General features: G+C 42.0%; 2 protein-coding genes across 3 annotated transcripts; both read left to right on the forward strand.

Annotated features, from left to right (window-relative positions):
* The first annotated feature begins 25,058 nt into the window (after positions 1-25,058).
* ADAMTS17 (ADAM metallopeptidase with thrombospondin type 1 motif 17) lies at positions 25,059-365,862 on the forward strand. Of its 2 annotated transcripts, XM_079127336.1 has the most exons (24): positions 25,059-25,215; positions 25,665-26,035; positions 36,133-36,298; positions 86,972-87,144; positions 112,493-112,576; positions 113,140-113,297; positions 122,324-122,367; positions 174,556-174,661; positions 207,334-207,474; positions 209,366-209,516; positions 234,123-234,224; positions 235,221-235,366; positions 250,055-250,221; positions 257,099-257,226; positions 268,869-268,989; positions 273,443-273,511; positions 285,153-285,233; positions 295,736-295,893; positions 299,131-299,290; positions 301,640-301,775; positions 343,957-344,161; positions 347,919-348,071; positions 361,417-361,594; positions 363,070-365,862. In XM_079127336.1, exons 1-24 carry the CDS (start codon positions 25,137-25,139, stop codon positions 363,234-363,236), a joined length of 3,444 nt encoding a protein of 1,147 aa, XP_078983462.1. In that variant the 5' UTR covers positions 25,059-25,136; the 3' UTR covers positions 363,237-365,862. The 2 variants fall into 2 exon arrangements, with proteins under 2 accessions (XP_078983462.1, XP_078983463.1); XM_079127337.1 differs by lacking the exon at positions 273,443-273,511.
* A 76,075-nt stretch (positions 365,863-441,937) lies between these two features.
* Positions 441,938-452,000, forward strand: LYSMD4 (LysM domain containing 4). The gene is given in 4 exon segments (XM_079127348.1): positions 441,938-442,120; positions 443,165-443,451; positions 445,559-446,084; positions 446,087-452,000. Coding segments are annotated over 3 exon segments (906 nt in total). The 5' UTR covers positions 441,938-442,120; positions 443,165-443,169; the 3' UTR covers positions 446,185-452,000.
* The last annotated feature ends 4,936 nt before the right edge of the window (positions 452,001-456,936 follow it).

A 456,936-nucleotide genomic window follows, 5' to 3' on the forward strand; every position in this document is an offset into this window, starting at 1 on the left:
TTGGCAGAATAGACTGCTTCTTTGGCAGTTTTCTTGACTTGGTGTCCCCACAGTGACAGACATGTCCCACTGAGGCTTACCCACTGGCCTCCCAGAGGTCCCCAGAACCTGTGAGCAAGGAGATGACCCAGCCTGACTCTCTCGAAGTCAGTGAAGTCTTCTGGTCCAGAAAGAGTTTAGCAGTTGACATGTAAATCTATCCCGAGTCTCAGTGAAGGAGAGACTTGGGCTATTTTCCCAGCTGCCTCCCCAAAACTTGTTGCTTTTCATAGACTCTCTGCCAAGCTGCCAAATGCCCCCTCATCTTCCTTGCTAATAAAATCTTCCAGCAGGTGGCTCAAAAGTTCTTGTCAAGGAGAAGGAGGAGGAGGAGAAGAAGAAGAAGAAGCAGAAACAGAGGAAGGAGGAGGAAAGGGAGGAGGAGGAAAGGAAGGAGGAGGAGGAGGAAAGCAAAGATCCATATATTTTTAAAAGACACAGTAATGATAGGAGACAGGGAGAGACAACCGAGAGCCTCAACCAGGGCTGTTCTGGAAAGACATTTGTTCTTGGCAATTACTTTGGGTACCTGGCAATTAGTCTGGAATTTAGGACAAAGGACTCAAGATCCTTGTCCAGAAATGGCGTCAGTCTGGGCATCACCTTGCATATCTTATTCCCACTTAGAGGGGTAGAAAGATCTCTTCAAGCTCATTACTAATGGATTTTTCACATCCATTTGGCATCATTGGTAGGTTCCCAGTTTCTGTGGTAGGTCTTTCATGAGGACCCCTTTTCTTTAAAACAATATTAGTAAGGGAAATTCACAACAGGACTGCATCCCTGGGCAATATGTGCACCAGCCCAACTGGGTTGGAACAGACATGGAGCCAAGGGACATGGAGCCAATGTGCAACAGACAGGGAGCAATGTGGCATTGACAGGGAAGACACGTCACCATTCCAGCTGCCGGGTTTGTGCTCAAAGTCTCTTTTAGCAGCCCAGATTTTTAGTTATTTTCATTCTGAGAAAGAGGCAAAGGAAAGGACTTTTCAGCATTCATAATGGAATCCTAGGGTATGAACTGGATCTTGAAGGACTGAGCTCAGTGCTCCTCAAACCAGGCTGCCAATACCACATAAGGGGCCAGACACTGTCAGCTTTGTATCCTATGAGTTCATGAGTAAGAGCCCTTAATCTGAATTCAGTGGAGTCAACCTGTGCAGAAGCAGAAGAATCTAACCCTTTGACATCCAAAGGCAGCTACACTGGCAACTTAGCAGAAGGTGTGAAGGGTGGGTCAACAAGGAAAGATTGGGCAGGACGTGCTCATGAATAGGAGTGTTGCTTGGAATTTGTTACCAAGGTTTGTGAACTGAAGCTGTAGGTCATTTATTCTTTAAAAAGAATGCATTCAAAATTATTTATATAATTTCATCTATGAAATTTTATAATTTCATCCAAATGATGACTCTTGTCTGGTAATTCTGTGGTTGAAGACACAAGCAACATGAGATGCTCAAGACTTGGGTTCTGGATTTAGGCCATCTGGTGTTGAATCAAAATGCACCATGTATGGGATGTACAGCATGGATAAACCATGTCATCTCTCTGAGTCTTTATTTCCTTATTTATAAGAATGATCTTCTGAGGTATGTTGGGGAATACCTGGATATCTTTTGAAGCAAATGGCATAGAAAATGTGCTCAGAAAATATTGGCTTCTTAAAAAAAAACTTCCCATCACCTAACTTATGAATGGCGGAGCTTGGATTTCGACCTGCACTTTTGTTGATCTCTAAAATTATGCATAGATGGATTGAAAAACATATATTGAGGATTGATGGATGAGAATCTGATGGATGAAGAACATGAACATCAGACACAGTATATTAGTCAGAGTTCAGTCAGGAAAATAGTAGTCACACAAGGTATATCAGAGGTATTTAACATAGGGGATTGCTTACATAGGTGTTAAAGGGTTAAGAAAAGAACCAAAAGGGTTTACCCAGGTATAATAACTGCAGGAAATAAAAACAAAGAGTTTTCAGAACACAGGTGTTTGGGAGAGAAGCCCCATGGAACTTATGCATGGATTGACTCTGTACAGAGGGTGCCCAAACTCTGGGAAGGGGACAGGGTCTGGAAGCTACTGCTTGCATCGCTGGGGAGAGGGGAACTCTCTGGCTGCTGCTGGAACTCTGAGAAGTAGATACAGATCAGTTGATGCTAGAACCTCCATACAGGAAGCCCAAACTAGCACAGGTGAAGGATGTGCCCTTAGAGTGGGATTGGTCCTTTTAAGAGGCCCCAGAGAGACCTGCCTCTTTTACCATATGAGGACATATGAGCAAGAAGGTGCCATCTGTGAACCTGGAGACAGGACCTCACCAGACATAGAATCTATCTGCATTTTTATCTTAAGACTCCAGAATTATGAGGAACAAATTTCTGTTTCTTTGTTATTCTTTTTTTTGTGGTGCTGGAGATTGAACCCAGGGCCTTGTGCTTGCAAGGCAAGCACACTACCAACTGAGTTATATCCCAAGCCCCCAAATTTCTGTTTCTATATGCATTTTAGGATGTTATTTATCTTTATTGCATATGTTTACTGTAAAATTATTTATTGTAGCCAAAAGATGAAACCAAGCTCAATGTTTATCATCAACTGATGAATGAATAAATAAAATGTGATAGTCACACAATGAAATACTTTTTGGCAATAAAAAAGGATATTAAGTATCCATACATTCTACAACATGAATGAAACTTGAAACTTTGTATGAAACTTGAGCCATTTGTATGAAATGTCCAGAACAGGTAAATCTATGGAGGCAAAAAGAAGATACTTAGGGGGTTTGGGATGGGGAAAAAAGGAACCAGAGTTAATAAGAATTTTTTTGACAGGGGACAAAAATGTTCTAAAATTAGATTATGGTAATAGATACATAAACTTGGGAATATACTAAAAAATTTGCACTTCAAAATTCAATAACTGGCAAAATAAAAGCAGAGTACCAAAGTTAAAAGAACAGTGAAGGCAGATGGACTTCAGGACTTCTCAGGTGATGGCAATGCTGCATTTTAAAACCTGTACATTGATTATATGGGGTTTTGCTTTGTAATTATTCAGTGAATAATACATTCGTGCACAGTTTTTTCACTTGTGGGTTATACTTGGAAAAAGACTTTTTGAAGGCTTTAATAGGCAGTGTTCCTGAGACAGTGACCAAATCTCTAGTAAATTCTGTCCCTATTTCTCATTCCTAGGCATGTGATGGCAATATGGCAACGGGGCAGCCATTTAAAGGAAGAGCCACCACTTGCTTTCTTAGCCTCTGTATTCCAGATGGAACAACCAAAGTGACCTGGTTGCAGAGCCACATCTTTAGGATACTCTATCTGAACCTGGAAGAGACCTTTCCATTTGAGCTCCATCTGTGGGACAGAGGTAAGTCCCCATACAGAGACTCCAGCCTGTCTGCGTATCCTAGGTCTGGCTGAAACAGAAAGTTCTCTGTGTGACTCAGGCACTGAGTTTTCTACCACGTATAGCTGGATAAAATAATTTTGCAGACTTGAGGGATTTTTGGAAAGAAATGGCTATGATAACAATAGATGTTTGAGAGTTGGCTAACACCCCAAATTTCATCTTAGGACAGAGGAACATGGCCAGTGTCACTTCATGTTGCTGAAATGCTCTCATTTCATTTTTAAATGCCACTTTATCAAGATATGATTGACACACAAAAAAGCTGTACATATTGAATGTATACAACTTGATAAGTTTTTAACTTGAGGGTAAATTTCATTGGGAAGTTCTGGGTATTGTGGATCCCAAGGTTAGGAGTGTCATTGTTTCCATTCTGTTCCCAGGGATGTGATGCAGTCGGAACCCAGGGACATCTGGGACTCCCTGGGATGACCCACACAAGAGGGTCTACCTAGGGCCTGGCACATATGAGGGTCTCATTAAAATGTGTGCAATGTGTTACAGGTTCAATTTGTGATTGTAACCAATCCTATTGTTAACTCCAGAATTTCACAGATTCTCAGATGCATTTTTATTTTTATTATTTTTTTACATTTTAGCATCTCTGATTAGGATGTGTCTTAAAGCAAGTGACATCTTAAAATTGCCATTGTCCATACACAGTCCTGCAGTAATTGTTTTGCCAGTGCCAGTGCAAAGCTGGTAGTTATTCTGGGTAGCTGGATTGGACAACCACAGATCTCTGATGTTTCAGTCAGTAAATCACTTAAGAATCAATGAAATCGTTCATATCTTGTTAATTTTCCTGAAAATCTTTGATTAACATCTTCTGTTATAATCAAGAGTTCAAGGATTAAAGCCATAGATGTTAATAGCATGGAAGAATCACACAGTTTTAAAAAACAGTGTATCATTAACACTCCCAATGACCCAGAATTTAGTGATTTCACTTTAACTTAGTTACTAAAGACCCTATCTCACATACAGCTGCCTTGCAAGGTCCTGGAAGTGAGGACTTCAACATATGAATTTAGAGAGGACACTGTTCATTCCATGACCAGAACAAATTTTAAAAAATGCAACAGAAGAAAAACTACCACACAAGAACAAGACAAGTTTAAAAAAAATGGCATTAATTATAAAGAAGATAACACATCCATGAAACAAGAACATGATATTGTTAAATTGAAATAATCAGAATATAAAAAGGTCCCTAGAAAGTTAAAACATGGTGGTTGAATGGGAAATTCAGTAGAAGGACTGGAAGATAAACTTAGGAAACTTCCAATAAAGCAAGACAGGAATACAGAGATGGAAAACTGGATAAAATATATTTTTTAAATATATAAGACCAATTCAAGACATCCAGTATCCATATTGTAGGATTCCCATGGAAAACATACAGAGAAAACAAAGGGAGAAAATCCCTAGGGAAAGAATTCATGAGCTACAGGACTTCCCTTCTGGTTAAGTTCAAAAAGTCTCCTAAGACTATCGTGCCAACACTTCTTGACAAACAAATAAGTTACAAAACCATGGCTTTTAAAAGACCATCGAACAGTGGAGGATTAAAGGAAAACTAAGTGAACCAAATTCTAGAGCATGATTAGCTTTTCCTAGGAGAGACATCACAGTAGATTTCGTCTTGCTGGAAGGAAGAAGACCTGCTTTAGATAAATTTAATCCGCATGTTTGAGCAGAGGACACAGATTGGAATCTGGAGGATTCCAAGTCACAGAGGAAGTTGAATCAGATTAGGGAATTTAGAGATAGACCCATATACTATCAACTCCTCTTTAAAAAAAATTTCAATGTGATGAATCAACTCAACAAAGATAGAAAACTTTCCCTTGATTTTTATATAAATTTTTATTGGCACATAATAATTATACAAAATAGTGGGTTTCTTTGTGGTGGGGTTATTTTTTGAGGTTGAGAGAATTGGATAACTATATGGAAAAAAAAAATGAACCTCAACCATTACTTATGCCAGAGACAAAAATTAATTTGAAATGGATTATAGCCCTAAATGTAAAAGCTAAAACAATAAAACTACAATAAAACATAAGAAACATGTCTGAGACTTGTCCATTGCTGATGGAAATGCAAAATTATATGGCTACCCTAGAAGACAGTTTGGCAGTTTCTTACACAATGAAACTTACTGTATGATCCAGCCATAATACTCGTTGGTACTTACCCAAATGAGTTGAAACTTATATCCATAAAGAAAGCTGCACACGAATATTTATAGCACCTTTATTCATAATTGCCAAACCTTGGAAGCAACCCAGATGTCCTTCAGTAGGTGAATGGAGAAATAAACTGTGGTACATGCAGACAATGGATATGATTCAGTGCTAAAAAGAAATCAGTTCTCAAGCCACAAAAAGACATAGAGGCACCTTAAATGCATATGAATAAGTAAAAGAAGCCAATCTGAAAAAGTTATGTATTGTATCATTCCAATTATAGGACAGTCTGGAAATGGCAAAACTATGGAGACAATAAAAAAAAATTGGTGTCTGCCAGGATGTAGGAACTGGGGGGAGTAATGAATAAGCAGAGCTCAGAAACTATCCACGATGATACTCTAATGGCAGCTACGTGTCATTATATGTTTGTCAAAAGTGACAAATAGAATGTCCCAATACAAGAATGAACCCCAATGTGAAACATGGACTTTAGGTGGCAATGACTTATCAGTATAGCCTTGCAAATTGTAACAAACATAGTATTGTGGTGAGGGATGTTGACAGTGTGGGAGGCTATATGTATGTGGAGGAAGCAAAATGTAAGAAACCCTGTACTTTCCGTTCAGTTTTGCTGTGAATTTGAAACTGCTCTTAAAAAAATGAAGTCTGAAAAAATGTGTTGAACTATAAGAAAAATTCAAGAAAAATTTCAAAATGCAACAATATATTATTGGAAGATACATATTTAAGGGAGAAGAAATATAAGAAGGGAGGGAAGGATGAATGCAGAAATCCACGCCAAGGTTGCTGTTGGTGGGGAGAGAAGTGAGGATCCTCAGGAGGCATGTGGCTACTGTTTCCAACAGAACTCTTAGCCTTGGTACTAGGTTTATGGGCATTCATTTTATTATTTTTTAAAAAATGTCCATAAGCCCTTTATATTGTACATGTATTTTTTTTTTTTTTTTTTTTTTTTTTGGTGGTGATGCTGGGGATTGAACCCAGGTCCCTGTACATGTGAAACACATTCTGTACCCAGTCCCATTTCATGATTCAAAAATAAAGTAGGCAAATATGAATAAGTAGGACTTTGCAATCAGAAAAATCCAAGCTCTGCCCCACCCCCATAATCTGGGACCCTGGCATTTCCTCTTAAATCACTGGAACTCAGCTTTTTCCTTATGAATTGGGAGCAAGTACAAATGCAGCAGCACCAAGCCTGGCCAAGCCTAAGCAGAGGTTGGGATTCTGATGTGGGAAATAATGACAGGGAAGGTGAACTTCCTCCTCCCAGGGAAAGAACTTAGCTCAGATTGAGAAGAGATAGGAGGATGAATGACAGGTGTTCCTTGACCCCTGATTCTATTAAATGCACTATGATGACCATCTCATTTTACCTATCTCTCAAAAGAAAAAGAAAAAAATTGTAACAATTCAATTAACAAAGTCTAAGTATGGGATTCTGCCCCAAGAGGGATATCCAAAAACAGTGACCAAATGGGGTCATTCTAATTAAAACATTGAGAGGAAACGCCTGGCCCCCTGATCCCTGTGCAGGCCTGCTCAGGTTCCACAGGCACCATGATTGCTCCCTGGATGGGCACCTCACTAAGTCACTGTGCGGCTCACACAACCCAGACCTGAGAGCCAAAATGTGTGTGTGTCAGAGAAAGAGAGAGAACACAGAGGGAAGTGAAATGGAGGGGGAGAGGTAAGCAAGAGGAGAGATTGAGAGAATGAGGGCAGGAGAGGAGACAGGGTACAAGTAGGGAGCCCTTGAGAACCAACAGGTCTCTGAGAGGCAAAAGGTATCCCTTCTCCCACTTCCCTCGCTCTTCCTAGCTACACCCGACCCCGCACCCTGTCCACTCCTTGCCCGCCTTAGATTGGCTCCCTGGTCTCTTCTTTCCACAGATGTGTTGGTGGTATGCGGGTGTCTTCATGTGTCCATCTGAAGATCCCTGGCGTGTGTGGTCACCTCGCTTTGGGGAATGCGTTTTATCAATGATAAAATGTTTCCAGACGGAAAGGGATGAGACCCAGAGACGCCTCTGCGAAGGTAAGTACTGCATGGGCTAAGTTCAAGGTTCTCCCAGTTCCCGCCACGCACCGCAGCCCCGCCAGGTGACCTCACTTGCCCTTGGCCCTCGGTAACACCTGTGTGGAGATGCTGATGACCCGTGCGCATGCTGTGAGCGAAGCGTGGGTATCTGCACACTGAGTTGCGGAAGGGCGGATGGAGGTGACCTACCGTGCGTGTAGACCCTGCTGCGCTGCCCTGGGAGGGGGCGGAGCGGGTGGAGGGGGCGGTGGGGGTGGGGAAGGCGATGAGGAAGGTGAAGACCAGGGGCGCCACACACCTGGGTTGGGCCTCTAAGGAAGTGGCTTGAGTGGGGGTTTGGGTTCCATTCCTGTCTTTAGGGCCCGTTTGCGGCTGTGTGAAACCCCATTACCAGGCGCGCCTCCTCCTATCACACTTTGTGCAGCTCGAGGGTCTCCTCCAGCTCTGAAGCTGGGACAGGGATGGAGGGTGGTTGTGGGGAGGGGTGTTCCCTGGGAGAACTAAGGCATGGGGGAACCACGAAATCAGGTCCAAGGGAAGAAAAGACACAAAGAGATGGATTTCCCCTCTTCTGTTCTTTGGCAACGACTTTCTTGCAGAGGCTCCAGGGAAGGAGAATTTGATAGCCATGTAACTTTACCCATAGATAGCCCTGGCGTTGGCTGGCCCTTAGCCACGACTTTTGGGGGAGCCCACCTGGGAGTGATTTCTATGAAATCATGTCTTCTTCCTCCTCCTGCTGCTCCCCCTCTACCAGGCTGTTGCCCTTCCTCCTCCCTCTAGGTTACTCTGGCACCCCCTCTGTCCTCCCCCAGGATCTTAGTTGGATAGATTTGATTTCGTCATACTTGTAAGGTATCTTCTCAAGGTCCAGCCAGGTCTCTCTTTTGTTCTATAATTTTCCTCTTAATTCCCCATCATCCACTCCCCAATGGAGGAGCTCAATCTCATATTTAACATATGTCTTTGTTGTCCAGTTCCACCTTTAAAATGTAGTGTTGTTTTGGACCTTAATCACATGAAAGTATTGTGTCAAAATTTTATCCCATTATTTGCATTTTAAATTCAACTGTGTTTTTGAAACAGCTTTGGAGATAGTCACTGCACAGTAAACTGCCCGTATTTAAACATATGACTTGGTAATACAAATTGACATATGTATATACTAATGTTTGACATGTATAAACCCATCACCACAATCTGTAGGGAATATATTTATGTTCTCTAAATCTTCCTCCAGTCTTCTCCCTGTACCTCCCTTTTGTTCAATCACTGACCTGTCAATACATTAGTTTGCTTTTTCCAGAATATTATATAAATGAAATCATACCCTGTACTTTTTAAAAATTGTGGTTTCCCTTCACTTAATACTTATGTTGAGATTCATTCATATTGTGGCATGTATCAGTAATTCATTAAATTGTCAAGTAGTAATTCATTGAACATTGTGTATTCTACAATTTGTTTATCCATTCACCTGTTGATGGACATTTGGGTTGTTTCCAGTTGGAGGTCATTACAAATAAAACTGCCATGATCACTCATTTATAAGTCTTCATAGGGACATATGCTTTCATTGCTGAGAGTGGAATGACTAAGCAGGCGCATGTTTAACCTTCTAAAAAACTGCTAAAATGATTTCTGAAGTGGTTGTGTTGTTTTATATTCTTACTAGTAGTGTGTGAAAGTTCCAGTTCTTCCACATCCTCATGAATTTGGTTAATGTTTTGTTTCTGCTTTCAAGATTTTCTAATAGGTATGTAGTAGTTATTTCCTTGTGGCTTTAAATTTGCATTACCCTAAAGACTAATAATATAGAGCATTTAAAAAATCTTGAGTTTCATCTGTATGTCTTCTCTTGTGATATGTCTATTCTAACCTTTTGTTCAATTTTTAAAAAGTTAGGTTGTGTGTTTCTTTACATGTTTGTCTTAGGTGTATGTATTTTATTATAGTGAAATACACATAACATAAAATCACCATTTTAGCCATTTTTAAGGGGTCAATTGAGTAGCATTAAGTGCATTCACAGTGTTGTGCATCCATCAGTGTTTTCTATTTCCAATGCTTTTCATCATCCTACACAGAAACTCTATGCCCATTAAGCAGTAACTTCATTCCCTTCTATCCTCAACCCTTCCTGATCTCTGTTCTGTATGTTGGGCCATGTGCTAGTTCCATGTTTAATGTTTTGAGAAACTGCCATACTTTTCCAAAGAGGACTCAGGATTTTACTTTCCCACCAACAATGTATAGGGGTTCTAATTTCTCCATATCTTCAGCAACATTTGTTATTTTGTTTCTTTTTCTTTCTTTCTTTCTTTTTTTTGATAGTAGCCATCCTAACAGTTAAGGTGAAATCTCCCTGTAGTTTCAATTTAAATTTTTCTGATGATTAGTGATGTTGAGAATCCTTTCATGTGCTTAATTCGCCATTTGTGTATCTTCTATGGAGAAATGTCTATTCAAGTGTTTGCTCATATTTAATTGAACTGTTATTGAGTTTTGAGAATTCTTTATATATTTTGGATACAAGTACACTATCAGATATATGCTCAGCAAAAATGTTCCCCCAACCTGTGCCTTGTCTTTTCATTTGTTAGCAGTGTTTTTATTGCAGAGCAAATTTTTAATTTCAGTGAAGTCAGTTTATCAATTTGTGTTTTTTTAATTTTATTGTAAACAAATGGGATACATGTTGTTTCTCTTTTTGTACATGGTGTAAAGGCATACCATTTGTGTAATCATAAATTTACATAGAGTAATGTTGTTTGATTCATTCTGTTATTTTTTCCCTTCGTCCACCCCTCCCACCCCACTTTTCCCTCTATACAGTGCTTCCTTCCTCCATACTTGCCCCCCTCCCTAACCCTAACTCTAACCCTAACACTAACCCTTCCCTCCCCCCATTATGTGTCATCATCCACTTATTAGCGATATCATTCTTCCTTTGGCTTTTTGAGATTGGCTTATCTCACTTAGCATGATATTCTCCAATTTCATCCATTTGCCTGCAAATGCCATAATTTTACCATTCTTTATGGCTGAGTAATATTCCATTGTATATATATATATACCACAGCTTCTTTATCCACTCATCAATTAAAGGGCATCTAGGTTGGTTCCACAGTCTGGCTATTGTCAATTGAGCAGCTATAAACATTGAGGTGGCTGTATCTCTGTAGTATGCTGATTTTAAGTCCTTTGGATATAGGCCAAGGAGTGGGATAGCTGGGTCAAATGGAGGGTCCATTCCAAGTTTTCTAAGGAATCTCCACACTGCTTTCCAGAGTGGCTGCACTAATTTGCAGCCCCACCAGCAATGTATGAGTGTACCTTTCTCCCCACATCCTCGCCAACACCTGTTGTTGCTTGTATTCTTGATAATTGCCATTCTAATTGGGGTGAGATGGAATCTTAGGGTGGTTTTGATTTGTATTTCTCTTATTACTAGAGATGTTGAACATTTTTCCATATGTTTGTTGATTGCTTGTAGATCTTCTTCTGTGAAGTGTCTATTCATTTCCTTAGCCCATTTGTTGACTGGATTATTTGAATTCTTGGAGTAGAGTTTTTTGAGTTCTTTATAGATTCTGGAGATTAGTGCTCTATCTGAAGTATGATTGGCAAAGATATTCTCCCACTCTGTAGGCTCTTTCTTCGCATTGCTGATAGTTTCCTTTGCTGAGAGAAAGCTTTTTAGTTTGAATCTATCCCAGTTATTGATTCTTGCTTTTATTTCTTGTGCTATGGGAGTCCTGTTAAGGAAGTCTGGTCCCAAGCCAACATGTTGAAGATCTGGACCTACTTTTTCTTCTATAATCTGCAGGGTCTCTGGTCTGATTCCGAGGTCCTTAATCCATTTTGAGTTTAGTTTCATGCATGATAAGAGATATGGATTTAGTTTCATTCTGTTGCATACGGATTTCCAATTCTCCCAGCACCATTTGTTGAAGAGGCTATCTTTTCTCCATTGCATATTTTTGGCACCTTTGTCTAGTATGAGAAAATTGTATTTATTTGGGTTTGTGTCCGTGTCCTCTATTCTGTACCATTGATCTACCTTTCTATTTTGGTACCAATACCATGCTGTTTTTGTTACTATTGCTTTGTAGTAGAGTTGAAGATCTGGTATTGCAATACCCCCTGTTTCACTCTTCCTGCTAAGGATTGCTTTAGCTATTCTGGGTTTCTTATTCTTCCAGATGAATTTCATAATTGCTTGCTCTATTTCTGTAAGGTACGTCATTGGGATTTTAATTGGAATTGCATTGAATTTGTATAGCACTTTAGGTAGTATGGCCATTTTGACACTATTAATTCTTCCTATCCAAGAACATGGAAGATCTTTCCATCTTCTAAGGTGTTCTTTAATTTCTTTCTTTAGTGTTGTATAGTTCTCGTTGTAGAGGTCTTTCACCTCTTTTGTGAGATTGATTCCCAAGTATTTTATTTTTTTCAAAGCTATTGTGAATGGGGTAGTTTTCCTAATTTCTCTTTCTGAAGATTCATCACTTATGTATAAAAATGCGTTGGATTTATGGGCATTGATCTTGTAACCTGCTACTTTACTGAATTCACTTATGAGTTCTAAGAGTTTTCTGGTGGAATTTCCAGGTTCCTCTAAATATATAATCATGTCATCAGCGAACAGGGATAGTTTGAGTTCTTCTTTTCCAATTCGTATCCCTTTAATTTCTTTGGTTTGTCTAATTGCTCTGGCCAGAGTCTCAAGAACGATGTTGAATAGAAGTGGTGAAAGAGGGCATCCCTGCCTTGTTCCAGTTTTTAGGGGGAATGCTTTCAGTTTTTCACCATTTAGAATGGTATTAGCCATGGGCTTAGCATAAATGGCCTTTACAATGTTAAGGAATGTTCCCACTATCCCTATTTTTTCTAGTGTTTTGAGCATGAAGGGGTGCTGTATTTTATCAAATGCTTTTTCTGCATGTATTGAAATAATCTTGTGATTCTTTACTTTAAGTCTATTGATATGGTGAATGACATTTATTGATTTCCTGATGTTGAACCAACCTTGCATCCCTGGGATGAAACCCACTTGATCATGGTGCACTATCTTTTTAATATGTTTTTGTATGCGATTTGCTAAAATTTTGTTGAGAATTTTTGCGTCGATGTTCATTAAGGATATTGGTCTGAAATTTTCTTTCCTTGATGAGTCTCTGTCTGGTTTAGGTATCAGGGTGATATTGGCTTCATAGAATGAGTTTGGGAGGGTTCCCTCCTCTTCTATTTTATGGAATACTTTGAGAAGTATTGGAATGAGCTCTTCTTTAAAGGTTTTGTAGAACTCGGCTGAGAACCCATCTGGTCCCAGACTTTTCTTTGTTGGCAGGCTTTTGATGACTTCTTCAATTTCAGTACTTGAAATTGGTCTATTTAAATTGTGTATGTCCTCCTCGTTCAGTTTAGGCAATTCATATGTCTCTAGAAACCTGTTGATGTCTTCGAGGTTTTCTGTTTTGTTGGAGTATAGATTTTCAAAATAGCTTCTAATTATATTTTGTATTTCAATCCTGTCTGTTGTGATATTTCCTTGTTCATTCCAAATTTTAGTGATTTGGGTTTTCTCTCATCTTCTCTTTGTTAGTGTGGCTAAAGGTTTATCAATTTTGTTTATTTTTTCGAAGAACAACTATTTATTTTGTCAATTTTTTGTATTGTTTCTTTTGTTTCAAATTCATTGATTTCAGCTCTTAGTTTAACTATTTCCTGTCTTCTACTACTTTTGGTGCTGATCTGTTCTTTTTCTAGGGCTTTGAGCTGTAGTGTTAGGTCGTTTATTTTTTGAGTTTTACTTCTTTTATTAAATGTGCTCCATGAAATAAATTTCCCTCTAAGTACTGCTTTCACAGTGTCCCAGAGATTTTGATATGATGTTTCTTTGTTCTCATTTACCTCTAAGAATTTTTAAATTTCCTTCCTAATATCTTCTGTTATCCATTCATCATATAATAGCATATTGTTTAATCTCCAGATGTTGGAATAGTTTGTGTTATACTCTTTCATTTATTTCTAACTTCAATCCATTATGATCTGATAGAATACATGGTAGTGTCTCTATCTTCTTGTATTTGCTGACATTAGCTTTGTGGCATAATATATGGTCTATTTTAGAGAAGGATCCATGTGCTGCTGAGAAGAAAGTGTATTCGCTCTTGATTGGATGGTATATTCTATAAATGTCCATTAAGTCTAAATTATTGATTGTGTTATTGAGATCTATGGTTTCTTTGTTCAATTTTTGTCTGGAAGATCTGTCCAGTGGTGAGAGAGGCGTGTTAAAATCACCTAGTATTATTGTGTTATGGTCTATTTGGTTTCTGAAATTGAGAAGGATTTGTTTGACATACATGGATGAGCCACTGTTTGGGGCATAGATGTTTATGATTGTTATATCTTGCTGATTTATGCTTCCCTTAAGCAGTATGAAGTGACCTTCTTTATCCCTTCTGACTAACTTTGGCTTGAAGTCCACATTATCTGAAATGAGGATGGATACTCCAGCTTTTTTGCTGAGTCCATGTGCATGGTATGTTTTTCCCCATCCTTTCACCTTTAGTCTATGGGTATCTTTTTCTATGAGGTGAGTCTCTTGCAGGCAACATATTGTTGGATCTTTCTTTTTAATCCAGTCTGCCAGTCTATGTCTTTTGATTGATGAATTCAGGCCATTAACATTCAGGGTTATTATAGAGAAATGATTTGGTTTCCCGGTCATTTGGTTCATTTTTAAAATTTTATTTATTTATTTGTTTGACACAACTTGGCTCCTCCTTTATTTGACAATTCCTTTAGGATAATTCCTCCCTTTGCTGATTTGCTTCTTTGTTTTTCATCTCTTCCTCATGGAATATTTTGCTGAGAATGTTCTGTAATGCTGGCTTTCTTTTTGTAAATTCTTTTAGCTTTTGTTTATCATGGAAGGATTTTATTTCATCGTCCAATTTGAAGGTAAGTTTTGCTGGGTATAAGATTCTTGGTTGGCATCCATTTTCTTTCAGGGCTTGAAAAATGTTGTTCCAGGCCCTTCTAGCTTTTAGGGTCTGGATTGAAAAGTCTGCTGATATCCGTATTGGTTTCCCCCTGAATGTAATTTGGTTCTTTTCTCTCACAGCCTTTAAAATTCTGTGTTTATTTTGTATGTTAGGCATTTTCATTATAATGTGCCTTGGTGTGGGTCTGTTGTAATTTTGTGTATTTGGAGTCCTATAAGCCTCTTGAAGTTGATTTTCCATTTCATTCTTCAGATTTGGGAAATTTTCTGATATTATTTCATTGAATAGGTTGTTCATTCCTTTGGTTTGTTTCTCTAAGCCTTCGTCAATCCCAATAATTCTTAAGTTTGGCCTTTTCATGATATCCCATAGTTCTTGTAGATTCTGTTCATGATTTCTTACCATCTTCTCTGTTTGTTCAACTTTGTTTTCAAGGTTAAATATTTTGTCTTCAATGTCTGAGGTTCTGTCTTCCAGGTGTTCTATCCTACTGGATATGCTTTCTATGGAGTTCTTAATTTGGTTTATTGTTTCCTTCATATCAAGGATTTCTGTTTTTTTTTTTTTCAATATCTCTAACTCTTTATTGAAATGATCTTTTGCTTCCTGTATTTGCTCTTTTAACTGTCGATTGGTGCGATCATTCAATGCCTGCATTTGCTCTTTCATCTCATCGTTTGCTTCCCTGATCATTTTAATTATGTACATTCTGAACTCCTTTTCTGTCATTTCTTCTGCCATGCTGTCATTGGGTTTTATTGATGTAACATCTAGATTTGTTTGCAGCATTTTCTTTCCTTGTTTTCTCATATTGTTCAGGTATCAGTGGACCGCTGAGATATTGCAGATTTCCTTTATTGACTTACAATGTCCCTGAAGATTTCTATATATATCCCCTCTTAGCCTTCAGTAGACTGAAGTCTTGGAGGAAGTTGATAATGCGGTGCTCCACAAGGAATCTGCCTCTCTAGGAGTGGTGTCCTTCAGGTGGGGTATATTCCCTGCTAGTGGGCAGAGGTGCCTCCACTTGTTGAGCAATGTTCATCCAAAGGGGAACTAGCCTGCGGGGTGAGGCAAGGCCTGTTTGGGCCTGTGTCTCTGGTTTTACCGTCCTTGTGGGGAAACCTCACCCGGCAGGGAAGACTCACCCGGTGGGGAGGTCTCGCTGGTCAATTCCCTCCTAGAGGTTCCCCTCAATTTACAGCTACCGCCTGGGCTGGGCTGTCTTCCTCTGCAAAGTTCCCAGGGGCCCGACCCTACCTCCTGGGCCTGGGAGCCTCACCCTTCGCAGATGAATCTCCTTAGGCTGCCCCTCCTCAGAGAATCTGCCCGCAGTCCTGGAACCTTCGCTCCGCCCCTAAGCCTTTCTCTGTGTGGCTCTTCCACCAAGAAGCCTCCTATATCCTGGGACCCTGCTCTGCACCTAATCGCCTGGCTATGCGGCCCCTCCTCTGAGCAGCCACCTGGGGCCCCGTAGAATCGCTCTGAGTTCCAGAGACCCGCCACACGCCTCTTCCTCCAGACAGCCGCCCAGTGTTCTGGTGCGGTCACTAGGAGTCCAAGCAACTCACTGCGTGCCTCCTCCTCCCACCGACCACCCGTAGCCCGGGGCAATCAATCACTCTGAGTCGAAATGACCCTCCCTGTTCCTCCTCCTCCTCCAGGTAACCCCCCGCGTGTTCAGGAGCGGTCACTCTGAGTGGCTCTGAATCCACGTGACCCACTGCACGCATCCTCTGGGCAACCGCCTGGAGCTCTGGTGCGGCCACTCGAGACCAAGCGACCCACCGTGCTTCTCCTCCAGTCAGCCCCCCTGTGTTCAGGAGCAGTCACTTTAAGTCCAAACAACTCACCAATCGCCTCCTCCTCTGAGCAGCCGCCTGGAGCTCTAATGCAGTCACTGCGAGTCCAAACGCCGCGCTGCGCTCCTCCTCCTCCTCCTCCTACTCCTCCGGGCAGGCCCTGGTGTTCAGAAGTGGTCTGAGTCCAAACAGCTCGCCACGCAGCCCCTCCTCTGGCACCCGCCTGTAGCTCTGGTATAGCCACTCCGAATCCAAGCGGCCCCACTCCTCCCCCTCCTCGTCCTCAGGGCAGGCCCCGGTGTTCAGAAGCAGTCGCTCTAAGTCCAAACAGCTCTCTGCGCAGCTTCTCCTCTGGCAACCGCCTGTAGCTCTGGTGCAGTCACTCCGAATCCAAGCAGCCGCGCTCCCCCTCCTCCTCCTCAGGGCAGGCCCTGGTGTCCTGAGTCCACACAGCTCTCCTCGCCGCTCCTCCCCTAGGCAGCCTCTGGAGCCCCAGTGGTTGCTCCGAGTCCCAGCGCTGTGCTGAGCGGCCTCCTCTCCGATGCTCCCAGTTGTCCGAGTTCACTGCTCCAGCGGGGGGAGGGGCGTCTCACCAGCAGCTCTTCTTCACAAAGTTCCCTGCGTTCCGGGACTACCGTCCCATGCGGGACGCCTCCCCAATGGGAGAGACTCACCCGGCTGCTTTGAGTTGGTCCCAAGTCTCTCAGTTTCTCCTCTTTTGAATCCTGAGTCCTGGAGCAACATGAAATGCAGCCACCCTCTAGGCTGCCATCTTGAAACTCTGTGTGTTTTTTTTTTCATGAATCATTCTTTAGTTGTTACATGTATGAAATATTTGCCTAAATCATGATCATAGTGATTTCCTCTATGTTTTCTTCTGGAAATCTTATAGTATTTTTACATTTAAGTCAATGATCCATTTTGACTTAATTTGTTGTATGATGCAAAGTATTTGTTATTTTTTTCCTTTGGATATCCAATTTTTCCAGTACAATTTGTTGAAAATACTACTTTTTCCACTGTGTTGCCTGTACCATTTCCAAAAATAAATTGTCCACATTTATGCAAGTGTATGTCTGGACTCTATTCTGTTACATTGATATATCATGCACATATCACACTGTTCTCTTTACTGTAGATTTACAATAACTCTTGAACTCAGACTGAGCTTGCCAAATATATCTTTTTAGATTTTTTTTCTAGAATATTTCCTGTTTCTTTCTTCCTTTCTTTTTCTTTTTACAGTACTGGAGATTGAACCCAGAGCCTTGCAAATGCAAGTGCTCTTGAACTTGGCAAGTGCTCCTTCACTGACGTGCACCTCATGCCTGTTATCCTCTGTTTGTTTTATTTTGAGACAGGGTCTCATGAATTACACAGTCTGGTTTTGAACTTGTGATTCTCCTGCCTCAGCCTTATGAGTAGCTGGAATTACAAGTGTGTACCACTGTGCCAGGTTGAAACTTTGCATTTCCATATGAATTTTAGTTTCAGCTTATCAATTTTTAAAAAATCTGCGTGAATTTTGTTTGAGGACACATTGAAGGTGTTTGGAGGGAATTGACATCTTGACAACATAGAGTCTTATGAATATTGTATATCTTCCTCATTACTTGAGTTTTCTTTAGTTTTGCTTTGTAATATTTTATATTTGAGTGTACACGTCTTTTACATCTTTTGTCAGACTTATCCCTAAGTATTTCATATTTTATGCTGCTTTAAATGGTATTGTTTTTAAATTACAATGTCTGATTGTTCATTGCTAGGGGAGATGTAATTGAAATTTATGTATTGATCTTGTACCCTGCAAGTAAGTCTCTGAACTTACTTATGGTAACTTTTTAGTAGATTCAGGATTCTCTACAAAGATGATCACATTATCTGTGAATAAATGTATTTATTACAATCAATTATAAATTTGGGTCTAATTTGCTTTTCAGCTTGTGCTTGCATTGAACTATAGCTTAGTTTATCTAACAAGCTGCTTTCATTGAGTAAAGAAAGAACTAGAATGAAAGAGGGATTCAGAATCATGAAGGGCAACACTGAAAGAGGAGAAATTATCAAAGAAGTCACAGGTGTATTACACAAGGATGAGAAAACTCACTGATTTTTTCAGTTGTCCTTAAAGGAAGGAAGTTAGTTGGGTTGAATTTCTGAGCTCATGCTTAACACAAAAGTTTTTCATCCTGCTAATTCAGATGTATAGGGACTGTAGGTATTGTCTCCTTGTCAGATGATGCCCAGTCCCTCTTCAGATAGGATGATGAAGTTGCATTTTCAACAATGGGGCCCTTTTTTAAAAAAAATTCTTACTGTTTATACTTTATTTTTAAAATTTAAAAAATTTTAAATTTATTATTTTTATATATACATGAAAGTAGAGTATATTTTGACATATTATACATACAAGGAGTATAACTTATTCTAATTAGGATCCCATTCTTGTGGTTGAACATGATGTGGAGTTGCATTGGTCATGTATTGGTATATGAATGTCTGACTCATTCTACTGTCTTTCCTATTTCCATCCTCCCTCCCTTCCCTTCATTGGATTAGACAAAGGGGAACAATGGGGACTTGAAGGCTGGGACATGCAACTCTGAGGCAGGCCAAGATCCCCCTGGGGCAGCCTCAGGGAGGGGGACGGGGGAGAACCAAGATTTTGGGAAGGTATAAGGCTAGGGAACTATCCAAAGCAATGCTGATTGACAAGTATAGTTAGACTTACAAAAATCAGTTTTTAAGGGTATCTTGGACTTCTACAATTATTCTTGGACTTGTTCTACAATATCACCAAAAAGGGCCTGATTGAATGAGTAGGAATGGAGGAACACAGGAATTTTTGGACAGTGGCCATTCCCAGAGACAGGCAGGAATACCTTTTAGGGCTGGGACACTGATTTGTGGTGAAACAGATCCTGCCAGTACCCCAGAACCCAGAAGGAATACACAAACCCCTCAGGGAGGGGTTGGCAAGATTCACTCAGGAGATTAGGATGCTGGCCAAGTGGCCTGATTTCAGGCTGGGATTCAGGCTCAGAGGGGAAGGGGTGAGATAAAAAATGGGAAAATTGGGCTTTGAAGGAGGGAGGCAATTGGTACCTGTTTTCCACACCAATCCTGGTTAGAAAGATAAGACTGATGTTGGGTGCCCCCTGCTGGAAGGAAGTGGCATCCTATTGACTGTCAGGGAATGTTGATTGTCTCAGGAACCAAGTGAATTTACACTAATCTTCCTTTGTCTGTGATTTTGCTTTCTGTGATTTCAGTTACCCTTGGTCATCTGTGGTCAAAAATATTAAAATATTAAAAATGAAATTTGAGAAACAAACAATTCATAAGTTTTAATTGTTTTGCTAGTCCGTGTGAGGTGGTGAAAACTTGTATTGACCTGAACTATCCCATGGGGAATGTGAATCATCTCTTTGTCCAGTGTATCCAGAGTGTATATACTACCCACCACTAAGTCACTTAGTAGTTATCTCAGTTATCAGAACTACTGGCAAGGTATTAGAGTGCTTGTGTTCTATAATAAAGAGATTTGGTTGAGAGAAAAAGTGAACAAGAGAGCACATTCACATAACTTTTACTATATTTTGTTGTTGTAATTGTTCTATTATTAGTTATCGTTATGTAGCTCTTACTGTGCCTAATTTATAAGTTAAGCTTTATAATAGCACATACACACATATCCAATATATATCCTTGTTTCCTTTATATGTATATGGAAAAAAACAGTATAGGGTGTGGTACTATCCAGTTTCAGACATTCACTGGGGCTCTTGGAACATATCCCCCATGGATAATAGGAGGTTGTCATGGTGGAATCCTCACTCCTTTCTTCCCCATTGCCTAGTAATCTTTAGAGTTATAGTACTTCTTCTACCTATGAACAGATCAAGTTTACACACAGGTCTTGGTACCTGGGCATACCAATCACCAGCTAAAGGAAGCCCTGAGTGGGGAATTTAAGAAGATCAAGTTTATTCTAAGTGCTCTCAGTCCTCTTTGTCCTCTACCAAGTCTGACTTTGGACTCTGAGTGTGGGCTTTGAACATGACTGCACTGGGCCCCAGCTGTGCAGCTTTAGGGGCAGTCTGCTCTCAACAGCATGAATGCCCAGGATGGTGGCTGCCTTCATCCAAACAGGGCAGGTGTGTGCTGTGTTCAAGAGAGCCAAGACACCAGCCTTCTGGAAAACATGACCAGTTCTAGAAAACATGGTTGGAAAAGATCAATCAAATCAGAGTTGTTCACAGAAGGCAGGTGGGCAAGCTGAAAAGGTTACAGCTTTGTCAGTTGGGAGCGTGACATGTTGTTTGGATCTGCAACCTGGAAGTTAAGTCATCATCACCGCAGCATGCTCAAGTTTCAAAATGCCACTGCCAAAGCAGAGACTTTGGTCGCTTGCTGTGTTGTTTGTGATCTCCTCCAAAATTTCTCTCCTTCTGTGAAGCGGGATTGGGCCCCGCCAGCCCACAAAATCAAGACAAAGCATTTGGTGCGTAAGATGAAGTGAGATCACAGCAACAGAAAAGCATTGAGCTACCAGGTATATAACATAACATTTGCCATTTAAAACTTTTTAAGTTTAGTGGCAGTTAAGTCCATTCACATTATTATGCAACTATCACCAATATCCATTTCTAGAACTTTTTCATCATCCCAAACTTAAACTCTATGTACACTAAACACAATTCCCAATTTTTTGCCTCACCAGTCTCTGGTAACTGCAGAGGCTGTATCTATAAATTTGACAATTCTGGTTTGCTTATATAAGGAAAACCATACAGTATTTATCTTTTGTGACTGATTTATTCACTTAGTATAATGTTCTCAAGGTTCTATGTTGTAGTATGTGTCAGAATTTCCTTTTTAAAAGCTGAATCATGTCCTACTGTACGTGTGTGCCCCATCTCATTTATTCCTTCATCCACTGATGAACAATTGGTTCCTTCTACCTTTGGGCAACCGTGAATAAAGCTGCTATAAACATCAGTGTGCAAATATCTGTTTGAGCCTCTGCTTTTAATTATTTTAGATATATACTAAATGAAGCTGGTTGTGGTGGTGCGTGCCTGTAATTCCAGTGACTAGGGAAGCTGAGGCTGGAGGATCACAAGTTTGAGGCCAATTTTTGCAATTTAAAGTGAGGCCTAAGCAGCTTATCAAGACCCTGTCTCAAAATAAATAAATGCATTAATTAATTAATTAATTAAAAAGGTCTGGGAATGTGGCTTATGGGTTAAGCACCCCTAGGTTCAATACCTGGCACCAATTTAAAGAAAAAAGTGGAATTGCTGGACTCCGTGTTTAATTTTTTTTTCAGAACAGCCATACTGTTCTGAAAATACCATAGCAGATGCACCGTTTTACATGCCCACATAATTATTTCCTTACATGTGTCTTCCCTCACCAGATAGGGCAGAGACCAGTTATTTTTGCATTTCTCAATCCCCAGCACCTGTAAGAGTGTTAAGTTCATAATAAGCTTCTGTAGTAGACTCTGGGCATTGGGGGGGAAGGGTGCAATTTATGTGCTATTGGCTCCCCAATCGGTATCTGAGTTCATGTCATATAGAAACTCGGTACTAATAAAGGTATTAAAGAAACTAAAGCACCAATGAATGAATGAATGAATGCACTTTCTATTGCTTTTTTCTTGACCTATGAGTATAGATGCTTTTATAAGTTAAGCTACTAGGTTAAATATAAACCCCTAGCCACTGTTGCTCACCCAGAAGTTTCACTTATTGCTACCACAAAGATGCTATTTACCATAAGATCAGATCGTAACTATGGTAAGAATGACATGGGAATGTGTCTTGGATTCCCATGGGGGGTGGAATTTATAAAGTGCATTTTAATTGAGACCATTTTGGGAATATGTCAGATGTATATGATGTGTCTTACAATACAGGTTGACTGGGTTCTTCTCTGGGGAACGTGTGATGCCATCTTCAGGAAGTGGCTATGTCCCCTGCAGGAAGTAGACTTTCCTTCTAACCACAGGTTGAAAGATTGGATCAAGATCAACTCTTCAAAAACTCAAACCATTACTTTGTCAAATATCTTTTGATATTTCTCAACTAATTTATCTTGAGAAGTCCACCAGCAAAGTGAACTGCCTAAATCCATTCAGCATATGGGCACTGAAGTGTAATTTTAAGGACTTTAGTGCATTTTGGCAATGCCAGTTTCTAAAACATAGTAGTTGTATTCAGTGTTATGGGCTTTGCAGGGCTGACTTTCTCTTTTGTCCAGGCATTTGAAGACAATTTAAAATTCTGAAAACTAAATCATTTTCCTCTGCAAGTAAGTCACCATGAACTCCAGCCGAGGTTACTGTTAGGCTCTCTGATTTTCAGAAGAATATAGCAAATTTTCTCAGTGTTGTCTTGGGCCATAGTATATGGCCTTCACTTTATGCAGCATCAGGGAGTAGCTGTACCTTAGGTCGTATAAAGGTGGATTCAACCCTGACTTCTGGCTAGTGAATCTGGAGGACAGTTGCCTACTTTGCATGATTCTGCAACTTGACTTTAAAAAAAATATATCAATAACTGATTTTGGATATCTGTCCATGTTGTTACACATATGAGGTTTTTACATTTCTTTTAATTGATGCATGGTATTCTAGTGGCCATTTATCCAGTGATAGATACTCAGGTTTTTGCAATTTTTCTTTTTTCTTTTTTCTTTCTTTTTTTTTTCGGGTGGTACTAGAGATTGAACCCAGGACCTTGTTCATGCTAGGCAAGCATTTTATCACTGCACTATGTCCCCACTCAATTTTCATTCTTTGAGGTGCTATGGTGATCATGATTTGTACATGTGCCAGTGTTTCTATGGGGTGATTAACTAGAATGGTTAATAGTGAACATCTTTAGTTTTACTACTTTGCCTAATTGTTTGTTGAAGTGACTGTCGATTTATACTCCCACTTGAAGGCAGAAGAGTGTCCTCTCCATTACTTGACGTATCCGAGCACTTTAGTTTTGGTCAGTCTGGGGATGAAACGTCTTGCATTTGTTTTCGTTTTCATGTTCCTATGGGCTAGTTTTAGCATTTGAGAATCATGTGGTAGGTTGATAATGACTCCTTCAGGCTGACTCCAAAGGCAGAAGTAATTGTCTTGTGAAGTGATGTGGCCCATACTCCATGGCTTTCAAAGGCTGTCTTTGAAGTGGCTCTTTTTGCCAAAAGTTACACAATGACTTCTTGTGATGCCAGAAAATGCTGCTGAATGTTCAGCTGCCTGAGGCTACTGACATGGACACAGCCAAGGGAGAGAAACAAAGTCCCAAAGTCTGGCCAACAGTAGGCCAGACATGGGCCCTGGGCCCATGTTCCAAGGACCTGCAGCTGCCAAGCAGTGTGGCAGTCACTGGAGCAGTGGGTAGACCTCCAACACCTTCTGTGATAAGCTTCTGTGGAGGACCACAGACCACCCTCCAGATTCATTAAATTTGGGAAACCGGATAGTGTTCACCTCACTTCTGGATGTTTTCTGATGATATGTAATACTGTGATGAAATGTAGACTCTGAGACCTTAAGCAAAGAGTTTGGTAGGGACTGTCACCTTTGCTTTTTGAGAAAACAGGAAAGAATAGGACAGAAAAAGGACTGGAAACCTGGCTGGTAGTCATGCTTTGCTTTATTTACAAGACATTCAAGATGCTCAACTAATCACCTGCAGACCTGTTATATTCTGATGGAAATATAACTCTTCTGTTGTTGAAAGACAACAAGTTCAAGTCTATGCTACTTTGTTCTTCAGTTTCCTAACCTGTAAAACTTGGCTACTACTTTCTCCTGCTTCTCTTGGAAGGCTCTAACTGTTAACAATGAGCAATATGGGGCAGGAAGTCAGACCACAAATTCTAGTCTTCCTTCTAACAGAAACTCCCTGGAACTTAAGTGGAGCTCATTAAGCACTCTATTCCTGTAGTTTCTCATTTTGAGAGTAGGTGTGCCCTGGCTTCTGTGAAGATAAAAACTGCAGAAGGTGTGAAAGGTTTGGATAAACACCAAGGATACTACTATCAGGTGAGAACTCAGGTGTGTTGGGGGAGTCTTTCCAGTAGCAAATAGTAGCAGAGAAAGTTTTTTTTTTTTTTTTTTTTTTTTTGGATGGAACCAGTTGACCGTGACAATTTCTAGCAAATCTTCCTGGGAAGCTGGGGAGCAGGCTCAGATATTTCCAAAATAAGGATAAATTCAGTGTTCTCTCGGCTCTGGTAGGATCACACTGCTCGGGTTGGCTCGTGCCCGCCACCTGGTGTCGCGTCGGGGCTACTGCCCAGAAACCACGTGTAAGAAGTGCTTACAACCTAACTACGCACTTTGGTTTCGACCCATTCTAACCAATAGGGAGGGAGGAGGCGGGGCAGAGTAAGGTAAACGGCCAATCACCTCCCGACTTTCGAGGAGAAGGCGGGGCTTGGGATTTACCACGTTGGGTTTGTCCGCAGCGCTAATTACTTTTTCCAAAGGCTGCAGGGCTTCACTCCGGCTGGCGCCGCCGCCTCGCGCGCTCCTGCTCCACCGCCGCGGTTCTGGGGGCTGCTCGTCCCAAGTACCATGTGTGACGGCGCCCTGCTACCTCCCCTGGTCCTGCCCTTGCTGCTGCTGCTGTTTTGGGGTCTGGATCCGGGCACAGGTAGCGCCCCCTCTTCCATTCACCCTTCTCTCCATCACCTTGCCTCTGTCCTTCGGAGGCGTCCGCGCGTCCCGAATGCAGCGGACAGACCGCTGACAGAGTCCCGGGCGAAGGAGGCGCAGCCCGCCGCGGAGAACTGGGCTCCGGGCAGCTTCTGGCAGGGCGCACCGGCGCCGGTTCTCTGCACGCCCATACCGTGGCGCCGTCTCCGGAGGTGCTGGGCGTCCGCGCCGCAGAACTTCCCCGGGTGGCGGGGGCCGGGCGGAGGGGCTGGCCGGCATGGAGGTGCCAGGGCGAGCGGAGGGAAGGAAGTGCCGGATCCCGGCTGAGCTGCGCCCTTGCTGGCGCGGTGATCCCAGAGCTGGACCCGGTGCGCGGCGGCCGGCCGGCGGGAGGGCAGGCGGCCAGGCTGGCCCCACCGCGCTGACGCGTCTCTTCTTTCCCAGCAGCTGTCGGCGACGCGGCGGCCGACGTGGAGGTGGTGCTCCCGTGGCGGGTGCGCCCCAGCGACGTGCACCTGCCGCCACTGCCGGGAGCTCCCGGGCCTCGACGGCGGCGGCGTCCCCGTGCGCCCTCAGCCACCCCGCGTGCCCGGCCGGGAGAACGCGCCCTGTTGCTGCACCTGCCGGCCTTCGGGCGCGACCTGTACCTGCAGCTGCGCCGCGACTTGCGCTTTCTGTCCAGAGGCTTCGAGGTGGAGGAGGCGGGTGCAGACCGGCACAGCGGACGCCCGGCGGAACTGTGCTTCTACTCCGGCCGCGTACTTGGCCACCCAGGCTCCCTGGTCTCTCTCAGCGCTTGCGGCGCCGCCGGCGGCCTGGTACTGCCCACGTCCCCTCCGGGTCTGCCTGGCCGGTTTGTTGCGACGCCTGGGGTGGTCCTTGAGGAGGGTTGGGGTGGGACTCCTTGGCGGGAGAATCCAGCCTACCAAGGAACTGGAGAGAACCTTCTACTTCCTTTCCCACCCTACCCCCACCCCAACCTTCCTGATGATCTGTAAGGGAAGGGGATGGGAGGGGAAGCATTCAATTATCAGACTCTGGCCAAGGTGGGGTCCCATAGAGGAATGAGTTGCGGATCTCCCAAGGGAGTGCAAATGAAATTGTCAGACCTCTGACTGTGAGGTACCTTTTGCTCAGGTGTAGAGAACACTGCATTTGCACAGGTGTGTGTGTGTATCTCATTTATTCTGGTTTGGTGTGTAGGGGGGTAGATAGTCATCTCCCTGTTGTCCTTTTGAATTTTCTTTTATGCTTGGAAAAGGAAGCTTGGAGGGAATCCCAGGCAGGTCATGGTTAACCATACTCTTGTTAAAAGGTCAGAACCAGGAGAGGAAAAATGATCAGTATCCTTGTTTTCTGTACCAGTAGCAGGCATTTATTCGGCATTCGCCCCAAACAAGGACCACTGGGTGCTTATATTGGTGCTAAGACCATGTCCCTGCTCCTCTTCCCCTAAAACCCTGCCCTGCTATATTTATTTGAGGCACCTGTGACAAGTACTCAGCAGCCAGGAGAGTTATTGTGTACTTTTGCTCTGCCTATGCTCACACTTAATCATTTGGCTACACTGGTGCCCAGCCAAACACTTCTCAGCTTCTCCATGATGCCCCCAAGGAGTGCACATGGCTGACAGATGGGATACCCCCTACAAAGCTTGGTATCGACTCAGAATGAAGTTCATGGGTTGTTTCTCTTTTGTCATGACTAACCTCTGGGAAGGCAGTTTCTGATATTATTTTGTGTCTGTCCTTACCAGGCCCACAAGACACTACTCCCCCTACCTCCTTTTATCTTATACCACAATCTAAAGTTCTCTGGTCTTTTCGGTGTAGTCTGCAGCAAGTCACCAGGAATCTGCAGTAAAGCCAGAAAGCCTGGGGGTCCAAGTTTTTATGTGAGGCTTCTGCTTTTTTCTCAGCACTTGTATGGAGGGTATAATTTCCTGGGATCTGCCTAGTTCTCCTTTCATGAATTTTCTGAGTTCTGATTTTAAGGTGTGATCCATTTTTTACTTGACTTGGATAAATGGACTGCTTTGGTGAAACAAGGAAAATGGTATAGGCCATGAAAAGGCCTGATAGTTAATGTGCAGCAGGGTCAGAGAATGTGGGCTGTGGCTGAGGAGGCTTAACTAGGAGTGAGAAAGGCTCAGATCACCATAGGGCTCGGGTCAAGGCTGTATCATGTTCTGGGAGGGACTCAAAGGCCCACATCATTTTTCCTGTTTTTGCCAAAGTGTTTCAAGTCTAGGTCACATCACTGTACTGTACATGGAAACATCTGAATCCCATTTGCTGCGGTTTAGTGAGTTTCTGTAGAGGTCAGAGTTTATACTTCTTGGTGTAAAGTTTCCAACGAGGAGCTATCTGTGAAGGAGCTGAGACTGGAAATCTGGATAACATTGATTTAAAGTCCTTGCAGAGTGAATGCTGAGCTGCCTCACAGATGGCATCTGAGCCCGCTTTTCAGGAAGACTGCCCTTCCCTCTGGCGCCATGTGAGGGCGCTGTGCCTTATATAAAGGAACCCTGCCAAGAGTCCGAGTTCACCCTGTGCCAGTTGCGGGTGGACCTCTTAGACTTTTCAGATTTTAAATTCCAGCTTGAGCAGACTCTGCTGTTGTTTAGTCTGCCTTGTTCATCCCATCCTTCCGTATGAGCTGGACGTTAGACACTTTTCTCTAAGTTCATGTGGACAAAGGGCTGAAGGCAGGAGGAAAGAGACAGTAGGGTGACTTGGATTGGCCCTCTTGTGGCAAGGTGGTCCTGGAGAGCAAAGAAAAGAAAGCAACAGAATATAGGCTTATCAAGCCTGTGCTTCTCACCATTGGTGGTTGTGTTATAGGTGGGTATAGGTGTAGGTGGGTGGTATAGGTTGATGGTAACGTGTCAGTCCCTCTTGACTTGATTAGAAACCTGTGTCATGGAGTTGTGGGTGAGAGGGGTGTCAGGGGAGGCTCAGCTACAAGATGTGGAAAGGGCAGGCTATCAAGTAGATGATTTTTAGTGGCTGTGGATGGGGTACCTCACTGTATCTAAAGAATTCTATAGATTAGGAGTTGCCTTTTTTTTTTTTTTTCTGTTAAGGACCAGAGAGAAAATAGTTTAGGCTTTGCAGGCCATATAGCCTCTGTCACAACTTCTCAACACTGCCCTTTTAGTGGGAAAGCAGCTGTAAATGGTATATAAACAAATGGATGTGACTGTGCTTTACAAAATTGTATTCTGGATGTTGAGTATCATTTTAATTGCTTATATGTCCTGCTGTATCTAATGTCTCTAAATGGTAGCGTCCATTGCAGGGGCTGGAGGAACACAGGTTTTGTTCTGTATTGCTGTTTGTGCCCAGAGATGTTGCATTGTCTATTTAATGATGCATTATTAGTATATATCATTACTTGTTTTTGAAAAATAAATCACGCATTCCATTCTGCCCCCTCTTTTGATGGTGGGTAGGGGCATGGGCCTATGCCATTTCCCTCTCTGCCTTATCTTGAAGACTCTGCCAGCTGCACTTTTTGTGATTTCAAAGACCCCAGGCTCAAGGATTAATTGTTTTCTGTTTAGCTGCTTCATTTTATTTATATTTCAGGGAGTTTTCAGACATAGTGTAAACTTTTGGAAGAGTTCCTATAACCAACCGTATAATGTCAGAGTAATGAACTTGGGGTATGTGAGGAAGGTGTATCTCTACTCCTAATGAATTTATGTAAAATTCGAATCAGATACCCCCTGAAAAGAGCACCAGATCATGAAAGGCCTGTAGAATTGGATTCCAGTTCAACTTCACAGGTAGAGAAGGCTGGAGGAATAGCACTTCAAGGCACAGAATGAGCATCAGTTTCTGAAAGGGCTTCTGTGCCACTTGTCTGAAATGAGTGGATAAGGACTTGTTTTAAGCAAAGTGAACAGAGAGGAAGGAAGAACTGGAGGCTGTCCTCTTGGGTTTGGACTACTGAGCAGTGGCCATTGTTCCTTCAAAAAGTATTCTCAAACTCTGGAAAGCCACTCACCAGAATCTGCCCATCTCTTCTTGGGCAAGGGTACACTGTGTGTAAGGTGTTGGGACCAGACAGAGCTCCAAGGATTTCTGAGGTATAGAGCATTAAAAAGTCACCCCAGAAGGACAGAGAAAGGCACAGAATTCCCAGGGCATGCCTCCTCTGGAGTCACAGCCTCAGGACTCTTTATTGGAATTTCTGTGTGGGCTCATTGGTTAGTGGGTCAGCTTGGTGATCACCTCACCCTTACTCTGACAGGTCAACTGGAAAGTGTGGGTCCAGTTTATAGCATGTCATTCATTGGTGGTGGTTCTTATATTCAGTTTTGTGCAGCTCTCCCAGTCCACTTGGGAACTGTAGAGAATAGGGAAAAAAAATATAGTTTGGACTGGGATAGGTAGGAGCTGAGTTCCTTCAGCCAACAAGTCAGAAGTCAGCTGAGGTTGGAGGAGGTGGAGAACCCCATTCTCAAGAGGGCAGCCTGCAGTTACACCACCCCTGGGAGGCAGAGGAATTGCTGCCTTGCTCTTGAGAGTTTTATCAAATGCTTTGGTTGATGGATTAGAAAATTGCCCAACTTTCTAATATGACATTACTTCATCCAGTACAATTGAGCAGCAATTAGTCTTGGCAAAAGTTTTATGGTGTGGAGACCATTTGGATGGAAGCAAATGAACCAGACTACATCATAGCACATTGTTATGGATGCAGGTCTGAGGAAAACACATTGTCCAAAGTGATTGATTCATATTGCTGAAGAACTGATCATGTACAGTATAAACATGTTTGAAAGCTGTGAGGCATATATTTAGAACTTTATAAAAGGAAACAGTTGAGTGGATGTTAAGGGGCATCCTACCAGGAACAGAAGAAGGGTAAAAGACAGTTCGAAGTTTGTAGTGTGAAAGAATTAAAGAAAACTCCATTCAGAAAATAACAAGGCCAGCTTTGTGGTGGCTTCCTTTCATGCCCTTTGACCTCTCTCATCCTCCATACCATTTGCTTTTCATGATTGTTATTGCTCAGTTGCTTAATCTACCCGCAGCTTTTCAGAGTTGGGTGACACCACTTAGGAAGCCGGGCTTCAGCTTCTTTGTGCACCACTGCTCATGAACATGACCTAGGGCACTCAATTAGATTTCCCCACTTTGAACTTTTATTTAGTTGGCATCATTTAAAAAGAGAAGTACAAGGTGGGGTGATGAACTGAAGAAGCCTTTTAGACTGATTGCATTCTTGAAGTGTATTTCCTGAACGCTGGAATGCTGCAGCTGCCTGACCTTGGTTGTGTGCAATGGGAGATGTTTTTGCAGCCTGTCACTCTAAGGGAACCACACAGTCATTGGTTAACCTTTCCTTGTGTGCGCTTCTGTGCCCAGGCACACAGATGCATGGTCACACTCTTGTTGCTTAGGAAATGAAACTGCACTGCTGGGGGTGTGGTGGGGCGGCTGCGACCTTGAGTGAGTCACTTCAGTCTTTTGAACTTCCCCACCTGAAGCCATGCAAGAGCTAAATAACATAAGCCTTGCATTACTATTGATGAAACAAGATACAGTGTGTATAACCATTTAGTGAGACTGCAACATAAGGTTTCAAAAACAGGGTTCTTTAGCCCTATAGGCTGTTTCCAGACTTTTTCAGTTATACATCAGCCAATCAGTCAAGATTGCTGATTGAATGAACAGCTTATTATCTCACACCTGATGTGTACAGAATACTCTGGTAGGCTCCCAGTAAGGCTCAGAGAGAAATACAATGTGAGCCCAGTCTGGGAAGATGGTCCAGGTGCATGTGGAAGGAAGGGGCTTGTTAAACTGATTGCTAGGCCATAACCCCAGGCTTTTTGATGCTGCAAGTCAGGGCAGGGCCTGAGAACTTGCCTTTCTAACAAGCTCCCAGGTACTGCTGCTGACCTGAGATGACACACTGAGGACCACTAGCCCAGAGGGGATAGAAACATTGCCAACAATCATCTGGAGAGTCCTGATGATAGCAGTATGGGGTGAGGGGGCATTTAGGGACACAAGATGACTGGGCTCAGGCCTTGAATGAATGAGGTAGAGATGGGAAGAAAGGATGACCATATGAGAGAGAAGGGAGGAGACATCACAGCAGGTGACCCCTATAATCCCAAGGGGAGGCTGGCTTTGAAAAGAAGACCAGTGTCTACATTTAGGCATTTTGCATTTTCAGACTCAGCTAGATTGTGAGGGAAACTGGTGCCTTCAGAGAGGAGCGGGTTGGGAAGCCCCTCAGCCTGTGTGAGTAGGGAGATGGAGGTGTTTCTCCTGTGGGCACTGTGTGAGCCCCACAGACCCTGCTGAGGCCCAACAGAGTCAGAGGTAGGTCTGCAGTCACAGGACTTTCTCTGGAAACAGATTTGCCCATAGAGGGAGCAAACTCACCATCCCTTTGGTTGGGTCCTCTTTAACTACCTACGCCAATCCATCTGGATGTAGAGAAGGTGACCCCAGGCCCACAGTGGTTAGCTAAGCAGCTGCAACCTTCCAATAAAGAGCTGGGAGGGCTCCTTGGGTGCTGAAATCCCACTGGGGGCTCTGTGGGAAGGTGATTTCAGCCAAATCATGTGGCTTCATCCCCCCACAGAGGGGCAATCTTCAGTTCCTGGGTGTGCTTGTGACAGATTTTTTTTACATTATCTTAAATGCATTTCCCATGTTATGTGGAGAGGCAGTGTTCATGTTAGGAGGTGATAAAAACTTCTGTCTCTTAAGTGTTTTACACATGGACGTGGGACTTAGCCCTGCTTGGGGGATGGAGTGGGATTAGCAATACTCTCAAGATGTTCTAGAAACCCTTCAGAGAAAGGACTCAGAACAAAGAGAATTGAAAGGTGACTGCTCAGAACTGTTACAGTATCAGGTTGTACCTGATACATTTTACTTGACCCACAATTCTTTCATGAAGGATATCCAATCTTGCAAAACGTAAGATTTTTAAGAGCGTCGTTTCACCAGGGGATATTATTTCCCTTAAATCCAGATGACCTCAGGGCTGCTGGTTCTGTCTGCCATGGACATTTATTCCTTCCCAGATATCTGTGCAGATGATGTTGGAAGCCATTTGCATCGAATGTGACCAATCCCAGCCTCATTAATGGCATTTCTTTGCTGTCATCATGGAACAGTGGAGGCCTTGGAGGAGCATTTCCATGTGTCTCACTTCTCAGAATAGTTGGTGACTATGAGATTAATATAATTCTTACCAGCCCTGCTCAGTGCTGGGAGACACAGGTCAGCAATCGACTAGAAGCCAGGGCAGTGGGCTGAACCCCACAGTCAGAGAAAGACCCAGGTTCCAAATTCAGGTACTTCCAAACATTGAAGTTAAGGCAGCAGGTGACCAGGGTCTCCAGCACCCTGTTAAAAGCTAAGACAGTGGTTCTTGTTTCTAGCTGTGCATTGAAATCTCTTGGTGGAATTAAAAAAAAAATATCACTACCTGTGTTCAATCCCATTTGGCCTGAAGTGGGGCCTGGGCATCAGAGGTCTTCAGGACTCCATAAGCAATACCCATATGCAGCCAGGATGAAAATCACCAAGCAAGGGGCACTGTAGGCAGACTATGACAGTGAAACTCAGTCCACTCACAGTTCAAGTTACTGTGATGTTCCACACATTGGAAAATATGGAAGAAAAATTCTGATCCTATTTCAGAAGAACAAACTATTAGGTTGTGAAAATATCCTATAACATGGGGAGGGGGTGGCTGGTAATGGACTGCAGGGAAGGGGAATTTATTGGGAAAAGAGGGGGGCCAAAGAGAGATGAGGTTTGGTAAGTACTTTGGGCAAGATTTTGGGAGGGGGACATAGTGACTCTTTAAAAAATTTAAAAAAAATTTTTTTAATGTTTTCCTTAGCACTTTAGTCATATATAATAGTGGGGTTCATTTTGACATATTCATAAATGCATATAACAATTTGCTCCAATTTCAATCCACAGTACCTCTCTTTTCCCCTCTACTTCCCTTCCCGATTTTTACTTTTATGTGTTAATTATAATGCATCAATTTAAAACAAAAACAAAAACAAAAAAAAAAAAGGAAGACCAGAGTAAAGGAAAAGGATTGGGGAAAAATTTTTTTGACCCATACTAAGCGTACATATTTATGGGACAAGTGACACTTTTCAATAGAACTTTTATCACTGGTAATGTGTGGACAAGGTGAGTGTTAGAGATACTTGAGGGAGTCTAGCAACAATAAGACACACCTAGGAAGGTGTTTTATTCAGCTTTTTCACTGTTGGGTCTAAAAGATCTGACCAGAACAATTGTAGAGGAGTATTCCCACCACCTCCAGCCACAACCTACCACTTTATTTACTACTCAGTTAATCCCATCAGGGAATTAAATCACTGGGTTAAGACTCTCACAACCTAATCATTTCTCCTCTGAACCTTCTTGCATTGTCTCACATGTGAGCTTTTTAGGGGACCCCTCACATCCAAACCATAAAAGAAGGGGATAGTGTAGGCCCTTCCATGTGCTAGGCTTCCAGGGTGAGAGATTGTGCAGTCCCTTTTTCTTGGGTGCTAGTCCTGGCCATATCCTTGCTTGAGGTTCAGGTCCCAACAGGATAAAGGACTATCAGGTAGAGTACAACTCATAATTGAGTTTATCTGTTTCTCACCAGTATTGCCACTTTCTTGCCTGAATGAGTGGAAGTCAGTATGTGAGACCCTTCAGAAAAGACATTCTAGAGAACAGCCTCCTTGAGGACCTATATTATGCTTCTGAATATGTATATATAGGTTTCTCACCAAGGGGAGATCTCCCTGTCCCTAAAAACTCTCTATTGCATTAGATCTCACTGCTAACTTATTTTTGCACTGGAGCTTGAGAATACAAACACTAGACTGATTGATAAAACTGGTTTAGAAAGTTCAGGACCCAGGAGGGTAGCTGCCTTGGACCTCTCATAGCCAGGGTGTTTCCAGAAGAGTCTAGCCCATTGTCACAGCTGAGTGCATCCTCCACAGAGCATGAGACTCCTCTGTGTGGGGCTCCATCCCATGAATAGCCTCCCTACATTTGAACTATGGAAATTTTGACCAATTGTTTTCTAGTGTCTGTACTTTAGCCTTTTAAGGCACAGCTGTGGGGGGAGCTCTGTGCATCCTACCACAGCTCCTCTGCCTCTATTTCTTCAACTTCTCTAAAGTATCCCAGTGAACAAACTCAAGTGTTCACTTCAAAGGAGAGGGAAGGAAGTTGGGCTCTCCTGCAGGTTACATAGTGCCACTTTGAGACAGTTTTATTTGGGCAGTAAAATCTGTGAGTTGTTCTTGGCAAAAGTTCTAATGAAATGGAAACCTTGAAATCTGCTTAGAGTAGTAAGTTTGGTCTCACCCTGTATCTTGGGGACTGAAGATTGTAGGTGATCTTATGAGTTGATCTGATGTACTTCCTAAGGGGCTTGGTACTGGTGCATCTTTTTGAAATGGAGGGTGGTCTGTCTCATTTGGCTTGAGTGAGATCGATGCCATAGTTGAGCCTGGAGGAATTATAACATGCAGAGAACAGTGCTTCTTCAGGTGTGGTTTTTGGTCCAGCCATGTCTATGTCATCTGGGGACTTGTTAGAATTTGTTGAGTCCCACCCCAGACTTCCATGTGATTTTGGTGCATGCTAGGTTTTGAGGATCACTGTTTTAGTATGTTATGGCTTTTGAAAAGTAATGGTGTAAGAGAGAGAAAAGTAAGCCTGTCTGTGACTCCCTAATACCAATCTGCTCAATCTGTGCCAGCTCAGGCAATCTGGAGGTATACCTGGGAGATAGGACATTGCACATACCAGTGTACACACCAACTCCTTCCCCAGTGAGTCAGGCATTTATGGAAAGTTTACCTTGTCAATTCTAGTTTACTAAGTTACCTTGTTAATAAGAAGGAAAGCTTGTAGTAGGTGTCTGGGGCAAGGAGGACCAATGCTGTCTGGATTGGTTCCCAGGGAGGGAAAAGTTCTATACATTGAATTTTTTTTTCCCCTAGAGTTAATATTCACTACATTTAAGCAACAAATTAAAAATCCTAGTTTTAAAGTTTTCATATGATTTGCAAATCATAATCTAGCACATTTTTGCAGTTACTTTTAAAGGGGACTTTTAAACATATTTGACCCTGTTTACAAATGTGATTTACAACTTTTAAACATTAAAAAAAAAGCCTTTAGAAACACATTCGATTTCATTTTCAAGTTCATTGGTTGTCTGATTAAAAAAAGAAACCCTTCACAAGTACTTAGGCATTCTTATAAACCTAATAAGTCTTATAAACATGAGAAGGCATAAGGTCTCTTACACATTCTAATACTGCTTGTAAGCCTAACAAGATTTTAAAATCACAAGTCTAAATCAATGATACGCTCTAAGTTAGAATTGCAAACATAATCCATTAGGTACTCTGCCAAGTTCTCTTAAATATTACAAGTTCTGTAGGGAAAATGCACAAGACCCCATCACAAAGTGATTATTACTTCACATCTGACTGACTTCATTGTCTCTGTATTTAATTCTAAGTAATCCCCAGGAATAAGATCCATTTTTTCCCATTAGGCATATAATTTTCATTCTGAACACTTTGGAGGTTGCCTCCTCAAATGGACTTTTAGAATGGTTTTAAAAAAATTTTTAAATGAAGTTTTTGAAAATCAATGATAAAGTAACTCCATCTTCTCTGAAAGCACTCAGAAAAGGATTCTATCATACATACCTGAATCCCGCACCTATGTCCACCCCCAGCTTCCAACTCAGCCACACAATGGGGTATTTTTATGTCAGACAGCCACTCTTGGGCTCAGGGAAATTCAAGCAATTTGCAAAGAAAAAAAGACCAGATGTGGAAAACAAACCACAGCAACCAATGTCCTGTTTTCCTCTCCTCTCCTGGCAGGTCGGCCTCATCCAGCTTGGACAGGAGCAGGTGCTAATCCAGCCTCTCAACAATTCCAGTGGCCCTTTCAGTGGACAAGAGCATGTGATCAGACGCAAATGGGCCTTGACACCCAGCCCAGCTGCTGAGGCCCAGGTATCTGGGCAGTTTTGCAAAGTTCTAACAGGTGAGTTAAGGCAACATGTCTGGACGGAGCACATGCATGATGATACCCATTGTGTGGCACCAGATGTACTGGCATCATATGAGCAAGAACTTTACTCATATAGTCATGCGTCACTTAATGTCAGGGACAAGTTCTGAGAAATTGTCAGGCAATTTTTTAATGGGAACATCATGGAATGTACTTGTACAAGTAAAGATGGCTATTACATCACTATACAATATTGGACCAGAGTGTTATATTCGGTCTGTGTTTGACTGAAATGTGATTTTGCTGTGCATGACTGTATGTTGAAAGCTATTTAATTGCCCCTGAGGCCACTTCCTTTTCATGTATTAGAGTCAGCATTTCATGCATTGCAGTCTTTGAAAAAAGTCATCATTTTATTTCTGCAAGGAACCCACGATCTTGGCCAGGCATTGCCTCAATTTTATGTCAGGACCAAATTGAGGTCTGAAAAATCTCAAGTTTGTTATCAAGAACAGGCTGGTAACAGAGCTAGGATGGGATTTTCCTCCTCTTGATGCCCTGGCTAGAGCTCACTTACTCTTCTAGTGCAGTGGTCCTCATCCTAATACTGGGGATGCTTGCTAGAATTGCCTGGGGAACTTATGGAGCAGTGGTTCTCAAAGTGTGGCCCCTGAGCCAGCAGCATCCGCAATACCTGGGAACTTGTCAGGAAGGTGCATTCTCTGGCCCTATGCCAGACCTGTAGCATCAGGAGCACTGGGGGTGGGTCCAGTCTTCTGTCCCTTCCCAGGCCTCGCAGGGATTCAGATACATGCTAAGGTGTGAAAACCAGGGCTTTAAAAATGCCATTTGTTGCCCTGCTCCCTAATATCCCCATCTAATTGGCCTGAGCTGTGACTTAGATGTCAAGTGTTTTTAAAAGTGATTGTCCTTAGCAACTTGTGGCGAGAACCCAGAGCACCTGTATTCTGCACCTCTATTTTGAGTATCCTCTGTGTTTTCTGTCATGTGTTTAAGAACATCCCATGGTGCTGTGTCCACAGCAGTAGCCTGCAAATGTCCCTTGATGAAGCTAGATTACCCACAGTTCATGGGTGGCTTTTCCTCCTAGGAGGTCACCGGGCCCCACAGCTGGCCTTTGGGAGTTGTGCTTTTGTAGTTCAAGATTACCTTTGTATGAAGATGTGCGACATCTCAATTGGTTATTTGTGTGGCCTTGGAAATAAATCAATGAGAGTAACTTTGAAATTTGTAAGCAAAGTCTTGCGGCCCACCTCAGTCCTTTTCTGTAGACCATTATGTAGGCCAGACTCCTTGGCCTAGTCTGTATGTGGCAAGCAGGTATTAGAGGTGATTGTGCTGGATAAAGCTTTACTCTGAAGCCACGGGAGAGCTTTGAGTTATACATGGAGAGAGAAAACCACTAGACCTTAAGGTTTTTCTCCATTCCTTTCTGAACCCTATAAAAGTGGGGGAAATGAAACTCAGCATAAATTTATGAATTACTGAAAAACACCCTTTAATATGAAGTGGGGTTTTTGGTAAGTTTGATGGTTGTGCACTTGATGTCAGTGTGCTATTTTATGTTCCTATTAGGTCAATTTTGTGGATCTTTTTTGTTTTTAGAATGACTAACAGTCTTTGTGTACTTTCTGTAACTGAGCTGAACACACTGGTTGAATGGCAGAGGGATTTCACTAAGGCAGCATTCTTAGTCCTGTCTGCACGTTGGCATTGCCAAGGGAGTGACAATTCCTGGTGTCCAGGTCCCCTCCCCACTGCCCTTTTAATTGGTGTGGGGCACAGCCTGGGCATCTGGCCATGTAAAAGCTCCCAGGTGGTTCTGATGTTTGGCTGGTGTTGAAAATCCTGTACTAAGGACTATTAAACATGAGTAATAGCACCTGTGGCCATCGGAAGTGGATTTTCTCAGGTGAGATCTTTAAGTAGGGCTACACGATGAAAAACCCAGTGCAAATGTGTTTTCTTCTCCCTCTTCCCTCCACTCAGACCAGTGCTCATCAACTGCTAGTTCCTGATCAGAAATCCAGCATGCTTGGGGATGAGATAATGGAATGTTTGTCTAATGACCTGCTTCTGTCCTTTTTAGAGGGAGGGATACCAAGAGTTGCTGACAAAATGACAAATGGTGCTTGTGTTTGCATTTTTGTACCTAAGACTGGCTTCCAGGCACATTTTTGATGGACTGTTTAGCTTTTAATGGAGGAAATAAAATGAATACACGCTGAGTGGGGTGGATGTGATAGAAACTAAGACGAGAGCAGCCATGTAAGGCTGTAGAGAGAAATTTCTGAATTTGCCTCAAAAAAATCGCCCTTCCTCTTTCCCCAAAGCTTGTATCAACTTGTCCTGAAGAGCTGGGGCACTGTGTATAATTAAGATGGAGCAACACTCAGGCTCCGTACTGGATAGGAACTCAGATACCAAATAGAGGTATCCATTTTGCTTCTGCTTCTTTTTGCTTTGCATGAAATAGTAAACTTGGTTGCTGTGTTGAGAAAGAAACCGGGACTTTTAATAGGCTTAGCTAATAAGTAGTCAATTAGGCCCTATCGAGTTTGGATTAGCTTTCAAATTGGGAGTTTAGAGATCAGGAAACTTAATTTACAGCAAAGGACATTCTTTACGTTTCCTAGAAAGATTAATCAGATTAATTCAGGATTTCCCATGGGAACGTGTTCTGTCTGGCTGAACATGGTGGCCGTTGGTTTCATTTGGTCCTGTTGTTGATTTTACATTGCCCTAACCTTAGACATGGCCTCAGAGCAGCCTTGCTGGTTCATGTAGGTGGATAGTCTGAGAACTCTTCTTCATCCATAAAGCACCTCATTTACCTGAAAGTTAAGCTGCCATGTTGTCCAGTGTCTTATATCTGGGCAGAGCTGGGGGCTAGAAGGACTGACACTCCCCTTGTATGCCAATGAGGTTCCATTTCTATAAGATTTTGGGGGTTCCTTGTAAGGGGACAGGCTGATCCTATTTCCTTTTAGCTCCTTATTTTTAGAACCTTACAAACTGATTCATACAATAAAACTCCAGGTTAGAACTTGGCAAGAAAACATGGAGTCTGCACCCCCCCACCCCCTTTTTTTCTTTTGTTGAGAGCTTGAGTTTTTGAAAGTTTTTTGGCTATTCTCAACCACTAAAATGGTACTTTGGATATTGTGAAATGTTCCTTGATTTTTAAGTGGTTATTATGACTTTAAAACTTTTCATCTTTCTTCTGTGCTTATTTTAATTTCCCCACTCAGATTCAATTTAGAATCTTCCTGCCACTGTTTTCATGGATTTAGATGCTAACTTGAATGTCTCCACCATGGTGAGTGTCACAGGTGGATGATAGAGGTACAGGGTAAAATAGAAGACGAATTTGCCATGAAACATTTTCAAAATCACAATCCCACAGCATTTTGAGTGGTGGTGAGCTCATTAGCACATGAATATGCCCAAAACAGTGGGCCTTCATAATAGCTGAAGTGCTATTATTATTGTTTTTAAAGATTGTTATTTTCTAGTTTTTTCGGTTCATTTAAAGCATTATGAAGATCATTTCAGTGAGTCTTTGGAGGATACCATGACTCTTCAGAAATTGTGTATTGCTAATTTGTGTAAGAATTTGCATGTGTAATCATATGTATACATATTCTATAAGACATAATTGGTTAGGACTTGTGCTTTGTTTCAATTAAGATTCTTTTTGTTGGAAAAGACAGAAGTCAAACTTGCTTTAACACCAGAGACATCATTGGCACGGGTTTATGGAACCGATTAGTGAAGCAGGAGGCTGGACTTCAGGTGAGACTTGACCAAGCTGGGCCTCTCTCTAATCCTTTCTCTGCATGCCAGCTTTGTCCTTAATTCACCCCTCTTCAGGTGACAAAGAGTCAGGTAGGACGAGATGATTAGCTCTTCCCTTCTATCAGGATTTGGGAATAGCTTGGATTACTTTGAGTTCACTGCCACTTTCAGGTGTCTTGAGGCAGGATCAAATCTCTCCTAAAGACCATCGGACCCAGTTCCCATATGACTTTGGAGTATCACTGTGTCTTGCATCCCTGTTCTGACTTCTTCAGGCCACCACACACTTGGCAAAAGTCTGGAGTAGATTTACCACACTTCCAATCCAGGTCTAATCCATTATTCTAGCCCATGTGGTTGAAAATATGGCCACTTCCTTCTTATTTCCACATTAAAGAATGGATACTGATGAGCTCTTATCTATTTGTGCCCAGGGATGAATGTGGCTGCTGGTTTTTATTCACTTAGGAAGGGCTCAATTCCTCTGAAATTTGGTTCTTCTAAATGTCTTTGAGAACTTAGCTCTCCAGTGGGTGTAAAACACAAAATAAGATTTTGTGTATGTGTGTATGTATTATATATAGAAAATATATAATATATTTAAACATATAATACATAAATTATATTACTTTTTTCCTGGTTTTGTCTAGTGTTCTTTGTTGATAGTGATGGTCATTCATGTCCTTCTACATATCCACTGCAATCTAAAAGAATCTAAAAGAAATAGGATTAAATGGCTACATTTTCTCCAAGTCAATATTTAAATATTTGCATCTATTTTGCACAATATTTTTATGTTCTAAAAGTAGACAACAATATTTTAGGAATTTTCACTGCATAAGAGAAAGAAAGTGGACTCATGTAGAAGACTTGATTTCATTTTCTTTTGCCCCAGAAGAGTCCTTTAACTTCTCTGTGCCTCTCTATCAGTCTGCTGGGACTTCTGTAACAAAATACCACAAGTCTGGTGGTGTTAAACAACAGAAATGTATTTCTTTACAGTTCTGGAAGCTGGAAGTCTGGATCAAGCTGTCAGCAGGGTTGGTTTCTTCTGAGGTGATGTGAGAGACTCTGTTCCAGGTCTGGCTTGTAAGACGGCTGTCTTCTCCCTGTGTCTTTAAGTGGTCTTCCCTCCATGTGGTTGTCTCTGAGCCCAGTTTCCTCAGTCATGTTGGATTCAGGCCCACCCTTGTGACCTTTTTGTAACTAAGTCAACTCTATAAAAACCCTATCTGTAAATACTCAATTGTGAGGGGTAGGACTTGTGGATTTGGAGATAGGACATGCTCTGGCCATAACAACCTCTATTTTTCATTTGTGACAATGAGTTGATGATGGCTGACTTGGTCTGCTTCTCAGGGTCACTGCTGAGGAACATAGCAAGTGAGGGCTGGTGGCGCCATGTCCAGCCAACTGGAGGGGGGGCGCATTGGAGAGCACTCTCACAAATGACTGTAGGGTACAATCTGGAGGCAATTAGAAATGGGCCATCTATAAGAGTAGGTATCATGGTTGACTGTTCTCTTCCCAGTTTGACTTTTGATAAACATTGGAGAAGCTAGGCCACATCAGGCAAGTTAGAAAGGACTGAACTTCTTTGAGCTTATTTCCTCATCTGCAACTGAACAGTATCATCTATCTCTTAGGGTTTTATATTAAATGAGATAGCATGTACTTGTCACTCAGCTACTAATAGATATTAGCAATTGTTGCAGCTTTTATAGTTATTATTTCCATGCCCATTCTTTATTATTAAGGGTATCACTTGAATGCTCTGATTCTAGATTAAGTGGGTTCTAGATTAGAGTCCCCACAGAGCACTGAGGTGGGAGCTGAAGGCTCTCACGATTACCTCAAATCTGTTAATCTTGCCTCAAGAGTGAATTTGCAGTGCAATCCTGGAGTCAGTATTTCTAGACTTGAAGTTACCTTTGCAGTTCAGATGCTTACCCTTTCCCTCCCGTTGGCTGTCTGTATGCTGGGCATGCTGTGGTGCACATGGCACAGTATGATCTCTGTCTGTAGGGCACTTGCAGTTAGGAAGGAGAGATCAACTGAAAAGAAATAAACAAATGCAGCAGGTATAAGTTTGCTTTAGTTATGGAATTTCAGGCCAGGCAAATATTCACAAAACAAAAACAGGAACCCACATACCCAGCATTCAGATTTAAGCCATGTTAACATCTGTCCATAGTTACTTCAGGACTTTTTTTTTGAGAGAGAAATTAATTTTGTGGATTTTACTGTCCTACCACCCAGCACTTTCTCATCTCTCTGGCTTATTCCCTAGAAAGAACCACAAACTGAAGTTGTTGTGAGTCCTTCTGGTCCTGTTTTTTAGACTTTTTACATAGTCATGAACTGTATATTGTATTGTTTTGTATGTTTTAAATTTTACATAAATGATTCCATACTGTGCAACTTACACTTGTCACTCACAATTTCGTTCCCCAGGTTTATCTATGGTAATTAATGGAGACCTAGCTTTTTGTTTTTATTGTAGAGTTTTGCCTATTAATCTTTCCAAAGAGCTAGCTTTGGTTTTATTTTTCTTCTCCACTGCTTTTTGTTTTACATTTCTTTATTTTCTATTTATTTTTGCTGTTGTATTATTTTAATTTTTTAAACAGCATCTGACTATGTTGCCCATATGATCTCGAATTCCTTGGCCCAAGTTGTCTTCCTGCCTATGACTTCTGAGTAGCTGGGACTGTAGGCACAGGTCACCACACTCTGGCTCTATTATTTGATTTTACTATTTGTTTTTATTCTATTATTTGTTTTTATTTGATTTTACTATTTTTTATGTTCTCTTTAGTCCTAACTAAATAGTTTTTAATACTTGCTTTTCCCCTAACTTGAGTATAATACCTAGTTCACTAAATTCTACTTTCTTCATTATGAATTTATATATTTAGGGCTATGCATTTCCCTATAAGCATACCTTTAGCTATGTACAAATTTTTATGTCATATTTCCAGCATGCAATTCTAAATGTTCAATTTCCATAATCTCTTTTTTCAATTTTCTAGAGAAGCAGTACAATATAGTAGTGCAGAATTTAGAGATAGGTTTACTGGATTTGAATTACTGGCTTCATCACTTATTAGCTTGAGTGATCTTGGGTAATTTAACTCTTTTTCCTCAACTTCATTATTTAAAAAAGGGATGATAAAAAGGGAATGCACTTTAAACAACTGTTTAGATGTTATGTAAGATAATATGTGAGCACAACAGTGTGTGGCATAAAGCATTTATTGCTTTGTTTCCTTTTTTAGTTCATAAATTATTCAAATAATTATAGTTCTATCATCAGATGGGCTTTTTCCATCTTTAAAAATGATTTATAATTCTATGTATAGTGATTGGAGAATGTGGTCCCTATGATATTTCTATTTGGTTCTTTGTTATAATTTTAGTATCTCTGCTGAGATTACCTCTCTTTTCATTCATCATGAACACATTTTCCTTTAAGTCTTTGAGTATAATGATAGGAGTTGTTTTAAAATTCTTGTTTGTCATTCTAGATCTAGGTCATTTGTGGGTTTGTTCTCCATAGATTGTCTTTTCTCTTGAAAATAGGTTACATTTTCCTAGTTCTTCCTATGTCAAGTAATTTTTAATTATATTCTGGTTATTGTAAATAAGATATCATGGAACCGAGTGTGGTGGTGCATGCCTGTAATCCCAGCAGCTTGGGAGGCTGAGGCAGGAGGATCACAAGTTCAAAGCCAGCCTCAGCAACAGCAAGGCACTAAGCAACTCAGTGAGACCCTGTCTCTAAATAAAATACAAAATAGGGCTAAGGGATGTGGCTCAGTGGTTGAGTGCCCCTGAGATCAATCCCTGGTGTGCCCCACCCCCCCCAAAAAAAGAGATATCATGGAGATGCTGGATTTTTTTCCTCTGAAGAGTATCTTAGCTGAAACTTAATTTTGTTGGATTCAAACTATATAATTTGTATCTTGGATGTGTGGCTCAAAATTTTAGTTCAGTTCTTTTATCCTTCACTATAGTCCATTTCACATAGGGATTATCCAGAGACCTAGGTAAAATTTATATGTATAATTTTTGACCCACCCTTTTCATATCTCTCCTTTTTACCATGCCTCCTTTATAATTTTCAGTCATTTTGTTGGCCTGATCTCTGCAGTTTGGTCCTTCAGATCACAAGAACTGCAGCTTTTCTATTGGCATGTTAGCCTCCCCAGTATGGCACTCTCTTGTGCAATCCTTTCTTTCAAGTGTTGACTCCCCCCAGGATCTTAATGTATTTGCCCACTTTCCAAAACCTTCAGCTCTGTGGACTTTTATATTCTGTTCATTTGTAGTTGTTATCTACTAGAAGTTCAGGGATACTAGAAGTTTCTTGTCTATATTGTATTCCATATAATGTTGATTCTTTGGTAAAGGTTGAGACATGCATTTTAGTCTAGCAAATGGACATTTTTGTTTTAATAAATATTTAATGTATGAATTGAAATATATTTTCCTTAATTGTTGTAAACAGTGTTCTGTATATCCATTAACTCAAGTTGTTGTGACAGCAAAATCATTCTGTCTCATTATTTTGGGCCTGCTGCATTTGTTTTAGAGGTATATATAAAGTCTCACAACTTACTGTGTTTGGGCCAATTTCACCTTTTAATTCTCTCAATTTTTACTTTATGTGTTGTAAGGCAGTATTATTTGGTGCATATAGATCTTGGAGCTATAGTCCTGATGTGCTATTCCTTTTATCATCATGTAATGAGCCATTTTTATCCCTGGTAATACTTTCGACCTCCTAGCTAGCTGTGTTTCTTCTAATATTTGTATTTCCAATCAAGTTTTACTTTGGTTGATGTTTACCTGATATTTCTTTTCTCCTTCCTTCCATCCATCATTCATTTTTTTCTTTTTGTGGTGTTGGGAATTGAACCTAGGGCCTTGCACATGGTAAGCAAGTGCTCTATCACTGAACTACATCCCCACCCCATTTTATTTAATTTTGAAGCAGGGTCTAATTTCAAGTTGCCCAGGCTGGCCTTGAATTTTGGGCTCAAGCAATGCTTCTGCCTCAGAATCCCAAGTAGCTGAGATTACAGGGGTGCATCACCAAGCCCAGCTCTTAGATTTACTTTCAGTCCTTCTCTGTCATAATATTTTATGTGTTTCTTAAAAGTAATATGTATCTGAATTTGGGAATATCTGTTGTAGGGTATATATATATATATATATATTTTAACTGTGCAATATGTATTGCCTCATTTATTTGCTTTTTAAAAAATTTGTTCTACTTAGTTATACATGACAGTAGAATGCATTTTGACACATCATACATAGATGGAGTATAATTTCTCATTCTGGTTGTATGTGATGTAGATTTATACTGGTCATGTAATTATATAGGTACATAGTGTAATAATGTCCAGTTCAATCTACTGTCCTTCCTACCCTATGCCCCCTTCCCTCCTTTCACTCCCCTGTCTAATGCAAAGTACCTCTATTCTTCCCTAGTCCCCCCACTATTGTGAATTAGCATCCACATATCAGAGAAAACTTTTTGACCTTTGGTTCATTGGGATTGGCTTATTTCGCTTAGCATGATATACTCCAGCTCCATTCATTTACCTTCAAATGCCATAATATCATTCTTCTTTAAGGCTGAGTATTATTTCATTGTGCATATATACTACAGTTTCTTTATGAATTCATCTACTGAATGGCATCTAGGTTGGTTCCACAATCTAGCTATTGTGAATTGAGCTGCTGTAAACATTGATGTGGCTGTATTACTATAGTATGCTTATTTTAAGTCCTTTGGGTATAAACCAAGGAGTGGGATAACTGGGTCAAATGGTGGTTCCATTCCAAATTTTCTAAGTAATCTCCATACTGCTTTGCATAGTGGTTGAACCAATTTACACTTTATGAGTGTATGAGCAATGTATGATTGTACCTTTTCTCCCACATCCTCTCCAACATTTATTGTTGCTTGTATTCTTGATGATTGCCATTCTGACTGGAGTGAGATCAAATCTCAGTGTAGTTTTGATTTGCATTTCTCTAATTGCTAGAGACATTGAACATTTTTTTCATATATTTGATTTTCTTCTGTGAAGTATCTGTTCAGTTCCTTAGCCCATTTATTGATTGTATTATTTGTTTTTTTGGTATTCACTTTTTTGAGTTCTTTATATATATTGGAGATTAAATTAATGCTCTATCTGAGGTGCAGGTGGCAAAGATTTTCTCCCATTCTGTAGGCTCTCTCTTCATGATCTTGGTTGTTTCCTTTGCTGAGAAGGAGCTGTTTAGTTTGAATCCTTCCTATTTATTGATTTTTGATTTTACTTCTTGTGCTTTAGGAGTCTTGTTAAGGAAATCAGTTCCTAAGTTGACATTATGTAGACGTGGGCCTACTTTTTCTTCTAGTAGGTGCAGGGTCTCTGTTCTATTGCCTAGATCCTGGATCTACTTTGAGTTGAGTTTCATGCAGGGTGAGAGATAGGTGTTTAATTTCATTTTGCTGTATGAGGCTTTCCAGTTTTCCCAGCACCATATGTTGAAGAGGCTATCTTTTCTCCAGTGAATGGTTTTGGTACCTTTGTCTAATATGAGATAACTGTATTTATGAGGGTTTGTCTCTCTGTCTTCTATTCTGTACCATTGGTCTGTGTGTCTGTTTTGGTGTAAATACCATGCTGTTTTTATCACTATGGCTCTGTAGTATAATTTAAGGTCTTGTATTGTGATACCTCCTGCCTCACTTTTCTAGGTAAGGATTGCTTTGGCTTTTCTGGGGCCCTTATTTTTCCAAATGAATTTCATTGCTTTTTGTAGTTCTATGAAGAATGTCATTGGAATTTTAATAGGAATTGCTTTAAATTTGTATAGTGCTTTTGGTAGTATGGTCATTTTGACAGTATTAATTCTGCCTATCCAGGAGCATGGGAGGTCTTCCCATCTTCTAAGGGCTTTTTCAATTTCCTTAATGTTCTGTAGTTTTCACTGTAGAGGTCTTTCACTTCTTCTGTTACATTGATCCCCCAATTTTTGTGTGTGTGTGTGTGTGTGTGAGTGGGGTATTCCTAATTTCTTTCAGTGGATCACTGATGTATGGGAACACATTTGTTTTATGAGTGTTAACTTATATCCTGCTACTTTGCTGAATTCATTTATTAGTTCTAGAAGATTTCTGGTGGAATTTTTTGGGTCTTCTATATATAGAATCATGTCATCAGCAAATAGTGATAGTTTGAATTCTTCTTTTCCTATTCGTGTCCCTTTAATTTCTTTCTTCTAATCGCTTTCACTACAGTTTCAAGGACAATGTTGAATAACAGTGGTGAAAGAGGGCATTCTTGTCTTGTTCCAGTTCTTAGAGGAAATGCTTTCTGTTTTTCCCCATTTAGAATGATGTTGGCCTTGGCTTTAACGTATAAAACTTTTACAATGTTGAGGTTGAGGTATGTTCCTACTACCCTAGATTTTCTAGTGCTTTGGACATGAATGGGTCCTGTCTTGTCAAATGCTTTTTCTGCATCTATTGAGGTAATCATATGATTCTTGTCTTTAACTCTATTCATGTGATTAATTACATTTATTGATTTCTGTTTGTTGAACCAGCCTTGAATCCCTGGGATGAACCCCCGCTTGATCATGGTGCACTCTCTTTTTATTATGTTTTTTATGTGATTTGCCAGAATTTCATTGGGATATTGGTCTGAAGTTTTCTTTCTTTTGTGTGTCTTTGTCTAGTTTTGATATCAGGATGATACTAGCTTTATAGAATGAGTTTGGAAGGATTCCCTCCTTTTCTATTTCATGGAATAATTTGAGGAGTATTGGTGTTAATTCTTTTTGAAGGTCTTGTAGAACTTGGCTGAGAATCTGGTCCTGGGCTTTTCTTGGTTGGTAGGCTTTTGATGGTGTCTTCTATTTCTTTGCTTGAAGTTGACCTGTTTAGATTGTGTATGTCCTCCTGCATCAGTTTGAGTAGATCATATGTCTCTAGAAATTTGTTGATATCTTCAAGATTTTCTATTTTAATATAAAATTTCAAAATAGTTTCTGATTATCTTCTGTATTTTAGTCAAGTCCATCATGATATTTTCTTTTTATCACAAATTTTAGTAATTTGAGAGTTTTCTCTTTCTCTTCATTAGCATCGCTAAGGATTTATCAATTTTATTTTTTTCTCAAAGAACCAACTTTTTGTTTTTTCAATTGTTTCTTTTGTTTAAATTTCATAGATTTCAGCTCTGATTTTAATTATTTCCTGTCTTCTGCTTTTGGTCTTGATTTCTTCTTCTTTTTCTAAGGCTTTGAGTTGTAATATTAGGTCACCTATTTGTTGACTTTCTCTTCTTCTAATGAATGTAATGAATGAGCTCAATGCAATGGACTTTCCTCTCAGCACTGCCTTCATAGTGTTCCAGATATTTTAATATGATATATCACTATTCTTATTTATCTGTAAATATTTTTTTATTTCATTGCTGATTTCTTCTGCTATCCATGTGTCATTCAATAGTGTATTATTTAGTTGCCAGGTGTTAGAGTAGCTTCCATTTTAAATTTTACTGTTGATTACTAATTTCATTCCATTATGATCTGATAGAATGTGGGGTATTATCTCTGGTTTTTTGTATTTGCTAAAAGTCGCTTGGTGGCATAAGATATGGTCTATTTTAGAGAAGGATATGTGTGCTGCTTGAAGAAAGTGTATTCAGTCATTGATGGATGAAATATTCTATATGTTAAGTCTAAATTATTAAATGTACTTTTTAATTCTATATCTTCTTTATTTAGTTTTTGTTTGGAGGATCTGCTGAGTGGTGAGAGAATTATGTTAAAGTCACCCAGTATTGTTTTGTTGTGGAGTATTTGATTCTTGAAATTGAGAAGAGTTTGTTTGATGTAAGTAGATGCTCCATTAGTTGGTTCATAAATTTTTACTATTATTTTATCTTGTTGATGTATAATTCTTTTAAGAAATATGAAGTGTCCTTCTTTGTCCCTTCTGATTAACTTTGGCTCGAAGTCACTTTATCTGAAATGAGGATGGAAACCCCTGCTTGTTTACACAGTCCATGTGAGTGATATATTTTTTCCTAAGCATTCACCTTCAGTCTGTGGATGTCTTTTTGTAGGAGGTGAGTCTCTTGAAGACAGCATGTTGTTGGTCTTTTTTTTTTTTTTTTAATACAATCTGTCATTCTATGTCTTTTGATTGATGAGTTTAGGCCATTAACTTTCAGGGTTATTATTGAGATGTAATTTGGGTTCCTGGTCATTTTGATTTATTACTGGTTTTTAATTTGAATTAGTGTCTCCTTTGATTGACTCTTCCTTTAGTGTAGTTCCTCCCTTTGCTGGTTTTCACTTTTTTTTCTTTGCATCTTCTTGGAATATTTTGTTGACAATATTCCATAATACAGGGTTTCTAGTTGTGAATTCTTTTAACTTTTGTTTATCATGGAAGGTTTTTATTTCATCATCCTGGGTATAGAATTCTTGGTTGGCATCCACTTGCTTTCAGAGATTGTTATATTATTCCAGGATCTCCTAGCTTTGAGGGTCTGGTTTGAGAAATCATTTGAGATCTGAATTGATTTCTCCCTACACATAATCTGATATTTTTCTCTTGTGGCCTTTAAAATTCTATGCTTATTCTGTATGTTAGGCATTTTCATTATTATGTGCCTTGGTGTGGGTCTGCTGTAATTTTGTACATTTGGGGTCCTGTAAGCTTCTTGTAGTTGATTTTCCATTCATTCTTTAGTTTTGGGAAGTTATCTGATATTATTTCACTCAAAAGACTGTACATTCCTTTGGTGTGTAGCTCCATGCCTTTATCTATTCTGATAAATCTTAAATTTAGTCTTTTCATTTTATCCCATAATTTTTAAAAGTTCTTTTCATGGTTTCTTAACGTCTCCTCTCTGTGGTCAACACTGTTTTCAAAATTTTGTCTTCATTGCCTGAGGTTCTGTCTTCCTAGTGATCTAGTCTGCTGGTGACGCTTTCCAGTGAATTTTTATTTTGGTTTATTGATTCCTTCATTTCAAGGATTTCTACTTGTTTTCTTCTCAGAATCTATCTCTTTATTGAAGTGATCTTTCACCTCCTGAATTTTATTTCTGGTTTCACTCTTGACATCATCCTTTATGTCACATATCAGATTATGTACATTCTAAACTCCTTCTCTGACATTTCTTCCACTGTGGTGTCATTAGATTCTATTGTTGGAGCATCTTGGTTTGTTTGGGGTTATTTATTCCCTTGTTTTTTTCATATTGTTCATGTGTCTTCCCATCTAGCAGTACAGCTTCTGAGGCAGTACAGTTTCTACCCTGTAGATTCATAATGTCCTTGAAAGTTTCCAATATCTCACCTTTAAGGAGGAGACATATAATAACAGCAACCAATGCTAATAATACACAGCCTCAAAACAAATAGGTCCTACTAAGACATCTATAGTTTTGTTGCAATAAACAGAAATCATGTGTTCAATTATTGTTTAAAAATACGACCAGCAAGTTTGCCAAAGGGTTTATAATTTCAAAGAGAACAGATGTGATGTTAATGAGGGAGGAAGAGAGAAGAGAGAAGTAAGTGTTTATAGGAAGATTGTAAGAGGATCAAATAGAGGTTGGCTGTTAGCAGGAGAAGAGACAGAAAGAGAATCTAGAGAAACAGATAAGTGAGAAGAAAATGTATATAAAGTAAAAATTTTTTAAAAAATTACAAGTAGAAAGAAAAAAGTAAAAGAATACACACAAAACTGTAATATACTATTTAGACATCCCAGTCCTCAGTAAACTGATACTTGAAAAATACTTGGTTTCAAAAATGGTAGAAATGTGAGAGAGAGAAAAAGAGAGTGAGAATTAATAAAGGAATCTTGAAAATTGAACAGTTGTTTCCATTGGAGTTCATAAGTTTCTCAGCTTCCCTTCTCATCAGTTATGTGGGGTTGTCTGGAGTTTAATGCTAGCTCTACCTTCAGGATGGTTGTTGTTGGTAGGGTGAGAGGGTTAGTCCTTGAGGCAGAACTCCTGGAGGTGGGGTGTAGGCTTAGATATGCTCCAGTCTCTTTACTGGGTGTCAGTTGGTCTGAAGATTTTAAGTCGGTGCACTTCCATGGTCCAGTCATTGCTAGTCCACATTGGAAGACTGCACCCCAGGAAACTCCTTTGGGTTCCACTTGTGTGGTGTAGGAGTCTGGTCTTAGCCCGCTACTTCACCTGCTGATCCCACGATTCCTGGTCTCTGATTCAGTTTCTGAACTCAATTTCCCATACCCTTTCCAATTCCCAGTCAGGTGCTCTTCTTCCAGCTGGTCCGGCATGAAGCCAGATTGGAGGGTAAGGGGGAAGCCAGGTGGGTTTCTGCAACCAGTATTCCCCTGCGTAAATCTCTCCCCATGCTTGATTTTCTCCTAGTCACTTAGGCACACTCTGTACGCAGTGTGGGTTTACCCAGCTCATTTTTCAGGCCAGACTTGGGTCTGCCAGTAATCGGCTCCCCTAGTTGTTGGCCCCTAAGCCACAACTGAAAATGGTTCCTTCCACTGTCCTTCACACATGCTTCCAAGAGAGATGGTGGCTTCCCTCCCATATGTGGACACTGCGCAGCACAGCTTTCTGCTTTGAGCAATGTCTCTGATCTGTAAGCTCTCCGTACCCTAACATGCCTCAATCTTCCCAAGAATGAGGCTTCCTTAAATTCCTTTATTGCTTTACTGTAGGAACTGTTCTGGCTTGCACCTCCAGCTTCTGTGTTGGCTGCAGGGCTGGGGATCTTTCCCCCTTATTTTATTATACAAGATCTGAGTCCTCGATCTGTTTTGAGTGTCCGGTATTAAATTTCAGTAAAGTCACCCTAATTCTTGATCATTCACCCACCTTGTTGAAAAGCTGCCTTTCTGCTTTTCTTGGCTTATGCCACAGAGCAACCAGGGAGGCGACCCATCTATTCTGCCATCTTTTTGCCTACCTCAGTAGCGATTTTTATACTTATGGTAGTATAGATAGTCTAATTTATTTCTATCATCTTGTATTTTATTTTTCTTTTGCCATGCCATGCTTTTACTTTGCTTCCGTTTTTATATTGTTGTTTCCTTCTTTCACCAGCTTTGCCTTATTCCCCGTCTTTCCCTTCATCTGGTATGGAAGCTTCATAGTCCTTTACAGTTTTGTTGTGGTTATCTTTAAACTAAATACATGTGCACATGCACAAACACTGGTATATATTTGTCTTAAAGAAATCTAAAGGCTTCAGGAATATTTTGTTTAATACAAGAGCATTCACGTGCTTCAACTTTGATCTTCTGTCTTATTTTTGTCCAAAAGACAGAATATTTTGTTTTTGCCTTCTCAGTTGTCATTTTTCATAGTAAGAATTATTTAGATTTGTTTATGTATTTACCAACTTATTTGTTGAATATTGTTTCTTGCAAACTATTTCTCTGGGTATATGTCCATCTTAAGGAAAAATTTTTAAATGAGGCCTTGTGAGGAGTACGGTTGTTATCATTGCTTTATCTCAACTGCCTTTATTTTACCCTTCCTCTTCATGATGATTTCACTGAATCTTGAATCCTAGATTTTTATCTTTCGCCACACTTTGAGGGTACCAGTCTGTTTTGTGTTCTGATTTCTGGTTTTTGCTACAAAAGGTCCTCTGTCCTTCTGATTTTAGATTCTGGATAAATAATCTGTCTTTTCTCTCTTTGGGTTTTAAGACTTAGTGTGTTTATGTTTTACTGTATGTATCTCTGGAAGATTTCCCATTTTTCTCCTCTTTGGCTCTTCTGATTTTAGACGTGAGGATTCACGGCTTTTGTCAATTCTGAGAAAGGCTGGGCCTCTGCCACACTGGAAAAGTGCTCCTCCCCCCAGATCTACTTATTTTCCTTCTAGAGTTGTTGTTCCTTGTGTGTGGACCTTACTACATTTTCCTCCCAAGTTTTTAACTTTTCATGCTTTTGATCTCTTTCTCCATATTCTGGAGAATTTCTTCTCATTGGTTTCTGTTTTAACCAGCTTTTTTGCTGCTGTGACTAAAGGACCTGAGGCAGGAAATCATGGTGGAGGAATGTGGCAAAGGGAAGCAGCTCACATGATGATCAGGAAGCAGAGAGAGAGACTCCATTTGCCAGATACATATATATATACCCAAAAGCCGTGCTCCCCATTCCCCACCTCTTCCAGCCACACCCCACCTGCCTTCAGTTACCACTCAGTTAATCCCATCAGGTGATTAATTCACTGATTGTTTTGAGGCTCTTATAACCCAATTGTTTATTCTCCAAACCTTCTTGCCTTGGCTCACATATGAGTTTTTGGGGGATACCTCACATCCAAACCATAACTTTCTGCTCCTAGTCCCCAAAAGCTCACACTAATCTGACAACACAAAATATGTTTAGTCCATTCTCAAGAGTCCCCATAGTCTCATAGTCTCAGGAGTTCTGAGATTGCTCAAAGTTCAAGTCCAAAGTCTCCTCTGAGGCTTAGGGAAAGCTTGCATCCTGAACTCCTGTAAAAGTCAAAAGCTATTTATAAATATTCAATATATAAAGGTACGGAATAAACATTTCCATTTACAAAAAAATAGGGGCATAGAAAGAAGGGATGGGATCAAAGCAAGACTGAAATCCAGCTGGGCAAACAAGTCCTGTAGCTCCATGTCGGGCCTGTGTGGCACATGACATGGTGATGTTCTTTCCAAAAGGCTTATGTTGCTCCACCCCTGTGGCCTTGTTGGTTGCAGCCCCAGTGTCCTTTCTGTCGACCTGTCTGCTCGATTCCTGCAATTTTCCTAGGACATTGTCCCACATTACTGGCATTTCTTAATCTTGGGGGTCTCCACTGCAGCTTCAACTTCCTCCTCAAATCTCTATACATCACCCTCTCAGTGGGGTGCTCACAGGGACTCTGACTCTGCTGCACTTTGGCCTCTCAGGCCTTCCTTTGAAATCTTGATTGAAGCCTCCATAACCCCCTAACTCCAGCATCCTGCAATCTTGCTGAACCAGCACCACATGATTGATGCCAAGGTCTGCTGCCATCTTGAGCAGTAGCCACGCCTCCAGGGGCCATGGCTGCAGCAGCCTCTGAGTGCCTGGGTAGCTGAGCATGCCAAAAAAACTTCCTAGGCCTCCCTTGTACAAGAAGGGTGCCCCACTGCTCTCTTCTCAAGAGAATTTTTACTTTTACTCCCTTGAGTCTGAGATGGGTATGGTCTTGCCAACTCCTGAGATGCCCTTAAGCCATCTTTTTCTTGTCTCTGAACAAAGTGAAGGTAATGTCTTTAACATCTGCAACTTCCTTAGGCCCAGTTTTTCTCTTGCCTTTCAAGTCCAAGTTTTTCAAATTTTTCTGCTTTGCTGTCTGCTCCTGATTATTGTAATAAATTTGGCTAAAAGCCATCAGCAATATCCATGCCACAACTTGAATGCTATGCTGTCTAGAAATTTCTTCCACCAGATTAAGAAGTCTACCACTTTTAAAATCAGCCTCACAGAAAGTCTGAGGACATGGGCAAAAGGCAACCAACTTCTCAGCCAGAACATAATATGAATGGCCTCTAGTCCAATTACCGGTAGTGTCCTCCTTTTTCTCTAAATCCGCTCCAGCCCAGTCTTCACTGTCCATGGTCCTGTTGGCATTCTGGTCTTCTGAGCTCCCACCAGAATAAACCATGAAGCTCACCTTACAACAACCTAAAGCATTTCTGGCTTGCACTGTTAAGCATTTCAAAATTCCTCCACCAATCCCAAAAAGCTCAAAAAGCTGCTGAACCACATGGTCAGTTTAATCAGAGCAAGGTCCCATTTCTCAGTACCAATTTCTCTTTTAGCCAGCTTTTTTGCTGCTGTGACTAAAAGACCCAACCACAACAATTTTAGAGGAAGAAAAGTTTGTTTGAGGGCTCATGGTTTCAGAGGTCTCAGTTCATAGATGGCTGACTCCATTCCCGGGGGGCGGGGGCTTGAGGTGAGGCCAGATATCATGGTGGAGTGTTGCAGAGGAAAGCAGCTCCTCACATGATGATCAGAAAGCACAGAGACTCCACTTGCCACATATAAATATATACCCCAAAACCTTGTCCCCCATGCCCCACCTCTTCCAGCCACACCCCACCTGCCACTCAGTCCCATCAGATGATTATTAATTCACTGATTGGATTATGGCTCTTGTAACCCAATCATTTCTTCTTTGAATCTTCTTGCATTGTCTCACTTGTGAGCTTTTGGGGGACACCTCACATCCAAACCGTAACAGTTCCCCATTTCACTAGATTTTTTTCAAACAGGATCTGATCTCCTTTTAATTCATTTGTAGCATTTTTAATTTTAGCCATTGTATAATTCTGGAAGTTGTATTTGATTCTTTTCTAATTCTTTCTTTTTCATGGTGTCCTATTCATTCAGTATAGTTTCACCTTTCCTTTCTCACTTTGCTTATTTTTAGTGCAATTATTTGAAGTGTTTTTTTTTTTTTTTTTTTTGAAAGATTCCACCTTCTCAATTACTGGGGATTGCTGATTCTTCTCTTTACCATGTCTTCTCACTACAACTGGGTGGCCTATAAACAAATTTATTCCTTAGTCTTGGAGGCTGGGAAGTCCAAGATCAAGGATTGATCAAGGATCAGATTTGGTCACAGGGGCATCTCATAACTGGGTCCTTCCTGCAATGTCCTCACATGGTTTTAGGGACAAAGGAGCTCATTTCATTATCCTTTGTAAGGGAACTGATTCCATTCATGAGGACTCCACTCTGATGCCCTAATCACATGTCAAAAGTCCCACCTCCCAGTACCATACCACTGGGGTACTATGTTCAATGGGTACATTATTTGGAGACACAAACATTTAGAACATAGCAGCTATTAGAACATTTTGGAGATGGAGTGGGGGAGTCTATTTTGTGTAGTATTTCTAAGTCTTTATAGTTTTCTGACTATATTTCATGAATAGTTTATTCCTCACTGCAACTACTTTATTTCTCAGACTCAAGTATAAAAGAAATGCCACATCATCTCATCATAATTTCAAAGTTAAATTTACATGCATGGTGACGCCTCACCTCAGTCTTTAAGGAGGCCTTCTCTTCCATGTTGTGGTAATGACCCTGGATCCTCATAAGCAAGTACAGAACTTTCAAGACAGGCTTTCGGTCCTTCTAGCTTTGGTCACTGCTGCAAAGCACGTTGTTAGTCTTAAGGACACCATTAAGTGACTTCAGTGTGTCTGTCTCATTCTTTATCATGGGGCACCTGGGGGAGGCCTGGGACATGGACCTAGCTTCAGTGGTCCTACCATCCTTGTTCCTGTGGGAATGGGGCACATTGCAGTTTCTCAGAGGTCCCCACCTTGCCCTTCCCAGGCTGGTGAGGTCTCCTGCTTCAGCCCCTGCCCCTTGTCTCAAGGGCACTTCCTGTCCCAAAGTGATTGTTTTGGGAGCCCTGTTTTCAGACACTGAAGCCAAGAATGGTTGCTGTGTGATGAGAACTTCCATTCTGGCCCCTCCAAAGTGTCCACGACAAAGGAGCAGAAGTAGTGACCTTGTCACAAGAGTACAGAAGCAAACCACATTTATACCTCAGGAAGTCAGTGGACTGACATCCTTCATCATTTCTTTTGTTGATGTCAAGCACAAGGGTTGTCTCCTCTCAGTGTGCTCTGAAAACACCCAGTGATTTAAACATCATATGGAACTTGAGTTTGTTCCCTTGGGTGTAGAGCTGACTGTTAGGCACCTGGCCAAGTGTTTCTTGGGTGTCCTGTTCTAATGTGGCCCTCTTGTGTTTTTGACTATGCCTGAAGCCTGCCTGGAGCAATCTGCAGCTGATGTTAGCGGATCACTAAGTGAGGATTCTCCCTGGAAGACCAGAGGTCCATAGACTTCGTGCCCTTTTGAGGCTGGGAACCCACATCCTCATTCTACAGCTGCCTGGTGCTGAGAGTGGGCAGGGTGATGTTGGGAAGTCTCCACATACTTGTGCCTGGCCTTCAGCATCTTCCTAGAAAAGCCCCCCAGGCACCTTGTGCATGGTGTGTGTTCAGTAGCTGTTGTTTCTACATTTGTTTTCTTGTATATTTAGTTCTTATAAGTTTTGAGGAGAATCTCCTGCCGTTTAGTTTATATGAACCCGTGTGTTCATCCAAGTCTCTTGATCTCCTTTTAATTTCTTTTTCAGACAAATACTGAGGAAATCTTTTGGATTTTCTTTTGAGGTGTCTGAGTGGGTAGAGGATGATTATTAATAATCCTTTGGGAAGAATAAAATTAAAACTCAATTACATCACTCTATAAAATCATTGTTCTTACTATTGTTATTCCCTGAGGCTTTATGACTGTGTAGATTTGGATAGTATTGGATACTGTAAAATAGATGCAGACTATTGCCCACCTATGTGGCCTGGGAGTGGACATGGTGCTGGACAGGCCTTGGTGATCTTGGGTGGGCTCTGCTTTACTTTCTAGCACATGGTGGTGCTGAACCAAGTCAGCTGATTTCTCTTATGCCTGTGTTTCCTCACCTACAGAAGAGGGGAAATACTTAATGATTTTACTTCACCAGGTTGCTGGGAGTTCTATGAACTAGTGTCAGTGTACTTTCATCAAGCAGAAAATGTTATTAAAACATACGGTATCATCTCTATGTGAAAATAGTCCATAGAGTGGATTTTCTAAAAGCTAAGCCTGATGTGAGGGCTTGGATGTAGGTGGTTAGTGTGTGAGGATAGGGGTCCCAAGAAGCAAGGAAGAGAGACAGAGAAGGGGAAAATCCAGTGGAATCTGTTAGAAAATCCAAGGGAAGGTGACTTTGTGTCAAGGCTGTTGTGGGCAGCAGGGGTTTGGTTCTGATGGAGCAAGAACTGAAGGCCTCACAGAGCTCTACCCTTGTGATAGTTAGCTTTTGTTACTAGTGCACGTACCTGAGCTAGTCAATTTATAGAGAAAAAAGGTTCATTTGGGGTCATAGTTTTGGAGGCTTTAGCCCACGCTTGATGGGCCCTGTTGACTTTGGGCCTGTGGTGAGGCAAAACTGCTGACTTTATTGTTAAGGAGCAAAAGGGAAGTTAAGGAGGCCAGGCTCCCACAGTCCCCTTTAAGGGCATACCCTCCCCAAAGACCTCAAGACCTCTCACTAGGCACCACTCTTAAAGGTTCCATCACCTTCCAACAATGTCAACCTGAGAATCATGTCTTTAACACGTGGGTCTTTGGGGACATTCCACATCCAGGCTATAGCACCCTCTGTGGGCGAGGAGTGGAATCTTAAGTGGTGGTGCTCAGCTTCCAGATGTCTGGGGTGCTTTTGTGTAGGCTGAATGGGTTTCTGGACATGAGAGTCTACAAAGAAGGAAGGGCTAGGGCCACGTGCTTAAAGAGGGATGCTGTTGGCATGAGCTGCCGCCACAGCAGCCATGGAAGTCAGGGTGATGTATGGACACATTGAAGGGGTAGTTATCCTGTAGAGGCGGTCAATAGGAAGATCAATTTGTGTGCAGTGCTGGGACCCCTGCCATTTAAAATGTTAGTTCAAGAAAGCTAGTTACCTCCTGATATGGTGTGTATATTCAGTTTTCAAAACTTCTTGCTTGAACACTCAGTTCATCCATTCTTAAGAGTATAGTCATTCAGCAAATGTAGCTCAGAGATCTCTGAGGAAGTGTTCAGGACACTGCAGGCCTGGACTTCCTGGAGGCTTGGTAAGGGCTGTCTCCAGAGGGCCCTCCTCTTGCCTGGGGGGACCCACCTGTGTGCTATGGCTCCCTCGTGGAGGCCCTGCTTTCTGGACTGATCCCTGGACAATCAGAAATGGATAAGCCCAGCCATGGGGCAGTGTCTACATGAATCATTCTATAAATATTAATATTAATTAAATTTGATCTGCTTTTAATCTCTTGATGATTGGGTGTGTGTTGAGGGAGTTTTCTCTTAATTGGCTTGAGTATATTTTATTTTTAGACCTCTATATTTACACTTGTAATATGCCCTCTTATCCAGGGCCATAATTCGTTCAACTCACCGATTATTTATTGTCAATTGCTACATGTCAGGCTCTGTACCGGGTGCTGGGGATCCTGCAGTGTATAAGAGTAAAATGTCCCTGTCTCATGGAGCCGACATCTCAGTGGGTTATCACAGACAGTTGGATCCAAAGTGGGTCACCAGTGTTGTTCTGGACGTGTCCTAGGAAAGAGGGTGTCCAGTGCCCATCACTCCTTCCTGTACTACGTGAGGGGGAGTTTGTGGAAGGACTTTAGAATTTGCTGGGAAAGTTGTAGGGAGAGCTGAGGTGGGTGAGCACCCAGCCACCTGGGTGATAGCTGAGACTCTGCAAGAGGAGGTGATGCTTCAGACACAGTTGGGCACAGTTAGCTCTGTGAGGCTGCATATACCCCTGTGGGCAGCGCCTGGTACCTGGGCGGAAGTCCTGCACTTTTTTGCTGTGTGCCCACCTTCTGGCCTCCAGTTCCATGTTTCCAGCATCCTTTCACACTTCCCAGCTGTCCTTTCTCCTGTGAGACCAGATGGGCTCTGTGGAACTGATGCGTCCCACCTGAAGCTGCCCTGGGTCATGCCCTTGCCTCAGAGTGGGTGGGTTTGTTCAGTCACATTTTACCAGTTTTCAGAGGAGTTTGAGGAGCCTCCTGGCTCCTCATGGCTCTTTCTGACCTTAGTTTACAAGATGCTGTGTCCCTGCGTACTCTGGCTTCTCTTCCTGTCTGGCCTTAATTACATGAGAGAAAAACACTTCTGCCCTCCTGGAGCCAACTTTGAAATGGGTGATCAAGGACTCTTGGATCCAAAGAGGATCAGAAGTGTCGTTGCAGTCTCGCAACTCTCTGAGCTCTGCTGTTTTTTTTCTTGCTGCCTTGGGCTCCTTTTCATTCCACCCTTGCCGTGTCTCCCAGTCTCTGTCACAGGTCCTCATCTTCCCTGCACTCCAGCAGCATATCAGTGCTTGGCTGCAGGTGCTGCCTAATCCCCAGAACTCAGTGTTTCTGAACCAAATCCTTCTCTGGTGACACCTGCCCCCACCAGCCCAACAGTTTAAGTTCTTACCCAATTTTTTCCCCAGTCTCCCAGACTCAAAAGTAATTATTTATTCCCTAATCTTGTCCCTTTACTGGTATTCCCCCATGCTTTTTTTGCATCTTATCATGATATTGTTGCAAAGAGCTTTGGAATGTAGCAATTAACATTTTTCCCTTTTGCCTTATAGTTTTTTTGTTGCTTTTGTTCTTTCTCCTCCCTTCCTCCCCTGCCCCTTCCAAGTCTCTAACTCGCTCCCCTTCCACACATACTTTTCTTCTGAACCACTTGAAGTAATTTGTGGCCATAATGCCTTTTATCAGCACATACTTTGTATTTTCTAAAAACTCTTACTAACCAGGGGGTTAAATTTAGGATATGGGATATTCATATACTATCATATTAATATTATTATACCATTTGTGTTTAAATTCTCCCAGTAGTCCCAGTAATGTCTTTAATCAAAACTTTGTTTTCATGGTCCAGAACCAATCTAAAATCCCATGTGCATTTAGCTGTCGTTTCTCTATACTTTGCTCCAGTCTGGGTCAGCTGCTTAGTACTTGTGACCTTTACACACTCTAAAAAAATACCAGTGCAGACTAGATACTCTGCAGTCTGTCTCCAGAGTTGGTTGTGTCCAGGGCCTCATCCTGGTGTGGTTCAGGCTGTGTGTTTCTGGCAGGATCGACACAGGAAGGTTGTGCTCGTAGTCCGTCTTACTGGGAAGCTACCTGTCCAGTATTGGGGATGTCAACATTTATTACTTGGTGAAGGTTGTATTTCTAGATTAATCCACTATCAACTCATTATCTTTCCATGTGTAATCATGAGTAACTGGTGGGATAGTTTGGGACTATGTAAATATCCGGTTCTTCATCCAACTTTTGCTCCTGTCGGCATCCCTTGTTCCCTGGCAGATGTGTTATTGGTGCAATGGTTTCAAAATTCTGTTTTTCTAACTCCCATCATTTCTTCCACATTTGGAGTAAGGCGAGCCTACCCCCATCTCTTATTTGTCTGTATCTGCATGGACTTTTGATGCTTATTCCTTGAGTACTCATTGTATTATGACTCTCAGACTATCTCAGGCTTGGATGCCGTGAGTGTAGTTCGTAAACTCAGAACTGGGTATTGAGTTTTCCAAAGGCTTTTATAGCATTATGCAGATCTGCATATGATTTTCTTCCTTAGATGTATTAATATGGTATATTATGTTAATGATTTCCTGAGATTATTCCAAACTAAATTCCCGGAATAAATCCCATTTGGTTGTGGTATATTATTTCCTTAAAGTGAGGTTGCATTCTATTTCCTAATGCTTTATGTAGGTTTTTGGCATCTGTGTTCGTGTGTGATGTTGCTCTATCATTTTCTCTGTGTATGTGCTGTCATTCTCGGTTTAGTGTTAGCGTTACACTAGCTTTGTGGAATCTTTCTTTTATTTTCAGTGCTCTGGAACAATTTATGACTCATCCAGGCTGTCTGGTCTGTGAAGGTTTGGTTCAATCCCTTGTGGAACCATTTCGGCTTAGTGCTTTTTTTTTTCTTGTGACTATAGTTTTTTTGTGGCTTTCTCTGTTTCTTCTATAAAAATTGGCCTGTTTAAGCTTTGTATTGTTTATGGGATCAGTTTTGGTTATCTACATTTTCCTAAGAAATGTCATCTAGGTTGTCCAGTGGAGGTGCATAAAACTTCCCCTTTATTTGATTTTTAAGTAATTGTTACTTAATGTGGTTCAAATTAGATTGCAAATCTAAAAAAGGGCCATAGGGCCTTTAAAGGTTTACTTTGGTTTGTGGAATGACCTCAGACTTGAGAATCCATTTTGTTTTTGGAAGGCAACACAAACATCACCTTCTCTAGGAAGTCCACCCTGATTGCCTCATGTGGCCTTCCTAAATGCCAAAGTGCTTTGTCTACATTTTCTGAGTTTCACACTGATATCTTCATTTGCTGTTTGTTGTCTTCTCTGTGTCCCAAGCACTTTACCTGGAAGGCAGAACTCAAGCATTATTTTCCTATTACTGCTGTAACAAATTTACCACAAATATAGTGGCCTAAAACAACACAAATGTATTATCTTACAGTTCTGGAGGTCAGAAGTCTGAAATCAGTTTGAATGGGCTAACCTCAGCATGTCAGCAGGTCTTCATCCTCTCTGGGGGCTCTAGGAGAGAATCCATTCCCTTGCCTCTTCCAGCCTCTGGGGCTGCCCACATTCCTTGGCACCTGCCCCCTTCCTGCTTCCTCAGAGCCTGCAGCGAGGCTTTCTCAGGCTGCATCACTCCAGCAGTTCTTTTCTGTAATCCAATTGCCCTCGGCCTGCCTCTTGTAAAGTCACCTAGAGCCTAACGAGGTGATCCGGAATAACCTTTGCATCTCGGAATGCTTAATCACATCTGCAATCCCTTTTACCACATAAGTTAACATTTTCACAGGTTCTGGGCTGTCTTTGGGGATGCCTACTGTAACCCATAGATATATTTCCTTGTTTTTCCCACCCACCTAAGCATTGCAATTAGTCAATTTTCAATAATTTTTTTTTCCCTTTTGCATTTATCTGTTAAACATGCATGTTCTCTGTGAAAACTCAGAAATATCTCTATAGGACAAGTACTTTGGGTTTCTTTCTGAATATTCCCATTGCTTCATTGAGGTAGAAATGCTAAAATTCCAACATTGAAGCAAAAAAGAAAAGGATTTTGTGTGTGTGTGTGTGTGTGTGTGTGTGTATGTGTGTGTATCTGAACCCTTTTTTCCCACATGCAGTTCCACCAAACAGGAATCAGGCAAGAAGTAGTGCTGTCTCTCTGCAATTCTGCCCTGGACTCTTATGCAACACACGCCCGCCCCACTTCAGTAACTCAAAGCAGAGAAGGCCTCCAGCTTAAATAGGAAAATCTGCCTCGAGCTGCAGACGGATCAAGAATGCATAGTTTATTATTTAAAGTGCACGCTGGCTGGGGCTGTCCAGGTGGCTCAGAGAAGCTCCTGGCAGCTGGTCTGGCCCTGAGGCTGGAGGAGGGATTGTGGCCCCCAGAAGGTCCTGGGCCTGGCGACTGGGTGAGCGCATGGCCGGGTGCTGGCCTGGTGTTCCAGGGGGCGGCAGGGGTGGAGAACAAGGCCCCTGCCAACTCCCGCAGAAGTGTCTGATTTTTGAATCAGCAGCATACATGTTCCCTCCAAGGGAGAGAGCAGGAGAGAATGTGACCAAGCAGAGTGTATGCAGGCTTCCCTCCCAGCAGGAGGCCTCAGGCCAGAAAGTCCACCAGAGGAAAGGGGAAGGAGAACAGACACTCTGGTCTTTTTAAGAAATGACTTTAGGTTGTATGCTTTTATTTATTTTTTTATTTTTTCCCCTCTGCAAAGAAGTCTAGCTTTTTTGGTACACGAGTTTCTCATGGAAAAGCCCAGCAAAAAGTCTCATTGGGACAGCTGCTGCCCAGTTTTGCTGGGGGATTTCCAGCTGCAAATGTAGCGGGTTCATTTTGCACAGCCTTCTTTCCAAGCAACGGGCAATTTCTTGTGCACGACCAGACAGGGAATTCGCTGGCTGGAACCGGTATGGGGTTGCACAAACTGCCTCCGGGCTAAAGGAGCCCGTACCTTTCTCAATCCATTAGCAAGTCATAGATCAAACTCCCTGTCACTGGGTTTGGACAGAGCTGGACAATGAAGCGTAGGGGAAAAGCCCTATAAAGCTGGAGTGTTCCTGCCCAGTGGAGCAGAAAATGTCAGGCACCATTGGTGGTCGACTTTGTGGGGTAGGTTGGCTAAAAGCTGGGACATGCTGTGAAGGGACATAGGACTCTCCACATCTGCCCTGGGGGCACCTCCTGCTCTGTTGTGTTCAGAGATGCACAGGGAGGTTCTGTGTTTGGGGAAGGGAAAGGGGCCAGAGCTTATGAGCTGGGGTCCTGTGAATCCCTTAGGGTGTGTCTGCTTGGCCTTTGGGGACCCCGCAAAGGGAATGAGCCATTCCTTATGTCAATATTTACAGAAACATGGCTCACTCCTGGAAAATAAACTGTTACCCACCACTGCCAAGGCCAGCTGTTGCTTTTCCAACTGCTTTTGGGGGAGTCTTAATTCTCCTCGACCTTCTCTCCCTGTGTGGGGCTGACAGTCAACAGGGTACAGAGCTCAGTATTTGGGGTTTCTTGACTGCTCTGTCCCTGAGGTGTTGTCTGAGTCACGTTTGGCCTGTTGGTTTCCTTTCTGGGAGGCAGTTAATCATTTCGTTGGTGCTGAGTACTTCAGTTTTGTCAGGGCCCTGGTTGGCTTGCCTCTGACTTTGTAAAACTGCCTTCTTCAGTATAATATGCATTTTCCAGCAGTGAGGGGGCAGCTTGGGTATTGCAGTGAGATGAGCATCTGTGGGTCCCTTGAGGGGCAAAATTGTCCCTCTTCATTTCCCCTCCCTAACACCTTGCCCTAAACCTGCTTCTGGAGGGTCTTTGGGTACCTGCTCTCATCTTTATCACAATCTACTGGCCCTTGCTGGATCCTGGTAGGTGGCCGCGGAAGAGGAAGCACAGCAGGCTGAGCCACACATACTCCTAGGCAGCCTGGGCAGGGACTGAGGGCTCTGAAGAGTGAGGAAGGGAAGAGACTGTGACGGGGGTTTGTGGATACTCCCTGGGGAAGAGATTTGAGCCAGCCTGTGAAAGCTGCTGGGCTTCATGTGGATTTGCAGAGGATCATACCAGAGAAGGGTGACTCATGTCGTGCATACCTGTATACTTTGTTCACATGCCTGGCTCCTTGTAGGCCTCAAAAAAAATCTCACAATGTCAGAATCGACTTGGGAGATGGAGACAACTCCATGGCAGTCAGGATGTGGAGGCAGATCCCAGAGCCAGGCAGGTCTAGCCTGAGTGGACTCTAAATGCATACTCACTGAGTGTCCTTGGGCAGGGTGTCTCCTGGATTACTGCACAGGCCCCACCCAGGTCTTCATCAGTTGCAGAGGGCTGTAGGGAACAGTGGCAGGAGGGATGTTCTGCTGGCATGCAGCTTCCCTTTACAGTGGAAAGTGGAGGTGATGTGACTGAAAGCTTAGCTTTCCTTGGGACATCTATGCTGTGAAAATCGGTGCCCCCCTCACTGCCAGAAAATTGTTCTGCTTGCAGTGGGAGCTAGATAATTGCTGGATTGGGGGATGCAGTGACTTAGGGAGAAACGAGAATAGGGACTGAAGCCGTGACTCCTATGTGGGTTCCTTACCTTATTTGACCAGGGCGTTATGTGCAGACATTGTGCCCAGGTGAAGGAGACACGGGCCTCTCCTGCTGCTGGGTCAGACTCCCCTGGTGACTCCACTCTGGATCGACTAGTGGAGAAAGTAGCTGGGAAGGGAAGCCAGAGCAAAGTTGGATGGCTCAGCCCAGGATTCTGTTTTCCTTTCCCATGACTTTTTTTTATTTTTTATTTTTTTTTATTCCAGCACTGACAGTACAGGCTTCTTGAAGACCTTCCAGCTTTGACCATATTAAAGAGTAGTTCCTTGGAATTCTAACACACCACTAACTACCTAAAAAGGGAACACGGTTAGCAATAGCAAAAAAGACGGAAACCATTCAAGTTGCAGTAAGAGTACGGTTCTCATTTAATCACTGCCAGCATGAGTGACGTGGGCATTTTCTGCAGGAGCTCTGAGGAGTCTACCAGCACGCGACCGATGGCATTTGGCCACTTGCTTCATATTTGGGGATTCTGAGATTTACAACTGTCCTCTTTTTTTTTTTTTTTTTTTTCTTTTCTTCCAGTTGTCTGCGGCAGGCGGCCGCTAGCAGCCTGTGTTCAGACTACTGCACGTCATTTCTGGCTGCCAGATAAAATAAAATGTTTTATAATAACTTTCTGACAAGGCTGCACTCTAAGCCCTTTCGTGGGTGGGTGTGAGTTATCTGTGTAATGTAGGAGAAAACGCATACATTGTTCTGCTACAGGGGTGTCATGTTTTCAGTAACAGATATCACTGAAGAGTTGTTTATAAAGTGAGATTTTTGTGAAGTGAATCGAATTTTAAATTAAGTAGAAGGACTTAAAGAATTCTGGAGTGAATCCTCCTGCCAAGGGGAGAAGTTTTCGGCAGGATAGGTACCAGCTGCTCAGAATGTGCCTGTTGGTTGACTTTGTATTTTTCATAAAACATACAATTGTTTATCTGAACTGAAGTTTTGGTTATGGAGTGCTTATAATGGGCACCCTCACGGGTCGGTGAGCAAGATTCTTTCCCAGGTGTGGCTGTCTCGGTGGGGGGGGAGGGGTGTCTGGGAGGCAGTTCTGTGTGTGAGGGTCCATGAGCTCCCACTGGCATGCTGTCCCAGAAGCACAAGGGGGATGTCAGCCACACGCTTGGCACCATGCCGGGCACAGGACAGCTGTTATCTCATTTTCTCCTTAAACGCTCAGCTGTTCCCATCACTGTCAAACTGCATGGTTCCCACCACAGCTGGATAAACATGAGGGAGCATTCAGAGACAGGAGGGAGAGCCCTGTGTTGGTCAGGCCTTTTTCCATTTCAAGCTAAGAAAAAAAAAAAAAAAAAAAGGGTGGGGGGCGAATTTATTGGCTTGTGGGAAATGTCCATCATATGAGCTTCAGTCATGACAGGACCCAGGGTTTCCAACAATCTGACCAGGACTTTGTTTCTCTTGCCATCTCTTGCCTTGATTTCCCTCTGTGTTGGCTTAATTTTCAGTCAGGTTTTCTCTGTTGGTAGCAAAAGTACCTGCTGTGATTTCAGTTGGTTTGGGACTTGTGAGGTCATTTTGGTCTTTGGAGGCATGCCCTTGGAAGGGATTAGTGTAGTTCTCATGGAACCCTATTCTCACTCTGGCTTGCTGACTCACCATATGATCTCTTCCTCTCACATGGACTTCTGCCAACCTGATGCCATCTGCCATGAAATCCTCACCAGAGCTGAGGCAATGCAGATGCCATGCCCTTAAACTTCTAGAACTATGAAATAAATGAACCTCTTTTCTTTATTAAATACCTAGACTTAGGTATTTCATTACAGTAGTAGAAAACAGATTAATACATGGTCTCTGGCAGCTGCTGCTTCTGTGGTTTTTGGTGCCTGTGGCTCAGTCATATCAGACTTCATAAAAGGACTGAAATAGTCCTGTTTGGGTCACATGTCCATTCAAGGACCTGTCATTCTGTCCAAGAAGCAGAGTCCTGTATTCTTTCTGTAAAACATGGTCATACCTATAGGGAAAGACTGATGATAGCGCCATGGGTGTGTGGTCTCCAAAAGTAAAAAGACATTGCACTTTCATGATGGGGCATATGGAGTTTATTGATACTACGCTGAGTGGTGTTAATAATTTTATCAATCGCTGCCTTTTCCTCCTGGGCTAGAGAGCCCTTCACCCACAGGTATTTATAAAGTGCTGCTCAGTCCCTGACACTATCCTGTCTTATCTGCCTACCCCCATTCTCCCACAGACCACAGAGGAAGAAAGTCGTATTTGAACTGGGGTCCATACTTGGGTAAGCGGCCCCTCTAAGTGATTCTTGGGGCCTATGTTCTTACATGATGCCCAACTGCACAAGTCCAGTTTGGCTCAGTTAAAATGGGGTATTTCCATGTTTGCCTTGGAAGCATAGTAGGGCATAAGACTTGACACTTAGCTCAAGCATGGGAGAAACCAACAAATTACTGCTTGAATGGTTAGTCCCCAAAGCTTAGGGACTTGTAACTACTGTTTTAATATGTTCACAGACTCTGTGGCTCAAGTATTCAGGCAGGGTACAGAGTCTGGGACTCAACCTGGGAAGACTTGAAGTCTGGGGAGTGGAATGATGTAGGAATACCTTCACTCAGATGTCTGGCAATGAGGGTGGATGGCTTGAAGACCAGAGCCACCAACTGGAGCCTCTAATCATAGCTTCTGTGATTGGATTCTTCCCAGCAAGGTGATTATCATACTTACATGGTTTCTCAAGTCTCCAAGTGTGAGAGTTCCAGCCAGCCAGGCAGAAGCTGCCCTGTCTTTTAGGATCAGCCTCTGAAATCCCAGGGCATTACTTGCACTGTCTTCTACTGACTGAAGCAGTCACAAGCCTACCCAGGTTCAAGGGAGGGGAGGGGAGTTAGACCCTGCCACTTCATGTCAGTAAATTTTGGGGACCTTAGTTAAAACCACCACAAATCTCTATAACTTTGGGTAGGTGACATTGCTAAGGAGCAGGGTCCCATTGTATTGGGGGATCAGAGGCAACACATGGAGAAGCTTGCCCTCTCTCTTCCAAAGTTGGGTGTTCTACTCTTCAGCTTTGCTTTGGAAATTAGGGTCCATCAACTGTGGGTGATAGTCTTAGGATAGACCTTTGTGGCCAAGCTGTGGTATAGTCATACTGAATATATTTAGCAGTTAATTGATTATAGCTTCGTGGAGATAATGTGCAACAAACTGAACATATTTAAAAGTACAATTTGAGTTTTGATATGGGTATACACCAGTGAAACCCCATCGCAAGCAGGAATGAGCATACCCTCTAACACCCCAAAGACTCCTTGTGCCCCTTTGAAGCCTTTTCCCCATTCCTCTGCGTTTCCCCTCCTCGGGAACTGTCCATCTGATCTCCATCACTAGGATGGTTTGCGTTTTTGAGAACTTTATTTAAATAGAATCATATAATACATCTCATTTGTCTGGTTTAAATTTATTTTAAGTTGATACATAAAAAATAAACATTACATATTAATGAGATACCATGTGATATTTTGATACGTGTATACATTCTATAATGTTTCAATCAGGGAAACATATCTGTCTCCTTAAATTTTTTTTTCATGGTGAAAACATTCACACTCCTTTCTTCTAGCTTTTTGAAATACACAGTATTGTTACCTGTAGTCACTCTTACATGCAATCTCACGACCGAATATCTCACTCCTGTCTAAGTATAACTTAGTACCCCATTGACCAGCCTTTCCTTACCCCACTCTCCCCAGCTTCTAGTAATCACTATTCTAGTCTCAGCTTCTATAAGATCCACTTTTGTACATTCCACTTAAGAGTGTGATCATGCAGTACTCATCTTTCTGTACCTGGTTTATTTCACTTCATATAACTGTCTCCAGTTCCACCCATGTTGTCACAGATGGCAGGATTTAATTCTCTTTTGTGGCTGGATAGCATTTCATGGTGTATATTTATGTGTTAGTTTTCTACCACCAAGACAAAATGCCTGAGATAAATCAACATAAAGGAGAAAATATTTCATTCGGTTCACAATTTCAGTCCATGATTGGTTGGTTCCTTTGCTTTTGGGACTGTGGGGAGGCAGAATGTCATGGTGGGGGCCCATCGTGGAACAAAGCTGCTCATCTCATGGTGGCTATAAAGCAAAGAGAAAGGGACTGCCCCCTTTGAGGCAGACCCCCAGTAATCTAACTTCCCCCCATTAGATTTCACCTTCCAAAGGTTTTACCTCCTCCTAATAGACCAAGTTAAGGACCAGCACTTTTTAACACATGGGTCACTGGGGACCATTTCAGATCCAAGCTCTAGCAATGTACCATGTTTTCTTTATACATTTTTAAGTTGATGGATACTTGGGCTGATTCCATATCTTGGCTACTGTGAATAATAATGCAGTAACACAGGAGTGCAGGAATTTCTTCTGCATGCTTATTTTACTTTCTTCGAATATATACCAAGGAGCAGGATGACTGGGTCACATCATAGTTCTATTTTTAGTTTTTTTAAGGAACCTCACCTCCATGCTATTTGTTCTTCTTAGTGGTTATACTACTTCCACCAGTAGTGTGCAAGGATTCCCTTTTTATGACATCCTCACCAACACTTGTTATCTTTAGTCTTTTTGGCAATGGCCATTTTTACTGGGCTTAAGTGCTATCTCATTGCGATTTTTGATTTGCATTTCCCTGATGATTAATGATTTTGAGCATTTTTCCTGTATCTGTTACCATTTGTATGAGGTCTTTTAAGAAATGTTTATTGGGGTCTATTGTACATTTTTAAATCATATTTTCTTGAGTTCCTTATGTATTTTGAATAATATACCCTTGTTAGAAGTATAGTTTGCAAATATTTTCTTCCATTCTATAAACTGTCTCTTCACTCTACTGATTGTTTCTTTGAGCAGAAGCTTTTTAGTTTGATGTGATCTCATTTGTCTAATTTTCCTTTCTTTGTATGCCAAAAACACTATGTCCGTTTTAATGCACTGAAGCATTTCCCCTATGGTAGTTTCCCTTCTGGTAGTTTCATAGTTTCAGATATCACAGTTTAGTCTAATCTGTTTTGAGTTGAATTTTGGTGAGAGATAAGGGTTCAGTTTCATTCTTCTGCATGTAGGTATCCAATTTTCTATTTCTTTTATTGAAAAAACTGTTCTTTCTACAATGTGTGTTCTTAGCACCTTAGTTGAAAATCAGTTTGTTGTAGATGTAGGGGTTTAATTTATTTCTAGTCTCTCCATTGATATTTGTGTCTCTTTTTATGCCAAAACCATCCTGTTTTGATTACTACAGCTTTGTAGTATATTTTGAAGTTGGGTAATATAATAACTTCTGCTTTCTTACTTTTGCTCAAGATGGCTTTGGCTAGTTAGGTCTTTCTGTGATTCCATACAAATATTTGAATTGTTTTTTCCTAGGTCTGTGAAGAATGTCATTGGTATTTTGATAGGAATTACATTAAATTTTTATTAAATTTATTGCTTTGGGTAATGTGGATTTTTTCATTCCTTTTTAATATTGATATTTTAACAATATTGATTCTTTCAATCCATGAACACATGTATCATTCCAATATTTGTGTCCTCTTCAGTTTCTTTCATCATTATTTTTAGTTTTCATTTTAGAGTTTTTTGCTTCTTTTGTTAAGTTTATTCCTAAGTATTTGTTTTTCTTAGCTACTGTAAATGAGATCACTTTCTTGATTTTTTTGTTGAGATAATTCACTGATGATGTATTAAAAAACTACTGATTTTTAAAATTTTTGTTGTAAATGGACATAACTTTATTTTCTTTTTAATGTGCTGAGGATCGAACCCAGTGCCTCACATGTGCTAGATAAGTGCTCTACCACTGAACCACAACCCCAGCCCAAGAAACTACTTATTTTTGTATGTCAATTTTATGTCCTGAAACTTTGCTAAATTTGTTTACTCTAGTAATTTTTTTTTTTTTGGTGGAATCTTCGAGGTTTTCTCTGTAGAAGATTATTACATATGCTAACAATGACAATTTGATTTCCTCTCTTCCAATTTGGATGCCCTTTATTTCTCTTGCCTGATTGCTCTGGCTAGAACTTCTCACACAATGTTGAATAAAAGTGGTGAAAGTATCTTATTCTGGATCTTAGAGATAAAGCTTTTGGCTTTTCCCCACTTGGGAAATAGGACCAATAACAATTGACCCTATTTTAGAGTCTTCCATGTTACTGTGTATATCAATAGTTCATTTTTATTGCTGAGTAATGTTCCATCACATGGATAATCCAGTTATCCATTGACCTATGGATCAATATTTAGGTTGTTTCATGGCAACTAGTAAGTCTTCCTTCCCACTAAAACCTATATGAACATTGAAAAAGACAAAAGCATGTTTAGAAAAATTAAGAAAGTGGACATTTTATCAACTATGAAGGACAATAGGCTTTGGTCAGTGAGGGTAGTAGTCAGTGACCTTTTCACAGTAGCTAAACCCTGCCTTTCTAATGAATGGCAAGAAGTTCTTTCTCTACCAGTATCTGTTTCTCCCTGGCTCTGAGATTCTGGGGATTGCTAATAATTGGGACAATGGCCAGCTGTCTTCCTTGGTTTGACATTAGCCATTGCATTGTAGCCATCCTAGAGCTGACTCCAGGAAAGCCCTATGGCAGGAGATGGGTTGCTGGTAGTTTGCATCTACCATTGCCTTGTGAACACAGAAGACCTGTAGATGTGTATTTCAGTGTACAGCCTCAGTCCCTAGGGGAAGTGTAACATCCCACCAAAGCCTGGCAGAGCTGAGAGGCAAGTACTTACAAGACATTGGGTGTGTCTGCCTGCCCTCCAGAAGCAGATCTGTGGTGGGGTACTAGTGAGGACAATCCAAGGAGACGCACGCTCCCTCAGGTCTTGGCATTGGCTTTTGGTAGACATCTTCTTGTAGGAATTTGAGTGCATTAAGAAAACTCACTTGAGAACTGGGTGAATTGTATGTAAATCATCTCTCAACAGAGCTGTCGTATAAAGGGAAGAGGTAAACTGTAAAGTGTAATGCTTTAGTGATAATGTGTACCAAACATTGACAAATGAGAGAAGTGAAAAGGGATTTGGGAGAAAAAGATTTTGAGTTCTTCTTCATATAAAAGGGAAAAGAAAAATTTGATTTTGTTCTTATTGATAATCAAAGTTATATATAGAAGACTGTAAAGATAATTTACTTGGGCTGGGGTTGTAGCTCAGTGGTAGAGTGCTTGTCTTGCATGTGTGAGGCACTGGGTTAGATTCTTAGCACCACATGTAAATAACATATAAATAAATAATAAAATAAAGGTCCCATCAACAACTAAAAAATATATTAAAAGGTAATTTACTCATAGAATTGCCTACCCAACTACTTGAGGTAATAAACTTAATGAAATATAGCTAACATTGGAAAACAGAGAAAGGGGAACTAAAACATGACAGAAGGTCAAACATGATGAGTTTTTATTAAAAATATAAATGAATTAAAATTCTCATTTGAAAGATCAGAAGTGATACCAAGGAGATTAATGTAAAAGCAGGGTTAAAGATCCAAATGGTCACCATCATTAGAAGGTGGTAGGACTGGAACACATTTAACATCATAGCATAGATGTCTAATGTGCTTTCATCTGCTCTTTCACTCCCTTATTTTAAAACGATTTCTTAAATAACTCCCAGATGCTAGGCACTTGTATAGAGTGACAGTCCCTTTTCTCATTGGTCTTCCTATGGAATGGAAGAGACTAATGTTAAAAACCAAACAATTAATTATAGACAATTAAATAATTACAAATTATGGTAAAGGAAAACGAAAGTCTGTTGTGGTGATTTAGATTAAGGATCCAGAGAAGGTCTGGAAGTGGCTTTTGAGCTATGTGTACAGATTAGGTGACTGACTATTGGGGAAATCCAGAGGTAGCCTCAGCATGTCCAGAGATCAGGATGTGAGAGAGGGGTGAAGTGCTTGAACCCTCAAAGGCCAGTGTGATAGGGCATCCTGGTTGAAGTTTTGAAGCAGTGACAGGAGGCCACAAGAATTCAGGAGTGTGGGGTCCCAGGGAAGCTGTAAGCCGCCTCACGGACTCCAACCCTCTACTGCTTGACTGGTTTACTCACTCTGCTGAGAAGAACCTGAGGCTTCTTCCCTAGAAAAGCCCTTTGAGAAATGACTGACCTGGCAGTGGAGGGGTCATTCTGCTCCTGGTAACCCAGCATGCGCATGGTCAGGTGTAGGCGCCCCGGGAGGTCAGGGTTGCTGTGGGGCCAGAAGGACCATAGCCATGCTCAGGTGGCTGTGCTTTTCTGGGAAGGCCCTTTTTCCCTGCAGGGTTCTTGGTATTTGGAAAGTGGGTTTGTTTGGGAAACAGTTGCATTCTGGCGACTTGATCTAGGCCAAAGAAGAGCTTTCTGACTTCTTTTCCCTGCCCTAGACCTATCAGTGGATTGAGCCCTTTCCTCTGCATCTTGGGAGACATCTGGGGCTTTTTTGAAATTCTAAGAAGCCTTCAGAGGAGTGAAGGACATCTGATGATAAATTTTTTGGAACTGTTGTGGTGTTGGGCACATTTGGAAGAATCCCTGAGAGCCAAGAGGCCTATAGACCAAGGATAAGTCATTTTTTCCCTAAGTCTCTGAAAGAGAACCAAAGGATTATTTCATGTTGTTTTTTTCATTTACTTTGTTCTCTTATTAACTTCCTCATTCACAAATAATGACAATACCTACTGTGTGCCCTCCTCAGTGTAGGAAGCACAGAGGCAAGAAGGGCTGTTTCAATATTCCAGAAAAACACAGCAGCTCAGGGCAGGACCAGCTGACCACTGTAAGGTGTGCTTGGATGCCTTTCGGGGCCCTGGGAAGGGGTAGAGGTTGGAGGCTTCAGCTTTAATTTAATTTAGTTTAGTTTTGTTGATGTTGAAGAGTTTGAGTTACTAGTCCACAGAATGGCCTGGTCCCCTCATGAATTTCTGAGTTGTCTGAAATTTCTCGTACTTCCTTGTCAAAGATGAAAGACCATCTGTCAAAGAAACAATACCCAGGATCCTGACAGGGGATTCCAGGTGCAGAGAACATGTCGATTTCTTTTCAGACTTTTGTTTGTCCTGTCTTGTTCTGGTTGAAACATGAACACATTAATTAATTTCTTCCCCCAAGCTGTGTGTTTGCAGAATGTTCCTTTTCTTCCCCCCTTCCATCAATTTAGATGATAAAACTGTCAAGCTCTGGTAGGCTAAGGTAATCTCTCAGCAACTGTCTGCCCTGAAAAGTGGTGATGAAAAGCACATAATTCTCCACATTGGCATTTTTTTTTTTTTCAAATTTTCCAAATGTATCTTGATGGGGTCCTGAGATGACTGTCCTTGCTGTGACTCTCCACACTGTCCTGGCCCAGTGGGTACACATACTCTAGCGCCCAGGCAGGTGAAGGGGACCTGCTCTGTCTATGCTGCTTTAATCTGGAAATAAGATAGATATGTGTTATGGACTGAATTATGTCCCCATCAAATTCACATGTCAAAGCCTTAAACCCCACTACCTAAGCCCAGTTAAGTTGTTTCTAGAAGCAATAAGTTAACACGCAATCACCAGGGTGTGCCTTAATGCATTATGACTGGTGTCCTATTAAGAAGAGGAAATTTGGGCACAGATATGCAGAGAGCATATGATGACACAGGGAGAAGGTAGCTATTTGCAAGCCAAGGAGTGGGACTGGGAACAGATCCTTTTTTCACAGCCCTGAGAAGGAACCGACTTTTCCAACACCTTCATCTCGAATATCCATCATCCAGAATTGTGAGGAAATCAATTTCTGTAGTTTAATTCCCCCTGCCTGTGGTACTTTATAGCAGCCCTAGCAAAACAATGTATCTTTTGCAAATATATTTAATACTTATTGGAGGCAGAGACTAAAGTTTAAGATGGATGCAAAATTCCTGTGATGGTCTGACTGAAGCCATCTGTTGGAATAATATGAACATCTCTTCCTAGATGATGCTAGCTTGCATTTCCTGTTTTCCTATCCTGTGTGTGTGTGTGTGTGGGTGTGTGTGTGTGATCATGTTGCTTTTTTCTTTCCTGGTGCAATGATTGTGCTGTTCCTCTACTTCCCTGGAGTGTGCATTCATAGCATGCTTTTCTGTCTTTGGGGTATTTATATGGTTGTTCATTTTTTGCTTGCTCTTCTCCCTCCCTTGTGGGCAATGTCCACTGCAGGGCTTGTGGAGAGTTGGGGCTTGACGAAGGCTTGTTGAACAACTGTCTGTTCTCCACTGGTAGGAGATAGGTGAGAAGAAACATGCTTCTTAGTTGGATGTCTGCACTCTGGCTGGCCGCCATCTGCAAATCTAACTGCAAAGAGAGAGACACAAACAGAGAGGGTGACAGTCTTTAGGGCCTGGGTTTCCTGACCAATTCTGTACTTTCTAGTTTTGAGGAAATCTTCTACCAACTTCTTTCAGCAGCATCCCTGTTTATCTCCTTCCTGGTCTTCTCCAAAGTTTGCACCATTTCTTCACCTCTCAAATATGTGGTCAGCCCTCTGTCATCTGCTTTAGCCCTTTACTCTTAGGTGCTCTTGCTGAGACCTCCAGTGACCTCCCTCTCTTTAGCCTAGTACTTTCTTTACTGGAGATTCAGGCAGCTCTCTGTCCTGAAACTATTTTTCCTGATATCCTATGCCACCACGCTCTGCTCGTTTCTTTGCATCTTAAGTGTCTCTGTCTCTCCAGTGTTGGGTCCATACCTTCTAATCTCTTCTATCCATCCATGTAGTTTTGAGGTCCCTGAAGGTCCCCAGTCCTGATCTGGGACTGATGATTTCTAAATGACTATTTCTGATTCTGCCTTTGCTCTTCAGCTCTAGGTCTGCACAGTCAATAGCCAGCCTGACATAATCTACCTGGATTTGTCAAAAGCACTTCAAACTTACTGTGCTGACTGACAGCATTGTTTTTTGCTTTCCATCCCTGGCCAGTGTTCCTAGTTCAGTGACTGCTCTCATATTCCTCAGATGATTAAGCCACAAACTGGAGTTTTCCTTCGTGGCCCCTTTTTTATTTACCTCAATAGTCCCAGAATTATTAGTTCCTCCTTTGAGCATGTCTTGAGTCTGTTTGCTTCTTTCCACCTGAAGTTGCCTGCCTTGCCCACATGTCCTTCCCTTTTACCTGGGCCCCTGCAGTTGTCATCCATCCAGTGCCCCCACCTCAGGAATCTGTTCTACCTACAGCACCCAGGGTGCTACAACCAGATCACCAACCTAGATGGCATCCCCTACCCCTGTAATGAAGAAGAAAATACTTAACACATTTCACACAGACCCTTTGTGTTTATCCCTGCCTGTTGCTCAGGTCTCCTTAGCAGCCACGCTCCTGCTTTTGGCTCCCTCCAGTTTCTAGAATATGCCATACTTTCTTCTCTCCCTGAGGCCTGTGCACATGCTGTTTCCACTGCCTGGATTACACCTAGCATCTCTCCTGTCTCCATTGGCTAATTCCTGCTTATCCTTCATCTTGGCCTCTACATCATTTCTTTGAACCTTCCTGCTATGGTTTGGATATCATTTGTTTAATTGAGTGACCTCAAGGGTCCATTGTAATTGAAGTCTTGGTCCACAGGGTGGCACTGTTGGGAGGAGAGGAACTTTTGGGAGGTGGGGCCTGGTGAGAGGACCTTAGGTAAATGGAGCATGCCCTCAAAAGGACTATGGAATCCTGACTGATCCTCCCCTTCTCTGTTTATCCTAGTCCAAGATGTAATTTGCTCTTACACTCTTACCATGGTGTATCATCATCTGTTGTCCTCACCAGAACTGAGCAGGTGAAGGAGTCATGCCTTTGAACCTCCATAACTATGAGCTAAGCAAAACTTTTCTCTTTAAAAAAAAGTTAATTGCCTCAGATATTCCATTGTAGTAATACAAAGCTGATGAATACATTCCCAGTGTAAATTAGGACTCCCTTCTTATATTCCCTCATAGCGCTTTCTCCTTTTGTTAGCATTTGTCACTTCTATAATTTTTCATTTATATCTGTTTATTTGGTTAACATCTGCTCTTTCTTGATGGTAACCTATATTGTGATAGTGCCTAGCATACATGAGTCATCAATAAATATTTGTTGATTGAATTTCTTTCAACCTCATTCATAGACAGTGGTTCCTGGCTTTTTAGTATCTATGTGACTCTGACCATTAGTGGAAGGATCCCTTTGAATCAGCCCTGCTTTCCTGCCCCTGGTTCTGCTCTCTTCCAGGGTGCAGGTGTGGCTCACCTGGTGAAGGGACTGATTTTGGTCTCAAGAGTCATCAGTTCTTCATTTGGAATCTTAACCACACACACAAAACCCCTTATTTTCCACCTTTGTAAGGAATTTACATGAAAAAAAGATGCCTTTTATAAAAATGACTTGGCCTTGGGGGAAGTTATTTAAAGAATTCATACTTGGAGAGCAAAATTTATTTTTTCCCCCTTTTTGCAAAAAAAACAAAAGGGCATTCTTTTTCAAGGATGTTGGATTTATGCAGCTGCCGGAAACTTCACCTGGCTGGGAACTCAGCTGCATACATGGAGTTATCATTTCTATTCAGAAAGGTGGTTTTTTTATAAACAGACCATTTGCTTTGGTTTAAGGAAAAAGTGGTCACAAAGATGTTTTTCGGGAACATGAAAATTTTATTGGCAAACATGGTGTTTATGATGGTATGTGGTTGCAAGCTTTCAAATTACAGCTGAAAAACCTGCTGCAGGCTCACTGCTTGGCTCTAGTACTTTCCCCATCCCTGTTGACTCTGAATCTGTAAGGCACTGCCCACGGGTTCTCGGATGTGGCAGTGATAGGTTGTCAAGAAATATGTGGCACACTTTGACACTCACATTTCCATCATGGGAACCCTATTGATTGGTTTCTGTTAAATGATGACTAAGAACATGGGCCAGCATTCTTGTCTGTGGCAGTGTTCTGCAGTGCAGATGTGTATTTTTGATATCCTAACATTTCCAGGATGATAAAATATCGATCCTTAGTTCCAGAACAGGGAGGAATCCTTGAAGCTTGAATGAGACATGGAAAGGAGATTAAGGAACGACCCTCTCAGTTTATTCTATATCCATTTGTGCTGAGCCAGAAAAACTGGAGCCATGCAAGGAATTTCTCACAGAGGAATTTAATGCAGGGAATTGGGAATGAATAATGTCTGAATGAAGAAGGAACTGAGGTAAGCCAGGAACAACTATTACCCTAGGACTGGGGAAATAAAAGGAACAGATAAATTTCTAGGCTCAAAGAATGTGTTGGGGGGCCCATAGGGCTGGGGCTCAGACATCTGTGGGGTCACCAAAACATCAAGGGAATTAGGTGGGTGTCAGACAGCTGCATTTCTGAGAGGGGATGGGAAGACTGCAATTGGTGGTACCCCATGAACTGGACATTAGAGTCATAGCTGTTGAGTACCACTGGAGGAGTGTCCCCTTCTGAGCTGAAAACACAAGGGGCCCCTGCTCCCTGCTTGCACCCTTCCAGTCTCCCTCTAACTGAAGTGAACAGGCAGCCAGCTGGCAGAGGATTCTGGGAAATGTAGTTTGAAGCCTCTCTGCCCCAGCATTGAAGTGTGGATTGCAGAAGAATGTGTTGGGAGACAAGGAACAGATGACCAGGGCAGTGGAAAGGGAGACCTTTTTGTTAAGCAGGACCTTCAAGAGCTCCAAGATGAGGCCCAGATGAATGTGCAGGGTTCCCAAGTCCCAACCTAAAGGCATTTTCATTACATCTCCCAGTTTTTGACTTTAGGAAAGTGAAGGCAAAAGATAATGGGACTAGTAGACATGCAAGAGAAAGCACATGCAGTTTTTCAGGTTGGAGTAGTAGTGACCTTGGTGTCCTGGACAAGGGTTGGTATGACTGGTGGGCAGGGGACAGAGGCTTAATACACAGAAAACGCAGTTGTGGTGGCAGTTGGTGCCTCACTGCAGGAGGACGACATTGTTTTCCCTCTCAATGAAAAACAAAAACAAAAACAAAACATTTGATTTTCCATTTTTCCTATCCATGTGAAAAGCCACTAATGTTTCACAGTTTAAACAGCTGATTTCATGTAGTCATGTTTCATGTTCTGTCCTGTTACTGATGATTAAGTCCCCCACCCAACAAACGTTGCGGTGTTACACAGGATGTTGAGAAGAATTACACACCGTCCCCTCCCCTCTTTTAAAGTTGTTATTTTTACATTAGTCCCTATTTGTTCTTATGTGATTGTGGGTGGTCTTAGGAGGGAAATTTTTTTATGCCCCTGGCTCAGTAGGATATGGGAGACAACACTTTGGTTGGTGAGTGTCTGCATTAGAGATTCTGGCAGATGGAAAATATGACAGGCCAGCCCCATACAGTACATAAAAGCATCCAGCTGTGCTAGTGGGTTCTAGGGGCATGCAAATTTTTTCCAAATAGTGTTTAGACCTGAGTAGTGTATAACAGTATAATAAGTGTCATGATATTGATAGAAATAAAATCAGCAGTGTGGTTTGGGTCTGTCTATCCCTCCCTCCCTGTGTTAGAGGCTGATGATAGGTTTCTTGGTTATTCCCCACATCTAATCTGAGGGTGGAATAATTATCACCTGGTTTTATAGAGAAGGGTTCTTACCCATGGGCACCCTGCAGGTCCATAGGCAGATTCTCACCAGTTCTCAGGTGTCCATGCCAGACACCTCACAACTAGCTTGCTGCCACCTCCTTGAGTGGGAGAAGCAATGTGTGATAAATTCATTTTGGGACATTTGTGTTAAGTTCAGTTAAATTAATCTTGTTCTGAATTAGGATTTTCAAAAAGCTTTAAACAATCCATTCAACTAAGTGTAATTATTGAATTCCTGGTGTATACCAGGCTCTACTGGGTGCTGTGCTGAGTCCTTCTACTCACTGTCCAGTCAAGCAGGTCAAGCAGAGATGCATCCAGGCAGCACAGGTGACACCTATGTAGTTGGGGAGGAGAACTGAGGTCAGAGGGTACTCCAAGCCCTTCCAGGTTGGCGCTCTGGCTACCTGGAGCTGCCAGGGCAGGTTGGGTGTCCTTCAGAGCTCCAATCTCTTGCTCCGTCTGGCCTGAAAGGTTTGCTCTTCCCACGCCTGCTCTGGTTTCTAGTTTTCTAGATTTGAGTTGATGTTTGATGTGGCAGGTACAGAAAACCAGTACCTCCATCATGGACTGCATAGCAGTCCAGGCCTGCAAGCAGACCCTTCATGTTTCAGGTGGGCTGCCTGGTGGGGTCCCTTTTGATCATGTTACCCAGCAAATAATCAGGACTCCCTGCCACAGATGCTCTCCAATTTGAGAAGTTGGCCTCACCATCTGCGATCTCACCTCTTCCTGCTCTCTCAGGCTGCCTCTGTTGTCCTTTGTTGGAGTTCTTCTCCATCCCTGTTATGCAGTTGTGGGACCCTGACTGTTCCCCCAGACTGAGGGACCACTCAAGGTTACTGACATGAGGATTTTCTGGAATTTCCTTTGATGAATATTTTCATTTTGGGATCTTCAGTGTTATTGAAGGATCCTGTAAGATATAACTAAAGAAAATTTGCAATCACATTTGCCCTAAAGCTTTGTTGAAAACATTCCCTGCTATATCAGGCTGAGATATGTCTATCTTGGTATTTTTATTTTATAGGTTGGTGTTAGAAAACTGTTTATCCCTAAGGAGGAGTGGAGTTCTTCCTCCCTTTGGAAAACTGATAATCTAGCATGCTTGCCCCCCAACTGCAACTTGAGGAAACTCAGAACCAGATGGGAAGGCAGAAGGGACATTGGTTAGGTGGCATTCAGCTAGGTTGGTGACCTTGGGCAAGGGGTTTACCAAAATCTCTTAGTGCTTCAGTTTCCGGATTAGAGCCACAGGGTGTGGCTATGACCTAGACATGGTGAGCGGTTCATCTAAGTGCTCCATGGTCTACTATGGTTTTTATCACCAGACCAAGACCATGTTGACCTTTCGTTGGTATATCTGTATTTTTCCTTTGGTTTTCAATTTCTCTCTGACTTTATTTCAACCTTTCTCTCTGATGTAAGTCACCTTATATCTTCTACACAAGGAGATAACTCATAAGGGTGCTCAGGGTCTTTTCTTGCTCTGTGTCCCCCATGCAGCCTTCCAAATGTTGAACCTGGTTTACTTTGCTCAACTCAGGCCCAAGTCTGTGCTGCAAGGTGGCAATGAGGGACAGGTAGCCTTTTCTTTTTATAATTATTTTTTATTTGTTCTAATTGGTTATACATGACAGTAGAATGCATTTTGACACATTGTACACTAATGGAGCATAACTTCTCCTTCACCTGGATGTACATAGTGCTGAGTTGCACAGGTAGTATAATTACACATGTATATAGGGTAATAATGTCTGTCTCATTCTACTGTCCTTCCCATCCCCACTGCCTGACTCCTCCCCTCATTCCCCTCTGCACAATCTAAAGTTCCTTCATTCTTTCCTACCCTGCCCCCATTATGGATCAACATCTGATCCATTTAGCCTTTGGTTTTTTGGGGGGTTTGACTTATTTTGCTTAGTATGATATTCTCTAGTTCCATCCATTTACCTACTAATGCCATAATTTCATTCTTTTTTTTAAGGCTAAGTAATATTCCATTGTGTATATGTGCCACATTTTCTTTATCCATTCGTCTGTTGAAGGGAATCTAAGTTAGTTCCATAGTTTAGATATTGTGAATTGAGCTGCTATAAACATTGATGTGGCTGCATCACTATAATGCTGACTTTAAGTCCTTTGGGTATAAACTGGGTGATCTTTTAGCACAGGTGATTCTTTGCAACACACCCTATTGGTGTCTTCTGATGGAATCTCCGTGGCTTTATGCACAGAGCTGAAGAACACCTGTGGTCCATGTGACAGAGAAGGTGCTTCAGGTGCTCAGGGCTCTGGTTGTCTACTGTTCCATATGCCCTGCAGGAGGGCATATTCTTGTATCTGGCCCCAGAGTACTGATGTGGGAAATATCTTTGCTGGAGTCCAATGTCAAGTTAAACATGCATCTTTCTATTAACTTTGTCAGCATGTTGGATGCGGGTACCTAGTTCCTAGTGGCGACATTGATCTTTGTCATCTTGGGCTGAGGTGACCTTTGCCTTACCACTTGAGATGCCCAGTGCCCTTGAGTACCTGCCATTTCCTTCATGCTGCTTCTTTTCTGTGCATTCTAATTTGATTCTACAATGGGAAGAGGCATATTTTCTTGTGCCTTGCTTGGCACAGAGAATTCCTTGAGTTTGTCCCTGGAAATAGCATTGGGGGAATCAGGGATATAAGAATCTTGTGTGGCAGAAAATAAAGGAATTCAGGGAGAAGTTTCACACCAAATATTTTGTGGTACATGTGTTTTTCCCTAGGAAAATAAATACTCTTTTGATTTTTTAATTGTGGTTCTGGGGATGGAACCCAGGGCTTCAGTCATGCTAGGCAAGCACTCTTCCACTGAGCTATATAACCTGTGCCCCCAGCCCAATTCTGTATTATTTCTAAACTAAATGAGTATCTATTCTATATAGTGTTTGATAATTCACAATTGAGTTTTTTAGTGTGCCAGATTTGTAAATACAGTGGTCACTTATGTACTCACTCAGCCTCTTCATGATTTGAATATTCTGAAAGTAGATTGAGAATGCCCTTTATGTCTTCCTTTTCTTTTTCTCTTGTTCCAAAAAGATCTGGGGTATCTTATAAAAAACATAGAACTGTCTGGTTTAATGGATAAACTGAACAAGGGAAAATAATGGTTAAAAATGATCCTAGGAAGCTAGGGAATTCTGTCTTCCCAAGTCAGTACCGACTGTGCTGGCAAGAGAGACTGTGAGGCTTGACTTCAGGAGGGACCCCTGATGTCTGACAAGGAAAGGGCCTGGCTGGGATCTGTCCTTATTCGCAGAGTGAGGGTCTCCCAGCTGGAGACAGCGAGGAGGTGCAGAGCTCGGAGAGCTCCGCAGCCAGCCACACACCCAGCTGCCTTCACTCAGTGAAGTGGAATCCAGCACCTGGGTGATCCTGAAGTTCGTGTTTGTGTTCCTCTATTTCAAGGTGCTTATAATCTGTGAATGTTGGCATCTGTTTGTCTATTAGGACATATTTATGCAATCATGGAATTGAAGGAGGAAGTGTACGTGGTTCTTTTCTCCCTGTAGGGAAGATTGTGGGTGGTGATGACCTCAGAGCTCTACTGCTAAAGGGGTTGGTGAGGGTCCCTCCACCCTCTAGTCCCCCCGTTCCTGCCCGTCACCATCCCTCACAAAGACACCTGCATGGGAATAGAACTCAGGTCCATGATCTCATGTTCCCACTTAAAAATCCAGGGGTTTTGCAGAATGATGGTCACTAGAGACTGAGCAGGGGACTGGGGAGGGAGGAGGGAGAGAGGTTATATAACAGGTACTGAAATAGAAGGAATTAGTTCTGGCATTCTGTAGCACAGTAAGGCAAAAGTAGACTAGAATAATTAATGATATATTTCAAAAGTAACTAGAAAAAAAGAGCCCAAGGATTTCCAAAAGATAGAAATGAAAGATGATTGAGGAGATAGAAATGCCAGTTGTTTTAATTTGATAATTGTACCTTACATACACGTAGCAAATGATGACATTGTACCCCATAAATATGTACAAATACCATGTGTCAATTAAAAAGAACTACAAAGCATTAGCTAAGTTGGTGGAGCACACCTGTAATTCCAGCTACTGGGGAGCCTGAGGCAAGAGCATCACTCATTTGAGGCCTAGCCTGAGTAACTTAATGAGATGCTGTCTCTAAATTTAAAAAGGGAAGTGGGTGTGTAACTCAGTGGTAGAGCACTTGCCTTGCATGTGCAAGGCCCTGAGTTCTGTCCCCAGTACTGTTTACAACGAAACCCCTACAGCCGAAAATAAATTTGAAGAAAAATAAAAATACTGAAAACAAAATACAGGATTTTTTACACTCATTTTGGTAAGACCTAACCTGCACTAATGTGAGGATATTACTAAGTGAACATCTTTATTTATTCCCTTTTATTCATCTCACTACATCTTTCATTCATTCAGTGCATATTTCCCACCAAGCATGGTGCCAGGGACTGAGGGCAACAACAGAGGCAAGTATGTCATAGTGAGAACCCTTTGAAAGCCACAGAGACCACACCTCTGTGTTTCACCGGCTACTCAGTACTCAGCCTTGGTTAACCTGCTACTTAGTATCCTGCTGCTCAGTATTCACCTGCTACTCTCTGGGCCTAGGTTAACTCGCAGTTTTTAACCCTATGACACCCTATTATATTAGCTCTCCTAGGTCCATTAGGGAGAAACAGGTCTTTTTAATCCTACTACGTGAACTTGAAAATCTGATACCCAGTGCAGGATTTTGATATGTTAACTGTTGAGGTGTCAACCGCTTCTGTGGTGTGGGAGTGAGGAGATACTTTTCTTGGAGAGCACTTGACTCTCCTGCGTTCAAGCTTGCTGCCTCCTAGAGCACTATACTGATGCATACTTTAGGCCATGCTGAAACTGCAGCTTTTTCTGTACCAGAGTCTGGAAATTCATGACAAGGTGTGGGAATACATACTGAACCGCCATTGTGGGAACATCTGCAGATGCGAACATGAGTTGGTGATATGAAGAGATGAATTGTAAATACTGACCTTGAGACAATCTGTGCCTGCCATTTGGATTGTGTCTGGTCCTCTGGCAGAATGTGGGTGGGCTAGTTACAACAAAGGTTCTGCTTGAGGAACTGGTCTCCTCTGCTACTTTCAAGTGCAGACAGGGTGGCTCTTCACAAATTCCAAGTTGGACAGGTTGGACAGATCCCAGCAGCTAGTGCTTGGAAATACACAGAGACCAGAAAGTGGTCATAACCTGTGTTTTGACTTCCCAGTGTTCAGTGACAATCTGAATGTGGGTGATAGGTTCTCAATTTGGGGCCTCTTTCATTCTGCCCATATGCAAGGAAATGTCATCTAAGATCTCTCCTCTCATCTTAGGATTGTCCCTTCCTTCCCTCATTCCACTGCAGAGGCTCAGGGGCTTGATGGGAGGTGGGCCTGGCTCAGGGGCTCTGAGAAGGGAACCATTCTGCAGGACTGCCACGACACTCACATTCACCTCTTTCGTTTGTAATTTTGTGATAAGTCAGATGACATGATTTGCTCCCCCATGCTTTCTGTTGTATTGTTAACGAGTTTAAAGGTGACTTCTGTTTTTCTCAAACTCAATGATATTTCTTTAAATGAAGTACTACTCGTTCATTGTATAAATTTAGAATATAGAGAGGAAGAAAAAGGATGATCACACAGTAAATGAAGATCACACAGTAAAATTAACATTTTAGTTTTTCCTTTGTGTTTTAAAATTTCTTTCTCTCTTAGGCATGAAGATACTTGTGCGTACTGTGTTTTTGCAAAATTGAACTCTAACTGTACATATGGATTTATATCTGTCTCTCTATATCATTAAATCTTCATGGACAGGATTTTCATGGTCATATGTCTTCTTATCATTGCCAGCTTTCTGTATGGTTGGGTATTTTAATTGCTTTCTACCTTTTCATGACTATAAATTATATTGAACAGCACATTCTTTTTTTGTAAATTATGATCCATACCTCAGATTATTTTATGGTATCCATTTTTGCTTCTGGAGTAGTTGAGTTACTATGAAGCCTGTGGGTGTAAACGTAGACTGTTTTTCTCCACGTGCAATGTAGCAGAAGTGCAGCCAAGTTGAAGATTTGCTATTCACATTTGTCTTCTTAAAGTGTGTTCTATTTGTGTCAACCTGTTATATTGGCCAAAGGTGTTTCCTTGTACAGTTCTAGTCAGCCCTTACCCAGCAACCTTGACTGGTCAGACTTTGGCTTTTTTGTTTGTTTGTTTATTTTTGGTGCTGGGGATTGAACCCAGGGGCACCAAACCACTGAGCCACATCCAGTGCCCACCCCTCCCCCCCTTTTTTGTATTTTTTAATTTAGAGATAGGGTCTCACTAAGTGGCTTAGGGCCTTGCTGAGTTGCTGAGGCTGGCTTTGAACTTGTGATCCTCCTGTTTCAGCCTCCTGAGCTGCTGGGATTAGAGGTGAGTGCCACCACACCTGGCCAGATGTGAGCTCTTTAATGGACAACAATATCACTCTCAGCCCCTGCTTCTTTGGTTCCAGTTTTTAGATAGATGGGGTGAGGGTTGCCTTTTAGATACTTCCCCCAGTTCTGTGTCATTGACATGAGGACTCAGATCCCTCCCCCCAGGTCCAGGCTTCCTTTTCCTCTGTGCACTGCATGCAGCTCTCTGTGTTCCTCTGAAGGGATGTTTCCCTTCTAACATTCAGCCCCATTCACTTCCTTGGCTGCAAAGGTAGACGGGAAAAGCCCCATTTGATGTTTGGCCCTCTAGCTCTTTCCCTTCTGCTCAGTAGTGCCACCCTTAACTGGTGAACTCAGGCTCACCCATGTGACCACAGAGGTCTATGGGTGCTTGTGCCATGTGGCCAGTGGAGACTGACCTTTCTCTTAGGGAGACTTCATGGAAGGCCTTTTCACTGTAGGATTTTAGAAATCAGTAAACCAAGGACTGCACAAATGTCTCCGTTTTCTAGAAAAGAAGAAGCCCAGAAAGGGCAGGCTGTCGCGGGACTGGCGGGAGCGGAGGAACGCTATCCGGCTCACCAACGAGCACACGGTGGAGACCCTGGTGGTGGCTGATGCCGACATGGTGCAATACCACGGGGCAGAGGCTGCCCAGAGGTTCATCCTTACTGTCATGAACATGGTGAGTCTGGAGTTGGGGTCCTCATACCTATGGACTGTTTTCTCCTTGAGTGAGGAGTGCTCTGGGAGTAGGTGTAGCATCCTTATCTTGGGTGAGGAAGCAGCTGGATTGGGGTTGGGGCATGTTGCCTTGTGGTCTCTGGGCATCTCAGAGAATAGGCAGAGTGGTGGGCAGCCTGATGGGAGAGGGTCAGCCCACCTGTCCTACCCTGAGGTATTTAAGTGCCTGAATCTACTCCATGGTTGCTCCTCTCTTCACCAGAAGACTTCCCAAGACCCTTACTCTGTGTAAGACCCTGCCCAGAGACATTCAGAGTCCCAGCCTCTGCTCTAAATATACAATCTAGTAGAAGGAAACTTTAACTTCCTGTGTGCTGCAAGAGCCTACAGAATAAGAAGAGAGGCCAACTAGGTCCTTCCATTAGAAGGCAGTAGTTTAACAAATATAACATTTGTACTACCATAGAAATATTTGAGAGAGCCAAAAAGGATCACTAAGCCTGTGTTTGTATCCAGTTTGTTGGGTGGGGATAGACAGAAGTCTTTTTTACATGATGGGAGGGGCTGCCTCCCAAAATATTATCCCTGAAGTCTCTTTAAAGGCATTCATATTCCACCTGTTAATTCATTTCCCCAGAAAGTATTTTTGAAGACCTTCTAAATCCTGCTTTGTGTTAGGTACCAGGGATACAAATGCACAAACGGTCCTTCCCTTAGAAGGCAGTAGTTTAACAAATAAAACATTTGTACTACCATAGAAATATTTGCAGGGACTACTGGCACCCAGATGAAGGGCCAACTAGTGATTGTCCTGAGGTATGGAGGTTTTTGTAAAAGAGTTAACCCTTGGTTAGAGAGGGAGTAAGTGCTGGCCAGTTCAGTGGTGGGGAGGTCACTCAGTAGGAGTAGGAGGTGGAGACCCAGAGGTACCAAAGGTACATAAGCACCATTTGGAGAAGGTAGTTGGTTTGATAATGGCTGAAGCAGGGAGTTGGGGAGCTGTAATGGTGTGGATGGGGGTGTGGAAAGGGTATGGTGAGGGAGGAGTAGCTATGACATCCAGAGGGGAAGAGGTTTACCATCCTGAGGAGCAGGGCCACCAAAGAGGAGAGGAGCAAAGTGCTCAGATGGAGATCTGGTGGATGGCCCAGGTGTAGATGCCCTTGTTTGTCTGGGGTGATGAGCTCTGGATACAGGGAGCCAACTTCTGGGAAAGAAGTTGATTATGACAGGCTTAGAGAGGGACCTTAGGGTAGCTTGGGGTAGACAAGATCTTCATGTAGCTGTTCTTTGTCCATATTTGGGTGTTGCTCTGAGGGTCCTCTGGGGCTCTAGAGGTGGATTGGGTGGGGCTGTGGGTAGGGGATAGAAGAAAAACTGAATGAATGTCCTTTTCCTACCAGAGTCTTAGTTCTGGTCATCATCTATCTGGGGCTGTGGTGGCTGGAAGGCTGAGTGGCATGCAGTGGCTTGCACAAAGGACAACAGGACTAAGCATACCCTGGTGGGGAGGGGATCCCACAGGCCATTTCCTAAAGGCTGAAAAGGCCTAAGAGCAGGGAGGTAGTGGACACCACCAGGTCACACAGGATGTCATTGGCAGGACCGTGACTATTGGCCCAAGCCTCTTCCTTAACTGTGCAGGGAAATGCATGTTGATGACCACAGTCCTGAGGACCCCCATGACCCTGCTGGTTGAGAGGTTGAGCCCCTTTTTCATCAGGCTGACTTATCAGGCTGCCTTCTCTGTCTTGCTCTGAAACAGGTTGTTTCAGCAGGGCTCTGAGGGCAGTCTTTGTGTTGGGCTGTTTGTTGGACCCACACATTTCCCCACATGACAGACGCTTCAGCAAAGTTGACCAGTGATGGAGGCCCAGGGACCCTGCACTGGTAGTCTCTTCTCAACATGGGGGCCTCTTTGCTCACAATGATGAGATTTTAAGTTTTCCTTCTTATTTTTCCTTTTTTTTTTTTTGTGATACAATACACATGTAATTTGAAATTTATTGGAACCATTTTTAAGTTTAAATTCCTAGGTATTAAGTATATTCACGATATCAGGTAACCATCATCACCATTTATCTCCAGAGCTTTTTCATCTTGCAAAACTGAAACCTTGTCCCCATTTATAAACAAACAAACAAAACAAAACAAAAAAAAAAAACTCCCAGGAATTACTGGCTTTATAAGAAGAGGAAGAGAGATCTGAGCTAGCACATTGTTCACTCTCACCATGTGATACCTTCTACCATGTTACAGAGCAGCAGGAAGGTCCTCACCAGAAGCCAAGCAGGTGCTAGTGTCATGCTCCTTGGCTTCCAAACCTCCAGAAGCATGAAATCAACCAAGCCATGATACAGTTATAATGACAGAAAATGGACCAAGACAAATGTTATGAGTAATGAACATGGGTATATAAATATCTATTTGAATCCCTACTTTCAAGTCTTTGGGCTATATTCTCTGAAATGGAATTGCTTTTGTTAACTTCAAAAACATTTTTTTAAATTAGAGCATTATAGTTATATATAGTAGTTGGGTTCTTTTCTATTCTCCTTTCTCCATTGATTTTCTTTTTGCTCATTTATTTTTTTATTGGTACTTTCTGCATATACATAAAGGCGCAATTTGTGGTATATTCATATATGCATGTAACATGATATTTTTCAAATTCATATTTCCTCCCCTTTTATGTCCCTCCTTACTTTTGATCTCTTTCTACTCCGCTCATCTTCCCTATATCATTGTGATATCTGATCTCCCCACTCTCTGCCTTCTTTCCTTTATTTTGCTCTAGCTTCCACATATGAGAGAGAACATTCTATCCTTGATTTTGTGTATCTGGTTTATTTCACTTAACATATTCTCCATTTCTACCCATTTACCAGCAAATGTCATTATTTCATTCTTCTTATGACTGAGTAAAACTCCATTGTGTGGATATATTACATTTTCTTGATCCATTCATCTTTTGATGGATATCTGGAGTGATTCTATAATTTGGCTATTGTGGATTGTGCTGCTATAAACATTGAGGAGGTTGTATTATTAGAATATGCTGATTTTAGTTCTTTTGGATAAATACCAAAATGTGGAATAGCTGGGTTATATGGTAGCTCCATTCCTAGTGTTTTGAGGAACTCCATACTTCTTTCCAGAGTGGTTGTACTAATTTGTAGTCCCACCAATAATGTATGAATGTCCCTTTTCTCTCGCATCCTCATCAGTATTTATTACTATTTATATTCTTGATAATTGCCATTCTGACTGGAGTGAGATGAAATCTTAGTATTGTTTTGATTTGTATTTCCCTGATTGCTAGAGATGTTGAACATTTTTTCATTTGTTTGTAGGGCATTTGTGTTCTTTTGAGAAATGTCTGTTTCTTTCCTTTGCCCGTTTATTGATTTTTTTTTTTTGGGGGGGGGTTAAGTTTTTTTGTGTTTTATAGATTCTGGATAATCCCCTTTCAGAGGGGTAGCTAGCAAAGATTTTCTCTCATTCTGTAGGCTCTTTCTTCACACTCTTAATCATTTCCATTGCTGTGCAGAAAGTTTTGAATTTAATGATTCCTGGTGATTCATTGGTGATTCCTGGTTTTAGGGGTCTTGCTAAGGAAGTCAGTCCCTGCACCAGTGTGATAGAGTATTGACCCTATGTTTTCTCCCAGTAGTTGCAGTTTCTTGTCTAATTCCTAAGGGGGAGAGATAGGGATCTGATCTCATTCTTCCACATATCGATATCAAGTTTTCCAAGAATCATTTGTTAAAAAGGCTATTTTTTCACCAATATATTTTTTGAGCCCTTTGTCAATTTATCAGATGGCTGCAAGTTTTATCTCTGTGTCTTCTATTTCATTGGTCTTCATGTCTATTTAGATGCCAGTAACATGCTGTTTGTGTTCTATAGATCTGTAGTATAATTTGAGGTCAGGTATTGTGATGCCTCCTGTATTACTCTTCTTGCTTAGAATTGCTTTGGTTATTCTGGATCTCTTATTCTTCCAAGTGAATTTTATGACTGTCTTTTCTAGTTCTGTGAAGAACGTCATTGGTATTTTCATGAGAACTGAATTGAATCTGTATATTGCTTTTGGTAGTATGGCCATTTTGACAATATTTATTCTGTCCAAGAACATGGATTATCTTTCTATCTTCTAAGATCTTCAATTTTTTAAGTGTTTTATAATTTTCATTGTAGAGCTCTTTCACCTTCTTGATTAATTTGCAAATATTTTTTGACATTATTGTGAAAAGGATGGTTTTCCTTATTTCTTCTTCAGGATAAACTCCGTTGAAGTATAGGAAAACAATTGATTTATAAGCATTGGTCTTCTATTCTGCTACTTTTTTTTATCAGCTGTAGGTGTCTTTTGGTTGAGTATTCTTAGTCTTCTAGATATAGGATCACGTCATCAGTAAAATGATAGTTTACTTCTTTTCCTATTTGTATCCCTTTAATTTCCTTCTTTTTGCCTGATTGTTCTGGCTAGAGTTTCAAGAAGTATATTGAATAGAAGTGGTGATTGTGGATATCCTTGTCTTGTTCTTGATTTTGGAGGAAATGTGTTCAGGTTTTCTCCATTCAGTGTGATGTTGGCTTTTGATTTATTTATCTTTTGCCTTCATAATGTTGAGGTAAGTTCCTGGTATCCCTAGTTTGTCCAGTGTTTTTAACATGAATGGGGCTGGATTTTATCAAAGGCTTTTTCTGTATCCAGATGATCTTGTAATTCTTGTTCTTTATATTATTTAAATGGCAAATTGAATTTCTTGATTTGTGTATGTTGAACCAACCTTGCATATCCAAGATGAGGCAAGGTGATAATGGCATATTATCTTTTAGATGTGTTTTTGAATGTGGTTTGCTAATGTTTTGTGAAGGATTTTTGTATCTATGTTCATCAGGGAGATGGGTCTGTAGTTTTCTTTCCTTGATGTATCTTTGTCTGGTTTTGGTATCAGGGTTATACTGGCTTCATAGAATGTATTTGGGAATGCTCCTTCTCTTTCAATTTTGTGGAATAATTTGAGAAAGACAGACGTTAGTCTTCTTTAAAGGTCTTATAAAACTTAGCTGAAAATCCATCTAGTTTTGTGCTTTTCTTTATTGGAAGGCTTTAAATTGCTGTTTTAATTTCATTACTTGATATTGATCTGCTTAGGTGTTCTATATCTTCCTGGTTCAGTTTGGATAGGTCATATATATCTAGAAACTTTCCAGTGTCTTCTACATTTTCCAGTTTATTGAGGTATACATTTTCAAAAGTTTTTAATAATCCTCTGGATTTCAGAAATGTCAATGGTAATCTTTTTTTTTTTTTTAAATTCATCTCTTAAGTATGGAGATTCCTCAGAAAGCTTGGAATGGACCCACCATTTGACCCAGCTATCCCACTCCTTGGTTTATACCCAAAGGACTTAAAATCGGCATACTACAGTGATGCAGCCATATCAATGTTTATAGCAGCTCAGTTCACAATAGCTAGATTGTGGAACCAACCTAGATGCCCTTCAATTAATGAATGGATAAACAAATCGTGGTATATATACACAATGGAATATTACTCAGCCATAAAGAATAGTAAAATTATGGCATTTGCTGGTAAATGGATGAAGTTAGAAAATAGCATGCTAAGTGAAATAAGCCAAGCCCAAAAAACCAAAGGCCGAATGTTTTCTTTGATAAGTGCATGACAATATATAACGATGGGTGGTAGCAGTAGGAAGAGAAGAATGAAGGAACTTTGGATGGTGTAAAGGAAAAAGGGGTGAGAGGGGGTGGGGATGGAAAAACAGTAGAATGAAACAGTATTATCCTATATATATGTGTGATTACATGAATGGTGTGAATATACATTGTGTACAACCATAGAAATGAAAAGTTGTACCCCATTTGTGTACAATGAATTGAAATGTCTGTAAAAATAAACATTTTAATAAAAAAATTCATCATTAATTTTGTTAATTTGTGGCAGCAGTGGCAGACCCTCCCCCTCCTCCCCTCCCCCTCCTTCCCTCCCCTCTTCTCCCCCTCTTTGTCCCCTCTCCTCCTCCCCCTCCCTTTTCTCTCTCTCTCTCTCTCTCTCTCTCTCTCTCTCTCTTTCTCTCTCTCTCTCTCTCTCTCTTTGGCTAAGGGTTTATTTAACTTTTTGAAGAACAAATTCTTTGTTGCACTGATCCTGTGTACTGTTTAAATTCTCAATTTTATTAATTTCAGCTCTGATCTTTATTATCTCCTGTCTTCTGCTGATTTTGGAATTAGTTTTTTCTTCCTTTTCCAAGACCCTGAGGCGGAGCATAAGCTTGCTTATTCAGAATCTCTCTTTTTTATAAGGTAGACACTCAATGCTATAATTTTTTCTCTTAGAACTGCTTTCATACTGTCCCAGAGATTTTGTATGTTGTATCTCTATTCTCACTTGTTTCTTGATTTCTTCTATGATCCCTTCTTCATTTAAGAGTATTGTTCAATCTTCATGTCTTTATTGGTTTCTGTTATTTTTCTTGCTGTTGATTTCTAGTTTCATTCTGTTATGATCTGATAGGATGCAAAAAAATTGTCCTTTATTGTATTTGCTAGGATTTATACTGTGTCTTAGAATATGGTCTATTTTGGAAAATATTCCATGATATTTGCTGAGGAGAAGATAAATTCAGCTGTTTAGGGTGAAATATTCTGTAGATATGTTACTTCCATTTGGTTTACAGTATTATTTAAGTTAGTAATATTTTTGATTTTACATTTGAATGACCTGTCTATGCATAAAATGTATCAGAATCACCCAGTATTATTTTATTGGGGTTCCAGAAGTATTTTTGTTTACTTTTTTTTTTTTTTTTTTTTTTTTTTCTTTTTGGTACTGGGGATTGAACTCAGGGGCACTCAACCACTAAGCCACATCCCCAGTCCTATTTTGTATTTTATTTACAAACAGGATCTCACTGAATTGCTTAGCACCTCACTTTTGCTGCAGCTGGCTTTGAACTAACAATCCTCCTGTCTCAGCCTCCTGAGCCTCTGGGATCATAGGTGTGTGCCACTGTGCCCGGCTAGGAGTATGTTTTATAATGCAATTAGATAGAAACATTTGGAGCATATATGTATTTATTATTGTTATATCTTCTTTTTGGATTGTTCCCTTTTCCATGAAGTATTGGACTTCTTTGTCTCTTCTGATTACTATTTGGTTGAAATTAGCTTTGTCAGATGTGAGAATAGTTATTCCTGCTTATTTTGGAACTCCATTTTCATGGAATATTTCTTCCATCTTCTTACCTTTAGCCTGTGGATGTCTTTGCTATGAAATGAGACTCTTGCAAATGGCATATAGTTGGATCCTATTTTAATTTGGATCCATTCTGGTAATGTCTTTTAATTGGGGAGTTGAGCCTATTTACATTCAGTGTTATTATGAATATGCATTTGTGATTTCCTGCCATTTTGATTTATTTGCTATATTAAATTTTGTCTTGATTTTCATTTAGTTGGTTACTCTTTTAGTGATCTTCATCTATTTGGGGACTTTGGGATTTGTTTTTAAGTTCCTCTGTGCAGTATATTTATGAGTATTCTCTGTAGTGCTGGGTTGGTGGTCATGAATTCTTTTAGTTTATCTTTGTCGTGGAATGTTTTTATTTCCACATTGATTTTTAAAGAGAACTTTGCTGAATATAGCAATCTTGGCTGGCAATTGTTTTCTTTTACTGCTTGGAATATCTTATTACAAGCCCTCTTTGATTTTAAGGTCTGAGTAAGACATTAGAGGTAAACCTTATTGGTTTGCCTCTAAATGTGAACTGTCATTTTTCCCTTGCAGTTTTTAATATTCTTTCCCTATTTTATGTGTTAGAAATTTGATTATGATGTGTGTTGAAGAATTTCTCTTCTGATCTTGTCTATTTTGGGTTCTGTATGCTTCCTGTATGTTGATGTCTTTCTTATTTCTGATATGGAGAAAATTTTCTGTTACTATCTTATTTAAAATGTTCTTGATGCCCTTATTGTATATCTCCACATTCTTTTTCTATCCCAGTGACCCTCCAGTTTATTCTCTTGATGCTCTCCAGAGTTCTTGTATATTCTGATCTTGGTCTTTTTTTTTTTTCTCCTTTATTGCATATTAGGTATTCAAGTTCATATACTCTGCAAGGTCCGAAGTTTTGTCTTCGAGCCATATATTATATCAACATAATCTGTTGGTGTTACTTTCAAGTGAACTTTTAATTTGATTCATTGTGTCTTTTCCAGGAGTTCTAATTGTTTTCATTTCAGTATCTGTTTCTTTATTGAAATGGTCTTTTATCTCCTATGATTGCTGCTTAATTCATTCCTTAGATTGTCTTTTAATTCATTGAGCCTCTTAATAACCTTTTAAAAATACACTTTCTCTGTCTACTTCTATATCTATGGGATCCTCTTTTGAATTTGTCGATTTTGAGAGGAGATTTGTTTGCCTGTTCATGTTTTCAGAGGCTTTGGAGTTACACATCATTTGAGATGGATTCCCCTTCCTCTTTTATACATGTGTTCTTTGGTGTAGCTATCTTTTTTTGTTCTTGTTCTGGGACTTCTTTTTTTTTTTTTTTTTTTTTTTTTTTATGTATGAATAGGTGTCCATAGGACTGACCTGAGGAGTACTCCTACTCTGGTTGTTCCTCCTTGGGGCCTGGTTGTTGGTATGGGGTTTTGTTTCCCAGTTCTATGTGATAAATTAATGTTATGACTCAGTTGGGCTAAATCTTGTGTGTATCTTCTAGTCTGTCTCCCTCCTTTAGAAAGCCACCTGTATTTAATCATAGGGGCTCCACCCTGATCACCTTATTTAATCCTAATCACTTCCCAAAGGCCCCACTTCTAAACACCAAAATTGGATTAGTTATTCACCTTTTTAATACTTCACCATGGGAATTAAATTTCTACATGTGAACTGCTGGAGGACACATTGAAATCACAACCAAACCATAGAAGTTAGCATTTGATATAGATGGCATGTGGCTATCTCTTTAGAAGTAGTGAAATATGCAAAAACTAAATGTCATTGATTCTGAGAATTCAGATGTATACTTCTTGACATTTAGAAAGATCATTTGAATTCTAATAAAATTCACTGTTACTTGGTTGAGTTATGGTTATTGCTCTGCAGCAGGATCTCCACTCTGTAAACTTGAAGTGTCCCAATCACTTTCCACCCCCTCTTAGAGGAAAGGGGGAGAATGGACTAGCATTAACGTTAGCAATAGATATACAGCCTTAAGCTAAATGTCTATAACCCTAATTGCCATCTACATACAATTGGTGGGTATTATAGTTTGGATGTGAGGTGTCCCCCAGACACTCATGGTTGAGACAATGCAAGAAGGTTCAAAGGAGAAATGATTGGGTTATAAGAGTCTTAACGCAATCAGTAAAATAATCCCCTGATAGGTAAGTGAATGGTAATTGGAGTAGTAGGGTGTGGCTGGAGATGGCAATTGGGGCGTGGCTTTGGGGGTATGTATTTGTATCTGGCAAGTGGATTCTCTCTCTCTCTTAGCTTCCTAATCATCATATGAGCTTCTTCCTTCCATCACACTCTTCCACCATGATGTTTTGCCCCACCTAGAGAAATGGAGCTGGCCTTCTATGGACTAAGACCTCTGAAACTACGAGCCCTCAAATAAACTTATCCTCCCCTAAATTGTTCTGGTCAGGTCTTTTAGTCACAGCAGTAAAAAAACTGAAACAGTGGGGATCAGCATTTAACAACAGTACTGACCATTAAAAAACCTGCAATAGATCAGTCATTAGATAGCAGATGTCTACCATGTCATCCACTGAATTAATAATCACAATAACATGATTAGGTTAGGAGTTACCTAAACTATATAATTCTACTGGGATTACAGTTTCTTATGTGGAGAAAAACAGGGTAGGGAGGTAGGGAGGCAAGAGAAAGTTCAAATTAAAAAAGTGATCACAGGAGAGGCAAAAGATAGGTACCAAATATCAGCTATAAAGGAGGAGGAATAAAGAATTAAAAGTATTTAAAAAATGAAAGAGAGGAAGAGTGAACAAGAAAGAAGGAAAGAATGGAAGAGATTGAAGAAGGAGCAATAAGAGGGACAAAAACCAAGTTGTGAACAAACAAGCAATTTTGTGATCAAAACAACTCAAACCCATGATAAGTATACACCCCCCCCATGTCAAACCAAGGCTAAACAACAGGTGCAGAGACAAGCAGTGTAAGTAAAATTATATGAATATAAATATGTGTGTGCATATATATATATGTGCATATATATATGCATATATATTTTCAAGCCTATCTGTACAGTGAGAATACCCCCACTTACATAAACATAAAATCTTACAGAATAGAAAAATGTAAAAAATATAATAAATGCCATTTGAAAAAAATTAAAGTTAATATTTATAAAAGAATAAAAATATAAGAACATATTTTTAAGTGGGGAATATGGGGAGAAAATAAAGGTAAGAAAAATGAAAAAAGAAAGGAAAAATCTTAATGAGAAATAAAGGGTTTGTTTCTGCTGAGGTAGTCAAAACTGTTGGCAGAGATGAATTTTCATTCTTCATATTTCTTTTTGGCTTTGTAACCCTTGGGTCGAGTGCTGGGAGTTAAGTCCAACACCTTTGTGCTCCTCACTTAGCTGGCAGCCATTGTGACTAGGAGGCAAAACTGGTTGCGATAGATCTCTGCTTCCAGTCTCTCGGTACTGGATGGGAGAGTCTGGAGGTTACTGGCAAATTGTATTTTTGTAGTAGGGGGTGCAACAGAGTTCTAATTGGAAATTACAGTAGTTGGGATTTAGTCTTAACTGAACTTTGGAACTTGGTTGGTGGGTATTTGAGATTTGATTCATGCCCCCTATGCTAGGGGTAATGCTAGTCTCTGCTAGATGCCTGGATCTCAATGGCCTCTAGTAAAATCCACTTGTAGGGTGTAGAGACTAAATCTCTACAGGTTTCGTCTTCACTGCTATGAATATGAATTACTGGGTGTCCGCTCTGGAGTGCAGATGCTTCTGTGTTACCACTCTAGGCATCTTCCCAATGTCTCTTATGGAGAGCCAGCTTCCTTGGTATCCAGAGCCTGTATGATCCAGGTAGTTTTCTTTGTGCCTTTTTCAGTCGCTCTGGTTTAGGCACACTCTGGGGATTATAACAGATGAATGCTGGTGACTTCCTTTATGAATTCCCAACCTTCTGTCTCCACTCGCTCACTATTGCAGAGCACTTATAGATGGTTCCCTCGCCATGTGGCAACCTGTTTCCTCACCTGGGTGTGGGTGCATTTTCCATGCCCAGGGAATTCTTTCCACCAGTGATTTCGATTCCTACCAAACTACCTGCCCCTGGGACAAGCTATTTCAGGTTAGCTTTCACTGAACCACTTCACCCAGTGAATCTGTCTCCATTAAAACCAGCCTTCCTCTCATCCACTGGTTTCTCTAAGCCAATTTTTCTTTTTTTTTTTTCTTTTTTTTTTTTTTTTGTTTCTTTATCTGCTGGCTGTCTGCACTCCCCCGCTTCCCTCAGCTTCCACTGCTGCTGCCATTGGCAGCCAAGCCAAACTGGTGCATCTCTAATGAATGACTTCTTATGTTATGGAGCTTCTGACTATGTGTCTGTATGGTTTCTTTTATAGTCCAGTATTAGGCTTCAGTGAGTTCCTTTGGTTTCCCACCTCACTGAGGAATAGTCTTCCCACTTTGTAAATCTAGTGCTCAGGATCTGCTGGAAGTGTACTTTTCCTGCAATTTGCCATCTTCTCTCCTGCTTTTGCTAACTTTTTAGGGCTCTTGGCTTTGGTTTCTAAAAAACATTTATGTGTTCTGAGTTATTCATTTGCACAAACCCAGTCTTCCCAGTAGCTGGTTAATAATGAAGGGCTGCATCAAGGAAGCCTGAGAGGAAGGATGGTGGGCCTGGCTCTGCACCAGGTTCTTCTGTCTGCAGATAATCATCTCATTTATTTTTTAAATTATCCAGTGTACAAATGTAAGGAATAAACATTCATTACATCAACTAAGGTAGTAATAAGGCACAGCTTGTACTTTGATATTCATTTTCATAACTTACCATTTGGGCATTTTAAGAGAGGCTAGGGAGGGATGAGGATGATACATGGAAGCACCGCCTTACCCCACCCTATGTGGGCTATAAGGGCTGAAGGACAGGAGGGATGGAATTGTGTTCCTTGCTTTTAATTCAGCAACCCTCACTCCTTTTTAGTAAGTCACCAAAGGCTCAAGTTCCTCCTGCTGATGGCAACTCTGGGACTACTCATATTAAATTTGGATCTGAATATTTCCTGAGGAGGCCTACCTAATATGGGTGACTGTGCTATATGTATGGTGTGGTGTGATGATACCTGTAATTTCAGTGGTCTGTACTTTCAATTTCTGGGCTGATTGAGGCTTGAAACAAATGCAAGCTGAGTCTGCAAACCCAGTCACACTGATGCCTCTCCATGCAAACCTGTCCTACCTGGGTCACTATTCAGTACATAGGAAAAACAAGTTACCTTCAGACATCTGCCTTGTTTTGAATAAGATCAACCTCCATCACCACCTCCTCCCTTCCTCAATCCCTTAAGTTCCAGTTTAGGAAATCCAAAGGTTTCTCTCCTGCCTGTGGCTATTTTAGAGAGGGATTCTGTGAGTAAGTGAGATAACCTGTGAGCCAGGAGGAAGGGAAGGGATGAGGTTGGGACACAGAGCCCTGTCATTAGACAAGCCCCCAGGAGCAGTGAAGAGGAAGAGGATGCTGTCAAGCCCATCTGTCTCTTCCAGAGAGGGTTTGTGGGGATGCAGGATAGAAGTAGCTCTGACTTCTTAACCCCTTTGGATTTGGAGGGAAACTTGCCAGATTGGTTGCCACCTTCATTCCAATACATTTCTTTCCAGGTTGTGGGAAGGAAATCCTTGGTGCAGATGGCTGGATACCCACTGTCTTCCTGCCTTCCCACTTGGGTCTCTGCAGGCAGAGCCCCTACTTACCCCGGTGTGCCACCTTGACCTGCTGGCCCCCCACAGTGTGGAACTTGTCAGGGACCCAGATAGGCCCACTACCTGAGGCAGACAATCATGTGCTCAAACCATATCCTGAGCCAGGAGAATTTGGTGTCAAGTTTCATTCACAGTTTTCATAGCATCCCAGTTGCAGCATGTTAAATGAGCGCCAACCACTGGCCCAGTCTTCCACTTTAGAGAGGAAGAAAGACGAGAATGGTAGTGATGTGCCTCCCTGCCCTGCCAGCAGACAGGTGCTTTCACATTACTGCTGCCTCATGCCTGGTGACTTTTGTTATTCCCATTTTACAGAGAAGGAAATGGAGGTTCTGAAGGAATGGCAGGGCCAGTATGCAGAGCCAGTGGGTACACTGCAAGGCAAAGTCTACAACCCAGGGCTGAGGACTCCCATGTCACCTTGCTCAAAGTGATAGCTATATCTCGATCCATCCTTTATCTCCCTCTCTAGCCTGAATTGACCACCATTGTTTCTGGCCTTGACAGCTGCTGAAACTTCCTTGTTGGACTCCTCACTTCTATTTTAATTACCTCCTGAATCCTTGCTAAAGAGTGACTAGCAAAGTCATTTTCCAGAAGAATTAGGGCTCTGTCATTCAGCAGCATTAAGCCCCTCTATGGCTTCCCCTTGCAGTTGATAGGGAACCTTCCAAACTGTGTGTGTGGCAGGGTCCACTACATCTCCTGCACCTCGTTCTTTTCCCTGTCTCAGCTCTGGCTTCCCCTGCAGAGGCCACCTGTTTTTCAGGGATCCCAGCTTCTCTCTGACTTGTGGTCTTTGCCAGGAGGGCTGTTCTGTTCTTCGTTGAGTGAGCTTTTCTGTCTTTTGGGATACTTATACACATCTCCTCAGAGGGTTCCTCTGAAGAGGTCCACTCTGATGTGTTGATCACAGAGGCCTGTTTATGTGTGGTAGTTGCTGTTTGGATTTGCAATTTCATATTTATCTGCATTTGAAAAAATCCTGTGGTTTCTTTACACTATTGAAGTTAGGCTGGTATAAAATCAAAATAGTGTGTTAGAATTTTAATAAAATGTAATCATATAATACATAATGTAATATAGTAATGTAATATAGTAATAGTAATATATATAGTAATATATAATGTAATATAGTAAGACCAAAGAAAGTATCTGTAGAATCTACACAAAAAGAAATCAGAAGGGAATTAAAAAGTTGAACTGCAGGGAAAAAAAATCAAAAGAAATTAGTAATTCAGGAAATGAGGGACAAAAAAAGTTATATAGAAAATAAATACAAATGCAAAAGTTCAGTAATTGCCTTTAGATTCAAAGACAGGAATGAGTTGAAAGTGAAAGATGAAGAAAGATATTATATGCAAATGGTATCTAAAAGAGAGCAGGGGTGACTATACTCATATCAAATAAAATTGACTTTAAATAAAGACGGTTACAAGTGACAAGGAAGGACACTAAATATGAATAAAAACTTCAGTACAACAGGAGAATGTAATATTTGCACATGTGTAAATACTTAATATGCAAATCAATAAACCTAATATACCACATTAACAAAATGAGGGGGAAAATTGAGTCATCGCAATTGAAAAATGACAAAATTCAGCACCCTTTTGTGATAAAAAAAACTCAATAAATTAGACACCAAAGGAAGTACCTTTCATTATGAAAGCCACATATGAAAAGCCCATAGCTAACACCATACTCAATGGTGGAAGAATGAAGACTTTTCCTTCAAGATCAGAAATAAGGCCAAGATGCCCACTTTTGCTACTTCTTTCATCATAGGTCTAATCAGAGTGTTTAGATCAGAAAAAGAAGTAAAAGCTATCCAAATAATGATGCATTGAAGAGTTAAAATGATGTCTGTTCACAGATGTCATGATCTTATATGTAGAAAACCCTAAAGTAGGCAGACTCATGCTCCCCCAAACATAAACAAATTCAGAGTAACATCATACAAAACCAGTACCCACAAGTCAGCTGCATTTCCCTGAACACAGTGAACAAACTGATAAGGAAAAATAGTTTCACTGGAAAGAATAAAATCCTTGTAAATTAACCAAGATTTATACACTGAAGACTATAAAACTTTGATTAAAGAAATCTAAGACACAAATGGAAAGTCATTATGTTCATGGATCCAGAAATTTACTGTTACAATATAAATACCACCCAAGGCAATTACAGATTCAATGATATTTCTATCAAACTCCCAAAGATAATTTTTTCAGAAATAGAAAAAAAAAAGGAATCTTAAAATCTATATGAAATCTCAAAGGACCCTGAATAGCCAAAATCATCTTGAAAGAAAACAAAGTTGGAGGACTCACACTTCCTATTATCAGAATTTACCATGAAATTGTAGTAATCAAAACACTTTATTAGGCTAAAGACAAATCTGTAAACCAATGGAATAGCCCAGAAATTAACATTACTGTATGTAATCAAATGATTTTTGACAAGGATGCCAATATAATCCAAGGGAGAAGTGACAGACTTTTCAACAATTGGAAAACTTGATTTCTTTTTTAATGCTTTTATTAGTATATTATAGTTATATATAATAGTTGACTTCATTTCAACATAATCATATATACATGGAATGATTTACTCTAGTTTAGACCTGGTGCCCCCACTTTTTCTCCCCCTTCCCTCCCTAGTCCCCTTCTTCTACTCTATTAGTTTTCCTTCTATTCATTTATTTCTGATTGATCCTTCATAGATATTCATAAAGGTAGAATTCCCTGTGGTATATGTATACATGCACAGAGCATGATTTTGTCAAATTCATTTGTGTTTTCTCCCGAGTCCCATCCCTCTTCCCTCTCTCTTGATCTCCTTCTACTCCACCTCTGATCTTCTCTTTCTTTATGATGTCTGACCCCTCCCCCTTTCCCCTTACTTTGTTCTGGCTTCCATATATGAGAGAAAACATTTAACCCTAACCGTGATTTATTTCACTAAGCATGATGTTTTCCAGTTCCATCCATTTACCGGCAAATACCATAATTTCATTATTCTTTATGGCTGGGTGAAACCCAATTGTGTATATATACATTTTCTTGATCCATTCATCTGTTGACAGGCACTTGGGCTGGTTCCATATTTTGGCTATTGTGAGTTGCACTGCTGTAAGCTATAAACACTGATGTGTCTGTATCAGCATGGTATGCTGACTTGAGTTCTTTTGGATAAATACCAAGGAGTGGGATAGCTCAGTCATATGGTGGTTCTATTTCTAGTTTTTTGAGGAATCTCCATACTGCTTTCCAGAGTGGTTGTTGTAATTTTTAGTCCCACCAACAATGTTTGAGTGTCCCTTTCCCCCATATCCTTGCCAGCATTCATATTGTTTGCATTCTTGATAATTGCCATTGTGATTGGAGTGAGATGAAATCTGCGTAGTTTTGATTTGCATTTCTCTGTTTGCTAGGGATGTTTAACATTTTTCCATATATTTGTAAGCCATTTGTGTTCCTTCTTTTGAGAAATGTGTTATTTTGCCCATTTATTGATTGGGGTTTGTTGTTGTTTTGTGTTTTTATTTTTTTCATGTTAAACTTCTTGAGTTATATGTATATTCTGAGCATTAAACCTCTGTCAGAGGAGTAGCTGGCAAAGATTTTCTCCCATTATGTAGGCGCTCTCTTCATGTTTTTAATCATTTCCTTTGCTGTGCAGAAACCTTTTTAATTTGATGGCTTCCCACTTACTGATTATTATTTTTACTTCTTAAGCTTTAGGGGTTTTGTTAAGGTAGTTGGTGCCTCCACCAATATGTTGGAGTGTTGACCCTGTGTTTTTTCCTAGCAGTTGCAAAGTTTCTGGTCTAATTCCTAAGTCTTTGGTCCACTTTGATTTGACTTTTGTGCAGGGTGAGAGATAGGGATCTAATTGTGCATATGGATATCCAGGAAAACTGGATAATTTCGTGAAAATGAATGAAGTTAGACCTTTGGTAGCACATGCAGATATTAAATTATATTAAAGTCCTAAACGTAAGAGCTAAAATTCTAAAATGCCTGTTGGAAAAGTTTCATAACATTTGATTTGGCAGTGAGTTCTTGGATGTTATATCAAAGGCACAGCTGACAAGAATGGGAAAAATAAATGAATTAGACGTCATCAAAATTAAAAAGTTTTGTGTATCGAAGGACACGATCAATAGAGTAAAGAGGCCATCTGCAGAATGGGAGAAAATATTTGGAAATCACATATTATATAATACCCAGAACATACAGAGATCTCCTGGACCCTACAACAACAAAACAAACAATCTGATTCAAAGATGGACAAAAGACTTGCGTGGGCATTTTTTCAAAGAAGATATACAGATGGCCAAAAAGTACATGAAAATATGCTTAACATCAAAAATCACTGGGGAGGCTAGGCACAGTGGTGCACACCTGTAATCCCAGTGGCTCAGGAGACTGAAGCAGGAGGATTGTGAATTCAGAGCCAGTCTCAGCAAAAGTGAGGCGCTAAGCAACTCAGTGAGACCCTGTCTCTAATAAAATACAAAATAGGGCTGGGGATGTGACTCAGTGGTCAAGTGCCCATTGGGATTGCTGTTGTAAAGCAAACAAAAACATCCACAGAAACAAAACTGAAGATGGTAAGGTTGTAGAGAAATGGAAACTCTTGTCACTGTTGGTGGGAGTGTAAATCGATATAGCTGCGGTGGAAAACACTGTGGCTCTTTGGAAGAAAAACACCTATGTGAATTAGCAATTCCACTTTTGAATAAATACCCCCAAAGAACTGAAAACAAGGACACAAGATATTAGTACACCTCTGGTCATAGCAGCATTATTTACAATAACCAAAATGTGGAAGCAGCCCAAGTATCCACTGATGGATGAGGAGATAGAATGTGTCATATATGTACAGTGAAATAGTATTTAGTTTTACAAAAGGAAGAAATTTCTGCATATCCTACAACATGGATAAACCTTAAGGACATGATGCTAAGTGAGATTAGACAGTCACCAAAAGACAAATACTAAATGACTTCATTAATCTGAGGCAACTAGCATAATGGAACTCTTAGAGACAGAAAGCCAGTGGTGGTTGCCAGGGACTGAGGAGGGAGAATCAGGTATTAGTATTTCATAGGCATGGTTTCAGTTTTGCAAGATTGCAAAAGTTTTGGAGATGAGTAGGGATGATAGTTGTAGAATAATGTGCATGTATTTAATGCCACTAAAATGTACCCTTAACAATTTGCTAAATGTTATGTTTGATGTTACACGTATTTTACTACAATTAAAAATACCTGTCCTGCTGGGGTTGTGGCTTAGTGGTGGAGTGCTTACCTCAAATGTGTGAGGCACTGGGTTCGATCCTCAGCACCACATAAAAATAAATAAAATAAAGATATTGTGTCCATTTACAACTAAAAAAATTATTAAAAAAAAGAAACTCATCCTATTTACTATCCTTCCAGTTTCTGTAAGCTCATTCAAGTAGGACTATGTCTACTTTATCACTGTACTTCCTGTTCAGTTTATGTGCAGATGATCCAGAAATATCATGGAGTCTGTGAGTGTATGTATTAGTATACATCCTTTGCAAAGGATTTAGCACTGAAGTCATGTTAACAAACATTGTACTTTTTAAATTCCCTGATTAATTTGCTTCTGAAAAGCCTTATGTATTTCAAGAAAACACCCTGGGGATATGGTGTACTGAACTCTGGCAGAACTGGTTTCTACATAAAGACAATCCATGTTTACCCATCCTACACAGCAGCCGAGGCAGGCACTGTGCCATGGGCAGCCCTGTCAGTCCCTCTTGGTGCATGTCTTGTCTTTCAAGGAGGGTGGTGGAGAATGGAGAAGATAAAACCTGCATGGTTAAAAAGGAGTGTATGGAGAGAACACCTGGCTGCTTAGGAACGGCTTCACAGCCTTACCTGTTGCAAAGGACTCCAAAGTGATAGAAGTAATGACTACCGTGAGAGCAGAACTGATGTGGCCATTTATTTTTTTTTTTTTAATTTGTTTTTTGTGGTGTTGGGCATTGAACCCAGGGCCTTGCACATGCTAGGCAAGTGTTCTACCAATGAGCTACAACCCTAGTCCTGTGGTCATTATTGAGGTCTTATATAACCAAGAAGAAGTATAGGAGGAGTCTGGCAGCTTGCAAAGTAGTCTTGTTCTCCAACAGGGAAGAAAGGAGTTTTGTAAACCCTGGAGCAGGCAGCCTGGCTCTTGTCTCCATCAGGGTTGTTGATTATAAGCAACAGAAACTGGATCTGGACTAACTGATATAGAACAGGAAAAGGTATCTAGAGGTATAGAGGGAGGTTTTCAGAATCAGAAGGAGGTATGGACTACCAGGCTCAAAACTTGGGGGGCAGTCCTAGGGGAGGGGTCTTGGGGAGGTCAGGCAGCTTGAGACATCAAGGTGGAGTTCAGGCCAGGGGCCAGGGCTGGTGACACCCTGCTGGATGCTGATGTCCACCACTGGATTCCTACCTCCAAGTCTCTGCCCCAGGAATGTCTCCTAATTATCTTTTAGCATCAGAGTCTGGGAAGTGGGGATGGACTTAGGGAACAGGCCTGTTCTGGGGGCTGCTGGAGCAGGCAGAGTGAGTTTCCTCTACCTTTGGATTCTACAGTGGGAATAGGGCCCCTGTCTTTCTCCAGAGCTCATCCTGTGGGAGAACCCCATCCCCTCCATGAAAATAACAGTAGATGCTGTTTGGGCTCCACAAAAAAATCAATCAAGGCCCTGCAGTCTAACCAGTACAAAGACTAGAGTATAAAAGAGGCTGACTCAAATGACATATGACCCCATGAGTCTACCTCTGTATATACAGAAATTCAGAAGAGTCTCAAGAGGTATGTATATTCCCATGTTCGTGGCAGCATTGTTTCTAATAGTCAAAAAGTAAAAGCAATGAAGTATCCATTGATGGAAGAGTAAAAAAACGTGGCCTGTACATATTATTCAGCCTTAAAAGACAGATACTACAATATGGATGTGGCTTGAAGACATAATGCTGAGAAATAAGCCAGTCACCAAAAGACAAATACTGAATGACTCCACTTACGTGAGATACCCAGAGTCGTCAAATTAATGGAGACAGAAAGTAGAATGTTAGTTGTCAGAGGCTGGGGGTGGCAGGAATGGAAGTGAGTGTTTAATGGGCACAATATTTGAGTTTTGCAAGATGATGTTCTGGAGATGGTGGTGATGTTTGCACAACCATGTGAATGTGCTTGACACCATGAACTGTACACTTAAAAATGGCAGAAATGGTTTTATGTTATATGCATTTTACCACAAAAATAAGATATGTCAACTCTGTTCAGCTGTGTTTATGGCACTTAATATGAGCTAGGGGTTCTTCTACCTCATCTGGGGTAGAGTGGGAATTATTCCAGGTCTCATCCTTATCAGGCTCCATGGGAGGAACAACAGGCAGTGTTCAACACACCATTGAGAAGGAAGATCAGAGAGGGATAACTGCTGTGCAAAGAAGCAAGTGATGACAAGTGACTGAGGTGGCCTCTGTGAGGCGTGGCCCTCCACTGACAGTCGGTGGTGCCACGCTGACATGAAGAGCCCTCCAGTGAGGGTCAGTCTGGCATTTTAGAAGCACCCAAAGGGGCAGTTCCTGGTGTGCGAAGGGAGAGTGGCGGGGACTGTGAGCAGCAGGCAGGCCATTACACCAGGGCATGGTGAGTGGGCTTTGCTTGGTGTGTGGTAGGTAGCTGCTGACAAGCGTAAGCAGAAGAGCGATGTGCACTGTGCACATAGGTGTTTCGAAAGATTCTCCTGAGAGCTGAGGCTGTGGCTCAGTGGTAGAGCACTTGCCTAGTGTGCATGAGAACCTGGGTTGCATCCCCAGCACCGCAGTGTATAAATCCTTCTTCCCAGTTCTTTTCCAGGGGAATGGAGTCTGGCTCCCGCCACTGCATCCCCAGTCAACCCATGCAGGTATATGCAGAGAAGGAAGCCTTGACCAGGCCGGTGCCGTTTTGGCTGCCATGGATTTTCACAATGTGTGGTGCCTTTTTTGCATACGTGACTTAAAGAACAAAGTGCAAATGGAAACAGGTGGTGTGAACACCAGAAAATCCCCATTTGAGCAGCCAAATTGGAAAACGGGGCCACTTGACGGAGCTTTGGTTGTTCTTAGCTTCCTTAACAACCTTGGAGTGGAATGAAAAACCTGAGACATTCCAGGCAGGCTCTTTTCAGAGGAAAAATGACATAAATTTCACTCAATTACCATATGAAACAGACAACAAACCTTTCTCTGGTGATCATCAAAATTAGGGTGGTGTCAGAACACTCACTGGTTCTCATACTCTAGGGGGAGTCAGAAGCCCTGGGGGGTTTGTTCAACACAGATGGTGTGGCCACCTCCAGAGTCTCTAATTTAGGGAGGTCTATTGTGGGCTCCAGAGTGTGCATTTCAGCATGTTCCCCTGGGGATGTTGATATTTCTGCTTTGGGGACTAGAAAATGTAACCCCTCCCTATTTGGATGCTATTACTTGAGGGTGCCTATCTGTCTCTGGGCATGCTCAAGTCAGGGTCATGCCCAGAGATAGTGACCTTGTGAAAATTCTTCCTGGTGTGATGAGTAACTTCTCCCCATCTGCCCCACCACCTACTCCTTCTCTGCTCCCTGTCTGCCATCCCTCATTCCTCACAGTGTCCTTAAGTCGCCCAGTGGGGAGAGCCACAGTTAGTTGTTGGCAGTAGGTCCACCTGGCTGAACCCCCATGCTGCCAAGGAAATGTGACAGAGACTGCCAGGGCTCTGAATACTTGCTGGGACACAGCCAGAGCTGAACACTAGGGACAGAGTTTCCAGACAATTGGCTACAGTGTTCCATGTCCAACCAGGTGTCTCTCTTAAGTGTCTTGTGGCTCCTACCTCTAGAACTACTTCTGAGCTTGAATTTCCATGGAAAAAAGACACAGGCTTAGCTCTGCATCTTTGAGGCTTATGCCTTGTGTTTCATGGCTGTCACTAGGTCTTCGTCTGGCTTGCTGGGCCTGTTGTGGGGCCTCAAGGGAGATCCTGTGTATCCACCCCACCCCTGTCCTGGGTTCTACAGTGCTTTGTTGGAATGTGGTCAGTGGACAGCTAGTGACAAAGTGCTGTGGTCAGGCTCTGATACCTTCTCTCTTGATCCAGAATGTCCTTATCATAGGGTTTTCTAGAGAATATTATTCTGAGCATGAAACTTCAAAAAAAAAAAAGTTTTAATTTTCACAAAATTACATAAAATTTACCATTTTAACCTTTTTTTTTTTTTTTTTTTTGGTACCAGGGATTGAACCCAGGAGCACTTAATCACTGAGCCACATCCCCAGCCCAATAATAATATATATATATTATTTAGAGACAGGGTCTTACTGAGTTGCTTATGGCCTCACTAAGTTGCTGAGGCTGGCTTGGAACTCACAATCTTGCTTCAGCCTCGTGAGACACTGGAATTACAGGCATGTGCCACCATGCCTGGCCACCTGAACCATTTTTAAGTGTACAGTTGAGTGTTAAGTATATACATAGCATTGCCCAACTGATCTCTAGAATTCTCCCATCTTGCAAAACTTACACTGCATAGCTACTAATCGGCTTCCTGTTTCACCCTGTACCCAGCCCCTGGAACATTAAGTTTGTTTTTTTTTTTTTTTTTTTTCCTCTTCCATCTCCACTTCTTTTTTATTTTTTTGTGCATCTGTTCCAAGGGAAGACTGAACCTTGGGATATGGAATGAATTTGGTTCTGAACTGTGTTCAGCTCAGCAAGAAGCAAATGGGTGATTCTAACAGGGAGCTTGTCCTGCAGTTGTATTCTTCCTGATGATTTCATTTACTCCCTGTAGATTCTTTATACAGCAGTTCAGATTATTGCTGAGAAGTACTTTTCCACATTGTTTCTTGAAATCTATAACATTTCTTAACATCTTTAGTGTTTGGCTACTGTTGACATTACAGGCATTGCTTCTTTATTTATTTTTGGTGCTAGGGCTGGAACCCAGGGTCTTGTATATGCTACGAACCCACTTTGCCCCACCAAGCTACACCCCCAACCCCACGGGCATTGTTGAAGTCACCTTAAAACAAAATCCTGTGCAACTCAAATTTTCTCCTTCATAACTATGTTTTTGTTCATTCTTATTTTCATGTTTCGAACTGAGGTTTACCAATTTGGGTCCAGTCCTTGTGCTGAATATCTTAGGAAACATTTGAGTTAGAGACCTTGGGTGGTTCTGGAAATACTAAAACAAGGAAAAAGTTGCATGCTTTCCCCTTCCTCTTCCAGAATTGGGGATAGATAATGAAGACATGATTTCAGAATCAGCCTATAGGTGGTCCAGTATAAAAACATGACTGCTATTTTGTTCCTAAGGAAAGGAAATTTGTGTAGGGGGTGGAAATGTGAGAACAGGAAAATGAATGTGTTCTGTTTTTCCTTGTGGGAAAGACTATTAAGTTACACAGATTTTATTTAACTGTAACAACAGTTTTGAACAGTAAATTCCAAGCTATGATGCAGCTAATTCCTGTGTCACACCGATGCTTTCAGCACTGCCTGCCTGACTTGCAGGCCAGGCACTGTGTCATTGACCAGCTCCACTTGGCCTGAGTTGACCTGGCTACGGCGTCTGCAGTGGCCATTGCTTCTGCTGCTGGTGTGTCAATAGTGGAAACACAGCAACAAATAGAAAGAGTGTCAGTGTTTCTGATAGAAAATTCTCCCCTTTGGATTTTATCTCTGAGTGAAAGCAAGGTAGAATATTCAAAAAGTTCTCATTCCTGTTCCCTCTGTGTCCTGCAACTAACTACTGCCATCTTTATCACCTTCCCCAATTAACCTCTCTGAGTAATATTATAGAAAAGGAACTCAAGGGATTTTTAAAGTCAGTGGTGTTTCTTTGTCATGTCAACATTGATTCCTCTGCCTTATTCAAGATTCCCTTTATCTCTTCTCCTTGGAATACTTTCTCAGGACTTCTGATTTTGAGGTATTTATAATTAAGTTCTGCCAACAAGAAATAAGTATTAGTTTGGTTTTACTATAATGAAATACTTGAGGCAACTAATTTGTAAAGAGAAAAGGTTTACTGAGCTCCTAGTGTTGGAGGTTCAAGTTCAAAATCAGACCTGTTGCTTTGACCTCAGGCAAAGATGGCAGATGATAATGACAGGTGTGCATGTCAGAGCAAGCAGTCACATTTCAAGCCAAAAAGCAGTGAGAGCAAGACTTGGGTCCCACAGTCCCCTTTGGGGGCATATCTCCTATCTTCCATGACTTCAGGGTCTCCCACATTTCCCTTCCTCCTAAAGGTTCACAGCATCTCCCACTGGCACCCTCTAGGGACTAAATCTTTGCTTATGGACTTTTGGGGGACACTCACATTATACGTGAACCATAGCAAGAGGCTACTCTGAGGACATATCCCTTTGTTACTATAATTTATTTCAGTGACAAACTTTGGTTAGTTTGAGGACTGCAGGGAATAAAGGAGGAAATTAATGTTTTGGCTAGAGGAACAAGTCACCTTCAGCTGTCTTTAACAGGTGGCTTTAGGTGGAGTCTATTTCCCAACTGAGGTTCGTGGTGAGGGTTAGAGATGACCCTGGCTGGACACAACAGGTATCTATCTTCTCCCTCCCTTTCATCTCCATGCATGAAAGCCCAGAATGGGAATTTTGAGTGTTTGACCAAAATCATCTTAACACCATGTCTTTTTTTTTTTTTTTTTTTTTTTTTTTCAGAATCACCTGTCTTATACATTTTTTCAAAGGCTAAGTTGTTTCTAGCTTAGCTTTGAGTGTATATGTATACAAATATCTGTGTGATTCCAGAGTTTCTATCATATCTATTTTTCTTTTGGAATATTCACTTTTAAGGGAGTTATTTTTGATTTCAGAAAAACCTTAGAAATAAAATCCAGGTTATGTTTCACATATTTGCATTTTTTTGTTCTAATAAATCTTTATCAACATCAAAATTTGACATATATTATTTTTTAGTTTTTCTACTACTGGAAGAGCACAAGGTACATTTTAGTATTCATTTTAATATGACTTTCATTAATAGACTTTGTATTTTTGAACAGTTTTGGATTTACAGAAAAGTTGAGCAGATGGTACAGAGAGTTAGACACAATTTCCTCTATTAATATCTTAGTATGGTATATTATGATTAGTGGGTCAATAGTGATGCTGTAAGATAACCTTAAGTCTATAGTGTATTCAGATTGCCTTAGCTTCTACCTGATATCTTTTCTTTCTTCCAAGCCCTCAACCAGGGTTGCACTGTATTTTAAAACATTTTGTATCTTTTTCTCTCTTGATAGGTATATAATATGTTTCAGCACCAGAGCCTTGGAATTAAAATCAACATTCAAGTTACCAAGCTTGTCCTGCTACGACAACGTCCTGTAAGTCCCATGGGCACAACTCAGAACACACAGAGGTGTAACTGGTGGAGACTGTTTAGAGTTACAGAAGAGCCCTGGCAATGGGATCCCACACATCCCTCCCACCTGGAAGGTCTCACATAGGCTCTCTATGTACAGAGCTGAAGGGGCCTTTAGAATCAGGGAATCCTCCTGGACCTTCCACCCCAGCCAAATTCCCTGTAGCAGCGTTTCCTGGTCTTACCTTTGAATGCGTCCCACGTGACCACGTTACCTACACATCAGGCTATCAATGTGAGATTGAGGTGACATTGCTTGGTTTGGTACACTGTTGTGTTTATAGAAAAGTAGATTGCTTTTCTTTAATATAACCTGCATTTGAATTGAAAGATAAGATCCCTGATGTTCTCTTCTGGGATGTTCTGAATAGCCACTCGTGTTATTCTTTTATACGGGGACAGCAAGTCATCAAGTGATGTCTTAGTGAGCAGCCCTCTCCACCTTAATGTCCACACTATGATCTGGATGGGCACTCGGCTTCTCTGGGTGTCCACTTCTCTGACTACATCCTCAATTTCTATTAGGCCAAGTTGTCCATTGGGCACCATGGCGAGCGGTCCTTGGAGAGCTTCTGTCACTGGCAGAATGAAGAATATGGAGGTGCACGGTACCTCGGCAACAATCAGGTTCCAGGAGGGAAGGACGATACACCCCCCGTGGATGCTGCTGTATTTGTGACCAGGTAAATTTAGACTCAATCTGTGGCTGACATGTAAGAGGGAGGAGATGTTTCCCTTTCTAGGACATGCTGTTAGGATTCAGGCTCACGTAAGACCTTTGTCTACCTGACTGGACTTTGGTTCCCTCATTAATAAAACAGGGTTAACTCCGTGGGCTGAGGATTATGTGAGCCATTGCATGTTATGTGCTCTTGCCAATGCCTAGCACTGAGAGTCAGCCATTATTCATCCTATTATGAATATTAGAAAACTACTGAAAGCCTAGATGACCAAGAGTTACAACTTCCAAGAAAATTCATCTATTATTTCTTCCCCCACTAAAGAAAGTACTGACTAACATGGGTCCAAAGGTGCTTCACACTGACTTTGGCCAGTAGAAAGGGAGTGGATGTGACCAGTTTCCTGTTGGAGGAAGTCCACACAGGTGTGCTTGTATTTCACTAGGCCTTGCTAGATGGGCCATTCACAAGTAGCATGGGGTCCATTGGAACCTTCTGGATGCCCGTGGAAGTCACCTGTAGCCTCTACTTGAAGCAAACAATAAAGCTTCTTTGCAGAACTAGACGTATCCTTCTAGATTGAGAAGGATGCCGGGGGTAGCAGTGGACAACAGAAACCCAAAGCAGCCTCCAAAGCAGCAAGTGGCAGCATTGCTTTTGTTTTCTTTCAAACTACTGTCACAAATGACCACAGATTTCTGATGGAAATTTATCCCTCCACATTCTGGAGCTTAGATGTCCAAAATTAAGATGTTGGCAGGGCAATGCTCTTGCCCAAGGCTATACAGAAGGATTTTTCCTTCCTCCTGCTGCTGCTGGTGGCCATTAGCAATCCTTGGCATGCTTGGACTTGTTGGACTTGTAGATGGCATCTCTCTAACCTGTCTTCCATCCTCACATGGGCTTCTCCCTGCACGTACACTTCTACATCCAGAGTCTTCTCTTCTTGAAAGGACAGCAGTCATTGGGTTAAGGCTCACCTTAATCCTTGTGACTATAGCTTAACTTGGTTCCATCTTCAATAACCCTCTTTCTAAAACAAGGTCCCATTCACAGGCAACAGGGCCTAGAACTTGACCATATCTTATTTATGGGACACAGTTTAAACCACTGCCAATGTAAATGTAATTATTTCATTTTTTTTCTAGGTTTTGTATCTCTCTTGGTTGCTTTACTTTAATAATGTAAAAAATATTATAATGTATTCATACCAGAATCCCCCTACAGGACATGACTTAATCCATTAGATTAAAAATACCTGTATTTTATCACAGTTGCTGGGAGGTATCAGCTTTGAATTTTAAGGATGAATTTTTTTTTTTTTACATAAATCCCAAACCCCATTCTTTGTTTTCCTCTCTGAGTTTGGAGGTAAAGTTGTAGAAGGAAGAACTTTATCCTGTCTTTGGCTGGAAGACAACCTGTACATTCATGAAGAGTTAAGTCCCATTTAACATTTTGGTTTTGAGTCAAAACAGGCTCTTTGGGTGCATCTTTTGGGTCATGTGCTGAACATTCCAGCCCAAAGATATCTGTGGCCCATGCCCCAGCAACCAGGCAACACAGCTCTGTTCTCCTCTTAAAAACTTCAGCACATGAGTAAGACCACCACTAGACTCCAGACAGATGCCTGGTCACTCTTGAAGATGATTCATCAGGTGCCAGCCCTAAGGATTAAAATGTGTTTTGTAGAATACAGTTTGCTTATGAGAACATTTGTGGCTTCTATACTATGTGATTGAAAATATAATGGGATGTTCTAGAAATAGTATATTCAGTAATGATGATTGCCTATGATATGGCTGGTGCACTGTCAGGTACCAAGAACCAAAGGATGAACCTGACCTGCCTTATGCTTTTGGTCTGGAGCTGCCCACCAGTGAATGCTGGGAACCTTCCAGGTACCACCTTCCTTAGTGTGCAGACCACTCACACTGGCCAGAGGCTGTAATTACTCAGGGCACTTGGAAATGGCAGTTTGGAGCTTATGGGACATTCTGTAGCATCCCTGATGATTGCAGTGAGGGGGTTATGGGTACCATGCTTCGAGAATGGATTCCATTTAGGGAGCTAGTGGGAATGCTGGGAATCATGTCTGTGCATGACCATAATTAATGTGAATAATTTTTTCAAATGAGAATTAAATTAGGCCTAAAACCTTTCCTAGAGAGGAGTTCTAAACAACTTCATCATTGGAATATGCAACTAAATTCCCAAGTACCCTACTTTGAAAGTGATTTTTGTAAACACTGCATAAAATGTGTAAACTCTAGTGTTTTGTTAAAAAATACTAACTACGGGCACTTTTCCTACATTGGAAAAGGTCTTTTCTCTGCCTGCTGTTCTCTGCCTGTTTCCTTTGATTACTAGCTAATGAATATATCCATCATAGATCCATCTTACCATCATGTTTTTGGGTAAGACTAGTTAAAATGTAATGAGAAATTTTTAAAAATATAATACATTGTTTCTTTTGCTGAGAAGGTTTTTAGTTTGAATCCATCCCATCTATTGATTCTTGATTTTACTTCTTGCACTTTAGGACTCTTGTTAAGGAAGTCAGATTCTAGGCTGACATGGTGAAGATTTGGGCCTACTTTTTCTTCTATTAGGCACAGGGTCTCTGTTCTAATGCCTAAGTCTTTAATCTACTTTGAGTTAAGTTTCATTCCAGGTGAGAGATAAAGACTTAATTTCATTTTGTTACATGTGACTTTCCATTTTTCCCAGCACCATTTCTTGAATTGGCTATCTTTTCTCCAGTGAATGTTTTTGGTGACTTTGTCTCTTTGGGATAACTGTATTTATGTGAGTTTGTCTTCTTGTCTTCTATTCTGTACCATTGGTCTGTGTGTCTGTTTTGGTGCCAATACCATGCTGTTTTTGTTACTGTGGCTCTGTAGAATAATTTAAGGTCTGGTATTATGATGCCTCCTGCTTCACTTTTCTTGCTAAGGATTGCTTTGACTATTCTGGATCCCTTATTTTTCCAGATGAATTTCATGATTGCTTTTTCTAGTTGTATGAAGAGTGTCATTGGAATTTTAATAGGAATTGCATTAAATTTATAAAACGTTTTTGGTAGTGTGGCCATTTTGACAATATTAACTCTGCCTATCCAGGAGCATGGGAGGTCTTTCCATCTTCTAAGGTCTTCAATTTCTTTCTTCAGTGTTCTGTCATTTTCAATGTAGAGGTCTTTCACCTCTTTTGTTAGATTGATTCCCAACTATTTAATTTTATTTTTTGAGGCTACTGTGAATGAGGTAGTTTTCTTAATTTCTCTTTCAGTGGATTCATTACTGATGTATGGGATGGATTCAAACTAAAAAACTTCTTCTCAGCAAAAGAAACAATCAATAATGTAAAGAGAGAGGCTACAGATTAGAAGAAAATCTTTACCACATGCACCTCAATAAAGCATTATTCTCTAGGATATATAAAGAAGTCAAAAAACTTAACACTAAAACAACAAATAAACCAATCAATAAATGGGCTAAGGAAGTGAACAGACACTTCACAAAAGAAGATAATCAATCAACAAATATATGAAAAAATGTCCAACATCTCTAACAATTAGGGAAATGCAAATCAAAACTGCTCTAAGATTTCATCTCACTCCAGTCAGAATGGCAATTATCAAGAATGTGAGCAACAATAAATGTTGTCGAGGATGTGGGGAAAAAGGTACACTCATACATTGCTGGTGAGAATGCAAATTGGTATAACTACTATGGAAAGCAGTATGGAGATTCCTCAGAAAACTTGGAATGGAACCATTTGACCCAGCTGTCTCACTCCTTGGTTTATATCCAAAGGACTTAAAATCAGCATACTACAGTGACACAGCCACATCAATATTTATAGCAGCAAAACTCACAGTAGCTAAACTATGGGACCAACCTAGATGTCATTCAACAGATGAATGGATAAAGAAAGTTTGATATATATAATATATAATACACACACACACTCACAGAATGGAATATTACTCAGCTTTAAAGAAGAATGATATTATGGCATTTGCTGGTAAATGGATGGAGTTGGAGAATATCATATCATGCTAAGTCAAACTCAAAAACCAAAGGCTGAATGTTTTCTCTGATATTTGAATGCTAATTCACAATAGTGGTAGGGGACACTAGGGAAGAATAGAGTTACTTTAGAGTAGGTAGAGAGGAGTGATTAGGAAGAGTGGAACAGACATTATTACCTCATGTATGTATATGACTGCATGACCAATGTGATCCTACAGTTTGTACTATCATAAAAATGAGGAATTATACTCCATTTATGTATGATTTATCAAAATGCATAAATGCATTCTACTGCCATGTATAACTAATTAGAACAAATGAAACATTTTTTAAAAAGTTGTTTAGAGCCATTTGAGAGTATTAGGTTATGGGGAATGGAGTGAGGACCTGAACTAGAAGAAATAGGTGTGGGGGAAACGAGAAAGCAGAACAGGAAAAAGGGCAGGAGAGAATAAAAGCAAGAAAGAAAAATTATGAAATTAGTAATAAGCAGGGTCTTATAGAGCAAATAAAACTATACAAAAATGATCCATGATGGAGAAAAGGTGTTAGAAAATAATCTATATTATATTATCTTTTTAAACCACCACTTCCATCTTCCTCTTATGTGCCATTACCTCAGACCTTCAGTGAAGAGTCCGTAGCAGCCTTCTCTTGATGGGGCAGGGATTGACCAGCATCAGAAGTGGTGAGGAGCAGGAGGAGGAAGCAGGGGGTGCAAAAGGTAAATGCAGGAAGTGAGTTAAATACAGAATTAAAATGAGAATTCAAGAAAACATAATCAAGAGAAATAGAAAAGCTACAGAAGAACCAGGATATATTGAAAGGAGAGATTCATTGGATTTCAGTTGAAGGATTAAGTCATATTTGTTTTGAATATTGGAGCATAGGGTAACCTCAGAAAGTCCAGAGATTTCTAATACATTGTGTTACACATACCTGTAAAACTTCTAAGAATGCAGCATAGTTTCTGGTATGTTAAAATGTTTACATTTTATGCTTCTATTATTTTTGTGATATCCCCTTCCTAAGCTGTAAGCTCCATGAGGCTAGCCTGAGAATCTCATATAAATTATGTATCCCCCAACATCAGATCTAGCACTTGGTCCTTATGATGGTTGTTAAATGAATATTTACTGAATAAGATCACAAATTATAAAAAATAAAGACTATAATACATTAACTTTGGTCACCATGCTTTGTTAGATCTCCAGAACTGGGAGGTAAAAGAATAATTGTGTTGTGCTGGGAATGAATAGCATTTTTTCCAGAGGACACAAATGTCAACAAAATCGGAGTTGGCAAAGTTTCTAGATTTGCCCTTTTACAAGTAGCCATGGGCATACATGAACATACCCTGGGCCCAGAGATGCTGCCAATTAGACTTGCTTTTCTTTTTCTTTTCCTGCCTCCTTACAGGTTACTTGACTCAAAGGAAATAGCAAGTGTTAGGAAGATGTGGAGGAATTGGAACCCTTGTGCACCATTGGTGGGAAAATAAATGGTATAACCACTGTGGTGAACAATAAGATTGATCCTTTAAAAGAAAAAATAATCCAGCGGTCCTACTTCTGAGCATATATCCAAAACAGCTGAAAGTAGGGACTCTAAGAGAGATTTGTACCCACTTGTTCCCAGCATCAGCATTCCCAGTAGTCAAGGGGTAGAAAGCAAATCAAATGATCATCATCAACGGTGAATAGATAAAATGTGGCATATAATGCAATAGAATATTATTCTACTTTAATAAAAAGGAAGGAAATTTTGACACATGCTATAGCCCGAATGCTCCATTAGAGCATTACGCTGAGTGATGCAGGCACAAGATAATTACTGAATGACTCTGCTTATATGAGGGACCTGGAGACATTAAATTCATACAGACAGAAAGTAGAATGGTGGTTCCTGGGGGATGGTGGTGGAGCCTAGTAGGGAATCAGTGTTTAATGGGTGCAGAGTTTCAGTTTTATAAGATGGAAATGTTCTAGAGCTAGGTGGTGGTGATGGCTATGTGATGTTGTGAGTGTGATTGACACTACTGAGCTGTGCGTGTGATGGCTAAGATGCTTAACTTTGTCTTACCTGTGTTTACCATAATACAAATTTTTAAAACATATTGTTTTCTAATTTAGCACATTGGGGAGGTGATGACTGCCTGGGTGTGGTTCTGGGTGAGAGTCCTGGGGACAAGATGTGTCCTCTTCCAGGGATAAAAAGAACAAGGCTCCCATACCTGCAGGCAGTGGGTCCCTGGGGGAGCTGATGCATGGCCGCCTGAATGACACTATATCTGAGGCAGCCCAGGAGCCTGCATTTTCTTTCTCCATTTCATGCTGACACCTCAAAGCTACCCAGTACTCATGATTCCTCTCACCTGCTTCTGTGGAGCTGCTAGACTGAATGGACTAGTGCACAGCCACATCCTCTGGGTCCATGCAGATGTTAAATTGAAGACCTCCCACGAGGTGGGGAGGTAGTGTTGGAGTTGGAGCTGGCTGAAAAGCATCGTTTAATAATTAGAGGCAGAGAGCTGCAATTCCCTAGGTTGGGATAATAATGAGCTGATGTTTTTGTAAGGAAATTGGGTGCAAGGCAGCTGCTGCTCTGAAGCAGTCCTTTCCTCCCAGAGTAATCTGAGCTCAGTGTCTACAGTGGAAGCTGTGCAGGCATGGTAGTGTTCAGGGGACACCGTCCCCATGTCCTGGGCCGAGGACTGGAGATTTGAAGGTTTCTTTTGTTTTCTTTCCCCTGATGTGCTGTGTCTGGGCCTGTGTGTGTTCTCCTGGATGCCCACCAACCAAAAGACAGCCACTGTGGAGGATGTGAGCTTATGACATCATATCCAGCAGACACCACTGAGCCAGAAGCAGCAGAAATGAAGTTTTCTGCAGCTGTGTCGGGCTAGAGACAGTCACTGAATGAATTAGGTGTGGGGGCCTAAAGGGGCCCACACAGAGGACTGGAGACCTGGGGGCCTCAGCACCTGACATGCATTACCTTTGGCTCTGCATCTGACCCAGAAAGTCAGGAACACAGGATTTCTCCCCCAAGCCCAGATCTGCACTTCTACAGAGAGTGCTAGGCAGACACCCAAGCAAACTCACAAGACCAGCCATCTCTACACTGCTGGGACATCTCTGCTGGCCTCTAATCTTCCCTTCAACTCCTCAGGATCAGTGTGCCTATTAATTAGCCTCATAAAAGGGACTTTCTGACAGAAAAATTAAGTCAGAAGGCTTGCTTTTGTAGCTCCTTGTGATTATTCCCTCTCAATTTCCATGAAGTTCTCTTCGTTTTGGGGTGCAGTCATGGTAAGTATGGGGGTCTTATTTCTCCCCTTGTTAAAGTAGTTTTAAAATCGATTACCTGGAATAAGTTCTGGACATCTGTTGTACAGCATAGTGTCTATAGTTAACAGTAACATTGAATGCTTGAAAACTGTGAAGGGAGTAGATTCAATATTTTCTCACCACAGAAACTTGATTAGTAAGTAAGATAATGGATATGGTCATTGACTGGATTTAATCATTTAGTGAGGTACACACATTGTATCATATAAATCTATATAATTTTTGTCAACAAATAACAACATACAATGATAAATTGACCCAAACATTGATTACCAAAAATATGTATATTCTGAGAAATTTTGAAGTTTCCATCCAAGTAAAACCCGTGTGAGTTGCTGACATGGTTGGCCCCAGCTCCCCTTTACTTTCTCTCTGCACCTTCTAAACTGTCACACTTACCCTTGCCACCTGCCTTACCCACTGTGAGCTTGAGGCAGTCATCCTGGACCTGGGATTCTGCACATCAGAGCCCAAGCAGAGCCCCTTAAAACTACAGATTCACTGTCTGTGAGTACAAGTGGGCCGATGGGATCTTTTAAGATTCCCATCCCTGATCCAGAAACAAAGCCAGGGCTGGGGACACGCAGGGTTTGCTCCACTCTCATGGGAGTCCACAGTGGGTGATGAGAATCGTTAGATACAGATAATGCTTCAGGGGCTAATACACCAAAGTGTGCTGTGGGTTGGAGGAGGCTGAAATCCGGAGGGGAGGCCAGAGATACATCTAAGTAGAATAAGATATATTCCATGCTTGCATAATTTTATCAAAATGAACTCTGTCATGTATAACTAAAAAGTCTGGCCAGCACTATCTTCCTTCCCAGACTTTTATAAAAGGAAGACGAGTAGTGGTATGTTCTGGAACCTGCAGCTGTACTAGGTGTGTGTAGAGCTGCAGGTGAGTGAGTGCTGTCTGTGGGCCCTGTGAGAGATGGGCATGGGGTGCAGGAGGGACTGCTGCTGGGGCCACCCTCTCCTTACCCAGTTCCTAGCATTCTGTAGTTGACTAGTGACTGTGAGAACTTATGGAGGGAGCATTGCTCATTACTGTAAAAGTAGGCTCTAATCCCTCGTTTCACATGAGAGGCAGGAGTGAACCCTTGGACCTGAAGAACTGGGGCTAGACCCAGTTGACCATCTCTGGGGTCTCACCCAACCACAGCTGCACACCTGGGGGATTTCAGAGAGCTTTGAAGAATAGTTTTCAGAAATTACTTTTTCATTGACTTCTCATAGATGTGATTCATGGTCATTAGAAGCAGTTGCTGCCCAAATAGAGGAGCTTGGAGAAGCCATTACAGTTTGATGATATTGACTGATAGTTGTTTTCAATCAATAACTTAACATCTTCCAGAACTTTTTCAGCTGTTGGAGTCTTTTCAGCAACTGTTTTTTATGGACTAGTCCAGCTGTAAAGGAAGGGTCCTCATGGGGTAACTGGGCTTGCCACTCGGACATGTTGTAGGCCAGTTTCTCTTGGCAAACATTGTTAATTGTGGTACGTCATTGTGACTTGTGACAACTAAAGCCATAATCAAGGTTAATCTCAGTGTTTCTTCTCCCATTTTTCCAGGAAACCACATCCACCTGACTATGTCTATCTCTCTCTCTCCCTCTCTCTCCTTTTTTTTTTTTTTTTTAGGACAGATTTCTGCGTTCACAAAGATGAGCCGTGTGACACTGTTGGTAAGTTTAGAGTTCAAATAATGATGCAAGGGGCTGATATTTCCTGGGACTTCTTAACACTTCCAGTCTGAATGAGCTGTCAATGAGCAAGTTCAGTTTTTTTTTTTTTTTATTATTTTCTTGTAAATTGGTTGATTTTTTTTTTCCTGAAAAGTTTTGAAGTTGCTTATGGCAGACAGCATCTAGTCGAAGGGTTATTAAGTAAGACAGGAAAAGTTAAACCAAAGGGGAAGAGCCACTAGGCCACCTTGGTGTCTGCAGTTGGGGGTGCAGTTGACTATAAGAATCTTGGTCATCAAGGCAAGAAGGGATTCACTGAGTAACACAATTGTCATGAGATAGAAATGTAGTGGTTTATATTTGTGCTTGCAATTGATCTTTAGTGAGTGCCTAAGAGTAAAGCGTGACTGTGTAGTTTAAGACCAGTCTCCTCTACCAACCCTGGTATAGGCGGGTTACTTTCTAGACAGATAATACTGGTACCAATGTGCACTGCTGGAAGAACACATTTTCTCTCTTCCCCCTTCTTCCCATCTTTCTTCTTCTCCCTCACTCGCCATTTTCCTTTCCTTCCCTATTCTCAATGATACATGGCTTGTTCTTGAATTCTCAGAGTTTTCAGTGGAAAACACTCTTAGGGTGTAGGAATAGAATGCTTGGTTAAGAGAGGAAACATCAAGAGCTTTCCAATTTTGTCATACCACAAACCTTTACCAACTAGGAGCTCCAGATACTGCATTGCCCAAAGCAAAATCATGACTCTTGCACACTTCAAATTATAGTAAAACTGAAGGAAAACAGGTTCAAAAATACATAATACTGTGAAATTCAAATTTTAACAACTTATGCTTCTCATGGAATCTCAGCTGTAGGTAACCCCGAGTCTTTGCTGTCTTTACCACAGATGAACTGGGTGACCCTAGGTCACCCTCTATTTTGGGTTTCTTAATCTGTCAAAAGATCAGTTTGGGTTATGTCATTTATAAAGCCCTTCAAAATCTAGTATCACGTTATGTAACATTTAGTTTGTATATTCAAGTTTACAAAATGATTTTTTTAAACTTCACACATCCTGTAAACAGGTAGAAGAACAGGTGTCAAAAAACAATAAATCTGTGTTTTGTTATTTGGGACTGTCTCTGTAATGAAATTAGTAGGCTAGGAAATGGAAAGCATGGTTCTCTTGAAGGATAGCTGACCAGGCATATCTGGTTGGGGCTATAGAATGTGCGTGCGTGTGTGTGTGTGTGTGTGTGTGTGTATTGACCTCTGTCCATTGATAGAGTTTCCAAAGAACGAGTTTCCAAATCACGTACTATCCCCAGAATTGGCCCTATTTTCCAATATTCACAGGTCAACTTTGATGACTACCATAGTTCTTTGTGGAGGACACCTCTGCTCTGTGCATCTGCTCCCCTTGCTTGGCTTGGGGAGGCCCTCATCCTCACATAGCCCTGGCTCATACTACGCATCTACCCCAAAGACTATGCAGTACACAGAGCCAGGCTTGGGCCTCCACTCTGTGTGTCTTGAGAACCTGACTCAGGATTTGAGAGACTCAGTCACCATTGTTGGTTGGTCGGCTGATTGAAGGAAGGAAACAATGAGTACAGTATTTGTGAACAGCATGCATCTAGTCATATGTTTTCTTTTATATGATTGAAAGCTGGTTTTTCTTTGAATATGTGAAATATTCTTTTGATAGAAATCTGCCATTAATTGCAATTTGTACTGTGTTCAGACCCCCTGTGGAAGATCAGGCAGTTAGTCCTAAGAAAACCTCTTTCCCTCTTCTACATCACATCACCACACTACTTTTAATAGTTCTCTCAGGCTGCCATAACAAAACACCACACAGACCACATGGCTTAAACAGAAGTGTGCTTCCTCACAGTCCTGGAGCCTGGAGATGCAAGACCCAGGTGTTGGCATATTTGGTTTCTGGGGAGGTCTCTCTCTGTCTTGCCGATGGCCACCTTCTCACTGTGCCCTTACGTGGTCATTCCTCTGAATGTGCACCCCTGTTGTCTCTCTCCCTCTCCCTCTTCTTTTTTCCTTTGCAGTTCTGTGACTCAGACCTAGGGCCTGGTGCACACTAGGCAAGTGCTGAACCATTGAGTTACACCCCACCACTCCCTCTTCTTTTAAGTTCATCATTCATATTGATCAGGCCCCTATCCTTATGACCTTATTTAACCTTAATTACATTTTTAAAGGCCTTCCCTCTTCATATAGTCACATTGAAAGTCACAACTTCTGCATATTAGTTTTGAGGGAACACAACTCAGTTCATAGCACTATTCATTGACTCTTAGCCACATGTTACCAGGGAACATCTGATGTCCTTATGTGGCCTTCTAGCTGCATGTGTCTCATTTCCTAAGCAAGAAAGTCTTAATGGCAGGGCTGGGTGTAATCATTTTTCATTTGACAGCTGATTAGCTGAGATCCGATCCAGCCTGTCTCCTGATTTCCATTGCATGTTCTTTCTAATACCTCAGTGGTTTTCAACTTTGACAACAACGGAAATGAATCCTCTTTTGAACACAGCTGGACTTATATGGTGTTTTATGAGGAAACATTTATTTTAATGTGTCATAAGTCACTCTTACATGTTATCAAGTCAGTAAGAACAATGGTGTAATTTGATAAAGATAAAAATTTTGAAAACTAGAGGGACGTCCAGCATATACTAGTCTCAACATCCAGTTTATCTCTATATTTATCATTTGTTTAAGTTTGATGCAATTATAGAATCACAAAAAGTGGCCAAAATAGTAGAAAGATCTTTTGTTTCTATCACCCAGCTTCCTCTACTGGTAACTTCTTGTATTTCTTCAGGGCATTATTAAAACCAGGAAATCAGTGGGTCAAAAGCAATGACTACAAATGTCCCTCAGTAGTCACTCATTTTTTGGTATGCTTTTATATATATATGTATATAGCCAATCCTCTATATCTATGGTTTCTCCATTTTTAGATTCAACCAAACATGGATTGAAAAAGATAAGGTACAGACTTTTTTCAGTGCTAGGGATTGAACTAGGCCAGGGCCTTGCACATGCTGGGCAAACACTACCACTGAGCTATATTCCCAGCCCTGCACATACTTTTGTCTCATCATTTTTTCCTAAACAGTACAGCATAACAATTATTTAGACTTCAATCCCATTGTGTAAAGTATTGTAAACAATCTAGAGATGATTTAAAGTATATGGAAGAATTGCTTAGGTTCTCTGCAAATACCACACCATTTTACATAAAGGACTTGAGCATCTGCAGATTTCAGTAACTGGGAAGGTCCTAGAACAAATACTCCTTTGATAGCAATGGATGGATATAGTTTTGTGACATTTATCACATGTGCATCTTTGTCCATTCACTCCAACAATTAAGAACAGAGTGAGTCCATCACCTCTAAGACACTCAGTGGCCCATTACTCACCCCTTCCCTCTCTGATCTTCAAACCTCTGCATTTTATCTGTATTCCATCTGTATAATTTTGTCATTCCCAATCTCTGATTTAGTATTTCATTTTATTTTGATTGCACTGAATGGAAAAATCATCTGAATCACATAGATATGTGCTTGCCAATGCAAAGAGACTTTGAACAGCTGCCCTGAAAGCTCAGGATCCAGCTCTTGCTTGAGTTACTGCGTCCTGGTTATGTAGAGAATGAAGCATCTAGTACCTCAAGATATCTGGGAGGATCTCAGGATTGCCAATGTAGTACAGTTTGGTAATAATTACATTTTTATTTCCTTGTTTTAAGAAGTATTTAGCTCCCATATAGTAAAGAGCACAAATCTTGATGGATTTTTAAAATTTGTGCCTATATTCTTTTTTTGTTAATCTTGTATTAATTGCAATAGTTTTAAAGCAATGTTTTGAATTCTGTTTTAATCTGTGACTTTTTTATGTAGTGGTAAAATATGCTGGTATGTTTTGACTATGGAATGTCCTCCAAATGCCATGTGTTGAAGACTTGGTCCCCAGCTTGATGCTATTGCAGGATGGTGGAATCTTTAAGAGGTCGGCTGTACTGTGGAGTTGTAGGTCATTGAGAAAATGCCCTGGAAGAGGATTGTGGGACCTCTGAAGAGGATTGTGGGACCTCTGTCTCTTCTATGCACATGCATTCTTTTTTTCTCTCTCTCTTATTTCCTGGCTACCATGAGATGAGCAACTTCCCCTGCCATGTGTTCCCAGTGATATTCTGCCTCACCTCAGGCCCAAAAGCAATGGAGCCAACCGACCATGGACTGAAACCTCCAAAGCTGAGCCAAAGTAAACCTTTCTCTTATCAGTTGATCATCTCAGATGTTTTCTTGGTTTTGATTTGTTTTTTCAGTAATGGAATACTAACACATACATAACATAAAATTTGCCCAGATGGTTAAACTTAAGTATATAGTTCTGTAGTATTCAGTACATTCACATTGTTGTGCAATCACATGACCACTTATCCACCCTTCAGAAGGTTCTATCATGCCACCCTCTAGTAGGTTTTCTCCCCAAGGGTAACCTGTTGGGTTTTAATTATGATTTTAAAAGTAGTTTAAAATATATTTCAGAATTAAATTTAAGTGATGCATTGGAAGAATTTCTGAGGTACTGAGTAGATTTTAGGGTTCCATGAAAAATACTTTCCTACTATATCACCCAAGCTACATCAGCCCATTTTATCCATCTGGATTCTTGATGATAAGGAATAAATAAGAGTAAAATAATTTATTCAGGCTGGGAAACCTTCCTTAAAACATGGGCAGCACCCGAGAACACCCAGAAAGGTGAGGTCACGAATACCACGTAGCGATTGGTGGCAGGGCCTGTGTTTTATGTATTACTGTGACTGTGTTGATGGTCTCTGTCTGCCCCTCCCCATTACCACCTGCGGTAGGTTGAGGGAGGCTCTTACTCTTTGGGCTTCCATAGCCAATGACACCTCTCATAAAGAGTGTGTGTGTGTGTGTAATCCCCCAAAGGAACAGTGCACATTACCCAGAGGTGGAAGGATGCATGCTAGACAGTCCAGAATGGCCAGTGTGCACTACACCCCTGACCTTTAGTAAACATAGAAGCTTGGGGCTTACCGTCTTGGGACTCAAAGGGGTCCTGCTGATGAGGGTGGAGTTTTCTGATCTCCCTGGTGTAGAGGCCTCACCATGCTACTCCATACTGGGTGGAACTTGACTGAGAAAATAAAAGGACAAGTATTATAAAAATAACACCAGAAGGACCCTCTTTTCCTTCCTCCCAGCTCTGCCAGGGTATTCGTGGACCTTTTTGGAAGAGGAGAGACAAATAGGGATGATACCTTAGGGTTTCTGCTGATCTTTACCTTGGAGAAGAACGTACCAGGTGTTTTATTCAGCTTTTTTTGCTGCTGTGACTAAAAGGATCTGACAAGCACGATTATAGAGGAGGAAAAGTGTATTTCAGAGGTCTTAGTCCATAGAAGGCCAGCTCTGTTCCTCAGGGCTTGAGGTAAGGCCAAACATCATGGTGGAAGAGTGTGCGGGAGGGGAGCAGCTCACATGATGATCAGAAAGCAGAGAAAGAGAGTCTCCACTTGCCAGATACAAATACATACCCCAAAGCCATGCCCCCAATTCCCTGCCTCCTCCAACTGCATCCTACCACTTCAGTTACCTTTCAGTTAATCCCTGTCAGGATTAATTCACTGATTGGGTTAAGACTCTCACAACCCAATCATTTTTCCTCTGAAACTTCTTGCATTGTCTTATGTGAGCTTTTGGGGGATACCACATCTAAACCATAACACCAGGAGAAAGGGCAACTTATAAAATAGAAGAATCTGGAGAAGCAGACATTCATCCTTAGTAGAAATCCCTGGACCTTATCTTTGTAGGGTGTTGAAATGCTTTATCCAGAATGATTTGCTTTCAAGCCATTATTGGGTAGACACTGTCTTGGAGAGGTGAGAGAATGGGGTCATGGAGGCAGTGGGATTCTGGGTCCTTGGCCCCCTTTTACCTTCCTCTTCCCAACACCTAAGGAGCCACCCCTCTCCACTGCCTACTGACCAGACAGATGTCTGAGGTACAGTCAGTGGACGTGGGACATTGATCTTGCTATCCCTGCCTGAGCCTTGGTAATTTTTTGATAGCCGAAATCAAGCTGGAATTTATTTTTTTTCCTGCTTGGATTCATAATATTTTTTAATGAATGGAAAAGATTATCTATTACATTCCCAGTAGAGGGGGATAATTCTGCACAGAGGACAATGGAGATATTCTACAGTTGTGTGTAAGACTGCATTGATGCTGCTGAGGGCCTACACACCTGGTCTGGGCTCCAGGGTCCTGCTGCTGTGGTCTTGCCTTGAACTTGGGTGGAATTTCCTTGTGTCACCTGCAGCTTTTATGCCACATGCTCTCACAGGTTTGGGAAGGTTGATGGGAGCTTCATAGATGAGGTCACTGATCTCCTAACAGCAAGTCCACCTGTGAAGGAGAAATGAGGGAGTGTGTGTGGTCAGAGAAGGTGAGAGAAGAGAATATGTCCAACCAGGACCTTGGTGTTTGGGAATGAAGCTTTGATTTCTGAAGTGTGTTTCAGACCTACTGAACATGAAACCAGGAGACCAAAGGAGTTGGGGAATCCTGAGAGGTGAAGGAGACTGGGTTATTGACAGTATCATAATGCCAGGTCCCTTGGAATTGTATTCATTAAACATGCCAGGCAGGTAGAGAAGCTGTGAACTGTATAGTGTCAGAATTTAGAGCTCACGAGTGATTGGAATGTACTTTGTATGCATAAAAACAAACACATCAAAATTTATCCATTTGGCTCCTGTACTTTCCTTTCAGTCACTGTGGGGCCGTTTGCTTATTCCTACCCTGGTGCCCTTGCTTAAAAGCCCGTGGGGATATCTGTATAGGTAAGCCTTTGTTCCTCTATACTGTGGTGGTATAGTTAAGTCTTCATTCTGTTATCATGGCTTTGAATTGTCAAAAGAGGTGTTGAAAGTTTTGTTTGCTGGGAGAGTCTGGAAAGTGGCAGTTGGTGTGCTTTAAGGGTAAGCTTTGGTTTCTCTGTTTCTGGGGGCTTTCTTATTTGCTTTGTTATTCCTTGTAAACACACACAAGTCAGGTTTCTATTGTGCTTCAAGATTACTGGTTAGAAGTACAAATGATCTTCGACTTTTACTGGTTCATCTTATAATTTTTTGGTTTTAAAGTAGTGTGAAAGTGATTTGCATCCAGTAGAAATCACACTTGAGGTTTTGAATCTTGCTCTTTCCCTGGGCTAGTGATACATGGTTCAGCCCTCTCTAGTAGGCCACATCATTGTGAGGGAAAACCCACTGTAGGTAAGAGCAACCCAACACACTGCAGATTGCCACTCATGTCCCCTCACTGCAGTGTGCTTATTGCTAAGCTAGGATGTATATTAGGTTATGGATTTTAAAGACATTTTGGATTTGGGATATTTTTAACTTAGAAGGAGTTTATCTGGATGGAACTCCTTCATAAGTTAAGGAGCATCTCAAGGAATTACTGCCAAGGGGAAATGTCTCTTCAAATGACTAAGTTCTTATGTGTCAGTCTGCCTGATAATCCATCCCATTTTGGCACCATTGATGTGTCTCTGTTTCAGGCTGATCCTCAACGTGTCATTTTTCTTCATCTTTGTTACTCTAAGAAGTTACAAAGATGAAGGGCTTCATACTTAATTACATATTAGTTGCCCCAATCAGAAAACCTGTGGTCTGTAGCAAATTCATCTGTTTGTCATAAGTTCTATTGGTATTTATAATTATGCTTTTGACTATATTCTCTGCTTTTTCAGAGGTTTTATAAAAGCTTTCAATTTGGAGAATCAAATATGCATACCTCTGGCCATCAGGGTGTTTTGGCAAGCTCTGCCTTCCTCATCATACTGTACAAAAATAGACTGTCCACTTAAAAGAGTTTGGAAAGTAGCAGTCTGTCAATTTTCGGGTGTTGTATCCACAAATCCAGCTTGGCTTTCTTAGGCAATAGAGTTGCTGGGAAAGAAAAATGTATATATTTTAATACCGGTTTATTCCCCCACACGTTTAACTTTAAATGATTGTTTTCTCAAATATGTCAGTTAAATTGGTTATTGGACAGGGGATTTAACAGACTCTGTATGACTGTCCTATGTATGGCTTAAAAATAGTGGCTGGGGTGAATAAAAGTGTAAATGAACATATACATGTGTTTAGGCTTATACATGTGCACACATATGCCTGGGTCCATGTATCCACATGGAAGTATGTACTGTGTTTCCTGTACTAAAAGTTCTGATGAGGCTTCATCTGTACCTACAAATTCTATGAGTTCTGTGCTAATCCTTATAAGATCCTACTGAAAAGATCTATTGTCCTGGCAACTGCACTAGAAGACCCACTGCAGGAGCTTATGTTAGGACTGGGCTGGAAATCCATAACTTCAATCACTTGCCCCAGGGAACCAAATTCAACTTGTCTTGTTCCTCCTGCCAGGGTCTCATCTGAGGTTGTGTAATGCTGGACTACATTAGAAAATGGTGGAAATATGGTAGGTATGCTTGGGATCAGATTCTACCAGCCTTTTGGAGAGGTGGAGCCAAGATTTAGTTGGAACTAGACAAAGACCGACACAACACATGACTGTGCCTGATTGCCTTTTGGGATAGAAAGCAAGAGGTCTGAAAACATGAAGAAACTCACTGTTCAGGGTGTCCAGCCATGGCTCTCCAATGCAGGCATGGAATCCCCTTGAACAGTCAGTCCGGGAAAGTGGGTACCACACTGAGGGTGGTTGGTGAGAGTAGCAAGCTGCTCAGCTTGCAAGAGGACTCTAAAACCAGTGTCCCTTCCACTTAGATAGCTGCTAACTACATACAATACCAGTAACACTGGTGTCAGGCCAAGTCCACCACCCTCTCATTCTCTGCAGAGTCTTGGTGTGACAATGGCAGAGGGAGTGTCCATTTTTTCCTCGATGTTTCCATTCCTCATGGCAAAAGGAACACTTCAGGATTAACTTGGAATGAAGGCCCATTCTTCATCTGGTTACAGCACAGCTCTTATTCTAGTCTTGTGGTTCTGAGTCACTCCTGACCCTTACCAGGTTTGTTGGAAACAAACAAACAATAACCCTCTCTGAGTGGAAGAGAGGGATGCAGTAGCTAAATGGGAAACCAGGCTGTATGAGATGCCTCTGCTATGAGAAGGAAGAGCCTTTTGAGCCTGCACCAGAGGAATGCATAAGAGAGGTACAGGGGACCAGGGACCACCACTGGGTTCCACAAGAGAAAAGACCCTGGCCTTGTTGGAGGAAACCCAGGAAATCTCAGACTGGATGCTGAGGAAGGGCTGCCAACACAGTTTCCTGTGTAATGGCCCTCAAGACATCTTTGACCATATGCAGGGTCCCATCATCTCCATAGTAAGCCTGAGCCCATCCTCAGGATTCACTCATTGGAAGAGAGACAGGGAAAGCTCAGTGCTGTGATCTGAGCACTGGCTCTGCAATTGGATTTAGAAGCAAAATCTGAACCTAATATTTCCAGTTCTTTTATCTGTAAAATGGGCATGGCAATACCTAGAGTTATTGTGAGGGCTAACTGGGGTGACTGGATACAACCATTAACATGACCGTTGTCAAAACTAGAAAAAAAAAAAGTTGGTAAGGATGTTGAGAAATGGGAATGCTGGTGGGAATGTTAAATGGTGCATCTGCTATGGAAAATATAGCAATTCCTCGAATTAATACACATGAATTCTACTTGTGGGTACATACCCAAAAGAAGTGAAAGCAGAGACTTGAACTGATATTTGTGCACACATATCCATAGCAATATTATTCTCAATTGCCAAAAGGTGGAAGCACTGCAAGTGTCCACTAACTTAGAAGTGGATAAATAAAATGTGGTATAAAAGTGTGCTATAATGAAAGGAACAATAGACTGTTATCAAGCTTTTATATAATTAGAAAATTCTGACACATGCTGCAACATGGATGAACTTTAAGAACTTTCTGCTGGGTGAAACAAGCCAGTCAGAAAAGGGCAAATACTGAGTAATTCTACTTATATGAGGTACCTAGAGTAGTCAGATGCATAGAATTGAAAAGGAATGGAGTTATTGTTTCATGACTATGGAGTTAAGTTTGACAAAATGAAATCATGGTGAATGGATGATGGTTATAGTGCACAACAGTGTGGAAACTCATAGTGCCACTGAGCTGCACAGGTACTGAAAGTGGTTAAGAGGGTAAATTTTATGTTATATGTAGTTTACAATAATTTTTTTTAAAAAATGAGATGGAAGAAGGAGATGTGTTAGCTTTTCTTCTTTGCCACCAAAATATCTGACAAGAGCAACTTAGAGGATGAAAAGTTTATTTTGGCTCATGGTTTCAGCGATTTCTCTCCATGGTAGACTCACAATCCATTGCTCTGGACCTGAGATGCAACAGAACATTATGGTAGAAGTGTGTGGCAGAGCAAAGCTGCTCAGCTCATGGCAGCTGGGAAGGAGAGAGAGAAAGAGAGAGAGAGAGAGAGAGAGACAGAGACAGAGACAGAGAGAGACAGAGACAAACAGATAGACGGAGAGAGACAAATCATCAGTTCAGGGAGAAGATAAAACCCTCCCTTAGTGACCTCTTTTCTCCAATGGGGTCCCACTTCCCAGTAGCTTACCACCTATCAAGTGATGAGGTCAGGGTCCCCATGATCCAATCATTGCCTAATATCTGAACCAGGCTGCATTGGAGACTGTGCTTTCAGCATGAGGGCATTTTGGGGGGACATTCCAGCTCCAAAACACAACAGGGCAAAGTTGGAATTTAACTCTTCAGCACTTCTGAAGATTTTACCCTGGAAAAATGGTCAGGATGAGAGAAGAATAGTCATGAAGGAAGGGAGTCCTCTTTGGCTCTGAAGAACATACCTGGTATTGGGTGCTGGGGTGGAGTATGGGCAGGGCAGGGCAGGGAGGGAAGGGAAGGAGCCTGTGCAGGAAGGGAGAGGCTCCAGGTGTGAGTGGGAGAAGGTGAAAAGAGGAGAGGCATTGTAAGAAGTAGTGCCGGTGGGCTGGATTAGGGCCCTTTTAATACAAACAGAGACCAGGATGCCTTTGCCGGTTTCCTTTTTGGTTCCTGGGCTGTGCTCCTTTGGCTTAGACTTCAGGGCTAGATTGGACCATGTGGGCGCTGAGACTTATTGAAGTTACTGTTGATATTTTTGGCCTGTGGGCAGTCCTCGTCTGCATCTGGCAGTAAACTCACCCCTTAGTGGAGCCAAGAGTTCATTTTCCCAACCACTGCTCAACTGTTGTACTCGTGGTGTGGAGAGCCGGGGTCAGTCAACTGAAGCCATTGCGGTGCTTGAAATTAACCACAGGGTCAGCGCCTGAGTGACCCTCCAGAGTAGAACAGCAGTGTTTGTTTGTAGCTTGCATATTTCAGGCAGTTCACCAGGCTCCTGTGGTCTCTGTGAGTTCATTAAATTGAAGAATCCTCAACTCTCCTTTGTGAAATTGAAAGTTGGCTGTGGCTTTTCACCTCAATTTCTACAGATATGCAGCTTAAGAAATTAGAGTGCTGTAGGAAGGGGAGCCTGTTGTTAGGCAGAGACAGATCTGGGCCTGGCTATTATTTAGGGCTTCAGTTCAAACAGCCTTTGGAATTATTGGCATAGATAACCAGGATCAGAAATTCCTGACAAGTGCTGTCGTGGGGGGAGGGGCTGCTTAATTGATATACAGAAATAGGCTAAGTCATGGTTAGAAAAGAGCTGAGTCATGGTCAGGGGAGGGCTGGGCCATGATTAGGGAAGGGCTGAGTTATGGTCAGAACCTACCACTGACATGGTCAGGAGTATTATGGTCAAGACTATTAGCTGATATCTATAGGCATTTTTTTTTCCGTTCCCGGGTGATTAAATTTCCCAGCCTTGCTAGCAATGGCCAAGTGACTGTTTTCTGTCCGGTGGAATTAGATTGGAAGTGACGTGTGCTATTTCTTGGCCTGATCTGTGCAAATCTCCTGTGAATGGTGCTTGGATCTCTTTCTTCATTGACTGACTGGCTAAGTCCATCCAAGGATTTAGTAGCCACGGTCCCCCAAACATTGGCTGTTATGTGAGTGAGAGGACAAGTGGGTTAATGTGCTGAGATTTGATCCTGCTCTTTGGATACTCTGAGATCTCAAAGCTGTGAAAACTTCCATCTTGTTTGGCAGGCAACACCCGCCCCCACACACAGCCCTACCCCCAGGGTGTGGTAAAGCCAGAATCTCTAGTGATTTTTAGCAAAGAATTAAAAAGCAGTCTTGGACCTGTAAAGGAGGAAAACTTAACTGTTCCCGGCCCCCATTCATTTTAAGATGTCCCCCTCCACTCCCACCAACCCCAGGAAGGAATAAAGCTAATGATCAGGGCAACTCTAAGCCTGTATCAGCCCAGGCAGGGCATAAGAAGAATCTGAAGATAAACTTCATTAGCTAGCCCTCTCTTTCCTCGATTTCCTCAGACAGTTACCTTCCCAGAGTTTTTCACCCTAGAAACCCCAAGTCCCTTTCCTTTGTTTAGTTACCTCCCAACATTTGTTGTTCTTTGGGTAAGATGCTTATAAGCCCAGGTACTGACCACCCCCTTAGGTTTCTCATCACGGGGCACTCCTGTGTGTGTGTCATGCACAGGTTACATTTCTCTTCATTTTTTTTCATGTTAATCTGGGGAATTTTTTGCCAGTCTAATTTGCAGGGCCCCAGTCAACAACGAATGTTAAGAGGAAATCGAGGAAAGAGAGGGCTAGCTAATGAAGTTTATCATCAGATTCTTCTTATGCCCTACCTGGGCTGATACAGGCTTAGAGTTGCCCTGATCATTAGCTTTATTCCTTCCTGGCATTGGTGGGAGTGGAGGGGGACATCTTTATAAATTTATATGGTATGGTGCTTTTCAGCAAAGAGAGGGAGTGCAGACAACTAACTTTCTTACATCTGTTTCTTCTTGAATGCCTTCTCAAAATAGTTCTTCTTCCTTCACTGGCTGGGGAATGGGGCCATTCTGAGGGTAACATATATCCTTGTCTTCCCCCTCTTTTCAGCCATGCCGTCCCTTCTCTCCACAATGCCAGGCAGGTTAGGGAACCTGATGGCTCATTAAACATCGAAGCATGCATAGGATGCAGGCTCTAGAACCCTTCTCTGGGGTTCCCTTCTTCAACATTAGAGAGAGGCCTTCTTCAACTTGTTCCCATGTGGAGTAGCCTCTTCTTGCTCCTCACACTCCTCATATCTCCTATTATATACCTGATGAAATCAATTTAAAATGAAAAAATGTTTACTTTGGCTCATGGATTTAGAGGTTTCAGTCCATGGTTGGTTGTCTCTGCTGTTTTAGGTTCTATAACAAGACAGAACATGATGGTGGGGACTGCATGGTGGAACAGAGCTGCTTACCTCATGGAACCAGGAAGCAGAGAGAGAGAAAGGTGTTGAAATCACAATATCCCTTTAAAGAATGTGCCTCCACTGACCTAACTTCCTTCCACTAGCCCCATCTCCATCTCCCAATATTGCCAACCCTTCAACTCATGGCCTTGGGATATCCAAACCAGAAGAGACATCAGCACAGTTCAGCATCTCACGTACCTACAAGTGGTACCAAGATCCAAGCTTTCTTTAAACTTGGCCTTGAAGAGTTGAAGAGCTTTGCTTCCAGCAGAGCCATCTGCTGTGTCCCCACACTAATTGCTCTGTGGTAAATGAGGAAAGATCACAGCCAGCCCTTCTGATTTTCCTTTCTGTGTGATAAAGGTGAAATTGAGAATAGCTACCTTGTATTGAGAACTTAATTGTTTTAATTCATTCAGTCTTCACAACTTTGAGGCGGTGCTTTTATTATCTCCATCTTACAACTGGGGAAACTGAAGTAGATGACTTTCCCAAAGGCACAAAACTTTTAAGGAGAGAGCCATGATTTCACCCCAGGAAGTTCATTTCTAGTCTTTCCCCTTTACTATCCTGCCTTTTAATAACCTTTTAGGTGAAGTATTTGTATTATTTAGGTTTTTGTCTCTTTGACTAAAATACCTGACAAGGAAAACTTAGAGAAAGGAAAGTTTATTTGGGTTCATGTTTTTAGAGGTTCAGTCCACAGTGGGCTGACTCCATGCTTGGGCCCAAAGTGAGACAGAACGTCACAATGTAATGGTGTGGTGGAGGGAACCTATTCTGCACATGTGTCTTGGGGGGATGTGATAAGTGTTAAAGAGAAAAAGAGAGGAGAGTAGGCAGTTGGTGGGGGTGGACTTGAATTTTTAGCTCTAGTAGACAAAAGTTTTACTGAGAAGATATTCGAAAATCAGACTCATCGTAACACTTTTGGCAGGCTAGGGCTTCTAGAAGTGCTGAGCTTACCTGCCTGATATGAATCTCTCTGAACAAAGGAAGGGTCCCTCCAGTGGGCAACCAAAATGGGCAGTTGTTCCATAGTGGGAGCAAACAGGTGCCCCCTGGGCCCACATCATCTTTGCTGTCTTTAGTTAGGATTCCTAGCCTGCTTCTGAGCCATAATCGGGTCTGGGTCTCAGTTTTCCCACTCTGGTATACTTGGCCTTGGGAAAGTTACTTACCAGACTCAGTGATCATTGTGTAATAAGATATCAACATCTTCTTACAGATTGCTATGTGAACATTCCTGTGGAACCCCTAATTAAGGGGACTGGTCTGTGAATTTTGTCCTTCCTTTTAGCCTGTCCCAGCACATCATGCCCAGCCTTCCTCATTCTGTTGCTTGTAGATCTCATAGGAAGGGCACTGGATGTTGCCCTTGGTAGCCAGCTGAGAGCTGAGGTATCCCAGACTTGGGTCTTCCTTTGGGCAAAGACAGGAAGCTAAGAATCAAAAGGCAGAGGAGAAGCCTAAGGGCCTGATATTTTTTGATGGCCTAGCACCTGCTGGGTGATGTGCCCAGACTCTTAGGTAGCTCCTCTCCACTCCAGTTCACAAGTAAAGACTCTGAGGCTGAGTTACCCACCCAGACATGCAGAGGGAGCAGCAAGTGGTAAAGCTAAGATGAATTCTGGGCCCATCTGACAAACAGCATATGCTGGTGCCCCAAAGGGGTGAGACTATGCAGAGGCAGGGTTGTGGAGGCCTGGGGGGCCTGAGAAACCATGCTCACAACTTTGAATTTGAGTCTGATGGCATTTGGGAGCCAATGAAGTGAACTTTCCCCTCCTTGTTGTGCAGAGAGGGGAGCAAAATTGAAGATGTGAACCATGGAGTCCAGCTGCAGAGTTCCCTCCATGACAGACTCTCATCCCTGGCTCTGTTTATGGAAAAGAAGAGAGGGAAATATGGGACAAATGGGTTTATTTTTATTTTTTCAAATAACAAATGATTTGAAGAGGATCCAAATTCTTCAGAGTTAAGAGGCTTTCTTAGATTACCATGCTTGTAAAACACCCAGAGGTCTCCTTAAAACACAAATGTCTGGGACCTACTCTGGAAGTTCAGATTTGGGGGATTTGGGCAGGGCTGCCTCCTGCTGATGCTTCTGGCCTGGGCATCACACTTAGGGAACCCCTGCCTTCCATTATTGTGGCTGGGGCTCCTTTAGTTTCTTGTGAAGGTTTGCTTATTTTTAAAAAATGGCATGGGTGACATTATCAAGTTGTTTTCTTATTGTTTATATCATTTCAATGTTACTTATTTGCATGTCTTAAACATTTACTGGTTTTTGTTTTTTTTTTTTTTTTTTTTTACGAAAATCGGTGAGGATGTGAGATTCCAAATTATACCCCATGTACTCTTGATTCAAATCTGGAAAATGTTTAACATCTGACCTGAATGAGAGGTGGTAGTAGAATTGGTCACTAGGAACAGTGGATATTTGTGATCATTAGGATACTGACCATCATTAGTGAATCAAATTTGCCCTGAATGTTCTGCTGCCATATCAGATTTTCCATAAAATTAGTATTAATCTTTAAGAGAGGCAGAGGTGAGGAATGGTTTTGAGCACAGCCCCTGCTGTCTCCCTGTCTGTTTCCAACCCCAGGCCTGCTATCTACAGTGGGACCTCTTGCCCTTTTGCTTCAGTTTCATAATCTGTGGAATAGAGGCCATGGCAATTCCTATGACATGTGGTTGTGAGAAGGAAATGAGGTCCTGTAAGTAAAGGGGCCTGGAACTATAATAAATGCTCCAGCAGTGTTGGCTGTGTTGTCCTGGTTTCAGCCCCACCCCTCGTCCCCACCCCATCTAGGTGTCAGAGCCCTGAAAGTCCTCTGTGGTGGTGGAGAAACAAGATGCTTGAAGCAAATGGCTGTCAAAGGTAACACAAGCCACAGCATCAGCAGCATCTGGGCAGGTGCTAGAAATGCATGGTCTTGGTTTCCTCCAGGGACTTTTGCATTAGAATCTCTGGGGCCATGCCCAGCTCTCTGTGTACTCACAGCTCTCTGGGGACTCTGATGCACACTTAATTTTGAGAGCCACTGATCTAAATCTTGGTGGTTCCAAAGAGAAAGGAGAGATGAACTCTGCTGGGTGTATGTGGGGATAGGGACCTGAGCTTACAGGCTCAGGAAAGCCAGGTGTCATCAGATACATGAAAAAACCAGGAGGCAACTGGGGCATAGTTTATGGTTAAGTGCTTTGCTGGCAAGCCCCAAACCCAGACATTCAATCCCCAACACCTCAAAACAAAACCCAAAATAACCAGGAGGGGAGCACTTGGAACCCCCTTGCCTGCCTGAGCATTTCTGACTTCCTTTCCAATGTAGATACTCGGGAGCAGCGTTTCTGGCAAATCGAATCCTGCTCATGTCCCTGCAGACAGAAGAATCAATCGCTGAATGATTTTTCTCTCTTGCATCCCTGCAACCCCTGCAAGACTCTCTTGCACCCTCCCGTCTGCATCTTCTATTGCTATGTCAGGGGGTACTGCCATAAAGTGTCCTTGTATAGCCCAGGTGTTCTTGTATAGTCCAGGCTCTTTTCCCAGGCATTCCAGGGTGTTATTCTATAAAAATAATTAGCTTCATTCATTCATTCTTTTTGCAAAAGCCAATTGAACAGAGTGCTTCCTCCCTCAGGTTCCTACTGCTTTTCTCTTGTTTGACTTCATAATATTCCAGATATTTTCTATTGTCTCCTGTACCCCATGGTTACAAAATCAAACAGGACAAAACAGCTGTGCATGGGCGATTGAGGGGGTGCCTCAGGGGCAGCCAGAATGGCCCGTCCCTCTCCACCTTGGCTCAGCTGCTGATTAAATGGAAGGGTTCCCAGAGAGGCTGCAGCAGCAGAGCAACTGAGGAGTCCCTAGGGCCATCCTCAGGACCGGTTGCAGCATTTCCTGTGCCACAGAAGCAATTGCCAAGATAAACATAAGTTTTGAGATAAAGTTAAAACCCCAGGAGGTTTTCATCTTGGAAAAGAACCTTTTAAGACAGTCACTGTGTTGGACCAAGGAGTCATATTCCCCACATCCCACTGTGCACACCCAGTGTGTGAAAGTCAGAACTGGGCATGCAGGAACAATGGCTAGGACCAAGGAGGCACAGGTAAGAGGCAGCTGAAGAAAGGATCTCTAGGAGGAGCATGATTCTTCTCTTTACCAGTGTGTGACCTTGGGCTGTGACCTTCACCTTCCTTGTCCTTGTAGGGGGATTGCTGTGGAACTCCTATATGTCAGGCAATATTGTGGGGATTAAATATGAAACCAACATAAAGCATTTGGCCCACTACCTGCCTGCCTTGTGGGAAAGGGTGGCTATGAGTTTGAGCTATTTAGTAATCAACTAGCTGTTCTACCATCTTCATTTCTGAAGGTGCGTGATCCACATCTCTAATCCACCAGCAGTTCCTGCCCACTATACCTAAAACAATATACTCTTAATCTTTTTCTACATCTGCCCTTACCCCTGGTCCAAGTCTCTGTTACTCCCACCTGTCAGGTATCCCACCTCCACATGGCCTCCCTGACAGCCCTTTCTTTTATGACAACCAGAGGGTCACTTTCAGAAATTCAAAGGTTGAATATTTTTTCTCACATTCAAAAGCTAGGGTAAAATAAAGGAAAGGAGAGGGAAGGATCAGATAACATAAAAAACCCATCAAATACAAATTAATAGATGAGCGAAAAGAAGTCTGGTAAAGTAGAGGAGGGAGACTGGGAGAGGGGAGGGAAAAGGGGGATCATGAACTGAAATTGATTTCTATGCCTGTGTGAGTTTGTCAGGATGAACCCAACTACTATGTACAACTATAAGCTCTAATAATGATCATAATGATAAGAAAAAATCATATTAAAAATGGTAAATCTGATCATGTAAGTTCCTTGCTCAAAATCCTCCAATGACTTTCTAACATCCTTAGTGTAAAACCCATAGACCTATAGGGCCTCAAGCACCTGTGGCCCACAGCTCCTTGCTGTCCTCACCTGACGCTCCTGTCCTTGCTTGCCTGTTCCAACCACACTGGTCTCCTTGAACCTCCCTTGTTGAGCTCACCTCCATCTTAGGCCTTGTACTTACTGCTCCTGGCCTCGGCATGGACCTCCATAGCTCAGCGGCTTACTCTTTGCCTTTCTTCAGGTCTCTATTTACACTTCCTCCTCAGTGATCATCATCAGAAGCACATGTACCTGTCTGTTTGCCTCTGTGATGGGGACACAAGCCTGTGATGGCACATCTTTGTCTTCATGTCCCCTACTGTATTCCTAGCAACCACAAGTGATAGTGAATTTTTATTTTACAAAAAATTAATTAAGGCATATTTATTGAACAGATAAATTTATCTTTTGCTATGGTTTGGATCTTAAATGTTGTCCTAAGAACTGCGTGTTAAAGTCCGAGCTGCAGTCTGTTGTGCTTTAGAAGGTGGGCCCTAGTGGGAGAAAGTTAGGTCATTTGAAGTATGCCCTTGAAGAGGATATGAAACTTGGTCTCTTTCCCTTTATCTTTGCTTCCTGGCAGCCATATGATAAATAGGCCTTTTATGTGTTCCTAACTTGATGTACTGTGCCACTGTAGGCCTAAAGCAACAGGACCAGGCAATGTTGCATGGATTAAATCTGAAGCCATGAGCCAAAATAAACCTCTTTTTCCTTAGAAGTTGATTTATTTCTTGTATTTGTTACAGCAGCAGAAAGCTTATTAGCACACCTATCTACCTTGTAATGGTATTTGTTGAGATTAAGGGCTCAGGCCACATTGTTAGGAACTTTTCAGATCCATTTATGACTCTAGCCTATCATCTTACAAAAGGATGACCAATAAAACTCTCTAAGGAGTTAGTCTGCTGTTGTTTTAAACATTGTTTTATCTGGACAAAGGGACTTCAGATTCATCTGAGGCAGTGGGCTTTAGAGATTCTGAATGGCACACCTCCGCTGGGGTGCCATGTGATGGGGGGCCCTTTGCCCGTGAGACCAAGCAGTTGAATAGATATGCGCCACCTCAAATTTAGATCTTAAAATGCACACAACACAGTGTCTGCACAGAGAACTGTTGTGATGATAAAGTGAGATGAAGTGTTGGGCCAGCTGTCCAGCATGTACCTGAAGCCAAGCCACTCCTGCTACTCAGGAAACAGGCTGAGGGAGATCAGGTAACTTGTCCTGCTACACAGAGAGGAAGAGCTCCATTTTGGTGACTGAGTCTGATCTTCCCCACGCAGTCCTCCATGACTGCCGAGGTGAGGCCTGCATTGCTGTGGAAAGTGGGCTGGACACAACTGGCTAAGCATCTCTGTCCCCCAAGTAGGCTTTTGATTAAGAAGAAAGCAGTATCCTTGGAAGAGCATGTGATTTGCTGTATGACTTGCTGTTAGTCTAGAAGTACCTGAGTTTTCATTCCATATCCAGCACTACTTTAATCCCCCCAGGTTTCCTGGGGCCACAAATGGGCACACACCTCTGACTTCTGGGTTAGAAGTGGGGACTGGGGACAGTGGAGGTGGCCACAGAGAGAAGGCATCCTCTCTCTCTGACTCCACACTGCAGGCAGGAGTCCTACCCAGGTGGATAGGTTTTCAGCACTATGGCAGGGTTATGTTGATTCTCCTGAGGAAAATTTGTAATGGAGTCTCAAGCTGCCTCTGTCCAGGTACCCTCAACCCAACCCAATTTTCCTGCCTGTTTTATTTTGGATGTAAAATTTCTTCATTACTTCTACTTCAGCTGTCAATTCTAAGACAGTCCACATGGGACCAAGGTCACCTCTATTCATTTTGTTAATCTATTATGATCTAGAATAAATATAATTCATAAATGAGATGAAGGTTCAGGAATTAGGCGTGGACACTGAGAAAGGAGCAGCATGCCAAAGATTTATTCTATGTCTCTGCTCAGCCCCAATTGAGCTCAAAGAAAAATGATGGGGAATGATTAAACATCATTTAGTCTGCCTGGGGTGGCTATAAGATTACATAATACAATCATAGATGAACCTGAGGCCAGGAAATATGCAGTCAAAGTTCAGAAAGAAGGATCAGACAATCAGGACCCTTTTGGACAAGATCTACTGAGTTTGGGAGGAGCCCTCAGCTGACCAAGTGATTCCAAACCACCACCTGCCCTAAGAAAACCATAGGCATGCCAGGAAATTACAGAGTGCAATGTCAACTATGGAGAAAGCCTTCTAATTCCAAGGAAGAACTCAATACTTAGAAAAATGGTTTAATTACACATGGTCAGTGGAGATCAGTAACTAGCCCAGATCCTCCTCTTCTGCCCCTACTGGGCCAGAGCATGAGAGGTGCCAGTCATTCCTATGAGAAGGTGATTATCATCTGCGGAGTTCCAGTGGCTGGTTTACAAAATAAGAAGCTTAGACACACTGGGAAATGTCTTTAATGAAATGAAAATTAGCTGGAGAGTTAGATGCAAGTATCATTGCCAAGAGGCATTACACTGAAGCCTCAATTAAACTTTCCATTGGATTATCTGATGATAAGTAGTTGTGCCTTTGGGGTTTTATTGTCTTTGATAAATGGCATGAGTTCAGAATTTAAAGCAATAAAGACCATAACATAACACAGTTCTGGAAATAATGAGGCACGCCATTGCTAGATACAAAGCACCGAAATTACCCCGATGGAAGTATTTATTTTAAAGACTGTTGTGGATTATTTTCCCCCAGGATGTTCAAGCTCTCCATCTGCATTCTAATGGAAAGGGTTTCCAAGTTCACAATTTCTTTTGGTGCCAACAGAGTTTTCAGCACCAGGAGGAAAGGGTGGCTGCCTTCCAAGACCTACCTTGCTATGTTACTAATCCTCTCCTTCCCCCATGGACCATTCTTGTCCCCTGGCTGCAGGGAGACAGAATGATGGCTTCCTAATTGGGTCCCCAGGCAGAGTCAGAACACCTGTGTCCAGAGGTGTTTGATATAAACAATGAACTTTGCTTCTCTTGCTAAGATATATTTATTTCCATGCATGTGTGGATGTATAAATCAATTTTTGTAATTATCTTTCTTCCAAGCATTATTGTTACCCATGAGGCATCTTCATTTAAACAGTAAAGACTTGTATTCAAAATTCAGTTCTCACTAAGCTTTCGCTGAGTAATAGATCCTAAAAGACACGTTAAATATTAGTTGTTCCCATACTAACACAGTAGCCAGGACCAAGACAGACATTATGTAGATGCCCGCCATACAGTTAGTCTTTATCTTTCAGGAGCTTTATGGCCAATATGCTGTTGTTATTTGTAGACCATTCCAAACTCAACCCCATTTCCTATGCCCCTTGGTCTCCTCTGGAGCCAGTGCTGGCCTCAGATTCGTCCCCTCTGGTAGGTTTGGTATCAGCTCCCAGGCATCCCTGGCATGGACTACTTCTCTTCCAACTCTATACCAACATCTGGAGAAAGTTACACTTGAGGATCTGTTAGTGTTTAGCCTGCCCTCAGTCCTGGATACTTGTCTGATGGACTTCATGGAACTTAAAGATCACTCTGAGGGCGTGATGAACAAAGTGGCCCATGAGGGTGGACTCAGTGCCCTGTGGGTGTCGTCTGGGATATATTTGTGCTCTTCATCTGTTTTCTCAGTTAAAATGCTTTGGTTATCTTTACAGATCTAACTTTGGTTATGTTTATGCTGACTTGGCCAAAGAGCTTCTAGAACTTCAGCAAGGGCTGGTGGTTGGATGTGGAAGCAAAATGAGTTGGAACTGATTGATATACTGCCAGCCTGTCTGCCTGAGCCTGTGAAGGAGACTGGCACAGTTGTGTTTTCCCCATGTTGGTTATTTCAGGTGACTTTGTACTGTAGTCTCATGCAAGTCAAGGAAGCTGTGTTGGCTTCTTGTCTGAGCCCTGTGTCCACCTGCTCACAAGATACTACCACCTGAAGACAATTTTCTTTGCCTTTTCTGTCCATTCTTCAAAGAAAGCTGAGTGCATTGGTCAGATGGAGAAAGCTTTGTACTTGGTTCTCCTGAGACTGTGCAGGGTGCTCAGCACCTTCATCTACCATGTGACCCTCTCTGGGATGTTATATGCTTCTGTGTGGTCAACATAGGGTGGACTATTCAGACAGCAGGCTGAGGAACTGGGACCATATCAATTAGCAGGAACAACCTTGTCATAGTGCTCAGTCCAGAGAGTCTCTCTCCTGTGAAGTCATTGTCCCAGTAAGCAGGCAGTGTTGCCACTTCATAGAGTAAAATCCACTGAAATGAGAGTGATTATCCCATAGAACAGGACAACAGAAATTCATAAGGCAAGAGTTTGCGAGGAAAAGCATCAACCAGTCTCACATTTCAGGGCAGAATATAAATCAGTGGGCTGGGGAGGTTGGCTGGCAGCCATCTCTTCCATCAACACTGGGAGTGGGTGGGGAGGAGTATTTAGGAGGTAGAGAGTTTCATGCCCTGAATCCATCTTTTGTATCCTATTCTCAAGCTGTTGTGCTGTCCAGAACTTAAAACTGCTTGGGCTCCTCATTGCCTACAGAGGAAATGGTGATCTTCTGTGTTGGGGTCTTTGAGGGCTAATATGTGATAGCCGTCATCTCTTACTAAGCTTGAGAAGCTGAAGGTGGTCACAGCATCAGCCTTACTGCTCATGAAGATGATTGGAGAAGGAGGTCTGAATGATAATGAATGTTGCACCAGAGAATTATTCATTTCTCTCTGAAATTTCATCCAGGAAATATCTAGCTTCTGTTCCCACAGTCGTCATAGACAGTGCTGTGGGTGAGGGTTCCTTGAAAGGGCAGGCAGTGATGTGAGTGGGAAGCCCACTGCAGGGTTCTGTCCTCCTACATGCAAGTGCAGAGAAGAGATGGCCTAGTGAGCAGGCCAGCTCCTTCCCAGACTACCAAACAGACAGATCACCTCATGATTGCTTGGCAGAGCATTCCTGTGGCTGAGCTCTCTCCATGTGGAAACTCAAGGAGCTGAGAATTCAGGTTCTATAAGAACATGCTGACTGTGGTGCTCAGAGTTGCATACCTTGGTCAGTTTGTATCTGTTGGACAGTTTCCTGTGGTCTCTCAATCCAGCTGTCCATTCAGGCTGGGCCAGTGTCCTCATTTTCCCCTGAACATACCCTGTTCCTTCTCACCTTTGTGCCTTCCTCTTCTTCTTGGGCAAGTCTATCTTCCAAGAATCAGTTCATGTGTTTACTACTTATCTTTATTCTATTTCTGTTGCTATAAGAAAATATCTGAGACCAGTTAATTTATATACAATGGAGATTTATTTTGGCTCACTGTTCTGGAGGCTGGGAAGTCCAAGAGCATGGCTTTGTCATCTGGTGAAGGTCTTCTTGCTGCCTCAGATCATGGTGGAGGGCATCACATGGCAAGATGGAGCAAGGATGCTTGCTTAGGTCTCTCTTCTTCTTATAAAGTCACTAATGCCATCATGGGGCACCCACCCTCATGACCTTATCTAACCCTAACTACTTCCCAAAGTCCCCAGCTCCAAATACTAGTAACTTATGAATCTGAGGATTAAGTTTTTAACACATAAACTTTTGATGGACACATTCAGAAGATAGCACTAATCAGTACTGAATTCAGTAGGGTTCATGAGCACCTGCTGATGCTGTGACAGACTTCGAGTACAGTGCTGGTGCTATAGTGGTGTGCAAAATAGATGAGATTTCTTCCTTCACTATGCTTACAATCTAATCAAGGAAACAACCTAAAAGAAATGGTTGTATATGTAACAGGTCTGAGTTCCTTGAAGTGAGAGGCAGGGTGCTAAAGGTGTGTTAATGGACTATTCTGAGGCCTTTAAGCAAAAGCAATGTTAGAACGGAGACCGAAATTGTGAGAAGGAATTGAGAAAGAATGTTTAGGTGAGGAGACAGCCCCTTCTGAAGGACCTTAAGTGTGGAAAAACCTGCTATGTTTAAGGAACAGAAAGGAAGTGAAGTAATGATGCATAAGACTAGAGAGGAGGCAGGGCCATATCCCACAAGACCTCATAGTATACATTAAGGTCTCTAGATCTTATCCAGATGCAAGGATTCATTGTCAAAAAGTTGTGGGCAGAATGACATGTCCTGATTTGCTTTAATGGGAAGAGTTGGGAATGGGAGCAGTTGTTCTGAGATGATGGTGGTGTGGAAGACATTGCTAGCTCAGAACTCAACACCAGGCCCACTTCCCCACTTCCCTCTAAGCCCATACTCAGGCAATTAAGCTAGTCATGGCATTTCATTTCCTTTAGTCAGGTAACCCCTTGCCCAGTCTCTCTTGCTGCAGTGATCATGTACCCCACTTGACCTAGGGAAATCTAAGAGAAATCCTTCTGGAAGCTACCAAGAAAGACTTTCCTCCATGGGAACCTGCTTTTAAAGATAATGTATAGAGCTTCTGCCACCATCATGAGACCATGAAGGAAAGGCCAACAGAACCACAGATCTGCCCATCAAGAGCTCTGGCACCTCTAGACTACCTAAGTGTTCTGGAAGTACCCACCCCGGACTTCTGCTTTGTGCAAAGATGGTTGCCTCTATGATTAAGCTGCATCCAGCTGAATTTTCTGTTACTTGAAGCAAAGTGCATGCTGGTTTAGGGGAGCTGAAGAAAAGTGGGTATATCTGAACTCTCCAAATGATCTGACTTATTAATTAACTGAGGTGAACAGGGAGGGATGCAGGGACCTCAAGAGGATTTCTGATGTTACATACATGGTGGGTGGGAAAGACTAAGGACGTCTGTTTTGTTTACCATCAACACTGATATAGCTCCCAATATAGACATGATAATTATTTGGGTTGAAGTGAAATAGCTTTGATTTGGAGCAGAGGCTAAGGTTCAGTTATATTCCATAAGAAACTCAGATGGAGATGTCAGGGAGGCTGTTGATACACAGATCTGGATTTTCAGAGATCTGGCTGAGATGGTAGTTCGGGCTCTTCCATGTTCAGATGTAGTGAGGTCAAGTGGAATGGAGGAGGCAAGAAGAGAGCCAGATACAGAAAGCTCCTCCTTTTCTGATCAGTCTACCCTTTATCTTCATTTTTGATGTACTTTAAAATGATGGACACCATGTATTTGTCACTTCATTGTGCCAAGTCACAAATTTTAGGTGGGACCAAATGAAATTGTCATCCTTGAGGTTCAGAACAGTTGATTATTAGCTATTGTGTATGATTCAATCTATTATTTCTCAGTTACAGCTCTGCATTGGATGCTGTTTTAGTTCAAATCGATGACTATCATTTGCTTATTTTCTATTTAAATTTAGCCCTGTCACTCTCCTACATAAAATCCATCCCTGATGACCCTGTGTCCTTGGAGTAAAATCTGAGCTTGGTTGATCCTCTTGAGACCTTTCATCGGATTCTCGTACGCACCTTTGCTAGAAGCCCCTGCCCTTTTCTCCCCAGCCATATCATGCCCCTCCCAGATGTACAACAAAGGCCGAGGAATTACAGGATGTCTCCAGAATCCCATTTTCACCCTCTTAGCTTTGTTGGGCATTTCTTCGTACCATGAATTCTACTGAATTAAAAGTTTTTTCTTCACTTGGTGGCTTAACTGTGGGTAGTATAAATTTGTACTTCTAATTGTATCATGGTCACTCAGAACTACACCTGTTTACATGCCTGGAGTTTTTGGGGTTCTACCTCCTCCTTCCTTGGTTGGCAAGGAGTAGGAGGAACTTACTTTGTTCTAGCAAGACTGTAGTAGGCAAGGCAAGCCTTGTAGATCCATGCATTACCCCCAAAAGCTTGCTTACCTCCCTGTGTTCCTGGGTCCAGGTGGAAAATAGGTGGTTATGTTTGTAGGATTCTTGAAATCGCCTGATCAGTTTTCCAGCTTCCATTGCTGCTTCTATCCCCCAAATATGCGGTTGCCCCCATCTGACAAAGAGCAGAACTGTAGGGAGCCCAGGGGGTGGCCCCTCAGGCTTTCTCTAGAACAGAAGGGAGGCCCCCTCGTGGAATGTCAGTGCTGGACAAAGAATGTTCTGTGTCCCTTGAAGGCCAAGGCTGCTTGGAAATAAAATCCTAAGACAGGGTTAAGGCAGTTCAGAGGGGATGTCTGATAAACAGTGGCCTTTCCTAGCCTCTGCACTGAAGGGTGAAGAACGAGAATCTTATAAGAAAAGAGAATAGTTTGCCTCTTTATAATGGTCAGCATTTTCTCTCTCAAATCCCCTTTTTCCCCCCCTTTGAAAATTTGGGATGACTGAGTAATTTATGATGTAGTAACCTCATCTGTATCTCAAACACTTCTATTACCCTTGTTGACATTTGCAAAAAGTCACAAATGACTGACTACAAAGGAGGAAATTGTCACCCATGAACACTCCTTCCTCTAGGTGGGTGCTTTGCCCTCTTGGTACCCACTGAACTCACAGACTCGAATTTGACTTGTCTCTGCTGTGGTCAGTGTAGATGTCCCTGTATATGTGGGCCACCACATAGGAGCCATTGCACTTCTCATTTGTTTCTTCTTCTCTGATGGGTGCCCGACTTTTTGCCCTGCTCCTGGTGGGAAGATAGGGTCGGGTCAGGGAGACAGCACTTTGAAATGTCATCATATACTCCATGCAGAAGTAGCAAACTAGTTATCTAGGGATTGCATCTGACCTCAGGCTTGTTTTGTTTAAAATTTTTAAGACAAAAATTGAGTGCCTGCACATCTGACTCTGGCTGGCTCCTCTGGAAAGATTTGGCAACTCCAGGCCATATCCTTGTAGGGCAGCAGTTGGTTGGAGCTAAGTAGTGGCTGCTCCCTTAAGCAATTTCCAGTTTGACACAGCACCCCCCATCCCTGTTTTAGTCAGCTGTTTCGATGCTGTAATGAAATGATCTGACCAGCACAATTGTAGAGGAGGAAGTTTATTTGAGGGCTCACAGTTTTAGGGGTCTTAGTCCATAGTAGGCCGGCTCCATTCCTCAAGGCTCGAGGTGAGGCAGGAGAGTGTGACAGAGGATGGCTACTCACATCATGGTCAGAAAGCAGAGACTCCACTTACCAGATACAAATATATACCTCGAAGACACGCCCCAATTCCCACCTCCTCCAGTCACACCCTACCTGCCTCCAGATAACACTTAGTTAATCCCATCAGGGATTAATTCACTGACTAGGTTAAGACTCTCACAACCCAATCATTTCTCCTCTGAACCTTCTCACATTGTCTCACACATGAGCTTTTGGGGGACACCTCTCATCCAAACCATAACAGTTCCTTTCCCTTCTCTAGTACTAAGTGGTAAGTGCAACCATCCTCAAATTTGTACAGTGTCATTAGGAAGAAATAGAGATGTTCCTTTACACACATCTTTGTCAAAAGTGAAAAAATCAAAAGTAGGGCAGCGTGTTTCAAGGGGGTAAAAATGTGAAATAGTTCATTTATTTGTAGGATTAAATCACAGAAAATACCCATTTGTAAGATGCCAAGAGAGTGTGTCTGCATCAAAAGAACACAACTAAAAAGGCCAATATATGGGTACCTGCCTGGTCCCAAACATTTGAGTTTGTGACACCCTAAAAGGGCCATTTCTCAGTGGCAGTTATTTTGTCATTTGGGAGAATAAATTATCCTTGACGTGTGTCTGGCACATTATAAGTTTTGTCATCTCTGACCTCTGCCCAGGTATGGCCCTCAATTGCTGCCAACATTCCCTATCCGATATTTCTAAACTTCACAGGTGGAGAGGCACAGTCCTCAGGCTGACACATGAATGGTTTTGCCCTGAGATAGATAAAGCAAGAGCGCCTGATCCCAAGCCCAAGTGCTGGGTCTGGGGAAGCTGTATGTGCTGTCTAGGTAACCATGTCACCCAGGCCCTGTGTTCTCCTAGCTTAGCCCCAAGATCCATTAGCTCTGCCTCCTGGTCAGGTCTTCTGAAGTTTATAGAAGATGTGGCAAAACAAAGCTACATTTATTCTTATCACATCTTTCTGTTCCAGTGGGCCATGGTCCCTTTAATCTAAGTGAGCTGGCAGGAGCACCTGGTTTGTCCACCAGTGTGGATTAGGAGCCATCCTAAACCAGATGCCTCAGCTTACTTGAGAGAAATGGGTACCCAGCACAGTACCTTCTCAGTGGTTGCCTGGCCCTCCACTTCCTTTCTGGAATCAGTTTTGGTGTTTATATCACAGTCCCTTGTTCTGTGTGAAGGAGTCTCTAGTACCTACAAAGAGGTAGTCACAGTGCAAATTCTTGGGTTGGTTGTGCAGGGAGCTCAAATTGCCATAAAAGCACTCTTAGTTTCACAATATTTAGAGAGCACACAAATCCTCTTGGCTGCCTGGGTCACAGACTGTGTAAGGGTCTTGACTGGGCCTCAGCAAGGTGGTGGCTGAGAGCATCTCCAAAACTCTCAGATGGTGCCTGCACATTTTCTCAGAAACCCCAATAGCTAAGGGAGTCTGTGTAGAATGGGCCAGTCCTGAGCACAGACAGGACTCAGAAGTCAACCATGAGGGCCTCGATTCAGGCCCTGTTGACAGGACCTGAAGTCCTTGGAATCAGGTTGAATTCTGGACAGGTTCATACCAGCTTTCAGGTGATGGTGCAACCCTACACAGAGGTACTTTTCATCTACTTCTTTTAAAAACGACCTTCCAGAGGGACTTGTGATCCCTATGAATGGCATGGAGGTTTAAATGTGTACAGGGTCTTCATGACTGATTTGTTACATGATAGGTTTTAGAATGAGGGGAAATTTATGTCATTTAAAGGAGGGATATAAAACATGGGAATTTCTATTATCTTAGGGCAATACTTCTGTTACTTCAAAAGAATTAAAATCAATATAGAATAAAATTTCAGTGGCTAACCCTTCAGAATGACTTTACTCACATATAGTTTGTACTACTTTTACAGATTTTCACCTTATATAATTATACATGCTGTTTACTGCTATAGCCAAATCTCTTTCCTTAAAAACATACACTTGCATGGTTCATTTTCTGTTGCTATAAAAAAAAAAAAAAAAAAAAAAAAAAAAAAAAACACTTGAGGCTGAGTAATGTATAAAAAAAATAAGTTTATTTAGCTCACAATTTGGGAGACTGATCCTCCAAATAGCATGGCACAGGCTCTGGCAAGTATCCCGTGGCTACATCACATCATGGCAACTGGTATGCAGGAGTATGGATGAGAGGGAGAGACAGGGAACCAAAGAGATTAAGGAGTCAGGCTCCTCCTTTTTATAACAACCCATTCTCTAGGAACTATCTTACCCCAAGAGACCAGCTCCCAGTGACTTATTTACCTTACATTAAATTCCACCTCTTAAAGGTTCCCCCACCTTTTAATACTGTCACATTGGGAACCAAGATTCCAACACATGAACCCTTGTGGTGAAACCACAACCAAACCACAGCACACATACTCATGATTTATTTGGGATTCTAAAGTTTTCAGGCAGTGAGACAAATTTGTGTCACTCTTGTAAAAAAAAAAATCGGTTGAAATTTATTAGTATAGATCTTCAGTGGTCAAAAAACACTTCGAGCATATTTTTGCGTAGGCATCTGACCTAACTTTTCCTGTGTACACTTATGCCTCTACCACAGTGAATCTCATCATCATGTACATCCACAAGAAATAAATTTTAAAAAATAACTCTTGGTAAATGGCAGATAGATCAATAAAGTAAAGGGAGCAGGGGTTAGGGGAAAGGAAAGGGAAGAAGAGGTGCTGGGGACTGAATTAGAACAAGATATATTCCATGCTTTTATAATTATGTCAAAATGGATTCTACTGTCATGTGTAACTTAAAAAGAAGCAATTAAAAGAGACACACACAAAAATGATTATATAAGAAAATCAATGTATTTGACTATATTACAGTGAAATTCTGTCCATCAAAAGAAAGCTGCATGTTACTTTAATTGACAAAATTTGCAATCATATGCCAATATTTCAAGAAAAGATAAGCATTTGCCCATCAAATTGATGATATTGCTGGAAACCAAGTAGTATATCTTCAGTACTGCAAATAAGTCACTATGTGACTCGGCAGTTCCACTCATGGGTATAGACCTGAAAGAATTGGAATCTTGTCCATGAAAAACATGCATAAATGATCATAGAGATATTATTTATTGTAATCCCAAAGTACCCAATTACCCAAACGTCCATAAGTTGATGAGTGAGTGGATATGTAAATTTTGGTACATTCATCCATACGATGGGATATTATTTGGCAATAAGTACTGACACATGCTACAACATGGTTGAGCCTTGAAAACTGGGCACAAAAACCCATATATTGTAGGACTCAGTTCAGATAAAATAATCCAGAAGAGACCAATCCACAGAGAAAGAAAATAGATTAGTGGTTTCCAAGGTTTCGGGGAGGAGCTGGAAGGGAATAACTGGGAATGAGTGCAAGATTTCTTTTGGGGCTGAGACTGTTTTAAAATAGACCAGGGAGTTGGTTGCACATCCCTGAGTGGTCAGAAACCACTGAACTAGAAACCTTACAAGAATGAACCCAATGATATGTATTCTATCTCAATAAAAAATTAGCTAGAATAGCTAGAAAAAGGAAATAGGAAAAAGTGTTATCAGTGTCTAAGTGGAGGGAACATTTTTGTACTTTCTGCTTTTCTGTGTTTATTTTCACAGTGAATATCTCAGGGGGAAAGTGGGAGCAAAGATTTTTTTTAATGTATGATTCTACTACATACATATTTGGGATGAGTTTATCTGAGTTGGGATAAAAGATGAGAAAGCACTGATGAAACCTCAGGCTACTGAATGTTTCCTGTTTTGGGGAATAGTTTGAGCTGGTTTAGGGAGTATACTGGTATAGAGGCTTGATGTTGACATGCCTGTTTCCATTAGGAAGAGTGTTGAAGGCCAAACTTTTATATGGTCATGTTAATATTCCTTGCTAAATAAAGAAATGAGTTGGGTGGATTGGTAATAAGACTGTATGTATCAGAAATTACTGTGGCAGAAATGTAGCTCAATGGTAGAGCACTTGCCTAGCAAGAATGAGGCCATTAGTTCAATCCCTAGTGCTGAAAGAAAGAAAAAAAAAGATACCATGGCAGGAATAGATTGAAGCTTAAGACCTAAGGGCAGGCACCAAGGTTTCAGTTTCTTCCTCTGCAATGTGGAAAAATATGGGAATAATAATTGTACCTGCCTCATAAAATTTTTGTGAGGTAACAAGTGTAAAGTGTTGATTATAACTTCTGTCATGGTTTTTAAAAGGTTCTTATGTGTGAATGATCAGTGAAACACAAAGGATTGAGGGAAGAAGGGGAACTAGAGGAATTAACTAAGTGGATTATAGCTTCTTGCATGAAAGGAGCACCTGTCACTTCAGAAGATACCTCCAGGTCCCTGGTCCCTACCTCTTGGGTCTGGTGAAGGGGCCTTTACTTCTCCCAGGGCAGTCAGAATAATTTTTTCCTTTGCTGTATCCTCAGCATGAAGCCGTTGTGCTTTCTCCTTGGGGTTGCTGTGAGTTCTCCCTAGATTCTCTCCCCACTTGCTTTCTCCAACCCCTGTGAGGACATTGACTGAGCCCACCTAGGAAACCAACCTCAGAGCATCTGGGTGTGCTGGGAGCCATTTTGCTTCTAATGGGGATTAAAACACCAGGTGGAAATGGAAAAAGCCTGTCTGAGGATAATAAAGTTATCTCATTATAAAGGGATGGGGTTACGAGTGGTTTCTGTTTTCCTGTCTTAAGATCTTAAGTGTTTTTTAAGAATGTCTACTATGTAATACTTCTGTAATTAGGAAAGAATGTTGTTCTTAAGAAAATTTTGTCTTTGAGTGCCAGATATATTTTTAAACAGCTTTTTTGAAATATAATTTGTATGCCATAAAATTCACCTGCTTAAAGTATATGTTTGTTTTTTAATGTATTTATAAAATTATGCAACCATCACCATAATTTAATTATAGAATATTTTCTTCTCACCCAAAATAAATCCTGTTCCCATTAGAAGTCATTTCACATTCCCTTCCCCAAACCCTCCACTACTAATTTACTTTTTGTCTCCATGCATTTGTCTATTCAGTACATTTCTTCTGCAGTACTTCATTTTATTCATTTGTTCTGAAATATACATTTGGATATTTGTATTCTTTGCAAATATTTGGCTATTATGCTTCTATGAGCATTCATGTATGAGTTTTTATATGGACATGTTTTCATTTCTCTTGGATATATAACTAGGAATGGAATGGAATTGCTGAGTCATATGGTAGCTCCATGTTTAACATTTTGAGCAACTGCTAAACTCTTTTCCTAAGTATCTACACCATTTTACATTCCCATACCAGCAACGTATGAAGATTCCAGTTTCTCTTCATCTTTCCCAAAACCTGTCTATATGATAGGAGTCTTTCTGATAGATGTGAAATAGTATCATAATGTGGTTTTGGTTTGCACTTCTCTGATAACTAACAATGTTGAACATTTTGTTTGTTTAATATTCTAGATACAGATCCCTTTATCAGATAAATGATTTGTAAGTCTCATCTGCCAGTATGGGGGCTATCTTTGTACTTTCTTGATAGTATCCCTTAAAGCATAAAGGCTTTTTATGTGTGATGAAATCCAGCTTATCTATCTTTTGTTGTTGTTTGTGCTTTTGGTATCACACCTAAAAATCATTGTTTAGTCCCAGCTTGCAAAAATTTGCTCCTGTGTTTTCTTCTAAGAGTTTTATATTTTTAGCTCTTATGTTCATAGTTGTGATCTATTTGAGTTAGCATTTTTCTATCACAGGAAGGGGGTGTCTCGTTTCATCTTCTTGCACGAGCATTTATTTCAGCACCATTTATCAAAAAGACTGTTCTTTCCCCAGTTGGATTATCTTGGCCGAGATGACATTTTGGTGGGAAAACCAAGACAGATATTTTCTTCTGTGGAATATGAGGCATCCTATTTCTTTTTCCCTTTCTGAAAGATGTCTCTGAAACACAAATCCATCCCTAGGACAAGTCCCTATCGTCTATTTATAAATTTAATGCCCATTCTTCCTCTTGAAAATAGCATTTTTGCCTTAGGAAACTAATTTTATTTTTGGAACTGAGTTTGATCAAATATGTAGAAGGACTAGAGCAGTGAGAGAGACCTCCACACTGAAAATCAGAAGAAAGTGATTTTTCTAAGGAATGAATTCCATTTGTGTTATGATTTTAATAAATATCTTTATGCAATTTTTTATGAATTCATCTGTTTATAAATCTGAAAAAGTTATGTAAAGGTTCCCCTTTTCCTTGATGAGCAGAGAGTTTATCAGGTATGTTCAGAACTCTAGGGCCAAGCAGAGGTGACCTCTGGAGGCCTCTGGGTGAAACATCCAGGTAGCTTGGCAGAGAAGGGAGAGTTGGACAGGTAACAGCATCAGGAAAGGGAATTCCTTGACCTTATCTTGGAAGTCGATCCAAAATCCAGGTTAAAATTGGGTCAAGTGAGGGACACCAGAGCAAGGGTAAAGAGGTACAGTGTGTTTCCAAATATTTTCTGGCTTTCCAGTGGGCATATGGTGACCCTTGCACCTGTGTCCTTGCCCCTGGGGCATAATAAAGAAAGCCCCCAGTGCCCATGAAGGCACTTCCCACTTGGGAAGTGTTTTCTAAGCACCCAACTGTTAACTCTTATGACCTCAGCTTTCCAATGTCATATTGAGAAAAGCATTCTGAGACTCAGCATACCTTCATAGTGGTGACTAAAGCTGCCTACAAAGGCAAAGTTAGTCTGTGCTTCATGGTACAGACTTTTTGCTTGATAAATACTTTTTGTTGAATTTTTAAAAATTTGGACTTGGTCAAAATAATTGCAGTGATAATATTTGTTCAGTGTTTGCTATATGAAAAGTGCTTTTCTTACATTATTCATTTAATCTCAATCCTGTGAGGTAGTTACTAGTCATCATACTAATAGCGGGAAAAGCTTGGAGAGATTAAACAATCGCCACCATCACCCAGGTGGACAAAGGGGCATTTAGACATAGACCTGTATTCCTCACCCCTGCTCTCCTCACCCCTCTCAGAATTCGCTGACCTCAAGAGAAGTCCACTGGTGGCTTATAGCCCTAGGAGTTACGAAGGGAGCCAAGAATGCTTGGAAACAGTAACTTCCAAGTCAGCTCTGTTTGTAGAGATACGGTTCTCCTCTTGAAGAGTGTCAGGCAGTCCCTGGTATCATGAATCTGTAGGTCTCAGTTTGAGATCAATCCTGAGAGGAATGGGGTCTCTCATGGGATCACTGGCCATTCTGCCAGTAGCACACACTTCTCTAAGCAGGAGAACAGAAATGCTCTAGAAGTTCTCCTCAGGAAGACCCATTTGTCCTTGGTGATAGAACAGCCAGGGGCTTGTGATCTATCCTTCCACCCAGGGACAAACCAGGAAGGACACTCAAGTTTCTGCTGCCTTGTTCATCCATACCAGGACAGCCCAAACCTTTCCCAGTTACCAGCCAGAGGGACAGCTTGTCAACCGAGGACAGCCTGTGACCAGTACAGGTATCCTAGGGGCCATCAAGTTATCTGTTGGCCATATGAAATCAAGATTAAAAGTGAGGTTCTCATTGCTGTGACAGGGGGCAGTTACAGGACTGCAGTTATCAGAGGAATGTCAGATATTTGGGCCTGAATCCATTTGGTAGATATTCCAGATGAAATCCAGACATGAAATCTAAAAACACATCCAGGGAAACTGTCACCTCATCTCATGAGCAGCTGATCTTCCACATCAGTATCTTGCTTCACTTTGGGAAATTTGTACCCCACCTTCTGGTTTGGTTCCTGCAGTAGCCAGTTCATCTGATTTCTTATTGCTATTACATTTTGAACGCTGTCATGAGGCTATCTCTGGCTGTAACAAGAACCTACCCAGCAGAATGCAGGGATCAGGAAATAGCAGTCTGCATTCTTGAGTTGTTATGTTTTTGAATGAAAGATCCTTTCCTGAGACGGTCAAAATCAATGTTTATTTCCTGATAAATGAAACGTTGATAAATGAGTTTTGCACCAACCTGAGGTGCAAAAGATCAGTGGGACAATAGAATGGATTGGGGCAGTTTTTCCCCCTAAGAAACTGTCATCCCTCAGGGCAGTAGTGATGCTGTCATAACAGACTTTCCTTTCCTCATGAGGTCATTGCTCCAGTCATAATGATCTAAGCCCATCTCAGAGGAAATCCACAGCACAACTTAATCATACAGTATTTGGTATGACTAGGTATATGGGCACCCTTAAAAAAAATCATTTCAGCTTTCTGCATGGGTGTTGGGCAGGGCACATGGGCATGGAACATTCTGTGATTTCTAGTGCTGGGAGGAGTGGAGGGTGGCCAGGTTACAGTGCAAGTAGGAAACATGTCTGTGCAATCCCATACTCCCACAGAAAATAGCCTTGAAGGATGGGTCTTTATTTAGGGACGTTCTCCCTGCTTTGTTTCTCAGTTTTGTTTGTTTGGTTGGTTATGTTAGATTAAGATTGAACTAACATGGAAAAGTACAGCTCTGCTCTGTTTCCATGCTGGTGGGCACTGGTGTGTGATGTCAGGGTGTGTGCTGTGGAAGGACATGAAGTAGGAAATTCTCCTTTGATTTTAGTCTTAAAGCTAAAAGAATAGATGTTGCTACCTATTTTCTGAGCAATCATCGTGGTGATTTTTCAGTGTCCTTAAGTGGAGAACAAAGTGGTCAACTGACTTTTAGATTGTGATTTTGTTCATGTTAGTCCACAACAAATCCATTTTTAAGAAATAACTAATTTTTAGAAAACAAAAACAGCTTTTTATAAACATCAACTTTTACAGGCTGCATGAATTCTATTTCCATGTTGACATAATCCACATATGCTAATTAAAACATACCAAGGTACAATAAAGGTGTTTACATTAGCAGCCCCAGGGGAACAGGGCAAGGGTTTTGTCAAACAGAATAAAGTAATTTTTTTCTAAAGTTCATATATATTTTTTAAATCTTTGTCAAGATTATATACAGATGCTCCTCAGTTTACAATAGGAGTATGTCTTCATAAACCCATCATAAGTTGAAAATATCACTAAACCAAAAATGCATTGTTTATAATTAACCTACCCGACATCACAACTTAGCCACACAGCCCACTATAGAGTGTGGGTTACTTAATTTTGAGGTTGTGTGGCTGACTGGGAGCTGTGATTCCCTGCTGCTGCAGAGCATCATGGACAACTTTGGACCCATTTATCACTAGCCCAGGAAGAGATCAAAATTCAAAGATTATTTTTTTCCTTTATCAAATGCATATCACTCTTTTTTTCAGTTTTGCTTTCTATAAAATCAGTGTCTGATTTTGTTGAGTACTTAATTCAAGATGCTTTCTCCATGTAGTGCCTACATCTAGTTGACAAAATGCAGGTCTCGTCCTTTGCATTACCTTGGCCGCTGTGTTAAAAGTAACATTGTTTGTGAATCATAAGAGACCCTGCCTCATTTATTCCATGAGTCAGTTGGTTGAGATCTGGCAAAGAAAAGCACATTCTGCAAACCATTATTGGTTATCACCTTCTGAGGAATGCCTGGGCAATCCCTGAGGGCTGAAGGATAATTTTCCCAGGATCTTTTGGTCTGGCTTGGCTATCCAGAGAGAATTTTTTTTTCTGAGGGAATGTCCTTGATTATATTCTGGGATTCCTGTGTTTTTAAAATTTTTGAGGTTAAGAATCCCTTCAGAATTTTGATGAAAGTTGCAACCTTCTTGCACAAAATGCATTCACACATACCAAATTTTGCATAGTTTCTAGGGGCAAAGCCATCCGTGTAAGAGCCTTGTTAGTTTATGTTTTAATAGGAAACTCCCTGGACTTTGCACAGTAGTTGGCAGACATCTCCTCTGGTCCCTGGAATGCATTATGCACAGGCCTGACTGTGAGTCCATCCCAGGGCAGAGTCCTCTATCTCTATGGTAGTTGTAGGAGGGTCTGCAGCCATATTGCCTGCCTTCAGCATGTTGCTTCTACCTGGTTGCAGCACAAATCTGGGAAACTTTCTACCCTCTTGGTGTCTCAGTTTTCTCATGTGTAAATGAGGATAATAGCATCCTCCACATCATGGCGGTTGTGTGGATGTACACGCACATGTGCATGAGTGTATGTGGAGACACATGTGCTTATGTATACACAGGTGCATCAGAGGCAGCAGACCCTGCTCTACTGGGCAAGGTGGGTGGGGCATGCCAGTATAGAACTGCAACCCAGATTGTGACCTGGCACTTGCCACGTTTCAATCCGAGCACATTTTTCAACTTTTCTAGATGGGCCAAATTGCTCCCTCAAATGCTCTTTGTGTTACACATTCCTATTCTCATTAACAGCATTCAACAGTCTTTAATTCTGATAACCTTGTCAGGCATGGCCAAAATTTCAAAGTTTTATTAACATGCTGGGTGTGACTTGTTATTTTCTGCTGGTTTTAATTTCTGTGACAACCAGTGGAGTACAGTATCCTTTAAATCTTTTTCAATCCCATCAGTCAAAAATACCTTTATCATGACTTTTCTTTGTCTTTAACCTGATGATACTTTTTGTTGTGGAAAAGGTTTCAGCATGGATTTAGATAGATAGTCTCCTGTTATGATTTTGTTTTTTAGATCTTGTTTTAAAAATTCACAACTACTTTTAAGGTTATAAGGACTTGCCATTACCTTTTCTTCTGACAGATTCAGAGTTTTGTTCTCACAGTTATGTGTTTCATCTACTTAAAGTTTTTGTGTATGGGTTGAGTAGTTTAATTCATTGGTTTCCCTCTGGATCATATACTGTCCCAGTGCCATTTATTAAATAAATCATCACTTATCTGATATTTAAGAAGAGTCAGACAATCTGCACAATGTGTAAACTCTCTAAATTTTTCATTGTTAATGACTGATTAAAATCTCCATTTTAATATTAAATGGTCCAAACAAAACATTTGTACAGTTCAAACCCTACTGTGGCTACCAGTTTGCAACCTCTGAGTTGCAAAAACCTCTGGTTTTGGGCAAAACGTGTGGTCCAAAGAACTGAGATTGAATCCTGACTCCATTACTCACTTACAGTTTGACTCTGGGGGCTTGTTGACTTCTTGGAGTCTCAGATTCTTCATCAATAGCAGGAAGATGATAAGGCTATACCTTGGTAGGTAATCAGTATACAATAAGATGATGTGTGAAAATCTTTAGCAGAGGGCCTTGTATACACATAGTAAGTGCTTGAGGGGTGTTAGAGCCCCTGAACTTCCTCCTCTTTGTTGTTCATTCTCTCCTATTTCAATCCACTTTATAGCTGGAGAGGGTGGTATTTCATGAGGATTAGGTTGACAGTGGTGATGTGTATTCATTCATTTACAATTTCATTCACAGTACTTACTCATAAAGGATGTGTTCAACCTACACTGTGCTGTGTGGGCTAAATTGGTAATGGGTAGTGGCTCAGAGATGCTTAGTGTCTGGACAAATATTGGATTTGTTCAGATCCCTGGACAGGCAACTCTAGGACATACTTTCAAGGCTAAATTGGAGAGAAGAGACCAAAAAAAAAAAAAAACACAAGTGAACCCTGAGGGGATTTCCCAGTAATTCAAGCTTAAGGTGATGACATAGGTCTGGACTTGGGACCAGGGAGAAAGAAACAAATTCCACATTCTGTGATCAGTGGGAAATGTCAGGACTTGATGATTACTGAGATGGGGTGGGAGAGAGAGACAAGGGTTGAACTGAGCTGTAAGCTTTTGATTTTCAAGGGGAGCAAAACTTGAGAAGGCTCAGTTTGGGGTGGTGAGTTGTGGTGGGGTAAACTGAGTCTGGGTCAAGTGTAGGGCAGCCAGGATGGCCAACCTCAGTGAACAGCACAGCAGAGTACAAACAGAAGCCTGGCCCTGGAGAGGTCACATGAGGACCACCATCAACAGAGGCTTCATAGAAATGTGTGAAATTGCTTAAAAGGCAAAGAGCATTTATTTATTCTCTTTTGACATTTTAGAAGTAGACACAGACATGCATGCTCTTTCTGTAATCTGGGATAATCCTAAAACCCAAGGTGGCCTATTAGTAATGAGCTGTAAGTATAGAGCAGGGAAATGACTTCACCCCAAAGGCAGGGCTAGTATGCTAGTCAGCTTTTCATCACTGTGACCCAAATACCTGACAAGAACAAATTAGAAGAAGAAAAGCTTAATTTGGCTCACAGTTTCAGATGTTCAGTTCATGGTCTGCTGACTCCATTGTTTAAGATGAAAGATGGGGTAGACCATCATGGTGGAAGGGCATGGTAGAGGAGAGTTGCTCAGCTTATGATGACCAAGTAGCAGAGAAAGGGGAAGGGGCACAGGGAACATGCACCCTTCCAGGGAATGCCCCTAATGATCCTCCTCCTCCATCCATGCCCCACCTACCTGTAGTTACCACACAGCCCATTCGAAGTAGGAGGGACTGATTAGGTTACAGTTCTTGCAATCCAATCACTTTGTCTCTGAACATCCCTGCATTAACACAGGAGCTTTTAGGGGCCACCTCATATCCACACCACAACAGCTGGGGACTCCCTTTCATTGACTGTGCCTGCTAATGACAATCCCCAGAGACTGGGTGTCTTCCTTGGCTAAGTCCAGATTGCCATGATCAGCTATTTCTCCTGCTGAACTTGGTGTCCACCTGATGTCATGGTGCAGCTCTCCTCCACATTCTTCCTAAGCTTTTTTTTTTTTTTTAATGAAATGAAATGTTGTCATTTTTGCTTCCTCTCAGCATAGACTGGGACTATTCTAGGGCCTCCCCAGAGTATCATAAGAGAGGGCTTGTTATGGTAGGTTGACTTTAGCTCATGAATGTTAAGTCCATACCCAAATGGCAGCCCATGTTTGGGTTACTTCATTAATTGAGGAGTTATAGTGCCCTGCTAGGGGGGTGATTTATCCTGGTACTCAGGGCTGCCCTAGGATCTGCACAACCTAAAAGCAGGGCCCTGAGAGCTGCCTAAAACAAAGTGCAGATCAAAAGTGTTTATACTTGCCCTAAGATCTCATTTAAATCCCACATTTCATCCCCAAGAGAATGCTTTGCTGGCCTAAGCATTGAGCAAGAAATGTGATTTCTTAATTACACTGTGAAAGTTTTTCTTTTTCTCTTGCTCACTTGGCAAATTTTCTATGCACGCTCTTGTATTTTGTTCATCCTTTACAAATACAGTGATTGGCATAAAAGGGAATGAAGCTGTTTTTCAAGATTATCCTAGGCAAGTTTCAAGGAAATAACCATTGCAAGGGTCCTTGGAAGATAGTAAAGGCAAATTATAGAAACAGCTCATGTGGGCTGAGACATACAAGCAATGCAGGTAAAGTTGGGAGATACCTGTAAAAGCAGACCTTGACCAACATATACTCCTACTCCACTATGATACTTGGATGTGCTTAAAAGATATTCTTATCATCTAAATTTTCTAGTTATATTGATCATTTCCATATTGTTAAACCACCACATCATCTCCTTCTCTTTCTATTGCTTGAAAGTCTGAGTATACCACTCAAATACTTGCAAACTGAACACTCTCTTATAACCAGTACTTAGATTGAGAAAGATGACAATTCCAGCCCCTTTCATGCCCCTTCTGCTCTCCTGATCCTCTGGGACAACCACTACCTGAATTTTTTGTCACATAATGATTTATTAAAGGCAAGCATCCTTGTGACCACCTCCAGGGTTGGGCAGTACTATCCACTGTTATGTACCTGCCCCTCCCTGGGTCCATCCCAGTCACAGCTCCTCCCCATAATGAATAACCACTTTCTGGACTTTGGTAGTGATAACCCCCTTGTGTTTCCCAGCTTTGTGCATTTGTGACTTTTTGAAGGAGTCATGGTGAAGAGAAGTAATAGCATGTTTCCTGACTCACTACATTGAGTCCTGCATAGCTGGGATGCCCCTGGATGCTCTACTTTCCTTGAGATTCACTAACTAGAATCAGCAGAAGAGCTTTCTTTCTGAAGGCTTACTGTGCACTGAGGGAGGCTCATGGTTTCCCAAGCAGACCCAGAAGATTGGTTCCAGAGTTCTCTGCCCTCCAGGCCTCTCTCAAAAGGGCCACATTGCCTTCCAACCTTCAATTCTTCAAACCTAGCAATATATTACTTTTACAAGAGTCTTTCAAATTACCTCCTTCCTCCAAGGCAGCATTTATGAGTCTTTTTAGAACATTTCATTGGGGCTGGGAATTTCCAAGGAGTCTACTGCAAATGGAAATGTCCAATGATGTGAATGACTTGGGTCTACATTTGGCACCACATCTTGTCCCACTTCCTTTTACAGGGATCCCTGGCTGTAACTCATTCAGAACCCAGTTGCCAAATGAATAAGGAATGTCACTTCTGCGCCTCCAAATGCAGCCAGTTGAGGTGTCGCATGATTTTAAAGACACGGCCATCAGCACTTCCAGTCAACCATAGCTTTCATTCTTCTCTCCCACACATTTTTGTAGCTAGTTCAACCTAAGGCTCCTACAACTTTCCAGATCAGTTCATTGTTATTCAGCCATTTTCTGAACATGCTGCCCAGTGTCACAGTGAGTCAGTCAGGAGAGGTGCTGTACAGTGAATGGGGATGGTGAGTTCCAGTGGCCACTTTTGTCAGTTACCCACATGAGCAGCGGGGTGGGCACAAAGAGCCCCCATCTGTACTGGGGTTACGCTCTGGGTATATTGGTCTGCTAGGGCTGCCTAATAAAATACCATAGACTGGACGGCTTAAACAATAGATATTTATTTCTCACAGTTCTGGAGGTAGGAAGTCCAAGATCAAGGTGGTGGTCAGGTTGGTTTCAAGTGAGAGCTCTGTTTCCTGGCTTATTGCCACCTTCTCACTGTGACCTCACATGGTCTTGCATGATTTTGGAAAGTGGAGGAGCATGAACCTCTTATATCTTTTCTTCTTCTTAGAAGGACACGAGTCCTATCAGGGCCCTACCTTTATGACTGCTTCTACCCTAAATTACTTCCCTAAATGTTCCATCTCCAAATACAGCCACACTGTTGTTAAGGTTCAACCTCTGGATTTCAAGGAGCACAGTTAGTCCATAACACTGAAGGAGATTAAAATGCATACAGTTGCTCTCATCAGCCCCCAACCACTTTGCCTTCTTCCTGGCTCTGGATGTCACCACAATTTAGCAACCTTCCCTCATGGCCCTGTCTGCGACTGCTCTAAGTTGAATTCAAACAGAAATGTTGAGCAAGATCATGATTCAAGGCATATACTTTAGACAGAGTGCAGGCCTTGGGTAGGTGTGCTCAGGAATGTGCCCCTCCTTCCAGGTGTTGGAATCTGCACAAGGAACCTAAACCCACTCTGAGATCCCCTTCAGGGATAGCTGGCTCTTTGGGAGACTTAGTTGTCTCATTTTCCACACAGAGGAGACACATTTTAGCAAAAGACATTTCACTTCTTCCCTGCCTTACCTGCATGAAAAACCCCAACTTTCTGTAGCAGAGGGAGGGCATTCTAACCCACCACCAAAGGGGGACATTTACAGTGAGAGAGAATAGAGAAGGCTTAAGACTTTTGAAGTAGGACTTGCAAAGTTTATTTTATTGACCAGAATAAATGCCAAGCCACACAGTCAATTAGAGAATGTGAATGTGTTAAAGCTTTCAAAATGCACTCAGGTTCACAGGATAGGAACGTAAACATCAGCCTCATGCCTTCGACCTATGGGATAACTGCCTTGTGCTGTCTGCCCAGAAGCACATCCCACGGGCATGCTCATGTGCAACAGGGGAGGTTGCAAAGCTGCCAAGATGCAGCATGAGCAGGTTTGTTGGGTGGGCACCTTTCCTAAATGGCATGTGCTATAAGGTGGATCCCTGATGCTCTCAGATGCTTTGACCTCCTCTGATGAGAGGTCTCAGAGGTCTTCTGAAATGGAACTCATGGGTTCAACTGACCTGCACTTATGGGGACTACCCGTGGTCCAGGGTGCTCAAGAATGTCTGCTTAGTGAACAGAAGTAAGACTGAGCACTCTGAAGGGGGCCTTTTCCCATGACAGATGACAAAGAGGGCAGAAAGGAAAGGTGCTGAGAGGGAACTCCATGTCCAGTTTCTATTTGTCCATTTTCTGGAGAGGCCAGGTCTGGACTGGAAGTGAGGTCACAGAAGGAGTTGTCTGATAGAGACCGCTGTGCCCACCCTTTGGCCCTCGAGCTCGACTGAGAACATCTCGCCTGACCTTCCCATTGCCTCATGGTCTTTTTTCTGGGATGCTGTTCCCGAGGCAGTTTCCCCCAGGGCTTGTGCTATGCTTGTTCAGTTTAGAATCAGTGTCTGGCTTGAGGCCCGTCATGTACAGGCAGTCAGGAAACACTTGATGAAGTGTTTGTCAAAATAAGACTTTCAAGACTCCTCCAGTGTCCTAAGGTGAACCTGCTGGGGGCCTTTTCTGGGCATCAGGGCCTGTTCCAGAAGCCTGAGTGTCTATGGGATGCTCCAAGAAGAGGCACATTGGTCATCTAAGGAACATGACACTGGCTCCCTAGAGGTCTCCTCTCACCTGATGGGACCCTATGGACACCAGTGCCATCTTGTTCAATGGGTGGGAAGTCAGCACAACATCTTCATGCACTTGGCTCAAGTTGGTTGTGGTCTGTTAAATATCTTTTCCCTTTCTCCCTGCCTGTTTTGGTTTCCACAGAATGCAGCACTTTGGGATAAACTTTTTTGCTTCCAACTTGTAATTCTGAGGGGAAATTTACTCCTCCATTTACTCTTAACTCATTTACTTCATCAAAAATGTTGTTTTGGAGGAATCACTGACTCAATCCTCGAGTCCTATATGTGTGATTCCCCAGGAATGACATCTCTTCCTAAATCCCAGGATCCTGGACATGCTCGAGAAATCCAAGCTGAGGGCATCTGTGTCCTATGCTGTAGTGTCTTTAGTAGTACTAGCCAGGGAGTGAGACCCAGCATGATTGGTGCCTCCTGACTGACCTAAACCATGAAGACCCTATCACAAAGCAGTAGCTCAGGTGACATTGGAACACACAAAACAGATAAGTGGGTTAAACTGTGATACGTTGGTGCTAGAGTGACTTAGCTGAAAATCATAATGCAGAAGGAGAAACCTGGGGAGCTTCACTGAAGAGGTGCTTGGCTTGTCAGTTGAAATTAAGGTTACCCCCACCTCACTCCCAGTCCTTTCTCACCTCAGATGTTCTCCTGTAGCAGAAGCAGGGCTTCTCCTGCCACTTGTGCTTTTGGTATTATATCTTGCTTGCCCTAAGTCAGAGCTATTCCTTTGCAATCTTCTAAGAGTTCTATAGTTTCAGCGCTTTTATTTGGGGGGTTAATTCATTTTGACTTACATTTTATAGATGGTGTGAGGTAGGGGTCTACCTCTGTCTTTTGCTATGGATATGCAGACCCTTCTTTGCCCCGCTAAATGGTCTTGGCACCCTTGTCAAACATCAATTGACTATAAATGTGAGGGTTTATTTCTGGAATCTCAAATATGTCCCATTGATTTCTATGTTAGTACCACACTATTCTGATTGTTCTTAAGCTGTATTAAATTTCAAAATTTGAAAGTGACTCCTTTGGTGATCAGACTGAAAAGCTGTTACCTTCAATCTTTGTTCTTTTACTGCTTCACTTAACTTTGAGTGAGTTACTGAATCTTTCAGTTCCCCAGTGTTCTCAGTCAATAGTGTTTAGCATGTCTTTCTTGAATGGTGGTGGCATTTGTATGTACTCTTATTTATGGAGGGAACCAGTGCTGTCCTTTGAGGCTATAGTTTCCATCCCTTTGCATGATGTAGGGATAGAGACCTTGACTAACTCATCGTTCTACCACTGTGACTGACTTGAAGGAACCCAGAAGGAGAGAACAGGTGGAGTATAACACCTACTGATGGCAGAATTGATAAGACAGGATGAAGTCTGAGAAAGGTGATCCAACTGCGCTTCAGGAGATGGGAGTGCTCAGGTAGGACAGAAAGCCATGGACAGGTCAGGTCTAGAGCATGGAGCTAATTAGTCCCAGGCAGAAGGAATGTGTCAACCTGGCCAGTTCTCCTGCCAGCCTTTCACAGCCTCACCATGAATGCTCTGTCTTGATTTGGGGGTTACTGAGCCTGTCCATCAGCACCTGTAGGACTCTGTCAACCCTGTGCAGAATCCTCAGGGATCAATGATTTATCACAGAGGTGATGGCTAAATGGATCACTAACCTCAAAATACTGAAGCAAAACTGCGGAGAGCAAACCCAAGTTTGTTAAATAATTTAGATAGTGCAGAATTTGGAAATAGGAGCAGCACTTAAATGAAAATGAATTTCTTTACTATCACCAATAATAAGAACTTCATTTTGCTTGATTATAGGACACTTTTTTTTAAGAGTACAGTCTCTCTGCTCTACACTTGTTTTTGCCTACTTGCTAAAATGTATTTGTAACTCCAGAATCAATCCTCGAAGCGCTTTGGCAGTCATTCACCAACATGTGCAGAGTGGTGAAAAATTTGAGTCACCAGACAGGCACATTCCCAGCTGAGGTTGAACAAGGCCACGAGCTGTTTCCTGTTTCAACTCTCATACTATAAACAAATGCTCTTTTCATGATGTATTTAGAGCGAGGTTTTTCACATTTTTGTGCTTTTTCTTGGTGAGTCTACTGCTTAAAATGGCTCTTGACATTGTGATTAAGTGCTGTCAAAGTGTTCCTAAGCCCAGGACCACTGTGATGGGCCTTTGAGAGCTTTCTGGAACCTCCTGGAGAAAATGCTTGGGAGGGAGAAAGAGAAGCTTCCTGATTCAGCATGTGTGAATGGGCTCTTGGCTGTGACTTCAATGTTAATGAATCAACAGTATATATTAAATAAGGTGTCTTTAAATAGAAACACACATATAGATTGATTGGCAAGTAGGTAACCAGAGGCTCATAGGAACCTAACTGAATTTTACAGCAGTGGTTCTGTATTCTGCTAATTCAATGATCATGGCAACTTATTAGAATCAACCTACCAATTCATGAGTCCCTGGGTTCAATCCTCAGTGCCACACACACATGATTTAAAATTTATGCATGTGTACATACATACTTGCATATGCACATATAAATGTGTTCATGTAAATATGTGCATGTATCTGTGTATACACACACAATTCTACATGAATAGTGAGAATTGACTCTTTTCCATCTGTCACATACTAGGCTCTAAGATATTTGCTCTTAAATGCTGTACCCAAGTTCAGATACTCCCTGTAACCACTACTGAAGCTAACAGGAGCACGAATACTTGTTGAAGAGTCTGAACATAAGATACAGCCTCAACAATCATAGGGACCGCAAATGAATAGGTGTAAGTTGCTCTCTTGTAATTGAAAGCGGGTGTCCCAGTGGAAACATTAATGGTGTTGAGACCTTGAGCAGTTGGTAGGATCATCTCACTCAAGGGTGGACAGAACCCATGCAGGTCTGACTAATGGGCAACAAGACCAACAGCTGCAAACTGTTTACACACAATGATTTATTGGATAAGCCCAAGTTTATACGGTTGTGTGGTGTTTACTTTTTTAAATCTAGAGAGTCAGATGGCCAACCCTGAGTTTATGAATTAAAAGCTACACCATGCAGTATTCTACCAAAAAAAGAAAATAATTAAGTCTTCTTGCCTGATTTCTTCTCCAAAATTATGCTCCTACAGGGAAGAAAGAAGGGAGAAGAGTAAGGGTCCATATTTAGATGGTGTGTGGCTGGGAAGGTGAGTCCACTACTTTGGATGAATTCCAGGGGTCAGAAACTCATTACAGCTCCCATTTCTACCCTCAGCATCAGGTTTAAAATAGTGTTTTGGTTCCTTAACTCGTGCCAGGGGTACAGTAGAGGTGGAGCCAACCATGGTTTAGGATACTAACTAACTTCCTGTGTTACCTGCTGCTGGAAGGGCAATTCTCTCAGAGTTTAAATTTAGAGGGCTTTTTGTTTTGCTTTTGGTCTCCTGCCTTTGTTATATGTCACCTTGAATAAATGAAATGTAATCAATAACTTTAATTTTCATAGCAACATATATATTAACTGTATTAAGTTTAAGCCTAATACATTTAATTTACTTTGATTTTGTAATGAGAGAAGAAAATGGAGAGAATTAAAGAGATCTCTAACTCCTTCACCATGTCCTAGAGGTAACTAGGGTTAACATTGTTGTGTGTCTTATAGTCTTCTTATCTTCAGGCTTAAAAAACATTTAGATCTTTTCTCTCTTGCTATTCTTTCCCCCTGACTCACTTTCTTTCTCCTCCTCGCTTTTCACACTCTTTCTTGTGTACGCCCTTTCTCTTTCTCTTTCTTTTCCTCTCATTTTCTCTCTTACTCTGCAGGGAGACACTCTGTTTGCTTAATAAACTCCCTTATGTGAAAAAAAAAAAAAAAAAACATTTAGACATGTGAAACCTGTTCCATCTGTAACTCAGCATAAGTGTGCATTAAGACTTAAGAAAATATTAACCATTCTTCATTGTTGTTATTTACCAAAAGCTTGGATGAGGGAGGTGCAGGGTTTAACTAGAAAAATATGGATGTTGGAGGCAGAGAGCCCTGCATTTGTATTCTTGTTTGGGTGCCGATTAACCATGTAACTGACTACTGAGCCTCCATTTTCCCATCTGTAAAATGGGACTAGTAATACCTGTCCTTTAAGAGAAGGACATGCAGTTTGCCCATGGAGAAGCACAGCTAATACATACCACTTGACGATCCGCATGCCTGTGTTCCATGTGGAATTGATGTTTTTAAATATTTTTAAATGAGTTCTATGGTTTCTTTTGTGGAGAATTTTAAATCATGGAAGCCTGAAGCCATTGAAAGCAGCACTGTAGGACATAAAAAACCCTAATTGAAAGAGAATTTCTGCTACATGGAAGGGCCTTCAGTTCCGTAGCATCATTCCTGAAGTTAGCAGAACTTGTGTTGCAGACCTCATTTTTGATACATCAATGCAAGGCAAACTATTTTTCCTCATTTCTTTGTTTTGTATTGGGGATTATGAACCCAGAGGCCCTATACCACTGAGCCACATTCCCAATTGTTTTTATTTTTATTTTGAGATAGGGTCTCACTAAGTTGCTTTAGGAGGGCCTTTCTAAGTTGCTGAGGCTGGCCTCAACCTCGTGATCCTCCTGCCTCAGCCTCCCAAGTTGCTGGAATTATAGGCATGTACCCTGCTCCTGGCTTTCCTTATTTCTTGACAAACACCAATGTCAGATGCAGTGACTTTTTCCAGGTTGGTGTTTCTGCAGCCTGAGGTAATGGGAGCTTTCCATCACTGTATCAAATGCCCAACATAATCACCTTATAAAAAGAAACATTTTTATTTTAGAGGTCACACTCGATGGTCAGGTGCGCACATTGCTTTTAGGCCTCTGGTGCCAGTGGCAACTGGCAATGGCAGGGAGTATGTAGTGGAGAAAACTGTTCACTCCATGACCAAGGAATAAAAAACAGAGGAAGATGAAAGGACCAGGTCCTGGAGTCCCCCTTTAAGGACATCCCTCTCCACAAAGACCTAAAGACCTCCCACTAGGCCCCGCCCCCTAAAGGCTCTGCCACTTCCCAGCAATGCCACCTGAAGATCATGCCTTTAACACCTGAAACTTGGGGGACACTTAAGATCTGAACCTTGGCAGGGGATCTCCAGGTCTTCAGGGCTTTCTCCTCTTTAGACTGCTTTTTCTTTCCATGACACATTAAATACCGAGGGCTTTGTTTTCTGCTAAAGCTCCATGGCTTAATTACCACTTATTTCCCTGCAGCTCTCACTTTACAACAACCTGGGATTTTCTCCAGACTTGCTTTTGTGCACCCTAAGCATTTCCATAAACTCACACAATTCTTGTGCTCTGTTATCAGGGCCCATTTTTTTTAATGTATTTTCCCATGCTCCATTTTATGACCAGACTCGGTATAATCCAAATCAATCCTTAAAAGCAATAGCCCTCAATGTACCTTTGTGTAAGAGTCATTCTTGTAAATAAACTGCTCCTTTGTTTTCTACTTAAAAAGAAAATCATTGCATCTTGGAAAAATTAAAATGCAATTATTAGAGTGCTCTTCCCTTGCTCTTGCCCTCACGTTGCGTGTTAACCTAATTAGAGTGGAAAGTCAGGTCTGCCCGCTCCTGTGAGGAGAGAGGCTAAGGCCAGGGAAAGTGTTTGTGTGGCATTTAAGGTCTACTGGTTCAGCATCAATGCCCATGGTAAGCCCTTGGGACAGCAAGCTCAGCATATCTAACTGTATTGTATCTCCCTTCCCCTCCCAGGCGACTTCTCCAGGACATGCACATCTGATTGTTTCTAATCAATTCATTGACCCAGAGAGGCTGCCGCCTGGGCTGGGTGAACACTAGTGTGTGTGTGGCTGTGTGCTTATGCCCTCGGGGTTGTGCAGCACTGCTCTGCCTACTCACTGGTGAACTTGCAGTGGCAACCCCCAAAGCATTTTTAGGCAAAACTGGAATCATGACCTAGAGAAGTCAGATGGCATCTTTTCTGGTTGTCGTTTTGCTCTTTCTACCAGCCTGCTTTGCTGGATTATGATGTTCCCCTGCAAAAAAAAAAAAAAAAAAAAAAAAAAAAAAGCCTCTTGAGGCCAAAAACCATTTGATTTATTTCTTTTTTTCTTTCTTTCTGTTCTTCAACCTTGGCCAAACATGCTACATGTTTCCAAATAAAACTAGACATGTAGAGCTGGGTGCAGTGGCGCACATCTGTAATCCCAGAAACTTAGGAGGCTGAGGCAGGAGGATCATAAACTTGAAGCCAGCTTCAGTAATTTAGCAAAACCCTCTCTCAAAATAAAAAATAAAAAGGTTTGGGGATACAGCTTAGGGAAAAAGTGCTCTTGGGTTCAATTTCTAGTAAATAATAATAATAATAATAATAATAATAATAATAATAATAGACCTGTGGTATGGTACCCAGTCTCAGCAGGTGGAATGTAAGCTGAGTCCCCCTCTTATAGCCCCAGAATTGCATCTCTGAACAGAAGCAGCCATGTGAATTTCCTCTGTGCCTCCTGGAGGGGGCCAAAGGAAAGAGGGTCTTGTGTTTAAGTGATGCACCAGTTTAATTTTTATTTTTTAATGGAAATCTCTCTGGTGGTATTCTCCCCTTATTGCTCCCCCAAAGGAAGGTAAAAATGATCATCAATAGTACCTAGCATGCAGCAAAGCAACACCCAGAATTAGCTTTATACTAGTTTGATTTTGACGTCAACAAAGAGGATGTTGGTTTACCTTTTCAAGAACAGGGAGGGAGGGATCGGTTTTAGTGAAATAGGTCCCCTGTGCTGGCCCTCTGCCAATTCCTTTCCCTCTGAGACACTTTGTGCAAGTGGAAGGAGGCCCCCTGGGAGGGACAGCATGCAGCTCAGTGGGTGAACAGTGCCTTTATGGAGAACAGATGCCTTTCCTTGGGTGACCACGACCCACCCTGTGGCATGGTGCTGGCAGGCAGAGTCCAGCTGGGGTTTGCCTCCTGCTTATTACCAGCTACTGCCACATAGCACTGTGCCAGCAGAGCCACTGACTGCCTCACAACTGGTGTGAGGCACTGGCGACCTCATGGGAAGGGAACAAGAGCACCACCACCTGCTTGTGAGTCTCATAGGAGTTATTGAGAGGCAGCTTGCTGAGGGTCAGACACCACTGGCAAGGGTGGGCAGATTTTCCTAGGGACCCTGCTGAGATAAGCCCTGGGGTGCCTGGTAGTGGGGGATGTGAATGTCTGTCCTGAGTACAGGGAGAGCAGAAGTGCAGAGAGCTGTCGTGGGCAGTGGGGCACCTGGAGAGTGAGCTTCCACAAGAGCGGCCAGTAGGGGCTGGCCCTCCCAAGCCCTGCGGCCAAGTGCCCAGCATTCCTTAGATGGCTCTGGGTTATTCAAACACATCCCTTTGCCAGAAGAACTTTCCTCCCCTGGAAAACTCCCATCCAGGCCTGCCAGTGCTTCCAGTCCTCTGCACATGGCCTCCTGCTCACAGCACTGTCCTGTGCTGCACTTGTTCCTCCTGATGTGTGTGGTTGGATTTCCCATCTCAGGTTCTAGCAGGTGTGTGTGGAGATGAGGAAGTTGGTCTTCCGGGCTTGTCCTCTCTGATGGCTTTGAGGTATTCCCTGGCCTGCTCTTCCTGGACCCCTGTCTGGATCCAAGCTCACCCTGAGGGCATCAGATCCTCACAGGACTAGGGTGATGTAAAGGGTGCCAAGGGTGCAAAATTTAAGGAGGTTCTCCTTCTCCAGGGCATTCAAACACAAGATTGGCTTTTAAGAGAGAGAACCTCCTAATCTTTGCACACTGCACACCTTGCTTTGCTGCTCCCAGTCCTGGGCACTGAAGTTGCATAGATTGGTCTAGGATCCCAACACTGGGTACCAATCCAGGAGACCTTGGGGAAATCACCTTTTCTCTCTGAACCTCATTTTCCTTCTTCATCCTGAGTAATGAAGATTAAATTACATGATGTTTATAAACCACTTCACCCAATATTTGTCAGATAGTAAATGCTTTGACTACCACTCTTTTTATTGGGCAAATATAAAAGTCATATACAAACTAATCCCAGATGAGCTTTGGACTTGCAGGTCCAGCCCTGTGGACAGCAAAGGCCCCACTTGCCCCTCTCTTGATCTAGATCATGCATGATACCTTGCAGACATGCCCAAGAGGTCAGGGCCTCCCAGGTTCTGAAGAGGATGTGTTTTGTGTCTCCGCTGCAGGAATTGCTTACTTAGGAGGTGTGTGCAGTGCTAAGAGGAAATGTGTGCTTGCCGAAGACAATGGTCTCAATTTGGCCTTTACCATCGCTCATGAGCTGGGTCACAAGTAAGTATCAGAAGTCTGTTGTTCTGCTTTCTTTAAATGCCTTTCTGACACACATTTTGCACTTGAATTCTGGAAATTCTGTGATGGTGGTGCTCTGCACTTTTGCTGCTTCTGCATTAAAGGGCCTAGGCCAGCAAGCCAGAGTCCCAGCCATGCAGGGAACCCTGGAGATTACAGGAACGGACTGGCTCTGGATGTTGAAATGTTAATTTGAGGTTCATGTTTATTCTTAAAGCAAACACAGTAAAGGGAAGAGGTTTTTATTCAGTTGTCCTTTTTTTTTGGGTCAGCATGATCTTTGACATTCAAATCATGGGGTTTATCTTTAGACTTTATATTTTCTTTTTAACCACTTTCAAACCAAATCTAACATTCTGAATGTAGAGTTTAGTGTCTTAATTTTAAAGATTTAACAGCAACTGCCTTTGTACTTGGAAATTCTTCCCTTTAGGATAAAATAACTCTAGAACCTTAGAGCACAAAGATGCGTTAAGGAGAATCTGAGGCAGTTTCCTCCTCTTTTTGGAGAAGGAAGGAGAGGGTCAGACAGGTTCAGTGACTGGCCCAAGGTTGCAATCACCTGCAGGAAGTCTCAGAGGGCAGAACGCCAGCAGAATCTACCACTGTGGCCTGCAAGTTTAGCTTTGGTCCTGGAGTGGATGTCTGTTTTATGTTCCTCTGAAAGAAAAACCGATGACTGCATAAGAACTTTTAAAAAAATTAAATTGAGGAGGCCAGAACATGCAGAACAGTGGGAAAATTTTATATTGGGTTGTATAAAACATAATTAAATGAAAATCTAATTCCTGAGGGGAAAATATTGTAAAGGTTTCTAATGAACTGCACAAGAAGATGCCTGGGGCCTTAACTGTTAAGTCTAGCTTTTGCCAAGAGTAAAGCCAGTGTCTAAGAAGGAGAGTAAAAGCAACCATTTACCTCTAGTACTAGCCATATCTATGGCTTTACTTTTTGTTTTGTTTACCTGGTCCTGTTTTAATTTTTTCCACTTTTGTAGTGAGGTTTGATGGTTGGCTTTTCTGGACTGTTGGGCATCATGGTGTGGGCACAGAGAATAAAAATGATGCTGTGTGGATGTGATGTGCGTAAACGGGAACACATTGGCGTCCCAGGGTTCAGCAAAGCAAGATGAGCACAGTTGTCTCTTAAATACACCATCATTACATCTTGCCGCTATTTTTAAAATATGACTGACAACACTTTTCCCATACTACTTTTGAATTAAGTGCAATTGCATTTATATTAAGCCCTCTAAGTTGTTAAAAATCTATGCCCAACAACTTTTGGGGGAAAAACAGAGCATAGATCAAAATGGCTTCAGTAAGCATCTTCCAACTATCAAAAGACCCATCCAGCCCATCACAGTACCGAGGAATCCATTCCCAGAAAGTTGTGAGAATGCAGAGCTGTCAGAACATTTGTCAACATCCAGCTTGTGATGGATCTTTGAATAGTGGTTTTAAATCAGAAGATGTGTGCTGTTGGCTTCGTGAGCTGTATCATCCCAAGGCAGCTGGGATACTGCACCGTGGTCCATTCTGTAGTGCTGTTTGCAAATGTGTGTGGGCATGCACACTGCATGGAAGTCTTTTCTTCCTGGACATTAAGAACACAGAAAGCCATTTTCTCCTTGATGGCTTGTTGGATTGTGCTGGATCAAACACTGTCTCGTTAGCACAGGAGGTCTGCAAAGATGAATGGTTAGATTCAGTTATACTTTAGTACCCTTTAGCTATAGTCTGTTTAGAATTTCTTAGAGGACTTTTATAGCTTGCTATTGAACTCTAATTACCTACAAAAACAAACACTGTATTGTTAATCAAAGCCCATAAATCCTGCCAGCATTTGGCCTTCCCCCAATACGGTGATTACAGTTTTCCCAGGGAAGTCTGTTGTCTCCGATTAGTCCCAAGTGTTGGGAAGCAGATTCCTCCAAAGATGAAGCCATGTCCTCCCCATCCACAGGCCCTTCTGGTCACCCTGGCTCAGGACAGCAGGCAAGCCCAAGTGGACTCTTTGAAAAGGGCTAGACCTGCACTTCCAGCAAAACCAAGGGTCAAACTGTTTCTCAAATACCAAACTCAAAACTAGTCCATATTTTGGAATAGAGTGGAGATATTTTACTCCAGCTTCTGAACATAGGTTAAGAAAGGCTCCAGTTGACTTGCCCACTGGTCCCTTACCTTCAATACCATAGAGCAGAGCATCCCTTCTGATGAATGGGTGTGCACCTTTGCACCTGGGCACACAGACATGTGGCTCTTCTCACTTACCCAACATGCCTGGTATCAGAATCTGCATGAGCCACTGCCCTCAGCTCTGAACATCAGGAGGAAAATCCATTTTCTCTGCGAGTTATACATTCCATTTATTGAACAAGGAGTTGCATAAGTTGACAGATTTTGTGTCTTTGGCTGTCAGACAACACAAAACTAAATCAGGAACTCATTTTCAGCAGTTAACACATCTGCATCCCGGAATTGGACTTTCTCTCCTCTGTTTCTTTGTATGCATGGTTTTATTTTAAATAGTTGAAACACAATTTATTTGGTACCATAAATTGACTCCAATCCAATTTGCAATCAAATAGGTCCTATACTATAAGTTAAGTTAAACATTCTTGTTATAGTAATGTCAGTAGTGCTGCTTTGGACTTGAATTAATAATGTACATATCTAAGTCAAATCAGATATTTAGCACCTCCCACATGGCAGGTACTGCATCAGATGCTCTGCATCTATTATGCTATTCAATCAGCCCTATAAGGTAGGTAGGTATTTAGCTTTTAGTTTGTAGGTTACGAAACTAGCACCGATTTTTATTTTTTAAATTATAGTTTCTACTAAGTATGATTTGGAATCTCTAATTTGATAATACCTGTACAAAATAGACACATTGAAATAAAGACCTAAATTATAAGAGATAAGTAATAAAAAAGAGAACTTGTTGGATATCTAAAATCCAAGATGTCTTCTGTTTATGGGAAAGAAATGCTGCAGAGTAGCTGCAGACTGGTTGGCCAAAGAGAGCAAATGTGTCATTGAGAGGGGCTCAAGGACCATAAATGAGATGGATACCTTTCTGACACTCTACTCCCCCAATACAGGAGTGGGCTAATGAAGCCCTCCAGGCTGGTAGACCAGGGGCTGCAAATCCTGGTGCAGGCTATTGGCAGGAGCCTGGGCAGCCTGCTCTGTATTGCTGCCTGGAGCAGGAGTTGGCCCTGAGCAGCAGCCAGGCTGACAACAGCTTGGAGGTTTTAAATGAGCATCCATGACCTTGGTAGCCTGCTTGCCCACCGAAGACTATCCTGGTGGACACCTGCGTGCTACCTTTTGGTTGCCCTGGTAAATAGAAACATGGGCAGTGTAAGTGTTGGGGAGGCAGCTGTCTCCCTGTGCTGTAGTGATTGCTTGAGAAGTCTACCTGGAACGAATGTGTCTGAGGTACTGTAAAGTGACTCCAGTCCAGTTTGCAATCATGCAGCCTCTTTTGCCTTTCTCCATCCTGCGTGGCCGTTGAAAAGTGACAGTGCCTGGACCTGGAAAGATGGCTACCATGAGCCCCTTGCACTTCCACGGGCTTTAGTACCAACTGCTATTTATTAGGATGGAATCAATAAAATGACAGCAGTTCCTTGGGTGGCCCATCTGGACCAAGCTTTTTCCTCTCTAGAAACCAGACAGGTGCCTTGAAGTGGAGGCTAGCATCCAAGATGCTGATCAATATTTGGTTTTAGAGAGAAAGAAGGAAAACTGGAAGCAAGCGTTTGTTTCAGATTGTGTTTTTGAAAGACTCAACCTTCACTTATCTTGGGGAGGACTGTCCCCCAGTGATGGATAGATGCTCAGGTCTCTGCTGACTGCCCATGAGAAAAACAAAAACAAAAGAAAACCAAGAGATCCCTTCCCATACCATGTTGTAGGTAGTGACTTTAGTATGATCTTAAAATGACTGGGTATAATACATCTGTTGGAATTACAGAATATGTTCATGTGAATATATTCTGTGATTTGGGATATCATATATAATAGAACATATCTTATATTCACATGGAGGTAGAATATATCTTATGATTTGGAAGTTATGGTGTAAAAGAGAGCAAATGGTTCTATGGAAGTCGGTAAGAATACCATCTGTGTTGAGAGAAGTAGTGACCCATTGATACAGCACATGGCCCAGGAGAGGCACATGGCTGGTTAGAGCTCACCTTGGTGCAGTTGAAGTTCAGAAAAGCAGAGAAATGATTCTCAACTGGACATCTGAGGCTTGGGAACCCAGCACCCTGTGCATGCAGCATGCTTCTTTATCAAGTAAAGCAGTGAGCTCCTGGGAGCTGTTGAAAGACGGGACCCTCTAGATAAGTGGCAGGGTTGCGGGTGGGCTCTAATTAATGCATATACACTCAGAAGACAAAAAGGATGCATTGTGTCTTTAGAAATAAAAAGCTTTCCCTCTGTAGAAAATAAACTCTGTTGAATTTAGGAGCTTTTCTCAGATAAGCCTGGGTTGGATCAGGGCCAAAGAGATGCCTACCTTGAGAGCCAGTCCAAAAACTGTCACCTCTCCACCTGCTGAACCTGTAGAAGGTCCTCCAGTGGCACAGGTGCCATGCCAAGGGTCAGCCTCCTGCTGCCTATCCTGGGGGTAAAGGTTCTCCTTTCCTTCTCTTGCTGGGGTATTTCCTAGCATCCCTATACCCTTTCTTAGCTCAAAGAACTATTCTTTTTCCATTCTGGAATTTACCTCTCCCCTGGTTGTCAGTCTTAGCATGTGACTTATGAATATTCATCTTTTCACAGAAGCTAGGGAGTTGGCTATGATACATTTGAGCTGCAGGAGAGAAGGGCCTTGGACATTTAGAAATGCCAATGGCCCTGCCCCACCTGAAATCTGCTAAATCATTGACTCTGGGAGAGACAGCTTAGGAAGCTTCACTAGGAGTTTCCCTGTGTTCCAGATAAAAGCCTCAGCTGATGACATGTTGAGGGGTTTCATTGTTGCTTTTAGTGTCAGCAGTCACCTTCTTCCGTCTCTTGCTCCCACACCCTTGTCCTTCTGGGCCTCCCTCTGCGTTGAGCCAGGGGGTGCTAAAAATTATCCTTGGCCCTGCTCACCTCTTTCTGTTACCCTGAATGCTGTGTTTTGTCTCTTCCGAGTGCTCCCCTAGCCAGTTCCACTCAAGGCAGTCTCAGTCTTTTCTCTTAGTCTCATCTCTCATATGACACCTCCCTAGAGACTGTAGTGAGGGTACAGCACAGACAGTAAAGTGATCTCACCTGTGTGCAGAGTGATGGGGAGGCATGGCACATGTAGAGGTTTGGTGGTGGAAGTGGGAGGAGAAGAGGGAAAGGGATGGGTAGGGCCCCAGTCTCCCCACCTAGAGAGGTACAAAGTACATAAGGGTACCAAGGAGAAGAGCGTGGGGCTGGGACTTTGAGATACAAATACAGTGGTAAGGTGCAAGATTTAGCCATCTAGTCCTCACATGCATGCCTGCAGATACTCAAAACAGCATGCATGGACATGGTCGCAACCATGTGTGGCTCACACCTGGGTTCCCAGGCCTACAGAAATGCCCTGGAGATCCCTGGAGCTCACCCCCCTGATTTGGAAGCTTTGTCCCGCTGTCATGACTGGGAGGATTGTAGAAGCCTGAACAGGACTGGGGATGTAATGCTCAGTGGTAGAGCATTGCCAGGTGCCCCAGTATGACAAGGGAATCCATGACCCTGGATGTGTAACACGGGAAGCTTGGTGTTCTGCAGTATAGATACCATTGCAACTGGATTCAGTCACTCTGGAGGCTTCCAGCCAGGACATGACACCTTGCAAAGGTGAGTTGAGGGTAGGGAATGTGAAGAAGAACATCCCGATGACCATGCGCCCAAGGACATGCTCACCTGGCAAGCAGCTGAGAACATGAAGGGGCTCTATCCCTGAAGCATGGCGTGTGGGCAGGAGGTGGATGCATGTCTGGAGCAGAGGAAAGAGGAGGAGAGAGCAGTGTGGGGGAAATATTCTCATAACTGGAGTTGACATAGTTCAAATGAAAAGGAATTGTCTTAGTCCCAGGGCAGGAAGGAAGGCAAGTCATAATCCAGATGTGTGAAGTGTGGAAATGCTCATCTGTGATTTGTATTAAGAATGAGCTGCCAGGCATGGTGCTGGGGAACACAGAGGGGACACAGGACAGGTAGTCTGCCAGCAGACTGGGCATAGCTTCTCCTTCCCAGAGTTTCTGGTCTGGGTACCCCACCTGGTAGGCACAGTGCAGGTTTTAGACAGGCCAACCTTTTGAGGAAGGTACCACGGAAAAAGAATTTCTGGAAATGTCATAACTGTTCAGAAATCCTGGGGGGAGAGGGAGTGTACTTTAGTTTTAGCTAGAGTTAGGGCAGCTGGGTTCACACAGGGGTTGGCCTTCCTGGAGGAACAGGAAAGGGGGCATCATCCCCCTGGAAGGACGGGGGTATCTTGGGGCTGGTTCTGGCGCAGAGTTGCCTGGTGTGTTCCTTGCTGCAGGCTCCGCAAGGCTCACCCTTAGTTCCCAGTTTCTAGGGCCTCTGGGAGTCCTTCCTGTCCCCACTAAAGGGTGAGTATGGTGGAAGCTGCCTTCAAGAGCTCTCAGGTTTCCCACGGAGGGACCTGGAGTGATTCCTCAGTATTATTTCCTCGTGCTTGGCTCCTGCATCAAAGTTGGTGTGTAAACATCTGCTGGATGCAGCTTTCTTACCCAAATTCCAGAGGTACACAAAACACACTGGCATCCTTTTATTTGTGTATTTTATCTATTTTTGAAAATTTTCCTGCCAAGAATGCCAGGGTTTTTCACATTAATTGACCCTCCATGAACTTCATGGCATCTTGACTGATCTAGAATGACTTGTGACTCTGGAAGATTCTGAATGGCCAGCCCCCTCTCTGTTGCCTGCTTTCCACCTTTCTTCTCCTCCCCTTCTCCCACACAAATATGAGCAGAATGTCCTTCTGTCCCTTCCCTGATGGGGGATTTTGAATTGGAGTGGTCACTGCCATCAGAGCAGCAAGGACACTTTGCAAATGTCAGTCCTATTTAAATGCCTCTCCTGCAATTCACAGCCATTCCTTGTCCTCCTGCATTCACAGGATTGCAGGGAAACTGCAGTGCTTTCCTTTGGAGTCTTATTCACACAGAGTCCTATATGAGGAGAGAATATTTCCTGCAGTGGTCTGGAAACCCTGGAGTCTCTGTCCTTAAGAAGACCTTGACCACAGCCTTCCTCAATCTGACCAGGCCAGGCTTGAGGCTGGCTCAGAGGGAGAGGAACATAAACAAATACAAGGCCATTAAAAGCTCGTCAGCAAGCAGGCAGATGTGGTCCCACCTGCACATGGAGCAGCATGGCCCAGCAGCTATTGGCTGGAAGTTATCACTGCAATGGAAAATCCAGCCGTGCAGAGGCTCCCTCTGCCCCAGAGTGTCATTACTATAATAAGGAAGGTTACAAAAGCTGTGCTGGTGTTTGTCTGTACCCCAGGAATTCTGTGTGTTTAATTATGGAGTGGATCGCCTGGCCTGAAATGAAGTTGTCCAAGATGGTGTGTGAGGAGATGGGAGGAAAGTGGAGTTTGGCTCAAGAAGCACTTTCTGAAATCCCCTCAGAACTTCCTTACATTACAGACTCTGCCAGGAATTAGATGAGATCCAATTTTCTCGTTAGATTGCCAAAGCTTCTGGCAGCTTCAGCTAAGTGGCTTTTCTCATGGTTCTTGGAGCTGGAAGGGACGTCCAGAGTCATCTTAGCATCATTTCGCAGGTGGTGAGACACCTCCCTTCCCACGGCTCCAAGTGGCCAAGTCAAGACTTGGGCTAGAACCTCAGGCTAAAGCATGATGCCCTTTTCACACATGAACAGAGCCTGGGTCACAGCTGAACCCTTGCCATGTAGCTAGCCTGGTAACTGATTCATGTAACTTTACTCAGAAAGACACCTTCTGCTGACATGCTAGATTTATAAGTCCCATGGAAAGTGGCAGGCATGTGATATGATGCAAATCTCTCCACACCCCTTCTCTCAGGTGCTTGGTTTCATACCTGCAATCCTCGTTCATTTACTGCCCACTGCTGATGGAAAATTCAAAACCAAATACCTGAGGAAGCCTGCATGTGCTGAGACCCCAGGGACCTGACAACCAACCCAGTCCATGGCACATGCTGGGAAAGGGTCCTCCTCATCTGTTCGAGGACACAGAGGACGTGCTTGCACCTTGCATGCAGGTGGTGGGTTAGCCAGATGGCTGTGACAAAAAGCACTGGTCAAATTGCCTGAAGGGTCTGGTCCAGCCACAGAATTTTGTGCTTTGTTCCTGACATCTGAGCAGAACACAGTAGGTGCTGGAGGTGGCATGTGGATCTGGGAATGGCATCTCTTGGGGAAAATATCAATCAGTAAATGCTATGGAATGAGGGAGGTTATAATTTTCATGGCAAGTTGTGGAAAGGATTCAAAAGATGTCATCTTGCCAAACATAGCTATACTTCCATAGCGTTGAGAAGAGGCTTGTGCCATTGAGTCTCTAGGATTCTCTTAACTCTCACTTAAAGTTATCAAAGAAGGAAAAGATGGAAGATTGGGTATTTTGAGCTGAACATTTGGGGGTTGTCAAGGTCTCTGGTGATGGGGAGCAGGTAACTGGTACAGAAGTAGCCCAATTCTCCTGGGATTTGTGACCTTGGGAGTGTGAACTTGCATCTGCATCGTGGCCACAGCTTCCTCAGCTTTTAACCAAGTGGATTGTTAAAGAGGATAACAGGACAGAGACATAGCAGTGGTCTTCAAAAGTCAGACTTCTGATGATGGAGCAGATCCAGTAGGACAGGGAAAAACCTCTGAAGACCAAATGACAAGTGCCCTGCTGCTGACTGAAAGTCTTGTGTAGTTTGATTTCTTCCCAGAGGAGTTTTCAGCGACATCCTTCCTTCCAGACGGAAGTGTGCACTTCTTTGGTAATCTCCACAAGATGAACCCTCAGTGGAGGTGTTGGCTCCATAAGGGGACAGGAAGGAGTACTTGGGTTAACTGTAGGCCTGCTCATCATTGTGGTACTTGCTCCACAGTCACCCAGGGGTGGCAGAAATTGTGCCTCAGCTGCAGTAACAGTTGCTATAAAGAAAAAGGCAGCCAACTTCCTGCTGGCTGCCTGGTCCACATGGATTTTGGATTACTCCATAAAACAAGCTTCCCTAAGCCTCCCTTCTTCCAGACTCCCTGCTGAACTGTCTTTTCTCATTGCCAATTATCACCTCAAATTCTCATGTTCCATGCCCAGTTCAGAATCTGGCAGAGTGAGGAAGCCCTATATTTGGTACTGCCCAGACTGGAGAGAAACCATAAAGCTTCATCTACTGCCTTGCTCTTTACAGTGTGGTCTGAGAACTAGTGGCATCAGCATCACCTGGGAGACATGCAGGGACTCAGGCCCACCAGGGTGATTTTTGTGCACATGATAGTTTTAAGGGAAGGGTTAAAACATGTTAAAGGGTTAGCATTTTCTGTCTACCTCATCTTGGGTCATGCTTGCTCCTGGCTGCATACCAAAGCTGTAGTTTTACATATAGTCATGTATCACTTAGCATTGGGGATACCTTTTGAGAAATGCATCACTTTTTGTCATTGTGTGATCATCACAGAGTGCGCTTATACAGACCTAGATGGCATGGGTCAGCATGGCCTCTTAAAGCAGTCAAGGGATGTGCTAAATATGAAATTCACAAGACTTCTGCCAGCATCAGGTGGCATGCTGTGTTACACTAAACTTTACTGTTTAAAAGTAGAAGTATAATCCAAATGAATAATAACAAGTGTAGTATCATCAATATATAAATGGTTACATTGTTGTTTATTATTATTATCCAGTTTTAAGTTCTGTACATAATTGTGTCATACTTCAGTGTGATGGGCAGCAAAGTAGGTTCCTTCATACCAGCATAACCATCAACATGTGAGTAAGGTACTGCTCTTACTGTGATGGCCATGATGTCACTGGGTGATAGGAATTTTTCAGTTCCATTAAAATATTTTGGGACCTCTGTTATATATGTAGTCTGTTGTTGACCAGAAAGTCCTTATTCAGTGAATGATTGTATCTTGGTGGAATTGAAGGTAAAAGATTTCTTTTTATATTGTAACTTTTTAAATTGGTACATTTTCATTATTCATAACAGTGGAATTCATTGTTGCATGTTTGTATATGCATACAATGTAACAATATAATTTGATCAGGGGAGGTACTGGGAGAAAGTTGCCTTTTAAAAAAAATATCTCACCTCTTTTCCAGTGGTAGAGGTTTTAGAATAGCTTTCTTGCTCTAGTTTTGGAATGGATTTCTGATTCCCTATCTTTATCTGTATAATGCCAGCAGGCCCCAAGGGGTCTTTAGCCAGCTTCCAGAATTTGCTGCTGGGTTTCCATTCAGTTTCTTCTGCAACTTAGAGACTGCGTGTCTTTATAGATATGGTTGGGATAGTCAGCCCTGGTCCTACATGCTGGAGAGACCCCACTCTAAACATCTAACTTGATGCATGTAGTAAATTTTTGTCTGACCTCTAGCATGTCTGAACTCTTGGACATTGACAAACCCATTTGGGAACCTACTAATCAACCAAAATTTGCATCGCCCATGAAGTATGGGCTTTCCATATAGAAGATGGAAGGAAGCAGAGGAGTCAGACACTTCCCTAAAGTCCTCAAAGAATTAACATGCCCAAAAAGAATTTGACATGCCCAAAAGGCAGACTACTGGTTCTTGGCCCAATGCTTTGAAATCCTGGTCTTGATGCCTTACCTTCCTCTGGTCACCTATTCAGTTTTTATTTTTGGTTTGAAGACAGAAACTGAAGGCTGAGATTATTAGCTTGTTATTTCTATGATAAAATGCCTGAGGAAAACAACATAGATGAAGAAAGATATGTTTTGGCTCATGGTTTCAGAGATTTCCATTTATGATTGACTGGCTCCATTGTTTCTGGACCTGTGTTGAAGCAGAATGTTGTGACAAGGAGCATGTAACAGAGCAAAGCTGCTTACCCCATTGTGTCCAGAAAGTAGAGAGGAAGAGAAGGATCAAGGAATAAAATATACTCTTTCAGGGGATGCCCTCATTGACTTACTTTCTCCAGCGAGATCCCACATCCTACAGTTTCCCTCACCTCCCAATAATGGCATCAACTTATGAGTCCATCAGTGGGTGAATTCATGATGAGGTTAGAGCCCGTGATCCAGTCACCTGCCTGAAGGCCCCACTTCTGGACAATGCTGAACTGGGGACCAGTACTTCAATACATAAGCATTTGTGGGATGTCCAGACCCAAATCATAATGTTGAGCAGTGCTTTTCCCAAACATTGGCTTCTTCCCATCCTTGTTGCCACTGACCCATATGTGAAAAGTTGGCTGATGCCTGTGAATTCCCATAGTTTACAAGTCAGCCTCTTGAATTGTAATAAGGCATCATTTCCCTTCCCACATTTTGCATATTACTACCCATGACCTAGAAGATCAGTGCAACCCCCAGATGCTGTATGGAAACTTCTAGAATCTTAGAGCAGAATAGAATAGGACCCCCATCACTTCTTGCTACTTGAATTGAATTGTGTATCCCAGGAAGCTGGTCCACCCCTTGGGGTATGAGCCTGGTAACCACCTGACATTAGTCATCAGTGGGCTTTGTTGTGCATATAGCAATTCCTACAGAGTGATTTTATAATCCATTTCCTTTTGAAATGGGGCTCAGGAAAAGAAAGCTGCTTATCGAAGTACAGGTGAAAGAGCCCCCTAAATGACCATTTCTGCATTTGGGGTTCTTAAAGGGTTTGATAAATGCTGTTTGAACACATAGGGCACATTATACCTTGAAGAGCTGTCCCCTGACAGGTGCTGCCTGCTATAATTTAAAGCATAGTGCTTTATAAAACCTGTCTTTATTGCCAGGCATGTCATTTGGTCTGATCTGCAATCCTTACCTGGCTTTCATGCAGACTAAGGTTGTACAATACACCTCGTACCACTTGCAACCAAAGTCCTAGATAACAGTTCAACTAGTGGCTTCACATGGCTTGGGCTCTCTTCATCCAGATAGAAGAGCTCATTTTTAAACAAGAGTGCCAGACCATGTTGATAATTGTGGAGGAGCAATAAAGGAAGAGCACAGAGTGTTGAAGACTACAAATAGGCCAGTGCCATCTTGTGAATGGGAAATGAGACAAATGGCATACATTCTAGACTTAGGCTGTTAATATTTTTTGTAGGAAAGATTCCAGAATGGATCATCAAGCATAATTTCTGAGCTTTCTGAAATGAAAGAAGCAATCCTAGAAGTCAGCTAAGGATTGTGCTGAGACCAGGAATGTAAATTTCCTCCAGGTTTCTGCAAAAGTCTTAACATTCCTGAAGGGAAATATGGAGAACTATAAACTATATACTGCTGCAGTTACATGAATTTGTAACTGTTGGACAACCTTACTCAACAGGCGCTTATTAGTGGAGAGATGTCTGCATGGGAGAGATGTTGCCCACCTGCCACGGGGTTCACTGAAATTGCTGATTGATTCAACATTTTATTCATGACCTGGCTGTAGAGATGGTAGCATACTCATCAGATATTGAGAGGCACAAATATGTAAGGGGAGCAGTGTGCAAAATTCCAGGGTACACAAAGTTCTCAGCCACCTGGCGAAGTGGCCAAATGCAGTAATGTATGATCTTCGCCTTCACTCTACTGTAGTAGTATTTGCATTTTATAGAGAAGAAAATGAGACTCAGGAGCACTCCCTTGGTAAGTGATAACGTCAGGGCTCATGCCCTTTTCAATTTTGGAAAGCTTGCACTAATCCTATGTCTTACAACTTTCTGAATGGTATTTAACATAAGTCACAGATTAACTGTATTGTAATATACAGGATGGTAGAAACATGCCTTCATGGCAGTGTACTTGAAAAAATTCCATTTACTGCCAGCAAACACACTGGTCTCTGTTTCCTTATCATATTCTACTGACAGACATTACTAATTGATCCCAGGACACTTTTCCACCGAGTTCCAGCTCATAAGCCTTCCTAATTCCATAGGCAGCTACTACCAGTAATTTAGGATTAAAACAGGAGATTGTTTAACATCCTCTACATAAAGGGTTATGATTATTAGCTGTGTGCACACAAAGCCAGTGCATTCCTAGTTTACATCAACATGAGCCTCCTCTCGAGCACTAAAGGAGGCGGTGGTCATTCTGCCATGCCTTTCAGAAATTTAGTGGCATTGGAAGACTGTTAGTAATGTGGTAAGTCTGTTTTAAGAGCTTCAGGAGCCAGGAGAACATCTATGTGTAAGGGAAGGGAATGATGAAGTAGACAGCTGGAAGAACTGAGAGTCATCTTTATGTTGGAGAGGTATGCAAAGGACCTAGGTACTTGGGTACCTGTTGAGCAGCCTGTGAACAATGGGTCTCTGCTTGCCTTGGCATGGCAGAGTTGGACTGATGTACTCAGACACAGGGACAGAGGCAGCACCTTAGTAGGAGGAATGAAGTTCTTTTAGATCTCTTCAGAAGGACGAAGGGCCCTGCTGATTCCCTCACCTGGGATATATGCACAAAGCTGGTCCCTAGAGATTTTTGGAGGTTGAGGTGGTTTGAACTGATACCTGATCTTGCTTCAGACCCTCATGTTGATCCTGGACCACATGAGGATAAGAGAGACCAGGATATGGGAAGTGCACACCATGGATTGTCAGGCACCAAGGCAAAGCTTACAGCACATATACCCCACTGAACAATGACCGATCACACAGTTTTATTATACAAGCTTGTTCTCATTGTTTTATATCTAATAATTCATTCCATCTCCCATCCGTCCCATGGGGTATACAATTGGCCCTCTGTATCTATGGGTTTACATCTGTACATACAGTCAACTGCAGATGGAAATATTTGGAAAAATATTTCATCTGCACTGACTACATAAGGACTCTTGCTATTCCCTAAATGATAGTTTAACTATTTACATAGCATTTACATTGTATTAAGTATTATAGGCCATCTGTAGGTGATTTAAAGTTTACAGGAGGAAGTGTGTAGATTATCTGCAAACACTACACCATTTTATATGAGGGACTTGATCATCCATGGATTTGGGTATTTTCAGGAGGTCCTGGAACCAGTCCCCTCAGATACTGAGGAATGACTGTATCATTCACTCCATTCTACAAGTTAGGAAACTGAGACAAGAAGTTAAATAACTTTCCACGATCCCAGAGCTCTTATGTGGTAGAATAGGAATTTGATTCAGGCCATCAGGCCTTGGCACTGACACTGCTAGTCACTAGGTCCAAGGCCTCTGGTCAAGACAACAGTGCTTCCAGAGTGCTGCCGTGTGCATTGCTGCCCTTGGGAAACTGATCAGCACTTAATGGTATAATGCACATGGGAAATAGGATGGTCTGTGACAAGCTGTTTGTTTGGGATTGTGGAATGTTAGGTGCAGAAGATTTTGGGACCATTAAAGGCCATTTTAGAAACCCCTAAGGAAGAGGTAGGTGGGTTCCATCCAGGAGGACAAGAATGGGCACTGTGAAGAGGGGTGGTGAATTGAGAGACACAGGAGCAACATCAGAACAAGACAATGGAAGAGTGAAGACTAAGAAGAGTCAGGAAACCCAAAGGAGGGGAGGCAGGGGGTCCTGTCATGCCTGCCACAAGACAGGCCCCAGGGCCCTGGGAAGGGCCTTCAGCAAGGCCTCAGCAGGGGAGTGGCTACCACAGGGGGCTTTGAGAGATCTGTGCTGGTGATGATGGACCAGAGGAAAAAAGCAGAACTCTTTTTTTTTTTTTTTATTGTAAACAAATGGGATACATGTTGTTTCTCTGTTTGTACATGGAGTAAAGGCATACCATTTGTGTAATCATAAATTTACATAGGGCAATGTTGTTTGATTCATTCTGTTATTTTTTCCCTTCCCCCCACCCCTCGCACCCCTTTTTTCCCTCTATACAGTCCTTCCTTCCTCCATTCTTACCACCCTCCTTATCCCTAGCCCTAAACCTAACCCTAACTCTAACGCTAACCCCTCCTACCCCCACTTATATGTCCTTATCCGCTTATCAGCAAGATCATTCGTCCTTTAGTTTTTTGAGATTGGCTTATCTCACTTAGCATGATATTCTCCAATTTCATCCATTTGCCTGCAAATGCCATAATTTTACCATTCTTTATGGCTGAGTAATATTCCATTGTATATATATACCACAGTTTCTTTATCCATTCATCAATTGAAGGACATATAGGTTGGTTCCACAGTCTGGCTATTGTGAATTGAGCAGCTATGAACATTGATGTGACTGTATCTCTGTAGTATGCTGATTTTAAGTCCTTTGGGTATAGGCCAAGGAGTGGGATAGCTGAGTCAAATGGTGGTTCCATTCCAAGTTTTCTAAGGATTCTCCACACTGCTTTCCAGAGTGGCTGCACTAATTTGCAGCCCTACCAGCAATGTATGAGTGTACCTTTCTCCCCACATCCTCGCCAACACCTGTTGTTGCTTGTATTCTTGATAATCGCCATTCTAATTGGGGTGAGATGGAATCTTAGGGTGGTTTTGATTTGCATTTCTCTTATTACTAGAGATGTTGAACATTTTTCCATGTTTGTTGATTGCTTATAGATCTTCTGTGAAGTGTCTATTCATTTCCTTAGCCCATTTGTCGATTGGATTATTTGCATTCTTGGTGTAGTTTTTTGAGTTCTTTATATATTCTGGAAATTAGTGCTCTATCTGAAGTATGATTAGCAAAGATTTTCTCCCACTCTTAAGGCTCTTTCTTCGCATTGCTGATAGTTTCCTTTGCTGAGAGAAAGCTTTTTAGTTTGAATCTATCCCAGTTATTGATTCTTGCTTTTATTTCTTGTGCTATGGGAGTCCTGTTGAGGAAGTCTGGTCCTAAGCCGACATGTTGAAGATCTGGACCTACTTTTTCTTCTATAATCTGCAGGGTCTCTGGTCTGATTCCGAGGTCCTTAATCCTTAATCCATTTTCGTGCATGGTGAGAGATATGGATTTACAGTAGCAGTGAGCAGGTACAGAGGAGAGGCAAGGCACCCACACTGTCCCCAAGGATTCACACGTTCTGACCACATGAGTAGCCAGAGCCTGCAGCTTTAATTCAGGTCAAAGAAAAAATTCCTAAAGGCAACTTTGCCATAGTTTAATTAAGTGTTTGAACCTCCACTTGCCTCCATTTCCTTATCTGTACATTGGGAAATGAATAGTTCATTACATTGCTAGGAGGATTCACAAAGAAAATGCTAACCTCAGGCACTGGAACATGATGGCACAGACTCACTTTTCCCTGCTCTTCTCCTTTAAGTACAACTAAGTCCTCTGGAAATTGTTCAGCAGACAACAATGAAAAGACTATGAGAACTAGAAAAAGAAAGGCAGACTGGCCAAGGACCTCAGGACTTGAGGAAGGACAACATGGTGAGTTCCCTGGGATTTTCTTCTTATTTTCCATATATCCTGAACTGGGCACCTAAAGGCCTACAACCTGGAATTATCAATAATCTTAGACATAAAACCCAGGAACAACCTACTATCAATGGCCAAAGGATGGGGAAGGCAAAGTCCAACAGAGACCTACTATGGATTTCCAACACTCACTCCATAAACACAGTAGGCTGGCTAGTCTTCTTGCAAAAGCAGCAGCAGACACCAGCCTTGGGCCAACCCAACAGCCACTCCATGACTGGGACACTGGTGGGTAGTCCAATCTGCTCACAGAAGCAGCAGTGAAACCCTCTGCCTCCCTGCCTTCCCACCAGCATAAGGAGACTTGGACTCAGCAGCTTCTCCCTGACCTAGTGCAGGAGGTAGCCTGGCAACCCAGGGAAGTGCCTTCAGCCCTAGCAGATGCCACCAGCAGGAACTGAAAAAGAGCTCCATTGACCAGAAGCAGCAGTTCAGAATAACATTGCAGAACTGACAATGAATTTGCTGTTGGAACTAAAGCTCTCAAAAACAGTCCAGCACCAACACATTCAACCTAAAATAGTAGATTTAAATAGTATTAAGAGTTTTCTAAAATAATAACCAAAGTGTGCAGGAAATGGGTAAAAATCACGTGTCATACCAGGTCCAGGAAAATCACAATTTGAGAAAAGTCAATCAACTGGACACCGATGACAGAAGAAAATGTACAAAATAATTAATTACAGATTTCCTTGAAACAAAAACAGAAATCTCAGCAAGGAAATTAAAAGTATACAGAACTAAATCTAAACAGAAATTATAGAACTGAAGAAAACAATAACCATCACCACAACAAACACCCTTATTGGATGGTCTTAAGAGTAAATGGATATGACAGAGAAGAGAAACAATGAACTTAAAGACATTAGCAATATAGTTTACCCAGTCATAACAACAGAAAATAGACTGAGAAAAAAAGAACTTGAGATATCTGTGGGAGATTAAAATTTATATTAGGAATCCAGAAGCATAGGAGAAAGAATGAGAAATCACTAAAAATATTCAGAGAAACCATGTCTGAAAACGTCCCATCTTTAGTGAAAGATGTAAATTTATAGATTGAAGGCAGATGAACCCTAAATAGGATAAACCCCCAAAAAGTTCTCAAGACATGAATTCTAAACTTTAAATTAAAGAACAAAGAAAAAAACTAAAAACAGAAAGAAATAATGTTTTGCTATAGATTTCTCACCTGAAACCATGGAGCTACAAGGAAATGACAACATTTTTCAAGTGCTAAGACTTCTTTTCTTTGTCTCCCTGCTGTAGTGCTAGGGATAGATCCCTAGCCCATGGCTGCTCACATGCTAGGCAGGTGCTCTTAGTTTATTTTGACAGGGTCTCGTTAGGTTGCTGAGCTAGCCAAGAACTTAACATTCTCCTGCCTCAGCTTCCTGAGTAGCTGGGATTACAGGTGTGTGCTGTCATGCCTTGATGAATTTCTAATCTTATGTCCAGAAAAACTATCTTTTAAGAATAAAGAGGAAATGAAAGACATTCTCAGAAAAAGGAAAATCTAATAGAATTTGTGGTTAATAGACAAATACTTATAGAATGGTTGAAGGAAGCTCTCTAAAGAAAATGATTGACAGAAGGCGCCTGGGACCTTCAAAAAGGAAAGAACAATGGAACTGGTAAAAGTAGAACTTCATATTAATAGACTATTCACTTAATTAAGTCTTTAAATTATATTTAAGCAAATGCTCAAACATAGAATGTGTCTGTAGAAAAAATACTTAAGACAATTTTAAGAGGAAGGAAAAAGAATCTAGATTATTTCAATATTTTATTCAAAGTGGTAAAATGTCAGTACCAGTTTTTTGTGATAAGTCATATATGTATAATACCTAGAACAACAGCTGAGAAAGCTGTGCAAAGTGATACTCTATAAAACATAGACGGGAACTCTAAGTAACATTCAATTAACCAGATAGAAAGAAACAAAAAAGAAATAGGAAATAATACAATGGCAGACTTAACCCTTAAGATGTTGGTAATTACTCTAAATGTAAACCATCTGAAACATACTCCAATTATAAGACAATCACTGGCAGAATGGTTCCAAAGCATGATTGAACTATATGCTGTCTAAAGGAAACTCACTTCTAGCATAATGACACAGGTTAAAAGGAAGAAGGGGAATGTATATTATGAAAACAAAATTTGCTGGGCATGGTGGTGCATGCCTGTAATCCCAGTGGCTCAGGAGGCTGAGGCAGGAGGAAAACAAGTTCAAAGCCAGCCTCAGCAAAAGCGAGGTGCTAAACAACTCAGTGAGACCCTGTCTCTAAATAAAATACAAAATAGGGATGTGCCTTAGTGGTTGAGTGCCCCTGATTTCAATCCCTGATACCCCCTTACCCCTGCCAAAAAGAAAGAAAACATAAAATTTTCCTCTCACTCCAATCAGAATGGTAATTATCAAGAATACAAGCAACAATAAATGTTGGTGAGGATGTGGGGAAAAATTACACCCATACATTGCTGGTGGGAATGCAAAATGGTGCAACCTTTATGAAAAGCAGTATGGAGATTCCTCAGAAAATCTGAAATGGAACCACCATTTGACCCAGCTATCCCAAAGGACTTAAAATCAGCATGTCACAGTGACACAACCTCATCAATGTTTATAGCAGCTCAACTCACAATAGCTCAACTATGGAACCAACTTAGGTACCCTTCAACAGATGAATGGATAAAGAAAATGTGGTACATATGTGTGTGTGTGTGTGTGTGAATATGATGAAATATTACTCAGCTTTAAAGAAGAAAGAAATTCTGGCATTTGCTAGTAAATGGATGGAATTGGAGTATATCATGCTAAGTGAAATAAGCCAAACCCCAAAACCAAAGGCCAAATGTTTTCTTTGATAAGCAGATGCTAATTCACAATAAGGTGCAGGGAGCTAGGGAAGAATAGAGTTACATTATATTAGGTAAAGTGGAGTGAAGGGAGGGGAAGGGTTATAGAGGTAGGAAGGATGGTAGAGTGAAACAGACATTATTACCGCATATACCTATATGACTGCATGTCCAATGTGATCCTACAATATGTATAATCAGAAAAATGAGAAATTGCACTCCATTTATGTGTGATATATCAAAATGTATACATGCATTCTATTGTCATCTACAATTAATTAGAACAACTTTAAATTTTTTTTTTAAAAGAATGACAATGTGAAAAGGTAGACTTCAGAGGAAAGATAATTACTAGAGGCAAAAGGGAACATTATATAATGATAAAAAATGTCAATCCCCTAACAAATTACAGGAACCCTAAATAAGCATGTACCAATACAGAGATTCACAATAACATGAAACCAAAACTGAACTGAAAGAAGAAATAGATAAATCGCAGCCGATAGCTGGCGATTTCAACACATCCCTCTCAGCACTTGATGAAAATACTAGGCAGGAGATCAGAAAGGCTATAGAACTGAGCAACACTCTCAACCAACAGGATCTAGTTAACATTTACGGAGCACTCCATCCATCAACAGCAAAATACATATTCTTTTCAAGCTCCCATGGGAGCAAGACGAATCATATTCTGGGTCAAAAACCATGACAAGTTTAAAAGAATTAAGAGCTGATAAGAGTATTGTCTCTGACCATAACAGAATCAAACTATAAATCCGTAACAGAAAGGCAATAGGAAAATCTCCGAAGACCTGGAAGTGAAACAACACACTTCTGAATAATTCGTGGATCAAAGAAACTTCAATACGTAATAAATACATAAAAAAATGTAGAACTGAATGAAAATGAAAGTACAACATATCAAAATTTGTGGAACTCAGTTAAAGTAGTGCTAAGAGGGAAGTGTATAGCACTAAGTGCTTATATTTGAAAGAAGGAAAGACCACGAATCTAAATTACTACCTCAAAGTAGAAAAAGAAGAGCAAAATAAACACAAAGCAAGCAATAGTAAAGAGCAGAAGTAAATGAAATAAAAAAAAAAAAACAGGAAAACAGTAGAGAAAAATTAATGAAAGACAATGGTTCTACAAAAAAATAAAATTCATTAACCTCCAGTAAGATTGGTGAAGATTGAGAAGAATCATCACCAATATCAGTAACAAAAAGGGGCATCATAAATTCTATGCCATTGAAAGAGTAATAAAGGACAGTAACTATGTTCCTAATCTGGACAACTAAGAAGAAATGGACCAATTGCTTGAAAAGTACAAACTAATAAAACTGAGCAAAATGAAATAGGTGACCTGAATAGACCTGTGTCTATTAAAGAAGTTGAACTTGTGGTTTGAGGAGGTAAATATATTTAGCCATTACACAATATGTACATGTATTGAAACATCACACAGTACCTCATGAGGATGTACAATCTTTGTTTTTAATGTGTCGGTTTAAAATATTAAATTAGACTAGCACTTGAAAAGCATAAAATAAAATCTCCTCCCAAATCTCCAAGTCAACATGGTTACACTGGAGAATTTTATCAAATATCCAAAGAATAATTAACTTCAATTTTTTACAATCTCTTCTAGAAAATAGGAAAGGAAGTAGGATTTCCCAATTAATTTCATGAGGCCAGTATTACTCTGATACCAAAACCAGATAAAACACAAAATTGTAGGCCACTATCTTGGGAAGGTTCCTCATTAGAATTTCAGCAAACTGAATCCAGTAATTTATACATATCTACATATCTATCTAGGTAGATAGATATGAAAATTACTGAACCAGGTCCAGGTAGGATTTATTTCTCACATGCAAGGCTGGTTCAATATCCAGAGGGTGAAGAGCACAGTACAGAACCTACCTGTATTTTTCTTTTCATCTTCTAGTGAATCTGTAATTATTCCAAGATTAAAAGAGGAAAGAGACAATACTTTGGGGGTCTTTTAAAAATCCAGATGTCCAGTCCTCACACCTGTTAAATCATGATTTCTATGGGTAGAATTTAGGCATCTGTGTTTCTGAAAGAGCTCATTAGGTGACTTCAACATGCAGCCAAGTTTGAGACCCTACACTCACTGTTGTGAGTGATCTTAGTGACCATCCTGTCCTGCCCCCTCATGACAGCAGCACTAGTCGAGTCCTTCCTCTGTGCTCCACAGAAGCACTTTGTGTCTATCACCACATTCCACCATCAGTAATGATCACCGTTCTCCATTCACTGCTGTCACTAGGGCTCCTTTCCCTTTGGGGACCAGTTGTTCTCTGACTGATGATTCTGGTCATGTAGAAAATGCAGATCTAAGTCATCCTTGCACAGTGGCACTTGTTTTCTTTTGGAAGTTGTCATGAGTTCTGCTTTTGTACCCAGATTTCCTTGACTTTACCTCTAACAAAAGAGAAAGGCACTTGAAGGAAGAGTGGAGGGTCCAGGTGCTGCAACTGGGTGTGTCTGAGGAGCTCTCTCTCCTCTCAGCAGTGGCGTGGGATGAGTGGACATGCCTTTCCTGGTCATGGCCTTTGAGGTTTCACATCTCTCATCATTCTATCTAGAGATGCCCCTTTCAACTTTGGACACAGGCGCTGTAGTTATGGTACCATTTGGAATCAGGGCATATAGAGCAGGGAAGGTGGAGAGTAATGTGGCCCCAAAGTCCCCAAAGGACTTGACCAGCCATCGATACAGCTCACAGAAAATTCTAGTGCATGAGACATTCTGCTGAGCACTGAGTGCTGTGGTTTAGATATGGTTTGCCTCTACCACATCTCATGCTGAGACTTAATTCATCAGTGAGGTGGTGATGGCAGGGGTGGGGCCCAGTGAGAGGTGTTTGGTCATGAGGTGGAGCCCTCCTGAATGGATTAATGCCTTTATCATTCCTATCATAGGAATGTCATGTTTGGCCCCTTTTCTCTATTCTGCATGTGTCTACTTTCTTCCACTTTGCCTCATCAGAAGCCCACAAGATATAGCCAGCCTATCTCAGATTTCCTGACATCCAGGACTATGAGCCAAAATAAATTTCTGTTCTTTATAAATTAGTCAGTTTCAGGTATTGTGTAATAGCAACAAAAACTCCACCAAAGACCTTGGTTGACTCAGGAAGAAATTACAATATAGAAGCAGAGAAGATGCACACATATATAGGTCAGTTGACTTTGGCCTGTGCAACATAGTTTGGAATACAAATCACAAGACAGACCCCAGTCTGAGGGTTCTGTTATCCTGTTTGGGCTGCTGGGTTAATCCAGTTTATAATTTCTTGTGCCCTTAAAAAGAAGAACCAAAAATAAGTGTTTGTATTCCTGTGACATTGCACAGAATAAATGTACCTTGGGAATGGAGGGTCAAGGAAAGAAGGAAAGCATTGGAAATCTTGCCAAGAAACAAGACGGGTTGGCACATTGCAGGCTGTGGGGGTACCAGTTACACAGACAAAACTGTCACCCTGATGCTGGAATTGGTATGGATGTAATAGAGGTGACCAGGTGACATAAATTTATCCCTGAGGTTAAAATCACCCTCATGCCCTACACACATTCCCTCACCAGTCCTTCCAAGACAGCTGCTGTTCTGTGTCTGTTTCTCTTTATACATTGAGGGTTGAAATGTTGATTTTATTTTCCTGAAGAATTAGGATTCTCTTGAAGACCTCAAAATGCAGGAAGAGGGAACTATGGAATTTGTAGATGCATGATCCCTCTGCTGCCTTCAATTCAGCAAAATCTCGCTCACATCCTACTTGGAGTAGAAGGAAAATCTTTTGGCCTTGTAGTGAGGAAAGGGGTGGCCAAAGATAAGGAGAGCAGGCTGTTTCTTGGACAGCTCTGGTTCAGGATCAATTAATCTCTACTCTGTCAGGGTTGCCAAATTTGTTTCTAATCTATGTTGTCAGCAAGAGTTGAAATCAGACGTTTAAATAAAGGCCAATATTGAAATTCTTTTTGAAAGAGAATGAGGGGCAGAGACAGCTTAGTTTCCTTGCTATTTCTGATTCCTCTGAAAGTGTAATCGAGTTGTTCTGGGGCTGGGATGCTTGTGGTTGGAATACAAGAAGGTTTTGGCAGGTGGGCAGATGCTGGAACTTGGGGGCATCTTTGCTGCCTTTTCCCTGGGGTGGCACATTCTGGAAGATATGGGACCTGCTGGAACCATCCTTTCTTGACACCAGGAGGCTTTTTGTCTGGAACACCTTTTACATCTCAGATGAGATTTTTGTGGGCAGGGTCTCTTTTCCTGTTTTAATAACCCGTTATCAACTACAAAGTTGCCGCTAGCAAAAATATCAATTATCGCTTATGCAAGACTTGGCATTACTTGAAACCACATTCCATCCTTGGAACATGATAGCTTCTTTGAGCCAAAATCCAGAGAGGGTTTGAGGACAAGTTGTGTACACAATCATTAAGTGGGCCAAAAGAATATATTTTTATCCTGTAAATTGAATGCCAGTTAAGCAGTAGTGATTACTGCAAGAAACTGTAATTTATACTAGGGGAAGTGAAGATTTTTTAAAGATAAAAGTATTACTTAAGAACAGCCTCAAAAAAAAAAATAAAAAAGAAAGAAAGAAGAGAATGAAAAGAATACCAGTACTAAAGCCCCCAAAGACTCGACTGCATGGAAATTTCAAAAAGAAAGCCTTTGTTGGAAAAACAATGAGTCCATACAATACCCAGGATACTTGAGAGAGAGTCACATAGGCTAGTGTGGCCATGCGCTGCACGGAGACTTTTCAGTCAGTGGTCAATAAGGACCACATAGGTGACAGCGGACCCATGAAATTATATGGCATGGTGATGTGCAGCCATCTTTGTTTGTGTAAGTACATTCTATGATCTCACAGCAACAGATTTGTAGCAGAATATGTTACAGTTCTGCCTGATGATGTGTTTCGCAGAATGTGTACCTGTTGTTAAGCAGCACCTGACTATATCTAATAATAGAGCAGTAGTGTTATTAAAGTTCCTGAAGTTTTTCGGTTCCTTAGAATATTTACCATCAGGCTGGACTACATATGCAGCTTTTGGGCCTTGTATTTTGAGTGCATCCAGAATTGGTGAACACTAATGTTCTCCCTGGTCTCATACAGAAATTTGGCAGTCTGGGCAGAAATAACAGTCTGAATTTTGACTTTCACTAAACAAGAAGTGATTGTTATAAATCTTGTGTAGTTTGGCTAAAATCTTGGTGAGAATTCTTGTCATTGGCTATCAACTTGTACTTTGCTGTGGACTTTGTGGGCAAAAGGAGAGATTAAATGGGGACATGAGAAAAATCTCAAATACTTGAACTCTGTTGCATCACCAAGAGGGGTTTGATCAGTGCTTACTAAGAAGGCAGGCTGGGGTCTGTGCCTGGAAGCTGCAGGGAGGTAGGTCTCAGAATAGGAAAGAGTGGTGGCCCTGGCTCTACCTGGTGTATTCATAAGCAACCTGTTTCTAGAGGACACCTTCTTGGCCCCAGTGGTACACTAGCACACCTGGGAGCCCCTCCAGATACTGGCATGCTAAGCTTCCCTGGTGACTCCTACCTCATCAACCAGAGCTGACCTATTTGGGATGCTTACTAGTGTGAAGAATTCCTTATCTGTCATGGTTCTTGGGGTGTGCTTGGCTGCTGTGTTAGTCACTTTTGTGTAACTGTTACTAACACCTGAAATAATCAATTTAAATGGAGGAATGGTGGGTTTTGACTCATGGTTTCAGAGTTTCTAGTCCAGGTTGCTTGGCCCGTTGCTTTTGGGCCTGGGGTGAGGCAGCACATCACGGCAGGACCATGTGATAGAGCCAGCTGCTCACCTCATGGCTGGGAAGTGAGGAGGAAGGTCTGGGTTCCTCTTCGCCTTCAAGAGTACACCTCCAGTGACCAGAAGACCTCCTACTAGGTCCCACTTCTTAAAGTATTCACAACCTCTCAATATTCCCTAGCTGGGGACCAATCCTTTATTTAACGTATGGACCTTTGGGGGAATATTCCAGATCTAAATGGCAGCAGCCTCACCAGCAGCTTCAGCATTAAATGGGAACTAAATAGAAGTGGGAGTCTTCATCCCCCCAACTTATAGATTGCTTTCCATGCCTGAATTAGAAACTGGGGTGGGGTGTTGGGGCTATGGCTCAGTGGTAGAGCACTTGCCTCTTATGCATGGGTCATTGGGTTCCATCCTCAGCAGCACGTAAATAAATAAAATAAAGACACTGTGACCACCTACAACTAAAAAAATTTAAAAATGAAAGAAACTTGGGTGGGGTCTAACAATCTGAATTTGAACGCCACCAGGGGTTTCTAGTGTGCGTGGAAGTTTTAGCACCACAGATCTGTGCTATAGTAGTGGTTATCAAACTTCGATGGATGTTAAAATCTCCTGGGAGCTCTTTAAAAATTCAGATACGTAAGTCATGCTTCCCACCAATGGAATTAGAACCTCTGGTGGTAGAAACAGGCATCAGTGCTTTCTAAAACCTCATAGGAGATTCCACTGTGTATCCACTTTTTGAAAACTAATGCATTATAGAAACAGATGAAGTTCCTCTTGTTCTTAATATTCTATTTGCCTTCGAAATTCTCTCTCCCTCATTTTAAGCTGTATGAGGCATAAATTCCCTTGAAGGGATGCTAAGGTCCCCACTGGAACTCTGTTTCTGTTGGAGGGTGTCGCACTTTCTTCTGGCTTATGTACTGGGGGAGAGGGCTCACCAGGATTCATGCTGAGGTGGTGTTCTCAGGCATAGCCAGCCACCTGAGCAATAGAGGCACAGACCATTGTTCCATGGGAGTAAAACCTTCTAAGGGGAGTTCTTAGACATGCCCAAACGGTTTGGATTTTGTTTGGTCTATGGATTCCATCAGTTTCCACACACTCATCAACCCCTTCTGCATGGTTATCACTGGATCAGGCTTTTAGGAAGTTCTGGGCTTCTGAGGTGTGAAGAGTGACAAATCCTGCCTTCAGGTTGGCTCTGAGAGGCCTTGAGAGGGACCTGTGGTGGTCAGGAGTTCAGTCTGGAGGGATTCCTCTCAAGCATTAGGGGCCATTGCGGGTCAGAAGGGACATGCGCACTGGACCTTGAAGTAGGAAGGGGCTCCAGCTGGACAAAGGACTTGAGCAAAGGCACTGGGTATCGGGGTGTTGTGGGAGTTGGCAGGGTTGCGGTCACTCCCTGACCTGTGATGTGTATTTGCATCCTGGAGTGGGAGTGGAGAAGTATACACCTCCATCCCTATCCCTTCCCTAGCCCCCTGACAGGATGGAAAAAGCAGAGTCCAAATAACTAGGCCATAAAGCCCCTCCTTATGTGTGGCTTTAAGGAAAGGAAGGGGGTAATGGTCATTAGGTGCAGGAAGCAGCCTGTCCTTAGAATTTCTACTGCCTGGAGCATCCTGTGCCCTTTGATGTCCCTGAGGGGTCTTTGAACTTTGGGAAACAGCAGATTCTCTCTTAGCTCCTGTAGGTCAGCTAATCCCCTCCTCTGCACTGGCCTTTGAAGGGGAAAGGAAATGCTGGGGGCTGGTTTCCAATGCCCATTAAAAAGGCTGCCCCTAGAAGAACTGGTCTCAGCAGTTCCCTCTGAGGGGGCAGCAGGAGCCTAGGAAGCTGGAGGCGTGGTGAGCAGGTCGATTTCATCTTATACCCGTTGGTATCCTTTAAATTTTTACCACGCCTTTATTTTTAGCTACTTAACAAATTAATGAGTGCCAGAAGTCAGGCCATTCCCCATCAGCTGAGAAAAACCTTCCCTGAGAAATCTAGCTGTTGGTACTATTTGTTAGTGGGAAGATTATTAAGAAAGATTTTAAGGACTCAAAATTGCTAAGTCTAGGTGGAATTGAAATTAATCTTTTCTGGTTAAGGGATATTGATGGTTAAAAATCATAGTAATTCTGGGTTTTGGGGGGTTGTTTATTTGTGGGTACAGGGGGTGGGGAGAAAGCTGATATAGGATCAACTTATCTAGAGCATTTATTCTAAGTATTGTCACTTAGTATCTCTGGGGAATTGGTTCCAGGACTCTGTGGATACCCAAATCCACAGATGCTGGAGTCCCTTATATAAAATGCTATAGTGTATACATAGAACCTACATGCATCCTTCACTAAAAATCACCTCTAGGTGATTTATGATACGGAATTCCATGCAAGGGCTATGCAAATAGTTATATTGTTTAGGGAAAATGACAAGAAAAATGTCTGTATGTATCAAGATGTAGTTTTTAAAAATTTTTACGAGTGTTTTCTATCCACGGTTGGGTGAATCTAAATATGCAGAACTCCTGGATGAGAACCAACCCTACTGCCAAAAGATGTCTTGAGAGGAAAGGTGACTCTGAGGGTGATCAAATTTCATTCTGAAGTTGTGGAAGAGTTCTGAATGATCATGAATTTGATGTCTCTTCTCCAGACTCTGTGACCATGAGTGAAGGAAGAGCCTTTGAGGTAGACCCTGACCCATCTCTAGTGGCTTCAAAATTCTGGGGTGAAGATATAGGAGAGGAATACCATGTGATTATTTCAGATCTCCCTCCAGGGTACACTTGGGATTTCCAGAAGCAAATACAGAAGTAGCATGTTATTTTGTTATAAGATAAAATAAACTCAGGGCCATTAAGTTATTATTGTGTCTGATAACATGTGACACCAGGCCCACCTGTGTCCTCAATCCCACAGACATTTAGAGTTAAAATTACTGTGAATACTTAATGCTACACTATTTTGTTAAATATATCATTGCCAGAAATAATAGATGCCCTGGGACATAAACCTAAAATAACATGGAATTTTCTGTCAGGTAATCTTTAATTTAGACTAAAAATAACCTATGCAGTAGTTATATAAACCTCGAGTATTGAGACTCCCAATCCAGTGCTAGTTCATCAAACTGTAAGTTTATGAGGCACTTTGTTAGCATTTGAATGTTTTAAGACAGATCAAGCATGATCTTTATTAGAGACAAACTCTGGAAAGCCAAGAATCCAACTCTTGCTGACTGGAACATTCCTCAGGGAAGCCCTCTTCTGAAGGCTGGCCGAGGGAAGTGCTGTTGGTGGGTCAGCTCCTGTGATGGACGTGAAGTCATCAACAGCACATTCAACTTTTCTGAGCACCTTCGTAACCATCCTGTGCATATCCTAAGAGACCAGCGTCTCTGGCCAGGAGAGTCCAGTAGTGTGGAGATAGGAGGATTTTTTCATTTTATAACCAATCAGAAAACCAGAGAAAACTTGGAAGTGGTTCCAAGTCTAACATCTTTGTGTCCATGGTGAGACTATCCTCCCAGGGCTTGGATCTCCTTGGGTTGTCATTTTCCAAACATCTTTGTTGGAAAAACCCATCTGGTGGCTGTTCAGAAGATCCTGGCTAGGGAAGATGGGAGGCAGCTTTTTAAAGTGCAAAGACTTAACAATTAAATGGTGTATTGATTCTCCATAGATTGTGGCCCAATTTTGGAAAGGTGGGAGATGCCTTCAATCTTGGCCAAATAGTTGGCCACAGGGAAGGAAGTTTTAGGGAATTCCTACAGGTCGAGTTGAGATCCCTAAGGGGTTTAACCATTTCTGAAAATAAGATTGAATTGTGCCTAGTTGGGTAATGTGCAAATTTGGTAACAGTTGGCATGTTCTTCACACTACAACTCATAAGGCCTTCTTTATTTAGGTCTGTATTGGAAGAAAGGGTTTTTGTGATGAAAGATTTCAGGGAGCAGGGTGGGGCTCAAGGCCAGTGGAATTACTCTGTAAGTTCCCAGACTTTACCACGAACCCAGCTCAGAATCCCAGAAAATCATTGGCTTTTGGAAATCATTAATGTTCCCTAAGAGATAAAACTTTCCTTTTTCTTGGGCTTTTGTTCCCTTAGTGTTTCATATTATTGTTACACAAAGAACTTGCTTGCTTCATTTCTTCCAAGGGAAAAGTCATGTTCAAAGTAGGATCTCTGGTCTGTGATTCAGGTGAAGACTCCAGGGTCTGCGAGTTGTGGCCATTGTGAAGGAACATTCCTTCCTGCTGAGTAAGGACCACCCTGCCAAAGCTGGAAACAGAGCAGTTTAACCCATTCCACATGCAGCAGTTACCCCACATTAAGGAGACTGGAGCCACATTTTTCATGAGATGTTTCTGTAACTGTCACCATATGAGCATCCAAGGAGGTCTCCAGGAGCAGAGGAGACCCCTACTTAGACCTGTAGGTTCCTGATCACATGGCAGAAAAGTACAGAAAAGAATTTAAGGATGTCCAAGGTACAAGTATCAGAGCAAGAGATTTATTATAAAGGGAAAGTACTCACTTTGAGAATGGGAGTGTGGGCAGATTCAGCGTGAATCACCCCATCTCAGTCTGGGGTCTTAGCATTTGTGGAGGGAGAGTAGCTATGGGACTGAACATTGTCCTTGTGCATTGCCTTGGAATGTTCTAATCATGCTACTTCCTATATCACATGTCTCATTAGCATTTTAAATCTCTACCCAGGTTGCATCTTGCTGTCTGGATGAGGCTAGGGTCATTTCTTGATCACCACAGTCTTTAGTGCGTATGCTTCCTACAGCAGTGATTCCTCCAGATGCCTAGCGGTGGTCCTGAAGCGTCGTTGCTTTTTCATCAACCAGTCAGCAATCACAGGCAAGGACTTGGTGCAAGAACATGGATTGCTTATGAGTTATTTACTGTGTTCCAACAATTTATGGGCATTTCTCTTTTGATGCTTGGTGTTGTCTCTGTATCCCTAAATTCCTACATAACCCCTACACCTTTTGCAGACTTCATTAAAATCCATCAAAAAATTTAAATCTACTCTTTTGAAAACATTATTGCTAGTTTTATTTAATGATATCAAATCAAACATTACAATCAGATGTACATATTACATTTAAGGTAGTCAACTTTGTATATCCTTTACTAAATATACATGAAAAACCATTCAGTTCATTCAACTTAATATGAAACCGATACACATAAATGCATGGATATATGCACACGTATATATACACACATACATACCAGGCAGAAAAAAGTAAAAATCTGTCTTCATTTAATATAGTATCTTCAAGACTCATTCATGCTATTCCATATGGAAGAATTTTTGTTTTTTTTAAGCACTGTGTAATATTCCATATTGTGTATGGAACGCATTTTTTCATCCATCCATCGACAGATATTTAGATTGTTTCCACATCTTGGCTATTGTGAATAATATGCAGTGAACATGGGAGTGCTAATATCTCTTTGACCTGATTTCACTTCTTTTGGTTAAATACCAAAAGATCTTGCCAGATCTTGCAGCAGTTCTCTATGTAATTGTTTTGAGGACCCTTGGTACTGTTTCTCCATAGCAGCTACACTACACCATTTTGCATTCCAACCACCAGTGATCAGGGATTCCAATCTCTCCACATCATCACAGGTACTTATCTTTGGTTTTTGATGATGAACATTATGATGGGTATGAAGTGATATCTCATTATGGTTTTGACTTGCATTTCCCTGATGATTAATGACAGCATCTTTTTCATGTACCTTCTGGTCATTTGTATGTTATCTTTGGAGAAATGTCTCTTCAAGTCTTTAGCCCATTCTAAAATCGAGTTATTAGTTTTTCTGCTACTGACCCCTATTGGAGTTTCTTTTATATTTTGGATCTTAACTTTTTACACCATGGTAAGTGAAATGAAGTAGTCATGGGAGGAAAGATACTTGTTGATTTCACTTCTATTTGGTATCTAAAATAAATTGGTGGGACTGAAGAGCAGAATGGTTATGGCCAAGGGCCAAGGGAGAGGGAAGTGGACAGTGGCTGATCAGTGGGCGTCAAGTTTCAGCCAAGCAAGATGAATAAGGTCTGGAGAACTGCTGTACATTAGAATTACAGTACTGCATTGTTTGCTTAAACCCTTAATAGGATAGATCTTATATTTATTGTTCTTACCACAATGAAGTTTTAAAAAGTAAACCTCAAAAGAAAAGAAATATACTGAGAATAAAAGTAAAAAGACCGTATTTTATGTGCAAGGAATGAATGTCTTTTAAATGACTTTTTATTTATAACAGAATTTTTTTAAGAAGCTGAAAGATTTCTTTTCCATGTATGCCATTTAAATCAACATTTTCTGTTATCCACCAAAAAAAAAAAAAAGGTAAAAAGTGAGTAATATCTAAATTATTTTTATTGGTCAGAATTGTCTAATCATTTCTTGATTATTCTTTTATTTAAGTGGATGAACACCTGATCACTTAAAAGAAGGATGAGATGGGATCTAACTGGAGATGGTTTTCATTACTCTGCTGAGTAGTCTTTTTATAATCACCTCCTCTCACTGGCTGTCAGTGATTTGAGGCTAGGGTTGGCAACTTGTCTAGCAGTCTCTCTTCTTCTGGTCCATTACCTGGCAATTGAAAAACAGCTAATATTTTTTAAATGAATCAAAGCACTTTTTTTTTCCTCCACTGGGATTGTTGACAAAGAATAGGCATCAGTACACACATTGGGTCTCTCCTCTGGGAATCGTGGAGTGGTCAGCAAACTGTGGGCTCTCTGATCCTGAGGTATGCATCTCAGTCCACCCTAGCTATGGTATGTATGTAAACTCAGGTCTCTCATTGTTCAGCTCACAGTGTGTAGCCAACCATCCGTGCCTAGTCACACAGTCTGCTGTCTCTCAGGTTCACTTGGGAAGGGAAAGTGACAAGAATGATCTTGATGGACTTGTTTTTCAATATGAAGAACCAAAAAACCATGGTTATTTATGAACTTGGAAACTGGAACCCATGACATTTGATGACTCAATGTCTTGGATGGGTCCCACTTGCCCTTAGCATTGTAACTTAACTCCAAGGAATATAAAACACTTGAACTTCTAATGGAATATTTAGAGTGAGGAAACAAGTCTGATCATCAGAAGGTTAGAGTTTAAGAGCTGTAATGTCAATTATCACAGTTCATTTAAAATTTTTCATTTATTTTTATTGTCTCTTTGTTCGGTTTTAATTCACTTTGTGAGCGAATTGCAACCTCTTTCTCTGTAAACTCCCCACTATGATCTGCTCTGTGACAACAGGTATCACCCTACATCACTTCTTATATTTATACTTAAGTGTTCATAGTATGCTTGAACATGGACCTGGAAATGAGACACCTGTAACGTAGTGTCCCTCTTTCCTCCTCCTCCTCCTTGGACAGCTTGGGGATGAACCATGATGATGACCACTCATCCTGTGCTGGCCGGTCACACATCATGTCGGGAGAGTGGGTAAAAGGCCGGAACCCCAGCGACCTCTCATGGTCCTCCTGCAGTCGAGATGACCTTGAAAACTTCCTCAAGTAAGCCCTTAAATCATTCTGTAGCATCAATCAATAGAAAACTCTTCCAAAATACAAAATGATTAGTCATTTCAGCCTGAAGATGTGGTCAGTGCAGTTTTCTGTAACAGGCGAATACTTCCTCCCGAGTGTATATCTGATATGACATTGGATAGCCAGCAGGTGACCATTAAATAATTGTCTATTGATGGCAATATCAACATAGTGACCCTGACTTGGAAACCCACTTCATTTCTCTGTAGTCCTGTGACCATGAGTGGGCACCACCTGAGAGGTGCCCCTTGGGTGCTGCAGTACTATGCTGAACACTTCCTGGTTGCCCAGGCTGCCTCCCTTCCGGGGAGTAAATTTGCTGCAGGGTGGGTTTGCTCACCACCTCTCGTGTGGAGACAGGCTGTGTTTATCTCAAGGCCACTTTCTTCCTACCAGCTATCTGCATCATTCCATTTTCACATTTCTGTGGAAGTATTGCTCATCTGGTTTCAGATCCTTGTCAAACTGAGTGTACACACAGTCCATGCTTGAACCTCAGGGCTTGACTGGGAGTGTAGCTCAGTGGTGGTGCACTTGCCTGGCATGCATGAGATCCTGGGTTCAATCTCTAGTACTGCAATACATACATACATGCAGCCTCCCTCAGGGTTGGCTTGTGGCATTGATGTGTGGGCCCTGATTACTTCTCTGTTTAATCATGTTAATCTATGGAGACAGAAGTGAGTCAGTGAGTCTCACCTACATATGCAGCTTTACAGTCCAAGGTATTAAAGTACTCGGGGGATTTGGGGTAAAGTGGCAAAGGCATCATCCTGGGTCTTCTTTCATGTTTCCTGTTAATGGGGAAATTGTTTAAGTGGTAAACAGGCTTAAAAATGAACTCATTATAGGGCTGGGGTTATCGCTCAGTTGGTAGAGCTCTTACCTCACATGCATAAAGCCCTGGGTTCAAATCCCCAGCACTGTAAAAAAAAAAAAAAAAGAAAGAAAGAAAGAAAAGAAAAGAAAAGAAAAAAAAAACTCATTAGTTTTAATATGGTCTACTTCCCCTGACTGTGTGTTATCACAAAATTTTAGTAAAATGTTGTAGCTACTTCATGTTATTTGTTGCACCAGCAGAGTTGGTGCAACCAGATAGGGTGTTTTCATTTTCCCACATACTCACTGCTTAGCCTGGGGGAGATGGGCCAGCCTCAGCTAAATGTACTTGAATACATGCGACTTTTCAAAAATTTTGGCAAGTTGCTGGGTTTTCCTTTTAGTACCATCTGCCTTGCTATAGGAATAGAAAATTAAAAGCATTTTAATATTTTTAACCCTCTAATAGAGCTTGTTTGGGGGAAATGTACCTCTCATTGTAAGTAAGCATTCCTGTCCTGATTGAAATCCTGAAGTCCTCTGTAGAGTGTGCCACTGGCCAGCCTTCGGTGGCTGCAGCAGGTGTAGTCAGGAGAGACAGCAAGTTCAACACCTGTCTTGCCCCAGAAAGCCCTCAAAGGAGAATCTGTGAAGTTGGAAATAAACATTTTTATTTTATTTAAAATATGCATATTATTTATTCATAGTAACTTTTTCCCAGAAACCACATTCTAAGGAAATATTACAGTAATTTATTTCAAAAACATTTTTGTCAAACTCCCCATTAAAGTTCCTTTGCTTCATTGATATTGCTCCCAGGCCTCTCCTGAGTGACCAATTACTTATTACCTTTAGAGCAATGATTCACATTCAGTCACATGGGAAAGGGAACAAAAACTAAACAAAGCATAATCCATGTGTCCAGTACCTGGGTCTTTCTCCCATAAATCACTTAGGGTGTGTCCTTCTTAGAGACTGAAACATCAAAACAGAAACCTGCAAGTCATTTGCAAGTCAGCTTGCCTCTTGGCTGTTTCAGGTCCAAAGTCAGTACCTGTTTGCTGGTCACGGACCCCAGGAGCCAGCATGCGGTGCGCCTCCCTCACAAGCTGCCGGGCATGCACTACAGCGCCAATGAGCAGTGCCAGATCCTGTTTGGCACCAATGCCACCTTCTGCAGAAACATGGAGGTAAGCATCCAGGGGAAAGCTGGCTCAGGAAAGGCCACTGACATGGATATTCACACTTAACATGTGCACATATGTGTACATACACCCATTCAGAGACATTTGCACATGTGTACCCCAGATAGCCACATATGCATGCATGTGCACACCTGCATTGTAGGCACCCATCCACACACACTCCTGCATACAAGGCAGCTTTGCAGGGAATGCTTCAGGGTCTCTACTGAAATGAGTAGCTTGGTATTTTTGCATGAAAAATTTAGAGAAAGGAAAGTAATCCATACTTCTTGGAAGTGATCTGATGTCACCCGATTCCAAATCTTGCAAAGATAAGGAAGATAATTAAAAACTGTTAAAAGTTGGAGAAAGTCAGGTGAAGAAAATTTCAAAAATAAGAAATTGGTTATATAATAGTGGCAGTAACCCTTTTAAACAGCATTTATGGAGCAGTGTCTACATATCTGGTCCCAAAGCGTCCAATCTCCATGATCCCAATTAGTCCTCATCACAACTCCCTAGATTCTATCCCCAGATTACAGATGATAACAAACTAAGTGACCATTCACAATGTCTTGGTTAGTAGGTAGGAGAGCAAGGATTTGAACCCAAGTGTGTGCACCCCACACTTTTTCCCTGTGCAGCAAACGGGGAGAGTCATGGCTTGGCTCATTCTGTGGATGGAGAGTGCCAAGAGGAACATGCTGGGCCCTAGAGCAGGACAGTTACCATGCCCATGGCTGTCTGTGTAACAGACACAGAAGGTCCTGAATAGCCAGAGCAGCCTACAGTCCAGTCAACCCTTGGTAGTGGGACTCAGCTAGGGAGCAGAGTCTGCACTACCCTGAGGCAGAAGCAGGACAGAATAAGGCAAAGTGGCTAAAGATTTATGGGGCTCAGGAACTACCCAGTGGACAGGCAGCCTGAGGGAGAGCTGTCCAAGCACAGGACTCAGGACAGCATCTAGTCCCAGGAAGGATCCATGGAGGGCTGACCAGGCTCCCAGTGCAGGAACTCAGGACAGGACCAATACCAAGAAGACAGGTACACACAGGCTGCCTGCAGAATGAGACCTGGAATCCTGGTGGACCTCGACTCCCTAGGATGCCATGCTGCCTCTGGAGAGCTTCCTGTCTAAGTGAGAGTTGGGGCAACATCCTGCAGGTGGGGCATGGCTTTGCTTGGGGTTTGGAAAATGGCAACACCTCGACACCCAGCTGGTACCTACTGCTAGCTGTTTTTCCCGAGGACTCATATCCACAGTGTTATTCTGAATCCTCTGCTGGTCCCCTGGGAAGTGTGCTCATTGCCAGGATTCTGATTGCCCAGCAGTGTCCACATCTAATGCTGACCATCAGCCCCTGCCCAGCTTGACCGCTAAGGCTCTCATTCCTATATGTGTATGTCTGCCAAGAACATTCAGTTTACCTGTACCCAGTTTTCAGTCCCCAGAGTGAATTGATGACACACAAATATTAAGAGAGCAGATTTCAGGGGGACCTTTGATGGTGTTAAGATCAGTACTGTACCAACAGGAGGTCGTCTATATAGGGTCCTCCAGAAAACACTGAGCATTTAGGAAAAACAGAAGGACCCACCCCACCTAGGGTTGAGAAGGGGAGGTTCCCAGTGGGGTCAGATTGCCCACTTGGGAGTCCTCCCCAAGGCTGCTGAGATGGGGTGGGTCAGATGGGTAGTAAGGTTGAAAGGGTAGCAACTGGAAAAAGACCACCTTCCCTGCAAGCTGAGCCATTTTTCCCTCTAGGAGCCAGCTGATTGCAGGAAGGTGGGGCTGAAGAAGGAAGACATGTCTTGGGGGCCAGCAATCTCCTGGGCTGGACTCTATCCTTGCACCATTGTTCAGTATCCTAACTGCAACACTTAGGCAGAGAAGCTTCTAACGTGATTTTTAACAGGTGAGAAAACAGAGGCTAAGGCAGATTAGGGATGTAAGAGGATCTTCAAAGACAGATCCCAAGGGAAAGAAGCCTATATTTTATTTTATTTTCCTTCATTAGCCTCTTTTCATTTAAAGAGGAAAATTAGAGGTCGACAGGTAATGAATGGTTAGGTCAGCTTTGTAGCTCCTTTTTCCCTAGAAACTCAAAATGCACATATATATGCGGTAAGATCTTCCCATTTGTAAGTTGCCATGAATTTGAACTTTTAATCCCACAGCTCACTGGGAACTGCATCTCATGTTTTCCTACATGCTTTTACCTTGAAAGTTTCACCAGTAATCAAATTAATAGTGTTTTCTGCCCCAGTAACAGGAGTCAGTATGTGGTGAGGGACAGTGAAGTAGTGGAGTCACCATGGTAGTTGCCAGCTAGTCACTGGTCATTGCTTCACTTGCAAGGACTCTGACAGTGAAGTGACAGCTACCACTTATGCTGGAGAATATGTCTCACTAATGCTTTTGCACTACTGCAGCAGAGGGAGCAGAAGGTCAGGATTTGGGACACACTGCCCTGGGTCTGAGCTGGTCCTCTGAGTCAGATCCAGACTGGCACCACCACAGTTCTGGATTCCAGGGATCACAGTATGGTCGGACTGCTCCTTCTGTGCCTGTAGAGGTCTGTCTTCCAGAATGTGTTCAGTATGGCAGGATCACATCTTCTATTACCATTCCATTTTGCTTCCTGGAACCCCATCTCAGTGTGTCACCCCTTCCCACTTCTGTCCTTATTCCTCTTCACCTGCTCTGTTGCTCCTATGCTGGTCTCCCTGCTCCCGCTACACCTCCCCAGACAGCTCCCAGCAGGGTCACACCCCGCTGCATACAGCCCTTTCCTCTGCCTGGCAGCTCCTCTCTGTTATCCACATGAATCATTACTCATCTTTTTTGAGTAATTTCATTTTTTGTTTTTGAATGTGACCTTCTCGATGTGTCCACCCACAACTACCCACTTGACACTATGATTCAGTAGCCCTCCTCTGCCCACCTTGCAGCATCAACTTCTAACTGACCCCTTAAGGGAAAACCTGCTTCCAGACACTGATTTTTTAACAAGCCGTAGAGTGAACTTACTTATTTTGACTGATAATTTCCCTCTTCTGGATTACAAATCTTTCAAGGGCAGTAATCTTTACTTTTTCTTACCAGTATTTTTCAATGGCCATAAGTGGTACCTGGCACACAGTAGGCACTCAATAAGTACATGATGCTCTGGGATCCAACCATGATACTAACTGAAAATTTGTACAGTTCTTCATGTATGGCTTCACTCAACTGCTGATGAATCTGTGGACACACTTAGAGTTGAGAAAGAGCCCCTAAGAGACCGCCCCAGGTGACACATTGCTCTCTAACCCTGATTTCATAGTTCTCCATCTGGTTTGCCATCATAACAGGTGAGTCTGGCAAATATCTTCCAAGGGTCCATGCAAATCAATCCCATGGCTTCCTCCCAGGACAAGAACCATTCATGGAAGGATAGTAAGTCTTGTAGTGAATGAATACAAGCTGGTTCCTAGTGACTAGTTCTCTTCCTTTGTGTGCTCACTAGTAAAATCTCAGGCTTCTGGTGAGTTAAGACATGTAACGTATAGAGATGGTTCTGTCATAAAGTTAGTGCCCAACAAGGTGAGCTGATATTTATTATTTTCTTTCTGGACAATGCCACTTCCCACCTGTGGGGAGACAGAATTAATTATCTATACATTTCCAGGATCCACATTTTTCTATATTGAACTCCTAGGTGCTATGAAAAATTAGGCATCATCTTAACTCTTCTTTCCTCCTCATGTAGCCAGAGACACCAGAACCAATCAGAAAGTTCTATTAATTCAGTACCATAATTGATCTTTGTAGTCATTATTAGTTGTTCTTGCCCTTGAGGATTGAAATGGATGTCATGTCATGAAATGAGATGGTCTCAAAGATGCCTTTAAATTTCTCACCCCAACTTCTGCTTCTGGCCAAGATGATACCACATTTACTCTCCCGTCAGAAATCAAATCAATCAATAAATAAAAAAATCAATGATTACTCAAGACACTGTATGTAAAACAAGAAAGCCTGTTACCTTTGAGATATGGGAAACAATTGAGGGGAGCCCTATGATTATGCTTGCTAACTGCCTGAACAGCTCCCAGTCTGTAGTACAGGGAGGACTGAAAGGAAGCCACAGTCATCCTGCATGGAGGAAATGGTGCTGGTTGTGCAGGGAACTGAGGCAGCTAGAGTTCCCAAGACAGAGTGCTACAGAAGAAAGAGCTGCCCAAAGAGAGAACCCCAGAGATGTGCAGAGGGTCCCTTCTGAATATCCAGCTTACTGGTCAGTGCTGGTGTGTGGGAAAACTACCCCAAGGTAGACAAAGAACCATCTGAAAGGGTTAGAGGAACAATCTGAGGAGCTCACGTAGGCACCAGATAGTTCATAGCCCATAATCCCATACCCAGCAAAAATATCTTTCAAAGAATAAATGTGAAATACAGTTTTTCTGTTATAGAAGAACTGGAAAAAATTATCATGAGTAGGCATATTACACTATAAGAAACATTAAGTATTTTGACAGAAAGAAAATGCTAGATGAAAATACAGATCTACACAAAGGAATGAAACTCACTGGAAGTAGTAACTACATGGGTAAATATATGACATATTGAAGTATACTTGAAAGCCTTGAAATATACTTGAATGTCTTTAAAAGGTTATTGAACATTTAAAAAGCTGTTTTAAAATAAATAATAATTGTACTTGTAGTAGCTCTCCATTTCCTAATCCCCAGAATCTGTGAATGTTATTTTATATAGTAAAAGGGGATTTGCATGTATGATTAAGTTTGTTGTCTTGAGATGAGGAAGTTTTCTTGGATGATATTATAGACGCAGGTACTCATAAGGGTCCTTCATAAGAGGGAGACATAGATCAAATCAGAAGGAGAAATGGGAAATATGACAATAGAAGCAAGAGTTTGGAATGGTGCAAGGAAGAGGCCACAAGCCAAGGAATGCAGATGGCCTCTAGAAGCTGGAAGAAGTCTTAGGAAGGAATCAGCCCTGCTGACAGTTCACTTTAGCCTCCTGGGAGTGATTTTGGTCTTCTGACCTCTAGAACTATAAGAAAATTTATGTTGTTTTGAGCTATTAAATTGGTAGTCATTTGTTTTAGCAGCAACAGGAAACATTCAGATTTGCCATAGGGAACTAATTTTGTACTTCAGGGTTATGACATATATAAAAGTACAGTGGAAATATGGTGTTGAGAGATTTTTATACCGCATGTGAGGTGTAATACAGCAGTCCCTCCTTATCCAGTTTCTCTTTTTGAGGTTTCAGTTATCCATGATCAACCACAGTGCCAAAAATATTAACTGGAAAATTCTAGAAATAGTGAGTAAGCTTTGAATAACTTATATAGCACATTGTCATAATTATTTTATCAGTAGTGATTGTTATTAATCTCTTATTGTACCTAATTTATAAATTAAACTTGATCATAAATAGGTATGATTAGAAGAAAACATGGTGTGTATATAGGGTTTGGTCCTATCCCTGGGCAATGAGCATCTTGGAATGTATCTCCTAAGAATAAGGGGGACCACTACAATAGCAGATAAAGGTGTATCATATCAACTGCAGAACAAACAGTAAATGACACAACAAAGAGTTATAACTATTATGGTAGCAAAGGAAATAAAATATATGTAGTCATATATTACTTATCCCTGTGGTTAAGGACATTAGAAGTAGATTATTTAAGGATGGATTATAAATGCATAGTCGTTTATGCTCCATTCCACTGAGAAAGTAATGCAGTGTACATTGCATCAGGGTTCTTGACATACTGTATTTAGATGTGAGTCTTCTTGAAGCCCCATGACCATCTTATGTCCCCAGGTGGAAAGCACCAATTGTCCAGTCTTCAAACCAGTAATCACATTAGTGACTTCATAACATCTCAAACCATGTCCAGTTGCTTTAAAAAGAACTGTGCTACAAAATTCTGAACAATATTCTCCAAACAGAGCTGGGGATGTAGCTGAGAAGTTGAGTGCTTGCCTAGCATGCACAAGGCCATGGTTCAATCCCTAATACTAAAAAAAAAAAAAAAAAAAAAAAAAAAAAAAATCACCAAACCACTTTTGGCCCTCTTTAATAGGGAAACAAAAAGCAGCTATTTACTAGATGTTGTAAAAAGGAAGAAAAACATCGCCAGCAGTTTAAGGGGAGTGAATATTGTGAAGAAATTACAACTCCAAAAATATGGAGGAATCTTTTTTTCTTAAAAGCTGTATTTATGCATGGAAATTGAGAACATTATCCATGCTCCCAAACCCGGGCTCCCCCTGAGACTGTGTTGATGGCAACTTCACTGGCCATCTCCCTGGGCTGGGTCTCTGTGCAGAGCCATTAGCAGAAGCTTGGAAAAGGACCTAAGCATTAATGAGGCAACTCTGTGTGTCTGTCTGTCTGTGTCTGTGTATCTTTTGTCTTAAAAATGTCTGGAACTTTAAGCCTCTTACAGAAAAGAAAATAATAATGAATTATAGCGGAGGTTGGATACTGCCCAGGGAATAAAACTGTGAGACACACCGGTGCTGAGGAGTTGAACATTTTCTTTTCTGGAATACAGAACATAAAAACAAGAAGAAAAGAAACTCGATAAATTACATTTTCAGAAAAATACTAACCACCTTAAAAATAACTAACCACTAGTGATATCTCGTTTTCATTTCACTGCTCTCTCTTCTGGGAAACAAAAGCTTATCTGCCAAAAGATGAGCCCAGGCCATTCCTGACAGAAGGTAGAGAGCAGAGGCCTCCCTGGTCTCAGGGGAGCACGTTGAAGCAGGAGTGCCAGACCAAGGCTCTTGGATGGTTTCAAAGGATCTGTGAACCGGGATAGGAAAACACTTGCACCTTTATTTTTCTTCAACTTCTAAGTGAAGTTAGTATTTCCTTCCATTTTGAAGGTTGGCGATAAACCCAGGCAGTCTCCACAGGACCCAGGACAGTCATGTGATTAGGAATCACAGACGTCCTCAATGCCTATAAAGATTGTGGCTGACATCACAAACTATCATTTATGCTCCCCACTGCTTCAGCACTACAGTGTACCCTCTACATGACAGATCTTGTCAGGTAATGTGTTGGTTAAATAAACATATATTACCAATACTGCGCAGTAGGAAATCTTTTGTATTTTGAAAATTATATTTCAGATTGTTTTCCTGGTAATTGTATGTATTTTATAACTATGCATTGGCTAGCATACTCTACGAAGGGCTTTATTGGCACCTCTAGATGCTCAGGACCCAGCAAGACCCTGTATGTTCTGCCCATAACAGGAAACACGGTTGCCCTGAGCTCTTGCTCTTCTTTTGGTAAATTTCAAATGCAGCACTTTCTTGTGACTGAACTTCCATGTATACTCTTCTCTGTGTACTCATGGTTCATAGCTGGTTTAAGACCCATGAGAATTAAGAACCATTTCCTCACTCAAAGGAGTAGGGTAAATGATGTGAGAAAACATTGCTACAGTTGCTTTGGGAGCTACCTAGGCTTCAAATATTAGCCAGGTTTTCTGCATTCTTAAATATTTGTATGCTATAGAACAAAAAAATATAAATGCAATCCATTTTAATTCTTAGAGCCCTGGAGCCTCCCGCAGCATCACCCTTACCATTGGATCTTTCCTGTCTGTCGGCAGAATGCTGGTATTGCAAGGCTCAAAGCTGTCTATGGAAATATGAACTACAAAAAAATTGGCATCAATAGCTGGCATTTGTTGTAGAAGTTATTGGCAAATACAGCTGTCTCCTCTTTTAGCCAATGGTAATGTGATGTTTTTAATTCAAGAAAGTATTTCAAGAAAGTCCAAACATAAAAGTTATAAACAGTGGATGGTAAATATTTATTAGAAAGGGGAAATGAACTTTATGCAATTAGTTCAATCAATCTTTTTTATGATTACAAGTTCCTCCTGTCCTCTGTCACTGCAAAGCATAGTTACTCTTTAACAAGGCTTTAAAGCTATTTAAGCTCAGATATTCTGCCAGGTGAAACAGGGTGGGAAGGCCAAATTTAGGCATTATCGACTGAAAGGAAGCGTATACATCGCTACTGGAGACAGAGCAAAGGAGGCAGCAGTTAGGAACATCCTGACCATGATCGCTGTTGCTACCCCACATAGCCCTCACCCCTTCCCAATGTAGCAGGGGGATTTCTTCTTCCCATACTACCAGCACCCCACTACCCAGAGGTCCTCAGTTGAAAGGTGCTATTAATTACCACCCACCCCTCATCTTGTGTGCTCTGAGCAACATATTCCACCATCATTGCTGAGAAGCCCAGGCATGGTTTCCACAGTACAAAGGAAGCTAGTGCTCAGAGGGATTCTACTAGCCATGGTTGCCATGAGTACAGATGTGATTATATTTTAGGCATTTGCAGGGGACCACAACGTGAATGATGCACTGTTTTTCTCAGAACATTGTTGATCGTGGAAGTTGTGGAACCAGTTGGAGGAAGGTGAGTGTTCTGGAGTGGACACAGGCATTAGAGAGGTTTGTGTGTTCTTTCCTACCTAACATTCCCATGGAACCCCCGTGGCCATTGATACAGCACAGAGGTGCCTTCCATATTGTACAGTGGGAAAGAAGATGAGCTCTCTAGTCAGGCTGCCCTGGCTGCCTTCACTTCTTGAACATACTTATATAGTCTTTACACCTCAATCTTCTAATCTGTAAAATGGAAAAATGAATCCTATGGATGTTACAGGGTGAAATGAGATGCGTAACAGATGGACTAGAGCAATTGGCATGTTGTACACTCTCAGGTGCTGCTTGTGTCATTTTTTTCTGTAACCTTGTTTCCTAGGATCAGTGGGAATGGAGGGGACCTGGTTGAGCTGACCATTGTGTGGGCTGGTCCTCCTTTTCTGTGAGTCTTTCTGTGCTGTCCTCTCCATTCCTCCTGCAAGTCTGTAACCCCCAGGGACTGCTCTCCAGCACCCAGTATCTCTTTTGGCAAATCCCCAGTCCCAGGCCTAGAAAGCCTCTTTCTGACCTGCAGAGAGCTGCCTGGACATCTTGATGGATACAGAGATTTCTGTAGCATCCAAGAAGCTCAAGGTGTCAAAATGCTACCTGGAAGCAAGACTCTTTTCTCTGACATCAGTCAATGCTGAACTTAATGGGCCGTGAGAGCCTCCCCCCAAGACTGTTAGAAGTTACTGGGTCCCACTCCAAATCCTGTCTTAAAATCTCTGGGGGGCATGAGTTTCAGGAATTTGTCTTTTTATATGCCCTTCCCCCAGGATTCTTACACTCAGCCTGGTTTGGAAACTGCTGATTTAAATAAAATCTACCCCTTTAATGCCAGTGGACCTGGCCAGAGTGGGAGGCTGGCAAGGTCCTGGAGACTGCCTGGCCTGGCCCTGCCCTACTCAGACAGGGCTTGTATGGTTGTATGTGGCACTGGATGCCCAGCTGAAAGCTCTTTTGCCTGTGTGGGTCTCAGCTTCCTGCCCAGCATCTGCAGCCTCTTGAAGCTGTTGGACTTTGGCAGCAGATGGCCCTAATTTTCCAGAAGTGTTTGAAAGTTTACAGTAGACCGCCTTCTCAGAGAGCTCTCCAGACAATGCAGGTTGTGTGTCATCTTTCAGTTCTTGTCCCCTGGGCCAGCTGAGTGGCTGGGTGCCTGGGCCCTACCCTCCTGGAGCAGCACCCAGCCCAGCCAGGTGAGGGTCTCTGCGACCCTCAGAAACATGGAAGGAGTGACCATGGGATGCAGGAAAACTTCCAGAAGCAGTCCTGGCTTGCTGGCCTCGGGGAAGACTTCAAACTGCAGTAGTATTTGTGGAAAATTTGGATTAGTCACTTTTTCATGCAGCCAGCCCTTGGAGTTTTATTTTATCTCCGTTTGGCTTGTGTTATCAGCAGCACATTGTTGAGGGAGTTTACATAATCAGCCCCTTGGGGATCACTTTAAATCAGAGCTGCTCTCTCAATTCTTGGTACTCAGGAAGAGACAAAACGACATCAGTCCCCTTCACAGTCCTTGAAAAGGCCACCACCTGTCAAATAAAAATGGTAAGGGCTTGAGTGCATGGTCTAGGAGGTTCTTCTGAGGAACTCAGACCTTCCTGGTATTTCATAGCACTCCAGGGATGGAAGCTGGTTGCTGGCTTAGTTGTCACACAGCACTTTGAAGAACTGTGTGGCAGACAGACTGGATGTGCCTTTCACCAAACCATCAATGTAGCTTGTGAGGTGACACATGTTAAGCCAGAGAGCTGTTTTCATTTGTGTGTGTGTGTGTGTGTGTGTGGTTAGCAGGGCAAATGGTTTTCTGCTGCAATTGAAGAAGTGCCATCATGGGCAATGGGAATTGGGGGGAGTCTGGTACCCCCCAATCCTGATTCGGCTGAAGCATATTCCCCTTAATGTTTCCTGCCTTCTCTCAGGTGCCACATTTCAAGCCAAGGCTTATGCTGCCCTGTGAAGTTTGCACATAAAGCCTCACAAGTTCTTGATCCCTTTTGATGCTCAAGAAGTTTCAGATTTTGGATTTGGATTTCTGGATTAAGGATGCTTAACTGGTAAAGTCGATGAAATATTCCAAAATCTGAAAAACTCCAAAATCTACAATGCTTCAGGCTCCAAGTGTTTTTGGATAGGGATCTTCAACCGCTAGAGCCTCACAGGCAGAGGGAACAGCCTGCAGCTGTGCAGGGAGCATTCTGTTCCACTGCAAATAAAACAAGATGCTAAGCACTCCCTCTGCCCCATACAGGGAATGCAAGATCATAGGTAGAGAAAGCAGGAAGAGGAAATTGGGGACTGTTGGAGAGGCAGAATAACTTATGGGTTAGGACAGTCCCCCTGTACAGCTTAGATGAATCAGTCACGTATCTCCATTTTCTTATCTGTAAAATGGGAACAGTGAGTGTCTGTCTCACAGGAGTGGTATGAGTAGTAATGAGATAATTCTGAGGAAGCACTTAAATAATGAATGCCTGGGCTTGGTAATTGCTTAGCCCATGTCCACTTTTGTCTCACCCTGTGGAAACCCATTACTTTACTTACAAATGCATTCATTCATTGTTTGCTCATTTCATTCATTCAGCATGACTTTATGGGGTATGTCTGTATATGTGCTGCTGGGGCCGTGTGCCAGCTAATGAGATGAGACAGCTGCTGCCCTCCAGGAGCTCAGCGTCCAGGGGTGCAGTAAGTAAGATGTGGAATTGTCCTCTGGCAGGACCAGTGAGGTCAATGTGCTCTTAGAGGCCTGATGGATTCTTCTGGTGGGGATAGAGGAAAGACTTCCTTCACAAGGGATGAACACTTGGATTTGACCTCAAGGAATGCAGAGGAATATGACTGTATGGAGACCACTTACTCATTCCTGGACTGAATTCCCTGAGGGCAGGCAGGAGGCCGTGTTCACTGGCTGCCCTGTATCCCCAGTATAGCATGGTACAGTCTGCAGAAGTCAGGCCTCAAGAACTGGCAGGAAAAAGCCCTTGAAGCCAAACAGCTGCCTCTGCAAGGCAGAGATTGCTCTCTGGTGCATTTAGCACAGGTGTGTATGGAGGTATCAAGGAAAGAAGAACAGGAGTTCAAATGAGAACTGGGACTGGGCTGTGACAGGAGTAGAAGTTTTCACTGGGTCCTGAAGAGAGTGAGGGATGGTTTACTTGTCATCTATGTTCATCTTGTGTTGCAAGCTGTGTTGAGTATGAAGAAGATTATAATTAAGAAAACCAGTGAGAAGTGATTGCAGTCATCCAGATGAAAGAGGAAGAGGACTTAAAAGGAGTAGTGGTATTGAGGATGAAGTGAAAGAATTTGTTCTGGAAAAGTCATTGACATTTTCTAATTATTCAAATAAGAACTTAGTAAACAGGTTTGTGGGCACTAATTATATCAAAGTCTGTGTTAGTCAGGTTTATGTTACTGTAAGAGAATATCTGAGATAATCAACTTATAAAAAGAGAAGCTTTAATTTAGCTCTTGGTTTCAGAGTTTCAGTCCATGGTCATTTGGCCCTATTGCTTTTGGGCCTGTGACAAGACAGTCGGGGAGCACATAGTGAGGCAAAGCTACTTATCTCATGACAGCCAGAATGCAGAGGGAGAAAGAGGAACAAGCTGGAATCCCCCAGCCCCCCTCAAGGGCAAACCTCTAATGATTGGAAGACCTCCCACTAGTCCCACCTCTCACAGGTTCCTCCAGGTCCTGGTGGACTTGGTCTTTAACACATTGATCACAGAGAGAAATTTATGATCCAACCTATAGCAAAGACCATATCTACTACAGGAGCTCAGTTATCATTGTGAATTTTTTGGAATTATGTTATTTCTTTTATGAGTAAGCAATAATACATAAGGAATAAAATCCAAAATATAACCATTTATACATTTCCTTTTTCATGAAAATATTAGCCTGCCTCACCATACTTTTGTGAATCTTGCCTTCTTTTCACTTAACAGTGCATCTCAAAGAGTTGGTCAATACCAGTAAAAATACAGTTGTCCACCCTTTTACTTTTTTCTAAGTATAGATTGTGTTAGATTTTAATTTTACTGTGAGATAATTTTAGCTTTCAAAAAAGAGACATAAAAATAGAACATACCATGCACCAAACTTCTCCTTTTGTTAACATCTTCTTTAATCAGAGACCCATTAAGACCAAGACATATTCACAAAGAAATTATAAATGTTTGAGGATATAGATATGCTTACCCTGATTTCACATCACAGAAGGTATACAGGATTGAAACAGCACATGGCACCCCATAAATATGTACAATTTCTATATCAGTTAAAAATATGTAAAGATTTTTAAATCTTTCCTGTTACCATTTGAATTTCACCAGTTTTCCCATTCATGTCCTTTTTCTGAACCACATTCCAAACCAGGATTCCCTTTTGCATTTGGTCATTGTTTCCTTAGTCTCCTCCAGTCCATAGAAGTTCCTCAGTCTTTCCTTCTCTTTCATGACCTTGACACTCTTGGAGAGTACTGTTCAATTATTTTGTGATTTGGGTTTGTCTGATGTTTCTTATAACTAGGTTGAGGTTATGTATTATTGGGAAGAATACCACTGAAGTGATAAGGCTAATCTGTCTTATGACTAGTGGTGCTAACTTCAGTCACTTTGCTGATTAAGGTATTATCATTCTTCACTGTAATTACTTTTCCCTACTGTCATTAATAATTGCACTTATCTGTAGCATGGTTTCCCAAGCTGGGCACTAGTGACACATTGAGCTGGATGATTCTTTGTTATTGGGGACCAACTTTGTAGTTTGGATGTTTATCAGCATCCTTGGCCTCTACCTGCTCTAAGTAAGGGGTTGTGACTATCCCTGACCTAGATATTGCCAAATGTCCTTTGGGAGCAAATCTCTCCCCAGACTGAGAACCCTTGATCTATAGTATAAATATGCTTAGAAGGGGATAAAAGATCATGTTTGCACTTATATAATATTTGGAATTTTATTCACCTATAACAACATGAAACACAAAGATGTACAAAATCATAAGTGTATGGTTACATTCATTTTTCACAAACTGAGCACACAATTATGACCAGAACATCAGGAAATAAGCATTCCAGAGTTCCAGAAGCTTCCCTATTTCCCCCTTATCTCCCTTTACCTGTAGCAGTAATCTCTGTCTTACTTTCTGGACCCACAAGTTGGTTTTACCTGTCTCTGAACTTTACATGAAATCACATGTATTTTTCTGTCATTGATAGATTTTGCCCCATTGATCTCCATAGAGGTTTATTCATTCACATTTTCATAAGCAACATAGGAAAGTACCTGCTTCCCTGTGTTTTACCCAGTCTTTCTGATCTTTGACAATCTAAGCATTTAGGAAATGAATCTAGTGCAGGTGGAATTGCATTTCTTTCATTAATGAGTTAGAACATGTTTTTTCAGGTATTAAAGAGCCAGTGTGTTCTTTTCTGTGAACTCTCTTTCCCACCCCCACCAGGTTTACTGGGGGTTAAGCCTGGGGGCACTATACCTGTGAGCTACATCCCCAACTCTTCTCCCCGCCCCCCACTTTTTTGAGGCAGGACCTCACTAAGTTGCAGAGGCTAGCCTCAAACCTGAGATTCTCCTGCCTCATTCTCCTGAGTAGCAGGAATTTCAGGCTTGTACCACCATATCCTGCCTGTAAACTGTCTTCTTAAATCGTTTTTTATTTTAGTCTTTTTGTATTGGATCATTGATCTTTTTTAAATGATTTTTTAGAAATTTTATATATTAAAGAAATTAGACCTTCAGCTAAAACATGAGTTTTAAATATTCACATGTGTACCTGTGTGTATAAAATGAAATATATCTTAACTCTCACCAAGACTTCTTCCAGTATTTTTTTGGGGGGTTCAGGGGGAAGTACTGGGGATAGAACTCAGGAGCACATTACCACTGAGCCACATTCCCAGCCCTTTTTATTTTTTATTTTGAGATAGAGTCTCCCTAAGTCTGAGGCTAGTCTTGAACATGTAATCTGCCTGACTCAGCCTTCCTTTTCAAACTTCTTGAAACTTCTTGAACACTAATTTTTTTTTCTTTGTTGATTAACATGTGTATTTGAGATTCTGAATATTCCTCCAAGTACTCTGTACATCTTGATATGTAATGTTTTCATCTTCATTATTTTCTTCATTATCTGAAGTTTGGATTGTGATTTTTCCCTTTGACCACAAAATTTTTTAGAGGGAGAGTTTTAAATTTTCCAGGAGTCAAGGTCATTTATTCTATCGTGTTTTTTAAATTCAGTTCCTATTTTATTACATTGTGCTACAGTTTTCATTCTCATATTTTATTCAGGTCAGTTTTTATGACTATTCCATGACCTTGAAGGTATGTTTGTTTCAGGGTATAGAGTTCTGTCAATAATACCTTGTTAAGTTATTTAGACCTTTTATATCCTTATATTTTTGCCCATTTATTTGTGATAAACTAACAAAGATGAGTTGAACTCTTGCTAATTTATTTATTGTTTTCCCCTCCTATTTCAACAAATTTTGTTTCATGAGATTTAATGCTAAGCTATTTGGTATATAGATACTTAGAGCTGAAAACCCCCACTGAGAATTGTATTTTTAACAGTATAAGGAGTCCTTCCTTGTCTTATTTCATGTTTCAGATTCTGGATTCAAGTCTGGCTGACATTGGAATATTTCTTGTCCTTTGCCTTTCTTTTTGACTTTCTGAATTGCATCATTATTTAAAGCATTTATTATTACCTAGCAAATAATAAATAGAGTTTTGGTTTATCATCTGGTGAATTCTTTGATAGGTAATTTTAGCTCATTTACTGTTAGGTCAGATATCTAATCCTAGTACTTGTACCTTCTTTGTATTATAATTTTTCTCTTTTTTTAAATTTTATTTGTTCAAATTAGTTATATATGCTACTAGAATGCATTTATGCATTTTGATAAATCATACATAAATTGAGTATAATTCCTCATTTTTCTGATTGTACATACTGTGGGACCACATTGATCATGCAGTCATATATGTACATGAGGTAATGTCTGTTTTACTCTACTGTCCTTCCTACCCCCATATCCCTTCCCCTCCCGTCACTCCTCTCTACCTACTCTAAAGTAACTCTATTCTTCCCTAGTGTCCCCCGCTACCATTGTGAATTAGCATTGGAATATCAGAGAAAACATTCAGCCTTTGCTTTGGCTTAGTTTGCTTAGCATGATATTCTCCAGCTCCATCCATTTACCAGCAAATGCCATAATTTCATTCTTCTTTAAAGCTGAGTAATATTTCATTGTGTGTGTGTGTGTGTATATTATATATATTATATATATATCACATTTTATTTATTCAATCATCTGTTAAAGGATAGCTAGGTTGGTTCTATAGTTTAGCTATTGTGAGTTGAGCTGCTACAAACATTGATGTGGCTGCATCACTGTGGTATGCTGATTTTAAGTCCTTTCGGTATAAACTGAGGAATGAGATAACTGGGTCAAATGGTTGTTCCATTCCATATTTTCTGAGGAATCTCCATACTGCTTTCCATAATGGTTGCACCAATTTGCATTGTCACCAGCAGTGCATGAGTGTACCTTTTTCCCCACATCCTCACCAACATTTATTTCTGCTCATATTCTTGGTAGTTGCCACTCTGATTAGAGTGAGATGAAATCTTAGAGTAGTTTTAATTTGCATTTCTCTAATTGCTAGAAATGTTGAACATTTTTTCATATATTTGTTGGTTGATTGTTTATCTTCTGTGAAGTGTCTGTTCAGTTCCTTAACCCATTTATTGGTTGGTTATTTGGGTGTTCTTGGTGCTAAGTTTTTTGAGTTCCTTATATATCCTGGAGATTAATGCTTTATCTGAGGTGCATGTGGTAAAGATTTTCTCTCAATCTGTAGGCTCTCTCTTCCCATTATTGATGGTTTCTTTGGCTGAGAGGACGGTTTTTAGTTTGAGTCCATCCCATTTATTGATTCTTGATTTAACTTTTTGTGCTTTAGGAGTCTTGTTAAGGAAGTCAAATGCTAGTGTCTACATGGTGAAGATTTGGGCCTACTTTTTCTTCTATTAGGCCCAGGGTCTCTGTTCTAATGCCTAAGTCTTTGATCCACTTCGAGTTGAGTTTTTCGCAGGGCGAGAGATAGGGGTTTAATTTCATTTTGTTACATGTGACTTTCCATTTTTCCCAGCACCATTTCTTGAACAGGCTATCTTTTCTCCAGTGAATGTTTTTGGTGCCTTTGTCTTTTTGGGATAACTGTATTTATGTGGGTTCGTCTCCTTGTCTTCTATTCTGTATCATTGGTCTGTGTGTCTGTTTTGGTGCCAATACCATGCTGTTTTTGTTACTGTGTCTCTGTAGAATAATTTAAGTTCTGGTATTGTGATGTCTCCTGCTTCACTTTTCTTGCTAAGGATTGCTTTGACTATTCTGAATCTCCTATTTTTCCAAATGAATTTCATGATTGCTTTTTCTAGTTGTATGAAGAGTGTCATTGGAATTTTAATAGAAATTGCATTAAATATGTATCATACTTTTGGTAGTATGGTCATTTTGACAATATTAATTCTGCCTATCCAGAAGCATGGGAGTTCTTTCCATCTTCTAAGGTCTTCTTCAATTTCTTTCTTTAGTGTTCTGTCATTTTCATTGTAGAGGTCTTTCACCTCTTTTTTTAGATTGATTCCCAACTATTTTATTTTTTGAGGCTACTGTGAATGGGGTAGTTTTCTTAATTTCTCTTTCAGTGAATTCATTACTAATGTGTAAGAACGCATTTGATTTATTAGTATTGATTTTATATCCTGCTACTTTGCTCAATTCATGTATTCTAGAAATTTTTTGGTGGAATTTTTTGCTAACTTTTCTCTCCATTGCTTCTTTTTGCTGCCTCTTACCGTACTTTCTGGTTTATCCTTGCTTTTTATATCTTATGTTTCTTCTTTAGAAGATTGGTATTCTTGTTCCAGTAATTAACTGAATATATTTACTCTTCCATGTTTTTCCCCTTCTGGATACTTTAAAGATCACCTCTTGTCTTTGGTGTACAGAAGTATATCAAAAAATGCATCTGTGTTAAGTCTTTACTGCTTCTTACCAAATTGCCAAATTACCACAGAACGCAGTGGCTTACATTACGCATGTATTACCTCTCAGATTCTGTGGTTTGAGGATATGGGCATGGCTTAGGCAGGTCTTCTGCTTCCTAGCATTTTCACAAGACTACAATGGGTGTTGGCTCAGGTGTGCAGTCTCACATGAAAGTTCAGCCAGGGAAGGATTCACTTCCATGTTTACTGAGTAGTTATTGGCAGCACTCCATTCCTGGCAGCTCGTTGGGCTAAGCACCTCCATTTCTTGCTAGCTGGTTGGTCAGGAGCTGTTCCCAGTGACATGTGCCAGTGGAAAAGAAAAGAGAAAGTACTGGCAGTGGCTTATCAAATACAGCAGAAGAATCAAAAACTTTAGTTTCTTGCAGATATACACTGAAAAGGGTTTAAGCTAGTAGATACATGAAAATGCTTCAAGAAGAGGGAGGAAGATGAGGAAGAGAATGATGAATGTGACAGTGACAAAGCCAAATCCTAAACCAAACAGGACTTTTAAAAGCATCCTGGTTAGGACCGGACTGGCTTATTAGCACCTTTGCTTGCTTGGAAGTAAGCACGACACTGTGGGACTTCAGTCTCTTTTATTTTCTCAGACTTTGAATGTCTCATGCTCTTTTTCTGGTTGAGGCAGCATCTCAGGTATCCACACAATTAATAGCCAAAGGGAAACTAAGTTAGACAGCAGCTGTCTTTGACAGTTAGTGGTCACACTGTGGTTCAAAGCCTCTAAGATAGAGCTGCCTGTACAGTCAAGTGCTTCCAGCTGACCTGCTGCAACTCTGCACAATACAGGCCAAGATGAGTTTGCAAAACTTTTAAATTTACAGGTATATTTTGAAGAGCTTCTCAGTACCAGTTGTGTAAATTCATATATGCATATTTTGAAATTAGTTCTAATAAACAACTAGATCCAGTTTTCAAGTCAAACTATGAAATCAAACAAAGAGGTATTGCCTTTGCATAAGCTTATTGTTGTTAAGAATATTTTGCATGCTGGAGATATCTCTCATCTTACTCTTCTTTGTAACACAGTAGGTACTTTTTCTGTCTACAAGAGAAAACCATCAGTCCTATATTTTTTTCACCTCAGGTAAACTTTTAGCTCCTGTCTTTCCAGTATTACTTTCTCTTAAAAAAAGGAAAAACATGTAACTTACAGCCAGCAAAATTGCCCTTGTCCAATATCCAATCTTTGAATTTTGACAAATGCACAGAGGTTTATTACCAGTCAGTACACCGAGCATTTCCCTCACTCAAATACTCCTCTGTGCCCCTCGAGATTGGTCTCTTCCCTTATCCCCAGGCAAGCACTCAGTCCTTCATGTGATTTAGAATTTATTTTAAAATAAAATGTTTTTAAATTCAAAAACAATTTTAAAAGCAAGGCAATAGTTTTCATCCCATAATCAAAAGGAGGGTATCACTCAAGGTGTGACTAGTGAGAGACAGATGTGGGTTCCTTATTGGAAGACAGCCTCCCACTACTAAGTGGGGGATCTCTGTTCTGCTGGGTCTGTGCTCTCTGTCAGCTGTGTCTTCTCCAGTCTTCCCTTTGCCCCATTCTTTCTACTCTTTCTCTGTCTATGGTTACACATGCATGTTAGTATTTCCCACCTGGTCCTCCCTGTCTCTTTACCCATCTTTTGTACTACTCTCCTCCTTTTCTTTTCATATTTTTAATGTCTTTATTAGTGTATTATAGTTATACATAATGGGATTCATTTTGCCATATTTATACATCCCCTCTTCCATCCCCGTTACCCTTCCTCTGCTATACTGGTCTTCATTCTATTTATCTATTTTTTTAATTGGTACATTATAGATATACCTAAAATTGGAATCCATTGTGATATGTTCATACATGCACATAGCATAATTTGGTCAATTTCATTCTAGCCACCAATTCTTTCGTTCAGTGACGTTACAATTTATTAATTTTTCTTCCATAATTATATATTTAATTTTTAAATGTTTGTTTCTCTATTCTTCTCTATAATATCTTGCTGTTAACTTGCTTTTGTAACCTCATCTTCTATGTCTTTAAGCATTTTATAAGCCATTACTATATTTTTTATTGAGCATGACTGTGGAATTCTGAGTCCCCCAAAAATGGTGATTGCTTTCCTTCAGGAAAACTTACATTTGTTTCAACGAAAGCCAGAGACTAGCCGCCACTAATCTTTCCAGAACTGGTAAACACCTTTGCAGATTCCCTGGTTTAACCCAGGTGTCTCAGGTAGACCTCCTGACCTGATCGCTAGCCCCAGACTTATTCTTCTAACTGCAGTGCTAAAACCATTGCCTGCCATTAGGAGAAACTTCTCTTGTATGTGTTCCTCACAGATTGGTATATGTTTGTGTTGTGTGTGTGTGTGTGTTGTATTTTCTGCCTTGGATATTTCCTTTATGTCTGGTGAGCTCAGGAATAAAATTATGTTACAGTACCTAGCTGTTTAGTCATGGAAGGATAGCCCTTCCTCCCAGGTAGCATCTAGCCTGCCTGTTAGTCACCCTTCTCTTCACAGTACCTACTGTATCCTGGCTCCGTGGGTATGATGAAACAAATACATTTCCATCTCCCTGCCCCTCCCCTCCACTGCCCATGTTTTATTTTTCTGAGTGGTTAACATTTTCCCTTTAAAACTTTTCATATTTCAGTTATTTTGTCTATATTATGTATTTCTGCTCTTCTTCCAGCTCGAAAAATAAAGAAATCGGTGTATGGATATAGGCACCCCTATCTCCACCCCTGATTCCACCTCCCACCCCATGTACCCTTCCAGAAAATTCTGTTTCTTCCCTGTCTGGATTTCCATCATGTGCCTTCTATTCTCCACCTTCAGGTCCCACATTGATTTCAAACAATACTTGGATCAGTTCTCCCTGCTAGTCCTTTTCCCATGGGTTCTCCAGCAATTTCTTAGTTGGCTAAAATTCATCTTCTGATATTCTCTCCAAAAAAGAACCCAGGAATTTGTATATTCAAAATAGTTTTAGTTCCCCATTTAAATAATTGAGTAAAAGTTTAGTTGATACAGATAGGGTACCCCTTATTTGAAAAATACTTGGGACCAAAAGTATTTTTGATTTTTTTCAGATTTGAATTATTTCCATATAAATAATGAGATATCTTGAAAATGGTACCCACGTGTAAATACAAAATTTGTCTATATTTTATGTAAGCCTTATACACATCACTTGAAGGGAATTTGACATGATATTTTTATTGTGCCTATGTTCTGACTGCAACCCATCATGTGAGGTCAGGAGTAGAAATTTCCACTGATACTAGCTGTCTTGTTGGAGCTTAACAAGTTTCAGATTTTGGAACATTTCAAATTTTAAATTTTCAAATTAGGGATGTTCAGCTTGTACAAACTTCGTGACCATGTTCTTTCTTTTGTCTTTATTAGCACTTGTCTTCTGCCTCTGAGATAATGCTCCTAAAGGGGCATCTGCATATGGCAGATGTCTTTCCCTGTTATCTCTGGTTTGATGCATTTGCCTGGCTGTCCAAAGGATATTTGCATTCTTTGACACCTAATAACTTTATCAGGACCTGCCTCTGGGTTCTTCATTCTTTGCTGTTTTCTTTGGAACAAAGCTTTCCTTTTCAATCTGAGACTGAGCTCTTCTTTCATTTCAGGTCAGTGTCTTGAATTCATATTAAAATACCTTGTCTGCTACTTTATTTTAGTTTCCTTCTTTAAACCGTGCTTCTGACCCAGCCTGAGCCCCTTAACCTCCAAAGAGTGCCTTCGGAGTCTGTCATGCAGCACAGGATGACAGATTTTGGAGCACTTTATCATTTGTAAATCATGACATGAATGCCAGCTTTCAATCTAGAAGACAACATTAGGCAATCATATAGTCCACCCATTTGTCCACCATTTGTGAAAATGAATTTGGAGCAGGGTTGCTGCTTGACTTGGGCCCACAGAGCAATGCTGGTGGCCCAGCCTGGGTCAGAAGCTGCAGTTCCAAGGTCTCCTTTTTGCCTACTCTCCTTTATTTTTTTTTTTATTTATAATGTATTTTTTAATAATTTTTTTTAGTTGTAGGTGGACACAACACCCTTATTTTTATGCAGTGCCTAGAATCGAACCCAGGGCCTCATGCCTACTAGGTGAGCGCACTACCACTGAGCCACAAAACCAGCCCTGTCTCCATTCTTTTTAAATTGAACACAAAAGGAACCATCATCCTGACTCCCAATACCATGGTTTTACTTGTCTTTGAACTTTATGTAAATAAAATCATACATATTCCATAGTTTTAAGCATCATATTTTATCTGTTGTTCATGGACATTTGGGTGGCTTCTACCTTGAGACTAACCTACATAGTGTTGGAATGAACATTCTTGACAATATCTTTGACAATATCTTGACAATATCTTTGAAGAATATGCATTGTGAATGAGTCCAAGTCTAAATACAAAATTCATCTATGTTTCACATAAACCTTATGTACATTACTCAAATGCAATTTGTCACATTATTTTTAGTGCACCTTTGTTTTGATTGTGACCCATCACTTGAAGTCAGCTCTTTGACCTCTGAGGAACATACACACAGGTCTTTTCAGTATGTACTTAGGAGTGGAATTGCTGGGTAGTGGAATGTATATGTCTTCAGTTTTAGTAAATACTACCAAAGAGTTTCTAAAGTTGTTGTATCAAGTTATAATCTTATCACCAGTGCACAAGAGTTCTTGTCAACATTTTGGAGTTCCTGTGCTTTTCGTTCTTACCATTCTGGTAAGTGTACAGAGGCATCTGATGGTGGTCTTAATTTACTTTTCTCTGGTAACTAAAAAGGTTGGACACATTTTCTTTTATGTTTCCTGTTCATTTAAATATTCTCCTTTGTGAAGTATCTGTTTAAGTCTTTTGCCCATTTTTCTCCTGGGTCTTCTCTTTATTTGATCTATAGAAGTTTGGGGTATTTTCTTCTTCAACTATATTCTAGTACAAATACTTTGTTAGTCACTTGTATTATGAATGTTTCCCCCATGTGTTCACAAATATCTTCTTTCATTTTCTTACAGTTGTCTTTTGATAAACCGAAATTCTTAATTTTAATACAATATTATTCATTAATTTTTTTTTCATTTATGGTTAGTACTTTTGGGGTTCTGAGAAGTCTCTACCTAACCTTGTTCTCCATCTCTTTGATGATTAGAAAAGGTTTATGGGAAAGCACTGTCTATAAAATGCATAATAAATGGTTCACACCACCTTCTTCCTCTCTCTCCTGATGTGGCTGTTATTCCCCTTAATCCCAAGCACTCCTACCCCATAAATTCCCTCCTGGGTCAGTGTTGCCTCATGAACACGTGTCTGCACATGGATGCAACACTCTCGAAGAACTCTTGGGTCAAAGTGCAAGGAATCAAGCATTTAATGAGGTGCAGTCAGTCTTTATGGGACCAGCTGTGCTGTATTCGGCGCTCTCATCTTTTTACCACTCCATTGAGAGGTGCACAGTAAGAGGAACATGTAGGCTTTTCTGAACAATATTCCACTGGAATCATTGACTCCTTTAAGGGCACAGATCAGCTTCTACATACTTGCAAAATGGGAAAGGGCTGCTGTGGGCTTGTCTTAGCTTTCTTTGAAAGCACCCTTCAGTTCTGTTTTCCTTCCCTTTCTCTTATTTATTTTTGTCCCTTCGACCTCTAAACATTTTTTGACTGTAGACGCACAGTTGTGCATGTATTCCATGCAGATGTTTGAGATTACTTGGATAGGCGGACCTCTAAACTGAGCAGAGCACACCCCTTTGCAAACCATACCATGACCATGTTGTCCACATCACAGGGACCCCCTCTCTTTGCCTGAAGTGCACCAGCAGATCTCCTAGCCACACCCTAGAGGGTCATATCTCACCACTCCAGCACAGGCCTCTTAACCATGATTGGCTTTGGCATCGTGGAAGCACTGTGTCTTTAAAAAATCCTTAAGCACATCTGTTTTCAATTTTCAGGCCATGAGGCAAGGATTTGGGTGCAAGTAGTTTATCTGGGAAGTGATCCCGGGAAATACCGTGAGAGGGCTGTCTATAGCAGGGGAGAAGTCAGAAAGGTGCATTGATGAGTAGGTGACTGCCATCTGCAGTGGCGCCATACTGCCTGGAACCTCTAAGCGAAGTAATGCCTCAGCATCATCCCCAAGAGGGATGGGGGGTGTTGCCTGACACCCCCTCCCATCCCCTCATGGTTGACGATGCTGTCGGCACATAAATCCTCTGGGGAAGGACACTAGCCATGTCAACCTCAATGATATTGGTAAATTGTTTCATTCTGAGCACTTTGCCAATGTTCAAATTTCTTATTAATACAATTGGAAGTCTGTATTTTTAAATGTCCATTCCTATTTTAGTAGAATTAATTGTTGCAATTGTATAATTATGCAGTTGTGAAATTCTCTAGGTGAAATACTGTAAGAAATTGTGCACAACTCAGCTGAGTTAGAAACCAGTCAGGGAAAATGGAAGGCTGCCCTTGTACCCCCATGGGGTTCAAGCCCTTCATTTGGACTCTCATTTCTGGCCCTCATGACAGCTGCTCACCCCTCCAGCCTCAACTGTAGAGCAGCCTCTTACAGCAAACCCTTTCTAATGAAGTTTAGTTACGTTCATTTCCAGTGAGCTCCGTGCAGCCCAAGGTACCTGCCTCTCCCTCACTACATTAAGTGGAAGCATTTGTTTGCTTATCACTCCCAGGATGCAGGGGCTGTCTCCCTGGTTCCTCATAGACCCTCAAAACTAGATGGTAGAACTACTAAACTCAGTCCAATGAGACAAACCCTCCTAGGAGTAAATTTGAAGTTTTCATTGAGCTCAGTGAACCAGGTGAAATGATGCTCCTGTTTTCTGGACATCCCAACTCATAACCCTCCCTCTTCCCCACATTTCATATCCCAAATTCAGGGTTAATTGGACTGCACATTGACCCCAGTTATGACCTGCATGCATGTGTGTGTTCTTGCCACTCACGATTCCTTTCCATGTTCTGCAGCACCTGATGTGCGCTGGACTGTGGTGCCTGGTAGAAGGAGATACATCCTGCAAGACCAAGCTGGATCCTCCCCTGGATGGCACCGAGTGTGGGGCAGACAAGGTAATCCCCTGGCTGCCACCACTGCCAGCAAGTAGCCCTACCCACCTTGGGCACCAGACACCTTTCCTTCTGAAAGGTAGAATATTTTCTGCTCAGGAGCCCCTGGAAAATCCCACAGGCACTGCAGAAATGCCCATGGAGCCCACAGAGGTGCCTATATCACTTACCTTTTTATTATGAAGATACAAGAATCCTTTACTTAATATATTTGCTAGAATAACTCCTTTTGTCCCATGAGTTAATTTACTTAAAAGGGAATCTTTCCATCAGTTTACTCTAAATGGAAAACAATTTCACTCACTGTACATAAAAAGTTATCATGCAATGAAGCTGATAAAAACAGTGTTGCTCAGTTCTAGCTAGACATTTAGAGGGCAAGCCTGATCAGAAAAGACTGTAAATATTAGAGAGGAGAGGTGGCCAGAACCAGAAGCCACACAGCTTTGCCCTCAGTTTCATTGCAAGAATTGAACAAGAAGTCATGGTTCATCCTGATGCTATGATTGGGAGCCACTAAATCACACACAGTGGGAAAAGGCATTTTAGAGGATTGGCTTTCACTTGTCCTTAGAAAGAACCGTGGAGCCCACATGGAACTGGCTATCATCCCTATGCACCACCTCCCGCCCTTAGTTCTTACATAGACCCAGAAGTGCTACCTTACAAAGAGAGAGACAGTCATGTTAAGCAAAGTTTGCCAGTACTTGGGTTCCTTCACAAGTTGTGTGGAATGATTCTTTTTCCTGAGAATTTAGAAAATCCCAATGGTTCACATTTTATGTGGAAGTTTGGGGCAAAACCCAAACCTCAGAGAGATATAGGTATCAGGTTGAGCTTGTAGAATCAATAGACAATAAATATGCATATCCTGTGATAGTCTACTTTTATGTATTTTTCAAAAACCAATTTTCAGCCTCTTGGAGGGACCCACAGTTCTTTGGGGAATGAGCAGCTCTGCTGAGTGCTCGGGCCCTGGCCCTCCCGCCTGTGTTTCAGTGGTGCCGTGCTGGGGAGTGTGTGAGCAAGACGCCCATCCCGGAGCACGTGGACGGAGACTGGAGCCTGTGGGGTTCCTGGAGCATGTGCAGCCGGACATGTGGGACAGGAGCACGGTTCCGGCAGAGGAAATGTGACAACCCGCCGTAAGTCCCCCTTGACCAGGCCTTCTCCATGGTACCTCCTTGGGTCTTTCCAACCTGCAACTCTCACTGCCTCATACCAAGAACTAAGCACGAGGAAAATGAGACAGAACCAAGGTTAGGTGCAAGGGCCTTGAGTGTCGAATGGCATCTTGGTTTCACTAGAGCTCTCTCAGAACATGGACACAGCAGTGCCCCATGGTGAACTGGCTTCTTGACTCCCTCCCTGCCTGGGCTCTGGTAGAGAGATTTCCTGAGACAGCTGGATCACAGTCTGTCTCACCTGCTTCATGGTTTACTTAGTCAAGGGTCATTCTCAGGAAGCCTGTAGACCTTCCGGAAATGGAGTCCAGCCTTCAAATTGGCTGTTGGCTGGCTAGAGCAGCCTTCTTGTTCATTAGTCCAAAGTATCCATGTGTTTAGAAATCTTGTTCATCCAAATATTTTTCACAGATCTTCCTAGAACTATTTGACAGATTTAAAAAAAAAAAAAATGTGTGTATATGTGTGTTTTTCCTCTCCTTGGTTTCATTTTACTATTACCTTGACACCAAGACCCTTCCTGATCACCCTTGGGTCCAGAGATAGATTTGTGCTTGATTTTTGTAAGTTCATCAACACAAGTTTTCCCCTTTACTCTTTGTTTCTCAGTTTAAAATGTTTCATAATGGTCTGTTTTCTGTCTTGGTGTCATGTCAATTTGGAAAATGAGCAAGTGGTAAATCATGACCAAGAAAGAAATGCTTTATATCCACATGTATGTTATGTCAATGAAGAATTAGCAAGTGCCTCTTGTGTTTAGAAATTTTGATGCTCAAGTTTTGTTGATTATATCACACAAACGTTGTTGGGCCACAGAAAGTGGATGCCTTCAGTCTCTGAGATGATTCCAGTGGCCAGCCAGGACCAGGGACCTCCTGGATGAAGGAAGGCATATGCCTGTAGTTTAGTCAGTGGCTAGAACATACATGGAAGCACATAGTACAGAGTAGTTGGCACATAGTGGGTATTTTATCTATCAGGAATAATTACTTAACTAAAAACAAATGGGTGGATGGTTAGAAACCATATTTGACTAAATAGTGAGAAATTAATAAAGGGAGGTTTTAGTTTTCACAGATTTTTTATGTTGAAATTAATAGCTTGACCTCTGGCCCCAAAAAGAGGGCTATAGGTTTGGAGTCATGGTACTGTGGTTTGAGCCTGTCTCTGTTGGTTATTGGTCATAGGACCTCAAGGAAGACACATGTGTGAGCCTCAGTTTCCCCCATTTTAGGGAGCTGGTGGTACAGTGAGACAAGCAAAGCATCTCAGCCAGTGCAGATGGGTCTTCAACCCTAGAACAACTCCTTATAGCAACTGATAGCTATATCTTGTCTCACCATCTCCAAATTGGAATAATTAATGGAAATGCACATAAAGTCCTTGGTCTGTAGTTAATGAACAGTCCCTCTTATTATCAGCACCTCAGAAGATGGGGATGAGACCACTAGTCCCACACTGTCCACCTCACAGTTCTGCCTGTTGGTTCAGAGGAAGGTGACTTAGAGTGGAAAACCTTTAAATACAGAGAGAAATCTCTTAGGGTCATGGTTTTTGTGTATGTTCCCCATTTGTGACTGGAGCTCATGGGCCTGGCTGAGGTGTGGCCTCTTGCACCATCACACATCAGGTAACACTCTGTAAACATCACAGCAGGGAATGGTGGAGCCTCTAAATGCCTGAAGACCCTTAGGTCCCAAGACCGAACAATTTAGATTGTATTTAACACCTGCAAGAAGAAGATGTTATAACTGCTTGGCAAACACATTAAACATGGCTTATGAGAGACCCACGTTGTCCTTTTTCTTAGAATGACATGGGCTAGGGTATCTCCCTGGTTGGCAGCATCAGAGGAGGCTTTCCAGAACTTCGTGACTTCCGGCTTTGACTGGACCCTGTCACTCTTCCAGCTGCATCTTGCCCTGCCCACCCATGGTGGCTCTGGGCTACCGCAGGGGCACCTTGTGATGAGAGGCTCCTGAAGATTCCCTAGTTCAGAAGTGCATGAACATACCTCTCTGGTTTGGCCTGTCCGAAGGTTTACTGTGTTAGGATTCTCTTCTCATTCCTCCAAGTCAAGTAATCCCAAGAGAGAAGCTGATCTGGAAATCACAAAATTGTTGTAGAAATATCCCTTCATTCTTCTTTTTTATCAGGCCCCTACCTCGTGGTGGCCACAAATTTTACCTCTTGTTGCCCATCTTTGTGTATGTCACCAGTGAGGAATCGGGGAATGGGAAGGACCACCATGCCCGGCAGCCGAGGGTTTGTGGGTTACAACACATCTGACTGTTCTGAACACAGATTCACCTTCATATCTCATCTCTGCTGTCCAGCAAGGCCCTGAAGGGCAGGGCATTGGAGAAGTACCAAAAGAGAAGGTGGGTGTTTCCGGTCCTCGCAAGGCTGTGCTCCTTCCCAGTGCTATCTTTTCACCACCATGCCTTTGTAAACCTTGACAGGGTCCTTAGTTTGGACCCTGCTAGGTGTGTGCCTATAGTGACAAGTAATAACAGATGAAAGCCCTGACCCTGCTCAAGGGGAATACATCCACTTCCCTTGTTTTTTTCCCCAACTCTTTAAACCAGACCCTTTCTAAGCTCTCTCCTCAGCCAGCTTCTGCCCTCTTGGTACATAGCACCTCCATCCACTGCCCTGCTCAAATGTAAACCCCTGGGTGCAGGTGCTACCCCTCATCTCCTTTCTACCTCCTTCACATCTGATCATGCTAAGAACAGCAAATACAGCAGGTGCTCACCGTGTGCCAGGTTCCTGTAAGCATTTATTTGTATGTTTTTATTAGTGCATCATAGTTATACATAATACTTGGGTTCATTTTCACACAATCATACATGCATGAAATTTAATTTTCTCCATTTGAGTCCCTGGTTGTATCTTATACCTCTTTCCCGCTCCTTCTCCCTCCCCACATCCATTTTCTCTACTGGTCTTCCATTTACTTATCTATTTTTAACTTGTGCCTTACAGATATAGTTATTTATTTATTTTTATTTTTTATTTTTTTAATTGTAAACAAATGGGATATATGTTGTTTCTCTGTTTGTACATGGCGTAAAGGCATACCATTTGTGTAATCATAAATTTACATAGAACAATGTTGTTTGATTCATTGTTATTTTTTCCCTTCCCCCCACCCCTCCCACCCCTCTTTTCCCTCTATACAGTGCTTCCTTCCTCCATACTTGCCCCCCTCCCTAACCCTAACTCTAACCCTAACACTAACCCTTCCCTCCCCCCCATTATGTGTCATCCTCCACTTATTAGCGATATCATTCGTCCTTTGGCTTTTTGAGATTGGCTTATCTCACTTAGCATGATATTCTCCAACTGCATCCATTTGCCTGCAAATGCCATAATTTTATTTTTCTTTATGGCTGAGTAATATTCCATGGTGTGTGTGTGTGTGTGTGTGTGTGTGTGTGTGTGTGTGTGTGTGTATATATATATATATATATATATATATATATATATCACAGTTTCTTTATCTATTCATCAATTGAGGGGCATCTAGGTTGGTTCCACAATCTGGCTATTGTGAATTGAGCAGCTATGAACATTGATGTGGCTGTATCTCTGTAGTATGCTGATTTTAAGTCCTTTGGGTATAGGCCGAGGAGTGGGATAGCTGGGTCAAATGGTGGTTCCATTCCAAGTTTTCTAAGGAATCTCCACACTGCTTTCCAGAGTGGCTGCACTAATTTGCAGCCTCACCAGCGATGTATGAGTGTACCTTTTTCCCCACGTCCGCTCCAACACCTATTGTTGCTTGTATTCTTGTTAATCGCCATTCTAATTGGGGTGAGATGGAATCTTAGGGTGGTTTTGATTTGCATTTCTCTTATTACTAAAGATGGTGAACATTTTTTCATATGTTTGTTGATTGCTTGTAGATCTTCTTCTGTGAAGTGTCTGTTCATATCCTTAGTCCATTTGTTGATTGGGTTATTTGTATTCTTGGTGTAGAGTTTTTTTGAGTTCTTTATAGATTCTGGAAATTAGTGCTCTATCTGAAGTATGAGTGGCAAAGATATTCTCTCACTCTGTAGGCTCTCTCTTCGCATTGCTGATAGTTTCCTTTGCTGAGAGAAAGCTATTTAGTTTGAATCTGTCCCAGTTATTGATTCTTGCTTTTATTTCTTGTGCTATGTATTCTTGATAATTGCTTAGGTGTTTATTTAGTAAATCATTTCAGACGGCTCTATGAGAGAGGCATCTTTTGAATCCCTGTTGTGTAAATACAAAATGGAGTCAGAAACAAGTTAGGTAACCTATCCAAGGTCACACAGCGAGTTGGTGGTGAGCTGGGTTTGGAGCTCAGTCCTGAAAACGAGAAGTCCAAAATCAAGGTGTGTGCTGCACACCTTGTTCCTTCTGGACACTGAAGGAGAATCTGTTCATGCCTCTTGGGCTTCTGGTGGCTCTGACAGTCTTTGGCTTTCATTGGCTTATAGGGGCATCGGTGCATTCTCTGTCCCCATCTTCATGCGCTCTCTCCTCTGCACGTCTGCTCACCTTTTCTTTTCTTAGAAGGACAGCTATCTCTGTACTTAGGGCTGATCTAATCCAGGATGATCTCATTCCGGGTCCTTAATTGCATCTCCAAAGATTTTTTTTTTTTCTAAATAAAATTACATCCAAGTAGATTTGTCTTCGGGGGACCTGAGGGGCCAGCATTCAACCCATTCCAACCTCAAAGCCTCTTTTCTGTTCCTCAGGCACAACATTCCCACTTGGGCCCTTGATAGCCCCTCTTTTCCTTTCCCTAATTTGCCTCCATGTCTTTGAGTCTCAGTGTAAATACCTTTTCCTCAAAGAAGTTCCTTCCTGACCACCTGTCTCCCTCAGCACCCGGGCTGAACATTTCAGGTATTGTAACAGTAGGTGACCCCTGGTGATCGCTGTTACTTCTTGGCTCACTTGTTTCCCCTTTGTCCTCCCCACTGGTCTTTGAACGTCCTGAAGGTCTGCAACAGGTCACACCTGTTTGGGCTCCCTCCTGCCTCCTGGGTCTGCAGCAGAGCCGCTCCTCTGTAAAATGTCCTCACCACCTCACACCCTGGCTGCATGCTTGCCCAAGAAGAACAATCTCTGCCCTTCAAGGCCTCGAAATACATCCCTAATACCTTTCTCCCTCAGAAATACAGAGTTTATGAGAAATTATTAGACAAAAAAGATAGAATGCTAGGTAGGTCCCCTCCCCTTTTACTCCTTCCCTTTTACCATCTCACCTCACTGAAGCCCGAATGCTCTGAACAGCCAGGCAGTGCAGTTCAGGCCCTCCTGCACCTGAGGTCCACCGGGCCTGCTCTGCTCCAGCAAGGCTCTAGCGCACAGCCATGTGTCTCGGCGGCATCCCAAGAATAAGCTTCAACACAGACCGGGCCTTGCTTATCTCAAGTGAGAGAAATGGGGGTTTTGCTCCTGTGATGTTCATACCATGTTAGTCTGTGTGATCTTGTGCAGTGGCAGTGTAGCTCCGTTTCCAGTTCAGAATGGAAACAATGTGCCCTTTTCCCCTGGGTAGCCTTTCCACGAGGTTCTCACCTTCATGGCACCAGTGCTGTGAATGGGAAGAGATGGGCAGGCCTCGGCCGGGTAGGTTAGCAGCAGTCTCGAGGGCTTCCTGAAGAGGCGTGGGATGTGCACTTTATGAAATCCAGGTTTGCAGTTGCACAATGACCTGATGTGGTGATTGTTACAAAGCACAGCTGATCGAGGCTTTGGAGCCAAATTCTGACCAAAACAACGTCCTCTCCGTCTCACTCCTTAAATCACCAGGCTCACTGCCTCGAGATTCCACAGGGATGTCCAGATCTCACTGCTATGTGTGTCTCAGGCTTGGAGCGCTCCCATGACTCTCTCTCCACCCGCTTCGATTCATGTCCCTGGCTCCTTTCCTCATCTTCTGCAGCTGGTTTATTCACTGTCCAAAAATATTGGCCGGAGAGGTCCCCCTCGCTCCACCCATCTTTTTTTCTAGTCTTGTTCTTTACAGCTATTGGAACTTTTATTCTTGCCAGCTGACAGGGAGGCCCTGGGGACCATCTGGGTTTTCACACCAGCTTTCTAGGCTCATCCTCTCCTGCCATTTACATCGCTGTTAGTGGGAATTACAACCAAAGACTGCAAGGTTGAGAATTCATCTCTAATTCCAATGCTGGTACTCCATCAAAGGCTAACTAGGGGCAGTTGGGGAGAAAGGCTTAGGTGCACTTGTGGAAAGAATCAGGTCTGTCCCAGCAAGTGAAAGGCAGGAAGCAGAGAGGAAGACAGAACTGGGATACATCAGAATCACCCTGCAACCTTGTCCCTTGAGCACCACAAAGGGAAAGAGGAGCAGCCAGTCATCCAAGACTCAGCATGGAGATGGGCAGATGATGTTCTATGGCTGTCATTGGTTTTTTCTTTCGCATGAGACCCCAAATGTGCACTTTCAGCCTGCCAAGTGACCTAGTGCTCATATGGGTAGTTCTTAAAAATCCAAGTCTTTTACACTTTAAGCAGAAGTTCCACGTGTTGCTTGGATACCTTTTAGAGGAGGCCTTAGTACCAGGATGTCAACTGCTGGGGAGTCCTCTTAGCATCCCACAGCCACTTCCCAAATGCCCAACTTACTCGTTGAAGCTCACAGACCCCATCAGGGACTGGAACTTCTGGCTCTTTGCTAAGTTCACTGTATCTCTGGATGGTAAGGGGGTCTTAACTGCTGTTGTGACTTTGTCTTCTGATCTGTCTTCACTTAATAGGACAAGGCAGAAAATAAGTGCAGTACTACCAGCTGGCATCTTTCTCTTCCATCCTACCTCGATTCTATAGGTCCACCCCCTTGCAAGGACAGAGGCAGATCTGCTGCCTCTCAATCCTGATCATCTTGGCAACCCTCTACTGCTCCTCTGCTCTGAACTTAGGTCAGTCTGAGGCACTGTGTTGCCCACCCCAGTAGGAAACCATCTTTGCCCTGCTTGGGGTAGACTTGAGGTGGGCTTAGGGTGGAGCTCTCTTTTGTCTCTATCTCTCCAGTTCCCTACCAAAGTCTCTCTAGCTTCTTCTTTTTATCTTTAAACATGTGTATGAAGGTTAAACTTGCAGAAAAGTAAAACTCCTTGAAGAGAATGCTCATCACCATCAGGCATATGCTTTGGGGCACATGTGCAGGTGTGTGTCAGCCGAGTGGGAGGGAAGTCATCAACTGCTAGCGTGCGTGCACATGTGATCATATGACGACCTGCAAGCCCTAAAGAGTGGCCATCCCATCTCCACTGCCATAGCTGTAATGGGGTTCCACCTTCTCCACGTCCTTACTGACACACAGTGCTGTCACTCTTCCATCCTGGTGGGCCTGTTGTAGCATCTCATGGAAGTTTTGATTTGCATTTCCCTCAACAGCAATGAGGCTGAGCATGTGTGTGTCTCTCTCTTTGTCATTTGGATATTCTTGTGAAGGGCCTGTGGAGACCATTTTGTTTTATATCTAAGCTTCTACTTTACTGATATTTAGAAAATACTAAAAAAGGAAGACTGGACATTGGGAATTGATATCAAAGACGCATCTTAAAAAACCCTCATGCCCCAGCTGACAGTGAGCCAGCCTGCCCCTTCCAGTCTCATGACCACTGATGCACATCCCCATCCCAGAAGCAGGAGCTCTTGTGCCTTATACTTCTTACTTCCACCTCTTGGAGATTTGGGTCCCTCATCAGAAGGCCACAATCGGTAACACTTCTGACTTTCTGTGCAGTCTTAATGAGGTCATGGTTATGAAGAGCTGGCCGAGCACCAGCACGCAGACATGTGAGTTATTTTATGGTCTCTGTTTACATAAAAGTGGCTCTTTCTCTGAAGTGTCTCCTCCATGTTGTCAGGTGGCCAGTCCTCATTTCAGGGTGAGATTTCCACATGTAGGCACCTCCACCAAGGCTTTGCAGGACTCTGAGCCTGTGCTGTGGAGCCCACAGGCCTGGGCCATCTAGCCCTCCTGGAAAGGCTGGGTAAAAGACATGGACCCACCTTTAACTCTAAAAAGGACTGACTATTCTACATGAGTTCTGTTATCCTAATTGTTTTTATTTTAGCCATATCAAGCAGGGTCTCTGTTATTTTAACCTTTCTAGATGTATCTTGTTTTTCATTCACTCTGCATAACTCAGAGGAACTTCCAGGTGAAGGAGATCCCCAGCCCTCTGCTCTCCACCTGCCCCATGTGGATCTGTCCTCTCTCATTTGACCTTGCTGGCCCTACTGCAGCATCTCTTAAAGTCCCTTGTGTCCATATGAATAAGACTTTGTCCCTGGAACCCAGCATGAAATCCTTGTAAAGTCAGTCCCCTCCTGCAGTTCTTCCCACTGAACTCCTCAGAAAGCCATTTATGGACCTTCCTGCCAGCCACACCTTCCCCCACAATGATTTTCCTTCTGTGCTTGTAAGGCCACAGATGGAGGGTGTGGTTTTAGAACTAGGATACATGTCACAGTTGCTCTAGGTGTCCTAGACAGTAGCTCCCTTTCTCCTATAAGTCCCAAGACATTTGCAGAATTTTTTCCTATATTCATGTTATGATAGAGTTTGATTTGGAAACTAGATGCAGTAACAGCTAAAATTAACAATAAATAGGACAATTATAGCAATATACAATAATGAAAGTTATTTAAAATGTATGAATTGTCTATTTGCAGCATTTTTCACAGAATATTTTCAGACCATCATTGATTGCAGATAACTGAAACCATGAAGAGCAAAACTTGAGGGGGATCCTACTGTAAGGAGTTATGAAGAGCAAGGGGGGCCACATGCAGGGCCCTGCCACATGTGGATACTGGAATCACTTGGGTAGCAACTCATGCAGCTAGCGGGCTCCTCCCTTTACCCATGTTGTTCAAAATAATGATGCCAAGGAACACTTAAGTAAATTCCTTGGATCATGTATATTTTGAACAGAGAACATTTAAAGAGGCATTAGCTCTAACGGGTGATTGGAGTAATGGGGAATTAGCTGCTAAGAGGCAAAAAGAATGTTAATGAATACAGGAAGGGCAGACCCAGGGAGCAGCCTGTCTTCAGGTCTCAGGCAGAGCACACAAGGAAGGGACAAATCTGGATGAGGGTGTTCCCCCTCACAAACACCCAAGGCTGACACTTCATGGACCTTGTTGGAGAGGATGCAGCTGGGGCCCACTGCATGAGGGGGAGGGGGCCTTGCAGAAGAGCTGTGCTGGTGGACCTCTCTGGGAAGTCAGGGGTGTCAGTGAAAAGTGTCCAAGGGAAGAAACTGCATCTCGAATAAGGATGGGAATCTGCCCAAGGGGGCAGTGTGCTTGAAAGCCATCCATCTGGGTGTGGGAGGATGCTGCCCCCAGGGAGGTAGCAGGCACCACAGGCCACCATGACTGCACACAGAGACTGCACACCATGACTGCATACCAGAACCAGGGAGAAAAGCCTGTTCCTCCTTCACTGTCACTCTAGTGCACTGTACTAACAAAGCTTAGCCTTGTGCCTCCTTGATGCCTTCCAGTTTGCATCTTAAAACCTTTCATTTGACATTGGACTCCCTCTAGCATTTTTTATAATGCAGTTCTTTGCTAACAAACTTTCTCAATTTTTGTTCACATGTGAATGTCTTCCTTTCCCCTCATTATCGAGGGTAATTTTGCTGATATAGAATTCCTGGTTGGCAGTTTTATTTTTTGAGCACTTTGAATTTATCAGCCCAGCGTGTTTTGGCCTCCAAGGTTCCTGATAAAAAATCTGACATTCTTATTGAAGATGCCTTGTCTGTGGTATTTCCCTGTTCCCTTGGTGCTTCAACATGTCTGTTGACAGTTTAATTTTAATGTTCTTAGTGTGGGCCCTGGAATATTTATCCTACTAGAAGTTTGCTGATTTTTTTTTTTAATTTTGTAGATTCATTTATTTTTTTAAATTCAGGAAGTTTTCCGCCATTGTTTCTTTAAATTATCTCTTTACCCCTTTTTCTCTCTCTTCTCCTTCTGAGACTTCCATGATGTGTACATTAGGATGATGTTCCACAAGTCTCCTCTGTTCACTTTTCTTCTTTCTTTTGCCTGCTAAAATCTGCTTAGAATTCATGTGCCTAACATACTTTCCAACTCCTCTAAATTTTATTTTTCTTTCCTTTTTAAGTTTCCATTTATTGGTTCTCATTTATTCTCATTTTGTTCATAATTATCTTCCTGTCTTTGTCTGTTTTTCTCAGCTCTTCACTATCTTTAAGACAGTTATTTTAAAGTACTTGTCTACTAAGTCCAACATTTGGGCTTTTTCAGGATGGTTCTGCTGATGTATTTTATTCCTTTGAATGAGCTATGCCTTTATGTTTCTTTGTATGCCTTGTGATTTTTTTTTAACTGAGAATATTTAAATTTTATAGTAACTTTGGATTTGATGTGTTCGTGTAGTTTTTATTTTTATGGTGGGATGGTATCAGCCATGTCAGGAATCAACCTGAAGTGAAAGCTTAAGGCTTCCTTAGGTCTTTTCTGGGCATGAATCTTTTCCTGACCATGCCTCATGGCATTCTGACTTCTCCTGAATATTCAGTTGTGTTTAATCCTTCAGTATCTTAAATAGAAAAAATAAAGTGCTGCTCCTTGAAATTCTCTGGAAGCTGCTTTACCTGATAAGGGTGTAACAGTGTCAGTCAGCCTCTCTGTCTGTACCTCTGCAATCAAAAGCAGCATTCAGGACACAGAAACTGGGTAAGGTCTTTATCCTCTGCCCTGACTCCATCAAGCTACATCTTGGCTGCTTACCATGGGTCTGGGGAGATGAGGATGAATAGTAGCTGCTACCACATTAAAAGCTGACATTAACCAAAATTAACAGTGATTCACTAGCCAAGCTTCCTCCTGGAACCTGCAAGCTTTCAAATAGACTTCGGAATTTAAAAATAGTTGCTTCAGACAGTTTTTGCCCATTCAATTGCTGTCTAGGTCGAGAGATAGATTCCTGGCACTTTCTCCTCTGCCATCTTCTCTGACTCCTCCCTCACTCCCCCTCCTCATTCATTGTAAGATAAATTCTAATAATACAGTTGAATGCAGTCTACTGTTTATTGAGGCCATCCTGTGCAGGGTTCTCTGCTGAAGACTGAGGAGGGAGACAGGCACCCAGCTCACCATTTCACATGACTGATTGATGGTAAGCTGCTTAGTATAGACCCAAAGAAAATGAGGAAAGTCTCTAGGGAGGAAATAAATGTATGGTATAGACAGCCTCAGGAATGGTGGGGAGTTAAGGGTGGGGCATGGGGATAATGGTGCAGTAAGCTCGAAAGGGGGCTGGAAGGAGACTTACTGTGGGAGAAGGTTGGACAAGGAGGGATAGATGCGAAAGGAGGCATCCTGAAGGACACATGGCATCATGTGGTCTTCTGCTTCCTAGGACTACATTCTCCTGGATCCAGAACCTCTGTTAAGTCATGACTCTTTTCCTCTCCACCTACCCACTGATAGGTGTAGGTGTAGGTGTAGGTAGGGGGTAAATAAGTGGGTCAGTCAGATGTAAATCTGGAGAAATCAGTTGATAGAAATGGATAAAACTGAAGGTGAAATGAAGTTCAGTGACAACTCAGGAAGTTAATTACATGACATGCACAAATAACAGTCCATACTCCAACAGGACCTGTAAAGGAATTGTATCTTTTTATATTCTTTTAGAAACCAAATACAGGACTTGTAATAGGAATTGTATCATTTTTTTTTATTATTCTTTTGGAAACCAACCAAATTTATATTTTTAACTCCATTCCAGTCCATGTTGGGGTCCTAAACCACTCAGTCTTTGCACCACTTTCCCCGAGTCTGCATCTATAATCTGTGAGAAGGCATCTGGTCTCACGCATTCGTTCCCTAGGACAGCTATAACACAGTTATACAAAGTTCTACATACTAAGAGGCTTAAACAACAGAGCTTATTTTTCTCATGGTTCTGGAGCCTTGAAGTCCAAGATCTAGATGTCATCAGGGCTGGTCCCCTCAAAGACCCTAATGGAACCCTTTTCCACACCTTCCTCCTAGCTTCTGGTAGTTTGCTGGCATGTTCCGTCGTTCCTTGGAGTATAGAAGCATTACCCTTGTTCTCTGCTTTCATCTCGTGGCATTCTCCCTGTGTGTATCTGTCTCTGGATTTCCCTTTCTATAAGGACACCAGTCATATTGGGTTAGGGGCTCATTGTACCCCACTACAACTTCATCTTAACTAACTACATCAGCAATGGCCTATTTCCCAATAAGGTTACTTCCTGAGGTACTGGGGGTGAGGACTTCAACATGAATTTGGGCAAGAGGGACACAATGTAACTAGTAGCATCTTGCCATAAGTCATTTGCTACATTATTCATCTCTTCCTGGTCTCCAGTCCTGAAAACTTCCCTGTTGCTATGGAGATGTCTCCCCTGCTGGCCTCTGTGGCTCTTTGGGTCCAATCCCTCTCTTCTTCCACAAAGTGCTTTATGGCACAGAAGTACATCCATTCTGTCCATGCTTGGATCCAGAGTTGTTGGGGAGGTGGTCTGACATTCAATCTGCCTAAACATACTATGCAATCATTTTTTGGAGGTCTGGCTGCCTGCCTGGTGTTCTAGGCAGGAAACAGAACACAAGGACCTTCTGTTCTCAGATCCCATAAACCTTTTAGAGGTTTGGCCTTTGCCTAACTTCAGCCTAACTTGGAGACCAGAACTCAGAGCCTCCCAACAGAGCTACCAGGTTATGAAATCACCAGCCTCCTTTCACTCCCAGGAAAGGGGTCTGCCTTCTAGCACATATGAGGACAGAGAGGTATGAAGGGAACCTTTCCTTCTACCTGAGAAGTTTTCTGTAAGACATCTGTGTGGACCATGAGCTGGCAAACTATGGTCCATGTAGCAAATCTAGCTTATCATCTGGTTTTGTAAATAAAGTTTTATTGTTACACAGGCACACCAACTTATTTGCTTATCATCTCTGGCTGTTTTTGTGTTTCAGTGGCAGAGTTGAGTAGTTCCAACAGAGACTGTAAGACCCACAAAACCAAAAATATTCACTCCCTGGCTCTTGATTTGTAAAAAGCTCACTGACCTCTTCTGTAAACTTTTATGACACAAAAGCCTGAAGACTTCTACCACCTTCTGCTTTTATATTTCTCTCCTAAAACTATGATCACAGGGGTGGCCCTGCCTTTGAACATGAGAAATGGCAAAGGGAAAAATATATCCCAAAAGAATCAATTAATGTGTCCAAAATGTCATGCTGCCCATAGGTATGTGCAGTTTGTGAAAACTCATGGAACAGAACAGTTGTGATTTGAGCCCTTTTCATTCTTATGCTGAATTTCAATCAAAAGCATAGGGTGAAAAAAAAAAAATCTTACTCTATCCTAATGATCTTTGCATCATGAAGATAAATGGAACCACTGAGGTTGTGTTTTAGTCAGGTTTTTCCCTGCTGGGACTAAAAGATCTGACCAGAACAACTGGAGAGGAGGAAAAATTTATTTGAGGGCTCTTGGTTTCAGAGGTTTTAGTCCATAGAAGGCCTGCTCCAATATTCAGGGCTTGAGGTAAGTCTATGTATCATGGCAGGAGAGTGTGGTAGAGGGAAACAGCTCACATGTTGGTGATCAGGAAGCAGAAGGAGAGACTCCACTGACCAGATGCAAATATGTATACTCAAAGCCACGCCCCAATTCCCACTTCCTCCAGCCACACCCTAACCCTTCAGTTACCACTCAGTTAATCCCTATTAGGGGATTAAATCAATGATTGGGTTAAGACTTTTACAACCCAATCATTTCTCTTCTGAACCTTCTTGTATTGTCTCACACATGAGCTTTTGGGGAACACTTCACATCCAAACCATTACAGATTGCTTTGGACAGAGTCCTCCAAGGACAGCACCCCAGGGCCTTATCGGGGAGCTAGGCAGAACCATGCTTTGGCCAGCCAGATCGGTGTCCTGCTGCTCTATCTTGATGCCTCTCACACACATGAACTTGGCCAGTGAACCCAGCCAATTCTCCAGCATTGCTTAGAATCTCTTTTAGGTACAGAACACCTGGGACTCAAGATCATGGCATTGACCATGTGTGATTTCACTTGCTCTGATTAAGGAGGCACAGCCAGGATCTAAATGATCTCCACTAAAAGCCCATGAGCTTGTGAATTAATCATTCTGATTATTTTCATTATAAAGTAAAAGAGAGCTTTTATTTACTCATCCTAAACTTGGTGACCTCCAGAGTATCCCTAGGAATTATTTAAAGAGAAGTAAAAAAAAAAAAAAAAAAAAAAAAAAAAAAAAAAAAAAAAAAACACCAAATTTCCCTTGGAATTGTCTGTATTACATACATAATGCCAAGTTTAAGTTCAGCATCTTTGTCGAACTGATACTTGCTATATTCTGTTTCCGCATGACCTTGATTTATAGTCCTTGGATGCATGTTTCTACTGGCTCACTTAAACTTGCATTCAGTGTGTGACTGGGGTTGCCCAGAATGATCTGGAAGAGCAGAAGCGGTTGCTTTAGGAATCTTTTCCCACCTCTGTCTTCTTTTGGCAAGGGGGACAGCTGTGGAGTGTCTCTGCTGTTTCCACAGAACTGGTTGGTTAACACAGACCTTCTTCCTTCTAGCCCCGGACCTGGAGGCACACACTGCCCAGGTGCCAGTGTGGAGCATGCTGTCTGCGAGAGTCTACCCTGTCCCAAGGGTCTTCCCAGCTTCCGAGACCAGCAGTGCCAAGCACATGACCGACTGAGCAGCAAGAAGAAGGGCCTGTTGGCAGCAGTGGTGGTTGATGGTAAAGGCACATGGATGGCAATTCACAGTGGCTTCCTTCTCTCCTCCCCCAAGCACAATAAAAACGACCTAAGGAGACTCTTAGGGCACACCCCTGGCCCCAGACTCACCCAGCAGATTGCTCTGGTGCTGTGCCCAAGCCAGCCATGGCTTCACTTCTGGAGCAGGGGTGTTGATCTTGAGTGACCCAGCCCTCTAAGAGCACCCAAGGCAGCTCTCAAGGCAGCAGGCCATATTCATCCTGTACCCTCATTTGCAGTAAGTTGGGGGTTCAGAAAGCCTGCCTCTTGGCATCATGTGCTGAGGGTCAAGGACAAAGTTTGAGAATAAGGCTTTATAGGAATGGGAGTGTGTTCACACATGTGCTATTTTGTTTTCCAATGTTGATGCTTTCCTGCATTGCTCTTCTTGGTTTATTTTGGATTGGCTCTTACTCTTGGGGGGTGTTGGGGGAAATTTTGAGAACAGTGTAGAATCTGGGAAAGATGATAATAAGCACAGGTCACATTTTCTTTCCAAGAATTTTCTTCCAAATCAAGAGACTACACCACTGGGCTGCTGCCAGAATTTCCAATGGCTGATAAGATTCAAGGTGGTGGGCCATGTCTGTAGGATTTGTGATGTCTGTTTATTGTAAGGAGACCTCAGGGCCTAGTTTGGGGTGTTTCCCCCCACCATCTAAAACTCTTCCTCTTCAGGAAACGAGACTTTGTGTTGTAATGCCGACAATATGGTCCCATTTACTAGGCATACCACATGCCAGGCACACGTTAGCTCTACATACATCATCTCATTGAATATGGAAGATAAGCTGTGCAGAAGATGAGAGGTGACAGGTTACGTGACATGTCTAAGCTCCTGCAGCTGAAAAGAGGCAGGGGAGGGAGCCAACTACAGTTCCAAAGGAGTAAAGTTGATTCCGAAAATAAACCAGTCATCATCTGGCTCCCAGTGCTTGAAGAAGACAGGAACCGTGACTTCATGGGTGCAGAGCGAGGGAGCCTTCAGAAGAACTAAAGCAACTGGGCCCACTTTCCAGACAACTTCTGAAGTGTTTTACGGAAGAATGATGTTTTGGCACCAGGTCTTGGGTTTTTTCCCTGTAATGGGAAGAACCTTTGAAATCTCCATTTTGCTATTTGCGATTACAAGTTCGTATATACACAGCTGTTTGAAGGTAGCAGGCATCACCAGCAACAACAGCTTCAGCTTCATGGCTTTTAGCCCAAAAGCCTGACCCATCAACTTTGACCTGAACTGTGAAAGGGCACCTGATGTTCTAAGTGGTAGCAGGTAATATCAACCAGATCATCTGGGAACTCTTTCAGAAGTATTGGAGAGCTCGTCTGACATTTTCCTTATTTAAAAAGAACACCACCTTTGAGGACTGGGTAATTGTAGCTGCACTGTCAGTTATGCAACAGAATTCAAGAGAAACTCAGCCTTCCCATGCTTGACTTTTCCTACAGAGGAGGGCAAAAGAAAATCCACCTTCCAGAAAGAACACGCACAGTTGGAGGTGCAAGCTTGCAAAGAGAACCTCACCTCTCTCTGCCTGGATGTTATTCTGCTGCAAGAGGAGACCAGGGGCTTCCTGCCATCTCAAGCACATTCAGATTCCTAATCTGGGAAGATAGTCACAGAGAGAGCCTGCCATTTTTCCAACTCAGTGGCCTCTTCTGATGAAAACCAGCCTATTTCTGAACCTGCAACTCTGCCCACAAGGCCTGATAGAGACACTTTTTGTCATCCCCCTCTTTCCTGGAGCCAGAAGAGATCAAGTCTAAGACACCCTTTTTCATCTCCACTCAGCTCTTTGCACGAAGTTATTTTTCCTTTGGTTGCTTGCTTTAGTTTTAAGTTCTCCTGCCTCATTTATTCAATTCAGAAATCCCACTTCAATGTCTGTTTTTCCAGAGATTTCTCCAAGTCCAGCTTAAACTTCTGCTTTACTTCTAACCACTTTTGGATGCTGAGCTCTTTGGTTCTCTTATCATCACAGTGTCTGAGACTTCTGTCTGCCCAGATCCCCCATCCAGGAAGCTTCACTGAGGCTCTGTGGATCCCTCACTGGGTTTAGAGTACATCTTTTCACTCACTTGCTTTTTGTTTCTTTCTGTCCAAGTAATAACTAACTATATCTATAGTGCCACTGCCTTTGATCTGACAAGTGCCACCCAGTTTGATAAGGACAACTAACAGGCCATAAGTGTTTTGCCCTTGAAGGAGAGACCCCAAGTTCAGGGCTTTGCTCTGGTGACTCCACACATCCTCCTCTGGGGTGGAATAGTCATGACTTCTTGCATATTTGGCTTCATTTCTCTCTCAAATATAAACAGAAGCCAGCTTTTTTAAAGGAGTATTTCACAAGGGTGAACACAAAATAATAAATGGCCAATTCAGAAGGCAGATTATAAGTGTTCTTCTCAAAATTCACTTTATAAAAGGCACAATTCTAGCTCAGCCGTGATAGGAACGATTCCTGTGGTTGGGCTCTGGGCTCTTCTGAAGCCCATTATGACTACCCTATTCATAACATTGCTATCGCTGCGGAATTCTTTGGCGAGTGACGCATGGTTCAAGAAAGGAGAAGCAATATTTTTTCTTTTCTCTCTCCCTCTCTTTTTTTAAAGAATTCTTGCAGAGGTAGACTTTCCAAGGGGGGACTCAGGACCACAAATCCATACCACCTCCAAAAGAAGACAAAGACTCTCCTTAGAAAGGATTTCTATGTGGAAAAGCCTTCAGACAGAAACCCATTGAAGTGGCCAGTCGCCAAACCCACCCTATTCCTGCCTTCCCCATGGAATCTCATGGACATGGAAACCTTTAAAGGTTCAGTCCTCTCTGCCCAGGCCAGCAGCAGGCTACATGCCCATCTAAGTGTCAGAAGGCTCAGGGAAGGCCGAGTCTGAATATGGTGGTATAGTCCCAGCTTCTCCCTGGCCCTGCAGAAACCCCTCCAGGTCTGAGCCTCTGGGGGCTGAAGGAAAGCTGTGGCAAACATGCAGAGTATCTCAAAGGACCCAAGGGCCAGGACGAGAGTCTGGGACCAGGGCCTCTGAAGATATCAGGACCTTCCTCCATGGCCTCATCAGTCCTGACTACCTGCCCCCACTACAGACTGTCTCTTCCATAACGTGTCTGCTGTGTGCAGGCTGATGGAGCAGCCCACAGCACCTCTTATGCAAATCAACATCCCTTATCCAAATCTTTTGGGGCCTAGTATGGTTCCAAATTCAGAGAATTTTAGGGTTATAAGGTAATAACAGCACATCAACCAAATATTAATATCCCTGGTGAGATCCCCAGAGGCACCCTGTGGTAAGGCTATAGAAATCTCGACCAGGGAACCTAAGGAAAGCCTCATTGAGGGAGATACTAACTTATGTTAGTCAAGGATGGTTTTGCTTCCAAATGTGTTTGCCATAAATATAAGGATACACCAGAAGTTTTTGAGTTTTTTGTATTTCTGAATTACAGATAAAGAAGTATAAGCCTTCCTTGGGATCCATCAACTACGAGGAGAAATTATCTCTTTAAATCTAAATCACAGTACTGAAATCTTAGGAGAGAGGCTCTGATCCGTCTGGCCAGTCAGGTAGTTGGTCCAATCAACTGAGGCAAAAGGGAGGCTTCTGAGAAGCCAGTCTGCCCACAGACAGACCAGTCTCAGTTAAGATTTCTTCTCAGCACACACCAGCCATGCAGGAAGCTGAAGGGATGCTCCAAGCTTCTTTCTTTGAAGTGTGTGAATGTATAACTTTTGAGATTTGACCTTTTTCTATATAACTAGGAATATAAGAGTATTAACATTGCTCAAAACTGAGACTCACCGTCCCGTGTTAATTATTAGGGTCTTTAATCTCTGAGATTAATTTCTTAACTATGAAAGCCTGAAAAGGAATACATAGAGAGTTCTCCTCCTCAAGTTTCATAAAGGTGATCTCCCTTCAGGAGACAAGGCTGGAGGTGGGGATCACTCTGAATTCTGAGTGGCATCCTCAGAAAAGGAGATAAACAAATAGAGGGAGTCTCATCCAAGCCAAGGAAGGAAGCACACCTCTGTACTCTGTTCTGGAGCACAGGTATCCTAGACTGTCAGGGACATGGAGGCCAGTGTCTATAGGTGGGAGAGTCAAGTGCAGGTAGAGTGCAACTTCTTGCCTGAGTTCATGGCCAGTATCCATCATCTGAGCTTACTTCTCCTGCTTTAGAGTCTCCACTTGTCTGATTGTCAAACCAAAATTCAGACAAGCAACCTTATCCCTTCCCCTACTGGTCTTCCCAACTTTCCTCAAAATATCCTCTACTTTCTACCCATATCTCTTTTCCATTTCTGCTCAAATGAGAGTATATACTCAGAAGCTAAAAATATCTGTGAACCTAGTAACTTACTTCCAACAATGTTATTTTGCCCCTGATGTTTTTTGGTTCCAAGAGTTCTGCATTCAGCATGGGCAGTGATGGTGGAAGGAGAGCCAGGCTGGAGTTAAAAGGTCAGGTGTGGCCCTGATGGCTGAGGCCAGGCATGCACGTTCTGTGTGCTCCACATGTTCTGTGTGCTTGTCTGCATTGTGGACAGCATGCACCTGAAATGTGTAGATGCAGCTCAGCATGCTGTCTGGCATATAATTGATCATAAATGTTATTTATGATTTTATCATAATCACTACCATTGCTGTGGAATGAATCACCTCAAAGCCCATTACTCCCAGTATTGAGTCAGGACTACAGCCTAAAGGTAATTAACATCCAGTTTCAAACCCCTTTGATTAAGGGGCATTTCTTTACAGTGAAACTTTAGGGTGAGCTCAATATGCATAGTGGACGCACCAAACCTTTCAGACTCAAGAGCTGTGTTGTTTCATCTCCCCCACTGACTCCTGGAGATGCTCATGGGGAACCTCAAATGGCCCCCAGAAAACACCTCAGTAATCTTGTCAGACAAGCTTCCCAGAATTTGATCTCAACTTATGTCTCTACCTTCTGTAGTTCCACTGGCCACTTCCTTGGGCCGATCCCTCTGAGTGGAGATACAGTCACCCACAGCCTGCCAGCACAGGAAATGAGTCATTCCTTCTAGGTTACATCCAGCCCTCCAAAGCTCACTCATCTCATGGGACTTGCCACATTTTACCTTATCCAGGATTTGTTCCATACTTGTCCATGGGGCCAAAGGATGCTTTACTCAGTCTCCTCAGCAGAGTCTACAGAGTGCCCCCACAATGAGCTGAAACAACTGAATCAAGCACTTCCTTCAAATCCCTGGAGCTTCTTTCTAGTTCTTTAAGATGATCTCCCTCTGAATGAGTGACTGTCATCCAATTAGGAAAGACCCAGAGACCTGGAAAGATAGCACCTCTAGGACAGGGACCCTCCAACTGAGATGCCAAGGTCCTCCAAGTCCACATCAGCTACAGAAGCCCTTCTCTACCCATGCCTTTGCTCAACTGAAACCACCAGAAAGACCCATTGGGGAAGGTTGGTAGTGGAGGCAAAGGCCCAGCAAGGCAGCATAAAGGTCTTTCACTTTCTAAAGGTTTTCTTTGTAAAATAATACTATAAACAGCATTAGGGTTGGGTCACTGTGAGAGAAAAGGTGTGCTTCTCTTGCTCAGATACAGAAAACAAAATCAAATAATTTGTTCAAAAATATTTACCAAGACCTTCTGAGAGCCTAGGTTTTGGGTCCAGTCTGGGGACAGACGATGAAAGGCTGGTCCCTCTTCCCCCAAGGACTCCCATCCCACCAGTGCTTCATTGGAAGGCATAAGTTGAGAATCCCTTATGCAAAATGCTTGGGACCAGAAGTGTTTCAAATCTCAGATTTTTTTTCTTTGATTTAGGGATATTTACACACACACAGTGAGATATCTTGAAGATGGGAACCAAATCTAAATATGGGATTAGTGTTTACTATTCACATAGCCTGAAGGTAATTTTACACAGTATTTTTAGGGTGCCTGTGTTTTGACTCTTGCCACCCCATGAGGTCAGGTGTGGAATTTTCTATTTTTTTATGTATGAGATTTGTTCAAATAACTATAGCACAACAGACTAACAATCAGGGGCTTTAATGGAGATGTGTGGAAGGTGCACATAGAGGTGTCTGTCCTCCACATCAGAGAAGGAGGGAGAAGCAAGAGCTCTGGGCTAGAAGTTTCTGGGATCATAGCAGATTTCTAGGAAGCCAAGTATGGATTGTAGGCAGAAGAAATAACCTAGGCAAACTCGAGAGCTGGAAAACTCATGGGAGCTGGAAACTCACATGGTTCCAGGAGCAGCAGGAATGGGAGTTTCCATTCTGCCTGGTGACACAACCAGTGGCCTCTGTTGCTTTTCTGTACCTTGCTCCTGCTCAGTGTCTTCCAGGTCCTTTATGCCTTACAGTACAGCTCTGCAGCTGTTACGCAGAAGCTGGGGCAACATTGAAGCTTTTAGCAAGAACCACTATCATGGAGGCCCTGTGGAGCCCACTGCACCTGCCCAGGGGCATTCTCATTCCCCTTCCCCTCCTTCCCTGACCCCTCTAGCAGTGGCTCCTGGGCTCACCCTTGACACACAGTCAGCTTGCATAGAAGTTCGCTCACAGTGGTACCTTTGTTCAGCCTGGTGAGTTTATTTGCAAAGAATAAAGAGAATCAGGAGAAAACCCACACTGTCAGTTACCTAAGTCTAAGGGTGGTTTTCCGCGTGCTGCGTCAGGTATTCAAAGAAACTGGTACATATTTCTGAAGATGTGCACTAAGCTACAGTGACTTTTGTTTACCTTGCCAATCTCTTCCTTGGACTTGTCCATTGCCCATGTGTGCCTGTGCCCACAAGACCCACATGAGCCTTCCCGTGTCAACCTCTCCCAATCTTTCCCTCCTCAGATAAGCCGTGTGAGCTCTACTGCTCACCCCTTGGGAAGGAGTCCCCGCTGCTGGTGGCTGACAGGGTCCTGGATGGCACTCCCTGTGGACCCTATGAAACTGACCTCTGCGTGCACGGCAGGTGCCAGGTGATATGCTTTTCATTGTGTCCTTTGTGGGTCCTTGGAGGGAGGATCCCTCTCTCTAAGTGGGGCTCATGGTGGAAGCAAGCCCTTGGGAGGTTGGGGGAGTGGATTTCTCAATGAGACACCTGATAGTGCTCTTTCCAGCAACTAGCAGTACCTGCCCCGCTGCCCTGCCTTGGGCAGTGACTGAGCATAGGGTCCAGAAGGAATCAGGTGCCTGAAAGAATAGCAGCAGCATAACCATCTCAAAGTTTTTAAAATTGCTTTAGACATCATGACCATAAAAAAGAACAGGTAGGTGTTAAAATGAGAATGGAGGATGAATGGAGAAGCTGTGTTCTGTTTAGCTGCAAAAGATTTAATGAAACTAAGCAATCACCTTTGCAGGTGATATCCAGGAAGATGGATATGCCTGGCTTTGGGGAGCATGCCACTCATTCGTATATAGTCCCCAAAACTGTCTTGATTTGGGGTGTCCATGACTTGTTAGAACATTGATCAATTAAAAGAGCAAAAACAAAATTTGAAGAGGGTGGTGGGAAAGAGGAGAAGGAAGGAAGGAAACACTACCTCCACCTACATTAAATATGCCAGAGCTGACAGCCACCAGCTGTGCACTCCCTAGTCTCAGTGCTTATAGCCTGGTGAGCAGAAGTCACTCTGCTCCCTGTTCATTCATCAGAATAAGCATCTCCTGATGTGTTGCAGCAGCTGGGATTGGAGGTGGGGTTGAGAGGCTTAGAGTGTCCAGTGCTCTGAGGACTAAGGCTCAGGTGCCATCTTCTGACCACTCAAATCAATCTGATCATATGAAGAAGCCCTCGTGTCTGTCCACTGCAGCTGCTAAACAAAGTTCCGTAGACTGACTGGCTTATCAGTGAAAGAAGTTTATTACAGCTCTGGAGATAGGGAAGTCCAAGATCAAGGCTTTGGCAGACTTAGTGTCTGAAGAGGGCTTGTGTCTATAGATGATGACTCTTGTTCTGTCCTTGGAGGAGTAAGAAAGCTCTCTGGATCCTCTTTTATAAGGGTACTAATCCCCTTATGAGGGCTCCACTTTCATTACCTAATCACCTCCTGAAGACCCCCACCTCCTGATACCATCGCCTTGGGAGTGAGAATTTCAACCCAGGCATTTGGAGGACACAAACATTCAGAGCATAGCACACAGGGAACCCCTCCTTCCTCAGCTGCAGATGCTTGGTCTTATCATGGCTATAACCACATTCCCTCAAATGTGTCTCAGCAGGTGAGCCTACCATGAACCGTTGGAGATGGCGGCTCAGAATCACCATGCCTTAGGTATAGGACGGAAGACCAGGGCTTCCAATTTTCACATTTCTTTTAGCCTCCATACACTAATCCCTTTGTGAATCTAATCAAGAAGTTCACCTGCTGAGGGCCATCGAGGAATTAAATTAGGAAATTCTATTTATCAATATTATTAGGAAAAGAGAAACCAATTCCCAGAAGCCACATGGCTCTTCTTACTTCAGTTTCCACACCTTCCAACGCTACCACCAATCATTAATGCTTAGTTTCAAAGAAATCTTAATGGCATTTGGAAAAAACAGGAATCCCTGGAGTCGTGGAGGGAGACACAGTTGTCCTCCCTTAATTGTGGTTGTACACAAGCCAGTGAATGAGCCTTGGGTCCACTGGCCCATGTAGGCAGGTGGCAGATCTGCATTATTCTCTTTGCTTCCCCATTGCCTAACAGAGTTTGTAGACCTCAGTGTTCTGTGAGTGGTGACAAACAAAAGGAAGGAATAAATGGAAAGACAACAGCTTGGATGTTCCTACAGCAAACCATTTCAATGTGAGTGGATTTTTTCCTGCAGAGTCCAAGCCAGTCCTTAAGTGAAGTGTTTCAGGGGAAAACTAACCAATATCCAGGCCCCTTTGGTACCGCCTGGCTTTGTTACCAGATATAGATAAGTGTGAGCAATAAACACTTGGCTCTGAGAGTCTTGGCAAGGCAACCTACCAGGAAAGGAGACAGCAATGAGTTCCTGAATGGGGTGCTCAGGGCTGCTTCCTTGCCGCAAAGAAGTTCCAGGACCTGCCCCTTGAACGACAGGAACAGCGCTCGTATGGTTACTACTGAAAAGAGGTATTGCTGACAGTTATCCGTAAGCCTGCTAGCAAGCCAAGTGCAGGGTTTGTTTTCTTCCTAAACTGCATACTTCCCTGGGCCACCCTGTGTGCTGGTGTGTTACAGACTGATGATCTAATTCATTTGCTAACAACCTCCCAAATCAGAGCTTTTATACATTTAGAGTTGCACCGGCTCAGCAGCCCTGGACCCCTTGCCAGCATCTTCTACAGCATTCTTGCCAATAGGAAGACATTTCTCAGAAACCTGAAATTCTCTAGCCAATTATGCAAGACATAATTTCAGCTCCTAGTGGTCTATGCCAATGGGCCTCTTCCATGACCTTTGTTTTAATCCCAACCTTTTTATCTGGGGAATTATCCCTGTAGTTTGACAGTGGAACTGTCAGTTCTCTAGTCAGTGGAACAAGGGCAAAATGTCACTCATGCCATTCGAGTAGCCTTAAGTCTGTGGATGTCTGGCACATGAAACCCAAGCCCATTCTGCTGTTGTGTTGTCTGTCTTAGGCAATTTGGGTTGCTATAACAGAATACCACAACCTAAATGACTTTCAGAAAGCAGACATTTACATCTTAATGTTCTGGAGGCTGGAAGTCCATGATCTAAGTATTAGCGTGGTTGGTTCTGGTTAAGGCCCCTCTTCCAGGTTGTAGACTGCTCACTTGTTGTGTCCTCATGTGGTGATCTATTCTTATAAAGGCACTAATCACATTCACCAGGGCTATACCCTCATGAACTAATCACCCCCAAAGGCCCCACCTCTAAATATTATCACATTGGAACTTGACATATATGTTGGGGGCAGGGGCACAGTCAGTCAGTCCATTGCCAATGTGATAGAAGTGACATTAGGGCACATGTCTTCCCATTCCCAGATGCTACTCCATCCCCATGGAACCCCCTTCTAATCATACTCCAGTGCCTCAGCCACTGTCAACATCATTGCATTTGTTGTCACCTGCACTGGGCCTACACTAATCAAGCAGAGTCAGTGGGGACAGAAATGTAGATGACAGCATCTTTCACAGTGCTCCATGGCATCTTATGCTTGTCCATCGCATCACCATGCCAGTGAGGAGGCTACACCTGTACCCTTTCTTCTGGATGGATGTGCCCTGTTGACCAGCTGCCTCCAAGCAGCCCACTTATCCTTTCAGAAAGGCCACCTCCCCATAAGTGGCAGCAGTACCTGCCTGCAACCACTTCATGAGATTAAAACTCTGAGAAACAGTGCTTTCTGAAAGAAGTTTTAGACCATCTGCCATTTTTCTAACACTATTCTTTCTTTAGACAGGTGAAGATTAATCTTAGCTTGCTTGTAAGTCAAATCTCACAGATTTGGTGTAGTGAATGAATTTTTATCCGAAATTTTTGAGCATACTTAAATAAGATTGTAAATTAAATACAAATACAGTATTTATGCCTCATTGCAGTAATTGCCAAAATGGAATTATCTGCATTCCTGTGGTATTTAAGAATGAGTAAGGCAAGGAAAATTGGTTAAGGAAAATAATAGTAATCATAATTTAAGAAAAAAATCTAAGAAATCTAGTGAGCAAAGGAACTGTATTTATTCACAGATGAACTATTTAGTTGCCAGGGAGAAAAGGTAGAAACTCCACATTTTCTGTAGAACAGCAGTTACAAAAATATTGCCACAGTTTGCTTACTCTTTTTTCCCTGTGTTCCCCGAAACTATGAATTTTGCTATTTTAGGGTAGCAGAGGAATCCTGGGAAATTTTAGGGAATGTAGTAACTAGTTGGTAGGATGCAAGGCTCCAAAATGGCATTGTGAATAGATTCCACTAAGCTCCAAATAGCAGGCTGATTCAAACCATAATATGAAACATGGAAATGCCATTTTATTCCATTTTTATTAGGACTGAGTTAAGTTTCACTTCAGTGAGTCACAAATTACTTAACATGCTGAAATTAAACTTAACAGCACTCATAAAAGTGGGAGGGAATTGGGGGAAGAAACAAACATATTTTTCAGCATGCCCTATAAATCAGGAATCCTATCATTAATGATTCTAGTATTGGCCTCCAGAAGCAAAAAAAAAAAAACCCAAGACAATAAGTCTCTAATATATAACTTGCTTCTGGAACTACTGACATAAAATGGGTAAGTCAAACTCACACATGGTGTTACCATTGAAGGGAATAGATCCAAATATGCCCAAGAACCGAATATGCTTGATTTTCTTGAATGCTTTGTTAGCTTGTGCACACTGTAGTAAATCTACTCTGATTAGGGGCATATTTCCTTGGGACCATAATTTGTACATCATACCAATAAACACCAAACCAAAATAGCTGTGAGCTTCTTCAATGGAGGAAGTATGTCTGATCAATATATGTTCCCCTATGAGCTGGCTCCCAAGAAAAGCTTTGACTGCATATTGAAAAAAGAGAAATTGTTGGGTAGATGAGTGAATGAATCACCTACTCTTAGGACTTTAGTGATTCTAGAATCTGGAGTGCATGTCAATGAACCATTTTCATTCTCAAGAATTTATTGGCCTCCCATTTTGTTTACTAAGGTCTACCCAGTAAGTAGAGTTACTGGTGGAATATGGGTCTATCTGGTGGAATATAAGAGAATTGTAAGAGACTCTGGCCACAGAGTACCCTATGTGAAGAAGGGGTACAAGGCATGCATACTTAGGCTTATAATTCAATAATGTCCTCCTCCTTGTTGCTTTTGCTACTTTGTGACCCTGTGGCTGGTATCTAAACTGAATGGCCTGTGGTTGCCAAACCTTTATGGATGACCATTTCCATCCAGAATGCCACTCAACCACAACGATAAAGTAATATATAGCAAGCACAAACTGTAGCAATGAAGAAAAACAAAAGAAATTCTTCACCCCTTTCCAGAGGTCAACATGGATGGAAGTATCATCGATGAAGTAGAGCAACAGAAGCCAGAATTGATGCAATGGAGAATTGCAACCACAGCAGAGGTTAAGAGCTTTAGACTTGGGAATGGTGGTTAGAAGTGAGAGTTGGTTAAAAATAGTAAGATGAGACATGGGCTGCATACCATATGGCTGCCCATGCTCGGCCCTGCAGGCAGATCATGGCAGCTGCTTGGTAAAATATTAAGGGACTCCCTTCTAAAGTATGGGTTAAACTGTTAAAAAAAAAAAAAAAAAAAAAAAACTCAGAGCAGGAGATGTGGCCTCTATTGTTCAAATAAGCCACTCTCCTTTCTTAGCTTAGGAGTAGACTCCAGCTTCCCTCCCACCAGTCCTAAAAGGAAACCTACCATGCAACACTGCCCACCCTCAATTATAGGTCTCCCTCCACCCGTCCTTCTGTTCCTCATTCTCCAAAATGAGTGTGCAACTAGAGATTATCAGCTATTTGAAGAAAACCAGCAGCATGGACAAGAAAGACCAAGAAAAATAAACAGAAAAACTGACCCTGACAGAAAATTGAGATGATTATAGAATCAAACAAGCATGTGGGCAAAATAATTTTGAGACATGGAAGAACTCTGAAATTTTATTTTCCATGCATTCATTCTGGAGAAATTACATGTAGTTTAGCAAAACAAGAATGAAGTCAAGAAAGAGGAAGATGAGTACTACAGGCCCTGGTGGAAATCACCCAGGAGCCCAGTGAATCCTGACATGACAGCTGTGCAGCTGGCCTGAAATCTGCATTCAGTTAAAATTCAAACAAGAAGTCACGGGCCTCCCTCCAACCAAAGAGATAGCATGAGGCAGGATTTGGAAGATAGCTACTAAGTTGAAGAAAGCAAGTACTGTTTCTTCCAACCAGGAAAGAAAGGGGAAAAAAAAAAAAAAAAGGAAAACATCCAAAGACCATAAAATTCTATACAAGAAGGACTGCCTGGATGAGCCGAAGGAAAGGCATTCTCACCATTCAGCCCGGTGTGCGCCACTGTTGCCGCAGCATGCCGTGGTGGCAGTCTAGCCACAAGACTCAGATGCACCCCGGATCTGTGCAAAAGCCTTGAGAGATGCACCAAACAGAATTCAAAGCAAATGCCAAGAAGACTTGGCACAAAAATTATGGAGGTAAAAGAGGAATAATCCATACAGACTGAAGCTTGAAATGCTGCATTTTCAAGGTGAAGATATGTGGGCAGATGTTACAGCTGATTGAAAATGATCTCACATCATGAAAAAGATACCTATTCTTATTCATACATTGACACTGCTAATAAAATGAAGTATGGTTCACTTTAAAAAAAAAAAAAAAAAAGCTGTACAAGGATGTTCTAGTTCCAATTCAAGAGAAGTAAACTGCCTCTGGTTGGGGGAGGAAATGATGTCAGACTGGGGATCTAGAAGACAGAGGCAAAGACCTTTTTGGAAAAAAAGAATTCTAACTCCCATTTTTTTTGTCTGTGGCTCAGCTTGAACGATGAAAGTTCAACATTTCTATGAATTTACTGAACATGTAAATTCATGTTGCTAGCCATACATGTGGTTTGGTAGGTGAGGGTAAGAATGCAAAGAATTATAAGACACTATCCTCCATGCACTGACAACCTGACACATAGGTGAGACCTTAACAACAGGGCAAAGATGTGAATTAGAGCCAAGGAGAGATTTGAGTTTTAATATATCAGAAAGCTCATAGGGTAGTCTTTTATTTTTTCATGCATGATAACTTCATTGAACACATTGTGCATGCTAGGCACTGCAGTGTGCACTGGGTGTTCTGTAGGACAGTATGGTAGCTGGAGAGATCTAGCTGACACATCAAGACACAGAAGGTAACTCGCAATCATCTGCAACACTTTGCTGTAACAGACCTCCCTGCAGTGACTGGATATCTCTCCCCCTATCCAACATACAGATAGACCATGTGAACTCACAAATGTGATTATTCCAAGGACCAGTATGTGTGCAGGAGAGAATAAAATCATGTCATAGAGAGTCTCAGTTGGGGGTGTGGCAGGTCTCTTGGAGGAGATGGCATTTGAGGAAAGCCAGCTTGGGGGAACCTGAGGGGCAGAGAGCTGCAAGCAGATGGGAGCAAGAGTGAGACTCCCATGATGGAGGGGTAAAGAGGCAGAATGGCAGATCCTGAGAAAGTTGTTGGGACCAAGAGGAATCGGGACCCTGGCAGGGTCTGGATTTTTTTCAGAGCATAACAGGGATTGAAGCAGAGGAGTGAAACAATCTTGGAAATGGGGAATTGACTGGTGGGGCCAGAGTAGAACCAGGGAAATCAGTAAACACCTTACTAGAGGTGATGGGAACTTGCAGGAGTGGGGCTGTTAGGAGCTTGGATTCAGTATACTTTTAGAGGAAGAGGAAGGTGAGATGAGATAGTGAGCACTGGGGTGAGATCATGGAGAGTCTTGAATTGCTGAGCGTGAGCATATCCGATAGACAGGGGTGCTCAATGGCCATGGCTCTTCTCACGTGGTGATTAGTCTGTCAGTGCAGCAGAAAAACAGTCTGATAGTTCATGTGCTGAATAAAGAGGGTCTAAACCAGGAAGTGGGCCTGAGCATGGAGAAGAAATAGACACTAGAGCTTTTTAAGGGACAAAACCCCAGACTCAGCAACTATGACTTGTCAAGAAAACCAAAAGTGGCTTGGAGGTTTCAGGCTCAGAGATCATGTCTATCCATTTCAAGGTGATGGTGGGAGTATTCAACTAGAATTAAGAACTAAGAAACTTCAAAAGTTGGCCCATAGAGTCCAGTATCTGGGCTAGAAATTCCAGGAAGTTGCTCAGCAGACAGTTTTGAATGTGAGTCTGGGTCGGGGAGGGAGAATTGGGTTTAAGAGTTGTCTACACAGGAGAGTGATTGTTAAGTCCAAGAAAGGGAAATTAACAAGAAAGCCAAAGAGGAGCAGGAGGGCTGGAGCATATTCAGGGAGCTGTCCATACTCAGGCAATCCAAGAAGTGAGAGGAGAGAGGAGGAAGAGTCCAAGGAATTGGAAGAAAATCAGACAAGAGCCACCTCTGATGTCCCTCCCTCCTTGGTCTCTGGGCATATGTGGGCACAAGCTTTGACACATTTGCTAGTTTCTCTGTTGCTGTAGCCCCTGTCTTACACATCTTTATTCCCCAGGTTAGGTACATAATAGAAGTGTAGTGACTTTTTTGGATGAATTTATATACAATCAACCTTCCATGTTGGCAGATTTAGCCAACCTTAGATGGAAAATATTCAGAAAAATAATTGCATCTGTAATGAACATGTACAGACTTTTTTGTCATTATCCCCTTAAAAGTTCAGTATAACAACTTTTTATGTAGCATTTACATTGTTTTAGGTATTAGATGTATCCTAGATATGATTTAAAGCATAGGGGAGGATGTGTGTAGGTTCTGTACAAATATTTTGACTTTATATATGGAACTTGAGCTTCCCCAGATTTGGATATGTTTGGAGGGAACTTGGAGCCAATCCTTTGTAGACATGGAGGACAACTCTATATAACTGTGGGAAGTATGGTGTTACATAGTTGGTCACTAGATATTATGGTAGAAAGTTGTTTGTCACCCGTGATCTTCAGTAGGGTTAAAGCCTGGGCATGGATCCAGAATTCACATCCCTGATGAATGATACTTCTCAATGAGAAGTATGGAAAAATGGACCCATCCTTTGTCCCTCTCCAGCACACAGGGCTAAGCACTAGAATTTTTCTAACTACATTTTGCATATTTCACTGCAACTGTCATGATCAAAAAGAACCTGTGCCTTCGCCACCAGCTCTATTCCATCCTCTGTCCATTAATTATGTCATGGGACCCTGTTGTCCCCTGAGACCCTTTGGTGTCACACATACTCCGACTTAGCAGAGCAGGGCCCTGACTGACCAGGAGTTTGAAATCTCAGAAGTGAGTAATGGAAATTCCTTTCTTGCAAAGGTAGAACAGTAATTAAGGATCCCCAGGATAACATGGGAAGGTTTTAGAGAGTTTATCATTTAGAGTGTCCTTGGGTTTGATCACCTTTTTCTCTTGGAACACCAAAGCTCATAAATGCAATTGTTAAAGTCCCCCAACACTCAAAACATGGCTTACATTGTGTTTTATGGTAGCTTCAATTTAAAAAAAAAATCTCAGTGCCTGCCCAAAATATTATACATCCCTTTCACAGACTATAGTAAATGGAGAAAGTGCCCCAGGGACAGAGTAGTTTGATTGTTGCCCTTTAGGCCTCAGATTTGCTAATGTTCAGACATGGACATCCCCATATACCCTTTCTTTAGGTGCAAAGGTGCTCAGGGAATTCCAAGCAGCATGGGCAGAACACAGATATATAGCAGCCCTGGAGTAAGCTGCAGAATTAACTTAAAGGGCAACTTGGTATGCATCTTGATTGGAACCTGATCCACTGATTCACTGGTGCTGGGAGAAGCTGTCAGGACCATGTGGGACATTTACTTTGAACATCTTGAAACTGTTTAATCAAGAAACCCTGTATGAGGTGCAGGACAAGAAGTCTGGTGTGAAGCCAGAGACTCACTATGACAGCAGGGATGTGGTTAGAAGTAACAGGAAGCCGGTATAGGAAAGATCTAGAGGTGTGAGCACCTGAGAGAGATGGGGAAGCTAAGAAGGAACAGGTCTGGGTGACACAAAGAGACCAGAGTGAGGGGCCAACTCTTGTGGTGTTGGCCCCATGGCTGTACCACAAGCAGACTGGAGACTTGACAGTGGAGCTCTGAAGTAGCACACAAAGCTGCACACACATGATCCCTGGGGTATTTGCTGAGCTTTCTGCTCTGAGCAAAATTTTTTATATCTTAGCTGATCTGTGTTCTTAACCTCTGTAGTTTTATATTGAGCAACTTCTCAGCAACCAGCTAGCAGGGCAAATGAAGAATCCGAGCAGCCCCTGCAATATGCTCCAGTCCAGGTGTCCTGTCACAGCCAGCTTCCTCCAGGTCACTGCCCCTGGGCATTGCAGTTGATAGCCAGCTCTCATCTGTGTCTTGATGTGTCACCTAACTCTCCCCAGCTGCCCTGAAATCTACTCTTTTGCATTTGCTCCCTACCTGGCCTCAGGCACTGAAGCCTCCTACTTTGTCCTTTATCTTTTTTGAACCATTAATAATTTTGATCCATTCTTTTCAAATGTTTCCCCTTTTCAGTCTTTTAATGGCCACTTTGGATTAAACTTGTTCAGCTATCAGCTTATCTTAAAGTCTACTGAAACACATCCAGTTATCCTATCATTTTTAGACATATAATAGTTTCACAATTCTTTCCTAAAGAAATTAAAGTACCCAAGAACTATTAAATATGAAGACCATTTATCTAACCCTTTGAATAGCAAACCCTAGTGGAATTGTAGGGTGGTCCAAGACCAGCATTGTCAGGGGTACCTGAGAACTTGTTCCAAATGCAAAGTCTCAGGCCTGCCCAGAAACTCTAGGGATGGGATCTAGCAGACTGAATTGTAACTGCCCTTCAGATGATTTTGACACACACTTAATTTGGAGAAATGCTGCCATGAAAAAGCAGAGGATTCTGGTTTCACTGGAAGCTGTGGGGATGGGCATTGGCCTCCAGAGCTGTGCAGCCAGCTCTGCTCCAAGCCCTGTCCTGCAGATGGGAGCATGGTTTGTCCCCCATTCAGTCATCTATGGAGAGAGCTAAATCTACTCCACCTGGGTTATCTCAAGTTCTGGTTTCGTTTGTGGTCTAAAGCACCTGTACCTAAGCTAGGTACAGAATTTTCTGAAAGTATTCACTTTAACAGAAGAAAAAGATAAAGGGGAGTGTTTAAGCAGTCTAACTAGTGAATAAACACCCAATGTTAATCTAAATAAATGCAGGTCATTTTGCATAATGCAAAATTCTCATGTGTGCTTGTGCATTTAAAGAGAAAATAAGAGTTGAAAACCACTTTCTATTTGTGATGAAACTTGGGCTGTGCCAAGAGTAGACTATGGTCACCCTGACTCTGTTCTCAGAAATAACTTGAGAAGGGTTGGGAGATGGGGCCTTTTGAGAACTAGATCTCCCTAACTGCTATTAATAAAGGTGGACTCATACCCAGCTCTACCTGAGTGAGCTCTGGACCTCCCTAACTCTGCAGAAACATCTGCATGGTTTCTGCAGTATGTTGAGACTGTTGGCTACTCCAGTCAAGACATAGGTGACACTGCAGCCCCAAAGGAACAGTTACTTTGTGAAATTGTGGTCACACCAGTTAATATGTGGGCTCCAGCCTTGGGCACCATAGTCATGGGCCTGGTGCTTCAGGTCTTAATGCAAATCCATGGGCATTTTTGTCTTCCCATGCCCCTCTCCTCCATAACACATACTAAAAAAATGTATTTGAAAACTATAACTAGCACTGTGGGTAGAAAGATAAATATAATTCAGGCTGGATTCTATTTTTTTTTCTTCTGAATTTAAAAGGAGTTAAAATATTTTCTGGGGTCTCTGAAAGTATTGGGGACCCCGGGCACTATGCCAACTGGGCCTCATTTAGAAGTCAACCTCACAGAGAAACTTCTTTAAAACTCCTCTGAATCCTAGCCGCAAAATAACCGGGCCCTCTGATTCTCTAGAAAATCGGCTGTGATGGCATCATTGGGTCTGCAGCCAAAGAGGACCGGTGTGGTGTCTGCAGTGGGGATGGCAAGACCTGTCGTGTGGTGAAGGGCGACTTCAGCCACTCCCGGGGGACAGGTAAGTGCCAGGCTGAGGGCTGCTGTGGATATAGGACAACCAACACATGCTGTATATTTGTCTTATTTGCCTTAAACTAATGGTTTCACAATGACCCACATCTCATATTTAAGGTTGAGATGATAACTGATAGAGGAATGGGCATTTCCATTTGGCATGAATCCTGCCTTTTTAAGTTCCTAGAAGTGAATCATTGGCTTGTGCAAAGGTGCAGCATCTAGCATTCAGTGATACAGCCCCAAGATCCATGGATCAGTGGTGGCTACCTTGCTCACTGTCCACTTTTATCAGCCCATCTTCAGGTGTGCACACAGAGAAGGTGGCAAAGACACTTTGTCACATAATTTTTACCTGTTGATTGAAGAACTTTTCTCTGTTCCAGAATTTTCTGTCAGTAAAAGTAGGATACTATTTAAACACATGTCTAAAATTTGCATGAGCCATATGATGCCAGAGAGTCTCAGATGTCTCTGCCCACTGTGACCCAAGAGGAACCAAATCTCTTGGTTTCCAAACCTAGACATTCCCCCAGCAGCATCCTTTGAGAGACACAACAGCACTCAGTTGATGAGACTTCTTAGTCTTTTTATTTGCACCACATACCTTTGCAGCCACAGGCTACTGCTTCCAGAATCAGGAGGTGGTTTTACTGATGTCTTGCCCTAGAAGACACTTGCTTATGATGTCCAGGGAGCATCTGAGGATCACACTTAATAAAGAGAGCACAGGGCAGGCAAACCACCTAAAAGATGACTTCTTAAAGCCTTAGCGAGCGTCCACTCACTAACATCACCAAGAAAACTCTGGGTGGAACCGAGTTAAAACACTTGGTGTTTTAATTTCTACAAATTGCTTCGCATAGAAGCCTTTTGGTTCAGTTCTACCCAACAAGAGAACAGAAACATAGTTTTAACTCCCTGTCCCACAGAACAGCCCATGGGACAAAGCATAGAGGAAATGTCTTGTGTATGTATCCCTTATGTGGATAGAAAACCAGATCTACAGATATGCTCTTTCTAGATACCCATGGAAAGGACAACCCATTGTACAAACATTTTGCAGGATCTTGTGAAAGCAGGATCCAGAGGTAAAAGCAAATGCTAACAAATTTAAAAATGAAATTTCAGACCCAAGAGACTGGTTTCAGGATTTTAAGGACAGGTATCTAGTCATCAAAAGCTTTTGTGAGAACCTATATCTGTCACATGGTTCCTAGAGGGCAAGGAAAACGGAGAGGCTGTAACAAGTTGGTTTGCCAGGAAGGTGCCCTTTGAAGCTGTGCCATTCAGTGCAAGAGGCACTGGGTCACTTGGGTTCATTAAAATTTAAATTATAATAAAATTAAGCTAACTTAAAACTTCTCCAGCCCCACTGGCCACATTTCAAGTGCTTCATTATGCATGTTCTAGTGATGCCCATGTGGATAGAGAACATTCCCATAATTGCAGAAGGTTCACTTGAACGGCTCAGCTCTAGAACTTTGAAGATTTCTGCTATTTATTTGGGCATACTTGATGCCATTTTCTCTCTGCATATTCCAGTTCCCAGCTTCCTATATGACTTTGACCTTGCCTATTGCAACTGTGCCAACAGTCAGAAACCAAACCTCTGCAGTTGGTGAGGGATTGCTAGTTTAGTTTTTTTTTTTTTTTTTTTTTTTTTTTTTTTTTTTTTAAACAGAATAGAAGCACTAGAATCCTTTATTTAAATATTGTGCTGAGCTCTAAAAAACAAAACTGACTAAATTTGTACCATTCCATGGTAGGCAGATCCCGCACAGCCATGCCCACCCCTCCATCCCCCTAGGCAATCCTATAGAACACTAAAGAAGATTCCACAGCACACCTTTGAAACCCTCCACTGTGTGCAACATAGAAACTCACTTATCAGACAACCCATATTAGGAGTGTCTCAGTCTGTTTTTCATTACTGTGACCACGAGACCTGACAAGAGCAAGTTAGAAGGGGAAATGTTTATTTGGACTCATGGTTCTGGAGTTTCAGTCCATGGCTAGCCAACTTCATGGCTTTGCCCAACATGAGGTAGAACAACATGGTGTAAGGGCACAGTGGAGGGAAGCTACTCAGTTCATGATAGCCATGAAGCAGAGAGGCCTCTGCTCACCTGGGCCTAAATATAAACCACAAAGGCATGCTTCCTCCAGCCATACCCTACCTGCCTACAGTTACCACCCTGTTAATCCATATCAGTAGATTAATCCCACTGTTTAGATTACAGCTCTCATGACCTAACCATTCATCTCAACATTTCTTGTATTGTCTCACACACAGGCTTTTGAGGGACACCTCATATCAAAACCTTAACAAGGGGCAGAAGTGTTTTTTATATTCTGAAATTCTTACCTGTTTTCTGTCCTTTGGTTTTGACTTGGTCAGAACATTCATCCATCCACAAAAATGCCCTCTTCCCTTGCTTTCCTCTGGGCCCCATCTCTACGTAGAATGTGCAGCCTCCCACCTGACGAGGCCAGACCTCTGTGACCATGACGGCAGGTCTCCCATGGAAGGACAGATCGTGTGGGTAGCTGTCTCCACTTTGGTAGCTGATTGTGCTGCTTTCTAGCTGCTGAAGCAAAAAGTCTTAGCAGCCCTTCTGAAAAAGATAGGCACAGACTAGCTCACCCTCCCATACATGTTCTGGTATTCTGAGTGGTTACCAAATGTCATGCATTCATTTAAAGCACAAAAAGCTGGTTTTTCTAGATCTTCACCAGTGGAATCTGGGAGCATAAGCTCATATAAGTATTGATTCTGTTAATTGAAAGATCTGTGTGCAATACCCATTTGCACATCAATGAATCTTTATCTAACGTAGTTTTAACTAAACACAAACCCGGTATCAGGGTCCAAAGCTCCAAATACACATATACAGAGATACTGGCAAAGGGTCACCCACAAGGCTATTCCCCCAACAAACATCTTAAGCACCAGGTCCACAGAAATGAAAGTTAACTATCACCATGTCAGTCACAATCAATGTGAGGAACTCCAGGCAAAGAGCTTCAGTCCATGTGAGCATGAGGTAGAGACAGCCAGGGTGTTGTGGGGCCCCAAATTCTGGCAAGGCACCTTGCTCAGGCCTGCAGACAGATGAAGATGACCTCAAGACCTAAAGGACAGGTAGAGAAAGTGGGAAAAGGATGTTTCAGGCTACAGGAAAAATGCATGTTCTTAGGAAACTCAGAGATCTGATAAAGTCCCCAGGTCATTTAACATCTTAGTGACTCCAGCTGAGTGGATGCGTTAATCGTGTCAGTTCAGATAGGAAGGTAACTTTCATCTCTGCGCAGCTCCAAGGAATGAGGAGAGGAGGAACATCTTATCATCCTTCAGGGTGAATATCAAAGAGAAATACCATACCAGAGAGATAAAACAGAATCAAAGGCAGGATTTTTGCCCAATTATATGAAGTCCTGACCCCTGCCTGAACTCTTCTCTGTCCTCATGGAATCAAGAGGCCCTAGTTCCAATAGTTCTCAAGATGAGAATCCAGGGAAGACCCACCCAGGGAGAGTGTCACAGCCCCAGCTGAGCAGAAAGCTCTGGGTTTCCTCTGGGTTTCATCCAGGCTTTTGGTGCAGTGCCTGAGAAACAGCATTGGGGTTTCAGGGTGGTTGCTGCCCCCCATCTCATTTCTCCCAACCCTGAACACAGGAGGTCCTTAGCTAATCATCTGCAGAAAGAATGACTCAAACTGGCTTTCCAATAAATGGGAAAACCTTTGGTGGGGCAGAAACAGCTGGACTATTTGAACTTAGTAAGTCAAAGGAGTAGGATGTTTTCCCTTTGCTCCTTGTCATTGACATAATTGTTTTTATTCTTTTGTGCTCCTTGGCATTAGAAAGGTGACTGGTGCTGGTGAACAACCAAGATGCACCTGAACCCTAACCCCACTGAGAACCAACCAGGATGCCCTGTGGACTCTGAATCTTTTTGTGCTGTTACAAAAGAGACCTTCTGAAACAACAGTAGATTCCTAAAAAAGAGGGTGGCGTGGCAAGTGCAAAAGTCAGCCTCAGCAAAAGCAAAGCACTAAGCAACTCAGTGAGACCCTGTCTCTAAATAAAATACAAAATAGGGCTGGGGATGTGGCCCACTGGTTGAGTGGCCCTAAGTTCAATCCCTGGTACCAAAAAAAAAGGAAGAAGGAGAGAGAGCAAGAGAGAGAGAAAGAGGATAGTGGGATCTTTCTCTTTTGGATGTGGCTAGATCCATATGTCACCTATTTATTCAGTAATTAGCTTTAGAGCCCTGCCATGTGCTGGCTTTTGTGCTCCATCCACAGGTGTGGATTGTGAAGGTTCCATGGGGAAATCTCATGGTTAGATGATGAGGACACTGAAGGAGGTCTCTTTCCACTGTGGTTGAGAATGACAATATCAGTTCCTTAAATGTACACATAAGCCAACTGCAACATATTTCTTCTTCTCAGTCAAGAACCATCTTTGTAAGAAGATGTCCACATGTGTGATGGCAAAGGCGGTTCCCAAGTGTTTCTCATGTAAGATGCTTGGTTGTTACGTGTGGTCCCATCGGTGAAATGCTTGGTGTGGGGCTCTCGCCTCGCTTACATGCCTGAATGTTTTCTGAGTAGAATCAATGGCAATGAGTCATGCATGAAGCCATGGATAAACATAAAGGCCATTAACTGCTTATATATAGCTGATGTTCAAGACCGATTGCCAAAAAGAAAAACTGTAAAGTGAAATCAATTTAAAGACTAAAAAAAGAAAAGTCATGGAATCAAGAGGCTGGACAGAAATAAGCCCTAGTGTGCCAAGAGTGGGTTTTTGTTCTCTTCAACCACACCTGGCACTTTGGTAGAAGATGCTAAAATAATTCAGAGAATTACACCTCAGTTGGCACCTTCCTGCACAGGGGAGTTTCCATTATCACAGGACTAGATTTCCCTATTGGCAGAGTGACACTGAGTAACACCTTCCTGACCTTCACACTGGAAGTAGAGGCAGTGACCTTAATTTGACCCATCTACACTGATCTCATGTTCTGAGTGGTGAACTAAATAAAGCACAATTTATCCTCCTGGAATTCCTTTATAATTAGACCCAAGACCAATCTTTAGTGATAAAGAGAACAAAGGAAGACAGATGGTCCTCAACTTATGGTGTTTTTTTCTACCTTACAATGATGTGAAGGCAGCATGCATTCATTAGCAACCTCACTTTGAAATTTGGTCTTTCCTCAGCTGGCAGTGTGATCTGACTCCCTCCACGATGCTGGGCAGAGGGAGCAGGCCACAGCTCCCAATCAGCCATGAGGTCATGCCCAGAAGCAATCAGCTCTGTACAGTGTGCTGTGGGCTAAGCTGTGGTACTCTGTAGGTTAGTTGTATTTGATGCATTTTTGACTTAAAATATTTTCAATTTATTTTATGTTGGGCTAATCAGAACATGACCCCCTCCCCACGTCTGGAAGCACCTGTGTCCTCATTAACAACTTTTGTAAAAAGAGAAAAATATAAAGTTACACAAAAGCCTTTCTAAATATCTTCTGATCTATTTTCAAAAAAAGAAAAACTTCAACTTTTTTTCCATATATTTGCTACAACCAGGGCAAAGAATCCCAGTACAGGGTTTTTCCTCTATCCCATCATATACCTTATCAGCTCAATGATTTTCTTCCAAATATGGCTAACACTGCTGAAAAAAAAGCAAGGAAAAACATGATTCCAAATCATCTGGAAACCTGTCAACTTGGATAATTCAGGTAAAAATAATTTCACAGGGAGATGTGCTTATAGCCTGATAATAGTAAATGTTCAGTGTATTTGAGACAAGTTAAAGGTCAACATGACTTTAAGGGTCTTTGAACAACAGGCCCTTAACACAGAAATGGCATATTCTGGTGTATTCTCCTAGGAGAATGGCAAAGGCACAGAGTTTTACCCATGGCTTCCTCATGAAATCAAATTATGGCCTTTACCTGGAGTTCTCCTCCTTGATGGCTGAGACCAGAATGGAAAGTGACTCCCAGGTGAAGGCTTGCTCCCTCACCTAAGATGTAAATCTGCCTTGTGAATTCTCAAAATGAATCTTCCCTTTTAATTTTGTTTCATGCATGGTCAGTGTGGTGGTATCTGGCATCTACATCATGGGACATCAAGTCTGAGGAGTGATGTGGTGCTGCTTTGAGGCTTGGTGATAGGACTTTTTTCTTTCCTGTGTCTCTTCATACAACCTTGTGTGGGTTCTGAGCTCCAGGGAAGATTGAGGGCTAGAGGTCAATGAGGTAGAGGCAGCTTTTTGCATTGAGGACAGAGGATTGCCTTATTTCAGGGACTTTCTCTTTGATGGGTTCCCATTATGTCAAGAACTCATCAGAGTAAGCAAGGTTAGCAGAGCTCATATTCAACTATGACTACCCCACCCTGAGGTCACCCCAGGATGAGCTTCACTTCACTTCAGTCTGCCCTGAGCTTTCCACTATGTATTAGCACTCCACCTGAGGCCACTTCAATTACAACTCGTGCCAAAGTTAAACTTAAAAATGACCAGATGCAAATGTACCTGGCTCTAGAGTGTGGGGGATTAACTAATCAGGACCTCAGTAGACCTTCACCTGTTGGATAGCAGATATTAAGAAGATTGATCATTTCAAGTAGTCTGCATGCTGATGATGCTAACACCAAGCCTTGTTAGTCACAAAATAGGAAGAAGATTCCACACAACAGCAGCTTCTTTCAGAAAATAATTCAGATATTGTCACAGGTGTGTTTCATGATTTTGTTGGAAATTCCTCTGAAAAAGATTTTAACCACTTTGACCCTAAATAGCTTTTGTCTCTGTTCTTGACACTTTGCTGTCTTATATGCCCGGAATCCAGTAATTCTTCCAATTCCCCAAAAGCAATAGATTTCTCTAAGAGATACTCGTGGTATAAAATCCAAGGCTGTCATCTGAAAAGCTGGCTTTGGGATTTGGGGTTTCGTTTTTGTTTGGGGGTAAGGGGGTTGTGGCCAAATTTTTTTAAGGAAAGCATTCCTAGCAGTGTGCACGCTGCTTGGGCAGGTCAGTGTTGTCATTCTCAATGCAAATGCATTTGGAGGAGTCACGCTTGAAGGACAACACAGTTGGGGATCAGGATAGATCAAGAGAACAAAAATCAAGCAACTGCTTCCCTAAAATGGGACTGTGTTTACATTTGTGAAATATCTCTAATATCAAGTAGAACATTTATTTGTAGACATCTGGGGATGGAACTATAGTAGCAAAGCCAAGACATTTGCTGTCAAGACTGAAGGGTACTGGCAGACTTTCTGTCCCAGATGGCTAATCGAACACATACTTATATCCTCATCTTCCAAGATCACTTGAAAATGAATGCAAAGGAAATATTTTAAAGTTCTAAGGAGAACAAAGACATCTCAGATGGAAGCTCATGTATGGAGGAATCAAAATCAGTATGCTTTTTTTGTTGTTGTTGTTGGAATAGACAAGCAAACCAACAGCATTTTCCAGAAGCCCTGCGAATCTCAATGCTTAACATGGCGGTTTATTTCCTGCTCATCTGTCTGCCCACTGTGAGTTGGCAGGAGGCTCCACATATCATGGTCACTCATAGACCTAGGCTGGCAGAGACTGGGTCTGTTCACACAATGCCATAACCATCATGGCAGGAGAAAGGAAATGTGGAAAGCCAGGCCCAAAAGCCACTGAAGCTCCTACATGGAAATGACATGCCACTTTCACTCATGTGACTGTTCAGAGTAAATCAGGGGGCCACACAGGTCTGAGGGAGTGGGAAAAGTATTCCTACCAGAGAGAAACCTGTATGTATTCAGTGACTGGCACCATGATGCAGTACCTAAAGCAGACTTCTTTGCCTTGTGGTATTTTGATCACCAACATGTAACACAGCTTCCCATTCCCCAGATGGAACCCAATCCTGACTTTAAGCAAACTTCACCCACCCACATGTACAACCCATTGTTGGCCTTTTTCTGGAAAGACAGCCTGCAACACACACATAAAATATGAAGATAAACAAAACATGACCCCTGACAAAAGGCAGGATATGTTAAATAACAGAAGTTCAAAATCTCTAATAACTTTATTATTGGAAAGATTTAAGATGCTATTGTAGCCATAAAATAAGAACCAGATGCCATAAGAGGAAGCAATCAGAAAACAAAAAGGAGATTTTAAAAATTTTAAATGTGATCTTCAGATTAAAACCATGCAATAAAAGGTACCATAAACAAATAAATAACAAATGATGGAGTGGGAAGAAATGTTTTTAATATGTTTAATAAGAGGTTAAGTCAAAAAAATATATCAACAATATATTAACATGTTAAAATAAAATCTTAAACTTTCTGCATGTCAATTAAATAACAAAAAGATGGTAAAAGTGGGCAAAGGTTATGAACAAGGTCATTAACTAAAGAGAAAAAGCAAATGGTCAATAAGTATGTAAGATGCTGAGCCTTATTGGTGACTGGGGAAAGGCAATTAAATCGCTGACATAGAGATTGCCTATTGGATAGCAGATACTAAGAGGACCAATGATTTCAAGTACTCCATTGTTTGGATAACCACTTTTTATAATACATTCATTAGTTGCTGGACATTTGGATTTCCATATTTTTGGCTATTATGAATAATGTTATTTAAACTTTTGTGTACAAAATATTGTGTGAACATATGTTTTCATTTCCCTTGTGTATATATTCCTAGGAGTGGAATTGATGGGTCATAAAGTAATTCTGTGGGTTTTTTGTTGTTTTTTTTTTTTTTCAGAAACTAACTCTTCCAAAGTGCTGCACCATTTTACATTCCTAGTAGCAATGAATAAGGATTCCAGTTTCTCCACCTTCTCTCCAGTACTTCTTATTCTTTTTTTTTCCCCTACAGTCATTGCAGTGGATATGAAATGGTATCCCACTGTTGATTTGATTTGCATTTCCCTAATGACTACTGATGGTGAATATATTTTCATATGCTTATTGGTCATGTATAGTTTTTATTGGGAAAAATATCTATTAAAGTCCTTGGTCTATCTTAAAATTGGATTATTTATCATTCTCCCATTGAGTTATAAGCTTTATTTATATATTCTGGACAGAGATCTATTATGAGATAAACAATTTTCAAATATTTTCTCCCACTATATGAGTTAGCATTATACTCTGTTGACAGTGGCTTTTGAAGCACAAAGTTTTAAATTTTTTATATAATTCATGATTTATTTTTCTTTTGTTGCTTGTGCTTTTGTTGTACTATCTAAGAAATCATTGTCTAACCCAAGGTCACAAAAATTTATTCCTATGTTTTCTTCTAAGAGTTGAGTAGTTTTAGCTTCTTCCATTTAGATCAGTGATGCATTTTGAGTCAATTTATATAGGGATTATGGTCTGAGATAGGAGTCAGTCTAATTTTTTCTTTTAAATATGAATACCTACTTATCCCAACACTGTTGAAAAAGCTTTTCTTTCCCCTATTCTTAGAAATTTTATTTCAAAAAAATGAACAAATGATGTATGGGCTATATTCCATTGGAATGGTTATATTCCATTGGTAGAAATATCTCTTATGCCAGTACTACACTGTCATGATTACTATCAAAAGTTACTAGAAAGTTTTGAAATCAGGAAGTGTGCATGCTCCCACTTCTTTTGAAATATTGTTTTAACTCTTTTGGGACACATTTCCATATGAATTTTGGGGGTCAGCTTGTCATTTTTGGCAAACAAGCAAACAAACCAGTAAGGATTTTGATAAGGATTACATTAAATCTGTAGATCAGTTTGTGAAGTATTCCTGTTATTAAATCTTTTAATTCATGAACATAGGATGCCCTTCCACTTATTTAGATTTTCCTTAATAGCTCTCAACAATGTGTGGTAGTCTTCAATGGACAAACCTTGCAGATATTTCCTTCAATTTATTCCTTAATAGTTGATTTTTATGCTACTTAAACTGATTTCTTATTTTCATTTTCCAATTGCTCATTGCTGATTTATCTAAATAAAGTTGATTTTATACATTGATCTGAATCTCGCAACCTTCTATACCAGTTCTAATAGTTATTTTAGTGTATTCCTTAGGACTTTGTGCACATAATATGTATATAGTATGTTGGCATCTAAACTGAATAGAGTGGTGTGTGCTGTAATCCCAAAAAGGAGACTGAAGCAGGAGAACTGTGAGGTTAAGGCCAGCCTCAGCAACCTATCAAGAACCTCTCAAAATAAAAAAGGGGTGGCAGCTTAACTCAGTGGTAGAGCATGACCTGGGTTCAATCTCCAGTACTGCAAATTAAGAATAACAACAGTGATAATGTTAGCATCTGCAAACAGAGATAATTCTCCTTCTCTTCTTCACACCTGTATGCTCTTTATTTATTTTTCTTTCTTAGTTGCTCTAGACAGAAATTCCAATACAATGTTGAGCAGAAGTAGCAAAACATCCTTTTCTTGCTCCTGATCTTAGGCAAAAAGCATTCATAAATTCACCATGAAGTGTGATGTTAGCTCTGGGTTTTCATAGATGCCTTTTATCAGGTTAAGGATGTTCCCTTCTATTTCTAGCTTTTTGTTTTGTCTTGTTGCTTTGTAGCAGGGTCTTACTGTGTTGCCTAGGCTGGCCTTGGAATTCCAGTCCTCCTGATTCAACCTCAGTGGTGTTGGAGGTTGCACCACAGTGCTGGCTTATTACTAACTTGTGAATTTTTTTTCAATCATAAAAGGGGACCAAATTTTGTCATATGCTTTCTTTGCACCTACTAAGATAAGTCATGTGGTTTATGTTCCTTATATATGATGGAGTTCATTGATTGCTGTGTGTTAAAACAACCTTGCGTTCCTGGGATAAATTGTATTTGGTCAGAATTCATAATACTTTTTTATATGTGCTCAATTAAGTTTGCTAGTATATTGTTGAAGGTTTTGTGTACATAGTTATACATGATATAACATTGTTTCTAACAGCAAAAATTTGATAACCAGCATATATATCAAATGATTAGTTAAATTTCCTAGCAATTTAAAGAAAAAAAAATAGAACTATGTTATCTAAGATGTATGACATTTTAGAAATAGCAATGTAGCATAATATATTATTGTTATAATGTTACTCCTAATTTTTATGTAAATACACACATGTAAATACTGCACCAAATATTTTTATTTGTGTAGATAGATGTAGAAGTAGTAAGTGCAGATGAATATACATCAAACTAATGTGCTTCCAACAGGAGAGAAGTGCAGGATTAAGCAGACTTGAAACTTGTCTGTACTCTTTAAATATTATAATGAGAAACAAGCTTATGTATGTTTTGTGTAAATTTAAAGTAAGTTGTTAAAAAATGAAAATGAACTCACTAATATAAATAAAACTATGTTCAAACAAACTTCACTGTAAAGCAGGAAAAAGCCCTGTTATTCCCCAGCACAGTCCCTGACCACACAAAACTATTTACTGCAAGTAGCAGGTATAGTTAGAACTTTTCTCACTTAAAAATTGGTAATAAATTTTGAAGGAGAACCAGCACAGGATTTATATAAATACACTGCAATTGGAAGAGAATAAAAAGGACAAGGAAAAATTACATTTAAAATAGACCAGCAAAAAGTGACCAATGAAAAGATGAAAATTGTAACCAAATGTTTGACATAAATTTTTTTTAAAAAATTGATTAAACAACAGCCTCAATAAAATAAGAACTTATAAGGAAGATACAAGATCTCAAGGAAGATACAGGGATACAATCGAGTAGCAGAGGGAGATGAAATATGACCTGGCAGAGCTGAGGAAAGAAGTGGAAGAAGCTTAGGAATTTATCACAGAAACCAAGTCTGTGTGAATGCAGAGAAAATCAATACCGCAGGACACAGTGGATAACACAGAGGACATGATTGGGAAAAGCAAGCAGAGCAAAATGGAATTGAAGGGAGAGTCCAGAAAATAAAGAATATAAGGAAGAAACAAAACAGAAAACACGTAGAATTTGACACACGCACACCCCCACCACAAAAAAAAAGAAAATCAAAGAAATCAGAAAAAAAAATTATGTATTTGATCCTTCCTATCCATGGTTTCTGCATCTGCACATTCAACTAGGTATGAATTGAAAATATTCTTTTAAAAATCGCTTCTGTCTTAAACATGAGCAGACATTTTTCATCACTATTTCTTAAATAAAATAACTATCAAGAGAGCATTTACATCATTTTAAATACTATAAATCATCCAGAGATGATTTAAAATGTATGGGAGGATAAAGATAGGTTATATGACAAACACCACACCCTTTTCTATGGCAGGTTGAGTGTTCACAGGTTTTGGTATCCTCAAAGGGGCCCTGAAACCATTTCCTCGCAGACACTGAGGAGTGACTGTTCTAAATACTGCCTTGTGTCCCAGGAAAAGTTGATATAAAACTATGAATAGCCTAAAAGTTATTAGACTTGCATAGTAAGACTCCTTTGATCATCCCATCCAAATTTTAAGTAACCTAATAATGCAGATGCATCAGATTGTTCTCAGACTTCACCACAGTCACATTCAGGGAAGCAATTCCTGCAAAAGCCTCAGGGAAAATGTGACCCCCAAATTTATACCAGCCAAACTGACACTCAGGTGACAATGAATATTAATATATTACATTTAAGAAAATATAATTCCTACAAGTCCATCTCAAAGGGAACAAATTTGAACAAGCAAGAATTTATCAGGGAAATTGACAAAAGGACACATAATGAACATTAAAATTCATCCTTAGAACTAAGACTAGAGCAACTATGGCAGTTGCCTTAGAAAGCAAAAGATAGATGCCATCCACTAATACAAGGTAGAGAAGATGTAATAAAATTTGAAATGGGGTGAAAACGTGGAGTGCATTATATTATGCTGATTTTCTCATCTTCTACTATTCAAGAACTAAAAAATTTCACTTACAACTCATAAGTCACATAATAGAAGTATAACTATGAAGGCTTACAGAAAACATTGGAATAAAAAATATCTGTATCAGTGGGGCAGAGAATGAAGGAGTAAACTAAATAGTATACTTATCTGCTATTTGCTCATTTGGTGAACAAAAGAGGGTAGGAGAATACAAATATGTAAAATTACAAATAATGGGGACATAATAGGAAGTTAGTATATCATAAAAAATAACTTTGTTCAATTTTATAAGTTTAAAACTGGTTTGAAATAAGTGATTGAAAAAAATTAATAACCAACTGTGTGCATAAAATTGAAAATCAATGCAGATGCACTATCACAGAAGCAGCAAAGAAAAACTTTTTATTTAAGCAAGAATAAACAAGGCATGGTGGTGCATGTCTGTATTCCTAGAAACTCAGGAGGCCAAGGCAGAAAGACTGCAGTTCAAGGCCAGCCTGGGCAACTTGGCAAGGCCAAAGCAACTTAGTGAGATCCCGTTTCAAAATAAAAACTAAAAATGACTGGGGATGTGGCTCAGTCGTGAAGACTCCTGTGTTCAAGTCCTAGTACTTTAAATAATTTTTTTAAAATCAAGCAGGATGGTGAATATCAATACTAAAACTAAATTCAATAAAGCATACACACAAAATTGCCAACCATTCTTACAAATGCTGTTGCCAAAGTTCTAAATAGAATAATATTAGTTTTTAAAAAACAAAATTCAGCAGCATATTTAAAACATATTATGGTCCAATAAGCTTTATTCTAGGACTATGAAGTTGTTTTGTTATTAGGAAATATGCTGAATAGAAAATTAAAACAGAATTGCACTATTAACAGGGCAAGAGAAAAATGAAATAATCTTGCCGTTGGAAGTAGAAAAAGCATATGACAAAATGCAACCTACATTCCTATAAAACTTTTATTATGGTAATACATGTATCCTTCCATAATATGATTATGTATAATATTATACACAATTATTAATATACACAATTATTAATATTGTGTATAATATTATTATACACAATGCATGTTAGATGTGAGATGTTATACATTCCATGTTCCCATATAAATAACCTTAAACCCACTTTATATTCAAGTGCAAAATAGTATAAGCATTCCTGCTATAGTCAGAAGCAAAACAAGGTTGTACATTCTCATCAGTAACATTTAACAAGCATGGGAACACTTCCTATTGAAAAGGTGGTTCACCACGAGAATGTGACCCACGTTGCTTGTGAGGTTAAGAAAATTCTCTCTTGATCTAAATTGTTGTGGTAATGAAGCCAGCCCAGTGTTTTTGTGCGTTACTGATATCATATTGTGTTTCTCCCAGATGTTACTAAGACCTCAGAGCAGGTGTACTGTAATTACACTTGCCACGCGTAGACTGAGTGTGGGTTGGTGTCTTTCAAAAAGGTACTGTTAGCTGGCAGTGTTGGCACACACCTTTATTCCCAGCAACTCGAGATACTGAGGCAGGAGAATCACAAGTTTGAGGCCAGCCTCAACAACTTAGAGAGACCTGTCTCAAAAAATAAGTAAAAATTGGACTGAGAATGTAGCTCAGTGATAAAGCACCTCTGAGTTCAAGACCTGGTAAAACTGGCACTGGCTTAGTTTTACATAAAAGTTTATACAGCACATGACTGCGTTTTAAAGTTGTTCCTGATGTCTTAAAAGCACACATAATACCCCATTCACATAAAACAATATGTGTTTATTTACATGCACCAATAGATGCTGAAAAATCTGATCAAATACCAAAATATTACTTAGGGATGATTTTCTTAGTGTGATGTGGTATAGGTAGATTTTTATTTTCTGCCTCATGTTGTTTGAATTATCATTTACTATTTTTATAATAAAAATAAAGCTACTTCAATATGAGAAAATGAATAAATAAATAAACCCCTTGGGTCAGATATTTCCATCATCTTTGTAGAGCTGGGCTGAGAATTTTATGTTGAGGCTAAACTCTTCTGCTGATTCTGATGATTGCATTTGGGAACCACAGGGGAAGGATTCATGATCTAATCTGAGCTCCTCATCTCATTTGCTGAAGCAAATGAAAAAAAAATTTGTTTTAATAATTCGCAGCCTGCATTTGAGAATCTCAATGTCATGTTGAGCTCATTTATTGATTCAGTTGCCGAGTTTAACGAGCCATTAACCAGTTGCTGACTTCCACCCTGGCAGCCTCTGTCATTTCCTCCCTGAATCCTCATGACACCTCCCTTCTGGGCACCATGCATGGTCAGAACTTGGGCAGCTCCCACTCTACTTGGAAAAAAAAATCAAGAAAGCAGACCAATGTCTATACTGTGAGAGTTGCAGAAATGACAGGAGATGATGGAAGCAGAAAACAGTTCACAGCATAAGACAATAGTTTTGTCATAGATAGGGCAAGTTGCTTAGCTTCTGCTGTCATCCCCTGGATATTCAGAGAAAACTCAAACTACAGTAGAGTGGAGAAACCTCTAACAGATGAATGAGGCCAGGTCACTCCTCACCCATGTGCCAGGGAAGTGCAATTCATGAGGGATTCCAGACTCTGTTAGTTTGCTAGGGCTGCTGTAACAAAATACCATAAACCAGGTAGCATAAACAACAGAAACTCGTTGACTCATCATTTCAGAGGCTGAGAATGTGAGATCACAGTGTTGGCACGGTTGATTCCTTCTGAGCCTGCGAGGAAGAATCCATTCCAGGTCTTTCTGCTAGCTCCTGGTGGTTTGCTGACACTCTTTTGCATTCCTGGCTTGTAGAAGCATCAGCTGGTCTCTGCCTTCATGTTCTCATGGTGCTCTCCTGTGTGCATGACTGTGTTCAAATTTCCTTAAAAAAAAAAAACTTTAGTCACATTGGATTAAAGACACCCTGACCTCATTATAACTGAATACATCTGCAAGTGTCTTGTTCCCAAATGAGGTCACACTTTCAGGTACTGGAAGTGAGGACTGAAACATATAAATTTGAGGGAGGGGAGTTTCAATTCAACCTATGTCACATGACTGGCACTTTCTGCAAACTGGGTAGATAAGAGGTCTGGCTGTAGAAGAGACAGCACTCCACATGAGTCATCTGTGTTGACTTCTGAGGTGCCAACCTGCAGTCTCTGAATCCACCACAAGGGGTGTGATAGAATCGATTGGGGTGGGGGATGTTGAGCAGCAGGCACCTGGTCCAGCATGGAGATGTGGTTCACCTGTCTGTCATTCATTGCCGCAGGTTATATTGAAGCTGTTGTCATTCCTGCTGGAGCTCGGAGGATCCGTGTGGTGGAAGATAAACCTGCTCACAGTTTTCTGGGTAAAATGAAAATGATTTGATTTACAATTTATGTTCTGAGAATTGATTTTGATGATTAGGCTGCTAAATTTGATTCCTGGTCAACCCTGGCTTTACACCTGTACTTTAATTGTAATGACCTGAGTACTCAGAATGGACTATATAGTCCTGCCATATTTGGCTGAAGTGTGGCCACGCCCCCAAGTTGGATCATAGGGGACAGAATCAGTTAGAAACACTAGCTTTGAACAGGAAGGAAAATGACAGAAGAGTAAAGGAAGCCATGAGGCACTGGGGTAGTGTCTATTTTCAAAAGTCACCCCAGGAGAACCCCATGCAATGTTAGCCCAAGCAGCATGGGCCCAGCGCCCAATTTACAAGAAATGCTTGTAGGCTATCAGTGGCTCTGGGGATGTCTCCTGTTCTGGGCAAAGAGCAACAACCATAAATTCAATATAAATAGAAAAATACTGCTTTTCACTTAGTTCTGTGTGCCCCAAATTCCCAACCACAAACTCCATCGACTTCAAGCACAAATACCTACATCTCTGTAGAGAATTGGATTCCATTCCCAGCTGGCCTTTGTTGCCTTCTGTAGGACCATGGTTAAAGTCTAAAAACCTAAGAAGAATCACTGAGTGAAGCCTTTCCTCATCAGAGAGTGTGTCCTTGGTTCAATCTCCAGCCTCGCCATTGACCCCAGCAAAGGTCAGCCTGGCACTTAAGAACCAGGGTGATTGGAACCTTGAGTTGAATAGTGAGTGTTCTTTATTGCAGGCCACAGGAAGGAGTGCACTCAGAGGCTGCCCCTGCACTTGGTCCACTGGGATAGAAATCCTACCACCATGTGCCACCATTTGGAAGCCCCAATCCCGTGTTCCTGGCTTGGGTTAAATTTCATACTACAGGTAGCTGATCTTCTGCAGAGTCCCCTCTTCAGAGCTCCCTTTATATTATAATCTCTCAACCTGTGTTGCTAGATGCTGTTTGAAATGTAAAAAGAAAACACACACATACACACAAAAAAAGACTTGATTTCTGTGGTTTCAAACTCTTTGGGTTAAATTACAATTACCCATGAGATCCTTTTAATTCAGTTTTTATCACTGACAGAAAACAGATGCATCTTTGTCCACTTCCCTGCCTTTGTAGACTGCAAGAAAGGATCCACACCTTTCTCTACTTGAGAGACTCAGCGTTTAATGAGGCAGACACAAAGCAAATCCCCTATAGGCCAGTGTACAGTGAAGACCACAATCCTGCCATGAGAGACTTCAGAAATACTTAAGGCACTAAGACACTCCACAAACGCCTGCCTTAGGAACAGGCAGGAGGACTCACTGCACCCCAGCCTCCTGTGTGTCTCTCCTGAGTACCAGGCAGCCCTGCTCCTCTGCAGCTTTCTCAACTGCCCCCCATCCCATATGCTGGCAGGTTGATGGCAACTGCTTCTCCTGCTGCCAGGGTAGGACCTTGCCGTCACTCAAGTGGACATCCATGCTGGTCTTTGACAGCCCCAGAGTCTTTCCCAACCTCTCCTACATGGACACTGTCCCAGCCAAGCCTGGCATGCTTCTCCCCAGCTGTCCCGGCTGTCACTCTACAAATAGAACAATGCTTATAAGTGCTATCTAAAACGGGGCTTGTGCTGCTTTGGGCAGTTTCCTCTGAGTGACAGCCCACCTCCAAAGAGCCCAGTCCTTTTCCTTCTGCCCATCTAAAGAAATTGGGTCAACTTCACCAATGTTGACATCAGAAGCCCCTTCACCTTATATTAGCCACAAAGGTTATACTTCCCTGTTGGTACATTGGGAATGTACCATTCTTATCTGGAATGACATTTCTCCCAAAGTGTTGGGGGCTGTGCCAGGTTGGCGGCGCCAGGATGGCGCCTGATCACATCGGCAGCGAGGAGGTTAATTGATGTAAGCACACTCAGGTGATTTTCTCGTCCACGCACACAATGTATGCGCATGTGTTCTCGAGTACTAATTGCCTGCTCTGAGCGTCTCGCCTAATCTTTGCATAAGAGGCGTGGCCCTGCTCTCCGCGTCCTGGAGGTGATATAAGCGTAGGTGGAGCGAGACAGACACAGCAGCAGCCATTACCAGAAAAGCTAGTAGAAGAAGACACACGCGGGGCAGCAGCCAGAGGGGAAAAACACGATATAGCAGCCATTAGAAGCAGCCAGAGGGAAAAACACAGCAGCGAGTAGGGGCAGCTGCGGAAGGCAGATTGCAGAACGGAGAACTGAGACGCATCACTAGGGCACCTTAGGTAGACACACCCTTAGTTCACAGGATGCAGGACTTTAAGGCGTGGCAGGCCTCTCTCCTTCTAAGCTCTAAGAAAAGCCTGTCTTTCTTTCAAAGTTTCTCTCTTAAGCAAAATTTCTTTCTCTCTGATAGCGGGGTCTCTCTCTCTTAAAGCAAGTAACAAGCAAGAAACAAAGTCTGTCTCTCCTCTCAAAGTAAGTAAACCTCATTTTCTCTATCCTCTATGAACAAGCAAGAAAGCAGTGCACTAAAGAGAAAGATAGAAGTGCCTCAGTTTCCACTCCACCACCCATAAGACCCGTGCAAGTTGTTGCTGCAGGCGGTGACAAATATCCATGGACTTTGGAACCGCAAAGAACCAGTGACACCAAAGGACACTGGACCTTCACAGAAGGCTGAGGTCACCTTTTATCCTTATTCATGAAACCATAATCTGGTTATTCTAAGAGCTACTCCAATTCTGAGGTCATCCTGTTGGTTCTTCCATAAAGCACCAGCAGTCATCCCTGCATATAAGTCCTGTCTTCTGAGATTTTCCAATACCATTCCTCGGCCTGACCCCAGTCCCAGATGCCTGGAGAAAAGAGAAAGGTTTTCTGTGACAACATAAGAATAACAGAAGGGTCCTAGAGTAAACGTGAATTTTTTACTGGAACTCACCTTTGGATCACCAAGTAACAAGGGGTAGGTGCTGCCCAGAATGGCTAGCTGTCTTGTTAACTTTAGAAGCCTATGGACCACACATGCAAATAAGAACAGTGACACCCATATTAGTGGCTCCCAGTCACTTAGCCAAACTGTGCCATAGAGGCCTGATCCCTAACACTAGTAAATATGCTGCAGAGTTGCAAACTGAAGCTCCAAGGGGCTTAGTAGTGTGTCCAAATTCCTCCCTTCATCTGAGTTCACTGCAACCCATGAAGCCTCTCAGAATTGCTCAGTGGTGTCCAGTCAGAACCAGAGATTGACAGATGGAAAAGAGCTTTCCTTGAAAAATACATGATAAACCTGTGTGTAGTTACTACTTCATCATGTGCACTTCAAAGAAGCCAATTTCAATCCCAAGGAGATTTGGTTTAAATGTCTCTGAACACTTTAGCTCCCCAGAACCCCTACACCTCTGTGGGAGCTTGGAGTCAGCCTTGGCCTCCTTATCTTATCCAAAAATCATAATCCCAATATTCCAGGGCCTGGCACATGAACAAGAGCAAGCCCGAAGGTGGTCCATGGTGGTTATGTTTCTAAAGTTAGTTCCAACAATCCTTGTTTCCACTCGGGGCCGGGTGCTTTGGAAGTTGACCCAATATAACTTTGAATTACTCTCACATTTGCTGGGAGCAGTTCCTGAAGAATTTTACCCCACCTACCTTCAGCCCACACTGGTTGGCTTTCTGCTCGAAACCACCTGGAACAGGAAATGCCTCTGCAGTTTGTATCCATAGCTAGGAACGGAGCTGGCAGAACTCCGAGTAGAAATAAAAGGAGCTGGAGTTGACTGGACGCCAGGATTAGAAGTAGGTTGACTGTGGGTCAGGTCTTCCATTTGAATTCAGGAGGGAGAGAGGCACAGGAGAGACCCACCCTGGCTTCTTCACAGCATGGTGCCAAGGGAGGTCACGTGGGCAGGTTGGGTGCTCATATCTGCCTGTAGCCAGCTCTGAAGGGGTGCCGTATGGGGAATGCCCCCCCCCCTTATTCCCTGGAATGACTCATCATCATCCCCTGTAGAGCCTGGAAGTCCAGGAATGGTATGCAAATGTCCACAAGAGGAAGAAGGGTCCCCAAATGACTTGTCATTCAGCACTTGGCCTTGCATTCTGGGCCATTTAGAGGATTTTGTTCTCCCATAGTCTCAAGGGAAAGTGTGAATCCACCCTTGTGGTGCCCCATGAAATTCTGTGCAACCATTGAGAGGCTTCTGAGCAAAATCCACAAAAGCAGGCACTCTTAATTTTTGGACAGTGGTTTAAAACATCTAACCTCTGGCCCAGGCAGAAGCAGCAAGGAGAAATTGCCCCAGCGAATCAGAACTTCGGACTTTATAAATAAAATCAAGTGGCTAGAGGAATTGCCTTTGTTCTGAAGTCTGTTGTTTACCTGTGTTATCAAAGCATCTATAATCATCTTGACTGTCCCTGTTGAGACTTTTCTGGATTCCCAAATTCTGATTGCAAATCAAACTAATTGCATTACAAGTGCTTTCAGATAAAGGAGGCTTGGCTATACCCATTGATGCCCAAGGTTTGAGAGGTTTATATAAGGTGGAGGGTCTTCTTTAAGAAAAGTGTAGTTGTTGGATGCAGTGATTCATGCCTGTAGGCTGAGGCAGGAGGCTTGCAAGTTCAAAACCAGCCTCAACAACTTAGTGAGGCCCCAAGCAACCTAAGGAGACCCTGTCTCAAAGTTTAAAAAAAAACAAGGATGTGGCTTAGTGGTTAAGCACTCATGGGTTCAATCTCTGGTACCAAAAAAAAAAAAAAAAAAAAAAGGACACTTTATGCATAGGGCCTTGGAAGGGACTCACAAGTAGAAGTGCCTTGAAATCACAACCAAACCTGCTCTGCGCAGCTGCTCACAGAAGGCAGGAGAACAACCCAGCTACTATACAAGGGTACAGGAGGTGACAGCTCACCAAGTCATTGTACCATTGAACTCCACATTGAACCTGTTCGTTAACTGTTGCGAATGATCTTGACACGCCAACAGACTCTGAGACTGAATTCTCACCTTTTGAAGGAATGTTAAGCACCAAATTCTTGATTTTAGTGAAAAGTTCTGATTTTTCGGTATGGACCACAGGAACTTGCAAATTTTACATCTTGCTGACTAAGTTACTCCCACAGAAAGGGTTGGAAGTGATCCCTATATCTCTTGGAGCTGTCGACTTCCCACTTTTGACTCTGCCTGCTTTCCTTCCACTGAGAAATGAAGAAGTCAACAGCAAAAATCCTCAGGGAAGGGTACCAGCTCTTTGTTGGGAGGTGGGGCCAAGTGGCATCTAAGGCTGCATTAGCAGTCCTTGAGTATACAGATTTATTTTTTCAGAAAATGCAAGAGTTGAGATTTCCCCAGCTCAGCAGCTGTCAATCAGCACCTCCAAAGCACAGTGTCATCTTCAGAGCTCCAGGTGGCTTGTGAGAGCCAACAATGAAAGTCTCTTCCCAGCTTCCTCTTCACCAATGGCAGGTGAATAACCTGAACTCCAGAGTGAGGATATCTATGCCTCTGGGAGCAGCATGTGCTTTCATGGTGCTGTTTTCCCCAGAGAGCCAGATTTCACCTGCTCTCTGTCCATCCCCATCAGTGGCTGACCTTCCCCAGTGTAGACCATTCGCCATAGGCTGACTCCTTCATGTCACACTCCTCGATTCCCAGACTCCTCCCAGAGACTCATGGCTTCTCTTGGCCTCTGCAGACCACCTCTTGAAATGTCTCCTCTACCCACCTGCTTTGGGCAGGTAGGACCTGCTCTGTGCTCAGAGGGCTAAAGCACAGGCCTGCGCTGGCTCCACCTCTATCTACTCCCCTTATAGCTGCTGCTGCCCTGTCTCCCCCACAGCCACACCTCTCAGGGCAGGAGCTGGGCTTCCCCAGCCAGCCTCATGCCTCTGTGCAGTATCCCAAGGATTGTTTTCTAATTATCTCCAGGTGTGCCCCCTCCTACCCTTTTCCAGCCCTTCCCACTCTTGACCTCCCAGATGTTTGACTTTTGGCCTGAAGTGGGGTAGTTTTGAGTTTATAAGTCACATTAAAGCACTTTACCAAAAGGGTCAGGGAACATGGCACACAAAACTAGCAGGAAAGAGCTACCTTGTCAGGAGTACACTGCCAGGACGGGAGCAGAGACCCAGAGGAGAGTTAAGGTATGATGAGAGTGTGCCAGGCCTTCTGTATCTCAAGGAGTATGAAGCTTAGGTTGATAAGAGGTGTACAGTGATTTTTCTTTCTCCACCTGTTCTACTTTCATCAAGGTTAGTATTTTTTTAAACCAACCTCCAAAAGGCACACGTGAAAACCAAACTCAGTTCTCAGTTGCTGAGCATTAGCTTCAGGTACTGCTGGATCCAGGAACTTAAAGTAATGTCCCAGGAAACAGTCTCCATCCTGGTACCCCGTCCTCTCTGGGGGCCTCTTCCCATGCAATGGCAGATCCAGATTTATATCAAGTCTTTAGGTAACCCGTGGAAAGAAAGCCACTTCTATCCATGTGTACAGAAGTCCTGCTGACCAGTGCTGGGTGGTGACCCATGCTTGGAGCTGGGGTGGAGTTAAGAATGAGCCTCACATGACTAGAGAGAAAACATATTCCCCAGGGAAACTCTGAGCTTCCCTTCAAAGGGGAGAAACAGATGCTGGGTAGCAAGTATGCTCGGTGCTCAAAATGGCCATAAAACAGGAACAGGTCAAGGCCAGGCTTCTATACCCAAGGCTAGGCCAGGGCAGGAAGTCCAGTGTTGGTCAGTAAATATGGGTGACAGTTGATGGATGCTGGAGTCAGCTGGTTCATGGGGTGGGCCCAGGCAAGGAGCAGAGCTGCTGCCCCAGCTCCTGGCACAGGGGTTCCTAGGGGTGGCCAGGCATGATCGTGAGTAGCACACAGCTTCAAAGAAATATTTTGCTCATCTGCCTGACTCCTGCTCCAGCCACAGCAGTGTCCCCCCTTCCTGTATAGCTGCTCTCCATCTCTTGCCTCCTGTTCCTGGCCAGACTTTTGGAGAGACATCCTTTTCCCTTGCACTTGCTTCTCTGGATCCTCCTGTAGCAAGAGCCGATCTTGGGGAAACCCTTGGTGGTCTCTGAGTATCAGGAGCAAGGCCCCCTCCTCAGGCCGGCCACACACTCCCTGGTGCCTCCTCTGCTTTCTGGTCTGACAAGCTCAGTGCAAAAGGTGATTCCTCCAGGAAGCCTTCCAGATCCCTTCTCTCCCCACCCCTCCACCATGCGCTCCTGACCTTGGATGTGCTTCTGTCATAGGGCATATGGAATTACATTTACCTGTTTTCTTCCTCCCTTCTGAACTGTTAGCTCCCTGAAAACAGGAGCTGTTTGTCTTTAGCACCCACCAGAAACCCTCAGAATTGGATGAGGGACTGGCAGGGGGTTGCCACTGCTGTGCCACATGCATCCCCAGCTTGTTCTTTCTGAATGTTTCTTAGAGGGCTGTGTCCCCTTATGTTTTCTGTCTGTTTCTCACCAGCCTGTACCAACCTTCAAATCAAATATATACGTGCATATGCAAGAAACCACTTCCCAAACCTACAGAGAAGTTGAAAGGACAATGAACTTCACCTGGATTTGCCATGAGTTCACATAACCAAAATGTTTTAGGCAATGAGCCCACTGGAAGCTTTGGAGATCCATGAGATTAGTTATTTTTATATAGGGTAAAGAGAATATGATACCCTGTAGCAATTAGGGCCTGGTGTCTGCTCTCTTTGAGAATAGGTCTTATATTCTTACATTTCAGCATTTGTCACACTATCTGGACTAATGCTCTGACTTAAACCATATGAGAATTAAAAGTTGCCAGGACAATTAGAGTTTTAGGCATGGCCTGTTAGGTTCTGATCTCTGTAACTTTATAGCTGTGTGTCTTTTGTCAATTTATTTAACCTCTCTGTGCATCCATTTCTTCATCTATGAAGTGAGGAAAATAATCTAAATTTATTGGGAAGATTAAATAGGCAATAGTATATTAAAGAGCTAAACCAGGAGATGTACTCCTTAAATAGTGGTTGGCAAGTGGTGATGTTGAAAAAGAAAAAAAGTTTTGAGTGTCCCCAATGTTTTCATCTCCTTTCAGTGACCAGAAAATTTCAATTGAAGGTAGAATTTCTTGAAGGGAAACAGATTCAATTCCAAGTGGTATAGAATTCTCTTTCCTAAGCCTTTTCTGGAGTCCCATAACCCTCAGCCACTCACTATACACAGCCACTCTGGATATGGAACCCACTGGAAGTCTCTCTGCTGGGATGCAGCCCTGCCCTTTCCCCTTGACACCTCCTGTAATCAAAGAGTCCTGAACTTGCATCTCCTCTGTTTGCCAGGACTAGCACCAGGGCCATAACATCCTGGAACCAAGGGAATTGAGGCCAGTGCCCACCCAGCATCCCTTAACTGCCTGTGGTCTAAGCAGGACCTAAACCTCAGGGGTCCTAATCCAACCTGGGACTGATGAATTCAGCATCAATGGAAAACCTTTTTGATTTCAACTCTCATTATCCAAAATTGGCATTCCACATGGACATTTGATTTTTGTTCTTGGTGAGCAGACAATAGTGAATGGGATGGAATCTGAATTCATTGTTCGTAGACTGAGTAGTGACTCAGTGACCAAAGTGACTTGGAGAAATTTGGAGTGTCTGGGATGCTAGCCACACATGTGGAGAGAGTGGGCTTGGGACAGGGTGTCCCAGGATTTTCATTGTCGGAAGTGATGCCAAGACTTGCTGGCACCTCCCATCATTTGCTGCCTTCTAAATGCCAGAGTAGGTTCTAGTCAGTTGCAGGATATTTTTCCTAAATAACAACAACAAACAAATAGAATTTCACCACAGAGTGCTCTCCCCATGATGATATGGATTTCAAAGCTACATGAGAAGATAAAGGAAAACCAAATTTGCACCTGTGACTGCTTGGCAGCATGTGGATTCCCTATCTGTTCCCACACATTTTGTACTGAGCAGAGTTGTGAATTAGCAAATATGGGAACAGAAGCTCAGGGAGCCAAGACCAGAGCAGCCCCTCCCACCAAGCTCAGCCCCAGCCCTCGCAGAGAGCAGCTGGCATTGCCAAGCATAAATATTTACTAGAATAACAATTGATTCCTGAAGGAATGTTCCCTTGATCAGGGTGGGGGTATCAGATCCTTAAGAGGTATTGGAGTTGTTAGGCTACTCTCCTTCAAAAGTCCCAGGTAGGTAACAGTAAAATGAATGGATGATTTCCTTCCTTTTTGTATCTGAATATTATGCCATGGTGAATATGGACCACATTTTCATTATGCATTAATTCATTGATTGGTGCCTACGTGGATTCAGTATCTTAGTTTTTGTGAAGGGTGCTTCAGTAAACATGGGTGTGCAGGTATCTTCTGTATACTGACCTTCTTTCCTTTGGATTTATGCCCAGTATTGGGATAGCCTACAGTAGGTCTGCTTTTAGTTTTTTGAGGAAACTGAGTTTTCAAAACATCACTGCTGAATAAGTTACATTCCCACCAGCAGTGTGTAGAAGATCCTTTTTATCCACAGCTTTACCAGCATTTGTTATTTTTGTTTTGTTTTGTTTTTTGGGTTTTTGTTTTTGTGGGGTTTTTTTGTTGTTGTTGTTGTTGTTTTTGGTAGTTGCCATCCTGGCCGGTACAGAATGATATCTTGTAGTTTTTAGCTGAATTTTCCTGGTGACTAATGATTTCGAACATTTTTTTTTTCATATATTTTTGGTCACTTACATTTCCTGAAGAAGTATCTATTCAGATCATTTGTCCATTTCTTCACTGTCATTAGCAACAAAGTGGCTGAACCACAGGACATTATGCTAAGTGAAATAAGCCAGACACAGAAACCAAATACTCATGTTCTCTTTCTTATGTGGAAGCTTAAAAAAAATAATGACCTGAATGTAAACAGGTGATTACAAGAGATTGGGAAAGAGGGACAGATGTATCAAGGATGGCTGGATGTGATCAATGCCTCCTGTGTGCATGTATTGAAATAGACCCCATTAGTACATATGATGCATACTAATTAATACATATTAATTTTTAATTCTTTTTAAATGAATGGATGAATTTGGCTGAAGCGGCAAAACACATGTTGTAGCCTTGAACACATTAAAATAGAAGTAATTCATCAGGCAGAAAACTGTCAGCTCAAGTCAGTTTAGCACAGTACAGTGGGCTGTGGTTGTCCCCATCCTCCCCTGCTCCCCAACCCTAGCTACTGGAGTTGGATTTGAGACAAATGTCCCAGGTAGGTAACAGTAAAATGAATGGATAATTTCCTTCCTTTTTATATCTGAATATTATCAACCCCCAGGGCTCTCCCTCCTTTGGACTTGGAATACTGCTGTGTGAGCAGGGCTCTTGTTCTCATTGTGCAAAAAGCGCAGGGCCTCTCAGTGCAGGCCTCCCTCCTTACATCAAGGAAGGGAAGACCTCTGACCTAATGTGCACCCAGATTCCTTTAAAGACCAGCTGGATCCCCCCGACCCCACTGATTCCTCAGTGTTCCATTTCCTTTCTAGCTCTCAAAGACTCCAGTAAGAGATCCATCAACAGTGACTGGAAAATAGAGCTCCCCGGAGAGTTCCAGATTGCTGGCACGACCGTCCGCTATGTGAGAAGGGGCCTGTGGGAGAAGATTTCTGCCAAGGGACCAACCAAAATACCACTGCATTTGATGGTAACTTGCCGGGCTTGCCTAACCCTTGTCCTAAGATACTGGCTCCAAAAAATCTACCAAGTCACTTCTTCCCAGAACCTGAAGGAAGAAGATGCATCCAGCTCTTGAGTTTTATGAGGTCGTGGGCTACTCAGGCCTTTCTCCCCTATTGGTCTTTTCTTGACTAATCCCTTCCACAATGTGCTTCAGAATTCCTTTCTCCAAGCTTCCTCTTTGCCCTTCACCAACAAAGCACCTACCTTTTCCAGAAGGAGCTGCCTCCAACCAGGAAATGCTTGTTCACATGGGTGGCAACCAGGGAGACTAGGAATCATGAAGGTGTCAGCCACATGCAAAGGTTTATGTCAGATGGTGGGATGTAGGGGCTGGGGATGTAATTCAGTGGTAGAGTGCTTGCCTAGCACGAGCAAGGCCTTGGGTTTGATCCCCAGCACTGCCAAGACAAAAATGGAGATGGCAGGATGCGTGGATTTGCCCTGCAGTTGAAAACTACCTTTTGGAAATGAACCATTGACTCAGTGTCCTACCTGGCCTCACTCAGCTTGAGTATTTGGGAATCAGGAGGGAGAATCTGGTTCCGTGGGTATGTTTACTTCCCAGGTGGCCTCAAGAAACTTCTGCTCTTGACCGGGATGTCATTGTCTAATCTGTTGTCATTGTCTAACCTGTTGTTTCCAGGGGACTCCATGTAGGCCATTTAATCATTGGCTCTGTACCCTTTTAAATGAAGTAGGGATCTCCAGGGAAAGTCATGCCACTGTTTCTATCTCAGGGTTCAGGAGTTCTTATGCCTAACTTCTGCTAGCTCATAATTACTGATTCTGGGTCCCCTTCCAAAGAACAGGACTTGTGGCAGCCTGTGCACCTGTCATCAAAGTACATTTGTCCTCAGTGCCTATCAGAGTCTCTACTTGGAAGTTCTTTTCCCCATTGATTTGTGATCCCTGGCAAGCTACAGCTGCTCAAGGTTAGGTGACACCGAAAGGAGTCTCTGACCACCACCCAGGCAATCTCCTGGAGCCCTGCCCTGAGCACCAGCACCCAGTGAAGGTGCTGTTCTCTGATGGCGCTAAACCTGTTACAGTTTCTAGTGAGGCACAAGCCAGTGGGTTTCCACATGTGCCAGTGCAACTCTGGGCTCACTAATCTTCTGCAAATGTATTCCTACAAGTAGGCTTCTGGAGCCCAAGAACCTGCCCGGAAGTCATTGCCCTGGGATGAGATTGTTTCCTAGTCAAAGTCTTTAGAACAAATCCTTGTATTTTGAGTTAAAAGCAGGTATTTAGAGGGGTAGAGAGGAAACAAAAGACAAAATAAAATCCAAACAGAAACATCACTCTTTAACCCCCAAGTTTATTTCCTCTAGAAAGCCCCAAGATGAGTGCATTTCCTTCTTTACCAGAAGCTTTGTAAACTGAGCAGGTTGTCACCCATAAAAGCAAGTATGTAGTCTGGAGTCATTCAGATCCCAAGAAACAAAACTCAGAGACAGCAACTCCTGCATGGCTGAAGCCCTAGCCATTGTTTAATGTTCATCTCTCTTCTCTCTTGAAATAATGATTGTCACTTCCAGTTTTGAAACTTAGAAATGAGGGGTACCCCCTTTGCTTCTGTATAGAAAGCCTTTGTCCCCAAACTGGTATGTGCACATTTCTTGCAGAATCAGGAGCACCCACAAAATCCCAGGGACCTGCATTTGAAACCAATTATACACATGCATATACAAATTATATGTGGCTACAAAATTGCATAAAATTGGTTTCATATGGATTCTCCATTTGCCAGTCTTATTCCCACACTGAGATAATAAAGATGTCTTTTAAAGACTAGTTTAAAACATTTTTTTTTTTAAACTGGAGGACTTTTACAAATACATACTGCAAGTCTGTCTATTAGCGAGTGGATGTTTATGCAGTTGGGTCTGCTCTTAGCACCCCCACCCCACCCTACCCCTGACTCAGACTTGGAGGCCAGTAGAGGCTTGGGAAAGGTGGCTTCTTTCATCTGGTGAACTTTCCACCTGGCCTACCCAAGTATACACAGGTGAGCCAGGCACTCCTTGCCTTCAGCTCCTGCTGGTCTCAACTCCTGAGCCTCTCTGGAAGTGAACTTACTAGCTGCTTAGCCCCAGGAGCACTCACTGGTTCCCAGTTTAGCTTAAAGATACATCATGCACTCACAGGCCACTTTAATCTGCTGCTCCAGGACATGTTTTGCAACATTATGTCTAGAGAAATAAAGTCAATAGTGCATCTGCTGGCCTTAAAGGCTTCTCATGTGCATTCCCAAAGTATAGACACCTCCATTTTCCACACTCAATAGAACTTCAGGTATAGGGTCCCCAAACTGCATGATGACTACCCACAAATACTGTAGATCCCTTCCTACAACTCCACCCACTTTAAGCCTGAAGCTAAACCTCTGCTACCCATAGGGATAGTCATGATACTAGCTCCCATGGCAACAGGAAGGGTAGCACTTCCTTGGACCCAGATGTCCCCAGAATTCTCCCCGGGGGGGAATGACTGTACTTTGCACTTCTTGAACCTGTCCTCTTCCCAAATTCTGCAGCTGACACACAGCACTGACTAGTGATTTGGGAACAAAGAGACAAAGAGCAATATCTCCCGCTTTTTTAAAAATGTGCCAGGGATTGTACCCAGGGGTGCTTAACTACTGAGCCACATCCCCAGCCCTTTTTATTTTGAGGCAGGGTCTCACTGAGTTTCTTAGGGCCTAACTAAGTGGTTGATACTGGCTTTGAACTTGGGATCCTCCTTTCTCAACCTGCCCTGAGATTACAGGTGTGCACCACCACATCTGACATAGTGCTTATTTTTAGAGAAATAGAGTAATCATCTGTGCTCAGATGTCTTTCTAGGTAAAAGCAGTATATGTGTGTCTTTCTCGTGTGAAAGAGCAGCGTTGTGGAAATGTGAGCTTTGTTCTGCATGGAGCAGCTCTCTGGGAATAGTGCCACAAAGAATCCACAAAATTGCTCAGCCCCAAACTCCTCATCTACATGGGTCCTCTCTGGAGTAGCAAAGAGCAGAACACCCCTATGGTGGTGTGCATTTGCCCCATGACCTGAGAAATCCAAGGTTGAGATAAAGGAGCTCCCCTAGATTGAACCTGTTTTCTACCCCTACACTACAAGGTGGCCTGGTTTGCACACTTGGCAACTTTGCGGGCTCTTGGTCCATTTCAACATGGCCTTTTATTTTGCCACTGACCCAGGTGCTGTTATTTCATGACCAGAATTATGGAATTCATTATGAATACACCATCCCTGTAAACTACACTGCTGAAAATCAAAGTGAACCAGCAAAGCCACAGGACGCTTTGTTCATCTGGACCCACAGCGGCTGGGAAGGGTGCAGCGTGCAGTGTGGAGGAGGTGAGGGCCCGGGCAGTGGGCTGGTGGGGTGTGCAGTTGTGCTTAATGAAGAAGTAGTGAATTCAGGGCCCTCTGCAGCCAGCACTCAGAGCATGGGGAGTTCCCTGCAGTTCCATGGAACTTACCACATCCCACTAAGATCTCTCTGCAGAACACTTGGGCAGGCCTTCCCAACTCCCACACATTAGCATGCCTACATGGCCCCTTTGCCTGCAGCATGGACCTAGTAGTAAACATTAGGCCAGTGTATGGCTGTATTAGAGATATGACAGGTTGGCCCTGAGAATAAACAGAATAGGCCTCCAACTGTTGTCACCTGGTGGAAGGGCACCAGACGATGTCTCTGCCCGCTCCGAAATACCCTATGCTGTTTGCCTTAATACCCCGCTACAGAAAGAAGCCCTACAGCTTGGGCAAAACATTCTGAGCACGAGTCCTGACTGCACAGCTTCCTACCCTACTTCAGCCAATGACTGACCTCTTAACACCTGTATTTCTTCACCTTTAAAGATGTCTGCCCTTCTCATCCCCTGCGGAGGCTGCAGGATGAGCCAGCGACTATCATGTTCCAAGAACTGATTTGAGCAAAAAGCACTATGTTTATTACTGGATCCTCTAATAACAGTTGGAGGCTCTTCTGAACTCTCAGCCAGCAGTCCCTTGATACCCTGTAGTTTGTCAACCTGACAGTGCAAACCACAGGATCATGAAAGATAGGACACAGGATTGGTGGGTTCTGATGGGCACAGAGTTAGGACACAAGGTTGACCAGGACTCTGGATGATAGCCATGGCAGAGTAGAACCCAGACATGGCCTTACCTATCTCCATGCTGAATGGCTACTGACTGCTAATATGCCCTTGGTCAGAAACCCAGTGTATAGAGGATTGTTTACCATTTAAGTACCTCATCCATTTTTCATAGGTAGGAAATTGAGCCACAGACACTGTCAGCATCAACTGAATTCCTTCCTGTGCATCTTGGCTAACTGCCCTGTTTGTTCTCAGCCTCCTCCTCAAGCAGCCCATGGCAGTTGGCATGTCCTTGGAGGTCTACCATAAGCTCTGTGGTCCTCCCTCTCCCTCAGGCCTTCAGCTGCAGCTCTGGGTTGATGCTCTTCCAACCTCCAAATCCAGCAGCCAGCACCTACACCTTTGACTGCAACCAGACCTTTCCTTCTGTGCAACTCACTGCAGACTAAACACCAGCCAGATGGAACAGTTTGCCGGCTCTGCAGGGCCAGGAGACCTGTTCTGTCACCATCACTCTTGGCTCAGTGGCAATCCCTTTATGACACCAATTTGTGATGACTTCCAGTTACCTGCAGTTGTCAGAGCTGAAACTGAAAGCTGGCTGGAGGAGCTCTGAGCTTTCATATTAATTCAAGGCTGTGTTGGGGGCAGTGGGAACCCACGGTGTAACTCAGGACTCCATAATTTTCATATCATTCCCTAGAAGACATCCTGCAAGAAATCTGGGATCCAAAGAGTTTTTCTTGGCTCCCTATTAATCTTTTATTGTCGCTCTTCCCAAATAACAAGGATGACAGTAATATAGCAAAAGAAGTGTTCATCTCCTGCCACGTTCCATTCTAGGCACTTATATTGTTATCAGTTCACTCGAACAGCACTGAGGAACCCCAAAGCATAGGGAGGTTAGGCAAAGCAGCCCACTGGAGGAAACCAAGACACAGAAGCATGGCAGCCAACTATTGATACCATAGCCACTGTGATACTATCCGTAACAGAACCAGGACATGAACCTGCATAGCCTGGCTCCAGAGCCACCTTCCTAACTGCCAATCATTCAGCCTCCCTGATAAAGTTGTGCCACACAGTGTTTAGGGTGCTTTGGGAACACCTAAAGGGAGACTAATGGGTTCACAAAACTACCTAGGAACATGTGATGCGGAAGTACCAGTTGTCTAAGTGGACAAGTTCAGATCAACCCTGGAATGCTTGCCGGGGGTGCAAGTCTATGTATCCTTTATACCAGGCACCCTGTTCAGCACATCAATGATTGGCAGTGTTTAATGGAAATGAAAGACCCAAATCAGAACTTTGGCTTCGAAGAACTGAAAAGTTTCCAAGGACACAGTTGATCTGAGGTGTTAACTGCTTTCGGATCTTGTTCTGGACTCTCCTGTCCCACACTGACCCTCTCACATGTCCTACACACCCTCAACCCTGAGATGACAGTTCTCTCTCTCTCTCTGACAACCAATATGATGCCACTTTAAAGGACATGTTGATCAATAGTTGCCCCAAACTCTCCTCTGTATGTGTGAATGAGCGGCCTCTCTGGCTGTGTGCAGCCGTAGCCTCTCAATCCCTGTGGTTTGGTTTCCAGGGGAACGCAGAACCATCGTGTCATGCACACGGATTGTTAACAAGACCACGACTCTGGTGAACGACAGTGACTGCCCTCAAGCCAGCCGCCCTGAGCCCCAGGTCCGAAGGTGCAACTCACACCCCTGCCAGTCACGGTAAGGAGCTCCGTGCTCTAGCTCAGCTCTACCAGAGTCTGGGGCAGCAGCAGTGTGCATGGGGGGATGATACCCAGGTAATACCTAATACTGCACTCTGCCATGTTCCATTAGTGTTGCTGAGTGATTTCTGCTTGTTCAAAATGGTCATGTTATTTTACAACAGGGCCACAAGCTGAGAAGTACATCATTAGGTTGTTTTCTTGTGCTAATATCGTGTGGCATGTTCCTTCACAAACCTGGCACAGCCTCCTACACACTACACGTGCAGTACAGCCTAATGCTCCTCGGTCATGTGAGCAAAGCAACATGAGGGTAAATTGAGTGCTAGAGAAAGTGACGCAGTCAACATGAGATATATGTGGCTGCTGCTTATGCAATGAGTCATTCTGTCTTAGAGGAAGCAAATTATTTTGTAAGTAAAAGGAGTATGTCCCAAAAGAATAATAATAATAAGTATGGTATGATAAATACATAAACCAGTAATGTGGGCATGTATTCTCATTATCAAGTACTATATACTGTACATAATTGCATGTTTGTGCATATGACTGTCAGCACAGTAGGTTTGTTTACACCAGCATCACCGCAAACATGTGAGTCATGTGTTCAGTTACATCACAGCTGCTACAACATCACTGGGTGATAGGAATTTTTCAGTACCATCATAATCTTCTATGACCAATGTGTATGTGTGATGTACCATTGACCAAAATGTTATGTAGTACATGACTGTACTAAATTTCTGCCTATCAAGCCAGAACTTTGATGGGAATGTGCAACCCTAGCTGGAAAGAGCTTATAAGAAACTAGCCAGATCGACACATTTTCAAGTGGTATCCCCTGGCTCCCCCTAAATTACTTTGTCTTGGAGGAAAAGGAAATAAATGTTAGCGTCGGAGTGGCCAGGAGTGAGTGTGCACATCGGTAATGTCTGTGGCTGACCTGTTCCAGTGGAATTTCTGCCAGTGCGTGCAGATCTTGGTGTTTGCTGTTTCCTTCCCCAGCTTTCATGGCCATGTTATTCACATGCTCTGGAGTGAGCTTCTGGGTTATGAGGAGATGAACTGTGAAATCAGTTCTGCCTCTGTCCTTGCAGTCATTTTACTGGGATGTGCATGGCACCATGACTCTGTCACATTGTGTAATGTTACCTCTTGGCCTCTCAGTCTTCCCCAAGATGAAGTAAATGGTTTTCGTTTTGTGGTTCTACAGGTCACGTTGAGGCATGCTCGACTTTTCTAACTAGACTGAGCTTCTGCCATGGTAGTTTTTTTAGGTTTCTTAAGCTCAACTTGTGTTGCTTGCCTTCTGCAGGAGTTCCACAAAGCATTTGGCTTTTGCACCAAACCCTCTTTGGTTTGTCAAACTCCCAAATGTGTTTGAGTGAGAGAGATAATATGGGAGGGAGAACAAGAAAGTCAGGCCTGTTACATTGATTTAATATGCCTCTTGGAAAATTAGGAGTGAAAATCCACCCTAATGCTGAAGGCCTTGAGGAAATGCTCCCTGCAAAAAGTCTTATTGGGCACCTTGGGTATTAGCAGCCACTCCTCAAACCTATCAATCAGTCAAACAGTCACAAACATGTGGCGCCAAAGAAGAAGCACTTGCCATTGTACAGACCCAGCAGTTAGAGAAGCCACAGTCTCTCCTCTTGAAACCAAGGATTACCTGGCCTTCATGAAATGAGAAGAAAGTAGGATAAGGGGCTCATGACGAAGGGAGGCAGCATGGGCCCAAGGGCATGACTGAACTGAAAAGGTCTTGGGGATCCATCTTAGAATCAAAATTTCCAATCAGTGTTGTTTTCAAACTATGTATCCATGTCTTTGAAAAAAAAATATGTGCAGAAACCAAATAAAATGAGACATGAAAGCTGATGTGATGGACTTGAGACTCACATGATGTAGGGACAGTACTCAGAGCCTCCTCCCCCTCCACTCTGAGTAGACCCACAGCACCTCCATAGAACCCCACGGGAAAAGGTTTGGAAACTGACAGTCAAGGATCCTGCATCCTTGAATGATGGAGCATCTCGTGTGGGAACAGCTCACACTGAACTTCTTATTGCCTAGTTGTTCAGCTACTTAGCATCCAGCATAGCTCTCAGTGTGCCTCCCATGTACTATTCACCCGTTCAACCTGGATTCATTGAGCTCCTCTCCATTCACCAGGCACTGTTCTAGGTGCCAAGGTATTTAGAGGTGAGACAGACAGACCAGGTCTCTAACTTGACAAGTATGAGGTTTTCTCCCTGGCCACCACTCTCCCTTCTCTCCCACCTGCTTCCAGTCCCTTCCTGACTATGAAGCAGACACAAAGAATGAGTGGAATTTCTATAACCAGAGGAGAAAATACAATTGATAAAAGACAAGACAGCACCTGGAATTTGCTTTCAAGCCTAGAAAAAAATGTCTGTTTGCTCCTCTAGGCTGGTTTAGTGTGTCTGTTTTTGTTTATTCTGAACCATCAGACCCTTCACTTACTTACAGCAGACAAGAGGCTGCATAAAGATGAATCACCATGATTCATCAAGGAGTATTTATTGTTTGGCTAAAGAAATATGTCTGATAATAGGTTTCAGAATTCTTGCAAATTCTATACAAAGAACTCAAAAAGTTTAACACCAAAAAAAAAAAAAAAAACCCCAATCAATAAGTGGGCAGAAGAACTAAACAGATACTTCTCTAAAGAAATATGGTCAACAAAGAGATGAAAAAAATGTTCAACATCTCTAGCAATTAGAGAAATGCAAATTCAAACTACAGAGATTTTATCTCACTCTGGTCAGAATGGCAAGAATCAAGAATATGAACAAGAATGAATGCTGGTGAGGTTGTGGGAAAGTAGTATGGAGATTTCTAAAAAAAAAAAAAAAAAAAAAAAAAAACTAGGAATGGAACCACCATATGAACCAGCTATCCCACTCCTCAGCATATATTCAAAGGAGTTAAACTCAGCATGCTATAGTGACATGGCCATATCAATGTTTATAGCAGCATAATTCACAATATCTAAGCTATAGAACCAACCTGCATACCTATCAAGCGATAAATGGATAAAGAAATTATGGCAAATATATACAATGGAGTATTACTCGGCCATAAAGAAGAATGACTTCATGGCATTTGCCTGTAAATGGAAGGATCTGGAGACTATCGTGAAATGACATAAGTCAATCCCAAAAAGCCAAAGGTTGAATGTTTTCTCTGATATGTAGATGCTAACCCACAATAAGGAGGAATGAGGGGAAGAATAGAAGTTCAGGGGATTAGACAAAGGGAGATGAAGGGAAGGGAGAGGTATAGGAATGGAAAAGGCAGTGAAATGAATAAGACATAACTTTCCTATGTATGTATATGAATATACCACAGTAAATCTCACCATTGTGTATATACACAAGACTGGAATCCTAATTAGAATAAGTTATGCTTGTATAAAAATATCAAAATAGATTCTACTGTCATATATAATTAAAGAGAACAAATTTAAAAAGATAAAAATCCTTGTAAATCCTAAAGGTTACACACATACACCAGGTACAGCAGTGCACACCTGTAATCCCAGGGACTCAGGAGACTGAGGCAGGAGGATTGAAAGTTTGAAATCACCCTGGGCAACTTAGTGAAATCCTGTTTCAAAATAAAAAGGGCTAGAAATGTAGCTCAGTGGTAGAGCACCCCTGAGTCTAATCCCCAGTACCACCATCAAAAAAAAAGAGCTACACATATACATACTTGTATGTAGATACACATATATACAATACACACATATACAGTACAACTATTCATCCACTGTATGTCTACTCCATACATATATTTGAATAATAACATTTAAATTGTTGCAGAGCGTGATCTGGTTGTCATTTGTCATTAGTCTTTCACAAGAACCTGTAGTTATATGGACTCGGGCTTGGGAAGACAAGTGGAGAGGTACTGCTTAGGAAATGAGTGCTAGAAAAAGGGTAGGAGATTTAACACATAATTAAAACCCACCTTGTGTAAGGTGGGCAGGGCTTGGAGGTGTGTAGAGTCTGCAGAGAAAGTGTCTGTTTCAGGTGGGGTGGCTGTGATCAGAGGACAGCCCCTATATCCTGGAAGAGCCCAAGGACCCAGTGAATGAACTTTTTGGATAAAGTCAAAATATAGCCCACTGTTGAACCTGGCAAAATTAAGAAGCCTTTCTATATTATTGTTACTCTTTGACCTTTAAAACAACAGTGATGTTTGTCTTTTTCCCTTGTATTTCCCTTTATTTCTCCTGATCGCGCTTTGATTTTCTTCAACCCTCTTTTTCCATTGAGTTCCCCACAGTTTCCTTTGCCTTCCCAACTGCACACCATTAGCACCTCTTTATTCTAATCCTGTGCCTAGCTCTGTGGAGACTTCTGAACCCTGCCGTAACCATATGGAATCTGGAATCTGACACGTGGGGCAGATGGCCTCTCTCCAGCATCTTGCACACCAACACAAACACGTCGGCAAACCCGGCCCCTCCATTGGCAGGAGAGACAGAAATCACAGATCAGCTCAGCTGTTATGACTGTGGCCGGCAGCCTTCACCTTGCTGACCAAAGTCTGCAGGGAAGAGGCCCCCTGTCATAGGCATCCGAAGAGCAAGACTGTGTGCCAACCCCTAGAGACCCAGCCCCAGCTAGTCCTGGAGCAAGGAAGCAGGGGCTACAGTGCAGAGGCTCTTTTTAGAGCACAGAGCTCATGCTTTACCAGATTTAACATTTTTGCAGTCCTTGAGAGCTTATTAGCCACTTGAGAAGCCATTCCAAGTTATTAGATATTTCCCTACAGTATTTATGATTTGAATTTCTTCCCAGGCAGTACATGCTGTACTGTACATTGAATTAGGGCGATTCAGAAAAGAACATTCAACAACTTACTGGCAATTGAATTGAATAGTCATCTGCGAGGAAGTGCATTTGGTTTTTAAATCTGTCCTCCTTGTTCAATTATCTTAACCCAGCTGGCCTTGTTTTGGGTTAAAATTGAATGGAATACCTCGTTTCCTTATTAAAACATGTTCCATGTGTGCACATGCATGCACATGTATGCAGAGAAGGGGTTTGGAGACTATGACTTAAGAATGAATCCTGAAACATGTATCTTTAGCTACAACTATGATTGAAAAGATGTCATTGTTTAGTCCTTTTCTTGCTGTTAGAAGCTTAAAGTTTTTACTTCCTGCCTTCTTCTAAAATAAAATGAGTAAATCTAATTGTGAATTATCACTGGTACTATTGATCCACTACATGCCTTGTTGGTGGTGTGTGAGTGGTGAGGAGAAACTTAAAGTAGTTGGATTTGGAACTCTTTTCTAACGTTATCCAAATCCAAGGATCTCACCTGTGCTTAAACTAAATGGTAGTTTTGAAACCCTTCCTTATTTATCTATATTTGGAAACAAATCAAGATGGAAGAAGAGAAAGCATTTTCTGAGTTCCTGACTATCCAAATGTCCGTCCCTTTGACTCCTACAGAAGACAAGCAAACTCCCAGAAACCAGGTTCACAGGTAACCGAGTTATTTCTGTCAGGAAATGCCTTTCATGTCAACTCTGCAACCCATCAAAAGAGATCCTTCTCTCTTCCTGACTATTCTGAGTAATAAAATGTAAAGGCCATCAAGCATTTGATATTTCCATTTGACTTTTTATGTAACAACTACAGGAAAAGAAATATAAAGGGAAAAGTTGGAACTCAATCTGAGGTCTGCTTAAAGAACAAAAAACAACCAAGAACAATAATTCACAAACCCTGCCTTTGATTACTACTTACCCTGGCTTTGCCCACTGAAATGTTGGGACCACCCCCTCAGCATGAGCCCCCCAGTTTAGAGGGTACTAACTCAAGGATGTGTTTTCTTATTATAAAAAAAAAAAAAAAAAGCATGTTACTATACTGAATTTCTTCTTATTCTTTTGTTACAAAGTGATCCATCAGAAATGAAAGGAAAACATATTCTCCAGCCTCTGGGAAAAAAACATGAGATAATAGAAGAAATGACTCTATTAGGAGAGTGACAGCAGAAGGATTCCTAACCTGTAAAATTGCTGGAGAAGTTTCAGAAATGAGCTTAGATGTGCAGGGTGACTACACCCCAGATCAGTGAAGGTTGTTTTTGTTTTGGGAGTTTTTCTGTTGTTGTTGTTGTTGTTGTTGTTGTTTTGGTTTGGGGTTTCTGAAAGAGTCCTGTGCTGGCAAGCTCTTACAGGAACGAACAGTCCATAGTTATGGAAAGATCATTCTTTTCTCCTTAAAAATATATATTTATATACAAATTCATTAAAGTATGGGAAAAGATGTAGCATGCAAAAAGAAGCCATATAAGAAAGAATGAGTGTTATGCTCATAACAAACAAAATAGTTTTTTAAAAAATGCAACTATAGATACATTTGTAATGAGAATAAAGAAGACATGATAGTTATAAAACATATACACATAGATACAAGCCCTAAAATAAATGGAGAAAAAACTGGCATAAATGGAGAAAAAAATGTTTAATAATAGAGACTTCAACATCCCATTTTCAATAATTTTTGGAAAAACTAGATAAAAGATTAACAAGAAAACAGAAGACTTGAACAATGCTATAAACCAACCAGATTTAACAGACATCTATAGAACAGCCCACCTACCAATAGAATATACATTCATCTCAAATTCACATGAAATATGCTTCAGGGTAGAACATATACCAGGCCTTTAAACAAACCTAACAAATCTAAAAGCATTGAAATAAATAAAATATGTTCTCTGACCACATGGAATGAAATTAGAAATTAGCAATCAATAAAAGAAGACATTTGGAGACCTCACAAATCTGTGGAAATTAAACAACATACTTCCTAAAAATAACTCATGTGTCGAAGAGAAATTCCAAGGGAAATTAAAAGATATTTGAGATGGATGAAAATGAAAGGCACACCATTCTAAAACTTAGTGGTGTGTCACTAAAGCAGCCCTTACAGGAAAATTCATAGCTTGAACACTTATATTAAAAAAGAAATATTTAAATCAATAGACACATTAAGACACTGAAAAGAAAACCAACAGAGTATAAGACAAGCAGAAGAAAGAAGTAATAAACAGAAATTGATATAGGGAACAGAAAAACAGTAGGAAAAAAATCAAAAGTTGACCATAGGAAGAAATGGACATAATGAACAAAAACTTCAGGTAGATTGGTCAAGTAAAGAAAGAAGACTCAAGTTACTAAAATAAGAAATGAAGGAGGGGGCATTATTACTGACTTTACAGATATAAAAAGGATTGAGAATAAACACTATGAAAAGCTGTCTTCCATGTGTTAGATAAGCTCATGAAATTGATATATTCCTAAAAAGATACAAACTATCAAAACTGAAACAGACATTATTACCTCATGTACATATATGATTGCATGACCAACGTGATCCTGCAATATGTATAATCAGAAAAATGAGAGATTACATTGCATTTATGATCTATCAAAATGTATAAATGCATTCTACTGTCATGTACAACTAATTAGAACAAATAAATTTAAAAATAATAAAAAACTGAATAACTCATTGTTAGCTTTATGCTTGTGAGAAACTGAGTGCATTCCTTCAACAATTAAGAACAAGACCCAATATCTACTCTTACCACGTATAGCCAACACTGTGTGGGAGGTGCTAGAACTTTTACCCAAGAAAGTGAAATAAAAGGCATCCAGATTGAAGGGGAAGAAGTAAAACTGTATGTGTTAAAATGACATGGTTTGGCATTTGGGAAGTCCTAAGGAACCTACTAATGAAATTATTAGACCTAATAAACAATTTTTATGAGGTCGTAGGACATAAGATCAGTAAGCAAAAATCAGAGCTTGGGATCTCAGTGGAAGAATGCCTGTCTAGCAAGCACAAAACCCTGGGTTCAATCCCCAGTACTAAAAGCAAACAACAACAAGAAAATCCATTTCTATATAATGGCCACGAACAAAGTGAAAATGACAACAGGTTTATTTACCATAGCATCAAAAAGAATAAAATAGAAATCAAACAGCATTACCCTATGTAAACAGATGATTGCACAAATGGTATGCCTCTATTTCATGTACAATCAGAGAAACAAGTTGTACCCCATTTGTTTACAATAATAAAAAAAGAATAAAATACTTAGGAATAAATTTAATTAAAGAATTTAAAAACGCATACTCTGAAAACTACTAGAAAAGTTCCACAAATGGAAAGACAGCATTTTCATGAATTGGAAGACTTGTTAAGATAACAGTACTGATACCTTTTGCCTAAAGTCAAGTGAAATGTAATTGAGAATCCAGAAATAAATCTTCACATTCACTGTCAATTGATTTTCAACAAGGGTGTCAAGAGCATTCAATAATGCTTTTGTCTTTTCAGCAAATGGTGTTGGGACAACTAGATCCACATGCAAAAGGGTGAAGTTGGATATCTGTCTTGACACCATATACAAAAATTTACTCAAAATGCATCAAAGCTGTAAAGATCTAAATGTATAAACCTCAGAAGAGAACATGCAAAATCTTCATTACTTGGATTAGGCTATGGTTTCTTAGATATGATAGCAAAAGTACAAGCAACAAAAGAAAAGATATGTATATCAGAATTCATCAAATTCTAAAACTTGTACTTCAAAGGACACCATCAAGAAAATGAAAAGATAACTGAAGAGAGGGAGAAATTTTTCAAATCATCAATCCAATGAGAGACTTAAATCTATAATACTGCTACAAGTTTATACACACACACACACACACACACACACACACACATATATATATAACAAGTCAATAATAAAATGACATATAACCCAATTAAAAACTGGACAAAGAATTGAAATAGGCATTTCTCCAAAGAAGATATGCAGATGTCCAGCAAGCACATGAAAGGATGCCCAACATCATGAGTCACCAGGGAGATGCAAATCAAAACCATAAGGAGATAAAACTTTACAACCACTAGAATCACCATAATCAAAAAAATAGATAATAAGTGTTCTCGAGAATATGAAGAAATCAGAACCTTCATACACTGAGGTGGGAATATTAAATGGTACAATCACTTTGAAAATAGCCTGGCAGTTCCTTTTAAAGTTATACTTGGAGTTTACCATTCAGTCTAACAATTTCACTCCTATACAAAACCCCACAAGCAATGAATATAAGTCCACATGAGAATTTGTACCCAAATATTCATGGCATCATATTTTATAATAGCCAAAAGGTAGAAACATGGCAAATGTTTATCCACTGAAGAAGAGACAAATTGTGATAAATCTGTATAGTGGAATATTACTTGATCATAAAATGCTACAATACAGATGAATCTTTTAAAAAATCATGTTAAATGAAAGAAGCCAGTCAAAAGAGGTTACACATAAAATTCCATTTAGATGAACTGTCTGGAATATGTAAGCCCACAGAGCTGGAAAATAGATTGCTGGGTGCTTAGGACTGAGGAGGGGGAGGAGGAGAAGGTAGGGAATTTGGGGTTGATAACTAAAGGATATGAGTTTTGTTTGTTTTTTTGATATAACAGAGATATTCCAGATTGTAGTTAAAAAACCATTGAATTGTATACTTCAGATGGCTGAATTCTGGCGTGAGTTTTATCTCCCTAACACTGTTTAAAAATCTCAAAAATGTATATTTATTATTACAGTCTTTTGAGGCTCCCAGGGGATTGCTGACTTAATAGGCTGGCAGGCTGACCCAATCCCCAGAACCCAGTCTCCAGAGCCCAGAGTATCTCAGAACTCAGGGAGTTCAGGACATTCAGGAACCCGGGCTGGAAGGTGCTCAGTGTCCCCTCTTGAGCAATCATCAGTGGAACTTATTTTAATGACTGTTCTTTCCATACCTGGGTTGCTTATCTCATCCTCTCCCACTATCAGATATTGATACAAGTTAAGCATCCCTAATCCAAACATCCAAAATCCAGAATGTTCCAAAATCTGGAAAATTTTGAGTGTTGATATGACACCACAAGTGAAAAATTCCACCTGATCTCATGTGACTGGTTGCAGTCAAAATACAGGTGCACTAAAAAAATTGTATAAAATTACCTTTGGGCAATATGTATGAGGTATATATGAAACAGTAAATTTCGTGTTAAGACTTGGGTCCCCATTTGACCCAGCTATCCCACTCCTCGTCCTATACCCAAAGGACTTAAAATCAGCATACTACAAAAATGCAGCCCACATCAATGTTCATAGCTGCTCAATTCACAATAGGCAGATTGTGGAACCAACCTAGATGCCCTTCAATTGATGAATGGATAAAGAAACTGTGGTATATTTATACAATGGAATATTACTCAGCCATAAAGAATGATAAAATTATGGCATTTGCAGGCAAATGGATGAACTTGGAGAATATCATGCTAAGTGAGATAAGCCAATCTCAAAAAACCAAAGGAAGAATGATCTCGCTGATAAGTGGATGATAACACATAATGGGGGGGAGGGGCAAGAATGGAGGAAGGAGGGACTCTATAGAGGGAAAAGAGGGGTGGGGGGTGGGGGGAAGGGAAAAAATAACAGAATGAATCAAACATCATTACCCTATGTAAATGTGTGATTACACAAATGGTATGCCTTTACTCCATGTCCAAACAGAGAAACAACATGTATCCCATTTGTTTACAAAAAAAATAAATTTAAAAAACAGACTTGGGTCCCATCCCCAAAACATCTCATTATGTTTGTGCTGCAAATGTTCCAAATTCTGAAAAATCCAAAATCCAAAACTTTTCCAGTTCCAAGCATATCAGGGTAGAAATACTCAACCTGTACTAACAATGGTATGTAAGGCAGTGTCCTTCATTCCAAGTCCATCCGTGGTGTCCCTTTCCTGCAGAGGGTTCACAGTATTCTTAAAGTAAGGTTGTGCATCCTGTCTCCCAGTGGCAGGTACTTCTTCAACCACAGATTGTAAGTTCTGCAAATCTACCACCAGTCAGCCTACCAGGGTGCCTTGGGTATACACTGATTCTGGGCATAGCAGAACTTCCGACCATGTAGCTTGCATCAAATTTAGAGGGAGAAAGGATTCCATAGTCACATCAGGTGGGGAAGTTCTGTCTAGGGTTCCATGGAATTCAACACCCTGTGATCTTTTACCAGTGCACTTTTGATGTGCCACTGTGTGTTGTCACTCACTATGAGAACACACAGTTATGCTATTTCCTAGGAGAATTCTGGTCTTGGAAACTACCCTTCCTGGAGCTTCTGCAGAAAAGTGGTGTTCCTAGAAATAGGCTTAAGGGACCATTGTCCTCAAAAGACATTGCTTGGGGTGACCCCACACCACCACTAAAAAAAGTAAATTCAATCAAATTCTTCCTCCCATTGAATAGACAGTTATATATAATGGGAGGTAAGGTGACCATCCACTAAGCTATTGGCATGGCTGCCAATGAAACTCCTATCCCTACCTGCTCTGAAGTCATGGCTGCAGCATGGAAATGCAAGGAGGTAACCCAGGCACCCATCTCTAAAACACATTGGACCTTGCTTTTGGTGAAGCAAGAAGATATGCTCAGAAACCTGTGCCTACACACACCTGTAATGCTAGTGACTTGGGAGGCTAAGGCAGGAGGATTTCAAGTTTGAGGCCAACATGAACAACTTAGCAAAATCCTATTTCAAAAGAAAAAAGAAAAAGGGCTTGGGATACAGCTTAATGGTAGAGTGCCCCTGGGTTCAATCCCTAGTACTGCAAATGAAAGTGAATAAATAGACAAATAAACAAACAGACAAACAAACCTGTGCCTCAAGGGTCTTTGATCCCAGACCATAGAAATTGATCTCAAAATGTACCATAAAGGAAACGGGCATACAGAAATAATATGGAGTAGCTTTTGAAATTGAAGAGATGCTGAATACAAGTCTGAGAGAGGAGATCTCAGGGCCAGCTGCAACAGACAGGCCCTGCAGGGTTCTGCAGGCATGCTGCCTGTGCTTCTGGGGCCCCTCCATTCAAGGTCCTGGTTCCTGAGGGGTCTGATCAGTCTGGCTTGGGCATGTGCCCTCCTGTTGACCAGCATCCAGGGTTGTGGTGTAGATACACAAAGGAAAACCAGGTGTTCTTGTCAAAAGAAGGGAGAATACTAGCCAGGCAAAAACAGCAGATAGGCCTCACATAGAGACAGAGTTGTGATCACCCCACCAGTAAGAAATGAAGACTGCCCAGCTGACCTGTCCAGCTAGAATGAGAGCAGGCAAGTCTGTTAGCAGGAGGGCTACTGTACTGGAAAATTCCTGTGTATGGTAAGAAAGGCAGCCGGCCCGGAATGTTACTCTTGGATGGGAACTTTCAACCTCAGCAGCTGTATGATTCTCAAAGCATGAGAATTTTTTTCCAAACTCTTCATAACTGGGTGTGGTACAACCTGCTAGCAAACCCAGTCTTCTCCAGGGTTATTTTAACCCCCAGATTGCACCCCCAGATTGCAAGATCCAGTTCCTACACTGTAACTTGATCAGGTGTGATAGATGAAAAGAGGGGTCCCCTGGATGCATGAGCAAATCCCATTCACTTGTCCTTTTGCTTCCCTAGTGAGACTTTAGTTTGTTCCTATAAATCCCAGAGAATTTTTTTTCCTTCCAACCATATATTTGAAAATGGATTTGTCGTGAAAGTAGAGAAAAAACTCTGAAGTTGTGTTCTTGATAAGATGTCAATTATGGAGGTGGCAGAAATCCAAAGTCCATTGGAGTGAGCCAGTCCATCCCTGCCCATGGCAGTAGGGAGAGAAGGAAGGGAGTGGCTGTGAGCCTTCTGGGGGGTTAGGTAACCCCACAACCCCTCAGGAAGTCAGCATATACACTTCATTTTTAAAATGAGGACTTCAAGATGCTTAGTCATTAAGTAACTTCTGTAAACCTACCCTGGTAACAAAGAGAACTCAAACCAAGGTTTCTTACTTTAAGTCTTCTTTCTGCTACTCAGCCTCACTTTAAACAGTACAACCTGCTTCTGTGGCAGGAAAAATGGCCCTTTTTGACCAAGGCAGCTTTACCGAGAGATTCAAAAGTAGGTCAAGATGAAACAGTAGACAATGCTACAGGGGGAAAATCAAGGAAAGCCATGGTGACTTCCTTCTCTGGAACTTAAAAATATAGCCAGAGATTAAAAGCAGTGAAATTAACTGTTATAGTTTGAATCTCTACTGTCCCCCAGAACCCCCCATGTTGAAGCTTGGTCCCCAGCCTGTGGCACTACTGGGCCGAGTGGGAAGAAGTTAGGTTGCTGGGGCGTGCCCATGAAGTGGATATGGAGACCCCCTACCCATTCCTGTTTTTCTCTTCGTTTCCTGGTTGTCATGAAGTGAGCAACTTCCTCCACTACAGACTCCCACCATGATGTGCTGCCTCACCATAGCCTGGAGGCAATGGGGCCAAGCAACCATGCACTGAAACTTTTGAAATTGTGAGCAAAAATAAATCTTTCCTCCCTATAAGTTATCCCATATTTTGTCATTGTAACAGAAAGCTATGGCATAAAACCTAGAGCAAGTTCTGAGAATGCTAGAGTTGGTTCATTTTCTGACTCTTTCTTAGTGTTATCTGTGCCTGTGCTAGAAAAGGAATTCAGAGCCTGAGCCGTCCAAGACAAGGGTTTCAAATGAGAAGGTGATTTTCTAGAAGTCTTGGGGTAGAGGCAGGATAGGGCTTTCAAGATTGCCATCCTGTGAACTCCATGAGAACTGTGCTCTGCCCACGTTGAGATGACCTTGGACTCAAAGGGGCTGGGAGGGACCCTCATCATCTCACTCAGACCCCAAATGAGCAGCAAGATAGCCCACTTATCACAACCAGAGGCAGGAGAAGTGAGAGATGCAATCTGTGGCCCCAGTCTGAGATCTTCTGGGTAAGGAGCTTAGCCTGCCCACTCAGGGGTCAAAGCCATAGTCTGCGACACTTCCACTGCATCCTCTGTGGCCAAATGATCTCACCTGGGTCAGGTGCCACATATGAGCAGGTCATCTCCATCCCTGCTGTACAGTCTGTGTCAGATTTATTGCTCTCCTTGCTGTTTTCTGTCTGCTTATCTTCCCAAGGGCTGGACCTTAGTGGTGCTCCATTCATTTAGCAGATATTTGTCAGTCACTTTTTGTTGAGCCAAATGGTTAGGTAGTGAGTGCTCCACCAATATGGAAAAACTTGGGTGTGCTCTTTTCTCTCCAGTGCTCAGCAGTACCAGTGCTTAGGAAATCTCAGTAATTTGCAGATGGGTGGGTTATTGGTGGAAAAAAGTACTTCACTTATCTCAAAGTTCCTTGTCTCTATGGTTAGCAGCATCATATTGAAAATGAGGTTTTATTCCAGCAGCTCAAGCATTTACCCATTGCCTGGATGATGCTCTGTTGACAGATGGGTAGAAATCAGAGGCTGGTTTGGAACCCTATTGTGTGTTTTATTGTCCCCTGTTTAAATCTTCTATGTCCACTTGGAATAGCCTTTGGTGGACTATACCCATGGTCCACCTTGACCTTGACCATCCCAACCCCTTCTACCAGGTCTTCTCATTCCACTCTCTCAGCATCAGTTTCTGCAGAAATCCCTAATCCTTCCTTTACCTGGTCATGCTTTCCTGTGACCTTTGTTTTAAATAGATATGTTTTAAACTTGGGAGCAGAAACAAGATCAATAAAGCCCCATCATGTAGAGGCACCAAGAAATGCAATTTGTTAAGCTCAGTGGCTAACCAGAGAGGGGCAGCCTCACCTGTGGGTTATTGAGAGCATGGCTTCAAGTACCTCCTCATTGCTAGCTACACACAAACCCCTGGGAAAACTACCAGATCTCTCCATCTGTAAAACTGCAAAATTAGAACCTCTCTCATAGAAGTCTTGAGAAGATTAGGTGAAGTAATGCCTATAAATTCCTTCATCCCGAGTAAGCACTTGATGAATTCTAGCCAAAACCATCATCATGGCCTTGCTGCAAAACTATATTATGATAAACATCAGCCAGCTGTTGGACCCCAGCATTTTATGGGTTATCCATCATTTCTTAAGACACTTCATGTACTTGTATGTGCATGTGCACACACACACATTTTTTAATACAGTTATAACTACATAATTTAAATAGCCCATGCTGGTATTTTCCAGGTAATAAAATATTGAGGAAAGTTCTAGCGTTTGCTAACATTTCCTTTTTGTCAGAACAAGTTCATATAATTTATATGCATTTCAGGGTAAATTTAAACAGCAGAAAAATCTCAAGTGGTTCATTTCCAAACTCATGAATGTTTCTGAGCACCATACTTGCGAATTTCAGATAATGTTATCAGCAGGACCAGAGTAAATCTAGGGAAGGAAAAGGGATTACAAAACAGTTTCAGCATCACTCAAAGGCTGAGTTACAGTCTCAGTGTATGACACGAGGCTTCACAGACGTTGGGGTACGTGGGTGGCTTGTTACCGGCAGGGCTAAAGTGATGGTGGGAAGTGAGAATAATGAGGTTGTGCTTGATGTGGATGGATGTAAAATGCTGCACCCTGCCAGCACTACTCTGCTGACCTGGATTTGGATTTAAATACCACTGAAGGAAGGAATCTGGTCACATAGAAGCACATCATTTCCAAGAGAAATTCCTCACAGCATTAAGAATAGAAGCTTGCATGTTGGAGGTAATGAATGTGCTCTGACCCTGTGCACTGCTCAGTTGTGTTTTCTCCTCCAGGACTCTTAATCTACTTCCTGGGAAGAGGATGTTCCCTGGTCAGTGGAAGAGGGTCTTGCACTAATTCTTGAGAGAAGAGAAGGAAAATATTTCAGTTGCACCTGCCCAGTGAATAGTAAAGGGGGGAAATAAGGGGGATGTGAGAACCAGCCATCCCAGAGATCTCCTCAGAAGCAAGCCCTGGGCCTTAGGTGATTGCTTTCATGGTATGTACCATATTCTACTTCCTCAGAATTCCCTGGAGGAGCTTATTACCGGACAAATTGCTGGGCCCCATGTAGAGGGGGAAAAAAAGGAAGCAAAAAATCAGTTTTCTGATTAAAAATGTCTTGAGTAAGACCTGAGGATTTGCATTTCTCATGGTGCTAATGATGTTAGTCCAGGAACCCCACCAAGAAATACTTATGTCATTCATGGTGACAAAAGTTACTAGAAACTTAAGAAGTTTGGTGAAAATGACCAGATTTGATGGATTGGGTCCTGAGGCTTGAACCAGAGGGCAGAAGCAAAATCCTCCAGTAGCAAGAGTGTGGGGTTAATCTAGGAGGAGAAAACAGTCCATCAGCTCATCTTCTGAGGCTGGAAGGTAGTATAGCCATTTTGACAATATTAATTCCACCTATCCAAGAACATGGGAGATCTATCCATGTTCCTGAGGGCTGAAAGCAATGGGGCAGAGACTGACTAAGTTGAGGATCTGAGCAGGACCTTGAAGCAGACTCTGATCCTCGTGTAGCAGAAGCTCTAGTGACTGGAGATGGGAAAGGGCAGATAGGCAGCTAGGTGTCTCACTTTATAGAGAACATGCTCCCTGCTTCATCTTCTCTCAGAAGGTAGAAAATGCATGAAAGGGCCACTACTCTGACTTTAATTTTTATAAACCAGGAAGGTTTCTGACAAAAACCTGTGAAGAAATGACTGACCACATTGCTCTGCAGTTTGGCACAGTCAGGAAGGGCAAGGGTATATCTAGATCCCTCTGCATTAAGAAAACAAAATGATAAGCATCAGAGTAGATCCCACTGTGATCTCATAGCTCAGCGTACAGAGGAAATTTATGGAAAATTCAGTTCTGACTCCATAATCACTGACAGACCCAACCAACATAAGACAGGGGATGTATGTGAGACCCAGGGCTATCCTGGTGGTTCTAAATGAGCCACATGTGAAAGGCTAAGAGCATCTGCAAAGAGGGCCATGTGGGCACAAGTGAAAAACATTTGGAACCTTAGCAAGTGATTCAGGCAAAACAGGCAGAATCCCACAAGCTAAACTCTGCTTAAAATAGTTCAATAAAGACAGGTTTTTCAGTTTTCCCAGCCCCATTTGTTGAAGAGGCTATTTTTTTCTACATTGTGTGTTTTTGGCACCTTTGTCTAGTATGAGGTAACTGTATTTATTTGGGTTTGTCTCTGTGTCTTCCATTCTATACCATTAGTCTGCCTGCCTATTTGGTGACAAAACCATGATGCTTTTGTTTCTATTGCTCTGTAGTATAGTTGAAGGTCTGGTATTATGATGCCTCCTATTTCACTCTTACTGCTTTGGCTATTCTGGGTCCCTTATTTTTCCCAATGAATTTCATGATTGCTTTCTCTATTTCTATGGAGTACATCATTGGAATTTTAATTGGCATTGCATTGAATCTGTACAATGCTTTTGGTAGTATAACCATTTTCACACTATTAATTTCGCCTATCCAAGAACATGGGAGAACATGGGTCTTTCCATCTACTAAGGTTTTCTTTAATTTCTTACTTTAGTGTTCTGTAGTTTTCATTGTAGAGGTCTTTCACCTCTTTTGTAAGGTGATTATACTATATAATATATAATATATCCCAATTATATTTTGAGGTTATTGTGTGGAAATCCATATGGAAGAAAATGAAATTAAACCCCTATCTCTCATCCTGCACAAAACTCAACTCAAAATGAATCAAGGATCTAGAAATTAGACCAAAAACCCTGTGTCAAATAGAAGAAAAAGTAGGCCCAAATCTTCATCATGTCAGCTTAGGACCAGACTTCCTTAACAAGACTCTCAAAGTGCAAGAAATGAAAATAAGAATCAATAAATGGGGTGGATTCAACTAAAAAACTTTTTCTCAGCAAAGGATACAATCAAGAATGTGAAGAGAGAGCCTACAGAGTGGGAGAAAAGTTTTACCACAGGCACTTCAGATAGAGCACTAATCTCCAGAATTTATAAAGAACTCAAAAAACTTAACACCAAAAATACAAATAACCCAATCAATAAATGGACTGAAGAACTAAGCAGACACTTCACAGAAGAAGATATATAATCAATCAACAAATATATGAAAAAATGTTCAACATCTCTAACAATTAGAGAAATGCAAATCAAAAGTACCCTAAGATTTCATCTCACTTCAATTAGAATGTCAATTATCAAGAACACAAGCAATAATAAGTGTTGGCATGGATGTGGGGAAAAAGGTACACTCATACATTGCTGGTGAGATTGCAAATTGGTGCAGCCACTCTAGAAAGCAGTGTGGAGATTCCTTAGAAAACTTGAAATGGAGATACATTTGACCCAGCTATCCCCACTCCTCAGCCTTTACTCAAAGGACTTAAAATCAGCACACTGTAGTGACACAGCCACATCAATGTTTATAGCAGCTCAATTCACAATAACTAGATTGTGGAACCAACCTAGATGACCTTCAATAGATGAATGGATAAAGAAACTGTGGTATACATATGCAATGGAATATTACTCACCACAGAGAAGAATAAAACTAGGGCATTTGAAGGTAAATGGATGGAGTTGGAGAATAACATGCTAAGCAAGATAAACCAATCACAAAAAACCAAAGGCCAAATGTTTTCTTTGATAAGTGGATGCTGATAACGTAGTGGGGGAACAGAGAGGTTACAGGAAGAATGGAGGAACTTTGGATTGTGTAGAGGGAAATGAGGAGGAGCAGCAGGCAGGGTGTAGGAAAGATGGTAGAATAAGACAGACATCATTACCCTATGAACATGTATGATTACACAAATAGTATGAATCTACATTGTGTACAACTAGAGAAATGAAAAGTTGTACTCCATTTGTGTGCAATGAATCAAAATACATTCTGCTGTCATATATAACTAAATAGAACAAACAATAAAAAATAAAAATAAAGGCATATTTTTATTTTTCAAGTTAACCTTTGAAGTAAGAAAAACGGGGAAGAATAAGTCCATTAAGGCTAAAACTGACAGTGAACAAATTTTTGCTCCAACCCACTGCTACTGTTCAACAAGAAGAATGAAGAGAAAATATGGAAAGTAGAAGAAAACAGACAAAGAGCTTGGGTTGAGAAGACTGGACATGAGCCCCAAGAAGCAGAAACAGAATGTGTCAATATTAAAAGCAAGGACCATGACATCCAGGTTCTCATCCTAACTCCACAGTTGCCCCTGGGGACCTTGGGCCAACCATGCCCTTCTCTGTAAGGCAGGGGACAGTGATAGTGCCTACTTCATAGGGTTGTCATGAGAATCCCAAGAGTTAATTTAAAAAATATATTACTTAGGACAATTTCTGGCATGCAGTAAGTGTTAATTTTTTTTTTTCATTTTTATGGTCCCTGTTATCATTGAAATGTTTTAGAAATATCCAAAACCCCATTCCAGGATGAGATCTAATCCAAGATGTTACAGATGTTACATCCAAGGTTCTACATATTCATTTTGAGAATCACAGAAGATGAAGCAAAGAGCCAGGAGTCTGAGCAGGGGCCTCAATTTCTTAAAGAAATCAATGGTTGAGTACCAGGAAAGCAACCACCTCAGACCATTAACCCTGGCACAACTATAGGATGAAATGGAAATTTTGACAGTTTACCTGCATTTCAGGAAAGAAGGCTGCTTCAATGCCCTATACGTAGGAGGACCCAGTAAAATACTTGTGCCTATTGGACAGTGTTATTGGATGGTGTTTGGGTCAGGTCAACAGAGCACTCAGTAAGACTCTGTGATATCATGGCAGATGAAGCAGAGAAACAGATAGGGCGTTGGCCCATCACTATGGAACTATTAGCTGTCCTTACAGAACAACAGACTAGTGGAGAGGCAGAGAGAGAGAGAGAGAGAGAAAGAGAAATGGAATTTTATATTCAGCTAAACTGTCTTCCAAGTATCAAAGCTTTAGAGAAACAGCTTTAAATATGCAAGAGCTCAGGACATTGTACCCAGGAGGCCTTCTTGAGGAATACTACAGCAGTAATCGAAAAAGGTTTTATTTTAGCCTACAAGCTGTGTGATCCTTTGTAACAAAAGCTCACATTGTACTCAAGCTTTCATTGTATCACAGGAACAGCTATAAATATTGTATAGTAGGTCCTCCATATCCACCAGTTCCACATTCATGGTTTCAACTAATTTCAGATTGAAAGTATTTTTGTGGGAAGAACTGGGGATTGAACTCAGTGGCACTCAACCACTGAGCTACATCCCCAGCCTTATTTTGTATTTTATTTAGAGACAGGGTCTCACTGAGTTGCTTAATGCCTTGCTTTTGCTGAGGCTGGCTTTCAACTTGCAAACCTCCTGCCTCAGCCTCCCAGGTCACTGGGATTACAGACAGACACCACACCTGGCCAAGTATTTTTTTTTTTTAATCTAGAAAGTTCCAAAAAGAAAAACTTGAATGTGCTGTGTACCAAGCACTATGCCGATTCCATGCTAAAGAATTAATATATAAGCACACCCTGTACAGCTCCATACCACTCTACAGATCCTCAATTTATCTCTCACACTGATTTGTTTGAGCATGGCTTGCCTTACATCTCATTCATGTACGGTGTTGTTAGACCCATAAAGGCCTAAACATTGTATAGACTTTTATTCTTATCATTATTTCCTAAATGATACAATATAACAACTATTTACATTGTATCAGGTTATTATAAGTAATTTAGATATGATATAGAACATGTAGGAGGATATTCTTAGGTTATATATAAATGCAACACCATTTTATGTAAGGGACTTGAGAACCCATACACTTTGGTATCCACAGAGGTCCTGGAATCTGTCTGTTACAGATATCAAGGGTTGGCTTTATAAGCAAATCATCAAGACTATATTCCAACAAAACCTTACTTATAGAATCAGGTGGGATTTGTTCCTGAGGCCATAGTTTGCCAAGCCTTGTGTTTCAGGTCATTCTTCATCCAAGAGATGACTGGGGATACATTGTTAAAAGGACTAATGTTGAACATTTCAGTGTGTTTATTTGTACAGCTAAGGCTAAAGCAAAGGTGGAGAGAGGAATGGAAGAATAGTATATACATGTTATATATTCTGGCAAAATGAAAGTAATACAACTAAAAATATAAGAAGAGTATAATAAAACAATAAAAAGAAAAGAGGAAATAGAAAGCAGAGGAGCAGAAAAATATTGGGTAGACAGTGGGTGGGAGTCAAGAGATATCATTAAACACTTGATAAACAAGGTAGTAAATGATTAGGAAAGAGGAGACAAAGGAAGTTTACAGAGGTATGAGTACTTTCCCACCTCCCAACTCTTGTTCACCCTATTTTCCTTGCCCATCATGCCTTCACCTATATTCTCTACCTGTACATATTAGAGGCACAATGTGATATCACTGCACATCCACCACACGGGTTAAAATGAGAAAAATGATACCGAGTGTTGACAAGGACATGGAGCGATTAGAATGCTCATCCATTGCTAGTGTTCATGTAAACTGGCATAACCACTTCAGAAACTTGTTTAACTAAATGTACAAATTCTTACAGCCCAGAAATTTTGTTCCTAGGTTTCTACCCACAAGTTGTACAAGACATGTTCTGAGTAGGCTATTCATGAGAGCCCCAAATTTGAAACAACTCAAGTGTTCACCCACAAAGCAATGGTGAGATTATGGTCTAGTCACACTGCAGAATATTGCAGCAGTGAGAATTGACCAGTACTCTACAAAACATGAATCAATCTCACAAACATAATGTTGACTGAAAGAAGCTAGACAGAAAAGACATGAATATATGCTGAATGATTTTGTTCCTATGAAGTTTAAAAATATAAAGCAAATCTTTGGTGATAGAAATCAGAATTGTTGGGGAAGGTTTGTTACTGGGAATCTGAAGAGGTCTTCTAAGGAGCCAGTGATGTTCTTGACCTGAGTTGTAGTTGCATGCCTTGCTTTGTGAAAATTTGCACACTTAAAATTTATGTACTTTTCTGCATGAATAGAACTTGTACTTACCAAAAAAATGGTTTGATTAAAACAAAAATAAAAACTTTTCATTGCCAAAATCAATAGCAAAGAAATATCATTGAAAAATAGCAAAATATAAAAAGTAACTGTATCACAACATTGAGACAAAATATTTGGAATGAGCTTAGCTCCCTATTTAAGAAAGAGATTTTTAAATTGGCTGCCAAAGCAAGATCCAATTTTGTGGTGTATGCAAGAAACACCTAAAAGAAACTAGCTCCAAAAGACAAAAAAAAAATGAAGAGAATGGGCCAAGGTATTATTATATGAAAATAATAAATATTGAAAACAATATGAGAAATTTAAATAACAGTATTATTTGTTATAAATAATAATTTATAACAATAAATGAAAACATTAAGAAGGAATGGCAATCCTGATTTCAGATAAAATAGATTTCAAGCCATAAAGTATTAAATGTCACAAAGGAAAAAATGTAAAATATTAAAAGTCTCAGTTCACTATAAAGATATAACTGTTATGAATATTTATGCTCCAAATATCAGCAGCATAAACCACAGGAAATACAAGGAATAGAGATAGAAACTTATTGTTTATAAGATCCATTAACACACTACTCTCAATATAAGACAAGTCAAGTAGAAAGTATACCAAAAATATAGAATATAAGAGGCATAAACAACAGAGCTAAGTCATATTAACCAAACACTACACCTTGAACATTTTTGTCTTATTCACAGAATATATGTATTTGATCATAAGGAAAACATCAGCAGGTTCCATAAGTAGAAATATTACCAAGCAACAATCTAATCACAAAACAATAAAACTGAAAGTTAATAATGTACATTTTTAAAATAATACAGAATCCCCTGTGGAAATAAAAACATATGGAATATGGCATCCACATTGGGCAGTAACTTAAAAAATAGAAGACCTGGTGGTTTCCACTGAACTTAGTCTGAGCAATTAAGCTGTTCCTTTATTCACTCATTTAACAAATATTTACTGAGTACCTACTATGAGGTAAATCCCTTGTCTGAGAGGAGATCTTCTTCATTTTAGGTTAGACTCAATCCCTTTCTGCACTTTCCTCTGATGAAAAAGACCAACAGGGAAAGAGGGCAGCTCTAGCCACATGGGAAGAATTGGTGCCCTACTGGGGTTATGCCTAGGTGTGAGGAGGTACTGGGAGCATGGTTGTACCATAGCACACCAGGGCTGTTGGAGTGTTCTTTGCTATCCAGTCACTGGGTAGACCAATAGACAGACTGGTGCCTGTCACTGGCCATGCAATCCCGAGAAGGTTACTTCTTGGAAGCTCCCACTTCCTCATTTCCTTGGGAATCATGTAGAGACCAGAGTATGTAACATCTGGCACATAGAATGGTCCGACTCATGTGGTTCCTATTGTTTATTTACTTGAAGCTGGTCAGGTCACACCCAGACATGAATTTGTTGAGGACACATTGCTAAGGAAACATGGACCAGCTGGGTGTGTCCAAAGCAGGAGAGGGGTGGAAATACTGCTACTGCCTGAAGAACAGCTGAAGGGCTATGTGCATTGCAGAAGGAAGTCTAGAGGGAGACACAGAGCCACTGTCAGAGATCTTCTTGCCCTGGTGCCTTTGCATACTTAAAACTTCAACTTGGAGAACAACCCTACCTCCTCTGATGCTTCACCAGGCTGGTGAGGCAGACACAGTGGGGTTGTAGTATATGAACTCCCTGTCATGCAGAGATTCAAGCAGTTCCTGCTGGTCTTCTGAATATTCTTGCTCATCACCTTGGATCCAAAACTTCCAGTTCCACCCTTTGGAAATCACCCCAAGTATGGAAAAATTTGGCAACTCCCCAAATGTCCAATAAGTATGCATTAGTTAAGTAATTTATGGCTCTGTCCATATAAGACAGTGTTGTGCAAGCCTTAAAAAGTCAACCTTTAGGAAAGAGTTTCCATCACATAGAAACTGCTTCTGTTATCAATAGTGAAACAATATGAAATGATTTGTTTATAGTACAACATCAACAGTAAAGAAAATATGTTGGAAGAAATACTTGTATTTCACATGTATTCTTTGGTTCTCTTGCTTTGTATTTTTAAGGACCTTCCAGATCTTCTGCTGTGTGCATAAATTATAGTTAGAATTTCTGTTAAATAAAACAAGTAATATGGCCATAGAAGAGATTAATAAAACAAGTGAAAGCATAGCCCAAGATGATCTGGAGACCAGTACAAAGATCATTTTAGGAAGCTCTGGTCATATTTCAATTTCCTTGGCAACTGTGACAATTCAATTTTTTTAAAAAAAATGTGCAGAGTCCTTAACAAACACAAGGCTCCGTGCTAGAAACTGCCCTTCAACAGAGCTACAGATAAGGCAAGGATGTGGACAAGGACCCTCACAGCCAAACTTGACCAGGCCTTTGTGGACTAAAGGAGATGGTCCAGTCCCTGAGTAACTTCAAGTATTGCCCCAGGGAATAGGATGTTCTCTTCAATTCTCCAAAATAAATCTTCTTTTGTTTGCCTAACAACTAAAATTGCCAACCTATGACATTTGGCAGAAGAAAGACATATCACAAAACTTGGTACAAGACATGAAGTAGGGGTCTCTTCTCTAAGCATCTTGAAGATACATCTTAACAGGAAATCCGAAAAGCACAATTAAGCAGAAACACCTTCACTGAACAGATACTTATGAGACTGCTTTATAAATCAAGGAGAAGAAGCAGTGCTCTAGTGAATATGTCCTTTGACAGGACACTTAACAGAGCAAAATCTGCCATAGACTTAATAAAGCCAGAAACATAATGACACTTTCATTTCTGTTTGGAGGACTCATGAACGTGGTTTCTGTAACTCATTAGCTATTAAAATTATTAGCAAATTATTATTTTCAATTGAAAGTGGTTATGGGATTCATTATTTCTTCTCATGCCAAGACCCTGCAGTTTACTCAGAACATGAATTATCCAGAGCAGTCTAAAGTTTCTAAATAGTTTTGGACCAGGTTCACTGCCTTTGGCTCAGCAAGCCACTCGGGCTGAGTGACTAAAGGTCTCCCTTACATAATTTACTGAGAACTTAATTGAGACTAATTATTGTCTCTCGTTCACCTGCCTGAAGAACATCTGCCCAGCAGCTGCTGTGACTGCATTTGGTTGGGATGTTTGAATCTTTCTGTGAAGTGAAATAAAGGGCATGAATATTTTATTGTAGATTTATCCCACTGTAACTTTTTATGGGAAACTGCTGGCTGTTTTATTAGCCAGCAGCGTTAACAGGCACTGTCTCTCCAGTGTGCGGGAGCTGAGCTTCAGGGTGTGCTCAGAGCAAGCACACTGCCATGTTGAAGTTCACTACTGAAGAGGAGGTGGGAGATGCTGCCAAGACCATGTGCATGGGGTGTAAGGGATGCAGACTGGGGCTGTTCTGTGATGTGCAGCGAATGGGGGTCCACCAGAGGGGATGCTAGATGGCAACAGATTTGCCACATATGACCAGTTGTTGGCCCACCCATGTCAGAAATGAAAGAATAGGAGCCGTTCACCCCATTCACAGATGGAAAAACTGACCCTGGGGGAAAATTAGGAAACAAGGTCCAAAAAGACCTAGTCAGTACACTTGAACTAGAACTAAGCTTCTTGGCTTCTAGGAGCCTACAAGCCATAGCAAGTTTAGATGTTCTGGGGAGGACCCAAAGAGGACCAATATCATTCAGACCATTCGGAGAGCCTTGGCAGTGCCTGAGCAGAAAAGGCATATCTGAGCCCTATGGAGGAGCAGGTGCTTGAGATTGGCCAACTGAGAGAAATGAGGAGGGGTTTCCAGGTAGAGGGAACCATGCCAACATCTCCAGATCAAGGAATCTCCAACTGTCTGGGGAGGAAGGAGCACATATGGCCAACCAGAATGGGGTGGAGGGTGGGGACAGGGCTGTTTCCCATGACCTTCATTCTTCCTGATTCTCATTTTCCTTAGCTAGAATCTTATTTTTGTTTGCTTGGCTTTATTTCTGAAACCATCTGCAATTCTAATGGAATGATGGAGAGGCATGGGCTGAATGAATGACTAAATCATCAGACTAGGTCTTAAATGCCAGGCCCAGGTTATGAAAGATAGTAGGCACTAGGAAGCCATGGAAGGTTTTGGAGTCAGGAAGTAGCATGACCAAAACTATGGCAGAGGTGCATAGATTACTTGGAAGGAAAAAGAGATCCCATGTAGGGAGACCAGTGGAAGATTTCCAGTACCCCAGGTAGGATGGTTGTGGACATGGGGAAGGAAAGCCAACTTTGAGATTCCCTTATGGGGGTTAATTTGATGGGACTTAGCCATAGCTTGAACGTGGTTTGGAGAACAGTCCAAACTGAACCCCACAACATAACTCTGCATGTCTGATCTTTGGGAAAGGAGTGGCAGGGCTGGGGAGATAGCTCAGTCGGTAGAGTGCTTGCCTTGCAAGCACAAGGCCCTGGGTTCGATCCCCAGGACCGCAAAAAAAAAAAAAAAAAATTAGAAAGGAGTGGCCACTGGACTTTGGTGATAGGGAGTGGCCACTGGACGTTGGTGTCACTTTGGTGACATGTTGATACCACTTTCTGCTGTTCTTTAGACTATGAATCACACAAGCCTGGAGCTCCAAGGAGAGAGAGTCAGGGGTCCTCTACATCCCAGTATCTGTGAGAACCATGGCAAAAGAAAGTACCGCAAAAGACAATTATTTTAAGTGAGCCATGTGAGCAAAAGAGTCAAACAGTGAACCCCAGGGAGAGATGCACTGTGCTGAGATAATGGGGAAGGAGGAAGAGGAGATGGGGAGTAGGAGACAGAGTAGCAAGTAATCCTAGTGCCTGGGAATTCAAGGGGGAAACAGACAAAAATAAGGAAGTGTGCTTGTCAGTGTCCAAGCTGCATCTGTGCCAAGGTTGGTGGTGACATGTTCTGCTCCTTAAGCACCCTTACTCACTTTAGTTTGTGCACGGAAGTAGATGCTGCCAAAGGCCAGGCTTGGACTGAGAATTTGCATCCCAGGGCTAAACTGTCTGTATAGTTTCAGACTGAATGTCTGTCACCCCTGGGAAATCACTTTTCAAGTTCAACATCAACATGGCTTATTGTTGTTGTTTTGTTATTGTTATTATTGGTACTGGGGAATTGAACCCAGCAGCACTGAGCAATATCCCCAGTCCTTTTTGGTTTTTTGAGACAGGTCTTAACTAAATGTCAGAGGCTGTCCTCCACCTTGCAATCCTCCTGCCTCAGCCTCCTGAATCACCGGGATTACAGGTGTAAGCCACCATATCTGTCTCCAACATGATTTGCCTTTACAACCACCAGGGTCACCACAGCCACCAGGGTCACTGCTTCTAATACAGCAGCATATCAGGAGGTACCAGGAATTCAAAATAGACCAACAGGGAGTCACCTTGGGCCTTCCAAGAGAGAATATGCAGCTTGCAGTCCCTGTTCTTCTAGGTGTGGGACAGGACCCTTGCAGGGCAAGCTCAGCTCCTGCCTGAGGCAGCCAGCTCCCAGGCTAGTCATGTTTGAGCCCTGCCTCGGCCCCTCCTAACTCGGCAGCCTAGGGCAGCCCTCCCCTGCTGCCCACTTCCACAAGACACAGAGCTGGCTCACTCCAACTCTTGAGAACTCCCCCTAAGAACATTTCCTGAGAGTCTTGTGAAGTTCTGAGCATTCTCAGAGCCGAAGTGGGGCAGTGTCGGGGTGGAATGCAGAGGAGGCCTGCCTGCTGTTTGCACGTTGAATGATTTTGTGGGGCTGGACAGCCGGGCAGGGGCGCCTGCTGGTATTAATCAGACCTTGGGGTGTTTTCTGCAGCTTGTTTGGTTCAGGACTTTGGTGTTTGTTTGCCACTCAGATGGGTGTTCTGGGAAAACCATGTCACATCATTAATCTAGGGGATTGTTTTTTTCCTAATCTTAGAACAGAATGCTCAGTGCTAACCTGTCCAGCTAACTCAAAGGCCAACTCATGTATGTGTCATAGGAACATGGCAATTAAAGCCAAGGAGAAAGCAATGGGTTTGGGGTGATGACAAGCGAATGGTGCCCAGTGCCCTCTTCAGGACTTATAGGGTCAGGATCAGAATGCACCACAGACACCTTTTCAGGATATTAAAATGTGAAGTCCTAGACCGGAAGCCTTATGGCCAAACTCCACAGCATATTGAGCTTTGCCCACACAGGCATCTTAAAGTTTTAGAAATCATTTCCAACATTTTAAAATCAGGAGGAAGCTGGATTTTCAGCTTTGCTATTAAAAATGAAAGATGGACCACACTTGGCCACAGTGGAGTGGACCCTGGCAGCTGCCTCTCATACAGGGCTCCGTGTTCTCAGTGGATTGCAGTCTCCTCCGCTCCCTGTCGCCAAGGTCTGTTAGTTCACACTGGCGTGACTGTGGCTTCTGTAAGGACTTTTCTTAGAAAAGTTTTCATATACATAAGAAAGTACTGAGATTAACTAATGAACACTCGTGTCTATCCTCCCAATTTTAATAGAGCTACATGACAGTCATATTCACTTCAGCTCTTTTAAGTAATAATATATCACAGGTACATGGAAAGTCCTCTTTGACCCCTCCTGAGTCTTGTCCTCTTTTCCCTGGTTGATGTACATGATTTCCACCCAAATTTTCAAGTTCTTACACACACACAGACACTCTCTCTATATGTGTGTGTGTGTGTGTGTGTATGTGTGTGTGTATGTGTGTGTGTCTACAAACAAAAACTACCCATGAGTGTGTTGTAAAAGTGCCCAAGCATATGTGCATCCATCTGCCTCTGGGACCCATCCACATTGCCTCCATACACTGGAGAGACCATTGGAATGTCCATTTTCTTTGCTCTGTGTTATTTCAGTGTATGTATTGATTCTTTCTGCCACTGAGGAATATTGAGGTGGCTTTCCACTTGAGGTTTATACAGTTATACAGTAAACATACTTATGTAGTTTCTTTGGGCATATATGCAAGAAATTGTGTCCCTAGACATGAAATTGCCAAGTCAATGTCTTTTCCATCTTAACTAATCACACATCATACTCTGGCCACAACTGTTATAGTTTGATATGTAATAAGAAAACTAGCACAAGTATCTGTTTTCCTTCTTCACAGTTTCACAGATACAAGATTCATTCTTACCATACATCTTAGCAACCTCAGCATGTGATATTTTTCCTAAGTCATGAACTTTTACTTTTTCTCTTAAAGGAAACACAATATGTCCTCTCTTTTGCATATCTAAACTGACAGTATCACTACTCTTGTACTTAGGAGCCATCATGAAGGGTTGTTGAACACAAGTGCTGTGATACTTCAGTCGGTGACCTGATAACCAAGCTGGTTGCTTGGTGACTAACAGACAGGTAGCATATACTGTGTGGACAGAAGAATGATTCATGTCCTAGAATGGATGAAGCAGGATAATGCAAGATGTATTTCATCACACTATTTAGAATGGCTTACAATTTAAAACATGCTGATTGTTTATTTCTGGAATTTTCTATCTAATGTTTTTGGACATGGTTGGTCATGGGTAGCTGAAATCTCATAAAACAAAACCTCAGGTAAGAAGGGACTACTATTCATCTCACCTTGTAAGAACTCCCACTTTTCCACTTATGGTCAAATCTGGTATAGTCACACTTTTTTAGTGTTGCCAGTTTGGTAGGTGCCTCATTGTTTGTTTTTAAAAATTCTACTCTATTCTGAGGTTGAGTATTATGTTTAGGAATATTCATATTTCTTCTACTGTGATTTATTCTCCAGCTTTTTTATCCATTATCTGATTAGGTTATTTGTCCCCCTTTTTTTTTTAATGAAGAATCCTGGATAGGCAGTGATCACAAGAGCTTTCAGGAAAGCATCATAATAAAACAATCTGAGTGACAAAAGGCTTAAAATGACTATAATGATCCAAAGAGTTTATTATGATGTGGTTGACAAGGAAATATAGTTTCTGTATCGTACAATCTTTACTGAAATTACAACTGAGAATATTTTGTCATTGTTGTCTAATATCAGACAAAATCATCTCTAGATTACTTATGAATTCTAACATAAAGTAAATGCTGTATGAATAGCTGTAAAGCTATATCGTTTAGGAAATAATGACAAGAAAGCAAAATCTGTACATGTTGTATATAGGTGCTTTTTTTTTTTTTTTTTTTTAACACTTCGAGTCTGAAAAAAGAAAGAAAACCTCCAAGTGTTTGTTCTCACTTTGTCAAACAGTATGCTAAACTACTTAGGTTTGTTTGATGTGTTGAGTTGTGTGGAAGGTACTGTTAAATGAGAAGAGGCGCTTAACCTTTCTTAGATTTCCTTTGTGTAGGTAAATGATATAAATCTAAGTATTTCAGGAATTATAGGAAATTCTTACAAATTTGTCAGTGTCCATGCTGTCTTTTTCTTAATTGATCTGTATATTAACCTTAGAAAGGAAGGAAATTCTGTCATATGCTGTAACACAGAGGAACCTTGTGGACATTATGCCAAGTGAAATAAGCCAATCACAAAGGAACAAATACTGTGTGCTTCCATTTATATGACGTACCTAGGGTAGTAAATTCACGAAGAAAGTGGAGTTGTGATTTCCAGGGGCTGGGGAGGGAGCAACAGGGAGTTGTGTAATGGGTACACAGTTTCAGTTTGAGAAAATGAGAAGTTTGGGAGACTGATGGTGGAGATGGTTATACAATACTGAGAATGTACTTCATGATACTGAACTGCATACTCACAAGTAGTAAATTTTGTTTAGTCTTTTACTGCAATAAAAATATGTATACAATGATATATCACTATACAACCACTATTATTGAGATACCACTATACACCCACCAAGATGACTATAATGAAGAAGATTATATCAAACATTTATAAGAATATAGAGAAGTTAGCCAGGTGCAGTGATGCACATCTCTAATCCTAGCAACTGGAGAAGCCAAGACAGGAGAATTATGAGTTCAAGGCCAGCCTCAAAAACTTGGCAAGCCCCTCAGAAACTTAGTGAGACTATCTCAAACTAAAAACATTAAAACAGTGAGGGTTAGCTCATTAGTAAAGTGTCCATGGATTCAATACCCAGTACCAAAAATATATAGAGAGAGAGAATTTGCAACCTCAGACCCCTGCTGTTGGGAATGTAAAATGGTATAGCTTAGAAAATAGTCTGGCATTTCTCAAACTGTTAAGTGCAGAATTACGTATGAGTTAGTCATTACACTCCTAAGTATATATCTAAGAAAAATGAGAACATATGTCTGCAAACAAACTTGTACACAAATGTTCATGGTAGCATCAGTGATAATATCCAAAATATAGAAACCATCCAAATTGCTATCAAGTGATGAATAAATAGATAAGAGGTGGTTATACCCATATAATAGAATATTACTTGGGTCATACAAAGGAATGAAGTACAGAAATATGCTACAACTTGGATAAACCTGATAACCATTATGCTAATTGAAAGAAACCAGCGGGGCTGGGGTTGTAGCTCAGTAGTAGAGCACTTGCCTCGCATATGGGAGGCACTGGGTTTGATCCTCAATACCACATAAAAATAAGACAAAGATATTGTGTCCATATACAACTAAAAAAATTTTTTAAAACAGAAGCCAGACACAAAGTATCATATATTATATGATTCCAATTATTTGAAATGTCCAGAATAGGCAAATATATAGAGTCAGAAAGTAGATGAGCAATTGTCCAAGGACTGGGAAGGACAGATGATTCTTGAGGAATGATAGTTAAGGAGTGTGGGTTTCTTTTAGAGGTGATGGAAATTAATATTAGATCATGCTAATGCTTTTGTAACTCTGAATATATTGACTTTTACTCTTTAAATGAGTGAATTATATGTGAGGTATATCTTAATGAAACTACTGAAAAGTGGATCCTCCTCTTACTAATGTGTGACCTTGAGCAAGCCACATAGTCTCACTGTACCTCAGTTTCCTCACCTGTAAATCAATCTGCTTAGGATCATTGTGAGGATCAAATACACTGAATTGTGTCAAGGGTTTAGAACATTCCCTAGCATAGAGCAAGCTCTCAAAGAGGGTTAGCTGGTAGAATGAATAGAGAAACTGTTTTAGAAACATTTTCTAACATATTTTAGTAAATTGTTGAAGTCTGTTTCTCCACCATCCCTCCAACATCCATCCTCTGTCCTTCTCTCCTGCCTGCTTTCCTTTCTTGCCCCTGCATACAGGAACTAACCATAATGACCCACGGCCACGGGCCTTTACAGGAAATCGTGGACAGGACTTTGATCCTGGAAAATTACTCATCTCAATTTTCAGGGTTGATTGGACACACTCAAGCCTAGAAATAAGTTTGTTTAATCAGAATTCAAGGTCGAAAGTTGTTTCTTTCAGTAGTTCTCATTGTTAATCTTACAAAAGAGAACTTTATCCGCTGCTGGGCCTCTCTGCAAGCAGAAATATCTGCTCCCAGAAAAACTCATATTCACAGACCTGCTTGATGCGCTTCAGGATTTTCATTTCCTCTTTTAAAAAACAAATATGTGAATAATATTACTTTTCAGGGAAATGTATATGAGAACTCATAATTCTCAAGTTTTAAGTGAAGAGAGGCAGAGTTAAACCTTCACGTGCGGCTGTAAAGGGGCCCTGGTTCCCCTGGGAGCACATCACAGCCCAGCTCGTTAAGTCAGGGTCCCACCTCCTCACCCTGCTCCTTCTTTGCAGACATCTGTTCAATAAAAGCAGCCATGTATCTTCAGAGACTATAAATGGCACATGTTAAAGTTGTGTTCTGATTGTTCTCATCACAGAGTTGCTGGCTCCAGTTTGCCAGGAGAGGGGAGAGGGACTTAGTCCTGCACAGATGCAAGAGCCTGACACTGCCCGGCATCCACCAGGGTATTGCTTGGTGAAAGCCTGGGAGAATGGGCTCTTGGCAGGTCAGCCTTTGACACAGCACACACGGTAAGCCATGTTGCAGGTACCCCGGGAAAGGGCTTGTCACCCAAAGCAAAGAAAAGTGTTTGCTTTCCCTTGCTGGACATTCATAGTCCAGTTCACAGCAGGCTTGGGCCAAGGAAAAAGGGAAGTAACTCATGTCCCCAGAGCCTTCCCTGCACCCAGCATCTCCTGGACTCTTTACCTGCTATGTATTTGTATCCAGATGTCACAAGCATGCTACTGCTTTGGCTGCTGCTTCAATGAGCAAGGAACTCAAAGCTCAAAGGAGGTGAGAAGTTACACTGAGTTAGAGGATTTGGTCCTCACACAGAGGCCTCAGGCTGTGCTTCCTATTCTTCTCCTCTGACCACTGCAAATGTATTGGGAACTGGCGGGGGAAGGACTTAAAATGAATTGTTCACCTCTGCTTGGGTTCAGAATATCCACACAAATGACCTACTCCATGGGGCTTTGGGGACTTACAGCTCCACTTAACAGAACTGATCATCAGAGGGTGAAGAACAGGTAAGCAGTTAGAACAGTGGGAACTGGTCAGCCTAATGGCACACTGGCCTGTGCTGGCTACTTGGCAGAGGTCATCTCAGTCATTCTGCCAACAATCCTGTGAGGTATGAACTAGAGCATTTTACAGAAAAGAGAACAGGCTCAGGTGCTGAGACACCCAAGTCACATACAGCTGGCAACTTGGAAGAGCTAGGACCCAAGTCTGTCAGATCCAGGGACCAACTGAGAATTTGAGAATGTCTGACTTCAGTACATTGGCATGTTTCAAAACCAGGCATCTTTCACATGATGAGCTTGGTCAGATACACCCTGGATGGCAGTGTGATTACAGGAATAAAAAAGAGCCCCAGGATTGGGGTGCAGAGGACCTATTCACCTAACGACAGGCAGACCTTGTGCCAGTTTTGCTATCACTCCAGGTCAGTGCTTCTGACTATAAAGGGAGGTCATTAGGCCTCATGCTGCCCACCTCTGAAAGTTCCAGTGGTGTGAAAACAAACCAGCATGTGAGAAAGGCCCTGAGGCACGTGTGGGAAAAGTAATACCATGTGCATTGGTGTCCCAGGGCTGACCAGCAGGCCTAAGTGTGAGCCGGCTCTTTCACACCTGCTCTTGGCAGAGAATCATTGAGAAGGGAGAGCTTGGCTCCATCTAGCTTTCCAAATCAGCCTGCCTGGGTCTCCCTGAGACAGGAAGGGACAAGTCACTCTTGAGGCCAGATGCCTTTCAAGGTACCATGTCCAATAGGCCAAGGCCTGTCACCAAAGCCCATGGAGGGACAACAGCAGGGTACTCACCAAGGCGAGTATCCCCCCATATATGTGATCCCAGGTCTCCCTCCCCTGCTGGCCACTGCATGTCTCTGGTACTGACCCTCAGGAGTCATTGACTCCACGCTGTTTGGCCCTCAATAGCTTTTCCATAAAACACTACCTATGATGAAGGGGTGGCCCTTTTAAGTAGGTGTCTGCATGAAGGGAACCTGCCAGTGTGTTCTCTGCTGACTACATCCCCCCCTTCTGATCTCCATGCTCCGCTCACCCACAGGTGTCCCTCCATCATGCTTCCCTTCTGCATCCCGTGGACATGACCATGGCTCCCAAGCCTCCAAGCCATGCCCGTGGTTCCACCCTGCACCCCTGGCTCCAGGCTGCACCTCCAGACCCTTCCCAACACCTTCGCTGGGTTTCACCTTCACTTTGTCAACCTAGCTTAACCCAGTAAAGCAGCTCCCACCCTTACTCCAACAGGCCAGCTCCTCTCCCTGTGTTCTTCTTCGCAGCAAAGGCTTCACCAACATCCTCAGGTCCATCAGAACCTAAGTTTGACTCTGTCCTCCTCCTCCCTGGCCCACATCCCCAAAATTGTCACCTCCATCCCTCCATCCTTTAGTAGCCTGTTCCCCCTTGCCCCACCACCTCAGGGAAAGCTGTCATGTTGTCTGGAGGCATATGATTAGTGGATGCACCCAAGAACGCTGTTCTTCCTACTCCACCCAAAGGACCCCCGAAGGACCCGACATCCCTACACATGGGAGTTGCCTCCTCACTCTGTCCTGGATGTTCTGTAGGCAAGCTCCCTCTGAGCAAGAGCACTGCCTCTTTGTTTGGCTAACTTCACTTTGACCTCCAGGACCCAACTCAAGCTCCATTTCCTCTGCAGCACTCATCAGATGGTATAGAAATCACCCACTTGTGTGATCCCCCTCTTCTAAGGGCAGCACTTAACTGAGGTTTGTGAAGTCAGGGACTCTAACTCAAATGCCCCAGCCCTTAGGTCAGGACTCCCTGTGAGGTTGACACAATGTTCCTGGGGATCAGTGCTTAGATTGAATTAATTAACTTTTACACTGACTATTCTGTGACCCACCCTGCAACTTCCTGGGCCATCTGGAGCTATTGACTTCCTTTTTTCATGCTATGGTATCATAGGTGAGGCCTATTTGATGCTGTGCCTAGAATTTGCCAGTCCCTGAAATAGATGCATAGAGAATCACACATAGGCATCTTGCTTCCTCATTTTGATTAATTGAGCAAACATAGGGAACATTGCTAGCATAGACATTGGCACCAGTTAGGTGCTAAGCCAGAGCCTGATCCTTCCTTTTCACCCATTGGGGATGGATAAAGTCCACATAGATCCCACAGATAAACCACTTATTAGCTCAGATTGTGTTGGAGTATAACATCTCACACTCTGTTATGATTTAATACTGTTAGTTGAAAAAAGATAGTGAAAAGTTGTTGAAAATAAGTAACTAACAGTACCCTCTTTTCAGTTGTCTATATTTGAGAGTCACTGTGTATTCAACATAAAAGAATTGTGTCATAAGAAGGTGACCCCTGTCAATGTTCCTTGGCAACAACTAAGTCACATGTCAGGAGACTTCCCAAGGCTTCTATGTAGTTTAAATCTCAGCCAAATCAAAAGTGACTAAAAAGTGATTTTGAATAGAAGCTGCAATTTCTCAGAACCGTGAATGTGATGGGTCTGTGGTAGGTAGCCTAAAGGTCCCAAAGATGTCCATATCCTAATCCCTAGGACCTGTGAATCTTTGGTCACATGACAAAGGGGAATTATGTTTGAAGATGGAATTAATGTGGTATGATGGGATGGTTTGAATTGTGTCTTCCAAAAGAGAGAGATTAAAGTCTAACCCCAGGATCTCAGGATCTCAAAATGTCATCTTATTTGAAAATAAGGTCATTACAGATGTAATTCATAAAAGATGAGGCTCATACAAGAGTAGGACCTCTAATGCAATATGACTGGTGTCCTTGTAAGAAGGTGACCATGAAGGACACAGACACAGAGGAGTAACACCATGTCAACATGAAGTCAGACACCAGTGTTTCTGCAAACCAAGAAATGCTAAGGATTGCACACCCTTATGACCTAAGGCACGAGATACAGAATAGATTCTTCATCAGAAAGATCCAATCCTATGACACATAGATTTTGGACTTCTGGTCCCTAGAACTATGAAAGAACAGATGTTTTCTTGGTTTAAGCTACCTAGTTTGTGATACCTGTTCTGGCAGCCATAGCAAATGAGTACGGGTTGCCAATCAACCAGTCTCCAAATAGATTATTCTGGATTACCTAAGTGGATTCAGTGTAATCACAGGGTTCCTTGAAAGTGGAATAGGAAAGCAGAAGAGAAGTTTGGAGTTTATTCAACCTGTCACTGGTGGCAGTGAAGTTGGAGGAAGTAGACCCAACCCAAGAAATGAGGGCAATGTCTAAAAGTTGGGAAAGGCAGAAGGAAAGAGATTCCTCCCTAGTGTCTCTAGAAGGAGCCAGCATCTGTCCCAACACCTTTATTTTATTTTATTTTTTATTGTTTTATTTCTTTTTAAGCGTACAAGATAGTAGAGTGTATTTGACATATTTTACATACTTGGATTATAACTTGTTCTAAATAGGATCCAATTCTTGTGGTTGTACATGATGTAGAGTTTAACTGGTTGTGTATTCATATATGAGCATAGTAAAGTTATGACCAAATCATTCTACTGTCTTTCCTATTCCCATCCCCCCTCCCTTCCCTTCATTCCCCTTTATCTAATCCAATGAACTTCTGTTCTTCCCTCCATCCCCTTTATTGTGTGTTAGCATCCACATATCAGAGAAAACATTTGGCCTTTGGTTTCTGGGGGACTGGCTTATTTCACTTAGTATGATAGTCTCCAGTTCCATTTACTGGCAGATGCCATCATTTTATTCCTCTTTATGGCTGAGTAATACTCCATTGTGTATATATAGCACATTTTCTTTTTCCATTTTTCTGTTGAAAGGCACCTAGGAACTTTTAGGCAATTCTAGTTATTTTGAAATTACCATAGATTACCGTAACCAAAACTTACCCTATTGTGCTTTAGAGAACCAGAAATAATTTCTCCTAACTATAAAACTGCTAATTTTTAAAATTTTAAATACATTTTTCTTCAAAGGAAATTTTATATTACCTCTAAAAAATGGAAGACTAGTAAGTCCTACTTGGTATAAAATGAAGTAATGTTATATTAAAATAAACACTGTGGAAAAAAAAAAAGAAAGGCACCTAGGTTGGTTCCATAGCTTGGCTATTGTGAATTGAGCTGCTGTAAACATTGGTGTGGCTGCGTCACTGTAGTATGCTCATTTTAAGTCCTTTAGATATATACCAAGGAATGAGATAACTGGGTCAAAAGGTGGGTCCATTCCAAGTTTTCTGAGGTATCTCCATACTGTTTTCCAGAGTGGTTGCATCAATTTGCAGTCCCACCAGCAACATATGAGTGTACCTTTTTCCCCACATCCTCACCAACATTTATTGTTACTTGTATTCTTGATAATTGCCATTCTGACTGAAGTGAGATGAAATGTCAGTGTAGTTTTAATTTGCAATACTCTAATTACTAGAGGTGTTGAACATTTTTTCGTTTATTTGTTGACCATTTGTATTTCTTATCCTATAAAGTGCCAGTTTGGTTCCTTTGCCCGTTTATTTATTTTTTAAATTTTTTTGGTAGATATAGATGGATTATTTATTTTTATGGGGTGCTAAGAATTGAACCTAGTGCCTCACAAAGTGCTAGGCAAGTACTCTGCCACTGAGCTACAGCCCTAGCCCCGCTTTGCCCATTTATTTATTGGTGTTTGTTTTTGGTGTTCAGGTTTTGGAGTTCTTTATATATCCTGGAAATTAATTCTCTACTTGAGGTGCAGGTGGTAAAGACTTTCCCCATTCTGTAGGCTCTCTCTTCATGTCTTATTTCCTCTGCTGTGCAGAAGCTTTTTACTTTAATACCATCCATTTATTGATTCTCGATTTTACTTCTTGCACTTTAGGAGTCTTGTTTGAGAAAGTTGGTTCCTCAGCCAACATGATGGAGAGTTGGGCCTACATTTTCTTCTTGTAAGCTCAGGGTCTGTAGTCTAATGCCTAGGTCCTTGGTCCACTTTGAGTTTAGTTTTGTGCAGGATGAGAGATAGAGGTTCAACTTCATTTTACTACATATCGATTTCCAGTTTTCCCAGCACCATTTGTTGAAGAGGCTATCTTTTCTCCAATGTATGTTTATGGTGCCTTTGTCTAGTATGAGATAACTGTGTATGTGTTGGTTTGTCTCTGTGTCTTCTATTCTTTCTCATTGGTCTTCATGCTGTTTTTGTTACTACAGCTCTGTGGCATAATTTGAGGTCTGGTATTGTGATGCCTTCTGTGTCACTTTTCTCACCATGGATTTCCTTGGCTATTCTGGACCTCTTATTTTTCCAAATGAATTTCATGACTGCTTTTTCTATTTCCTATTGGAATTTTAATAGAAACTACATTAAATCTATTTAGTGGTTTTGGTAGTATGACCATTTTGACAATATAAATTCTGACTATCCAAGAGCATGTGAGACCTTTCCATCATATAAGGTTGTCTTCAATTTCTTTCTTTAGTACTCTGCAGTTTTCATTGCTGAGGTCTTTCACCTCTTTTGTTAGATTTATTTCCAAGTGGCTTTTTGGTTTTTTTTTTTGAGGTTATTGTGAATGGGATAGTTTTCCTAATTTCTTTGTCGGCTGATTCATCATTGGTGTATAGGAACACAATTGATTTGTGGAGGTTAATTTTATATCCTGCTTCTTTGCTGAATTCATTTATGAGTTCTAGAAGTTTTCTGAACACCTTGATTTTAAACCAGCAAGACCTGAGTTGGACTTCTGATCTCCAGAATTTTAAGATAATAAATCAATTTTGTTTTAAGCCATTAAATTTGTGACAATTTTTTGGGGCAGGAAAACAAAAATAAAGATGGTGTCTCATAGGTCACTGAACTATCCAAAATACCTCATTAGAATATTATATAACTCAAAATACAGGTGGAGCATCCCTACTCCAAAAATATGAAATCCAAACCAAAACTTTTTGAGAACCAACCAGATGCCACAAGTGGAAAAGTATATATCTGATCTCATCTGATGGCTATAAAACAAAACACAGGTGCACTCAAAATTTTGTATAAAGTTACCTCCAGACTGTGTGGATGAGGTATATGGGAAACAAATGAATTTTGTGTTTTGACTTGGATCCCAAATGTAAGACATCTTGTGATTTATATACACATATTCCAAAATCCAAAACAATTAGAAATCTGAACCACTTTTGGTTCCAGCACTTTGGATAGGACACTCACCCTGTTAGGCTGAGGAACCAAGTCTCCTAGATAGAAAGGAAATAGATTCCATTCTAACTCCTTTAGAGTTATAGGACAAACCCAAATTAGAGAAGTGTTAACCATACCGTCCTAAAGAATTACTGTTTTATGGCTCTTAGAAGAGCTGCTAAATCAAACTTGTCTAATAAATGTTGCCATTAAGGTTTTTAGGAGACACAAGTGGAAACAATAAGATTTAAGTTGTAATATAATTGCTTTATGAAACTATAATCCCTTTCTTTAATTACAGGATCTGGAATGAATAAAATATTATTGTAATGTTCAGTTGAGCGATGCTGTTCAAGGGTTGTAGGCGGGCCTCCTGAAGCTGTCATTGTTCAGGTGAAAAGGTTTCTTTCAGTCACTGAAAAAGATTAAAAAAAAAAAAAAAAGATGGGGGTGGAGCAGTTTACAAAGTCATCTTCTTCCCATGCCTCTGTGGGGTGTTTGTCAAGAGCAGAAGCAAAAAAGTCTAGCCAAAAAATAGCTAAAGTAAACTAGAATGTCTGTGCAGGTGGCAGTGTGACTCTCCTGCATCTCATTAAGTAGGAACATGGAGATAGAACTGACAGGGTAACCTGGCTGCTTAGAAACATAGAAATAGGGCAAAGTTAGGTAGCATTGATGAAGATGGCATCTCCACTTAAAGACGTCACATCCTGTCCTGGTGCTGTCAGACAATACCTAGGCCATTTTGTTCATTTGAAAACAGTAGTGACTGATTAGGAAATTACAATTAGGATGGGAGAGATTGAGAATCCATCTTACTCCAAAGACCAGAACAAGGAGAAAGGTATAAGATTTAGTTCAGTTCTTTTAGTGTTGAGATGGGAGACTTGCTTGCTGCCCTGGGAGTTCACCATTGCCTACCAGGGAGACAGTAGCAGCAATCCTCACTAAAGGTTTGGGGCTAATGTGTGTAACAGGCAATTTATGGGCGATATGTCACTTGTGCTCACCACCACACCCCACAGTAGGCACTGTTGTCTCTGTCCCTCCCATTTAAGTGGTGGGTCCAATAGGAGGAGCTTCACTAGCTGGAACTGGAGAGGAAGGGCCATTTGGCACCATCCAGTGCCCACCTAAAGGCCCCCGAAGATACTCAGTGTGATGGCATGGCATGATCAGGTTTGGTTCTGATGGAACAAGGCCTACTTTTACTGATGAAGAGGAATGGAATACCTATCCATACACGCCATCCGTGGTTCCAGGCACTCTTGTCAAGTGCTGAGCTCCCAGGAGCTGGGAGTATTTAAGGAAGAACAAGAGAGTGGGAAAAGCTTACCAGCTCATCCAGGGACCAAAAAGGAGAGAGTCCTTTAGTACCCCCAAAAGAAATTCTCATCCTAATTAGTATCCTGAGGAATCATGATTCCCAAACTGCTCAGTTTTCTAACACCCTGAAGCTGACAGAGATATAGACCCAAGATCATTGAAGCATTGGGAAGATAGATGAAGTTTTAGAAGAACGCCTTCAAATGATGACCTCAACAGCCATTTTCCTTGTTTCCCACCAGAATCCATCCTCAAGATGGCATCCTCAGAGATCCATTTTGGAGGGTTCACAGTCTCTAAAAGGGAGAAGCTTGTCCTGGTAGATTCATGCACAGGGACTGGAAAGTCCTTTGTCAAAGATTGTATCAGTCAGCAAGTGCTGCAGTAACAAACATCCCCAATATCACAGTGCTTTAGAATAGTATGTTATCATGGCAGAGGGCAAGAAACAGAATCAGAGCCAAACTGAATGACCACATTCAAAACTCCTGCTGGGACATGGCCAGTATCTTGCCAACTGACACCCAATTGAACAAAACATGTCCCATGACAAGGTACAGGATACATGTAATCCTACTACAGGAAGGGAGTGATCAGCTAGGACAGTTAACTCAGTCTGCCTTTGGAATGTTGTATGCAGAAAAGTCTGTACTGAGGAGAGTATTGAATCAGATGACCATTCAGGTCACTCTCTCTCCTCCAGTACTGTGGATTTATTCAGAGTTAGTTACAAAGCTCCCTGTGTCTATCTCCCTTCCTCCCACTGCAGGCCCATGATCTTTCTGAAAGGCCCTCCATGGGGTGGGGGCAGATAACCTCTCTCCCCTATTATTCACTCCCTGTTTTAGTCAGCTTTTTCATTGCTGTGACTAAAGGACCCAACCAGAACATCTGTAAAGGAGGAAAGGTTTATTTAGGGGCTCATGGTTTCAGAGGTCTTAGTCTATAGAAGGCTGGCTGCATTCCTGGGGCTCAAGGTGAGGCAGAACATCACAGTGGGAGAGTATGGCGCAGGGAAGTAATTCACATGACGATCGGGAAGCAGAGAGAGAGACTCCACTTGCCAGATACAAATACATACCCCAAAGCCATGCCCCAATTCCCACCTCCTCCAACCACATCTACCCCTTCAGTTACCACTCAGTTAATCCCTACCAAGGGATTAATTCACTGATGGGGTTAAGACTCTCACAACCCAATCATTTCTCCTCTGAACCTTCTTGCGTTATCTCACACGGGAGCTTTCGGGGGACACCTCGTAGCCAAACCACAACACTCCCTGTCCTTTCTCCTCTGGGCAGGTGGGTGGCAGGCCCATGGAGCCCCTGCTCAGCCACCTGTGAGAAGGGCATCCAGCATCGGGAGGTGACCTGCGTGTACCAGCTCCAGAACGGCACACATGTCACCACACGGCCCCTCTACTGCCCGGGCCCCCGACCAACACCAGTGCAGAGCTGCGAAGGCCAGGACTGCCTGTCTATCTGGGAGGCATCAGAGTGGTCGCAGGTGAGTGACTGGGCTTGTTGCTGGGACTGAAACCACCACAAGGGCCTCTGGGCCTTCTCCACAGGATGCAGTGTGGTACGTTTCTCCTCGTGGTGTTTGTGATACATCTCCATATATCATGGTTCTTATCTGCTCTAGATGAGCTCACAGATGTGTTCTAGTACATGTATTCTTCAATTCCACTTGAGATAACAACATGGCTTAAAAAGAAAACACAGATAACATGTTTGCAAAGGTTGACATCACAGTGAAAGTATTGTTTGTTCCATTTCTAATGAAAATTCCCACCTAAAGATAAATAAATAGACATACACACACCCCAAATGACCTTTTAATTCTCCTTTGGGCATGTATGAACTCCAGTGTGGTCAAGTTGGAAAGCTGGTTTCAAAGACTTTCCTTTAATGCCACAGCAGTTTTGTAGATTGCTAGAGTCAGATGCTGGGAGGGACAGCTTTTGGTATGCAAGTTGGAGTTACAAATCTCATGCCATAAAACATTTTGGAAAGAGGTCAATTAAGCCGTAAGTTTTAACTTTGAAAGTTGATCCTGGAAATTCCATTTTATCTTTAGGGATGTCATCTTCCAAAGCTTTGCATTGACTTTGCCTTAATGCTTTTGATTGTCTGGCTATAAAACAAACAAAAAATAGCTAAATAAAAGGCAACCTTCCCTCAGGTCTTCCACCAAACGTGGTCTAGGAAATTCAAAGAGGCCAGATCCAAGACACTCTTCAGTGTGGAAAATATTTTTAAAGTTCCTTTGATTGCCAAACAGTCGGAATTTATTTTGAATAAAAAAGTATTCAGCCCATTTTTAATGAAGGAGAAGTCCACCATTGGCTGCTCTAAAACTGAGTTTAATCTTCAGACAGATCTTGAAATGTACCCATTTAAAGACCTTTGTCCTTAACCCCACTTTATAATATTGTAGGAAAAAGAGTTTAAAATTTTGTTGTTTTTTTTTTTCTTTATATATACTTAGGTTTATAAATTCACCATCAAGGAAATTTTTCTTTTCTTTTTTCTTTTTTTGGCAGTACTGGGGATTATATTCTACCACTGAGCTATGTCCCCAGCCCTTTTCAAAATTTTGAGATAGGATCTTGCCGAGTTGCTCAGGCTGGCCTCAAACTTGTAATCCTCCTGCCTCAGCCTTCTAAGTAGTTAGGATTAGAGGTATGAGCCACCATGCCTGACTGGAAATTTTCCTTTAATATTTACTGGCAGTATAGAGACAGGCATATAGCTACATCTCCTTTCCCCAACCCCAGATAGCCTTAGGACCTTGACCACCCAGCTCCTAATCCAAGCATGATTTATGTTTTCATCTGATCAAAACCATAAATTTTCCACTCAGACTCTTATGGGGGAAAAGTGCCTCTTTACCAAAAGAACGAAACCTGGCATTATCAGTTATTGGAGCACTGCAAATCACCGTATTTGGGAAAGGTGAGAGAACTAGAGCAAGGTTTAAGGGAATTTCTCTATGATCATATCTACAATCATGCCCCATCATAATCCTGCACTAGTATCTGCACCAATCAATCTCATTCTGGCCCAGCCCCACTTGAGTAAAATGCTGCTTTCTTAACATTTAACTTGGAACCAAATCCTTCCTCCACAAGTTCCTCATGAAGCTGGTATTTCTGCCCATTCACTGTGGGCAGCCCCTCCAGCCCTGGCTGGAAGCTGTGGGAGAGTTTTTACTGACATGATGGCTCTTATTCAACCCGCTGCATTGATCACCCTCACTACTTACTCCCTCCCCCAGCACCTTCCCAGTTTTACTAGTAGGATCAGATTTGCAGAAGGATGCAAAAGGTGATGAATACATTCCTCTGTCCTCAGTTTCTAGGCTCCATCCACAAAGGGAAGCAGAGAGAGAGGCTGAGCTTTGCCCTTCTAGGTCCCTTCTGAGGTGGCATCACCCACTGCACCATCCCTCCCCAAGGCCAAAGGCTTCCAGGGAGTGGGCTGTTAGTCAAAGGGGGCAAACCAGGGTTTGCTCAAGAGACTTTTTGGACAGTCAGTGCTTGAAATTCGAGGTAAAAGGGCAAGAAAGGCAGAACAGAGTAAGAAACAGCAGGAGCTGAAGGGGCAGGAATGGTGAGTGACTTACTCGTTGCCAAGAAGCAAGTCACGGTGGACACTGGAGCCAGGGGGAGCCCATGTGTCAAATGATGAGGATGGAGTTGCTGAAATGGTCAGAAAACATTGTCACACAAAGAAGCAGGAAACAACCCCTCACTATAGTGACGCCGGGCTCCCTGAGACAGCCCTTCTGGCCCAGGAAGGACTCCTGTGTGTGAAGCCTGCCATGGACTGGCCGTTCACACTGGAGGTCCCTTTAAACCAGTGCTTCCCCTCAACACAGATCCATGTGTGCTCTCTCAGGTCCCCCAGATGACAGACCAGCCAGTTCTGAAGCTTGTATATTCTTCCTAAAACAAGCCAGTCTAACTTAGTCTTAAAACCCTCTGGGAACTTCATAAGAAAGAGAGCTATATTAAATTCATAAGAAAAAGAAAGCTAGGTAACATTTTAGGATAAATACTCATAACAGAAATATCAAGAATAATGTTTGCTCTTCATATATTTTTATTTCAACTGACACAATGGAACTTTTTAAAAGTTGAGCTTGTTGTAGCTCAAGAAAGTTACCACAGTAGCCTGCCATACTTTTGGCAAATCGAACAAGTAGAAAGTCTCTTTAGCAGAATCCAGCTTTCAGCCCCCCATCTCCCTGAGTCAGGTGTCTGCATCCAGTGGGCACAGGGCTTTGCAGGGAGGCTGCACACTGGGCCATGCACAGAAAATCAAAGGACAGCTCCCTGGCCTGCAGACCACGTCCCCTTTGATGGCCGGCAACATCATCGCACTTGACAGCTATGTCTCCCCAAGAAGACAGGTCGACTCTGGGACTTCCTTCCGCCTTATTTTTGGAGAGTCATAAGTGCTGTTGCCAGCCAGAGCACAACCCCGCCCCACAGTGGAGCCCGCCAGGAGCAGGTTGCACACTCATCCCAAAGCTGCTCCTCTCTCCACACCCTGTCATCTTGTCCTCACTCTTTCTGCTCGAGGGAAGGGCAGCAGTCTTGGGCTGAAGGCCTGCACATCACCATCACCCTTTGGGCCCTCCTCATACTCTCTTACCATGCCTCCCAGGAAGTAAGCAAGCTACCACCAGGAATGCTCTTCTGTTGCCACATTTGTGTCCACACTAAAATATTCGTTAGAACTGCCAGTGAGGGTCACCTGCTTTACAAAAAAGTCACCTGTGGCTTTTTTTGTCTGTCTCCTACTTCTCTTTCCTGAGTCATGGTCTTTGCCATGTGTAGTGGGAGCCAGCTGGCCTTAGACCTTCGTGCTCCCAGGACCTCACCTTGCTCCAGCTGGCTTGTCTCCTGCTCCACCTGCAAGCCTTCTCTCATTTGCCCTTTGAACTCTCACACTGCATAGGTCTTTTGAACTTGATGACTGGCCACTAAATTCCATTCCCCACATGTGACCTTCTGGGAACCCTAAGTTCTTGCAATTTCTGACTCCTGTGCCTCTCGCCCATCACCAGCCACTAGGCTGGGGTCCCAGCCAGGACTAAGTGTGTAAGACTGAAGGCCCTGTACTTTTTGAGGATAGAAACAGCATCTTCATCTTTGTGTCCCCACTCCAGGTCTGGCACAGAGGAGGGACTTCACAGGTGTTGATGGACTTGAACCAAATTGGTCTGGATTAAATATTTGCATGGTGTCTTGCAGTGCTCTGCCAACTGTGGTAAAGGGACACAGAAGCGAACTGTGACATGCACCAACTCGCAAGGGAAATGCGATGCATCCACAAGGCCAAAAGCAGAGGAGGCGTGTGAGGACTACTCAGGCTGCTATGAGTGGAAGACCGGGGACTGGTCTAAGGTGAGGATGGTGCTCTGACATTTCCCTCCTGCCGCAATAGTGCAGGGGGCTCTGGTGAGGAGCTCAGTTTCATGTTGGGCCCAGTTCTACAGATGGCCCAATCTAACCAGGTGAATTCCCAGCACTGCACCTGCCAGCAGCCCCGTGTGTGTCCTGCCTGCTGCTCCTCTGGGCTGGACCATTTCTCAGGGCTTGCTGCAGCACCCCACTGCTTTGTGGACTTCAGAAGGAAAACGAATACAGCACAAAGTGGGTGCTCTGTCATCAGCCTGGCCACCCTCTGCAGCATTCTGGCTGTGTCCCCACATCCTGCCACTGGCCTGGCCTCACAGCCATCTGTCACAAGAGCCTTGAAAATGTGTGGGAGGCTGGGTCGAAGGAAACACATAAGGGATACTTGGGCAAATGTCACTTCCATTCATTTCCAGGACCTTTGAATAACAGCCTCCAGGAGGTCAAGGCAAGGCAGATAGGACAGGGGACAAGGAGGGTTCAATGACAATTGAATATTTTTCTGAGTAAAGAAATCCTTTTGGTGTTTAACCCTTCATTTAGTCATTTTCCTGAAATCTTTGAATAATTCCCATTTCCTAGAGACTGAGGTCAGCATAAGAACCTTCCGGCAGGTTTTCTTTTCACAAGGACCATACAATGTCTAAGGCGAGCAGAGTATTTCCTTGTGGTCTTAGCTATTGGAAAATATCTTCTTGCTCCCTCTGGTCTCTCTTCATTCAAAGGTTGCTGACTGGTGCCTTGAGAAACTGTAGGTGTTTGTTTGGCATGTATAATATTTTAAACATTTTAGAATTAGATGCTAACATTTAAAAATGAGGAAATTTCACCTATAAAATTTCAATATGAAAATCTGGCAACAGGGCCCCAGTCAGTTCCACTTTATGGAACAGAGAATGGTTTGTCTGTTGTGAAGCAAAACTTAGCAGAATCTGATCCCTTTCAGAAATGCCATCATCTCCTGGCCCAGCACAAGTCAGAAACTGAACCCCTCCAGACACTTCAAGTGCAAAAAGATAAATTCAAATTTCTTAGGTCCCAGTTTACCTGCTGTGATAAAATGCCACCTCTGGATAACTGAATTTGGAGAAGACCAAAAACACCTCCTTCCTATTTATTCCCCAATCAAAAGACCTGACCAAAGCCATAGAATCAAGACCATCAGTCAACTTCCCAAAAACAAACACAGATGTCACACAGTGACATGAATATGGATAATGCTCATTATAAAGCTTCCAAAATGAATCTTATGCTGGAAGAAAAACTTAGCTTCAAGGCTTCTGCAAAAGATACATGCATTACTAGCTCTGCTTTAGTGCCTAAAGTATCACAGTATCACTTAAAAGTACAAAGAAATCCTATCTTTACTTAAGTAGTTACTGTCATGCTATATAGACTTTAATAAATGTCAACAAAAATGAACCAAAAAAAAAAAATCCTTGAAAACATCAATAATGCTATTGGCTATTTTAACAGGTTGAGATGTTTGTTCTAAGACATGTAACCTATCATTAACTCTGTCTGAAGTGTTCACTTCCAAGTTGTATCCCTTAGTAGACCAGACCAAATCTTGTCCCTGAAGATAGACCCTGATGTTTAAAAGAAAAATATTTGTTACAAAAAAAAAAAAAAAAAAAAAAAAGATACATGCACTCCAGGCCATGAGAACTCGTCATGGGATGGAGACATTGAGTTCTGGCATACAGCTCTGCTCTACTTGAGCTTCATAACCTCCGTGGCCCTCAGTATCTTTATCTGCAAGATGGAATTCACAAAGCTGGCTCTGCCTGTTTCTCAGAGGTGTTCAGAGGTTCCAGGGTGCTGGGATAGGTGACTAAGCCCTTCGATAACTAAGCTCATTTCCCAACCTCAAATCTTGCCCAGTGTTCACATTGCTGTGGGCACAATTCCCAGAACTCACCCATTCTGATCTGACTCCAGTTTGTCTTGCTTCCTGGCCTTTTAGAGAATGATGCTGATAAGTGTTCTCTATCCAAGCATATCTAGATCCAGCTTGAGAAAGATGGTTGACTCCTATGGGAAAACGAGAAGTGGTCAGTTCCCAGCCTGGGCCACAAATGCTCATCCAGGGTTGGGGTACTTGGCCTTTGTTCCTTCTTTGTGGTATGCCTCTGTGCCTCATGCCACCATTCCTTTCCAGCCAGGGTCGTCATTCCTCTTGTACAGAAGAGGACACAGAGGCTCAGAGGGGTTGAGCCACTTGCCCACACTCCTCTGACAGAGCCCATATTCCTGGATCCCAATTCAGTGCTCAAGATATACGTTAGAAACTAGCAAGGAGAGCTCTGGGAGTCCCAGGGTTGGTGCCTCTGAGCCTCGGGGCATCCTGCAGATGGTTGTTGGCCATCCATGGCCTGGGCTTCTCCAGCTGAACCTTTCTGGTTTTGAGGACCAGGGAGACACTTGTTTTCTTAAGTACTTTGAACATCCTGGTGTAAGCAGCAGCCAGACGCCAGAGGGTGAATGGGAATAGCACATGAGAAGCACAGCGCAGTCTGCTGTGACTTCCTGCATTGCAGAGCTCCCTCCCCTGTTGTGCTCTGGTGTTAAGAACAAGAAGGAGTCATGGGATGTCAGGACCTCCTCCACATCTTGGCCACCGTGTGGGGCTGTCATCCGATGGGCATGTGCTGAGCGCCGTGTGTGTGTGCAGAAGCCAGCAGTCCCATCCCAGCCAGCAGCAGGTCTGGCCAGAGCAGCAGCTCAGCTTGGAGTGGTACCATTAAGCAACCTCCTAGAGCCAGCTCTCAGGGAGGAAAACTTGGTTCTGCTCTTCAGAAGAAAAATGCAAGGGACGCTCAGCTGGAAGTGTGTGTGTGCAGTACACAGGGAGCAAGTTGTCAGGGGTGGGGGCTGCATAGAAGCCAGCCAAGAAACCCCACCCCAACTGTCCACCCCATGCCCCTCCCTTCTGCTGCCATCACTGGGGTGGGGTGCGGAGTTTGCCCGCTGTCTATCTCTCTGTGACTTCTCTGGAGAAGAGAGAAGACTTCAGCTCCTCAGGGTGCCCTGCGACCTCACTCCTTGGCTGGGGAGGCTAGGGGAAGCAGATTCCAAGGGATGCATCTTGCCCTGGCATTTTCCTTCATTCAGACTGTTTGGACATGCCTTGTGGGTTCCATGTCATCTCTGTCATCCAGCTTTGCAGATGGTGCCATAGTTGTGTTTACAGGTCCTTCACATTTTTAAACAATCACCTTGGACCATCCTCCAAACCTCCACTCATGCCAGGCTTTGAAGACAGCAAACAGGCTGCCTAAAAGGAGAGTAGATAGAAGGCAAGTGCTCTGAGCTATCAGTGTCCTTGTATCAGGGGAATGTTTATCTAGTCCTAATGGCCAGGGGGAAACCAGGTCTAGCAGCCAGTGCAGAAAGTGCTGGACCAGACAGGTGCTCCGCAGTCTGTGTCCTGATGGAGGGAGCTCAGAAGGTGTGTTTTTTGGCCAGTGGAAGCTTCAGCATCTTCCATCCAAGCAGCCTCATGTCACTTTGGCTGCCCATGGTGCTGTTGAGAAAGATGAACTGGTTTCCAGGGAGGTGATGTGCAGGCCAGTTCAGGCTCGTGCACAGGAGCCATTCTCCATGGGTGCTTTTGGGAATAGCAGAGCTCATCAGTGCTCAGAGCCATGGTAAGACAGGCTGGGTTCCCAGGGACTATGTTGCGCCCTCTCTGAAGTCCTGAGTGCAGCTAATAGCCAAACCCTCACTAGTAGCCATAGGAGGGTCACACTTCATATTCCCACCCCTGCTAAGGGCATTAGGATGGTTCTGGGTATTTAGAAACTGACCTGCAGCTGCCCACCCTCCAAGGTTGTTAGCACTTTTCAGAAAACAATGCAAATCATTGTTTGCACCCACTGAATGGGTCTATGTATTCCACCAGGGTGGTGGTTTGGGGGTTAAAATGGAAGAGGAGAAAATTTCATTTCTTTCTAGAATAGCATGACTTCTAATTCCAGTCGCAATATCTCAGATCCAGACCAGAAACATTTGTCACCATTGAATTGATGAGATTTATTTTTCCCCATGAGAAATAAACTATTCCAGAGGAATTATAATGGATGGTGTTTTTAAAGAAAACCATTGATTCTCTACGTTAAGAGCTTTTGTTCCCTGGTTCCGAAAAGATCAAAATGGCCATTGACCTGGTGGCAGTGGAGGCCCCAGGGAAGGGGCTGGTCTAACGAGCCCTATAGGCCTCATCTGAGCTCAACTTCCTTCTCTCTGTTAGGTAGAGGTAACAGTGACTCCCAGAGGCCTCCAGAAGATCAAATGACCCAATATGTGCACAAGTACCTGTGAACATCGGCCCTCGGAGGAAGTCAGGGAAGCTGGTCAAGCTCACAGAAACATTGTTACATCCTGTGACGCTTGCCATTGCACTTTCACCTGTGTGATCTCGCTTGACCCTCACAACTATCTATCCCCATTTTGCAGATGAGGAAACTGAGGCTGAGAGTGATGATATGGTTTTCCCCCAGGGTCACACAACTAAAAAGGGACGTGCCTCCTAATTCATAGTCCAGTTTTCTTTCAGTGCACAATATCAGAAGGTTATCTTAATTTGAAGCAAGAAACTGAACAAAAAGATGACTTCAGCTCTATCAAAGGCATAGACTTGGTTTAACATAAAGTATCTACTCAGTCTCCAGCCCACACCACCCATCAAAACTCCCCCAAAGGCTTTATATCAGTCATTTACCCTTTAGCATAAATTGTTATTTCTATAGGAAAGCCTGCACATTAAGTCTCCCCTTAATCATGAAATTAAAAGTCAAGTCCTTGTTAAAGGAGTTTGATACATCCAAGAGCAAGTCAGGACACTGGGGCCCTCTTCTGGGATGTGGCAGACCATACCATGGAGGCAGGCAGCCAACGAGCTCTCTGCTTTGGGACAGGGATAAACAAATCCTCTGTTAGTACTCTTGGGAGTGTGAGCAGCTAGTGGAAGGAGGATTGTCAAAAGTCAGTGCTTTACAGACAGGGGCAGGAGGAGGGAGGACAGGTAGCCCTTTGGTGTAGAATACTTCACTTGAGCAAACAAAGCCTGCCATGGGGTTAGGGAAAAGTCAAAGACCCAGTCGCCATTCAGCGAAATGATCTTGCTACAGAGCGATGACATCTCCAGCAGTTGCCTGTAGAGGGGTTGGCGTGGCACTGGCTGGGTGCCAGGACTGCATTGCAGAGCCTTAACGCCAGTGCCTTTGTCTCCTCAGCCCCCCGCGCCACGCCCCCAGTGACCATCAAACCAGATCAGAGTGGAGCACCAGGTCCTCCTGACTAATGCTCCACAGTCTACATTCTCATTACAGTCTAGGCCTGGCCATTGTCCCTGAAGAACACGTTTCTTGTGCCACACATTATGTCACTGACCTCTGGGGGAGCACATGGTAAGGACAGTGCAGATCCCTGTCCTGTCCTGGCTCTGCCATGTCTCATCTAACCTTGTGTAAGCATCCTCCTGTCAGGTGAGTTTAGGGGCACCTCTCAGAGGACTTAAGGAGGAATGAATGACATCCTCCTGCCACTCCACAGATGCTAGCAGGTCCTAATTTTTATCTTTATCTTATCACCATTGGGTACAGTCACAGGTCTATGGTTACTCATCAGAATATCATTTCTTATATGGGTCTGTAAAACATTTGTCTTAGATGAACAGTTCATCAAGTGTCATTCAGACCCCATAAAACAATGTTTGCCTTGTGCCCTTATGGGATGACAGTGTGGCTGGGGCAGACATGTTTCTGTGGCATGTGCTAGACACCTAAGCCACCTTCACTGCCCAGGGCTGAGGAGATCAGTGATTGGGAAGCTCAGTTACTGGTGGGAACAGGTCCAGCCCCAGGAGAGAGAATGAGAGTGGCCCCTGCATTCCCCTTTGTTCCCCCAACCCCAGGACTCTGGGGACTCCCCTGCTCCTGCAGGTCATCAGAGGTCCCCTCTGCCTTCTGGCTCTTTAGCTATAAAGCCCCAACCAGAATCTGTAGGGTAGCAGGCTGTGAATTCAAAGGAAGACAGGGACGGGAGGGACTCCAGAAGTCAAGACTGCATGAAAGGAAGCAAGATTAAAGGGGAAGTGTGTGTGTGTGTGTATAAAAGAAAGTGTTTTCCATCTCAGAGCTAGCGCAGAGAGCATGGGGATTTTGATTATTGTTGAGACCTGCCATTTCAGGTTTCAACAGCTTCCCAGGTTTTCCTTGCTTCTGCCAAGTCTTGGGGGAAAATCTGTCAAAAAATGCCTTTGAAGAACTCTTGACATTTCACCAGCCAGGTGCCTTTCAGATACAAACAAAAAATGGAGTTACTGTCAGGATTCTCTCTCTGTCATTCTTTGCTATCCAAAACCTGCCTGAGGCAGGCAGGCCCCTCAGAATCAGGGAGGCCACGGGGTGGTTTTGTCTGCACTGAAGGTTCCTTCCTGTCTCGATCCCAGCCCCTGCTCACCCTGCCCCTGTGCAGGGCAGCCCAGGCCTGGGCCACTCCTCCAGAAGCAGAGCTCCATGGGCGTTTTCTTCCTCCCAAGATCTTTCTAGCCTCCTTTAGCTAATCCTCAGAAGATCCCATCGGGGTCTGGTGTTGTGATTTTACCCTGGAGAAGTGAGAAGAAGGGAGCCCTGCTGTGGAGGGAGGTGTCATCAGGGCAGGACCTCTGTAAGGAGAGCCAGAGCGGGTTCCTCCCTGCCAGGGGGAGGTGGGCAGGTGAGGGTGGGAGCCCACTGCTATGCAACTTGGAAAAAGTTCCATGGACACTCTGAGCCTCATCGTCTACCTCCATGAAAGGTGCATTTATTGAGTACCTACTCTGTCCTGAGCACTGCCGTGGCCACGGTGGCTGTTAATGTGAGAACTATAACATACATGGGTGTGCAGAAGGTGGACTCTGTTGCTTTGACTCCTGCTGGTCATTGTTACAACTATTGTTACTTTAAAGAAGCTAAGCCAATAATGCTTGCAGGTTGTCTCCCTGTCATGTGAATCTGAGAAACAGAAGGTCTTTTCTTCCTTTTTGCAGGAAACTCATCTACCTTGAGGGATATCCCCTTTCCAACAGGCACTTCATAATTTGCATGAAAAGCACATGAATAAATCCAAATCGAAACTCCCTCTCTCCTTTATTGCCATGCACAAAATTTTGTGCATCCAAAATTTTCCTTTTGCTATTTCTCTCCATCTCACATGTCTTTGACTCTTTCTCTTGGCCAAGGGCAGGCCAGCCAATGGGTGCAGGGGCTACTGGGTTACCAATCAGGGTATGTGATGTGCCACTATAGGTCTGTGCTCCAGAAGGGGCAGGAGGAGGGCTATGCTGACTTCAGTTTGTCTGGCAAGGAGTTTTTCTGGTGAATTTATGGCTGCTTCTATTTCTGTCAGTTAACTTGAGTCTCGTGGAGACACATTAAATGTTGATGGAATGAGCCACTTGAAAAAAGTACCCCTCTGTGTGAGAGTGCTTCAAACAAGATCAGATATGTTTTTTTTATAGATCTGTTTGCTTAGATTGTAAAAGCTTGAAAATGGCTTCGCAGCAAGGCTTGGGGCAATATCTGATGCTATCAGGAGACACTGCAGTCTCCTCACTGTTTAATTAAAGCTGGGGCCACAGGGGAGGCCGACAGACATGGAATTCGCTGCGTGTGCCTGTCTTATCCTTCATGTGAATGTACTTGGGTTCCAGGAGGATGCCTGGTGAAAGCAGCCCCTTCAGACGTGTCTGAAATCACATTTGTCTGCAGGGCCAGAGCAGCCTCTAATTGTGCTTCTGGAGGCCCTGCTGCCTGAACACCCTGGGAGCCAGGCCACACCTACCAGCAGAAGGTCCAGTGATCACATGGTGCCCAGAAAGCTATGTAAGAGACCAGGTGGCTCAGTGTGCTTCTCAGGCTCTGGAGCCTCTCTTTACTCTTGACCTTGCACTTGTGGTTGAAGCCCATGCTATCCAGACCCCTGCTAGGCATCCAGTCCATGCTGCCTCTGTGTATGGAAATAGTTCTGGAAGTTTATTATCCTCATGCTTCAAAGACAGAATCAGAGGCTCAGAAAAATTAAATACTTTGCCTGAGGTCATAGAGCTAGTAAGTAGGCTGCGGTGTGCCAACAAGTCTGTCTCCTGCTATCTTCTGGTGCTCTGTACCCCTCAGCAAAGCTGGTCAAGAAAGATGTGTCATATGTAGATTTTAGGCCAGGGGCATGCTTGGTACCACCTCAACTCAAGTGAAAATGCAGCAGGCACAGAAGATGGGTCACTGGTCACTTACACCAAAGGGTTGTTGGCACGTTTCTCCATTTTTATTTACATAGGTAATCCTTACTATAGTCTACATGGAAAGAAAACCTTATAGGACTTTAACCTAAAATTTTTTAGAAATTTTTTAATGGTTTGTCTTCCAGACTTTTACATGGACACCCACTCATCTATATTGAACAAAAATGGGATGGTTTCTGTATTTGGCACTTTGTAACCTGTTTGTCTTCTCACCTAATACATGGCATATCCTCTGTGGAGCTGGCTCAGGTGCAGGTCTCAGGTAGATAAATTCCCCCATGTTCTCAAAAGTTCTTCCCTGTGAACCAAAGCCATTTGCTATGCTCACCTGTGGAAACAGCACCCCCTAGGACTCCAGCAGAATTTGCAAAAAAGCTGATCCACATAAGTAAAGACCTTACCAGGGGCAGGGTATGCAGGACCAGCAACAGCCTCATGGGGGCACTAGAGAGTAGTGAGAACAGACACTCCTCCAGGTTGAGGTATGTCGGAGACAAACTTCTGAGCTAAGAGAGCCGTTCTTTCTATAGACTGCAAAATTAAAAGCCAGTGACCCATGCTAGGAAAGATAAAGAGTAAGGAGCAGGGCAGTCGATGACCTGGTGTTCTGATTCCCAGCCTCTCACTAAAGCCCCATCCAGCTCATAATTCATACAGGTAGATGGAAGTCAGTCTGATTGAGGCAGCTGGGTCCTATCCCTGTCTTGCCACAAACTCTGACCTTGGGCACAACACTGGCCCCTACCAAGCTCAGTGGCCAGTGTCAGCCTCTAAGGATTGTTGTGGAATATTCATTCCCACAAGGGAGCCTGTAGGAAGCCGGAGCACAGGACAGCACATTCTGGGATATCATGAGCGCTAGCCCTTTCTCTTGGCCCCAGAGCAGGTGAACAAAACTAATTCACAGGGAATGTTTTTCTTCAAGATCACCTCAGACACCTGAATTTTACCATGGTCATCGATCATTTCCAGACAGAAACCTTGTTAATTTTGCACTTGGTTTTAATAGACCCACAGGATGGAGCCCTTGCCCTGATTTTCACTCACATAGTAATGACACCTGCAGAAGCAAAGGAAATTCTTTTTGGCACTCATGCAAGGCTGAGTCCTGTAACACAAGTGATTCAGCCAAGCAGATCCCTAGCCAGGAGGGCTTGGGGAATCTCCTGGTCAGGAAACACAGGGGAGCAAGATGAGGTATGGGAACATCTCCTTAGTCTGTGAATTTCCTCCCCAGGAACCCAATAACCACTTTCCCTGCCTCGATGCTCCCCTCTCCAAAATGGAATGGGAAGATACCTAGCTTTTCCTCCTGGTGTGTGTCTTGCAGATGGTGGTGCCATGGCCAATAGTCCAAGTAAAGATCTGAAAAGGTACATGCTGCCTTCAGTACACATAGCCCTCTTTTCCAAAGGCAGGCTTGGTCCATACCAGTCACAGAAGAAAGATCCTAGTTATATGATCATCCTGTTTTCCCAGGGAGCATCCTGTTTTTTCATGATTGTATGACCAATTTAGATGTCAACGTCTTTCATGGTATAGGTGGACTAGTCAAAGGCCTACTTCAAATATGTAGACTACTAATGTGGTTATACATTCATATTTAACATTATATTAGAAACTTTAAATTTACTCTGCATTGGAATCTATGGCATTTGCATTTAAAAATACTATTTTCTTTTGCATGTTATGAAGTTGAACCTTCTGAAATTGATGCTTTGGTTGCATCAGTTGAATGAGCAGTCATTTGTAGTGCCATCCTGGTATTCGCAGCATGTCATCATCTAGCTCCCTTTTCTGGGTCACCTGTGTGTTTGGCTAGAGTGCACTCAGTCTTTATTGCCTGACTTCACGGAGAGGAGCCGCCCTTTTGAATCTGTATGTCCCGCTCTCGCTGGACATTCCTGCACCAGCTGTGGCATGAGTTTGTGCTTCATTGATGTGATTTTGCTGGTCTTGGTGTGACTTTGCTGTGCTTCTAATTAGAACCCTTGCACTTTTCCATCACTCACTGAGAGAACTCAGACTCTAGCAATAACCACTTAGTTTTGTAAATGAGCTGTTAACATTTTTACACCATACTCATTTGTGGTTATGAAGTCCCATCTCCAGAATAATTTTTTGCCCTTTTAATCTTTGCATTAGATCCATAAAGAGCCCTGACTGAGGTCATTCAGACGAGTGGCATTTTCCCAAACAGCACCTTGATTACAAAATCATCGAGAGCACTCCTCATCCCTGCCCCTGAACTGTAAGAGGCTTTGTTCTGTCAAACATTAAGCAGCTTACTCTTCTAAGAATAATTTTGACTGAAAGCCTTCACTCCTTACATCTTAGCACAGCTGTCACCTACATATAAACTCCGCAATCAAGGCGACAGCTGGATGTCATTCTGGCTTAATTATATGTATCTGTATATAAATATACAACTACTTCACACAAGAAGGCAGCTCTTTACATTCTTCACAGGGCAGAAGCTCAGGTTAAATCAGGGGCTCACAGTTCCAGCTGCCCATTGCAACCACCTGGAGAATTTTCAAAAACAGCGATACCCCTAGACAGTCTAATTTTATCAGTCTGGGACATGAGGATTTTTAAAAGCTCACCAACTAACTCCATGCTGCAGATCCTAGCTTCCCTTGGTGAAGTCACATTGTTCTAGCACCTGTCCCAAATTCAAGGTCTCCCAAATGGTGGGAACCCCTGCTGACTCCTGGAGATCATAAATCTGCATTTGTAATTCCGGATGACTTTTCAAGGCCTTGAGCTGAGTGTCCTCTCATGAGTGTACCTGAGAAATGGAGCCAGGCATGAGACAGAGGCCCTGGGGCTGGCCTTGTCTAGTGGAGAGAGAGTCTGTGCTGGTTTGAAAACTGGGGGGCCCCAATAGGGAGCTGCCTGTGGTTTTCCTGCCCCTCCTTTGATATGAAGATCAGTGCCCTTCACAGCAACCTTACCTCTGAATGTTTCTCTCTCTCAAGTGAAAACACCAACATGACCCTGCTTCTCAGACAAGGAAGTGGTGGAATTCACCTGGCTCGCAGAAGCCTCTCAGAAAGGGAGTAGACAGCACCCAGTGGGGCCTGATGGTAACACCAAGGTCTTCTGCTGAGCCTGACTCCTCAAAGCCCACAGGAAGGCCGTGGTCAGGCCCCAGGAAAGGACATAGGGAAGCACACAATCTGGACGGCACCTGGTGTCCTCACCACATGCAGAATTCCAGGGACAGGTCTGGTCCCCTCTCTGCACCCTGAGGTGCCATTATTAACTCCAGCTGAGCAGTGCACCACAGCCTGGTGTGTATTAAATTTTGCAGAGCACTCTGAGCCCCATAAATCAGGGGTTGTGTGGGCACCGGGGACTCCAGCTGGAGAAGGTGCACACGTGGATATGGCTCTCTGCTTGGGAAGAGACCCACTTAGTAGAGAGAGTTTTAAGGGCTCCCGTGAGAGTGAACAAGGGCCAAGAGCTCAGGGAGCAAGGTTGGGGGAGGACAGAGCTGCCTCCAGGCAGCTTCCTCCCTGGGAAAGATAGTCATGCGCCATTTAACAGGGTCAGGTACTCAGAAGTGTGTCATTAGGTGAATTCCTGTTTGTGAGGATGTACGAGTACACTTGCATAAACCTAGACAGCACCAGCCAATCTTGATGTGGCCTCTCCGTGCAATCAAGAGGCACATTGTACACACGAGACGTGAGGCCGCTGCTGGCAAAGCACAGCAGACTTCTACAGTAAATTATTTTTATAAGTAGAGTACACCAACCATAAAAAGCATAGGAAATACATAAGCCAGTAGCATGGTCATTATTATCAAGTATTATGTTCTGCACATGATTGTGTGTTCTATACTTTTATGTGAGTGGCAGCACAGCAGGCCGTTTACATTGGCATCGCCACAAACACGTGACTGACTAATGTGTTGAGCTATGACAAATGTGTTGAGCTATGACATTAGGACGTCTGCAACATTGCTAGGTAACAGGGATTTTTTTTTTAGCTCCGGGAGACTCTTACAGGATCACCATCATATATGCAGTCCATGCTTGAGTGAAAGAGTAGTCATGTGTCACATAACCTAAGACAGCTTGAAGAGGAACGGGTGGAGGAGAGAACCACAGCAGAGGACTCCCTAGTGCACTCCTCAGGAACTGGGGATGATCTGCTCAGCCATACTGTCCTGGCTGTAGAAACCTCTGCCTCCCTGTGCCAGGGGTGCTAATGCTAAAAATGCCAGCAGCTGGGGATTTGGTGCCAAAATCAACACAGCCTAAAATATTAGTCCATAACTCTGATATACAGGAAAGTTGCACTTTATTTTAACTTAATGCTAAGCTGCAACCCCCCAGGCAGGTGGAAAATCCAACTCCAGTCATGACTGAGCAAAGAGCCCAGAGGCATAGGCAGCAGAAGTGCTGGGGAGACCTCTGGTAATCAGGTCCAGTCCCTTCTGAAAGCAACTGGGCATTCTGCCCACTGTCTTAAGAATTTCAAAGCCTACCTCTATTCTTAGAACAGGTAGAAGATGAAATGCAACCAGGATGAATTAATATTTTGGCAATCATCTTAACTGGGGTTGTTATCACAAAATACCAAAGACAGGGCAGCTTAAACCAAAGACATTTAAGACATTTGTCTTACACAGTTCTGGAGTCTGGGAGTCCAAAATCAATGTGCCAACAGATCCGATGTTTGGTGGGGGCTCTCCTCCTAGTTTGCAGACGGCTATCTTCTCATGTGGAAAGAACAGTCTTGCCTCTTTCTCTTCTCATAAGACTACTAATCCCATCATGAGGGTCCCACCCTCATGACTTCATCTAACCCTAATCACCTCCCAAAGTCCCTGCCTCCTAATACCATCCCCCTGGGGGTTAGGAATTCAACATATGCATTTGGGCATATGCCCATATCTTGGGATGGTCTTCCTTCAGACCACTAGTACCCTGCAAATGTCGCAAGCACCTGGGGATGGCTTGCAGGGGTCAGGGGCAGTATACTCATTATAGGGTTATTGTGCCAGCCCCCACCTCAGGCTATCCCTGTCTCTGGCAGTGCTCATCCACCTGCGGGAAGGGGCTGCAGTCCCGTGTGGTACAGTGCATGCACAAGGTCACCGGACGCCATGGCAATGAGTGTCCCACGCTCTTGAAGCCAGCAGCTTACAGACAGTGCCACCAGGAGGTCTGCAACGACAAGATCAATGTGAACACCATCACCTCCCCACGCCTTGGTGAGTACTTCTGGTCCTGATTTCCAGGAGCTACCGTGTCCTCTGCTCAGTGAATCCTTGCTGGCGGTGGAGGTTTGTAAGCCAGAAAGCCACCTCCTTGGGCAGCCTTTGAGTCCAGGAGAGGACAACATTTGTCAGTTCTATAGAATGTAGGAGGATCAGGGAATTTCATTGTCAAGAGACATTCGCTAACTGCAGTCTCAAAAACAGTCCCCAAGCGTCCCACTAGTCCCCCTGCCAGCACAAGAGAATGTTCCCTAAATGTATCAGATTCCTAGGTCTGACAGGGCTTTATATCAGAAATGAAGGATTCACAAGGCCTTCATGATGTCCACATGGGATCATCCCGTGTTGTCAAATGTGGGTTGGCCTCTCGGGAAGGGAGTGAGTGTGACGGTGCCCCTTAACTCAGACACCGGGAGCAGGTTCTGTGACGCAGACTTGATTTATTCAGGAAGTGCAATAGTTTATATATGGAGTGAGAACCAATCATTTTAATGAGATAGCCAGGCCACTGCTCAGGTTACATGTTTACAATAGCCTACTACGGGGAAGAGCAGACTTCTACTGGGGACCAGGAAGGCTCAAGAGATACTGGGTCATCACAGAGTGTACTCATGTGACATAAAGAGAGCCCAGTGTTCTGTGCTCAAGTCCAGTCCATACCTTGGATCCATGCCTGGTACACCCCAGGATTCTCCTCAATCCCTGAGTAGTACCCAAGATGCACACACAATAGAGAGGATACAGGTTTTGTGTAAAAAAGTTTGGTGCTAGGAACCAGGCCCTCTACCTGTTCATGCCCCAAGCTGGTGATGAGACAAGAGAAGGAACATTTGATGTTGATCTGATGACTCAGCAGTTTCTGCTTTTCTGAAAAGGAATTCCTAGGACATATATTCCTGTCCAAATATATTCCCTAACATAGAAACTCCACCCAAGTGAAGGGGTTTACTGACCAGCTTCATTCAGGTTTGGGCAGGGAGGGGCTTTAAGCTCATAGAGGTGACTAGTAGCTTTTGCCAGCCCTAAGCCTGCTTGGTATCCTTCAAGAACCTCCTTTGAGCCAGGCTTTCTCCCCACACTACCCTGAAGGAGATTTGGGACACTCTGACGTCATGCATTTGTGGGTCCTTCAAAGTCCACCACTCCATGTCACCCTGTTTTATAAATGTCAACAGTAATGGTGTGCTCTGCTACAAAGTAACAGTGAGTGCTACCGTGTTTGGGAGCAGAGTGTCTGCTGGCCTCTCCCTTGAAAGGCAGCCAGATTACCACACTCAGTCAAGTGGTTGGATTGGATATAGCAATGCATCCTTTGTAGCAGAAAGTGGCATCCACAGTGCCCCTGGTAGGGGCTTAGTTTCATTAGTCTCTCAAGGCCAGTGAGTGCACAAGAGTGAGGGAACCTGAGACTGTCAGAGCACAGGACATCTCTGTCCCCTCTAAGCATCCTCTTTCCACTGTCCCCTTAGCTGCTCTGACATACAAATGCACACGGGACCAGTGGACGGTGTACTGCCGGGTCATCCGAGAAAAGAACCTCTGTCAGGACATGCGGTGGTACCAGCGCTGCTGCCAGACATGTAGAGACTTCTACGCGAACAAGATGCGCCAGCCGCCTTCACCACCAAGCTCATGACACATGATCCAGCAGTTGCTCAGCACTCACACCTGAGGCCTGAAGCCTGGAGTTTGAATGAGTGGAAAGCCTACCCTCCCAAAAGCAAACCAGCCCCATGGCCAGGACCCCCCGAAGCACACCTCTGCTCCCCCAACAAGGCCACCCCGAGAATTCAATTGCATAGAACTTTAGAGTGGACTTGACATTGCCATTAGTGCTTTTTGTACTTAATATATTATTAACAGCCACTGGATGGCTTTCTACAGTAAGGAAAAACAATGGGCATCAGTCACAAAATTATTATTTCTAAGGTTCCATGTACTTTAAAGGGGAACACCTCTGGCAGACAATTGTCTAGAGAGACGCCATTGAGTGCTTCTGTCCTGGCTTCCTTTTGACACTGAATACCCAATGCCTGATGTACTGTGGGGTTTGGGGGGAGTCAGGGGTGCCTTCTGAAAAATGATACCCATACTTAGAAGAGGCTTTATTTTGAAAGCCAGTAACACCCTGTATGGAAGGACAGATGCAGATAAACCTCTGCCAATGGCTGATCTGGAGCAGATGGGCTTCTAAAGCCCATATTCCTTAATCTACCTTCCTGATAACACAAGGATCAGACTTGGCCTCTCTGCCCATTTCTGAGAATATATTCTCAAAACCTGGGCCTTGCCTTGGAAGTTTTGTCCCTGAGAGTTTAACTCTGCATAGACTAACAAGGAGGCCAGCATATGTAGCTCTGCACACTGCCCCTGTGGGGAGGACATTCTGAAGGGCTGGGTCTGGGGAGGCATCTATTTTTCCAAGCTCTGCTGTCCACCATGTAGGGTGCCTTTCTGCAAGGTGCCATGAAATGGGACACATGCCAGTCAGGGCAATGGGTTCTGCTTCCTAGCATGCAGGTGGGCTCAGCACAGCTTTGTCAGGGCATGTGGCCTCCTGCTTCTCGGGGCATCCACTCTAGACAGCACTTTCAGAGCTTTACACCTTTAGATGCTGCAGCACAGCCCAACAGCCCAGCGGGTTTGCATTGGACCTTGGCCTTTTATCTGAAGTGACGGTTACACTTAAGACCTCTGAGGACACAGTTCAGGCCTGGGATCTGCAGAGTAAGGCCAGACTGCTTCCTTGGGGCAGGTTTCTTGAGCTTGATATGCCATGACCAGTGCATGAACACTGCCCGCTGGGATGGCTGCAAGCCCACCATGCCTTCCCATAGGCCAGGCCTCATGGTACCATCGTCACCATGCAGAAAGCCTTTTCCACAGTCCCCTCCCACTTTTCCACAGAGCTGTTTTGCATCCAGAGTGGCTTCTTTGAGAGCACATCTTATGGTAGGACCCTGGCTGCCCCAGGCAGCCTTTTGTGCCCACCAACTTGGTGGGCATCTCATGGGTGCTTATGTTTTGAATCTTCACCTTGAGAAACCCACCTCCTCCTCCCTGGGTTCAGACAGAGGATCTCACTTGGGCCGATTTCCATGGGATCATCTTCAAGTGCTTGATTTATTGGTGCTTTTTTTTTTTTTATTTTGTTTTGGTGTTTTGATTTTTACTATCCCATAGCAGGGAAGTGGTAGGAATGGCCAGAAATTTATTCAGTTCCACTTGAATCAATGAAAAGTGTGGAGAAAATTCCCTAGGTGCTTAGAAATGAGAGATTGTCCGGATGGATTAAGTGACTCACCAACAACCACCCCAGGGCCTGTGCAAAACACTGTGCTTTCCCGGCTCAGGCCTGGCCACCAGCAGACACCCCTGAGCCCATTTCCACAAAACCCTCAAATTCTGAGCAGCTGGAGGTGGTGCTATTTTCCCCTAGTCCAAAATGCACTGTTTACCAAAAGACATTTGCCTTTTGGAGTCAAGAAGCAGAACGGGCTGCCAGCTAAGGAGGCTTCAGTGACCTTTCTCGCTCATCTGCAGAGGCCCACCCAAGCAGACTCAGCATGTGCTGGTACTCGCTTTGCCTGGTGCCTCTGAACTGCCTCCTGGTCATCTGAAGATTCCCCTGGCAAAAGCCCCTGACCCTCAGAATGATAATGATTGATTCGGTTCTTATTAAACACCCCGCTGATTCCCCAGAGTCAGTATCTTTCTGAGCCCTTGCAGCTTATGCTGGCTCTGTCACTCTGAAATCCACCAGCCCACCTTCTGTTTATGGCATCAGCCGTGTCACCATGATGAGATTCTTCCACTTTGTAGGAGACAGTGAAGCTCTGAGTACCATAGTGATGTTTCTGTGTTAACAATACCCTGCACTGTCACTCAAGTACTGTACCTTTGTGGTGGCACAGATGTATTACTAACCAGAGTCTCACGGTCTTACGGTGCTATTCCTATTGGTGCAAAATGAAACCCTCTCAGTTGACCATGGCTTGATATTATCAGAACAGAGGAAAAGATCCTCAATGGCAATAATATCATTGCTATTTTTTTTTCATTTCAGAGTCAAATGTATATATTTTCCATTAGTTAACTTACATTACGTACTGTACCCATGGTATTTTTTGTTTTGTTTTTTTGGTGCTGGTTTTGGGAAAAAAAAAAAAAAAAAGACAAACATTGGTTGCCATTATACATGAAAAATTAATCAATTCATTGGAAGCAATTTGAACATGTGTAATAAAATGTTTTTTCCATAACCGTTTTAAGCTGTCTGTGAAGTAAAAGATGAAAACCAGTCCTCAAGGGTTGCGGGGACAGGGGGACAGGGCTGTATCCTTTCCTGCTACAGTAGTCAGCTGGCCTGGGTCTTGGCTGTAGGGAGCCTCAGCCTGCTGGCCACAGCTGTGGTTGGAGTCAGAAATTGTTAGTAAATGCCATTCTGGTGGGTGGCTGTGTCTCCCTGAGTGAGTGCTAACAAATCATTCAGTACTGGGCCTCATCCCTCTGTGGTTGCAAAACCCTGTGTGGGGATATGAAGGTCTGGCAACTGTGCTGAGTCTTCTTCTGAAGTGGATCAGCCACATCACTGGCCAAGCAATAGATACTGCATGGGAGTGAATGACCCATGCTATAGGAACCCCCAACAGAGTGTAGGCCCTGGTCAAGCTACAACCCATGGCTGCTTTCTCTGGCTGGCTTCCGCAACTCTTAGCCCACCTCCTGCCACCCCATGTCTCTGCTGCCAGCCCTGCCCTTTCTCCAGCAGGTATGAGGCTGGTCCTGGCCTTGCCTACCTCCTAGGACTGGGGACACAGCAAAGTCACCACACCCTCACAACTGAGATGGCAGCAGCCATTTGGAACCAATCTAGGCAAGACATGGAGCATGAATGTCTCAGCTGGGAAGGAAAGAGGGGTGTTCCATCTCCTCATGGGATCAGGAGAAAGTGCTCCCCTGGAAGGAACTTAGAGATGATCCCTTACTGAGGTTGGAGCAGCACCCAGGAATTCCACCAAATAATTTGTTAAACAAACACTACCCACAGTCCACCTGGTTGCCAGATATATTAATACATTTTCATGACTACTGAAATACTTGAGGTAGGTAACTTTATAAAGAAAAGAGGTTCATTTTGGCTCACGGCTCTGAAGGTCCAAGGTCAAGGTGCTACATTTGGTAACAGTCTTCTTGCTGTCAGAGTCCTGAGGAAGTGCAGGGCCTCACATGGTGAGGGATACAGAGTGAATCGGTATCTCTTTTCTCATTCCATCTCCTTCTAAAAATCAACAGGAATCAATCATGGGGACTCCATCCAGTGACCTTATCAAATTCTAATCACTTCCTAAAGGCCCATCTCCAAACGCCATAGTCAGATTAAGTTTCTACCTTTGTAATGATGTTAGCATATTATTTTGCAGGGAGAATTTAATGCATGAGTGTGAGGAGACAAGCCACATTCCAACCACTGAACTAGAAAACCTGTAGTTTATATTCATTCTCAAGAACCATCACCTACCTGCAGGTGATACCTGGTAGAATCTTCTACTTCCTCTGAGTATTCTGATCTCTGGTGGGTTGATTCTGACATGTAATCCCTTTAAATGCTGGGTAGCCTCAGAATTTCTGGTTGTTAGATGAAATTGCATACTCCCATCAGCAAATACTGAGTGGGTGTCAATTAGAGCCCCAGCACCTCCTAGAACTGCCAAGAACACAAAAGCCTACTGGGGACCCCACAGCCCTGCAGGGCAGATGAGCCCAGAGATCCACACAAGAGGGAATGAGTGAGGAGAGCAGAACTTCCTAGAAAGAAAAGGTCAGGACTTCCTTTGGAGGTTTATTGACTTTCTGTATGCAGACTATAGGGCTGGGGCTAGAATCATTTACAGAGGTGCTCTCCCTCTGCAAAAGGTCTCAGCAAGGGCCTTCTTATTTCTATCAGGCACAAATCTACCTGCATCTGTCCTGCTTCACTGACAATGGGAACGGCCTCGATCTTCATGTAACCCACAGAGCTCTGCTCCGCCTCCCCCTTCTTGCTATCATTTGCTCTCTGGTCTCTGGCTTTTGCCCTGCTAAGCACTGACATGACACTGTTCTTGACAGATCACCAATGACATCACAGGATCAGACTGCACAGACATATTAATGTCCTCTTCTCTGGCTCTCAGTAGCCCTCCCCTTCAGTTCGTCTTCTCTTCTGTGGTGCCACAGGCCCATGACTTTTCTCACCTTCATCCCTCCTTGTTCCCTTTCCCACCAGTTCTCTAGGGGATGCAGTACCTGGAGCTGAGCCTTACACATCTCCTCTCTAGACTTTCTCCCTAGAGCATATCACCCACACCCAGGACTTTTTAAACCACGTTCATTCAGGTCTCTCCTAAACGAGCATCTTTAACCCTGACCTTTTTGCATGCTTCGTCAGTCCCAGGGAAGCTCTAGAACTGGGATGGCAAGTGCTTAGTGAGGCTAGCTCGCCCCACAAGTAGAGACTGGACTTGACAGAAAGCTTACATATTCATAGTTGTGGCAGCTGATACCAGCTGTAAGATTCTGACCTAGGATTGTCGGCCAGAACACTTATGAGAGGCCTCTCCCAGGAGCCATTTGCTCTCCTGCGGCATGGTGGTGAGGCTTCAGTGAAAAACACCCTTAGAGAAAGCATAGGGACACTCAAGAGAGCAGCATCACTTCACAGGACAATTCAAAAGTTACACAGCATCACTTCCGCCATGCTCTAACAGTGAGGCAGCCTCAAAGACCCACAAATTAAGGTGAAGGGACAAAGCCCTCCTCTTGGTGGGGATGTGACAGGTTCTGGAAGAACAGGTAGGATGGGAAATATTTTTGTGGCTACTTTTGAAAGATTCTCTCTCTCTCTCTCTCTCTCTCTCTCTCTCTCTCTCTCTCTCTCTCTCTCTCTCTCTCTTTCTCTCTCTCTCTCTCTCTCTCTCACACACACACACACACACACACCCTAGATAAGTCAGAGTTCTCCAGGGGAACACAACCAATTGGATATACATAAATAGAGATACTAAATAGATTTATTACAGGAATTGGCCCACATGGTCATGCAGACACATAATCTGCCATCTATAAGCTGGAAAACTGCTGGCATAATTTGTTCCAAGTCTAAAAGCCTGGGAACCAAGCAAGTTGAAGACCTAAGAACCAGCAGCATCTGTGGACAGGAGAAGATGGTTGTCCCAACTCTAGAAGAAAGAGAATTTACCCTCTTCCACCCTTTTGTTCTAGTTGGGTTCTCAATGGATTGGGTGCTGCTGTCCGTACTGGTAAGGGCACTTTTATTCAGCCTACTGATTCAAATGTTACTCTCTTCTGAAACTACTCTCATAGACATACCCAGTCTTAATACTTAACCAGAGAGCTGGGCATCTTGTGGTACAAGCAAGAAGACACATAAAATTAATCATTACACCCCAGAAATATACAGAATACACTCACCCTCCCCATTCCACCTCCAAAGTCTCATCCTATTTCTGCATCTGGTTCAGGCTTGAAGGCCAGGATTGCATCATCTAAATCAGATATACAAGAACCTCTGCCAGTGTAGTTGCCAGGTTCAGTCCTTGGGCACCATCTCTGTGGATAGGAACTAAGAAGAGACTTCTTTTCCCTCCCACCTACACACCCAAGAGAAAATGGTGGTTTGGGCCTAGGATAGCTGCTACAGACATACTCAATTTAAGGAGGAAGCAAAGTGGAAACACATAGCACTCACTATCCCTAGCAGTTTTGAAGCCCAGACTGGCACGTGTTGCCAGCTCCATTTAGATTCAGTTCTACCACCAGGTGTGATTCTCCTTAGACCACCCCCAAAACCCAAAAAGAATTCGGCTTGTATTTCATTCTTAACAGAAGGGAAAGGAAGACTAAATAAATGTCCCTCCTCTTGGAAAGGATGTGCTAACATGCCCCAGATCACTAGACTCCTAAAAACTTCACCCACATAATGGATCTTAGACTCTTCATAGGGTTTATCTCTCACTCTCTAAAGTGCCCATGTCTTACTACAGTCTGCAATTTATATGTCACTTCTTGCTTATCTGGTCTGTCTTGCATGAGGCCAAAGATGCAGGATCAGTGTGGAGTCTATGGAGGTTGTTGCAGTTCAGGCCATTTCATGATACTTCCTAATGAGTGGGAGAGTTAACATTAGCCTTGGGGAGGATGTCAGTAGATACTGTTTGTCTCTTGTGAACCTGAACTGCTCTGCTCTCCCATTCTGAAAGGAATGCAAAAGAATGCATTCCACAGTGATGGCCTTAGTCCTTGTATCTGAACCAAGGCAATTTGCTCTAGCAAAGATCCTACATGTAGCTTGTGGTAGTTCACTGTCATCAGACAGAACCCACTAAATTTTCTAAGGAGAAGACTGATGAATTACATGGGAATGTCATAGGGACATTATACACTCTGTACTTTTAGGTTTTTAGGTATGACATTAAAATGTGCCATTCTTGCTGGATTGCAATATCACTATCAATTTACCTGGGGAGAGAGAAGCAGTTTCACAGGTTTCTGTTTGATCTTCCCTACTACAATAGTTCTTTACACCACAGTCCAAGGACCAAGTTCATCCATTCTAACTATACATTCAAGAACAGAGGAAATGATCACTGATACTGGGTGGTTTCATGGATCCACTATAACCAAACCTAGATCAGGGCCCAATTTCCTGAACCCTACCCCCAGTCACTTTAAAAGGGGGACCAAGGTGTCATTCTGGGTGCTGGGTATCAATGCCAGGTTGGATCCTGTATGCAACAGTCCTCTAAATGTCTGTGTACATTACCTTCCACCAAATAACTGGTGGAGAGGAGAAAAATTGAGGCTGATCATTTCAGTACCCAGCTTCTCCTGCAGTTCACAGATTCTGAACATGAAAACTGGCTCAGAATGGGAACTGAACAAGGTATTATGATTTTTTTAGGATGTGGTTTCTCTTGTGATCTTCTATTCTCTTTTATTTTATGTATAAGTTGTCATACCCTTCTTGGTTGCCCATTTATCTTGCCCTAATAGATGGTTCTATCTCCAAGGCTATCTATAAATCAGGACCTTCTCTTCTGGTACTCTGACCTTGCCACTCATTTTAATAATTAGACATCCTGTTTCTGACTATTAGAACTACTCTCTGGTCTCTATTATTTGGGGTTCCCACTAACACTGTTGCTGTCAGGCAGCATAGTTCCATGACAGCCTCTTCCATAGTCAGCCATGACCTACAGAAGACAGCTATGACTGGACTTCTCCACAATGCTGGTGCCTCTCTCTAGGACTTTCTTACTGCTTCAGGAGATCTATTCTGAAGGCCATCTGGGGAACAGTCTGGAGTCCATCATCCTAGCAGGTCCATTCTCTGAGCCCTTTGATCTCTTTCCACTACCCACCATGGAAATTCTGCCTTCCTTCATGTGTCCATCACTTTCTTCAATGAGCCATCTGTCTCCCAGCATCCTTGCCAGGGTTCAATCCATGAAGAGTGCTCCCATCACCACAAATGTGCCCCATCCACCTTTATATTCCATATCGTCATCTTGTGCCCTCACATCTGGTCCCATAAACACTCTCCTGAAACCTTCAGGTACATTTTTGCCAGGTCCTGCTGCTCCTTTGGGAATAAGTTCCTTTCCTTCTCCAGCTGGGTTATATTGTGTCTTGGTTTGTCCATCTGGTGACATAGAGAGGAAGTAGGAGGAGACTCTAATTCTGAGGGGTTCATATTATCTTGCTAGGCAGAGGGAGGCATCCTATGGCCTTTAAGTAAAGCAGAGTAATAGCATCAATATGTAAGAGACAGCACCACTTCTGCAGAATGGGAAGATTCCAGAAAATGGGGAATTTCTCATTTTTTAGGGCATTGAACTAAATATTCCCATTCAATCTCAGAGTCACACTCTTTCCAAATCAGGGTCCAGACTAGCAGTAGTCCACCTACTGGGGCTGATAAGCCAACCTTCCTGCAACTTCTATAGCCATGACATTAAAGCCTGGCCTGAGCTTGGATTTTTCTGCCTCCAGCTCTAAAAGATAAGAGTCTCCTTTTATGCTGCCAAGAAAGTTCCCCAACTTCTACACTTCACCTTTAATTGGCAGTTAATTAGCAGCAATTAAATTCTCTATTTCATCTGTAATATTATCAATTACCATTTTATTTCATTGCTTTATTACTTGTTTCCCTGCATCTTTCAAATGCCTGAGTTATGGAATCATCAGTGAAAGCTTAACCATTGCCTATTCAGGTACCAGGGGCCTCCCTCTTATGCTGGTGCCCATGCATCCAGCTGGCAGGTAATACATCCAAAATCCTACTTTAGAGTCCACTTTACTGATACCATTTCTGGTAACAACTACCTTAGTTTGGTTCTCAGGAACCATTCTTTAAGGATTTGTGCACAGGAAGATCACCGAGAGATACCTTTGAGGACATTTCATGGAGTTGGAGAACAGGATTGGGCATGGAGAAGTCTGGAATGTGGATGCCATCACAACATGGGCTCAACCCACTCCACAGGGAACTATGGGGCTAGAATGGCCCTTCAGAGCTGTCCCAAATGGACACCAGGGGCGAGCTTCTGTATATCATGAGAACAGGTATAATCTTGAGTGACCACTCCCTAAGGGCAATTACTGGAGACAGACCCACTGGAAAGCCACCACTCCTGACAGCTGGGGAATAAGTGCCTCCCTCCTGAAGGGGGCTGAGTGTAGCATATCACGCATGTTACATGCCTCAAATGCAGATTTTTACAAAATTACATTCCAAATTTTCTCCCTCCTTTCTTCCCAGAGGTTTCCTTAAATCAACAAATGGCACCACTAACCAATTAATATATGACATCCAAAGCTTAAAGTCATTGTTTTCTCAGTTTCCTTTTCTGTCCCAAGACCAATTCAGCTACAAATACTTTTAGTTCTTCCTCCAAAAGTAATCTGCAATCTGTTCACTTCTCCCTGTCTCTCTACCATCACTGTACACTGAGTCACAGACTTCCCACTGCAACCCTGCCATAGCTTCCTGTCTTAGTCGGTGAGGACCACTCTAATCAAATACCTTAGATAGGTGTTACAAGCAATGGTGATTTATTGTTCACAGTTCTGGAGACTGGAAAATCTGAGATCAAGATGTCTGGTAAGGACACCTTGGCTTCATAGATGCTGCCTTCTAACTTCATCTTCACCCTATAGAATGGCAAAATAAACTATTTTAGGCCTCTTTTATAAAAAGGCACTGATTCCATTTGCAAGGGCCGCCTCCTTCATAACCTGATTTTCTCCCAGATGCCCCACCTCCCAGTACCGCTACATGGAGGATTGAGGGTCAATATTTTAATTTTGAGGGGACACAGGCATTAGGGCCATAGTATTTCCTGGGTCCTTCCCATACATTCTTCACACCCTAGAGAGGATAATATTTGAAAAACATAAATCACAATAAATGCATAAAATGTAAAGATATAAATGACATTCTCTTGCTTTAAACCCTCCAAGACCTCCCGGGCCCTGTGTGGTCTTGGGCCCCTGCCACCCTCACCTCTCCCCATCTTTCACACACAGTATAAGTCACAACTTCTATCCCATGATCCCTCCATTTTCTCCACCTTGCAGGTGTTACTCCCACTGTCTGCAATGTTCCCATCCACCTGCAGTTCCAACGATGCCAATTTCCCTGCGTCCTTCCTGTCAATTGTTACTCCTCGGACAGATGTTCCTGAGCACTCCATTCAGAGTGGTTTCTCATGTGTGGCTGCCATCTCTGTCCCTTCTGCAGTACTTGTCATAAACTAGAATTATTTCAAATCTTTTTTTAATGTGTGCGTTGTCTATTTTCCCATCTGAAAAGTCAGTTCCACCAGCGCAGCAATCATGTCTTTTTCCTCTGTGTATCTCTGGGCCCCTGGCGTGCTGCACACACACTAAGTAAACATGCTTGCCCTCTGCTAGTTCCAATTTCTATTGTTTGTGCTTTTTTCAGATAAATGAAAGATGTTTGTACTGGGTAATAAAACTGCACTCTAAATTTGATGATGGGGGACCAGCTTATACCTTGAATGATACAAATATTTGGATGACCAATTTTAAGTCAATGTAGAAAAGATGTTATTTTTTTCAAATTCTCCCTCTTATAAAGCCACCCCCTGCTATGACAGATAGGTGTTTTCAGGAGACTGCAACGGTAATCTAAAAGCCATTTTTCTCTCCTTTTTATTTTATTTTTATCTATGGGGCAGGGGAGTCATGGTGTGACTTGGTAGACAGAACAAGTCCATGGCTTGGTAAGATCTTTGTAAGCTTGCTGCAATGCCACCATCAGATTCTTCTAGAATAACAACTTTAAGCCTATGCTCGTAATGCTGTCAGGACAAGCCCACAGGCCTGGCTGGGAGCCAGCATGATAGAGTTGCTGAATGTGGGATTCCCTTGAGCAGGGACTATGCTCTCTCCTCGTGCACTGTGAGCTCTTACTCCTGGCACTGAAGCCCTCCTCAGGAAAACAGCCCCTTCCAGAGCCCAAGAAGCTTCACCATTCCAAGGGATAGAATTCAAAAATGACCAAGAAATGAGATTTTCCTCCTGGAATTTCTCAGTAGAACACTGGGATTTCCCTTGGAACAGACTAAATACTCAGGATTGGGGGGATCCATCCCATTGCAGGAAAAAGGTAAAAAAAAAACAGTGAATCAAAGAATCCTTGGTGGATAGAACCTGATGAGCCAAAGCAAAATGCCTTTCTGGCAGAGCCCTCCGAGGTCAGCCCTTACCGGGACTGCCTTTGTTCCTCATACACAGCCCAACACTTGCGTGGGAGGCACTCCAGCTATGCACACAGATGTGGAGTGTGGTTTAAACAAGGATCAGGAAAGTCAGTTTCCCTGAATGAGCTTCCCATAGACCCCTCTCCCCAAAATTCTTTCATGCTTTTGCCCTTGATATCTCACTTTCTGCCTCTTTATTATTCCTTATTTATTATTTTCTGCCTCCCCACGTTCATCTCTCCTTCTCTCTTCCCTGACTTTCCACTTTCTCCCTTTTCTCCCTGACCTCTGCTATTTAAGATGATTATCCACTCCTGACTCTGGCCTCACTGTAGATGCAGAAATCTCCACTGAGGACCCACTCCTTGGTCTCCAGTGAGTGGGGAAGTACTCTGGGGGCTGTGTTCCACCACACCTTTAAAGTACCCTTTAAAAATGCACTCTCCAACTGCTCACCCAGGATCCTTGCAAACAAGCTCTTCCTTAGAAGTTTTAGAGGTCTCAGAGTGCTCACTTCCAGTTTATTTTGTGTGTGCCAATCACACGTCCAACAATCCTTTGGCTAATGATGTATATCTAGCAATTGGCTTTCTCGCCACTGAGGTTAGTTTTAACATGCCAGTTGATAGCAATAAAGCAGCAATTCTGGAAGTCCTGTCCAAGGATCGCTATGTATTAACACATCGTTAAAATAGTATATTGCAAAGTCAACATACGATTATAACTGTTGACCTATCAAATACTGACAGATTTTGAAAGCTCAGTGGAAGCCAAACATCATTTTATTCAATTGGGATTTAGTAAAAGGAAGAGAGTATGGTGGGTGTTGCAGTGGGGTGGCTTAATGTGTTAATGGTCTTTGTAATATTCTCTTTTACTAAATAAACATAATATATCCACGTATTTCAATATTGCATTTTTATTCTATATGTTCTTCCATGTACGGACACAATGCATACATAGGAAGTATGACCAAGTGCTAACACGGGCCATGACTATGGCTTATATAATGGCCCTGGAGCAATTCAACAGGGTCCTTGCACACTTTGGAGTAATAGTCACATGCTCAGGGGTCCTTGCACCCTTTGGAGTAATAGTCACATGCTCAGTTAGTGTAGATGCTCCCAAAAGAGCTGCAGTACCCATCTGAATATATAAGCTTATGATAAATAAGATTTAATTGTATCATGACTCATATATTAGCCATTCATTTTATAATATAAATCAATAAACTTTACTGAGTGGTGTAGTAGATGTAGAGTGGAGAGATGAAGGATGAATAATGCACAGCTCCCTAGCCTGGGAGAGTCATAACAATATGTTATTGTACCCTTCTCCTGGCAAATAAATGGTTCTGCCCAAATGTGGAAAAATATTTAAGTCAGTTCAAAACTAATAGGGCTGTTGGCTCTGAGTTCAGGATAAACAAACCTCTGCCCAAGGAGAAATCAGATCTGCTGTCTTTCTGATCTGTTGTACTCAGCAAAGCCAAACTCTCAAAGTTTGAATGCCTCACTCCTGAGTACCCTCAAATGAACTCTGTGCCTCTAACACTGCATAGTGACATTGCCCTTACTCTCCAAGTATATTGACAGGTTAACCACACTGAACAGTCCTAGATAGTCTTCTTTCTCCAGAACAAGCTGACTGGTCCCAGTGGACAGACATTACCTATCTGCACACCACCAGTTGCATCTGTGAACTGAACTTTTACATTGCTATTTTAGGATGTTTAAAGGGATAAATTAAAAAATAACATACATTTTAAAATAACAGGAAATCATGGAAAAAATCAAAGAAATAGGAAAAAATGCCAACTAGAAAACTCAAAATTGGTAAAGTCATTAAAATGCAAAACACTGGGTAAATCAGGGAAATCAAAAGATAAAGGTGAAGAATTTATTTATAAGACAGTATAGAGAGACAATGTAATTTTTAAAAAATGAAAGAGAAGATAAGAAAGAGCAAAGACAGTTTGAAAGGTATTGACTTTTGTCCAATAGCTGCTCCAGAGACAATATTTAAAGAGATGACAAGAGTCATATTTAAAGAGACAGTGGAATTTCCAGGTTCCTCTAAATATATAATCATGTCATCAGTGAACAGGGATAGTTTGAGTTCTTCTTTTCCAATTCGTATCCGTTTAATTTCTTTGGTTTGTCTAATTGCTCTGGCCAGAGTCTCAAGAACGATGTTGAATAGAAGTGGTGAAAGAGGGCATCCCTGCCTTGTTCCAGTTTTTAGGGGGAATGCTTTCACTTTTTCACGATTTAGAATGATATTAGCCATGGGCTTAGCATAAATGGCCTTTACAATGTTAAGGAATGTTCCCACTATCCCTATTTTTTCTAGTGTTTTGAGCATGAAGGGGTGCTATATTTTATCAAATGCTTTTTCTGCATCTATTGAAATAATCATGTGATTCTTGACTTTAAGTCTATTAATATGGTGAATTACGTTTATTGATTTTCTGATGTTGAACCAACCTTGCATCCCTGGGATGAAACCCACTTGATCATGGTGCACTATCTTTTTAATATGTTTTTGTATGCGATTTGCTTTAGAGGAACCTGGAAATTCCACCAGAAAACTCTTAGAACTCATAAGTGAATTCAGTAAAGTAGCAGGTTACAAGATCAATGCCCATAAATCCAACGCATTTTTATACATAAGTGATGGATCTTCGGAAAGAGAAATTAGGAAAACTACCCCATTCACAATAGCCTCGAAAAAAATAAAATACTTGGGAATCAATCTCACAAAAGAGGTGAAAGACCTCTACAATGAGAACTATACAACACTAAAGAAAGAAATTAAAGAACACCTTAGAAGATGGAAAGATCTCCCATGTTCTTGGATAGGAAGAATTAATATTATCAAAATGGCCATACTACCTAAAGTGCTATACAAATTCAATGCAATTCCAATTAAAATCCCAATGACGTACCTTACAGAAATAGAGCAAGCAATCATGAAATTCATCTGGAAGAATAAGAAACCCAGAATAGCTAAAGCAATCCTTAGCAGGAAGAGTGAAACAGGGGGTATTGCAATACCAGATCTTCAACTCTACTACAAAGCGATAGTAACAAAAACGGCATGGTATTGGTACCAAAATAGACAGGTAGATCAATGGTACAGAATAGAGGATACGGACACAAACCCAAATAAATACAATTTTCTCATACTAGACAAAGGTGCCAAAAATATGCAATGGAGAAAAGATAGCCTCTTCAACAAATGGTGCTGGGAGAATTGGAAATCCATATGCAACAGAATGAAACTAAACCCATATCTCTCACCATGCACGAAACTCAACTCAAAATGGATTAAGGACCTTGGAATCAGACCAGAGACCCTGCATCTTATAGAAGAAAAAGTAGGTCCAAATCTTCACCTTGTTGGTCTAGGACCAGACTTCCTTAACAGGACTCCCATAACACAAGAAATAAAAGCTAGAATCAACCACTGGGATAGATTCAAACTAAAAAGCTTTCTCTCAGCAAAGGAAACTATCAGCAATGCGAAGAAAGAGCCTACAGAGTGGGAGAATATCTTTGCCAATCATACTTCAGATAGAGCACTAATCTCCAGAATCTATAAAGAACTCAAAAAACTCTACTCCAAGAATTCAAATAATCCAGTTGACAAATGGGCCAAGGAAATGAATAGACACTTCACAGAAGAAGATCTACAAGCAATCAACAAACATATGGAAAAATGTTCAACATCTCTAGTAATAAGAGAAATGCAAATCAAAACCACCCTAAGATTCCATCTCACCCCAATTAGAATGGCGATTATCAAGAATACGAGCAACAACAGGTGTTGGCGAGGATGTGGGGAGAAAGGTACACTCATACATTGCTGGTGGGGCTGCAAATTAGTGCAGCCACTCTGGAAAGCAGTGTGGAGATTCCTTAGGACCCTCCATTTGACCCAGCTCTCCCACTCCTTGGCCTATACCCAAAGGACTTAAAATCGGCATACTACAGAGATACAGCCACATCAATGTTCATAGCTGCTCAATTCACAATAGCCAGACTGTGGAAGCAACCTAGATGCCCTTCAATTGATGAGTGGATAAAGAAACTGTGGTATATATACACAATGGAATATTACTCAGCCATAAAGAATGACAAAATTATGGCATTTGCAGGCAAATGGATGAAATTGGAGAATATCATGCTAAGTGAGATAAGCCAATCTCAAAAAGACAAGGGACGAATGATATCGCTAATAAGTGGAGGATGACACATAATGGGGGGGAGGGAAGGGTTAGTGTTAGGGTTAGAGTTAGGGTTAGGGAGGGGGGCAAGTATGGAGGAAGAAAGTACTGTATAGAGGGTAAAGAGGGGTGGGAGGGGTGGGGGAAAGGGGAAAAAATAACAGAATGAATCAAACAACATTACTGTATGTGGATTTATGATTACACAAATGGTATGCCTTTGCGCCATGTACAAACAGAGAGGCAACATGTATCCCATTTGTTTACAATAAAATAAAAAAAAAAATAATTAAAAAAAAAAAAGAGAAGGGAAGGGTTGGGATTGGGGGGGTGGCAGAGGGAAGAGAAGAAACAAGAAAAGAAAAGCTGAGCCCTTGTTAATGCAAAAATGCAAGGAATATAAGGAGAATAGCTATTTAAAAGGAAGCAATAAAATAGGAATTAAATGTCAAAAAAAAAAAGAAACTGTGGTATATATATACAATGGAATATTACTCAGCCATAAAGAATGATAAAATTATGGCATTTGCAGGCAAATGGATGAAATTGGAGAATATCATGCTAAGTGAGATAAGCCAATCTCAAAAAGCCAAAGGACGAATGATATCGCTAATAAGTGGAGGATGACACATAATGGGGGGGAGGGAAGGGTTAGTGTTAGGGTTAGAGTTAGGGTTAGGGAGGGGGGCAAGTATGGAGGAAGGAAGTACTGTATAGAGGGTAAAGAGGGGTGGGAGGGGTGGGGGGAAGGGAAAAAATAACAGAATGAATCAAACAACATTACTCTATGTAAATTTATGATTACACAAATGGTATGCCTTTACGCCATGTACAAACAGAGAAACAACATGTATCCCATTTGTTTACAATAAAAAATAAATAAATAAATAAATAAAAATAAAGAGACAGTGTCTGAGGATGTTCAAGAATCAAAGACATAAGTCTTTAAATCAAAGGGGACTACCAATTGAATAATACTCCTTTTAGGGATACATTCTAAGACCCTCAGTAGATGCCTGAAGCCAATGATAGTACCATGTACTATATATACTGTGTTTTTTCCCCTATACATACATACCTAGGATAAGGTTTAATTTATAAATTAGGCACAGTGAGGTTAACAATAATAATAAAACAGAACTATCATAATAATATACCATAGATCTTACCAACCTCAGAATAGTACTTTTTTCCTACAGAGAACTTTTCACCTTTTGACTTTAAGGAAGCATTTTAAAACTTCTCTTTAACATATCCAAAATGTCAACATCACTACTCTTTCAATTTGGTGCCATTATTAAGTAAAATAAGAGTTACTTGAACACAAACACCAAAATACCATGACAGTAGAATCAATAACAGAATGCATTCTGTCATGCATTCTGTCATACTAAGTGACTGATGGATGGGCAGCATATACAGCATGGATACACTACACTGGACAAAGGAATGATTTACATCCTTGGCAGGATGGAACATGGTGGCATATGTTTTTGTCACATTACTCAGAGTCACAGTTAATTTAAAACTTATGAATTATTTATAGAATTTCCCATTTAATAATTTCAGATCACAAATGATCTCAGATAACAAAACTTGGAAAGCCAAACCATTAACAGGGGGCTACCATAAATAAATCTTTACATTAGAAATAAATCTACTAGAAATAAATTCTTACATTACACATCGTGTGAAATTTCTAAAATCAAAGATGAAGAGGAAATCTTAGAAGCAGAGAAAAGACAGATACCCCAAGGGAATGTAGTCTGGCAGCAGACACCAGAGGGAAGTGGAGGAAGGTCTTTAAGGTATTAAGAGCGGCGCCCCAACTTCCGGTTAATTTGCCTATTCTTGTTCCGTAGAATCTACCACGGGAAGCTTACCTTCCTCCTCCCACATTTGACAGGGGTTATTTCTCAACCCCAAACTCCTCCTCAGGTCTATTCATTTCAATGATCCACCAACTTTTACTATAGTGAGAAACCTGAGCATCAGTCCATGGACAGGACATCCTCACAAATTGTTATTCTGTCTTAAATTCTCTCCAGCCTGTCCCTCTTCCCCATCCAAGTGGACACTGTTTTGGCTAAGGCTCGTTGCAGTAGCCTCCTGGCTAGCCTTGCTACTGGTTGCTACCCAAAACCAGAGTGACCTCTTTCAGACAACTATCTAACCAGGGACCACCTGAACTGCTTCCCTGCTCAAAGCCCATCCCTGGCTCCCAGAGTCATCAGGACAGAGCCCAACTCACCCTCCAGGGGGCATGTTTTCACTCCAGCCCCCTTCCTCTTCTATATCCTGCTCCTATCTGCCTGTGGATCACCAACTCTAAGCCAGGGGTTTCCAAATTATGGCTCACCAGCAAATCTTTCCCACTGCCTGCTGTTACAATAAAGTTTTATTCACACAAGTCATTCTCATAAGTTTATGCCTGTAGTTGCTTTTGCATTATAAAAGTGGTTGAGTAACTAGACAGAGATTGTAAAGCCTAAGATATTTGTCATGTAATCTTTTATAGACTCTGAACTGATACCTCTGGCCTTTCCACTTGCTATTCTGACCTGACTTTCCTTTCTCTGCCCACTTCTGATGACCCCACAGCTGTCTGCATATCCAGCATTCTGACACAACTCAGACTACATTCAATTCTTGGTAGTTAGCCTATATCCCCTGTTATGGTTTGAATATGGTTTGAGTGTGTTCCTCAAGGTTTCATGAGTTGGAACCGTGGTCTCCAGTGTGGTAATATTGGGAGGTGTTGGAAATTGAAGAGGTAGAGCCTAGCGGGGGGTGATTAGGTCATTGAGGGCACCAATCTCAGACGGGATTAATGTACATCTCATAAGACCCCAGTTAGTTCTCAAAAAAGAAGGCTATTGTAAGAGCAAGAGAGGCCCCTCCCTGCTCTCTGGCTTCCTGTTTACCATGTGATCTCTTCCTTTCCTATGTGTTCCTGCCATGAAGCCAAATGACATAGCCAGGAGGCCCTCACCAGAGCCAAACCAACATGGTACCATGCCCTTAAACTTCCAAAACCAGGATCTAAGTAAACCTCTTTTCCTCATAAGCACCCAGACCTACGAGTCTTGTTACAGCAATGGAAAATGGACTAATGTACCCCTTAGGCTATGAGTTTCTTCTGGGTAGCAAATAGCCTTCCTTGTAGGCATAAACCCATTTGTACAGGACTGGATGGTTGAGCAAGAGAATCGCCTCTCCAAGGACTGGCTGCCTGGCATCTTTCACCCATGGCAACCTGAGCTCTCCTGCACAGGGAGATATTAGAGCCTTCACCTTGTTGCTGCCAGGTGGGTTACTAGTCACTCCTGCTGTGGCTGTCATGGGGCAGGAAACATTTCAGACCTTCCCTGACTCCTTCACTATGTTCCTTCAGCAGTGCACCAGATTTCCAGTGACATTCCAGGAAGTATTTGAACGTGAACTTTAAGGGCCATTGACACCATGGTTGGCTCCTCAGAATGCAGGAGTAACAGCTCATCCTTGCATATTTCAAAGGCTGAAGCTTCATCTAGATCTTTACTTGAGATGTGACAGCATTAAAGATGATTTTTATAAAGTAAGCCTGGTCGCTTTGCAGATGGGGATGTGTTTTTCTTCATTTCCTTTTTTTATGGTCTGTTTGGACACCCCCATGCCCAACTTCTCCTGTGGGGTCATTCCAGTCATGTGATATCACTGCTTCCAGCAAAAACTTTCAGGTAACTCCAACCTGGAACCTCTTGAGGTGCAACACTTTAAGCTACCATGGCCCAAAACAATCTCATACAATCCATTTTCACCTCCATATAAGTTAATGTTTAGTAAGGCATAATAATCCCAGGCACAGGGAAACTTCCCACCTGAGCTCTTGGATACTATGCTGATCCTTCACAGAGTCCTTGGTCTTCTGCCACCATTCACATCCCTGCCTCACATGTGCCTCCTGATGGTTCCCAACTGCACCAGGGCCAATCTTTCTACAGTGCAGTCTCCTGTGTGCCATGCTCTGGCAGGTGCTGGACAGGATATGTGCTTGACCCTGGAACCCCCATTCAAGGACCCCTGGAACTGCTAGGAAATTGCATGAAGAAGTTGCCTATCCATACAGGACTCCAGGCCCACCAGAAACTAAAAGCCAGACCTAAAGTACAGATTTCTATGCCTAAGTGTAAGGAAGTATGTCAAGTGTCTTTTATTTTCTGCTTCCTGGTGCCTTGAATCTGGGTCTTTGCTGAGCATACAGGGGCTGCCCCCAGCCAATTCATAGAAGTCTTACTCTGAATTCTTCTTGATGCAAACAAATAAATTCAGAGTCTATGTCCCCAAATAATCCCCTTTATTCTGCAAGATCACTCTCCACTTGCCCTAATCACCCTAGGGTGAGGTACTAGACAACAAGGAAGGCCCATTTACCCCAGAGCCTGATGATATTATTCAAATAAATCAAATCTTATTCCATGTGCCCTACCTCACCTGATCTTTCCCATGAAAATCACAATAGAAGTTCTTGTCCACATTTTTCTCCTGCTTTCTGCCTCCTAACTGACCCTGGTGCTTCTGCGCATAGCCCTGACGCATGCCCCCTCCTTCTAGGATCTGTGAGTAACAAACTGTCTTTGCAGTGGCCATCATCTACTGACCTATTGGTCCTATGGTACCTAAAATGTTCTATTAATACTCTCTATTTTAAAACAGGAGGTAAAGAGGAAAGTGGTTAGTACTCTTGGGAAGATTTAAGACGGTATCCACAGATTGACACTGTTAAGTCTTTTTGCTGGGACAGTTGTGTTCCATGGCTGATGGATCATTACACTATATCCAAGCAGGCAATCAGTGGCCAGCCCCAATTCAGCCACCCACTCTCTGCAGGTCCATGGCTTATATTTCCTCAAGTTGGAAAATGAGCCCAATTTCCTGGTTCTCCTTTGAGAGAGAAAACACTAATAAATACCAAAGTATTTATTCTTATCGCATTATCATGCAAGCTTCCTAGTGTCTTTTGTACCTTCTCTATATATATCTTAGACTCCATCTTTCTGTAAAGCTAAACACATACTACTTTTTCTTTTAAAACATATTACCTCATCAGAACTACAACTGCCCCTCAGAGGCCTGATGGAACATGGCTTGCTATATTTGGGTCCTGAAGCTGATATATAGGTGAAACCAAAAAATGAGATCCTGTCCGACTAAGAAACTGAGCTCTCTCAGAGTAATCCAGGACCATCAATCACTCTACAGAGTGGGGAATGGGCACTTCAACACTAAGGATGCTGAAACTGGGCTGCATTCTCTGTCCTCACATCTTGCAGGGTCAGGGAGCAAAGAGCCAATCACTGTACAGAACGGAGCCCATGAAAACCTCACAGAGAAGAACTTGAAGGAGAAGTAAGTATTGGCAGGCAGAGGAGAGAAAAGGCCATTCTAGGCAGAAAAACAGACTGCATGGGGGAACAGAAATGGGTGGAAGTAGCTGGTTCAGGGGGTGCGGCATTACAGGGATGACAGACATGCAGAAACCAGTATGTTTCTAATATTGCCCCCTACCAGGGCCTACCACTAGGCCCAGTGAAGATGGAGGGCCCCATAGTATTTCCAGATGAATGAATAAGTTTAAGAGACAATCGTGGACAGACATGTGGGAACTTGAATGTCAAAACAGCATCTTGTCTTCTGTTTGGAGGTGGCTAACTGGGCTCCAGGCAGAGAAGGACACTGAATTCAACTTTGCAGAGACAATACCAGTTTAGCAAGGGGGTGTTTCTCCAGTTTAGCTGGATGAGCTGGTTAAGCCATTCTCTTGAAATAAATTGCTTATACTGTTTGTCCCCCAATGACAAAATATGCTTCATTGAGACTGTCTCATTATTCCTTGAAACATACATATGTAAAGCATTAGCCATCAGACTCCCCCACCCAGCTCGTTTAGAGAGGGAAGTTTTTTTACCAAGGTCACACAGCACATTAGGGATGAAACTAAAGCAGCAATGACCCTCAGACCCTTGGTCTAACCATGCCACTCTGATATTTTTTTCCTATTACTTAGACCAAGGGCCAAGGGTGACCTACCAAAGCATGGGCAGCACCCCTCTCTGACATGGAGGCCCAAGACCGATCTCTTCTCCTCTGGGGCAGCTGAGATACTGACCTTTTCCAGCTGGCTCTGGTTTGTTCAGTGGTATGGCTCCATTTCTGGTGATTGCCACTTTTGAGGGTCAGGCAAGATTAAAGCTCCAGAGGAAAGAAGAAGATGGCCACGTGTGCCTGGAAGCAGGCAGAGAGTAGGTAGAAGCCAGACATGGGTAGAAATAGGCCTTGCCTACCCCCAAGGGAAACAGTGAGGTGGTGACATTTCCCAGCTGTGTAGCATGAAGTTTTCCCTCACTGAGTAGACCTTTTTGGCCTGATAGAAGGTCACAACATCTTTCTATGCTTCCTAATCCCTCACTCTGGAACTGGAAAGCCAGCCTCTCAGTCCTACTCAACATTTTTAATATGTACTTATTGCACCCTTGTTAAATGCCAGGTACTGTACTAGCTTCCATCCATGTGCCAATTTCCAAGGGCATAATAGCATGGTCCACATGCTGAGCATGCTGGGCATCAAGGTACACAGTGGTAAATACAATAGGCACTGTCTTGCCTTCATGAACTTATGGTCTGGAATCCTTATATTGCAGAGTATTCATGCAATAGAGTTGAGGAGAGACCACAAGTCATAGTTAGGGAGATCTGGATTCCAGACATGGCTCTGGCTTCCTACAAGCTATGCATTAAATGATGTGAAAACATAAGTTTGAGTTGACATCAGCAATAGATACCACAAGCCTGAGAGAGCACCTGACCAGAACTGTCAAACCAACTTTGTCAAGCCAAACCCCTTTACCCACTTTATGGATTTAACAGACTTTGTGCTTTATGATTAAAGAAGGGTTTCTTTTGAGAGAGCTGTTCATGTGTCAACACCAACACCAGCCCTGCCAATGGCCTCAGAAGAAGGGCAGCACAGGGACCTCTCAAAGAACTGAATACACGTACCTAGAAGTTCGAACAGCACTGTGGACTGGTGCCTGGTCTGAGAAATCTGAAAAGTAAGAGATAGACCCTTTCTTGGTCTGCTTGAGGTACCACAACAAAAAACCACAGACAGAGTGAGTTAAATAATAGAAATGCATTTCTCACAGTTCTGGAGGCTGGAAGGCCCAGATCAAGTCCAAGAGGATTTGGTTTCTGGTGAAGATCCTCTTCCTGGTTTGCATGTGGCTCTTCTGTCCTCACACAACCTTTCCTCTGAGTATACATGGAAAAAGAGAGCTCTCTGTCATCAATTTTCATAAGGACACTAATCCTTATGACCCAACCTGATGATCTCATTTAACTTTAATTATGTCGTTATGGGCCCTGTTTGCAAATTCATTCACACTGGGGGTTAAGGCTTTGACATAATGAATTTAGGGAAGACACCATTTGGTCAGTCCATAGCAGGCAGCTGAGTTACTCTGACCACAGAGCAAAAGAGAGGTCACAGCACAAGAATCATCCTGCACCTCCAAAGTGTATCAAGACAGGGAACGTGGGGAACCATGTGAAAGAGTGGCCTGGGGCTCTATCCAAGAGGCCTGTGTGCTGAAGGGACACAATAAGGGCCCACCAGCTATGATAAGCCAGAATCTCAAGAACTGAAGAAGAAGCAACAAGGGGAGGTAAGTATTTCTCCCATATTGGCCTTATAGGTAAAAGATCCCAGCAGACAAAGGGATGATGGACCTGTACCTCCAAACAACTATGAAAATGCCCTAGAAGAAAAGTCGCCCTTAAGCACCTACAAGAGCTAAAGAATGCTTACATTCTATAACACCACATCAGTGCAGTGATCCCTTAGTGTCCACAGGGACTGGTACCAGGAATCCCACAAATACCAAAATCTGAGGCTACTCAAATTCCTCATATAAAATGGCATTGTATTTACACAGAACCTACATATATCCTCCCAAATACTTTAAATCATCTCTAGATTACTTATACCTAACAAAAAGTAAATGCTATGTAAACAGTTGTAAGCTTGCATTGTTGGGGGAACAATGACAAGAGAGAAGTCTGCATTTTCTGTATGGATGCAATTTTTTCCCCAAATAGTTTGAATCCATGTCGGAGAGACCCATGAACATGAGGGAACAACTGTACTTGCCAAGTAGTAGTTTCCTGGTCCCCTTTCCTCTCTACTTTCCGCAAGTTCCTGAAACAAGAGTGCCCAGGTGGGGACAGCTCTAAGAAGATTATTACGTACCCTGTCCCATGAATAGGTTTCCTGCCCAAGCCAGAGGAGGAAGAGCAGACTCAACATTAAATCAAATTCAGAGCTGGATTATATGACATGGAACCAGATATTTTTATTACTGAATTGGGACTATATTTTGTAACTTAGATATACTTGAGAAAGTGACTGCAGAACTATTTTTATTACCTAGGAGAAACCAGAAAATTCATGGGGCTGAGGTTTTCATCCAGACCAAGGGAAGAACTAGTCTCACTGAGTGGATTTATGGGAGCAGTGAAGAGGTAGCAAGAACATGCTTCACGTACACCCCCATTGTAGACTTTGTGTGTGTTCAATGCTACAAGTTCATGTGGTATATAGTTATTTCATCTTAAAATAGGCATAATACAATCTACCATGAAAGATTGCTCTGGAAAACTAAACTATGTATGTTGATGTCTATAAAACACCTAGAACAGTGCCTGATACACAGTAGGTCCAAAGAGATGGTAAGTCAATATTATTGTTGTTCATGATAATAATAGTAACTGTACCAATAGTATAGCATCTAGAAGTGAGAAGCTTCTACAACTCCAAGCTTGTTTTGTATCTTGTCACTTCAAAGTTGACTCTCATGCTTAGGTCAGATTCTAGTTCTATGGGACTCTGTGAAAGTCCTAGACTGCAGAAAAATCTGGCCTCTCTCCTCAGCCTAATACAACTTTTTAATTTTATATGGAAATCTTAAACCTCTCCTCATTTGGTCACCATTTGGAGTTTTGAAAATACATGATGTGCTATATATGATTGCTCCCCAGACTCATGCTGAATACTAACGACTGTTTTCCAAAAAACTCAGCATCTGGGCAGCTATGTAGCCCCTGGGATCACCAATGGAATTGGACTAATCCCAAAGACTGGTTACCACGATACGTCATCCACTCATGAATATCATTAAATGAGTTTGGTTTCAAGAAACTTTAAACCTTCAATCTTTAGCTCACTTCAGTCTTTTCTCAGCATTCCAGAACATGATTAATGGTGACACCATGCCACAAATGTTATACATGGCTCAAAACTCTAATTCACAATTGATCAGTCCTTTAACAATGGCCTGGATAATGTTGTGTTAATGACCAGTGCTGGTGGTCTGCTCCTACTAGAAACTCATTACTAAGTCTACCTTATGTTTTATGACCTCCCTACTGGAACCCAATATCTGCTCAGGGGGGCAACAGCTTTATTTAGTGGTTGTGAACTACGTGCGATTGACTAGAGTCAAACAGACATTCTAGAGGTTACTGCTTCAGCCTCCTAGAGATAAGATGGGAAATACAATGTTTTTAAAGTCGTTTTGCCTACAAATGAGTCATTTTCCCATAACTTGGGAAATAGAAGCCTTTACAGTATCTTCGGACTGAGGGGAGAAAGGTAAGGCAACCTGGAAGACAGGAGAGTTTGTACAAGTGAAACTCTTACAGGTCTACAGGATGAAATGAAAGAATGTCTAAAACTGTGGAGAGCTGAATGCAGTGGCACACACCTGTAATTCCAGCAGCCCCGGAGGCTGAGGCAGGAGGATCACAAGTTCAAAACCAACCTCAGCAAAAGCAAGCCACTAAGCAACTCAGTGAGACCCTGTCTCTAAATAAAATACAAAACAGGGCTGGGGATGTGGCTCAGTGGTCAAGTGCCCCTGAGTTCAATCCCCAGTATCCCACCCCCGCCCAAAAAAAAAAAAATTAACCATCTCTGGATGTGGTGATGTATACCTGTAATCCCAGCTACTCTGGAGGCCAAAGGAGGAGGATTGTAAATTCAAGGCCATCCTCAGAAATTTAGAGAAACCTAAAAAGGACTGGGGATATATCTTAGTGGCAAAGCACCCCTGAGTTTAATCCCCAGTACCAGAAAAAAAGATTAATATTTAATGAAGAGTAGTTGATAAAATAAATGGTTGCTATTTTTTAAGAAAGTATAAAGTAGTAAGGAGAGAACAGAACTACATAGGAGCAAAGTTTTGGGATATTATTAAAATTAAGTTATAAATTAGTTAAAAATCAAGATATTAATGGTAACTTCCATGGCAACTACTAAGAAGATAACTCAAAAGTATATAAAGCAATAACAAGAGGACTAAAATGATACACTAGAAAATATCTTAACACACAAAATGTCTTAAATATATAATATTATATACCTTAAGTATCTTAGCACAAAAGGCAGTACTAGAGGAAATATTAAGACTTACAGAAAACAAATAGCAGAATGGGCAATTTCTACCCTATCAGTAATCACAAATTAATTATTAATGTATTAGTATTAAACTGTCCAATTAAAAGGCATAAATTGTCACTACAAATTTTTAAAAATATGATCTAGGCAGGGGATGTAGCTCACTGGTAGAGCTCTTGCTTGGCCCTGAGTTCAGTCTTCCTACTGCAAAACTGTACATATCATGTGTGTGTTCTGACTAGAAGCTGTTTATAAAATGATTCACTTTAGAGTCAAAGACACAAATGGGTTGAAAGGAAAAGGAGAGCAAAAGACCTGCCATGCAAACAGTAACCAAAAGAGTTGGAGTGGCCATACTGTCAGATGAAATTGACTTTAGTATAGAAATTGTTAGTAGAAACAAGGAAGAAATGTTACTATGATAAAAGGGACAACCTATCAGAACATATAATACTGCTATAGTTTGTATCTTAAATGTTTCCCCAAAGGCCCAAGTGTTAAAGACTTAGTCTCCAGAGTGGTGCTATTGAGAGGCAGCAGCTTTAAGAAGTAGAATCTTTAAGAGGTGGGGCTTAGTGGAAGGTCTTTAGGTCATTGAAGGCAAGCCCTTGAAGGGAGTAGTGGGAGTCTGAATCCCTCCTCATTTTTATTTCTTGTCCATGAGGTAAGCAGTTTTCTGCTCCCTCCCATTGCTGATGGGCTCCCCCACTGAAGGCCTGAAAGCAATGGGTGTACCTGATGATGGGCTGGGATCTTTAAAATTGAGCTCAAAGTAAACCTTTTCTCTTTATAAGTTGATCATCTTGGGTATTTATTATGGTGACAGAAAAATAACTAACACAAATATAAATACATAAACCTAAAAACAGAGCCCTAACATACATTAAGCAAGAGCAGACCAAAGAGAAGAGAAAAACAGAGATTTTAACAATAATAGTTGGAGACTTCAATATCTTACTTTCACTAATGGGTAGAAAAACTAGACAGAAAATTGGTCATAAAATAGTAGAGTTGAACAATATTAAAAAACAGCTAAACCTTATAGATAACTACAGAACACTCCACCCAACAACAGCTGAATATACAATCTTCTCAATTTCATATGGAACATTATCCAGGATAAACTATATGGTAGGTCATAAAACAAGCTTCAATAAATGTGAAAGTATTCCATAATAAAATAAAATTAGAAATTAGTAACAGGGAGGAATTTGTGGAATTCACAAATGTATGGAAATTAAACAACAATGAATCAAAATGATTGCAAGGGAAATTAGAGCATACTTTGAGATAAATGAAAATACATTCCAACACTTAATGCAGTTAAATTGGTGCCCAGAAAGAAACTCACAGCTATGAAGGACTACCTCAAAAATGAAGATAGCCTAACCTTTAACATTAAGAGACTAGAAATGAAGTACAGACTACACTGAAAGCAAGCAAAAGGAAGGGGAATAATGAAAATGAGAGAGGAAGTAAACAAAAGAGAATAGAAAAACAAGAGAAAAATCAAAGAAGTTAAAAATTATTTGAAAGGAACTACTTATTAGCTATATTCATTAGGGGGAAAAGACTCAAATTGTTAAAATGAAGAATGAAAAAATGGCATTATTGCCAACCTTACCCAAAATAAAAAGTATTACAAGAGAATATTATGAACAACTGAATGCCAAAAAGTCAAATAACCTACATGAAATGGACAAATTTTCAGAAAAGATGAAAACTAACAAAACTGATTCAAGAAGAAAGAGTAGACCTGAAAATCTATAACGAGATTGAGTCAGTAAACAAAACAAAAAAACAAGCAAAAATAATTTATAATAAAGACCAGAAATAGATGGCTTCACAGGTAATTTCTAGTCTATATTTAATAACTAACACTAATCCTCAAAAATCCTTCTAAAAAATAGAAAGGGAGGGAATATGGATGCAAAAGTCCTCAAAACAAATGCCAAACAGAATCTATCAGTATATTAAAAGGATTATATATCAAAACCAAGTGTGACATCCTGGAATGCAAGGTTGGTTCAATATATAAAAATAAATGTAATTATATTAGTTTTCTATTGTTGCTATGCCAAATTAACATAAATTTAGTGCCTTAGAAACAACACAAGTTGATGAGAATCTTTAAATCTTTTTCTGTCATCAAATCACCTTTTCTGATTCTGATCTTCCTACTCCTCTTCTAAAAGAACTTGTGAGATTAGATTAGCCCCATCTGGATAATGCAGAAAAATCTTACCAGTTCAAGATCTTAACCTCATAACATCTTTAAATTTCTTTTTATGATGTAAATTAACTTTTTCATAAGGGCTAGAGATTTGGACTTGAATCCCTTTGATGGATCATTGTTTAGCATAGCATATATTAATAGGATAATAGTAATACATTACTAGATGTTAATAAAAATGACAGAATAAAATATTAAAAAGAAAAAACACATGAACATCTTAAAAGATTCAGAAAAAGTACTTGACAAATTATTACATGATAAAAACACTCAGCAAACTAGGCGTAAGTAGCAACTTCTAGAGTGATATCAGCATGGTAGCTAACTAGAAGCCCTTTGAACTCCCCATCCCAGAAAGATAGTCAAACAACTAATAACTACATTCGAATGAAAATAACCAAAATATCATTGGAGTACAACAAAAGAGTAGCAGAAATCCTGTAAAACACAGAAACCCAAGGTGGCTGTGTTAGTTTTCCATCACTATGACAATATTAAAAAAAAAAAAAAATCAACTTGTAAGGAGGAAAAGGTTTATTTTGTCAAGACTTTTAAATTTGTTTTTTGCAGGTAATATTTTGATCCATCTTCCCATATTTTTATTGGTGAATTGTAGTTGTACATAATGGCAGGATTTGTTGCTACACATTTTATGCATAAAATATAATTTGGCCAATATCGTTCTCCGGTATTTCCCTTTTCCCTTCCCTCAACCCTCCCCCTGGTTCCTTTACCTTATTCTACTGCTCTGTTATTTTCATGAGATCACCCCTACCTTTCTTTTCCTTTTTCTTCCCTAGCTTCCACATATGAGAGAAAACATATGACCCTTCTGAGTTTGGCTTATTTCACTTAACATAATAATCTCAAGTTTCAGCTATTTTTATGTAAATGGGAATTTTTCTTTATGACTGAATAAAACTCCATTGTGCATATAAACCACATTTTATTTATCCATTCATCCATTGATGGACACCTAGGTTGGTTCCATAGTTTAGTTTTACATATTGTAAATTGTGTTGCTATAAATGTGGGTATGCATGTATCACTATTCTATGAGCACTCTAATTCTTTAGAATACCAAGGGGTGGTGAATATAGCTGGTCATATGGTGGTTCCATTCCTAGTCTAGAATGGACTTATTTTGACACAATTTTAGACACTGCTTTTCCTAGTCTGGAAAAGATTTATTTTGACTCATAGTTTCAGACATTGCTTTTGGGGTTGTGGTGAAGTAGAACATCATGGTAGAGAGCATGTGGTGAAGCAAAGCCACTTATCTCATGACAGCCAGGAACCAAAAGGAGAGAGAGTGAGGGAAGGAGGGAGAGAGAAAGAGACCAAGGTCTCAGTATCCCCTTCAAGGTCATGCTCCACAGTGACCTAACTTTATCCCGCTAGGCCCCACCTCCTAAATGTTTCACCATCTCTCAATAACACTACACACTGGGGACCAAGCCTTTAACACATGGATCTTTGGGGAACACTTAAGATCCAAATTCTATCAATGGCACACAGAAAACAAAAGGAAATAGCTCCCCTCATCATCCCATTCCCAAGATTGTACCAGTTCAGAACCAGAAGGGACTTCTCTGCTGGAAAAGATAAGTAAGAGAACCCAGCTGCCCCCGACAACTTGAATACCTACAGTCCTCATCACTGGAGATTCCTACAGTTCTCATAGCTGTAGGAAGCTACCTGGAATCCATACCAAGGAAGCTACAGCTGAGGAAGCTACCTGCCCTTCCTCCCGAGAAGGAGCCACTATTGTGTCCCACACCCAATGGCCCTTGCAGTTACTGACTATGCCATCTTAGAACCAGAACCACTGTTGGCATGGGCCCTGCTCCAAGGATGAGTGGCCATGGCACTCTTTCATCCCTGAGGCTCTGTCATGGCTGAGCCATCCCTTCCTGATAGTCCACCATACCTAAGCCAAGCAGCTGCTACACCCTACCCCATGGGGCCACACTGCTGCAAAGCCACTTTACCTAATCCTCTTATAGCCTGAGCTAAAGTGGTACACTGCTTGTAGAGAAATAGTACTTTGGATGCCCAGAATGATCATGCCCCACTGTGCCTGAGTTAAAGTGGCACTGGCACCCTGCCTCCCAAGGAATCTTTGGACACCAAAGCAACCACAACCCATAGGCCTAAACTGAAGTGGCACATAATTTCCTGGGGAATCAGTACCTTGGCCAAACCAAGCAGTTGACATGGTATCCTATGTATCAGAGAAACAAAGTATTTGCCAAACTGAGACCCCCCCGACACACACACACACACACACACACACGCACATGCACACACACACACACACACATGCGCACACACACACACACACACACACACACACACACACACACACACACACAAATATCAAAAGCACCCTCATTCTCTGGAACTGAACTAGCACCCTAAAGTCTGTGCTGCTATCGGGGAATGGAGTCATGAGGAACTGATCCTTCCTCCCCTTTCCAGGCCTCAAGTGGCAGTTATACTCTGCCAATCTAGGGTCCTTGCTGTCATTGCATCTAGTCTCACTGCTGAGTCCCACCATCTTGGGGTCCAGAATCACCACTATGCTGTGTCTTATCTCCAAGCTTTGCAATTGTGCTCCATTGGCTCTGATTCCTGAATTGTAGCTCTACCCTATTCCCCAGGCCTAAACCCCCAGAGCACCCCTTCTTCCTCAAGTTAGGCCAGTACTATGCCCTGTCATCAAAGGTGAGAGTCACAACTACAACCCAGTCATTTGGGCTCAAGCTTTCAGGGTAGGGGTACTTCAGAATCACAAAATCTGGCTCTGTGGGCAATCAGCAGTTGACCTTGCTTCAAAAAGTGCATCAGTACTCCAAGATCCTAATGTCACAATCAGTTGCAAGACCCTGATCCCTGGACCCCATACCACAGCTACTCTGAGCATCTGTGCCTTGGAACCTAGTGCAAATGAAGTTGCTTATAGCAAACATCAAGCAAACATCAAGAGGGATTCTCCTCTTAGCTATGTCTCCCCATTGTTTGGGAAAACAAGCATAAGACCCGAAACTCCTTGCCACCAATAGCTGATCCCAAAGAAAAGGGCATTTAAAAAGTGCTGGAAACATAACTGAAAAGTAATCACTAAGGAAATGCAGTGATATACAAGATAAAAGAAATTGGGAAGGACATAAACAAATGGAAAGGTATTCCATGCTCATGGACTGGAAGAATGCTACTTAAAAGTTCATACTAGCTAAAGCCTAGTAGATTTGATGCGATCCATCTCAAAATTCCAGTGGCATTCTTCACAGAAATAGAAAAAATATTCTTAAAATTCATGTACAGCTTACAGAAGACCCCCAAATAACCAAAGCAATTCTGAGAGAAAAGCAAACTTTAAAAAAAAAAAGAAGTTGGAGGCATTGTACTTCCTAATTTAAAATTATATTGCAAAGCCATAGTAATCAAAACAGTATGGTACAGGCATAAAAATAGACCAGTGAAACACTACAGAGCCCAGAAATAAATCAAACATACATTTTCAACAAGGACATCAAAAGATAATAGAAAAGGATAGTTTCTTCAATAAATGGTATAGGGAAAACTGAATTTCCACATGCAAAAGAGTGAATCTGAACCCTTACCTTACACCATACACAAAAGTCAACACAAAATGGATTAAAGACCTACATAGAAGATCTAAAACTATAAGATTCCTAGAAGAAAACAGGGGGTAAGCTCCTTGTCCTTGACATTTGAAATGATTTCTTGATTTCACACCAAAAGCTCAGGCTACCAAAGGAAACAAATTAATAAATGGGACTATACAAAACTAAAAAGCTTTTTCCCAGGGTTGGGGCAGGGGAGAACCAAAAACTGAAAAGGGAACCTACAGAATGGGAAAAAATATTTGCAAAACATATCAGATAATAGGTTAATATCTGAATTTCATGAAGAATTCACACAACTCAATAGCAAGAAGAAATTTTTTTTTTTTTTTTTTTTTTTTTTTTTTACATAGGCAAAGGACTTAAATAGACATTTATCTAAAGAGAACATTAAGCTGGGCATAGGGGCACACATCTCTAGTCCCAGCAGCTCAGGAGGCTGAAGCAGGAAGATCATAAGTTCAAAGCCAGTCTCAGAAACTTAGCAAGACTGTTTCAAAATTTAAAAAGGACTGGAGATACGGCTCACTGCTTAAGTATCCTGGGTTCTATCTTTTGTACCAAAATAAATAGGACATTAAAATTAACAAGTACATGAAAAGGTGTTTAAGACCACTAATTATCAGGGAAACATAAACTAAAACCACTATGAGATTCCACCCAAAGTCCATTAGAATAGTTAGCTATCAAAAAGACTAGTGATATTAAGTGGTAGCAAGGACACACACACACACACAAAAGGAACCTGGGACACTGTTGGTGGGAATGTGCAGCCTTTATGGACAACAGTATGAAGTTCCTAAAGAAATTTCAGATACTGTGACCCAGTACTGTGACCCAGGCTTCCTCTTCCGGGAGCGTACCTGAAGGAAATAAAACCACCACCTCATGAAGACGTTCACTGCAGCATTGTCCACGGCAGCCAAGACACGAAAGCAACCCAGGTGTCCATCCATGAACACAGAGACTGTGAGGCAGACATGATCGTTCTGCCTTAAATAAAAGGAGATCTTGCCATTTGCCATAAGGTAGATGGGCCTGGAGGACATGATACCAAGTGAAATAAACTAGACAGAGAGAAGTACTGCCTGGTCACACTTGTGGAATCTTAAAAAGTTAAATAAAAAGAGAATAAAATAGTGGCTACCAGGGTCAAGATGGGGATGGGGAGGAATGGGAAGATGTAGGTCAAAGGACACAAAATAACAAATATATATGCTAAACAAAACAAAAGATTTGATATACGCCATAAGGACTATAGTTAGTAAGGCAGGATTTTTGCTATATTAGATTATAGCTGCTCTTCCCACCAGGAAGAAAAATAGGTCACTGTGTGAGATGATGGATATGTTAACTTGTTCCACTATCATAACTGTTTTATTGTATATGTCTTTATTTTAAGCATTGGGTCTTTAAATATGTTAAATAAAATTTATTTTTTTAAAAAAAGGGTAGAAGTGACTTTCTCAAGCTGATATAAGACCTCTATGAAAAAACCACAGTTAACCTCATGCTTAAATGATAAAAGACCCAGTGCTTAAAAATTAGGAGCCAGACAATGAAGTGTATTCTCACCACTTCAACATTTTACTAGAGGTTTCTAGGCAGGGCAATTATTTAAGGAAACAAAAGGCATTCAGTTTGGAAAGGAATAAAATAACACAATCTCTATTTACAGATAACTTGACCTTTTGTCTAGAAAATCCGAAGGAATCCACCAAAAATTATTAGAGCTAATAAAGTTTCAAAACACAGGATCAATTCATAATAATCAATTATATTTTGATTAACAATGAACGAACTGAAAGTGAAATTAGGAAAACTATTCCATTTGTAGCAGCATCAAAATAACAATATACTTAGGAATAAATATAACTAAAGAATGGAGTTGGGGTTGTAACTCAGTGGTAGTGCACTTACCTAGTACATGTGAGGCAATGGGTTTGATCCTCAGCACCTCATAAAAATAAATAAATAAAATAAAGGTCCATGTAAAATTTAAAAATGTTTTTCAAAAATTTAACCAAAGAAGCATAAGACTTGTACACTAAAACTATAAAATGCTGTTTAAAGAAATTAAATAATACAAAATAGACAAAAAGACAATGCTTATTCATGGATTTGGAAGATCAATATTGTTAAAATGGAAATATTTCCCTAATCGATTTACAGATTCAATATAATTCCTAAACCGGGGTGGTAGAGAGCTTTCCTAGCATGCATGAATTCCTGAATTCCATCTCAGGTGCGCGCACATACACAGATATCGAATCCTAACTGCCTTTATTTTTTGCAGAAATGTAAAAGCTTATCTTAAAATTCATATGGAATATAAGTGACCCACAAGAGCAAAAACACTTCTGGATTTAAAACAAAAACATGTCCCAATTTCTACAAGATTACCTCTTGCTAAGCAAGACAGTATGGAACTGGCTTAGGGTACACACAGAGATGAATGGAATAAAACAGATTCCAGAAGTGAACTCAAACATTTGTGGTCAGTTGACTTTTTACAAGAGTGACAAAACAATTAAATGGGCAAAGAATATTCTTTTCAACAAATTGTGCTGAGACCGAACTGGACATCAATTAGACGCATACTCCAGAGAAAATACAAAAATCAGCTTGAAATTGAACAAAGACCTAAATATAAGAACTAAAATAATAAAACTCCTCAAAAATTTTTTTCATCACCTTGAATTAAGAAATGATTTCTTTATGACACCAAAAGTACAAACGACCAAAGAAAAACTAAATGTACTAGACTTCATCAAAATGTAAAACTTTCACACTTCAACAGACCCTACCAAGAAAGTTAAAGTAGAGGGGAAATGTTTGCAAAGTATTTCTGAAAATAATCTAGTATTCAGAATCTATAAAGATCTCTTACAATCAAACAATAAAAAGACAACCCTGTTTTATAAAGTGGGTAGATGTTTGAAGTAGACATTTCTCCAAAGAAAATATAAACATGAGCACACCAAAAAAAATAAAATAAAATCAAGACATCATTAGTCCCATTAGGGAAATACAAATCATATCACAATAATGTAACCATCTCACACCCACTAGGCTTTTTATAATAATAAAAATAAAAGAAAAAAGTAAAGGGAGGAAAATAACATGAATGAACCTTGGAGCTTTAGACCAAGAGTGAAAAAGCCAGTCACAGAAGAACACACATTTTGGGCTTCCATTTATATGAAATATTCTGAATAGCCAAATCTCTAAACAGAAAGATTAGTAGTTGCCTAATAGTGGGGCAGAGAACTGGGTACATACAGGATGGGAGTGATGAACCCATATTCATAGTAAGTATGAGATTTCCTTTGGGGGATAATGAAAATGCTATAAAATTGTTTATGGTGACAGTTGTACCACTCTGAACATGCTAAAAAAACATCGATAGGTAATTAGGATGTTTACAAGTTATATCTCAAGGAAGCTGTTATGAAGCAAACCGATGAAGCCACATCAATGTTTATAGCAGCCCAATTTATGACAGCTAGACTATGGAACCAACCTCAGTGCCTTCAGTAGATGAATGGATAAAGAAAATTGTGGTATATATATATATATATATATATATATATATATATATATATATACACACACACAATGGAATATTACTCAGCTTAAAGAAGAATGAAATCATGGCATTTGCTGGCAAATAGATGGAGAATATCATGCTAAGTGAAATAAGCCAATCTCAAAAAACCAAAGGCCAAATGTTTTCTCTGATATGTGAATGCTAATTCACAATAAGGGAGGGGTTGGATAGGGAAGAATAGAGTTACTTTATATTAGGTAGAGGGGAGTGAAGGGAGGGGAGGGGGTGTGGAGGTAGGAAGGATAGTAGAGTGAAACAGACATTATTATTACTTCGTGTACATATATGACTGCTTGACCAATGTGATCCTGAAATATGTATAATCAGAAAAATGAGAAATACTCCATTATATATGATTTATCAAAATGTATAAAGGCATTCTACTGTCATATACAACTAATTAGAGCAAATCAATTTAAAAAAAGAAGCAAACTGACATACTCATTTTTTAAAAGAACTATAGTTCCTTAAAATAGAAACTTTAGAAAGCAGTGTATTTAGTACATTTGTCAGGATAGAATAGGCTTTGCTCCAGAAACAAATAAACCCCAAATTTCAGTGACTTACCTCACATCCAGGGTTGTCTGGCTGATTTTCCTGGGCCATTCTTCTCCAAGTGTGGCTTAAGGCTCAAGTTCCTTGCATCTGTGACATTGTCCCTTCAAACATGTGGCCATTGAGGTCAACCATCAAAAGGGAAGAGGGAGAACAGATGATGGATGGCTCATTGGTGTGAGGGGCATGGCTGGGTTGGCAGTTGTACACTTCCTTCCTCCCACACCCCATTGGCCAGAATGCAGACACATTGCTTCAGCTTAATTGCAGGTAGTGCTGAGAAAGTCTTCCAAGTGTCTCCAGAGAGGAAAGTAAAATGAATTTACTGACCATACAACCCTGTCTCTACCTCCATCACCCATGGAGGAAAAAGAGTGGGAAGGGAAAAAGGAAGGAAAGAACAAGAAAAAAATAAATTGGCTATTTCTTTTCATTTCTAGGGGGATTTTAATTTCTAGACATCTTTTCGAATACCTTCACATCTGATTAAAATGGCCCAAAGGGACTTGTCCTTCCTAGCCCATAATTCTGTGTTTAGCACACACTAGGTCTACCCCATTCTTGTTACATTACCTATACTCTGGGTATACCACAGTCACATTAATGCTCCCTTGTACGGCCGGTTATCTGTCTCAGATCCATATCTGAGAGTCTCAGGCCATGAGCTCTAAGGGAAGGAACCATTGTATTCATTTCTTTACCCCAAAAGGGTATAGAGATGCTAGATGGTCAAGCCAAGTTTGAGGACTCAAACACACACACCTTGCAGTCTCAACTAGACCACAAGCACTTCTGGAACGGATTGAGTCTTTTTCTTTTTTTGGTACCAGGGATTGAACTCAGGGGTATTTGACCACTGAGCCACATCCCCAGCCTATTTTGTATTTTATTTAGAGACAGGGTCTCACTGAGTTGCTTAGCACCTCACTTCTGCTAAGGTTGGCTTTGAACTCGAGATCCTCCTGCCTCAGCCTCCCAGGCCACTGGGATTATAGGCATGTGCCACCATGCCCAGCCAGATAGAGCCTTGTTCTGGTTTCTGCATACTGTTCAGCACATCATAGAGATCATTTGATTGAATCTTTTCTGGACCAACCAAAATCTAAGCAGATATGACCATTCACCTACACATTCATTCATTCATAATTTGAGGATAATCTATCCCTTAGGCACCATGTCGGGTGCTGGAGATTTTAGCTTAGTATCTTTACATTGGGAGACTGATGGAAATGCTGAATCTTCATTCCTTATAGAGTTCATTTGGAATGAAGGAGGACATTGGAGCCCTTGGAGCAGCTCAGGGTCTGAGCTGTATCCTATAGAAACTAGATGAGTTTGGGCCACAGTTTAATGGTGCAGGACACAATAAGTCTCATGTGAGGGGAGGAGTCTGCTCTTGTGCTAGCCAATGCTGGGACTGTTGCATGTGTGGGACAGAGGGAGGGACTGGCCCTATGATTATAGTTTTGCCCTTGCTCTGGTTATAAACACTTTCTATCCCTTCTCTATTGCTGACATTTACTTATTTTGTTATTTAATTGTTCCTTTTCCTTCAGGGGCCAAGGGTTAACCAGTGGCTTAGTTCATGGTACACTGTCCTGGTCCGACGGCCATTCTTCATTGCTCCCCCTTATCCCCACCCTGAACATTCCACCCTTCTGAAGCCTGTTTACCCTTCTGTTTCTCTGTGAGCTAGAGAAACCTAAAAGATTGGTTTGTGAGCATGTATTTTCAGGTCACATAAATGGCCGTGGTGTTGTAGATTGTGTCCTGCTTTTTGCCTTTCTAGCATAGCAGCAGTTTAAAGGCTGTGGCCATGCTGCAGGTGTGGTCCACTCATGTGAACATCTGTCATTTTACTCACCCATTTCCCTGTGATAGATGCCCGCCAGGGTTACCTCTAACTCTCCACTGTCCCCAAACAATACTGTGGTAAATCGCCTCTTTCCTGTCTCTTTGTGTGCAAATATTTGGAAACTATGCCCAGGAGCAAAATGTCTAGGACTTGAGATACACAAATACCAGATGTCAGTAGGGTGCAGTTGGCCTCCAAAATAGCTGTGCCCAGCTACATGTTAACCAGCAGCACATGGAGCATCTTGACCTTCACATCCTGTGGCTAACACAAGGCTCAGAAAGGCCAGTGTAGCTTAGTCTAAAATTAGCAAGGAAAACCCATTATTTTTAAGGACTGTCTCCTAAAAGTGACCGTATTAATTCATTTTTCATTTCTATAAAGAAATACCCAAGGCTGTGTGCTTATAAAGAAAAGGGGTTTATTTACCTCAAGTTTGGAAGACTGAAAATCCAAGCAGCATAGTACCAGTTCTAGGGAGGCCCGCCTTCACTACATCACCTCACGGTATATGGTAGGTGGCACCACAATGACAGGAGCACATGTGAGAGAGATGTCACATGGCCAGACAGGAAGGCAGACTGAGGGGGAAAGGCTCATGTTGATACCTCTCTCTTACTGCGCCTGCTTCTTAAAAGGTTCCACCAGCTCTCAACGCTACCACATTGGGAATCGAGCTCCCAAAAGCACATGAACTTTTGGGAGAGACACTCAAACCATATCCAAAGCATAACAGCAGCATTTTCCCAAGCATCTTGACCTTCACATCCTGTCTCATTTTTTCCCAGCCCTTGTGGGTAGAATTCTCCTTCTCATTCCCCAAACTTCTCCATGTACCTGGAGTGGTTTCTCCACTGCAGACTTGGCACCTGGGGGTGGGTGGGTGGGGAAGGGATGGTGGGTCAGCTGAGCTGAAGGGCAGTGCAGTAGTTTTGGCAATTTGATAGGGGAAGATGGGAACCAGAAGGGAGATGAACTCTTGCCCTGCACAAGCCATCCCAGGAAGCTTTCAAATCCTCACCCACCCCCAGGTCTTCCAGCTAATGCTCACAGCAGCCCTGGATGACAGACAGGGATGTGAGGAAATGAAGAACCTCCATTCCAAAGTGAGGTGATTTGCCTTGGGAAGTGGCTAAGACAAGAACCTCCTGTGTCTCTTTGACATTGAGGACCCCATGGTATAGGGGTAGAGGTGGGTGTCTTGCTCCTCAGACAGGGAGGAGGAGGCAGGGAAGAAAAGAGAAAGGGGAAGGAAGAGGAGGATCCAGGCAGCTATTACAGTTCAACAAGGACATTCCCAGGGCCTGGCCCCAGGGCAGTCAGGAGCCAGAAACTCAATTAGAGTCTGATCAGTCCCCCAGCAGAGCCTCAGTGAAGCATCACAGTGTCACCAATTGGCTGTTTTCCAGGCTCAAGGCCAATTCACAGGACCTGCAGCAGAGGCCTTATGTTTGAGTTCAGGCTTCTGTCCTCGGGCTGTGTGTGTACACAAATACATAGATATTGTCAAATGGTTATTGCTGACTCCACCACACCAGCTGGCCCAGGGCCATGTGAATGCTTCTGACGTCCAGCAAATGAAACTTTCACAGCTGTCATCAGAGGCAGAAGAGGTACTTCATGAGCAGACAACTGCTAGGATGCTGGGCCTTGCACACATTTATTACTATGGGGGATAATGTTTGGGCCAATTTTTCTGTACTAACTCTGGAGTCCCCAGGCTGTCTATCATCACTCACTGTCTCTCCACCTATTCCCAAAACCTCACCTGGAGGCCTGTGGCTTCTCTCTCTGCTGCATCTGCCTCAGGGAGAGCTAGAACAGAGATGAGAGGGGAAATGTGAGAATAGGAAGCCACCACTAGACTCCATAAAAGACAAGGGACTCTTGACTTGAGGCAGGCAGCTTTTTTCAGCCTTTTGTGAGTCTGCCTGGAAATCTTTCCTTTCTCCAGTTGGATACCCCGGTTCTTGAATGTGTCAAGGCCAAGAGCAAATGTCTCTTCCCTCTTCTTACATGCCCTGAAGTAGCATAACTAAGTTTGGAAGAATTCTAAGCAGCAGTTTGCTATAAAATAGATATCATCAGGTGTTCCTACAGCAGGAAACACAAATGGCAAGAGAGGGTTTAGGGGAGGGAGGAAGAGTGACAGGCAGAGGAGGTAGAGACAGAACCATTCCTCTTTGAGTTGTTGGCTCAAGAAAGAGAAAATGAATGTGTTGTCTGTTCAGTTTCAAAGGCCCTGGAAGGCAGAGGAGACCATGGCCTATGAGAACAAGACATGGAGCAGTAGTAGGCTTGCACACCAGAACGTAGTTTGAGGTTCCCATCTGGGAGGAGTGGAGGAGGCAGCTGAATCTCACCAAACCTGGGGCTGCAGGTCACTATTAGACCTGGGACAGTGAGTTGGGCCAACAGTTTCAAACCAGAGAACAAAAGAAGGTGAGTTCACCACGGACTGTGAGTTCGGGCTAGCACTGCTCTAATCCCAACATCAAAATAGCAATTGCCAGGAAGAGGCACTGAGGGAAAGGTGTGAAACCACCTCATCCCCACTCTATCTACAAAATACCAGCATTATCCTGCACTGAGTGGAGGGGAGGAGAGAGAATTTTAAGATGAACTCTCAAGGGACTTTTATTTACAGAAATATGGCAAGCTGGGCAACCTAAAACCACACCTACTGCAATTTGCCCAGAAATGCTGGATAAAATGGAACCCACAAGGCTTTAAATACACAGTTGGTCTCATAGGATGTAAAAGGGTCAAAAGATGAAAATGGAACCAACAATAAGATCTACGAGTATATGAGCTCGTCACAACCCCTCTTTACCTGAGCTGTTCTGGAAGGACTGGTATTCTTTCAGAATCTAGGGTTTTAGTACTAGGGGGAACCATAGGAGAAAGTATAAGACCTTGCAGACCCCACCAAAAAAATAAAAGCCTTACAAATCCAGGGCCTTTGAAGTGCTGGATCCACCCTTAGTAAAATGGTCAAACAGAAGAAAATTCACCTACTGGTAGTTATGTCAGGGATTTGGGGCATGGCCTGAGCTCAGAATGGGAAAAATGAGAATCTGTCATCACAGGCCTATACACATGAGATCACATTTGGTTGTATATGACATGCATGATCCAGAAAACTCCAAGTTAGAACTTGGATGGGAAAAACAACCCCAGAGCACCTGGCTGGGGGAAAAAAAAAAAAAAAAAAAAAAAAGCCAAACACTGTGGAGGGCCCCTCTCTCATGTAAGGTACATAAGATTCCCATAGATGAATTCCCCATCAAGACCAGTCCATAAACCCAAATTACAAAACAGGCTATACCATGTCAACAAGCAGCAGGAATACAAAGATACTGGAACCAGCAAAGCAGAATCTAGAGATAAGTTTGTTTAAAATTAGTAAAGACATGAAGGAATAAGAACAGCAAATTTTGAGATACATGAAAAATTATAGGTTCATTTTTTGAAAGAAACATCTTCAGAATTAAAATATTTTAAATATGCTTATTGAAATAATATTAATATCCCTATGACTGGATTACCACTAATTCTCAAAGTTTCGCATATATCAGAATCCCCTGGAGTGCCTGTTAAAAACCAATTGCAAGGTTTCTGGAGTGGAGCTAAGATTTGCACTTCTAACATGTACCCAGGTGATACTGTATTTCTGGTCTGGGCACAATACTTGCAGAACCACTGTGTTAAGAAAATTCTCTCTGGCCAGCAAGGAGTTTCTGCCTATCCAAAGTAGCTGCAAGTAGGTAAATGAAGCCAGGTTATTTTAATGGCATTCCTATGCAGGGGAAGGTGTTTCAACAAGGCACAGGTGAAAGCAGTAACAAAAAAAGCAAAATCATTTCCATATGTATATTTTATCATACATTCAGACTTCCCAATAGTCCAGTTAAATTGTCTGAAATTACAAGAGACAAAGGGAATTATGTAATAATAAAAGGTTCAATACAATAAGAGTATATAAAAATTGTAAATATTTATGCACCTACTAAGAGACTCTTAAAATATTTTAAGGAAAAATGGGAAGAACCAATGGGAAAAATAGCCAATTCTACAGTAACATTTGGAGACTTCAACACCTCATTTTTATCAATAGATAGAACTGACAGACAGAGGGACGGAAATGGAGTACTTAACGGCACCACAAGCCAACTAGACCTAACAGTGCAGACTCTTCTGCCCAACCAAAGAAGACAAATTCTTCCCAAGTGCACACAGAATGTTTTTCATTATAAACCCTGCAATAGGTCACAAAAGAAGTCTCAAATTTTAAAAGATCAATATCATACAAAGTATCTCCTTCAACTACAACAGATAAACTTAAAAACATCAATAACAAAAGGAAAATTGGAAAATTCACAAATATGTGCAAATAACAATTTTAAACACACAAGTTAAAAAAGAAATCACAAAGAAAATTATAAAATGCTTAAATACACGTGAAAGTGAACACAAACAAAAAAAGCCTTATGGGTGCAGCCAAAGCAGTGCTCAAAGAGAAACTACAGTTGAAATATCTAGGGGACAAGCATTTCCTAGATACCAACACCAGACAAACACACAAAGAAAAAATAAAACTATAAGCCAATGTTCTTGATGAACATGGATGTGAAAATCCTCAACAGAATACTAGCAAATTGATCTATCAACACGTTAAAAAGATTATTCACCATGATCAAGTGGGATTCATGCCAGGGAAGTAAGGATGGGCATGACATACTCAAATCAATAAATGTGATACATCACGTCAACAGAAGGAAGGACAAAAGCATGTGTTCACCTCATCAAAAAAGGATTTTGATAAAATCCAACATCTGTTCATGTTAAAATCTCTGAACAAGATGAGTGTAGAGGAAATGTACCTTAACATAACAAACACCTGTGTTCATGAACTAAAAAATTCAACATGGCTAAAATGTCCACATTACCCAAAGTGATCAACAGATTTAATGCAACTCCCATCAAAATACCAATGAAATTCTTCACAGAACTAGAAACACGATCCTAAAATCTGGTTGGAACTATGAAAAACCTCAAATAGCTAGAGCAATCATGAGCAAAAAGAACAAAGCAGGAAGCACTGTCCTACCTGATTTCCAAATATCCTACAAAGCTGCAGTCATCAAACCAGCATGGTTGGTCTGGCCTAAAGACAGACACACAGACTAATGGAAATGAACAAAAAGCCTAAAAGTTTACAGCAACTGATATTTCAACCCACATTCTGAGAACATTCACTAGAGAAAGGACAATTTTTTAAAGTGTAAGACCCAAAACTATGAAACTGCTAGAAGAAACATTAAGGGAAACACTGCAGGACGTTGGATAGGCAAGGATTATTTTTAGACAATACTCCAAAAGCATAGGAATCAAAAGCAAATATAGACAAATGGGATTACTTCAAACTTTTTAGCACAGCAAAGGTAACACCCAACAAAGTAAAAGGAATCTGCAGAATGGGAAAAAAATATTTTCAAACTATACATCTGATAATGGGTTAATAGCTACAATATACAAGGACCTTTTAAAAACCTCAATAGTAAAAAAAAAAAAAAAAAAAAAAGAAAGAGAGAAAAAGAAAAGAAAATCAATTAAAATTGGGCAGTATACCTAAAAAAGACATTTCTCAAAAGGTGACATACAAATGTCTAACAGGTATGTAAACAAATGCCCAACATCACTAATCATCAGGAAGACGAATATTAAATCTCAAGGAGATATCATATTGCTCCAGTAATAATGATTATTTAAAAAAAAAGACAAAAGATAACAAGTGCAGGTGAGGATGTGGACAGAATGAACACTTGCACACTGTTAGTGGGTGTGTAAATTAGAGCCATTACGGAAAATAGTGTAAAGGTTCCTCAAAATTTCTAAAGTAGAACTACCTTATGATCTAGCAATCCCACTACTGGGTGTACATCCAAAGGAAATGAAATCAATATGTCGAAGAAACATCGGCACACCCATGTCCATTGCAGCACTTTTTTGCAATAGCCAAGAAATGGGAACAACCTAAGTGTCTATCAGCTGATGAGTGGACAGAGAAAATGCTGTGCATATAAATCACTGAAGTCTACTCAGCCGTAAGAGAATGAAATGTAATTTGTGACATGGATGGAACTGGAAATCATTATGTTTAGTAAAATAAGCCAGGCACAGAAAAACACTTATGTACCAAATGATCTCACCTATATGTGCAATCTTAAAAAGGGGCCTGTCACCTCCTCTCACCCACTTTCAACACCCAGGCAACAGTGAATATGAACAGGCCCTGGATCAGAAGGCCCCTTTTCTTGGGAACCCCTAAGGGACTTCTGCAAGGGAAGAATGTTTCTCTGTGTCAAACCCCACACCCAGCACCACTAACCAGCCTTCTCTCTCTCTCTCTCTCTCTCACCTGCCTTTCTTTTCCGCTTTTACGACTCTCAAGAACATTTGACCCATCAGGATAATCCTTCCCCAAACTAATTAGTAACATCAAACTTCTAAGGCGCAGATAGGCCATGCACAGGCCTCAAAGCACTTTAGCCGAGACCTCTGTACACAAGGCCCAAGATGGTCTATTACTTTCCTAGGGTGGCTGTAATAATTTACCCAAAACTTGGTGGTTTAAAACAATGCAACCGTATGAGCTTACAGTTCTAAAGGTCAGAAGACCAAAGTGGGTCTCCAGTAGGTGCAGGAGGACTGCATTCCTTTCTGGAGGCTCTGGGCAGCCTCCCTTCCCTGGCCTCTCCTAGCTTCTAGAGGCTGTGCTGATTCCTTGGCTCATGGTCCATTCTTCCATCTTCAAAGTCAGCAAAACTGGGCTGAGACCTCCTTGTCCTGTGCTCCATATCTATCTCTACCCACCCCCCATTTATAAGGACACTTGTGATTCCATTTGGCCCACCTGAATTATTCAGGATAATCTTATTCCAACATGATTAGTAATCTTAATTCTACCTGCAACTATAATTCCCCTTTGCCCTGTAAGGTAACATTTCATCAGGTTCCAGGGAATACATCTTTGGGGGTCATTACTCTGTCTTCCACAGTGGGGGACTTCAGACCCTGTAGGGAGCTGGGCAGCCTTTACTTCCTCTGCAGCTCCAGCTTCAACCGGGAGCCTTCAAACACGGCCACCTGGGCTCTGACCAGCCTGGGCCTTGCGGATATCCATGTCATTGGAGGCCCTAAGGGTGTTCTTTAACATCCTCAGGTTAAAGCTGGGACCCCCAAGAGGACCACAACTAAATCCAGAAAACCTGGGGGAGCCTTTCGAATGAGCTTTTCTTCCCTTGGTGCCAAGGAAGGGCTGTGTCAGAATGGTGGGCCTTCTGGGCTGAGTTAGAAGATTCATCCTGCATTCGAGGAATCTGAGCCATGGACAGTGGGAAAATCACCAGTGATGTCAAAAAGACGCGAGTTTAAAACCAAGCTCTGACACTCATCTTTCCGTGATCTGGGGCGAGTAGCGCTCAGCCCTCTAGACGAACGACGACGCCACAGTGCCCCCTGCCGGCCGGGCTCTCTCACTTGCACGCTCCACCCTGCTGCGCAGCCCTGCTCCTGCCCCCTCTGTATACCTGGGGCCCCAACAAGTCGTCTGCGGAGCTCACCCTGGACTTGAGGATTCCCGCCTATCCCAAGGGGAAGAGAGTGCCCAGCCAAGAAGGTGTCAGCTCTGTCCCTTCTGCAGGTGGCCCAAGCAGGACAATACCACCTGGGGAAGAAAGCTGAGTGGGGTTCTTCAACATACTTGCATGGGTGGAGTGGAAGGAGGGTTGGATTTCTATTCCAGTTTTCATCTGGATAACTCCTGAGCCAAACACTTTGTGAGTCTCTAAGGGTGCCCTGGAATCTGCCCCCGTCCACTGGACATGGACATAGTTTCCAGTAGCAACCCATTCTAAAAGTCATTCATTCTGCGATTAGCCACACATTTTGATAGATGTCTTATGTATGAGCGGTTAATTCATTCATCAAACCTGTATTGAGCTGCTATTCTGTGCCGGGTCATGCGCTGCTTGTTAAGGATACAGAGAAGTCCCGTACGCACTTGCACACACATTCCTATCTCTTTTGCTTCATCTGCCTTATTGTTTGATGTGGCACTTGCCACATCAAAAATATTGCATATTTTACTTTTTATCCTATTGTCTGCTACCAAACATGTGCACATGCGCAGCTCCACACAAATTGTGTCTGTTTTGTTCACTGTTGTATCTCTAGCACTTAGAAAATTGCTTCACACATAGGACTCAGCGCTGATAGATTTGAGGAGTTCACAATTCAGTAATCTGATTTATTCCTCAAAGCTCCCTAAAACTAGATACTCCCCATTTCACAAAAGAAGCAGCTAAGGATGGAGAACTTCAGGGGCTTACAGGGAGTGATGCAACTCTTAGGGGCAGAGTTGGGGGCAAACCCAGGTCTACTGACTGCTCTCAGTGCTCCCCCAAAATGCTAGCTCCTGGATAAAACAGAGGGAAGCAAGAGAAATTTCTATCAGCATTGTTTTGAATTTTACTTTATTAATCTTAACTAATGCGTAAGTTAACAGTGCAGTTCATGTGGCAAAATGGCAGAATACATCTGCTCAAAAATCCCCTCCCAGATCATTATACATAAAAATGTTAAATAAAGTAATTTTAGATACATTTAAATAAATGTGTGTACACACATTTAAAGTTATTCTCAGACAGTCATACAATTAGGAAAACAGAAGGCAGAAATCACCTTAAAATAGAAATTCTACAGGAAGGTGCTGACTTTTTTCTTGAAGATATTTGCTGATTCCTAATAGCCTAGAGCCACAGATTCACTGAGCTCTGCTGGGCATGAAAGATAAAGAAGTAAAAAGGGAGTTTGCTTTGGAGGATTTAAAATCAGCATACTACAGTGATGCCGTTTATAGCAGCTCAATTCACAATAACTAAGCTATGAAAACAACTGAGGTGCCCTTCAACAGATGAAAGGATGAAGAAAATGTGGTATACATACACAATGGAGTACTACTCAGCTGTGAAGAAGAAGGACTTTATTATAATTACCAGCAAATAAATGGATCTGGAGACTGTCATACTAAGTGAAATAAGCCAGTCCCCCAAAGTCAAAAGTCAAATGTTTTCTCTGATATGTGGAAACTAACCCACAATAAGTGGGGAGGTGAAGGGGAAGAATAGAATTTTAATACATTAGACCATGGGGAATGGAGAGAAGAGAGGGGGATAGAAAAAGGAAAGATAGTTGAATGAATCTGATATAATTTCTCCATGTGCATATATGAAAACAATACAGAATCCCACCATTATGTACATCTATAGAATGGGGTCCTAAGCAGAATAATATATATTCCATGCTTGTATAATTATATCAAAATGGATTCTCTTGTCATGGATAACTAAAGAACCAACAAATTTGATAAGAAAAAGAGAATAGGGTTTGCTTTAGGGAAGAGTTCTGCTCAGAGGCCTCTGTGCATAAACCTAGGGATTCCAAACAAAGGTCAGTACCTTCAGTGGTAAACACAGAAGGAAAGTAAAACATTTCCCTTAAGGAATCTGTAGATCTGGGATGTAACTCAAAGGTATTGCCTCACCTAGCATGCATGAGGCCCTGGATTTGATCCCAGGAAGGATAAAGAAATTCTTAGCCACCCGCCTGTATTCAGTGGGAAGGGGCAAACTACCCCTGCCCCCAGTTAAATTGCAGAACTTCCCCCTGCAAGTAGAAATTTTGGTTTGAAATTGGTAGTGCTTCCTGGTATCTAACAAAAGCAAATGTAGATTCTTTTGGAAAGATTTAAGCCAAGTCACAAAACATATGAAGAAACAAACTGCCCTGAGGTAGGTTCCATGCAGTAATGGATCAGACGAGCAGGAAATTGTGACATCACTGGAAAGTGGAAAAGCCAATGAGAAGGTATGGGGGAGAGAGGGGACCCCAGAGAGGTCAGTCCAGAATGTGAAACTGGACTGACTGAATGTGAAACTTTTCACCATATGACACTAAAGGAAAATGATCCTCAAGAATTGAAACCCACTTTCAAAATAATGTCAACTCGATTGCCTTAAGATGACGGGAGAAAGCTAGTGCCTCTAGTCTAGCTCCGTAATCCTCTTTTAAATTGTGATATAATAATCCAGAACTTCAACTGCTTAGGTTTCTTAATATACAGTGTCCAGCATTAGACTAAAAATAGTCAAGCATAACAAGGATAACTCACTGGTAAAACTCAGGATCATTGATAAATAGTAGAAATAGACGTAAGGAACATCTGGAATTTGAAGTTCACAGAATCAAACTTCATTATGGCTATGGTTAATTGGTTCAAGAAGTACAACAAAATTTTAGAACAGAATGATAAAGTACAGAGAACTTCAAACTAGAAATTCTGCTACTTAGAAAAATAATTAAAATTATGAACTCAATAGATGGGTTTAACAGGAATTTGAAGTCAACCGAAGAAAAATTAGTGAACTGGGAGAAAGAGCGAAGAAAATATATACGCTAAGGGATAGGAAGACAAAAAGTTGAAATAGAGAAGGGAAGGTAGGAGGTATCTAGGATATAGGGAAAACAGCTGGCATATTTGTAATTAGGAGTCACAGAAGGGGTGGAGGAAAGGGAGTGGGGCAGAAGTACTATGGAAAAAAAGAATTTTCAGAAATTGATAAGATATCAAGCCACAGATTTGAGCAGCACTATAATCCCCAAGAAAAATAAATATAACACCTTACACTCACACATTGCTCATGGGGTTGCAAATTGGTACAACACTCTGGAATGCAGTGTAGAGATTCCTCAGAAAACTTGGAATGGAATCACTATTTTATCCAGTTATCCCACCCCTCAGCATATACCCAAAGAAGTTAAAATCGGCATACTATGGTCACGAGGCCACATCAATGTGTATAGCAGCTCAATTCACAATAGCCAAGCTATGGAACCAACCTAGGTGCCATTCAAAAGAAAACGTGGAAGACTCCAGGTGCAGAAAACCCTGTGATAGGAAAGATAGTAGAATGAATCAGACATTACCACCCTATGTACATATGCAACTATATGACCAGTGAGATTCTACATCATATATAACCAGAAGAATAAGAAATTATATTCCATTATATATAATGTATCAAAATGCATTCTACTGTCATGTATAACTAATTAAAACAAATTTTAAAAATTAGTGAGTCAAGAAGCTGAATACAAATAAAGGTTTAAAAATCTAATCCCTGTGTATTAGTCAGGTTTTTGGAGCTATGACAAAGTACTTAAGATAAACAACTTAAAGAAGTAAAAAAAAAAAAAATATATATATATATATATAGTATATATACAGAATGGAATATTACTCAGCCTTAAAGAAGAATGAAATGATGTCATTACCAGTAAGTGGATGGAACTGGAGACTATCAAGCTAAGTGAGAAAAGTCAATCCCAAAAAACCAAAGACTGAATGTTCTCTCTGATATGAGCATGCTGACTCACAATAGGCAGGATGGGGGAGTGTAGAGGTTCACCAGATTGGACAGGGAGGGAGTTGGGAGGAGGGAGGAGAGATGGGAAAGGGAAAGACTGTAGAATGAATCAGACATAACTTTCCGACATTCATATATGAATACACTCACTCCAGGGTAACTCCACATCATGTACAACCACAAAAATGTACGCATGTCAAAATACATTCTGCTGTCATGTACAACTAAAAAAATATGTATTGCACTTAAGATAAACATGACTCTCCTGTTTAAAAAAGAAAACTAAAACTGAAAAAAATATATAATCACCTTATTTAGGCACATCACAGTGAGTTGATGAAAACCAAAAATTTCAGAAAAAAAATCTTCAAATGAGCAACACCAAGAATGATAACAGACTTTAAAATTGAAATAATGGAAGCCAGAAAACAAAGGAATGGCATCTCAAAATAGCTGCCAACCTAGAATTTTATGCCTATTGAAAATATCCCTCCAAAACTTAAGAAGAACTAAAGATACTTAAAGACACACAGCACTGAGAAAACTTATCACCAGTGAAAAGGCTATTCTAATTAAAAATCTGCCCACAGGGGCTGAGGCTGTTGCTCAGTGGCAGAGCATTTGCCTAGCATGTGTGAGGCACTGGGTTCAATCCTCAGCACTGCATATAAATAAATGAGTAAAATCAAGGTCCATCAACAACCAAAAAATTTTAAAAATTTAAAAATAAAAAAGAATTTTTAAAAAATTGAGGCTATTGTGAATGGGGTAGTTTTCCTAACTTCTCTTTCTGAAGATTCATCACTTATGTATAAAAACGCATTGGATTTATGAGCATTGATCTTGTAACCTGCTACTTTACTGAATTCACTTATGAGTTCTAAGAGTTTTCTGGTGGAATTTACAGGTTAATCTAAATATATAATCATGTCATCAGCGAACAGGGATAGTTTGAGTTCCTCTTTTCCAATTTGTATCCCTTTGATTTCTTTGGTTTGTCTAATTGCTCTGGCTAGAGTTTCAAGGACGATGTTGAATAGAAGTGGTGAAAGAGGGCATCCCTGCCTTGTTCCAGTTTTTAGGGGGAATGCTTTCAGTTTTTCACCATTTAGAATGATATTAGCCATGGGCTTAGCATAGATGGCCTTTACAATGTTAAGGAATGTTCCCACTATCCCTATTTTTTCTAGTGTTTTGAGCATGAAGGGATGCTGTATTCTATCAAATGCTTTTTCTGCATCTATTGAAATAATCATGTGATTCTTGACTTTAAGTCTATTGATACGGTGAATGACATTTATTGATTTCCTGATGTTGAACCAACCTTGCATCCCTGGGATGAAACCCACTTGATCATGGTGCACTATCTTTTTAATATGTTTTTGTATGCGATTTGCTAAAATGTTGTTGAGAATTTTTGCGTCGATGTTCATTAAGGATATTGGTCTGAAATTTTCTTTCCTTGATGAGTCTCTGTCTGGTTTAGGTATCAGTGTGATATTGGCTTCATAGAATGAGTTTGGGAGGGTTCCCTCCTCTTCTATTTTATGGAATACTTTGAGAAGTATTGGAATGAGCTCTTCTTTAAAGGTTTTGTAGAACTCGGCTGAGAACCCATCTGGTCCCGGACTTTTCTTTGTTGGTAGGCTTTTGATGACTTCTTCTATTTCAGTACTTGAAATTGGTCTATTTAAATTGTGTATGTCCTCCTCGTTCAGTTTAGGCAATTCATATGTCTCTAGAAACCTGTTGATGTCTTCGAGGTTTTCTGTTTTGTTGGAGTATAGATTTTCAAAATAGCTTCTAATTATATTTTGTATTTCAATCCTGTCTGTTGTGATATTTCCTTGCTCATTCCGAATTTTAGTGATTTGGGTTTTCTCTCGTCTTCTCTTTGTTAGTGTGGCTAAAGGTTTATCAATTTTGTTTATTTTTTCGAAGAACCAACTATTTATTTTGTCAATTTTTTGTATTGTTTCTTTTGTTTCAATTTCATCGATTTCAGCTCTGAGTTTAACTATTTCCTGTCTTCTACTACTTTTGGTGCTGGTCTGTTCTCTCACAAAAGAGGTGAAAGACCTCTACAATGAGAACTATACAACACTAAAGAAAGAAATTAAAGAACACCTTAGAAGATGGAAAGATCTTCCATGTTCTTGGATAGGAAGAATTAATATTGTCAAAATGGCCATACTACCTAAAGTGCTATACAAATTCAATGCAATTCCAATTAAAATCCCAATGACGTACCTTACAGAAATAGAGCAAGCAATCATGAAATTCATCTGGAAGAATAAGAAACCCAGAATAGCTAAAGCAATCCTTAGCAGGAAGAGTGAAACAGGGGGTATTGCAATACCAGATCTTCAACTCTACTACAAAGCAATAGTAACAAAAACGGCATGGTATTGGTACCAAAATAGAAAGGTAGATCAATGGTACAGAATAGAGGACACGGACACAAACCCAAATAAATACAATTTTCTCATACTAGACAAAGGGGCCAAAAATATGCAATGGAGAAAAGATAGCCTCTTCAACAAATGGTGCTGGGAGAATTGGAAATCCATATGCAACAGAATGAAACTAAACCCATATCTCTCACCATGCACGAAACTCAACTCAAAATGGATTAAGGACCTCGGAATCAGACCAGAGACCCTGCAGATTATAGAAGAAAAAGTAGGTCCAAATCTTCACCTTGTTGGTCTAGGACCAGACTTCCTTAACAGGACTCCCATAGCACAAGAAATAAAAGCTAGAATCAACCACTGGGATAGATTCAAACTAAAAAGCTTTCTCTCAGCAAAGGAAACTATCAGCAATGCGAAGAAAGAGCCTACAGAGTGGGAGAATGTCTTTGCCAATCATACTTCAGATAGAGCACTAATCTCCAGAATCTATAAAGAACTCAAAAAACTCTACTCCAAGAATTCAAATAATCCAGTTGACAAATGGGCCAAGGAAATGAATAGACACTTCACAGAAGAAGATCTACAAGCAATCAACAAACATATGGAAAAATGTTCAACATCTCTAGTAATAAGAGAAATGCAAATCAAAACCACCCTAAGATTCCATCTCACCCCAATTAGAATGGCGATTATCAGGAATACGAGCAACAACAGGTGTTGGCGAGGATGTGGGGAGAAAGGTACACTCATACATTGCTGGTGGGGCTGCAAATTAGTGCAGCCACTCTGGAAAGCAGTGTGGAGATTCCTTAGAAAACTTGGAATGGACCCTCCATTTGACCCAGCTATCCCACTCCTTGGCCTATACCCAAAGGACTTAAAATCAGCATACTACAGAGATACAGCCACATCAATGTTCATAGCTGCTCAATTCCACAATAGCCAGACTGTGGAACCAACCTAGATGCCCTTCAATTGATGAGTGGATAAAGAAGCTGTGGTATATATATACAATAGAATATTACTCAGCCATAAAGAATGATAAAATTATGTCTTTTGCAGGCAAATGGATGAAATTGGAGAATATCATGCTAAGTGAGATAAGCCAATCTCAAAAAGCCAAAGGAAGAATGATATTGCTAATAAGTGGATGAAGACACATAATGGGGGGAGGGAAGGGTTAGTGTTAGGGTTAGAGTTAGGGTTAGGGATGGGGGCAAGTATGGAGGAAGGAAGCACTGTGTAGAGGGAAAAGAGGGGTGGGAGTGTTGGGGGGAAGGGAAAAAATAACAGAATGAATCAAACAACATTACCCTATGTAAATTTATGATCACACAAATGGTATGCCTTTACGCCATGTACAAACAGAGAAACAACATGTATCCCATTTGTTTACAATAAAAAAAAAAGAAACTGGGGTATATATATACAATGGAATATTACTGAGCCATAAAGAATGATAAAATTATGTCTTTTGCAGGCAAATGGATGGAATTGGAGAATATCATGCTAAGTGAGATAAGCCAATCTCAAAAAGCCAAAGGACGAATGATATCGCTAATAAGTGGATGATGACTCATAATGGGGGAGGGAAGGGTTAGTGTTAGGGTTAGAGTTAGGGTTAGGGAGGGGGCAAGTATGGAGGAAGGAAGCACTGTATAGAGGGAAAAGAGGGGTGGGAGTGTTGGGGGGAAGGGAAAAATAACAGAATAAATCAAACAACATTACTCTATGCAATAAATTTTCCTCTTAGTACCACTTTAAAAAAAAAAATCTATCCACAAATAATTTGTGAAGTTTTGCCAATGAATTCTTCCAAACACTTAAGAAATAACACTAATCCTATACAAAATCTTTCGAAGTATAGGAAAAGAGGGAGTAAAATCAGTTATGTAGCTCATTAATGAAGAATATTACATGCCTATTAACATTTTTTAAAAAATATAAATTTAATGTTATGTTCACAGATTAAAATTCTGTTTTTATATGTGTTTTGGAAATTGAACCCCAGCCTTTGTATATGCTAAGCACACACACTACCACTGAACTACACCCTGAGCCCAGAATACTCAGTATTGGAAGACATCATTTCTCAAGTGAATCTAAGCATTTTGATTCTAAAAATCATATAGATCTTGACACACAACAACTTGGATAGGTCTCACAGTAACGTGATGAATAAAACGATAAATTTGGGCTGGGGTTGTGGCTCAGTGGCAGAGCACTTGCCTAACATGTGTATGGCACTGGGTTCAATTCTCAGCACCACATATGAATAAATAAAATGAAGGTTCTTTGTCAATTAAAAAGGAAGAAGAAGAAAACCTTTAAAAAAAACAATAAATTTGATTCCATATTTAATGATAAATATGATTCCATATATAACTTTTGGGGGGCAGTGCTGAGGATTGAACCAGAATCTTGCATATGCTAAGCAAGTGTTCTATCACTGAGTTACACCCCCAGCCCAATGTTCTAGACTAATGGCTACCTAGGGCCACTATTAGGAGGTTTGGGCTCATGGAATAAGGAAGCAAATAAGGAAGATGTAAAACTGTCACTTAATGATAATTGCATTCATAAAAGAAAATTAACAAAACAAGTCAGATGTGGTGTCTTACATAATTCCAGCTACTAGGGAGGCTGAGACAGGAGGATCACAAGTTCCAGGCCAGACTGGGCAACATAGCCAGACCCCGTCTCAAAATTTTAAAAATTCAGGGAAGTTTCTCAGTGATAGTTTACTTGTCTAGGATCTAGTAAGGTCCCAGGTTTTATCCCCAGCAGCACAAAAGAATAGTTATAACAAAAACAGGTAAAAACGTTAAAGTTACTAACGAATTCATCAAGATCACTGGCTACCAGGTCACTACAAAAATTTGTATATTCTTCTCCCGAAGCTGCTCAGCCTGAATCTAAACATCAAGAAATGAACCAAATCTAGATTATGGAGCAGTTCACAAAACATCTGCCTAGACTCTTCAAAAATGTCAATGTCACAAAAGGAAGCAGAGAGGGAGAGGAAGGGCGGTTTTAAATTAAAGGAGACTAGAGAGACATGACAAGTGAATGCAGTGTGGATCCTAGATGGGATTCCAGGTATTTGAGATATCATTCACATATCATAAAACTCACCGTTTCAAAGGATAAATAAAATCCATTGGTTTTGAATATATTCACTAAGTTGCGTAACCATCATTCAAGAACAGTTTCATCACCTCCCCCACAAAATGCTCTCACTATAAGAAGTCATTTCCCTTTCCACACTCCTTCCAGACTCTGCCAACCACTCATCTACTTCATGCTTCCATGGATATGTCCATTCTGAACACTCTATAAATGGAATCATCCGCCACCTTCTTGTCTTTTGCATTGTTTTCTTTGACTTCTTTTTCAATAACATTTCATTAATGTTTTCAAGATTCATTCGGATTTTAACATATCAGTACTTCATGTCTTTATGGCTAAATAATATTCTATTCTGTGACTTGATCACATCTTGCTTATATATTCATCAGTTGATGGACATCTGAGTTGTTGCTATGTTTTGACTTATGAATAATGCTGCTGTGTAGATTCATGTACACGTTCTCGTGTGAACATATGTTTTCAATTCCCTTGGATGGATACCTAGGAGTGGAATTGCCATGGCATATGGAAACTATATGTCTAACTTTTTGAGGAACTGCCAAACTGTGTTTCACATCTGCTGCACCATTTCACATTCCTACCAACAACGTCTGAGAGTTCCAATTTCTCCACATCCTTGTCAACACTTGTTATTTTTGGTATTTTTTATTATAGCCATCCTAGTGGATATGAAATGGTATCTTATTGTGGTTTTGATTTGCATTTCCCTAGTGACTAGTGATATTGAGCATCTTTTTATGGTTTTTTAAAAAGTAATTTCCAGGTTCTCTCTGGAGAAATGTCTATTCAAATCCTTTCTCCATTTTTATTTGAGTTATTTATGCTTTTATTATTGAGTTGTGTGAATTTTCTGTATGTCATGGATGCTAGACACTTATCAGATATGCCTTGTAAACATTTTCTAGTGTGTGGGGCCATCATTTTCACTTTCTTATAGTGTGACTTAATGCACAAAATTTTTAATTTTTGATAAAGTCCAATTCTTCCATTTTCGATTGCTTGTGATTTTGGTGCCATATTCAACATTTTGTCACCTAATCCAAGGGCACAGATGGACTCCCTTTACACTCACTGTGGTCCCTACAGGCTGAGGGCCCTTTTTCTTGCCCCAACCACATTGCTTGAAGAGGGTAGTACCTACAAAAAATAATTAATTGGGGTATAAATTAGGGAGTTCTGGGAAGGAAAGGGGACAGTTGGGATGCTAGCTTAGTGGTGGGGGTGTCCAGGACCAAGCTGGCCGAAGACATAGGACATGATTAATGCCTTAAGCAGCAGAGAAATGACTTGCTGCTGTAATTAGGGTGCTTGCCAGTCTCTTGGTTTTATGGTGCAGACTCTCGTGGTCCTGGGTGGAGCTCCAAGGGCTTTGCAGCACCAGGGACGCTGGTCCAAGAGACATCCCTTGAAGCCACCCCCATATTCCAGAAGCTTACCATTGAACTCTCTTGTCTATTACACCCACAAAACCCCTCCTGCACCTCCTCCCTACCATGTGCTTGCTGCTTTGTTTTTTTCGTCCCCCTCTATGGAAACAACACGAGCAAATTACAGAATCCATGACAGAAGACTCACTGCATATGGAGCACCACGATGACCTATTTAATCCCCTCAACAGCCCTCTGTTTCACAGATGAGGAAACCGGGGCCTGGGGAAGTTGGTGACTGGCTGGGGAACACACCAATTCACAATTGGTAGCTCAATTCACAATGGCTAAACTATGGAACCAGCCTCGGTGCCATCAACGGATGAATGGATAAAGAAAATGTGGTATACATACACAATGGAATATTACTCAGCCTTAAAGAAGAATGAAATTATGGCATTTGCTGGTACATGGATGGAACTGCAGACTATCATGTTAAGCAAAATAAGCCAATCCCAAAAAACAAAGGCTGAATATTCTCTCTGATGTGTACCTGCTGACAAACAATAAGGAGTCAGGGGAAGAACAGAAGTTCATTGGATTAGATAAAGGGGAATGAAGGGAAGGCAGGGGGATGGGAATAGGAAAGACAAGAGGATGAATGGAACATAACTTTCCTATGTTCATATATGAATACACAACCAGTGAAACTCCACATCATGCACAACTGCAAGAATGGGACGTTATACTTCATGTATATATGCCAAAATACACTCTACTGTCATATATATCTAAAAAGACCAAAAATGTACAATGAGATATTTAAATGTAAAAAGTAAAGACAATTCACATCTTAGAATATGGGAGATTATATCCATATGAAGACTTCTCTGATAGAAGAGGCAATTCAGAAGCTATAAAAAAAAACAACAACAACACAGGCACAACTGATCATGTGAAAATTTAAAATTTCTTAATGGCAAAAGGGACCATAAACAAATTTGATATACATATAACTTTGGAAAAAGATTCGCCATGCTAATGAGAAACAAATTTGAAGAGTACATATCTACTAGACTGAATCATATAAAGTAGCAGTTTTTGTTTGCCTCAATAGCAAGATAACAATTTCACATGGTTCAGCCTATACAGTATTGATGCCAAAAAGAGCAAATAGACAAATGGAAATATTTCACTAAAGGAAAGCAATTGCTGTAGAGATTTCTAGCAGGTTACTCCAATTACTGCATCCCCCATACCTTCATTCTTCTCAGTAATAGAATCTTTCTTTTATTCAGGGTAGCCATTTAAATAACCCTAAAAAAGACTGTTTCCTAGACTCCCTTACAGCTACATATAGTCATTAATTCATTTCTGACCAACACATGTTAGCAAAAATATGGTATATTATGTCCCGGAAGTGTCCTTAAAGAAAGGGAGTATGTTCTCCCTTATGCCTGCTTCTCCGAATGAGGATGTGATGCCTGGAACTCTAGCAGCCATCTTGGAACATGGCACACTGGAAGACATCTGAGACTCTGGCAAGTTTTCAAAGCCTCAATAACAATTTTGCACTGCATGCCTCCAGGATTCTTTTACAGAAGACAGAAATAAACTTCTATCCAATTTAAACCTTTGTTATTTTTGGTCTTCCTGCTATATACCACTGTAACCAGTCTAATTAACACAGTAATTCACAGAGGAGCAAATCCAAAGGACAAATATGAAAGAGTACTCCAACTTGTTAATAGTTAGAAAAATGCAAATTGAACAGCATATCACCCTATATCCATCAAACTGACTTAAAATAAGAAGTGTTAATATATATTGTGGGCAAAGATCCAGAGAAAGGGGTTCTCTAACACACTGTTGCTGAAGTGTGAATTGTTATCTTATTTTTGGAAAGCAACCTGGCAACACCGATTAACATTAAAAATATGTATTATTTAGACCAGCAATCCCTTTCATGGGAATCTAACTCAGTATGGAAAGAATTCTCCTGTACGAAGGCTGTATTTGCATGGATATTAACTGTAGCAAGGTTGATACTGGAAAATAAGGAAAGAAAGTAAATGCTGCTGACAGGGAAGTGGTTGGATGAATTACGGTCCATTGATATCGTGAATAATATTGTCTCCAGTTCGACTCCCCTGGAGATGGGGAACAGGAGGGCTACCGGGAAAGGCTCCTACAAGTTCCCTTGTCATAGAGGCCTCTGCCAACCAATGGAGAACAGGGCTCCCGCTGGCAGGCTTGCAGAGCACACACACCAGGCCTTGGCCCATCCACATTAGCCAGTCATTGGCTCGGATGCCACCAGGATAAAGCAGACTGCAGCTCACAGGAGTTCCTGGAGAGAGACAGCTCTGAGCAGCAGTGACGACAGTCCTGGACCCTGGGGGACTCTGAGCAGAACACCTAGGCAGTCACTGCTGATCACCCTTTGTGCCACCTGTGCCTACTTCATCCATGTGCTGAGTTCACGTCACCTGGGAACAGCTCCTTCAAGATTCTGGTTGGTCTCTTTCCCTGGAGAAACTCACAGGAGAGAGGAGAGGGAGGAACCATAACCCCACAGCCAAGCACAAACTCCCCAAGGGCGCATATGACCCTGTCCAGATTCCTCCTCAGCCTCTACCAACTCCTCTCCAGAGCAGCTCCCAGAAGGGTCTTAGCCTTGGTTCCCAGGCCCTCCTTGGGCCAGCATGCTACACCTATCTATTCACTTTCAAAACTGGGCAGAAAAGCACCAAGGACACCCTCGTGGATCACCTGGGGCCAAATGCGCATTCCCTGCCCTTGTTATCAAACAGCAGCACTAGTCCCCTCTCATCACCCAGGTCACCAGTGCTTCCCCATTTGGTTATGTGGAAGCACAACCCTAGTTTGCTAGTTGGCTGGCCCAAGGAGAAGGAAAGAGGAGCATCCTGAATCTCCAGGCAGAAGCCTCTCCAAATGTCCAGAAGCAGGGCGGCAGTGGGGAGGGAATACTAGGCTTTTTCAGACCCAGAGGTTCAGTGGAGTCTGAGGTTTCAAGACGTTCAAGTGCATCCACCCAGATCTCTCTACCCCACCATGGGTGCCCTGAGCTTGGTACAGGCAGCTCACTAGGGCTGAGTATTCTGCTCTGCTTCCCTGTAACTAAGTCCAGATCCTGCTACTCAGTGTTTCCTGCTCTGCTGCACAAGATGAGATTTTTCTGTGCTGCCAACGAAACCCTGGCTTCCCACACGTGGCCTGGTCATCCTCTGCCTGTGATTCTTTTCTCAATACATCGTTTGCTCTCACCACAGCTGCTCCATTTCACAATCCTTACAATTCTTTCTCTGAAACTCCCCAAATCCTGAAACATTTTACTCACCACTGAATTTTAATGCTTCATGTTATTTTATTCCTTCTATTTTTTCCACATTTTATTGGTGCATTATAGTTGTACTTATTGATGAAATTTGTTGTTACCTATTCATACATGCACACAATATAATGATATAATGTGGCCAATGTCACTCCCCAGCCCTTCCCCTGTCCTTCCCTGCCTGCCACCCCTTGGTCCCTTTCCTGTACTGGTCTCCCTTTGATCCTTCCCCACCTTTGTGTTCCTTTTTCTTCTCTGGCTTCCACATATGAGAGAAAACATACAACCCTGAGCCTTTTGAGTTTGATCTGTCACTTAACATGATGGTCTCTTGTTCCATCCTTTTTCCTGCAAATGCCAAAATTTCATTTTTTCTTTATGGCTGAATAAAACTCCATTATGTATACAGACCACATTTTCTTTATCCATTCATCCATTGACAGACACCTAGGCTGGTTCCATAGGTTGGCTATTGTGAATTGTGCTGCAATAAACACAGATACTCACGTATCACTGTAGTAAGATGACTAATTCTCAGGGAGCATACAAAGGAGTGGTATAGCTGGGTCACATGCCCACCACCGAATCCAGATCCTTCTGAAATGCTTATTTCTGTGCCCTGATTACCAGTGTAATGGCAGCAGGTGATGAGGTCCCTGGGTGGGATCTCATGCATGGTATTAATTAACACCCTTATAAGAAGTAACATGTGAGAGCTGCTCTCTACCATGTGAGAAGGTGGCCATTTGGAAGCCCTCACCAGGAAGCTAGCCCCACTGAACACTGGATCATCCAGCACCTTGATCTTGGACTTTCAGCCTCCGGAACTATGAGAAATAAGACCAGGCTGAGCTAAGACCTATGAGAGTTACCCTGCACCACACTGACACCCACGGACGTTGGTGTTCCATCTCCTTCCTGCCAGGGGTGGCCTTTTCATTGCTGGGCAGCGGGGATCCAGCTCTAAAATGGCATTTCAGAGTCAGTTTCCTAGAGACCCCTGGCATCCACCGTCACAGGGCGGGCTCTAGGAGACAGACATGGGTACAGATTTTTGGGCTAGATATTTACTGGGGAGTACTTATGGGGGTGGGAGACAGGATAGGGCATGGAAGACCTCAGCCCTGCAGGAAGAATCAGAGCTAGAAAGGTCCTCAGAGGTGTCCCCAGCAGAGGCAAGGGGACCCCTGTCTTTGTATCCCTCACAGAGCAGTCATTCACAGCAGATGGCCCCTGGGCAGAATGGGCAGCCGAGGGCAAGGTGGCGCCCAGTGAGGTCTGGGATGACAAGCCTCTGCTCTGACAGGAGGGGCCTTTGTGGCACCTTAGCATTTGCCACAATTTGGCAGCTATAAAAATGAATGAGGCCAAGGAACTGCTGAATAGGAGTGCTGAGTGAAAAAAGCAAAACAGGAAAAAAAATTCCCTCTAATGTGTGTCCCTTTATACACAAGGGAGTTACACTTACAGTCTTCCAGAGGCTTCTGTCTGACTCATTGCTGCGGCTCCTGACCCATCCACCCACCATCCAGTCTGGGCCCTTTCTCCTTCCGTGGGGACATTCTTCCGCAGACATCTATGCACTTCACCCTGCCAGCTCTTGCAGTGCTTTGTCCAAATGCCACCTCTTCAGGAAGGGCTTCCCGATCCTCTGTGGAAACAGTGGTCTTCCTCCCTTTTCCCTTCATTACCCTCCCTGGCATCTGTGACTCTGGGCATAATATATTTACTAGCTTTTATTCTGGTGTCTCCTGAACAAATCATTCCGTCATGCCCCCATTCTAAACAGCAATCACCACCCCCGCCAAATTTGCCATTCTCTCTCCTAGTGGTGTTTTTCTGAATCACTTCTTACCATCTGAACTGCAGTATCTTTTGCTCTTTTTGATTTTAGCCCTATCTCCCCAACAGCAGAACATGAGGTTGCCTGAGGGCATGGTTTGGTGTCTATTTGAAGACTGTTGTATCCAGAGCCTAAATAAACCATTTAAAATAAAAAACTTCAAAACATTTTTTTAAAAACTGAGAACTGAAGCTGTACAGTGGCGTACACCCAGTGACTTGGGAGGCTGAGACAGAAGAATTGAAAGATCAAGTCCAGCCTGGGCAATTTAGCAGGGCCATGTCTCAAATTAAAAAGGACTGGAGATGTAGCTCAGGGATAAAGACCCCTGGATCAATCCCCAGTACCACTAAAAATGTTAGGAAGGAAGGAAGGAAGGGAGGGAGGGAGGGAGGGAGGAATGTTAGGAAGGAAGGAAGGAAGGGAGGGAGGGAGGGAGGGAGGAAGGAAGGAAGGAAGGAAGGAAGGAAGGAAGGAAGGAAGGAAGGAAGGAAGGAAGGAAGGAAGGAAGGAAGGAAGGAAGGAAGGAAGCAGGGACAGATTATTTTGCAAGTACAAACTTTCTTCAAAGACTCACTCTAGAGCCAGGCATGATGTCCCACCTCTGTAATCCCAGCGCTTCAGAGGCAGAGGCAGGAAGATCACAAGTTTGAGGCCAGACTCAGCAAGTTAGTGAGGCCCTGTCTCAAAATTAAACATGAAAGGGGCTGGGATGTGGCTCGGTGGCTAAGCACTCCTGGGTTAAAAAAAAAAAAAAAAAAGATTCACACTAGAAGAGTAAAGAGAAAATCCACATTAAGGCTTACTCGGCTTTGGGCTTTATATACTTTGTTTCATGTGATTCTGGCAACTAGTCTATGAAGTGACGTTTGATACAGGAGGGAAACAAAACTGAGGCTTAGAGAAGTGAGAACTTTGCAGAGGTCACACAGGCAGTAGGCAGCCACCAGGATCCCCAGCCTGTCTGATCCTAAATCTCATCCTAATGCATCATTCTCCTTCCGGTGTCCCTTATCAAAAAAATGAGAAGAAATCCTAGCCAGTCACCCTCAATTATCAGAAAGATCAAATACGAAAACTTTCTTCTTTTTAGTACTGGGGATTGAACCAGGGGCCCTTAACCACTGAGCCACTTCCCCAACCCCCCCTTTATTTTTGTAAGACATAGACAGAGGTTTATTTAGGAAGGTAGATACACATTCAAGGGAGAATGCAGGTTGTCTCAAGATTGAGAAGCAGCCCTGGGGTTGCGGGGGGTGGGGGGGAGGATCAAATATTTGTAGAAGGCCCAGTCTTTTTTGTTTGTTTGTTTGTTTTGGTGAAAGGGTCTCGCCAAGTTGCTAAAGTTTGGCTTTGAACTCAAGATCCTCCAGCCTCAGCTTCCTGAGCCACTGGGATTATAGGCATGTGCCACTGTGCCCAGCTCAAATACAAAAACTTTTAAAGAAAAGAACCACACGAATGAAAGTATTGTCCCCTGTCTCAGGCAGTCACAGTCCTGTGCTCTAACAGTATCTTGGGTGGGTCTAGGTTTATTAACTTTGAATGTGTTAATATGTGCACTACTGGGTAAGAGAATTTAAAGAATTCTGTCTTAGCATTGTGTGTGCTGTCAGAATCAAAATGGAGTCACTTGTGTGAAGCCCTAATCAAAACATCGATAGCACTGGGAAGTTCCATACATCTCACGCATGCTTTCCCCACACAAGAACTATCGCAAGAGATTCTGCCCCAGCTGCCACCTTGCACAATGACCATAGTAACCTTGCGCAAACAATACCGCCTCAAGGACACCTGTCCAGCAACTGTCTGTTCAAACTCAGCCTGCTGCCACCCTTGTTAATGATCCTTCCAGCCAAGAATTATTGTTTCAAAATAACTTAGATGATCTTCCTCATCTTGCCTTTAAAAACTTCCTCTTGCCTCAACCTCCTCGAATATGCATATGATTTACTACACCACATGTTTTGCCATTGCTGTGCTGCTGGTGAATGAATTCATTATCCTTGGAGAATCACACTGTGTTTTCAGGTTGACAGCATCAGAAATTAAACCAAGCTCCCCTCAGGAGAGCAGATTTTCCCTGGCAGAAACCCACCCCCTGGGCTTCGTTCATTCCTGACGATGTCACTTGCATGCCTAACATTCCCATTGACATCCCTCCTCATCCACCCACTGGCACTATGACTGAGCAGCACCCCTTCCCAACCCACTCATATAACACTCTAATTTTATATTCAGCACTAGTTTTTGTTTGTTCTGGAGTCATAACAGATTGACAAAACTTTTATATAGTTGTTTATGATTTTATAACTTTATTCTAGACTCTCAGTCAGTTGCTCGCGATGCATTCAGACACATCTGCCTTGCTTCACTCTGAACTGGCTGCCTCCACTCTGCCTTGTGCATGTCCTTCAACACCACTTTTTCTCCAGCAATGCACAGTCTCCTGGATGCTTTTCACTGCTTTTGTTTTACCTTGTCTGGGAGGAGCATATCCTTCAGTACCAAATATTATAATTTGGTTCTTATTTTTTTTTTTTTTACTTTAAGCATCAAAAGGGAAAGTTTATTCTTTCTTTTTCTTTCTTTTTTTCTTTTTTTTCTTTTTTTTTAAATTTTATTGTAAACAAATGGGATACATGTTGTTTCTCTGTACATGGCGTAAAGACATACTATTTGTGTAATCATAAATTTACATAGAGTAATGTTGTTTGATTCATTCTGTTATTTTTTCCCTTCCCCCCACCCTCTTTACCCTCTATACAGTACTTCCTTCCTCCATACTTGCCCCCATCCCTAACCCTAACTCTAACCCTAACACTAACCCTTCCCTCCCCCCCATTATGTGTCATCCTCCACTTATTAGCGATATCATTCGTCCTTTGGCTTTTTGAGATTGGCTTATCTCACTTAGCATGATATTCTCCAATTTCATCCATTTGCCTGCAAAAGACATAATTTTATCATTCTTTATGGCTGAGTAATATTCCATTGTATATATATACCACAGCTTCTTTATCCACTCATCAATTGAAGGGCATCTAGGTTGGTTCCACAGTCTGGCTATTGTGAATTGAGCAGCTATGAACATTGATGTGGCTGTGTCACTGTAGAATGCTGATTTTAAGTCCTTTGGGTATAGGCCAAGGAGTGGGATAGCTGGGTCAAATGGAGGGTACATTCCAAGTTTTCTAAGGAATCTCCACACTGCTTTCCAGAGTGGCTGCACTAATTTGCAGCCCCACCAGCAATGTATGAGTGTACCTTTCTCCCCACATCCTCGCCAACACCTGTTGTTGCTTGTATTCTTGATAATCGCCATTCTAATTGGGGTGAGATGGAATCTTAAGGTGGTTTTGATTTGCATTTCTCTTATTACTAGAGATGTTGAACATTTTTCCATATGTTTGTTGATTGCTTGTAGATCTTCTTCTGTGAAGTGTCTATTCATTTCCTTGGCCCATTTGTCAACTGGATTATTTGAATTCTTGGAGTAGAGTTTTTTGAGTTCTTTATAGATTCTGGAGATTAGTGCTCTATCTGAAGTATGATTGGCAAAGATATTCTCCCACTCTGTAGGCTCTTTCTTCGCATTGCTGATAGTTTCCTTTGCTGAGAGAAAGCTTTTTAGTTTGAATCTATCCCAGTGGTTGATTCTAGCTTTTATTTCTTGTGCTATGGGAGTCCTGTTAAGGAAGTCTGGTCCTAGACCAACAAGGTGAAGATTTGGACCTACTTTTTCTTCTATAATCTGCAGGGTCTCTGGTCTGATTCCAAGGTCCTTAATCCATTTTGAGTTGAGTTTCGTGCATGGTGAGAGATATGGGTTTAGTTTCATTCTGTTGCATATGGATTTCCAATTCTCCCAGCACCATTTGTTGAAGAGGCTATCTTTTCTCCATTGCATATTTTTGGCACCTTTGTCTAGTATGAGAAAATTGTATTTATTTGGGTTTGTGTCCGTGTCCTCTATTCTGTACCATTGATCTACCTTTCATTTTGGTACCAATACCATGCCGTTTTTGTTACTATTGCTTTGTAGTAGAGTTGAAGATCTGGTATTGCAATACCCCCTGTTTCACTCTTCCTGCTAAGGATTGCTTTAGCTATTCTGGGTTTCTTATTCTTCCAGATGAATTTCATAATTGCTTGCTCTATTTCTGTAAGGTACGTCATTGGGATTTTAATTGGAATTGCATTGAATTTGTATAGCACTTTAGGTAGTATGGCCATTTTGACAATATTAATTCTTCCTATCCAAGAACATGGAAGATCTTTCCATCTTCTAAGGTGTTCTTTAATTTCTTTCTTTAGTGTTGTATAGTTCTCATTGTAGAGGTCTTTCACCTCTTTTGTGAGAGAACAGACCAGCACCAAAAGTAGTAGAAGACAGGAAATAGTTAAACTCAGAGCTGAAATCGATGAAATTGAAACAAAAGAAACAATACAAAAAATTGACAAAATAAATAGTTGGTTCTTCGAAAAAATAAACAAAATTGATAAACCTTTAGCCACACTAACAAAGAGAAGACGAGAGAAAACCCAAATCACTAAAATTCGGAATGAGCAAGGAAATATCACAACAGACAGGATTGAAATACAAAATATAATTAGAAGCTATTTTGAAAATCTATACTCCAACAAAACAGAAAACCTCGAAGACATCAACAGGTTTCTAGAGACATATGAATTGCCTAAACTGAACGAGGAGGACATACACAATTTAAATAGACCAATTTCAAGTACTGAAATAGAAGAAGTCATCAAAAGCCTACCAACAAAGAAAAGTCCGGGACCAGATGGGTTCTCAGCCGAGTTCTACAAAACCTTTAAAGAAGAGCTCATTCCAATACTTCTCAAAGTATTCCATAAAATAGAAGAGGAGGGAACCCTCCCAAACTCATTCTATGAAGCCAATATCACACTGATACCTAAACCAGACAGAGACTCATCAAGGAAAGAAAATTTCAGACCAATATCCTTAATGAACATCGACGCAAAAATTCTCAACAACATTTTAGCAAATCGCATACAAAAACATATTAAAAAGATAGTGCACCATGATCAAGTGGGTTTCATCCCAGGGATGCAAGGTTGGTTCAACATCAGGAAATCAATAAATGTCATTCACCGTATCAATAGACTTAAAGTCAAGAATCACATGATTATTTCAATAGATGCAGAAAAAGCATTTGATAAAATACAGCACCCCTTCATGCTCAAAACACTAGAAAAAATAGGGATAGTGGGAACATTCCTTAACATTGTAAAGGCCATTTATGCTAAGCCCATGGCTAATATCATTCTAAATGGTGAAAAACTGAAAGCATTCCCCCTAAAAACTGGAACAAGGCAGGGATGCCCTCTTTCACCACTTCTATTTAACATCGTTCTTGAGACTCTAGCCAGAGCAATTAGACAAACCATAGAAATCAAAGGGATACGAACTGGAAAAGAAGAACTCAAACTATCCCTGTTCGCTGATGACGTGATTATATATTTAGAGGAACCTGGAAATTCCACCAGAAAACTCTTAGAACTCATAAGTGAATTTAGTAAAGTAGCAGGTTACAAGATCAATGCTCATAAATCCGATGCATTTTTATACATAAGTGATGAATCTTCAGAAAGAGAAATTAGGAAAACTACCCCATTCACAATAGCCTCGAAAAAAATGATTTGGTTCTTATATGTTTCCCTTGTGTTAAAGGCTTGGTCCCCAGCCTGTGGTGCTTTGGGGAGATGGTGGAATCATTAGGAGGTAGGGTTGAGTGGAAGAAAGTTAGGTTGATTTGCTCAAGTATTTTGTCACAGTGGCAGAAAACTACCACAGAAACCTAAGAAAAGGTATATGGGAGGTAAATTCTGGGGGATTCTGCTTATCCAAACACGTCTTTAGTTCATAGTCTCACTTTGTTGATAGTATTTTTCTGGATCTAACATTTTTAGATTGCGAACATTCTTCTCCTGAATTTGGAGGGATTGTTCCAAAATTACCTTCTGGCTTCCAGTGAGGTCAGGAGAAATCTGAAGCCATTCTTAGTCCCAATTCTTTTAGTGTAACTGGGCTTTTTCACTGCTCTCTTGAAGCTTGTAAGACAGTCTCTTCATCACCAGTATTTGAGAATTTCTTTGCAATGTGCATGGATCCATTTTGCCGCTCCAAAATGAGTACTCTTATTCTGTAGTTGTGGGAATTTTCTTCAAACGCTTTTTTCCTATGTTATCATTCTCCACTTTTGCTTGTTTTCTCTTCATGAGAATCCCATGATTTTATGTTAGACTCCCTGGATTTGCCCCCTAATTTCTTATATTATCTTTTTTATCTGATTTTTTGCTTCACTTTCTGTAAGACTTTCTCAACTTTATAGTTTGTACTCTAAGCTGTTCAATGTTCTTAATTTCATATTTTTAACTTTTAAGAGTTTTTTTTAACTATCTCTTTTGAAAAGCATCCTGCTCTTGTTTCATGGATTTAAGTTTGTCTTCTCTTTCTCCTTCTCCTTTTCTGTATAATCTGTTTCCCTCAAGTTGCTTTTTCTCCATGTGTTTTGATCACTACCATTTATACTAGAGGTTTTCCTTAAATGTGTGCTAATTGATGAGTACCAGTTTATGCTTAAGGATAAAAGACAAAAGGTTCACTTGGATGACTCAAGTACACAGTGTTTAATTGTCAGGAAGGTTTCTCAGTCTTGGCACAATGCATTTTGAGCTGGATAATATGTGAATGAGGTCAGAGGGCAGATATCTTGCACAATGTGAGATGTTTAGCAACATCCATAGATATAGTAGTGCACACATGCACACCCTTCAGTCTGCGCCTCCAGACACACCCAAATATTACTCAGGGTATATAAGTCATCCCAGCTAAGAACCACTGCTGGGGCTGGGGAAGCACTCAGTAGATCTCTTGCCTAACGTGTGTAAGGCCCTGGGTTCCCAGCAGTGCGGAGGAATTGAGAGGAACAGGGAGGAAATGGAAAATACCCTGCTATTGCATGATATGACTGAGCTATTAGGAAAAACTACTGCTTATGGAGCAATGTGACTGGGCCAGTCCTTAGGAAATCCCAAATATCACTATCTTCACATCTTTCCTTTAGAATGTCCCCCTACAATCCCCTTTTCAGAATAGATTCCCTTTTTAAACCAGTGGAGATTAGACCCTGCTCTCTCTGGTTTCATAGTGTTGGTAATCTGAGGTGTCAGACCTCCCGCTGACAGAATCTGGATGGTTCCCAGGGCATGCATTAGGGTAGAATCTGTTCTGGCTCATGCTCTGGTCCTAGAACAATGATGGCAACAAAGAAGAAAGCCAGAGATGAACTCCTTCAGCATCCTGGCTGAGAGCAGCCAGAACACAAGCATACTACCTGAACAGGGCACTTGTACTCAAGTTTGTTCAAGAAGTTAGGAACCTATTCCCCTATTTCTGATGTAATGTGCTTATACGTTGAATATATTGCGAATTTCTCATTTGTAAACACTGGAAAGAGAAAAATGAAGAGGGATGGTTTTCTTTCCCCTGAATTCCAAAGGGCAACTCAGCTTTCCAACCCCATAACTGGATGCCCACACGGTGGGCCATTCATACACAAAGCAAACAAAGCTGTGGCTATTGGTATATCTAAATGAAGCCTAGAAACATTAATCAGGGTTCCAAATGTTTCCCTAAAAGGACTCCAGACAAATATCACTCACCAGTTTCCTTCCATATTCCACCCACAGGACAAGATTGGCATCCCATGGGGTGGTGGCTCTGGAGTCTCCACCACCCGCTTCCTTCAGTCCCACTTAGCACTAATTCACCTGATCCAAGGACCAGGATGGGAATCTTCTTCCTCTTCCCCCATGATTAATCACAACATGAAGTTCTACTCAAAAGTGCATCTGTGGGAAAAAGTGATCATTAAAGGGGAATTATGTGGCCTGTGAACTAATCTCAATAAGGCTGAATATAAAGTAAATGTGAATGGAGTAATTTATGAATTACATTATAGTCACACAGATTAAAGAGATGATTTCCAATTTCAAAGAAATTGTTACATCTGCCATCCTGGCTAGCAGGGGCGAGTCTGGGGGAGGTAGAAGGGGTGCCTTTGGTTCTGTGGGGGCCTTTTCCTGCTGCTTTCAGGAGACTCCCTGTATTCATGGGGATGGATGTGTGCTGGATTCTGATCCTGAAAGCAACACAGAGTACTAAACAGTATATAAGTGTTTTTGGGCTGCCATAATTAAATCACCCCATCATAGGTGTTTTAAACACAGAAATTTACTGTCTCACAGTTCTGGAGGCTGGAAATCCAAGATCAAGGCCTGGGGCCTCTCTCCTTGGCAGGTTCTTTTTAATTTGGGGGGGGGGGGGTACTAGGGATTGAACCCAGGGGTTCTTAACCACTGAACCACATCTCCAGTCCTTTTTTGAATTTTATTTAGAGACAGTGTCTACCTAAGTTGCTTAGGGCCTTGCTTAGTTGCTGAGACTGGCTTTGAACGCCTGATCCTCCCACCTCAGCCTCCTGAGCCACGGGGATTACAGGCATGCACCACTGCACCTAACTCTCATTTGCTTGCTGAAGTTCATTTTCTCTGGTCTCACATGAACTTTCTTCTGTAGTCCTCTTTCTCATTTTTTCTTTATGTATGGATACCAGTAAGATTAGATTAGTACTCACCCAAAAGATATCTTTTTACTTAATCACCTCTTTAAAGATCTTAAAATATATGCCTACAGATCTCCAAAGAGAGTCACATTCTGAAGTTGGGACTTCTACATGAGAACCTGGGTGGAGGGCACAATTCACCCCAGAAAAGGCAGGCTGTTCAAGTCTCTCAAAGTGGTAACTTCCAAAGGTACTGGGACAGCTAGAGGTAGTACTGGCCCCAGGCCTGTGTGCCACGAGTCAGCTGGGCCACTCCCTTACTTGGCTTTGAATTGCAGTGGGTCTGACCCTGGGCTGTACTTCCCAGGTTCTGCCTGGATCTGCTGACTTCCTGCTGGGCCCTGCCAAGGGAGGTGCTGGCATTCAGGTTTGCAGAGCACAGGAGTGGCCCTCCCTTCTTGTGTCACAGAGTAGCTTCCACAGCATTTTCATCTCCTCCAAGTTTCCGACTCCCACTGAACAGATGGCTGGACTTCCATGACACAGCCCTACCTTCTGTCCCCCAAGTGGTAGGACTTTGGCAGGAGCAGTTGCTAATCTCTGCGTTGTCCCAATGCCCCCTATTTGACTTCTCTATCACCTGGGACTCCAATTCCTGCACTCAGGTCCCTCCACTGTGAATGCTCCAGTGGTTTCTTGGCTCAAGCCTGACTGCTCCAAAAGGATGTGAGCTGGAGGCAACGCTGAAAGGCTTAGAGATGTAGCAGACCCTCGGTCAATGGTGAGTCTCTGCTCTGTGAGGAGTGACCATTTGCTCTTCTGTCATTCGTTGGCCAAATACATATTCAAAATAAGTCAACCTTATATTGAGTCCCATCTGAGTTCTAGACATGGGATAACCAGCTGTTTGCCATCTTGTATTGAGCTTGTACTATGTGGACGTGGGACACACCCATTTGATGTCTGTTTCAGGACAAAAACAGTCTAGCTGAGAACCTTAAAACTGCTCCTGCCTGCAATCAAAGCCTCCATATCCTATGGGGGGAGGGTGCCCAGGGAAAGCACTTCACTGCAATTCTACGGGATTGAACCCTGGCCTCTCAACTTCCAAACCCAGAACTTCCACCAAAGGGTCCCTCTGGAAAGCAGTCAGTCCTGGTGGCCCCAAAGAGTCCCCTGAGGAGACTTCCCTGCAGGATCCTTGGGCGAGGAGCCTGGGCTCCTCCTTCACTCCCTGCACAGCTGTGGCCCTCAACTCCCTCACTGTCCAGACCAGACACTGCCTGGCTTCACACAGATTCCAAATGCTGTGCTGGCCCCTCAAACTGCACAACCCTTTCACAATCTGTCTCTGAAATACCACTGCATGCAGCTTGCACCTGTACTGCCCTGATCTCCAATTGGCTTAGAGAGACTCCCCACCTGCCCACCAGCCCTGCTGCTCCCTCCCCTACCACTGTGGGAGGATGTGGGCAGGGAGGGGCTGAACACTGAGTAGCAGTGCAAGAACCCTGGCTGGGGTACACAGGAAGGGAAGGGTGGACATGCCAAAGGGATACCTTTGGCACCATCATGACATCCCTCTATCCCCTTACCAGCTGCCCCAGTCCCAGTCCCTGCCAACCTCCTGGCCAGGTATGGGTCAGGATATCTGCAATATTAACCAAGACCCTTTAAAAAAAAATGAGGCCTACAAAGGAGCCTCTGCACAGTGGGATTTTATACACTGGCCTCAGCACTGTCCTGTAGAAACATAATGCGAACCAAGGATGGAAGTTTATATTTTCTAGGACACACTAAAGATGTTAAGAAACAGGTGAAATTAATTTTAAGATTTTTCTTACCTTTATGTTCTAAAATATTACTAGCTTAGCATGTACCTATATTCAAATCATGAGGTATTTCGTAGTCTTTCTTTTGTATAAAGTCTTCAAAATCCAGCACACAGTTTGTACTTACAGCATGTCTCTCAATCTCAATCTCAATCTCAATCTCATACTCCAGGGTCTCCATGACCCTGTGAGTGGCTGCCTTGCTGGGCCATCAAGATCCTGAGAGGGGTGGCTGTCCCCACAACCTTCAAATTTCACCATGTGGTCATGTCCCACCTTACTCACAGGACTTGACTAACTAACACATGAAGAGCCTTTCAGGAGAATTCTGTTGTAAATGTCTCCCCCATTCCACCTTTTTAAAGATTGTGGTAAAATATGTATAAAACTTACCATATTAATCATTTTCAAGCTTATGCTTCTTGGTGTTCAATGTGTTTGCATTGCTATGCAACCATCACCAGAACTTTCTCATCTTCCCAAATTGACATCCTGTGCCCATTAAACAATAACTCCTTCTCTTCCATCACCCACCAACCCCAGATAACTACCTATATCAGTCTGTTTGTACTGTTATAACAGAATACCTGAGACTAGGTAACCTGTAAAGAACAGATTTGCTTTCTTAGTGCTGGAGACTGGGAAGTCCAAGATGGGGGCGGCCAGCAGGTTCAGGTATCTAGCGAGGTGGACTGGTTTCTCTGCTTCCAAGATGGTGCCTGTTGCTAACTTCCCCAGGAGAGGCCAAATGCTGTGTCCTTAAGCAGTGGGCAGTGGAAGAATAAGCCTGCTGAACGCTGCACAATGCCTCTTTCATAAGGGTTTTCACTGGCTTAAGGTCTTTTCATGTGATAACAATCCTCGTGCTCTAAGCACTTCGCTGTGGCCCCACTTTAAATATCAGCGCATTAGCAACACCTGAAATCTAGAGGGACCACATCCACCACCATTCATTCTTTTTTCTGTCTCTAGAAAATGATCAGTTCTAAGAACCTCAGGTAATTAGCATCATACAAATTTTGAAGCTCTGTGACTGGCTTTTTTTTTTTTTTTTCACTCAGCATAGTGTCCTCAGGGCCCATCCATATTATAGCATGTGTCAGAATTTCCTTCCTTTTTAATCTAATATTTCATTGTAGGCATATACCACACTGTATATCCCTTTACCTCCTGATGGACACATCGGCTGCTTATACCTTCTGGCTATTGTAAGTAATGCTGTTACGGAGATTGGGGTACAAGGATCTACCTGAGACCCTGATATCTTTTGAGGATATACTCAGAAGTGGGTTGATAGATCATATTCTAAGTCTATGTTTAATTTTTTGAGGAACCTTACCCCTTTTTAAACTCAGGCTTATTAAAGTCTAATTTACGTACAGTCAAAATTCACTCTGTTTGTGCCATTTGGTGCTTTTGGGTGTCTGAGATTAATTAGATCATTTCCATCACTCCAGAAAGTTTCTTGAGCCCCTTTGCAGAAAAGTCCTAATCCCTCACCCAACCCTGTCTCAACCTCTGACACTCAGTGGCTTTATCTAATTTGTGTCTATGGTTATGCAAATTACAGGATATCATATAAATGAAAACACACTATATGTATCACATGCTACCTAGCTTCCTCAACTTAGCAAGATGTTGTTGTGATCCATTCACAGTGCTGCATGTGTCAATAATTCCTTTTTATTCCTAACTAGTATCCCATTGTATGAACATGACATAATTTACTTCTCCATCTCACATTTATACATTCTCATACTGGCGGGTGATCGTGGGAACCCGTGTTTTCATTTCTCTTGGGTAAGTACCCAGGAGTGGGATTCTTAGTGTATTTGACTTTATAAGATTACAACTCTTCAATGACAATTCAATAGAGTTTGAAGTTTTTAGGCTTGAAAACTTGAAAATTTGAACCTTCCTTAGATTCCCTGATTGTTGTATAACTGGATGGATGTTCCCTGCCCCATCCAGGAAATTAGGGAGGATATAGGAACTGTAGAAGTGTTGAGTTAGGCCCTCCAAACCTGGGCATACTTCTTAAGAAAGCCAGAGCTGAGCTTAAAATTTGGCACTGAAGAAAGCCAAAGTCATGAGTAAGCTATGTTGTTAACATAGACCAAACACATATTTGTCTTTCTACAATGTCAGAATTTATTGAATAACAGTAAATTCACGAGCTACACCACTTTCAGCAGATGGAATTAACTGACTATTCACAAGTCACCTGATAGTCTTAAGCAGGGCAATCATAAGTTCTTCTATTCCAATCTAAACTATTAAAATATATAACACACAAACCATACATCACACACACATGTGTGTATGTGTAAATAAATAAAACAGAAAGAGTAAGAAAGGGCTTAGGCAGCCATAAGACCTCAGGAGACAGAATGCAGAGCAAAGACAGAGAGCAGATACGAAAGCAAAGAGTCAGTGTATGTGGTCAGATAAGAGGAGGAAACAGCCTAAGAAACTTGTTGGGGGCACAGAGGTGTCAAAATGCAGAACTTATAATAGGACAGGGTCCAGAGGGATGGCAGTTTCCAGTGTCAGCTTCAGATGTCAGCTTGGAATGGGCTGTGCATGGTTGTCACATGCAAGAGAAACCACACTGTACTGAAGCCTTAGGACAAAGAATCAGAAATTAATCACTGTGGCAAGAACAGTGTGTGTGCAAATAAATAAATAGACAAGGCTCATTATGTGTGACTAGGTGCCAACTTGTCCAGTCCTGAAGTCCTTCTCCTTTTTATGGGTCTCATGTGAGAGCTGAGATGATGTGTGAGGCCTGCATCGTGCCCAGTCTTTTTGTGTTAACAATGGCAAGTAAGGTCACAAGTGTTCTTTAAATTACTTTAGAGTGGTCTTCTTTAAACTATTTCAAAGTGGACAAGAAAGCAAAGGGTGGTAGTTAATTTGTAGAAAATAAACAAAAGCAAAGGAGCTAATGGGAAAATATATCTAAAGAAAAGAATTAATGGGACTAACTCTTGATGGGGTCCATTGATGTTGATGTGAAGCTAGGAATTAGGGCTATAGGTATCTCCATTTGTCTGGGAAGATTCCTTTAGTAGCTCAGGCACACTAAAGTAACTTCTGACCAGCTATTGACCCCAGTGCCCACATTAACATGCCATTGACTTGTAGATGAAGCCCTCCTAAATAGGACAGCCACCATGACAGTTTTGGAGAGGACCAACTAAGGCCAAAAACTCCACTGCCTAAAGTAAAGGAGAAGTTGAACACCAGATTGGCAAAGAGTACAGAAGCTGGTCACCAGTTCTCCTGGCAAACATCAAACAGTAATAAATTTGGAGATAGTGTTGTTTCCTTTGTTATTTTCTGCTTAGAGATGGCCCACTCTCTCTTGATCATGCTCTCTGCTTGAGCCTCACTTTGCTTTTACTTTACTTTCACCTCACTTTCACTTATAACAAAGTTCTCTTGCACAGCATGTCGTGTCTGACATGAAATTTTCTTTCAGCGGAACACAAGAACCCAGGTTTAGAGTTTCAGCTCCCTGCATTCCTGTGACAACAGGTGGACGTTTTTGTTCATAGGATTAATTATCAGTTTGTGCCTTACATTTGTCCTAGGCAGACAGTGGTTTTTCAGTTGCACAAATAATATACAGAGTCATTTTACTTCAGCAGTTTTACTCAAAGTTGAGTAACTCATGGCAAACTACTTTTGTAAAATGGAGTAACTCAGGTTAGATACAATCTGAAAACTACTGATCTATTTATCATGGAACAGCCCAGGACACATCCTGCTTTCTACAGAGAGATTGGAAAACATGAGGTGAGGGAGACATATGGGGCTGAAGTTTTGCTCCTCAGCAGAACAACTGGAGTGTCACGAGCAGCAAGGAGGAGTCAATGAGAATAAATTTGGTCCAAAAGCAATTGGCTTTTATTTGATGCTAATCACACAAGTATTAATAGTTATCTTAACCCACACAAATATCACACATTACTTAATCACTAAATTACTGTAAGCCCCGAATAAGCAAGACTCACTCCTTACTGAGACCCATTCCTAAGGTCCACTCTTATGTGACATGTCTTGAGTCAAAGGGCGGCGACTCCCAGAGGTTAATCAAGAAGACAGCTCAGGAGATCTTGCTGGGAAACTCCCTCCGGCAGGAGTCCTTATCAGCGAGGATGGTTGGAAGGTGAAGGAGGGAGGTGAGGTCACTGCCTGCAGGCCGGGTGGAGACGTCTTAGGCAGGATGCACACGGGCAGCTCCGCTGTCATGGAAGATGAGGCAGCTCCGAGGTCACCTCCACAGGAACGCCTTGGTCATGGTCAGGACGACGGATGTTCCAGCAAGCAACAAGCAAGTCAGTGAGTCTCCTCCAGGCTGGGTGCAGCACTGGCATCATTGGTGTAAAACGGAGACTGGGACTAGGCTCAACATGAGTCTTTATAAATCCTTTTTATCAGATCCTGCCAGCGGGTCTTGCTCAGGGGAAGTCAGTTATCTTACTTGGGGTCAGTTGCATATGTCTTCAGCTTTGGGCAATGTCAGTCTTTTCTTGAGGTAACATTACATCATTACATCATCACAGAACACATCACTCAAATTACTTTTTGCAAGTTACACAGCACACAAAATGTCACACATTTAATTTTGCTCCTTACATGGAGGTATTAAAATGCATCCATAAAACCTTTAAACATCATACTGCAGACACAAAAGGATGGTGGGTGTGACTCTGGGAAACTGAGTTCCCCACACAGATGAAGACAGAACAGCCTCAGGTTCTGAGCAGGAAAGGGAGAGGGTGGGAGAGAGTCAGTCTAGGAAGGTTCCCTGAAGGACGCATAGGATGTGAGGTAAGATTCTGGGTTTCCCATGTGGACTCTCCTGTAGGTCTGGAGGGCCATGACTCTAGCTGACATCTGCCTTTGACAGCTTGCCCTGTTCAGCAGGCTTCTGTTTTCTGGCACCTCACCACACTCTGGCCCTGGGGATGATTGAGTCTTGCATAAATATGGCTGCAGGTAAATGGGGTAACTCACCTGACAAATCCCTCCCTTGATCACAGCAGAAGATTTGGTAAGAGTTTGGGAGGATCTGAGTAGGCACATCTGCTTGTGGAGGTTTGGTCCCAACTTTCTAGGGCCAGAGCAGAGCGGCTGTCCTTGGTGGATGTGACTCCAACACACCTCAGTGGACAAGGCATAACATTCACATACTTCTCACTGGTCCATCCTGGCCTGAGGAACTGTGTCTTAAACTAGCCCAGTCAATGAGTCAATGGCCTGGGAAGAAAATGAGGGTGTTTCTGAGGGACCTGTTGACCACATTAGCAGAGTTCTTGAATTGGGTTGGGGCAGTAGGGAAAGCAAAATGAGTCCTACTGAGATACTTTCATAAGTCCAGGATGCAAAAGAGTCATTGGTGTCTGAGGTTGTATCCTGTCTTTTTTTTTTTTTTTTTTTTTTTTTTTTTTGGTGCTGGGGATCGAATCCAGGGACTTGTGCTTGCAAGGTAAGCACTCTACCGACTGAGCTATCTCCCCAGCCCCGTATCCTGTCTCTTGTACTCCATTAGTTATGGCATCTTGGGTCAGTAACTTACTTAATTTCTGTTCCAAAGCATGTAATTTAGGAATTTTTTTCCGCAGCTACTAACAAAGACCTTAACAATAGTTTAAACATGGAAAGGACTTGTCTTTTACACACCTTCCATCATTTTGCTCTACTATCCTTAGCACCTGGACTCCATCTCCAGTACTATCTCATTCCATTAAGGCTTGCAGGTGGTCTAGCCATCACATCTTCATTCTGGACAAGAGGCAAGGTTAAGAAAGAACACACATTTTAAAGAGCTTTTCCAGATGTCCCCCTCTCAGAAATTCCATTCAACATTCTCTTTTTTCATCTCATTGTCTGGAACAAGGCCTATGCTTCTGAATAACAGGGAAGGTTAAGAAATTCCCTCATTCTTAGTGTGCTAGAAACAGGCAAAGAAAGCCCCTTCTCAATATGGCTTTGATAAGAGTCACAGATGAACTCCCACTTTGTTTACCTAAGACCAGAAAAAGCCCTTCAAATTCCTTTTCATTCTTTTAGTCTTTGGTCATGTTTGTCCCTGGTTTTGTTTTTTATTTTGGTTTCCTTTTTTGAGTAGAAGTTCCAACATATGGGGCTCAGCGTGTGAGGGTTCTTCCATCACTTTTAAGCTTAAGTCCTCCACCACAAACACCTGATAATAACGGTGGTGGTGACTGTTATTTTGGTCTGTGTTGTAAGAATCAATGTTTCACATTCCTGGACTTTTTAATTCTCAGGGACGAGGCGGGGCAAAGCCCTCTCTCGTCCTAGCCCTAAAAGCTCAAGATTGCAGATATGGCTGCGGAAGAAAGATCTCTTACCCACCTGAGTCAAAGGGGGTTCTTTTCTGCGAGAGGTCTCTAGAGGGGACATCCTCTCTACAGGAGATCAGCCCCAGGCTACAGATCACTACACGCAGGCGAGTCAAAGCCTCTCCTTACCAGTGAGACAGCTGAAGCTCGGCATAAAGCTGTCACCATTGCAAGGGGGGCGTTAAAAATGTTTTACAACTGGAACAGCCGTGGGAGTCCTTGGGCGCAGCTGTGACTGGCGTGCAGGTGGACTGAAGGTCAAGTCAGAAGCTTCGAGCCCCGCCCCCGGACCAGGCACCGCCCTTAACTCCGCCCCCGAACCATGTCCCGCGCAGACCTCTCAGCACCGCGGGGATCCTTCCAGTGACCACCCACCACTAGTTTCATTGGCTGCTCCTCCGGCCACGCCCCCGGAAGACGATTCTCGCAGCCAATCGACGGGCGCGGCGGTGGCGGAGGGTCGCGACGGAGTTGAGAGCTGAGGTACCAATTCCTGGAGGAGGGGGCCGCGGTCTTGCATGTAGTCCTCTCGGGCTCGTGGCGGCGCGGTGGCTTGGCCTAGCTTGTCTGCTCCGGGGCGGGCTACCAGTCCCTGGTTTCCTGGGGGAACCTCCGACAGGTGGAGGGGCGACAACTGTGATAGTAGAGGGCTGGGCTCAGGTTGCGCGAGTTGGAGGTCAGAGGTTGGAGGTTTTGCTTTTGTAGAATGTTGGGGTCCCGTCTTAAAAGCCAGGGTCGGGGCGTTCCCTTTTGTGTGTGTAGGGTTTTTTTTGTTTTGTTTTTGTTTTTGTTTTCCTCCCTCTGCCCCCTCCTTTCACGGAAAGGGCTCTAAGGGAAGCTGAGACCTGAGAGGCGGGGGAGCCCTTTTGTAGCTCGTGTGCTCCAACGAGAAGGTGGCCTCCTTTTTCCTTCGGTGGCCTGGGCTTCAAGTTGGGGCGGTACCTCCCGGAGGGCCTAGACCCGGAGGGTGTCGCTCTGGGCCCGGGCAGTCTGTGAATGAGCCACATCCCTACGACTTCTTAGGGTCTCATGCCAATGCCTTTGGAGGTTGGCATTCCTGTGGAGGTGTTTGAGATGTGATTTCTGGAATTTCAGTAGAACCATTTGAAGAGGGAAAAGGGAGTATTATGACTTTGGTACTTGACCCAAGGTGAAAATACAAACAGATGAGGGGAGGTAATAAATACGGGACAAATTTCTCAGTTTGACCGACCTTTCCCATAACTTGCCCCACATATTAGATAAGTCAACCAATATCAAAATGAGAGCACTTTAGCTGTATTGGTCATAGTAAAGAGACCTTGGAATGTGTAAAGTATTGAATAAAAATTCTTTGTACCACGGTTCTGAATTTAAGATTCTTAGTGCAAGGAAACTGAGAACAACAAGGATCCCAACCACTTTACCATTGTGAGACCAAAAATAGAAGTTGTTTATGTATATGGGGTTTTTGGGGAGTTATCAGTGGGGAATAAGGGCAGAAGTTGGGGACTCTGGTTTTCTGCACAAAACCTATGCAATTAGGAAAAGTGTTTTCATTCTACCCATCTCCTTCCATCTCAGCTAGCATGAGTACATTCTTGCTTTGTAATGATGGTATTTTTTGGTATTTGCACTAATCAGGGAAAAGGATAATTGCTAATGAGACACTTCTCTTTAATGAAGCCAGGGAGGAATAAATACACCTTACATGGGATTAACCCTGGGATTTGGTTTTCAGTTAAAATGAGGCAGAAGGGAGTGTTAACCAAGACCTTCCAAGGCCCAGCTGTTGTCTGTTCAACTCCAAGCAGCCACATATATGTGTTCAAGAACAGCAGTGGGGACTCCGGGGACTCCTCTGAGGAAGAGTCTCAACATGTGGTTCTACGGACCCGAGGCAAGGAGCGCCAGAAGAATAGTGTTTACCACCCTCACAAGCCAGGAGCAGGTGAAGTGGTGCTGCTCCAGCGGGAGCTGGCCCAGGAGGACAACCTCAACAAGCTGGCTCTTCAGTATGGCTGCAAAGTAAGATACTCCCAAGTGCTCTGTCCCCTTGTGTTTAGAGGAACATAGAGGAGGTCACTTATTGCCCTTCCTGACCTCTAACAAATGGCCAGAGGCTTATTGTAGCAGCCAAGGACTGCTCCCAGTATAGCCAGAGCTGAAAGGTAGGTAGAAGTATCTTTAGTTCTGCATCCTGGGCTCAGAAAGAGTGAGGTTAGTTAGGAACCTCAGGCCATGGTGTATTTGCCTCTCTGAGTACTTTGACTCTGCCCTGTTCCTGCACATTAAAATTGAGACCTTTTATTTTTTTATTTTGAGCACATCTTATTTAAGACCTTAGGGTGCTGGAGATGCCAGGCAGAAGTTATCCAAGATTTCTTTAGTATGCTTGCTTTTCTTGCTACTTTGATTTTTTTTTTTTTCTTGGTGTAGCTTATTTGACTAGTAAAGTTTTCCCTTCTCTCTTTTAGAACTGCATGATCTAGTCTCTATGCTGTGTATCTGTATAACGCTGTTTTTCTCTTTAATTATGTTTTTAGCACTCAGAGTGATTAATGGCAAAGTAAGTAGGAAAGTATTTATAGAATTGTGGCATTTTCTCCTAGATTGAAACTGTTTGTTTCATTTTGCTACCACTGTACTACAGATTTCTGTGGCCCTCTCTTAAGGTTATATAAGCTATTTAGTAAAGAAAAAAACAAAACTTTCCCTCTTAAAGTGTCATTTATCCAACATGGTTCACATGATTAAAAAGATTGTGTGTGCTGTTTGGGTCTTTCCCAAAGTACTATAGGCTGGTCTCCAGAGACACATAGCATCTTTCAATAAAACTGACATTTATTTGACTCATATTCAGCTTCTGTAGGCATAATAAATGGTTTATAGAACATGGACTGAAAAATGAATCTTACCCTACAAAGACCTAGATAGGCCTGTTGAAATGGTGATGTCTAATAAATCCATAAATAATGTATAATGCCTCCAGTAACTAATCAGTTTTCCTATTTGAAGTAAATAAATTTGCTGTTAGTTTAATAGAAAACGAAGACCAAAAAGCCTCAAGCATTTCCTACATTCATTAGTTCCAGGATAAAAGAATTTCCCCATCCCATTCAATGAAATGCTAAAACCTTTTGCTAAAAAATGTCGGTCACTGATATGACTGATTTTGAATAAAGTTCTGTCTAAAGGTCTGGGGGATTGTATTTACATTCTAGGTTAAGTGGACTTTTGAGTCAGAACTTTAGAGTCCATTTTGAATGCTTTTGGAAATTTTTCAAACATTAGCTCACGGGGGAATTTACTTTTTTACTTACATTCCCTCCCTTCTTAAATTTTAAGATTTAATTATAAGAGGAGTTTATTGTGAACTTGGTATTACTTGATAAAACTCTCAGCTGTATTCTTTTTGCCTAAGTTTGAAATAGAAAATCTCAGGCCATAACTTCCAACTTGATTGATTTATGTTTCAAATGATGAGAAGTATTGTGATCTCTTCAAAATGTACTTGAAAAATAAGTTTATATGACCTATAATTTTATTATTTGAAAAATAAGTTCATATGCCCTGTAGTACTTGTGGGAAAGAAAACATGGGAAAGTCCTTGATGGCACATCTGCTAAAAAGTATTACAGGTAAGATTCTGAATGTGTCTGGCAGAGGCTTTGGTTTGCTAATATCTGGCAGCAACTTAATTGGCTTCTGGTGTGAGAGGGAAGCCAGGCAGATGGGGGCACTGTTGCCTCAAAAGTTAAAGGAAATACAAAAAGCTACAGCGTTCATTTTAGTGTCATGATTGTGTTTCTTTCACCTGAAAGCATTTTGTTTAATCACACTTTAAACAGTTTCCAAAACTGATCTTAAAATTGTTTAGACTTGTAAATCTATAGGCATATCTGATTACTGAGCTATTCATGAAGGCTGAGTAAAAACCAGAAAACAAACAAAATTCCAACAACCCAAGTTACTCAGCCTAAACTAGTTCAGCATGCAGTGCAGTTTTCCAGCCTTCTTCAGCTTAACTGGGTGGACTTGGCTCAACAACCCAAAAGGTGAAGGGCCACTGGTTGGATATTAGTTTTAAGGAGATTCATGGATTTTATGATGTGTGTCTTCATGGCATCCCCAGGTTGCAGATATCAAGAAAGTCAACAACTTCATCAGAGAACAAGATTTATATGCTTTGAAATCTGTTAAGATTCCAGTGAAAAACCATGGGATCCTTACAGAGACCCACAAAGAACTGAAACGTCTTCCAGAACCATCCACAGAGACCACAGTGACCTTTGTGGAATTGCCAGATGTACACAGAGCCACCACAGGCGCCAATGCCCAGGTCAGCCAACTGACAGATTTCTTTAAGGGAATTGATCAGAATATTGAGCGGGCAGCACAGTCAGAGATTTTCCTAAGTGAGAGCTGCTGCATAGAGACCTCTGATCAGCCACTGCTCCCAGCTCCTCCGAAGACACTGACAGATGGAGCCGACTGTGGGATTCAATGGTGGAATGCTGTTTTCATCATGCTTCTAATTGGGATTGTGCTGCCAGTGTTTTATTTGGTCTATTTTAAAATACAAGCTACTGGGGACATCCCTAATAACCTGAACACAACTGCTGTTCGCAATGGCTCAATGGCATTGAGAGTGGTTCCAGGTTAAGCCCCAGATTTGCAATTCCAAAGGCAACTATCACCTCTTCAGCCAGCCTGTCCAGTCAGCACTCAGGAAGGAAGGAAGCTGTTGTTTATGGATAATCTGCCCAGTTTTAACAGTTGGACTTGATGTGTATTAGCTGTCATTGGCTGTATCCTAGGGGTGCTACGTTTTGGTTCCTGGGATACATGGATGCATTTCAGAAGTCACCACAGTGTTCTCTATTGCACTGAGCAATGGCCTCACCTAACCCAAGGCTGCAGGATCCCAAACACCACCGCCCTTGGCCTCCTTATCCAGAGAGGTGTGTAAGAGACATTTACATGTGACCGATGGCCACTTCTTGAATACATTTAGTGAACTAGCTGTGAATGCCTTCACCATAGTTCTGCATGGGTTCCTATGTTGGATATGCTCAGAGTGGGAGGAATGGCCTGGCCAAGGGACCCATAAGGTGGGTGCCTTGCAATTTGCATCTCCTGCCTATTTTAATGTCCCCACCTGCTATGAAGGTGGAGTAGGACTTTCTCTAAGTTCCATGTTCCCTGGCAAAGGTGCTCTAGAAGAGTATCAGCATGTCACCCTGTGTTAGAGAATGATAATGAACAATTATAACAAGCTGTGTTTCATGTTTGCCTCATCAGTTAGCAATGCCACTTGTAGAACTGAAAAAAATCCTGAGTCCAAAATGCCATGCTATTGGGTAAACAACAGTTCTGTTTTTCATACTTCTAGAACTCTTTGGTCTGTCAGGCATGTCTTAAGCCAAACACATGGGAGCCATTGCCCAGTTTCACAATGATGAGCAGCCCTCTGGTGATGGCTTCCTGGGGTCTCCAGTCAGCATTCTTGGAAGGAGCTCTTGCTGGCTAGCCCAGGGCAAGAAGGTAGCATGCTAGTCACCAGAATTCAAGCATGTGTGTTTCTGAGGCTGAGCCGTCACCAGGCTAGCACTGCTAAGCCTCTGTGCACACCTGAAACATGGTATTCCTGCTCTTTGCCTGACTCCCTTCTTTGGAACCCTGGAGCCACAGCATGAGAAGGCAGCTCAGTCCTTTTTCTTTGGGTGATGGCCCTAGTGTAACCTTCTATGTTCCATGTAGCTCACAATGTTAAAAGACCAGACACTTGATGGCAGGGCTGTAGGTGTGTGTTAGTAAAGTTTCCTTTGCTGTAACAGAATACCTAAGATTAACGTCTTCTAAGAAGGAATGGTTTGTTTTGGCTCATGGTTTCAGAGGTTTCAGTCTGGTTAATCTGCCCTTGCTTGGTAGAAAACTTTACTTCATGAGAGCTGGGAAGCAGAGAGGAAGGGACAGGGTCCCAGTATCCCTTCAAGGGCATGCCTTAAGTGAGTTTACTTCCCCCAACTAGGCCCCACCACCCAAACCAGCTTGGTCCACCAGTGTCAAGCCAGGGACCACCTGATACCTGAGGGAGGCCTGATACCTAAGGGAGGAAGGGGCCTCAGATTTGCTCATCTCTTCCCTGACAAGGCAGCAGGGATAGGTGGGGAGAGCCTGCTGCTGCCTGGGAGTCAGTCTGCTGTGTCACAGTAGGGAGGGGGCCAAGTTGGCTGGTGGCTCAGCCTCTGAGAGGTCTGTGGACAGAGAGGAAAAGTGCACCAATACTGAGCTTCAGGGCTAGTCATGGCACTTGATACCTTAGGCCTGGAGATGAGTTTAGGAGATCTCGCATGTAAGAGGAGGGGAGGGTGGCAGAAGATAACTCATTATATCGACTTCCAATTTCTTTCTTCTTAGTTTGTGTGAAAAAACAATTTTCCCAGGTTTCAATTAGCAAATTTGAAGTACCTTCAAAATTAAATGTTTTCTTAAGAGACCAAAATAATCTTCAGAACAAAATTGTGAGGCTTTGTGCAGGAACATTTGTTCATATAAATGCTTGATGAAAGACACATATTCTCTAACATTTGTCACCATTAACTTCACCAGGAGTGGCTCAGTCCCATGGGAAAATCACTCTTGCCAGGCAAAGAATTAGTATCTGTGTCCTTTGCTTTTCTCAAATGGAATAAAATAATTTCCTCTGTGAAGGAAAAATGATTCCCCTTTTTTTAAATTTGGGGATTGCAAATTTAGAGTTGAAAGATGTGGGACAGTGTTGGGAAGGTCCAGGGAGAGGTATGTGCCTGCTGCTGTGTCCATGGTTACACAGATAGGTACAGGACAGAAAGTAGTAACCAACACACTTTGGCTGGTTGGCCTGTATAAGCTTCAGAATTGTTTTGTTAGGTATAGGTAAGAACCACAATTCCATTTTCTATACAATTTACTACATTTTCAGTGTCTTTGGGAGTTAATGTTTTAAAGAAATAATTTATCTTCTTGTTTGAACAACAGTGTTGAATGTTGGAGCCTAAGGAATCTCCCTCGTCAGGCAAACGGTTCAGTTTTCTTTAGGACATAGCAGCAGGCTTTGTTGTGCAAGGTCTTCTGGACTGCAGATGGGGAGGCAGGAAGGGAGGGTCATGGAATTGAGAGAAGAGCCACTCGGGACTGGCAGGGGCTGACAGCTGAGCTGTGCTGTAGCCAAGGCCCAAAGAGTCATGATTTGTCTTTGGGAAAGACTGGCTATAGCCCTGGAAGCAAAAGCATCATCATAGATGTTGTCTAACGCTCTAAGAGCTTTACACACGACCTCATCTTGTCCTCACAACCTGTTCATAAGGTAGGCACTTATCCCCATGTTACAAATGGAAAAATTAAGCTAAAATCACAGCTGGTAAGTGGGGATGCTGAGAGTTTAGTCCAGGCTGACAGGGTCAGAAGACTGTGCTGTTAATCCCCTTGGTCTGGGCATTGCTGCCCTGCCATCTCCTGACTTTCTTCTGTGGGCCTAGGAGAAGGTGCTGATGGCCTGGGCTATGCTTAGAACATGGGGACCACTCCAGCCTCTCTGGCTGCTCTGGGCTGTAGCCTCCCAAAGCAGGACTTCAGGATAAAGTGGCTGAGAGAATAATTAAGACAATTTCTACTAGTCCACCTGGGACATGTAGAGTGACAAAAGTCTGATCCAGTGCCTGAATTCCAAGAACTATAGAATCAGCATTTATCAAGTTTCCTGCTGGTGTAAAATCAACCGAATTTAGCTCTTGAACCAGAAAGCCAAGTTTCTCACTTGACTGTATGAAATAAACTTCATTTGTGTTAGCACTGGATCCTCCCTTAGCCACTTTCCTTCCGGTGCTTAATGCCCTGGGACAGGGTTCCCCCAAGCTTATGTTCAAAGAGGAGGGCCAACTGACCTCACCCGCTGAGCAGGGCCGTGTGGGTGGGGTAGCGTGTGGACAGCATCCATTTTTTCTTGTTTTGTCAGAGCTATCTGGGTACAGTGGAGCTGCTAAGGAGAGGTGAGGCCAGTCTCCTTATCTCTGCTACAACCAAGTAGGACGCGCTGCTCCCAGAAGAACCATCATGATGGTGATGTAGAGCTTCAACCTATGACCCATGCCCCTTCCTATCCTGGTTCAAAACTGCAGGGGCCTTAAGAGATTGCCTCAGCAGTGTCAGTGGTGGTGCCAGCAGTGGAGTCCTCATAACCCACAGGAGACTTTCCCAGATCTTCAGAAGGCATTTGGTTATTTTAAGTCACCATTTCACTGCCCTGAATAAGAGACATGCACTGTCCTCATCTGTCCTTCCTTCTGTTCCACCACCCGTTAATTCATCTATCCATACATTGACATTTATACACATACATTCCACACTTCATTCATTCACTAACTTCCAGAATACCTGTTATGCCAAGAGGTGATGTAGTTGCAAGACATGGCCTTTGCCCTCAAGATGCTTATAATGTAATGAGAAAGACAGGACCTATGGAAGAATGGTGAGATGATAAAGTAAAAAACTCTGGGCTCATGAGAGGGGAAACGGGTATGATGATCGGTGGTTGATAGAGCAAGAAAAGTTTTCTAGAGAGGCTGACATTTTCTTAGTTGACACCCAGAAAGATTTAAAGTGATACTGCAGTGGATGACTTTTCAAAAAATGCTCCTCTGTGTCAGCCTAGAGGAAAGAAACCTACAGGAAAGAAACATGGGGAATATGCAGATAGGAACCATGAGTAGCCTTGTATTGAGAAAAACAAACAAACAAACAAATGGAATTGCAGGGAAATGCAATAGGAATAGTTTGGGGCCAGGTTCTGGGAAACTGAATTTTGTGATTAGATGATTTTGGCATTTGATGAATGGGACACTACTGGAAGTCTGCGCAGTAGAGTTGATGAGATAGATTAACAGTAATCTCAGTTTTGGAGAGGTTTGTTTGGAGGAAACTTCAAGAGATGATTGTTTCAATGGGATTTTAAAGGTGACAGATTAAAAGTGACCCTCGAAAGGATCAATGTGATTCTAAGTAACTATGACTCAGAACAGCACAAAATTATTTAAAGGAAGATAACAAAACCTAGCACCAAAACCATAACATTCATCACATCTAGCATCCAACCAAAAGTTACCAGTTATGTTGAAAAACAAGAAATGACAATTAGGTAGGGTGGAGGATCACCAAATAGATTCAGTGACATGAATAACAAATATCTATTATATATAAACATCTATTATATTCAAACACCTATTATATATAAACACTATGTGTTTGGGAATATATGAACACACTGATGGAAGAAATGAAAGTTATAAGATCCAAATAAGTTCCAGAGATTGAAAATACCCATAAGATACATTTAATGGGATTAGTGGTAGATTAGACACTAAAAAAAAAAAAAAAAAAAAAAAAACAAAAAAAACCCAGCAATGGAAACTACCCAAAATTAAACAGAAAGACTGAATAAGAAAATGAATAAAACCTCAGTGAACTTTGAGGAATCAAATGACCCAGAGTATGTACAACTGGAGAGGAATAATTGGGAAGCAAGACAAGATGACTGGAATTTTTCCCAATTAAATGTAACTATGTAAACCCACAGATCCAAGAAACTTAACCCAACAGAAGAATTAGGAATAAAAGGGAGCAAGATGAGTAAATCTTTCAGTGGAGAAGTGTCAGCCTCTTCATGTCATCACTGTCATCTCTCTCTATAAAGTCCCATGGGGACAAATTGACACAATTGCCTCTCCCCTGCTACAAGCAAGCCTCTTCCAAAATGTAAGATTACTGTTCTTAGGTACAGGGTTCACCAACTGTCACTCACACTTTCAGCAGCTCCCACTGTCCATCAAATAATGCCAAATCACCTCCTCACAGAATTCAGTGTTGTCCAGAACCTTGCCCCAAGCTATTAAGATAGCATTTCCCCACAATTCCATTTTTGCTGAGTAGTACTCAGCCAAGTAGCTGGAAAGAAAGGACAGTCAATGGGCCAGTAGTCCAGGAAGTGGACTACTTTGAGATCCCTCCTCCTCCCTAAGTTCTCCAGCTTTTATGGAACATGTGTTGTCAGACCACATCAACACATCTGGTCTTCCCCCCTCTTCCACTGAAGTTCTCAGACCTTCTCATTCTTGATATCTCTGTAGGTTGGTGATTCCCCAATCTTTTTCATTTTATTACACATCAAAAATAATACAGCATCCTGAAACAAACTGGGGGGGATGTGATGATCCTTAGACCTGAGCCCTAGTGTCACACACGGTCACGGGGTGGTCGTTGCAAGGTTGTTTTGTTTTAGAACTGAGTAATAGAAAGGTGTGCTAGATGTGGAAGAGAGAGAAAATGTTGCCGACAGAGAGAAGGGACAGTTGCTTAAATGAATACCTTGAGAAGAGGAGACATCATGGGCTCCAGTATACAACATGGAAGGCTTGGCTTTAGATAAAGGCACATAGTCCAGCTATAGTGCCAGATTGGAGGCAGGCAGAGCATGCGGGCACATGCTCACATTTCATGGTGAGAGCTCATTAGATGGAAACTGTTCTCTCAGTGTGAGAGAAAGAAATCAGTTGGGAAGAAGAGGAAATAGTCATGGAGTTCTGAATGGAGAGGACATAGCATAAAATAGTTACATACTTAGAAAGCTTAACATAATAGGGAGTTTTAGTAGCATTTCTGGGCAGTGTTGAGAACTATTTCAAATCTGTGGCCAGAGTGGAATAAAAATAAAGTTTAACACTAGACCCAAATGTATGTGGAGACTTAGTCTAAGATACAGGTAGTATTCTCAAATCAGTGGGGTAAACACAAACTTTTAAATATAAACAAACAGTATGAGGACATCTAGACAACCATATGTAAATTTTTAAAAAATCAAACTACATCTATATATACAGATAAAATCCCAAATGGATTAGAGATCTAACCACACAAGAGGAAACCTTGTAAGTACAAGAAAACACAGGTGAAGTCCTCTCTGACTTTGGTGTAGGGAAAGGATTTATCACTCAAACTCCACAGGCAATAAAAGATTTTAAAATATGACTACAAATAACTGCTGGCGAGAATGTATGGGAAAAGGTACACTTATACATTGCTACAAATTGTTGCATCCACTACGGAAAGCAGTATGGAGATTCCATAGAAAACCTGGAATGGAACTACCATTTGACCCAGTTATTCCACTCATCAGCATATACCCAAAGGTCTTAAAATCAGCATACTATAGTGACACAGCCACATCAATGTTTATGGCAGCTCAATTCACAATCCCTAAGCTATGGAACCAGACTAGGTGCCCTTCAACAGATGACTAGATAAGGAAAATGTGGTATATACATGATGGAATATTGCTCAGCCATAAAGATGAAATGATGGTATATACCAGTAAATGGATGGATCTGGAGACTATCATGCTAAGTTGAAATAAGCCAATCCCCCCAAAACAAAGGTTGAGTGTTTTCTGATATGCAGATGCTGATTTACAATAAGTGGGGAGGTGGTAGGGAAGAACAGAAGTACTTTGGGGAATGAAGGGAAGGGAGGGGGAATGGGAATAGGAAAGAATGAATCAGACAAAACTTTCCTAATCACATATGAATATATGACCAATGTAATTCTGCAGAATGGGAACTTGTACCCCATGTATGTCAAAATTCATTCTACTGTCATGTATAATGAAAAAGAACACAAAACACTCACTTAGGAAAGGAGTTAATTAAAAGTTAATTAAGAACAGTTTTAACTATATGTAAATTTATGCCACTATTAAAATGTTTCTATCGTGATTGTGATGTTTATTTTTATACCTATTACTCATGTTACTTTTTCACATGGAAACAAAAAGCACATTTATCTTAATTGATTAAAAATGCCCAAGTTTCACAGTATCAAAAAATATGACTACATAAAAACAAAATTTTGCAAGACAAAATACCCCCTCAAATCAAAAGATAATCAATCAACTGGAAGGAAATAAAAGGACTAATATCCTTGAAATAAAAAGAACTCTTAAAAAATGATGGATGAAGACCAATTAGATAAGTGGGAAAAAGACATGAAGAGACAATTCACAAACCAGAAGAGGTTTAAATGGCCCTTGGACATGTGGAAAAAATTTCAAAAATCATTCATAATAGAGAAAAGCAATTAAAACATTGAGATACAATTTCTCATATATCAAGCTGATAAAAGTTTTAAAAATGTACCAACTCATTGTGTGGTGAGGTTGCAGAAAAACAGGCATTCTCACACACTGCTGGAGAAAATGCAAACTGGTACAACTCTTCCAGAGGCTACTTTGGCAGTACCATACAAAACCAATGTGCACTCTGAAGATAAATCTCTAACGTCCAAAAATGTATATGCAAAAGGCTATTCATTGACGTACTGGAAACAATTTAAGTGCCTGCTTATGGTTTAGTAAACCAAGCATCTCTGCATCACAGAGTACTATGCAGCTATAAAAAAGAATGGCAAAGATTTCTATAAAATGATTGCTTTACAAAGTCATTTCCAGATACGTCAAGTGAAAACAGCAAAGCTGATGATTTGTGCAAAAGACAAACAGGAAGGATTTTATCAGAAACTAGTAGAAATTATCAATATGGGGTTGGTGGGAGAAGTGGGGGATGAGAATGAAAGGGAACAGGGGTGAGAAGAGTGACATTTCTTTTGAGAAGCTCTGTACAGTCTCCTAGAAGTGTAATGTTTCAGATATCATTCATATACCTCCACCCCCAAATAGCTGAAACCAACATGATAAGGAGAAGGTACCCAAAATAAAATAAAAACACCAACAGATGAGCTTACCTGTATTACAAATAACCACCACACTGAAGGGAATTGGGAACTGAAGGTAACTATGGAGAACATTCTCTTGCCTGGATAATGTTAAGACCAAAAGGAAACAAAACACCAACATGTTGTGTAGTTAGTAAAAGCATGTTCCTCACACAAGTAGGGGTTGGCAGTTCTAAAACAACTTCATGTGTATATTAACACTCAACAAATAAATAAAAAGACTGTAGTTAACTAGAACTGGGTTTCTTGCCACAAGAAAAAGACATTATAAATAAGCTAAGGAAGAGGAACACTATCCTGTAGTGAATAGGAATATGAAGAGACTTGTGAAATACAGATGTGTCTCTCTGTGAGTGAGTATCCACCTTCATTTCCCGGCTGTGTTTGCAGAAAGGGCCTAAAAGCAGGAACACCCTACAATGAGCACTTAGTGCCCAGATCTTGGTTTCTAAATACTATTCTTTAATAAAAGGAACAAGAAGCCCTCGAAGAAGTGGTTGACCCAGCACTGCGAGAGGGAAAATACAAGATGAGTGTGGAACATCTCGTGGTGCCAAAGGCAGGGGCACGGGTGTCCAAAGAACACAGGAGTTATCTAATGGAGCTAAGAATGGCCAAAGCTGGAGCAATTTAAGAAACAAAAAAATGATAGTACTAGATTATAACCCATAGAATAAAATAGATATCCATGAGTCTGTGTGATCTAATCAATTACATAAGTAGGGAAAAAGGAGAGCTGTTCTTTAAAAGAATCCCAATTAATAAATGTAGAAGAAAATGGACAACCACCATAGTAATGACAGTGCAGACAAGATGCTGAAGTGGGTGAAAATCTGAGGAGAAACTTGGAGTCTCAAAGTGTCTCTGAGGTACTTAGCAATAACAAAGGAAAATATAGTGACTCCACAGTGGAGAAACCTGGTAGAAAACACCTACCCACAAAATGGAGATCATCATTGCCTGTAATAAGACATATCAATATTATTCTATCATTTCTGTTGTATTCTTGCCCAAAAGCACAACATTATCTGATCATGAGAAGACATCAGACAAGTTCATAACTAAGTAAGTGGTACTCCGGAACCTTGAGAGCCACTGGACAAGGTAGACAGGGGCAGGCTATTGCCCTCCAGCTGGTGCAGGGCTGCAACTGAAAATGACTTTCTTGGATGGTGCCACTTAGACACAGAATCAGCTTGAAAACAAGAGACAGCCTACAACAAGGTCCCCATGTGACTAGGAGCTCACAGTGAATTGATTTTCTGCAGCTGTGATTAGAGTATTTTTAGTCATAGGACTCAACCAGCTTTCAAAACCTGCTAATAAGAACTCCACTGTAGCCAGCAAAGAAAACCAGCACAAAAATTTAGCTTTTAACTTAATTCAACACCAAGAATCTGCTTAGCTACAAGAAGCCAGCTTAGAAGGCAAAAGATGTTTTCTACTGCAAATTTAGATAAGTTTTCCATTTTCTAGCTGAATCACGACCAAGAAAGATGACTAATGATGAATACCTAGCAGCATACTGAAATATACAGCTATCACTTTAAAAAATGAAACTCCAAAGTAAACCTGACTTTTGATGCCTCTCAGTATTGTGTATGCATTTTGGACAAATCATCTCAACCCACTCACCCCAACATTTAAATGGGGTCTAAGAAGTGTTAATATCCCTTCTCTCAACACGCTCGGGGTATTTTCTGTGAATAGTTATTGGAGCTGGAATGGATTTCATCGGTTTGCATCAATGAACAGCCACACCAGAACAGCCAAGCTAACACTAACAAGGGACCAGCTGGCTGGCTGCTTCCTAAGCCTTCGAGGGCTGCCTAGGGCTGCCTAGACAATGATTGTGTGAAACTGGTGGGGCCTGGGACAGTTTGCCTGACCGTGTCTCAACCTAAGGAAAGGGGACCTGCAGGTGAAAAAGGCCCTTGTGAAAGCAATGGAAAATAAAGGAGCTTTTGGGGAAGGGGATGCCTGGCAGCAAAGTCAGTGCCTTATTCTTCCCCAGGCAAACATGACAAAGTCTAGATGTACAGTAAGAGCCAGTCTGTATTTACTGGAGTGAGTGCAGGAGACAAATAGTTTACAACAACCTCTATCAATGTCTTAACCATTTGATAAAAAGTTCACTATAATATTTATTGTATAATGAAGAAAAACAACACATTCAGGGAAAATTGAGATTAACTTATTTTTCTTAAAAGGTTCATCTCAAGGATGGCAACAAAGTCCAGCTTGTGCCGCCAAACGGTTTTACATGATCAAACCGTGTACAGCTTCTTGTGTGAACTGTTGACTACAAACATTTACCAAATACATAAATCTCTTTTAAAAAAGCCATTTTAAATATAGCAAAGCAGTGTCTTCTTGCACAGCAAAGTGAAGAGTTTCTACAGAGAAATAAAAGTTTTACATTTGTAAAATCTTTTTCACATTCTAATCATCTAGCTTTTTATGATCCAATGCCAGGAGTTTTCAGGTTCTTTATTTACTATGTATTTCTTGTGCGCATGATGGTTAATACAGAAATTATGTTAATGCATAATTAATTGTCCTTACAGTTAAAAGGAAATGACAAAATATGTATTGTTCTTTTAGAACAAACCCCTGATTTAGTCTATAACACAATGGACATAATTAGGGCTCAAAAGATGGAGTTTTGATTGGGACCATCTGTGTAAATAC

The sequence above is a fragment of the Sciurus vulgaris genome (genome assembly GCF_902686455.1).
Source record: "Sciurus vulgaris genome assembly, chromosome: 2".
Classification (NCBI taxonomy): domain Eukaryota; kingdom Metazoa; phylum Chordata; class Mammalia; order Rodentia; family Sciuridae; genus Sciurus; species Sciurus vulgaris.

Bases quoted from the DNA above. Each gene is read 5' to 3' on its own strand.
- ADAMTS17 (XM_079127336.1), top strand. From the start codon at position 25,137: ATGTGTGACGGCGCCCTGCTACCTCCCCTGGTCCTGCCCTTGCTGCTG. The intron at 273,512-285,152 runs GTAAGATGCTTG...TCATTGCCGCAG, and splicing joins GGTTCCCAAGTGTTTCTCAT to GTTATATTGAAGCTGTTGTC. The intron at 361,595-363,069 runs GTGAGTACTTCT...CTGTCCCCTTAG, and splicing joins CATCACCTCCCCACGCCTTG to CTGCTCTGACATACAAATGC.